This window comes from Rhinopithecus roxellana, chromosome 1 (genome assembly GCF_007565055.1).
Source record: "Rhinopithecus roxellana isolate Shanxi Qingling chromosome 1, ASM756505v1, whole genome shotgun sequence".
NCBI classification, from domain to species: Eukaryota; Metazoa; Chordata; class Mammalia; order Primates; family Cercopithecidae; genus Rhinopithecus; species Rhinopithecus roxellana.
In genome coordinates, this window is record NC_044549.1 from 193,327,654 (window position 1) to 193,861,962 (window position 534,309).

The 534,309-nt window shown below is 40.2% G+C and overlaps 2 protein-coding genes, 1 long non-coding RNA gene, 2 other non-coding genes and 1 pseudogene across 6 annotated transcripts; 4 read left to right on the forward strand and 2 right to left on the reverse strand.

The window, feature by feature from the left end:
• The first annotated feature begins 9,088 nt into the window (after positions 1-9,088).
• On the forward strand, positions 9,089-416,254 carry MYRIP (myosin VIIA and Rab interacting protein). Of its 2 annotated transcripts, none has more exons than XM_010360033.2 (17): positions 9,089-9,487; positions 88,893-89,029; positions 219,401-219,622; positions 316,674-316,810; positions 322,291-322,371; positions 326,414-326,511; positions 326,728-326,808; positions 329,516-329,659; positions 341,786-341,939; positions 349,410-350,047; positions 367,585-367,824; positions 390,442-390,636; positions 399,523-399,684; positions 406,152-406,256; positions 406,369-406,429; positions 407,792-407,910; positions 414,077-416,254. In XM_010360033.2, the coding sequence occupies exons 2-17, from the start codon at positions 88,920-88,922 to the stop codon at positions 414,107-414,109; spliced, it is 2,580 nt and encodes an 859-aa protein (XP_010358335.1). In that variant the 5' UTR covers positions 9,089-9,487; positions 88,893-88,919; the 3' UTR covers positions 414,110-416,254. The 2 variants fall into 2 exon arrangements, with proteins under 2 accessions (XP_010358335.1, XP_030791002.1); XM_030935142.1 differs by having other exon boundaries at positions 316,674-316,789.
• LOC115892316 lies at positions 162,549-162,690 on the forward strand. The gene has a single exon (XR_004052205.1). It is a non-coding gene; the product is annotated as a U4 spliceosomal RNA (small nuclear RNA).
• Positions 332,757-459,570, reverse strand: LOC104659872. The gene is made up of 3 exons (XR_747645.2): positions 459,195-459,570; positions 451,378-451,537; positions 332,757-334,342 (listed from the first exon to the last, which is right to left on the reverse strand). It is a non-coding gene; the product is annotated as an uncharacterized LOC104659872 (long non-coding RNA).
• LOC115892181 lies at positions 395,190-395,322 on the forward strand. The gene has a single exon (XR_004052065.1). It is a non-coding gene; the product is annotated as a small nucleolar RNA SNORA64/SNORA10 family (small nucleolar RNA).
• Positions 459,556-462,289, forward strand: EIF1B (eukaryotic translation initiation factor 1B). Its single transcript, XM_010360038.2, has 4 exons — positions 459,556-459,862; positions 460,775-460,938; positions 461,352-461,453; positions 461,849-462,289. Exons 1-4 carry the CDS (start codon positions 459,832-459,834, stop codon positions 461,891-461,893), a joined length of 342 nt encoding a protein of 113 aa, XP_010358340.1. The 5' UTR covers positions 459,556-459,831; the 3' UTR covers positions 461,894-462,289.
• A 10,593-nt stretch (positions 462,290-472,882) lies between these two features.
• On the reverse strand, positions 472,883-473,464 carry LOC104659870 (annotated as a pseudogene).
• Positions 473,465-534,309: the final 60,845 nt, after the last annotated feature.

The following is a 534,309-nucleotide window of genomic DNA, read 5'->3' on the forward strand; positions in this document are numbered from 1 at the left end:
TTGAGAGATGGGGCTTCACCATGTTGGCCAGGCTGGTCTTGAACTTTTGACCTCAAGTGATCTGCCTGCCTCAGCCTCCCAAAGTGCTGGGATTACAGGCATAAGTCACCACGCTCAGCCTGAGCATTCTTTACATGTTTGTTGGTCATGTGTGTGTCTTCTTTTGAAAAGTGTCTGTTCATGTACTTCGCCCACTTTTTAATTGGGTTATATCCTTTCTGTTTGTCAATTTTCTTAAGTTCCCCTATAGATTCTGGATATTAAACCTTTGTCAGTTGTGCAGTTTGCAAATATTTTCTACATTCTGTAGGTTGTCTGTTTACACTGTTTATAGACACTATTTTCTTAAGAAAAGAAAGAATGCCATGCCTTGCTAAGTGTTTTGTTTTGTTCCACATAGATATATATGTAGATATAGGCATATACATGTAACAAAGCAAAATACTTTGTTTTGTAAGGGAACAAGTAGTTTTTATACATATAAGTACTATCGTATATGCTATTTTATAATTAATCTCTCAACTCCCACCTCGAACCTGGCCAACTTACTTTAGACTGTGGTCAACTTTCCACATATTAGTATGTATAGATTCACCTTTCTAATAACTGTATGGAATTCCTTATTTTAAGCTGTTGCCAATTCAGATTTGAAAGTGTTTGCATTTTTCAGTATTATAATTTATGTAGAAAAGGTCATGCACAAACCTTTTTGTACCTTGTGCTAGTATTTTGGTAGCACAGAGTTCTAGAAATACAATATATGGCTCAAACAGTTTGTATGTCTTAGACTAAGTTGACCTCCAAAAATCTCCCACCAATAGAATTTGAGAATACTTATTTCCCCATATCTTTACCAATGTAAATATTTTCCATCTTTTTTTCCTTTTAAAATTGTAATTAACAAAATGTGTTTTAATTTTCACTTTGTGCATTACTGGCAAGGTTGAGCATCTTTTCTAACTTTGTGGATTACCTGTGCTTTACCTCTGTGTGTGGACTAGTCACATCCTTTGCTCATTTTTTACTGGCTGTTTGGTCAAACTGATATATCTTAAGCTGTTCCAATTCTCAGAGTATATATGACATCCCTCCCTGACTTCTAGTGCTGCTCCTCATTTACTCTTACTTTTATCCTTTTATTATGTGACAAGGATTTAGGGAGGAAAGTATAGTTGGCACTGTTGGTGCCATTCCAGATGCCCTTTCCTGGGCTTGTGCCCCTTTCCCAGTTGGTGTAAGTGTTGGCACCTAATAGCTCACGACTACCTCTTTCAGATAATTGCTTTCAGCTAAACAGAAGCCACCTTGCATGGGAGAATGCGCTCCAACCAGGGGCAGCAGGTAGATCACGACTGATTTACCAGGATTACAAAGGCCACCCCCTTGCCTCGAAGGGGGTAACTGTGTGGTATAATTCATCCTTTGAAGCTCCCCATGGGCTCAGGCTGAAACGGACCCCTTTTCAGACCACTTCCCCTTTATGCTTGCCTCCCTTCCTTTTTCCCTTGAGCACCTACTCAATAATTCACATGTCCCCAGATTCCTGTCTCAGACTCTGTTCCTGAAGAACCTAACATAAAACAGGCAGTGATATAAATGCATGAGCTCAGAGAAACATCTGATATAAACATCAGTAATCATTTCTTTTTGTGTGGACAATACAAAGTGGTGTACTTGTATGACAAAATGGAATGTTTTAGTCAGTGCTGACTTAATTATCTAGCCTCATTAAAAAACAGAAATAGATTTGTGTGTATAAAAGCCATGACAGGATGTCATGTTGAGATTATATAAGGCCCAAATCTGCCTAATATTTGCAGGATGGTAGAGAAAGGACCATTCTATATTCAGAGATCTTATCTAGGCTTTATATGATAGTCAGGAGGGCAGCCTGCCCAGGAGGACATCAGAAACCACAGACCTGCTGTGTCTCTGCACTCTGGAACTTTTCTGTATCTTGAGGACAAAAAATTTTACAGATCGCATATCCAGTCTTTATTATAGTTGTGACAATATTCCTGGATATGTTTGTGCATGACATGCTTTCTGCATGTGTAGTTGATTTGAGGCCAGGGTGGGAATTACCTTCTTCCACAAATATCAATTGAAAACCTTGCTCACTATAAAGAAGTTTCAAACTATAGACTTGCATACAGTATTATAAGATGTACAATATACCATATTATTATGGTCCTGGATGTACCTCTTCCAAATGCAAGTGGAGAAATATATTGATTTTTAATTCACCTTTAAAAACGTTTTAAAATTATGAAATACTTAAAGATTCACAGGAAGTTACACAAAAATGTACAGGAAGCTCCCATGCAAACTTTTACCCAACCTCCTCTAATGTTAACATCTTGCATAACCATAATATAATATCAAAACAAGGAAATTAACATTGGTAAAAGCCACAGAGCTTATGCAGATTCCAACAGTTACATATGCTTCCATTAGTATGTGCACGTATATAGTTCTACACAATTTTATCACATATGTGGCTTCACGTAACTACGACCACAATCAAGAGATGGAACTGTACTGTTACCACAGGACCCCTCGGTCTACTCTTTTATAGCCATACCTGCTTCCTGTTCCACCCACCCCTACCCCCAATACCTGGTAACCACTAGTCTGCTCTCCATCTCCATAAGGTCATTATTTCAAGACTGTTACACAAATGGAACCAGATAGCATATAGGCTTCTTAGATTGCTTTTTGAAAACACAACAAAATGCCCTTAAGATCCATCCAAGTTGTTGTATTATCAATAGTTTGTCTTATATGTGACTAGTATTCCACAGTATGGAGATTCCTCAGTTTGTTTAACTATTTACTTTTGTATAGTTTCTAGTTTTTCTGTTATGAATAAAGCTGCTAGGAACATTCTTGTACAAACTTCTGCATGAATGGAAATTTTCATTTCTCCAGGATAAATGTCCAAGGGTTCAATTGCTGGATTGTATGGTTAGTCTGATCTTAGTTTTAAAAGAAATGGTCAAACTATTTGCTGGAGTGGTTGAATCATTTTACATTCCCACCAGCAATGTATAAATGACACAATTTCTCTGCTTCCTTGCCAACATTTGGTGTTGTCACTATTTCTCTTACACATTTCGATAGGTGGGTGGTATCGATATCTCATTATAGCTCTAGTTTGCATTTACCTAATGGCTAATGATAGTGAACATCTTTTCATGTGCTTATTTCCCAGCAATAAGTATATACTATCTGTTGAAATATCTCTTCATTTTTTTCCTCTATTTTCTAATTGGATTGATTGGGTGGAGTATCTCTTCCTTTTTCTCCCATTTTCTAATTGGTTTATTTGTTTCCTGTTGAACGTTAAGACTTCCTGTGTGGAATGCTTGTACGCGTTGGGAGTGTAAATTAGTTCAACTATTGTGAAAGTGCAGTGATTCCTGAAAGAACTAAAAACAGAAATACTATTCAACCCAGCAATTTCCATTACTGGGTGCATACCCCAGGGGATATAAATTGTTCTATCATAAAGACACATGCACGCATGTTCATTGCAACACTATTCACAATAGCCAAAACATGGAATCAACCTAAATGTCCATCAGTGGATAGAGAATTGATGGTATATATATACTGTGGAATACTACGCAGACATAAAAAAGAGATTATGTCTTTTGCAGAAACATGGATGGAGCTGGAGGCCATTATCCTTAGCAAACCAATGTAGGAACAGAAAACCAAGTACTGCATGTTCTCACTTATAAGTGGGAGCTAAATGATGGGAAGACATGGACACATAGAGGGGGACCACACACACTGGGGCCTATTGGAGGGTAGAGAGGGGAGGAAGAAAAGGATCAGGAAAAATAACTAATAGGTACTAGGTTTAATGGGTGATGAAGTAATCTGTATAACAAACCCCCATGACACAAGTTTATCAATATAACAAACATGTACCCCTGAGCTTAAAAGTTAAAAAATGAGTTCTTTGTGTATTCGAAATACAAGTCCTTTGTCAGTTACATGATATGAAAATATTTTCTTCCAGAATGTAATTTGTCTTTTTGTCTTCTTAATTGGGTCTTTCACAAAACAAACATTTTAAATTATGATGAGGTCCAGCTTATAAATTTTTCTTTTCACTTACTTTTTAGTCAACAAATAATTATTGAATATCAACAGTTTATTAAGATATTGTTCCAGGCACCCTGTAGAGATCACAGATGTGACACAGCTTTATCTTCAAGGTACTTAGAATCTAGTAGGGGAGATTGGAGATCTATGCAAATAACTAATACTACACAGCAAGTGCTAAGTGACATGGAAGAGGTCGAGATACATTTTTGGCTGATAAGGAAGTAGTGAGTGAAAGTTTTATTTCACCACTTATATGCCAGACATGTCACAAAATAGTGTAGAATGTTCATTTATAAACTCATTTTCCAGGATGAAAATGATAGTTTATAAATAAGTAACATATAATAAATCTCATGTACAAAATGATTCCACATACATTGTATCAATTAATAACAATCTTACAGGGTGGTGGAGAGGATTACAATATATTTTATATGTGAAAAAATCTTGGATTCAGCCAAGTTAAGCAACTTGCCCAAGGTCATGAAGCCAGGAAGTGGTGAGTTCAGACTGGCACCTCAGTCTTGTGATTAATGCTCTTTTAATTCTACCCAGAATCCTCCTGAGACATGTCCTTTTCTTGCTAGTATAAACTCATCAATCTTCTGGCTAAGAAATGAACTGTCTGATTCGCATTTTAAAAGAAGACGTGGTACAGTTCCTTGTGCACACAAATGTCAAAGAGCTCTTATTGATAAAGGAAGAATCCATTAAAACTCTTACGGTGGTCAAGATCTTGCAGAAAATGGAAAAACAAGCGCTGCCTGTGAGTCATGAGGTGATGCTATGGCTGGATTCAACGACATTTTGCTGGATGACTGCTCAGGATGGGGGAATTGAGAACATAGCGTTTTAGGTCATTTTGTGTCAGGCACACTGTTATCCAAAATCATCTTCAGATGCCAAACCTTTCACGGGGAACATTAAAAAGCAGTCAGTATTAGCGCTAGTGAAGAAGGAAAGGTGGGCCTGTTTCTAACCCAAAGGTCTACCTACCAGTAGGAAACGGGCTCGTTTTCGTTCCTCCGTCTCTGGGCTTCCATCTGTACTTTCTTCCTGCCTTATTTGTGACCTTGCTCAAATCACTTAACTATTCTGTATTTATTTGTCTTTCTTTTAAAGTGTTTATAACTCAGGTAAGATGTTAGGACTTTGATTCTGAGAGTTTGTAAAGAAGTGGATTGACTAATTCAGTCAGCTTTGCAAACATCTGCATAATGCCAAATAAACTTTGAACCCAGCACCCAATCATGTCATGATGCAGCCCCTGTGGGACCCATGTGGAAAGTAACCCTTTGACATTCTGCATTCAAACATGTATCCTGTTGGCCTGGCATCCAGCTGAAAAAGCTGAAATCTTCACTGGATCTGGACATAAATGAATTCCAGCATTTATATGTGGCTTACTATGTACCACTCGGGAGGCATGTGTAGGAAAGTATGTGAGCTGTGGTAAACTTTTCAGCTGATTTACTCCAACCACTGTGCCCATCTTACTGTCTTCGCTACTCACAAACATAGCACTCCAGTCTTTAGACTTCTCAAGGGCTGGACTTAATGTTGGAGCAAGACAACTAAGTTTTCCTGGGCAACTTAATGTGCACTGTGGAAGGGAAGACTTGCCTCATTCTTAGGTGCTGGCCACTGAGTAGAAGATAATTCTGGAGCTGTCAGATGCCACTACATTAAATAAGTCAGATTAATAATAAAACCCAAGGGGGAAAGCAGAGAGGAGTAGTGGAGAAAGAGGGAAGAGAGACAGCAGACAAACTAGAGAGAGGCTGAGACTAGTTCTACTTCTACTGACATCACCTGAATCCCTGAATCTAAAGGTACCTAACATTAGACCTACATCTGGACTTTGCATTTAAGTGGCAGAAACCCAATTCTAAAAGGCTTAGACATGAAAAGAAATACGTAGGGCCTACGTATTTCTTTTCATGTCTAAGCCTTTTAGAGTTGGGTTTCTGCCACTTATAACTAAGAGTTCTTGAGACCTCTTAAATAAGTTATAATAAATCCTATTCAGTAGAATATCATATAGCTGGAAGAAAAGAAGGAAGGAAGGAGGGCGGGAAGGAGGGAAGGAGAAAGGAAGGAAGAGAGGAAGGTGGAAGAAGAGAAGGAGGGAGGGAGGGGGGAGGGAGGGAGAGAGGGAAGGGAGGGAGGAAGGAAGAAGGGGAAACTCCTTGTAATGATAGGGAATGATTACATGATACATTGTCGAGGGGAAAGGCCAATCGACTTGTTATTATAATTTGCACTTATTGATTGCAACAATTCAGAACAATGAACATCATTTAACACAAGTTTATTTTGACTGTCCAGATGGATTATCAACTCCTGAACATTCTTATCCTATTATTTTTTTCTCCCCTCCATAGCAATCAACAGGCTCACAGTACTGTTTTTTATTGGACACTGCTCCCTGAGGTAAGATCATGTCGAAAACCTAGTTTCAAACAAATGTTTTTATGAAGCGTTTCACTGGCAGGACTTGGTTTCACAATCAAAGAATCTATTGGTCTGACAAAAATAAACCAAAAAATGGGCAAAGGATATGAACATAGAGTTTAAAAGGAAATACAAGTGTCTCATAAACATATAAAAATGTTCTACCTCACTTTTAATAAGATAAATGCAAGTCAAGCTACCGAGACCGTTTTATATAATTGGCAAAGATCTGCAAGTTGGGTAACATACTGTGTGAAGGGATATGTCAGTGTATCAGAAAAGTATCAGTCAGGTACAACTAGAAAAACAGAAACCACTTCGAATATTTAAAATGGGGGGAATTTAAAACATAGAGTTGGTTACACAGAGGATGTGAGAGGCTGAAAGACTCCCAGGAAACAGTGAAACTACTGGAGATTAGCAACGGTAGGACATCCTGTTACCTCCAGGCCAAAGGGACAAGAGGGGGAGGTGTTGCCAGAACCCAGGGAGCTGAGCCCATACTGAGCCTGTCCTACTGGACTTGGGACCACCCGGGAGGAGTAGCTGCTGCCCTAGACACCTTTCTATTCCCACCATCCAGGCTGAAAGGGAAGAATGGGAAATACCCTGGCTTCTCCTTTTCTCCCTCCTATCCTCCTACTGTTGAGTCCCATCGGCCAGTTGATAGGGGAGTCTGGGAAATGAAGCCCCCCATGAAGCAGAGTCAGAAGGTCTGGGAAAGGATATGAGAGCTAACAGGCTCAGAACCATCGGAGGACTGGGTGTGTGAAATATGCAATCACATATCTTGTGTGAGATCATGAGTTTATATCTCTATGAAGGGCATTTGACATTATCCAAATTATAAATGCACATCATCTTTGACCCCACGATCCAGTTGTACATATTTATTCTTCATATGTACTCCCACACATACACAGTTACATAAGAACAAAGTTATTCACTGCATAATTGTTATTAACAGTGATAGATTGGAGACCATTTAAATGCCTATAATTGGGGGCCCTTACATAAATTTTGGCATATCCTATTCAATGGATATCATACACTTGTAAAATAACAAGAAAAAGTTTTTGGTAATGATATGGAATGACTCCATGATAATATCTTGTTAAGGGAAAAGATCAAAATGTAAAACAATGTGCAAGTTCGTACAACAAAAATAAAAATAAGAGCATTAGACAAATATGTTTGTATGTATGTCGATTTCCTGAGGAGGGTACACACTGGTTGCCACCAGGAAGCGGAATTGAGAGACAAGGGTGGGAGGGAGTCTTGTTAACTGTGTTCCATTTGTAGTTTTAGAATTTTGTGTCACGTGAATGCTAATCAAGCATAGCTAAATAAAATTTAAATGTTATGTGAACAAAAGAGAAACAAAAGAACTTCCTTCCACTTTACCAGTTTGTAGACATTAAAATCCCTTTAAGGGAGGGAATAGAATCTTTAAAGAAATTAACCCCTTTACCTTCCGAGTTCCTTTCTGAAAGGTTTTTTTTTCCCCTCCCCCCCCCCGCTGTGGACTGATCAGCAAACAAGCCATTTATTTCTATTGCCCAAATTTACACGGAGAGAACAGCCTCAACCCACCGGCTTGAGAGGATTTCCAGGGATTTAGAAATCGCCAGTGTAACTCCACAAAAGCTTCAAATGCTTTATTTTCATGGAGCGACTTCCACCCTGCAGCTAAAATTGACAATGTGTTTTCACAGCCGAGTTGTTGGGGCTGAGGCAGTCGGTCTAAGGAAGATTCCTGGCTTGATGGATGCAAACGCGCAATGAAGTCCTGGCCTGGAGTGGAACCTTTCAACTCTCAGCTCTTCTTCCAGGACCGGGAACTCCTGGCACGAGCCCGAAAGCGTTCCTCACTTGCAGCAGTCTTTGGGCGTCTTTCTGACAGAGCGGGCTCGCTAACCCGGCGGTTCAGCAGCTGTGGGGGGTCTGGGAGACTTGGGCGCGTCTTAGCCTGGACAGCTCCCTGAGTGCGAATCCCTTTGATGTGTGTTGAATGAATGAGCGTCGCTAGCGTAGTAAATTTATGGCAGAATTAAAACAATCTACATAGGGGTCACGACGGCGACTTTAATTACCCAGGGACTGTGAAGTGGGGAAGAGCTGTCTTTGGAGGAGCGCCACACCACGTCTTAGAATCAGGCAGGCCCCGGATTCTGGTGACCCATAACTCTACGGTCACTGAGGGTCCAGGACTCAGAGGCAGGGGAAAGGAAAAGCCTGACTTAGAATCGGGGAAGGACCTGGAGTTGCACCTGGGGGCTCCCGAACCGCGGCCCCAATACTGCACTGCGCCGCAGGGAAGAGCCCCGGGAGGGGCGCGGGTCCCCGCCCCGGGCGCGCGCAGCCCTGCCCCGCCTCCTCCCGGTGCGCCCCGCCCATCCCGGCGCGTGCCGCCTGCGCGCCCGAGGTGCTCTGGAGGAACCGGCCCGGCGGGCACCCCTGGCCCCGGCGCAGGCGCGATCGCGGGCCGCCCCTCCCGCCGGGTGCCCTGCACGCGCCCCCGCCCCGCCTCCGCACGCTCCCCCGCTCCGGGCGCCTCTGATTGGCTGTTGGCCTGGCCAGCAGGTGTCGGCCGCGGCTGCGGCCAGGCTGGCCCTAGCTGCCTGCGGCGCGGGCGCCTCCCTCGCAGCCGCTGCTGCCGACGCCGCCGCCGCGCTCCCGCCTCCTGTCGGTTCCCGGGCTCCCGCTGCGGCTGCAGTTCTGGCAGCCGAGCCCCCGCGGTGCTGCAGCCCAGCTTTAGCGCGAGACCGACCCGCGCCCCTTCCTCGCCGCCGGCAGCCTCTAATCCACGCGCCGCGCTGCGGCAGGTGCCTTGGGCGCACTGAGGCTCGGTGGCCTGAGCCCGGCCGCCATCGATGACCCCGGTCACAGACCTGCTTCAGGCTGGCCAACCCGTGTGAGTACCGTCCGCCTCCCTCTTCTCCCCTGTGGCAGCTTTGCGCCACTCTCCCCTCAACATTGCCGCAACTTCGGGGGTGGGTGTGTGAAGGTGTGGAGGTGTCTCTCATGCTCCCCCGCAACCCGTGCGCGTCCGGAGCCAGGAACCCTAGGCGCGGCCAGTCAGCCTCTGCGGAGGGGCGAAGGGCGGGGGTACTTGAACTTGCTCAGGGATCATCGCGGAGTCAGTCTCCTCTTTCTCTCGCTGCTGGGGCGGGAGCTCGCCTCTGCGTTTCCCTCGCGTTTTCCGATCCCGGCTGGCCACGTAGCGCTTGGGCTGCGGTTCACCGCGTACCTACTGCGCTGCGGGCGCACAGGCGGGACGCCTCAAACCATCCGGTAAGCGCCCCGCAGCAGCCCAGCTCGGTGGACCTGACTCTTTCAGACTCTTAATTTCTGTAAAACGGGGCTAATCAGGGACTGGTTCAAGGTCACAGCTGATGCTCAGAGTTAGAACACAGGTGGACTGCGTCTGGCCCTCGCCTGCGGGCTGCCTGGGGAGGGGAGCGCTGTTGGCGGGGCAATCACTTCAGCTTCATCCCGTATTCCTCCTCATACTCCCTTTCCGCCACAGCCGCCAGACTTGAAAAGGTAGGGAGCCAATCCCAGGGGGCTCTACATAGATTTGGAGGTAACGGCGGGGAATCTTCCTGATGGAGGCGTGGAGCGGAAAGATTCAGTGGTGGGAACCCCAAGACCTGAGGCTTTTTTGGAGCACTTGCTCCCCTTCTTGTTCCTTAATTTACTGACGTCTTGGCAGGGTAGGGGAATTTGTTCTTAAATCCGTCCTGCTCCTCTTTTCTTTTTCCAAATAAGCACTGTCCCCAAGGATAAGTACGGATCCCAAAACTCTTAAATGCACACACCGGTTTGGGCCTAGGGACTTCCTAAGAGAAGCGAGTACGCTGTGAGCTTGGTTCGCTAACGTTGGCTCCTATCTGCTCCTAGAAAATGCCTTCAGTCTGGCTTCATTTCCAAGCTCTCCATCTCCCCGACCATGATCTCGATTTGTTGATTTTCCTGATACTTTCTTAGGGGAGGAAGACTGAGACTGGGGGCTGGCCAGTCTTGGTGTATGTAAATGACGTCGGATGTGATTCTTTTACTCCAGATCCTTTGAGGTGGCTCCAGTGGGGCCGCCTGTGGTGTTGTGGGCGCTTCTCAGAGCTCTGGGCTGGGGAGAGGGTCACCTAGCCTCTCTTGCAACTCAGCCTCCCCCACCACAACTCTGAAACTCAGCCATGAGATCACTACTTAGTTTTGTGATGACTGACCAGCATCTTTGAACCTGAACTTTTTCATTTATAAAATGGAATAGTCCCCGCCGCCTTTCAATCTTGCCAAGGAACTTGGCGTTCAGAGGATATGATAAATGTGGCAGTGCACTGGGGGTTTATTAAAAAGTCGAAGGAAGATGGTTCAAGGCATCCGGGGCTATAGGTGGAAATGGAGGTAATTTAAAAAATTTTTACAGCAATATCTGGGACCCTGTTTGCAGATTTAAAAATCTTCTTTTTAGAGAAATTTAGTTTACCAAGACTTTGAACATACTGCTTTCCATCTTCCTGCTCATGTTCCTTTGCCTGGCCATGGGCAGCTGCATCTCTCCTAATTACCCACCCCTACCTCCATCTGCGAGCTGTCTCTGTGGGCCAGAAGCTGTGTCTGTGGGACTGTTTCTGGAAAGTGGGGGGAGGCTCTGTGTGTGTGTTGTCTCTGAGGAGTCAAAGTGTGACTCTAGAGATGGTGTGTATCTCTTGGTGGTGCAGTGTTCTGTGTGGTCTGGGTTTCATCGGTGTGTATGGTGGAAGAAGGGAGAGTTTTCTGGCTGCAGAATTTGTTCACTTTTGAGAAAGTGAAGTGTTAGCCATACTCAGCTCAGTCATTTAAACTAGCAGTAGCATAGATTATGTCCTGTCTCCTTTCTCCCTGCCCAGAGGGATTCCCGATGGCTGAAAAATATCCAGTAGAAAACAAGGCTTCCCCCTGATTTTGCCTTTGAGTTATTTTTGTGTATGCACAGACTCTTGTCTGAAAGCCAAGTTAAAGGGAGATGACTGATCAGACCTTGGTGAATTTAACAGTCTACTGAAGTATAATTCCAGAAAATAGTGCAGTTCTGAAGGATACATTCAATGGATTTTCACAACTGAGCACACCTGTGTAACCAGTGCCCTGATTAAGACCAGAATATTTCCAATCTTCCCATTACCCCTACCTACAGGCACCATCCTCCAAGGGTAGCCATCATCCTGCTTAGTTTTATCAGGTTAGTTTTATTTTTATTACTATTGTTATTTATTTTATCATTTTAGTTCCCAAGCTAAAATGACACTTCTTGATGATTTTCTACCTCCTTTTTAATAAATGCAAACCAAGAGTAGTTATACCTAAACCAGTACAGAAAAATAGAAGGAAGAATTTAGCCTTACAATCTGAGTGAAGAGTGACTTGGTTGTCCCACCACACCCTGATCATTAGTTATTTGGTGGTGTAACAAACCTGATCCCAGATGTAACAGTGCTGACATTGGTCAATGGAGGCTGGCTTGTTCCCATGAGAGCTTTTTCGCAGAGTGAATTAAAGTAATGCAAATATGAAATTATGTGATATTAAAATATGAATGAAGAAAAACTGAATAGATTCTCATTTGATACATAAAAATGAAATATTTTGAATTCCTCGAAGATAAAAAGTTGACAGAGAATCAGAATTTGAAAGCTGACTGATTTATGAACTGTTGATGTCGTTGCCACATGGTGGCGCCAGGTTGGCTGGAGAACTGAAATACCTACCATCTTTTCCCAAGCTCTCAGAAAGGAATCCCAGGAATAAAATCCAACAACTCAGTATCTCCGAACATGATTTCCAACTACTATTTTCCATATCTAGCAAGTAGATCCCTTGTGTGGTCCCTACTACTAAATCCATGGGTAGAACTCTATCCCAGCTCTTTATGAAGATGGCCCGTGGGATGGGGCAGGTGCTTGCTGGAGGGAGCTGGAGGTGAGACACTGTTGCCTTTTCCTCAGTAAGATGGAGTTAAGGTGGTATGTCCTTGTGATTTGAAAGAGGGTTAACTGAGAAGCAAGCTTAGGTCACCTCATCCTACCCCAGAATCTTTTCAGAGGTTTGAGGGAAGGAGTTCTCATTCCAAAGGCTGGTATCTCCTTTCACAGAGCCCTGTCCATGCTGAACCTGGAAGAATATATAGGCCTGGCTGTATTGTTGCTAGAAGACATGTCCCAACATCCACACTACTGTTGCTGGAAGACATGTCCCAACATCCCACAGAGCACGCCCAAGTTACCCAGGAGATGTGGGGATGTTGTATCCAGATATGGAGAAGGCTAAATGGACCCAGCTGGTGCCCTTCTCCCATCCATCACCTTTTGTTTTTATTGTCAGCATGACTGAGATGCTGTTTAGAAGATTGTATTCATTTGGTGGCTTCCATGCCCATAATCACCAAGAGTGTTGAGTGTTTGTCATGTGCTGGACACTATAATTATATTTATTTACTCTTCACAATAGGAGGAGGATGGCTTTCCCATTTTATAGATAAAGGAACTGCTCCTTGACTCGGCCGGGCGCGGTGGCTCAAGCCTGTAATCCCAGCACTTTGGGAGGCCGAGGCGGGCGGATCACGAGGTCAGGAGATCGAGACCATCCTGGCTAACATGGTGAAACCCCGTCTCTACTAAAAAAAATACAAAAAACTAGCCCGGCGAGGTGGCGGGCGCCTGTAGTCCCAGCTACTCGGAAGGCTAAGGCAGGAGAATGGCGTAAACCCGGGAGGTGGAGTTTACAGTGAGCTGAGATCCGGCCACTGCACTCCAACCTGGGTGACAGAGCGAGACTCCTTCTCAAAAAAAAAAAAAAAAAAAAAAAAAAAAAAAGAAAGTTACACACTCTACGTTTACACACTATGAAAGCCAGAGTGAAGGTTAAGAGCCGAGTCCCTGAGACAACATCCCTAGCTGAGTTGTACTCTTCTACAGCGGCCAGGAGGTGGAGGGGAGTCTTTTTTTTTTTTTTTTTTTTTTTTTGAGACGGAGTCTCGCTCTGTCACCCAGGCTGGAGTGCAGTGGCTGGATCTCAGCTCACTGCAAGCTCCGCCTCCCGGGTTTACACCATTCTCCTGCCTCAGCCTCCCGAGTAGCTGGGACTACAGGCGACCGCCACCTCGCCCGGCTAGTTTTTTGTATTTTTTTAGTAGAGACGGGGTTTCACCATGTTAGCCAAGATGGTCTTGATCTCCTGACCTCGTGATCCGCCCGTCTCGGCCTCCCAAAGTGCTGGGATTACAGGCTTGAGCCACCGCGCCCGGCTGGGAGTCTTATATATAACTCTTTTGTCCTCCCTGGCACCTTCTCTAGCACTTTACATGTAGCCACTTAAGTGTAAGTATGGAATTGCTGTAAATAGAAAATTCTGTCATAAGCAAGAAGGACAGTGAAAGATGAGAACTTGGGGTCAATTCCATTCAACCTGCAATGTTGGGACTCAGTGTGCCTACTAGAGTGTGTAGTTTTATTATGTGTTTAAAACGCCATGTTATGGACACCCGTCTTATCTATTTTTTGTGATTTTTTTTCACCTAACACTTTTTTACATGTGTTGATAACATATATTGATCATTGTAAATCTAGTTGATTCATTTTAGCTTAGCATTCCTTTGATATGCCACAGTTTATATATTGATTGATAAAAGATTTTTCTATCTCTTGCTATTATTAAATATATTTCAAGGAATATCCTTGACAAGATCTTGTAGAAATGTACAAGAGTGTGTCTTGGGCATATATCCTCAGAAGGCGAATAACTGGGTAGTAGGATATGTATGCTTAAATCAATATTCATCTGTTATTTTAGCTCTCCTAGGTTTGGCAGGTTGCCCTCCTACTGCATTGTGTTGGAGTTCCTTGTATTCCCAAATCTTTGGCTGTGACTGGTATTAATCAGATGTTTTGATTTGGGCTAATCTGAAAAGCATGGAATGTATTTCACTGCTCTTTTACTTTGCATTTCCCTTAAAGATTATCTTTTTAATATATAGTTTTAATATAGTTTTACAGTTTTCTTTTTTGTGTCTTGCCATTGGTTTTTTTTTACTGGCAAAATTTTGTTTTTCATAGTTGGGTCTTTGAACTCCTCTGAAATTTATATATCTGTGTTGTTGAGGCAGGGGTGTAATTGTTTTCCATATTGAAAACCATTTACCCCATTATCATTTCATGAATAGTTTCCTATTTTCTCACTTATTTTGTTGCCATCTCTGACATAGGCTAATTTCTGTTATATCCTTGGATCTGTCTCTTGACTCTCTGTTCTACTCATCTTTTTGTGATTCCTGAGCTAATACCATTTCATTTAATTATTAAAGCTTTATAATAAATCTTCTCTTCTTACCCTTTTCCCCTAAAACTGTCTTGGCTGTTCTTGATGCTTTAGGCTTCAGCATGAATTTTAGGATCTATCCCTTCCTATGAAAATTCCTGTTATAATTTACATTGAATCTAAAGGTTAATTAGAGGAGACTTTTTATCTTTTCACTATTGATATGTTCCTTTCATGGACATGGCCTATCACTATACACTATCTTTTAGGTCATTCTGCAAGACTTGATAATATTCTCCATAAAGGTCTGAAACTTATATTAGGCACCTTATAGGTTTTCATTATCATTTTTCAATTAACAGCTCTATTGAGGTATAAGTCACATACTATACAATTCACTCATTGAAAGTTTACAATCAGTGTTTTTAGTAAATTTGCAGGGTGTGCAGCCATCAACACAATCTAATTTTAGAATATTTTTGAACCCTGCAAAATAAACCCTGTACCCATTAGCAGTCATTTCTCGGTTCTCATCCCTCCAAACATCCTGCCACACACCCAGCCCTAGGTAACCTTACCAATCTACTGTCTAAGTCTATACATTTGCCAATTCTGGATATTTCATATAAATGGAATCATATGGTAATATAGTGTGTGGCATTTTGTGTCTGGCTTCTGTCACTTAGTGTAATGTTTTCAAGGTTATCTGTGTTGCTGAATGTATCATTGCTCCATTCCTTTTTATTGGTATATTTCATCATATATATACATCACATCTTAGTATCCCTTCATTAGTCCTTAGAAGTTTTATTGCTCTTGTGAATGGGATCATCTCTCCTCTAGCTACATTTTTAAAATTGGTTATTGCCAGTATATAGTAAGGGGGCTGGTTTTATGTATTCTAATTTTCTATTTGGCGTTTTTGTTGGCTTGTAGATTCTCTGGATGTTCTGTAGAAAGCCATAGGTACTACAAGTAATGGTGGTTTTGTTTTTTCTGTTTTAAAACTTTATATATTTTTTCCTTTGCATATTACACTGCCTAGGGCCTCTGGCATAATGTAGAGTAATAGTGGTGATAATGGACCTCCTAGTCTGGTATGACTTTGATAATGCTTTTAAATATTCACCAAGAGTATGATGGTTACTTTAGGCTTGTGGTAGATACGCTTTAACGTGTTAAGGAATTGTATACTTTTGGTATTCTAATAGTGTTTGGTTTTTTCAATTATGCTTATGTTAAATGTTTATCATATTCCTTTTTTATATCATCTTTAACAAAGTTGAATTATTAGCTATAATGTCAATTCATTTTGTTTTCCTTCCAAAGTTTATATTATGAAAACATTATATTTTCAAGCGTAAAATTATATTTTAATGTTGAATTTGCCTTTTCAAATCATACTGACACCCTATCCTGAGGATAAACTCCCCTCGTAGGTATTTTTCTTTCTTCTCTTACTTGAGGATCAGCGTCTTGAAGAAAGATCAGACTAACTGAAGAGTTTACCAAGGCAAATAAATATGAAGCACTCTGAACAGTGCCTGGCACATAAGTATTAGTTATTATCATAGCTATACAATGTAGTTAGTAATAAATTATCAAAGAACATTGATTTGGAGCCCTGAGGAGGAGGATTCACTAGGGGGACGCCTGCCCAAATGGAGTGGCTAATGGGGAATGTGGGATTTGACCTGGCGTTTGAAATTAAATTAAACTAAATGTGTTAATATAAAACGTACTTATAGAAATATAGGCAAACAGAAAGAAAAAAGTAAAAATCACCTATATTCCCACCACTTAGTTGCTTTTGAAATTTTTATATATTTTTTTCCAGAGGTCATTTGATATTGTATACATAGATGCAAACCTTATAAAATATTCATTTTCTGAATCTCACTAGTTATTAAGCCTTCATAATGATAACAGCCTTCACGTCATCACATGAAAACATTCATTAATGGACTGTCCACTTATATGTAGGTCCCCATTCTGATGTCTTAACATAGTACTAATGAGTTCCTGTCTACTAAGCATCATTTTCTTTATGGGCCAGTTATATAGGATTTTATTGGACATGATAGTGCAAATTCATTGTAGAGTAGAATTGCAAATCTTGCAAAAGATGGAGAACTTCGTGAAATTGATGAAACTAGGTTGACAATCTGCAGAAAACATTTGCTCATTGTTGAACACATTGATTGCTGACAGCCTTAAACCTGGTAAGGATTGAAGAAAGAGACAGTATCTGCATGCTCCAGAAGAGAATGAGTTGAATGACAAAATAGGGAGAGGTCTTTTTGATGCCGATACTCAAATAATTTTGCTAAAAAGTGATACTCTTTCTGAGCTTGTCAAAAATGTCAAATGCTCATTGAAGGATGTTTTGTACTCTTTAAGTTTGCTGGGAAATTTATGCCCCAAATATGAAAACATGATTTATTCTAAGGTAACATTTTCCACCAGAAATATAATGCTGGGAGTACATGTAGTTTAAACTCTTCTCATGGGCACATTAAAAATGTTTTTAAAAATGGTGGAACTAATTTTAATAATATATTTAATTTAATTCAGTATATCAAATATACTTTTGTATACATTTCAAGATATAATCAATATAAAATTATCAATGAAGTGTGTGACATTCTTTTTTTCTATACTAAGTCTTTGGAATCTAGAATGTATTTTATACCCACAACACATTTCAACTGGACTAGTCACATTTCAAGTGTTCAGTAGCCACATGTGCTGGATAGTGTGGTTCTAAGAACTAGTGTAAAGTTGTATATCAAAATTTGCTAAAACATTAAATAAAATGTATCTTCTTGTTTTTTCTCCCTTAAAAGGTAATACTAATCAAAACTTTATTTCCCTTTATTTACTGTGATATTTTAAGTGGATTCACTTTAACTGACTTTTCTCTGGTAACAAGTATCCTTGAATAATATGGACCATATGAATTTTTTTTTTTAAATAAAGTGATACTTTAAAAAGCTTAACAACATGTCAGCAACTTTAATGCTAGTATTTATTCTTCTGTCATTACTTTCATCCTTCAAATAATCTGTTTAATCTATATACCATAATTTGTTCAATGAAACCATTCTTTTAAGACACTAGGCACTTTAGACTTTTATTAACTTCAACTTTGTAGACATTCTTTGTTTTCTTGAGATGAAGTACTTTGTCAAAGTTAGTTTACTTTAAGCTTTTGATATATATTTTCAAATAACCCTCCAGAAAAGTTTATAAATTTATCTTGCCATTAGTAGTATACGAGTATGCCAAATTCCCATGCCTTGCCCTTGATAAGTATGATTATTAAATAACAATACTAGTTTCTTGGGCAAAAAGAAGAACCCCAGAACCTTGCTTTTTATTTCACCTTTCTCTACTGGTGAGGCAGAATGTATCTGCATATTTATTGGCTCTTCATGGCCAACTTCACTATAGAGTTATCCATGGAGGTTGCTTTTTATTTCCTGTGCATTCTGTAACTTGCATTTATTACTTGGTGTTTTTGAAAGAATAGTTAAGTCGTTTTACCCAGATCATGTTCATTTTTTTAACTACTAAATACCTTTCCATGATATGAAATAACATATTTTTTAAATGTGTTTTTCTATGATAGACTTTTGATTGTTTCTTTAATTTTTGGGGGGTATTACATAGATGCATTCAGTAAACATCCTTGAAATTTATTTATGCACATGTACAAGAAACTCTTGAAGATATATGCCTAGAAGTGAAATTGCAGGGTCTTATTTTATGTAAACTTTGAATTTGACCATTTGATGCCAAATTACTCCCCAAAGTGACAATACTAATTTAAATTGCTATAGCAATGTAGATGGATAGTATCTGTCACATTAAAGACATAATACTACAGAAGGAAGAACAAAGATGTTAAAGGAGAAAACATATAGGTATATGTTTTTGTGTATATATAAATATCCTAAAGTTCAAATAGAAAGCTCAGAGGTTTTTGACCTTTTCATTTTGAATATTGCATCATATAAATGATTATACATAAATATATCATAAACCTTATATAAATATTTACTGGCCGGGCACAGTGGCTCATGCCTGTAATCCCAGCACTTTGGGAGGCCGAGGCGGGTGGATCACCTGAGGTCAGGAGTTCGAGACCAGCCTGACCAACGTGGTGAAACCTCGTTTCTACTAAATACAAAAAATTAACTGAGCATGGTGGTGCATGCCTGTAATCCCAGCTACTTAGGAGGCTGAGGCAGGAGAATTGCTTGAACCCAGGAAGCTGAGGTTGCAGTGAGCCAAGACTGAGCCATTGCACTCCAGCCTGGGTAACAAGAGTGAAACTCCATCTCAAAAAAAAAAAAAAAAAAAAAAAAAAAAAAAAAAAAAAAAAATTACCTAACTGGGGAGAACTGGTAAGAGTTTAAATGGTCAGTTATTTAGTAGTGCCTTTAATGAGGACAGACTACAAGAGGAAGTAAGCACCTGTTGGGGAGAACCAGGAAAGCACCTCTGTCCAGCTCTGCCCCTGTCTCCCCCATCCTGGGGGGTAGATTCTACCATTGGACGATTATTCCTTTTTGTCTTCTCTTCTGTTAAAATTTAGAAGACTTTTGTTGGGGTAACTCCAAAGTAACAATGTTACAGTAACACCCTAATGTGAATGAATTTATGTGATCAATTGCTAGTGACAGGAAGACCAGAACAGCGTGACACTACCAGAGGTTAGTGAGGAAATGGCTGATAGGTGGACTTGGTTGGGGGATGGGCTGGATGATTTACTAAAAGAAACCTCACCCACTTCCAACTTACCCTAAGGATGAATTCTGCATTTCTGCAGGGAAAGCAAAAGGAACTTTATGAAACTGTGTGCCTAAAGGCATCCAGAAAATTGTTTTTCGTTTTTTATTCAATCATTACCTTCCCTAGATAATTGAGTTAAATTTTCTGTGTATATTTATATATCATCATCTGGGGCAAGAAAAAGCACTGTGTGGAATTCCATTTTGTGCCTGTGGTTTACAATGTGATACCACTGATGAGACAGATGTGTGATCTGTGGCTGGGATACACAAATCCATGCTGTGGGCCGACAGTTTAATCTTACTGAGCTGACACTGGGGAAGAGAATGCAAGACATGTGTGCCCCAGGAAGGGTGAGTGCCTGGAAAACAGGTGCCCATGACCTCGGGATCTAATGTGACTATTTGCCAAAAGCCTCAAATAATCTTCTGACACTGAATCCTGATGGCTCAGGTAACTGTCCTGCGATATGATTCTCTCTTTTTGGTATGAAATGTAACTATCTCAAAAGTGTATTGAGTCATTTTCTAGGCTGGCAAGCCCAGATAACAGGATTCTGGTGAAATCTTTGGGGAAAAGAAAAATACCCAAGCCTCTTTACATGATGGCTTTTTTTTTTTTTTTTTTTTTTTTCTGAAGAGATCCAAATCTGTGTAAGCAGTACTTCCAGTTCCTAAAACCTCTTTCTGACTCCCTCTTGAAAACCTCTGTCTCCAACATCATTTCATTTTATCCATGTAGCTCCAGCCTCAGAAAATATGGCAGGTGCTGCTTTTGTGTTTGTGTTATATGAATATGGTTTTGTTGTTTTGTTTCTTCTGAGAAACAATTTATTAATCATTAGGGATTTTGATTTACTAGAATGATACGTAAATAGTATGATGTTTGAGATGAGTATCTTTCTTTTACAGCTAATTATAAGAAAAATCAGAAATGCTGTTTTAATTGTTTTAATCCTTGTTCAAAGTCTTTTAGAAACCCACCAATCAATTTTTCAGCTCTGTGGTCCAGTGAAGGTCAGGTGCCTCTCCTAGAACTGCAGATCTTGCAGTCTGGTTCTGGAATGTTGCTGAGATCCCCTAAAGGCTCCTTCATGCTCCCAGGTCTGAATCCTTCCTTTTGCACGTTCCAGGTACCTGATGCATGTTCTTTCCACTGCCCCTGCCACCACCCATTTTCTGCTTGGGCTCCTTTTCCCTTAGGCTGCTGCTGATGGTGGATAGGGATGCAATGCTGACATTTTCCCTTTCTCTGTTATAAATGAACCGAAAGCAACAAAGAGAATGAAAAACAGAAGACCAAACATTTTTCGCAAATCTGAAAGATGGTTAAAATTGCTTCCCCAAAAGTTGGAAACATGGCCAGAAAAAGTGGGATCATGGGAGGTGCATGGAAGGAGGCAGAGGGATGTGCTCTGAATGTTTAGTCAGGAGCACTTGAAGGTGAGATTTTCTAGTGGAGTGCAACACCCAAGTCTCTTGTATGTAGTGGGATAAGGAAGCCTGCAGAGGCAGCGAACACTTCCTGCTGTCCACCACTGCCCACCCCCGACCCCTGGACCACCCCGCCCTGACTTAGTGTCTTCTTTGCCTTTTGGCCAGTCTCTCCAGGGTTTTTACTTGTTCTTTTCAGACTTTCCAAAGGGCCAACTTTTGGCTTTGTCTTCTCTATCCTATCATTGTTTCTATTTATTAATCTCTGTTCTCATCTTTATTATTTCTTTCCTACTACATCTTGAGTTTTTTTCCCCCTAATCTCCTAAATTTATATGATTAATTCATTAATTTACAGCTTCACTTCTTTCCTATATATGCATTCAGGACTATACATTTTTCTCTAAGTATTGCTTCAGCAATGTTTTTATTTCACAAGTTTTGATATATAATTTTGTTATTGTTCACATGTAAGTTTTTAAAATTTTCATTATAATTTCTTCTTTGAGTTATGACTTATTTATATGTTTTTTCCTAGAACTTTTTAATATTTTTTTTTCTATTTTAATTCATGGTGACTAGAGAATGTGGTCCACATGATTCTAGTTATTTGAAATTTGTTGATGCTTGTTTTGTGGCCTGGTACATAGTCATTGTTCATAAATGTTCCATAACTTCTTGAAAAGAAAGTTATTGGTTGCAGAGATTCATATCTGTTTATTAGCTTAAGTTAGTTAATTATGTTATTCAAATATTCCATTTTTTACTGATGTTTTTGCAGTTTGGTTAATCAGTTATTGAAGGAGAAGTATATGAAGGCCAATTTATTAATTTAATCTTGTGCTTTCATTTTGTTTTGCATATTTTGAAGGTGCATTTTTGTTTAAGTATATACCATTATGAGAAACCCTCTTAGTCTCTAGTAATACCTCTTGTTTTTAAGTCTGTGTTTAATAGAGCTATACTGTACTATATTTTTAAGTTGACATATCATAATTATACATATTTATGGTATGTAGTGATGTTTCAATATATACGGTGTACAGTGATCAGATCAGGGTAATTAGCATGTCCATCATTTCAAACATTTATCATTTCTTTTTGTTAGGTACATTCAATGTCATACTTCTAGCTATTTGAAACTCTATAACAAGCTTGTCTGTGGCCCGCGGGCTGCATGCGGCCCAGAATGGCTTTGAATGTGGCCCAACACAAATTTGTAAACTTTCTTAAAACATTATGAGTTTTTTTTTTGCGATTTCTTTGGTGCTTATCAGCTCTCATTAGTGTTATTGTATTTTATGTGTGGCCCAAGACAATTCTTCTTCCAATATGGCCCAAGGAAGCCGACAGATTGCACACCTCTGCTCTGTAGCATATTATTATTAGCTATAGTCATCCTGTAATGCTGTAGAACACTAGAATTTGTTACTCCTATCTAGCTGTAATTTTGTATCCTTTAACAAATATCTCCCTTTCTCTACCCTTCCCAGACTCTTTCTACTTTCATTTGTATGAGGTCGTTCTTGTTTTAGCTTCCACAAAAGAGTGAGAACATGCAGTGTTTAACTTTCTTTCCTGACTTATTTCACCTAACGAAATGTCCTCCAGTTCCATTCATGTTTCCACAAATGACAGGATTTGATTCTTTTTTATGGCTGAATAGTATTTCATGGTGTATATATACACCACATTTTCTTTATCCATTAACCTGATGTTGGACACTTGGCTGTTGTGAGTAGTGCTGCAATAAACATGGGAGTGCAGATAGCTTTTCTTTTCCTTTCTTTTCTTTTCTTTTCTTTTCTTTTCTTTTCTTTTCTTTCGTGAGGCAGAGTCTGACTCTGTCACCCAGGCTGGAGTGCAGTGGCATGATCTTGGCTCACTGCAACCTCCGCCTCCTGGGTTCAAGAGATTCTCCTGCCTCAGCCTCCCCAGTAGCTGGGATTAGAGGTGCCTGCCACCATGCCTGGCAAATTTTTGTATTTTTAGTAGGGATGGGGTTTTGTCATGTTGTCCAGGCTGGTCTTCTGACTGAAAGTGATCTGCCCACCTCAGCTTCCCAAAGTGCTGGAATTACAGGCATGAGCCACTGTGCCTGGCCAGATGTCTTTTCAATACACTGATTTATTTTCCTTTGAGTAAATGCCCAGTAGCCCAGTAGTGGGACTGCTGGATGATATGGTAGTTCTACTTATAGCTTTTTGAGGAATCTCCATACTGTTCTCCATAGTGACTGTCCTATTTTATACTCCCATCAACAGTGTGTAAGTGTTTTCTTTCCTCCACATCCTTGCCAGCATTTGTTTTTGTTTTTGTTTTTTTTGTCTTTTTGATGATAGCCATCCTAACTGGGGTAAGATGAAGCCTCACTGTGGTTTTGATTTGTATTTTCCTGATGATTAGTGATGTTGAGTATTATAAATATATTTGTGGGACATTTACATATATTCTTTTGAGAAATGTCTACTTAGAGCATTTGCCTTCTTTTTAACGAGTTTTTTTTTTTTTCTGTTGAGACGTTTGACTTCATTTTATATTCTGGATATTAATTTCCTATAAGATGAATAGTTTGCAAGTATATTTTTTCCCATTCTGTATGTTGTCTTTTTACTCTATTTATTTATTCTTTCTTTTGCTTTGGAAGCTTTTTAGTTTGATATAATCCCTTTGCTTATTTTTGCTTTGTTTCCTATGCTTTTGAAGTCTTATCCATAAAATCTTTTTCCAGATAAATGTCCTAAAGTATTTCCCCTATGTTTTTCTCTAGTAGTTTTATAGTTTTGTGTCTTGCATTTAGATCTTTAATCCATTTTGAATTGATTTTTGTTTAAGGCGAGAACTGGAGGTATAGTTTCATTCCTCTGCATATAGACATCGCTTTCTCAGCACCATAATTTAAGAGATTATCCTTTCCTCGGTGAATGCTTTTGGTGCCTTTGTCAAAAATCGGTTGTAGATACGTGGATTAATGTCTGGGTTCCTTCTTCTATTCCACTTGTCTATGTGTTTGTTTTTATGGCAGTATTATTATGCTGTTTTGATTATTACAGCTTTGCAGTATATTTTTAAGTCTGGTAGTGTGATATCTCCAGCTTTGTTCTCTTTGCTCTGGATTGCTTTGGCTTTTTGGGGTCTTTTGTGGTTCCATACATAGTTTTGAATTTTGTTTTCTATTTTTGTGAAGAATGCCATTAGTATTTTGATAGGGATTATTTCATTGAATCTGTAGGTTGCTTTGGGTAGTATGGCCATTGTAATTATTTTCATTATTTTGTATCTTGAACATGGGATATTTTTCCATTTGTATTCTCTTCTATTTTTTTTTTTTTAATCAGTGTTTTGTAGTTTACTTTGTAGAGGTTTTTCACCTCCTTGGCTACATTTATTTCTAGGAACTAGGTATTTTGTTTTATTTTTTTGTAGCCATTGTAAATGGGATTGCCTTCTGATTTCTTTTTCAGCTAGTTTGTTGTTTGTGCATATTAATCCTACTAATCCTACTGATCGTTATTTTTTTCTTTTTAACAGACAGTATCTCACTCTGTTTCCCAGGATAGAGTGCAGTGGCATGATCATGGCTAACTGCAGCCTCAAACTCCTGGGCTTATGTGGTCTTCTTGCCTCAACCTCCCAAGTAATTGTGACTATAGGCATATGCCACCACATCTGGCTAATTTTTAAAAATTTTTTATGGAGACAAGGTCCAACTATGTGGCCCAGGATCATCTCAAACTCCTGGCCTCAAGTGATCCTTCCACCTTGTACTTCTAAAGTGCTGGGATCACAGGCATTGAGCCACTGTGCCCAGCCAATGCTATTGATTATTGCTTGTCGATTTTGTATACTGCAACTTTATTGAATTTGTTTATCAGTTCTAAGAGCTTTTTGGTAGAGTATTTTGATTTTTCTCAATATAAGATTATGTCATCTGCAGAGACAATTTAACTTTTTCTTTCCTATTTGGATGCCCTTTCTTTCTTTCTCTTGCCTACTTGCTCTTACTAGTACTTCCAGTACTATGCTGAATTAAAGTGGTGATAGTGGACATCCTCATCTTGCACTAGTTCTTGGAGAAAAAGTTTTTGAGTTTTTCCCATTCAATATGATGTTAGCTGTGGGCTAGTCGTATATGGCTTTATTTTGTTGATGCACTTTCCTTCTATACCTAATTTATTGAGAGTTTTTATCATGAAGGGATGTTGGATTTTATTAAATTTTTTATTTGCATCTATTCACATAATCATATATTATCGTTTTTGCCCTTCATTCTGTCAATGTGATGTATTGCATTTGTTGATTTGCGTATGTTGAACCATCACTGTATCCTTGAGATAAATCCCACCTGATCATGGTATATTATCTTTTTGACATGTTGTGGGTTTTTTGTTTGTTAAGGATTTTTACGTCTATATTTATCAGGGATATTGGCCTGTATTTTTCATTGTTATTTTTCTGATCTGGTTTTGCTATCAGGTCTATGCTGGTCTGGCAAAATGAGTTAGAAATAATTCCTTCTGCTTCAATTCCTATGAATAGTTTGAGAATAGTTGGTGTTAACTATTCTTTAATAGTTTGGAAGAAGTTAGTGGAAACCATCTGATACTGAGACTTTCTTTTTTGGGAGACTTTTTACTACTGATTCAATCTTGTTACTTTTTTAATTGGTCTGTTAGGTTGTCTATTTCTTCTTGATGCAATCTCGGTAGGTTTTTATAAGAATTACATGATTTATATCTATATTTCATGAAACATACAGTTGAAATAATAAATCAGTATATCTATGTCATTCTACATATATTTACACATTTCTAATAGCTGAATTGAATATCACTTGAAATTTTAATTAATTAAAAGTTCAATTAAAATTCAGTTTAGTTGCATTAGCTATATTTTACACACTCAATAGCCACCTATGGCTGGTGGTTCCCATACTGGGCAGTGCTGGTAGAACCATCTTGTGGGATGGTTTATAAATTTTTGCATTTCTCATGTATGTAAAGAAAAGATAAACTAAAATTAAATATTCACAACCAAGTTAAAGGAAGAAGTTAGAGTTACTTGCATTGCACCTGGCACTCTGTTGGTCAGAAGGAAGTTGAGACTCTTATTTCTATAAAATTGGGAATGTGGGAAATGTTGGAATGTAGAAAATAAGTAGATGTGTGAGGTATCTCTTGCTGCTCCTTCTGCACTCTTCTTCCTCTCGCCCTGTGTGCGTTCTCTGCATCATGAGAACATGGCTTTATTTATGTTCTGGAAATGGTTTTAGTGTTTCCTTTCTGAATAGGGAGGAATCTTGGATTACAACACAGAATATGTTTGTAACCACCTGGCACAAATTTTCTTCAAGTTATTCTCCTCCAAATTTGTTGAAGAATTTCTCAAATAATTATCTTTCCAGTGGAAATGGATGTCTTGCATTGCTTCCTTTCTTCCTATTAGAAATGTGAGAAATTCACTTAATTGCCAGAGAGAGGCACAGAGGCTGAGACCTTGTATTTTCTACCCTTTTAGATTCATTAAACTGAAGTAGGTCTCAAAAAAGCTTTTGGGACTTGAGATGACATGCATTCAATACTTAATATTTACATTGGATAAACTTGATAAAGAGGACAAATTTTAAGAAAACACTAGCAATCTCTAGCTTGGGGAGTTTGGAGCACATAACACTCATTTCTTAAGTAAGAAAAAATGAAAACCTAATTAGCATCAAAAGCAAGTTTTGTTTTTTAAAGACTTTATACAATTGTTTAGGGTTCAATGTGGAAGGAAAGAAATAATTTTAGTGTAAAGCAGTGCCCCCAGTGAACACCCAGAAGTAAGATGATTGAGCAGTAGGAATGTTGTCCTCTATGCCAATTTTTCCCCATTCGTGTGGCTTCACTGTTTATATATTGCATTTCAGGCAGATGCTTGAATATATATCTTTAGGAGCCTTAATATTCTTTTTTTAATCATTAATATACTTAAGTTCTAGGGTACATGTGCACAACGTACAGGTTTGTTACATAGGTATACATGTGCCATGTTGGTGGACTGCACCCATTAACTTGTAATTTACATTAGGTATATCTCCTAATGCTATCCCTCTCCCCTCCCCCCACCCCATGACAGGCCTGGTGTGTGATGCTCCCCTTCCTGTGTCCAAGTGTTCTCATTGTTCAATTCCCACCTATGAGTGAGAACAAATGGTGTTTGGTTTTTCGTCCTTGCGATAGTTTGCTGAGAATTATGGTTTCCAGCTTCATTCATGTCCCTACAAAGGACATGAACTCATCCTTTTTGTGGCTGCATGGTATTCCATGGTGTATATGTGCCACATTTTCTTAATCCAGTCTATCATTGATGGACATTTGGGCTGGTTCCAAGTCTTTGCTATTGTGAATAGTGTTGCAATAAACATACGTGTGTGTGTGTGTCTTTATAATGGAATGATTTATAATCCTTTGGGTATATACCCAGTAATGGGATGGCTGGGTCGTCAAATGGTATTTCTAGTTCTAGATCCTTGAGGAATCGCCACACTGTCTTCAGGAGAAAGAAATAAAGGGTATTCAATTAGGAAAAGAGGAAATCAAATTGTCCCTGCTTGCAGATGACATGATTGTATATTTAGAAAACCCCATCATCTCAGCCCCAAATCTGCTTAAGCTGATAAGCAACTTCAGCAAAGTCTCAGGATACAAAATCAATGTGCAAAAATCACAAGCATTCTTATACACCAATAACAGACAAACAGCCAAATCATGAGTAAGCTCCCATTCACAATTGCTTTGAAAAGAATTAAATACCTAGGAATCCAACTTACAAGGGATGTGAAGGACCTCTTCAAGGAGAACTACAAACCACTGCTCAGTGAAATAAAAGAGGACACAAACAAATGGAAGAACATTCCATGCTCATGGATAGGAAGAATCAATATCGTGAAAATGGCCATACTGCCCAACATAATTTATAGATTCAATGCCATCCCCATCAAGCTACCAATGACTTTCTTCACAGAATTGGAAAAAACTCCTTTAAAATGCATATGGAACCAAAAAAGAGCCCTCATTGCCAAGACAATCCTAAGCCAAAAGAACAAAGCTGGAGGCATCACACTACCTGACTTCAAAGTATACTACAAGGCTACAGTAACCAAAACGGCATGGTACTGGTACCAAAACAGAGATATAGACCAATGGAACAGAACAGAGCCCTCAGAAATAATACCACACATCTACAGCTATCTGATCTTTGACAAACCTGACAAAAACAAGAAATGGAGAAAGGATTCCCTTTTTAATAAATGGGGCTGGGAAAACTTGCTAGCCATACGTAGAAAGCTGAAACTGGATCCCTTCCTTACACCTTATACAAAAATTAATTCAAGATGGATTAAAGACTTAAATGTTAGACCTAAAACCATAAAAACCCCAGAAGAAAACCTAGGCAGTACCATTCAGGATATAGGCATGGGCAAAGACTTCATGTCTAAAATACCAAAAGCAACAGCAACACAAGCCAAAATAGACAAATGGGATCTAATTAAAGAGCTTCTGCACAGCAAAAGAAACTACCATCAGAGTGAACAGGCAACCTACAGAATGGGAGAAAAATTTTGCAATCTATTCATCTGACAAAGGGCTAATATCCAGAATCTACAAAGAACTTAAACTTACAAGATAAAAACAACCCCATCAAAAAGGAGCCTTAACATTCTTAGCCTTAGACCCAGTCATCTAATTTCTGGGAACCTACCCTAAGATAAAAAATTCTTTAATATGGAATACCCTTTATGCATAAAAATGTTTATCATAGTCCTCTATGAAATAGCACCAACTTGGAATCAACCCCGATGTGCAACACTAGGGAACAGGTTAGTAAATAGATCCACTTGATAAAAGATAATGCAGCTATTAGGAGTGATGCTTAAAGGTAATCAGACTAACATGGAAAACATGCTTGAGATAAAGCGTTTAGTGAAAAAAGAAGCATGCCATTTGTTTATTTTACTAAAATTATGCTGTGGCATTTCCAATTTAAGTCTAAGAATATTTTCATATGACATAAATTATGCTGTAATAAGTAATATTTCTTTACCGCAAAATAATCTAATTATAGCAATTATTTAATGGTAGCTGTGAAAATTTTATCACAAAATGTTAATTGCTATTAAAGTTTAATGGTTCATTATATAAATATAATTTAAATATATTACACATTCCAAGATAAATGTACTATATAATCACATTATTTCTGCCCAAATATTTGAAAGATAAGGAAACAAGACATCACAATCAGGAAAACTGAAAATGAAAAGTCACTAAACTTGAGAAAATATCATTTTAGTCATTGAATGCTAAAAAGTCACTAAACTTGAGAAAATATCATTTTGGTCATTGAATGCTAGGAATAAAAAGAACAGGAGACAACTAGTCTCCACAGAATTTAATATGTACGGACAATTCATAGAGGGGACAGTGGGTGAATTTATTCTTTACTTCCATGTCAATAAGAATGGATGAATTCCTTAAAAACCACTGAGACAGAAGAAGACATTGAGAATGAGTTAAGTGAAATATGCTTTTTATTGATCAATTGATGTGTCCATGTAATTTGAATATGAAATAGCAGAACCCTGTTGTGAAGCTTATCCATCTTAAGACAGAAGGAAGCACAGATAGAAAGTTTTGGAAACTTCTTACACAAGAATTCTGCCAAATAGTGAAAATAATTTCTAACTCCTGTTTATTATTTTTCTTAAGGACTAAAATCTTTGTTTTAAAAACTATATCCTGCAAACTCTTTGAGAGTTGCTGGGGGCGGGGGCTGTAGTGAGGGTGGGGAACCAACTGAATAAAAGAATAGACAAAAGATTGGCAGATTTTATCCCTCAATCTTGGCAAAATACAAATAAAGTGAAACATATCACAAATATTTTATTAAGTATTTAAAATTAAAATCTGTTTTGAATAAATATATATAATTTTTGATGCAACAGAAAATGTTATTTGAAGATGAGAAAATAACATGCTGTTTGTGAAGGCACACTATAAATAATTAAGTTTTTTTATTATACTTCAAGTTCTGGGATACATGTGCAGAACGTGCAGGTTTGTTACATAGGTATACATGTGCCATGGTGGCTTACTGTATCCATCAACCTGTCATCTACATTAGGGATTTCTCCTAATGCTGTCCCTCCCCTTTCCCTCCATCCCCAAACAGGCCCCAGTGTGTGATGTTCCCCTCTCTGTGCCCATATGTTCTCATTGTTCAACTCCCACTTATGAGTGAGAACATGTAGTGATTGGTTTTCTGTTCCTGTGTTAGTTTGCTGAGAATGATGGTTTCCAGCTTCATCCATGTCCCTGCAAAGGACATGAACTCATTCTTTATGGCTGCTTAGTATTCCATGACGTATATGTGCCACATTTTCTTTATCCAGTCTGTCACTGATGGGCATTTGGGTTGGTTCAAAGTCTTTGCTCTTGTGAATAGTGCTGCAATAAACATATGTATGGATGTGTCTTTATAATGGAATGATTTATAATCCTTTGGGTATATACCCAGTAATGAGATTGCTGGGTCAAATGGTATTTCTGGTTCTAGATCCTTGAGGAATTGCCACGCTGTCTTCCTTGATGGTTGAACTAATTTACACTCCCAACAGTGTAAAAGTGTTCCTTTTTCTCCACATCATCTCCAGCATCTATTGTTTCCTGACTTTTTAATGATCGACAATCTAACTGGCATGAAATGGTATCTCATAGTGGTTTTTATTTGCATTTCTGTAATGACCAGTGATGATGAGCTTTTTTTCATGTTTGTTGGCCACATAAATGTCTTCTTTTGAGAAGAGTCTGTTTATATCCTTTGCCCACTTTTGGATGGGGTTGTTTTTTATTTCTTGTAAATTTGTTTAAGTTCCTTGTAGATTCTGGATATGAGCCCTTGGTCAGATGGATAGATGGCAAAAATTTTCTCCCATTCTGTAGTGAAGCAGTGATCCTTTCCCACCAGTAGCTGCGGGGAGTCTGTCCCTTGCAGACCCTTGACCCGGTGACAGATGAATAAAGTACACTGGCACACAGATATTCTGCTGTGCCAGTCCAGCTGAGGGTCTGAGGTCACTCACAGACTCCGAGGAGAGTCCTGTAAAAAATGGCAGCTGCCGCCCTGAGCAGCTTGCACTCCAAGCATTTATTTAGTATAGAATTAACAGCAGAAGTTTTGAGTAACACACTTGTGGATAATTAACATGGTTAAGAGAATAGTTCTAGGAATGATTAAAGCTCAGGTACTGTGGTCTAGAGTAAATACCATTAGGGGGCAATTTTCCTGGTTGACCTCCCCCCGAGAGGGCCATCTGTGTCAAAGGTTAGTTAATGGAGGTAGGGTAAAAACAGACTTAACTGGGGAAGACTCTATTGTCCCTAGCATTTACCCTATGACCTAATGCTGTAAGGTAAGACCCAGCTGCCTTCAGCCTGTTCAATTATTACAGCTATGTAACCTTTCAGCCTTCCAAAAGTTTGTGACCGTTCCCTGTAACTTTCCCTAATATTTCCCTTTAATATTTCTGCCACCATCCTGAGTGAATCCCAACACTGTAGGTTGCCTGTTCACTCTGATGACAGTTTCTTTTGCTGTGCAGAAGCTCTTTAGTTTAATTAGATCCCATTTGTCAATTTTGGCTTTTGTTGCCATTGCCTTTGGTGTTTTAGTCATGAAGTCTTTGCCCATGCCTGTGTCCCAAATGGTATTGCTTAGGTTTTCTTCTACAGTTTTTATGGTTTTAGGTCTTATGTTTAAGTCTTTAATCCACCTTGAGTTAATTTTTGTATAAGGTGTAAGGGAAGGGGTCCAGTTTCAGTTTCCTGCATATGGCTAGTCAGTTTTCCTAACAGCATTTATTAAATAGGGAAACCTTTCCCCATTGCTTGTTTTTGTCAGGTTTGTCACAGATCAGATGGCTGTAGATGTGTGGTGTTATTTCTGAGGCCTCTGTTCTGTTCTACTGGTCTATATCTCTGTTTTGGTACCAGTACCATACCGTTTTGGTTACTGTAGCCTTGTAGTATAGTTTGAAGTCAGGTAATGTGATGCCTCCAGCTTTGTTGTTTTTGCTTAGGATTGTCTTGGCTATATGGGCTCTTTTTTGGTTCCATATGAAATTTAAAGTAGTTTTTTCTAATTCTGTGAAGAAAGCCAATGGTAGCTTTATGGGAATAGCATTGAATCTATAAATTACTTTGGGCAGAATGGCCATTTTCATGATATTGATTCTTCTTATCCATGAGCATGGAATGTTTTTCCATTTGTGTCCTCTCTTATGTCCTTGATCGGTGGTTTGTAGTTCTTGAAGAGGTCCTTCACATCCCTTGTAAGTTGGATTCCTAGGTATTTTATTCTCTTTGAAGCAATTGTGAATGGGAGTTTACTCATGATTTGGCTGTTTGTCTGTTATTGGTGTATAAGAATGCTTGTGATTTTTGTACATTAATTTTGTATCCTGAGACTTTGCTGAAGTTGCTTATCAGCTTAAGGAGATTTTGGGCTGAGACAATGGGGTTTTCTAAATATACAATCATCTCATCTGCAAACAGAGACAGTTTGACTTCCTCTCTTCCTGTTTGAATACCCTTTCTTTCTTTCTCTCGCCTGATTGCCCTGACCAGAACTTCTAATACTACGTTGAATAGGAGTGATGAGAGAGGGCATCCTTGTGCCAGTTTTCAAAGGGAATGCTTCCAGCTTTTGCCCTTTTAGTATGATATTAGCTGTGGGTTTGTCATAAATAGCTCTTATTATTTTGAGATATGTTCCATTAATGCCTAGTTTATTGGATGTTTTTAACATGAAGGGGTGTTGAATTTTATCAAAGGCCTTTTCTGTATCTATGAGATAATCATGTGGTTTTTGTCATTGGTTTTGTTTATGTGATGGATTACATTTATTGATTTGCATTATGTTGAATCAGCCTCACATCCCAGGGATGAAGCAGACTTGATCGTGGTGGATAAGCTTTTTAATGTGCTGCTGGATTCGGTTTGCCAGTATTTTATTGAGGATTTTCACATCGATGTTCCTCAGGGATATTGGCCTGAAATTTTCTTTTTTTGTTGTGTCTCTGTCAGGCTTTGGTATCAGGATGATGCTGGCCTCATAAAATGAGTTAGGGAGGAGTCCCTCTTTTTCTATTGATTGGAATAGTTTCAGAAGGAATGGTACCAGCTCCTCTTTGTACCTCTGGTAGAATTTGGCTGTGAATCTGTCTGGTCCTGGGCTTTTTTTGGTTGGTAGGCTATTAATTACTGCCTCAATTTCAGAACTTGTTATTGGTCTATTCAGGGATTTGACTTCTTCCTGGTTTAGTCTTGGAAGGGTGTATGTGTCCAGGAATTTATCCATTTTTTTCTAGATTTTCTAGTTTATGTGCATAGAGGTGTGTATACTATTCTGATGGTAGTTTGTATTTCTGTGGGATCAGTGGTGATATTCCCTTTATTATTTTTTGTTGTGTCTATTTGATTCTTTTCTCTTTTCTTCTTGAGTAGTCTGGCGAGTGGTCTATTTTGTTAATCTTTTCAAAAAACCAGATCCTGGATTCATTCATTTTTTGAAGGGTTATTTTGTGTATCTCCTTCAGTTCTACTCTGATCTTAGTTATTTCTTGTCTTCTGCTAGCTTTTGAGTTTATTTACTCTTGCTTCTCTAGCTCTTTTTTTTTTTTTTTTTTTTTTTTTTCCTTAAGACGGAGTCTTGCTCTTGTGGTCCAGGATGGAGTGCAGTGGCGTGATCTGGGCTGGGCTCACTGCAACCTCTACCTCCCGGGTTCAAGTGATTCTCCTGCCTCAGCCTCCTGAGTAGCTGGGATTACAGGGGCCCACCCCCATGCCCAGCTAATTTTTGTACTTTTAGTAGAGACAGTGTTTCACCATGTTGGCCAGACTGGTCTCAAACTCCTGACCTCAGGTGATCTGCCCTCCTTGGCCTCCCAAAATGTTGGGATTACAAGCATGAACCACCCCGCCTGGCCTCTAGTTCTTTTAATTGTGATGTTAGGGCGTCAATTTTAGCTCTTTCCTGCTTTCTCCTGTGGGCACTTCGTACTATAAATTTTCGTCTAAACAGTGATTTAGCTGTGTCCCAGAGTTTCTGGTACATTGTGTCTTGGTTCTCATTGGTTGCAAAGAACTTATTTATTTACGCAGTAGTCATTCAGGAACAGGTTGTTCAGTTTCCATGTAGTTGTGTGTTTTCCATGTGTGTTTTGAGTGAGTTTCTTAATCCAGAGTTCTAATTTGATTGCACTGTGGTCTGAGAGACTTCTATGGTTTCTGTTCCTTTACATTTGCTGAGGAGTGTTTTACTTCCAATTATGTGGTCAATTTTAGAATAAGTGTTATGTGGTACTAAGATAAACATATGTTCTGTTGATTTGGGGTGGAGAGTTCTGTAGATGTCTATTAGATCCGCTTGGTCCAGAGCTGAGTTCAAGTCCCAAATATCCTTGTTAATTTTCTGTCTCATTGATCTGTCTAATATTGACAGTGAGTCTCCCATTATTATTGTGTGAGAGTCTAAGTCTTTTTGTGGGTCTCTAAGAACTTGCTTTATGAATCTGGCTGTTCCTGTATTGGGTGCATATATATTTCAGAAAGTTAGCTCTTCTTGTCGCATGGATCCCTTTACCATATGTAATACCTTTCTTTGTCATTTTTTATCTTTACTGGTTTAAAGTCTGTTTTATCAGAGACTAGGATTGCAACCTCTGCATTTTTTTTGCTTTCCATTTGCTTGCTAAATCTTTCTCCTTCCCTTTATTTTGAGCCTATGTGTGTCTTTGCACATGAGATGGGTCTCCTGAATACAGCACACTGATGGGTCTTGACTCTATCCAGTTTGCCATTCTGTGTCTTTTAACTGGGGCATTTAGCCCATTTACATTTAAGGTTAACATTGTTATGTGTGAATTTGACCTGTCATTATGATACTAGCTGGTTATTTTGCCCTTTAGTTGATGCAGTTTTTTCATAGTGTTGATGGTCTTTACATTTTGATATCCTTTTGCAGTGACTGGTACCGGTGTTTCCTTTCCATATTTAGTGCTTTCTTCAGGAGCTCTAGCAAGGTAGGCCTGGTGGTAACAAAATCCCTCAGCATTTGCTTGTCTGTAAAGGATTTTATTTGTCCTTCATTTATGAAGCTTAATTTGGCTGGATATGAAATTCTGGGTTGAAAATTCTTTTCTTGGGCCGGGCGCGGTGGCTCAAGCCTGTAATCCCAGCACTTTGGGAGGCCGAGACGGGCGGATCACGAGGTCAGGAGATCGAGACCATCCTGGCTAACACGGTGAAACCCCGTCTCTACTAAAAAATACAAAAAAAAAAAAACTAGCCGGGCGAGGTGGCGGGAGCCTGTAGTTACAGCTACTTGGGAAGCTGAGGCAGGAGAATGGCGTAAACCCGGGAGGCGGAGCTTGCAGTGAGCTGAGATCCAGCCACTGCACTCCAGCCTGGGCAACAGAGCGAGACTCCATCTCAAAAAAAAAAAAAAAAAAAAAAAAAGAAAATTCTTTTCTTTAAGAGTGTTAAATATTGGTCCACTCTCTTGTGGTTTGTAGGGTTTCTGCAGAGAGATCTGTTAGTCTGATGAACTTCCTTTTGTGGGTAACCCGACCTTTCTCTCTGGCTTCCCTTAACATTTTTTCCTTCATTTCAACCTTGGTGAATCTGACAATTTTGTGTCTTGGGGTTGCTCTTCTCGAGGAGTATCTTTGTGGCATTCTCTGTATTTCCTGAATTTGAATGTTGGCCTGTCTTGCTAGGTTGGGGAAATTCTCCTGGGTAATATCCTGAAATGTGTTTTCCAACTTGGTTCCATTCTCCGTGGCACTTTCAGGTACACCAATCAAACATAGGTTTGGTTTTTTCACATAGTCCCATATTTCTTAGAGGCTTTGTTTGTTCCTTTTCATTCTTTTCTCTCTAATCTTGTCTTCACGGTTTATTTTATTAAGTTGATCTTCAATCTCTGATATCTTTTCTTCTGCTTGATCAGTTTGGCTACTGATCCTTGTGTATGCTTCATGAAGTTCTTGTGCTGTTTTTCAGCTCCATCAGGTCATTTATGTTCTTCTCTAAACTGGTTATTGTGGTTAGCAGTTCCTGTAACCTTTTATCAATCAAGGTTCTTAGCTTCCTTGCATTGGGTTAGAACATGCTCCTTTAGCTCAGAGGAGTTTGTTATTACCCACCTTCTGAAGCCTACTTCTGTGAATTCATCAAGTCATTCTCCATCCAATTTTCTTCCCTTGCTGGTGAGGAGTTGTGATCTTTTGGAGGAGAAGCAGCATTCTGGTTTCTGGAATTTTCAGCCTTTTTGCACTAGTTTTCCCTCATCTTTGTGGATTTATCTACCTTTGGTCTTCTTTGTTGGTGACCTTCGGATGGGGTTTGTGCCATTGGGGTCCTTTTTGTGGATGTTGATGCTATTGCTTTCTGTTTGTTAACTTTCCTTCTAACAGGCAGGCCCCTTTCTGCAGGTCTGCTGGAGTTTGCTGGAGGTGCACTCCAGACCCTGTTAGTCTGGGTATCACCAGCAGAGGCTGCAGAACAGCAAAGATTGCTGCCTTCTCCTTCCTATGGAAGTTTTGTCCTAGAGGGGCACCCGCCAGATGCCAGCTGGAGCTCTCCTGTATGAGGTGTCTGTCTACCTCTGCTGGGAGGTGTCTCCCAGTCAGGAGGCACAGGGATCAGGGACCTACTTGAGGAGGCATTCTGTCCCTTAACAGAGCTCGAGCACTATGCTGGGAGATTCGATGCTCTTTTCAGAGCCGGCAGGCAGGAAAGTTTAAGTCTGCTGAAGCTGTGCTCACAGCCGCCCCTTCCCCTAGGTGCTCTGTCCCAGGAAGATGGGAGTTTTATCTAAGCCCCTGACTGGGGCTGCTGCCTTTCTTTTACAGATGCCTTGCCCAGAAAGGTGGAATCTAGAGAGGCAGTCTGGCTACATGGGCTTTGCCACGCTGTGGTGGGTTCTGCATCCAGTTTGAACTTGCAGGTGGCTTCTTTTACACTGTGAAGAGAAAACCACCTACTCAACCCTCAGTAATGGCTGATGCCCCTCCCCGACCAGGCTCCAGTGTCCCTGGTTGACTTCAGACTGCCGTGCTGGCAGCGAGAATTTCAAGCCAGCGGAGCTTAGCTTGCTGGGCTCTGTGAGATTGGGATCTGCTGAGCTAGACCACTTGGCTCCCTGGATTCAGCTCCCTTTCCAGGGGAGGGAACAGTTCTGTCTCACTGCCATTTCAGGCACCACTGGTGTATGAAAGAAAACTCCTGCAGCTAGCACAGTGCCTGTTCAAAGGGCTGCCCAAACTTGTGGTTGAAACCCAGTGCCCTGGTGCTGTAGGCACCTGAGGGAATCTCCTTGTCTGTGAGTTGCACAGATGTGGGAAAAGCCCACTATCTGGGCTGGAATGAATGGTCTCTCATGGCACAGTCCCTCAGGGCTTCCCTCGGCTAGGAGAGGGAGTTCCCCGACCCCTTGCACTTCCCGGGTGAGGTGATGCCCCACCCTGCTTCTGCCTGCCCTCAATGGGCTGCACCCACTGTCTAACCAGTCCCAGTGAGATGAACCAGGTACTTCAGTTGGAAATGCAGAAATCACCCGCCTTCTGCATTGGTCGTGCTGGGAGCTGCAGACTGGAGCTGTTCCTATTTCACCATCTTGCCAGCCTCCTCCAATAATTTTTGTTTGTTGAATTCTGCAACACACCTTTAATTATTTTTGAAGTTGCTAACTTTAATTAAAGTTTGTGTCTGGGCCTCCTGCTGATGGAGGATGAATTACCAGAGTATAGCTGGGTTTGTGAAACCCACAGTGGATCAGGCAATGTTAAAGATCATTAAACAATTTCCCTCCTTCCGTGGTTCTGAATTGGAGGCTTCTTTTTCTTACTACCTAAAGCAGTTTCACACTCCTTTTTGTTATCTATCTAATAGGATATTATCTAAGGTCAAATTTCTTTATAATGTTATTGCTTATATATGCTTGAATATAGTCACAGTTTGAAAGACTAAGCTGAGCACGATAATTTATTTTAAGCTTTTATATTTGAAACTATTTTCCTTTTGAAAATGTACACTCCAGTCTAGTTCAAACATTTATTTCAACTTTCACTATATTGAGTCTTCGAAAAAAGACAAGAAAGAAAAAGAAAAAAAGAAACTTATTTATTGCATTTGGGTCTTGGATTGCTGAAGAAACCACAGCACAAAAAAGGATCAGATTAGAGAGGTGCTTTGAAAATATCTTGTCCAGAAGGAGAAAACTTGTGGAACCAAAATTATCAGTAGGCCAGTCTACCATTTTATCAAGTGATATGTTACCTTGGTGAGACTAGTGCATTCCAGAGATATGAGTTCATGGCCGAATTGCTGTAAAATGAGTTCCTTGGTTAATGGGAGGAAACTGACAGTTAAGTATTCTCAAGTGATGGATAACAGTGCAAACAGGAGCATTACAGGCAGAGATGGCAAATCCTACGTGTCTATTCCAGGGAGAAATCACTGACCGCTCTGTATCGGGAAGGGGTATAGTGTAATCACTCTGCCACCATGTGATTGACTGGATTCCTGCCCTCTACACCCAATAGTGCTAGCCTCTGCTATTGGAAAGATAGGTCCTCAGCAGTGGAGATAGATTAGGTCAGGAGAGGGGAAGTCCATGAAGTTGGACTCATGCATAGCCATGTTGTTGACCTCATGGGGTCAGGCTACCACGTCCATTTTGTATGAAGACTCATTGAATGAGCACTGGGGAAGAGGCTGAGAGACCTCCACAGATGTCATCTTGTCTACTTGATTATTGAGAGCCTTCTCTGCAGAGAGTGTTCGAGCTTCCACATAGGCATTCAAATATCACCACATTATGCCCATTCTGAAAGGTTCATCCACATGCCTCTTCCCCAGACCTCCTTATCCCTGATCTTCCAATCCTGTTATTTCCCATTCACCATGGTATTAGCTACTGCCCACAAATTGATGTAGGTCCATTTTTCTAGGCATCTCTCAGCCTAGGTAATGTGGAAAATCAATATACTGCTGGAAATTTTACCTCCCAGAAGGAATTCCCTTTAAATACTATCCTGTAGAGCTACCCTGAGTGGGACTATCATGCTGCACCTGCCCAATTCTGGTTGGTGTCAATTATATCTCACAGAATCATTCATAAATCAGACGTGAGGTTTCCCTACTTATATTGGTTGATTATAAGGAATTTCCTATGAAGACACAGTGTGAATTGAGGAAGAGGAGACAGAGCAACAGGCATAGGTGGCATAGGCATCTGAATGCCTGGCCATGCACCTGATATCTTCTGGAACTGCTTGGGCCTGATTCCTTATATGCCATTACCACTTGACAGTGGATACCTACTATAAACACCTAGCATCAGAGGAAGCAGAAATCTAGGCCACATGGTCACTTGATGTTCATAGTCAGGGGTTCAACGCCAGGGCCTTGTAGCAAGCATGAGCTGTTTCTCAAAAGGAGAACAGTTACCTGTAGAAGGGGGTATGGCTCTGTTCTAAAACCCTATGAGCATTTGTGGTACTTCTACAATTTCCCAAAGGTCCAGCGTAGCATCTCTATTTATTACAGACACTTTGCAAATCATTGGATCCCTTGGGTTATGCATACCTTCAGGGACAGAGCAGCTTCTTCTGCCACCTGGTCTTGCTATCCAGCCTTTTTTTGCTTCAGGCCCCATTCAAAACTGGTTGCCTTACAGTTTACTTAGTAAATGAATGAGAGCAGGATACTCATATGTGCTGTGTGTCATCTCTAAAATCCAAAAGAGCCCATTAAGCATCAAGCCTCTTTTATGAATGAAAGGCTAAATGACGATTATAACAACAACAGCAATAAAAGCAACAGCCCTAGACTGTCTAGGACAATCCATTAGCGAAACAGTAGACTCTACTCTGGTGATTTTGACTGAAGACGCAGCTGGAGAGGTAGAGTGCTACCTCTGTCTAATGCCCTAATTGCAGGGCCTGAATGGGGTGCTGCTGGGCTGATTTGGACACTTACTTTGGGCACAGATGTATGCCCTTGGGATGGTTGGTGTGAAGTTCAGTGGCAGCTGGTTTGGAATTTGGCTTTTTATCACATATTTTTAAAATACCCCTCATTTGGGAATTTACTATTTATATACATTTTATTTTCTCATTTTTAAAATTATCTATATTTCTGTCTGCTTTTCACTTATTGAAAGCCATAGTTGAGGTATTTTTCTTTTCTATTTAGGTATAGAATGTATCCCTCAGTTTCAAAGTCATATATTGAGCATTAGGCACTTTTTGGGCACTTTGCATATCTTACTTAGTACAGAATAGTTGACATTGTTTTAGTAACATCACTTGTGGCAGGACTTGCAATTTTTCAAGAGTTATTTTTAATAGTCTGCTTTCCAATAAATTAGTCAACAAATAAATGCCATCTATCCACTAGTAATTGACTGGAGGTGGAGGCTCAAGGGACTCCTGGATGATAAGGGAATTGTCACCCATTTTTTTTCTAAGCACAGACACAGATCCAGGCAGGCATTTTCTAGTCAGCCCAAGAACAGATGTCTTGCCACACAAGGTCCATTACAAAGATCTTTCCCCCACCAAAAAAAAAAAAAAAAAAAAAAAAAAAAAGAATTCATACTTCCAGTAGTCACCTGAAACTGAATGAACAGGTACAAACACTTAGATCAAATTTAAATTATTTACATTCACTGCAAAATGAGATGACTTTCCTGCAGTCACAGAATGATTCTAGAACCTGCAAATCAAATATAAATTTTGTGCCTTCTAAATAATGTACTAGAAATTAAAGTATGTGCATATTTTGGAAAACTTTGTTTTGAAGCATTTAAAATGACAACATGGATGACGATTAGCACAGAAGTTGAAAGAGTTCCCACACTGTTCAGCAGGTGTTAACAAAGGTGGTCCCCTGAACTCTCTCAACTCTTGGAAAAGCTTCATTCCTTCTCTCCTATCCCAGTCATCAAACCTCACAAACACCATCTGCTTTGATACCATCAGGGCCAATGTTGTCATTCCTTTAATCTTAGTTCATTAATTTCCACAAGAATCCCAGGTCTCCTAGATCACCCTGCATTCCCTTGGACTCTGATCCCCACTCACCTATGTACACTCCTTCATCTGACCCTGTCTCCCACCTTTCTATTTCCCTATAAGGACTGTAAATGTTGGTCATCAGCACTATCCCCTGGATCATCTTCCCAGATGTGCATTTCATTTCCTTCATTTTCTCTCTCCCAAGTAGGTGCTGTTTCTGTCCGGCTACCACTGGGCCTGCAGGTGTTAGAGGTGCCCTCCTTGTTCCTCATTGTTGCTTTGAAGTTGTTCAGGCTGTCACCTCTATATAGCAAAACAAAAACTGTGTCATCAGACTCTAGTATCTACTATCCTCCCTTATTGCACTTCCCTGCTGATCCCTAAATCCTTTCCTCTAATTCTGTTAAGATTAATGTTAGGGTTCTCAAGAGAAACAGAACCAATACGATATGTATATTTATAGAAATAGATTTATTTTAAAGACTTGGATCCCATGATAATTGAGGTTGGTGAGTCCAACATTCGCAGTGTGGGCCAGCAGCTTGAGACCCAGGAGAGCTGATGGTAAAGTTCCCATTGGAAGGCTAGCAGGTGGACACCCAGGAGAGCTAATGATGCATACGAAGTCTGAAGGCAGTCTGCTGGAGAATTCTCTCTTGCTCAGGGAGCTCAGTTTTTTTGTTCTATCCAGGCTCTCCACCAATTGAGTCAGGTCCATTCACATTAAGTAGGGCAGTCTGTTTTACGCAAAGTTTAATGCCAGTCTCATTCAAAAACACCCTGCAAGTTGACACATAAAATTAATAACCACAAGTCCATCCTTTATCAACTTGGCAACCATATGCATCTCCTTAACGCATACTTAATCTCCAAATAAAGACAATAACAAGGTCATACTTCCACCTTTTATGATAAAGATACCCTGCATGCAACTGAAAACTCACTAGCCCTTTCCCCAGAAAAGGATGCAAAGTCTTGGATGATGTTCAGTCTTGTGTATACCATAACTTTAAATCCTGTGTTGTAAAGTTAACTCTACTTAAATGCTATGCTATAAAGTCAGTACATGATAAGGAGATAAGAAAGAGAAGAAAACAAAAATATTTGCTATACACACATATTCATAACAAAAGAGGAAATACTCATGATAGTTACACTTCTTGTTTCTATAACTGGTTGTACAGTCGTAGCTGGTACTCATAACTACCCTCTTCCACTAGCAAGCCCATATGCTCTTTGCCTTCAGCAAGTACCTCAACAGGTCATAGTTCTTTACCTCCTTTTCTTGAGAACACTGCTTCTGGGTTAGTTCTCAGTGATTTTGATACCCAGAGAAATGATCCTTCTAAGACCCAGGCCTCTTGGCTGCCTGGCCTCCTCTCTCCCATGGCATTGTCCTCATCTACTGTATTTCGGGAAACTCATTCCTTCTTTTGTATGAATGCTTCCATATATGCCTTCCCTGGGCCTTTCTGGCTGGAGTTCATAGTAGTGTTTGCTGCCTTAGTCGTTTCTATGCAGGACCATGTTATCTGTTATCGCCCGCCCCCCAAGGACTTCCCTGAATCCCACAGTCTTTCTCTGAGTCTTTCTCTATGTTTATTGGTAAACCTGGGCATGATTAGGGATGCAGCAATCACACAGCTCTCTGAAGAACTGCTCTGACTGATACTCAGGGTAAGCACCTTCCTGCCCCAAAGTTGTAATACCTTGGAAGGCTAGAGGGTACTGCAAGAGCTTCCTCCATCCTGCTGGTGGGGTGGAGTGAAGAAGAACAAATGAGCAGCCTTCTAGTGTTGTAGATGCCAGACTGTAAGTCCCAGCTAAGCCTCACAGATAAGCCTCTCTGCGGTGTTGGAGCCACACGGTGTAGTGTTGTATCTTGCCTTCCCACTCAGCATCATTCAAATGTTTCCTCATGCTATTGCAAATGCTCATCATAGATGTTCTTAATGGCTGCTTCATATGTCATTGAATGATTGTATGGTATTTGCATAAAATTGGAAAGGTACTTTTTATTTTTTAAAATAAAACAGAATATGAGCCCAATATTTCAATCATTTATCAAAATATAGAGTTCCATGTTCCACTTTAATAGGTTACACCCATTTTTAAGAAAGAAAGTAGGATATTAAATAGTTCCCTTTTCCTTATTTTGACTCTTCTTTACTTTTTCTGCTATTTCAGTGGAGAGGCCTTGCCTTTCCCCTGTAAGGGAAGTTCTACTGATTATTGTTTATACATAGTCACGTGACACTGCTAAGACTATCTGCATGACACATGTAAGAAAGGAGGCTAATCTACTTAAGAGCTCTCATGAGCGTGTACTTTCAGATGACAAATATTTAAGGGTGAAATAAAAATAAGGTAAATCAGAAATCCATGTCAGACATGTAAACATATTATACACTGGAGATTCATTAGTATTTTGATTAATAAATATTTTTCCTTATTTTTGAAGCTAAATGCACAAAACTTGGAATTTTCAATTAAGATGACCTCTTCCCTAAAAGTGTTGCTAAATTTTTATGCCACAAGAGAGGGAAACATTGTGAGTTTTAACAATTTATAGCTCTGTGGTAGGAAGGAGTTGGAAAAAAAAAAAGGGCCGACCTAGGAAAAATATGCCATAGCTTGTTCAGACCTCTGTATCAAATGTGCACAGGAGTAATGTATTTTGAAAGAAGGGAATTAATTAATTTTAATGTATTCTTCCAGTTCTGTGAGTCGCTGGGAGAATTTTTTATTCTGTGAAACACATTACTAGGATATAGGTAGAACATCTGTCTATCCCTATAGGTAAACCACAGCATTGAAGTAGGAGCAGACAGAAAGGACAAAGGACCCAAAGTGGTTTGCTACAACTTGCCTCATCCTCTTTCCACAACCACACTGTCCACTGTAATCTGTGGGGTCCCATATTCCGGTACAGATGGATGATGAAATAAGGAAAGAGAAAAAAAATTTCCCAGGATGCTTTACGTAGTCAGAAGTTGAATACAAATAGATAAAGCCACTTCTGTACTTCTCATTTATATCTGAGTCTAATACTGAAGCCATCAAAACAACTACATTTTTATGAAGTAGTTTTAATCATCCAATGGAAAAATTATGCCGGGGTAATACTGGCAAGTTATTTTCTCCAGTCCACGGGATGTGATGGATGGCCTGGGGAGACAGAGGTCCAGCCTTCCCAGAGTGGAGATGGTGAGGGGTTCATCAGTAGCTACAGGCATGTCATAGTGATCACACTGGTAACTTGTACATTATAAATGTGAACTTGTAAGTTGTCTCTTAGTTGTATAAGTTTGTTAAAAGAAGGATTTTGGAGAACAGTAAATTGAAGATTTTGTGTTCTTGGCCATCACTGGTCCTCGGGTTTTGTACAGCTCAAAGTCATCTAAGACAGATGAGAGTTTCTTCTACGGTATAGAGAGAGGATGGCTCTCCCACAAATAAAACTGAGCTGTGAGGCTCTAGGGGGAAAAAGAAAGCCTGACCTTTTTGACGTATAAGTGTAGATAGGAGAGGCTTAGTGACTGCCAAGAACAAAAAATTTTCAGCTACCTGTTCCTAAAATGTCCTCCCTCTAACAAACTTAAGTGACTAAGAGACAACTTGAAAAGTTCAGATTTATAAGTTAGAGATTATCAGGATGGTCACCATGACATGCCTGTACCTTCTGAGAGGGAAGGCACAGAGGTCAAGAGTGTGCGTTCTGATGCTCCTCTTCTTGGAGTAGGGTGTCAGAGGGTTTGAGTGTGTGTCTCACAGGGAGTCGAGCAGAGGACTAGTCTAGGGGGAAGCTGCAAACCTCTCCAGGAAGCCCTATTTGTAACCACATGCTCTGTGGCCCAAGAACAACTGTAGTTCATTGCCTGGGAAGCTGTCTATCAGGTTTCTACCAAGCATTCTCTGGCTCCTGCCCTTCTGCCTCCCCTGTGGGTCAGCCCACATACCCTCAGGGCACCAGCCCATTCTCCTGGTAGCCATTACCACAGTGTCCACTGGTCCTTTCCAACTGTCCTGAGCTGTATTCTAAAAGTGAAAATGTGAAGGAACAAAATTTATGCTGGGTCCTGGGATTAAGTTCCACCATTTGTGACTAGAAGAATTCTCTGAGGTTTACATATAAACACCAAGGCTCTGCAGCTGTTATTTGCTTACGCTGTAATTGTAGTGTTTATATATAAATTCCAAGTAAGTACCTGATAGTAATTTGCTCTCTTTGGAATGTAAATATTCTCCTTTAAAAAAATCTATTAGTTGTCTTAATCCCTTTATTTTGAGAACAAATGGAACAGTAAATTTGAGCCTACTGTGTTTGATCACAAATTTAGAATTGGTGAGGTCTAAATTAGTGACATTTTAATGCATATTTTTTTCGTGATCTTGTGTTCTCTAGTATAATTATGTGGTCTAATTTCAAATGTAGCCAGCTGCCAGCTCTTATATTGACACACTTTTATTACAGACAGAAGAAATGTACCAGACTTTTACATAGTAGAGGGAGCAAAGAAGATCATTATCCAGTTGAAACTGAAAGGGAAATTCTCAGTGGGCTGAAGGGCTGTGTATTTTTATCAAGTGTTCATTAGTGGTCTGTGCAGGGGATCCATATTAAAATACCAGAAGAATGTGAAGCAGACAGAGAAAAAAACCCAAAAGGCAGGAGAGACTTCCACTGTGTCCAGACAATCAGGAAACAAAAGCAGGGGATTGCAGACATCTCTCTAATATCAAGATGACAGGGAGATATTCTGGGCTCTGATACAAACACTGGCCTTTTTTGTTTGTTTGTTTTCTCTAAGACCAGTCATTGCAGATAAACCCAGAAAAATGAATCAAGATTTATAAGCCAGGTTATTTAGTGGCCAATAATCTATGATGTATGTATGTATGTGTATGATTTCAGAGCCCAGACTTTCTGCAGTGATGCTAGTCCCTGCAGAGTGATAGTAATGAAGTCTGTTTACCTCCTGGGAGCCAGTAGCACACCCACAGTTGTGACCACTAGATATATCTCCAGACATTGTTAAATGTCTCCTGGGAGACAGTATACTTCCTGCTGAGAATCACTGGTTTAGACCATAGTTCTCAATTAGGGAAGTCACAACTCCTGCTCCCTTGCCCCACTCCCACACTCCTGCTAATTCTAGCCACTTTTTTCCTCAGGGTGTGTGTGTGGGTCCCCATCTAATGAGATTAGAAATGATTTAGTAGGACCTTCTGTCACCAAATATGGCCAGTAGAAGTCGTCTAAGCTGTTCTTCCACCTTTACCATGTTCACTTCTGAAGAGGTTCTATCAGGAACCAGTAGAAAATACAATCAAAGTTCACAACATGGGGATAATGAGATCTCCCTCACCGGTTTTCAACTTCCAGACCTGTTCTCATTTGTCAGAAGTAAAATCATAGTGTCACTTCTGTTTGATGGGAGAGGAAGTTTTGCCTAAGACAGTGTGAGCTTGGAGCCTCCATGGGGCATCAGGAGAGGCAATGGTTCAAACAGAGGTCAAAAGGCCTATAGGAGCTGGTGCCTGGTAGTTTTTCGGGTGATGACATTTAGACTGCAGAAAGAAAGGTTCTCTGCACAGCTAGACTGGAGCTGGTCAGGCTTCTCCTGCATTGCAGTGATCCTTGGTGGAATATAGGTCTATAGAGAGTGACTAAGGAGAGCCATTTGTGAGCTAGAATGCCCCTGGAGCCAGAGGGGACCTCTTTGTTCATTCTTTCATTTACTTAGCAATCAACAGTTTAGCCCACATGTACTATGAACCAAGCATTAGACAAAGTCATGAGAATTGAACATTTATGGAGAGATTTGTGAAACAGGAAAAAATCAAAAGTAGGGAGCCTGGTCAGTGATCCCAACCAAACTTGGAGCATAGCCAGCAGCCCTTCCCAATTGTGGAGCCCAGTCTGCAGTTCTGCCCAACTACGGGGCACAGCACACAGCTTCACCCAGCCTGGGAGACTAGTAACAACCTGGTGGTCTGCAGAGCACACCTCTGGTCCCACCCAGGCAGGGAGTACAAGCAGACCCTGCTCAATGACAGGACTCAGCCTGTGGCCCTACCTAATTTTGTTTTATTTTCAATAGAAAATAAATTTGTGGAACAGGTGGTGTTTGGTTACATGGATAGGCTCTTTAGTGGTAATTTTTGAGATTTTGGTGCAACTGTCACCTGAGCAGCGTGCACTGTACTGAATGTGTAGTCTTTTCTTCCATCACCCCACGTCCCCCTTCTCCCTGAGTCCCCAAGATCCTTTATATCATTCTTATGGCTTTGTGTCCTCATAACCTAGCTCTCACTTACAAGTGAGAACATATGATATTTGGTTTTCCATTTCTAAGTTACTTAACTTAGAATAATGATCTCCAACTCCATCCAAGTTGCTGTGAATGCCATTATTTCCCCTCCCCTCCCCTCCCCTCCCCTCCCCTCCCCTCCCCTCCCCTCCCCTCCCCTCCCCTTCCCTCCCTTCTCCTTCCCTTCCCTTCCTCTCTTCTCCAGATAGAGTCTCGCTCTGTTGCCAGGCTGAAGTGCAGTGGCAAGATCTTGGCTCACTGCAACCTCTGCCTTCTGGGTTCAAGCCATGCTCCTGCCTCAGCCGCCATAGTAGCTGGAATTACAGGCGCACGCCACCACACCCAGCTAATTTTTTATATTTTTGGTAGAGACAGGGTTTCATCATGTTGGTTAGGGTGACCTTGAACTCCTGACCTCAAGTGATCTGCCTACCTTGGCCTCCCAAAGTGCTGGGATTACAGGCGTGAATCACCACACCTGGCCTATTTCATTCTTTTTTTATGGCTGAGAAGTATTTCATGGTGGATATATACTACATTTTCTTTACTCACTCATTGGTTGATGAGCATTTAGGCTGGTTCCGTATTTTTGCAGTTCCAAATTGTGCTGCTATGAACATGCACATCAGGTGCCTTTTTAATATAATGACTTATTTTCCTCTGGGTAAATACCCAGTAGTGGGATTGCCAGATCAAATGGTAGTTCTGCCTTTATTTCTTTAAGGAATCTCCATATGGTTTTCCATAGTTGCTGTACTAGTTTAAATTCCCACCAGCAGGGTAAAAGTGTTTCCTTTTCACCATGTCCACACCAACATCTATTATTTATTTTTTGATTATGGCCATTCTTGCAGGAGTAGGTGGTATCTCATTGTGGTTTTAATTTGCATTTCCCTGATCATTAGTGATGCTGAACATTTTTTCATATGTTTGTTGGCCATTTGTGTATCTTCTTTTAAGAAATGGCTATTCACGTCCTTAGCCCACTTTTTGTTTTATTCTTGATGATTTGTTTGAGTTCCTTGTAGATTCTGGATATTGGTTTTTTGTCAGAAGCATGACTTGCAAATATTTTCTCCCATTCTGTGGGTTTTCTATTTATTCTGCTGATTATTTCTTTTGCTGTGCAGAAGCTTTCTAGTTTAGTTAGGACCCATCTATTTATTTTTGTTTTTGTTGCACTAGATTTTGCATTCTTGGTCATGATCTCTTTACTTAATCCAATGTCTAGAAGAGTTTCTCCAATGTTATCTGCTATAGTTTTTATGGTTTTATGTCTTAGATTTAAGTCTTCGCTTCATCTTGAGTTGATTTTTATATAAAGAGACAGATGAAGATCCAGTTTTATTCTTCTCCATGTAGCTTGTCAATTAACCCAGCACCATTTGTTGAACAGTGTGGCCTTTCCTCACTTTATGTTTTTGTTTGCTTTGTTGTAGATCAGTTGACTGTAAGTATTTGGCTTTATTTTGGGGCTCTATATTATGTTCCATTGGTTTGTGTGCCTATTTTTTATACCGGTACCATGCTGTTTTGGTACTGATATAAAACAGTACCAAAAGTGTTTAAAGTCAGGTAATGTGATCTAGCAAGGCCAGAAAAGTTTTCTTCAGTTGTTCCCTCAAAAAGTTTTCCAAACTTGGCTGGGCGCAGTGGCTCATGCCTGTAATCCCATCACTTTGGGAGGCCAAGGAGGGTGGATCATGAGGTCAGCAGATTGATACCATCCTGGCTAACAAGGTGAAACCCCATCTCTACTAAAAATACAAAAAATTAGCCGGATGTGGTAGCGGTCACCTGTAGTCCCAGCTACTTGGGAGACTGAGGCAGGAGAAAGGCGTGAACCTGGCAGGCAGAGCTTGCAGTGAGCCGAGATCTCACCACTGCACTCCAGCCTGGGCAACAGAGTGAGACGCCGTCTCAAAAAAGTTTTCCAAACTTTTAGATTTCTTTTCTTCCTCAGGAACACCAATTATTCTTAGGTTTGGTCTTTTAGCATAATCTCAAATTTTTTGGAGGCTTTGTGAATTTTTTTATTCTTTTTTCTTTGTGTTTGTCTGATCGGGTTAATTCAAAAGTCTTGTCTTCAGGCTCTAAAGTTCTCTTTTCTTATTCTAGTCTATTGTTGACACTTTTCAGTGCATTTTCTATTTTTCCAAGTGTGACTTTCATTTCCAGAAGTTGTGATTTTTTTTTTTTTAATGACATCTATTTCTCTGGAGCATTTTTCATCCACATCTTGTGTTGTTTTTAAAATTTTTAAAGTTGGTTTTTGTCTTTCTCTAGTATATCCTTGAATAGCTTAATAATCAACCTTCTGAATTATTTATCTGGCAATTCAGAGATTCCTTCTTGGTTTGGATCCATTGCTTGGGAGCTGGTATGATCTTTTGGGGTGTTACAGAATCCTCTTTTGTTATATTACCAGAATTACTTTTCTGGTTCCTTCTCATTTGGGTAGACTATTTTAGTGGAGAGGTCTTAATCTCAAGGCCTGCTGTTCAGATTCTTTTGTTCCATAGGGTGATCTCTTGATGTTGTGCTTTCTTCCTTCTCCTAGGGGTGTGCCTTCCTGAGACCTTGACTGTAGTGATTGTTATTGCTCTTCTGGGTCTAGCCACCCAGAGGGGCAACCAGGCTCCGGGCTGGTGCTGGGTGAATGTTTGCAAGGAAGTGTGTGATGTGATTCATCTTTGGTTCTCCCAGCCATGGATACCAGCATCTGTTCTCATAGAGGTGTCAGGGAAGTGAAGTAGTTTTTTTCTTCACTTGAGAGTCCTTAGTTATAGATATATGTACTATGCTGGCTTTCTTGAATGCTGGTTATGCTAGCAGTGAAGTTGTCACATGGACACATTCAGAATTTCTGGTTAGCCAAGATATTGCAGTTAGGGAAATTAGGTGTTATCTTCTTCCTGCGGTCAGGTTTATTCTGTCATGATTTGCTGTAATGGCCTAAGTTGGTTATCCTCCAGCCAGGAGGTAGTATTTTCAAGAGAGCACCAGCTCTAGTAGTAGTAGGGGAATCTAAGTTTGCCCTAAGATGGCCAGGGTAATTATTTTGGTATTTCAGGTGATGGGCAAGATTGTAAACCTCTGAAAAGTTTCTATGTTTTGTGTTTGGCTACCAAAGCAGGTAGGGAAATACCCTCAGGTGGGGGCAGGGGTAGGCAAGTCTGGGCTCAGACTCTCCTTGGACGGGGCTTCCTGTAGCCACTGTGGGGTGTGAGGGGGTGGTTCTCAGGCCAATGGGGTTATGTTCCAGAAGGGGATTGTGGCTGGTTCTGCTATGTCATATAGTTTGCTAAGGAAGTGGGGACAAGAGGCTGGTAGCTGGTAGCAAGAGGCTTCACCCAGCTCCTACACAGTTGGCAAGGCTGGTCTCATTCCCACAGTGCTCCACTCACACCTGGTCCCAGGTTGTAAGCTACCCCATTGAGAAAGCAAGCATGGCTTTTGGTCCTCGCCCATGCCTGTCTTCTTACTCTGTTGGCAGCTCCCGCACTCCTGCACTTGTGTCTACAGCAGCTCCCGCTTCTCCTCAACTCTGCTCAAGAAAATTTGTGCCCAGTCAAGACCACTACCAATTTCAGTTGGGAGATTTTTCACCCTGCAACCCCTCCTCAATTCTGCTGGTGACCTTCTTGAGGTCCCCTGTGAGATATAGTCAGAGATGGCTTCCTGGGGCTTGAACTGGAGACTGGGAGTGTCTTCAAAGCACTTCCTGCTGCTACTTCTACTATTATATTTTGTGCAGCTCCCTAAATTCCTTTTATCTCTAGGTAAGGTTACATCCTTCTTTCATGATCTGGATTTTCAGATTCCCCACTGAGGATGTGTGTTTGAAGGCAGATTTCCCCCTCTCATACTTTGGGAACTCACAGTTTTTGGCCTGTTTCACAGAATTTGCAGTGGTGTGCCACTTCTTTCAAATGATTTGTGAATTCTTTCAGTTTTTCTGGTACATTCCTGTGGGAGTTCTTGGAGCAAACGATCACAGTGTGAGTCTCTACATGCTGCTCTGTTCATACATGTGGGAGCTGCACATTAGTCCTGCCTTCTATCCACCTTCTTCCCTGTTCCCTGCCTGATTTTAGAGCCCAGCCTGTAGCCTTGCCCAACTGTGGAACACAGCCAGAGTCCTAGTCCAATTGCATAGCCCAGCCTGCAGTCCCATTTGAATGCATAGTAGAACCAGAAACACCACCCACTGGAAAAGCACAACCTGCAGTCTCACTTGACCAGGGACAATTATACAGCCCAGCCAAAAGCCCTGCCTGACCACGATCCCAACAAACAGCCCCTTCCAGAGCCCAACCAGCAAAACTACCCAGCCACAGATCACAATGAGCAGCCTTGCCCAGCTTCAGATCATGGGCAGTAGCCCTGCCCTATTAGATACCTTGTCAGCAAGCCCCACATGCCCACAGAAACAACTAGCTGGTCCATCCAGCTGCCGGCCCCTGGACTAACTAGTGAAGGTCCTTCCCTGCCCAAGTGAATATGTAAAGCCTCAAAGAGGTAATAACTCCCCGATACGCAGACATTGATGCAAGGATATGAGGTTCATAAAGAATCAAGGAAACACGACAAGCAGCAAAGGAAACTTACAAAGCATGAACAAACACTAAAGAAATAAATATCAATGAGATGTGGTGGCTCATGCTTAATCTCAGCACTTTGGGAGGCCAAGATGGGAGGATTCTTTGAGCCCAGGAATTTGAGACCAGCCTGGACAACAGAAGACCTTATTGATAAAAAAAAAAAAAAAAAAAAGCCAGGCATGGTGGTGTATGCCTGCAGTCCTAGCTACTTGGGAGGCTGAGGTGGGAGGATTGCTTGGGCTTGGGAGGTCAAGGAGGCAGTGAGCCAAGAGCATGCTACTGCACTCCAGCCTGAGTGACAGGATGAGGCCCTGTTTCAAAATGAAAAGACAACACGGGAGGGAGGGAGGGAGGACGGAAGGAAGGAAAAGTGAGTTTCTATGAACTGATTGACAAAGAATTAAAAATCTCAAGAAAGTTTAGTGAATGACAAGAAAAAGACAGCTAAAGGAGATTAACAAAACAATACATGAACAAAATGAAAAGTTCAACAAAGAAAAATCATTTTTTAAAATTCTAGAGCTGAAGAATTCAGTGACTGAACAAAAAATTCAACAGAGTTTCAACATCATTCTCAATCAAGCAGAAGAAAGAATCCATAAACTCTAAGACAAGGCAATTGAATTATCCAGTCAGAGGAGCAAAAAGAAAAAAGAATGAAAGAGTGAAGGAAGCCCACAGGAAGTTCTAATACTATACTGGGGTGTATAAATCACTTTTAACTCTGATATAAAAGTTTAAAAACAAACATATTAAGCATGAGTATAATTACAATAATTTGTTACTGGATAAAGAATATGACAAAAGGTATAAAATGTAACATCAATAACCTAAAATGTGAAGGAACAAGAGCAAAAGTATAGTTATTATATATGATCAAAATTAAATTATTATAAGCTTAAAATAGGATATTATAGCTATAAGATATGTAAGCCTCATGATAACCAAGAAGGAAGAACCTGTAGAAGACACACAGAAAATTAAGAGAAAGGCATGAAAGTATACCATGACAAAAAGTCATCAAATTTCAAAGGCATGCAGCAAGAGAGAAAGGGAGAAACAATGGAACTACAAAGCAGTCAGAAAACAATGAACAAAATAGCAATAGTAAGTTCTTACCTATGAATAATTATTTTAAACATAAATGGATTTCATTCTCCAATCAAAATACATAGAGTGAGTGAATGGGTTTTTAAAAGACAAAGTCTAGTGATTTGCTGCCTATGAAGACTCACTTTAGCTTTAGGGACACACATAGACTGAAAGTGAAAGGATGGAAAAATATATTCTGTGAAAATCATAACCAAAAGAAATCAGGAATGTCTATACTTATATTAGAAAAAATACACTTTCAATAAAGAAAAAATGGCCCCAAGAGACAATGAAGGTTAGTATATAATGATAAAGGGGCCAATTCATCAAAAAGATTTATAATTGTAAGTATTTAGGCACCCAACATTGGAGAAACTAACTGTATGAAGAAAATAGTAACATAATTGAAAGGAAAAATAAATAGCAATACAGTAACAGTAAAAGATTTTAATATCCCACTTTCAGCAACAGATCATCCAGACAGAAAATCAATAAAAAATTAGCAGATTTTAATAACACTATAGACCAAATGGAGTTAACAGACATATACAGAACTTTCCATCCAATAGAAGCAAAATAGACATTCTTTCCAAGGGCACACAAAACATTCTCCAGGACAGATTATACATTAGGCCACAAAAAAGTTGTAACAAATTCAAGAAGTTTGGAATCATTTCAAATATATTTTCTGACCACAATGGTATGAAACTAAAAATTAATAACAGGAGGAAAACTGGAAAATTCACAAACACAAGAGAATTAAACAAAACACTCCTGAACAATCAATGGGTCAAAGTATAAATTAAAAGGGAAATTTTAAAATACCTTGAGAGAACAAAAATGGAAACACCATAAGCCAAAACTCAGAGGAGGCAGTAAAAGCAGTTCTGAGAGAGATGTTGATAGCAATAAATGTCTACATTAAGAAAAAGAAAGATTTCAAAAAAAAAGCCTTACTTTATACCGCAAGGAACTACAGAAAGAATAACAAACTACGTTCAACATCAACAGGAAAAAGGAAACGATAAATATTAAAGCAGAAATATAGAAAATAAAGACTAGAAAAACAATAGAAAAGACCAATGAAACTGAGTTGGTTTTTTGAAAAAAAAAAAAAAAAAAAAAGGACAAACCCTTGGCTAGACTAATCAAAGATGGAGAGGACTTGAGTAAATAAAACTATAAATGACAGGGGATACAGCTGATACAATGGAATTACAAAGGATCATAAGAAAGCACTATAAACAATTATAAACCAACAACTTGGAAAGCCTAGAAGAATGAGTAAATTCTCAGGAACATACAACCTGCCATGACTGAATTATGAAAAATGACAAAATCTGAACAGACCAATAATGAATAAAGAGATTGATTCAGTAATCAAAAACCTGCCAACAAAGAAAAGCCCTGAACTAGACGACTTTAAAGGTGAATTCTGCCAAGCATTTAAAGACCTATTGCAAGTCCTTCTCAAACTCTTTGAAAAACTAAGATGAGGGAACACTTTCAAACTCATTTTATGAGGCTAATATTACATGTATACCAGAGCAAGATAGGGACATGACAAGAAAAGAAAATTACAGGCCAATAACTCTGAAGAACATAGATGTAAAAATTCTTAACAAAATATTGGCCAACTTAACAGCAATTAGAAGTATCATACACCATGATTAAGCATATCAAGGGATCTTAACCCTGCTGTGCAAGGATGGTTCAACATATACAAATCAGTAAAGGTGATACAACACACTAACAGGATGAAGAATAAAATCATATGATTATCTCAATAAAATGCAGAAAAAGCATTTGAAAAAATTCAATATCCTTCTGAGATTAGAAAACTCAACAAATTGTTTATAGAAGAAAATGTACCCCAAAGTAATGGAAGCCATATATAACAAGCCCACAGCTAACATCATACTCAACAGTGAAAAGCCAAAAGCTTTTTCTCTAAGCTCAGAAACAAGACAAGGGTGCCCACTCTCGCTACTTCTATTCAACATAGTACTGAAAGTGCTATCTATGTAGGCAAAAAAGGAAATAAAAGGCATACAAATACAAAAAGAAGTACAATTATTTCTGTTTGCAGATGACGTGATCTTACATATAGATAACTCTAAAGACTCCATACACACACACAAAGAAAAAACTGTTAGAACTAATAAATAAATTCAGCTATACACTGGAACTCATTCCTGGCCCTGAATGACTCCTGGGGAAGGTGTGAGTTGAGCAGGTGAGGAGCAACCCGCTCTCGCCACAGGCCTCTGGAATCCTGGCAGCAGGAGACCCCAAAACCCCCATGAACACTTCAGATGGCAGGGAAAGCTGCTTAGAGAGGTGGTAGGGGAAGAACTCCAGCTTGTGCAGAGCCCAGAGGGTTTGGTATGGGAGCATCTGTAGTGAAGCATGGTCATGAATGTCCATTGCCTAAGGCTTGTCTTGCTCCCTTAGGAGACTTTAGCCTTCGGGGAACTGTCAGACATGAACAGATCAGGGTGATCTTGTTCATGAGATGGGGCTGGTCCAACCTGAGGGCCTCCCTGTCTGCTGTCCTCTCATGGGGGCCCAACCTGGCTGCACCTTCTTGCAGTGCATCCTTGGATGCCCAGCTGGGGTGTCTCCCAGAAGCCCACATTATAGCTCCTGTGCTAGAAGACCATGCCTGACCATCGAAGAGCTCCAGCAAAGTGGCCCTTTTCTGATCTGCACTAGCCCACCTATTCCCTCACCCAACTACAGCCACCTCCGTGCTGCATTGCTAGCATACTCTTGCCCACGGCCACTCCCCACATCACTTCATTGGTGTATGTGCACATGGGTTGACCTTGCCTTCCTTTCCCATTGGCATGTGTAGGCATATATACCCCACTAGTGTGAACATGTGCACAGAGGGCACCAGCCCCATACCTGCCAGCACCCCATTCAGGCACTGATTCTGCCACTGGAGTGAACATGCACACAGATGCCAGTACCCCTGCTCCTGCCAATGCCCTATCTCAGCCAACAAGCATGCATTCTGCTGCGCTGCTGCTGCTGCTGGCACATGTGAATGAGCACAGGTCCCACTGCAACCCCCTAATGAAGTGCTTTGGCTGGCACCACCCATCAGGGTGTTATGACGAGTGGTGCAGGAACATGTTGGCCTCTTCAGTGCAGCAGGTTCCTAACCTCAACAGGCTAGAGAGCAAAGCCATGGCTTGATACTAGCCCCGCAGAGTTAGAGCACACAGCTCATGAGTCCTCAGCTGACTGTTGGTCCCCTAAATCTTCTAGAAATGAAGCTAGTCAACCAAGCTTACCTTATACCATAATCAAATCCCCAAGGACATCAAAGAGGATAAAAGAAATAAAAACCCATCTACAGGACAGCAACTTCAAAGATTAAAGGACCATCAGCCCCAAAGATGTGAAAGAACCAGCACAAGAACTCTGGCAAATCAAAACCCAGAGTGTCTTCTTACCTCCAGACAACCACACTAGTTTTGCAGCAGTGGTTCCTAACCAGACTGAAATGGCTGAAATGACAGAAATAGAATTCAGAACATAGATAGAAATGAAGACATTGAGATTCAGGAGAAAGCTGAAACCCAATCCAGGGATGCTAATGAATTCAATCAAATGATGCAGGAGATGAAAGATGAAATGGCCATTTTAAGAAAGAACCAAACTGATCTGATAGAGCTGAAAAACTCACTTTAAGAATTTCAGGATACAATCAAAAGCATTAACTGCAGAATCAACCAAGCTGAGGAAAGAATCTCAGAGCTCAAGGACTAGCTCTCTGAAATAACTCAGAAAAGTGAAGCAAAATCAATAAAGAAAAATGAACAAAACCTTCAAGAAATATGGAATTATGTAAAGAGATCAAATCTACAACTCATTGATGTCCCTGAAAAAGGGAGAGAAAGCAAGCAACTTGAAAAACATATTTCAGGACATCATCAATGAAAAGTTCCTTAACCTTGCCAGAGAGGCCAACATTCAAATTAGTGAAATGCAGAGAATCCTTGTGAAATGTCACACAAGAAGGCCATCCCCAAGACATATAGTCATCAGATTCTCCAAGGTTGAAATGAAAGAAAAAATGTTAAAGCCAGCGAGAGAGAAGGGGTAGGTCACCTACAAAGGGAACCCCATCAGGCTAACAGTGGACATTTCAGCAGAAACTCTACAAGCCAGAAGAGATTGGGAGCATATATTTAGCATTCTTAAACAAAATAAATTCCAACCAAGAATTTCATTTCCAGCTAAACTTGGCTTCATAAGCAAAGGAGAAATAAGATCCTTTTCAGACAAGAAAATGTTAAGAGAATTTATTACCATCAGCCCTGGATTATAAGAGGTCCTGAAGGGAGTGCTAACTATGGAAAGGAAAGACTGTTACCACCCACTACAAAAACACTTAAATGCATAGACCAGTCACACTGTAAAGCAACCATACAAACAAGTCTGCATATTAACCAGCTAACAACAAGATGACATAATCAAATATGGAAAAATCAGGGATTGCTATTCTAATTTCAGATAAAAAATACTATAAGCCACTAAAGATAAAAAAGTCAAAGAAGGCATTTTGTAATGGTAAAGGGCTCAATTCAACAAGAAGACCTAACTATCCTAAATATAGACACATCCAACACAGGAGCACCCAGATTCATAAAGCAAGTTCCTAGAGACCTACAAAGAAACTTTGATAATCATACAATAGTACTGGGAAACTTCAACACCCCACTGACTGTATTAGGTCATCAAGGCAGAAAACTAATAAAGATATTTGGGACTTGAACTCAGCACTTGACCAAATGGACCTGATAGACCTCTACAGAACTCTGCACTCCAAAATAACAGAACATCCATCCATTCTTCTCATCTGCACATGAAACATACTCTAAATCAACCACACAATTGGGCATAAAGCAATCCTCAGTGCATTAAAAGAAAACAACCAAAATTATACCAATCATACTCTTGGACCACAGTGCAATAAAAAATAGAAGTCAATGCCAAGAATATTGCTCAAAACCATGCTAATTACCTGAAAATTAACCCTTCCCTTGAATGAATGACTTCTGGTTAAATAATGAAATTAATGCAGAAATCAAGAAATTCTTTAAAACTAATGAGAAAAAAGCTACAACATATTTGAATCACTGGGACACAGCTAAAGCTGGGTTAAGAGGGAATTTTATAGTACTAAACACTCACATCGAAAAGCTAGAAATATTTCAAATTAACAACCTTACCATACCTAGAGAAACTAGAGAAACAAGAAAACTAACTCCAAAGCTAGCAGAAGACAAGACGTTAACAAAATGAGAGCTGAACTAAAGAAATTTGAGATATGAAAAACTATTCAAAAGATCAACAGATCCAGGAGTAGGTCTTTGAAATAATTAATAAAATAGGTCACCACCTAGACTGATAAAGAAAAAAAGAGAAGATCCAAATAAACACAATCAGAAATGATAAAGGGGACATTACCACCAACCCTAGAGAAATACAAAAAACAAAAACCAAAACAAAACCTCTCAGAGGCTACTATGAACACTTACTTCTATGTATATTATTTACAAAATCCAGAAGAAATAAATTTCTGCAAAAGTACAACCTCCCAAGATTGAACCAGGAAGAAATTGAATCCCTGAACAGATCAATATGATTTCTTAAATTGAATCAGTAATAAAAACTTACCATCCACAAAAAGCTCAGGACCAGATGGATTCACAGATGAATTAGACCAGATGTATAATGAACAACTGGTACTATTCCAAAAAATTGAGGTGAGACCCCTCCCTAACTCATTCTATAAGGCTAGTATCATCTTGACACCAAAACCCGGCAGGGACACAACAACAACAAACTGTAGGCCAATGTTCTTGATGATCACAGATGCAAAAACCCTAAAAAAAATACTAGCAAATCAAATCTAGCAGCACATCAAAAAGCTAATCCATGATTATCATATAGGCTGTATCTCTGGGACGCAAGGTTGGTTCAACATATATAAATTAGCAAATGTGATTTATCACATAAACAGAACTAAAAAAAATCATATGATTATCTCAATATGCACAGAAAATGCTTCCAATAAAATTCAACATCGCTTCATGCTAAAAAATCTCAAACTAGGCATTGAATGAACGTTCTTCAAAATAGTAAGAGCCATCTATGACAAACACACAGCCAATATCATACTTAATGGGCAAAGGCTGGAAGCATTCCCCTTTAAAAACCAGCACAAAACAAGGATGCCCTCTCTCACCACTCCTATTCAACACAGTATTGGAAGTCCTACTCAGAGAAATTGGGACAAGAGGGAAAAAAAATACATCAAATAGGAAGAGAGGAAGTCAAACTACTCCTGTTTGCAGACAATATGATTCTGTACTTAGAAAACCCAATAGTCTCTACCCAAAAGCTCCGTAATCTGGTTAAAAACTTTACAATACAGTTTCAGGATACAAAATAAATGTACAAAAGTCACTAGCATTCCTATACACCAACAACATCCAAGCTGAGAGACAAATCAGTAATCCAGTTCCATTAATAATAGCCACAGAAAGAATAAAATATCTAGGACTACAGCTAACAGGGAAGTGAAAGATCTCTACAATAAGAATTTTAAAAAGCTGCTGAAAGAAATCTGTCATGACATAAACAAATGGAAAACATTCCATGCTTATGGATAGGAAGTATCGAAATACTTAAAATGACCATACTGCCCAAAGCAATTTACAGATTGAATGCTATTCCTATGAAACTACCAATGACATTCTTCACAGAATTAGAAAAAGCTATTTTAAAATTCATATGGAACAACAACAAAAAAGCCTAAATAGCCAAGGCAATCCTAAGCAAAAAGAATAAAGCCAGAGACATCATATTACCCAACTTCAAACTATACTCCAAAGATACAGTTAACGAAAACAGTATAGTATTGGTACAAAAACAGATACATAGACCAGTGGAATAGAATAAAGAGCCCAGAAATAATGTCACACATTTACAACCATCTCATCTTTGACAAAATTAACAAAAGCAAGCCATGGAGAAAGAACTCCCTATTCAATAAATAGTGTTGAGATAACTGGCAAGCAATATGCAGAATATTGAAGGTGGACCCCTTCCTTACACTATATACAAAAATCAGCTCAAGGTGGATTACAGACTTAAATGTAAAACCTAAAACTGTAAAAACCTTAGACGATAACCTAGGAAATACCATTCCACATATAGAACCTGGCAAAGATTTTATGACAAAGACACTAAAAGCACTTGCAACAGAAACAAAAATTGACAAATGAGACCTAATTATACTAAAGAGCTTCTGCCCAACAACAGAAACTATCAACAGAGTAAACAGACAACCCACAGAATGGAAAAAAAATTTGCAAACTATGCATCTGACAATGGTCTAAAATCCAGCATCTATAAGGAACTTAAACAAATTAACAAGCAAAAAATAATCCCATAAAAGGTAGGCAAAGGATATTAACAGCCACTTTTCAAAAGAAGGCATACACATGGTCAACAAGCATATGAAAAAATGCTCTGCATCACTGATCATTAGAGAAATGCAAATCAAAACTGCAATGAGATACCACACCAGTCAGAATGGCTATTAAAAATGTCAAAAAATAATAAATGCTGGTGAGGTTGCAGAGCAAAGGGAACACTTATACACTGCTGGTGGGAATGTAAATAAATTCACCTTTTGTGGAAAGCAGTATGGTGTTTTCTCAAAGAACTTAGAAATACCATTTGACTCAGCAATCCCATTATTGGGTATATACCCAGTGGAATATAAATCACTCTACTATAAAGACACATACAGGCATATGTTCATTGCAGTACTACTCACAATAGCAAAGTCATGAAATCAACCTAAATGCCCATCAATGGTAGACTAAAGAAAATGTGGTAAATACACACCATGGAATACTACGCAGGCATAAAAAGAATGAGATTATGTCCTTTGTAACAACATCAGTGTAGCTAGAGGCCATTATCCTAAGCAAACTGACACATTAATAAAAAACCAAACACCACATGTTCCCACTTATCAGTGGGAGCTACACATTGAGTACATACGGACACAAAGATGGGAACAACAGACACCGGGGCCTACTTGAGGTAGGGAGGGTGGAATGGAAGTTAAGGATTTAAAAAAAACTCCCTATCAAGTACGGTGCTGATTACCTGGGTGATGAAATAATCTGTACACCAAACCCCCATGACACATAAGTTACCTGTATAATAAACCTACACCTATACCCCTGAACCCAAAATAAAGGATAAAAAAAAAATTAAGTGAATTCAGCAAACCTGCATGATACAAAGTTGACATACAAAAATCAGTTACATTTCTATATTATAACAAAACTATCTGAAAAAGAAATAATACAAGCCCATTTACAATCACATCAAAAATAATAAAATACTTTTTTTTTTTTTTTGAGATGGAGTTTCGCTCTTGTTGCCCAGGCTGGAATGTAATGGTGTGATCTCGGCTCACCACAACGTCTGCCTCCTGCGTTCAGGTGACTCTCCTGCTTCAGCCTCCTGAGTATAAAATCCTAGAAATAAATTTGCCCATGGTGGTAAAAGATCTGTACATTGAAAATCAAAAGACATGGGTGAAAGAAACTGAAACAAACACATGGAAAGATTTCCTGTGTTCTTGGATTGGAAGAATTAATGTTGTAAAAATATATATACTACTCAAAGCATTCTTTAGATCCAGTATAACCCCTATCAAAATTCTAATGGCATTTTTATAAAAACAGAGAAAAACTTTTAAGCATTTATATAGAACCACAAAAGCCTCCAAATAACCAAAGCCATTTTGAACAAAAAGAACAAAGTTGGAGGCATCATACTTCCTGATTTCGAACAATATTACAAAGCTGTAGTAATCCAACAGTATAGTACTGACATAAAAACCAGTACATAGACCTGTGGAACAGAACTGAGAGCCCAGAGATAAACCCATGCATATGTAGATAACTAATATTTAACAGTGAAACCAAGCATTCACAGTGGGCAAAGGATAGTTTCTTTAGTGTGTGGTGTTGACAGAACTGGATATCTGCATGCCAAAAAATAAAATTGGGCCCCTCTCTTACACTACTTAGAAAAATTAACTCAAGGTAGAACTCAAGGTGGATTAAAGGTTTAAATGTAAGACCTGAAACCATAAAACTCCTGGGAGAAAACATAAGGAAAAAGCTCCTTGATGTTAGTTTCAGCAATGATTTTTTTCACAAAAGCACAGGCAACAAAAACAAAAATAAACATGTTGGACTACATTAAACTGAAAAGCTTCTGCAGAGCAAAAGAAACAGTGAACAAAATGAAAAGGCATTCTACAGAATAGGAGAAAATATTTGCAAACTACATATGTATCTAATAAGATGTTACTATCCAAAAATATAAGGAACTTATATAATGCAATAGCAAAAAGCTCACAAAATAATCCCATATAAAAAACAGGCAAATGATGAACAGACATACAAATGGGCTACAGGTATATGAAAAGGTGCTCAACATCATATATCACAGAAATGCAAACAAAACCACATTGAGATATCTTGTCACCCCTATTAGGATGGCCATTATCAAGAAATGAGATAACAAGTGTTTGTCAGGATGTGGAGAAAAGGGAATTCTTGTGCAGTATTAGTGGAAATGTAAATTGGTACAACCATTATAGAAAACAGTTTGGAAGCTCCTTAAAAAATTAAACATAGGACTGCCATATGATCCAGTAATCCTACTACTGGGTATATATCCAAAGGGAACAGCATCATTATTTCAAAGAGATATCTGCACCTCCATGTTCATTGTGGCATTATTCACAGTAGTGAAGACATGGAAGCAACCTCAGTGTCCATCAGCAGATGAATGGATGAAGAAAAGGTGATAATGATACCAAATACAATAATATAAAATATTATTCAGTCATAAAAATGAGAGGAATCCTTCTCTCTCACTGTCTTTTTGTGTATTTGCATGTGTGTGCACACCCACATAGTAATGTGTAGTTCAGGGGAACACTCCAAGATAAGGAGGGACCCTAGAAGCATGAAGTGTCATATACTCTTGGGTCCTGCTCCCCGGTGGGCTGAGGTTAATCACAGAGGATGGTACCTAAGCATGGGAGGTAGAAAGCAATGGCTCTGTCCTGCTTCTCTGAGAACTGGGCCAAAGCAATAGGCAAGAAATTTACAATTGTGGTAGTTCTTGTGCTAGGAGCCTTCTTGGATATTGTATGTTCTTTACAAGGTTGTGTCCATTTGACTTTTTGTGGATATTGAGGTCTCTAAAAGATAAATTGTGAGGCCATCCTCAGAGGTAGTTCGTGTGGATTTCACTGGGTTTTCGTTTTCTCCTGCAACACCAATTAAGTGCTTTTCTTGGCTCTGTTGGATAAGGGACTAAGTTCCTGAGATTCAGAGTTCTTTGTGTTCTTCTTGGGAGTTCTGCTCTGGCTACCTCTCCAAACCCTTGACATTTATTGAGCACTGATTATATGCTAGGTAATATACTTTATCTGGAAGTTTAAAATGCCAGAATAGAGTGTATTAACAGTATCTTCTATTTTCTGTATTCTGATACTTTGACATCTTGGGACTTGCTGACTCTGGAGGGTCTGCTCCTTCAAGAATTTGCCAGTTCCTAGAGATAGTAAACAAGTGGCCCAGGGAGTGTGCCTTTCACGTGCAAACCAACCAATCCAAAGGTCACACCCCAAACACTTCTTTACTGAGCTCTCACACTGAAGTGTAAGTCTTTTTGGATATAAAATTTTTGGTTGATAGTCTTTTTCTTTCATTTTCTTTGACTATGTCAACTCACTACCTTCTGTCCTCCATGATTTCTCATAAGAGGTCAGCTGTTAACTTTATTGAGGATCAACTGTATGTGGTGTGCTACCTTTTTTCTTGTTGAAAAGACAGAATTGAAAATATTCTGTCTTTTCTTTGTTTTTTGATAGTTTGACTGTGATGTGCCTAGGCATGGATCTTTTTGTTTATCCTACCTGGAGTTCTTCGAGCTTTCTAGATGTGCGGATGAATACTTCTATTTTTCTGAGTCTTCCATTAGAAATATTTCAATGTGCTTGATGACCTTCCACAAGTGTCTGAGGCGCTCTTCATTCTTTTTGAGAGGTGACAATGTGCTAGCAGCCCTTGCTCTCAGTGCCTCCTCACTCTCTGCATCCACTCTGGCTGTGCTTGAGGAGCTCTTCAGCCTGCCTTTGCACTGTGGAGAGCCCCTCTCTGGGCTGGCCGAGGCCGGAGCCAGCTCCCTCTGCTTGCCAGGTGTGGAGGGAGAGGCACAGGCAGGAACCAGGGCTGCAGCAGCGCTTGCGGGCCAGCGCCAGATCCGGGTGGACATGGGCTCCGTGGGCCCACACTCAGAGTGGCTGGCCCGCACAGCCCTGGGTAGTGAGGGTCTTAGGACCGAGGCCAGCAGCTGGGAGGGTGCTCCCCCTGCCCCCTACATGGCCCCCCACCCCATCCCCCACCCCACACGTGCCCCCCACCCCCCTGCCACCTGCCCCACACGTGCCCCCTAATCCCCCACCCCCCAAGGTCTGAGGAGTGCCGGTGTGCTGGGTGGAAGTGGCAGACAGCTCCTCCCACTGCCCCTGCACGGGATCCACTAGGGGAAGCTGTCTGGGCTCCTGAGTGGGGTGAGGACTTGGAGAACTTTTATGTCTAGCTAAAGGATTGTAAATGCACCAATCAGCACTCTGTGTCTAGCTCAAGGTTTGTAAAGGCACTCTTCACCACCCTGTGTCTAGCTCAAAGCTTGTAGAGGCATCAATCAGTGCTCTGTGTCTAGCTAATCTAGTGGGGACTTGGAGAACTTGTCTAGTGCTCTGTGTCTAGCTAAAGGATTGTAAATGCACCAATCAGCACTCTGTGTCTAGCTAAAGGTTTGTAAACACACCAATCAGTGATCTGTCAAAACAGACCAGTCAGCACTCTATAAAACGGACCAATCAGCACTCTGTGAAATGGACCAATCAGCTCTCTGTAAAATAGACCAATCAGCAGGATGTGGGAGGGGCCAGATAAGGAATAAAAGCAGGCCACTGGGCCACGGGTAACCTGCAGGAGTCTCCTTCCAGAATGTGGAGGGTTTGTTGTTTCACTCTTTGCAATAAATGTTGATGCTCTTCCCTCTCTGGGTAGGTGCTGCTTTTATGTGCTGTAACACTCACCCTGAAGGTCTGCAACTTGACACATGAAGCCAGGGAGACCATGAACCCAGTGGGAGGGATAAACAACTTGGGATGTGCCACATTTATGAACTGTGACACTCACCGTGAAGGTCTGCAGCTTCACTCATGAGGCTGAGACCAGGAACCCACCGGAAGGAAAAAACTTCGGACACATCTGAACGTCTGAAGGAACAAACTCTGGAGACACTATTTTTAAGAACTGTAGCACATGGCGGGTGCCTGTAGTCCCACCTACTCAGGAGGCTGAGGCAGGAGAAGGGTGTGAACCTGGGAGGCAGAGCTTGCAGTGAGCCGAGGTCACGCCACTGCACTCCAGCTTGGGTGACAGAGTGACTCACTCTCAAAAAAAAAAAAAATAATAATAACACTCACCGCAGGGGTCCGCGGCTTCATTCTTAATGTCAGCCAGACCAAGAACCCTGCAATTGCGGGCACATTTTCACATTTTTTAAAAATTAAACTGTTCAGACTAATCTGAATTGATTTATTTTCAAGTTTCCTGATTATTTCTGCCAGTGCAGATATGCTGTTGAGCTCTTCTAGTAATTTTTTTTTTTAAACAGTTACTGCACTTTTCAACTCCAGAATTTTAATTTGGTTCTTTTTTGTAATTTCTATCTATTGATACTCTCTGGTGAGACATCATTCTCATACTTTCACTTAAGTCTTTAGACATAGTTTCTTTTAGTTCTGTGATAATATTTATAAAAACTGATTTAAAGCCTTTGACTAGTAAGTCCCATTTATGGTCCTCCTCAGAGTCAGTCTATTACTTTTCGTCCGTATGTATGAATCATACTTTCCTGTTTCTTTACATGTCTCATAATTTTTTATTGAAAACTGGATATTAAATAATGTGGCAACTCTGAAAATCAGATTCCCTCTTCTTTTGGGTTTGTTGTTTCTCTGTGTGTGTGTGTTTGGGAATTTTTCTGAACTGACTGTAAAGCCTGTATTCTTTGTTGTGTGCCCCCCTCTGGAGTTCAGCTTGGTTGACTTACTGGTCAGCTGATGCAACAGAGATTTTCGTAACATATTGAATCAGTGAGTCTCCCAGCCTTTGCCAAAGAGCTCTATGTTTGTGCTGAAATATGTTTTCAATGTTCTTGCGGGTGGTTTACACCTCTGTCTTAACTTTTAATTCCTGCTTGCTTTGTGTCTGAAGGTTCATCATGAGGTGAAAAATTAGGACCTTTTCAGCTCTTTTCTAAGCGTATACACAGCCTTGCATATGTACACAGCCTCGTACATGCATGTGGCCTTGTAAATACCCAGAAATTTTATTAGAGCTTTCAAAGCCTCACATGGATATCTTTTCCCCCAGTTTTTCCTTTTAAGTGTTTTGGTTAACCTCTTATCTCCAACTGGTAATTCTGCTTCATACCTTTGCTGGACCTCCTTCTGTTCTTTGTACTCCCAAACTGTATACATTCTGCACTTGCCAGACTGAGCATGGTTCACTTTCTCTTTGGGATGGTCTGTTGACTTGCATGCCTCCCCTGGTATCATGATCCTCATGGAAAACAATGGTCAGTATTTCTTGCATCTGAAGATGTGTAATATACTCCCAAATGTTTGTGAAACAAAAAAGTACTTAGGAATTCTGTAACATAAGAAAAAATTTTCGTCTCTTATTTGGCACCAGAATAGGAATTTATTTGGGATGAACCTTTCTTTGCAGCTTCTCATTCATCAGGCATGCACTTGAAGTGTGGGAGTTATTTATATTCTTAAATGTGCTGAATATCCTCTGGTTCCTGATGCTGGTTTGATAATCCTGATCCTCTGAGTTCAGTAGAACTAACCTTTCCAGACCAAGCTATACATGTTCCTGAACGCTTGATGTCATGCGATGGGAGGTAAAGAGTTGTTGCAGAAGACAACCTGCTTCTCATTTCTCAGTGGGGCCCACCAAGTGGATGTAATATGAAATTGACTTTTGCTTTTGGAAATAAAGCAACACACACACACACACACACACATATAATTTTTTTCTTTTTTAAAAATTTTATTTTATTTTTTTAAATTATACTTTAAGTTCTAGGGTACATTTGCACAACGTGCAGGTTTGTTACATAGGTATACATGTGCCATGTTGGTTTGCTGCACCCATTAACTCATCATTTACATTAGGTATTTCTCCTAATGCTATCCCTCCCCCTGCCCTCCACCCCACAACAGGCCCTGGTGTGTGACGTTCCCTGCCTTCTGTCCGTGTGTTCTCATTGTTCAGTTCCCACCTATGAGTGAGAACATGCGGTGTTTGGTTTTCTGTCCTTGTGATAGTTTGTTCAGAATGATGGTTTCCAGTTTAATCCATGTCCCTCAAAGGACATGAGCTTACCCTTTTTTATGACTGCATAGTATTCCATAGTGTATATGTGCCACATTTTCTTAATCCAGTCTATCATTGATGGACATTTGGGTTGGTTCCAAGTTTTTGCTATTGTGAATAGTGCCATAATAAACATACGTGTGCATGTGTCTTTATAGCAGCATGAATTATAATCCTTTGTATATATACCCAGTAATGGGATGGCTGGGTCAAATGGTATTTCTAGTTCTGGATCCTCGAGGAATTGCCACACTGTCTTCCACAATGGTTGAACTAGTTTACAGTGCCACCAACAGTGTAGAAGTGTTCCTATTTCTCCACATCCTCTCCAGCACCTGTTGTTTCCTGACTTTTTAATGATCACTGTTCTAACTGGTGTGAGATACTATCTCATTGTGGTTTTGATTTGCATTTCTCTGATGGCCAGTGATGATGAGCATTTTTTCATGTGACTGTTGGCTGCATAAATGTCTTCTCTTGAGAAGTGTCGGTTCATATCCTTTGCCCATTTTTTGATGGAGTCGTTTGTTTTTTTCTTGTAAATTTAAGTTTTTTGTAGATCCTGTATATTAGCCCTTTGTCAGATGGGTAGATTGCAAAAATTTTCTCCCATTCTGTAGGTTGCCTGTTCACTCTGATGGTAGTTTCTTTTGCTGTGCAGAAGCTCTTTAGTTTAATTAGATTCCATTTGTCTATTTTGGCTTTTGTTGCCATTGCTTTTGGTGTTTTAGTCATGAAGTCCTTGCCCATGCCTATGTCCTGAATGGTATTGCCTAAGTTTTCTTCTAGGGTTTTTATGGTTTTAGGTGTAACCTTTAAGTCTTTATAATCTTGAATTAATTTTTGTATAAGATGTAAGGAAGGGATCCAGTTTCAGCTTTCTACATATGGCTACATATAATTTTTTAATTGTAGTAATAAGCATAACAAAATTTGGCATTAGTAAGTAGAACATAAAATTTAGCATCTTAACCATGTTTAAATGTATAGTTCATTGGTGTTAAGCACATTTATATTGTTGTCCAACCTCTGAAGTAGTATTTTTTAACATGAATCATATAAGCTGAAATTCTCTTGATTATTCAAGGGTGGTTAAATGGTTTGTGGGTTGTCCCAATCCTTTGAATCTGTGTCCTCATCCCTGATGAAGCAATCCTCATTAACATCAACTTAACAACCACAGAAGGTCCCAGGTATAGACAAGGTTAGGATACATTTCTACTGATCTTGGCCACTTACATTATTACACTATAGACAATGAACCTAAGGTATGGGTTAAATGATGTTTGAACCCTTTGGGTGGATTGTATTGAATTATGTTACTTGAAGGCAGTATCTCCTTGTGGGTATAGCATTGACTTTGAATTGAGGCCAATTACATTTGAATGACTAGATTTGTAACCTTGGGTAAGTTACTGAAACTCTCCAATCCTGTTTCCTCACAGGAAGAACGAGACTGTTTATATCTATTGCCTACTTAAGTGAGGATTTAATATAGTTGTTATTATTGACTACCAATTTGTGAAAACTGGAAGTCAACTTTATCTTTCTCATTTCCCCTTTACTTGGAATATTTATTTTTCCCCCCAAATGCACATAAATCTGTACCATAAACATTTGTATCTGTTCTTGTGTTTTATAATTCAAATGTTACCTAATCAATTATTAAACATGGTTATTTCTAAAAAGCATTATGTATACTTGCTAATAATAGTTGATGTTTTCAAGCTTTAGTTTAACATGCCTAAAAGGTGATTTCAGCTCCCCTTCAAGTGAGGAAGTGAGTCCTATCATTTATGTATGTGGTTATGCAAGTTCAAGGTTTTATTTGCAAAGGACAGGAACAATACTTAGCTAACTCAAGCAAAATAAGGACATTTTTAGAAACATCTCTTCAGAAAGAGACTTGGCCTCAGAGAGACAGAGTAAGTAGGTGCTTCAAGGATCTTGGTACTAGGTAGCAGGAACAGATGGAGTTCCTTTTCATTGAGGTATTGCAATTACAAACTCTCCTTGGGTTACTTGGTAAAGGATTTAAATTTTAGGGGAGAAAGTCTAATCAACCTAGCATGAGTCCTGTGTTTATATTTTGCCTAGTAGGTCAAAAGCCTCATGATAGATAGTTCTACCAAGGCTGCATAAAATGTGACAGTAGACATTTCTAAGAATAAAGTTGTGTGGTGTTACCAAATTGTTGGGGGGTTGTGGTGGATATTGGACAGGAAAAAAATAACATGTCTACTTTACAAGTACCACTTTGTACGATCTATCTGTGTTGATCAAAGCCTAGTAGGCAGAAGCCACTTTGATGTGAACATAATAAACACCATGTTTTAAATTCAGGGGCTGTGAGAAATCTCTCCCCACCCTCTAATTTTTTTCTAATCTGGGCTAATGTTTGGAAATTCAACTGGTAAAGATTTATAAGGAAATGGATAGAATAATAAAAAGTCTCATCGTCTGGGAGATGGCTTCAGGACCTGGTGGAATTCTGATAGTTGTCTATGACTCTATGAAGAGAGATGTTTAAGAATTCCTTCTCTCAAAGTAAGGTAGTAGAGGGCCTAGAGTTCAAACTCAACCTGGATTGAGGTCCCCTTTTTTGACTTCCATTGCCATGACATCTGGCAAGTAGTTTAATCAAGCTGAGAATCTGTTTTACCATCTGTAGCGTGGGACTGATGATTCCACCTTTCATTGTTTTACATGACGTTATTTATAGCACTTATTGCAGTCTCTGGTAAACCAAGGTCCTATCCCCTCCCCCAAACTCCTCATCTCCTTCAAAAAAATATGTATTCAGTATCTTCTTGGCATGGAGGGAAGCAAAGACTAACAATGTATGGCCCCTCACCTCACAGAGTTCTGCCATTAGCAAACAGTTGCACACCAACAGCATGAGATATGCCAAGGTGGAGGGGTGGGAAGTAGGAAAGGGGACATCTAACTTAGTCAGGGAAGCTTTTTTAGTGTATAATGCATATCCTGACTCTGGGGAGGTGCCTAGGTGAAATGCCAAGGAGAGAGGCCTGAAGCACACAGTATTTGGAGGGGACTGTAGGGGGGTTGCTATGACTGGAATGCAGTCACACCCAGGGCAAGGGCAGGGGCAGGGGCATAGCAGGGGTCATTCAGACAGGAAGGGCCTAATATCATAAGCCAGGAAGTTTGGCCTTTTCTTTCTTTGTTGTTTTTTGTTTGTTTGTTTTGTTTTTTTTTTGAGACGGAGTCTAGCTCTGTGCCCAGGCTGGAGTGCAGTGGCGAGATCTTGGCTCACTGCAAACTCCGCCTTCCGGGTTCACGCCATTCTCCTGCCTCAGCCTGTCTGAGTAGCTGGGACTACAGGTGCCCGCCACCACGCTTGACTAATTTTTTGTATTTTTAGTAGAGACGGGGAAGTTGGGCCTTTTCTTATTCCTGGGAAACCTCTTTAGCTAATGACCATACTTCTGGACATCCTTACCCTGCCCTGAAAGAGGGAAGAAGGAGAGACCTGACACAGACTGAATAATGTGCAAGGATGTGAGTGCCAGGAAGGATTGGATTAGGTTGCAGCAGGCACCATTGTTCCAATTTGTTCCATTCTTCCGAACTGACAGGTGTCATGGGAGAGAATTCTCAAATGATACAAATAGATGAATATTTTCATTTAGAGCTAAGCCTGGGTTTAATTATTGATATTTTCTTCCGGCTATAGAACTGCCTTAAGGTTAATAACATCTTTTTTCTTTTATTTTGGGTTTCACTTTTCTGTCTGTCTTAGGAAATACTTCTCTAAAAGGGCATTTCCACTTAGCATTCATATTCTTTTCCCATATCCTGTAAATGAAGGAGGCCAAAGGAAATCAAAATATAAACTTGGATGCAAAATCAGATTTAAATTTCTAGATTAAAAAATAACTCTTTTCACCCCCCTTCTCTGTAGCTAACTTGTGTTTTTCCAGTGAAAACCTTAAATACAACCAGACATTATTTATGAGCTTAATTTCAGCAGATGTTTCCTCGTGCAAAGGGAAATGTGATCACAGGGCTTTCTTTGGATCTCAGCAGTAACTTACACTAACTTATACTATAGTTCATGACATACTGACTGATAAATCGTTCAATATGGAATGAACGATGTCATGTCTTCAGGTTTTCTGATCTTAATTCCTGCCAAAGAAAAGATGAAGTGTATATAATAGCTGAGGATATTATTCTCTTCAGTCCATTTTCCCATGTAGGTGGGCTGTCAGACCAGCAGGAGATTTACTGTGATTTAATGACATATGCCTCTGGGACCTTTCATTTCTCTGTAGCTGCCTCCTATGCTAGAAGGCAGTGAGGGTTATTCTAATTTGAGAAGCAGATACCTTTGGGAGAGGCAGATTGTATTTAGAAAACCCCCAAATAGGAACATTATAGAATACAGTGCTTGAATATGGGCCAGTTAAGTTAGATCTTTTGGTTTAGCCAAGGACTTCAAGTGTATAGAACTGTTTGCAATTTGGAGTGTCAGTCACTTAAAATTTAAATAAATGTGGGCTCGTGATTTGAGTTCAGCTTTGAAAACAGCATGGACTTTAGGGCTATCCTTTAAAAATAGTTTTTGTATGCATGGAGAAAAATCTTTGGTCAGCGTGAGTTCTTTTTATAATCAATCTTTGAACAGCAGAGTGGGATGGCAAACAGGTTAGGAACATAAATTCAGGAGCCAAATGTCCTCAGCTTGTAGCCATTTACTTGCCCAGTGACAGTGGTGAACTAATTTAACTGTCTTTTGACTCAATTTCTCTCAATTAAAGAAGAGAAAATATAGTAACTATAAAAGGGTTCTTGAGAGACTTTAGAGCAAAGCCTGCCAAAATAACACATTCCACAAAAAATGACAGGTACTATCATTATTATTAATGATTATCATCATCATTAACATCACTGAGACCCGCATGATTGGCTAATGGAGACAGTGTTTTCAGAGGTTGTGATGATGTGTAGATGATGTCTGAGTTATGTAGAATTATTTTTTAATTTTTAAAAACAATTTCAAGTGTTATTAGCATGAAGAGAATAATAATAAACAGTGCTTACTGAGTGCCAAGCATTATATATGCATGCTATAATATACATAAAATATATAGAAAAAACTGAACCCGGGACAGTTTGTTGTATATCTTGAAAAGGTGACTGCAGCTGTCACACACTATAGATGCTTGAAGTTATTATTTAAAATATTTTTGTATGTCTGCATAGTTAGGCCTAGAGGTTCATTTATGAAATAGAGACAACTGATGAATTTTTTCTCATGTTCCAGCTTTATTTTTCAGAAATCATATTATTTTTCATTTGCTTTGTTTTCCTAATATGAATAGTATAAATCGTGCTTCTGATTATAAAGTTAATGAATACTTACATAGAAAAATGTAAAGAATATTACTGTCTTAATAATTCCAAGAGTCTCTATGCACTTAAGGTCTGATTTTTCAACAGTATGCACCTGGTACTTTCAGAAGGTGTTGAATGAACATTTTTGAAAATATAAATGTGTATCTATATCTATACATATGTATGTATAGACATATACATATATATCTTTTTTGCTTTTATTTACTCATCTGAAAATAATAGTTTCTAGCTCCTTATGTCTATGACAATGAATTGGATCAATACACATAAATTTGTATTTTTTGTAGCAAATTGACTTTGATAAAACTACAACTTCTTTTAAAATATTGTTTGGGCTGGGGGCAGTGGCTCACACCTGTAATCCCAGCATTTTGGGAAGCTGAGGTAGGCAGATCATGAGGTCAAGAGATAGAGACCATTCTGGCCAACATGGTGAAACCCCGTCTCTGCTAAAAATACAAAAAAATTAGCTGGGCATGGTGGCACGCACCTGTAGTCCCAGCTACTTGGGAGGCTGAAGCAGGAGAATTGCTTGAACCCGGGAGGCAGAGGTTGCAGTGAGCCAAGATTGCACCACTCCTCTCCAGCCTGGCAACAGAGTGAGACTCTGTCTCAAAAAAAATACTAATTTATATATATGTGTATATATATATATATATATAGAGAGAGAGAGAGAGAGAGAGAGAGAGAGAGAGAGAGAGAGAGTTTGATATGTTTTTGTGTATTATTCTTTGAGTTCTTTAGTTTTAAATATGAAGAATATAAAGTCAGTTGTTATCCTTTCTTAATCCAACTTAAGAGTCATTTTGGGGAAATGTTTTTATTTCATTTATATAATAGCTGTTATAAGTTACCATTTGGTCTTATTTTTGCGTCTTATTTTTTTCTGCAAATCCAACATCTGGGTTATCTCAGGGTCTGTTTCCATTTTTCTTGACCTGGGGTGACTTTTTTTTTCTATTTCTTCACATGTCTAGCAATTGTTGGTTGTATATTGAACATTGTGGAGGATATAGCACACAGACTCTGGTTTCTGTAGTTTTCTTTCTTCTGAAGAGTATTGAGTTTTCTTTTTTAAGGCAGTTAAATCATCTTCATTGTATGGAGCTTCATTTTACATTTTGTTAGAACAGAGCTCTTTCAGGTTTTGTCTTTAGACTTACAGTGAATATCTTAATCCTGGGACATAGTCTGTGCTCATAAAATGTGGTTCTTCTCTGGTTTCCAGCTTATCTGGAAAGCTTGAGATATTTATTAAGACACTCCAACTTGTTGGGCCTCAACTCCACACTATTCTTTCCTGTGAAGAGCAGCAGCTGAAATCTCTGCTCAGATTTTTCACTGTTCACTGGCCTCCTTGGCATCTCTCCCCCACACACACAGGTCTGGGGTCAGATAAGGATTTGAAGGGAATTTGTAGGTAGATTCCTTAGATCTTCTTTGTGACTCCTTTCTTTCTGGGTCCCCAATACCACCTCAATTTCCAGCCACCCTGGCAACCCTGAACTCCATTCTCTGATACTTCATGACTTCTAGCCACACAGACTGGTGACTGTTTTCGTTGGAGAAGCCTTATAAATATGGATCTTACCCAGTGCATATGGTTCCCCTTTTTTAAGTGTCAAATTCCTCAAACATCTGTCTTCTTTTGGCTTCTCTCTAGTGCCTTCAATTACTTATTTTATATTTTTCTATAGTTTATAATTGTTATTCTGCAGAAGGGCTAATATATGCAATCTACTTTTCTATTACTGGAATGCACTTGGAACAACTCAGTTTTAAAGCTGCATTTGAAACTTTGTTGATGTATAAAAATGATAAAAGCTGCATAATTATCTAAGGAGTAGGCATTCTGAAATTTATTCAGCCATTTCTTCATTGAGGTAAAATTTGACTTTGTTTTTATATTTGTTTCCAGTGAAAACAGTGCTGATGCTAAGAGGCCTCCCTGGAACCAGACAGCTTGGTTCATTTCGTATTACTGTCTCCTACTTCATAAATGTGTTAGCTTTAACACGTTACTTGGCCTTTTTGCTTCCATTTACTCATCTGCAAATAATAATTGTTTCTAGCTCGTCAGGTCTGTGACAATTAAATGAATCAATACATGTAAATATTTAAGTAGTTCTTTACCCATACAATGCAATAAATGGTAGCACATTTTGTTGTTATGATTTATCCCAGGTGTTCTGAAATTTTCTTTGATACATTTTGATGTCATATTTCATTCATTGTGTTGGAGACTCAATGGATCCTTTTAATCTGGAAATTAGCATTTCTCAGTTTGAGGAATTTTTGCATAATTTTAAAAATCATTCTTTTCAATCCTCTCTGTTGTCTCTTTCTATATCTCTTTTAACTTTCTTCTTTTAACTATTTTCTCTTTGTTTTGGGGAAGTTGCCTCAATTTTATCTTCCAAGCTTTCTATTGGATTATTTATTGTCATTATGTTTTCAACTTCCATAAGTTTATTCTTGTTCACTAACTAAATTTTTTTAAATTTAGCATCCTGTTTCTTTTTCATGGATAAAATCAGTATCTTCTGACATATCTAGATATCATAGGGTTTTTTAAGGTTTTCTTCAACTCTGAGCATTATACCCATTTCTTCTGTTATCCTGTTTATTAGTTTTGTTCTTTGTCTTTCAAGTTGGAGTTTTCCTCAAATATCTGACATTCTTGGGCTGTTCACTCATATTTAAGAATATGCAATAAAATGCTGATTGGAGGCACCTTAACGAGTGGGGAGGTTGGGGTTCACCATAGAATAAAGCAAGCTATTTCCTTGCTGCTCCCCAGTTGGGAAAATTTCCAGTTAGTAGTATCTCCAGGGCTTTCATTTAAACGTATCAGTTTTTTCCTCAAAGAAATGTTTTTGTCTGCTGCTCAGGTATAACCTAAGTGCCGCTATCTTGGGAAACAAGTATGGGCAGTGAGTCAGAGGCCTCAGTGTTCTTGATGTCAATTTTTAATCAATCTTCCTATTTTTAGTGTGACATTACACTGCTCAGCTATGCCTAGTGTCTTTAAATCCAGAGCCTCTCTAGCCTACTCTCTCCTGAGAGGAAGTTACCTTTCTACTTCACCCTTTATCTTCATTTTTTTTTTTTTTTTTTTTTTTTGAGGCGGAGTCTCGCTCTGTCGCCCGGACTGGAGTGCAGTGGCCAGATCTCAGCTCACTGCAAGCTCCGCCTCCCGGGTTTACGCCATTCTCCTGCCTCAGCCTCCCGAGTAGCTGGGACTACAGGCGCCCGCCACCTCGCCCGGCTAGTTTTTGTATTTTTAGTAGAGATGGGGTTTCACCGTGTTAGCCAGGATGGTCTCGATCTCCTGACCTCGTGATCCGCCCGTCTCGGCCTCCCAAAGTGCTGGGATTACAGGCTTGAGCCACCGCGCCCGGCCATCTTCATTTTTGGAGGACCCTGGTGACTCCTGATTTTTTTTTAACCTTGTTAGCTCTTATGGAACAAATAGCCATTATTTTGTTGCCTTTCTACTCTGCAGGCTTAGATTTCAGTTTTTTTTCACCCTACCAAGTTAGTTTTCCTTCCTATATACTTCCATCTTTTAAAAATTTGTTGACATTCTTCTTCTTCTTGTGTTTTTCTCTCTCGTTTCTTTGTCCCTGAGGATTTTTTTAAATGACTTTTGAGGGGTTTTTGTTTTTGTCTTTTTCGTAGAGTTTTGAGAGACAGCATAGGAAATGAGTGTTTTAATCCAATACATTTTACTAGAAGTATTTTTGTTAACACAATGAATGAAATATGACATCAAAATGTATCAAAGAAAATTTCAGAACACCTGGGATAAATCATAACAACAAAATGTGCTACCATTTATTGCATTGTATGGGTAAAGAACTCTACAAATCAGGACAAAAATATAAGGCATGCAATGGATTGTAGCTGATATCTGACTAATTATAAAATATTAGTATTTTATAATATTTAATCTGATTTATGAGTATTAAACCTGATACCTGAACATGCTCCCTTTTTTCTTAGCTTCTTTTAGTGAGCTGTAGTATCATGAGTGATGCACTGAAGTCATCCTTTGCGATTTGAAGACCCATAGGTTTATGCTCATGAAAGGTGGAAGTGTTTTGCATGTTAATTCTTTCCCTGTGGCCTAGTTTCAGTTTAGATGCACAGAGCAGATTTGATCCTTTCCAAAATAGCCTTCCGTTTTGCATCTCATCAAAGGATATATTAGGCTTGTATGTTGGGCAACTTTGCATGTCCAGCTGGACACAAATCTTATCACCAGCCTTAAGAGAGTTTGCAAAGGTGGGTATCAAAATAGAGATTTAGAACCCATAACTGACATTTAAAATTATTTTAAATATTATTTTAATTTTTCTATTTTAATTAGAACATAATTATGCATCATTTCTGACTGGCTGGTTAATATAATTTTGGGTAATTTTAACTAGGCCCAGTTTTCCTTAATGGTTAAGAGCATGGTCTTTGGAAGCAGTTAAACTGGATGATCTTGGGCATGTTTTTTACTTTCTCATGGCTTCAATTTTGTTCTTTGTAAAAGAAGGTTAATACTACTACCTGCTTCCTAATGTTATGAGGAATACATTAGTTAAATATGCAATGTGCTTAAAACAGTGTGTGACTTCTAATAAATATGGTATGTTTGCTATCATATACTTTGAATTAGGAATACAGGGTTGGACAATCCAAGGACCATAATCATATAACCCTCCCCACTGTACCTGCCCCCCCATTAATATAGCAGAAGAGTGTGTCTGTTAGTGGCAGATCAGACAATTGGATGTCCTTCCACTGAGGACATCTATAAAAACTGAATAAAATATGAGAGAAAAATAATAAAATATGTCTCTTTAAAGCCGTTATAGAGATAAAAAGATTCTGAAGAGTCATTGGACCAGAGCCCATTATGGGGCACAATGGTCCAAGAAGGTGAGAACAGCATTTGAGGCCAGTTTTTTCCTGGGGCACTTGCCAATTTGAGAAGCTGAACAGCACTTTTGACAGTTCCTGTCAAATATAGGGAGATAGGGAGATAGGAATTAGAGGCTTGGCAAGGGGAGGGATCCTATTGACAAACTCTCATTTTGGGTTGAAATCTCAAAAAGTCTTACCTATTAAGAGTGAATTGGATGGAGAAGACCTGTGTAGGAACTGCATCTTAGCTTCAAATTGTCCCAGTCCTGAAATTGCTAATGCATGCAAGCTTGCTGGTACTGTAGGCACCTGACAGAAACAAACATACATCCTCTCTAGAGGAAAATAACTGCATATAAGTGTAGATGAGAAGAAATAAACATAAAGGAACAGAAGAAATGGAAAATATAAACAGACCTACAGAGTCCCCAGATACTGAGTTATCAGACACAGATTTAAAAATAGCTATATGTTACTACATTTAAGGAGATAAAGGAAAAGATTAGGAATATAGGCAGAAAAACCAGGACCAGTAAAAAAATAATAAAGCAGAAATTTTATCATATAATAAACCTGCACATCTGCACCCTGAATCTAAAAGTTGAAATTATATAAAAAAAGAAAATTTAGAATTGAAAAATGCAAAAAAAAACTTAAATATATGTTTAATGGCAGATTTAATATACATGAAGAGAAAATAAATAAATAAAGAATTTCTGATCTAGGTAAGAAAAATATCCAGAATGAAGTATGAGAAAACAAAAGGATATAAAACCAGAAGAGAGAATATCTGACTTGAACAATACAGTAAGAAAGTCCAACTAATGTGTGTGATTGGAGCCACAGGAAGAAAAACAGGTTCAAAGAGAGATATTATTCGAAGAGAAGGTACCTGAGAATTTTTCAAATTCCAAAACTGATGAAAGTTTGTGAAATCTACAGATTCAAAATGCTTTCTTTATAAACTTTCTACAAATCAGGACAAAAATATAAGACAAAATGAATTCTAGTCACATTATATTAAAACTGAAAATCAAAGCAGAATCCTTAAAAGCAACCAGAGAACAAAAGGCATGCAATGGATTGTAGCTGATATCTGACTAGAAACCAGTAGAATATCTGGAAGACCATGGAATACTATCCTAAAGTGCTAAAAGGAAACAGCATCTATTTAGAATTTCAGAACAAGCAAAACCACCCTTAAGAAATGAGAGGGAGAGACCACAATTCAGACAAGATGGCGTGGACTTGTCCCTCTCTGGTCCTCCCTGCTGCGTAGTTATAAACCCAAGAAAGAAAACACAATTGTGGTGGTTAATGTTTTGTGTTAAGTTGACTGGGCCACAGTGCTCAGATATGTGGCTAGACATTATTTTGGATATTCTATGAGGGTGATTTTTGGATAAGATTAACATTTAATGGTTGGACTTTGAGTAAAGTAGATTACCCTCCACAATGTGGGTGGGCTCCCATCCAGTTAGTTGAGGGCCTTAATATAAAACACTGACCTCACACAAGCAAGAAATTCTGCCAGATGACTGCTTTTGAACTCAAACTGCAAGATGTATGTATATAATAGAAACATATATTTTGTTTCTCCTGTTTTATCCAAATGATAACATACTATACCTACGTTTCTGCATCTTGCTTTTTGTACTTAACCCTTTAAATACGTAAATTCTTGAAGAACTTTCCGTATTTGCTCATAAATAATTTTTCTTCCTTTTTTTCCTTAACAGCTACATATTTTTCCATTGTATGGCTATACAATCATCATTTTTTTCCTGCATGAATGTAAGTGCATTGTCTTTGTAGGATAAATTCCTAGAGGTGGAACCACTAAAAATCAAAGAAAATCAATCAATCTCTCTCTCTCCACCCCACCTCCCTCTCCTTCTCCCTTTCTCCCTCCCTCCATCCCTGTCATATTGATAAATATTGACAAATTGCCCTTTATAGAGGTGGTATAAATTTACATTCCTAACAGCAATGTATGAAAGTGCCTATTTCCTCATAGACTTACCAGCACAATATGATACAAGCCTTTCAATCTTTTCAAAGCTAATAGGTTAAATAACAAAAAGTCTTTCAGTTTGCACTTATCTTTTTATATATTTGATAGATTTATGAGCCATTTATAGTTCTTTTTGTGAACTCCGTTTCCTTTGCTATTTTTCTCTTTGTCTATTTTTATATTGGGTTTCTGCTCTTTTTTTAAAAAAAAAACTCCAGTTGTTGAAATTTTTATATTGGGGGAAGTCATTCTTTTGTCTTTGATGTGAAAAGACAATTTTTTCTGCATTTGACTTTGCTTATTATGTTGTTTCTTATGCAGACATTTAAAATTTATGTTGAATCTCTTCAGTGTTTTTAATGACTTCTGAATTTTGTGTCATATTGAGAAAGGCATTTCCTACTCTGAAATTATAAAAGAATCATCTAATGTTTTCTTTTATTACCTTTATGGTTTCACTTTTTAGTCTTTGGCACTATAACCATGCCTTATAATCCACACGAAGATAATTTCAAAACTGAATCAATGACTTAAAGATTGTTTCTATAGCTGTAAAAAATCTAAATTTTTTTTTAAAAATCAGTTTTCCTTGAGACTCATTCTTCTCTACTCCTCCCAGATAATCTCAAATTTTTCCTTTTTTGTTTGTTTGTTTCATCATTTATTTGTTTCATATCTCCGTTTCCTTCTTGAGGGGGTTCTCTTCTATTTTTCCTCCATATCTAAAATATTCTTCCCACCTTTTTGTCACCTGGCAAAACTTTAAAGGGACACATCCCCTTTGTGTTTTGAGACGTTCGTGCAAGCCAAGTATTGTAAGAGTTTGTTTTGGTTCCTATCTCAGCTGATGTTATCAAACTTGACCAAGTGGGTTGTATGGCCTTCTAAATAAAACCCAAAACTCTTTTATAGATGGTTTTATGTCTTCCAGATTTTTGTAAATTGTGCAGTTTACATAAGGCCTGAGGCTGTACTATATGTTTTTATTTTTTGGCCTTTTCGAATTGGAAGGATTTACCCACCTTTGCATTAATTACACTAAGATCTGCAGTTATCCTGTGCTCATCCCCAGGTTTTTTGAAAGTTTTCCAAGTTTTTTTTTTTTCCCCCGTTAATTTTTTTTTTTTTTTTTTTTATACTTTAAGTTCTAGGGTACATGTGCATAACGTGCAGGTTTGTTACATATGTATACTTATGCCATGTTGGTGTGCTGCACCCATCAAAAGTTTTTAAGTATAATTTTCTTTTTGATTCTTGAAGCGTAATAGGAACCTGAGTAATTGTTAGTTTGTTCACCAGTTGATGCTAATGGAGTAGCCATTAAGCTTTATTTCAAGCGCTTTATATAAAATGGAAATTTTTAGTAGCTGGTATTGTGCCACCTCTTGTTTTATGGTCTCTGCAGCTATAAATTAATGTGAAATCAATTATAATTCAATAGGGACCAGTTTTCAGGCTGTTTCCTATAACATGATAATAACATTTATTTTCATTAAGAAAGCAATGCATGTTCATTGTTAGAAAATTGGAAAATATAAATAAACAAGAACAATCAATAACTAAAAATCATAAGAAATCCTATTGCCCAGAGATTAGCACTGTGAACATTTCACATGATTATTTTCAATGGAATTCACACACAGACACACACATGCATGCACACACACACACACACACATTTTTTAGAAAAACAAAAAATTGAGGCAATTTAATGTAGTTTTTTAATCTATAATTTTTATTTATAAATACGTTTTGAACATTTTTATGTCAATGCTGTATCCATTTCATAGCAGTATGGTATTCTATCTTAGAGCTATATAAAAGCAAATTTAATCAATGTTTTATCATTAGACATTTTAGTAATTTGAACAATTTTGCTATTGTAAATAACACTAAAATGAATATCCTCATACATATCCTTGATTAATTTGTTTATTCAAATAATGTTTATTGTAAAAGGAAGAGAAAATATGTGCAAAAGCAAATTTTTAAAAATGTCATTGTACGAAATTTTATCACTTGATAACTGTTGGTAATTTTTTTGTGGTTTTTCTTTCAGTATATTTCTATCTTATTTATTTATACAAGATTGTACTATTCATACTATATTATTTTACTTCTTATTGAGCCATGACATACATGTAAATGCACAAATCATAAGCATATAGCTAAATTAATTTTCACAAATTGAACACATCAATGTAACCAGCACCCAGATTAAGAAACGTCACCACTTCCCCAGCCTGGCCCCATCTAACCAGTATCTTCCTTCCAAAGAGTAACCACTATCCTGCTTCTAACATTCCAAAAGAGTTTTGCCTGATTTTAAACTTTATGTAATCGGGATCATCAGTCTAACTTACTTTGCTCAATACAATATACCTATTCCATTAATATGTTGTTGAAGTTTGTCTGTGTTTATTGCTGTATAGTGTTCCAGTGGATGAATATACCACAGTTTGTTTTTCTGTTGATGGACACTTGCATAGACAAGTTCATTTGGGTCTATTTTGATAGTATTGCTGTATACTTTCTTGTATTGACATATTATTTTGGTAAACTATATGCTGTATTTTTCATCTGACTTTTTACCTTAATATGTCATAAATGCCTTTCCTTTAAATACATTTTATTGACATAAAATATTGTATTGTGTGTAACCACAACTTAACCTGTCCTACTTTGGGACTTTCAGTTTATTTACAATATTTTTCTGTATAGACAACACTGAGATGAACATCCTGGTACAAATGTCTTTGCACATTTTTTCGACTCTTGAAGAAAATTCTTATGCAGATTGAAATGGCTGGGTCAGTATTTAAAGACGTTTGATAATTACTGCCAGTTTGCCATCTAAACATTTATACTTACTTATAGTCCCTCTACTAATGTATATGAGTACCTGTGTTCCCAGAATCTTATTAAATGAAAACTTGCAATTTACTATAATTAGCAGCATTTGGTTATTAATGATATGTGGTATTTTATGAAACTGTATGTTGGACATAGATGGTTGGTAAATTGCTTTTTCTCTTGAACTTTTGTCATTTTATCTTTTAGAGAGTTCTATATTTTTCTTGTATTTTATGAGGGTGCTTAATATATTAGGTTAATTATCTTCCATGGTTTTCTCTAGATTGTTGCTTGCGTTTTTTTTTTTTTTTTTTTTTTTTTTTTTTTGAGACGGAGTCTTGCTCTGTTGCCCAGGCTGGAGTGCAGTGGCACGATCTCGGCTCACTGCAAGGGTTCAAGCGATTCTCTTGCCTCAGCATCCTGAGTAGCTGAGACTACAGGTGCCTGCCACCACTCTCAGCTAATTTTTGTATTTTTATTAGAGACAGGTTTTCACCACATGGGCCAGGCTAGTCTCGAACTCCTGACCTCAAGTGATCCACCCACCTCAGCCTCCCAAAGTGCTGGGATTACAAGCATGAGCCACTGCACCCGGCCGATTGTTGCTTGCCTTTTAATTTTATCTATATTGTGTGTGTGGTTTTTTTTTTTTTTTTTTTTTTTTTGCTATGTGAACTTTTTTCACAGTAAAAATTTGTGTGTTATTTTTAGTTTATTTCTAAACTTCTACTGAATCTCAATTCCTTTATGAGAAGAACTAATATTGTAAAGATGGCTGTTCTTTCCCATCAATTGACAAATTAATAAAAAATTCATTTGGATTTTTAATTCTACCTTAATAAAATGATTTTAAAGTTCATCTGGGGGCATAAATGGGCAATGTCAAAAAGTCAGACAGTTTTTGAAAAATAAAAATGATGAGAGACGATTTGCAATACTAGGTTTTAAAGTGTGTTGCTTACCTGAGATCAACTACTAAGTCACCAGCTTAGAACAGGTCAGACCAGAAAGTCCTGAGAAAAACTTGTGTGTGTGTGTGCACGCACACACACATGCATGTGCATGCCTATCTATCCCGTCCATGGATCATCTAAATCAGAGAGAGTGGTTAATAAATGGTGTTAGGACAGTTGGCCAACCATGGCCAGCTCGGTGAGAATTCTAAGGAGCATTTGTTAGTGACTTAAAGAAACTAAAGTGATAAATGGAAACAAAAAACAAAATGGAAAATGTATTTCAGTAATAAAAGGATATTTGGTGCTATTCTCAGGCTGGAGAGAAGTAGAACACCAAGACTAACATCTACTCACTGAGTATCAAATATCAAATTGCCAGGACAGAGACTCTGACATTTTGCATAAGTCAGGTGGCACACCTAGTCCAATCAGCTGTGCCCCAGTGGTGTGACCCTGTCTGCTCTGGGCCCACTGCTGTGCATAGATCAGGGGTGAATTTCAGAGAAGGGGCCAGTTCATGGTAGGGTAACACCCTTGAAGGTGAAAGAGTGAAGATCAGTGAGCGATACAGCTCAAGCACCACTTGCTCCAAAGAACACAGTGAAAGCACATCTGTCATTATTAGTGTTGTTGTTTTTGTCCTTTGTAGGCCAAGTTCATTTTATCCCCTGTGCCTTAAATGTGAGAGTCTTAACATTGAGCTTTCTCTATAGTTGTAAGAAATTTCTTTTCAGTTGTAACCCAAACCCACCATGGTCAAAGGGCAAAGCCCCAGCAATAATTACCCTTTATCTCTCTCAGGACTTTATAGTTTTACTTTTCTCTTTATATTAGGTGCATTATCACACACACAAAAATGTACTGTGGGTTTGTGAAAATCCCATTTAAGCATTTGTCCTTGACCCTTCTAGGTACTTTAATAGAATATCACTTATGTAGACATTGACCTTTTATAATGAATCTTCCATTGTGTACTAAGTATTCTTGTAATTTCTCTTTGGGTTTTTTTTTTTTTTTCATTTACAAAGGTTGTATTAACCAGTGCCTATAGACACATCTGTGTCCTTCCTCATGTTAGTTATTTTAGCCAGGAATAGCGTAGACAATTCTGCCTTTGTTTTGGTCTCCTAGCTTTAAAGTTGCATCCATCATCAGCTTCTTCTAAAGTTCATCTAACTCTTGTTGCTTCTTACGATAATTAAATTTGAAAAACAGCTAAATCAATTCAGTAATTATGATGGAATAGCTACTGGAGTTTGTCATCATTGCTTTGACTTAGTGTAGAGCTTACTAGATAGTCATTTCTTTGGATGTGAAAAGGTAGATGTTATCAAAGAAAGAGGTTTTTGCAGACATATATGTTTGAGAAACACAGTTAAGCAAAAGCAAACTGATTCTGACAGACTTCTTAGAAGCTCTGATAAGCTATTATGGCTTGTGTAAGCCCCACGAAGGCAATACAATTAGAAGCATTTCTCGTATTATTTCACCTCAGAGTCCCTTTCTCAAACTGCTTGTGGGAACAATAACCTGAGAAACACACTTTAGGGAAGTGGTGATATAATTAAATGTTGACATATTAATTTTCTCATTAGTAAATTTAAAAACATATCCTCTCTGTTGTCATGTTGGTTGGCTATAAACCAGAGAAAGCAAGGGGTGGGGGCATGGGTCTGAAGTCAGGAACATCTGAACTGGCTGTGTGTCTTTGGGAGACTGCTTCTCTCTCCTGGGACTGATTGCATTTTCTCATCCTTAAATGAGATTGTCATACCTACGTGTCCTCTTATTCATGGACACGAGCCTTCTCCAGCTCTAGGATGCTATTTCATTTGTTGCACAGGGACTCTGATTGTGTTTGTTGTAGAAAAAGGAAGAAGCTTTTACCAATTTACAGAAAGTGTTCTCAGTCTCTGACTTGTCCATTTAGAGCTATTTTATTTATTTCTTTACAAAAACAAGTCCTAATCATTTTTTTTCTTTTTTTCTTTTTTTTAGATTTGATATGATCAAAGCTGCCACTTCAGTCTTTCACTAACTGGGCATCTTAGAATCTCATTTAGAATTCTCAGAAACCAAAGCCAGTGAAACAAAGTTAAAGGAACAGAAATGTCACCTTCCAGGAAACTCCAAAATGCCATTAACACATTTAATGAGGCTTTTTAAAGGAAGAATCAGTCTGCATTTTCAGTGTGCCCTCTAGTCTGTTTCTTTTTGCTCATCAGGAAGCTAGAAGATGGCAGCCCATGAGCTTCTTCCCTTGCCTTTGCAGCCTGTGGGTGGGATGTTACTTCTAATTGACTTAATTGAAACCTAGTGCAAGTACACTAGGTTTCTTCCTGCTCTCAACCCTAACACCACACAGCAAAGTGAACTGACAATTTATTTTTGACAGACAGCATTAATGGAGTGAAAAATAAAATTTAAAAAAAAAGTTGGAATTCCTGTTGTGATTTGTTGGTTAAATCTTGAGATTAGTTCACTTTATGCAGTCATAAGGTTTTAAATCATCTAGCAAAAGATTTCTGGGGATTGAGCTGTTCCCTTCTCTATGTTTACTACCATTATTTGAAAATGAAAAGGACAGATAACCTTCTTTTAAATAGCAACCATGCTTGGGGTCTCCTATTCTTAATCATTACATGCTAGAAAAAGGGGGCAGGGAACTCTGGACATCAGATTTTAAAACCTGAGGTCCAGAGTTTCCTCTGCCTCTTACAGAAAGCATTTACATGACATGAAGGCAGGGACTCTGAGTCAGACCAAGACACAGTCAAATCCCAGGTTGCCATTGTCTTAGACATCATGTATAATTTTCCTGTTTCCTCATTTGTAAATGGTGGTGGTAGTGACTGTCAATAGGATTTTATGGGAATGTATAAATTTACATATACATTTATAAATATATTTATACGGATGTATAAACTAGAGCATCTGGAACATAGTAGATAGCCAATCAAATAGTGATCTATTATAATCATTATTATTTTTATTGTAAATAATAAGCATATTCCTTGAGTAACGCTGCAAGTATTTGCTTTAGTTATGATTTTTATAAATTATATTATTTCTATTTAGTTTTAGGTTGATTTTATGCTTATGGAAGATACCTTAAAGACAATAGTATACATGACTTCAACCCTTTAATAACAAAATGAAGCAGTAGCAGCAATACTGTGTCTTTCTAATGAGATGGAATATTACTGATAGCTCTGAAGCCCTTATGTGATTATTCCCAATGAAATCCTCTCTCCTCTTCTTAGAAGTACCACATTCCACTTTGGTTTTACCACACTTATTCCTAGAAAATGGTTTTTTGACTTTCTATGTTTTTGACCCTTATGATAAAAAAAAAATCATACTTGTATGCATGCTATACATGTATTCTGTACATGTAGTGTGCTTCTCTGTCTCAACATTATGTTAAGATTTATTCCTGTTGATGAATGTACCTATTGTGTGTTCTTTGCCACTGTAGTAGAATGTTCTATTGTAGAAAACAAATATGCCCTATTTTTTAAATCCTTCCTCCTATTTATGGATGTTTAGTGTTTTTCCAGTTTTATTTATTTATTTATTTTGCTATTTTGAATGTGACTTTTGTTACTATTCTTCTGTTAGGTTAACTATGTGAAATTGCCATTTTTATAGGTCAATGATTCCAACTAAAAATTTCATATGATTCAACCCAGTTGATGTCTGGTACATATTTTTAAGATTATATCTGAAGCATATACCTAAGCGTGGCAGAAATGCTGGTTTATAGGGTATATAAATTTTCAACTTTAAAAATGAAACCTGATTGTATTACAAAGAGATTGTACAATTTATACCCCCAAATGAAAATTGTCATTGTCCTACTTCCCACCAACGTTGATATAATTTTTATTTTGGTGGATGTGAAATAGAGTTTTAATTTGTAGTTGTGTAATTGCCATTGAAATTAAGTATTATTCTGTATACTTATTTGCCATTTCTATTTTTTGAGACGGAGGCTTGCTTTGTAACCCAGGCTGGAGTGCACTGACACGATCTCGGCTTACTGCAACCTCTGCCTCCCAGGTTCAAACGATTCTCCTGCCCTCAGCCTCCCAAGTAGTTGGGACTACAGGTGCCCCTAACCATGCCCAGCTAATTTTTGGATTTGTAGTAGAGATACGGTTTCACCATGTTGGCCAGGCTGGTCTTGAATTCCTGACATCAGGTGATCTGCCCACTTTGGCCTCCGAAAATGCTGGGATTACAGGCTTGAGCCACTGCATCCAACCAACAATTATTTTTAAAAATGGAGTTTCCCATAATTTTTAGGTATGTGCTGCTTAGACGTGTTTCTCTACAATATCATCTTTGCTACTGCTGAGAAAATGGCAAAATAAGATTATTTAACTATGTTTTTATCCTTTTGAAGAAGATAATTTATTGATTTTTAGTTTGTATTTCATAGTCATGTGGTTAAAACTTTAAGGGATATAGTGTACATAGGATATTTTTTAAAAGTATTAGAATTATTTTCTTTTTATAAATTAACATATTTTTATTTTTATAAAATAATTATTTTATTTGTATTATTTTGCAGTTACATATAATACTTAACATTTAGAACTTCAAAGCACAGAAGTTTAGAACTTTCAGATATTGCCTTTTGGTATTTTGTGGAAATCCATACTGAGTCTTATGTATGGTTCATTTTGTTATAAAGAATATTTTTTTTTCTTAATTTAAGACTTGGGATGATGAACTGGCTGATGATCCATTATTTTCTCTTTTTCTCTGTGGCCTTGCTGAGGTCATTTGTAAATATTTGCTGAGTCTGAGTCCAGAGAAAGATAGTACCTTACATAAACACTTATATATAAAAACTGTATTTAACTTTATTTTAATAACAAAATAGGTTGATTTTGTCCATGTAGAGCTTTTATCTTGCTTGTATCATTTTGGTTTCCCAGGTCTTATTTCACCTGTGTTGAGTAACCATGGGGAGGAAGCTGGACCTGTCTGGTTTGACTGATGATGAAACAGAGCATGTTCTTCAGGTAGTTCAGAGAGACTTCAATCTTCGCAAAAAAGAAGAAGAACGACTAAGGTGAGATGCCTGTATTGCCCAACAGGATACAGCAAACCACATGTGGACAAGCAACACAGGTTTCCTGAGGGTATTCCCTCCTGCTAGCCCTGAGTTTGGACACACACTTAGGGTTGTCAGAAGAATGTCCTGTCCTTGATAGAAAGGTTTGCCAGGTTTCAGAAATGTCAGTTCAGAAATGTGTTGCTCACAGTCCCAGTCAGGATTTTGTTGGGACTTCTGACCCTGTACATCGTTATCAGCTACAGAATGAGTGGAGCTTTTGGTGAACACGCTGTCTTGAGCTTCCTCTTGGCCTTAGTTTTTTTGTTGGCAGGTCTTATTGAAGGATAACCAAAGTGTTAAGTGAACAGTTCTTGTGAGAATTAGTCTCATATATGTACAATGTTCTGTTTAAACTCTCAGCTACTGTGGCACAGGAAAAGAGCTTTGAAGATCAGATACAAGGAAACTGACCACCAGGCTGGGATGGGATCACCTGGCTTAGCACCACTTCCCTCATTTTATAGAAGAGGAAACTGAAGCCTAAAGAGGTAGTCTCCTGACTCCTCTGCAGCTGGTATTTCCCCATGAAATGCTCTTGGAAATACTATGGCAGGTCAGTTGGGAAATACTATGGCAGGTCAGTTCCAACTATGCCTAAGTTGGAAGAAGTCAGAGCTATAGAAATGAGGTCATATATTAGGCCTGATGTATGGAAACCTGATGGTAGGTCAGTATTAATCTCCCTCATTTATAAACCTATTATTCCTTGGGATTCCGTGGGTTTATTCACACCACCAACTTCTTCCTTAGACACTGAGCAAAAACCTGTTTTGCTCACTTTGATTATCCAACAGCTAGAACAGTGCCTAGCACAGTTTTTAAAAATCAATTAATTATTAACAGATTTCTTGTCTTTCATCAAACAAGTATATATTTAATATATACTATATGTGAGACCAAAAAATGGTGGAAATAAAGATGATTATACTAAGGTGCTTATAGCCTAGCAAGGGAGATAACATTGCCAAGAAGTGTAAAGTCTGAGGTACTCCAAGGTAGAAGGAAAACAATCCCTTTTTGGTGGTAGGAAAGATTTACCAGTTTTAAGCTGAGTGAGAAAGGGCATGAGTAGAGCTTTGGCATAATCCTGAATTTCCGTATTTACATATGCAATTTAAAGGGGAACAGAGTCAAGGACGTCCCCAAGGTTTTTTGGCTTAGGAACTGGAATAATGAAGTTGTCATTCACTAAATATGAAGACAGAGGAGCAGGGTATTTGGTAGCCAGGTAAAGTTGAGAGCTCTGTCTCAGGCATCTTCAATTTGAGATGAATATTGGACATCCAAAGGAGATGCCAACTTGGCATTTATGTATTTGCAACTAGGAATCAAGTGGGAGGTCCAAGTTGGAAATTAAAATGTCATGGAAAAGGTCACCAGAACAATAGGAGAGTAGATGGAGCAGGGAAACTAGTACACTTGCTTGGCAGCACTAAGACCTACTTGAAGTTTGTGGTCACCATTTTATATTGAGACCAGTTTCTACAGGGTAGTGTTTTCCCTGTATCTTTCAGCCTCTTTCCTCTACTGGACCATTGGAAAGAACCATGTCTTAATCAGTGTTGTGCCCCAATTTCTGGGCACAAGGCCTGGCACACAATGAATGTGCCCTAAAGCTCTGTGGAATGGATGGATACATGTCAATCATGTATTGATTGCCATAGTCATATTGATTGTCAATCCATATGACTAGCTTCATGTTTGGCTTGAAGAATCCATCTTCATATTTACTTTAAATCATAAAGGCCATGTATGTGTCAAGCTTTATCTCCTGGAAACTCACATATAGATAAGCCAGGACCTTGTTTAACATCCTTTTCTGACTGTGGAGACTTGCCTTAGCTTCACTGCAGACTCAGGTGCCAGTCCATGTGGAAGAGCAGCTTTCGGGCTTGGTTTGAGGAGAATTTTAAAGAAAGAGCAGCTGTCACTGTAGTAGACCCAACAAAATGGGCACTATCTTTCTCATGAGGACAGGTAGTGTTAGTGGACAGCAGTCAGTAGCCTACTGCAATTCTGTGAAAATGCATGGTAATGGGAACCTGCTTGTATTGAAGAAAGTGATGCTTGAAATCACCAGTGGCCAAAGAGGAATGACTGCTTGCCATGGCAGCTCTTGTGGCACTGGAACTGGACATTTTTTCGCTGAAGACAGTTGTTACTATTGTCTTCTGCCCATGACCAGTGATGTGCCTCGATAGGTACTTAGCAAACCGGGGTGACACTCTGAATGATTTCAGCAAAGAATCTTACTATTGAATAAAAAGAGATTATGACACTGCAAAATCACTGAAATTGCCAAACATTTGCCTCACTTTTTTATATTGCTTGAATTTTGGGTATGTGAAAGAATCCAGGAGGTAGTATTATTGAACTAGAACTTTGAAAGTATTTTAGAATTATAGAAAATATTTTCCTTTAATGAATTGTATAACTCATAATAGATGATTTTTAAAAATTTTACAGTCTTGAATTAGTTTCCTAACAGTAAATAAAGCTGTTCTTTATTTACCTAGTTTCTCTGGCTAGGTCTTGTGAGGGTAGGTCTTGAGTGTAGTAGAGCTTATCCAGTGTTTATAATGGTCTGTTCTTCAATGCAGACATTAAGTATAATAGTAAATAGGAGGTGGAAGTGTGAATTAAGTGTCCTCAGAACATATCATGGTAATATAAAGAGGGATAATGGGGATGAAGAATTCATGGAAAGAGAACTAACAGGTATAAAGCAGTCAGCGTGAACTGGCACTGCCCTGGGTACTACACAATTTATCTTATTGATTCCTCACTGAAGTCACTATAATGTTAGCACCAGCTTACATAGAGGCACCCAAAAACAGAGAGATTACAAAACTTGCTCAGAATCACACAGTTAATCAGAGTAGGCCCAGTTACTTAAAATAATTCTTTAGTATCATCTAATGTCCGGTAAATTTATCCAACTGTCTTATTGCTACAGTATGTTCAAATCAGAATCCAAACAAGGTCCACTCATTAGTCTGGGTTGTTTTGAATCTTAAACCTCTTAATTTTGTCATTATTTCTGAGATAATTCAGAAGGCAAGCATGGCATTGGGTGTCTCTGAGAATATTTTACTTTTTTAATTTGTCATTTTATGGTTAGGCTGATTAGAGTTGGAGCTTAGTTTTGTTGTAATTTTCTTCCCCTTTAATAAGGTCCTTTTATAACAAGTTATATCTTTCCCAAATTCTGCTATTTAAAATTTTTTAAAAATCCATAGCTAAGTGTTTTTCTTTGTTTTTTGTTTGTTTGGTTGGTTTGTTATGTTTTGTTTTTGGAGATGGAGTCTCGCTCTGTTGCTCAGGCTGGAGTGCAGTGGTACGATGCAACCTCTGTCTCCTGGGTTCAAGCCATTCTCCTGCCTCAGCCTCCTGAGTAGCTGGGATTACAGGTACAAGCTGCCACACCTGGCTAATTTTTTGTATTTTAGTAGAGATGAGGTTTCACCATGTTGCCTAGGTGGGTCTCGAACTCCTGAGCTCAGGCAATCTGCCCACCTTGGCCTCTCCAAGTGCTGGGATTACAGGCATGAGTCACTGTGCCTGGTCGTGTTTTTTTTTTTAATTTCCCAAAAGCATGTATTTAGAATGGACGTGATATTGTTACCCATATGGAAGGAGCAGTGTGACTGTCCTGACTCTGGCAGGTGAATGGAGAAGGACACTGTGGGGAAAGCTACAGCCCTCATTCTTTGCAGGACTCCTACTGTCCCCCACTCCCTGCTACAGCTCACAGTGAGTAGAGGCACATCGTGGTTGGTGTGTAGATATCAGCTGCTGTGTGCAGGCAATCATAGGCCTCACTATGTAAAGTGATTCTGTCAACCCTGTGTCAGTAAGATGAGGCACTTTCTCAGCACTGGGGATGTGATGCATTGAATTTTTAATGCCATTAAAGCTATATGTTTATAGCAGGACTGTTGGGGGAAGATAGAGAATTGATAGACCTAAGTATAGTAGACATGCAGTACCAGATACTGGAGGTAAGGACTTATTTACAAATTCAGTAGAATAAGTGTTGATTCCATTTCTCCAAGACACACAACAGGATTAACACTATGAATGGAGGATGCTAGGAACAAAAGGCATGGTGACACTTGCTCCCACCTCCAGGTGCTTTGGGTTTTATCTAGATTACTCAGGTAAATGTGTCAAAAAGTTCATATCATACTTGATTAATTTTATTTTTTGTTTTTCTTTTTTATCAGATGATTTCAGGTGAATAGTAAAATTATGCAAATGGTAAAGAAGACCTTATAATGAAAAGCCTAAGTCCTCTGCTCCATATTTAGTTTTTTGTCCTTTAGGGCTCCTGGCATGACCTTCGTTAATCTAAACATGTGCTTCTGTTGCTGTATTTCAATGTATCAGTATTAGACATTCTTTCAATTTTCTGCTCTGAAATTGGGGACTTAGCTCACTTACTTATATTACCTTGTCTTTTGTTTCTTGATGATTATATTCTTATTTTTGGCTTCGTTTTCTACTGGTTATCTTTCAAACTTAAATAATAGATGGAAACCTCTGAGTCTTGTTCTGTCAACATTTGCCATTCTTTTTCAGTTCTGACAGTGCAACATTCAAATAGTGTCCCTGCCTTTACCTCCTTCTACCCTGTGCCCCAGCTTTCCCTATAATAGCTTTACTCTCACACTTACAAGGTTGGGGCATTCACCTGCTGTTCCAAAAACACATTTGAGTCTCCTGTTTTGTTCATAGGATGATTTTAACTGTTTTAGCCCCTATGTAGTTATGATTGAAAATATTAACATTGTTTACTGCTGCCTCTCCCACTTTTTCAGAGCTTTATTGAAGTCAGCAAGTGTCTGATTGTTCTTTTCCTTTTCTCTTTACCGTTATGAATTAGTCATGCTTTTATTTCTTTGCTGTCATTGGAAAGGGGTCTTGAGAGGGAGCAGAGACCATTAAGTGTTTGCTTTGTCTATCATCTGGAATCTAAATTCCACAGTACCTTGCTTACTAGTCAAGGTCATGTGAGGATCCTGGGGAGCGTGAAGAGGTGGAAAGCACTCCCAGTGTGTAGTATATGTGCAGAGCATGCTTTGGGGTCAAACAGATATGGGTATGAGTCCTTCTATCATGATTATCATGATTATGTTGGGCTGTTTGACCTCTGAGCCTCAGAGGTCAAAATGAATCCAGGAAAGGCTGGGTCATTGCTGCACATTAACCATGTCCCATCTGTAGGAAAGTTGACATTTCTGGAAACTTCACCCTGACTTTTCCTTCATCTCTGTTGATAGAACCTTTGGGGTGAGGCACCCCATGCAATGGGCTCTGTTCTCTCTGTAACAGCTCTATCCCCAGGTTCTGTGATTCCAGGCATTGGTCTTGCCCACTGAGAACATATCTTTTCATGAACTTTCAGGTTTCTACACTTTGCTTGGATTGCCCTCTCTGCTTCTAGTGTTCCTCCCTTTAGGAGAATATGGCTAAACATACTGAGTGCCTAAATAGAATTCAATGGAAATAATAAATTAGTATAACAACACAGTATCTTCAACTTTGTCTGTAGCAGTTATGCTTTACCAGTAATGAAATATATCATCTATATCATATGACTTTTTCCATGTCTTTATTCTCTCAATTATGTAACTCTTGATAAATTTTCAAATAGTAGAAAAAAGTAACCGGGCACCTATGCCACATTTAAGTCCATTATGTTCAAAAGTCTTACCCAACTACTAGATTTCTACTAGAATTTGAGTGGTAAGTATGGGACCCTCAGCTGGGATCAGTGTGGTATTTATACCTGCACCAGATACTGTTGGACAGCTTTTCAACAAGCATGTTTTTGATGACGTTGTTCATGGCAGAAATAAAGTCTTGGAGAAGAGAAGAGGCCCCAGTGGAGGAAGAAATGCAAATACAGCTTCCTAGGCTATCAGCAGACTAGCAGGCAGACCATCGAGGTTCAGTGTGATTAGTGGTGGGAGAGGTTAAGACTTGTTTCCCTCTGTTGGACCCCAGTGCTTCCTGTGTAACTCAGATAGAGGAGGGCTGGCATCAAATTGAGTGTATTGGTCTCCCCGTGGTAACTCCTGAGTACCCAACTCCTAAGTACCCCATGGACTGTGTCTACTTGGGTGTTGGGCATTTGGTTTAGTGTTCATCGTCAAAGGCCATGTTCCCTCCTCTCCATCTGCCTTTCTGTGTATCTGGCAGACATAATTTTAAGAACTTTTTCTTCACATCCACAGTGTAGCATATCATGATGTTTTGTTAATATAAATATATAGATAAATTATTAAAATAAGTAAATAGAATGTCACCTGTGTGGCAGAGATAAATAGTGCTCATCAAATATGTGCTCATGCATACTCCTGCAGTTAGATTGTAGTCATGTGACTAGGTCTGGATAATTGACAGTGAGAGGAAGGGCCTGTATTACTTCCAGGTCAGGGCACTTAAGAGTTGATGTGACTCTACTACCTCTCCCTTCACCTTCTGTGGTGTCCTTGGAGGCCTTGTGTGGAAACATGGCACCACATGACAGAGAGAGCCTGATCCCTTTGACACTGGATAGAAGAGAGTTTCTGGTGATCAGCAGGAGACTTTGTGTGGGTTCGTTGTGTTAAGTCATTGAGGCCTTGGGGTTTATTTCTTACAGCGACATAGCCTAGTATTACTCTAAGTAATATGGTTTTTGAGAGCTAAAAGAGAGCCAAATATTTATTATGCCCCAGCCTTTGACTTGTAGATGAAGAAGCATCCTCAGAGGGTGCATAGGCAATTAGTGGAAGAGTCTGGATGCGACCTGAGTTTCCTGATGTCAGGGTTCCGTGTCGTCTGCCATCGGGCCCCTAAGGTAGTAGAAGACACCTGTAGCAAGATATCCAGACCTAAATTGGAATCACAGTTTATGCTCTATGATTTTATATCATCAGGAACATTTACAAAGCGGTTTTAAAAATGACTGTTAATTGCACAATCCTCTGGTGTTCAAATTGAGTCTTGGAGTCATTGATGAGATAGCCACAGGCTTTAACATTTCTCATTTACTATGTGCTTGCCAAAAGCTAGTTAGCATTTGGATAACTTCCAAAGGTTACTGGTGCTCTAATGGACTTGGTTTGTGGAGTAGCAGGGGTTAGATTGGATGAAATTGTTTTCTGTAGCTGCAACTGGCGCCTAGACTGGGCCAGGGGAAGGAAGGGAGGGGAGAGGGCAGTGAGTGTGAGATAGCACTTCCTGCTGTGTCTGTCTCAGGCGTAGCTACCACAGCCCAGCAGCTATGATGTGTCAGCTCCTCCTCTGGCCTGTATTAAGGAAGGGGAAATAAATGCTTTTGAGACCTGTTTCTGTTGCCCATAATGGTAGCATTACTCACTTGCAGATGTGGCCCACATCTTCCTTGCCACCTCCAGGGGTAATCTTCCATCCCCCATTGATCAGGTCTAAGTGTTGTGAGAAAATAAATAAGAGCTGCCAGGGTGTATTGGAGACACACTCTGAGGAAGCATAGCCCTTCTCAAAATCTAGAAATCATTTGTGTTTCTAGTCAGTTACACAGAGACTCCTTTGAGGATTAATCACCATTTTTTAAAGTAGAAAGAACATGGTGCTTTAATAAAATGAGTTAGTGATCTTTCTTCATTCAAGATTTATTTTCATTTTAAACAAAAATTTTATCACAAGAACTTAATAGAAACTCAGAAAGTTTCTATTTCAAACAGTAACATTCCTTTGTTTTTACTGTCTTTTGTTCTGGACACTTAAATTGAGCTAATGAATTAGCAAATACTTCTGATTCTTTGAAGCTGGAAGACAGATCACATTGTCTTTAGAATAAATATGCCTTATAGTTTGTGAAATAACTGTGTATGCACAGAGTGCATTTGCCCGAGGTCTCCTCAGGGCCTTTTATAGCTCTTTGATATTCTGCACTAACACTTTGGCATTAACCTGCCCAGTTAATTAATCTGCTATCTCAGTGGGGACGCTCCAAGGTAGTTCCTTCAGTGGGATTGGTAGATCAGATCACCTGGCAGGGCTCTGAAAAATCAGAGTTGACAGCAGATGCATTTAATGGTGCAGTGGGAAGTAGGACACAGCTCAGGTTGAGATCACTTTGTGATGGGAGAAGGCCCAGGAGGAGACTGAACTGGGAGACCTGGGAAGAGGGCCTGCATACTCATGGAGGGCAGGTGTGTAGGCTGCAGAAGGTAGAGTGGAGAGGATCGATCTTAAAGCTAGAAGATATCTCACAAGATTTTTTTTAAAAACTCTGTCTTACTTAGTATTGGTATTTTTGTCAATAATGGAAGGCCAATATTAATCCAGAGCTGTTGGGTATTTATTAATTTGCTTCAAAATTATATTTTGAATGTCAGGAGCCTTCTGGGCAAATGTGAAGTGGGTGAAAGGGCAGTAGGAGACTCACAAATTTAGTAAAGTTATTAGCCCTTGAAGAAGAGCCCAAAAGATGAGCTAAGTCCTATATGAATAATTAGGATGCTGTAGACAATGACCAATAAAGATATTAAGGCAGACTCATGGGAACACATCTGTCTTGGAGGAGGGGGCTAGGAAAAGGAAAAGACTTCCTGAAGGAGGGTGCTTTTTATTTGACCCTTGAAGATGGACTGGATTTTTTAGTGGATTGACACATAGGTCTGGGCAACAGGGAGCATCCTGGGTAAAGTAATATGAACAGAAAAGGAAACACGTTTTCACAACCCCAAATCGGGACCTGTGGTAGGGTAGGGGAGGAAGAGACTGTTTTGCAGATAATTCTACTTCACTGTTGCTAACAGCATTGAACAGAGTGTGGGGTTCCAGGAATATCATTTCCCTTTACCCTAACAATCCTGGGAAAAGCACATTTTTTTTTTTTTTTTTTTTTTTTTTTTTTTAAAGACAGAGTCTCACTCTGTCACCCAGGGTGGAGTGCAGTGGTGGATTTCAGCTCACTGCAACCTCTGCCTCCTGGGTTCAAGAGATTCTCCTGCCTCAGCCTCCTGAATAACTGGGATTACAGGCACACACCACCACACCCAGCTAATTTTTGTAATTTTAGTAGAGATGGGGTTTCGTCGTGTTGGTCAGGCTGGTCTCGAATTCTTGACCTCATGATCCACCTGCCTCAGCCTCCCAAAGTGCTAGGATTACAGGCGTGGGCCACCGTGCCCGGCCACACACTCTTATCTGTTTACAAAATGGGAGAACCGAGGCTCTAAAATGGTGTTAAATAATTTGCTCAGGTTGTACAGAGTAAGAAGTGAATTCAAACTCAGGCAGAGCAGCCCTAGAGTGAGACCAGTACCAGGGCAGTACACTGCCCTTGGTACTGAAAACAAGGACATTCAGGTGCCATGGGATAGAATAGATGAAATTAGGACCATCTTGGAAAATCTGGCACCTGTGCTTGCTAAAACTTGGGGTGTGTTCAGGGGTGGGAAAGTAGTAGGGTTTAAATCAGTATATGAGAAGTATGCAGTTGGGACAATACAGTAGCCAACTAGCCACATGTGGAATTAAGCACTTTGAATATGTCTTGTCCAAATTGGGGTGTAGTCTAAGTGTAAAATAAATGCTAGATTTCAAAGATCAAGTATAAAAAATGTAAAATAGCTCAATAATATTTATATTGATTACACATTGAAATGTTTCTAAAATTACATCTTAAATATATTTTTAAGTTAATTTCACTTTTTTTTTTACTTTTTAAAATGTGACTACTAGAAAGTTGTAAGTTATGTATATGGCTCACATTATATTTTTATCGGACAGTGCTGGTCTGAAATGCAAGATTAAGCAGTTTGGAATTTATAAAACCAAAAAGTAAGCTTTCTTTCCCAATTTTGTTTCGGATTATTCCTTTTTTATATGTGGTGTTTAGGTATCTGTAAGAGCCAGCTAAAGTTTTAGCTAATTAGTCAGATATTGGTCTTTGCTATCAAATATTGTTGTCTCTGTCATGTGAAGGTGGTCTCTGAGTCATGCCTCAGTGTTGGTTTTATTACACAGTTTAAAAAGAAAGCGTACTGTGTCCATGCCATATTCATGACAAAGCGTTTATGCATCTCAGGACAGAACGAACTCTTTCATGTTTCCCTGAAGTTAATGGTTGACCAAATACATCATGACCTTTGAAATAACACATGGCTTTAGAATGGCCCACTATTCAAAATTTATGTCACATCTTTGGTACCATAAAGTTACCAGACATTCACCTGTGGGGTCTGCCTTTAGAAATGGTCAGGACAGTTTGATGTTACAAGTGTGCTCGTAATGTAGAAAAAAAAGGATCATGCTGATGCTCTTATTTGCTTTTTAACTTGTGGCCCTTCAAAGATGTACAGTTACTCATTTGGAGATTCGAATATGTTTTCCCCATAATCCCACTTTATTTAATAACAATTTTGTACTAGGTTGCTTTTATGGCTCCAAGTTCCTGATCTTATTTACTTCTCCACTGCAAATGTCAGAGGCTCAACTTCTGGGCCCTGATAAAGCTTTTGTGGCATTAATCTTGGCCTGACCTTCATTTCTTAGACCTCTGGCCGTGGAAAGCATTTATTTGGCATTACATGTGCGTAGAATTCAGGACTTGAAAGGGAGCAAGGAGGAAAGTTTCCACAGCAATTTGAAAAAGTAGCTTTTCTCAGTTATAGTAATTCAGGTCTGTACAAAATCCTTTAGCCGGAAATGGCCTGAAAACGCAGAGGAGGTAAGCACAGATGAACAGCCTGGAAATCACTTTCTTCCTCTCTCCGTGCTGTGCTGGTGGAGTGACAACTTACTTATTCTCATGGGCTCCTTCAGTGCCTGGGGACAGTTTCCTGCCTTGGGGTTAAAGGGCTGCCTTCTCCTCCTTACTCAGCCTCTGAAGCCAGCAGGTCCACCTCCTGGTCCGTTTCTGAACCTGATACCTCCAGAAGGAAATTCATCAACAACCTCTCCCTGACTGTCAGAGTGACTTATAATGAGCTTTGTCTCCCAGTTGGGGAGATTCCCGTCCTAGCCCAGATACTTTTTGGCTGGCAACTAGGCTGAGACCTTAAATCGCCAGGAGAGCCAGCCTACCTGGCCTGGTCCCAGCCCTCTGTGCTCACCTTCCCCTTGCTGGTCTGACTTACAGGCTCCCATTTTGTGTCAGCTTCTCCTCTATCAGTGGGTGTGGGCCTAAGACTTAGGACCCCTTCCCTGACTAATTCTTATACCTCAGGCTGGAAGAGACTAGCTCCTGCATACTCAGCTGCATCTGGCTCTCCAGATATGGTGATGTGCCCAGTAGGTTGGCAGGTTCTTCGGTTCTGACCACCTCTGGAATCAGTACTAGAATGATATGAAAACAGAAGACACCAAATAATTCAGTGATAAAAAGTTACAAAAACTGCTAAATGCAGTACCTAATCAGTTATGGTCAAAGTCTTCCACTGATGTTGGAAAAATTATCTTAGCTGCTCCAATCAAAATTCAAATATATCCATCAAAACCTCTTCCAAATCTTAATACCCTTTAAAACCAGAAACTTCAGAAGGAATAAGACCTATAGTTTTAGACTATATAAAAGAGGCTTGATTATTCCCTGTACAACCCCATATAACACTTCAAACCCTTCCTATAAGAAAACCAAATGGTAGAGGATAGAGGTTTGTGTGAGAACTTAGAGAAATTAATGATATTCCTCACCATCTGGTAGTGCCAAACCCCCATACATTGTTGACTGTAGTATCAACTAAAGGTAAATTCTTGGCCGGGCATAGTGGCTCATGCCTGTGATCCCAGCACCTTGGGAGGCCGAGGCAGGCAGATCATCTGAGGTCAGGAGTTCGAGACCAGCCTGGCCAACATGGTGAAACCCCGTCTCTACTAAAAATACAAAAATTAACTAGGTGTGGTGGCATGTACCTGTAATTCCAGCTACTCAGGAGGCTGAGACAGGAGAATCACTTGAACCCAGGAGGCGGAGGTTGCAGTGAGCTGAGGTCACACCACTGCACTCCAGCCTGGGTGACAGAGCAAGACCCCATCTTAAAAAAAAAATTACTGTGATAAATTTATATAATACATTCTTCAATTTTCCTGTAGATAAAGATGATTTTTCTTTTCTTTCACTTGGGAAGACAGAAAATACATATGGAGAGTCATGCCTCAGGGATACACTGAGAGCCCCATTTACTTTTCACAAATATTAAAAGGTCTCTCAGATGTTGACTTCTGTAAGAAATCTATTTTAATACAATACATAGGTGATTTTCTTCTCTGTTTAGAGGATAGGCAAACCTCTATAGAGGATGAGATTCACTTGTTATAACCATTAGCCATAAAGAGACACAAGACCTCAATAAAACCAAAAACAAAAACATTAGTTTTGTCACACAAAGATATTTGGGTAATTTAATATCAAAGGTCTTTTCATCTACCTAAACAGTATATTGGCCTTCCCTACCCCCAAAACTATAAAACAACTAAAAAGATTTCTGGGGGTGACAGGATACTATCAGAATTAAATTTCAAATTCTCCCTAAAAACTCAGCCTTTATATACTCTTCTAAACAAGACAAACTAGACCCCCTGAAATGGACTAAGAAAAATCAGTTAACATTGAAAGAAGTTTTTTTTAAAAAAAAGCTTTGTAAGTGCCCAAGCTTTGAGACACCCATGTTATGATATTCCATTTTCATTGTTCATGAAATCATAAAAATGCCTTAGGGCAGTCTAACACAAAAATGTGGCTACTAAAACAGACCAGAAGGATACAAGACTCTGTGGCTAAAAAATGGCCACCTTGCACAAGGACAAAAACTGCCACTGCTCTATTAGTAAGAACAACCGAAGAAATAGTGATGGGTTTTCCCATCACTGTCTTTGTTCCACATTCTGTGGAAGCACTTGTGAATTCACACCACACTCAACATTGTTCTGTCAGCAGATTAGCTTCTTATGAACTTCCTCTTCTTTCTATACCTCACATTACAATGTCTAGGTGCAGTCATCTGCACCCTGCCACTCTTCTGCCTCTACCTTCAGATGAGATGCTTCATGGTTGCATAATCTTAAGCAACCAGCTTTGCTCTTCTAGAACAGACCTACAAGAGATTCCTCTTACTAACACTGATGTTATGTGGATTATAGATAGATCCTACTTAAAATTAAATCTGGAACTTATTGTACAGGTTACAGTACTTATCTTTAACTGAAAAAATAAAACCAGAAGTCATCTTGGCTCAACAAATAAGATGGATAACATTAATTAGGGCCTGTTAACTGACCAAAAAATTCTGCTAATATGCATATAGACAGCAGAGATGCTTTCAGAATAGCTCAAAATTTTTAAATGCTATAAAACAAAGAGGGGTTTTAACCTCTTCTGATCAATACATTTAAAAAGATACCCTATTATATGATTGTTAAAAGCCATATTGTTACCAAAATGTCTGGTCATTATTAAAATCCCAGTTCATTCCAAATCAGATACTCCAAAAAACAAACAAAACATTGCTAGCCAATAATATAGCAAAAAAATAAAAAAATAAAAAAATAAATAAAAAATAAAAAATAAAAAAATAAAAAAGCTGCTCTAAATACATCTAAACAATAAAATAAACAATCTGTATCAACTTCAATCTATATTAACTTCTAAAATCAATGACCTAAAGAACACTAAATTTGACATGAAACTTTTTAAGTCTAGAACTCCAAAATCCAAGCAAACAAACAAGCCAAAAACTAAACAGAAGGAGGAACATATTCTCCCAAAGATGAGATATGACATGGGCCAATGTGCCTATACTTCCTGCTGCATTTCAGTCATCATTTGTAAACCTACATATGACTCAACTCCCTGGTGTCCTGATAAAATAGTTGAGAAAAAGGGTATTTCTAAAACACTCTCCAGCCATAGATCATAAGATATATAATGACTATCACATTTGCCCAAAATGTGATTTAAAAATTTATACAGTTCCCAAAGACATTTCCCCCTTCCTAAAGGCCCCTTTGGAGCATAAGACTTAGATTTTATTAAGCTACCACCATCACAAGAATGTGAATGTGTTCTAATGGTAATTTACATATTTTGTCATTGGATCGTAACATTTCTACACGGAAGAACAAAGGCCTTAGCAGTAAGTAACATTATCTTTAAAAAATTGTTCTAACTTAAGGAATTCCCCTGGAACTTCTTAACAACAGAGGCACTTGCTTTGCTAGACAGACAATTCAATCAGTACAATCCGTATATAAAATCTGGCTCGTGCTCCAGCATATCCATTATACTTATTATCCCCAGTCATCTGGTTAGGAAGAAACACAAACTAAATAATAAAACTCAATTGACAAAATTAACTGAGGCTTTAAAATTTCCTTGGCCAAAAGCTCTTCCATTGATTTTGTATAACCTAAGATCAACCCCTTTTAATAGACATCCGTTGTCCCCATTTAAAATTATAACAGATAAACCTATAAAATTCACTCAAAAAATTATACAGCTCTGATATTAAATGGAGACATATTCAACTATTACAGTGGCAGCTAATTAAAAATTATATATTAATAAAAAATTATTTTCATGGTGAGCTTTTGGGAGACAAAAATTTAAAGACTATGAATTTCAACGAAGAGATTTCATTTACTAAAAGCAGTATCTTTTAAAAGACTCTTTCCAACCAAAGTAAAAGGGATCTTATCAGGTAATTCTTACTAGTAACCCTTGCACTGCAAAATTAGAAGACATAGACCCTTAAATTCATATATCTTATCTCCTAAATAGATAATTTCACCAGAAGGTAATCTTCACTATTAGATAGGTCAATGCCAGGCCGAAAAAAAAAAAAAAAAAAAAAAAATGACATCTGAGACAGTCAACCTTCCCAAGACACTAGACCAGGCCCAAATCTAAACAAATCCTTGATATTAATAATCATTAATAGATGAAAAATATTTTCTAAGTTCCCATTTAATTTATTTCTTTTCACCCCTCCCCTAATTTTTATGTTTTAATGCTACTATTATCAACTGCTACCCATAACACAATCTCTTCTTACAATGGGCACAAGACTATGTTAATAGCCAGAAAAAAGACACTTGCTGGGTATGTGGCCTCATGCCCTTTCTAGGGGTTCTGTCCTATCATGATAGATATCTCCTCTCCAAAGACTAAATAAAATATCAAAAATATATCTTTGTTTTTCAAGAACAGTCACCAGTACTTAGCACTAATATGTCTAAAAATAATATATATCACTAATCTATTAAGGAAACTTTACAAAATAAAAGTCATTAAAAATTTTTCAATGAAAACCCCAATTCATTAGCTTTAACAGTGGCACTGCTCCAACTAAGAGGTAAGACAGTAACACTGTCTCAACTAAAAGATAAGACAGCTCAATTCAAGATGATATAACACAAATTATGGACAATTTTCTCTGATTTACCTGCTTCTCTGGTCAGCTTAGTCAGCTTGCCCCTTTGTATTGAGAACAACAACAAAAAATCACACCAAAGATACCTGGCCAAATAACACTAAGAAAATAAAATAGATACCCCCAAAACAGTATATTCATGCCATTTTTTTATAAAGTACTGATTGATATGCCACTAAATAGACACAATGACCAAGCATTTATTGGCTAGCTCCGAAAAGAACACCTTGGCCGTGTGATACCAATCTATGGTCATAGTTACCATGTTCTTTGGGTTATATTTGGGCATAAGCATACCAAAGCATACCATTTCAAACCCCACAAACCTTCCTCATTTGTAATCTTATTGGGTTTATTCTAAACTCAGTTGATTGAATCATTTAGTTTTCATCTTTATGCCACAACTAGATATAAAAAATGCCATTTAACATATAGAGGCCCTAACCAAATATAAAAAGGCCCTAAATGATAGCCACATAGATATCTTATTATTAAACAATAAAGTAACTCCTATAAAAAAAAGAAGGCTATATTATAGAACCATATGACTTTAGACATACTACAGCCCAAGGGAAAACATGCACTATCATAAATGTCAATACCTCAAATCAAATAACATCACTAAATTAATTGCTGATACAAAAACCGAAATAACTAACCATTTAAAGCCAAAACTCTCCCCGAGCTATTGACTAAGCAACTGGTTTAAGTCTTGGGAAACCTGGTGACAAAAGTTATTGCTTGTTCTAAAATTATAATCATATACTATATTTTATCCTGTTTTTGTCTTCACTTCTACTATAACACACATTTACAATAGAGTCAACATACGTATGACTAAAAAGAATAAAATAATGGTTAGTCAAAAATATTACATTTATTAAAGATATAGCCACTTAGTTTGACTCATGTAACAAAGTCACTTCCTTCACGTTACTTTAAATTCAGCCTGTACTCCATCAACTTTATAACCTATCCAATTATTCATTACCAGGAATGTGACATTCTAGAAATGAGCCTTCATAGCAAAGTGAAACTGAACTCAAACATAAAAAGAATCAAAACTATTGGGTTCATCTAGATTGCTTTCTTTGAAAGATCTTGATGAAAAGGGGGAATAGGATAATTAAAAAAAAAAAAAAAAAAAAAAAAGCCGTTGAAACTCCCAAAACACTTTAAGCCTTGAGAGAGAGGTGACTGTGATCTGAGTCACATAACATGTAGTTGCAACTTCTGCTTCTTAGATTATGAATTAACTCTCTCATTGTTTTCATTCTGTAAATGACTAAGAGAGATTAGAGACTAGACCTCTTTCCCTTCAAATCACTGCCCTTTATTGTAGATTAGCTGCCTTCTGTATTGTCGTATACCTAACTCAGACCAGATGATGCCCAAGACCCCAAGTCTGTTACATCTGTAGCATAACATGCTAAATATACCTTTCTTATGAAAAGATCTTCATGACCAATCGGATCATTATAACTTAATGTTAAGCCTTATGTTAAAAAGTGTTAAGATTCTATTAAACTTTCCAAACTTTATCTATATAAATAACCTCCAAAAATTCTCCACTTTGGATTACTGACTTCCATTCTTTAAAAATCTATATTCCCAAGGAGGCCAGCATCAAATTTTGTGCTCAAATAAACTCTAAATTTAATTATATTTTCTAAATCTCATTATTTAAAGTTAGCAATGGCATAGTGTTATAAATCCATGCCTTAGCCTCTGCCAGAGGACCCTCTCCCCTGAATGTTCATATGTGGTCAGCCCCTGAAGCTGTGAGAGTTACCCCTAGTCATCCATTTTGCAGTGCCTAACTTGTCTTTTATATCTTCAAGGCTGAGCATCCTGCAACCACCTGGGCCTCATTCCCCATTCTGCCTAATGAGGCCTGAGCTGTGCCGTTGCTTCTTTCTATGTGTAGGGGCTCAGGGAAAACTTCCCCTTCACCCTCTGAAGATTTGCTGAAAATCAGCTAACAAAGGACAGATTAACAGGGGAAATGGCATACAAATTTATTAATGTGCGTGAAAGTCTTACGAAGATCTCAAGGAAAGATAAGATGGTTGATGCTTTTATATCATCTTGGGATTACAGAAAGAATGGGGACTCAGAGCATGACCAAACAACAAGTTATGGTGGTAAATGAGGTTATAGTGTCAAGATAGGTTATAGGAGGGAGAGAAGAGGAGGGCTGGCTAGCAAAGGTGGTCTTGTTATGCAGACTAAACTGCAGCTGTAGCAGCCCTCAGGGAGACTAGATGGTAAATGTTTCTTTCAGACTTTTAAAGTGTCAGACTCTCAGTTAATCTTTCTTAGACTTGGACAGGGGAGGGCCTCAGAGAAAGCATGGCTACATCAATGCAGATTTTCTCTACAGATGCAAATCTCCCCCACAAAAGACAGCTTTTTAGCTATGCCTATATTTCCAGCCCTTCTGAAAAACAATCTCTAAATGTATCAAAGGCATGTATTTTTAAGTGAAATATTTTGATTTTCTTCATGTGCCAGAAATGTACCTGGAGTAGGGGCTTCACCATTTCCCAGGCTGGTCTCAGTCCTGGTTTGAGGGACATGGTTTTGATTGCTCTCAGAATTCCATCTACTCCCTACCTGCTGCCTTATTTATCAGGCTGGAGACTACTTGAGTGCCACTGCCAGATTTCCCTCTCCTGCTCTAAAGCCTAAGGCTTAGGCAAGGTGCTAGGTCAGACTGCAAGGTCCTAGCCACAGGCCAATGGCTTTGGCTTGTCTCCCTTCTTGTGCAGTATCTCTAAGTGCTGAGAGGAGGTGGTAGGTGCCAGCAATCTGCATTTCTCCAGGCCTGGGCTTTTGCCATGTGGCCTTGCCTTGCCCTGTCCATCTGCCACTCCCACTTCCCTTCCTGCCTTTTTTGTCACCTCCTGGGTTGGCCCCTCTGGTACCAGTTTTATCCAATTGTGTGGGTCTGTAATCACATCTAAGAGCTTATATTGCTGTGACAATATAAACAGATTCATGTGATCCTGAAGTAGGCCTGTAATGGCCCACATTCTCTGCCATGTGTGGGGGTATATGTGGTGTGTGTGTGTGTGTGAGAGAGAGAGAGAGAAATTCATTGATGACTATATTTTTAATCCTCCTTTCTTTGTACACTATTTATTCATTTTACATGAACTTCAAAGCAGAGGCACAGCTGGTACTGAATGCCAGATCCTTGATCGCACTATCTATCTTACTGAAAATGTAAGAGCTAAGGGGTTCATTGATGCTAGTGTGTTTTGTAGCTAGAGGATCCTTACCTGACTTATGACCTTGCACATGTACCTTCATCTTTTTGTACCTTCACCTTTCTCACCATACAAGGAAGATGATGCGGCACCTGACTGGAGAGTTATAAGGATTAAATGTCTTCATCCTCATTTAAAATGAAAGCTCTTTGGGCAAACCCTGGAACACAGTAAATGCTCATAAGAACCTGAGGTAAGAACACTTACTGGCTTAATCCTGACTGGTTGATCTAGTCCTTGAATTCCATAATTACAGATACCTTTACATTTTTATATCTGTTTAGTAAATTCAAATGTTTTTTATGGTTTGGCTTTTCCTAAGGGAAAGTATATTGTCTTATTATTATTAGATGAATCTCTACAAGCAGAAAGAAATGCTAGTGTTTGTTTTACAGCTGATGGTTAGTTGTTTAGACCTTAGATGTTTCTCTTTATTTTGTATATTCACTAACATACTGACCTGTGGCTAGAGAAGATTCTTAGCTGCCAAGACATTCTGTTTTTCATTTGAATTAGAGTCTCGGATGTCTTTTATTTAGGATGTTTTTTTTTTTTCATACATTTTCTGTTTCCCTGCATAGCTTCTGCAGGAACTATACAGTGACTTCTGCTTTTTTTCTGACTAAAGAAACAAAGCATTTCTATATAGAGAATGGATCAGTGGGCAAATGAAGAGTGAATTTCTGAGAAAACAATAGTTTCTGCTTTGATAGCTTAAATACACAGGGGAAGCTTTTTCAATATGAAGTGGAAGCTTTGCAGCTACTGAGGATGTTTTTTCTCTCCTGGAGAAACATTTCTGTCTTAAAGGTGGTTCCAAAGCAGTGTGCATCCTAGCCCCATAGTGAGGGAGAGTCTCCCTCCTGGGCTGGTTCTTCATGAGTCACAAGGGCTAGTTCTCCTACACCAGCCCCTTCACTTTGAAGGCATTTCTGCTCTACTGTGTCATTAGAGGGTTCGGTATTGTTGATGTGCTCAAAAGATCACTGGACATAGAGATGATTCTGGTCAACTGTTGCCATTTTGGGGAATGACAAAGGATCCCTGTGGCAGTAAAACTCTACTTGAATTTTATGCCTCCCCTTTAGCTGTGGGAAGCCTGTCACTAAAATTAACATTATCAGACTTTAGTTTCCTCTGTGAAGTGGAGAGAATATTCAAGAATAAATGATGGAATTTTGGGGCTAAAGTGGAATTTAGAAATCAATATTGAATTTAGATAAAAATAACCTGCTCATTTTCTAAATGTAGATTCTTAGTCCCCAGGAATTAAGCATGTTGCAAAAATCAACCAGCAAGTGAGCACTGGCGAACTCTTCCTGTTTCCGCAATTGTGACAGTAGGCCTTTTGCTAAGTTATTGTCTTCCAGTGTACATAGTAGACAGTTAAGTGACAGGAGCTCTACTCCACTCCTGTAACTGTTTTCAAGGGAATATTTAAACTCACTGTGTTGCCTAAGTACAAACAATCATCATTTAAACCATTTGTTTTTTGGAGGAGGGGGTGGGTTGAATCTTGAAAACTGAGAGATGAATTTGCAGCCTGTGTTACAAAATTTGCACATATTCCGGTGGGAAATTATACTCTAACTCCAGGTACTTTGTAAAGATGTTGACAGCTGGCTAGGTGGGGTGGCTCGCGCCTGTAATCTCAGCACTTTGGGAGGCCAAGGTCGGTGGATCACTTGAGGTCAAGAGCTCAAGACCAGCCTGGCCAACATCGTGAAACCCTGTCTCTACTAAAAATACAAAAATTAGCCAGGTGTGGTGGCACGTGCCTGCAGTCCCAGCTACTCAGGAGGCTGAGAATTGCTTGAACCTGGGAGGTGGAGGTTGCAGTGAGCTGAGATCGTGCCACTGCACTCCAGGCTGGGCTACAGAGCAAGACTCTGTGTCAAAGAAAAAATATATATATATTGACAGCTGTCTGACTTCCTCTTCTGGGAAGATGGAATAGATGTACTTTTTTCCATTCTTCTCATTAAGTATAACTAAAAACTCTGGGGGCTCACCATATCTAAGACAAACATAAGAAGACTATGAACAGTGGACAGAAGAAGGCAGACTGTGTTCCCTGGGTACTGAGGAGTGGCATGGTGTTGAGTTCTCTTAAGTTTTTTTGTTTTGTTTTGTTTTTTTGCCTCATATATTTGAGTCTTGAAGGTGAAAAAGTTGGCAACCTGGAAATACCAATTGTCACAGATGAAAATGTTCCCATCTCCAAAACCAACAAAAGCCAAAGGACTAGGAAAAAAGGGCAGCCAAACAAGACAGACAATTTTTACATGATAACTGCTCTACTCCATCCAAACAACACAGAAAAAATCTGTGGCCTCCACCCCTACCTGGAAAAAGTTAAGCAGGAAGCTGAGACTTTTATCCTTAATGGCCAGTAATGAGCCCTTCACCTCTCTTGTGGTGTAAGTGGGGTCACTTGGAGAGCCAGACCAACAAGCACCTGGAAGAAACAAGGAAGCTCCCTCCCAGCCAGTGTAGTATCAGAGGAGGCCTAGTGGAGAGTAAAAATATTCACCACTGCCCAGTAGCAATGAGGCCACCTCCACTGTAGAATCAGCAGAGATCTTGTGGGGAGCTGGAATTTCCACCAGGCAGCAACAAGGAACTCCCTCCTCAGGTATCAACAGAGGTCAAATGCCTCTCTTTGGCAGCAATAAATCCAGAGTGTTGTCAGAGAGAGCCAGCTAAAACAGAGTTTTAAATAAGATTCAGAGTCTCAGAACATAATACAATAATATACAAGTATCAATACAAATTTGCTCATCATACCAAGAACCTGAAACACCTCAAACTGAATGAAAAAGACAATAAATATATGCCAAGACTCAGAGGGCAGAGGTGATGGAATTATCAGGCAAATATTTTGAAGCAGCCATGATTAAAAAATATATTTCAATGAGCACTTTCAAACATACTAGAAACAAATAATAATAATAATAAACCCTTAATGAGGAAGCAAAAAGTCTCTGCAAAGAAATAAAGGATATAAAGAAGAACCAAGTAGACATTTTAGATGTGACACATGCAATAACTGAAGCTCAATCGCAGAACAGAAGGAAAAAAAATCAGTGAGCTGGCAGATAAAACAATAGAAATTACCTAGTGTGAACAACAGAGAGAAAGTAGAGTGGACTGAAAGTGAATAGAGCCTCAGGAAGCTATGGGACTATAATACAGGATCTAAATTTATGTTGTTAAAGTTACAGAAGGAAAGGAGAAAGAGAGTTGAAAAAGTACTTGAAGAAATAATGGCTGAAAACTCCCCAAATTTGACAATAGACAAAAACAAACCAAAACCTCAGTGAATACCGAACAGGATAAACCCAAAGAAATCCACACCAAGACACATCCTAACTAAAGTCTTGAAAACAAAGGAAAATGATACTATACCTGCAGAGGGAAAACAATAAGAATGACAGATTTCTCAACAGAAATTATACAGGCGAGAACAAAAATAGCATGTATTTTTTTAGGTGCCGAAAGGGAAAAACTGTCAACTCGGAATCCTATGTTTTGTGAAAATATGCTTTAGGAATGAAGGAGAAATCAAGACATTCTCATATGAAGGAAAACTAAGAATCTGTTGCCAGGAGACCTTTGCTAAAGGAAGTGATAATAGAAGAAATCTTAGAACATCAAAAAGGAAGAAAGAACATGGCAAGCAAAAATATTGATAAATACAACAGGCTTTCTTTATCCTTTTCTAAATATATTTTTAAAATTATGTTTCACAGTTGAAGCAAAAATTATAATACTGTTTGATGTTTTAAATGCATGTAGAAGAAATATTTAAGACAACTATATTGTGAATGGGATAAAAGAAGGTAAGTTTACTATACTTCACTTGAACTGGTAAAATGATTATACCAGTAGAGTGTGATAAATGTTATGACTGTAAAATGTCATACCTACCAACCACTAGAAAAAGCTATACAAAGAGATATATTCTAAAACACTCTACATAAATCAAAATGAAATTCTAAAAAATGTTCAAGTAATCTACAGGAGAGTAGGACAAGTAATCTACAGGAAGTAAACACAGAAATAAAAAATAGTAAAAACTTTCATATTTAAGCCCTAACACATCAATGACATTAAATGTAAATGGCCTAAATACACCAATTAAAGATACAAATTAGCAAAGTGGATTAAAAAGCATATGCTAGTCATATGCTACTTACAAGAAACTCACCTCAAATATAATAATACAGATAGGTTGAAAGTAAAAGTATAGAACTATATATATCATGTGAAAATTAATTTTAAAAATCAGGATTAGCTATATGAATATCAGATAAGCTAGATTTCAGAACAAAGAAAATCACCATAATCGGAGAGAGGCATTACATAATGATAAACAGGTCGATCAACAAAGAAGGCATAGTGATTCTAAATGTGTATGCAGCAAACAACAGAGCTTGAAAATATGTAAATTTTAAATTGGTAAAACTAACACTGAAAATAGACAAGCCAACAATTAGAGATGGAGACTTCAACAACCTCTCCCAATAACCGATAGAACAACTAGGAAGATAATCAACAGTGATGCAGAAAACATCATCACCACAGTCATGGACATTTATAGAACACTTCGCCCAACAACAGCAGAACTCAAATGGCAACAGAATATATATCGAGACCATATTCTGGGCTATACAACAAACCTTAACAAATTTAAAAGTTGTGAAATTATAGAGTGTGTTCTCTACAATGTAATCAAACTAGAAATCAATTAACAGAAAAATAAACAGGAAAAATCTACAAACACGCTGAAACTAAATAGCACACTTCTAAATAATCCAGAGGTCAAGAAGGAAGTCTGAAAGGAAATAAAAATTCATTGAACTGAATTAAAATGAAAATACAGTATTTCAAAATTTATGGGAAACTGCTAAAGTAGTAAATAGAAGAAGATTTATAGTACTAAATGCATACATTGGAAAAGAGGAATAGTCTCAGACCAATAATCTAAGTTCCCACCATAAGAACTCAGAAAAAAAGCAAAATAAACCCAAAGCAAGCAGAAGGAAGGAAATAATAAGGATAAGAACTGAAATCAATTAGGTTGTAAACAGAAAAACAATAAAAATAAATGAAACAAAGTCTGGTTCCTCAAAATGATTTAGAAAATGAATCTTCAGCAAGACTGACAAGGGAAAGAAAAAGTAAACACAAATTGTCAATATCACCGAAGACACAGACAATATCAATATAGACCTTGTCTACATCAAAATAATAATAAAGTGAATATGATGAATATTTCTTTTTTCATTATTTCAACTTCTATTTTAGATTCAGAGGGTACATGTGCAGATTTGTTATGGGGGTATATTGTGTGATGCTGAGTTTGGTGTAGAAATGATCCCATCACCCAGGTAGTGAGCATAGTACTCAACAGGGAATTTTTCTGCCATTGCTCCCTCCTCCTTTTCTCCAATACTCCCCAGTGTCTATTGTTCCCATCTTTATGTCCATGTATACCTAGTGCTTAGCTCCCACTTACAAGTGAGAGCATGTGGTATTTGGTTTTCTGTTCCTGTGTTAATTCACTTAGGATAATGCCCTCTAGCTGTGTCCATGTTGCTGCAACAGACACAACATCATTCTTTTCAATGGCTGTGTAGTGTTCAATGATGTATATGTACCATGTTTTCTTGATTCAGTTTACCATTGATGGGTGCCTAAGTTGATTCCATGTCATTGCTATTGTGAATAGTGCTGCAATGAACATATGAGTGCATGTGTCTTTTTTGCAGAACAATTCATTTTCCTTAGGGTATGTACCCAGTAATGGGATGGCTGGGTTGAATGGCAGTTCCGTTTTCAGTTCTTTGAGAAATCTCCAAACTATTTTCCACAGTGATTGAACTAATTTACATTCTCACCAATAGTGTATAAGTGATCTCTTTACGCCACAACCTCACCAACACCTGTTATTTTCTGTCTTTTTAATAATAGCCATTCTGATTGATGTGAGATGGTATCTCATAGTGGTTTGATTTGTATTTCTCTGATGGTGAGTAACATTGAGGATTTTTTTTATATGCTTGTTGGTTGCTTGTATGTCTTCTTTTGAAAAGTGTCTATTCATGTCCTTTGCCCACCTTTTGATGGGGTTATTTGTTTTATGCTTGTTGAATTGTTTAAGATTCTGGATATTACACCTTTGTCAGATGCATAGTTTACAAATATTTTCTCCCATCCTGTGGGTCAGTTGTTTACTCTGTTGATGGTTTCTTTTGCTGTACAAAAACTCTTTAGTTTAATTAGGTTCTACTTGTCAATTTTTGTTTTTGTTGCAATTGCTTTTGAGGACTTAGTCATAAATTCCTTGCCAAGGTCGATGTCCAGAATGGTGTTTCCCAGGTTTTCTTCTAGGACTTTCATAGTTTGTGGTCTTACATTTAAATATTTGATCCATCTCAAGTTAATTTTTATATATGGTTAAAGGTAGGGATCCAGTTTCATTCTTCTGCATATGGCCAGGCAGCTATTCCAGCAACATGTATTACATAGGGAGTCCTGTCCTCATTGCTTATTTTTGCCAACTTTATCAGAGATCAGATGGTTTTAGGTGTGAGGCTGTATGTCTGAGTTTTCTTTTCTGTTCTGTTGGTCTTATGTGTCTGCTTTTGTACCAGTACCATGCTGTTTTGGTTATTGTAGCCTAGCTGTATAGTTCAAAATTAGGTAATGTGATGCCTTTGTTCTTTTTGCTTAGGAACACTTTGGCTATTTGGGCTCTTTCTGGTTCCATAATAATTTTATAATACTGTTTTCTAATTCTGTTAAAACTGATGTTGGTAGTGTGATAGTAGTGTTGAGTCTGTATGGCCATTTTAACAATGTTAATTCTTCTAATCTATGAACATGGAATGTTGTTTCATTTGTTTATGTTATCTGTAGTTTCTTTCAGCAGGGTTGTGTAGTTCTCCTTGAGAGATCTTTCACCTCCTTGGTTGGAAATAATCCTAGGTGTGTGTTTGTGTGTCTCTATTGTAAATGTGATTGCTTTCTTGATTTGGCTCCCAGCTTTAACAATATTGATGTGCAGAAATGCTACTGATTTTTGTGCATTGATTTTGTATCCTGAAACTTTACTGAAATTATTTATCAGGTCTAGGATGCTTTTGGCAGATATTTTAGGATTTTTTACGTATAGAATCATGGTGAGTGAAGAAAAATAATTTGGCTTTGTCTTTTCCTATGTGGATACCTTTTATTTCTTTCTCTTGCCTGATTGCTCTGGCTAGGGCTTCTACTATTATGTTGAATAGGACTGATGAGAGAATAGGCATCCTTGCTTGTTCCTATTCTTAAGGGGAATGCATCCAGCTTTTTTCTCTTCAGTATGATGTTGACTGTGTTGGATAAATTCCTGGAAATGCACAACCTCCCAAAATGGAATCAGGGAAGAAATTGAAACTCTGAACAGAGCAATATCAAGTTCCAAAATTCAATCAATCATAAAAAACCTACCAACCAAAAAAAAAATCCCTGAAACAGATGGATTCACAGTCAAATTCTACCAGACATACAGAGAAGAGCTGGTAACATACTGAAACTATTCCAAAAAACCAAGGAGGAGGAACTTCTCCCTAACTCATTCTACAAAGTCAGAATCACCCTGATATCAAAACCTGGCAAAGACACAGCAAAAAAAGAAAACTACAGGCCAATCTCCCTGATGTACATAGATGTGAACATCCTCAACAGAATACTATTAAACCAGCAGCGCATCAAAAATTTAATTTACCACAATCAGGTAGGCTTTATTTGTGGAATGCACGGTTGATTCAACATACATAAATCAATAAATGTGATTCACCACATAAACAGAATTAAAAACAAAAACCATGTGATCATCTCAGTAGACGTAGAGAAAGCATTTGATAAAATCCAACATCTCTTTATGAGAAAAACCCTCAACAAACTAGGCATTGAAGGCACATACCTAAAAATAATAAGACCTGTATACACATATAAATTTGACAACTTAGATGAATTTAGAGAATTTCAGTTTCTTGAAAGTATAAGGTATCATAGCTCACTCAATATAAAATAGATCATTTCAATAGCATTATAACTATTAAAGAAATTGAAAAATTAGCCACAGTCCCCAAAAATAAATCTCCAGATCCAGTGGCTTCACTGGAAAATTCTAACAAATGGATAAAGAAGAATTAAAACCAATTTACATAATCCTGCAGAAAATTTAGGAGGAGGGACTACTTCTCAATTTATTCTATAAAGCTAGTATTAGCCTGATGCCAAAGAAACAAAGACAGTACAAAAAAAGATAAAGGGAGAAAACTGCAAACCAATATGTCTCCTGAATATAGATACAAAAATCTTGTACAAAATATTAACAAAATCTAGCAATATATAAGAAGAGTTATACACTATATGCAAGTGAGGTTTATTTCAGAGATGCAAAGCTGATTCAGTTTTTAAAAAACAATCATTGTAATTCACCTTATTGAAAGAGTAATAAAGAAAAATTACATAATCATATCAACCAATGAAGAAAAAGCATTTGACAAAATTCAGCATACATTCCTGATAAAAATTATCAAAAAAATAGGAATAGAGGTAACTTCCTCAACTTGACAAAGAGCATGTACAAAAAACCTACAGCTACCACTGTACTTATTGGTGGAGGACTGAATGCTTCCCCCTTAAGATCAGGAACATGCCAAGGATGTCACTCTCTCCACTCGTAATCAGCTTGATACTAGAAGTTCTAGATTATGCAATAGATGAGAAAAGGAAATAAAATGCATATAGTTTGGAAAGCGTGATGCAAACTACTCTTATTTGCAGAAGTCATGATAGTCTACATGGAAAATCCCAAGGAATCACCAGAAAACCCCCAGAACTAAAAGCAAATTTAGTTTTAGATCCAAGATAAACCTACAAAAATTAATTTGTGTGTGTGTGGTCTGTGTGTGTGTGTGTGTACACACTAGAAACAAACATGGACACATATGGATACTGTGATAAATTGTATCAAAATATATGGACACATGGATACTGTGATAAATTGTGTCAAATTAAAATATGGTATTGCTTAGAGTCGCTCAAAAACAAATGAAATATTTAGATGTAAATCTAGCAAAACAGATACCAGACTTATATGCTGAACGAAACTAAAGATCTAAATAAATGGAGAAACATACAATGTCCATGGATTGGAAGACTCAACATAAGAAAGATCTCAGTTCTACCCAAATTGATGTGTAAAATATATTGCAATTCCTGTCAAAATCCTAGCAAAAAATCTTAGATATCAACAAGATTGTTCTAAAATTTATAGCAAGAAGTAAAGGAATTAGATAGCTAAAACAATTTTGAAAAAGAATAAAGTGCAACCAATTTTGAAAAAAAGTGCAAAGAATAAAGTGTATTGGGTCTAGTACATTTCAAGACATTGTATAGCTACAGTAATCACAACTGTGGTATTGGCCGAGTGATGGATACATAAATCAATGGGATGTAATGGAATCCAGAAATAGGCCCATACAAATATTCCAAAATATATTTTCAATTGAACTATAATTTACATAGCACAAAAGTCACCCTTTTAAAGTGTAAAATTCAGTGGTTTTTAGTATATTCACAAGGTTGCACAACTATCACCTCTGTCTAATTTTAGAAAAGTTTCATCACTCCAAAAAGAAGCCCCATTCTCTCAACCTCTAGCAATCACTAATAAACTTTTTTCCCCTATGGATTTGACTATTCTGGACACTTTATGTGTCCAGATGGAATCATGCAATGTGTTGCCTTTTGTGTTGGGCTTTTTCAACTTGGCATGTTTTCAAGGTTCATCCATGTTAAGTGTGTATCAGTATTTCATCCACTTTTATGGAAGAATAATATTTTCATGTTTTTGTTTGTTTACCCATTCATCAGTTGATGACCTGAGTTGTTTCCACTTTGGCTATTATAAATAATGCTGTTGTGAACATTCATTAACAAGTTTTTGTGCAGAAACATGTTTCACCTCTCTTGGGTATATACCTAAGAGTGGAATTGCTGGTTCAGGTAGTACTTCTGTTTAACCTTTTGAGAAATTGCCGAACTGTTTTCTAAAAAGGCTGTATCATTTTACATTCCCACCAGCAATGTATGAGGGTTCCAGTTTCTTCACATCCTCATCAAATACTCATTATTACCTGTCTTTTTTAGCATAGCCATCCTAGCCATCCACAAATATCATTGTGGTTTTGATTTTTATTTTCTTGATGGTTAATGATGTTGAACGTCTTTCCACAGGCTTATTGGCCATTTGTGTATCTTCTTTAGAGAAATGTCTATTCAAATCCTCTACCCATTTTTATTTGGGTTACTTATCTTTTTATTACTAAGTTTTAAGCATTCCTTATATATTATGAATATAGTTCACTTACTATATACATGATTTGTGAGTATTTTCTCCCATTCTCTGGATTGTGTTTTTACTTTATTAATAATATCCTTTGAAGCACAAAAATATTTAATTTTAATTTATCTATTTTTGTCTGGTTGCTTATACTTGAGTTATCATTTCTAAGAAACCATTGCCTAATCCCAGGTTGTAAAGATTTACACCTATATTTTCCCCTAGGAATTTGATACATTTATCTCTTAAATTGAAGTATTTGGTCAATTTTGATTTAATTGTTGTATATGAAGTAAAATAGGACTCCAACTTCATTCTTTTGCATGTGGATGCCCAGTTGTCTCAGCACCATTTATTGAAAACACTACTGTTTCCTCATTTAATTGTCTTGGTATCCTTGTCTGTAACCAATTTGCCATAAACTTAATGGCTTATTTCTGGATTTCATTCCATTACATTGAGCTATGTTTATCCTAAGGCAGTACAAGAATGTTTTGGCTATTCTAACTTTGTAGTAAGTTTTGAAATTGTGATGTGGAGTCCTCTAGCTTAGTTTTTATCTTTTAAGATTATTTTGGCCATTCTTGCCTTTGTATTTCCTTATGAATTTTAGGATAAGCTTATACATTTATGCAAAAATCATTAACAAAAGAACAAAAACAGCTGGAATTTTGATGGGGATTGTATCGAATCTGTAGATCAGTTTGGAGAGTACTGCCATTTTATTATTGAATAATAAGTCATTTAATCCACAAACGTGGGATATCTTTCCATTTATCTACATCTTTAATTTATTTCAATAATGTTGGTAGTTTTCCATGTACAAATCTTGTAATTTTTTGTTAAATTTATACTCAAGTATTTTTTTTCTTTCAATGATATTGTAAATAGAATTTTTAAAGTTTCCACTTTGGATTGTTCATTGTTAGTATATATAAAGACAATTGTTTTTTATATTGATCTTTTACTGCAAACTTCCTGAATTCATTTATTCTAATAATTTTTTATGGATTCCTTAGGATTTTCAGTATACTAGATCATGTCATCTTTGCATAGAGATAGTTTTACTTCTTCTCTTACTTCCTTTTTTTCCTTCTTCTTGCCTGTCTAGAATCTCCAGTACAATACTGAATAGAAATGATGAGAGATCCTTGTATTGTTTTTGATCTTAGGGGGAAAGCATTCAGTCTTTATTCATGAACTGTGATTTTAACGGTGAGTTTTTCATATATAACTTCTATCAGGTTGAGAAAGTTCCTTTGTAGTCTTAGTTTGTGCTTTTATTATGAAAGGGTGTTGGATTTTATCAAATATTTTGTCTGCATCTATTAACATGACCATATGGTTTTTCTTCTTTAGTCCATTAATATAGTGTACAATTCAGATAGACTTTTAGATGTTATACCAATTTTGCATTCCTGGAATAAATCCTAATTGGTTATGATATTTGATCATTTTTATATGTTGCTGTATTTGATTTTCTAATATTCTGTTGAGGATTTTTGCATCTATATTCATAAGGAATATTGGTCTGTACTTTTCTTGTGATATCTTTATCTGGTTTAGGTATCAGGTTACTGCTACCCCATAGAATTAGTTATAACTTATGTCCCTGAGTTGCATAGTCCTGTAATATTTGCTAGGTTGTGTTCTATAGCCTTTATTCTGTTTATGGCCCCATGCTGGTCCTCATTAGCCCTCCATTGAAAGCCAGGCATTCCAGAAGAGTATGTCACAAGATAGGATTGTGGTTTCTAGCCCTGGAAGAACCATTCCAAAACTCTTGTCTTACCTGCTGATGGAGAGAGCAGTAGGATACTGTATAAGGAGGCTTGCACCAATGTTTAAAGAGCCATCATAGAAAAGGACAAGAGTTTGGAAGATGCCTCCAAAATGGAAACTGGTCACTCTATCAGTCAGTCTGCACCCACAAAATGTGTCTTTTTTTTTTTTTTGAAATGGAGTCTTATTCTATCACCCAGGCTGGAGTGCAGTGGCGCAATCTCGGCTCACTACAAGCTCCACCTCCTGGGTTCATGCCATTCTGCTGCCTCACCCTCCCAAGTAGCTGGGACTACAGGTGCCTGCCGCCATGCCCGGCTAAATTTTTACTTTTGTTTTTGTTTTAGTAGAGACAGGGTTTCACTGTGTTAGCCAGGATGGTCTCGATCTCCTGACCTCATGATCTGCCCGCCTAGGCCTCCCAACACAAAATGAGTCTTATCTCTCCCTTTCAGTGTTCATTGACCTGGTCTCTGCTGGGCCAGAAGTGGTCAGAGAGATCCATCGTCAAGAATTTTGAGAGTTCATTCAGTCTTACCTGCACTCTTGTAGCCTCATAGCATTGAGGCTGCTCTCCACCTTTAGGGTATACATCTTAGACATTGGTAGTGCCTAGTGTCAGAGGCCAGGAGCCTCACTTCTCAGAGATGTGCCTAAACTTTTCTTGGAGCATTGGCACATCATCTGAATTAGATATTTTAAAGTAATCATAATTTGCATATAATGTTTAAAGTTATATTTGCATTAAGTATTGTTAATTCTAATAATGAGTAAGCCAGAATTTAAATGAGAACAGAATACATAGCATTTCTAGGACTGCTCTAGAATAAGAGGTCCTCTGACAATCTAGACGAATTTAGATGCAGCAAAATGGGCAAAAGTCTCATGCATTCTGATCTTTCTGATTTCTTATTTATTGACCCATCATTGCAAAGTTTGTAGCTAAGCATTAAGAACCTTTTCATGCAGGGATTGGCAAGATGCATACTCATGGGCCAAATCTGGACCACCACCTGTTTTTGTAAATAAACTTTTATTGGAACACAGCCGCTCCACTTGTTTATATTTTATCTATGGCTGCTTCAGTGCTACAAAAGCAAAGTTGAGTAGTTATGATAGAGACTGGCCCAAAAAGCCAAAATATTTACTATCTGGAATTTGACAGAAAATGTTTGCCAACATCTGTTTTAGAATCACAAAATCACTCAAAATAGTTCTTTGCTAAATCACATTTCAAAAGTTGCCCTGTAGGTTTATGCTTTCATATGTCCTTGTCACTGGAAAATTCCTCATCATATGGTTATGTTCTGCATTTCACCGTCTAAAACTTTGAGGAGAAACTCTGAGAAGAAGCCACCCAATTCCAAATCTCATTCTATAGCAAAAGCTGTTATGTAAAACTCCCATACGTCTTTACTTTTATGAATTTTAAAATGACATCTCATGAACTTGACCTTCAAGAAATATATTCAAGGTTTCAGGCAAGAAAATACCAAACTTCGCAAAATATTATTTGACTTGTTTTAAGATTAGGGAAAGGGATAAGATATACTGTTTTGAGAACTGCTGTGTACCAGGCATTGTGCTAGAGACTTTACATTCATTTATTGTTGTTCACCTTTTATATCTTTTATAGATAAAGAAACTGAGGTTCAAGATTAAATGACTTGCCCAAAGTTACACCACTGGGTCTGTCTGGTTCTCAAAAGTAGGCTTCTTTTATTACCTCAGTTGTTCTTAAAGGAAGGCTCCTAGAAAACAACATTAGCACTGCCTGGGAACTTGTTAGAAATGTGAATTCTCATGCTTTAGACCTGTTGAATCAGAAACTCTGGAGGTGGCATTCAGCAATGTGTGCTTGAGTGAGGCCTCCATAAAAGTCTGAGAAAACCTGGATTATACTATCCTATCATGCACCGGCTAATGTTGTGGTATGACAGTATTTAGTTCCTTTGTCTTCTCTGGGGAATTTTGGATGCAGTTCAACGAACATAACTTGATGCTGTGCCCATGTACTGATTCCTTGCTGTGCCTAAAAGTACAGGCTGTGGTGTTTCAGGACATCAGCACTGTCTACAAGCCTGGAGCTAAGGAGGGCAGAAGAAGCAGATGTGATAGGCTTTGTTTTTCATGTCTACTCTCAGGACCTTTTTCTTTAAGGAGGACCCAAGATCACACTTGAGATATGGACTTCAGAAAGCAAGATGAACAAATGCCATCCCCAGGTGACAGAGATGAGTCTGGGACCCAGGCTGGGAGCTGGAGGAGAGCCCAAACCAGCCTGCTGTGCAAGCAGAATCTTGGCAAAACAGGCAAGAGCAACCAGCTCAGGAAAGGAGAAGAACAAGGTCCAAAGGGAATAAATAAGGGTTACCTTCCTTCTTTAGTTTTGCTTGCCTTAGTATGCTGGCTTCAGGATCTAATGAGAAACTTTAGGATGTGCACAATCTGGCTTTGGAGTCCAGCTGGGGAAGAAACAGACAGCAGCAGTGACTGAGATATTCTTTCTAAAAATTAATGTGCTCGTAGATGAGAAATGCTATCAGTATACAGTGAGGCATCCTGACAGCAATTGAGGGTAACAGGAAAGGTTAGAATAATCTGTTTTTCAAGTGTGTTTGAAGGCTTCATCTCTTAGACTGTGGACAGATATAATTTGAAGGCAGATGGGCAGTGGACAGAGCAGATGAAAACTGCTTCCCCTCTAGCCCCACACTGTGTTTCCCTCTCGCTGATCCTATGTCTTTCTCCCATGACCTGGTGACAACTTGTTTCATTCTGTTGCCTTACATGTCAGTGACAGCTTCTCTGTCTTCACTGGAGTTGCTTTCTCAAGAATTAACTCATATAAGAGTCCTGGGGCTGATCTGCCCCTGGCATTCAGCTTCCTCCCTGGAAACCACATACCTTGAGTTCAGGTGATGCCTTTTTTGCCTCGGTGTAAACATGGACTGCACTATTGGTTTAAAATTCTTTACATGTACATCTACAGGGTTCAGGGATGGGGTAGATAAAGATAAAGTGAAAGTTGTGGGACTGGAAAGTCTCAGGTGTGGGTGTGTTCAGATGGGGAAGGTGACTGTCAGTTTTGAAGGTCATGGAAACACTGGGGCACAAGGCAGGCAGGGGTTCTGTAAATCACAACAGTTGGTGCTCAAGGAACAATAGAATTGAAGAGTCAAGTATATTCTTGAACTGGGTGGGTTATCAAAAGACAGATCAGCAATTACAAAGTCAGGAACCCTATAGCTTCAAGGAGAAGTGGATCAGGAAGTAAGGGCCATCGTTCTACAGGAAGCAACAGGGAAACTAGAGGTCTGGCATTCCAACTGAGGACCTTGGCTCATGTTTCCATATGGGAATTTCTTCCCATCATTACTTTGGAAATTTACACACTTCCCCAAATCCTAAATCCCAAGAAAAATCAGTAGAAACATCATGAAAATAAGGAAAAGTATTATAACTTTTCTGTGAGCAATATGCTTTACAGTCAATGTAGAAATGTTACTGGTTTAAAGGAAATCACCAATGTGAAGGACAAGCAGAAACAGGAAATGCTGATGCATGGAGTTGAAGGTGAAGGTCAACATTTCTAGCAATCAGGACAGGAGCACTTGGAAGAGAAATGGCCACTATTGCCATGTTATAAGTATGTGTTTCTAGCCTCCTTTGCTGCTAACATGAGTCATTTGTGCAAAAATCTACAAATATAGGCATGATATACTTTATACAAATCTTATGAGTGATGTTTTGAAATATTAAAAATTTCAGAAACAAAATAAGTTCTTAATGTGGCAGTTTCAACACCTACATCTGTGTAATACTGTTAACCTTCCTAAGAGATTCAAATATTATGTTATTCAAATTCTATCGAATAATGTTCATCCCCATTTTCCTGTGTTTGAATATTCACTGTAGGCTGAAGTTCTTTGTAAATACTACTAAACCAGTATTTGTTAAAGACATTTTTAGGTATCTGTAATAATGAGTGAAGAGTATACAGATTGTTGGAAGTGTTTAAGAAATTTATGACTTTGGGATTTCCCAAGAATTCTCAGGAATTCTGATTTCTTTCTGAATCCTCAAGAATAATATTTGTGGAGAATCTGGAAACACTAGCCTTGGCCCTAGTCCCTTCAACAGAGGAGTCGGAACCATTGTGGGTAGTGCAGCCTCCACAGGGGAGTGATGGATTTACGCGGCTGCAAGAAACAGGAATGGGAGAAGAGACCATGAAGGCCAACTCCATGGCTCAGATGTGTACTCACAACTTGACAGCCCCAGTATCTCTAAGCAGCAAACAAGATGTGGTAGGGTGGACTTCCAGTTCTGGAATAATGATGTCTCTCTGAGAACGTTTGCCTTGGCATGTGCTGAGTTGCACAGACACATGAGCTGCAGTGAGACTCAGGGAGACACTGTCACAGAAAGAATCAGAAGGCAGAGCATGCAACTGCAGCATACAGAAATATGCTTACACTGTAATACGCGAAGACTCCCCAACATGGAGCTTGCAGTTCTGGGTTCCTTCAACCTGGCAGATTCCTCCCAGGGCTCTAATTACTCTCTTGAGAACTTGTGACTTATATTTAATTTTAAAATGTATGTGTGTGTATCTCTGTTGCACTGAAGCCAGGTTGTCATTCTCCAGGTCCTTAAATGTGAAACTCATCTGTCTTTGTGGTCTGGCTTGGTTTAGTGTTTTATGGAACTTGGTTTAACTTAGTCTTCACATTAATTGTTATCCCCAATAACAGTTAATTATTTCTATTGAAACAAAGGTTCCATGAGGTAGGTCACTGATCCAAAGTCACCCAGCTTGGCAGTGACAGCTGGCGTCCATGCCCAGATCTGCCTACCCCCCATACACTTGGCCATCATGCTCCAACCCAGGTTAAATCATTTAGTGCTTCCAGTCCAGGTTTTTTGCTGGAAGGGCCTTCAAGTGACTATGGATGGCCTATCCCCTGCCTTCCTATAGTCAGGGTGTTGTAATCTCCCTACTAGAGATGAGCTGTCTTAGACATTAACATTATGCATGTGCCTCACACAAGGTCAAATAGTAAAATGTGAAAGAGAAAGCAGAGTCACAAGGTTTTTTTCTGTCAAACCATGTTGTTCTGTTTTTTGGCTTTTAACTTTCATCATTAAGAATGGATAGTTTAGCTTAAGCGATCAATAAATTTTGAACCAGGACATTCTGAACAACATCTCAGGCTGGGGAAAGCCTCTGGACATGGGTACAGACACAGTCCTGCTCTTTACTCTGACCAGTCTCTGTGATGTGGCCACCTGGTCCTTGTATATTTGAGCCTGTCATCCATCAGAGAAACTGGAATTTGCCCAATAACATACAGTGTGGCCTTTGTTTGGGTTTGGCCTTCATTTATTGGCCCAAATAAGAGGGAGCTTATGAAAGGGACTCAAAGAAGAGCTACAAAATGACCAGAGGCCCAAAAGATATAATTTAATAAGAAAAATAGAAACACTAATGACAGATTAACTGCTAAATTATGACTACTGCTGACTTTAACTTTCATAACAATAGTGAATTTTGTTTAGTGGCACTAAGAGCTTTTAGTTTCCTTGACTTCTAACCAGGGAAGAATTAATACTCCATTGATACATACTATATATGATAGGTATATGCTTTTGTGGAGGAAGGACAATTTAGAACTATAGTGAATTAAATTATAAGTAGAATTATAAGGAGAGAGAAAGTAAAATTCAAATGAAAAGGAGGAGGAGAAAGAAGTACGAATGAGAGTCCAGAGAAGCAGCTTTCAACCAGCTTTGGCTAAACTGTGATCTCCCAGGAGAAAGCAGGAAGCTTGGCATCTCCCATGAAACTAAAGCTGAACATGCCTGTGTAACCAGCACAAGATCAAGAAGTGGGAACTGTCTGAGTTTCATAAGCTACCCTGTGCTGCCTTTTAATCACTGTTCACCAAGGATAATGCCAATCTTGAATTCTAGTGATGTAAATTAATTTTGCCTGTTTTTGAACTTTATATAAATGGAATCATATGATATATCCTCTTTTGAGTCTAGTTTCCTTTGTTCAATCATGTTCAAAAGATTCACCCACATGTTGCATGTTGTACAGATTATTTTCTTTGCTCTATAGTATTCAATTTATTGATCTGTTCTCCTGTCTGTGGGCATTTGGGTAGTTTCTAGTTTGGGTCTCTTATAGATACTTCTGCTATAAGCATTCTATCTTCTTGTGACCCTATGGCTGCATTTCTGCTATGTATTTACCCAAAGATTGGATTGCTGGGTCACAGAGAATGCATGTATTAGGGCAGATATTGCCAAATAGTTTTCCTAAGCAGTTGTACCAGTTTACACTCCCACCAGTAGCATATGAGGGTTCTGATTATTCCATATGCTTATGAAAACTTGGTATTATCTGTTTTAATTTTATCTATTTTTTAAAAATATTTTAAAACTTTTTGTAGAGACGAGGTCTCACTGTGTTGCCCAGGCTAGTCTCAAACTCCTAGCTTCAAGAGATCCTCCTGCCTCAGACTCCCAGAGCGCTGGAATTATAGGCATGCTCCACCATGCCCGGCCCTTCTGTTTTCATTTTAGCCATTCTGGTGGTTAATAGTTGCTAATATGAGATGCTAAGGCATGGATGAGAAAGCTAAGGCATGGAGAGTTGCCTAACATTCTCCGTCTCACAAGTGGCAAAGCAGGAGTTTGAGCCCTCTTGGCCTGGCACCAGGGCAGTGCTCTTCCCACCTTGTTATCCTCCCTTCCTCATAGAACATGCTTCATTTCTTGAGTGACGACCCACACCGTCCAGCCCTGGTGAGTCCTCTGTCCACCAGAGTGATGGTGCAGTCAGCGTCTGTGGGTCCTTGTGTTGAGCCAACTTTAGAATGTCATTTCTGGACCTTGGGAAACCACAGGCTGCCCCCAGATCTCACTTTGGCTTCAAATTTAAACTTTCCAATCCCGTTAATGAATTTCCTAATGAGCCACAAATTCAGCTCACTTTTGGTTTATCTCCTTGTCTTCTCCAGCCAGCCTCTAAGGAATTTTGACATGAAGCACCTCTAGAAAGAGCAGCCAGTTCAAAGCAGAGCCTTTCAGCAGGAAAACAGCCAGAGTGGGCAACACTCTAGAGTGATCTGGCCCTTTCTGTAGCTCTTGAAAAGGCTGCACATGAAGACTATGTAGCTACATGGAAAAAAAAAGTCATGTAGTTAAAAAATATAAAGCAGGACATAAAATATCATGATCACTGAAATTATATCTAGTAAAACACACGCATGTGCCTACCTGCATGTGTGTGTAAGTTAGAAAGCAAAAACAAAGACCTAATAGTGATTGTCTTAGGTTGGTAGGATAGTGGGTGGGATTTGCAGAATTTTTGTATTTGCAGAATTTTTGCAAAGTGTCCATTGGCTTTGTAAAGAAAAAACCTAAATGCATAACTTTTAAAGAGATAATTTTTTTCTTCATGTTTTTGCTGCCTATATCTAGAAAAATAACTTAGAATTGTAATTATTTTGAAGCTCTGGAATTATGTTCAAAAATCACAGAACCAAAATGTAAAGATTAATGGCAGGATAATCTGATGAAGTGCGTAGCAACAGCCAATGTTCCAATGAGGAAACAATTCTGAATCAATAAAATAGAATCTGTTCCAGAAGGAGAATTTAGGAGAGTATAATTTCTGGGTGTGTATAATATGTATACATCAATGAGTACGTATGTGTGCATGTGTATGTGTAGATGTACACATATGTTATTTATCTGTCTATCCTGATTCTTATTAGATACCTGTTTGTCAGATGAGTAGAGGTGCTAAAAAACTGCAAAGTAATATATGCTTAATGTTTGTATAATAGTAGATATGTTAAAGTACATATTTTTATATATGTGTGTATGTTTTAACAAACTTGAATCATACATACATACACAAATCTTCATGGAAATACACAAAATGATATCATTAGCTATTTTTGGTGCATGCATTTTGAATCATTTTTCTTTATACTTTATTGTATTTGGAGAATTTTTAATGATGAACATACGTTTGTGTTTAAATAAAAAATATCAAATGGTGCCAAGTAATGTCTGAAACTTTAAGGCCCCCTGTAAGGTGGGTAAAGATACTGGAAAGGAAAAGGAAGTGTTGTAGAAAGATAGTGTTATTTTCTATTTTCCAAAGGGACATTGGATTATATTATTCAAACCTCAATTCTTTTTGCTCTTAAGTAGCTAGTGTAGTGAAAGAATTTTGAATGTTATACTAGATCTTTGGCTAATAATAAGAGTATGTTCTTAGCTTTGTTCTCTTTTCGATGGTATGTTTTATTTTCATAAAATTTATGGATTTAATAGCTTCTATTTCTTAACAGAGAAAAATTATTTTTTAATGGTACATGATTTCTTACTGCTCAAATATTTCACTGTACTAGGTGAGACATTATTCATTGTTTGCACTTAATATTTATTAAAGCAAACAATAGAATAAAAGTGTGTATGAAAGCAAATAAGCATAATTTGGTTTATTGAGATTAATTTCTTTAAAAATGCTTTCTGTTTATAAATTTATGATGATATAGAAAACTAGGAAAAGGACATAGAAGTTTAAAGAAAATAAAAATTATATCTAATTTCACACCTTAGAGATAACCACTGTAAAACATTGGTAAGTTGCCTTCTTACATATTCAGCATTTTATTACCAGTTACTACTTTTAATGGATATTTATTGAGCCCCATGGTATGCATTGCTGTACTTTGGAAAAAAAGTGAATGAAAAGGGTAAATAAAATCCTGCCCCACATCATTTACTGTCTGGCTGGGGTCACTATATGTGTATGTGAGGGAGTGTACAACAGGAAGGGGAAAGAATGGAAGGTAAAATAGAAGTACCTGGGTAATTTAAAAAGAAAAGAGGCTTATTTGGCTCATGGTTCTTCAGACTGTACAAGCATCTGCTCAGCTTCTGGTAACACCTCAGGAAGCTTTTACTAATGAGTGAGTGAGGGAGAGAGGTGTCAGGCTCTTTTAGGAACCAGCTCTTGTATGAACTAATAGAGTGAAAATTCACTCATTACTGTGGGGAGGGCACTGAGCCATTCATGAAAAAGCCACCTCCATGACCCAAACACCGCCTACTGGGCCCTACCTCCAACACTGGAAATCACATTTCAGTGTGAGATTTGGAGAAAACAAATATCCAAACTATATCAGGAGGAAATATAATATTTTTAAAATGTATATATAATATATATATACACACACACATACACACACACACACATACACACACATTGTTTTACAGTAGACTGACTTTTTAAAGCAAATTGGCATTCTATATATTCTATACAGTTTTCCCTCACTTAACATTAAACAGGATCCTATATTATTAGATATGGCAGCATTAGATTATATTATAAAATCATGTCATAGCATACATTACATCACATCACATTATACCATATCATATAGATACATATCAATTATTCCTTGATTGCTGGATATTTGGGTTATAATTTTTATATCATACGTAATGCTACAGTGAACATCCTCATATATTATAAAATTTTATCTTCTCCAATTGATTTTCTTAAAATTTATTTCTAAAAGTAGAATTACTAGCTTACATTTGAAAAATAAAACTTTTCCAGGCTACTGAGACACACCACCAAGTTGGTTTTTACAGAGTCATGTTGGTTACCCATTCAGTGTTTGCTCACTGGAGAAACATTTCATGTTTGATCCTTTTGAAACTTGCTTTGACAAAATTTGTGGACAGCATCCAAGAACACACCCTGTGTTGAGTTCTTTATGGCAAGTGCTGTTTGGCAAGGGCTCTTTATTAGTTATTGTAAATTAAGCAAATAGAGCTGAGTTTTATGTACACCATAACAATGTTAGCAACTCTGTGGACTTAGTACCTCTCTGTGCATTCAGAGTTGGAAATATGTGTTCAGCGCAGGTAGGGCCACGTCACTGCAGTTTCCTTTGATCCCATTGTATGTAAGGCATGGAAGGCAGACAAGGCCACCAATAACCATCTAAGAAACAATAAGCTCTTGAGACTTTGTGCCAAAATAAAAATGTTATATGAACCTTGCTGCAACCAGTATTTTATATATCTCCTAAGAAAGCATTGATCCTTCAGGTCTGACAGGTCTGATCTTTGGATTTTATAGAAATAGGAATTAGCAAATTCTCCTTCTGTTTTAGGTATGTTAATCAACAAAGACACCTAGGTTTTTTCCTTTTCTCAAACTTCATCTTTTATTGATACACAATAGATGTGTATATTTTGGGGGTACATGTGATAGTTTGATACATTCATATAATGTGTAATGATCAAATCAGGGTAATTGGGATATCTGTCTCCTTAAATATTTATCTTTTATTTATGCTGGGAACATTCAAATTATTTTCTTCTATTTTGAAGCTTTTAAAAATGATTATTGTTAACTATAGTCACCTTATTGATCTATAGAAGACTAGATCTGTCTTTTTCTGTCTAACTATATATTTGTACCCATTAATCAACCTCTCTTCATCTCTCCCTCCGCCATCTCCCTTCCAGTTCTAGTAATTACCAATCTATTCTCTATCTTTATGAAATTGACTTTTTAAACTCCCACGTATGATATGAGTGAGTGCATGCGACATTTATTTTCCTGTGTGTGGCTTATTTCACTTGACATAATGACATCCACTTTTTAAAAATTAAATGAGATAGTTGTTTTCTCTGGAGTAGCTTCCAGTGTGGACGTGGTGATGATAAAGTGATCACATGAGCACACTTTTAATTCTGATGACCTTGACTCTTGTGTTCTCTAGACTCATCTGAGGCACCCATGACTGAGAACAGTTTCAAGAATATGAAGTGATCTTAATGATCTACAAATTTTATCTTTCTGATTTGGAAGAGCTGCATGCAGTGCATTAAACTTTTGAACCTAAGTGCTTTGATGGCTAACCATAATTTATGACAACACTCTCTTTTGTTCTGTATTTTTTAAACCCTATTTAATATTATTTAGTTCTATTTAATATTATTAAAATTTTGTGATGACCCCATCCAATGAGGAAAAACAAATGGAAAACAACTTGCTGTTGTTCCATGTCCTTATTCTCATGCAATGGTCCTGACTTTAGAGCAGGTTCTTAGGATTAAAGTGGAAGTGAACTTCCCTGTGCTTTGGGAGAGGACTCTGAGCTGATGATAGCTGACCCAGGGTGGGCTTGGGATATCATGACTCTGTATGTTGTGGTGCCTCTGCCCTGTGCTTGAGTTTTGATTGCTTTCCTGTCTCTTTTCCATAAGTTATCCAGTAGAGGAACACTGTCCTATGAGATCAGTACATCCCCCTCTTAATTAAACTTTCTGGTGCTTAGTCATCAAAAGCCCTATTTAATATTTAGGCTTGTGTGAAAAAGAGCTGGAAGGGATCTCTTTTATTAGCAATAAGATACGGACCCTTGGAGCCCTATTAAATTAACTCTCATTAGACGTTGATTCATAGCGCCAAGAGTTCATTAGCTTTCTGCTGCTGTTATGTTGCAGTTTGTATTTAAGCGGGCTTTGTAGAGACACTCAAACTTAACGGATTATGGACCCTGATCAATTCAATATGTCCTAAATTTGTGAAGCTTTATAGCAGTAGGGTGTGCTTTGCAGTAGTCATGTGGTCTGGGAAAGAGAGAGAAACTAAGATAGTCTGAGGAATAAAACAGGGCCCATTTGACTCTTCACACTCTCATTCCACACAGGTCCACAAAACCAATCAAAAAAGAAAATCAGGATAGGAATTTGAAAGTACCATGTGGTATACTTTGGAACTATTAAAAAATAATACTATTGTAGGCTTATATATTACCGGTTGGGTGTTTAAGCCATTATTCCTTCTATGGAGAGCAATGTGGCTATAACTCAAAATTACAAGTGTGTATAGCGTATAACCTAGCAATTTCATCTGCAGGAATTATCCTACAGATGTACTTAACAGATTTGAAATGGTATATATTTGAGGTTATAATTGTAACATGGTTTAAAATATACACCAATACAATATTAGGAAAACATACTGTGGTATACCTAGATAATGGAATACCATGTTGTTATTAAAAAAAAGAGTAAGGAAGTACTCTATACTGATATACAAATATCTCCAAGATATAGCAAGTGAAAATCAAGGTTCAGGACAGTTTTGTCTGTTTTGGGAGGAAAAAAGAGGAAGAGCAGGAGAAGGGGAGGGAGGGAAGGAGAAAGAGATATTCTGTATATGCACAAAATACCTCTAGAAGCATATATGTGAAACACACAACTTTGACTATGGGGAAGGGAATTGGGTAGATGGAGGACAGAATTTAAGAGGAAAACTTTTTGTTGTAAAACTTTTAATACTTTTCTGAATTTTGAACTATGTCATTGCAAACTCTAGCCAAAACATTTGCAAATGGAAGCTACGAAACACATGCTTGTGTGATATTGTTAGATGAAACTATGGGTTCATCAAAAGTTTATTTTTTTCTTAGACTTTAAAATAACACAACTGTATATACAATTGCAAGAAGTATTGTTGATGAGTTTCTACTTTTAATTCTAAGCAGGGTACCAAGAGAAATATTCATTTTTATACTTTCTATCACTATATGATCCTGAAACTATATATATATATATATATATATATATATATATATATATATATATATATATATGTAGACTTCATTAAAACATTACTAGAATTTAATCCTTCTGCTTTTGTGGGATAGAATGTTGATAAAATATTGATTTTTGTATTAGTTTCCTAAGATCTTGACTGAGAGATCTGGAAAGAGTGTCAGAGATGATTTTGTTGAGCCCTGTTTCACCCAAGAGGAAGGACAGCCCAGGGAAATTAAGCCACATGCTTAAGGTTCACAGATAGTCAGGTGTGCCCAGCTGGTTTTATGTTTTATTTGGTTACCTTAAGAATATATCTTTGGCTGGGCACAGTGGGTCATGCCTGTAATCCCAACACTTTAGGAGGCCGAGGTGGGCAGATCACTTGAGCCCAGGAATTCAAGACTAGCCTGGCCAACATGGTGAAACACCGTCTCTACTAAAAATACAAAAAAAAGGGGGGCGGAGCAAGATGGCCGATTAGGAACAGCTCCAGTCTCCAACTCCCAGCGCGAGCGACACAGAAGACCGGTGATTTCTGCATTTTCAACTGAGGTACTGGGGTCATCTCACTGGGGAGTGCCAGACAATCGGTGCTGGTCAGCTGCTGCAGCCTGACCAGCGAGAGCTGAAGCAGGGCGAGGCATCGCCTCACCTGGGAAGCGCAAGGGGGAAGGGAATCCCTTTTCCTAGCCAGGGGAACTGAGACACACAACACCTGGAAAATCGGGTAATTCCCACCCCAATACTGCACTTTAAGCAAACGGGCACACCAGGAGATTATACCCACACCTGTCCGGGAGGGTCCCACGGCCACGGAGCCTCCCTCATTGCTAGCACAGCAGTCTGCGATCTAACCGCAAGGTAGCAGCGAGGCTGGGGGAGGGGCGCCCGCCATTCTGAGGCTTAAGCAGGTAAACAAAGCCGCTGGGAAGCTCGAACTGGGTGGAGCTCACAGCAGCTCAAGGAAACCTGCCTGTCTCTGTAGACTCCACCTCTGGGGACAGGGCACAGCTAAACAACAAAAGGGGAAGCAGCAGAGGCCTGTGCAGACGCGAACAACTCTGTATGACAGCTCTGAAGAGAGCAGTGGATCTCCCAACATGGAGGTTGAGATCTGAGAACGGACAGACTGCCTGCTCAAGTGGGTCCCTGACCCCTGAGTAGCCTAACTGGGAAACATCCCCCACTAGGGGCAGTCTGACACCCCACACCTCACAGGGTGGAGTACACCCCTGAGAGGAAGCTTCCAAAGTAAGAATCAGACAGGTACACTCGCTGTTCAGCGATAGTCTATCTTCTGCAACCTCTGCTACTGATACCCAGGCAAACTGGGTCTGGAGTGGACCTCAAGCAATCTCCAACAGACCTACAGCTGAGGGTCCCGACTGTTAGAAGGAAAACTATCAAACAGGAAGAACATCTATACCAAAACCCCATCAGTACGTCACCATCATCAAAGACCAGAGGCAGATAAAAACCACAAAGATGGGGAAGAAGCAGGGCAGAAAAGCTGGAAATTCAAAAAATAAGAGTGCATCTCCCTCTGCAAAGGAGCGCCCCTCATCGCCAGCAATGGATCAAAGCTGGTCAGAGAATGACTTTGATGAAATGAGAGAAGAAGGCTTCAGTCCATCAAACTTCTCAGAGCGAAAGGAGGAATTATGTACCCAGCACAAAGAAACTAAAAATCTTGAAAAAAGAGTGGAAGAATTGATAGCTAGAATAATTAATGCAGAGAAGGTCATAAATGAAATGACAGAGATGAAAACCATGACACGAGAAATACGTGACAAATCCACAAGCTTCAGTAACCGACTCGATCAACTGGAAGAAAGAGTATCAGCGATTGAAGATCAAATGAATGAAATGAAGCGAGAAGAGAAACCAAAAGAAAAAAGAAGAAAAAGAAATGAACAAAGCCTGCAAGAAGTATGGGATTATGTAAAAAGACCAAATCTACGTCTGATTGGGGTGCCTGAAAGTGAGGGGGAAAATGGAACCAAGTTGGAAAACACTCTTCAGGATATCATCCAGGAGAACTTCCCCAACCTAGTAGAGCAGGCCAACATTCAAATTCAGGAAATAAAGAGAACACCACAAAGATACTCCTCGAGAAGAGCAACTCCAAGACACATAACTGTCAGATTCACCAAAGTTGAAATGAAGGAAAAAATCTTAAGGGCAGCCAGAAAGAAAGGTCGGGTTACCCACAAAGGGAAGCCCATCAGACTAACAGCAGACCTCTCGGCAGAAACTCTCCAAGCCAGAAGAGAGTGGGGGCCAATATTCAACATTCTTAAAGAAAAGAATTTTCAACCCAGAATTTCATATCCAGCCAAACAAAGTTTCATCAGTGAAGGAGAAATAAAATCCTTTACAGATAAGCAAACGCTTAGAGATTTTGTCACCACCAGGCCTGCCTTACAAGAGACCCTGAAGGAAGCCCTAAACATGGAAAGGAACAACGAGTACCAGCCATTGCAAAAACATGCCAAAATGTAAAGACCATCGAGGCTAGGAAGAAACTGCATCAACTAACGAGCAAAATAACCAGTTAATATCATAATGGCAGGATCAAGTTCACACATAACAATATTAACCTTAAATGTTAATGGACTAAATGCTCCAATTAAAAGACACAGACTGGCAAACTGGATAAAGAGTCAAGACCCATCAGTCTGCTGTATTCAGGAGACCCATCTCACATGCAGAGACATACATAGGCTCAAAATAAAGGGATGGAGGAAGATCTACCAAGCAAATGGAGACCAAAGAAAAGCAGGGATTGCAATCCTAGTCTCTGATAAAACAGACTTTAAACCATCAAAGATCAAAAGAGACAAGGCCATTACATAATGGTAAGGGGATCAATTCAACAGGAAGAGCTAACTCTCCTAAATATATATGCATCCAATACAGGAGCACCCAGATTCATAAAGCAAGTCCTTAGAGACTTACAAAGAGACTTAGACTCCCATACAATAATAATGGGAGACTTCAACACTCCACTGTCAACATTAGACAGATCAACGAGACAGAAAGTTAACAAGGATATCCAGGAATTGAACTCATCTCTGCACCAAGCGGACCTAATAGACATCTATAGAACTCTCCACCCCAAATCAACAGAATATACATTCTTCTCAGCACCACATCGCACATATTCCAAAATTGACCACATAATTGGAAGTAAAGCACTCCTTAGCAAATGTAAAAGAACAGAAATTATAACAAACTGTCTCTCAGACCACAGTGCAATCAAACTAGAACTCAGGATTAAGAAACTCAATCAAAACCACTCTACTACATGGAAACTGAACAACCTGCTCCTGAATGACTACTGGGTACATAACGAAATGAAGGCAGAAATAAAGATGTTCTTTGAAACCAATGAGAACAAAGATACAACATGCCAGAATCTCTGGGACACATTTAAAGCAGTGTGTAGAGGGAAATTTATAGCACTAAATGCCCACAAGAGAAAGCAGGAAAGATCTAAAATTGACACTCTAACATCACAATTAAAAGAACTGGAGAAGCAAGAGCAAACACATTCAAAAGCTAGCAGAAGGCAAGAAATAACTAAGATCAGAGCAGAACTGAAGGAGATAGAGACACAAAAAACCCTCCAAAAAATCAATGAATCCAGGAGTTGGTTTTTTGAAAAGATCAACAAAATTGACAGACCGCTAGCAAGACTAATAAAGAAGAAAAGAGAGAAGAATTAAATAGACACAATAAAAAATGACAAAGGGGATATCACCACGGACCCCACAGAAATACAAACTACCATCAGAGAATACTATAAACACCTCTACGCAAATCAACTAGAAAATCTAGAAGAAATGGATAATTTCCTGGACACTTACACTCTCCAAAGACTAAACCAGGAAGAAGTTGAATCCCTAAATAGACCAATAGTAGGCGCTGAAATTGAGGCAATAATTAATAGCCTACCAACCAAAAAAAGTCCAGGACCAGATGGATTCACAGCTGAATTCTACCAGAGGTACAAGGAGGAGCTGGTACCATTCCTTCTGAAACTATTCCAATCAATAGAAAAAGAGGGAATCCTCCCTAACTCATTTTATGAGGCCGACATCATCCTGATACCAAGCCTGGCAGAGACACAACAAAAAAAGAAAATTTTAGACCAATATCCCTGATGAACATTGATGCAAAAATCCTCAATAAAATACTGGCAAACCAGATTCAGCAGCACATCAAAAAGCTTATCCACCATGATCAAGTGTACTTCATCCCTGGGATGCAAGGCTGGTTCAACATTCACAAATCAATAAATGTAATCCAGCATATAAACAGAACCAAAGGCAAGGACCACATGATTACCTCAATAGATGCAGAAATGGCTTTTGACAAAATTCAACAGCCCTTCATGCTAAAAACGCTCAATAAATTTGGTATTGATGGAACGTACCTCAAAATAATAAGAGCTATTTATGACAAACCCACAGCCAATATCATACTGAATGGGCAAAAACTGGAAAAATTCCCTTTGAAAACTGGCACAAGACAGGGATGCCCTCTCTCACCACTCCTATTCAACATAGTGTTGGAAGTTCTGGCTAGGGCAATCAGGCAAGAGAAAGAAATAAAGGGTATCCAGTTAGGAAAAGAAGAAGTCAAATTGTCCCTGTTTGCAGATGACATGATTGTATATTTAGAAAACCCCATTGTCTCAGCCCAAAGTCTCCTTAAGCTGATAAGCAACTTCAGCAAAGTCTCAGGATACAAAATTAATGTGCAAAAATCACAAGCATTCTTATACACCAGTAACAGACAAACAGAGAGCCAAATCAGGAATGAACTTCCATTCACAATTGCTTCAAAGAGAATAAAATACCTAGGAATCCAACTTACAAGGGATGTAAAGGACCTCTTCAAGGAGAACTACAAACCACTGCTCAGTGAAATAAAAGAGGACACAAACAAATGGAAGAACATACCATGCTCATGGATAGGAAGAATCAATATCGTGAAAATGGCCATACTGCCCAAGGTTATTTATAGATTCAATGCCATCCCCATCAAGCTACCAATGAGTTTCTTCACAGAATTGGAAAAAACTGCTTTAAAGTTCATATGGAACCAAAAAAGAGCCCGCATTGCCAAGACAATCCTAAGTCATAAGAACAAAGCTGGAGGCATCACGCTACCTGACTTCAAACTATACTACAAGGCTACAGTAACCAAAACAGCATGGTACTGGTACCAAAACAGAGCTATAGACCAATGAAACAGAACAGAGTCCTCAGAAATAATACCACACATCTACAGCCATCTGATCTTTGATAAACCTGAGAGAAACAAGAAATGGGGAAAGAATTCACTATTTAATAAATGGTGCTGGGAAAATTGGCTAGCCATAAGTAGAAAGCTGAAACTGGATCCTTTCCTTACTCCTTATACGAAAATTAATTCAAGATGGATTAGAGACTTAAATGTTAGACCTAATACCATAAAAACCCTAGAAGAAAACCTATATAGTACCATTCAGGATATAGGCATGGGCAAGGACTTCATGTCTAAAACACCAAAAGCAATGGCAGCAAAAGCCAAAATTGACAAATGGGATCTCATTAAACTAAAGAGCTTCTGCACAGCAAAAGAAACTACCATCAGAGTGAACAGGCAACCTACAGAATGGGAGAAAATTTTTGCAATCTACTCATCTGACAAAGGGCTAATATCCGGAATCTACAAAGAACTCAAACAAATTTACAAGAAAAAAACAAACAATCCCATCAAAAAGTGGGCAAAGGATATGAACAGACATTTCTCAAAAGAAGACATTCATACAGCCAACAGACACATGAAAAAAATGCTCATCATCACTGGCCATCAGAGAAATGCAAATCAAAACCACAATGAGATACCATCTCATACCAGTTAGAATGGCAATCATTAAAAAGTCAAGCAACAACAGGTGCTGGAGAGGATGTGGAGAAATAGGAGCACTTTTACACTGTTGGTGGGATTGTAAACTAGTTCAACCATTATGGAAAACAGTATGGCGATTCCTCAAGGATCTAGAACTAGATGTACCATATGATCCAGCCATCCCACTACTGGGTATATACCCAAAGGATTATAAATCATGCTGCTATAAAGACACATGCACACATATGTTCATTGCGGCACTATTCACAATAGCAAAGACTTGGAATCTACCCAAATGTCCATCTGTGACAGACTGGATTAAGAAAATGTGGCACATATACACCATGGAATACTATGCAGCCATAAAAAAGGATGAGTTTGCGTCCTTTGTAGGGACATGGATGCAGCTGGAAACCATCATTCTTAGCAAACTATCACAAGAACAGAAAACCAAACACTGCATGTTCTCACTCATAGGTAGGAACTGAACAATGAGATCACTTGGACTCGGGAAGGGGAACATCACACATCGGGGCCTGCCATGGGGAGGAGGGAGGGGGGAGGGATTGCATTGGGAGTTATACCTGATATAAATGACGAATTGATGGGTGCTGACGAGTTGATGGGTGCAGCACACCAACATGGCACAAGTATACATATGTAACAAACCTGCACGTTATGCACATGTACCCTAGAACTTAAAGTATAATAAAAAAATTAAAAAAGCAAAAAAAAAAAAAAAAAAGCAAAAAGCTGTGCATGATGGTGTACGCCTGTAATCCCATGAGGAGTCTAAGACAGGAGAATCACTTGAACCTGGGAGGCAGAGGTTGCAGTGAGCTGAGATCGTACCACTACACTCCAGCCTGGATGACAGAGCAAGACTCCATCTCAAAAAAAAATAAATAAATAAATAAATAAAAATATATATCTTTGACACAAGAGATCACAATTGAATTTAACTTCACCCCAAATGCCTCTTAATAATAGGAATGTTATCAAGCCAGAAGCAGTCGGGAAAGTGCCTTCCAGTCTGTAACCCAAAGGAATTCTCAGATCTTCAAGAACTTAGAGTTACTTAAAATATTTAGTCAATTAAAAAGTTAATCAAAAGAGAGATAGCAGGTTAAAGGAAAATGAAATTAAAATAAGTGGTAAGTAATGAAAGCTTTAATATTTGAGTTAATTTTTTAAAATGTTAATTGTTCTTATGATTGTATAACTTAATATGATGTCAAAAATAGTTCTTAAATTATAAAAAGTACTAATATTCTGAGTGTAAAGGCTATGATTCTTTATTTGGTAGGGGAGAAGAGGAAAAGGAAAAATTCCATAGGCATATCTTTAGATACTGTTTTATTCTCTATGGTGATTTGAGAAAATAGGATTAAGTGGTTTAAAAATATGCAGGTAATTGCCAAAAAAAAAAAAAAAAAGTTGAGACTACATATTACTTCTGAATAACCAAAAAAAATAGAACAAAGATCTAAGAAAGCTTTGATCCCGAGAAGGTCAAGGGAGCAACAATAAAGCACTAAATAAAATGACACAGAAAGATCAAATACTGTATATTGTCCCAGTAAATGTGAATGTGTTCAACTTCTTAAAAAATAAAGACCCTCAAATTTAATAGAAAAGCAAAGTCAATGTAATTACCAGAGACCCACCTAAACAAAGTGACATAGGAAAGATAAAAATAAAGAAATGGACATTGTGGTGGGCAGAATGTTACAATGGTCCTGAGGTCCTACCCTATCCAACCCTCTAACCTGGTGTATGCATCTTACATAATTCTCCTGGGATTATGTAGTGTGATATGATGCATTGGACTTTAAGAAGGGAAAATTATCCAGATGGGCCTGACCTAATCACACAAGCCCTTTAAGAACAGAGTGTTCTCTGACAGCTAGGAAGGGAATGTCAGAGAGACAGAAGTGTGAAAGGTTATTAACTGGGGGTTCTCCAGTGCTAAGACGGAGGAGCCACATGTCCAGGACCTCAGAACAGTCCTCAGCTGACAGCTGGAAGACAGCAGGGACCTCAGTCCTACTACTGTAAGGAAACATGCTCTGCCAACAACCTGATGGAGCTTGGAAGCGGATCTTTCCCTAGTTGGGCCTCCCACATGAGGACACAGCTAAGCAATACCTTCCTTTCAGTCTTATGAGAGCCTGAGCAGACAATCCAGCTACATTGTGCCGGGCTTCTGACCCGTGGAAACTGAGGGATAGTTAATTCAGTGGCAAATTGGTATTGTCACTGAGTTTGTAGTGATTTGTTACATCACAAGAGAAAACTAATACAGATATATCACCCACTAGTAAATTCTAAACAAGATGGCTGGAGTGGTGCTATTAATGCCAAAAAAGTTGGAATTCGCTAAAGGCAAAAAGCATTAAGTGGGACAAAGTAGGATTTTAATTTAAAAGGAATAACTTATAAGTATATGAAAGTAAACAATATTATATGGTTAAGATAGCCTTAGATTCAGCTTTTAATATAACAGTTTTAATACTAAGAGAAATAGAGGCTCAGTTGGAGATAATAGAACATTTGCAACAGTACAACAGGTCAAACAAAAAGCAAGTGGAGTTGTGGTATATTTTAGGATGAGATTAAGCATAGCAATCATTAAACTAGGGATTTAAATGCTGGGAGATGAAACGAGTAATAAAAGAAAACTTGGGATAATAAAGAAATTAAGAAAAGTAAAAGCAGAAATTAACAATTTAAAGAAAAAGTAGAATTAGCAAATTAAAATTCAGCTGGCTTGTTTCCTGAAAAAATGAATAAAATATAAAAAGGAATAAAATACAAAAAAAAAGCCCTCCCAATAAGACTGTTCAAGGAAAGAAAGAGAAATGAACAACGTTAGAACATCAGGAATGAGAAGGGAGATATAAGCACTGGTACAAACAAGATTAACATTTACAAGAGAAAGCTAGTCTAAATTCTTGGTACTCAAATTGTGGTCTACAGACCAGCAGCCATGGTTTCACCTGGGAGCTTGTTAGAAATACAAACTCACTGGGTGTGGTGGTGCACGCCTATAGTCCCAGCTAGTCAGGAGGCTGAGGTGGGAACATCACTTGAACCTGGTAATTTGAGGCCACAGTGAGCTATGATTGTACCACCGCACTCCAGCCTGACCTGGGCAAGAGAGAGAGACCCTGTCTCAGAAATAAAAATGAAAATAAAAATAAACACAGATTTTCAGGCACTACCCTAGGTGTACTGAATCAGAATCTGCATTTTAGCAAGATCCCCAGGTGATTCATCTGTACTTCAATTTCTCTAAATCAGTGATTGTCAACTTTGGCTCCATACAGTAATCACTTTCAGAGCTACAAGAAAATGCTCTCAAAGATTCTTATTTCACTGACCTGGACAGCAAGACTTTTGAAGACTACCAAGATGACACTAATGTAAAGCCAGAACTGAGAATCACTGCTCTAAATGATTCTTTGCAAATAAATTTTAAAATCTCAATGTAATGACTGACTTTTCAAAAAAATATAGTTTCTGGGGAGAGGAGTAATTACATTAAAATGTGATACATCATCTGAATAAACCACCAGTCACAGAACAACCTAAAAATGTGTCAAATAGCCTCTCAAAAGACAATGGAGTCCTCTGGCTTCACTGCACATTCTTTCTGGAAGGAACATACCCTCATCCTGGGACTCAAAAAATTTTTAAAGAGAAAGTTTTTATTATGAGCAGTTTATAATTTAAAATTACTAATCACTTAAGGAAACAAAGCAATGTAGGTAAAAGCCAGAGACAGCAGAACCAGGACTGTAAAATATATAGCCATTAGAATCAACAGCTACAGAGTAATAAGAAAATGTTACTGTGTTAAAGAAGTCAGACAAATATGAAAATATGAATAAAGAACAAGCAAATTTAAAAACATAAAGAACTCATTGAAATAAGTAATAATTTAAATAAAACTTAAACATTACATAGCAGATTAAACACTGGTGAAGATTAAACACTGTAAGGTGAATTTTTAAAAATCTAGAATTAAGAAGTAAGAAACAGATGATAATATGAAAGACAGGTGAAGGGTCAAAGAGAGGATTGAGTGAGGAAGGCTAGCCAGAGTTCTAGAAGGAGAAAAAGAGAAAGAATGGATTAGAGCAATATTTGAAGAGATATTGTTTGAGAATTTCCAACAGTTGATGAAAGGTTCTGATCAAGATTTTCATGATGCCCAGAAATTCCTGAACAGGATAATAAAAATAAATCTACATCTAGACTACTCTTAGTGAAACTGTGGAACACTGAAGACAAGCAGAAGGTCTCAAAAGCAGCTAGAGAAAAAAAGATTTGCTTCTAAGGAGTAGCAACCAGACAAATACTTGATTGTCAGCAACACAGGAAAAATACCTTACATGTGCTGACAGGTATTTTAGTTAAAATTTGTAGGCTTTAGTGATGGATTGGGTATGAGATAATGAAGGAAGCATGTCAAGAATATCGTCAAGTTCTGAAATACAAAAGATGCCTTCACTGAAATGCAAAAATACTGAAAGAGATCCAGGCTTGAGGGAGAAGTTTATGAATTTGCTTTTGGACAAGTTGAATATGAGGTGCTTTTCAGACATCCAAAAGAAAATGAGGTTCCTTTTCCATGCCATCATCTATCTCAGTTTCTAGCTTGTCTAAAAGCATATTACAGGAAACTTGATCAAATGTCTTGCTGAAATGGACTCAGTACTCTGCAACAATCCCTTGTCCTGTTAGAAATGAAGTTTGGTGTAAATCGATTTTGAGTTGTAATATGGCTCTTACTGTGTAACTTTGAAAATAATATACTCAATGTTGAAGCACCTCAATTTTTTCATCTGCATCATGGTAATAAAATTATATATTAATGACTTACTGAGGTATCACGAGGACTAAAAAAAAAGTCTGAGAAACATTTGCTACATAAAATGCCACACAAATCATTATCTATCAGTGATTTGTAACTTCTCAGAATCTTTTTCCCTCCAAGTGCTCATTCATCACCTGTTTCATAAACTGTCTTTCCAGAATGTTATTGGCATTGATTTTAAGCAGAATCCACTTCCTTTTCACTTTTGAAATTTGGAATGACATTGATCTCACTTTGAGCTCTTAAGGCCTATCTTCAGTTTGCTATCATATTTGCAAGTTATTTCTGGGCCCTGGGTATGATTTGGCTCAACTGGCAACTTGAAGTCAGTACAAAGCGCCTGTGTGCTCTTTTGTTTTAATTTTATCTATCTCCTGTCTTGAGTTCCAGTGTCTTATTTTAACTGGAAAATAGTCTCTTCCTTAGAAAAAGTGGAAGAAAAAAGATGTTAAGAGGTCTGATTTTTCCACTAGCATCTGTTATCTAGCATTATGCCATCTGCCCCAAGCAATGTTGTTGTTCCTTATTTATATTGCCCTGGAACATAATTTCAGACAACATTTAGTTTGAATGCCTTATATAATTATGAGCTTTTCTGTATATGTTCTTAATAGATCTCTGCCATTTAATTTTTATGTTCTTTTATCTTTAGGGTATGCTTTTCAAAAATATGAATTCTTCCATCTTTAGTTTGTTGTTTGTATGTTTATATGAATGAATGCACAGATGAATGAAACAGAATTTTCCATATATCTATATTGGTGGGTTAAGATGTCTTTCCTTTTCCCGTCTATCGAGGTCATTCACAATTATATTATCAATTGCTTTCCATTTATACAGTCTATTCCTTTTGAAGTTGTATTCCATCATGAATTTGACCTTTTGATAAAGTATACATTTTTTCATATGTTTTAGAAACATATGCTTTCCTGAAATCCTTTTCTGCATCTGATTATGCCCAACTTTTCATTCCTTCAGTTTTATGAATTCTGAGATGATTGCTTTCTCTAAAGGTTTCTGTCACTTCAGTGTCAAAGTGACTTTTTATTTTTGATGTCTGATCTCAGCTGGGCCAGCTAGGATGACTGGTTCTCTCTTTCCATTTGTTATTTTATCCTGAGCTTCTTCACAGCATGACGGCCTCTGGATTCCAAGAAGAACATGAGTAGAAGCTGCAAGGACTATTGAGGTCAAGGCTCAGGGTTAGGCTGATAGACTCCAGCTTGATAAGGGATGCTACAAAGAGCTGGTGACCACATTTAATCTATAATATATGCTATTTGTCATTTATTTTCACTTATTTTTAAAATAGTTGTTGATTGTACTGGGCTATGTGATCTAGAAACCTGAAATAAGTGAAAGCAGTGGAATCATCAAAATCTTGGCACTCTTTTATTTTCTGTTATACCTTTTTGTATTCAGGTTTAGTGCTCTTAGCAGAAATCCTCCTTCTGGCAGTGGTTTGGCACAGAGAAACTGGTTATTAGTGATAAACGCAGTTAATATATTTTGGAAACACTGATTGAGAAACAGTGGCCATATGGGTCCCTTCTCTTCAGGAGATAGAACAACAAAGTAGTTTTTTCACAGATAAGCTAATTACATCTGCCAGTGGTTTAGATAACTGCTCTAAATTTGTTTCACTTACTAATTTTCAAACTTTGATGTGATATCAGTGTATTAAACTAAAACTCAACCCCCCCCCCCCACCCCGGCTTTAGCTCCATGTATGATCTAGAGCAGGGATCCCTAATGCTGGCTGGACACTGAAACCACCTAGAGAGCTTTTTGAAAACTACACTGTCCCAAGATTGTCATGTAGTTGGGTGGGTGAAGGGGAAGGAGGTTGGTGGAATTCAGTTGGGAGTATTTTTTTCAAGGTTCCAAGTAAATCTAAAGTACATTCAGAATAGAGAAGCACTACTTTAAACAGGGGTTTCAAAGTTTTTTCTGTAAAGGGCCAGATTGTAAATATCATAGACACTGCAGATAATAAGCTCTCTGTTGGAAGTACTCAACTTTTTAGTACAAAAGCAGCCATTGGTCTTAGGTCAAACTAATGAGCATGGCTATCTTTCAATAAACTTTGTTTATGAACATTAAATTTGAGTTTTATATATGTAATTTTCACATGATAAAATATTATTCTTTTGGGTTGTTTTCCAACCATTAAAATACGTAAAAACCATTTCCAGCTAATGGACCATACAAAAACAGGTGTGGGGCCTGATTTGGCCCACAGGTCGTAGTTTGCTGATCCCTGTTCTAGAGGATTCTGGCAAAAGTTCTCTACTTTCACTAAAATGCTTCTCTCAAAGACAGGAAAGAGGTTTTCATCGTCTTTATAAAACTGTCACTTTTCAGTCACTATGATGTTTTTCTTTTTAAACAGCTTTATTATGGTATAATGTACATGCCATAGATTTAACCTATTTTAAGTGTACGATTTAATGATCTCTAGTAAATTTATAGAGTTATACAATCATTGCCACAATGAAATTTAGAATATTTTCACTATCCTCAAAAGTTCCCTTTTGACCATTTGCATTCAGCCTCTTACCACCCTGGCCCCGGGTATCCACTACTCTACTTATTTTCTCTGTAGATTTGCCTTATCTGGACATTTCATATGTATAGGATATACATCATCTTTTGCACATGGCTTCTTTCATTTAACATACTGTTTTTTAGTTTCTCCATGTTGTAGCATGAGTCATTTATTCCCTTTCATTGTCACATAGTATTCTATCACATGGATATACCTCATTTTGCTTATCCATTCACTTAATGGATTGTTTTCAGTCCCTAGCCATTATTTAATGATATTTGCTGTTCTGCAGCCTCCGCTGGTGATACCCAGGCAAACAGGGTCTGGAGTGCACCTCCAGCAAACTCCAACAGACCTGCAGCTGAGGGTCCTGACTTTTAGAAGGAAAACTAACAAACAGAAAGGACATCCACACCAAAACCCCATCTGTACATCACCATCATCAAAGACCAAAGGTAGATAAAACCACAAACGTGGGGAAAAAACAGAGCAGAAAAGCTGAAAATTCTAAAAATCAGGGTGCCTCTTCTCCTCCAAAGGAACACAGCTCCTCGCCAGCAACAGAGCAAAGCTGGATGGAGAATGACTTTGACGAGTTGACAGAAGTAGACCTCAGACGATTGGTAATAAAAAACTTCTCCAAGCTGAAGGAGAATGTTCGAACCCATCGCAAAGAAGATAAAAACCTTGAAAAAAGATTAGGTGAATGGCTAACTAGAATAAACAGCATAGAGAAGACCTTAAATGACCTGATGGAGCTGAAAGCCATGGCACGAGAACTACGTGACACATGCACAAGCTTCGGTAGCTGATTCGATCAAATGGAAGAAAGGGTATCAGTGATTGAAGATCAAATTAATGAAATGAAGCAAGAAGAGAAGTTCAGAGAAAAAAGAGTAAAAAGAAATGAACAAACCCTCCAAGAAATATGGGACTATGTGAAAAGACCAAATCTACCTGAAAGTGATGGGGAGAATGGAACCAAGTTGGAAAATGGAAAACACTCTTCAGGATATTCTCCAGGAGAACTTCCCAAACCTAGCAAGGCAGGCCAATACAGAGAATGCCACAAATTCAGGAAATACAGAGAATGCCACAAAGATACTCCTCGAGAGGAGCAACTCCAAGTCACATAATTGTCAGATTCACCAAAGTTGAAATGAAGGAAAAAATGTTAAGTGCAGCCAGAAAGAAAGATCAGGTTACCCACAAAGGGAAGCCCATCAGACTAACAGCGGATCTCTCAGCAGAAACTCTCCAAGCCAGAAGAGAGTGGGGGCCAATATTGAACATTCTTAAAGAAAAGAATTTTCAACCCAGAATTTCATATCCAGCCAAACTAAGATTCATAAGTGAAGGAGAAATAAAATCCTTTACAGACAAGCAAATGGTGAGAGATTTTGTCACCACCAGGCCAGCCTTACAAGAGCTCCTGAAGGAAGCATTAAACATGGAAAGGAAGAGCCGGTACCAGCCACTGCAAAAACATGCCAAATTGTAAAGACCATCAATGCTAGGAAGAAACTGCATCAACTAAGAAGCGAAATAACCAGCTAACATCATAATGACAGGATCACATTCACACATAACAATATTAACCTTAAATGTTAATGGACTAAATGTTCCAATTAAAAGACACAGACTGACAAATTGGATAAAGAGTGAAGGCCCATCAGTGTGCTGTATTCAAGAGACCCATCTCATATGCGGAGACACACATAGGCTCAAAATAAAGGGATGGAGGAAGATCTACCAAGAAAATGGAAAACAAAAAAAAGCAGGGGTTGCAATCCTAGTCTCTGATAAAACACACTTTAAACCAACAAAGATCAAAGAGATAAAAAGGCCATTACATAATGATAAAGTGATCAATTCATCAGGAAGAGCTAACTATCCTAAAAATATATGCATCCAATACAGGAGCACCCAGATTCATAAAGCAAGTCCTTAGAGACCTACAAAGAGACTTAGACTCCCACACAATAATAATGGGAGACTTTAACCTCCCACTGTCAACATTAGACAGATCAACAAGACAGAAAGTTAACAAGAATATCCAGGAATTGAACTCAGCTCTGCACCAAGCAGACCTAATAGACATCTGTGGAACTCTCCACCCCAAATCAACAGAATATACATTCTTCTCAGCACCACATCACACATATTCCAAAACTGACCACATAGTTGGAAGTAAAGCACTCCTCAACAAATGTAAAAGAACAGAAATTATGACAAACTGTCTCTCAGACCACAGGGCAATCAAATTAGAACTCAGGATTAAGAAACACACTGAAAACCGCTCAACTACATGGAAACTGAACAACCTGCTCCTGAATGACTACTGGGTCCATAACAAAATGAGAAGGCAGAAATAAAGATGTTCTTTGATACCAGTGAGAACAAAGACACAACATACCAGAATCTCTGGGACACATTTAAAGCAGTGTGTAGAGGGAAATTTATAGCACTAAATGCCCACAAGAGAAAGCAAGAAAGATCTAAAATTGGCACCCTAATATCACAATTAAAAGAACTAGAGAAGCAAGAGCAAACACATTCAAAAGCTAGCAGAAGGCAAGAAATAACTAAGATCAGAGCAGAACTGAAGGTTCTGAAGATAGAGACACAAAAAACCCTTCAAAAAATCAATGAATCCAGGAGCTGGATTTTTGAAAAGATCAACAAAATAGATAGACCACTGGCAAGACAAATAAAGAAGAAAAGAGAGAAGAATCAAATAGATGCAATAAAAAATGATAAAGGGGATATCACCACCGACCCCACAGATATACAAACTACCATCAGAGAATACTATATACACTTCTACAAAAATAAACTAGAAAATCCAGAAGAAATGGATAAATTCCTGGACACATACACCCTCCCAAGACTAACCCAGGAAGAAGTTGAATCCCTGAATAGACCAATAAGAGGCTCTGAAATTGAGGCAGTAATTGAACATCTACCAACCAAAAAAAGTCCAGGACCAGACAGATTCACAGCTGAATTCTACCAGAGGTACAAAGAGGAGCTGGTACCATTCCGTCTGAAATTATTCCAATCAATAGAAAAAGAGGGAATCCTCCCTAACTCATTTTATGAGGCCAGCATCATCCTGATACCAAAGCCAGGCAGAGACACAACAAAAAATAAAATTTCAGGCCAATATCCCTGAAGAACATTGATGCAAAAATCCTCAATAAAATACTGGCAAACCGAATCCAGCAGCACATCAAAAAGCTTATCCACCACAATCAAGTTGGCTTCATCCCTGGGATGCAAGGCTGGTTCAACATATGCAAATCAATAAACATAATCCATCGTATAAACAGAACCAAAGACAAAAACTACATGATTATCTCAATAGATGCAGAAAAGGCCTTTGACAAAATTCAGCAGCCCTTCATGCTAAAAACTGTCAATAAGCTAGGTATTGATGGGACATATTTCAAAATAATAAGAGCTATATATGACAAACCTACAGCCAATATCATACTGAATGGGCAAAAACTGGAAGCATTCCCTTTGAAAACTGGCACAAGACAGGGATGCCCTCTCTCACCACTCCTATTCAACATAGTGATGGAAGTTCTGGCCAGGGCAATCAGGCAGGAGAAAGAAATAAAGGGTATTCAATTAGGAAAAGAGGAAGTCAAATTGTCCCTGTTTGCAGATGACATGATTGTATATTTAGAAAACCCCATCGTCTCAGCCCAGAATCTCCTTAAGCTGATAAGCAACTTCAGCAAAGTCTCAGGATACAAAATCAATGTGCAAAAATCACAAGCATTCCCATACACCAATAACAGACAAACAGAGAGCCAAATTATGAGTGAACTCCCATTCACAATTGCTCCAAAGAGAATAAAATACCTAGGAATCTAACTTAAAAGGGTTGTGAAGGACCTCTTCAAGGAGAACTACAAACAACTGCTCAACATAATAAAAAAGGACACAAACAAGTGGAAGAACATTCTATGCTCATGGATAGGAAGAATCAATATCAAGAAAATGGCCATACTGCCCAAAGTAATTTATAGATTCAATGCCATCCCCATCAAGTTACCAATGACTTTCTTCATAGAATTGGAAAAAACTACTTTAAGTTCATATGGAACCAAAAAAGAGCGTGCATTGCCAAAACAGTCCTAAGCCAAAAGAACAACTCTGGAGGCATCACGCTACCTGACTTCAAACTATACTGCAAGTGTACAGTAACCAAAACAGCATGGTACAGGTACCAAAACAGAGATATAGAGCAATGGAACAGAACAGAGCCCTCAGAAATAATACCACACATCTACAACCATCTGATCTTTGACAAACCTGAAAAAAACAAGAAACGGGGAAAGGATTCCCTATTTAATAAATGGTGCTGGGAAAACTAGCTAGCCATATGTAGAAAGCTGAAACTGGATCTCTTCCTTACACCTTATACAAAAGTTAATTCAAGGTGGATTAAAGACTTAAAGGTTAGACCTAAAACCATAAAAACCCTAGAAGAAAACCTAGGCAATACCATTCAGGATATAGGCATGGGCAAGGACTTCTTGACTAAAACACCAAAAGCAATGGCAACAAAAGCCAAAGTTGACAAACCGGATCTAATTAAACTAAAGAGCTTCTGCACAGCAAAAGAAACTACCATCAGATTGAACAGGCAACCTGCAGAATGAGAGAAAAGTTTTACAATCTACCCATCTGACAAAGGGCTAATATCCAGAATCTACAAAGAACTGAAATTTACAAGAAAAAATAAAACAACCCCATCAAAAACTGGGTGAAGCATATGAATAGACACTTCTCAGAAGACATTTATGCAGCCAACAGACACATGAAAAAATGCTCATCATCACTGGCCATCAGAGAAATGCAAATCAAAACCACAATGAGATACCATTTCACACCAGTTAGAATGGCGATCATTAAAAAGTTAGGAAACAACAGGTGCTGGAGAGGATGTGGAGAAATAGGAACACGTCTACACTGTTGGTGAGACTGTAAACTAGTTCAACCATTGTGGAAGACAGTGTGGCGATTCCTCAAGGATCTAGAACTAGAAATACCATTTGACCCAGCCTTCCCATTACTGGGTATATAAAGGATTATAAATTATGCTGCTGTAAAGACACATGCACAGGTATGTTTATTACGGCACTATTCACAATAGCAAAGACTCGGAACCAACCCATATGTCCATCAATGATAGACTGAATTAAGAAAGTGTGGCACATATACACCATGGAATACTATGCAGCCGTACAAACGGATGAGTTCATGTCCTTTGTAGGGACATGAATGAAGCTGGAAACCATCATTCTGAACAAACTATCATAAGGACAGAAAACCAAACACCGCATGTTCTCACTCATAGATGGGAACTGAACAACGAGAACACTTGGACACAGGATGGGGAACATCATACACCAGGGCCTGTCATGGGGTGGGGGGAGGGGGGAGAGATAGCATTAGGAGATATACCTAATGTAAATAGTGAGTTAATGGGTGCAGCACACCAACATGGCACATGTATACATATGTAACAAACCTGCATGTTGTGCACATGCGCTGTAGAACTTGAAGTATAATTTAAAAAACAAAAGAAAACTTACTGAATCTTAGTTTATAATTAAAAGCAACACTAAAACAGCAAGTGGATTGTATAGAAGAATGAAAGTTTTAAGTATTAATTCAATATAATTAAATATTGTATAACATGGGTTGAATAACTGAGAGCAGAGATCAACAGATTTATATCTGAAATCGTTTTTCTTCTGAATGGCAGCGCTCCTGTCTAGCACCATGGTGTTTGTGATTCCTTATCAACTTAGTGTCCCCCATGTGAGCAGGCTGAATTGAGCACTTGTGATGCCAGGTACAAAACAGGTAGGAAAAAGACTTTGTTGTGTATAGCAAAGAAGGAACTGGCATCAGCTTCCTGAGCCTTCATGCATCTCCCATTCCCAATCTTTAGGAAGGCCTTTCTCTTGGTTCTGGCATTATCCCTGGGAATGAGTGGGATCAGCAGTGGATGTGACCGTGACTTGTTCCTCCAGTCCCCGTCACTGGCTTAGGGAACATCATAAGAGCCAGTGGGTATGGCTCTTAGAAATACGTGACCAGTGAAACTCACTAGTCCCATCTCTTGCACCTAGTTCAGTCTGTTTATAGTGTCACTCCCTTTCCCCCATTCTTTCCTGCACCTCCCCAAAGCCCATCATATCTAAAGTGGGAATCAATTCTCACTGAACATTTATTCCTGAGACTTTCTTGTAAAAAACACATGAGTCCTATTAATAAACAATTGTTTAATTTTACTCAGGGAGGCAAAGTTTAATAATAGCATGCAGTAAACTTTTTGCTAATGATTATGATTATTCTTTTTCCTTCTTTTCCCTAATCATGGGGGAAAATGTAGTTCATTAGCAAGTTGACCTGCTCTCTTGTTTTCATTCACCAAGCAGAACTCTGAAGAATTGATTCAGCTTTGCAGAGGAACAATATTATATTAAGACAGCACTATTTCTACAGTTAAACTAGCATGACTAGCTTATAAATCAAAGCAGTGCTATTGGCGCCACATATATGTGTTGTGTATTTCTTTTGGCAAAGTTACAACTTTAAAGAATTGACATTTTGGATCACCATGTGGTAGTTTAGCCATAACCGGTTGCTAATGAGGGAATCAAGACAGAGGCAGATGTTTCCTTAAATGTGAGCTTACATAAGCCACTTTAGTCGGTTCTGGTTTTAAACAATTGCATTTCTTGGGGAGCAAGTTGTACACTGGATCTTCCTTCTGAAAATTGATGCCTCCCCCTCATGAGTGTTGTGCTGTGCAGACAGGAACCTCATGGTGAGGAAAAGTGTAACTTTGATTGTTGCTGCTCTTTTAATGTCACGCTAAATGGAATGGCACTTCACAATCTCTCAACCACAGCAGTTTCCTCTTCTCATTCAAATCTAAGATACAAGCATTTCCCTAACTACTGTTTGAATCCAAAATGTTTATTTGGCAGACTGGTGCAAGTTGAATTCTGGAAGGAAATCTAGTTTTTAAAAATGTCTTAGAACATTATGTTCAGGGTTAAAGTCAAGGACCATATTTCCTACACATGTTGTTTCTCAGGCAATTTACCTTGAGTTTTTTGTGGAAGAAGCCAGAATGGTGCTTACAGGTGGAAGGGAAATGGTAGCAGTAGACCCAGAGAGCAAAGAGATCCACATGCATTTCCTTGATAATTATTTTATTCATTTATACTTCTGTCTTACTTCAGAAAGGATTTGAAGTGGCTTGCTGATGTAATCCCAGTTCTGCTGGAAGAGATAAGGCCAAAGGAAATAAAAGTGGAGAAACAAGAAGAGATCAACCCATGTTACTCTAAACTGAATCACTTGCAGTTCCCACGATTTGCGAGTCCCATTTTCCTCTCATGTTCTGGGAGTTCAACCAGGAAAGGAACGTGTTAAGTCTGGATTGTTGAGGCCCGAGAGTAAGGCACTGGGTTTGAAGGACAAAATCAGCCACACTGGCCTTACTTCTGGAAGACCCCAGATTTGGATTTTGGAATAACCTGTTACTAGTCAAGATATCTAATGTCAGAAGACCACATAACTGCATCTTTTAGTCCTATTCTATTATGTCTACTCTTGAAATTAGCTCCAACAAGATACATTTTCCTATTTTGTTTTGAGATATCTGCTTCTCATTAGAACATCAGCCAGCCACACATCTTGCATTAGGACCTTTAAGTCAACAAGTAGGAGATTAAAGGGAATTAAATGCAAGCATTTCAGGTAGGCCCAGGGAATAAGGGCATTAGGTGGCAGGTTACCTGGATGGTGCAACAGGGTTAAAATTATCTCTGTATGATCCTGTTTCATGAACAGAACATGAATGGACTCTCTTAAAAGACTTTACAAGACCAGTTAAGAGCAGGATAGTATAGCATGGTAATCGACACTCTTGATGTCTAATTCATCTGGGTTCAAACTGGAGATGAGCCATTTTTTAGCTGTATGACCTTGAACAAGTGGCTTAACTTCTCAGAGCCTGTTTGCCCATCTGTAGGATGGTTATAATAATACCACCCATTTACAGATTGTTATGAAGGTCAAGTAAAATTATGTACATAAAAATTTAGGCATCACCTGACACGTGGTAATCCCTCAGTAAGTGTCAGTGGTTATTGTGTCTAAACCCCTGACATGTTGTTATTGTAAGTCTGCATCTTCATTGCTTAAGGAACTGAGTGACTATTAGGAGGAATTAAATTCCCTGTCAGTCTGCTAGGAAATAATTTGGAGATGGATAAGGACCCCAAAGCACTAATGGCTACATGTTCTCTGGGCTAGTTTTTTTTTTTTTTGTTTTTTACTTGTCCAATGAAGGGATGGGAATTGAGGACCTATAAAGTTCATTCTCATGTGAAAATTATCTCTGGGTGAAAGGGTGCTTCTTTGCTTGTCCAGAGATACACGTTTCCTCTGAGAAGGGCCTAAATTGCATTGCAAAATGAAGAGTTTCAAGGGCTGTAGTGCAGTTACTTCTTCACAAAACATTAGCCCAGATTGTCCTCCCACCCAGGGCTTTTCAATCCTTGGACAAGGGTGTAAAGGCATCCCTAGGTCTTAGAGAATCAGGGTCTCATGTTTTAGAGCCCTAAGTTGCTGAGTGTGGGCTGTGACTTAGAATCACTGTGTAGGAAGGTGAAAGAAAATCTGCCAGCCCATTCTTGGCCAAGATGCTGGATTTGGAAGCCAAGATTTACTTGACTTGCAAACAGTTTTTGTGTTACAGAGCGGTAGAATTATGGATGATTGATTTTTTTCAATTTAGTTTTATATTTTCAAGTTCTCATACATCAGTATTATGAAAGAACGTACACATAAGACAAAGTAACAGTATATTAATAAAGTTATGTGCAAATAATTCAATAAGCTCATGTATTAGAAGGGGCTCATATCACCTAGATGTTATAGAAATGTAAACAGAAAAGGCACACACTTTGGATTACAAAGGGTCTGGATTTAGATCCAGTATCAGCACTTTCCGGGTGACCCAGTACCAGGGCATGTGGTCTTGTTTTCTGTAAAATGGGCAGTGCTTACCTGATTTGGCAGCTGTGCAGATTAAATGAGATGATGTGAGTGAACAGCCTGGCAGAGTCAGTTTCTGTTTCTTCTCCCTGTTGGGGGAGTATTTGATGGTGTGAGAAATGAGCTATGAACAGTTCATCAAGACTGATATGTAAAGTGAAGATAACTCACTTTGTTGTCAGTTAAGCCTATATGATCTCTTTTTTCTTATCCATCCATCCATCCATTCATCATCTTATTTATTCATGCATACATGCATGCATTCGTTCACTTATTATTTCATCCCTGTTATATTGTGTGTCCTACAGTGAGCAAGATGCTGTTGATGCAGCGATGAATGAAATAGGTGACTTTGTTTGGAACTTGTGAATTAATATGCAAATGCAAGAGTGACCCCCTGATTCTTAAGCACTATCTTGTGTGTTGCTATTTAAACATAAAAACATGATCACAGTAAAAACATAAAGCTTAGTCCTTGAATTAAAGATGCCAGAAGGTTGATATTCTACATGTCCAAAGTTGAATATTTATGTATATGTGAACATGTGTATATTTATATTTCTGATAATCATATATCTGTCTTAAAAGTAAAAGCAATATTTTTCATGTGATTTCTCTCATTTGCTCATGGTTTGCAGCTTATTTTACTAATATAGTGACATATTCATATTATGTGTTAGAAATCTACATTTGCAAAGATCAGCTAAGTTTATGTTTAAGATTGAGAATAGTCTGGAAGGATTGTGTCTAGCCAAATACATTTTTATTCTCAATTTTAAAACTCAGTATTAAAATAGTTTACTGTCTTCTATTTTCTGTATACTATCTGGGGCAGTATGTGGTGCTGAGTGGCTTAATATTTTAGATTTCTTTTTCAGCTGTACATTTAAATTCCTTTCTTATTTTAGTGCCTTTCTCCCACGAATGTCACCTGATGCATTTAAAATGGGAAAAATACTTATTTTCATCTTCTTTAGCTTTCTTTTCCTTGATTAATTTTTAGCCCTTAATTATCATTATGAGCAACTGGGATTCTATTTTGTTTCAATTCAGAAAAACACTTGCTTTCTACTACTTCCAAAGTATTTTAAGCAGTATGAAGAGTTTTAAATGGTACACATGATAATATAGCAGGTAAGAAATTGCTGGCATGAGTTTCAAACCAAGAGACAATAAGATGTTGTGCAATGGACCATTGATAAAGAGGTGGCAGCATGGGGCTCCTCACAATTGTGTTTGTTATTAGAGCCAGAACATGAGAAGAAATCACTTCTCTGCTCTCTAAGAGCCTTCTCTGTTGAGTTATTAGGTTACTATAGATAAATTCTTAACACCTATCCAAGGTCTTAATTCTTCCCTTTCAAAACTGTGTGAAGGTCGATTTTTGTTCATGGCAAAGTCTTGTTTCAATGTTAAACTCATTGCAGAATCACTCTGAGGCCTGGCTGCAGTGCTGTTTATAAAATCCTTGCTTCAGGGTCAGGCTGCAAGTAAAACATCATTTAGAAGAGCTTTTGGCCTTTCACAAAATTGTCATGAACCTTTGAAGAAGAACTTGGAATTATATACTGCTTTGTAGCATACTGCAGTAGAATTTCATAGTTGTTTTCATGGGCCATGACAATTTTTGGAAGGTGCTTAAAACTTTTCTTATAATCTTCATTTAATGCGTGTATTCATCTGATCATTATAACTGCTTGGAGAATCATTGGAAGTATAAATATCTTGGGTCATTTTGATACAGACATTTTCTAGTTTTGAAAGGAAAAGGGACAGGCATTGAGTAATAGTTTGATAAAGTATTTAATGTACAAGTATAGAGCAGTAATAATTCTTTTTTTTTTTTTGAGACAGAGTCTTGCTCTGCCCCCAGGCTGGAGTGCAGTGGCCAGATCTCAGCTCACTGCAAGCTCCGCCTCCTGGGTTCACGCCATTCTCCTGCCTCAGCCTCCCGAGTAGCTGGGACTACAGGCGCCCGCCACCTCGCCCAGCTAATTTTTTTGTATTTTTAGTAGAGACGGGGTTTCACCGTGTTAGCCAGGATGGTTTCGATCTCCTGACCTCGTGATTCGCCCGTCTCGGCCTCCCAAAGTGCTGGGATTACAGGCTTGAGCCACCGCGCCCGGCCAACAATTCTTTATAATTTTTTCTCCATGTCTTTCCATAAATTTTCACAAATGCATGAAGTGCATTTGTGAACATGTTAGTATTAAACTGATTAATATTGTGACCCAATTGAATTTTTTTATGTACGTTTCCGTAGATCCCCAAAGCCTCCAAGTGTACTGATTTGGATGATTTTATATACATTCCTTAAGACCATTTTCTGGTAGTCATATAACTCTGAATTGCATTAAAAGAAAAAATAAAGCATTTTATAGAACTAAGTGTGATTTTTCTCAATTTAAACTCTGCATTCTGCCTATTTGGAGCTACTTAATGATTTGCTGTGTCATTTCCACTCTTGAGTCAGTACAGCTTTATTTTTTTAGTTAATTATAGCAATTAAGAATATATTTAAAATCTCAACTCTTTGATCTTCCTAGTAGATATTTTTATTGGTCGGGGTCAGATAGAACACCTGTAGGAGATATATATTGGGAGATTTATTACAAGGAATTGGCTTATGTAATTTTGGGGACTGACTAGGCTTGATCATAATCCATGAGGCAGGTCATCAGGAAGGGCAGGCTGGAACCCTCAGGCATGAACTTCCACTGACTTAATCAGGCTTTTTCGGATTATCTAGGGTAAGTCCTCTTACTTAAAATAAACTGATTATAGGTTTTAATCACACCCACAAAATACCTTCGCAGCGACACCTAGATTAACGAATACCTGGGGACTGTAGCCTAGCCAAGTTCACACATAAAATTGACAATCACAAAATTTAAATGAAAAATATTTCAAATTTAGCAAAATAATATAGATTTCTACATAATTGTATATGTTTGATATCAGTTGAAACCAATTGTTCCTTTTGTGGTTGCAATGAAATATACATTTTGAAAGTGAATATTCAAGTCCCTGTAATCTTGGGCCAGGGAAAGGCCATTAGCAAGATGATGTGGGTGGTTGCCCCTGAGCTTCTGTCCCTGTAGCTAGGGCAAACAGGTGGTTACTCCAAGATCTCAAGGTAAGTACACCCCAGCCTATTCTGTCTTCTCTCTTGCTTCTCAGAACTAGGCTTTCTGAAGGGCTCTGTCCAATAAGTGGAGAGGGATTTCCTTGGCTGTTTAGAGTGTATCTATTGCCAAATAATTATTAAAAACAGCCAGGCTTAAGCCCAGAAGCTTAGGAAGCCAAGGGAGGGCACCCTGAGTTTTACCAAGAATACTGAAGATATTAAAGGAGAGGTTCTCCAACGGTTACCAGAAAACAGGTTACAGATAATATGCACTTGAAAACTGAATGACCACTATATTTTCTTGCTTCTGCTCCAACTTCAAGAATGGTAGCTTCTTTTTTTTTTTTTTTTTTTTTTTTTTTTTTTTTTTTTTGAGACGGAGTCTCACTCTGTCGCCCAGGCTGAAGTGCAGTGGCGCGATCTCAGCTCACTGCAAGCTCCGCCTCCCGGGTTTACGCCATTCTCCTGCCTCAGCCTCCTGAGTAGCTGGGACTACAGGCGCCCGCCACCTCGCCTGGCTAGTTTTTTGTTTTTTTTTTTTTTAGTAGAGATGGGGTTTCACCGCGTTAGCCAGGATGGTCTCGATCTCCTGACCTTGTGATCCGCCCGTCTCGGCCTCCCAAAGTGCTGGGATTACAGGCTTGAGCCACCGCTCCCGGCCTTCTTAAAGGCATAGATTATATATCCTCAGAGCATGTCATAGTGAATAGCATAGATATCAGTTAGTGTTCCAGCAGGAAATAGTACACCCAAATTAGGATAAGGTGAGGAGGGGTAAACCAAAAGTTTTGTTTAAAAAGGTGTGGGCCTGCTCTAAAGAAACCCGAAATAATAGTGTAGTACCCTATAGCCATTATTTTCCTCAGTCGGTGGGGTTAGGAAAGGGAGAGATTACTGAAAGCATAAAGAGAACACCTAGGACTGAGAGTTGCCCTCATAGGTGCTGTGACCTTTGCTGAAGCAATGTAATTAGTCCTCTGGAGAGGGAACCAAGGGAGAAGAAATATGGTACCCTGATTCTGAAAATCCACGTCACTTTCTCCCTCTAATCACCTGCCAGAGTTTCCAAATGGCTGAACCCACCAAATATCAGAGGGCCAAGGGCCCACCAATGTGATCCCTCCAAATTAGCCACCTGAGGGCACAATGGAGAGTGGACCCAGAGGGGCACACAGGAGATAGAAGGCCCTTCACTCACGTTATACAGCAGCTCCAAGCATGTGAGCCTGAACAAGCTATGTCATTTCTCTGAGCCTCAGTTTTCTCACCTTAAAATAATGTAATCATAGTTATCTGGCAGGGTTATTTAGGGGCAGATAGTATATGTAAATGTAAATTACTCTTTTTTTAAACTTTTATTTTAGGTTTGGCATATATGTGAAGGTTTGTCATGGGGGTTTGTTGTAGAGATTATTTCGTCATGCAGGTATTAAGCCCAGTACCCAATAGTTATCTTTCTGCTCCTGTCCCTCCTCTCATCCTCTCTGCTCAAGTAGACCCCAGTGTCTGTTGTTTCCTTCTTTGTGTTCATAAGTTTTTATCACTTAGCACCCATTTGTAAGTCAGAACATGCGGTATTTGGTTTTCTGTTCTTGGATTAGTTTGCTAAAGATAATGGCCTCCAGCTCCATCCATGCAAAAGACAGGATTTTATTCATCTTTAGGGCTGCATAGTATTTCGCGGTACATATGTACCATATTTTCTTTATCCAGTCTGTCATTGATAGGCATTTAGGTTGATTGAAGTCTTTGCTATTGTGAATAATGCTGCAATAAACATTTGCATGCATGTCTTTATGATAGAATGATTTATATTCCTCTGAGTGTATACCCAGTAATGAGATTGCTGGGTTGAACGGTACTTCTGCTTTTAGCTCTTTGAGGTATTAACATACTGCTTTCCACAATGATTGAACTAATTTACACTCCCACTAACAGTGTATAAGTGTTCCAATTTCCCTGCAACCTTGCCAGCATCTGTTATTTTTTGACTTTTTATAATAGCCAGTCTGATTGGCATGAGATCGTATCTCATTGCGGTTTTTATTTGCATTTCTTTAATGATCAGTGATAGTGAACTTTTTATCATATGCTTGTTGGCTACATGTATGTCTTCTTTTGAAAAGTGCCTTTCATGTCCTCTACCCACTTTTTAATGGGGTTATTTGTTTTTCTCTTATAAATTTGTTTAAGTTTTTTATAGATGCTGGATATTAGATCTTTGTCAGATGCATAGTTTGTAAATTTTTTCCTATTCTGTAGGTTGTCTGTTTACTCTGCTGATAGTTGCTTTTGCTGTGCAGAAGTTCTTAAGTTTAACTAGATCACACTTGATTTTTGCTTCTGTTGCAATTTCTTTTGGTGTCTTTGCCATGAAATCTTTGCCTATTCCTATGTCCAGAATGGTATTGCCTAGGTTGTCTTCTTCCAGGGTTTTTATAGTTTTGGTTTTCACAGTTAACTTTTTTTTTTTAGATACAGTGGCATGATATCGGCTCACTGCAACTTCCACCTCCTGGGCATGCCTCAACCTACCAAGTAGCTGGGATTACAGGCACATGCCACCACACCAGACTTTTTTTTTTTTTTTTTTTTTTTTTTTTTTGTAAAAATGGGGTTTTGCTGTGTTGGCCAGGCTGGTCTCAAACTCCTGACCTCAAGTGATCCACCTGCCTTGGCCTCCTGAAGTGCTGGGAATACAGGTATGAGCCACCACACCTGGCCACATTTAAGTCTTTAATCCATCTTGAGTTGATTTTTGTGTATGGCGTAAGGAGGGGGTCCAGCTTCAATCTTCTGCATGTGGCTAGCCAGTTATCCCAGCACCATTTATTGAATAGAAAGTCTTTTCCCCATTGCTTATTTTTGTCAACTTTCTTGAAGATCAGATGGTTGTAGGTGTACAGCCTTCTTTCTGGGCTCTCTATTCTGTTTCATTGTTCTATGTACCTGTTTTTGTACCACTATCATGCTGTTTTGGTTACTGAAGCCTTGTAGTATAGTTTGAAGTCAAGCAACATGATACCTCCAGGTTTGTTCATTTTGTTTAGGATTGCCCTGGCTATTCAGGCTCTTTTTTTGGTTCCATATGAATTTTAAAATAGTTGTTTTCCATTTCTGTGAAGAATGTCGTTGGTAGTTTGATAGAAATAGCGTTGAATCTGTAAATTGCTTTGGGCAGTATGACCATATTAATTATATTGATTTTTCCGATCCATGAGCATGGAATGTTTTTTCATTTGTTTGCATCTTCTCCGATTTCTTTGAGCAGTGTTTTGTAATTCTCATTGTAGAGATCTTTCACCTCCCTGGTTAGCTGTGTTCCTAGGTATTTTATTCTTTGTGTGGCAATTATGAATGGACTTGCCTTTTTGATTTGGCTCTCAGTTTGGCTATTGTTGGTGTGTAGGAATGCTAGTGATTTTTCTACATTGATTTTGTATCCTGAAACTTTGCTGAAGTTGTTTATTGGCTGGAGGAGTTCTGGGGCCGAGACTGGGGTTTTCTAGATATAGAATCATGTTGTCTGCAAACAGGTAGTTTGACCTCCTCTTTTCCTATTTTGATCCCCTTTATTTATTTCTATTGCTTGATCGCCCTGACTAGGGCTTCTAATACTGTGTTGAGTATGAGTGGTGAGAGAAGGCATCCTTGTCATGTGCTGGTTTTCAAGGAAAATGTTTCCAGCTTTTGTCCATTCAGTATAATGTTGGCTGTGGGTTTGTCATAGATGGTTCTTATTATTTTCAGGTATGTTCCTTCAATAAGTAGTTTATTGAGAGTTTTTAACATGAAAGGGTATTGAATTTTAGCGAAAGCCTTTTCTATGTCTATTGAGATAATCATGTGGTTTTTGTCTTTACTTCTGTTTATGTGATGAATCACATTTATTGATTTGCATATGTTGAATCAACCTTGTATCTTGGGGATGAAGCCTACTTGATCATGGTGGGTTAGCTTTTTTATTGTGCTGCTGGATTCTATTTGCAAGTGTTTTGTTGAGGATTTTTGCATCAACATTCAACAAAGATATTGGCATGAAGTTTTCCTTTTTTGTTGTGTGTCTCTCAGGTCTTGGTATCAAGATGATGCTGGCCTAATAGAATGAGTTTGGGAAGAGTCCCTCCTCAATTTTTTGGAATGGTTTCTGTAGGAATGGTACCAACTCTTCTTTGTACATCTGGTAGAATTTGGCTGTGAATCTATCAGGTCCCAGGCTTTTTTTGGTTGTTAGGCTGTTTATTACTGACCCAATTTTGGACCTTGTTGTTAGCCTGTTCAGGGAATCAGTTTCTTACTGGTTTAGTCTTGGGGGAGTGTATGTGTCCAGTAATTCATCTGTCTCTTCTAGGTTTTCTGGTTTCTGTGTGTTCATTACTCTTAACAATAGATGGAGCTTCACACAGTGGCAATTGTTGTAGCCAGTGAGGTTTATCTGAAGCACAATTATTGCTAATTGAAAACTTTTCCCAGTACCCTGCTGTGATGACTTGAAATAGAGTTGGCATTGACAGTTTTTGACAGTCTCCACAGAGACTAAATTAAAAAAAAAAAAAAACAGTAGATAGCATTCAGTATAATAACTGCTACTGTTATTATAGTTGTCACCACTGTTGTTACCTCAACTAATTCATAAAATAGATAAGAAGTTCATTTCACAACAGGGAAAGAGGTAAGAGATTGAGGAAGCATTTTGTACTGTGTTAGAATAACTCTAGCATCTTACATATGTGTGTGTGTGTGTGTGTGTGTTAACCTAAACTCTGATCATAAGACAAAGCCCCCCATCTCCTTTCAATGCTCCTACTGATCATACATTTCTACTTTTCCCTACTTATTTGCCAGAGATAAAAAGAAAATTAGTAAACTACCCCAGTTCGAATTCCATTTCCCTCCAGCCTACCTAATGGTGGAGAATTTAATGACAGAAAGTGGCTGAAAGATTTGGGATCAGTGGGGAGAAATTGTGACTAATGCACATTGTTTGACTTCATAATTACTACAATGTGATTTCATAAAAACTGTATTAGGCAGATAATAACATTGTGAGTTGTAATTGTGTCTACATATGTAATTTCTTTTCTCTGTAGTATTTAGGATTATAGGGAGGATTTATAGATATGTAGGGAAAAAAGTAATTTTTTGCTTAACACTCATATGTTCTTAGTTGAAACAGACACTTGTAATAACAACAACAGCAACAACAACAAAAAAGCAGATTAATAAGGGAAAAACAGAAATTTGTTAACGTGCATATTTCATACATACATGGGAGATACCTAGAGAAGGAGTAATTATCAAAGAGGTGACTCTGAATTGCACTTTATATAACATCTTCAAAAAGAACAGTAAATTTTTAGAGAAGTGACAGAACAAAGGAAATGGACTTTGAGTCTCAGGGGCTGCAACTTGTGGGAAGGCAAATAAAGGCTAGTTAGTTAAAGTTTGTTAATGTAGATTCCTCTGGTGCCATCTTCAGGTCCATAAGGGTCTAAAGTTTTCATTGGTTAGCTTTTGTTCTTCCTGGTAGAAAGGGGAGATGGGATATATTATGTTTTTGTAAATTTATGTCCTGATTTAAGGCAAATAGAGGGAGGGCAGAGAGCTCTCAGGTATCTGCTTCTTTCTTGCCTTTAGCTCAACAATCCTCCTGTCAAAAGGTGTATTGGGGGTGGCATATTATGGCCTCTCACAGTTACAATAGTATAGATAATAGCATATATATTGATAGCCTAGATTACTATGCTTTACTTAAAAATACAGTTTAGATCATAAATCAAATAGAAAACCAGATGGAAGCATTTTAAAAATTCATCTTGGAGAAGGTTCAAAAGGTATCTGTTGTCCTTGCACAAAAGAAATCTGTACCTTCAAGGTCCCGGGAACACCAGCGATAGCAGACTGATTTGGCATCAGGTGACCATGTGCTAACTGGGAACAGGACTTCTTAGAGATCACCAAGAAATCACCTCATTCTTTAGCCTTGGTCACATAATTAAATTTGAGTCTAATGCTCTAATCTTTAGATGATTTTGAATTAAATTCTTATTTATAGCTTATGACAAGCACTCTGTTCTGTCTTCGTGGATGAGACTCCCAGCTGTGAATAAAGCCAGGTTGGAGGTTTTGCTACAGTTTATCATATTATACCTATGAATGATTCATGTGCCATCTGTTGACCATAAATCCAGTTAAGGAATTCTAATAAATGTACGATTTCTACTTCCTAGAGTAAAGCAGAATTGGCATTTACAACCTTCCTTAGCAATAAAATGCCAGTAAACATATAATTGACACTTATGGTTCTTTGCTATTCCTAAGCATTAATCACCTTAAAACACAGTATCAGGTATCTGTATTTCCGTGACTATTAGCTACAAAATGTTGGCAACATGTTAAACTTCAATTACTTTTTATAATATCTTATATTCACATGAGCAAGATTTAATGACTCACAAAGACAATTTGGAATAAATACAGATTATTCACCCTGGAATTTTCTCTTTCAATGGGAATAATTATTAACAACACTGGTTTCTTCTCTGAAGTAGTAATTTTTGGTAGTTTAGTTCTTATTCAGAGTGCACTGACAATGTGATTATTATTAGTACCTCTGTCTTTCCCAGCATGCAATTATTTGCATATTAATTTAACTTTGTTATTGGCTGAAAATAGCACCATATCAGCAGAGGGATATGATTTTAAAGTATCAGTGACATGAAATAATTTTAACGTGGAACTAAACTTTGTTCTGATTCTAAATTTACTTTTAAAAATAACAAATATTGCTTTTTATGACTACAGATTATGCTGCACAAAATAAGGAAATACATTTAGTCTAAAAAGTATCAAGCCCCAATCCTATTTCTGTTATTTTGACATTTTTTATTTGAATATTCACTCTCAGTATTTTTTGACATAGGGACGTGTTCTAACTATGCTTCGACAGATTAAAATGGTAACACATAGGCCGGGCGCGGTGGCTCAAGCCTGTAATCCCAGCACTTTGGGAGGCCGAGACGGGCGGATCACGAGGTCAGGAGATCGAGACCATCCTGGCTAACACGATGAAACCCCATCTCTACTAAAAATGCAAAAAAAAAAAAAACTAGCCGGGCGAGGTGGCGGGCGCCTGTAGTCCCAGCTACTCCGGAGGCTGAGGCAGGAGAATGGTGTAAACCCGGGAGGCGGAGCTTGCAGTGAGCTGAGATCCGGCCACTGCACTCCAGCCTGGGTGACAGAGCAAGACTCCGTCTCAAAAAAAAAAAAAAAAATGGTAACACATGGGAAGCTCACACAGCTAGACTGGGAAATAGAAACAGGTGTTGCACTCACCTGCCATTGTTTTCTTTTTCCCCCTTTCATTTTTTTTCTTTTAAAATGAGAGAATGGATCCTTCTTTCCATAGTGGCAGTGAAGTTAGAGTACATTGACGGGCTTCTTCTTTGGACCAAAAACTAGTCCATGCCCTGCAAATCTTGATTTTATCTCTTGGTGCAACTGATGAGTAATGTGACTCTTTATCATACTGTCTTTGTGTTTTGGAAGTAGAAATAATAAAATACATGTGTAATAAGACTAATTTTGTAAATAAATAGAGAATGTACATATGTGTGTTCATATTGATTTTTAAAAGATCTAGAGGGAATATTCATAAATATTAAAAATAATTATTCTGTATGTTTTTGTTTTCTCTTTTGCACTTTATATTCTAAATTTCCTTTAATCATAAAAAGTTTATTTTTTTAAAAAAAGATGATAATAAGTAAGCAAAACTGCCCACTTCCTTCCTCACGTTATCCACTAAGGAATGCCTCCAAATAAAACACTATAGAAGTGAGAGAGGAAGTGTGCATTAAGGGGGAGTCCATGCCAAGGACTAGGAGGGAAGGGGCAAGTCTTCAGGCCAGGATCAGGCTTAGTCAGCACACTGAGAGCAGATCTCTTGGGAGAATATGGGACCCTGAATCAGCTTCCAGAAACTGACAGGGAATTCACACCGCCCCCAGTTGACTATGGGATTGTTATTGCCTTTGGACAAGGATGCTCTTGTTGATATGACCAGTGTATTCTCTGATGCATTCCCAACCTGATGTTTGTTTAGTGCCTGAAGAGCCAGACAAAACTCACTCCGACTGCCTTTGGCATCCACCTCCACAGGAGGGATGTATTGTCCCTATTAAAAGTGCTTGGCATGGTAACTTTGGGTTAAACACAATTGGGTGGAAGCTAGTCTTGTGAAATAGAGATCTGCATAAAACTTGAGAGGGTAGAACAAACAAGGAGCAAATATAGAGAGTCAAATCCATAAACCTTGAGGCTAATTTCTAAATCAACATTTATTCTTCTACCCTGTGTACCTTCTGACCTCCTCCTTTGTAATTTCTTCAGACCCAACCTTCCAGGCCCCTCATATAAAAATATTTCTCTCCTTTTCCTGAGATGGTCAGTGCTGGTTACCACCTTTCTATATAAGGGTCAGCTTTCCCCTCCTTTGGGTTTGTACAAGAAATCGTTCATTTATCAATGTCTGTGGAGCCCCTGTTATATATGTCTGAGGTCCTGGTTAGGGTAAATGTCATCACATATCCACACAAATAATGCCCATTTATTAACAAAAAAAGACTTTCCAACCCTCATCTCAACAGGACCCCTGATATACAAATTCACTGTGTAGTTAGGACTGCAAACTTTAGCCCTTCTAATGTGGTTCTAGACCCAGACGTGGTATCATGTTGCTACTGATGAGGGCTAGTCTTAACTGATGCCCTTGAATTGAGACTGGGGTGACATACAATGCATTCATAGAAATTGGCAATGGCTATCCTAGTCCTCAAGAGAAATTTAGATAAGCTGTATTTTGTGCGTTGATATATATCAGACTCCTGTGACACTGGAAGTTTTATTTTGCCTGGATAAAGTTACTGAACAAGTAGCATCTCAGTTTGAGACACTAAGATTGCCAGTGGGTGATGAGCACTGTAGACATGAACCATCTGCACTGCGGAGTGTGACTGGTGTCTTCCACAGCAGTCTTTTTTGTCTGCCTGTTATTAGGTGACCTTGAGGCTGTGCAAAGTGAGTTATACAGCCTCTCCCTGATTAAATGCATCCTGTCTCTCTCACATTGTAAAAATAATTGTGGACTTTATGTTCCACCTAGGATTATAATTCCTCAATGCCATATGTTTGAGTTGACATAAACAGTCTTCCCAGAAATTTGGCACAAACCTGACCATGTGCTGATTGGGAACAGACTTCTTAGAGATCACCAAGAAATCAATTCATTCTTCAGCCTTGGTCACATAACTAAAATTGAGTTTAGTGCCCTGGTCTTTAGATGGGTACCTCCGTGATCTTGTTAAAGACATTTGTTTGCCAGGAAAATGCTACACAGTTTATCTATGTGTTTTACTGGACTTTGTATTTTTTTAAAAAATGTCACCAGAATATATCACTTAGATCTCCAGTCTCCTTTATGTTTTAAGTTGTAGCATTTTTTCACTTTCAACATGATATTTGATGCAAGATTTTCTTATTACCTCCACTTTTGAAAAATGGTATAAAGTAAGAGGAAATTGCATAGGAGGTGGAAAAGCCCATCTAGAGAAATGCTGATAGCTTCATTGTACATTAGTGTTGACTCTTGAATGAAAAGGAAAAACTCAGTAGCTCTGGAATGCCTAAGTCCTAAAGTTTTTCACACAGTAGAGCTCTGTGAAGCACCAACCCAGTTTTGTTTGTTTGTTTTTTGTTTTGTTTTTTGAGATGGAGTCTTGCTGTTGCTCAGGCTGGCTTTCAACTCACGGACTCAAGCAATCATCCTGCCTCAGCCTCCTGAATAGCTGGGATATACAGACACGTGCCACTATGCTTAGCTTTCAAACCATATTTTTAATGAGTTTGTCCCTCTTAGGACATTCATTGTTTGGTAATTAAAACTAAGCAGCTGGCCAGGCACAGTGGCTCACGCCTATAATCCCAGCACTTTGGGAGGCCGAGGCGGGCGGATCACCTGAGGTCAGGAGTTTGAGACCAGCCTGACCAAAATGGAGAAACCCCGTCTGTACTAAAAATACAAAATTAGCTGGGCATGGTGGTGCATACCTTCAATCCCAGCTACTTGGGAGAGTGAGACAGGAGAATCACTTGAACCTGGGAAGCAGAGGTTGCAGTGAGCCAAGATGGCGCCATTGTACTCCAGCCTGGGCAACAAGAGTGAAACTACATCTCAAAAAAAAAAAAAAAAAAAAAAAAAAAAACTAAGCAGCTGACTTAGCAGATGTGGTCAAAGGAACCACCTTTTGTCATGCATTCACTGGGAGATGCAGGTAACATTTGATTTCATGGCATTTAATAGGTGATTTTAAAATGACAATTGATTATATTTTCAAATAAACGCAGTCATCACATAAATACTTTGTCACCTTTACACAGCACCAACATGATGTTTTTGTAATGAAAACTAAAGCCAGTAGGGAAAAGACTTGTACAATATCTGTTTAAATCATTCAGTGAATGCTAGTCCCTATGGTTGATACTGAGGAAGAAAAGGTGAGCGCAGGAACTCACATGCCAATGGTGAGGCAGAAATTAGTCAAAGAATCACAGAAATCAGTGTAAAATTAACAGCTGTAACACAGGTTATGAAGGCAAAAGATCATAATGCTGCCTAGGTTGGGTTCTCCAAAAGCCAAACCTGAGACAGGGGTTCGGGTACATATAACTTATTGTAAGAATGCTCTCAGGGGAAGGGGAGTGTCTGAATCTGAGGCAGGGGAAGGGTGTGGTCTCAGATGAACGAACGGAGCTTCAGCCTGACCCCATGGGAGCTCTGGAAAATGAATTACACCACAGAGTTGTCCCACCTTAAGGCAAGTGGCTGGCCTTTCATAGCTGTTCCCCCATGCAAATCAGGCATTAACCAGAGTTAACCCAGGATGGGCAGGGCCCTTGGGTAGAGGAACTCCCATAAGGCCAAAGGCAGTTTTCCAGAGAAGGGGGACAGCAACAGAGAAAATGAGTGCAAGTTTAAGGAGCTCTGAGTGTGGCACCGTCAGCATCCACTACAGATGCTAAGAGAACATGTAATACAATGTTCTGCTTTCTTCAAAATCCTCCAGTGGTCTCCTGTATCACTCAGAGTCAGACCCAAATGCCTGAAAATGTCTGCAAAGATCAGAGGGATCTGGTGCCTGCTCTGACCTCATATCATAGATGCCTTTGAATCAAAATGCTCATTGCTCTATGTGATACTCACTGTTGCTTTAGTTACCTTGTACTGGCTGGATTTTCAGTTACCTTTTCTATTTAAACAGCAGTGCATATTTTGGACATATTTCACATTTGATCAGTGTATGTTGAGGTGCCTACTTTCATTTTCTTACATTTTTATTCAAAATATGTATAAGTGTCTAGAGTAGTCAAAAATCATAAAGACAGAAAGTATCATGGTAGTCAAAAATCATAAAGACAGTAGCATGGTAGTTGCCCGGGGCTGGGAGGAAGCAGGAACTGGGGAGTTATTATTTAATGGGTATAGAGTTTAGTTTTACAAGATGAAGAGAATTATGGAGATGGAGATGGTGGTGATGGTTGTGTAACAATATGAATGTCCTTCATGCCACAGAACTATACATTTAAAAAGAGTTAAGGCGGTAAATTTTATGTTGTATATATTTTACCACAATTAAAATAACATAAGTGTCATGGAATTTTGCATTAGGTTAAAGTCTGATATATGGCATATGACTTTCCTGGCTCCAGAGAAACCTCTTGCCTTTACCAAACATAATCAGAACCAGTGTCTGCATTGGAAATTGGCCCAGAGTTGAAGATAAATCAAAAGACAGAGATTCTTTGAGGCCAATTTGGATTTTTAATTTTACACAAAAAAATTGCCAGATACAGTGGACTTCCTTATCTGGGTTGTATCCTTCCCTGTTACGTCTGCCTTTCTTTCTGCATTTAGGTCTGTCTGTTAGATTTCTGCTGTCTGGACTCTTTTTATGATTTTTTAAAATACTGGTACTTCTTTTGTTATTTGATATCTATTAATCGTATTCCTCCTTGCATTCTTCACCTTTGTGAGTTCTATTTTAGCATTTTGGTTTCCATTACGTAGCAAATATGGGGAGGTCATCAAAATCTGGCTCTGTCAAAATAATAGCTGCCTTCTGCATTGCCTGGTACTGTGGAAGACCATTACTTCCTTTTCATGTTGTTGAGGCCTTGCTGCAGAGACTCTCGGCTGTGATTCTTCCTTTGAGATGTTTTGAGTCATTTTCATTGTTAGCCTGGCTGCTGGATTGGAAACACTGCCAAGTTCCTGAGGAGACAATTTTATCTGACAAATTTCTTTCAATTGCAGGAACATATGTTACATATAAGACATACAGCTAAGAGCCAATTTAACATTGGAGGTTAGCACGTATCAGCAGATGTTTATGGAGGGCCCACTATATGTCAGTCTTCGGGGAGGACTCAGGCATATAGGAGGAACTCAGGAAATATCAATAGGCTAAATAAAAGTGAACTGATTAGATTAGAGAACACACACACACACACACACACACACACACACACACACACAGTTTTAAAGAACTCAAAGTCCTAAAAGAGGAAGTGAACCTGCAAACACATGACTATAGTAAACTGTAATATGCCTCAATTTCCTCAACGATAAATTAAGGACAAACCTATCTTATTAGATTTCCAAGATCATTCAATGAAACAATACGTCTAAAGTGCTTAACAGAATGGCAGACAGAGCAAAGTTAGAGTGCTACTTAGTATCAAGATACACCAAACAGGAAGAAAGTAATCAGCTCTGTAGAGAGTAGTAGTTGGGTAAGTTTATCCAAGTCAACTTAATATAATTGGTGACAAAGTTGAACAGGGTTTTGTGGATGTAGCCATCCTTTCACAGCTGTCAGCAGAAGCCTCTGTATGTATTGGCAGCACCATATACATGTATGTACGATGAGAAATTGGACCCCTATTTATAGGTTTGATCTTCTGATGTTGCTTGACATTTTCGTTAATGGAAAATGTCAGTTTTCCAGTTTTCTTGCCAAAGGAAATTACCAAATGAACCACTTACAAACTACTGTTAAACATTATTTATAAATGCTTGATGACCTTGATTGTGTTAAATAACAATAATTGCTAATCATTATGTTTCGGAAGCCTGAGGCCTGCCAAGCCTCTTGTGAACTACACAAAATATTTTCATAATAAATCTAGTAATTTCAACATCATAAAATATCTAGTAGGAAAAGCTAACCAGTAAATATTGTTATCCCTTAAAAACGTTTTCTAGGGGAAGAGATGCCTTTTAAAAATCTATCTCTGGTCAATTTGTTGTTGTTACTGCTTAAATCATGGTCCTAATTACCATGCCTCATTGCCTCTGAAAACAGAATTTTGAAAACACTTTCTGATTTCTAAGGCAAGACTATATCATGGTACATTTGTCGAAAAATCTCTCCAGGATTATTTACCCAGCAATGTCAAACTCATAGATAAGAGGATATGTCAACTGCATTTTCCATAAATTTCAGTTGTGTAGAATATTACTTTTGACCTATCATAGAACGAAAAGAATTTATTGTAATAGTAGGTGGGTATTAAGTGTTTAACCAAAGATTAGAAATATTTAAAATCTAAAGCAATCATAGAAACTTCTTCAGAAATCTTTTTGAAATTTACTTTTGATGAGGCTTAATCCATAATCAAATACTATGGCCAAATATAAACTTGAAATACAGGTTTCTGATATTTGAAAAGGTGGGCCTGGATTACATTTCAGCCTTTCTGTGGCCCAGTTCCTTTATCCCTGCCAGTGCCTGTGCAGTTTATGGAACGCTGAGTAAAACCATCAAGTCAGGAAAATGGGAAATACCACTGCATAGAGGAAAGCAAATCTAAAACAACACAAAAGGTAATAGTTGTTTACTTGGTCAAGCTGTCTTCTTTGCATATCATGTATATATTCATAATATTTGCTATATAACATAATTTTTAACCCTAAAATTTGAATGATGTGAGTTACTGGTTAGAAGTACTCTCCATAACAAATGAGGTTTTGATTTTTATGCTCGACAATTTTGACCCTGATAATATTGGTTACTAAATCCTCTCTTGGCATACTACATCACCACGATGCTTGATCTATTCTATTTACTTATTTATTCAACAAATCGCCTGGCACTGGATCCCAGGGGAGGGCTGGGGGTGCAGCGGTAAGCCACATAGACGAAGCCTCTGCCCTTTGACATTCCAGTGGAGGAGACAATTGACAAATGAACAAATGAAGAGATATGCAAAGTCACTCATTATAGATTACAAGGACCAGGAGGGAAGAAACAGAGCTCTAAGAAAAATAATAGTAGGAACACATTCTTTATAAAATACTTGAGAACAGTCACCTTCATGTTACTTGATTCCTCAATATAAACACCCACATGATAAACTTAATCTAAAATTAGATGTCAGGAAATAATACCCCCTGTTATTATTAACTAGTGAGTTTCCTTTCTTCTTTTGGAAACTGCAAATTAAATAATTTGCCATATTTTCGTGTTTTGCTCTGACTGCCGGAAAGCTTGGGAAAAACTTTGGTGCCCAGTGAAAGCATTAAATTGTCTCTTCTCTTAGTATATTGGTGCAGCAGATGACTGACACATCAGCCTGGCCTCTGCTTCCCAATCTGAGGACTGGGTTTATAAAATAGTGAGTGGTCGTGGGGCAGGCCAGGCCAACTTAGACAGACTAGGGAAAAGACTTTTCAGTCCAGGACAGAGAGGTTGTAAGGAAGGTTTTTAAACAGAAGTTTCTCAGTGTGATGTGCAATATTACTCACGCCTCTATCTATGCACAAATTGATATTACTATTACTTGCTAGTGTTAGGTGGGAATTGGGCTTGAATTTTGGTGGATATCTAAGCATTAAGGGCAACCTGAAACTCGTCATAGAGTCAGAGCACATGTCCCCAAAGGGCCAGCCTCATTCTGGTTACACTTGGTTCCTCCTACTTTGGTCTCTTTTCCTCATTTCTTCTTTTCCTAGTCTATTGATTTTGTTGTATTTTTACATTTATATATGATAACATTATCAAACATTTCTCTCTGTCTCTCTCCCCCTCCCTTTCCCTCTCCCTCCCCACTCCGTCTCTGTCTCTTTCTCTCCCTCTGTCTCTTTCTCTTCCTCTCTCTCTCTTTCTCTCTCTGTCTCTTTCTCTCAACTTCCCTAAGAGCATAAGGTGTGAAAGGCAAACAGACCTGGGTTTAAAGTCTTGCTCTGACACCTACTAGCAGTATCCTTGGAAGGATATTCCACAGTGGATGCTGCTGCGGTACCATGCCCATTTCCCTTTGCCAGTCCAGTGCACCCATGTCCCATGGTTCTGAGTATTGATCCCTGATGGCTCAGAGCTGCTCCTGTCTCTGGAGAACTTTCCTTGATAGACAATATAACCCCCATGGGTGGGGGGTGGAGTGGATTCTTGCAGACATGACTTGCTAATGCAGGGGCACAAAGGCGTATCTTCTTTTCTCAAGGTGGGACCAACTCTGCAGTACAAAGCGTGTCCCAGAGCTCCCATGGGGTCAGACCAAAGCAGACTCCAGCTGAGGCCATATCTCTGCTTGTCCCCTTCTCTTCTTGTATCCTGCTTCCTTTGCTCCCCTTCTTTTGAGGCTACTCTTACAATAAATCATGTGAACAAAATTCCCTGTTTCATGTTTTGCTCTTTTTTGTTATTAGTATTACTATTTTTATTTTACTTAAGTTCTGGGATACCGGTGCAGAATGTGTAGGTTTGCTACATAGGTATATGTGTGCCATGGTGGTTTGCTGCACCTATCAACCCGTCATCTAGGCTTTAAGCCCTACATGCATTAGTTATTTGTTCTAATGCTCTCCTTCCCTTTGCCCTCTACCCCATGACTGGCCCCAGTGTATGTTGTTTCTCCCCTTGTGTCCATGTGTTCTCATTATTCAGCTCCCACTTATGAGTGAGAACATGTGGTGTTTGGTTTTCTTTTCCTGTGTCCTCCAGAGACAAAACACTGCAACCTGTTGTCCTCAGAGCATATGTTCTTATTCTCTTGGGGCTTGAGGCTTAAAACCAGATTGAAATGTAGAGAGATCTCTACTCCAACTTCTCATTTCCAGAGAAAAATTCAGAATTCATAGAGGTAAAATGAGAACTGAATTCTAATCCTGCCTTGGCTGTGACTTCAACTCGGAAGTGAATTTGTGTGATGTGCTGATGTCCATTGGGACATAGATCCTTTATCTAGGAATAGTTGCCATCTACTTAATTACAATTCTTTCTAATTATTTTACTACCTTCCTACTACTTTTCCCTTTGCTCATTTTGCTGTAGCCACCCTGTCCTCTTATTGTTTATCTAACACAACAGGCAAGCTCCTTGCTCCATAACCTTTGCACGGGTGTTCCCTCTTCCTGCCATACCCTTTCCTGTACCACCTTCAAGTATTTGCTCAAATGTCACATTCTCACTCTGACTACCTTATTCAATATTTCAGTTCCCCAACATACCAGCACTCCAGGTGTCCTCTTATCCTGCTCTATAGCTTCTTTTTTCTGTAGCCCCTATCACTTTCTATTGTGCTGTATAACTTTATTCATTATATAGTGTAATGAATGTAAGTGCCCTGGGAGCAAGGATCTTTGTCTCATTTCTTCACTGATGCAGTCTGTGTTCCTAGAACAGTGCATAGTGCACACTGAGGGCTCTATAAGTATATAGTAGATTAAATAACCTTCCAAAGTAAGCTTGTCCCTCAGTGGAAAAACTACTTCCTCCAGTGTAGAAGTGCAACTCTCTGAAGGCTGAGGAGAGATTGAACAAATTTTCTCTGGTCCATGAAAGACCAGACCACTGCTGCCTTAACACTGCATACCACCAAGTATTGGCATCACAATTAATCCAAGAAATTGGTTGCAAGTAAGAGTTTGTCATTAGAACTCCTAATCTGCTATCCCCTACAGTGCCTCCAGGACCCATTTATCAAGTCTCTCATCTCCATAAAGCCAAGTCTCTTTCATCCCTGGACTCTTTCCCCATGCAATGTAGTTTAGCTTCTATTCTGCTGACTCTGCTTCCACCACCTTGAGCCCCCAAACTCTGCCCTCTGGAGCTCACTGTCATCATCAGCAGGTGCTTCCTGTCTTCAGCTCTTCTCTGAAAATGACCATCATTGTTTTGCTCTGAAGTCTGCCTCTCCCCCAAGGGCACAGCTACCTTGCAGCTTTTTCAAATAGTGGCTCTTTATTCTCTTTCCAATTTAACTCTGGACTTACTCCAGACCAGAACTCCAGGTCCTTTAAAGTGCTTGCCATCTGAATGTACTACCCACCATGATCCTTGTTCTAGCCATCTTTCAGCCTTGTAACCAGTCCCTCTCATTCACAGAACACTTTATTACCTAGATCACTGATGTGGTTTTGCCCATTAGTCCTGTGAATTTCCACTTTGGTGACTCAGCATCCCTTCAGTGACCTATCCAACATCCTAGTCTCTCAACTTTCTGCCTTCTGCAAATCTTCTTCTCCATGGTCCTTTTCTAGTCTTTGTCATCCTCAATAATGCCCAGCCTCCAAATTCTTGACCTTAGGCACTCCAGTCTCTGACCTCCACTTCTCATCTTCTTGTGGCTCCATTCCAATAATCCTTCATCCCTGTATTCTAGAAACTTTCACTTTTTCATTGTCAGGGACCCCTTCTTGTTCTGACTTCCTTCTTACTTATCTTGCACTCTTGGTCCATCAGGATATTTGTTTCTTTGTGTCTTAGACCATTTTGTGCTGATATAACAGAATACCACAGACTGGATAATTTATAATGAATAGGTATTTATTGGCTCATGATTCTGGAGAATGGCCAGTCCAAGATTGAGGGGTCAGCATCTGGTAAGGGCATTCTTGCTGGGTCATCCCATGACAGAAAGGCAAAAGGAAGGCAAGAAAGAGAGGCAAAAGGGAGCTGAACCTGCCCTTTTATAAGGAACCCACTCCCACAATAATGAGCCCAGTCCTGAGATAACAGCATTAATCCATCCTCGAGGCCTAGTCACCTCTTAGAGGTCCCACTCTTAATACTGTTACAGTGATGACTGAGTTTCCAGCACATACTTTTTGGGGAATATATCAAACCATAGCAATTTGCATTCACCTTTAGTCCTTTTGTCCTTTCTGCTCCTTCAACCATACTCACCTGACAAACCCCACCCCTGGTTAACCTCTGGTCACCCTCAGTGCTTCCCCTGTACCTAAGCATCTGAGTATGTATGGAGGAAAAAGTACTACCATGTTGGGTGATTCTACTTTAAATTTTTGACTACAAGAGCCAGTGGGCCCTGAACCCTGCCTGGCAATCCTAAATTATTTTCCTAGTCAATAGACTCATCAATATCTATTATTCATGCCTTCTCTCTCCTCAATAATCATCCTTGTCACCTCCTCACTCTCAGATAATTATACCTTTTCTTAATTCACTGAGAAAAGCATTCAGAAACAAACTGCTTTATCTTTGCACTACTGAACCTGCTTCTCTGTCTTCCCTCTTCAAGGCAGATAACTAGATGTTACAATGGGTAGTGATGATCAATCTGTGAGTAGATGCAGTAATTCCCTGTGTTTCAGGGTCTGAGAGGGAGGGATAAGAGTTTCACTGTGAGCTATTCCTTCTTAACATTCAAAGACTGTCAACCTTCTCATTACTCTCTTTCTTAATATTTCAGTTAAACCATGACATCATTTTCAATCATGTTTCCACTGCTTTTAATTTGCCTGCTAAATGGATGATAATGTAAAGTATGACATGTCTTTTCAAACAAAATGGGGTCCCAGAGGCACAGAATTTATAAATGTAAAAAGAACTTTTAAATGTAGATTAATAAATATTATAAATAAATGTATGTATCTTGATTATGGCAGTTTGAGCTATTGTCACAATATCATGAACATGAAGACAATTTTGAGTGATTACAAGCACATTCCTGTTAGCATTTCCCTCCAGCAGCACCATTAGGAAGAGTGTAGTGATCACGCCACAAACAGCATCTGTTCTCCCCAGGAAAGCTTCCTTCCCATGTCATGGCTGATTTGTGTCTTAAGTTCTAAAGTCAGAGTGTCAAGCCAAAAACCCATACAGAATGACTTCGAAAATCCTTTGATTACTCGTAAATAAGTATGCATCTCTTAAAATGTCCAGAGCTAGCCCTGGTCATGTTATGGGAAGACATACCCTATATCTTTACACAGTTGTGCCTGGGAGGTACTTGAGGGACTTGATGATTTGTGACTTGTTTTCTTTTACTTCCTTAATTTTTTGAGTCTTAATGTTATGAGATGAAAGCAGACTACAAGCCAAGAAAACTGATGAGACTGACATAAAGCTTCCCCTGTAACCCCTCCCCATTTGCTGGTCGTTCTGACAGATGGCCCTGGGAAGCCCACAGCCACCAAGACTCTAGTATTCTGTGAGGTTTAATAGATAGAAGTTATATACACTTGTTCATTTTTCCTAACAATGTTCTTAGATTAGAAACATGCTAGGTTACCTTCTCCTTTCTCCTACCCTGGATTTGAGTACTTGTGAAAACATGTTTTCTTCTGCATTTCAATGATAACTCTCATAAATTCTTTGTATTGGTGTTTCCAAAAGTGTGACAGGAGACTGCTGCTGGTAGACCAGATGAATGTGGGTGATGCACAGCTGAACATTTTTTGATATTAATAGCTATATTTTTGTTTTAATGTATATTGGAAAAAATTTAACAAACATATCTATCCTAATACTTCATGGATATAAATGCTTAGAATTAGTCAAAATGGTGATATTCAAGATATCTAGATGAAATGAAAAGAGATATTAAGAAAATTAGTAATAAAGTTGATATATACATTTGGCAAAATTGGTGAAATGGTTGCCTGCAGACTTGCAAATGGGAAAGTGTGTGCTCAATGAACAGAGCTGTCAGACACAGAGTTTCTTAAATGGCAAAGGATGTGGAAACTTTTGGAGACAGTTCTATAAAACAAGAGACAACTCAGCATGCTCCATATGGAAAGATTTTCTTCTCCGGCCCTCGAGTTCCCTCACTGATAAGTACAGCTGCTGGTGATACTGAGACAGGGTAGGTAATATTTTACTGTTCTCATGCAGTTCTGTCTCATAAAGAAATGGTAGGAATCATGCAAGTCTTTCACCTTTTGAGTTAGAGAACCACATAATAATAACTGAATTCCATCAGTCAGTCAGTCAACAATCACTTCAAAGCACCTCTGAGTGTTAGGCACTGGGCCAGGTGCTGGGATTAGAGGGGTGAGAAGGCCATACATTGCAGGGGTATAAGCCTGGAAGTGACTTATATTAGCATTCCTGAAAGATCATTCTGGATGTCCCTGTGACTGGACAGGCAGCAGAACTGAAATGGACCAGAGAAGAGCTGATTGCAATAAGAGATGATGGCAGCTTGAACCGGGATAGTGATAGTGGCAATGGGGAGGAACAGGCAGATTCAAAAGATATTTCAGGATAGATCCAATGGGCTCTAGTGACTGGTTGGACATCATGGGTGGGAGAAAGAGAGGCATCACCAGAATGCTAGGTTTCTGCTTTCAGAAGCCCCATGGAAGGTCATACCGGGTCCTCAGACTTCACACATCATATTGCTGGGGATCACAGCCTTGCACTCTAGAAGTATTGCAGTTTGTGGCTGGCATGTCAGTCCCTCCTCAAGGGTGCAAGTTGTGCCTTATCCTTTTGGTATGAGGTCAAGCATGCAGAAGGCCTTTGATCAGTGTTGACTAAAAGACTAGTTGAGAACTTAAGGTGTATGAACACATGGGAAATTAACTCATGATATAGAGCAGTCCTTCTGCCTTATTTCAAATTTTATTTTAAAACTGTCATATTGAGGCTGAGCGTGGTGGCTCACACCTGTAATCCTAGCACTTTGGGAAGTTAAGATGGGTGGATCACCTGAGGTCAGCAGTTTGAGACCAGCCTGGCCAACATGGTGAAACCCCATCTCTACTAAAAATACAAAAATTAGCTGGGCATAGTGGCGTGTGCCTGTAATCCCGGCTACTTGGGAGGCTAAAGCAGGAGAATTGCTTGAGCCCAGGAGGCGGAGGTTGCAGTTAGCTGAGATCGCGCCATTGCACTCCAGCCTGAGCAACAAAAGAGAGACTCTGTCTAAAAAAAATATATATTGAGACCAGACTCTTATAACTCTGCCACTCCCAAGACGTGCTCATGAACACGACATAGTCCTACCTTTCTGCCTCAGGGACATAAGGAAAGGCAGAGCTGGGATCAGAGTAGCAGCTCGAGGTACATTTAAGGACAGTAGAGGAACACTAAAGCCAGTAATCACACACACACACACACACACATATGCTATTAAAAGAAATATGATACACATCTAAGTACATATAGGTATAGATATAAATATTGACAGATATGTAAGTATTGCTATATCTATAGTTTTAGTATATATATACACACACACAATCTTTATACAAATATATAAATGTCTATATATATATCTAAAGCTTTAGATAGACACATACAAGTATGCATATATAGATATATAGATATCTATAGCTATATTTGTGTATCTAAAGCTATATCTCTATATATCTAGATATCTATAGGTATAAATACAGATTGAAATATATATAGATATAAATACAGACAGATATAAATACATATATAGATATCTATACATATTTACATTTATAGATATCTATATATGCATTTATGTCTGTATATTTATATATATATCTAGACATCTATAGATATAAATACAGATAGGCATAAATACATATCTATCTTTATGTATACACAGACATCTATAGATAGAAATACAGAGAGATATAAATACATATATAGATATCTATAAATGTGGATATGTAGATACAGAGAGCCCACACTTTTGGCTGGCTCTGTGTGGGAATGGGTGGCCTCTTTCTGAGTGGCCCCCTATGAGGTGTCTTCAAGAGATTTTTAGGGAGTGGACATGCTCAGGTGAGAGTGGAGCTCTAGAAAGAAAACAGATTTGTGAAGAAGACCCCCTTTGGGGATTCCCAGAAATGAAGGGACGCAGAAGATCTACTTGTATGTGGGTTGAGTCTTGTGAAATAGGATTTTGTTGGTTCAGAACAGCATTAGAGCTGGAGACCAGAGTTGGGAAATTGGCCAGCTCCAGGTATTAGAAATTCAATAGGCTGGAAAGGGCTTACCTAGAATGACAGCTCTGGAAGAAGTGTTGTAGAGAAGAAACTCTACATTTTTTACTTTTACCTGAGGGGCTTACACTAGTCCAAGGAAACAGGGAAATATTAAAGAGTGTGCATTTGACAGAACTTAGAGTCATAAGGCAGAAACCTTGCCAGAAAGAAATCTGTGATGCCTAGGAAGGGTTTCCACCCTCTGCTGTGGTGCTGAGACAGGACAAAAGTGGGGCTGTGCTATGGGGACACCGATCAGGTGTGGGCCATTGAGCCCGGTCCATACCATGTCAGGCCCACTCAGGTAGTCCCTATCCTGCTCCTTCCTAATTTCCACTTTGGATTTTTAACTTTATTTTTAGTTTTTATTTCCATAGGTAGGGAACAGATGGTGTTTGGTTACATGAATTAGTTTTTTAGTGGTGATTTCTGAGATTTTGGTGCACCTGTCACCCGAGCAGTATGCACTGTACCCCATGTCTTTTATCCCTCACCCCACCTCCCACCTTTCCCTCCGAGTCCCCAAAGTCCACTGTATTATTCTTATGCCTTTGCATCCTCATAGCTTAGCTCCCAGTTATAAGTCAGAAGATGTGATGTTTGGGTTTTTTATTCTTGAATTACTTCACTTAGAATAATGGTCTCCAATTCCATCCAGGTTGCTGTGATTGCCATTTTCAAAAGATACATGTGCAGGTTTGTTACAAGGGTATATTGTGTGATGCTGAAGTTTGGGTTTCTATTGATCCCATCACCCAATTAGTAAACATCGTACCTGATGGGAAGTTTTTCAACCCTTGCCCCCTCCCTCCTATCCCCCTTTTGGAGTCTCCAGTGTCCCATCTTCATGTCCATACTTAATATTTAGCTCCCACTTACTAGTGACAACATGCCGTATTTTGTTTTCTGTTTCTGCCTGAATTTGCTTAGAATAATGGCCTCCAGCTGCATCCAGGTTGCTGCAAAGGAAGTGATTTAATTCCTTTTTTATGGCTGAATAGAATTCTGTGGTGTATATGTACCACATTTACTTTATCCAGTCCACCACTGATGGGCACTAGATTGATTGCTATTTTTTGCTGTTACCTAATTTCCACATTTGGTGTGTCTTGTGTTCACAGCTCCTGCATGTCATAGGCTCCTGTCTTTCTAACTCACTCCTGTAACTCATAGTACCTGGCAGAGTGCTGTGAGAAAGTCAGTTCTAAGTCAATATTTGTTAAACGTATGAAATAACCCATGTATATGTCTCAGGCCTAGATATGCCATCAGGCATTATTTCTACAGTTAATTAGGTCCATTCTCTGGCTTTATGGACCATTATACTTGTGTCACTTCTTCCAAGGTAAAAGTGTATGCACAAAATTAATAAGCCAAAACAATTATAGTTTTCACAATAATACAGATGAAAGTATTGAAACATGGAAAACAGATTTCATAGGCAGATGATTTGAAACAATGCAGTTTGATTTTATTGGCACCAAATTGAAATATTTAATAATGGAAGTATTAGCTGTGTTGCTCCTCATGGATAACAGCCTTCCTTTTAGCATGCCAGTTGTATTGGAACCTTGTCATGCCCATCTTTTGAGCATCTTGTCTATAATGTATTTTGCAACACCATATATATAATACCATGTAATACTTTGCAAATTTCCCTTGTAACTGGGTCTGTAATGTGGAAAATACATTAAATAAAATATGCAAGATATATAATGCATGCACATATATATATGATTAGAAATTGCAAAAAGTATATTAAGGAGAAAATTTAGGTGTTTTGAGAGTCACAGGGGGATTTAATTTAACCTGAAAGACAAGGGAAGGCCTTTCATGGAGAAATGGAGGTGGATGAATGGAATTTAGCTGAGTTAATATTGGTACAAGGAGCTTCCATGAGGAGGGATCATGAGGGAAAGTCTCAAAGAAGAGAAGAATTTGACATTTTCAAAGAAAAGAAAGAAGGTGCACATGGTTAAAGGATCAGATGAACTTGGAGGCATCCAGGTCATGTGAGTTCCTATTACACCCAGAGAAAAACTGGGGTCTGTGAAAGCATGTTAAGCAGGTGGGTGACCCCATCAAATTTCATTCATGAAAGGTCCTTCTTGCTGTAGTTCAGAGAATGAAAATCAGAGAAGAGAGGGAAGTTTCATCTCCAGCTTAGAAGGAGGCTATTGTGGTGGTCCCCAGAGCAGTGAGGTAGTGCTGAACTAGAGGAGTGACAGCAATGATGGATTCCAGATATGTTATATTTAGGGGCTATAATATGTAGACCTGAATGGACTATGGCAAGTAAGAAGGGGTATAATCAAGAAAACGTCCTGTTTCTGGCTTGAGCAGATGAGTGGTGGAGGGACCATTTACTGAGCCTCAGATGCCTATGTTCTCACTTCAGGAATCTGTGATTGAGCACCTTCTCTTCCTGGGAGTTTTCATGTTAACTGTTGATCATGCTGCCCTGTAATTATAAAGACTAATACTTACTCCAGAAAATTCTGTATTTGCAGTATTCATCTTCTAACATTTGCACTTACTTTGACCACTGTTAAGATACAAAGTTGTTGAGTTGAATGGAAAACTGCTGTGGATGTGTTCCCTTAAGCAGCTCAATTAAATAGGACATGTTGTTGTGAGGGCTTATTTTTTTAAGAGTCTGGGTCTTGCTCTGTTGCCGTGGCTGGGGTGCAGTGGCACAATCATGGGACCATAGTCTCGAGCTCCTGGGCTCAGGCAATCCTCCCACCTCCACCTCCAGAGCAGCTATGACTGCAGGTGTGCACTACCATGTCCAGCTAAGTGATCATTGCATGTGTGTGATGGCCTCAGCAAATGCTGGGGGGAAATGTCTTTACTTGGAGAAATAACTGATATTGGTTTAGTCTTTGGAGAAGTAACTGATATTTGTTTAGTTGTCAGTGTCACTGGAAGACAGAGGCAGCCTCTTTTTTGTCAGAATTCTGTACAGGCTAATGCATCCAGCCATGGAGAAAGAAGTGTCAAAATTCTGATCAGTTGTCAGAGGACCATTCATATCCTAGGACTTGGCCATCATAATTCTCCTATGAGCTACAGAGCAGGCTGTACTCTGACTTTGCATTTGTTTAAATATATGTTTAAAAAAAATACATGGAGGATCCTTTCTAAAACAGGCTATCCAATGAGGAAGTTATGGGAGGAAAGGGAATAGAAATGCTAACATACGTGAATGTTCCTGGCCTTAGCTCAAGTGTCCTCTCCTCATCAGTGTGCAGTCTTGATTCAGACTCCCTCCATTTCTCACAGACATTGTGATGAGACAAGATTGACTTAACCTCCATGAACCTCAGCTTCTTCTTTTGCATATGCTGGCATTGTGTGCAGAGTGTCTAATGTGGCTCCTGGTCCAGAGCAGACTACAGTGATTTCTCCAGAGAAACAAAACCAGTAGGATGTGTGTATGTGTGTGCAAGACTGACTGATTTTGAGAAGTTGGCTTCGATGATTATGAAAAGTGGCATATCAAAATCTGCAGTGGTCACAAGGCTTAAGAGCTAGGGAAGAGTTGCACTTCAGTCCAAAGGTGGTCTGCTGGCAGAATTCCCTCTTCTTCAGGGAGGTCAATCTTTTTCTTAAATCCTTTGATTGGATGAGGCTCATCCACATTATGCAGGGTGATCTGCTTTACTCAAAGTCTATAGGTTTAAATGTTAATCTTGTCTAAAAACCACCTTGACGAGAACACCCAGACCTTTCTACCCACATATCTGGGTACTGTGGCCTAGCAAAATTGACATACAAAGTTAACCATCACACAGATTATCTAAAAATGCCTTTGCAGACATGCCCAGCTGTCTTTTGCTGAGTTCAGTGGCCTTCCCAGGTCCTCTGGGGAAGACCCTGGGGTAGACACTTCATGCTCCATAGCACTTGACTCCCATGGTTTTGTCTTTTCTTGGCTCTGAACTTCTTTGCACTTAGAATATTATATGGTACAAGGTAGTATTTCCATATATGTTTATTTAATAAAGGACCACATAAATTATATAGGATCCATTTAAACAAGCAAAAGACAGAAATTTCAATAAGCTATGTATTTATTTATTCAGTATGAATTTAAAGCAATGGATAAATTTAGATATAAGCTTCCGGAAAGACTTTTAACATATTTTAAAATGAAGGCCATTAAACTAATGCTATCCTTTTTTTTCCAAAATGGTCTTTTCTGTATTAAACTTTAGGGTATTTCTCTGGCTTAGCCAGGCTATAAGTCCCTGCCTTGTCCCAGTTTTCTCTCCAGGGAAACAGGAGAGTGTGGTAGAAGGAAGAGAGTATATTGCAGTCACTCTGTGATTCTAGAATCAAGAGCCAGCTCAGACACAGGGGTACATGAACTGGAAGACATAGCTGAGGGAGAACAGCACTTCAGCAATATTGGTAATTACAGCAAGACCCTGCGGGACTCCTTACATCACAGTCTCCACATGGCCACTCAACCTCAGGAAGCCTGATGGTTCCCGAACCAGAAAATACACTTATTCCAATCAGCCCCCAAGAGTGATATTGCTAAAAGAACAAGAAGTCAAAAGAATTTCAGGTTCTCTGCAGATTTGCTGCTTATCTTCTCATTTCCTTGTGCCCAGAAAGGACCTAGGTAGTCTTAGGGATGCAGACACTGCGTGATGTTTCCAGCATGTGCACCATCGAGTCCGTCTGCTCCCTGTTTGCTTCCTATTTCCTTGTTCAAAGCTTCTCCTGCCTGCCCTTGCTCCAGGCCTGAGGTTGGGGTAACAGGACTTACTGTCATAGAAGCCAAGACAAATGGATGGGCAGGAGAGGAAGAGAAATAGCAACACAGGATGTTCCCTGCTGGAGTAAGACTTCCAGCAAGGTTAGGGTTGGGATAGCAGCAGGGAGAACAGAACTGTATGAGCCAAATGTGAAGACTGCCAGCCCCTGCCATTGCTGGCGCCCTTTCCTAGGCATGGTCACTGCAGTGGAGGGATGACCAATTGCTACCTTTTTTTTTTTTTTTTTTTTTTTTTGAGACAGAGTCTTGCTCTGTCGCCCAGGCTGGAGTGCAGTGGCGCGGTCTCGGCTCACTGCAAACTCCGCCTCCCGGGTTCAAGCGATTCTTCTGCCTCAGCCTCCCGAGCAGCTGGGACTTCAGGTGCCCACCACCACGCCTGGCTAATTTTTTGTACTTTTAGTGGAGATGGGGTTTCCCCCCCATGTTAGCCAGGATGGTCTCGATCTCCTGACCTCGTGATCTGCCCACCTCGGCCTCCCAAAGTGCTGGGATTACAGGCGTGAACCACCACGCCCGGCCCCAACTGCTACTTTTTAATGTGGAGGCTCAGGACTTCCTGAGCAGCCCTGCTGAAAAGCAATCTGAGATGGGCTTCAAGGGCATACATGTCTTCTGGATAAACAGGGCTGCCTCCTGGAATCAGAAACCGCTCACCTTACTGGGGATGCTATGTGCTAGAGACAGGCTTCATTTCCCCGTGGTTCCATTAAATGGTCACTCTGATGCTATTACTAATGCAATGATAAAACAGTGATTTTATCCCATGCCTGTGATGTATAGGTACCGTGAATGCATACTTTATTTCCACTGCCTCCAACATTTTTACAAAGGAAGCGTTATTGGCCTCATATTACAGACATGGCAACTGAGGTCAGTGGGTTGAAATAACTTGCCAGGTCTTTCTGTTGCCAAAGTCTGTACTCTCCATGCAACATTTTCTCAGTAAAGATGATTTTCCTTTCTCCTTTAAGGAATGATGAGCCTAGGGAGAAAATGCTGTCCTGGGAACTCAGAAGAAAGGACAGTGAATGAGAGGGTCCTAGGCAGATGGCCAGCCATTCAAGGGCAAGCCAAGGTGGGAGCTGTATATGCAGGCAGAATATCCGGGGTGCCTGAGGGAATGGAGCCAGAAAGAATGCAGCCAGAGGGAATGGAACAGCACTGCTTGTTCTGAAGCACAAAGCCAGCAGATTTCTGGGAATTTGCTAGACAGCAAGGCCAAGGAGAAAGCATTGCCAAGACTTGAGGAGTTAGGGTCACCAGGAACTCATGGAAAGCTGGCCTCTGAGAGTGGCACCTGAGGGGACAGCAGAGCTTCCCGTGCCTCCCAGTGACTGGAAGGGAGGAGAAAGAACAAAGGAGCCCTGGCCACCCCAGCTATTCTAGTAGGAGACAGCCATAGAGGTGTTGGGTAGCAGTAACCATTTCTAAACCCTACAGGCCTATGAAATGAGAGTTCTTTATAGACCTACTTGCTTCCACTTGGTTCCAAGAGCAGAATAGGACAGCCCATCATGAACCAGTGAGGCTTGGTGGCTTCAGAAGTCCATGTAAAGAAAGATGCCTTAAAACAGGGTTGTTTTTAGTCGCACCTCATGGCCCACCTCATTCCAGGTTCATTTAGAATGTTTCTACATACTCTCCTATGCTTTGCATTGGTTCTCCAGCCAGTATGGTTGCTCTAAGCTGCCATACCTCCCCTACCCCTACTACACATTTAAGGGACCTAAGGGATGTCAGAAATCTGTTGGGATGCCTGGTCCTGGTTCTGGTTCTGGACTTCTTGTACTATCCTACATTCCTTTTACTGTCATCTTGCTCTGAATCTTGCCTCTCTCTGCCTCCTGATGCCAACTTTATCTCATTCTTGCTGTAGTTGACCTTGGCCCTGCTCTTCTGTCTCAGAGTTAGTTTTATTTGCATGTACATGAATAACCTGTTTCTCTTTTACATAAAAAAAAATCAGGCCGGGCGTGGTGGCTCAAGCCTGTAATCCCAGCACTTTGGGAGGCTGAGACGGGCGGATCACGAGGTCAGGTGATCGAGACCATCCTGGCTAACATGGTGAAACCCCATCTCTACTAAAAATACAAAAACTAGCCGGGCGAGGTGGCGGGCGCCTGTAGTCCCAGCTGCTCGGGAGGCTGAGGCAGGAGAATGGCGTAAACCCGGGAGGCGGAGCTTGCATTGAGCTGAGATCTGGCCACTGCACTCCAGTCCGGGCGACAGAGCGAGACTCCGCCTCAAAAAAAAAAAAAAAAAAAAAAATCAGGGGTGGGTTTAGGACTAGTGGGGTGGCTCCCCCATGTCACTGAGAACCCAAGTTCCTGTATTTCAGATCCACACAGCCTCTCATAAACAAATCGTAGATCAAGATGGCAGCTAGAGCTCGAACCACCATGGACAGAGAGCAAGATGGGAGAGATAAGGCAGAATGACAAAATGGTGGCTCTCCTTGCTGAATGAGCTCCCTCTAAGCATCCTATCACCCACACACCACAGTCACTTTGATCTCATAGGCTAGGACCTACTCACATGGCCACACTTAGCTGCAAGTGGTGCTGGGGAGCACAGTCTTCATTCTGGGAATCAATACCTAGAAATCAAGATTCTGTCATTAAAGAAGAAGGGAAGAAGGGTACTTCCCTTCCCTCTTTCTGTTCCTTCTTTCCTTCAGTGACCTAGGCTCACCCTTACTCATGGTTTGGGTGTTTCCTCTGGGTTCAGTATCTCAGACTGCCAAGTATAGATGAAAACTAACACACATCTAAACTTAACTTAGTACCAACATCATAGCCAATCTTTTAGCTTCTCTGTCTTCTTCTGCACACTGTTACCCACCACTGTTTGCCCAAGCCTGTTGCATTGATCTAGACACCTGCCTTGTTGTGATTAAGCTCACGCAAAACACTACAGCAGCTGAAGGCAAACACAGTTTCTGTCTGGAATCCTGTCTCTCTCTCTTTTTTTTTTTTTTTTTTTTTTTGGTTTAATGAACCAATTTGAAAGATAGAATTAGAACAGGAAAGTAGAGTTCCTGGGGCATATAAAAAGTAAACAATCTCTACTTCAACTTTAGAAATTCCTTTAGGCAATAAAATAATAAGTAAATACACAAAATGAAAAAGCTCAAAAGCTACAGCCTCGAGGTACGCTAGTTCCGTGATTTTCAATCTAAGTAGAGGAATCCATTAAAAAAAATCTCAGGCTGATTTCCAATATGTAAAAGATATAAAATGGTGTTTCAGTTCCATAAATTTACTTATACATTATAATATATACTTACTTATAAACCCTACCAATTAAATAAAATGACGCTATATTAATAAGTTTAACTATTTGAAACCCGGATTTACAGATGTAGTCTTATAACAATGTTAATATCCAGTTTATTTCTGTGTGCATTCTTTTGTTTGATTTCATAATATCGTGGAGATCTGGATATAGACAGATAAGCAGTTCTAGATGGTAACACTTTCTACAGTTTATCTCACAGCTTCAGTCATATTCTTCAATCTAGTGTAGATGACAAGGGCAGTTTTCTTCTGACTCCACCTAGTACAGAGTGGTAAATGACCCTGGCAGCTCCAGATAACCGACTGGTGGCTTCAAAATATTACAATTCAATACATGATGTATTTAAATGTGCATGTTGTTTTTTATTTCAACATTGTACATAGTTAAGTATATTAAAATGGAATTAAACCCAATGGTTATGGAACCCTTGCAATACTGAAGTCCATGGAGACATCTCCAGGTGTAATATCTTAGGTTTTTGTCTCACTAAAGTTGCCTGTGGTGGTTAATTTTATGTGAACTTGACGGGGGCCCCGGGGTGCCCAAGTTAAACATGATTTCAGAATGTGTCTGAGTTTCTGAGTCAGATTAGCATTTGCATAGGTGGAGTCATGAAGTGGATCATCCTCCCCACTTGTGGATGGGCATCATCCAATCCATTGAGGGCCTGGATAGAGCAAGAGGCAGAGGAAGGAAGAATTTGCCGCCTTTTACCCTACCTCATGGAGTAAGCTAGAACATCTCATCTCATCTTTTCATGCCCTTGGATTGGGATTTATGCCATTGGCTTCCCTGGTTCTCAGACCTTAGGACTGGAACTAAATTACCCCACTGGCTTCCCTGGGGTTCCAGCTTGCAGACAACAGATCATGGGAGTTCTCGACCCCCGTAATGCATGCCTCTACATATACACACACACATTCTCTCTCTCCCCTATTGGTTCAGTTTCTCTGGAAAACCACATCACACCTGCATCCCACTCCCCTTCCTTCCCTGCCCTGCCAGCTCCCCTCAAGGAATGTCTGGTCTGCACTTACTGAGGGAGGAATCACACTCCCTTCTTGCATTTCCTTCCAACACTGTTGCTGTTTGCTGCAAGCCGCCTTTCTATTTTTCAGCCTATACAGCTTCTCTCTGGTTACCCCATGTCCCCCTCCTCACACCTTTCTCCATTGTGTGTTTTTAGTGAGGGAGGTCTGGGTGAGACAAGCAGAACATGAGGTTAACAGAGTGAATCACGTTTTTGCACTTCCATTATTACTGTCTCTGTCAATCCTGGAGAAGTAAGAACCTTAACAGTACCTTGCTTCTGTGATGTGTGGGAGAAGCAAGTGTGCAGAGTGGTCTCTGCTAGAAGACGGAAACCTTTTATTCCCGTGGAAGGAAAGAGGTCATGGAAGTGTCTTACAAAATGCACCACCCAGATTTTAGGAGACCAAGCTGTGCATATGCTGTGCTGGTTCAGAATAGAAGGAGTCTTATTCCTGTCTGCAACTTTCCCCTGAGATCAGAACCCGTGTCTTCATCCAGCAGCAACATAATGGAAAGAGGGAGCCTCTGTTGTTTTCTGTGGCATCTCACCAACTATGGGAAGTGGTCTACTGTGAAAAAGAGAACCTGGGACTTCAGGATGAAGCTTGGATTCCAGCACAGGCTTCACCGCTCATTAGCTTTGTGAGCCTGAGTTAGTTTCATTACCTCTCTGTGCCTTGGTATCCTGATATGTAAAATGGAGGGACCATGGCTGCCTGCCTCTACCACACATCATCACTGTGCAGCTAAATGGAATCAGCATCTGCAAAAGTTTTTTGTGCCTGTGGAGGTTGCACATTGTCATTTTAGGCAGCTCAGGCATATCTGAGAGCCAGTGAGCAGCTTATTAATTTAAAACATAAAGAATGCTTAATTTCTCACTTCTGTTCTCATCCTGTCTGGTTCGCATTCTAAACACAGCTCCTGTTGTATTTGGTCCCAGTGCCAGCGGCACTAAAATCTATTGATGTACAATAAGCATTAAATTTATTCATTTTCATGAGAAGAAAACATAGATCTCTCTTAGGACCCTTTGTATACTTGATGTTTAGGATGATATTTATAAGGAGGCGTTTTTTGGGGTTTGTTTTCTTGTGAAACTGTGTGATGATTTAAGACTATTTAATTAAATGTGTATGTTGCCATTTCTACCCATATGAGCAAAATTATGAGTAATTTGTAAACATTTCCAGAATTCCCAAGATCAAAATCTTAAAAGGCTCCTTTGGTGTAATTTATTTGAATTTTATCCCTGTGCTAAATAAATCTTAAAAAATAATAAGCAAAATTTTTAATGTGAAACAGTTTACACAATTTACAAAATAATGGTTTTTAAGTTTCTTTGACTCCCATCTTGCATATTATTTTCCTGCAAACATCCAGACATTCAGCAGAACATCCCCTGGGATCTTGGGATGAGAACAGTTACCCCCATTAGCATTCTGAGGATGTCATAGAGCAGTGGGAAGAACCTGGGCCCTGTACATGGGACACTTGGACCCACACCAGAGTCCACTGCTCCTTGGCGAGTCATCCCTCTGCTGTGCCTCAGTTTTCTCACATGTACAATGAGGACACCAAACCTTACACTCTTCCTGCACTTCCTGTTCCTGCCACCATCTATGGTAGTTTCTATCTCTCTGGAAAGGTCTTACATGCCGAGTCATTTTATAATGAGGCTCAAAGGCTGGTGGCCTGGGAAACTTGCCCCAGTTACATACATTTTTGATCTGTGTACATGTTTTGAATCTGGAAAGTTTACATAAAAATTTAATTGGGAGCTTTTATTGAGAAGCTAGGAGATTTGCAATGCAGCCTTACATTACAGTTCTTGTCTGGACTTGAGTTACCTCTGGCACTTCATTGGGTCAGAAGGTCTGGCTCTCCTGCTCCCCAACATACCCTGGTCTTTCACACTCACCTCACCTGTCCAGGCCCTGTGCCCAGGGGAGTTTGGTATTCTTTTAGCAGAGTCCATTCTATTTGCTTTTCCTAGTGGGGCAAGGCAGTTAGTGGAGGTGTCTCTAAGAATGAGAGATGATCTCAACTTTTAATGGATCTGTTTTATTAAGCACAAGTTAACAAGATGCCTACCTTCCAAAGTTGCATTTTGTTCTTGCTGGTTCCTGATAGAACAGTGCTGTGAGGAATCTCAGAGTTCTCATTGGCTTATGTGATTACATCTGGAAGTAATTAGTTGGGGTCTAAAAAATATGGCTGCAAGGTGAGTGAGAGTTCAGTTATGAATTTGTTCTGGTTTGTTGCAGGCCCCTGTCCTCCACCTGAGAGCTCCAGGGAGCAAGGGCCAAGTGGAGAGCCAGTCAGAGTACTGCAAAGACAAGTGAGAGAGGCTTTGATCAGGGTTGAGACATGACCCTGAGTTACACTTCAGGCTCACCTTTCACAGAGGTGACAGTAGCATTCCAAGAACGTCTCCCTCACAGGCATGGATTCTGGGACCAGCAGGGTCGTGGCAGGGCCATGCCAGAGGAGGGGAGCTCTAGGGGGCGCTGCATTCCCCTCTGCAAGGGAGCCAGATCCTGCACAAGGGATGGGTACCACAGGCTAGCCCAGTGGCATGGCCTGGTAAACCCCTTAGCCAGCATAGGCAGGCAGGTTGTCATCATCTGCTGTTCCTCCCTCAGCCCTCAGTGTGTATCTGCAGCAGGGACTTCTGTGCGTGCTTGCACTTGGCAATTGATTTTATTTTGTACTCTGTGTCTTTTAAAGACATTGCTATGATAATACTCTTGATAAAACTGAACAACGCCTATAACCTAACATCGTATCTATTTTGAAATTCAGTAAATAAGAAAGTTTATTTCACAAACCACTCTTAATTGCAGTCCAGTTTCTAGACACTCACCACTTCACTGAAACCACTCTTCCTAATGGTTTTAGTAACTCTAGTGGACACATTTTGGTCCTCATATTGCTTGACCTCTTTTGGCACTGGGCAAAGGTGGCCACGCCCTCCTTAAAGAATTCTTGCCACATCCCCCACAGCCTCCTGATTTCCTCCTACTCTGTCTGCCGGCCTCACAGGTGAGCAGGTGGCTTGGTCCTAGGCTCCCTTCTTCCTTCTGTCCTCTTCTTCTTGGCTAAGTGTATCCACTCCCATCTCTATGCTAGTGACTGCTGCATTTTTATCTTCTGCCCAGCTTTCTCCTCTGAGCCTCCGACCTGTGTTTCCTCTTGGGTATTCCACATTTCTGCTTTGATATTTTAGTAATGGCTGTTGGTGCCTCATCCAGAACCCCTTCACTGCCAGGTATGCCTATCCCCCAGTTCTGTGAGTGTGGGGCAGCTGCGAGCCCTTAGCAGCCCTTTCAACCAGTTGTCCTCCACCAAATAGGATCTGCCTTCTTCAAGACTCCACCCAATTTGGAGGCAAGATCTCTGCCAATGACCAGCTGATGTGGGATACAAAAATCCTAGCCCTCTTACTTCAGGTGGGATATCTCTGTGCTGTAATCCATGCTCCAGAGCTCCCCATGGGGTCAGACTGAAGCTGACTACAGAGCAGACCACAGCCAAGACTGCAGCCTTGCTCAGCGGGTTCTCCTGCCCAGTCCTGCTTTTCTCACTGCTCCCCACCTGAGGGAATTCCGTTCAACATAGTCTCCATCTCAGGCTCTGTTTATTGAATCTGATCTAAGTCAGAGGTTATTGTGACAGCTTGAAATTACTGTATCTTAAACTTAATGTCTCCCACCCCCTCACAGCATCTTATTAATATACACAAAGCATACATGCAGTCAGTTCAAGTTTGTTCAGATTACAAGTTACAGATTGCCATATTCCATGGCTCAGTCAGGTTTCTTGTAAAGAGCTGGCCAAAGTTGCTGGGCAGGGCCAGGTATTACCTTCTTCTCCAGGTGAGAAAACTGAAATTCTGAGAGGATACATACAAAGGTCACACTCTAATGGTTTCTTGAATTCCACATGCAATTCCCCTCATTGACACAATTACAGAGATCTAATTTCTGCCTTTTGGATTTCTGGAATTTCTGATCTCCGTCTTTTTGAATTCACTGTTTAAAGCCACTTAACAAAATATTGGATGCCTATGCATAGAATATAACATTTTAAAATTTGAAGAGAACTTTACATTAAGCAAAGCCAAATGCAAGCCTCCTGCATTCCCACTTCCTTGCACATCCAGGAATGAAGCAAACATTACTAATCAAACAAAGCACCTTTCCCAGTGTGTCTAGACGTGCCCTCAGAATTCTTAATGCAGTTCTCCAGATGACCACTACAAAACGATGAGTGTATGTATAGATATATCGCTGGATAGAGATAGAAACTGGAACTCTCCATAACCGTTGACGAGGGGTAATTCCTTTACTGAACACATGAGCAGACTGAGTTCTCATTAGGTAAGGGCTTGCTCAGGATGAGGCAGCCTGTTAGTAGACAAGTCAGTTCTCAGACCCAGCCCGGCTGATCACTGATTCTATATTCTTTTGAATATCTAATTACTCATATTTGTATCTCTGTTTGTTTTGCTTGAATACCTAGCACCAACAGAAGTTTTTCTGAAAAAGATACATAAGGGAACTTTGAACAATTTCCTAAATTCATTTTATCAGGTACATTTCCTGGAAAAGAGCTGAGAGTCTAAAAGAAAGAAATAATTTACCTTTTTTTTTTTTTTTTTTTTGTCTGAAGGTGAGGAGTATTAGACAAGGAACTGACTTACTCTGGAAATTCTAGTTGTACCTAAGATGCCTGATAAGGCCAGACTGTGAGTTTTTGGAGAAAGAATCAATTTGGTTTTCAGTCTAGCAGGTTAAATATATATTTTTAATGTGAAGCCTTTCCCTCTTTTCACTATTTAGCCTAATGAGTAATCAGCATGTTGAAAGTTTTATTCATTTGTCTTTTGTTAATTTGTGACTGAGTGTTACTGTGCATTTTCATCGTGAACAGGCAGAAATGAACGAATTTTTCATGCAAAATGAGATAATTGAGACCTCTATGAACTTTGAACTAGAAGTTTTCTCTTTTCTTTTTGAAATGTATCAATCATAGTCCAGCAAGATGTACATGAATTACTGTTGCCTGTCCCTCTTTTGGAGGCACCTCCTTCTTTGGCTGCCATATTACTGCATTATCTTGGTCTCTGTCTCAACACTCTAATAGATTTCCTGGTTTCATCAGTGCTTTTGTATTCTTTTGCTCCCTAACTATTGGTAATTTTCACTGCTTATCTTCAATACCTTCTCTTTGCTCTTTTACCATCAGAAATTGACTCACAGTTTCAGCTCCCACTTTTACAAGGACGATGCCATGCTATTAATCGAGTGCTTGTCTCTTTCTCCAGAGCTCCAGTCTGCTTTCCTGTCTCCCGCTAAACATGTTCACTTTGCTTTCAGTGAGTGAGACCTAAATGCATGCTTTGCTACCCCAGTCTTCATTCTGACTTTCTTCTTCCTCTCCACAATGTGATCCCCTTATCATATATATGGTTTATGCAGACCAAACACATGGGTGGTCTTTGGTCCCTCATTTCCTGTATTCTGCCATCCCAGGCCTCACGTCCTCTCAAATGTTTTGTAACCATGTCACTCATGCCCACGTCACCCTTCCTGCTTCCACTGCTACCTCCCTGGGCCAGACTTTGCCAGCATTGGCCCCTGTCCTCTTCCTCTCACAGCTTCTACCTTTCCCATAGGCCCAGTAATTATAGCAATCCAGGGACTCCAAAAACAGGTCACTTCCATAGGCAATGCTTCTATCATTATGGACAACCAAATCAATAAACTAGTCACAAAAAAGAAGCATGAGAAAAATACCGGAAAGAAATGATCCCAAATGATAACACATATCACCTGTCTAACAGCCCATACCAGAAACCCCACTTCCATCCCCAGCATCTCACGACGATGAGCCCCAGCATTCTATGGAGCCGACTACTTAAAAATCTCTTATTCATTACTTCCTCTTCATTTCCCTTACCTGGTCTTCCCTGATGCTCTCAGCCTTTGTAACCATCATTGTTACCAAAAGTTTTAACTAATGTCTCTCCTCTGATCCCACTAGCAACCTTCTAATCCATTCTCTTGTGTCAGAGGTTCCTCTTTTTAAAGTAGATTGATAGTTTCATTGCCCATCATTGCCAATGAATTTGTCTTCTTGTCCCATTTACTTTAAAAAATGTTGCTTCTTTGGGGTGGCATGCAAGGTCCCTTAGGACCAACCACAAACTTAACGTGCTCCCCAGCCTTTCCTCACTATTTCTGACTCCAATTACTGAACCAACCACTCATCCCTTCTCAAACACACCACGTTCAGTTATGTATCTGCACCTTTGTACAAGGTGTCTTCCTACAATATCCTCCTCCGTTCTCCTGCTAGTGAGCACCTGCACATCCTTCCTGGCCTAGCACAAGCAGCAATGCTTCTGTAAACTGCACCCCACCTCCCTGATTGCCCACCTCTGCTGCCTCCTTACACGCCTATTGACATGCCTGTCTCTTGTACCTTGGACTTTGTTCTGTGGCTGTGTTTTTACCATTGTCTACTCCCGTAGGCTGTGAACTGTGATTTATTTTATGACCCCAATACCTGGCAGAGAGCTAGACATAAAATAGGAGCTTAAAGTCTTGGGTGAATGAATAAATGAAAGAATGAATGAATGTTCCAGGAATAAGGGAACCAATTCAATCTTTGTTAGGGAACACACAAAATGTGGGGTTTTCTTAAGTGTGAATTACCATTAGCACAATACCATTGGCATTACCATTAGCATTGTAAGCGATTCAAATGAATGAGAGATACTTTACTTTGGAAAGAAAACTTTTGGGGCATTCAAATGGACTTAGTGAACAAAATTAATATCTCTGCAAGATGATAAGGATATATGTTTTGAACTAACATCTTTTAGGATTATTTTTAAGTACCTTCTGTATTTGCATCTACATTTTTAAAAATAATTTCAACTTTTATTTTAGATTCATGGGATACAAGCACTGGATTGTTACATGGGTATATTGCATGATGCTGATTTGTGATACAGATAATCCCCATCACTCAGATAGTGATCATAGTACCCATAGATAGTTTTTCAGCCCACAACTCCTCTCTCTTCCACATCTAGTACTCCCCAGTGTCTGTTGTTCCTGTCTTTATGCTCATGTGTGCTCAGTGTTTACCTCCCACTTACAAGTGACAACATGTGGTATTTGGTTTTCTGTTCTTGCATTAAGAATTAATATGTGTTTAATACCAATTTATTCTTACCTATTACTACTTATAGACATGTGACAGAGTCAACAAATAGTTGCAGCTGTTTAAATTACTCGATTGTATTTATTTCTAGAAATAGAATTTGTGCATCATTACTTACACCTTTTGAGTTTTGTGCCTTGGTGTTTTCTTTGGTCCAACGCCCTGGATGTTTGACAAGTCTTACCAGACAGTGCTTAAATTTCGAGTGAAGATGGACATTAAAGATAGGAACAGACAAGTGCCCAACCTGTGTGAAGTAGCACATGTTATTTTGGGCCTGCTAATGTGTCTATAGGCTGAGGAGGGCTGTACTAGGAAATCATAAGGTCTTCCTTGAGCTCAAATATATGGGTACAGAATATCCGTTGCAAGGATGGTATATGCACCCAGGAAGAACTGTAAGTGTAGCAAATGGCAGACTTTATATGTAAGGCATATAATCACTCTTCTTGGCCCCTCTGATTTTTCTAATTTATAATTTTGATATTTGTATCTTGTATTCTTAAAACTATTTGCACGGTGTACCTCTCCAACATCATCGTAGCCACCATGTTGATATCAAGTGCTAACATGGACAAGCTTCAGTTCTGGAGGCTGTGCAAGTGAAGGGATTCCACCAGGTCCCCGGCTGCTTATCATTCCAATATAGGATATAGCCATGTATGAACATACTCTAGAAAGCAAGCAGAGTAAAGTGTGGAAACTCCTGTTCTCTACCTCCAAAGATCTTGTAGGGATTATTTCTGCCAAATGCCTCACATATACTAGCATTCCATAAAGATAATTCCCATTCCTTTTTGTAAAAGCATGACTAAGGCAAGGAAGCCTTTACCTCCCTTTGCTCTGGTAAGGGAGATGCTTAATATTTTAAGATGCTTTTTAAAAACATTCTGTAGGATTTTTTGATAGTTTTCTTTTTGTACACAAATTTAGGAAAAGGTGGTTCACTATACAGTAATAAGGGAATTTCCAGTTAGGAGGATCAGCTTTAGCTAGACATCAGAGGGGTAGCTGGCTTAGCAGCTAGAGGGCATCACCAGTGAGGCTTGGCATCTCTCCACAAACTGACATTTACTTTTACAAATATTATCTTCTAGATGGATAAATCAAATATTAATAGAATTAAAGTAGGAGTTCACATGCAATTCATGATGCCTTAAATGGCAGAAAATGTGTGATGATCTGAGCTGTAGAGATCCTCTGAGCCTGTGTTCTTCCTAGGTGAGTGACAGCATGAAGTCTGGAACATTTCTATCTTGTTTACAACAGCCGAGAGAATGAAGACAGTTTCATTTCTCTTGGGAGATAGTTTTTTTGCTCAAGATCAGATCTACATCAGTATGCCCAAAAACAGGAAGAAAATTCTCTAGGACAAAAAGTATCTAGTGGTGTGGGCACCATGTGATATAGGTTTTGACCAACTCTGGAGGAGTTGCTTGTACTCAGCCAAAGGCTTGAACTTTGGAAATTTATTTATATATATTATTGGTATGTGAATGAGGAATGAAGCAGCTTTAAATTCTGACATATTGTACTTATTTTTTATTCAGAAATAAGAATCCTATCCCTTAGTGGCACTGAAGATGTGAGAACCACTTGTCATCATATATGTCTGAATATTATTTTAGCTTTCCTATGGTGCTTTGTTTCAGGTAGATTAAAAGCAGACACAGAAAGTTTTGCCTTATGCATGATCCAAATTTACAGATGCAAAGGAAGAATTGATCAAACATTCAGTTGTTTTGCCTAGATGTTTTTTGCAGTGTTAGAAGCCTAAGCAATTAATTGTTAGGAAGTTTTAGTTTTCATTTGTCCAGTGCTCATGCTTTATCATAATCTCTTGCCAATTGGTTGAACGTGTATTTGGGGAGAAAGGACATGTGCACCCAGCCACATGATTCAGGCCAATCCTCCTGTACTAGGGACAAAGGTGGCCATCCCTATCCTCCTCTTTAAGGAGTTCATTGTCCTGTCAAAGGCACATAAAGAAAGTATTAAAATTCAGTGTGATATGGGCTATAATCAAGTTAGGTACAAAGCAGTAGCTATGCATGGCAGAACTAGAGACTTGGTAGAGAAGATGACATTTGAAATGTGAGTCTTGGAGGAAAAAGAGGAGAAATTTGTCAGTAAGGCAGGGAGGGAATGGCACAGCATGTGTAGGAAAGGTCACAGGCATGCACAGGGATGGAGCACTCTTTACAGCTCAAGGGATCAGCACACGGGAGCCATCATCAAATGGCTCTGAGTATTCATGGAGGCATTGTTGTTGACACTTGTTTTGAGGCATATGTCTCTGCTCTGGTCGTTGAAGGCAGCTTGGAATAGTCTAATGTGCAATGCAGGTCGGGGATGTAGAGGGTCCAAGCTAAGGCAATGGCAGAGCAGGAGCAGGGAAGGTGCCGTTAAGGGTATTTTAGTGCAGAATGCGTAGGATTTGGTGCAAGATCAAAGCCCGAAGTAAAAGAGAGGGAAAGGTAGAGAATGACTCTTAGGATTCCAGAGGCATCTTTGGATAGAAGTTATGCTCTTTAGGAAAAAATACAGGAGTTGAAATAATAAATGTATTATTAAATATTTTGAGTATTTTAGACGTTTTGAGTTCAGTTCCACATGAGATCGTGACCTGGAAAAGAGATTGGCAGTTACAGATCCTAGGCAAAAACTCCAGGCAGTGACAATTCCTGTGAGAAAATGTGAGACTGAAGACATGAGATCCACTGGCACATTAACATAGGTTATGACACACATATGGATCACACTCCTCGATGGGGGAATATAGAACAAGGCAGGAAGAGGTCTAAGGAACAAGCTCTGGGAAAGAACGAATGAAATCTGAATTAATCTGAAAAGAAAGCCAGGTGGCTCTGAGGGAGTCACTGGTGTCAGGAGAACAGAGTGGTCACAAGTGCAGATGTCAAGGAGGCCATGTGGAACGTGGACTTTAAAAAAAATCTGGATTTGACGATAGGTGACTTCAGCTCTCTGATGTATCAGTCAGGGTTCCATCAAGAAAACAGAAGCCCTCTAAATATTTCTTACAGACAGTTTTTGATTTGGGAAATTGCTCACAAGAGTATTAGAAGAGTTGGAAAAGCAACAGGAGAAGCATAATGTTACCCAGAGATCAGTAACCATGCAGGCTGCCCCAGCCTTCAGGTTGGAAGAGAAGGAGAAAAGAGTGTTTAAGTAGGATCCCACAAGCCTGCATTTGCTCCATGGCATCACTACTGCTGCCTCTCTTGCTACTGACGGGGCCCTCACTGCAAGAAGGAACCAAGCCACATTCACCCACAGCCTCCTGCCTCTGCTGGAACATAAAGCAGAAAAATGACGTCTCCCTTCCACCTCCAGTCTCACACAAATGCCTTCCATTGGCAGAGCCTAACCAACAACAGCAAGCAGAAGAATCGAGGAAATGTGGTTTCCAAGCATCCAGCCCCCTGTGCTACAGAGGAGACTATGGAAATGGAAATGGAAGAAAGAGGCTTGGTCCCAACAGTCAATAGCTCAGAGAAGGAACTAAGGCAACTGTTTTTATATCCTAGATACTGTTCCTTCTCCTTTTTCAGAATGATGATATGTAGTGTGTGCCCATTTTGACAGGACATAACAGGGTGTCATGGGTTTATCAGTGATTCATGGATTTTGTGACTTTTTTGATGATTAATAAAGATTTAGGGCACAGTTTTCTCTAAGATTAATGTGGCCTGTGTGACACTAAACACAAAGAAGAATTGGGCTACACATAAGAAAGTGGGTGGTGGAGGAAATAGGGTACACGCTCTTGCCAAGGATGTGTGGAACCTGACTTTATGGAAAAGGTAGCGTCCTCTACTTGTATATGAAACATTCTCTATCAGCCTCATTTATTCTCATCCCTCACATCTCCATTCTTCTTGGGCTACTGCTCAAATGAAGTCATTCATAGATCTTAAATGAAGGATCCTGGTCTGTCGTACGTACTGTGGCTGATTTGAGAAGGTGGGAAATAAGATTGACCTTTCTACTTAACAGAGTTGTGAAGATAGCGATTGTCAAATGATGTTTTGTGGAGGAGCCTGCCCTGAGCTACCATGAGATTAGGGAAGCAGAGATAGCTGGAGATGATTGGGTGGTGGGAGGTGCAGGAGGGGGATGGTGCTGGAGGGCAGGTGCAGAGAGAGCTGGGACAGTCAGCAACTTCAGGTAGGGATATCTATTTCACATGTTTCCACTGAATCTGATAAGCCTACAGACTTGGAAGCGTGTCCCCTCTTTTTGTGGGTTTTTTTTCACATGTTTCTGGCCAAAGTCTGGGTTTATGATGAAGCGCTGGTATGCTATGGTGTAATACGAGTGTACAGCGTGATGATCCCAGCTTTCTCATGGCTGTTCTCTCATTGCTCTTTTCAAGGAAATACTTGTAATTCTCTTAAGGTACCCTCATTGGTTATTAGAGAGCTTTCCACCTGCTCAAGGTCAGGAGTGGATGTGCCTGATTTCACTCTCTGGCTATTGGCCAAATATTCCAGATGATCCAATGGAGAGATGGGAGCCTTTTCTGAGCACCTGCTGTGGAGCAGAATCTTAGCTGGTTTGAACTGGAATAATTCCAGACATTTATGGGGCTGCTTTTACTTTTTGGTGCCTGCTGCACAACCCTGGTACATTTTCTCATTTATTTCTGCAACAAGCATTTCAGGATGCTGCTGATATCCCTTCTTTGCCAAAAAAAGAAACCAAGGTTTAGAAGACTGAGCGGTTCATAGCTATGAAGAACAGAGCTGGAGCCCTCAGTCTCTCCCAGCGTCCATGTTGACTGAGCTACTTGCTGAACCTGAGGTTGGTAAGGTTCCTGTAGCCTTATCAGACAGTGCTTATGTGGGATGAGTGGGGCATGGCGAGTGGTCTGACTGTCTGGGTTCTGAATTAAAGTGGTCCCCTCTATTTATAGCTGGTAACCAAACAGCGTATTGTTGTGTGTCATTAACATTTGGAGGGAATGTTTAATTTGATTTTCTTTATTCATAAATCTGTGGTATCAAGGGCTCTGTTAGCCTTGACAGATTTTTTATAACACTGTCAGGGGGCAGCAAAATGATTCTGTCTGAAAGTACCTAGTGAGAGAGTGATATTACCCATGACAAACTAAATGCGAAGTATACTTTTAAATTATCATGAACACTGTTAATATTGTTATACTCTAAGGTGGGTTTGCCCTTTGGAGCCCAGTTCTTAAAAGCATTTATAACATTGCTATAAGAAGTATTCCATGAGGGATCTGCTTCCTCACTTCACGTTCACTGTTCAGTCCACAACAGTCTGGCTCCTGCCCAGCTTCCGCTACTGAAATTGCCTTTCTCAGGGTTACTGCTGACACCTATGCAGCCAAATCCAGTGGATATATCTCTGTCCTCACAGCAAACAGTCATCCACTCTCCCCTTCTTGAAACATCCTCTTGCTCTAGCTCCACCTCAGTCCTTCTGTCTGGCTTCTCCTCTTCAGCCTTTTTGCCTGAGTTTAAATGTTTGGGGTTTTCTTGGCTTGTTCTTAGGCCCTCTTTTCCCCCTTGCTGCCCCATCCCTCTAGGGTGGCTCATTCATTGTGTGAAGACGTTTATGATGATGACTTCCAAGCTCACTTAGCTGGCCCAGCCCTTCCTCTGAACTGCTGAAACCTGCATCCAGGTGTCCTCTTGGCATTGCCCTTCAGGTGCCTCCCAGATTTCTCTAAAACTTACTCCTGCCCACCCTTATCTTCTCTCTTTCCATGAATAGCTTCATTCTCCATGTGGTTACACAAACCAGAATCTGGTTCACTCTCTCTCCTGGCCCTCAACAGGTGCAGCAGGCATCAGCCCACTTCCCTGCACTCTCCGATGACTCCTGCCCAGCCCAAACCTCAGTCACCCTCACCAAGATGACTGCAGTGCCCCCCACGCTTCACACTTGCAAAGTCCTCTAACAGTGGGCTTTATCTGACAGTGGCTGATAGTTCCCTGCTCACATCTTCCATAACTTCCCCTTGTACTTAGAAAAAAAATCTTGTGCTCCTCCCCGTCTCCCCCCAATACTAAGCTCTGTTTCCTTGCTACTCTTTCTTTCTGGGATGCTGTGTCTTCCATTGGACTAGCTCCTTCCCATCTTCATGTTTTAACTGAAATGCGACTTCCCCAGAGAAGCCCTCTTTTGCCACCAATCTAAAGTAGGTCCTGATGTTATTCTCGGTCTGAGTATCCTACTTATTCTTATGAGAATGCCTCATAATTTATAGTTCTTTTTTTGCTTAATTTTTTATCATGTGAATTCCTACCTTAATGCACATTTGATGAAGAGAGGGGCTATGTCTATTTTTTTAAAAAATCCTTAGTACCTGTAATAATAGGTGCCTAATAAGTGTGAATTGAGTTAATGATTGACATTCTAAGCAATGCCCATAGCTATCAAGGGGTGGCAAGATGGGCAGGGCCAAGGGGACACCTGGATGCGGGTTTTAGCAGCTCAGAGGAGGGGCAGGACCAGCTAAGTGAGTTTGGAAGTCAATTCCACAAACATCTTCACATATGGGAATGGGTGAGCCACCCTAGGGGGACAGGGCAGCAAGGGGGAAAAAGAGGGCCAAGCTCTCAGCTATAAATCAAAATTACCCTCTCTTTGGTAACTGAGTTGAAGGACAGCAAACAAGAGATGTACATGCCATCACTTCCAGCTATACGCATGGCAGACACTGCTACCTCATCGTGACACCCAGCTCCATTGAGCCTGTGTGTATCCTCTCAACACAGAATGCTTCACCCTCTAACCACCTGTCAGAACTGGCATGGTGATAGACCAAGAGATCATGAAATGTTAATAGGCTTTTAAGATGCCTGTTGTAAGACCAGGAGGAGACTAGACCAGATGTAAGAAGATATTGCTAAAGATCAGACTGAGCATATTCAACACCTTTAGGGAAATACAAATAAAAGCCACAGTGAGCTATGACTTCACACCCTCTGTTACCTAATGCTCAAGCAACAAATAAGTCTTGAGCATTCTTGCCCAGATGCTATTGCAGAAACCTTCTTGACATATAGCCAAATATGTTCAAATGTTATGGATACTTGGATCACTGAATTTCTTGCTAATCCAATGGAAAGACTAGTATTTGCTTTTGTAGCTTTGCACATTTAAAACCTCTAGCAACCCTATGAAGTAGGAATTATAAGTGCCACTCAGAAAAACACAGACCCCAAAAGGTTGGGGAACTTTTTGGTAAGTGATGAGCCCAGTTATACACACTAGCTTCTGACATTAAACCCATCACTCTTTCCCACATAGCTGACCATTTGAAGTCCTGGTCCTTCCCAAGATATTTCAAAGCAAGTAGCCTGTCTTGCATCATTCTTGGTTGATCTGTAATTAACCATTGTAAGTCATCCTATACAATTCTGCCCAATGACTTCTTCCATGAGATACTACATGACAATAGAATCTAATAAGTGAGAGATGGTCTGAAGAATGGCACCCCTTTCCTCCATTGAGCCTGAAAAACACCTGATTTGCTTGGAATAAACTCTAGAGGGCTTGGTACAGTTATTACCAGACACCAGTGAGCTTTAAAATGCCATTGGAATTTGCAGTCCTGTGTATCAGTAAACAAAACTCATAAAACTCAAGTTATCTTATGGATAGAGTTCACAGAGCTTTATGATCCCCAAATAATTTTCTTTCTGGATGTTTTATCCCATTTAATTTAGTATCTCTGAAATATCAATATAAGTCAGTCAATTTGAGGCTGTTCTTATACTGTTGAGAGATGTCAGAGCTGTCAATGACTTAGCACATCTTCTGCCTTCAATCTAAGGGACTGAGTAACATCTTCCTTCCCTGGAAATATCACCTCTGTTCTGTCTCCCTGTAAACATTTTATTCAGCCAAGTGTATGTATATGATATTTTACCCTATAGATTTATTAGCTTGTCTGACAATTCTGGATTCAGCCTCCCTTTATTATACAATAATCAAGCAACAAATAAGTATTGGGCATTTCTATGCAGAGCAGTGAGCCCTGTTCATGTGTTAGAAGATATGTAAGCCAGCTAAGGGTGCCCAAGAGCTAAAGCTGCAAAGATTCTGGATTGTCATGAACATATGTTTATATGTTGTTAAGTAAAAAAATAAGTTGTAAAAACATACATAGATTTCCAAATCCAGTAGCAGGGTAAGATGAGCTGGTGAGATGCTTTCTTTTACTAACACCAAACAAAAATACTAACAAAATGTGGGGTTTAATATAAGAAAGGGAAAATATTTGCAAATTATGTATCTGATAAGGGACTTATATCTAGAATATATTAAAAACCCTTACAACACAACAGTAAAGGACAAATAATCTAATTTAGAAATGGGCCACCTGGGCCTGGTGTCTCATGCCTATAATCCCAGTGGTTTGGGAAGCTGAAGTAGGAAGATCACTTGAAGCTAGGAATTTGAGACCAGCCTGGGCAACAAAGCAAGACCCTGTCTCTACAAAAAAAATTATTTTAAAAAGTAGGCATGACATGTCTGTAGTCCCAGCTACTTGGGAGGCTGAGGTGGGAGGATCACTTGAGCCCAGGAGTCCAAGGCTGCAGTGAGCTATGATGCCACCACTGCATCCCAGCACGGATGACAGAGCAAAACCCTGTCTCTACAAGAAAGAAAGGAAGAAAAGGAAGACAAGGAAGAAGAAGGAAGGAAGGAAGGAAAGAAGGAAGAAAAGAAGGGAAGGAAGGAAGGAAGGAAGGAAGGAAGGAAGGAAGGAAGGAAGGAAGGAAGGAAGGAAGGAAGGAAGGAAGGAAGGAAGGAAGGAAGGAAGGAAGGAAAGAAGGAAGGAAGGAGAGAGAAAGAGAGGGAGAGGGGAGGGGAGGAAGGGAAGGAAGAGAAAGAAGGGAAAGAAAGAAGGAAATGGGCCAAAAATTTGAATAAACTTTCCTCCAAGGAGATATACAAATGGCCAATAAGCACATGAAAAGATGTTCAGCCTCATCAGTCATTAGGGAAATGCAAGTCAAAAGCATGAGATACCACCTCACACCCCCTAAGATGGCTGTAATTTTTTTAAAATGCGGACAATTACAAGTATTGAGGAGGATGTGGAGAAACTAGAACTCTCACATCTTGCTGGTGGGAATGTAAAATGGTATGGCCATTTAGAAAACAGTCTGGCAGTTTCTCAAAAAGTTTAAAAACAGTGTTACTATGTGACATACCAATTTTACTCCTATAATTGAAAATACCTGTCCACACAACTTATACATGAATGTTTATATCAGCACTCATCATAATAACCAAAAATTAGAAACAACGTAAATGTTCATGGTGGATGAATGGATAAATAAAATATGGTATATCCGTAAATGGAATATTATTTAGCAGTAAAAAGGAATGAAATGCTGATGCATGCTACAACATGGATAAACCTTGAACACATTATGCAAAGTGAAAGAAGCCAGACACAGAGGGCCACATATGATATTATTTCATTTATATAAAATGTTCAGAATAGGCAAATTCATAGAAACAGAAAGTAGATTAGTGGTTGGCAGAGGCTGAGGGCAGGGGAGAATGCTTCATGAATACTGAATTTTTGATGCAATGAAAATGTTATGGAGTCAGACAGTAGTGGTGGTTGCATAGCTTTTTGAATATACTGAAAACCACTGAATTGTATACTTAAGAGGAGTGAATTTACTATGTGAATTGTATCTTAATTTTTTCAAAGTCTGGGGAGGGGAGTAAGAAAGGAAAATTCCTAGAGGGTATGTCTTAGTCCATTTGGCTACTATAACAAAATATCATAAACCGGGTGACTAATAAACAAAAGCAATGTATTTCTCACAGTTTTGGAGGCGGGGAGGTCCGAGATCAAGATGTCAGCTGATTTGGTGTCTGTCCGCTTCCTAGTTTGTAGATAATGTCTTCTGTCTGTGTCCTCACATCGTGGAAGGGCAAGGTGGCTCCGTGGAGTCCCATTTATAATGGTACTAGTCCCATTAATGAGGATTTTTACTCTCATGACCTAATCACCTCCCAATGGCCCCACCTCCTAAAACCATCACACTGGGGATTAGTTTTCAACATAAGAATTTTCACAATCATTCAGACCACAGCAGGGTAAAAGTGAAAGAAGGAATTTAAAACCAGAGTGGTCTGCCTAATCCAGTGGGAAATGGGGCTCTAGGTTCTGATGGCTAGAGGCTGCAATGCTAATTTCTGCATGGGGCAGGAGATGTGGCCTTGAGCCTTTGCAAGACAAGCAGCTGAAAATGAAATGCCTGCTTAGAGTTTGGTCTTGAAGGGCTGTACTCTTAGTGAAAGGGACCTCAGAAAATTTTTGCCTACTGGCTTAGGGGATCTACAAAAGAAGTTTATCTTTACTTGGACCCCTGGGTGAGAGAAATGAAGTCTCCCATAAGAAATCAAAACCTCAAAACCCCAAGCCTCCACCACAACAGGGTATTGAAAACTAGAATTATATAAGTCATATAGTAATAGATCCCCCAACATGAGAAACAGATGTGAAGCTGTTCCAGAATTGAGGACTTCTTGGTGATGACTTGTGAATGATATTTGCACAGAAAAGGTGCACTTACATAAAAAGCAGTCTCGACTGGAGATTATCTTAATCAAAATGACAAACCATGAAAGCAAAGGACCTACCTGGAACAAGAGTTAATAGATGCAACCAATAGGCAGATTAGTGCCACCTCTAAGAACTGAATATAAGAATCAGGAAGGGGGTATAAAAGAAGTATATTTAAAATTATTTTTAGAAGAAAGTATAGGAATGAATAGCACCAAGGAGAAAAGGACAAGCAGGCTTAAATGGAAACAAATCATTAGAACGTCTGGAAATGCAAAAATCAGTAAAATTTCAATTAAAATCCAGGAAGAGGTTATAAAAGAAGTATATTTTAAATAATTTTTAAAAGAATGTATAGGAACCAAGAAATGAATGGCACATGAGTGGAACAGGCATATTTAAATGGAAACAAATCATTAGAACTTCTGGAAATATGAAACTCAGTAAAATTTCAAAAGGATTAAATAGTGGAGAAAATGCAGATGAACAAAGAATTATTAAAATGGAACCTAGAACTGAAGTGCTTATCCAGAATACATCTCAGAAATACAAAGGGATGAAAAAAAAAAAAAAGATTAGGAGACATGGAAGAACAGGAAAGGTTTGAGATATAATTGGAATTCCAGGAGCAGAAAATAGAGCAGGAGACAACATTCAAAGTAAACCTGGCTAGAGAATTCTTTAGAATTAATGAAGTTTAAAAAAATGACCAAGACACCCAAGCAAAATGAATGCAAACAAATCCACACTTAGTCACTTCATAGTGAAACTGAAGAACACTAAAGACAAATTTAAAAATTCTTAAAACTAACCAGTGAGAGAAGTTAGAGTCTTCTACAAAGGAAGAATTACATTGACAGACTTCCCATTGCAACATTTGATACCCCCTCCTCCCCAAAAAAGAATAATACCTTTATTCAGTACTTTCAGAAATGAGCTGTCAACTTGGAATTGTGCAGCCTTCTAAACTGTCTTTGAAATGTAAGGGTTAAATGGAGGCTGCTAAAGTTTACCTTGATGAAAGAATTACCAGAAGAACTGAAGCAACAAAGAAAATTAACAGAAAAAGGAAAATCAGATGCAAGAAGCAATAATGTGCAACGAAATTGATAAATGTGTATAAATCTATACAGAAATCAATTTTAAATAGCAAGAGTTCTGCTTTTGATAATTGCTGAGTAAACTTCTATTGGACCAACACGCCTGCAAATAAAAAATACACTTTCTGGAGGAAGTATATATTGCCTTAGAACACCCCGTTTGCAACCAGATGCACGAGATGCTGGAGAGATGTTGACACTTAGATGAAGGAAATGACACTAGCTGAGTTTCCTATCTTTAGGGCTTTCAGTCTCAGGGTAGGCCCTAGTCTTCTTCACGTGGGGTGGCTAAAACCTCAACCAAACAATATTAAGCATAATTTTTGCAATTACAACCCAACATTAAATCAGTAGCATGTAGAACACCAGAGGAAATTAAAGTTTGTATTGTTGATCATGGGACATCTGTTAACTTTATACATTAGTCCAAATATGCATGTTAATATGTTAAAGCTAACCACTAAAAGAAATGAAACAGGAAATGCCTAATCATAATGAAACAACACAGAGAGTGAAGAAAACCAATCTATCTGATAGAAAGTAGGAAGAAACAGAAAAGGCATAGTAAATAGAAAATAAAACATAGCAGAGGGCATGCCCAAGATGGCCGAATAGGAACAGCTCCAGCCTCCAGCTTCCAGCGTGAGCAACACAGAAGATGGGTGATTTCTGCATTTTCAACTGAGGTGCAGACCAACACCTCACAACTCACACGGCGGGGTACACCCCTGAGACGAAGCTTCCAGAGCAAGAATCAGACAGCAACACTCGCTGTTCAGCAACATTATATCTTCTGCAGCCTCCACTGCTGATACCCAGGCCAACAGGGTCTGGAGTGGACCTCAAGCAAACTCCAACAGACCTACAGCTGAGGGTCCTCATTGTTAGAAGGAAAACTAACAAACAGAAAGGACACCCACACCAAAACCCCAGCAGTACGTCACCATCATCAAAGACCAAAGGCAGATAAAACCACAACAATGGGGAAAAAGCAGTGCAGAAAAGCTGGAAATTCAAAAAATCAGAGCGCATCTCCCCCTCCAAAGGAATGCAGCTCATCGCCAGCAACGGAACAAAGTTGGATGCAGAATGACTTTGAGGAGTTAAGAGAAGAAGGCTTCAGTCGATCAAACTTCTCAGAGCTAAAGGAGGAACTATGTAACCAGCGCAAAGAAACTAAAAACCTAGAAAAAAGATTTGATGAATGGCTAACTAGAATAACCAACGTAGAGAAGTCCTTAAAATAACTGATAGAGATGAAAACCATGACACGAAAACGACGTGACAAATGCACAAGCTTCAGTAACCGACTCAATCATCTGAAAGAAAGAGTATCACCGATTGAAGATCAAATGAATGAAATGAAGTGAGAAGAGGAGTGTAGAGAAAAAAGAGTAAAAAGAAATGAACAAAGCCTCCAAGAAATATGGGATTATGTGAAAAGACCAAATCTACGTCAGATTGGTGTGCCTGAAAGTGACAGGGAAAATGAAACCAAGTTGGAAAACACTCTTCAGGATATCATCCAGGAGAACTTCCCCAACCTAGTAAGGCAGGCCAACATTCAAATTCAGGAAATACAGAGAATGCCACAAAGATACTCCTCGAGAAGAGCAACTCCAAGACACATAACTGTCAGATTCACCAAAGTTGAAATGAAGGAAAAAAATGCTAAGGGCAGCCAGAGAGAAAGGTCGGGTTACTCACACAGGGAAGCCCATCAGACTAACAGCAGATCTCTCAGCAGAAACCCTCCAAGACAGAAGAGAGTGGGGGCCAATATTCAACATTCTTAAAGAAAAGAATTTTCAACCCAGAATTTCATATCCAGCCAAGCTAAGTTTCATAAGTGAAGCAGAAATAAAATCCTTTACAGACAAGCAAATGCTTAGAGATTTTGTCACCACCAGGCCTGTCCTACAACAGATCCTAAAGAAAGCACTAAACATGGAAAGGAACAATAGGTACCAGCCATTGCAAAAATATATCAAAATGTAAAGTCCATCAATGCTAGGAGGAAACTGCATCAACTAGCGAGAAAAATAACCAGCTAATATCATAATGACAGGATCAAGTTCACACATAACAATATTAACCTTAAATGTAAATGGACTAAATGGTCCATTTAAAAGACACAGACTGGCAAATTGGATAAAGAGTCAAGACCCCTCAGTTTGCTGTATTCAAGAGATGCATCTCACATGCAGAGACACACATAGGCTCAAAATAAAAGGATGGAGGAAGATCTACCAAGAAAATGGGGAAAAAAAAAAAGCAGGGGTTGCAATCCTAGCCTCTGATGAAACAGACTTTAAACCATCAGAGATCAAAAGAGACAAAGAAGGCCATTACATAATGGTGAAGGGATCAATTCATCAGGAAGAGCTAACTATCCTAAATATATATGAACCCAATACAGGAGCACCCAGATTCATAAAGCAAGTCCTTAGAGACTTACAAAGAGACTCAGACTCCCATACAATAATAATGGGAGACTTTAACACCCCACTGTCAACATTAGACAGATCAACGAGACAGAAAGCCAACAAAGATATCCAGGAATTAAACTCAACTCTGCACCAAGCACACCTAATAGACATCTACAGAACTCTCCACCACAAATCAACAGAATATACATTCTTCTCAGCACCACATCACACTTATTCCAAAACTGACAACATAGTTGGAAGTAAAGCACTCCTCAGCAAATGTAAAAGAACAGAAATTATAACAAACTGTCTCTCAGACCACAGTGCAATCAAAATAGAACTCAGGACTAAGAAACTCAATCAAAACTGCTCAACTACATGGAAACTGAACAACCTGCTCCTGAATGACTACTGGGTACATAATGAAATGAAGGCAGAAATAAAGATGATCTTTGAAACCAATGAGAACAAAGATATAACATACCAGAATCTCTGGGACACATTTAAAGCAGTGTGTAGAGGGAAATTTATAGCACTAAATGCCCACAAGAGAAAGCAGGAAAGATCTAAAATTGACACCCTAACATCACAATTAAAAGAACTAGAGAAGCAAGAGCAAACACATTCAAAAGCTAGCAGAAGGCAAGAAATAACTAAGATCAGAGCAGAACTGAAGGAGATAGAGACACAAAATCCCTCCAAAAAATCAATGAATCCAGGAGTTGGTTTTTTGAGAAGATCAACAAAATTGACAGACCGCTAGCAAGACTAATAAAGAAGAAAAGAGAGAAGAATCAAATAGACGCAATAAAAAATGATAAAGGGGATATCACCACCGACCCCACAGAAATACAAACTACCATCAGACAATACTATAAACACCTCTACACAAATAAACTAGAAAATCTAGAAGAAATGGATAATTTCCTGGACACTTACACTCTCCCAAGACTAAACCAGGAAGAAGTTGAATCCCTGAATAGACCAATAGCAGGCTCTGAAATTGAGGTAACAATAAATATCCTACCAACCAAAAAAAGTCCAAGACCAGATAGATTCACAGCTGAATTCTACTAGAGGTACAAGGAGGAGTTGGTACCATTCCTTCTGACACTATTCCAATCAATAGAAAAAGAGGGAATGCTCCCTAACTCATTTTACGAGGCCAACATCATCCTGATACCAAAGCCTCACAGAGATACAAAACAAGAGAGAATTTTAGACCAATATCCCTGATGAACATCGATGCAAAAATCCTCAATAAAATACTGGTAAACCAAATCCAGCAGCACATCAAAAAGCTTATCCACCATGATCAAGTGGGCTTCATCCCTGGGATGCAAGGCTGGTTCAACATATGCAAATCAGTAAATGTAATCCAGCATATAAACAGAACCAAAGACAAAAACCACATGATTATCTCAATAGATGCAGAAAAGGCCTTTGACAAAATTCAACAGCCCTTCATGCTGAAAACTCTCAATAAATTCGGTATTGATGGAACATATCTCAAAATAATAAGAGCTATTTATGACAAACCCACAGCCAATATCATACTGAATGGGCAAAAACTGGAAGCATTCCCTTTGGAAACTGGCACAAGACAGGGATGCCCTCTCTCACCGCTCCTATTCAACATAGTGATGGAAGTTCTGGCTAGGGCAATCAGGCAAGAGAAAGAAATAAAGGGTATTCAATTAGGAAAAGAAGTCAAATTGTCCCTGTTTGCAGATGACATGATTGTATATTTAGAAAACCCCATCATCTCAGCCCAAAATCTCCTTAAGCTGATAAGCAACTTCAGCAAACTCTCAGGATACAAAATCAATGTGCAAAAATCACAGGCATTCTTATACACCAGTAACAGACAAACAGAGAACCAAATCATGAATGAACTCCCATTCACAATAGCTTCAAAGAGAATAAAATACCTAGGAATCCAACCTACAAGGAATGTAAAGGACCTCTTCAAGGAGAACTACAAACCACTGCTCAGTGAAATAAAAGAGGACACAAACAAATGGAAGAACATTCCATGCTCATGGATAGGAAGAATCAATATTGTGAAAATGGCCATACTGCCCAATGTAATTTATAGATTCAATGCCATCCCCATCAAGTTACCAATGACTTTCTTCACAGAATTGGAAAAAACTACTTTAAAGTTCATATGGAACCGAAAAAGAGCCTACATTGCCAAAACAATCCTAAGCCAAAAGAACAACTCTGGAGGCATCACGCTACCTGACTTCAAACTATACTGCAAGTGTACAGTAACCAAAACAGCATGGTACTGGTACCAAAACAGAGATATAGACCAATGGAACAGAACAGAGCCCTCAGAAATAATACCACATATCTACAGTCATCTGATCTTTGACAAACCTGACAAAAACAGGAAATGGGGAAAGGATTCCCTATTTAATAAATTGTGCTGGGAAAATTAACTAGCCATAAGTAGAAAGCTGAAACTGGATCCTTTCCTTACTCCTTATACGAAAATTAATTCAAGATGCATTAGAGACTTAAATGTTAGACCTAAATCCATCAAAATCGTAGAAGAAAACCTAGGGAATACCATTCAGGACATAGGCATGGGCAAGGACTTCATGTCTAAAACACCAAAAGCAACAGCAACAAAAGCCAAAATTGACAAATGGGATGTAATTAAACTAAAGAGCTTCTGCACAGCAAAAGAAACTACCATCAGAGTGAACAGGCAACCTACAGAATGGGAGAAAAATTTTGCAATCTACTCATCAGACAAAGGGCTAATATCCAGAACCTATAAGGAACTCAATCAAATTTACAAGAAAAAAACAAACAACCCCATCAAAAAGTGGGCAAAGGATATGAACAGACACTTCTCAAAAGAAGACATTCATACAGCCAACAGACACATGAAAAAATGCTCATCGTCACTCACCATCAGAGAAATGCAAATCAAAACCACAATGAGATACCATCTCACACCAGTTAGAATGGCAATCATTTAAAAAATCAGGACACAACAGGTCCTGGAGAGGATGTGGAGAAATGGGAACACTTTTATACCGTTAGTGGGAGTATAAACTAGTTCAACCATTGTGGAAAACAGTGTGGCGATTCCTCAAGGATCTAGAACTGGAAATACCATTTGACCCAGCCATCCCATTACTGGGGATATACCCAAAGGATTATAAGTCATGCTGCTATAAAGGCACATGCACACATATGATTATTGCGGCATATTCACAATAGCAAAGACTTGGAATCAACCCAAATGTCCATCAGTGACAGACTGGATTAAGAAAATGTGGCACATATACACCATGGAATATTATGCAGCCATAAAAAAGGATGAGTTTGTGTCCTTTGTAGGGACGTGGATGCAGCTGGAAACCATCATTCTCAGCAAACTATCGCAAGAACAGAAAACCAAATACCGCATGTTCTCACTCATAGGTGGGAATTGAACAATGAGATCACTTGGACACAGGAAGGGGAACATCATACACTGGGTCCTATTGTGGGGAGGGGGTAGGGGGAAGGGATAGCATTAGGAGACATACCTAATGTAAATGACGAGTTAATGGGTGCCGCACACCAACATGGCTCATGTATACATATGTAACAAACCTGCACATTGTGCACATGTACCCTAGAACTTAAAGTGTAATAATAAAAAAAAGAAAATAAAACATAGCATAGTCGAAAAAAGTCCAAATCTATTAGTAATTTCAATATGAATATATTTGTCTCACTCTCAATGAATCTGCATTTTTTGCATAAGATACAATAATCACGGAGTACAGAAAGCAGTCAGATACACATTTGTCTCAGGTGAGCCAAGCCACTTTTAATTCAGTCCTTTGTCCCGTGCCTGTGAAGACAAGATGTTAATTTACACTGTCAGGGTAAAATTGAAAGGAACTAAAGGGCCTTCCTTGTGAGCAAATTGCAAGGGAGGTATATAGCCTTTTATCTTGTAGTTGTCTATTTAGGAACAAAGGGAGGCAGGTTTGCATGGTCTAGTTCCCAGCTTGACTTTTCCCTTTGGTTTAGTGGGTTTGGGTTCCAGGGACTTTATGTTCCTTTTACAACACATATTGCCCCAGATGGTCTTCCTCACAAATTTTTCACAAGGAAATTCCTTGTGAGCCACTAAATCTTTCAGGATACATATCCCCCTATAAACTAGTCTTAAAACTGAGTTCTGCTGACTCTTATCTTACAATATCAATTACCAGCTTAACGTCATAGGTACGGGACAATGACAAGACCAGAAATCATCCTTCTGCCTACCCTGAGATGGATGCAGAATTGACTTTTCCCTCTACGCCCTCTTTTCACATGTGAAATGTAGATTTGTGAATGCTAATCAGAGCCTCACAAGAATGTAACCATTTACATCATTGCCTACCCCCACTTCCTGTTTTCTCTCTGGCTCAGACTTTCTCCTTTAAATACTGAAGTTCCCAAAACCCTCTTTGGAAAAATCTCAGGTCACAGATGCTCCCATGACTTGTGTTTTTCCCGGAAGTGTCCTCAACCTTGGCTAAATTAACCTCTATCCATTGAGACCTGCCTCAGTGACTTTTTGGTTAACATCTTGTTATCAGTCAGTAGAGAATAAACATTCTTTTCAAACACACATGGGCTTTACACAAATTGGCTAACCATGAAGCTATAATGAAAGTCTCAATGAATACCAAAGAATTTATTTGAGACTTTCTGATCAAAATGTTAAAAAAAGTTAATAACAAAAGCCACAAATTTGGAAAATTTTAAACCTGAGAATTATAAAATATGTAAGACTAAATGACAATAAAAATTTTCTTATTTAAAACCTGCAAGGTACAACAAAAGAGATGTGTTGAGAAAATTTTATAGCCTTAAATGCATAGATTAGGAAAGAGTAAATGTTAAAAGTCCATTTACTTTAAAAAATTTTACTTGTTAAAGGTTAGAGAAAGTAATAAACTCAAACCAGTAGAAGGAAGAAATAATAAAGGCTGGACCTTATTGCAATGGAGAACAAATAAGCAGTGTAGACAACCATCAACCTAACTAAAAGCTAGTTATCCTTAAAATTAATGAAATAAGTAAACCTCTGAACTTACTGAACAAGGGCCAAATAAACAATATTCTGAAAGAAAAGAGGGACATAATGACAGAGGTAGCAGAGATCTTACAATCATGAGAGAAATCTGTGAACCACTTTATACCAACACACTTGAAAACCTAAACAAAAATGGACCATTTTTTAGGTTTCATAATTAAAACAGTATAAATAATACCATCCTTTTAATTTAAAAATATGGGGACAGGGGAAGGAGAGAGAGGGAACAAGGGGGTGGGGAAGAGAAAGAAAGGTAATTCTTGTGATCTTCCTTCTTGCTTACCTGTGTCCTGATTCATTTACTCCCATGCCTTGTGAGTCAGACAAGGGTGACTCCTACATATGCAGCCATTTTTTATCAGTTAGGTCACAGCTTTGGATAATTTTCCTCTAATCAGCCATGAAGGGCCCTGGAACAAGATAAGAGAGGGGACATATGGGAACCTGGATAGGCAGAGATGGCACAGCAACATGTCCAGTAACAGGGCCTCGGAAGGAATCCCAGAGATGGTGGCTGAGGACTTTAACTGCAGCGTGCCCACATGAAATGGTTTTCTGTTCTGCCTGGAGCTGAGTTTCTCTTCCATCACCTTCCACTACCTTAAGCCATTGGTAATAAATGTCCATCACCCACCACACCTGACAGTCTGCTGCTTCAGTGAACTGAAAAGAAGGGATTTGTCCATGCTTGGGGAAAGTTGGGGTGGAGAAAGGCTACCTAGTCATATAGACCATGACTCAAACAATCTATTCAGTAAAAGGTTAACATTAATGTTGAAAATAATCTTCATTAGTGAATAAATATTTTATTCCTTAAAAAGTCTTGTCTAACATTTAAAAAGTCAGAACAGGAGGAAGAGATAGCTTGCAAAGGAATTGGAAAAGGGCTAAGGAAAACAAGAGTAACATGAGGAAGGGAAGAGAGTATTTCAAGAATGGAAGAATAATCAGGTAAGACAAGGCCTAGAAAGTCCCCTTGGATCTTTCAACATGAAGGTTAGTGGGGGATCTCCAGCAGAGTTTTTCTTTTATTTAAGAAAAAGAACAAAAGGTCCACTGGAGTGGACCCAGGAGTGATGGGAATAAAGAACATATACTGACTACCAGGGATGGTTCTTTCAGGAATTTTAACTAGAAGAGGTTAGGACTATTAGAGAGTGGCAACTAGATGAGGATATAGTGTTGAGGAAAGTTTATACTTACTGTTTTCCTTTTTTAAAAAAAAAAAAAACTAGAAACTATATTAGTTTCCTGAGGCTGCTGTAACAAATTACCACAAACAGGTGGCTTAAAACAACAAGAATGTATCATTTCCCTCTTCCGGAGGTCAAAAGTCTACAATCAAGGCGTTGGCAGGGCCACACTCCCTCCCAAGTCTCTGGGGGAGAATCTGCCCATGCCTCTTTCCTAGCTTTTGGTGGCTTCTGGCAAACCTTGGTGTTACTGGGATTGTAGCCACAGCACTCCAATCTCTGCCTTTGTCTTCATATTGCCTTCTCTGTGTGTCTCTTAAAGGACAGTTGTCATTGGATTTAGAGCTCACTCAGAAAATGCAAGATAACTACATCTCGATATTCTTAATTTATAAGAAGACCCCTTCTCCAAATAAAGTAAAAGCTACAGTTTCCAGTGATTTAGGGCATGGGCATATCATTTGAGAGTGCCAACCTTCAACCTATACAGGGGCTAATTGACTATGTACATAAACTGATGGGGTGGTCTAGGCCTTCTTAAGCAAGACATAAAGCCCAATGTCCATGAAAGAAAAGCCTGACAGATTTAACTACAGAAAAATTAAGCATTTCTAAACAAGAATAAACATCATAAACATAAAAAGACAAGGACAGAACAGGAGAAAATATTTGCCACATACATCATAAATATATCCAGTATTAACTGCACAATCACAACTGGGTACAGAAAAATAGTGATAGTAGTAAAGAGTAGTAAATAGTCATAGTAAAAATAAAAATAGTAGTAAAGATAAAAAGTTAAAAAAAAGTAATGAAGTAAAACAGTAGTAAAACAATAGTAGCAGTAAAAGTAGTAAAATACTTTCAAGTATTATGATAGTAAAATGCTGCAGTAAAATATAGATGCTCCTTGATTTACAGTGGGATTGCGTCCTAGTAGACCCATCATAAGTTGAAACTATCATAAGTTGAAAATGCATTTAATACACCTAACCTACTGAACATTACAGCTTAGCCCAGTCAACTTAAACATGCCCAGAACACTTACATTAGCCTGCAGCTAGGCAAACTCATCTGACAACATAGTAAAACATAGTACACCGTAGACTATATCCCTCATGACCTCATGGCTGACTGGGAGCTGTGGCTCACTGCTGCTATGCTCAGCATCATGATAGAGTATTGTATCACTTTCTGGTGCTTTTTAATGAATCCATATAGTTTCTGCATCATCAGAAAGTTGAAAAATCGTAAGTTGAACCATTATAAGTGGGTGACTGTGTTTTACTATTATAATGATAGTGTGTAACAGTAGGAAAATAGTAAAAGTAGTAGTGTAGTAATAGAGTAGTACTAAAATAGTAAAAATTATAGTCTAGTAATATAGTATAGTAATAGTAAAATAGTAGTAAAAATAATAATTTTTCTACTGTTCTTTGGGGGCCCCCATTTTTGTAGCAGGAAAAACAACTCAAACCTGCTGATTCAGAGGAATTTTTTTTTTTCATTTTTTCCCCCAGGTTACTCAACCTGTTTGCAGTGTATTTTTCTTCTCACTGAGCACAGAGAGGAGTGTATGCACTGTCATGTTTTGCATTAATGTGGTTGGCTGTGTGCCCAGTGATCAGGAGTTTTTTAGAAGAACAGAATTGTTCTTTTATCCAACTCTGAATCACAAGTGCCTTGATCTGCCCATCATGCATAGAATCCTTATTGACTCATATAGATTTGAAAGCTTTTAAAATCCTTGGGTACTTCAGTTTCCAGGGATGTTAAGTAAAGCCAGGACTGCATTTATCATATTCCCAGCTGGGCTGTGTGAGGATTAATGTTTTATCATAAGTGATCTCCTGCTCCTTTAAAAAGGCATTAATTAAGTTAAAGGTTTTATTTTTCAAGGATGTGCTTATTAGTTTTTTAATAACTTGTATCTCAATGTAGTCTCTGAAATGTAAGTAATAAGGTTTTCATGCTTTCTCATAGAAAATCTGACATACAGGAGTACACAAAACTAATCCACAAGCATGTGTTGGATTCTTCTCTGGTCATAATGTTGAGCAGTTGATCTTTCTGAGTTCTCTTGTTTTCCAGGAAGGTCCTACATGGTAGCTTGGCCTAAGGGAGGGCCAAGGTGGGTGCTTTGGGGAGACAGCCTCTGACCTGATGTTGTGTTTCTCTCCTCCTCCCGTTTCCCCTACCTTGGTTTCCCAGTGAGCTGAAGCAGAAGCTGGATGAGGAAGGCAGCAAGTGCAGCATTCTCTCGAAGCACCAGCAGTTCGTGGAGCACTGCTGCATGCGCTGCTGCTCGCCCTTCACCTTCCTCGTCAACACCAAGCGCCAGTGTGGAGATTGCAAGTTCAATGTCTGCAAGAGCTGCTGCTCCTACCAGAAGCATGAAAAAGCCTGGGTCTGCTGCGTCTGCCAGCAAGCGAGGTGAGTAGCTGGTGCATTCCCAGGGTCTATGCTGGTGATTTAGAGAGATTCACCTGCCACTTCCTTCAGTCAGGTAGGACCAGCTATCATTGGTAGATCAACACAGAGTATTGACCAAAGTAAAGAGCTTACTGAAGAGAGATGCATGGATAAGGAAACCGGTTGATCTTTATAGGGAGGATGAGAGGGGGCCACCCAGGAGCACCTGGGCGTGAATGGAAAGGGCTTTCTTGGGATTGAAGATGTAGCTCCTACATATGTTATTCATCTTTTTGGAATTTCTCATCTGGTCTCATCCTTTCGTTCATTCATTCCACAAGCATGTGTTGGATTCTTAGGAATGATGCTGGGTGCAGGAAACATGATGGTGAATTAGGCCAATTATGAGTGACTCAGAGGCATAGCGGATGGTGTGATACATAAGTGCTGGGCCTTCGTATGTGAAGATACATGCCCTGACTAACTTGTATGTTGGCTATGGGGGCACTGAGCAAGGAGAGATTGGCCCTGCGGCTTGGGGAAAGCTTCATAGAGGACAATAAATAAAAGCAAGATTGTAAAAGATAAAAAAGAATCAATGCTGTGAAAGGGGAGATGAAGACAACCTTGTGAAGGAAGTAACAAGCATGGCATTTCACATTCTCCCTCAGCGACTAGCAGAGCACTTATTTGATCTGTTGAGTATTTGGAAACTGATGAGTTTGATAAACCAGTGTTTGGTATTTGTCTGTGCTGATCCTAGCATCTGTAGTGTGCATTGTGATTCGTATTTGCTGCATGCTTCCAAAATGACTGTTAGTGAGTGAAGCTGAGATGAGCAGGTCCTGGGAGCACACATTCAGAAGCCCCTGACTCCCATACCTTTTCCTTCTTTCCTCCTTTCTCCTCTCCCTGCCCTGTTTACTCTCTTGTATCCTGTAATTCATCAAGACCTAGAAATTTCCCAAAGAGCTAGTTAATGGGGACAGCTGCCAAGTTTTCTTGGGGTCTCCAAGGAATCAGGCTCTGGGCTACAAAAAAAAAAATACATATATATATATTCATTCATTCCAGAGACACAAACTGAAACAGAAAAGTGGTTCTTTGAGCACCCAGTACCCAAGGCTGGGTGCTGCGCAGGTCTTGTGTCTGACTTTGTCAGAGCAAGGAGCGCATCTGGGTCCCCACATGGCAGCTTGAAAGGAGGAGGAAAAGTCCTGCAACAACAAAGGGAGGGAGGAGACTGGGATTGTAGATGAGCATACGTCTGGGAGTGATCAACAGAGAGAGGTTCATCCATGCCTTCTATTTCTCAGTCAAGGTGGGGTAAGGTGAAGCACTGAGAACAAGACAGTTGGATGTTGGAAGAAATAAGAGTAGATCTAAATAGGCATTACAGGAGTTGGAGATGCAGACATTCAAGTCAAGTTCCTGTAACTAATCATGAATCTGTTTTCTTTCAATCTTCCCACAGATTGTGAGTTTTTGTGAGGCTTGGGACAGGTCAGAGGGTAATGGAGTTAAGGATATTGGACAGTGAAGAAAGTAAAGACAGAATCTGGATAGTAAGGAAAAACAGAAAGGGGCTCTGGATGGATGGGGAGAAAATGCAGGCGTCAATCAACCAGAAGTATCTGGTAAAGTCGAAGAACTGTCACAGTGGGAGTACTTGACAAAGAAAATTGGAAAAAATGAAAATTCTATATAGAGAAAAAGATGAATTTCTAAAGTAGATCAGTTGAGTGGTGACCATGGGAAGAGGAGACAATGTCTAGAAGAAGTTAAGGGACCAAAATACCAGCGCCTATATGATTGGAAAAAACCAGGGTAGTGCCACAGTATGGAAGTGAAGAATGAGCCAGGTGTCAAGTTTTTCTTAAATGAGAAGAGGGAACTAGAAGATCAGGATGCAAGAGACATAAGGAGTTGGAGAAAGTGAGATGACTGCATATTATGATTCTGCACCTACCAAGTTGGGCAAGTCCTGTGTAGCATTTGACTCAAACATCTGCCATGGCTGCATGCGCTACACTGACATTTGTTACCAACTGGTGGTAAACACCGCCAGGACAGGGACACTGTCTTCGTCAACTCCATTTGTAGCACCAGAGCCTGGCACATAGAAAGCACATGAGTCTTTGTGACCCAAATAGAACAGGACAATGTTCAAGAGTAGCCAGATGCATAGTACAAAATGAGGCTTTAGGAATTTTAGAGAAAAGGACTCAGAGAGTATTAGATGTCCTAAAGGGATTTCATGGAAAAGGAGGGCATCCTAGATAGAACTCAGTTGAAGAGGAGGAATCAGGAGACACTCTCAGACAAGGTGTGGCATGAGCAAACCAAACAGAGTCCCCCAAGGTGTGTGGAGGGCCTGAAGCAGACCACTATTGTAGCAGGATGACGACAAGTGGTTGGGTCAGTTTGCGTGAAGAATTGGGGTTTGATCTTTAAGGGATGGTGAAATCATTGGAATGTCAAACACTAGCAGTTATTAAAGTATACTATACTGTGTTTCAACATATTCCCCCACAAATAAAAGGAAGTATCAGTACCTACACGATTTCATTTATTTCAATATGTACCTATTCCTCTTCTCCCCAGGTAAGAAAAGTCACCAAATTTACTAAACGATAAGTAGCAATAGAGTGCAGTCACAGCCTCTCGACCCCACATTCACCATGAGTTGTATGCAGGGGTCTATTATTAGTTACAATTAAATGACACATTGCATTTATCAAATACCAGCAATGCTGAGTAGTTCCTGTACCACCTCAGAATCACATCACTTATAAATGGAAGAACCTTGCCTTGCAAAAGCAAGATCTTCTGATTCCAACCATTTGCTATTTCTCTCATACAATGTTGTCTCAAGAATTTGTCAGATATTGGAAAAATAAGTTGTAAAAAAAATCAGCAATGGCTGCCAAGACTATATTTTAAGTTTTCATTTCATATTTCTAGCAACTTAATGAGGAGGCAGGAGGCTTAGGTAGTCCCATTTCACTTAATCTTGCATCATGTTCGTGTCAACATTGCATGACAGCTCCTGAGTCTCAGAAGCTGAGCATTATAAAATAAAGAACCATTCATAGAAGGATACTTGGAAAGACATGCAACAGCCAGTGTGCCCTTGTTCCTTTTTTTGTTTGTTTGTTTGTTTTAAGAAAGAGGAGGGTTACTGAGGAGTCTTCTACATTCAATGTGTCTAGCTCAAATAGAACATACCCACACTTGTTTAATCAAAGCTGGCAGAAAGGAGATGCTGAGGAGAAATTGGAAATGTTCCTGCTTTAATCTTGTATTATGTCTTGAGATTATTATTGGCTGAAACCCAAAGGGATGGAGAAACTTAGTTCATTCCCTATTTTTCTGTATTGCTCAATTCAATCACAGGAACCTGTCTAGGAAAGAAATCCATGAAATATGTGGCCTGTTTTTGCTTCCTGAAATGTCTCTAAGACCCAGTTTGACAGAGAAGTATGTCTTTCAAAGTACCACAGTTGTATGGCCTATGAGCAGACAGTCTTTTATGTTGTACCTGGATCACATTCTTGTTTTTTGAAGGATGCCTTGGAGGAGTTAATTTTATTTATATAGCAACAAACTGTGTAACCCTTCAACATTACACAAGTGCTACAGCCAAATTCATCATGTAACACATTTAAGGATTATGTGACTTGAATATTGTGGCAGTGTGGACACTCAGTGCTGCTTGTCCACTTTGTCCAGTAGCTCCTCTGCCCTTCATTCAATCTGAAACTCCCTTCTTGGTTAGAACTGATTTACTTTAGATGCTAGTCTTTGGCACATTCTTCTAGAATTTTCATTGTCAAGCAAGTGAGTTTTTAAAACATTGTGTGTCAGATTCTAAGAAGAGCACATTTTGTGTTTGCGTATGAAATCTCAATAGTTGATAGCAGATCTGTGAGGATACACAGACGACCACTTTTGTGAGGCCACTTTCAGACCCATATTCACTCCCGCTACCCATGAGGTACATTCCTTTCCTTATTTAAATAAAACCATTTTTGTTACATTGGTTTAATTTCTAGCTATTTGTCCAGTGGTTACCATATGCATATGTTTTTTGAGATACTATGGGCTGTGAATAATTATAATAATAAAAATTATTGTCCACAAAAAATTAGGAGCAGGAATTAAAGGTAGACATTCATGCTACAATATGAATAGCTTCAGAAGTAATAACTGTATAAAATACCTGGGGCTGTCTCTTGTGCAGCTCTAAATGAGAGAGTCATATTAGAAACATGGCATCCATCAGGAGAGGACCCAGACAGTGTCAAGTCTCTAAGAAAAAGGTGGTAACCTATAACTTTAACTTTCTTCTTTTCGTCTCAATGAAAAACAGTCTATATTTCCTACTGTTCTGTTTGATTATTTAGTTCAGTTAAAGCATTTTGAGAATTTTAAAGTTGTAATTATAATCATTTGGTTCTTTGTTAGGCATTTTGCTTCATATATTTTGCATTAAAATGTATTTCTGTTATCAGTGTTAGTCTAAAATTTTTAGCTTTGGGAGATTAAAAAATTAAATATATTAGAGAATGAATGATGAATTACTTATTTTGGAAGTTATACAGAAAATGGGATACTACTGAATCATCCCCTTTGTCATTTTTTCATTATATATAGGTTTATCTTCTTGACAATTTGTTGTATGCATTCATTCAAACATTATGAATAAAGACATATAGTACTTGTATTTTAAGGTCTTCTTCAGGAAACAAAACTTTTCAGAGTGAGCCCAGACCATACATATCAGTCATAATCATTTTGGGTCTAATTGGTTTGGGAGCAACATTCCTACTTTCCCTGGAAACAAATTGGCTTTCTAGCTCTTTGCTTCATTATAAGAATTGTTCACTCTAAGTTTTGTCATTTTGTACTGCCATAGACATATCTCATTTTATTGTACTTTACTTTGCTATGCTTCACAGATATTACATTTTTTACAAATTGAAGGTTTGTGGCAACCCTGCATTGAGCAAGTCTGTCGAGGGTACTTTTTCCAATAGCATAGGCTCACTTCATGTCTCTGTGTCACATTTTGGTAATTCTCACAATACTTCAGGCTTTTCTGTTATATATCAAACTTTCTCATTATTATTGTTATAGTCATCTGTAATCAGTGATCTTTGATGTTGCTATTATAATTGGGGGCACCACAAACCACACCCATATAAGACAGGACAAACTTAATCTATCAGTATTGTGTGTATTCTGACTGTTCCACTGACTGGTGGTTCTCACATCTCTCTCCCTCTCCCCAGGCCTCCTTATTCCCTGAGACACAACAATACTAAATTCAGTTAATTAATGGCCCTATAATGGCCTCTAAGTGTTCAGAAAAAAAATAAAAAAGAAAAGTTGCACATCTCTCACCTTAAAGTTAGAAATGATTAGTGAGGAAGGCATGTTGAGAACCAAGATAGGCCAAAAGCTAGGTTTCTTGAGCCAGTTAGCCAGGTTGTGAATGCAAAGGAAAAGCTCTTGAAGGAAGTTCAAAGTGCTACTCCAGTGAACACATGAATGATAAAAATGGAACAGCCTTATTGCTGATGGGGAGAAAGTTTGTGTGGTCTGGATAGAAGGTCAAACCTGCCACAACATTCCCTTAAGTCAAAGCCATATTCAGAGCAAGGCCCTAACTCTTCTATTCCGTGAACACTGAGAGAGGTGAGGAAGCTGCAGTGGAAAAGTTTGAAGCTAGTAGAGGTTGGTTTATGAGGTTTAAGGAAAGAATCCATCTCTATAACATAAAAGTGCAAGGTGAAGCAACAAGTGCTGATGGAGAAGCTGTAGGTTATCCAGAAGATCTAGCTAAGATCATTGATTAAGGTGGCTACACTAAACAATAGATTTCATCAATGTTGACAAAACAACCTTTTATTGGAAGAAAATGCCATCTACAACTTTCATAACTAAAAAGAAGTCAATACCTGGCTTCAAAGAACAGGCTGTCTTGTTAGGGGCTGATGCAACTGGTGACTTCCAGTTGAAGCCAATGCTCATTTTAGCACTCCAAATATCCTACGTCCTTTAAAACTATGCTAAATTTACTCTGCCTGTGTTCTATAAACAAAACAACAAAGCCCGAATGATAGTGTATATGTTTACAGCATGGTTTATTGAATATTTTAAGCCCACTGTTAAGACCTACTGCTCAGAAAAAAAAAAAAAAAAAAAAGATACCTTTCAAAATATTATTGCTCATTGGCAATGCATCTGATCACCCAGGAGCTCTGATGAAAATATACAAGGAGATGAATGTTGTTTTCATGTCTGCTAACATAACATCCACGCTGCAGCCCAGGATCAAGCAGTAATTTTGACTTTTAAGTCTTATTATTTCAGAAATACATTTCATAAGGCTATAACAGCCACACATAGTGATTCTTCTGGTAGATCTTGGCAAAGTAAATTGAAAACAACCTTTTGGAAAGGATTCACCATTCTAGATGTCATTAAGAGCATTTGTGATTTGTAAGAAGAGGTAAAAATATTAGCAGGTATTTGGAAAAAGTTGATTCCAGCCCACATTGATGACTTTGAGGGATTCAGGACTTCAGTGGAGGAAGTAACTGCAGATGTGTTAGAAATAGCAAGGGAACTAGAATTAGAAGTGGAGCCTGACAATGTACTGAATTGCTGCAATCCCATGAGAAAACTTGAACAGGTGAAGAGTTGCCTCTTACGAATGAGCAAAGAAAATGGTTTTTTGAAATGGAATCTACTCCTGGTCAAGATACTATGAACATTGTTGAAATGACAAAAAATGATTTAGAATAGTTCATAAACTTAGTTGATAAAGCAGTAGCCCAGGTTTGAGAGGATTGACTTCAACTTTGAAAAAGTTTTACTGTAAGTAAAATGCTATCAAACAGCATCACATGCTACAGAGAAATCTTTCATGAAAGGAAGATCAATCAACATGGCAGACTTCATAATTGTCTTATTTTAAGAAACTGCCAAAGCCACCCCAACCCTCAGCATCCACCACCCTGATCAGTCAGCAACCATTGACAAACATCAAGACCCTCAACCAACAAAAGATTGCAACTTACTGAAGGCTCAGATTATTTTTAGTGTTTCTTTAACAATAATGTATTTTTAATTAGTTATGTACATTTTTTGGGCACAATGCTGTTGCACAATTAAAAGACTACAGAATGTTGTAAACATAAATTTTATGTGCACAACAGTTAATAGACTACAGTATAGTCTATCTAACTTTTATATGCACTGGGAAACAAGAAATTTGTGTGACTCACTTTTTTGTGATATTCACTTTATTGTGGTGGTCTGGGATTGAACCCACAATATGCCCAAGGTGTGCCTATACTACCTTTAACACAGAACAATTTGGAAAATTGTTTTCAGGGAATGGGAGAAAAATTATTCTTGGAACTGAAATCAAAACACAGCTCATTAAGTTTGTGGCATTTGCTTTGGTTTTTCTAAGAAAACTTAAGGCTTCATTTCTCTTTCCTTGGAATTGTCACTAACTAGTCACTTATTATTTGGTATTCACACAGCCCACATACTTCATAAATTGCATCTTGTCCTTTTGGAATAAACTCCACAGTATATTTTATTTGTTTATTTATTTATTTATTTTTATTGATATATCTTAGTTGTATGTATTTTGACGGTATATGTGACATTTTGATACCTGTATACAATGTGTCATGATCAAATCAGGGTAACTGGAATATCTATCACCCGAAACATTTATCTTTTCTTTGTGTTGAAAATGTTACAATTCTTCTCTTCTAGCTACTTTGAAATATACAATAAATTGTTGTTAATTTCCCTACTATACTATTGAATGCCATAACTTTTTCCTTCCATTTAACTGTATTTTTGTACCCCTTAACCAACTTCTCTTCATCCCTTCCTCCTCACTTCCTTTCCCAGACACTTGTAACCACCATTCTACTCTCTACCTCCATGAGGTCCACTTTTTTAGTGCCCACATGTGAATGAGAACATATAATATTTGTCTTTCTGTGCCTGACTTATTTCACTTAATGTAATGACCTCCAGTTTCATCCATGTTGCTGCTAGTGACAGGGTTTTATTCCACAGTATGCTTTAGAGATACTCCAATGTATTTGTAATATCCTTTGAAAAATACATTAAACAATTATCACTGTGGGCTAAGAATATGCACAAGTTAACAAATATATGGGGAAGTATTGAACCTCATTAGAAATAAAGGGAATAGAGGTTTGTGCTTCAAGTCGTTTTTTAAATTAAATTAGTGGTACTCTTTTCCATGGCTGGGAAAGTATAGATGGGCACAACCTTTTACCATCATGTAAGCCTTTAGCATATCCAAGCACTCTTTTTCCCAGTAATTCCATGTTTGAAAACCTATAACTGATGATGTAAGAGAGTATTTTAAATGTTGTACGAAAATGAGTTATACTGAATTTGTAATATAAAGAATATTCATAATCTAAATGCTCAATAATAAAATGGTGGAAGTAAGTTAGGACACATTCAACTTGACACAATATGATAAAGCCTTTAAAATAATGTGCATATTTTGTTAGCACGGGTAAACTCTTATATTAAAATGTTAGATTGAAAACTGCAATGCAAAAGGTACATATAATCACTATGTAATAAGGAAAACATAGAAAAAACTTAGAAAAGGAAATATACAATCAATGATGTTAAGAGTAATCATTCTTTAGGAGCTAAGCTTGTGGATTATTTTTTTCTTACTTCTATTTGCAATTTAGTTTCCAAGTTTTCCACATTTTGCATGCATGCTTTTATAACCAGGAATAAATAAAAGAAACATAAAGAAATGTAGGACTTGCTCCCTTCTCTCTTCCCCATTCCAAAATCCTCTCCTTTATCGGCCCAGTGTTGCCCTTTCCTGCCTCCCTGCCCCACTTTAAGTCACACGGCTGATACCACCTAGCTTCCCAGAGATAAAGGAGCCATTGAAGGGGACATGTATTTTGAAGTCCCAATTAATGGACAGTTTAGGTTAAGATACCATCCTGTCTAAATCAGATCTCTGTAAAGACTGTAACCACAGTGCTCAATCTGAATCACTGTCAACATGTCCCTAAGTGACCATGAGGTGAATAGCAATTCTTTAAAATTTAAATTGCCACCAGTGAAAGCTAAACATATTTTCCATTCACTAATTTTTTTTTTTTTTATTATTATACTTTAAGTTCTAGGGTACATGTGCATAACGTGCAGGTTTGCTACATATGTATACTTATGCCATGTTGGTGTGCTGCACCCATCAACTCGTCAGCACCCATCAATTCATCATTTATATCATGTATAACTCCCCAATGCAATCCCTCCCTCCCCCGCCCCATGATAGGCCCCTATCAGTGTGTGATGTTCCCCTTCCCGAGTCCAAGTGATCTCATTGTTCAGTTCCCACCTATGAGTGAGAACATGCGGTGTTTGGTTTTCTCTTCTTGTGATAGTTTGCTAAGAATGATGGTTTCCAGCTGCATCCATGTCCCTACAAAGGACGCAAACTCATCCTTTTTTGTGGCTGCATAATATTCCATGGTGTATATGTGCCACATTTTCTTAATACAGTCTGTCACAGATGGACATTTGGGTTGATTCCAAGTCTTTGCTATTGTGAATAGTGCCGCAATAAACATACGTGTGCATGTGTCTTTGTAGTAGAATAATTTATAATCCTTTGGGTATATACCCAGTAGTGGGATGGCTGGGTCCTATGGTACATCTAGTTCTAGATCCTTGAGGAATTGCCATACTGTTTTCCATAATGGTTGAACTAGTTTACAATCCCACCAACAGTGTAAAAGTGTTCCTATTTCTCCACATCCTCTCCAACACCTGTTGTTTCCTGACTTCTTAATGATTGCCATTCTAACTGGTGTGAGATGGTATCTCATTGTGGTTTTGATTTGCATTTCTCTGATGGCGAGTGATGATGAGCATTTTTTCATGTGTCTGTTGGCTGTATGAATATCTTCTTTTGAGAAATGTCTGTTCATATCCTTTGCCCACTTTTTGATGGGGTTGTTTGTTTTTTTCTTGTATATTTGTTTGAGTTCTTTGTAGATTCTGGATATTAGCCCTTTGTCAGATGAGTAGGTTGCAAAAATTTTCTCCCATTCTGTAGGTTGCCTGTTCACTCTGATGGTAGTTTCTTTTGCTGTGCAAAAGCTCTTTAGTTTAATTAGATCCCATTTGTCAATTTTGGCTTTTGCTGCCGTTGCTTTTGGTGTTTTAGACATGAAGTCCTTGCCCATGCCTATGTCCTGAATGGTACTACCTAGATTTTCTTCTAGGGTTTTTATGGTATTAGGTCTAACATTTAAGTCTCTAATCCATCTTGAATTAATCTTCGTATAAGGGGTAAGGAAAGGATCCAGTTTCAGCTTTCTACTTATGGCTAGCCAATTTTCCCAGCACCATTTATTAAATAGGGAATCCTTTCCCCATTTCTTGTTTCTCTCAGGTTTGTCAAAGATCAGATGGCTGTAGATGTGTGGTATTATTTCTGAGGACTCTGTTCTGTTCCATTGGTCTATAGCTCTGTTTTGGTACCAGTACCATGCTGTTTTGGTTACTGTAGCCTTGTAGTATAGTTTGAAGTCAGGTAGCGTGACGCCTCCAGCTTTGTCCTCTTGACTTAGGATTGTCTTGGCAATGCGGGCTCTTTTTTGGTTCCATATGAACTTTAAAGCCGTTTTTTCCAATTCTGTGAAGAAACTCATTGGTAGCTTGATGGGGATGGCATTGAATCTATAAATAACCTTGGGCAGTATGGCCATTTTCACGATATTGATTCTTCCTATCCATGAGCATGGTATGTTCTTCCATTTGTTTGTGTCCTCTTTTATTTCACTGAGCAGTGGTTTGTAGTTCTCCTTGAAGAGGTCCTTTACATCCCTTGTAAGTTGGATTCCTAGGTATTTTATTCTCTTTGAAGCAATTGTGAATGGAAGTTCATTCCTGATTTGGCTCTCTGCTTGTCTGTTACTGGTGTATAAGAATGCTTGTGATTTTGCACATTAATTTTGTATCCTGAGACTTTGCTGAAGTTGCTTATCAGCTTAAGGAGATTTTGGGCTGAGACAATGGGGTTTTCTAAATATACAATCATGTCATCTGCAAACAGGGACAATTTGACTTCTTCTTTTCCTAACTGGATACCCTTGATTTCTTTCTCTTGCCTGATTGCCCTAGCCAGATTTTCCAACACTATGTTGAATAGGAGTGGTGAGAGAGGGCATCCCTGTCTTGTGCCAGTTTTCAAAGGGAATTTTTCCAGTTTTTGCCCATTCAGTATGATATTAGTTGTGGGTTTGTCATAAATAGCTCTTATTATTTTGAGGTACGTTCCATCAATACCGAATTTATTGAGCGTTTTTAGCATGAAGGGCTGTTGAATTTTGTCAAAAGCCTTTTCTGCATCTATTGAGACAATCATGTGGTTCTTGTCTTTGGTTCTGTTTATATGCTGGATTACGTTTATTGATTTGCGAATGTTGAACCAGCCTTGCATCCCAGGGATGAAGCCCACTTGATCATGGTGGATAAGCTTTTTGATGTGCTGCTGAATCCGGTTTGCCAGTATTTTATTGAGAATTTTTGCATCGATGTTCATCTAAAATTGGTCTAAAATTTAGATGGTCTAAAATTCTCTTTTTTTGTTGTGTCTCTGCCAGGCTTTGGTATCAGGATGATATTGGCCTCATAAAATGAGTTAGGGAGGATTCCCTCTTTTTCTATTGATTGGAATAGTTTCAGAAGGAATGGTACCAGCTCCTCCTTGTACCTCTGGTAGAATTCAGCTGTGAATCCATCTGGTCCTGGACTTTTTTTGGTGGGTAGGCTATTAATTGTTGCCTCAATTTCAGAGCCTGCTATTGGTCTGTTCAGGGACTCAACTTCTTCCTGGTTTAGCCTTGGGAGAGTGTAAGTGTCCAGGAAATTATCCATTTCTTCTAGATTTTCTAGTTGATTTGCATAGAGGCATTTATAGTATTCTCTGATGGTTGTTTGTATTTCTGTGGGGTCAGTGGTGATATCCCCTTTATCATTTTTTATTGCATCTATTTGATTCCTCTCTCTTTTCTTCTTTATTAGCCTTGCTAGCGGTCTGTCAATTTTGTTGATCTTTTCAAAAAACCAACTCCTGGATTCATTGATTTTTTGGAGGGTTTTTTGTGTCTCTATCTCCTTCAGTTCGGCTCTGATCTTAGTTATTTCTTGCCTTCTGCTAGCTTTTGAATATGTTTGCTCTTGACTCTCTAGTTCTTTAAATTGTGATGTTAGAGTGTCAATTTTAGATCTTTCCTGCTTTCTCTTGTGGGCATTTAGTGCTATAAATTTCCCTCTACACACTGCTTTAAATGTGTCCCAGAGATTCTGGTATGTTGTATCTTTGTTCTCATTGGTTTCAAAGAACATCTTTATTTCCGCTTTCATTTCGTTATGTACCCAGTAGTCATTCAGGAGCAGGTTGTTCAGTTTCCATGTAGTTGAGCGGTTTTGATTGAGTTTCTTAGTCCTGAGTTCTAGTTTGATTGCACTGTGGTCTGAGAGACAGTTTGTTATAATTTCTGTTCTTTTACATTTGGTGAGGAGTGCTTTACTTCCAATTATGTGGTCAATTTTGGAATAAGTGCGATGTGGTGCTGAGAAGAATGTATATTCTGTTGATTTGGGGTGGAGAGTTCTATAGATGTCTATTAGGTCCGCTTGGTGCAGAGATGAGTTCAATTCCTGGATATCCTTGTTAACTTTCTGTCTCGTTGATCTGTCTAATGTTGACAGTGGAGTGTTGAAGTCTCCCATTATTATTGTATGGGAGTCTAAGTCTCTGTGTAAGTCTCTAAGGACTTGCTTTATGAATCTGGGTGCTCCTGTATTGGGTGCATATATATTTAGGAGAGTTAGCTCTTCCTGTTGAATTGATCCCTTTACCATTATGTAATGGCCTTCTTTGTCTCTTTTGATCTTTGATGGTTTAAAGTCTGTTTTATCAGAGACTAGGATTGCAACCCCTGCTTTTTTTTGTTCTCCATTTGCTTGGTAGATCTTCCTCCATCCCTTTATTTTGAGCCTATGTATGTCTCTGCATGTGAGATGGGTCTCCTGAATACAGCAGACTGATGGGTCTTGACTCTTTATCCAGTTTGCCAGTCTGTGTCTTTTAATTGGAGCATTTAGTCCATTTACATTTAAGGTTAATATTGTTATGTGTGAACTTGATCCTGCCATTATGATATTAACTGGTTATTTTGCTTGTTAGTTGATGCAGTTTCTTCCTAGCCTTGATGGTCTTTACATTTTGGCTTGTTTTTGCAATGGCTGGTACCAGTTGTTCCTTTCCATGTTTAGGGCTTCCTTCAGGGTCTCTTGTAAGGCAGGCCTGGTGGTGACAAAATCTCTAAGCATTTGCTTATCTGTAAAGGATTTTATTTCTCCTTCACTTATGAAACTTAGTTTTGCTGGATATGAAATTCTGGGTTTAAAATTCTTTTCTTTAAGAATGTTGAATATTGGCCCCCACTCTCTTCTGGCTTGTAGAGTTTCTGCCGAGAGATCTGCTGTTAATCTGATGGGCTTCCCTTTGTGGGTAACCCGACCTTTCTCTCTGGCTGCCCTTAAGATTTTTTCCTTCATTTCAACTTTGGTGAATCTGGCAATTATGTGTCTTGGAGTTGCTCTTCTCGAGGAGTATCTTTGTGGCGTTCTCTGTATTTCCTGAATTTGAATGTTGACCTGCTCTACTAGGTTGGGGAAGTTCTCCTGGATGATATCCTGAAGAGTGTTTTCCAACTTGGTTCCATTTTCCCCCTCACTTTCAGGCACCCCAATCAGACGTAGATTTGGTCTTTTTACGTAATCCCATACTTCTCGCAGGCTTTGTTCATTTCTTTTTCTTCTTTTTTCTTTTGGTTTCTCTTCTCGCTTCATTTCATTCATTTGATCTTCAATCGCTGATACTCTTTCTTCCAGTTGATCGAGTCGGTTACTGAAGCTTGTGCATTTGTCACGTATTTCTCGTGTCATGGTTTTCATCTCTGTCATTTCGTTTATGATCTTCTCTGCATTAATGAGTCTAGCTGTCAATTCTTCCACTCTTTTTTCAAGATTTTTAGTTTCTTTGCGCTGGGTACGTAATTCCTCCTTTAGCTCTGAGAAGTTTGATGGACTGAAGCCTTCTTCTCTCATCTCGTCAAAGTCATTCACTGACCAGCTTTGATCCGTTGCTGGCGATGGGCTGTGCTCCTTTGCAGGGGGAGATGCACTCTTATTTTTTGAATTTCCAGCTTTTCTGCCCTGCTTCTTCCCCATCTTTGTGGTTTTATCTGTCTCTGGTCTTTGATGATGGTGACGTACTGATGGGGTTTTGGTATAGGTGTCCTTCCTGTTTGATAGTTTTCCTTCTGACAGTCAGAAGGACTGTCTGTTGGTCTGTTGGAGATTGCTTGAGGTCCACTCCAGACCCTGTTTGCCTGGGTATCAGCAGCAGAGGTTGCCAAAGTAGAATATTGCTGAACAGCGAGTGTACCTGTCTGATTCTTCCTTTGGAAGTTTCCTCTCAGGGGTGTACTCCACCCTGTGAGGTGTGGGGTGTCAGACTGCCCCTAGTGGGGGATGTCTCCCAGCTAGGCTACTCAGGGGTCAGGGACCCACCTGAGCAGGCAGTCTGTCCGTTCTCAGATCTCAACCTCCGTGTTGGGAGATCCACGGCTCTCCCCAAAGCTGTGAGACAGAGTCGTTCGCGTCTGCACCAGCCCCCGCTGCTTCCCCTGTTGGTCTTCAGCTGTGCGCTGTCCCCAGAGGTGGAGTCTACAGAGACAGGCAGGCTTCCTTGAGCTGCTGTGAGCTCCACCCTGTTCGAGCTTCCCAGCGGCTTTGTTTACCTACTTAAGCCTCAGAATGGCGGGCGCCCCTCCCCCAGCCTCGCTGCTGCCTTGCAGATAGATCGCCGCAGACTGCTGTGTTAGCAGTGAGGGAGGCTCCGTGGGCGTGGGACCCTCCCGGCCAGGTGTGGGATATATTCTCCTGGTGTGCCTGTTTGCTTAAAGTGCAGTATTGGGGTGGGAGTTACCCGATTTTCCAGGTGTTGTGTGTCTCAGTTCCCCTGGCTAGGAAAAGGGATTCCCTTCCCCCTTGCGCTTCCAGGTGAGGCGATGCCTCGCCCTGCTTCAGCTCTCACTGGTCAGGCTGCAGCAGCTGACCAGCACCGATTATCCAGCACTCCCTAGTGAGATGACCCCAGTACCTCAGTTGAAAATGCAGAAATCACCGGTCTTCTGTTTCGCTCGCGCTGGGAGTTGGAGACTAGAGCTGTTCCTATTCGGCCATCTTGCTCCGCCCCCCCACTAATTCTTTAATATCAACAGATTAAAGAACAAATAAATGTATCAAGATGACTTGCTATGGGTATGGGATTGAATTTGACTTTTCAGCTGAGTTGTTTCATTTAATCCTTATAAGAACTCTACAAAGGGCAAGTGATAAACCACATGTAGGGCCAGGGAAATCTGAAACCTGGAATGATTATGTGGTTATCCCAAGGTCACCTTGTTAGTCCCAAGTTCAGGAGTCTCCTTACAATATCCTCAGGAAAACAGCCTGAGCCTCTGGGTCCCCTGCCTTCAACTGCTCAACAGGCCTCCTTGCTCAACCAGGCCCTGCGCCCTAGTTTAAGTCTTTAGAGCAATGGCCAGCCCGGGCTCCCTCAACTCAAAAGAATGGTGGTGATTTCTGCTTCCTCTTGAAGGCACCTGTGTCAACAAGGCCCTTAACTGCACACTTGGATTTCCTGTGCAGCTGTAGTAGTGAGAACAGACCTGAAAAGGGGAGTAACCATCAGGGAACACAGCCCCGACACAGCATAGTGGCCTCACAGCCCATGAGTATAGCATTGGCACTCCCCCTAACTGCTTTGTCACTCTGGCTGTCTTGCAGTCCATCTTACCTGAGGCCTTTCAGCTTGAACATTTATCCTATCTGGACCACAGAGTATGAGTTGGTGGTATCCACTGAATGATTGAATCCTTGGAAGTCTGTGTTCTTAGTGAAAGTATATACCATGACATTGCACATTAGGGGCATGAATTAAATCTTTAAGTTATTTTGGAAACCCATTGGCCTCCCAATTCATCTTTTAATAGGATTTAAAAGAGGAAGAAAAATGAAGCTTTACCTTGGTATACAAAGTTTGACAGGCTTTTTGTTAAATCTGTAATGTCCACAATACTTGAGCATTTAGGATACATTTATAGCCTGATCACCTTAGGTTTTTATTAACATGAGTTTGTTTGCATAAGGGACTATGATGGTTAGTTTTATGTGTCAACTTGGCTAGGTCATATCACCTAGGTATTGAGTCAAACACTAGTCTGGATATTGCTATGAAAATATTTTTTAGATAAATTAATTTAAATCGATAGACTTTGAATAAAGCAAATTGCCCTTCATAATGTGGGTGAGCCTCATTCAATCCACTAAAGGCCTTGAGAGAAAAAAGACTTTCCCAAAGAAGAGGGATTTCTTCCAGCAGTCTGCCTTCAAACTCAAGCTGCAACATCCACTCTTCCCTGTGTCTCCAGCCTGCCATCCACCCTACAAAGTGTGGACTTGCCGGCCTCCACAATCTCATAAGCCATTTCCTTAAAATAAATGTCTCTCTCTCTGACACTTTAGCTAGATGTTAGCTAGGATGAAGGGGGAGTGGATGCCTTGGCAACCGTCAGTGTCTGCCACAAGGCATATTTTCAAATTACTGGGGATTTTAGCAACTGACAAAACATCACACTGGCTAATAGCATAGTTCTTATTAACTGACTACAGATTCATGGATCAAGGGACACGACTGAGAGGGCCACATTTTTTGGCCTTGGAGCAATTAGGGTACTTAAGAAATCATGGGTTCTTAAGCTCCATTTTCTTTTAACAGTTACCAGCCTAGCAGATGTCATCACTGACTTTGCTCATTTACATGGCAGGGAAAAAATGGCAAATTTTTAACGCTTTAAACTCTGATATTTAAGTTTTGTACCCAGTCTTGAGGCCTTTAGGCATTTCCTCATCACCACCTTTTTAGCATATAATCGATCAAGTACATCCCCACTAATCACACCAGTGCTTGATATATCTTAGTGGCATTATGATGAAAACTACTCCTGAAAATATAATAAGCTGCAGTATTAGATATGCTACAAATGTGCTTTAAAATTTTCAGGAAAAAAATAAAATGGGAAAGTTTATCTTTTGTTCTAGTGCCCGTATAAAAAGACTATCAAATAGAAAACAAACTGCCATCATAGGTAATGTTCCTCATTTAGCCCTTAATTGATGATACCTTTAAATTAAGAGAGAAAATCAATAGAAAATGCTCTTTAAAATTGAGGCAACGGTTGAACAGTTTGTCACCAGTTGAGGGGGGAAAAAAGCCAAAAACATAAAAAGCACCTGTGACTCGGATGTTTGATGACTTCTGGAGGAAGAGTATGCCTGTCTCTCTGGTTTGCTTCTCATTACTCAGCCATACCATACCAAGGACATGAAGAGGCCCTTATAACAGATAATCCCCGTTATAATCATGTTTCATCTGTCCATAGCACTTTACTGTTTTCAAATGTTTTGGTTGAGGAGTTACATCCAGGCCAAACAAACCTTGTTACAATGCCTTTTACTAAGAAACATAGCTCCTCTACTCTGGCCAGTCTTGGACCAGGATCTAGACAGCAAATGTAAGCTGAGAGCCCCACAATAGATTCCAACTTTAACATGAGCTGGAGGTTTTCTTTAGCTGGATAATACAGAAATAAGAGAATTAATTGAGAATGACTAAATCCATGCCATGAACCAAACCATATATGATTATTAGCATTCACATAAACATTATTGCAATTCAAAAAGTATTAAATAGGATGCAGAGGGGTTTTGATGTTAACATCTAATTCCTCCCCACTAAGGAAGTGATAAAAGCTTAGCCAGGAGGTGTGAGAGGCATCCCTGGCTCTTTAGCAAGCTTGTGTGGTTCTTTGAAGATCACCAGCTTGCTTTGGGAACCATGCCTGGACATTCTTTCTGTTCCTCGGGATATAATTAAACATGAAGCTAGTTAAGGCAAGGGGGTACTTCCCTTGCCACCACCACACATATCTTATGATTCATTTGCCTCCTAGCAGTGTTTATTCTACAGCTTCCAACTTCCCTATCAGTTTTCCTGATGGAGAACAGGGGAGAACTTATGGGGTTGGTTTTCAGCTAAGTACTTGCTGGCTTTAGACCTTTGACCTCAAGCTGGAAGCCCGCATCCCACTTCTTGACGACCCTAAGCACAGCAAGTATACTCTTTTAGTCTCTCCTCAGAGTCTTTCCCATACCACAGCTTCTCTGGGCTTATGGTTTTCTTTTCTGGATAAATATGTCTGTTTCCTAGCTGCTGTAGGGGCAAGCTTTAATTAGAGAGAATTTTATTTAACAACCACTACGTGCTAGGCACTGCTCTAAGAGCATTATAAATATTAACTCTTTAAATATTCATAATTATACCAGGAGGTAGGTACTATTATTTTCTCCATTATATTTATAGAGAAACTTAAGCACGAAGAAGCTAAATAACTTAGGTTAATTAATAGATTAGATTTCACTAAACGGCTTTAGTTTAATAGATTGAATTGGATTAACTGAAAACCCGTAGCACATTATAAAATGAAGCAGGTTGGGTACCTTCCCAAAGTTGTCAGTCTGTGGTGTGTGTTGGAATTCCAGACTCTGGAATTAAATACTTGAATTGAAATCCACTATTCACTATGCAAAGGGTAGGGGTAGCAATGCCCATCCCTTGGAGTTGTTGTGAGGATTAAAACGAGGAAATTTGCTTCAGTACCTGACATTTATCTGTTTAGTGAATATCAGTTACTATTATTAATCACTGCTGTTATATGATAACAACAGTGTTGCAGGCTTCTCTAGGAGCCCTAAAGAACAGCCGCTTAACAACTATGGACTACTCTGGAATGAACCTCAACACACCCCCACCTTCCACACCTTCTCTTCTTTCCTCTCTCCACCCTCATGCTTGGTTCCCTATCTACTGGATTCCGGTAAGCTCCAGATTCACAAAAAGAGCCTCAATTAAGATTTTGGAGAAGCCTAAACAGTCCTATCTCAAAGGCTGCCAGGAGCCAGGGTGTTCTTCACATTTTCCCTCAGCCTGACTCATCAAAGCAGGCTTGTTACTGGGATTGCATTTTGGGACTAAGGCAGCTGGTGTTTCAAAGGGGCTGAAGTTAAAAGAAGGAGAATTGAAAAATATCTCTTTTCTAACACATCAGAACCCTTGAATGGATTAAAACAGCAATTAGAAGCTAATGTGTTAATCTAGACAACTTCCGTATGTCATAAGACAGGAGAATGATGCTGAGCTATAAGAACAGGCACCATATGCTTTGGTAACTCCCAGCAAGTCCTGCTCAGAGGCCCCAGTGGCTCCTCACAGACCATCCCTATCCCAGAACTCATACTTTCTCTGGCACAATGGTGCACACATGGAGTGATGGAGCCTAAAATATGTTATCAAAGGTAATGATCTTCTGCACTAGAAACTGGTGTTTTGGGAAGGCCAGAATTTTCCTCTGCTAGCGACATCTTCCAGAGGAAGGGATGGGGCTTTGCTTTCTTTTGGGATTCTTTTCCACCCTATATCCATTCATTAAGTTCACGCATCAGACAGATTAATGGGTTTGAATGCTGGATTAGACACTTATTTGCTGGGTGATCCTGGACAAGTTATTCAACCCTTCTGAGTTTGGAAATAACAGTACTTTCCTCAAAAGATTATTGTAGAGGAAAAGAGGGATACAGCATATAAATCCCTTAGCAATGGCTTAGCTGCAATGACTCACAGCTATTACTATGATGTTTTCATTTTGAAGTTGCTGCATGGGTATTTCCTTTACTTTATAAAATATTTAGCACAATATCATTGCTTATGATTATGAAGCCATTTTCTCAACGTGTAGCATGTCTTTTTTAGCACAGCAAACAATTTAATTTCTATAATTAATTCCCATAATTTTTTTTCCCAGCATCGACCTAAGGCAGTTAAAGACACCACCACTTGGGAATTGGTGAATGAGAAGAGTTAGGTACCTTCTGAAAGACTTCATAGGATCATACAGTGAATGAGGATATTAAGACTCAAATCATCATTTAATAAACTTAAGTGTGTATTACTTTAAGTTTTGAAGTCCCTAGAAACTAAAAAATACGTGTAGAAGACTACAGCTTCAAGACAAACATCAAATGAAAACTATTTGTACTGTCTCTCAATAGGCGTTTCATTTTTTCTGCTCAAAAGTTTTAATCATCAAGCTAAGTTAACATGATATAGCTAACATTTTTCAACTTGACTACATGAATGTCTTCTTTGATGTGCAATTTTTAAAAGTTTGCTATGTAATAATAAAGTTATACCAAGAGAATTAAGAATGAGATTACAAATACTTACGGCTCCTTCACTCAGCTTACGAACTAAAACTGTCTATCCTAAGGAAGACCCTCTGTCCTCTTTTTTAATTGCACCTGCACATCTCTTCCCCCCTCCATATCCTGGCAGTGGTTGTACAGAAGCTACGCACCACCACCCACTTTTTATCTTTACTGTCATATTTACTATGACTCTTCAGGTGCTTTTCATGTGCTTATTTCATCTAAAACAAAAATTCACAACAGACTCTAATCCAACCTGCCTCAAGGCCAAATTTCACAAGATACATTTTTTTTTTTTTTTTTGCTTTTTAAATTGTGATATAATATACATAATATAAAACGTAACCATTATTAAATATACAGCTCAGTAGCATTAAGTACACTCACGTTGTTGTGCAACCATCACCATCCATCTCCAGAAATTTTTCATCATTCCAAACTGAAGCTCTATGCCCATTAAATAGTAACTGCCTATTCCTTTCCTCCCCCAGTTCCTGGCAACTACCACTTTACTTTCTGTCTCTGAATTTGACTACTTTAGGTACCTCATATAAGTGGAATCATACAGTAGTTTGCCTTTTCTGTCTTACAACTGCGGTCCTCAACCTTTTTGGCATCGGGGCGGGTTTTGTGGAAGACAGTTTTTCCACTTACAGTGTGGGGGCAGGGATGCTTTCAGAATGAAACTGTTCCACCTAAGATCATCAGGCTTAGGGCCTCGTAAGGAGAGCACAACCTAGATCCCTCCCATGTGCAGTTCACAATCAGGTTCGTGCTTCTGGGAGAACCTAATGCTGCCACTGAGCTTTTGTGGAGCCAGTCTGTGGCCTGGGGATTGGGGACCCCTGTCTTACCAAATACATTTTAAACATTTAAATTTTACCCCAGCTTATGCTTAAAGTGGTCTGCAGTATCTTACCCAAAGAACTTTACTAGCATGAAAAGACACAGACATAAATTTTAAAATAGTAATAGAAATCTATAAGTATAATTCAAAAATGCACCCTGCTGTGAATGACACGATTCCAGACATTGGACCACACATTTATGTCCGGGTCACTTAATGCCCAAAGCAGAACATAAAACTTGATCAATTACATAATTCTTATAGAGAAAATAATGACTTCCAAGCAAACCAAGTATTTCAGGGCTCTTTAATTCTGAAAGATTTTTCTCCCTTTCATTCTTTGCAGGGAAACATTAATGTGGGGGACTGTATCCTTGATAATGGCCTCATAGTATTTCACAGGACTGCTCCTTAAAAAGCATAACTCCACAAGAGCTCTACAAAAGGCCTGAGAGTGAGGCCAAGGAAGCATGGCTTATATTGACATTATTTATACAGTCATTTAACAACAGTTCACCAAGTCACCTGTGAGCATGGATTACAAAGGCAAATGAGGTGCAATTCTTATCCTCAATGAGATTACAAGTCATAGCCTGTGCTTTTGATGAAGGACCCTCAACCCCTGGACTGATACTGGTCTGCAACCTGTTAGGAACCAGCCTGGTTCCTAACAAATCAGCAGCGGCATTAGATTCTCATAAGAGCACGAACCCTATTGTGAATTGTGTGCGAGGAATCTAGGGTACGTGCTCCTCATGAGAATCTAATGCCTGATCTCAAAACCATACACCCCCTTACCACCCTGGTCTGTGGAAAAGTTGTCTTCCGCAAAACCATTCCATGGTACCAAAAATGTTAGGGACTGCTGCTTTTGATGATCAGATTAGATTCAGGAGCAAGAAATAGAGGCTCCATGTCCTTTAACATTCTTACATATCATTTTCTGCAGTCCAACTTCTGAGAGATGTTGGGCATCTAAAAGTTGTCTTCCCCAGCAAAGGCATTCTATGTGGTGGATTATTATGAGCTCCATATACCTTAAAGCACAAACCAACAGATTGATGGCTCCCCCTGCCCAAGTGAGACCTCCCACGTGGAATGAGTCATAAAAGATGTCAGACAAAGCCAAAGCAAGATGCATTTGCCTTTTGACATAAGAATCTGTGATGGGGAAGAAAGCACGGGAGGAAGAGGGTCATTTTGATGTTCTCTTCTGCAGTAGGAACCATCTCCCAGCTTTTCTGACCTGACTTGTTCCCTACCGTAATCTCCTGGATGCAGAAGTCCCTCAGACCCATCAGGCAAACTAAGAATCTTGTTGGGGTTGGGGTCAGAATATGAGCCATCAGAGAGATGGCTGGATCAGGGGACTCAGACAATTATGTGTGGTACACTGGTTGGTGGATGGGAGGGATGGCAGGTCAGGAATGAAGACAGGCGAGCTGAAAATGGGAAATGTGGAAATGCAGTCCATCCTGATGGCTCTTCTCAGGAGTTTGACCATAGAGAATGGGGTAAAAGCTGGGAAAGTTGTGGGGTCAAGGAGAGGCTGACAGTTTATTTACCATGTGTGATTTCAGAACATGTGTGATGATTCAGCAGAAAGGGAGAAATTGATGATTGGGGCACAAGGGTAAACTCCAGGTGTGAGGCTCTTAGGAATCTAAGGAGCTGGGACTCACTCAGAGCAGGAGTGAGGGCCTGGCTTCTGATGGAAGGGAATGTTCCCAGTATTTTCAGAGGTTTGGGGACAGGATGCAGATGCTGGGGAGGTTGAGGTGCAGAGGCACTCCCACTTGGTCCTTCATTTTCTCACAGAGGGTAGTTTGGAAGTTTGAGAAGACAGGACATACAAAAGAGTTGTCTCAGGACACAGGGATTTTATTGGTCATATGTTGGTTATTTGCTTTGGGGTGTGGCATGGTGAGATCATTACTTGCCTTTCACAGAGCACAGCACCTTCAGGGTCACGAAGGAGCTGGCTGGTTCTCTGGTTGGGACACCTATATCTGAACCTGGGAGTAGAAACTAGGGCCAGACTCTCTGCTGGACAAACACAAAGGAATCTCTTCTCAGAATGGCATGTCCATTCAAAGTCTGTGGTGCTTGTTTAATGGGAAGCCACCCAGTTTGGTTGTGTGATTTTCTACAGCTTATTCAGTGGCTCAGGGGCCACAAGCAGAAAGTAGGCTGTAGGGCTTGCCTGGGCCAAGCATCAAGATAGGTGCTTAGTGCACTAAGTTTTAAACTTTATTACTCTATTACATGCCTATTTATTTATTTATTTATTGGAGACACAGTATTGCTCTCTCACCCAGGCTGGAGTGCAGTGGCTTGATCTTGGATTACTGCAACCTCTACCTCCCAGATTCAAGCAATTCTCATGTTTCAGCCTCCTGAGTAGCTGGGAATACAGGTGCACACCACCATGCCCAGCTAATTTTTTGTATTTTAGTAGAGACAGGGTTTCACCATGTTGCCCAGGCTAGTCTCGAAGTCCTGACCTCAAGCAATCCGTCCACCTTGGCCTCCTAAAGTGCTGTGATTACAGGCATGAGCCACCGCACCCAGCTGGCATTTTAAAAAATAAGTTTTTGCTAAATACTGTTTTACTACATCTATATATTTTTATGTGTAATATTTTTATTGTCACTCAATTCAAAATATATTCAAATTTCTTTTGTGATTTCTTCTTTAACTGTGGATGATTTAGAAGTGTGTTTTTAAAATTTCTAAGTATGTAGAGATATCTTGATTATATTTATATTATTGATTTCTAACTTAATTGAATAGATATCAGAGAACTCTTCTGTATTATTTCAGTCCTGTGAAATGTTTTGAGACTTGCTTTGTGGTCCAGTATATGGCTAGTTCTTATAAACATGGTGTGTTCTTTTTTTAAAAAAATGTATATTGTGCAGTTGTTGGATATAGTGACATATATAGAGAGAGGGAGATACAGATATCCATCCATAGGCAAGGTTTATTCATGATATTAAATTCTCCTATATTCTTTATGATCTACCTGTTGCATCATTTTTGAAAAAAGGTATATTAAAAATATTCATACTTTGAGTTCCAGGGCTGGGACCTGCTTTCTCATTTGGTATTTTGATAGAATGTACAAGAGAAATTAGAACTTTTTACTGAGAAAATTCTGACTGGTTACAAATTGAAGAAGAAGCTAAAATTATCCCGACTCTCACAAATACATGAGTTGGTAGATTTTAAAAACTGAGATCGAACCTAATGTTACCAGAAGTATGAGGGTTCTGTGTTCCTGTCTTCTTGGAGGAAAGGATTCCACCACGTGACCAATTAGTAAACTAAGCAAAAGGTTTATTAAGGAAATAAGAGCGGGCTGGCCTGCCTGGGAGCAGCCCCATTTATTATGTCGGACTCTTCCTGCCTCTGTCTCAAGTCTCTGCCTTTGTCTTATCTCATTTCCCAGTTCTGTCTTAAGTCTCCACCTTTGTCCCCACCTAGTTCCTGCCCAGGTTTGTGGGATTCTGCCTTACTCTCAGTTGACACGCATGCCGCGGGGCTCAATGATCAGTACGAATCCTACCTAATGGTTACAACCATCTCTGGAAGGTTCTGTAGCAGTCAAATCTGTATTTATTGCCTCTGCATATCTCTTAGAAATTTCCCTTTTGCCCTTCTTATCAGCATGTAGCTACATTCTGACATGTTAATTACAGAGTAAGTGATTACTGGGCGTCTTAAGGGACATTTCAGGGCATTCCTTTCTACATAGGTAGTTTCCCACCTCTCTGCTCATATCTAGCAGCATGTTTCAGTCGGTCTCTGGGGCGTGAGACTTTCCAGAGCCTTCCCCACCAGGGGCTCCCCCTCCTGTTTATGTCTAGCTATCTGCCTACTCTAACACTAAGGACCTTTCAATAATACTCTTTAACTGTATAGATCAGAGGTCCAAAGAAGAGCATGACAATCACTGTAGTTGATAGAAATCTGGAATTAGAACCCAATACTCTTTCCATTCTTGTACTCCTTTAGCAACTAGTAGTTTAGTCTGTAGCATATTTTAAGATTGAAATATTTCCACTTGAATATTTAGAAATTTTTTTTTTTTTTTTTTTTTTGGAGATGGAGTCTTACTCTGTCACCCAGGCTGGAGTGCAGTGGTGCAATCTCAACTCACTGCAAGCTCCCTCTCCCAGGTTCATGCCATTCTCCTTCCTCAGCCTCCCAGGTAACTGGGACTACAGGCGCCCACTACCACACCTGGCTAATTTTTTGTATTTTTAGTAGAGACAAGATTTCACCATGTTAGCCAGGATGGTTTCGATCTCCACCTTGGCCTCCCAAAGTGCTGGGATTACATGCGTGACAGAAACTCTTGCCTATGCGTTCTTATGTCAAAGAAAAACTCACAATGGAATTTGCAGAATTTTTAAGAAATAGAGAAAATTTAAATGATACATATTAAAATTAAACTACAGAGCACACCTAAATCTGTCCTCTGAGGAAATTTTGTAGTATTAAATTTATGCCACTAATATAAAAGAAGAATGAAAAATGAACTGAGCTTCTAACTTAGTAACTTCAAAGAGTAACAGTAAAATAAACCCAAGGAAAGCAGAAAAGATGAAATCATGAAAGATGAAAGCAGAAACTAATTAATTTAAGCAGAAAGGCTTGAGAGAATGAGAAGACAAGACTACAAACTGGGAGAAAATATTGACAAAACATACATCTGATAAAAGAGCTATCCAAAATATACAAAGAACTCTTAAAACTCAACCATAAGAAAACAACCTAATTCGAAAGAGCAAAGACCTTAATAAACACCTTAGAAGATATGTAGATGTCAAATAAACATATGAAAAGATATTTCACATCATATGTTATCAGGAAAACTGCAAATTAAGACTCTTTTCCATTGCATATGATACCAATTCAAAGAGCTAGTTTCCCCAAATTTTAAAAGTTAGTACAAAACAAAGATACCAGAATAGAAAAAAATCATGTGAAGTAAGTAGCTTACAGGCAAGGAAACAGTTGTGAAACACAAGAAAAGATATTTACTTTATAACTGAAACAATACAACAGAAATGAAAATTCATTTTTCATCTATAAAATTAACAAAACATTTAAGTTTCATGACATCGAGTATTGATACATGTATATGGGAAAACAGGCAATCTATCACACAATTACTGGAAATGTAAGTGGTGCCAACTTTTAGCGGACAATTTACACATACTTTCCAATTCTAAATATTCACTAAACTTGACCAACTTACAAAAGAGTGGCAAAGATACAAATAAGTACAGTGGTACTTATTAAAGCATTGTTTCTAATGCCTAAGAAAAACTGGAAACTATATAAATGTTCATTAATCAAGGACTAGTTTTAAAAATTAAAACATCCATTCCATGAAGTACTGAAGTAGATCCATCCATCTGTCCTGATGGGAGAAGGGCGAGAGCATGTCTTTGGAGCCAAACCTCCTGGGTGCAAATCCCAACTCTGCCATTTACTAGCTGTGTAATATGAGGCAAGTTATTCAGTCTCTCTGTGCCTCAATCTTCTTGTGTAAAATGTGTGTAGTAGTGCCCATCCCAGAGGACTATTGTTAGATTTAAATAACTTAATAAAATGCTTAGAACAGTGCCACCACAGAATAATCTTTCAGTAAATATTAATTATTATACATTATTATTAAGTGGCACAAATGCAGGACATAAGCCAGTGTGTAGTATGGTTTCTTCTGTGGAAGAAAGGGAGTGGAGTAAATGAGGGAATGAGGAGACAGAGAGGGAAGGTGGGAGAAAAGCATAGAAATACTTAAATGTGGAGGGGAAGAGACTTATCAGCTTCATTTGACACTTTTTTCTGCATTCCTTGAATTGCCTAACTGTATTGTCGGGAAAGCTAATCTGTGATAACAAAGAAACCCCAAAGGCTGGGCATGCTCACGCCTGTAATCCTAGCAATCTGGGAAGCCAAGGCAGGTGGGTCACTTGAGCCCAGGAGTTCGAGACCAGCCTGGCCAACATGGTAAAACCTCATCTCTAAAAACTAAAATGAAATGAGCCGGGCATAGTGGTGCATGCCTGTAGTCCCAGCTACTTGGGAGGCTGAGGTGGAAGGATCACTTGAGCCTAGGAGATTGAGGCTGCAACGAGCTGTGATTACACTACGGCTTCCTAGTGTCACTCTGGACACCAGAGCAAGACCCTGTCTCAAAAAATAAAAATAAGAAACTCCCAAAATGTAGTGATTTAAAAACAAAAAAGTAATTATCTTTCTCAGGGAAGTCCAAGGAGAGTGCTCCAGGTTGACCAGTATGTATGTTTATATTCCATACAGTCACTCAAGGCTCCACAGCTCTGCCATCCCCTAGGGGCATAGTTTTTACATTTGACTGCATATTAGAATCCTTGGCAGAGCTTTGGGAAAAAATCACGTTGCCCAGCTACAAACCATATCAATTAAATCAGAATCACTGGGCCAGGGCCCAGGCATTAATATTTACTCCGGAGGATTCTTGCGCAGCCAAGTACCTTAGGGCTTTATCATCTAATTGTTGATGCCCAGGCCATCTATGGTTTAAGCCTCTGAGAAGGCGAGGAGAGCACAGAGGAGGACTATCTTCTGTATAAAGGTCCTGGCCCAAAACAGGCACACATCATTTGTGCTCCCATTCCATTGTCAAGAGCATAATCACACTCTTATGCTTAGCTCAAAAGGGGACTGGCAGCCACATGGCTAAAATTCTGTTTCTAGAAAAGAAGGGTAAAAAGGATTTTGGTGGTCAGCTAGCAGGGTCTGTGACATAAACCATGTGAGAGTATTACCTTACCCTCCCACACAAAAAATTACAACACTAGAGATTATGGCCTAACTTTTTCTTTATAATTTTCTGTATTTCAGAACTTTAATGTTAATTTTTAAGTTAGAAAAAGGAAACATAGTTAACCCTTTTTCACTGCATATGACAGCTTACAACGTACTGTTGTATGACTTTCTCATTTCAATTAGAGGGTAAAACCACGAGCCCTTTGGAATCATGATTTTGGTACCACATGCAGTTTAGAAATTTGAGTGTACCTATCCCAAACACTGCTGAATTCAAGACTCTCTTCCTTCCGAAGTTTATATATGGACAAGCCTCCTGCAGGCTCCTCCTCAACTGCTGGTAAGAGAGATTCTAGTAGTCTCCTCTCCTTTCCTCACCCTCAAGCCTCCCAGATTAGCACTTGTAAAATCATTTCTTATGCTGCAGCAGGCAGGTTGTTCTGCCAAGAATTGGCTTGTGCTCTGGAGAAAAGAGCCCTATTTTAAGAGACACCACAGACTGCCCGTTTGCTGAAGGAGACATGGGAGTGCTGGGACTTCCACCTGTCAAAACATGATTTGGAGTTCTTTTGGAAGGCGGAATATGCTCAGAGACCACAAAACCCACTCCCTCCAGACCCTCTTCATTCTCCAGTTTCACTTCATTTCCACGTCATTTGGCGCTCCTTAATCCTGGAGGTGAGGCCAAGTAACGTGATGGATGTTAGAAGGGGAAAAGGTTAGATTTCCTAATTTAGCAGTGAAAACCCCAGAAAGAGGAAACAGAAGCTAGAAAAATATGCTCCCTTGTTGTCAGTAGAGATGAAGGGATTTTAAATGTGGTACCTAGAAGTAGACTATTCGAAGATCACACAGTTTACCATTTAGCCTTCTGAGACACTTGAGAGTAAAAGGGAGCACCCTTCATTACAACGGACTAACAGCCATACCAAGGCTATCCTGGGCAACTGGTCTACATGGTGTCTTCCTAGTTAGGTGGCCCCTTTCACTAACAGACAAGCCATCTTCGGTCTGTATTTCTAACTTTTTAGTGTCCAGTAGGCCTGTGACCTACATAGTTGTTATGCTGAATCAGGGAAATGCAGCTTCATCAGGGACAGTTGCCATTAAATCCACTGGGCCAAAGAGTCCTATTGGCAGCTCACACCTCTGTCAAAGACAGCCCAGACCTTAACCTTAAAGTAGGTACATTTAGCTTTCAGAGCACATATGAGTGCTAAAACAATCAGGACTTTTCCTGGTTGTACATAAGAAAGAGCAATGGATGCCCAAGTTCCATGCATTTGCTAGGTGCACTCTTTTTGTAGGATTCTAGAACATTTCATTCCAAGAGCCTTTGCAAAAACCAACACAGGATCTGAGAATGCATGTGTGCTGGCTAAACTGTGGTATAAACTCATACCAGTTAGCCAAGTTCAGAAGGCTAGGGCCAAGGGAGCTGGAAGTATAGCATTGTTCACAGCATTGCATAAGAGAAGATATTTCCATTGCAATACAAAATAACTTTGACTATATGTGAAGCATATGTGATTCCTTTTAAAAAATTAATTCTAATTATATATAGAGATTTTTCAAGGTTTACTAAGAAACTAATTTTACCATATTAAAACAATTTTATTTATTCCTTCCTTATACATTTCTTTTCTTTCTCTTGTTTTATTGCCTTGGCTAAAATCTCCAGTGAAAGCTGAATAACATATCACTAACAACCTTGGAAAGGTCCTGATATTACGGGAAATACTGTTACCATTTCACTAGTGTATGTGAGATTGGCTGTAGGGAGTTTCAAAAGCTCCTTTCCAGAATCAGGAAGCTCCTTTTTATTCCTACATTGCCAAGAGATTGTAACATGAGTGATGTAGTTTTCCTTCTCCCTTAACTTGGTGAATTATACTAATTAGTTTTCTAAAAATTAAACTAACTTGCATTCCTGGCACAAACCCAGCTTGGTTGTGTATTGTGATTTATACTCTGCTTATATTTATTAGTATTTTTGTTCACAGCTGAGATTGACCTATAATTTTCAAATCTGTTGCTCTTCTTGATCAGGTTTTAGTTTTTGGTAATAATGTTACACTATCCTCATAAACTGAGTAAGGCACTACGCCTTCTTTTCCTATTTTCTTTAAAAAAAAAAGTGTATATAAAATTGGATTAGTTGTTCCTTAATTTATAGTAGAACTTACTTCCTTGAGACTGTTTCTTTAATGAGTGTAGAATTATTCATGTTTTGTATTTTATTTTGAGTTGGTTTCTAGTAAGGAATAGATTCTAGGAATTTGTTTATCTAACTTTCCGATTAATTTGCAAACTTATTTATAATCTTCTCTAAGTGTGTATGCATCTGTCTGCATTTCTAGTATCATGCCTGTTAGTATTTGTCACTTCTTTTTTTCTTTTTTAAGATGGGAGTTATCTTTTTCTCTTTTCAAAAAACCAATTTCTGACTTGCTAGATTCTCTCTACCGAATATTTGTTTCCTATTCTAACTTCTTCTTTTTTTGCTTCCATCTACTTTCTTTGGGCTTTTTCTACTCTTCTTTGTCTAATTTCTGATGATGGATACCTAGCTTATTTATTTTCAGCCTTTCTTCTTTTCTCACTAAATTCTTCTCTATATATCATAGTAACTAGATGTAGTCTTTTATCATCGTTCAATTCTCAGTATTCTAAATTTCTAGTTTGATTTTTTTCTTTGACCCATGTGTTATCTAAAAACACATTTTTAAATTAACAAAATATGAGGTTTTCCAAATTGTGTTTTTGCTATTGATTTCAAACTTAATTGCGTTGTCTTCAGAGACTGTGGCCTGTATGATACCACTTCTCTGAAATTTATTTAGACTTACCTGCCCATGTTATGGTCAACTTTCCTAAGTATTTTACAGGTGCTTGAGGAGAATATATATTCATGAATTTTTGAGTACAGTGTCTTATGTATGATCTTTAGATCAAGCTTGATATTGTGCTGCTCAAATCTTCTATATTCTTGCTCAATTTTTGCCTGCTTGTTATATCAATTACTAAAAAAGCCATTTCAGAATCTACCACAACAATAGATTTGTCTGTTTCCTTTTGCAATTTTGTCTGTTTATGCTTTATGCATTTTGAGGCCAAGTTATTAGGTACATACAAGTTTGGAATTGCTATATATTTCTTTTTCACTTTGGCTCTCTGCACTGCATTTTGGATAATTTGTTTACATCTGTCCTTCATTTTACTAATTATCTGTCGAGTTGTGTTTAATCTGCTATATAGCCTATCCTATGTCGTTTTTGCTATTACTTTCTTTTTTTTTTTTTTATTGTTATACTTTAAGTTCTAGGGTACATGTGCATAATGTGCAGGTTTGTTACATATGTATACTTGTGCCATGTTGGTGTGCTGCACCCATTAACTCGTCAGCACACATCAACTCGTCATTTACATCAGGTATAACTCCCCCCTCCCCATGATAGGCCCCGGTGTGTGATATTCACCTTCCTGAGTCCAAGTGATCTCATTGTTCAGTTCCCACCTATGAGTGAGAACATGCGGTGTTTGGTTTTCTGTTCTTGCAATAGTTTGCTGAGAATGATGGTTTCCAGCTGCATCCATGTCCCTACAAAGGACACAAACTCATCCTTTTTTATGGCTGCATAGTATTCCATGGTGTATATGTGCCACATTTTCTTAATCCAGTCTGTCACTGATGGACATTTGGGTTGATTCCAAGTCTTTGCTATTGTGAATAGTGCCGCAATAAACATACGTGTGCATGTGTATTTATAGCAGCATGATTTATAATCCTTTGGGTATATACCCAGTAATGGGACGGCTGGGTCATATGGTACTTCTAGTTCTAGATCCTTGAGGAATCGCCATACTGTTTTCCATAATGGTTGAACTAGTTTACAATCCCACCAACAGTGTAAAAGTGTTCCTATTTCTCCACATCCTCTCCAGCACCTGTTGTTTCCTGACTTTTTAATGATTGCCATGCTAACTGGTGTGAGATGGTATCAAAAGTGGTTTTGATTTGCATTTCTCTGATGATTTGCCATTACTTTTAATGACAACCTAACAATGTGATGTTATGACATATGTATACAATGTAAAATAATTAAATGAAGCTAATTAATATATTCATTACCTCACACACCATTTTTTTGTGGTGAGAACATTTGGAATTTATTCTCTTAGCAATTTTGAAATACAATGTATATTATTAGCTCTAGTCAACATGTTGTGTAGTAGATCTCAAAAATGTATTCCCTCTGTCTAACTGAAACTATGTACCCTTTGACCAACATCTCCCCATGCCCCCATCCCAGCCTCTGCTAACCACCATTCTACTCTCTGCTGTTATGAGTTCTACTGTTTTATATTCCACGTATGAGCAAGATCATGTAGTAGTTGTCTTTCTTTACTGACTTCTTTCACTTAGCATAATGTCCTCCAGGATCACCCATGTTGTTGTGAATGACAGAATTTCCTTCTTTTTTAAGGCTGAATAGCATTCATTATGTGTATATACCACATCTTCTTTACCTACTAAATGGCCATTATCAAAAAGACAAAAGATAACAAGTGTTATCAAGGATGTGGAGGAAAGAGAACCCTTGTACACTGTTGATGGGAATGTAATTTAGTATAGCCATTATGTAAAATTACATGGAGGTTTCTCAAAAACTAAAAATAGAACTACCATGTGATCACCAATTCCACTTCTGGATCTATATCCAAGGAATTTGAAATCAGTGTATCAAAGAGATACCTGCACTCTCATGTTCATCGCAGCATTACTCACAAGAGCCAAGATATGGAATCAGCCTGGCATTTATGAACCTCACCATTGCAGGAGCTGGTGGCTGAAATCAGTGCTCCCTGCCAGTCTGAGAAGTCTACATTCAGTTGATCACATTCAAAATTTCACACACCTGTCTTTTTCATGTAAAGTTTTTCATTAATGGCTTTATATTTAATTATCCAAAATGATGAACTCCAAGATTACTTATTTTCTGGGCCAGAAATCAACAAATCATCTCTCTAGCATTTAATTCTGTGTGCTTTTCCTGTGATCATTAGGCATAGAACTCAGGAACTTTATAATTTTCATTAGGGCCTAGTTACCAGATTAAAGCATAAATCTTATTGCTAATTACAATGGCTGAGGAAAAACAAAAACAGAAACTAACTTTTTCACCATCCTGACATGGCTCCTTTAAATGGGCTGCCTAATCATGAAGGAAATGGCGTGTGTGATGGATACATTTTTCATCTTGATGCTCAAGAAGTCAACTGCATTTCTTTTGCAGATAAATTTTTGGGAAGTGGTCCCATTACTCTTTCTGTAATAAGACACTTAAGAAGATAAAGTCAGATTAAAAGCAAGCCTTCTACCCATAAAATAGTCCAGAATAATATTGGATCATTTGAGTGGGGAGCCCAATTTAAAGAAGCTGAGCATTATCTTACATTTAACAGACATTTGAGTTTAGCAAAGATTAGAAAACAAAATTTCTTGCTAGCTCATGAGGGAGCTCACAGGAATTTAGTCATTCATTCAACACCTGTTTAATGAGTGGCTGCTGTGCACTGTGTGCCAGCTTTAGGGAGTCGGGTATGAACAGGCATAATTCTGTCTCTGCAGGGCTCATGGCCTAGAGAAGGAACAAACAGATTATCGTGTGATTCCAGTCAGGGAATGCTGAAAGGTCTAATGCTGTGAATGGGTCTCCATTCAGACCGTAGGGATGACAGATGTGGCATTATAATTCCTCTTGAAGGATTGGGGAGCTGGGTAGACAAACGCAGATTTGTCAGTGTTGGAGGCCAGACGGGAAGAAGCACAGTCCTGGAGGGCCCAATGTGGCTAAGATTGCTTTCTTCCTTATTCCTCCTTCTTCCGTTTCCCTCTTCTCTTCTTCTTAATTTCCATCTTCAGTAATAGTAAAGCATAGTATAGGTGGTAAGGGGCAAAGGGAAGAAGAATACTGAATTATCAGAGAAGAGTCTCTTCCTTTTGGACTCCCTAGATACCAGACCTGGTACACAACATAGAAAACCCAATACATTCAGATCTATGCCAAGACAAACAATAATTAAACTTCTAAAAACTAAAGAAAAAAATTGAAAGCACATAGACACAATGCATTACTTACAGGGAAAGCTCAATGAGGGTGACAGCAGAGTTCTCCATCTCAAACCATGGAGGCCAGAAGGAAGTGGCACAATATTTTTTAAGTGCTGAAAGAAAAGCGTGGTCAACTGTGAATTTTTATCTGGGGAAACATTCCTTCAGGAAGGAAAGGGCAATCAAGACATTCTCAGAAGAAAGAAAACTAAAAGTTTGTCATTGGCATAAGTATTATATATATATTTTATATATGCAAAATATAAAAATATATATAAAATAGACTATATTATATCTATGTATTATATATCTATATATAATATCGATATGTATTATATAGCTATATATAATATATCTATGTATTATATAGCTATATATATCTATGTATTATATATCTATATATCTATGTATTATATATCTATATATAATATATCTATGTATTATATATATCTATATATTATATATAATATATCTATGTATTATAGATATATTATTTATATTTTTTCTTTTCTGAGACGGAGCTTCACTCTGTCACCCAGGCTGGAGTGCAATGGTGCAATCTTGTCCCACTGCAACCTCCATCTTCCGGGCTCAAGTGATTCTCTTGCCTCAGCCTCCTGAGTAGCTGGAATTACAGGCACCCACCACTGCGTCCAGCTAATTTTTATATTTTTAGTAGAGACGGGGTTTCACCATGTTGGCCAGGCTGGTCTCGAACTCCTGACCTCAGGTGATCTGCCTGTCTCAGCCTCCCAAAGTGCTGGGATTACAGGCATGAGCCACCACACCCAACCAGCAGATATATTTTTAAAGAGTGGCGAAAGAACTTCCTTAGGGAGGAAATGGTGAAAGAAGGAATCTTGGAGCAGAGCAGCCCCAGCAAGGGGGTACTTAGGAATTAGTGGGTAAGGAAAGAATCGAAAAGGCTTATAGTGTCCTCAAGAAGGAAGAAGAAAGGAAGGAAGGAAGGAGGGAAGAAGCAGCAATGGAAAGAGTAAAACTATGTGTACATAAAATAGACTATCTTTATCCTCATGAGTTTTATAAATCATATTTGGTAACTGAAACAAAAATTATAACACCATCTGACATTCAAGACAATTATATGGAAAAGTGGGAAAGGCAAAGGAACCTAAATGAACATAAGGTTTTCATACTTCACTCAAAGTGAACAAATGTACACACAGTAGCCTGTGATAAGGGACAGATATATGTTATAATACCAAGAGCAACCACTGCAAAAACTATGTAAAGAAATACAGTAAAAAAACCCTATGAGTAAATTAGGATGGGATCCCCAAAAAAGTTTAAGCCACAGGAAGGCAAGAAAAAGAGAAACAAAGGAATGAGAACTGGAAGAAACAGTAGCAGAAGAAACTGCTAAAGAATTTTCAAAATCTAGGAAAACTCTTACAAACTTTTGGAAGGTTCTACATCTTCCCAGCAGAGCCCCAGTCTGGACTCCTTGACAATAACTTCTCACTGTCTGAAAGGTCCTCTCAAACCAGGGTGTTCCAAAACTACCCAGAAGGAATGGATGTGATTCTGTAAGTGACCTGAGTTACTCTTGGCAGCCACCTGAAAACATACTTAAAGAACTTGCTTTTCCCTCTGTAGAGGCTGCCTTTGGAGGGATGGGAAGACTGTGGTAGAGGGGTTTTCCCACTTTGGGCAGGCTCCCCCAACAGAGGAGGGGCCGTAACTCAGCCTGGGAGTCCAGGTGAGAGCCACCAGGGCGGACCTTGCTGCTTTTCACCAGGTGCCAGACATGCAGTGTGAGTTGGCTTTCCTGGCTGTTTACACACCTGCCTCCTGCCTCACACTCAGGACCTCTGGTGTTGCAGAAAGAATACCGACCCTGTCATCAGGCATTCCAGGCTTAAATCCTAGCTCAGCCCCTTACTAACTTTCTGTCCTCCAGTTCCACTATCCATCAGAGATAATGCTGGTTGAGGGAGGTGATAGGAGGAATAAACAAGGTAACCCAGTACCTACTTCCGGGGACCTCTAATGAATGGTGGGTGCTCCTGATTTCCAGAACTGGGTTCAGAGAAGAGGTTTTGACAGTCATGGCCACCTACATTCTAGCAGGTAGTACATAGCAGCAAGTGGATCTCGGGGTGAGCACTGAGGCTGGTTGGCATTCAGAGCTCTGGGGTAGGAACGAGGGAAGCCAGTGCCATGCCCTACGACCAGGACAATACTGGGGGTGATTGGGGAATTCATAATGTGCCAGAAGCCATTATCAGTTAACTCCTCTCATGACACTGCTACATGGATGAACATATTACCACAGCAACTGTTGCTGGACATGCACGAAGATATGATTGTCCCCTTGGAGAGAGGTCCCAAGAATAAGTGGGGCAGGCAACCCAGTGTGGCTATCATGAGGAAGTGGTGTGGCTGAGTTAGTGTGGATTCTGACACCAGCCCAAGCTGCCCTTGGACAAAGCTCCAAAGCCACACTTTCTCCTCAGTCAGATGAGTGTAACAGTCCCAGCCTCATAGTGCTGTGGATGAAATTCAGTGAGAGGCACAGGCCAGGGGCTCAGCCCTGCGCCTGGACAGGAGTAAGCACCGATACATGTTATCTATTATTATTGCTGTTGTTATTGTTATCACTGGGAAGTGAGATGGGTAAGTAGATCATCAGAACAAAGAATACAAACTGAAATGTCTGCTTCAAGAAGGGAGCGTGTTACGAGAGACCAGGCTTTAGTTCTATTACAGAGGGCATTTATCCAGTGTGAATGTAATAGGTTAAGAAGCCAAAGCAAGGGGGCTAGTCTGTGATCAGTGGCATGGTAGGCAATGTTTAACTAGCTCTCCAAGGGAAAAGAAAGCTTTGATTTGTAGTGTTTGCCAATTTCCACTTTGTAAATGCTACTACCTTGAACATTGTTAAGCTGCCAACATGTCATCACTGAATGCAGAGTTGGGAAAAAATGCACACAGAGAGCTCTCTGGATCCAGAACGAGTCTGCTTCAGCATACCACTGACTGGGGTGGAGCAGGGTGTTTCCAAGAAACAACAGGAAGATTCAGATTGGAAACTGCACTAGGGATTACCACTTTTTCTGTGACCAGCTGGCAGGTAGGGGTGCCACTGCTGGGGCACAAAGATGCCTGTGCCTCACTACATCGTTGTTTTGTGTAAGTTGGGACAGACAGGATACCCTATGCTATAAAAAGGAGAGGGAGCAAGACCCAGCCACCGGAAAGGAGGCTGGCAGAGATGCCAGGCTCTGTGCAGAAAAAGTTGAGCCACCACGAAGAACAAGAAGCAGGCCAAGGGCTGGTTGGCCTGGGAGCTGATAAGCAGTGATGCTGTGGGAAGACAGCAGGGATCCCCAAGGCTTTTGGCACCTGCTTTGATTGGCAGCAAGTAGGGGTAGGAGGGGAGGAGTGACAGATGTTGGAACTCATCAGTCTTTACTAGTCTCCAAACCTCAGAATTTTTTTCTCAGTTGTTCAGATGGTTGTGGTTCTTGGGAAACTGCACTCCTTGTTTTAGTTAGAACTCGCTGAGAACCCAGAGCAGGACTGGAGCTCAGAACATAAGCTGAAGGATCAGTCAATACAACTATGAGGAACAGAGTTGTGGATCACTCCGTTACTAGAAAACCAGGAATTATTACCCTAATATATCCTGAATGTTCACCAGTTTTTATTCATTCATCCAGCTGACAGTGGCCTAGTGCCTGCTCTGTGCCAGGTACCGTGATTGAGTTAAAGACACAGACCTGAACAGATGAGGCTCCTACCCTTCAGGACCTCAGAGTCTAGTATGGGAGACAGAAAAACATCAGCCCCAACCCTACAGAGCTAGTGCTGGTGCTGGGAGGGCATCCAGCAGGCAGTGCTGAGGCCCTTAGCTATGTGAGCCAGGAAACCAGAGCCCGTCTCTGTAGCTGGAGCCTGTGGCTGGGAGGAAGTGCAGGGCCCAGCCCCAGAGGGCTTTCTCAGCCCTGGTAGGGAGTAGGATTATCTTGAGAACAAAGGACAGCCATTAGGTATTTTTGGCAGAGCCTGGCATGCTCCGATTCATGTTTTTAAGACAATGGCTCTGGCTGCTGGATGGAGGCAGGAAGTCAGGAAGGAGGCCACTGTAGTGATCCATGGCAGGGGATGAGGACTTGGACTTGGTGGTAACCAGAGGAATGGTAAGACACAGATAGATCTGAGAGACATCTAGGCATGTGGAGGGGGTGGGGGAGGGAGGAGTCAGGAGTGATTGAAGCTTGGGCACCTGCGTAGATGCTGATGTCATTCCCAGGGAGGCAGACCCAGAAAGTAGCAACTTACAGGGTGGGTGATGCATGAATGTGAGGACCTGGGATCCGTCTGGTGTACAGCACATCTAGGACTCCAGTTCTACTGCTATGTGACTACTCTCCTTTGGTAACAGGAGACACCAGGTGACAGGAGAAAGGGTTGGATGGGGAAAGTAGGCATCTGACTGCCAACTTAATCCAAAACTGGACTCTAAGTTATTAGGAAGTATTCAGTCTTTTCCTACTAAGCACTTAAGTTTAAGAAGCATTTTTGCTTGCATTGTGTTATTTTAAACTTTCAACTATTCATGAGGTGTGTGGAGCCATTATTTCAATTTTATACCCAAAGAAATTGATGCTTACAGAGGCTGTTAGAACATCATCCTTTTTCATTTACAACCCTTGAAGCCATCTTTAAGCTTGGTGGCTTTCCATGCAGGTTCTTCCAGGCATGAGACAGGAGAGTAGTCACATAGCAGTGGAACTGGAGTCCTAGATAGGCTGTGCCTAAATGCTAGAAGTGTTATTGGATTTGTCTGAGACTCAAAAAAAAATTAAAGAAGAGTCAAAAACAAACAAGGGCAAAAAGGAGACATGAGACTTAATAGAATGGTTTTCTGAGGTTTTCAGAAATATTATCATAAAGCTTTTATATGTTTGTTCCAAGGGAAAGGCCTCTCTCTGTTGAATGTTGCTGGCTTATTATATTTTAATGGCCTTGGCAATGGATCATTCATGCAGAATTGCATTTGCTTCCCTAAAAACCATTTTCTGTAGATTTCTATTTTCTTCTCCAAAATTACATACAGGGTCTTTAGGCCAAGGTAAATGTGAATAATACAAAAGCCTGTGAGTCTGTTTCAGGGGGAAAAGGTCAAGCAAAGTCACACCCTACACTGCATACACCTCTACTAATAATATAAAAGTGCTTCTCTCAATCCTTTTATTTATGACCTTGGGAAAGTCTCTCTTATGAGTTATTGTATCTAGTGTGGTGTTACTGGATGCTGAAAAACACTTCATGAATACTTGTTACATTCAAAATTTCATCAAGAATAATCAACATGTTCAGTTTTATTTCTGTTCAGACATTTTTTCTTGCATAGTGAGCTTTGAGACCTTGTACAAAATCCCTTATCTTTCTGGGCCTCACCTGTGAAGATGATGATGATCATGGAGCCCTGTGACACATTCCTCAGAGGTCCAGGTGCTGGCTGGTGAGGAGCTGGACAGGTGCTCTGTGCTGAGATTCACCAGAGTTGTGAAGGGTATGATTGTGTTCAGGCATTTCTACACCCTTGGAATTGGAGAGCATCAGGACTCCCTAAAACAGTTGGGGAAAAGAGGAAAGGAAGGGGCATATGACAAGTGACCCATCTGGTGTGGGGTGTGAGGCTGAAGACCTTGAAAAAACCCTCATTCCTTGTTGGCCAGCTAGATTTTTACCTATCACCATTTCTGCTGAAGGATGGCTACTAACCTCTAAGAGCAAGTCAGCTGGAAGCATTATAGCATAGGGTTCAGTTTTAAGAAAGGAAACCTTAACTCAGATGACCAGCTTCATTCACTTTTAACTGATCGTCTGACAAACTTCCTGGCTTATGCATTTCTCTGCCAAGGGCTATTTCAGAATATCTTTCAGAAATAAAAGGCCAATAAATGCTTACATTTTATGCGACACATGTTTCTGTGCCTTCCTTTCCTCAACAGTAGTGTCCTACTTCTACTTGGTGTATGTTTCCTGCATGGGTATTGAGGACATACAGTGTTGAGTTGTACTGTAGTGTGGTGGGCTGTGAAACCTTAAGTAGACTGTCTCCTCCAACATGCAGGTGGAACAGAGGTGGATCTTCAAGAAGCAGAGGATCCCTTTTCTTTCTTTCAGTCATGGTTTCTTGGGTGTGGACTTCAGGAGGTCCATATGTGTGCTTCCAGGCAAGTGAGCACATGTAGCACCTACCATAGGAAGACAGCAGCCCGCGGCAGGAAGCAGGCCTCTGCGCATCAGAGAGCTGAGCCAGCCAAAGGCCCCTTCTGTGTTCACCACTCCTTTCTAGCTCTGGAGCCTTAATTCAAGCCTTGATCAGGCTTGAAACAAGCCACTGACCTGTTCTCCTGGGATTATCCCCAGCTGAGCCACGAAAGGGGTCAACTATTAACTGAGAGGTTAGAGTAGAAGAGGGTCTGGCTATGAGGGTGAGACCCACATTTTGGGCTTCCTGGCCAGATGCTTCATCTTAGTAAAACCTTTCCTTTTAGTACCAGCCACTTTTTAAAAATTAAAGAATATGCTATTTCTATACAATAGTAAAGTTAATGGTCATGTGGCAAATCACAAACGCCCTAGACCTCCTCCTATTGTCTAACTGAAATCATTAAGCACATACTTTTACAGACACTTGCTGAGTATATTCTTAGCTGGCTTGTGTTGTATCTGAAATACTAGACAGGAATGGTTTAATGAGTATTCACATCATGGCAACAGGGCGTTTTGCTTGTCACTTCTAATTCTCACATCTAATAATGCATTTGATCTACAAATTAGACTGCAGGATTCTTGTCCAAGCAACATCAGGTGCTGGGTGGATTGAGGGAGAATTCAAACAAGATAAATGTTCTCTCTCAGTTATCTCTTCCTCTTCCCAGAACCTCCCAAAAGGAGCATTTCTGTACTAAAATTGCCCAAAGAAGTCTTCATTTTCTACTCCCTGGTAATGGTGCCAAGTATTGAATTTGCATGGAAAGAGATGATATTGCAAAGAGGCACATTAGAATACATTTCACAAGCTATAAATTGCTTGTCAGAGGCTCCGTAAGCCTTGAAATGGACTCTGTCCTAAAGTGTCTCTTGTGTAGCGTGTGTTTACCTTCTTTTTCCCCAACCTGCCAGTCTGTGCTCATTCTGAAGACAGAGCTCCTCACACTGGATGACTGTGAAGGATGGTACATCTGGAGCTCCAAGTCAGCCCTTGAGCTTTTGAAGCTGCCACTAAATCTTGATTCAGAGACCTGGCCTAGAGTTTTTGCTGCTTAGTGAGCACACTAAAGCCCCCAAGATGTCTTCCTGGCTGTTTTGCATGCTTCCTGGGCTCCCTCCCTTTTCCCTGATGACAGCAACTGCCAGGAAGGGCTAGGAAAGACACCCACACTGTAAGGGATAGCTATGCCTCCCCAAACCCCTCTCCCAGGTGAACTTTGTCTTCACCAGGCAAGGCCTTAAGCTAATGGAGGGCCATTCAGGAAAAATTCAGGGCTTTATTCCGGGAAGGTTTTGGCAGTACTTGGGACTGTCTCGGGTCCCTCTTTTAACTTGTGGCTCATGTTGGTCACCCAGAACCCTGTGAAGGGAAGGTGAAGGTTCTTAAAGGCATGGTACATTTCCTGGGTGCTAAGTATATCATATACATTAGTTCAACAAATCCCCAGAAAGTCAACAAGGTAGGTATTGGCCCTTATTTACATGGTAGGAGATGAGTTAAGAGAAGTTTGTTACCTGCTCCAAGTCACCCAGCTAATAAGGCACTGAGCTTGGATTTGGAACAGTTTATTTGGCTCTGAAATTCAAAATATTTCCACCATCTCATTCAGATTACCTGGGAACTTGAGGTTACCACCACCAGCTTCCAGAAGCTAGTCTGTCTTGTGTGCTCCCATCGCAGGAGTTTAGTCTGCTAGTGGGCTTCATGTTCCACGATGTCCAAGTCCTTTGGTACATCACAGATTTGTACTTAGTAGTGACTCCCTCCCAGAATCGCCCAGGGAGCTGAAGCCTAGGCCTGGTACCTCTGGCCCTGTTGTGCTGAACCCCTCCCTGTTAACCTCAGGGAAGCACCAGGTTCAAGAGGCCAAAGAAGAGACCCAGAGCCAGCAAACAAGTATAGGGTTTTATTAGGGGGCCTACATACTGGAGAGAGAGTCCAGTAGTGATGGGATAGACAGGAGAACCAACTTATATACAGAAACAGTTCAGTGTCATTGGGCTCGACAAGATATCCACCTTATGTACAGTCCAGTGACCCAGTGGCTGCAGGCTTTTTGCAGAAAAACCACAACTGCGTGCAAACAGCACGAAATTTATGTAGCATTTTTACTTAACACCCTCCCCTTAATAACCGCCACCTGGCAATCTTCCTTCAACCCAAAACACAAGGCCTCAATCCTCTCTATGGCCCGTGTTCCACAGGACAGAACAGGGGCTCAGATGTTCCTCATAGACAAGGAATGAATCTCCAGGATGATCATGCCCAGATTCTGTAGTTGGAACATACATTCAGTTGGGTCTGCTATGCAGAGTCATTCTAAGGGTATGCTTAATTTATTGCTATCAGGTATGTTTACCCTGTGAGGGGATCCTGGGAGCAAGTCTACCATTCCCAGCTAGCAGCTCCTGCTCCCACACTGGGATAGCAGTGCACCTTTACCTGGGCTCATCCTTGTCTCAACATTTTTCAAATAGAAGTGAGAGGCACCAAGCTGGTCATAGTTTACTTCTCTCCCAGTCTCTGCTCTCAGAGTAGCTACAACACCATTGCAATTGGATGCAAAACCAGCAACAGCAATTTACTTCAAACTCCTAACTATCCAGAGGCAATCATCTATGCTTTTCTCTGCTCTTGAGATAAAGACATAACAACGAAGGCCTGCAGGGTTGGCCCACCAGCTTTTCCACCTGTATATTTCCCCTCTCCCCTCTTTCTTCATAATGGGGGACTCTCTGTCTTTCCTACTTTCCTGTTACCTTCCACCACAAGGCCTTTGCACATGCTATTTCCTCTGCCTGGAAAGTTTCCCCTTCCCTCCCCCTTCACATGTTCCAATTTTATTCTGCTGTTCAGACCTGCCCTCCATGCCACAACTCCATCATCACAGACTGCTATCCAGCAAGTTTATGTCCATCTGATGATGCTTACCCCACTGGATTTAGCTCCCTCTGTTTCTGCTCACCTGTTGTCCACAGTTTGTGGCATATAATAGGTGCTCAACAAATAAGTCTTAATAACTGATTATTTAATTACTCTCACAACCCTATGAAAGAAGACTGTTACCATTTGCCTTTGGCAAGTGAATAAATAGAGACTAAGAGAGGCTGAGTTGGAACTAAGCTTGGTCTCTCTCTCTCTCTAAAGCTGGTGTTTATTACACCATGGCACCTCCACACCCCAACTTCTCAGTCTTGCCTTTGGCCTTCCATCTTGGCTTCTGGAGTACTGCTGTCCACCTCCCCTGCTTTGCAGCACAAGGACATCTGCTGCTAGTTTGGTTTTTTGTTCAGACATCTGCCTGCCCTAGTGCCCAGGGGTCCCTAAGGGGTAGGAATCTCATGTTTAGTCACCTCCTTCTCTGGTACCTGTGGCTCTTCCTGCCCAGGACATTGTAGATTCTCAGTAGGTGTTTGGGAATCTCATTCCCCTCTGTTTCAACCAGGCCTCTATGGATTCCTAGTGAGATAAAATTCAACCTGGCTTAAAGAAAAAGGAATATATATTAGTTTGTGTAATCGAAGACATTCAAGAGTAGACTGGATTCAGGTATGACTGGATTCAGAGTTCAAACTATACCTTCAGGGCTCAGTTCTTTTGCTGTTGCTTTCTACTGATGAGCTGCAGTTTCAAACTTCTTACAGTAGCAAAATGATGGCTTGCCAGAGCTCTGGCCCCTCCGTGTCTCAGCCACTCAGCCTCAGAAACCACTTCCCTCCCCAGCACTGAACAAAGGTCCTCAGCATGGCTAACACAGGTCTGATGTGAGGTCACTTGTCTCCTCCTCACCTAATTGCTGTGGCTAGGGAGACACCCTGATTCAAGCAAGATCCACTCTTAAAGCTGGGAGTGAGGTCAGCTCCACCAGAGAACAAGAGTTGGGGGTGAGGAGAGGCAGAGGGGCACTTTTGCCAGGGAAAGGATTAATGGATGCCAGGCCTTGAAAGCCAGCTTTCCACTATGATCTCCTTTCAAGATTTTTCAAGCTGACCTTATACCTCCTCTGACTCTGACTTCCCATTCCTCAAGTCCCTTCAGGGAAGACTGTCAGGCCTGGGGCTGTAAACAGATCATGGCATCCTTATTCCTTGAGCAGAGAGGGTGAGTCCTCTTCTAGCTTCTGCATTCACAGGTTTTGCTGCTCTGAGAACCCCCAGCTAATGTGTGACTGGCACATCCAGCTTAGTGTCATACTTCCAGACACCCGGAGCCCACGAGCCTGGCCCTGAAGAGGCCCTAGGGGATGATCCTGATCTTCTACCTTCACACTCTGAGAAGCCAGCCTTGTTCTAGAGGTAGTCGGTGGGGAGAATTTCCTGAAGTCCCTAATGATGCTCTCCAGGGAGCTCAGAGAGGTTTCTGAGAAATGTGTGGGCAGGGGCTGTGTATACTACTCCAGCCTCTACACAGCCACCCCACACGCAGAAACACCACATGCAGACATGCACTCACACACATCCGCACACTCACCAACACTGCCATCTCTCTACCTCCCTCGATTCTGCCCTTCCTCCCTCTCTCTCGTCTCCCTCTTTCTCTCACAGTATGTTCTCACATCTTTCCTACATACTCCACAGACCCTCTTCTGTCCTCCTCCTTTCTCCCTCTGCCCTCTCCCACTTGTCCTTCCCTCCTTCTCCTTCTCCTACCACCTCAGTGCCTTCCCTCTCCCCATCCTTTTTTCTCACACACACATTGCCATTTCTCTCACATACACATACATGATATACCCAGTCTCTCTCACTCTCACGCACACTTCCCCCTCACACTCCATACCATAACACTCCACCATCCCCCTCCCCCAGACTCCAGCACCCACACCTCCAACCCTGGCCTTCCGACCATGTCTATGACTGCTGTCCCTTCAAAGGTTGGCCTTCATAGGTTTTCTTAGGCCATTCTACCTCTAGAAACACCCCAGATGGCAGTCAAATCCTAAACCAGTGTTTCATCCTCAAAGACCAGTCTCACGCTCTCACAGAGTGCCTCAGGTGAGAGGGCTGTAGTCAAAAAAGGGGTGACCTGGGCATGGTCACACAGCCACTGTGACAGCAGTGGGGATGAAACCCGGCTCTCTGAACCTGTAGGGCAGTATTTTCTCGTGTCTCTCTTCTCATTTGAAGTGCATCTCACACATCCTGAATCCTCACTGTGTAATAAGGGAGGTGCTGTGAGGATAAAGCCAAATTTAGCATATGGCAAAGGGAGCCTGACAAATCAATGTGGGAACCTGTGTGTGCAGGTAATTTTGAGTTCATGAGTTTGACTCCCCACAACCACAGCAAAATGACCAAAGAAGTAAAAGATCATTTTTAATGGGTCTGTTTCTGCTCTGGATACAGGAATGGCTGTCCCAGGCCAGAATTCCTGCATGATCTCACTAGGAGGACTCTGTGGTGGGATATCTGGAGCAGCCCCAGGGGAGCTGCTGTGAGAGCAGCCTAAGCAGTAGGGTCTAGCCTGGCAGATTCCCCAGGGCCCCCATCTCAGAGCAGCAGGGCTGAGAGTGTAGATCACAATGTGGCATTGGGAAAAGGCATCGGCATCTTTGAAATAATGAAAACTTTCTTTACCAGGCAAAATAACAACTGTAAGAAAAATCTGGGCACTCTGAGATGTAACTTGGCAAAGCTTGTGCTGCTTGGCAAAGTCCCTGGTTTACTGTTTGGGTAAAGCAAAACGCTCCACCCATCGTTCTAACTCCTCGCCTTCTGCATCAGCTTGCCTGGCTATCGGCAGCCCTGCCAACAACTCAGTAAAAGGCTCCTCTGTTGCCATGGAGGCTTTTGACTTCCTCAGTGAGGCCTAGAACTTGACTTACTGCCTTTGCAAAGAAAACCAACCACGACCAAAAGAAGAAAAGCTTATGGAAACAGGAAATTAATTACTTTTCTGCATAACAGCTAAAATTATTGAGAGCTGATTCCTGTACTGTTCCAAGCACTCACCTACCCTCACAACAACTCCATAAGGCAGATATACTTTACCCATTTTACAAAGGCAAAAACTAAGGAAAGAGAGATCAAGTCACTTGCCCATGGTCTCACAGAAAGGAAGTCGAAGAGTCAGGATTCATATCCAGGTATGTTGGCTCCAGGGTTGGCATTCTTATCCTCTGACCTACAGTGCCCTCAAAAGAGTTCAAAAATCTGTGGGCTTCCCAAAGACTGGATTCTAAGGTACTCGGTTGAATCTTGGTCAGTGTTTTCCATTTTAGTAGGAAAAAAAAAAAGTCCCCTCTCAAAGCAATTTATTCAAGGCTTCTCTTGGGAGATATTTTTGGCTATATACAGATGGAGTAGATCTTTCTATTCAGAGCTCTAAAGTCCACCATGGTGGGTAATGTTAAAATAGAAAACAACCCCCCCCCCACCCGCCACAACCTACACACACGAGATCTTTGGCCAGGCCCCAACTCTGGAGGTGGGGATTGAGAACAAATGTGCACGATTTCCATTCCTGAGGAAGTGTCCCACAAGGTGGTACCAGAGCTCAGAGCCTCCTGTGACTCTGTAGACAGAAGTCTGCAGAGGCATGGAAATGCTGCAGAACCCATTTGGTGGTCTTGCCTGTTCGAACTATTTGGACACTGGAAGGGGTACTTGTGACCCTCCATTGACAATATGAACAACAGGGGTGGAAGATGAGCTCAGTGACTTAAAGAGAATGAAGTGTTGCCACAGGAATTCAGCTGGAAGAGTGTTGGAGAGAGCTGGTGTTCCTCTTCTGCTCCTCTCTGTCAAAGCAACCCTGGACACTCTGATCTGAGTTTAGTACTGCACTCCCTTTTAAATCAAAGTTATTAGCACTTTCACTATCAAAATGAAAAAAGTCAAAATGGATTAGCGGGTTGGATGACCTGTGTTGGGCCCCATCAGAGACCACTCCATGATTTCAACTTATTTTTCAAGTCAAACAACAGCAGCCTTTTTGATATGTATACTTAAGTAGAAGTGCATTAAGTTTGTGTTTTATTTGCTAAATATAAATTGCTTTCCATTTTTTAAAAAGTAAGGCCATCGATTTTTGCCTGAAAATGAACGAGGCATGCACCTTTTCAAAGTGTTTATGTATAGCCTGCATATGTGGTACGAACCCATTTGTAATACAATACATTCCACAAAAGTGTGAGCAGAATTTTGCATGTGTGCATTTGTCTGGAAAAGAGGGACCCTTTGGTAGCGGCTGTGGGTAGTTGGCAGTGGGCAGAAAAAGGACTGACTTTTTTCTTCCCTCCTAACACTCTCTGTTTATCTGCAGATCCTTTTCTATCTAAGTTCTACATAAACAGTGTTGCACTGTAAGCAAAGTGCCCTGGGTCTTCATGAATATTCTGAATCATGCATGAATACTCACAGAGGGAAGCTAGTGCTGCCAGCCTCTTCACAATAAAGGCATATGCGTTCTTCCTGATCAAATATTCTGTTCCCTTCTCTTTCTCAATTTTTCTGATCAAATATTCTGTCCCCTTCTCTCCTGGATGTGTGTATCTCTCTCTGTTTCTCTCAGTGTGTGTGTGTGTGTGTGTGTGTGTGTGTGTGTGTGTCTTCTTACAGATCAGAGGTAAAATGACCTATAGAAATATCTGGGATTATTATTGACATTTTAGTCATTTCCAAAAATGCAAAACAAACAGCTATCTCCAGGCATATATTAAGAGGGTGTGTGTGTGTGTGTGTGTGTGTGTGTGTGTGTGTGTGTGTGTGTGTTTGTGTGTGTGTGTGTGTGTGTACATTTGATTAGGAATTTCAAGTCAAGATCTCGTTTGTTTCATTCAGCACCAGAATGAAATTTTATCTGAAAAGTATCTGGTTTGGATAGAAAACAGACTGGCCCAGCTGAGAACTGGCATTTGGAAGTGCGCTGGACAATTAGCCAGCTTTTCCTGTAGAACTTTCTTTCTGGTGACCATCTGATTTTGCCCTGCCTATGTAGAAGGGAGGGGGACCCACATCAGAAGAGGATGGGTGTTGCAGGAGGCACATTTCAAGAAAGTGACTGGGTTTATAAAAAAAAAAAAAAATGTGTTTCTTCCTAGTCCAAGATAGTTTCTTCATAATTTATGTGGTCTGAGAAAAATGCTATGCTTATTAATAATAGTACTTTGCAGATGAGAAGACACTAATATTTGAGCACTATAATATGCAAAGCATTGTAATTTGGTGGAGTATGAGCATGATGTCTTTAGTTCCTTTCAACAAATTTATGAAACCAGGGTGAAGGTGAGGATGATAGCCATTTGTATAAATAAAGATACTGAGGTTCATAGTAGCAAAATAATTTGCCTGTGGCCACAGGGCTAGGGAGTGCTCACATACTCTCCATCATGGTATATGTTTACATATGCACTGGAGTCAACATGAATGGGGCCAAACATATATATACAACACACTCTTGTGCTTTTCTTATACCACAGGGAGTGTACTGATTTGCCCTGCCCAGAGAAAGATCCCCTGAGATTTCTCTTCCAATTATTCCCTTCCCTTTGTCCAGTCTCTTGCTGCTATTTGAAGCATGTTTGTGTTAAGAACATTTAGCTAAAGCAAACCTCATAGTCTGTGACTGACAAGAAAGCACATGATAAAACCATGTCTTTGGTTTTTCCATATCTTAAATTTACAAAGCAAGAAAGTGGGGGGAAAAAAGTAAAAATTCAGTAACATTTCCCCTACAAAGTTGTATTAAACCGGGCAGCTTTAAAAGAGCTTTGGTGCCTCTCCCTCCCTGTTGCACATGTGTTGATGGGTTTTTCTCAGCGTTGGTTGTCTGAGATTTCACAGCTCTCCGTCACCTCCCTTCTGAAGCTGGTAATAGAAACGAGCAGTAGCACTGTGCTCTTCCTTCATTCTGGTATTGCTGTCTACCCAGAGCCTTGTGTCTTTTTTCAAGAAGGCTACCTGGCTTATCTTCTGTCTGGGCTTTTCTGGCCATGAGGACATGGAGTGAAGATTTTGGAGCTCTGTCCCCTGTGTCCTGGCATTTAATTATTTTTCGAGACACGTGAGCTAAATCTGAGTAGAAGAGCTTGGCAGAAAGAAAACCACCAGTTACGGTAATTTTAATAATTAAGCAACGTTGACTTGTCCTTTATTTCACAATTTGCTATTATTGAGTATGTATTGTAATCCTTTATTATACATTGCCTGATTGTTTTCATTGATGTTTTGCAACAGAACTAAGTCAATTTTGTCCTATTTTGTACATTTTTTAACGTTTTGCATATGAATATCTGTGCAAACATTAAGAAATAAATCATAAAGAAAGAGCATTTTAAACCATTGGCTCTATTTCAACAATATGGATAAAAAAAAGTATTTATCCTCTCTTTATTGACTGCTTTACAAAAACAGGTAGAATTTTATTCTTTTATTGATAAAACAGACACCTGATGTGGCGAGGGTTGTAGCTGTGGCTGCCTTTGCTGCAGATGTGGTATCTCTGAGACTGGGACTGAAATTCTTAGTTTATTTCAGCAGGGAGTGGGAAAGTCACATGTGAGTTTAAGAACTTTGACTTACTCCAGGCTAACCCAACATACGTGTTTTTTGAGCAGCAACTGATGAGACATGTATGTTCCAGGAAATTTCACTGTGTAAGCATGGATTTGACAAAGATGCCACAGCATGATACTAAATGCATCACCCAGGAGGGACATTAAGAGATTTCTTAGGGTCCTGAAGCTAAAAATGAAGTCTTTGGATCTTTTTCTTATTTATTTAATTTTATTTTAATCCAAGTCATGAATATATAGACTTTAAAACATCAAATAATTCTCTTGACTTACTGAAAAGAAAAAACAGCCCCTTGCCCCACACCACCCCATCTGTGCTCCTTACACACCACTTTCAACTTTTAGCTTTCTTTCAGCATTTACCTCCAAATTTCTAAATAATATGCTTACCCTTTTTGTTTTTAGAGTTTATATCTTTATTTTCTTCTATGAAAAGGTTTTGTTTTCAACACCTCCAACCCCCTCAACACATACATATCCCCCTTTCCTCCATTCTCCCAGTAGATCTACAATATAATCTTTGTTAGATCAATTTTCAGTGTTTTGTTATTATAATCATAAAAAGCAGCTTTCTGGTGTTGCTGTTGAGTCATTCTGATATTTGATCTTTTCTATGTGGCTTTTTCCCCTCTTTGAAAGTTTCTAGGCTCTTTGCTTTGGTCTCAGTATTATAAAACTTCACCAATGTGTTTTTCTTTGGGTCTTTATTTCTGCCACTGTACTTGAGCTCTTAGAGAACCATTTCATTTTGGATACCTTTTTCAGGCTTGAGAAACTTTCTGGAATTACATCTTTGATTATTTTCTTTCTTCTTCCATTTTCTTTGTTTCTTCCGAAGTAAAGATATTAGACCTCTCAGATTAATTCTCTAGTTTTCTTTTTTCTTCTTTTTTCCTCTCTTTGTCTTGTTTTCTGGAAAATATTCTCAATTTCATCATCAGTCCTATCAAGTGTTTAATTTACATAATAATTTCTTTATTTCTGAGAGTTATTTTTGTTTATTCCCTTTACTATGTAATGCTATTGCTTCACACCTGCAATATATTCTCTTATTAATCATTTTTGAAGTTTTTTTCTCCTTCAACTTTCTTTATTCTGTTTGTATTGGTATTTATCTTTAACGATAGCAACTTTGCTCAACAATCCCATGACCCAGAACTGGCAGTTTACCTTTAAGAGTGATGCAGTGAAAGCTGATCTGAGGTTAGTGGCTCTCAGTAGGGCTTATTGACTGGTTGGCTTCAGCCTAGGATGATCTGACTGGACTGTTTTATTGGGAGAACTGTCAGTAGGTCTTTTTCTTTAAGTTGGTCAGTTTCCGCAGAAAGGAATGCTCCAGTCTCCTACTAGGGATGTAGGTCTGATAGTTCAGGGGAGCCCAGTGACAGATGGGGGCCAAGCCCAAGCCCAGCACTCACTAATATGTTTCCTGTGGGTGCCCCTGCCCTTGATGTGCCTGGAGCCCTGGTCTCAGAGTCCCTCTATGCTAACCTTTCTAAGGAGTAAACCTCAAGTCTTCTGCTGAGATGAATGAGGGAAGTATCCTGGCTAAGCACAGTATAAAGGGGGACCTGGATGCCTAACTATTTCATCTGCCTGCATTCTCACTTCCAAAAGTAACTGATGGTTGTAATTCCTGAGGCTTGATGGGGCTCTGATGCATGAATCAGGCTTCCCACTGCAGCATCAGGATTTAGCTTCTCCAGGGCGTTGAGTCATTTACTTATGCTTCACCTGCTTTCCAGCTCCCCAAGTGTTATTGCTGTTTTGACTTTTGTATCTTATTTGTATTTTAATGAGATTTAGGAGAGAGCAGAGGTAAATGTGTGGGTTTAATTTGCCTTATTCAAGTGGAAGCCCAATCCTTGACTCCTGGTTCCAGTAGTGGCATTTGGGACAGATGAGGATGTCCCTGGGAAACTGCGGCAACAATGTTGGGTTATAGAAGTGGTACAAGATGTTATTTCTCTCTAGTAGCCAGGAGGGTCACCTCTGGTATCTCAGAGTTAGGCATGTACACCCTGGAGAAGGATGGTGCTGGGGGAGGCCTGATAGGGGATTCAGCAATGGATTGCAAACTTATTTTGACCCACATTGAGAAGTTCTATTTACTCTCACAACCTAAGAGACAGATACCTATTCACTCCTACAAACAAAACTGTACAGAAAAGCAAAATTTTTACAAAACAGTACTAACCCCTTCTACAGGCCAAGCACTCAGGTATTTCTATTCTATTTAGGTTGTTTGTTTTCAGTGATGGTCTTGACCAAATAATGTGTCACAAGCAGAAGACTGAAAAGCAGTGTCACTTGAGGTGACATCCAGACACCTGCAGTATATCACCACTATTGTCATCTTCCTTCCCTAAAACTTTTCAGGATTCTCCATCAACCCCTGAACATCACATTCAAGGCCTTCAGCACCTGGCTCCAGCTTGCCTGTCAAACCTCCTCCCACAATGTGCCCACCTAGTATGCATGCTTTTCACAGCAATGGTTTCTGCATGCTTTCTACCCTCCTCCCTGCATGTACTTCAAGCACACCAAGCTTTTTAAGATAGCATTTTCTCTGCCTGGGCACCCTTGCACCACTGCCTGCCTCAAGAACTCTCATACATACTCTTAAAGACCCAGATGAAATGGCAGAACGCCTGTGAACTTCATCTAATGTACACACTCAGAATCTTGGGAACCTTGGGGTCAGAAAGGGCATGAATATTTTTTGTTTGTATTGTGAAGATAAACTCTGGCCACAGAACTGGGCGCGGTGGCTCACGCCTGTAATCGCAGCACTTTGGGAGGCCGAGGCGGGCAGATCACCTGAGGTCAGGAGCTCGAGACCAGTCTGACCAACAGCTCCTGACCTCAAGGAGAAACCCTGTCCCTACTAAAAATACAAAAATCAGCCGGGCGTGGTGGCATGCATCTGTAATCCCAACTTCTTGGGAGGCTGAGACAGAAGAATCACTTGAACCCAGGAGGCAGAGGTTGCAGTGCTGAGAATGTGCCATTGCACTCCAGCCTGGGCAACAAGAGCAAAACTTAAAAAAAAAAAAAAAAACACTCTGGCCACAGAAGAACAGGTAATAAATTAGGAAAACACCAAGAAGAAAATGTTGATGTAAAATTGGGTTATTAATTGGCAGGAATTATCTAGTAACCTTTCCTACAGAGTAATATTTTTGTGTAAAAAAATTTCTAGAATGTTTACAGTATACCATCAATATGGTAAAGTTATACTTTAAGCTTTATTAAGCAATATCCTATTGTTAAATATATAATTTTGTAACTACTTTTATGACTCACTGTGAAGAACTGCCTTGTGCATATCTTTGTACCTAAGTCTAAATACCTGTAAGTACTTTGACTGGATTCTTGATGCATACCACCAAGTCTCTCTCCTGAAAGAGCAGATCAGTTCAAACCCCATGTGCAGGAGAGTGCCTGTTGGGCTACATAGTGGCCACTTCTAGGTATTGTCATTTTTAAAATACCATGTATCTGGTAGTTTTAAATTTTAGTATGATAATATATCTCAATATTTATTTTATGTTTCCTACTTTTAGTGTCATACTTAGAAAAAACTTCTAGTAGAAAAAACTTCCAGAAACCCAAAACATAGATCATTTTTGCTAGAACTTAAATTCACCCCAAATAATATTCTCCATTTTCTCAGTGAGAAGATGAACAAAAGTAGAATTCTTATGTCCATCTTTGATACCTAAACTTTTAGAAGTATAGATGAAGTCATCAGTGTCTACTTACAATATCAATCTACTAATATCATAACAGGCACGTAAAAGTCACTCATTATGTATAGTCATATACTAATTGGGAACTATTGTCATTTTTCTTTTCTCATTACATGAACCAGTTTTACTCAAACTCTTGGTTTGTGTCTTCAGTGTCAACATTCTCATCATCATCAGACCCATTCTGAGTCATGTAACACAGTTTTGCTGGCAGAGCAGGTGCACTTCCATCTGAGTTATTTTTAATCTAAACATACATAATTCTGTCACTGAGATTTTTAATCCAAGACACAAAGAGACGGTCTTATTAGTTTCTAAACTTGTCCTGAATGCATATATTGTTCTTGACAATAAGACAACTTACACTGTGCTTTATTTTTACATTGCTACTTTTACTAAAGATATATTTGCCGTGTTTAAGGAGTCAAGACTTGTTTTAATAAAAAAGTCTTTCAACTGTTTTTCATCTTCTCTTTTTTTCATCCCTCTTCCCTCAGCCCTACCCCACCCCTCAAAACCATTTGTAACTGTTTCACTGATTTTCATGACAACATTTTCCTCTATGTAGGTGCAGGATGTGTATCTATGTAGGCTGCCTGTATTGTTCCCTGTTAATTATTCAGTTTTAGGCATCATCTATTACTTCTCATCATGGAACAGGAGAATTTAGCCTCTTCCACCTCTTCCTCCCTCCCTTCCCATTCCCATACCTTTCAGTAAAGTCATATTTCTATTATTATATCTGTATAAATGCTATTATGTCTGTATAAATGCTTCCCAGCTGAGCCATCTACTAAATTGTGGTTAATATTTTTCTACTTTAAAGTAAAATTTTTAAGTTGTGAAATATGTCCTACATACTGTATTAGTCCATTCTTGCATTGCTATAAAGAAATACCTGAGACTGGGTAATTTATAAAGGAAAGAAGTTTAATTGGCTCATCGTTCTGCAGGCTGTACAAGAAGCATGATGGCATCTGTTTCTGGGGAGGCCTCAGGGAGTTTTTACTCGTGGTGGAAGGCAAAGCTGCAGCAGGTGTCTTACTGGCAAGAGCAGGGCTGAGAGAGAGAGGGGGGAGGTGCCACACACTTGTAGACAACCAGATCTTGTGAGAACTCACTCACTGTACAGTACTGTATTAGTTCATTCTCACACTGCTTTAAAGAAATACCCAAGATTGGGTAATTTATAAAGGAAAGAGGTTTAATTGATCACAGCTCCACACGGCTGGGGAGACCTCAGGAAACTTACAATCATGGTGGAAGGCGAAGGGGAAGCAAGGACCTTCTTCACACGGCAGCAGAGAGAGAAGAGTGAGGCAAGAAGGGGCAAGAACCCCTTATAAAACCATCAGATTTCATGAGAATTCACTCACTATCACACGAACAGCATGGGGGAAACTGACCCCATGATCCAATCACTTCCCACTAGGTCTCTCCCTAGACACGTGGGGATTATGAGGATTACAATTCAAGATGAGATTTGGGTGGGGACACAACCAAACCATATCAATTACCAAGGGGAATGGTACGAAACCATTTATGAGAACTTTACCCCTTGATCCAGTCACCTCCCACCAGACCCCACCTCCAACACTGGGGATTACAACTGAACATGAGATTTGGTTGGGGACACAGATCCAAAGCATATCACATACCAGAGAGTATATAATATGTATTTGTACAGCTTAAATAACAATAATAAAGTGAAAATCCAAGTTAACAAAACAATCTTGGCACAATCACATCCCCCTTCCCTTCCTCAGGCTCCCAAGAGCAGTCTCACCTACATGTGAAAAGAACACAAAATTGCAGAAAACTCAACAGCATAATTAGATTTGTTATTTCTTCTTTGGCAGAAGAGTTAAGAATTTTTGTTTTTGGCGGGTGTGGAGACCTAATGAGCAAGTCGTTTGAATTTTTATGTTTGTGTGTTTGTTAGTGCTGACTCTTGAATAGTCAGAGAATTTTGCCTGAACAGTATTTATTTTGGGCTTTGTTTATGGCTGCTGGCATGTGATTCATTTTTATAATCTTCCTTGCTTATTTGGGGGAAAAAGTGCCCTTTCTGTTTCAGAGGTATTGAATTTTATACATTCTTTCATAGGTATATCTTTTCAATCAAGCTGACAATATTCACTTTCTTTCTGTTCTTATTTTAAATTATCTGGTCCATCAAAGAGTGAGAGAACTTTTGAAGTCCCCCATTATGATTTTTTTAAATTTCTCTTTGTTTTTCTAACAGATTTTGTTTTATATATGTAAATTTTGTTATTCAGTCTATTATATTTTAAATTATGTATTATTCCTTTTTATCACTGGAAACATAATCATCCATGTTATTTAATGGGTTTTTCCCTGAATTTTGTTTCGTCTGATTTGCCCTCCTTCTTTTTGCTTTGTGTCCACTTGATGCTTTCTGGCCTTTCTTTCATTTTTAATCTTCTCTGTGACTTTTTTGATATGTTCTTTATCAACAGCATATAATTGGATATTGATTTTATTATTCTTCAAGCATCTGTCTATTAAATAGAAGCTAAACCTATTGACATATAAGATGATAATTGATATGTTTATCACTCTTTATGTGCCTTATCAATAGATTATGCTACTATTACAACCCATGCGCTCAACTTTTTAAAAACTTGAATGGTGAGGGCAGCCAATTGTGATGCCTACATATTGACCTATTCATAAATTCTGCAAGTAGTTATTGAATACCTGCTAGGGACCAGGCACCAGGTCAGGCACTGGGGATGTAACAGAGAACATGACAGTCCTTGCCCTCTAAGTAGGGCCAGCTTGATTGCAGTCACTTTATGGCCTCCAGCTTGGTTTAATGCTCTGCTGTTGTTGTCTTGAAACTAATTTTCAGCAAGGGACCCTGAATTTATTTTTTCACTGGGCTCCATAAATTATGCTACTGGTCTTGCCATAAAGTTGTATTAAAGACAGAAAACAGGAAATTTCAATATGGCCTAATAAATACCTTAATAGGAATCAGCAAGGAGGACTATGAGAGCATAGAGGGGGCTGATCTTGGAAGTCTTCTTGACACAGCTCATCACTGGACTGAATCAGATAAGGAGTAGGAGTTGGCATGGCTGAAAGAGGGAAGCAAAGGAAATAGCAGTTGTAAGGCCCACGGTCTTTAGACTTAATGATGTCTCCGGCCAGAGCAAAAATTATAGGTATCCCTGAACAAAGCTAATTGAAAGCATCAAGGCCTGAAGAATTACAATCTAAGTAATGTACTGTTAGGGGCAAGGATCAAAGAAACATTCCAGATATCTGTACAAGATGCTAAACTGCATTTTAAGTCATGTTGACAAGCTCCTTCCAGAATTGACAGATAGTTTATACAAGGTCTAATGCCAAAGTAATGGGAGGTGAGTCTGAGGGAGAGACACAGATTACAGACTCAGAAGGGAATGCTATCACAAAGCATTCTGCCACTATCCCAAGTTAACTGGGAGTCATCTTTCTAAAATGCAAAACCAACTGCATCAGTGTCCCACATTTGAGAATGGCCATTCTGACATTAGCATAGAGAGGGGGGAGGCTAGGTAAGCAGGCTAATTAGAAACCTCTTTGTGGTGATCCAAGTGGGAGACAGAAGGAAAGTGTTAGCAGAGGACATGAAGTCACAACACACTTTCAGCCAACATGCAGGAGGGAAAAGCTGCAGCACTTAGTTATGAGTTAGCAGTGTTTGTGAGAGAGAGAGAGAGAGTGAGTCAAAGATGGCAGTCACTGAAGTGCAGGATGTAGGACTACAACCAGCTTGTGTGAAAAAAGACAGAGTTTATAATTTAAGGCATGTTGTGTGGGAGGTGGGAGACGGAAGTGGAAATATCCAATGAGCAGGGCTGATGGGGTTTGTAGGGGTCTTGCAGAGAAGAGATGCCAGCTGACACCACAGGCATGACCCTGGGGTCACTCCAATGCTTGTATTGTGCAAGTGTAGAGATGGGTGTCTGGGAGTGCTGACATTCAACAAATGGGCAGAGGAAGAGGAGTCTTTACAAAAGGCTGAAATGGAGAAGGAACCATGAGGGACAGAAGGGAAACCAGCATTATGGAAGTCAGAGTATCATGGCAGCCAAAGGAAGAAGTGCATTTCAGAAAAAATGAGGAGGTTAAACACCTAAAACTGTGGGCTGAAACAGCAGAGGAAGTAAGACCAGCAAATCGACCCTTTGATTGGGGAGAGCAATTTCAGAAGAACGAACACTGGATTATTTAAGGAGGGAGTGGGAAGTGCGGAAGTTAAAGTTGGGATTGTAAGCAATAAGACTTGCGGTTTCTGCATTCCATGCTTTGACTTGCTTCCCTGGAGAGACTGCCAGGGATAGTAAATGGCTAGAGATAGTAAATGGCTCACATATGGGAGTGCCTTTCAAATGCAAACCAACCAGTCCAGAGCCCACACCCCACCACTTTCTCTATGGGGCTCTCACATTCAGGGCCACTGTTTCCCTGCCCTAATCACCCCACGGCCAGATATCAGATAGTTAGAGACAATCCCTTTACCTCAGAGCCTACTGTAATTATTCAAACAAGCCAATCCTATGTCTCTTTCCCCTTTCTCATCTGTTCCTTTCCTTTGAAATCATAATAAAGGTTATTACCCACTTTTTCGCCTGACTCTGCCTCTTGACCAACCCTGGTGCTTCCCCATGTGGCCCTGCATGGCATGGTGTGGCCCCTTCTCTTGGGATCTGTGAGTAATGAACTATCTTTTCAATAGCAGTCATCTTCTGAGCTATTTGCCTCACCACTCCTGAATAATAATCAAACCTACACCTTAAAACAAGAGGGAAATGTAGTAACTGAAAGAGGATAGAGGCTTTAGTATGTTCATTTTTAACTGATGAGAGAGACTTAGTCGAGTTCATGCTGATGAGAAGGTGCCAGTTGAGAGGGTGGAGTCAATAATGTAAGACAGAGGGAAGAGGGATTTGGGGCAAAAGTCTGAAGAGATGGGAACAGATGAGCCCAGAGCCATTGCCTTTCAAGGAGGAGGCAGAGCTGGACACAGTGGTTCGTTCCCTCCTGTAATCCCAGCTACTCGGGAGGCTGAGGCAGGAGGATTGCTAGAGGCCAGGAGTTTGAGAAGAAAACAGGCTCAGGCCAGGGAAGGTTGCTGTTGGGAAGGATATGCTCCCAAATATGCAGAGGAGGCCCCATTTCAAAATAAACCCTGTGTCCGTCCTGGCACTACTGCTAAGCCAGATCACCATCCCTAGCCTCTGTCCTCCATAGTCTCATAGACTCCTCCGGACCAGCCCATAATGACCACTGCACACTGCCCTAGGACTTGGCCTGAGCCATGCATTTGACACTGATAAATCTTGCTGTGGGTTGTCTTTATGGATGATGAAATGTCCTTCCCACCTTGTTACAAGGAGGTAGTCTTAGTCATGTCCCTGCTGTATTAGCTATGTCCTCAATGCCCAGCACTGAATTGAACAGGACACAGTCCCTGCCTAGGGAGCTCCTGCAGGAGTACAGGGCAGATATGTGTAGGGAAGAAGGGTAACTGTGATAAGTGCAACTGGAACTGACTGCCTGATGCCCACCATGGGCCCTAGAGCCTGTTACCACATTTCTTACCCACTTCTGCCCACCAGTGGGCCTTTTGGGACAAGGCCCTGCCAGACTCATTCGGAATACAGCCTCAGCCAGGAATGGAGTGAGGAGAAGGCCCTGAGAAGCCAGGGAATTTTTACTTTGAAAAGCCCTTTTATCTGTGGCCGTGTCCTTGGAAAGGGCAAATTTGCATTCCTTTGCAGGTGACTTTGCCCAGAAGCAAGCCTGTTTTTATGAACATAATCAAAAGCATTGCCCTTGTAGAAAAAAAAGGCGTTTCCAGTCTGTGGAGAAATGTTCAGTCTGAAGCAAGTCTAGTTTACAGGCAGGAGGCCAAGGCTAAAAGAAGTAACCTCAGAGGATCAGTTATGTGAATAAGAGAAATCAAGAGGTAAAGTAATGTTGATTTCTAACCTCAAAGATGCTCAAGACACTTGAGGTTGGAGAGGAATGGGTGACTCTGTTTAACCTGCTCAGCCTGCTGCAGCTGAGGTCAGAGCCTTTGCATACCCGGGGATGCAACACCTCCCTTCCCAGACACCTGAGGCTTCTCCTGCCAACTACGGGAGGCCTGAGCACCCTTTGTCCTCTGACCCCTCTCAACAGCCCCAGTTTTCACAGACCCACATACACGTCCAAGGCTGGGACATGGTGCCAGCTTCCTTTATCACTCCACAGTTTCACTGCAGAAACACAGGCCACTCCTCTCTTCCTGACCTCCCTATTCTAATCTCAACTTCACTTCTCTCTCTGTAACTGTTCTCAAAAAACCAGAAGTGTCTTTATGATACTCTGCAGTTCATGAAGGGGAGTGTGTGTGTGTGTCTGTGTGTGTGTGTGTGGCATACTCATCTAATTTAGAATGCAAACAAATAAATTGCTCATCTTTTTTTTTTTTTTTTTTTTTTTTTTTTTTTTTTTTTTTTTTTGAGACAGAGTACTCGCTGTTACCCAGGCTGGAGTGCAGCGGCGTGACCTTGGCTCACTGCAAGCTCCACCTCCCAGGTTCATGCCATTCTCCTGCCTCAGCCTCCCAAGTAGCTGGGACTACAGGCACCTGCCACCATGCCCAGCTAATTTTTTGTATTTTTAGTAGAGACAGGATTTCACCGTGTTAGCCAGGATGGTCTCAATTTCCTGACCTTGTGACCCGCCCACCTCGGCCTCCCAAAGTGCTGGGATTACAGGCATCAATTGTTCATCTTGATTTCCAGATAGACATTTTTGATACTTCTAACAAAGAGAATACACAGTGCGTTGACTCAAAGCATGGGAAACCTTCAATCTGATACCTGAGAATGGCAAAGTTAGACACCAGAAGGTGTCCCTCAGAAGGCAGTTCTTTGTACTTAGGTTTCAGAGTTCCTAGGACATTGCTGGTGGTCAGGGCCACAGAACAGCCGCCTCCTCATCATTACTGCTCTAGATGGTTCACAAGAAGGGAAGGGGAAAGTTGTTTAGCAGAATGGCTGTCTACATGATTTTGGTAGCTTTGAGACCAGATCATTTGTAGACTAGTTAATTTCCCTAGAGCAGAAAACAAAATCCCTTCTCTTGATCAGCTTCTTCAACAAATGGTACTTGAAAAATGTTTAAAATGCATTAAGCTCCAAAAACTAATTCTTCTTGACTCAGAGATGAGATCTTCTTTATGTTCACCTAGAAACTGTACAGACTAAACTTTTACAATCTCAAAGGAAAACAAGATTAAAGATCCATTTGCTAGTGTATCCACACAAAGAAATTGTGATATAAAAGAAATTATAGAGTTGATGGGTGGGGGCAGTATGTTGATGGGACTGCTGAGTAATTAAGGATGCTGAAGGTGGCCAGGGACTGTGGACAGTGCAGGAGTCCCAGGGGTTTTGTTGGGTCTTCCCACGCCTGGCTTGTGGGCTCTGAGTCCCCAGTCCACACCTTGATAAAATGGTTCAGCTTTTATCTGACATATTGGAGTTCCCTATAGATTTCATATAAAGGACATTTGGGGAAAAAAAATAAAGTTACCCAATTATGTGGTACACTAAGTAATTGAGTAATTACTGTGCTAAGAAGGCAAGCAGATGGTGTTTGTTTCCAGGAGTTGAAGAGAAAGTATACTATGATGAAAGTGAGCCCTGGGCTGGGAACTGGTGGATTTCCTGGCCTTGCTAACTAGTTGTGTGTACATGAATTAACCACTTTCTCCAATTAGACCTGGTGATCCCGAAGGTTCTTTCCTGATCTGAACATCTGTGGTTTTATATGCTTGTTACTTATTATTAAGTATCAATGGCCTCATCCACAGACCAGAGAGGTGAGGGTTTAAGAGATTTAAGGTCCTCAGATGAGCTGGGGAGTTCGATAGATGAATTGTTCCCTGCATTGCTTCTATACACCCCTGGGTTCTTAATACAGGAGGGACTTTAGTGGATTAAGGCTGGAACACACACATACACTCATGGAATTTTATAGGAATAGAGAAATGAATTATCTTATGGGAGGGGTGGGGAGTGGAGGAGGGAAGAAGAGCAAAGGGAGGCAAAGAGGAAAGAAGAAGGAAAGAAAGGAGGGAGGGACAAATAAGCACACACATTGGTCCTAACAGTGTTTGACTCACAATGGTCCTCAGTAAATGTTTGTGAGAACTATGGAAGGAATGAATTATTGAACTGGGTCAATCCTCAATTAGCAAATTCTAATTTCTACTCTAGTAGCAGTAAGCTAGGAATGGGTTTAGCCCATCACTTCCTAAAGCTGGTAGAAGTCATTACCAGCTAGCTGCATTTTTGAGCAGTCCTAATATTTTATCAAATTCTGGCCATCAGTGAGCCTGAGCTCCCATGATCCAAGGTCACTGTGGTCATGTGGAAACTCAAAGAAGTCACAGATGTCAGAGAAGAGGGTACACATATTAGCACATGCAGCCCTCCCAGGTCCGAACTTTTGTGCCTCCGTAAGGGTTTTTCATCCAGTAGAGTGAATGCTAGAAATTCGGGTCAGACCGACTGCCAGAAAGTTCTGTGTGGTAAACAGGCCGCCCTTTCTGTTTCTAAGCAGGTGGCCTCAGGATCCACAGGCTACTTTTGTGACTATTGTACAAGCCTAAGAGCAGATGTTTTCCTCTGAAATCAAGTATTAGTACCCACCCTACCAGAAACTATTAAAATCTATTATATTCCTCCTTTCTGTCGAGCCTGATCTCAAACATATGAAATCCAGGCTGGTATGAATGTGGTGGGACCAAATTCAGATGGATTCCAGCTTTTCCATCTCTAGTCCAGACTGTATTAAGAACCCAGGGGTGCATAGAAGCAATGTCGGGAACAGTCATTAAAACAGTTTGGTTCTAATACAAGAATGGGCCTTCAGAACGATGGAAAAGAAAATAAAGGTGTTTGTTTGTTTATTTGTTTTCACTCAGTTGTCCAAGCTGGAGTGCAGTGGTGTGATCTTGGCTCACTACAACCTCTGCCTCCTGGGTTCAAGGAGTTCTCCTGCCTGAGCCTCCTGAGTATCCAGGATTACAGGCACCTGCCACCACACCTGGCTAATTTTTTGTGTTTTTAGTAGAGACGAGGTTTTACCCTGTTGGTCAGGCTGGTCTCGAACTCCTAACCTCAAGTGATCTTCCCGCTTCGGCCTCCCAGAGTGCTGGGATTACAGGCATGAGCCACTATTCCTGGCCTAGAAGAAAGTTTTTCAAAAAGACTTCAGTCCATGGGGAGATTTAGTAAATGAAGTGATGTCTCAGAGCCATATGGGATAGTTATTTAATAAATAATGCTGGGACAACTGGTTACCCATTTGGAAACAATAAAGTTAAGTCCCAGTTTACATTAAAATAAATTCTAGATGGCCCAAAGATTGAAATGTAAAAAGTAAAAATGTGAAAGTCTTAGAAGAATATATGGGAGAATGTACTTTTATAATCTTAGTGTGGAGACAGCCTTTCTAGGAAACACATAAAGCCCACAAAACTTAAAGGAAAAAATAATCATCATTTTGACACCATAAAACGTAATTTTCTGCAACACAGAATATAGTCATGCACCACATAACATTTCAGTGAACAACGTACTGCATATACAACAGTGGTACTATAACATTGTAATATCATATTTCTACTGTACCTTTTCTATGCCTGGATATGTTTAGGTACACAAATACTTACCATTTTGTACAGTTGCCTACAGTATTCAGTACAATAACATGCTGTACAGGTTTGTGGTGTAGGAGCAATAGGCCATACCATGTAGCCTAAGTGTGAGGTAGGCTATGCCATCTAGGTTTGTGTGGGTACATTCTATGATATTCTTACAATGACAAAATGGCCTAACAATATATTTCTTGTAATATATCTTCATCATTAAGTGATAATGACTGTATACCATAGCTAACATCAAAAGACAAATTAATAAAATAAAAGCGGGTGGCATTTACAGTCTTACACATATGGGCTAGCATGTTTGTCACAACAAAGCACTAGTTTCCTTATTAAGAATTTTCATAAATCAATGGCAACAAGCCAAGAAAGAAAAAAGGAGCAAAGTTCAGAGAGAAGGAAACGTTTGAAAAGATGTTTAACTTCTCTAATAAGTAAATGCAAATTAAAAGAACAAAGTATTAAATTTTTTCAGATTAGCCAATATCAAGAGCTTTGGTAGTTCAGTGTTAACAGGAAGGAGAAAGCAGTGCTTGAATGTGCTTTCAGTGGGATGTAAATCAATACAGCTCCTTGCTTGGGAAGACTATTTAGCAATAGCTGTCAAAATTACAAATGCACATGACCTTTGAGCAAATCATTTAATTTCTAGAAATATGTGATGTAGAAATGCACACATGTGCCTAAAAATATTAATTGCAATATTGTTTTTAAGAACAAAATATTAGGAAACTCTCCAAGTGTCTCTCATTTAGTAGCATGAATAAACTGTGATACATTTCCATAGTAGAATATTCTACAGTGAGGGGAAAAAAGAATGAAGTATTTCTGTATATCTGATATGAAATGTCAGTATGACAATATCTCTATCTATGCCCAAAAATTTGGGAAATATTCAGGAAAAAGTTGCTCCTAGTGTGAAATTGATCATCCAAAGGAGAAAAATGTCTCATTCCTACTCTCTGTGTGTATATATTACATTATTAGTTTAAAAATAAAGTTAGTATTTTAATTAAGTGTATTATTTGTTCCCATGCTGCTATGAAGAAATACGTAAGACTGGGTAATTTATAAAGAAAATAGGTTTAATTGGCTCACTGTTCCTTATGGCTGGGCAGTCCTCTTCACAGGGTGGCAGGAGAGAGAATGAGTGCAAGCCGAGGAAATGCCAGACGCTTACAAAACCATCAAATCTCATGAGAACTCACTCACTATCACAGGAACAGCATGGGGGAAACCACTCCCATGATTCCGTTATCTCCACCTGCTCCCACCTTTGACACAAGGGGATTATTACAATTCAAGGTGAGATTTGGGTGAGGACACAGAGCCAAACCATATCACCAAGGATCCAGAGTTAGAATCTAAGAACTGAGCTGAAATCAACCTTTAAAATCTTGTATTTCTATTTTCTTAGTTTACAGAAGAGAAACCTGAGATTTGCAAAATCCAAGGTCACTCAAAAAGCTAGACTCAGGAGCAAACTTGAAGACTCCCAGTCCGTTTTTTTATGTGATGCTTTTTGCTATAGAATTTATGTCACGATTTTATTACAGAGTATCAGTCTCTCCAAGTGGGCTTCCATAAGAGATCACATATAAAACATCAAAACTAGGCTCTGAGGTCCACACCCTCCTGCCCCCTCACTCTGCCATGGAGACAGCTCATGCCAATGCAGGTAATGACAACTGCACAGCATGAGCAAGGTTGAGTAGAACAGGTGTAGAAACTGGCATGGGGTGGTGAAGAGTCTGAATTCCCAAATGTCATAGAAGCCAGCTGCAGTGCTCCCTGGCTCACAGGCTCCCTGGGGCTGACTATCCTTCTGGGTCTCCAGCTTTCATCTTTTGCTTGATCGCTGGATGGGGGCACAGTCACATCCCCGTGATGTGTTTTGCCCCTGCTGCTGGTATCCCCTGGCACTTTACCTTTAGCCAGCTTTAGCCTAGCAGATGCATTCATACCTCCTCCATGCGATGTGTAGACCTTAGGAAAGTAAGACGTGGTCTCAAGTTTCCCAGGGAACAACTTACATTGCCCAACACACACACCCGGCAGCATAAGACACATCTCTGATACTGCCATCTTCAGAAACTTCTAGATGGAAAACATCCCCCTACTGTAAGTAACTCCCCCTGCCATCCTATTTATTTATTTATTTATTTATTTATCTCTCTTTCATTTTCCCTTGTCCCTGAGAGTAGAGTAAGGAAAAGGCTCATTGCTTTCAACACTTTATTTTCTCTGAATTCATCAGTCTTCACCTCAGCACAATTTATTCTGGCCCAATTTTGATAGGCATGGGCCTGTCTCTTTGCATCTTTGTCTCAGGCTGGGAGGCACCATTTTGAACCTGGAAGTTTAGAACATGGTGTCTTTGTTTTTGACAGACTGTTAAGGATATGCACAGGGCTAGAAAACGGAATAGAACATCCCTTGTGGACGCTGCAGGTTCTTAGCCACAAATTAATACACAAAAATGGTTTGGGGTATATCCCAAAAACCATTAAAATGACTTGTTGATGTGAAGAAGTTAAAGCATTTATCTACAATCTCATAACACTATTGATTTTGCCACGAACCTCTTTTCTCATGAGTCATTCCAAAATATTTTTCAAGCAATTCCCCTTCCATAGTTTCATAAGTTTGCCCAACCTCTGTGAATCGTTCTCTTGTGTGTTCTCCTTTCTCTCCTGTCTCAGTCTCATAGTCTCACATGAGTGGCTGCACCCCCGGCTATAGCTTGTTTGCAGTTTGCTGCCAATATGACAAGAGCATCCGGTGAGGCCATATCTGCCTTTCAATCCCCGCGCGCCGATGTTGTAAAATAAAAGTTTGTTCTTTGGACATTTTTGTAGCTCTCTGCACCACCCTTTGGTGGCCAGTTTAGAAAAATTTGATAATTAATGAAGATATCATACACCAGTTATGTAAAAGCAGAATAGGAGTAGCAACAAAGACCCTGGGGGCTGAAAATCAGGAACAGAACTGAGAGCCTTATAAAGTGTGATTTCATCAAAGCCATATGGTGGGAGAGATTCATCAAAGCCATATGAAAGCTACTATGTTTATGTAAATTAATTTTACTACATTGTGTCACAACCTCCCCCCTTTTAAAAAGCTCTGGCCCTCTGTAGCTTGAGGCAACCTTTTGCCCATCACTGTTCCCTTCTTTCCAGGTGATTCCCACTTCTACATGCTTAGCTGTTACATTTTGAAATTGAAATATTTTATTCACTACGCATATCCAGTGTCCTCACTTATCCTGGCATCATTTCTTCCCTCAAGAGTAATATTGGCACAACTAAGAAAATATCATCCATTATCATCAATATAGCATGTTGATGTTCTGACATAGTCCATCAGTGTAGAGGCAGAAGAACAACAGCAGCCCTTAGGATGTGATGGACATAAAGGCAGCTTTATAGCCAGACCTCAGTTCCCATCTTAGCTCCATCTGGAAAAAATAAATAACTTTGGACTCTTACCCTCTACCTGACATTGAAATTAATTTCCTTTAGAACAAAGACTTCAGCATAAAAAACAAACCCAAATACAAAGATGAAATCATGGGAGGCCTTACTAAGTATGGCCCCAAACCAGAGGCTCCATAAAAATAAAAACATCTCTACAGCACAAAAATCACCATTAACAAAGTCAAAAGTAAATGGCGGACTAAGGTAATTATTTGTAATTTAAATTGCAAAAACTAATTTTTCTAACATAGAAATACTCCTACAAATCCAAAACAAAAAGCCCAAAACCTAAAAATAAAGGGACAAGAAAAGTAAACAGGATTTTCAGAAAATGCAACACAAATGGCTCTTAAACACATGAAACAATGCTTAACCTCTCTCAAAATATGATAAATGTAAATTAAAACTATAATGGCATACCAGTGTTCACCAACTGGATTAGCAAAGATCAAAAAACTTGATAACACGGTATGTTGGCAAAGAGGCTAATATGCTGCCACGAGACTATAGATTGGGATAACTCAAATGGAAGGAAATTTTGCAATATCTGTGAAATTCCTGCTGCATATATCTTTCAACCTTGCTATTTCACCTATAGGAATTTATTTTGCAGATCTATTTGCCCAGCTGCAAAGAGACAGGTGTAAAGACCATTCCCTGCAGCACTGATGTAATAGCAAATTAGGAAACAATCTAGATGCTAATCAATAGGGCACAGGTTAAATTAATTATGGAATGGTCAAAGTGAAGACACCTGCATGCCCCTAAACAGGAATGAGGAAGCTTTTTATTTACTGATAAGAAATATCTCCAGGATGTATTCTTATGTAAAGAGCAAATAGAGCAGTGTGTAATGGCATGTTGACATTTGTGCAGAAAAAGGGCAAAAGGAATATTTTTTAGTATTTTCTTATGTGTGTATAAGTGCAAAAATAACTGACAATATTGTTTGCCTCTGGAGACAGGAACTAGAGGGGTAGTGAACATAGGTGAGCAGGAGACTTAAATTTTAAATCCTGTGGCCTATCTATTCAATTATTTTTATCTTTAAAAACTAATAGACAAAAAGAGAGGATATTGGCTTCACCATTAGCCAGCGATGTAGCCTTTGTTTTCACAAAATAATACCTATCTCATAGTTTAGTTTTGAGGACTAAAAGGACCTAGCTCAATGGCAGGCTTGTCATAGGCATTCAGCAAGTGGCAGATCTTAGTAATTAATTACACTGCAACCCAACAACGTCAACTAAAGTATTTTCTTGTGAACAAATGGTGAAGTTTTATTATATTTTAGCCTAATATAGCAAAATCCCTGCCTTTTAATTTTCATAATAAACTAAAACACTGTGTGTCTATTATAGCTAAAGTCCAGAATTGCCTAATATTCACAGTAATTAGATCATCTTCTTGTTTCAACAACCAGCTAGGAGCTTAATTTAAAAGAAAAACACCTCACTATATAACTTCATGTTACCATTAGTCAAACAGATGAATAAACCAAAAAGGGAATTGTACACATTTTTTATATGAATGTGAAGATGTTATCAGAGCAAAACAGGCTCACATCAGTGTGTCAGGACATCGGCGAGGCAGCATTCGATGCAACCCTATGTGTCCCTGGAAATTTGTTGGAGGAAGCTGGGATCATTTATATTCTGAGGATGATGAAGGTGAGATGCAGAAAGATAAATGGACGTCTTCAAGGCCACACATTGACTGATTTGGTTGAGGAAAGAATCCATACGTCCTGGCTGTTCTTTGCTATCTCAGTTCCCAGATCACACAGATTAACAGGAGGAAGACACAAGATTGTCCTTCTGGGCCAGCTTAGCTCAGAGTACAAATTTTTGCAGCTACAGCAAGAATAGCAGCTATCCAAATAAACACAGTAAATTATCTTACTCACTTCAAGCTGATTCTGACAAATAAAGAAGCAAGCTCAATCAGCTTTATAAATAAGAACGCTAAAGAAAGGTTATATTCAAATATTCTTTATTCCTGCCTCCAAATAATTGACACTAAATGAAACCATTTCATTCCCCCATCCCCCAGGCCTGACAACTGCTTGGATGAATATGAGTCGAGCTCACTGAACCATACAGAGAGGAATGAATCAAGCGTGAGGGTGGAGCTAAGAGCCATGGAGACCAGCTGAGAGATGGAAAAGTTCAGGGCAAGGTCAGTGCCAGCGGCCTCAAGTCTAGAGCAGGCCCCTTGAGAGCCAGATAGAGATAACTGGGCAGGTCCTGCTGAGGCCAGAGTGACTGGAGAAGAGGATGTGCTGCTGTGCCCACACCACATGAATAGCACCTAGAAGAGTCCTAGAAGGGACCAAGGGGGTACCCTCACACACCCACCTCCAGACCAGTTCAGAAACGTATTCTCAATATATCTATCTTGGGTAATGAAGTTTCATTGGTTTTTATCCCTGTTAATACAGGACCCTGTTAATACAAGACCCCAGCTTCCTACAAAGCTCTTTTCCCACCCCTTTCCGGCAAGCATCTTGACAAACATTTAAGGCAAGTATTTTGACAACTAACTGTGGCATCTGTGGATTTTATTTTCACTCTTCTTCTTCTGCTCCCTTATCCCAAGAACAATCTGGGTGCTGTGCATCCATTCGCCACATCCATTCCCCGGGGTATCACCACTGCATTCTCTGGGTACTACCCTCTCCTCCTGAGGTCCTCTGCTCCACTGGACGCTACAGCCCTTTCCATTGGCAAAGCTGCCTTCCACCAGGTGCCCCACTGGTGCAAACCCAGCACTGCCCTATCAGGGACAGGCTTAGGAAAGCAAGCAAGGCACTCACTCCCCTGGTGTACCAAAAAACTCGGTAGTAGAGACAAATAATATTTTAACGCAGTATTTTTAAAAATAAAAGTTGATGCAAAAAATTCATAATGAACTAAACTTACAACTTTCAAGTAAAAAAGGGGTTTCTGATAATGCCATATTAGAGACTAAGACAAAAGGAAATATATGTCCCCAATAGTAAATGTTTGTATGTATTTTTAAGGGTTAATTTTTCTAGAATATTAAAATGTCAGAAAAATATTTAAAAACAGGAAAATAGCTATATTAAACTCACCACATTATTTTATGTTTAAACATTTTATTTATAGTGAAACCAGAATTTATTGTAATGTTAATTTCCTGGCCTAAAATGGAACCAAATTCATCAATAATATTTTCAAAAATTTACTCTTTGCTTATCTCATTTTCAGTTGAGAGTTTTGAATTCTAATAAATGAGCAATGTTAACTCAGAAAGTGTGATGCACGTAAAACTTTTTAATAAGAGATATGAATATACCTCCTGAATTTGAAAGTAAATGAAAAAGAAATTGGATATGTATGAATTATTGCATGAGAGTATCAATTATTATAGGGAAAGTACATATGAAATAGAAATTAAGGAGATTATAGAAGTCCTAATTTTACATGTGAAATGAAAATGTGAGCAATAAAAGGCCTTTATATATTTTGATTTTTTATTTTTAATAAATATTATAAATTTATTTTTACCCAATTAGTCATTCATGCTTCTTGTAGAAAATATACAAATACATGTAAATCAAAGAAAAAAAATCCAGATTATCATAAAGATAACCATCTTATTTTGTTGTACTTTTTCCTACACATTTTTGTCTATAAATACATAAGCACATTTATTAATCTTATATGTATGTGTTCATATTAAATTCACATTTAAATATATTTAGTACAACCTTTTCTCATTCATTTGGGGGACTAAAATTGGTCTATAAGACATTGTAATTTTTTTCTTCATCTTTTAAAAAAATTTTATAGATACATAATAGTATGTATTTATGGAGAATATGTATTTTGATATAAGCATATAATATATAATAAATTAATGCCACATTGGTAAAAATGTGGCAGGCCCTATGCTTTGTACCCTAAATATATTATTTTGTCTAGTCCTTACAACCACAATAAAGTAGATTTTTTTTAACTTTTATTTTAGGTTCAGAGATACATATGCAGATTTGTTCTATATGTAAATTGCATATCCCAGGGTTTGGTATACAGATTATTTCACCACCCAGGTAATAAGCATAGTACTCAATAGGTAAGTTTTGAGATTTTGAATTTTTAACTTGAGAAAATTTATTTTCTATGAATACACCGAATTTACAAAACACAGCCAATGATTTGTCTTTTAACTATTGTGATGATTTAAATCCTATAGAAATGTTATCTGATAGAGTTTTAAGCAGCGTGCAATATCAATAATTTGTAATAAAAATCACCAGCATGTTTGGATCTTCTAAAATGGATTCACACATTTTGCTTAGTGCAGGCTTATCCGAATTTGGAAGTGGCCTTAAGGAATTTTTAAACAATATCAGTCACCCTGGCATTTTGTGAGAGAAATTTCAGTAAGCTGAAATTCGTTAAAAGTCATTTAAGATTGTCCTTTGGTCAAGAGACATTTCCAAACATGGGCAGTTCTCTGACTGAAAATGCGGCCTCAGCTGGGAGGACTCAGAGACTGTGGCTGGAGCAACTGGAGCCCACCAGCCATCCTTCTCATTCCCTGTGGCCTCACCATGTGGCCTCCCCAGCATAAGTCTCAGGATAGCTCCCCCTGTTACACGGCAGCCCAAGCTGAAGCAGGTTCACTGTGCATGGTTACAAACTTGTCTAAGTCTGATGAGACAGAGCACCCACACACGTAAGTTACAAGAGGCTGGTTTATTGTTTACAGAGAGGCAGCAAGGGATAGCCAAAGCCTAAGATTCATTGTGAGCTGATCCCTCAAGACTCAGCAAAGCTGCCCGGGGCAGATAGTCTTGTCTGCTTGTCTGTGTGTGCCCCACCTGCAGCTAAGGGATCCTGAGAAGCAGCTCATCCAAGGGGAATCCTCATTTGCTAGGCTAAAGTGTTGAATGGCATCCTGTTTCTAGTGGGTGGCTGGAACAAAACCCTGGCTGTTCTGGCCAGTTCCTCCCTATTTCAGAATGCCACATTCCCAGCACATGTGACAGCTATTCCTGAGAACTACAATCAAGAAAGGGGAAGAACTGGGTTGGTGCAAGGCCACCTACCTGGAGAACTGCCTTGTACCCAGGGCTTCCAGACAGAGTGCTCCAGACATGCTGGAATGGAAATGCAAACTTCTTATGACTTAGCCTCAGAAATCGCAGAACCTCACTTCTGCCATATTCTAGTGAATGAACAATTCACCAAGACCAGCACAGTTTCAAGAGGACGGGGAACTTAGACTTCACCTCTCAGAGGGAAGTGTAGCAAAGAATTTGTGGCCATCTTTTATCTGCTCCATCCCAATGGAAAGACACTTCCATCAAAGCTCTACTTCAAAGCATCCAGAAGTTCAGAGCTCTGAGTCCCAAACACAGACACAACCAAACCACAGACTCACTTGGGCCAGGATCCTCCACTACTCCAAAGGCTCCTTTTGAATGCTTTCTGTGATGTCAGGATCTTTTGATCTTTACAGCCGTGAATGGCTCTGTCTGAGGAAGAAAATTTCACACTTGCTCAGCTCATTAGGAGAAAGATCAGGACTGGTCACCATTGTGGTCAGGGCTGGTGCTGGTGGTTACGTGGAGGGAGGGGAGAGCCAGTTCAGTGGTGACTGGAACCCTGCCTCCCCATGCACCTGTGCCAACCCATACCTTTGTCCCAACATTTGTTTTTGGTTCTCTTTTTGAGGCTTCTCTGGGAGGCTTCTCCTAGAGAGAAAGGCTGGCTTTTCAAGGTGGGTATTTAGGATTTGGTGTATGCCTGGCAGGGATATTCTGGCAGAGTTGTAGGTATGAAGGAAATGGATTGGATCCAGAGAGGGTCAGTGCACTGAGACCAGCAGAATGCAGCTGGGGAGAAGGGCAACTAGGGTCTACACACAAACCCCCACCTGACTTGGCCCCCGAGGCATGGCTGCTGTGCCAGCAGGCATTCTTAAGTGGCTGGCCTTGTTATCTGCTCCATGACTTTGGACAAGTCCCACCTCTGCCTGGCTCAGTTTCTTTCTTTTTTCAATTACCTCCCTCATATAGAAGAGGCAGTGCAGTGGTGATGGACTCTGCCTCTTATTGGTCACATATCCTTAGGCAGGTTATGGAACTTCAGGTTCCTCCTCTGTGAAGTGAGGATAAATAAAGTGCTTGCCCCATAGGGTTGTTGCAAAGGTTGAATAGGTTGATCGTATAAGGCTTAGAACCAGGCCTGACACTCATACCCGTGGTACATGTGATGCAGTGAAGGCGTGGGGCTTTGCAGCCAGATGGAGCTCAAATCCCAGCCCTGCCACTTACTAGCTCTGTATAAGGGTTCTCTAGAGGGACAGAACTAATAGGATAGATATATAAAGGAGTTTATTAAATATTAACTTACATGATCACAAGGTCCCACAATAGGCTGTCTGCAAGCTTGAGGAGCAAGAAGAGCCAGTCCAAGTCTCAAAACTGAAGAACTTGGGAATCCGAAGTTCAAGGGTGGGAAGCATCCAGCACAGGAAAAAGATGTAGGCTGGGAGGCTAGGCCAGTCTTTCCTTTTCACATTTTTCTGCCTGCTTTATATTCACTGACCTCTGATTAGATTGTGCCCACCAGACTAAGAGTGGGTCTCCCTTTCCCAGCCCACTGACTCAAATCTTAATCTCCTTTGACAACACCCTCACAGACATACCCAGGATCAATACTTTGTATCCTTCAATCCAATCAAGTTGACACTCAGTATTAACCATCACACGAGTTATGTGACCTTGGACATCTTACACCTCCTTCAGCCTCATTTTCCTTCTCTGTCTCCCTCTAATTGCTGTAGGGATCAGAGAAATTGCGCCTAGAGGGCCTAGGAGCAGCTGCGGGTAAGTCACACACACGTCTCCTCACTTCTCCTCCAGGCTTTTCTTCCTTCTCGCTATTTGTCAGCTCCGGCGTCTTACACTTAGCAAGATGCTTCATGTTAATGGCAGTTGTCATGTATCAACTGAACATGACACTTTCAGCCTCTGAGCCATGTCTGTCTGCAAATTCCCAGTGACATACTCAGGGGTCTCAGCATGAGGGCTGTTCTCTTCCATCCAGCCTCTCAGCCGCTCTTGACTTTTCAAAACTGATTGCTCTGACTCTGTGCTCAAGGGCCTTCATGCTGTCAGGGCTGAAAGATTCTTATATTCCGAACACCTGGATGGGATTCTGTTGTTTTCCTCACAGCATTGAATCAGTACTACCTTCTCATGGGCTCTTAACGACCTGCCCAATCTATCTCAAAATCTGTGGTTCTTAAAGTGCGATCCTTGAACTCGCAGCATCACATCACCTGAGAAGCTATCTGAAATGCCCGTACCCAGACCCCATCCAGACCTCCTGAATCAGAAGCTCTGGGGTGGGGCCCAACAAGCAGGTTTTAACAAGCCTGACACATATTCACGTTTAAAAACTGCTAAAGGTTAAGGAACACCTTAGCGTTTTGGGTAAGATGAAATGTAAGAATCAAACACATTTCCTGCCAAGTCTGTTTTTACTATTAATTTACTGATTATACCTACATCCTTTCAAAAAGGAGTGAATGAGGGCTTAGGATTAAATAATGATATTGATGACAAAAAAAAATAGCATGTATTGAAAAGTTACCTTGGTGAGGCACTGTGCTGACTAATTCCTATGTGTTTATGTCATTTAATCTTTATGAAAATCTGATGAAATATTTTTTCTCATCATTTGTATCTGAGGAAATAAAATTTCTGAAAGGTTAAAATACATTGCCTATAACCAAATTTGAAGGAGAGAAAAATATTATTTTTGTTCTTGGGGTTTTGGTTTTGTTTTTTGCAAACTGTGTCATTGGACCTTGAGTTTACTTGAAGGTCCCTCTATCCAAGGAACTATTTAGAAATAATAATTCCTAAGAGTTGAGTCTCGCTGAGCAGAGTAGGAGCGAGTGATGCTAGCAGCAAGGACATTCCTTGGGCCTATCCTCAATGCTGAGCAGTCAGTTGGATGAGCTGCCGTCGGCAGGTGACAGACCCAGTTGGAAAGTCCTCTGCAGACCTCAGCAGGCAGGAAACAGTGCACAGTCATTGAGGGAAACTGTACCTGCACAGCTTTGCTCTACAAAAACATGTAACAAACATCTGAGTCCCAAATAGATGTCAGTTATTAGCCCTAATGGGAAAACCAAAGTCCTCCTACTGCCCCTATGTGGGTGGTCCATATAGAAGAGCAACTCTTTTGTTTTACTTCTTTAGAAGAAAACATCTTTCTTATAATATGACTTAAATCTAATGAAGATTTTCTTTTTTCTAAGATTAAATTGCTACCATTTTCTTAGTGCTTAACTATATTCAGGCTCTATAGTAGACACTTAAGCATGTTAGATCAATGATGCCTCATAAAACTCTACCAGATAAATATTACCCTCTCCATTTTTGCAGGTAAGGAACATGGCACCCAGAGAGGTTAGCGACTTGCTTTTGGTCACTCTGGTGGTAAATAGTAAAGGGCAGTCTGACAACCAGCCCAATTTCTGGAGGCACTGGGATGCTTTTCATAGGCTGCAAACTGGTCCCAGATGTAGTTCCTTTCTTCCCTTCTTGTAATCAAGTGGGTCACAATTCTACAGAATTAGATTTCTGCTTGAAATGAAGGCCACTTGCTGTAATCTATGAAATTAGTTATTAGGGTTACTGGGATCTGGTGCTCAGAAGTTAACATTGGTATAGGTGCCAGGATTTTCCCACCCTTGCCTTTCCCCTGCTCTGCTCTGTGTTCCTGTTTGAGAGTGAGGGGCACTGAGCCCCCACAGGCTGTGCTACCCAGACTCCCTTCTCAGTTTGGCCAATGTCAGGCTATGCTGGGAGGTAGAAGAGCAGAAGGAAGACAGCAGACACGGTACAGTGTATTTCCTGTCTCTCTGCCTGAGGCAGCATCTCCAGAAGCAGCTGCACCTTTTCTGTGGCCCCAGCTCCCGGCTCCAGGATGCTACTCCTGGTAACACTGCCTGCTCCCTCATACCTCTGGCCTTGAGGTGGGAGAGAACCGCTCTGTTCCTAGTCTCTGAGATGCCTCACCATTTTCTACTGGGAGCCTTAACTGTTTCATCATCTATATAACCAATTGTCTATATTAGAGTCCCTCTGAAAAACCTAGAATGCTTTCTCTTTTAGTGCTGAGTGTGTTATCAGTGGTTGCTGAATCTTCTCATTCTGTATTCTACACTCTTGTGTCAAACCCCTATTAACCTCGGTAGGGAAGGCACCAGGTTCAAGAGGCCAAAGACAAGACCCAGAGCCAGCAAACAAGACATGGAGTTTTAATAGGGGCTTACATACAGGGGAGAGAGTCCAGTGGCAGCAAGCTGGATAGGAGAACTGACTTATATACAGAAATAGTCCAGTGGCAGCAGGCTAGACAACATATCCACCTTCCTACAGTCCAGTGGTGGCGGACTAGGCAGCCTATCTGCCTTTCTACAGTCCAGTGGTGGTGAGCTATACAACATAGTTGCACGGCTCAGTAGCTACAGGCTGGGCAGGAAAACCACAACCACTTCCAAAGAGCATGTAGTTTATATAGCATTTTCACTTAACACCCTCCCCTTAACGACCTCCACCTTCCAGCCTTCATTTAACCCAAAACTCAAAGCCTCAATCCCCTGTATGGCATGTGTCCCATGGGACAGGCCAGGGGTTGAGATGTTTATCAAAGACAAGGAATGAATCTCCAGGTTGGTGACACCTGGATTCCCTAGCTTGGAACACACATTCAGGTATACCTGCCATACAGGGACATTCTAAGAGAATGCTTCAATTATTGCCATCAGGTGCATTTACCCTGCATACACAAACCAAAGCAAAGCTCACAAATCACATTCTTACAATTTTCAGGAGGTATACTTCATTTTTCATAAATCATCAAGGTCATTTTAAATTGGTCATGGATTTTAATTGCTGCTGTGCTTAATTTTTTACCAACAAAGGAAAGTTAGCTTAGCTTCATCATTCTCAATTTAGCTTGTTGCCGATTGCTTGGTGCACCTTCTATGTATAATGATTTGAATTTGTATCGGTAGTATTATTAGCATTGTATTTTCTTATAACTATTGTATCTGAATTTGGAAGTCGCATTTTAATTATTCAATTCCTCTTCAAAACTTTTTACCATCCAGTTCAGTCATTTTTCCTTAAAAAAAAAAAAAAATGACAAGGGGGAAAACAAGGTACCTACTCTCTTTTTCTACTAAGTGGATTGTGGTCAAAATTTAAAAGAAAAAAAAAATTCATGGCTGGGCACAGTGGCTCACTCCTGTAATCCCAGCACTTTGGGAGGCTGAGGCAGGCAGATCACTTGAGCTCAGGAGTTGGAGACCAGCCTGGCCAACATGGTGAAAACCCCGTCTCTACAAAAAATACAAAAAAAATTAGCCAGGCGTGGTGGCGGGCACCTGTAATTCCAGCTACTCAGGAGGCTGAAGCAGGAGAATCGTTTGAGCCTGGGAAGTGGAGGTTGCAGTGAGCTGAGATAGAACCACTACACTCCAGCCTGGGTGACAGAGTGAGACTCTGTCTCCAAAAAAAGAAAAGCCATTCCACCTCCGAAAACACCCAGCTAATTTTGCTACACATGGGAATCTTGCTAAAATGCAGATTCTGATTCAGCAGGTCACAGTGTGAGTGTGGTGGTCTGAGATTACACTTTTCCATCTAGCTTCTAGGCCATGCCCACGCTGCTAGTCCGAGAACCACACTGGGAATAGCAAGATCTTCAGGATCTCACAGAGTCTTTCCCATGTAAACTCTTAGTTTGCACAGTGCCCTACTGTGTTGGGGAAGAAGGCCTAGGAATGCCTTGCTTCCTCACTGGCAGCCAGGGCGTGAGCAGTGTTTCAGTTGCCTCCTTCTCACAACTGTATTGTTTTAGTCTAATGAGCCAAAATCAACCTGGCATTCCTAGGTGAAACTTTAATGTGATTGTAATTTCAGTGCTGTTCTATGTGATTCCAATCTGTCTTCTAATGAGAATACACATGTTTACAAATTTACTTGTGTCATGGAAAAAGAAATTAGAAAACTGCTTACACAACAAGTGCCTTGAAGTGATTAGTATTCGCAGTATGATGTTAAGTAGGATTTTTTAGGGAAACAACACAGTGATTTTAAATTTTATTCTGATTCTTTGATTCACACAGCTTTCTATTTGCTTGAACTCTGAAGCAAAAGCCCCAATTTGCCATAAGAACACTACTAAGATTTCTGGAAGAAAAGCAACCTGATCAGATGTCAAGGCACTGACCCAAGAATGATGTCTACAGTCTGTTCCCAGATTTGCTTCTAGTTTAGTCAGTGACATATCAGCAAATTACTTGTTTTCATTTTCCTCAGTAAAATAATGATAATGATCATTTATACTTGCAATATACCCATTATTGGCTTAATACTACCTATGGATCAAGGAGGTCCTAAATCTATATTTCTAGTCCAAATTTCTACCCTCCTAAAAATATACATATGTGTGTTCATGTGTATGTGTGTGTGTGTGTGTGTGTATCCAGACTGGTATATCCAAATGCCCACTAGGTCTCACCACCTGGGGATGTGATGGGTACTGCAAATTTAATTGTCCTACCTAAACTTTCTGCCTTCCCTCTAAACCTGATCCTCTTCCTGTATTCCTATCCTGGCTAGTTATATGACCATCACAACCCATGCACCTGAACCCAGAAGCATCATTTCCTCTTACCCTGTGAGCTCACAGGGGTAGCACTTGGTCTTAGTCACCTTCATAACCCCAGTATTTTGAACTAGACTTGGCACAGCAAAATGCTCAAAAAATATGCCTGTATTGAACTAAACTCCATAAAGATGGATGGTCCATACAAACCTAGAAGTTGTTTATGAGAATTTTGAAGAATTGCCATTGTGAAAAATTACAACCCATCTACCTGCCCCCATGCTCCAAAAAAAAAATGGGAATACAGCTTTTCTGTTAGTGATTTCTATGCCAGGGTATAGTGAACTCCCATGAATCTAAACTCCATATAAGCAAAGCTTGGTAGTGTTTTGATTCTTATTTTTACATTCGGTACCAACTCTTACCTAGATGTATCTCTATGTTTGTTATTTTTTACTGTATTTCTTGTAGCTTGTCACCCTCACTCTCGGATGCATTCCTGCTATGTGCCAATATTGTAATAGGTGCTTTGTGACATTGTTTTTAATTTCACAGCCTGTGAGGTAGATTTTATAAACATTATTTTTAAGTGGGAAGCAGGTTCAAAGAGAGTACATGACCCTCCCAATATCACACACAAGTAAGTGAGGAGGGTAGAGCTCCCATCTTATCCTCTCTGTGGCTACAGACCTTCATAATACACTTTAGGGGATATGATCTTCTTTCTTCTTACTTGGAAAATTTCATCAAAGTTGTAGTATCTTTCTTCTCTGTTTATAAAATAGTGTATATTTATGCAATTTGAAAAAATAAAGTTACCCATATTACCACTATTTGAAGATATCAGCAGTTACATTTTGGTACATTATCTTTCAGGGTTTCCTTTTTCTATTTATAGCTGTGTTTTTAAACACGCCACATTGTTTTCATTATTATATATGTGTAATGTATCTTAACATCTGACAGGACAAGTTTCCCCCTCCCTCATATCTCTTCTTTTTCCAAAACTTTTCTTAACTAGAAAAATATCCCTAATTTTTTTTCAATGAGAGCTTCTCTTCATCTTCTTCTACCTTGTGGGAAGGGCCCCTTCTGAATATCTAGACATATAAACAAGGGTTCTCTCCATATAGAAAAGACTTATTTTGAAGTAGCTTGGGTTGGGGAGGCTGTCAATAAATGATAGCAAAATGAATCTAAAATGTGCTTATATCATTTTTTAAGAAATCAAATTTTTAATGCTTATAGAATCAATTTTCTTCTGAATGCCTTCCCTGAGCTGGGAATTAGGGAAGACATTGAGACACCAAGTAATAAGGTAAGGCTGAGAGGGGTTAAAAAAAAAAAAAGACTTAGAGGGTTTAGAAAATATGCTATTGTCTCTATAGCTGCAGAAAAATGAGCCTCACTTTTTTTTAAATTAGAACTTAGTTACAGAAGAGAGGTTTACTCCGAAGCATATCACCCACCAGTTGCCACCTAAGAAGTTCTCAAATAAATGTTCTTTCCTCCCTTGAACTGCAAACCCAGCAGATAAGCCTGTAGCTGTGAAACAAAGGACACTCTGCTTTTGCCACCTGCCCACCTGTAGCTCCTAAAAATGATGTTGTCACATTTTCATTCCTCAAGAGCTGGACTGTTCTGTGGCTAAGCAATTCTCCAGAAGCCCAAGAGCTCTGGAAGTGAGAAGTGTAAGGCCAAATTTGTATATTTTTCTGGGCCAGGGCCCTGAGCTAGAATAGGCAGGGGCCCTGGGTTCCCCTAGGATTTTGACCTCTCAGTGAATCTGATACAAGATGAGACTCTTTGGGAAGCCCCACCCTGAGGGCATGAGGGTACTGCCTAGCCTTTCCTTTTCAGCTTGGACGTTGGCCACCCAGAGGGTTGCCTCTCCACCAGCCTTCCTCTAGGGTTGGTACAGAATCTCTGTCTAACCCCTCAGGGCATGAGACTGATACAAAAAGATGGGCATAGCATCCAGTGGCTGATCCCACCAAAGGCACACAGCATGTGCTGGCAGTCCAGCTGGGACTTGGACTTATCGCCCATCCCAGTTCAGCCCTTCTTCCTCAGAGTCTTCCAGCATATTGCCTTTGTTGAAGCTAGTGCACTGCCATGGAGGTGCTCATGTCAGCTGATGGAGCACTGGCCCATGGTGGAAACTAACAAAACTGTAATAGACTGACATGTGGTCAGAGGTCTCTGTGGACACCTGTGTGGTATTCAGTGCTGAGGAGAACACAGAAGGCCGCACTGTGTGGTGCCTGGAGTGATGGAACTGAAGGAAGAAGACAAAGTCTGCATAAACAACAACAGTACAGGGCTGGAAGGACTGCTAAAGAAATTCATGTCTATTGAGTCAGTTGTGAAAATAAGAATTCATCCACTCACTGATTAAAAACGCTCCTGTGATGCCAAGAAAGATAAGAGCTTAAGAGGTGCTCACATCTTAGGTATACAAAAAAACCAATATGCTGTAATCATGTTCTGTTTGTAGAGATCGTCTTAGGAGGCCTGGTGTAATAGGACAAACAACAAGTTGTGTCTGCAGAATGCATGGGACCAGCCATGGGCCCTTCTCTTGATGGATGCTTAACTTAGCAGCACAGGCAGATCCCTAAATAATTAATTAAAATAGTGCTGTGAGGTATTGTGATAAAGATTTATGCTTAGAGAAGAGGTGAGAAAGTTGGATGAGGCTTTATTAAGAATAATGGGGGAATTAAGTAGAAAGTATGTATGTTCAGAGGCTGGGCACAGTGGCTCATGCCTGTAATCCCTAGTACTCAGGAGACTGAAGCAGGTGACGCTTGAACCCCAGAGGCGGAGATTGCAGTGAGCCGAGATCGCACCACTGTACTCCAGCCTGAGCAACAGACTCTGTCTCCCAAAAAAGGAAAAAAAAAAAAATGTATGTTTTGAATTTTGTTTGGTCGTACTGTGGAATGTTTCCAACATTCTCAGAAGTTTTTGGCATGCTATAAAGACACCCATCTACAAATCATATAGATTTGACAACGCTCATGGACCCACCAGCATAGATTTTAAGAAGACAAAACATTTTCCAGTATGGTTAAAGCTCTATTGTGACTCTCTAACTCCATTTTCTTTTCCCTCTTAAATTGGATATATTGTTCCCATGCATGTTATTTCATTTTACAACTTATGTATGACTAACAAGATGTACACTATTGCTCTGTGTGGCGTTTTCAGTTTACATTAATGGCATCATGCATACATAAAGTTCTGAAGTTTATATTTCTACATTAAACATGTTGAGAAGCATAGATTTGGTTTTTTATTTAATACCATTGTACATATAATCTCTTGTTAAATGAATTAATCACAGTTTATTTCATCATTGTCTTATTGAAGGACTCCTTACCTTGTTCACACCACACCAGCCACACTGACTTTGTTTACTCAAACATGCAAATGGTGCTCATGTCTCAGGGCCTTCGCACTTCCTGTTCCTTCCACCTGGAATGCTCTTGCCCCAGATTCTACATGGCTCACTCTCTCTCCTTGCCTCTGTACAAAAGACACCTTCCCTAACCACCCTGCAAACATAGCTCCCCTTCCCCCACTCAGTCACTTTCTCCTCCTCTTATTCTGCTGCATTTCTTCTCATGGCACTTGCCACACCAACATAGAATAGATCTAGTTATCTGTCAGCCAATCTGCCTGTTGTTCTAGCATGTGAACATCATGAGACTGGGAGCCTTGCCCATCTTGTCCACTCCTGTACACTCAGTGTTTACATCAGCATCTGGCACATGCTGGGTGCTCAGTATATATCAGATGAGTAAGTGAATGAGTGAACAATGACTGAATGAATGAACCAAGGTTGCTTACATTTTCTTCAGTTATAAGCAAATCTTCAGTGAACACCCTTGGGACACATGTGAGTGCCTCTCTGAGGAGATTCCCAGAATGGAATTGCCGGGGATGGCCCTCCTGCAAGCACTTTGTCAGCTGTAAATCTCCATACAGAAGAAACAGACTATTTGGGGGAATGAGGAAGTTAGTCTCTTTAATCTGTGAAGATGCTTATTTCTGATGGGAGGCAGCATGCAGCCATTCCTCCTGCTGTTTGTTCAGTGTGCAACAGAGCTTCTCACCTCTCTGCCTACCCAGACCGTACCTCTGTTAAACCCCAGCTCTCCTCATCTGTTCCCTTAGACACTCTCAGAGTGGGACACCTGACACTCCCCATCTACACAAACTTCCTCTAAAGCACTCTTGACCGTGATGAGGATAGTGATTGGTTTTATTGTGTCAGAGATGAGTATTTTACTTGGATTCTTCTCTCAACTACTCACAAAACCCCATAGTGCCATTATTATCCCTGTATTACAGGTGAGAAAATGGTGGCAGAGAAAGGTTAATTTGCCCAAAGTCACACAGTTAAGAGGTGGCAGAGCAGGGACCGGAACCCAGGCTCAGCACCTGTGCTAATAATGGTACTACTGATAACGTGGACTTCAGACTGCACAGTGTTCAGTGCTAGACTTTGCAACATGCTTTATGTTCTATCTGTCATTTAATCTCCACAGCCAAGTTGTAGGAGTAGGAGCTTTTGTTGTTTCCCTTTTGATGAAGTTCAAGGCACCAAGAGATCTAGTTATCTGTCAGCCAATCTGCCTGTTGTTCTAGCATGTGAACATCATGACGCGGCACTTCCAGAAAGAGAGAGCTTCAGAATTTGAATTCTTTTCTCCCTGGCCCCAGAGCATTGTCTTTATCCATAGTGCTGTACTTTTCCAGTGTAATTCCAAGGCACTTGCCCAACCTGTCCTGGAACACATCACTCACTCATTCCTTCCTTCAGGGGAAGCTTCAATAGAAAGATGGCCACACCCCAGCCTCTTGCCTCTGGTCTTTAGGGCACTCTCTTATCCTGACAACTATATGAGCTCTTGCAGGACAGATCTGGTCATATATCTATGTCATAAATTTATTTACATCATCTGAGCAGCAGTCTGTTATCCTCAGCCTTGCTTTGTGTCCCATCAGTAAAACGCTTCATTACAATTATTCTCCCTAAGGAAATGGAGCAAAGTAGAAGGACAGGTCACCATAGAATCTCCAAGAACATATGTGTTCAGAAAACAACACTTCTGCCAACAAATAATGCTGTTGCCCGCATTAAGGCACATGTCCCCTCCTGAGAATCACTCATTTGCAGCATTTGGTACAGGACAAATGCACAGAGGCCATGCAGGAAAGGTGTGTTCACTCACATTCAAACTCTGCTGGCTCCCCCAGTGAGTACCAAGGTCTGGTCTTTCTCTGGGAGCTCTCCATTGAGCTATCTAATTCTTCCTCTAGCCCTGTAAGGCACAACCTATCCCATTTTGCAGATGAGAAAACTGTAGCTCAAAGGACTTAAAGTAATGAATTCTAACTGTGTTGTCATTGGTAAATTTTGAAGGTTTGCTGTTGATTATTTCCAAAAGATCATATTAAAATTTTCAATTTTTAGAGGAATTACACCATACTGAAAGATAAAAATCAAGAAATGTGTAAACTTTTTAATAACCTAGTTCTTAAAAACTATTTTATACCAGCTTTCTCTTTCTCTGAGGAATCTTAAGATACTTAACATTTCCCCTTAGTTAATAGAAGTTATAAATTTCCATGCCTTTTTTCCAACATTAAGGTTTTTTATTAGCAGATAATACTTTTACATATTTATGGAGTACATAGTGATGTTTTGATACATATCACGTGTAGTGATCAGATCTGGGTAATTAGCATAGCTGTCATCTCAAACATCTATCACTTCCTTGTGTCAGGAACATTCAATACTCTCCCTCTAGCTATTTGACACTATATTATATATTATTGTTTACTATAGTCATCCTACTGTGGTATAGAACACTAGAACTTATTCCTTCTATCCAGCTTTCATTTTGTATCTTTTAATAAGTCTCATCCTATCATCTTCTTCCCCCTACCCTTCCCAGCCTCTTGTATCCTCTGCTCTACTTTTTACTCCTATGAGATCAATTTATTTAGTTTCCGCATATGAGTGAGAACATGCTGTGTTTAACTTTCTCTTCCTAGCTTATTTCACTTAATGTAATGTCCTCCAGTTCTATCCATGTTGCCATGAATGACAGAAATTCATTCTTTTTCATGGCTGACTGGTATTTCATGGTGTATATATACCATATTTTTTGTATTGCATCTGTATTTTAAAATTATTCTTTTTGGGGGTTAAACCTTATTAAGGTATAATTTACAAAGAGTATGTTGCATCCATTTTATGTGTACAGTTCAACAGGTTTTGGCAAATATATACAATCATATAACCACTACCACAATCAAGATATAGAACATTTCCAACTTCTTGAGAAGTTTCATTGTGCCCCTTTGCTGTCAGTCCCACTGCTGGCTCCATGTAAACAATGATCTGCTTTTTGTCAATGTAGATTAATTTTGCTTCTGTTAATATTTCATGTAAGTAGAATAATACAATTGCAATTTTAATTTAAATATTCTATTTAGCATAACGTTTTTGAGGTTCATTCATGTCATTTATATCAGCAGTTCCTTTTTTTCCTTTTTGAGACAGGGTCTCCTTTTTTTTTTTTTTTTTTTTTTTTTTTTTTTTTTTGAGACGGAGTCTCGCTCTGTTGCCCGGGCTGGAGTGCAGTGGCTGGATCTCAGCTCACTGCAAGCTCCGCTTCCTGGGTTTATGCCATTCTCCTGCCTCAGCCTCCTGAGCAGCTGGGACTACAGGCGCCCACCACCTCTCCCGGCTAGTTTTTTGTATTTTTTAGTAGAGACGGGGTTTCACCGTGTTAGCCAGGATGGTCTCGATCTCCTGACCTCATGATCCGCCCGTCTCGGCCTCCCAAAGTGCTGGGATTACAGGCTTGAGCCACCGCGCCCGGCCTAGGGTCTCCTTTTATTGCCCAGGCTGTTGTGCAGTGGCACAATCATAGCTCACTGCCACTTCGAACTCCTGGTCTCAAGCAATCCTCCTGCTTCAGCCTCCCAAGTAGCTGGGACTACAGATACACGCCACCACACCCAGTTAATTTTTGTAGTTTTAGTAGATAGGAGGTTTTGTCATGTTGCCCAGACTGGTCTTGAACTCCTGGATTCAAGCAATCCACCCACCTCAGCCTCCCAAAGTGCTGCGTTTACAGACGTGAGCCACCATACCCTGCCAGCAGTTCCTTTTTATTGTTGAATAATAGTCCATTTGTGCATACAGTTTAATTTGTTTATCAATTCACCTGCTGATGGACATTTGATCAGTTTCCAGTGTTTTGGCTGTTATGAACAAAATTGCTATAAGTTTTCTTGTGCCATCTTTTTATTTTTCTTAAAAAGAAATATTTCATAGGGACTTGCAAACAGAAGCCATGTCTGTGTCTTGGACAGTGGTGAGACAAGATAGTGAATCTCTATGCCTCATGTACAAGTCTTTGTGTAGACATGTCGTTTCTGTTGAGTTCCATACTTGACAATGGAATTACTGTATTGTATAGTAACCAGTATATATTTAACTTTGTAAGGATTCACCAAACTGTTTTTACTAGCAACATATGAGAGACCCAGTTGCTCCACATCATTACCAGCACTGTGTATTGTCAGTCTTTTTAATATTAGCCATTCTTGTATATACCACATCTTTTATCCCTTCATCTGTTGTTGAACACTTAGGTTAATTCCATATCTTGGCTGCTGTGAATATTGCTGCAATAAACATGGGGGTGCAGATGTCTTTTCGGTATAATGATTTCCTTTCATTTGGATAAATTCCCAGTAGTGGGACTGCTGAATCACATGGTAGTTCTATTTGTAGTTTGGTGAGGGACCTCCACACTGTTCTCCATAGTGGTTCTACTAATTACATCCCCACCAATAGTGTGTGAGAGTTCCCTTTTGTCTGCATCCTCATCAGCATTTGTTATTTTTTTGTTCTTTTGAAAATAGCCATGCTACTTGGGGTGAGATGATACCTCATTGTGGTTTTGATTTGCATTTCTCTAATGATTAGTAATTTGAGCATTTTTTCACGTATTCATTGGCCATGTGTGTATGTCTTTTTAAAAATTTTTATGGGTATATAATAGGTGTATATATTTATGGAGTACATGAGATATTTTGACACAGGCATGTAATGTATAATAATCACGTCATGAAAAATGGAGATCCATCCCCTTAAGCATTTATCCTCAAAATTAGACTGTCTTACAATCTAATTTTATGATTTCAATTATCTTAAGATATACAATTAAATTATTATTGACTATAGTCACCCTGTTGTGCTATCAAATACTGGGTCTTATCCATTCTAACGATTTTTTTGTACCCATTAACCATCTTCATCTCCCTCTCCACCTCCCACTAACCTTCCTTCCTAGCCTCTAGTAACCATCCTTCTACACTCTATCTCCATGAGTTCAACTGTTTTGATTTTTACATCCCACAAATAAGTGAGAACATGCAATGTTTGTCTTTCTGTGCCTGACTTATTCACAGTGGAGTACTACTGTTCGGCCATAAGAAAGGATGAGATCCAGTCATTTGTATGTCTTCTTTTAAATGTCTTTTCAGATCATTTTCCCATTTTTTAATTGGATTGTTTGGTTTTTTGCTGTTGCTTCAGTTCCTTGTATATTCTGAATATTAGCTCATTGTCTGATTAATAGTCTGCCAATATTTTCTCCCGTTCTGTAGGTTGTCTTTTTCTCTGTCAGTTGTTTCCTTTGTTGTGAAGAAGCTGTTAATTTAATTGCATTTGTTTATTTTTGCTTTTGTTGACTGTGCTTTTGAGGCCTTATTTATAAAATCCTTTTTCAGACCAATGTCCAGAAGCATTTCCCTTATGTTTTCTTCTAACAGTTTTATTACTTTAGGTCTCACGTTTAGTTCTTTGATCCATTTTGAGATGATTTTTGTGTAGGGTGAGAGGTGGGAGTCTAGTTTCATACTTTTGTATATAGATATCCAGTTTTCTTGGCCCCATTTGTGGAAAAGACTGTCTTTTCTCCAGTGAGTGTTCTTGGCGCCTTAATCAAAAATCAGTTAGCTGTAGATATGTGGATTAAATTGGAGGTTTTCTACTCTGCTCCACTGGTTTATGTGTCTGTTTTTATGCCAGTACCATGCTGTTTTGGTTACAACAGCTTTGTAGTATATTTTGAAGTCTGATAATATAATGCCTCTAGTTTTGTTCTTTTTGATCAGGATTGCTTTGGCTATTCGGGATCATTTGTGGCTCCATACAAATCTTAGGAATTTCTTTCTATTTCAGTGAAGAATTTCACTGGTATTTTGATAGGGATTGCAGTGAACCCGTAGATTGCTTTGGGTAGTATCTGTTGATTTTCTTTTTGTTGTTGTTGTTGTTGTTGTTGTTGTTGGGAGAAGTCTCACTCTTGTCCCCCAGGCTTGAGTGCAATGACTCGATCTCTGCTCATTGCAACCTTCACCTGCCAGGTTCAAATGATTCTTCTGCTTCTGCCTCCCAAGTAGCTGGGATTAAGGTGCCTGCCACCATGCCCAGCTAATTTTTGTATTTTTTAGTAGAGACGGGGTTTTACCATGTTGGTCAGGCTGGTCTCGAACTCCCGACCTCAAGTGATCCACCTGTCTCGGCCTCCCAGAGTACTGGGATTACAGGCATGAGCCACCGCACCTGGCCTGCAGTTGATTTTTTAAAAGCTTTGATATTTTAAGAGACTATCCTGCTTAAGTTTGTGAAACTATACAGAGCTAAGAATCTTTGTGTAATCATCCTCAGGGATCTCAGGGATAACTTGGAATGTTTTTTGTTGTTGTTGTTCTGTTTTGTTTTTTGTTTTGAGATAGGGTCTGGCTTCATTGCCCAGGCTGGAGAGCAGTGGTGCAATCTTGGCACCTTGCAACCTCTGCATCCTGGGCTCAATCTATCCCCCTACCTCAGCCTCTGGAGTAGCTGGGACTATAGGCATGTACCACTGTGCCTAATTTTTGTATTTTTTGTAGAGATGGGGTTTTGCCATGGTGCCCAGTCTGGTCTCGAACTCCTGGGCTCAAGCAATTTGACTGACTTGGCCTCCAAACTGCTGGGATTATAGGCGTAAGCTACTGAGTCTGGCCAACTTGGAATCTTTTAAAAAATAAGTCAGGGAAATCAAGCATGGACAACTATGGACAGTTCCAAGTTGGAAAGCTTTTCCCTATAAATCTCATCACCAGGAGAGCATCTCCCTTTCTTCCTAAGCCACCACTCGTACACTCCTACTGAAGCTTAGAAGAAGCAGTTTGATTATGAGAGAAAATGCCTGGGACAGAAAGCAGGTAGATTCTGGTTTCTCACACATTTGTGGGAATGATACAGAACCCAGGACCTGTGAGACACAGGCAGTCCAGCCATGCCCAAGATGCCTTTTACCTGACTTTCCATTCCATCTCCTGACTTACCTAGCACTCTTTGAACAGATTAGTCTGGCAGCACTGTTGGTTAAGGCCCTGTTCTCTTTTGTCACTTCTATACGTCTAACACAGTGCCTGGCACATAGTGGGCCCTCAATACATAGTGAAAGGATGAAAGAATGAGTGAGTGAACAAATGAATGAGTCCATGCACTGACGCAGGATTCCACCATCTCTTCTATTTCAGCAGCATGCCGACACAAAGATTCTTCTCATCTAGCCTTGCCTGCAGTTGTGCATGTTTAGTCGGAAAGCAGACACCTGAGCATGGGCCAGGGAGTTGCACACTTAGCCAGTCCACCCGGGGTGCTGGGGTCCTCACAGCCCGTTCCCCACACCTCTACCCATGAGCCACATGCATCCTGTGAGTTTCCTCTGAGCCATAAGTTTTTAAATAAATGCAATAAAATCAGTAATATCAAATGAAGATAATCATGACTGAGCCTTTCCTGGAAGCCCCAAGGAAGAGCTTCCAGAAAAGCTCTCTACATTAACTCTAAGTCAAATCATAATTGAAAACGCATTACTACTTTTTCCTGGCAGAAAGTAAATTTATTTTTTAAATTTTATTTTTAATTGACAAACAATAATTGTATATATTTATGGGGTACAATGTGATATTTTGATATATATACATTATGGAATAATTAAATCAAGCTAGTTAACATATCTATCTCACACATCTTATCATTTTTGTATGTGACATAAAGCATATTACTTTTTAAGGAAAAGTTTTCTGCTCTCCAACTCGGCCTGTGGTTTTACAGATCATTCCCCACCATTTACTATTGTCTTCCACCTCCCTGCAGCTCCAGGCTGGTGCCCTAATTCCACTCTGAGACTTAAGTAAGCTGAGGTATTCTATTTTAAGTTCATTAAAATACTTCGGAATGCTGTAGAGTTTTGGTATAAGCAGTGAATGGAGAACTCATCCAATGATGCACTTAAAGTCTTCTCGGGCTGTCTGGAACTTAGAACATGATATTAGGACTCTTGGTTGCAAATAATAAAAACTCAACTCAAAAAGGCTTGAACAAACAAGAGAAAATATTGGCGTATATAATAGTAAAGTCCAGGGATTGACTTTAAGCTTGAGTAGATACAGGTGTTCTAAGTATATCAACAAAATCCTGTCCCTCCCGACTGTCAGATCTGCTTTTGAACCTCTAGGCTTTCATTCTGTCATGGAGCCAGCCCTGCAGAAAGGGGGCATCTGTTACCAAGGTCTCCAGTAGAAGCTCCCAGCTCAACCCCAATGGCAAGTGTGAGTCATGAGACCATCAACACTAGTGCCAGGAGTGGTACCCAGCCTTCCAGAACCACATAGACTAAGTTGGAGAGGGAGGGAGGAGTGTCCCAAAAGGAAAAGAAACGTCCCTTTTAGAAGAATGAGGGGCACAATAACAACTGTCCTCCACTGATACCATGTGGACCCTTCCAGCTGCAGAGCTGAGCCTTTCTGGTGACCATCTGCTCAGAGAGCAGGGCAGTGTGTGGAAGAAGGAGGCTGGAGAAGATTTCTCTTCTGCAGTTGCATTTCTTTTGTGCTTTTAAAGATATCAAATAAATCATAGGCCCAGAGGGTGTGATTTCCAGAAGCAAGGCTTTCTGTATTTCCTTTCTTTTCTGTTACATTATTCTAAATTCTGAAAATAGCTTTATCAGTGTTTTTTTTTAAATAAAAATGACAGATGCTTCTTGTAATAAATTAAAATTCTATAGTAAAATAAATTGGAGAGAGAGAGTCTCTATTCATGCTGGGTGCCTGTGAATAGCACTTGTGCATGATTGCAAGCTCCCAGTTTTTAATCCCTGCTCAAGAGTTTGCTCCTTTGGGCAAGGAACTCACTCTTTCTGCATGTTGATTTATGCCTCTATGAAAGAGAGGACTCATCATTTTAGAGCTATTAGAAGAAATTATCAAGCCCTGTTCTGATGCCAGGCACCTTATTGTTTATGTTATATAATTTAATCTTCAAAACAGCGTGATAAGGTGGTTACTGTCATCATCCCCATCTTATAGATGAAGAAACTGAGGCTTAGAGGGATTAAGTCATGTGTTCAAGACCACACTTTGTAGTAAATGCCAGGACCTGGGCCACTTCACCAGCACCCGCACCCATGTGCCTACCACTGCACTGTACTCTGCAAGAATTAAATAAGGTGATGCAAGGAAAACTTTTGGCAGACAGAGCAAGCACTCAAAAAATTGTGCTCATTTTTTCATAATAGTGACACTGATTATATGATGAAGTTTTATGTGAAAGAAATTATACATTTGGTATATTGTGTTAGATAAGTGCTTTTTCTCCCTCAATGAGGAAGACAAACCTCTCAATTTCAATTTCAGTTTTTCAACCATACCAGAGGGGAGAAGATAATGTTTGCCTTCTGTCCTTTCATTCTCCTTCCTGAGCTGCATTTGGGGACCAGAAGTGGGCTTTGCCATGGACCAGTTGGTGACTCTTTCAGGGGTTTCTCTTTAATATGAGGCCACTTTGAGAGGGACTTTAGAATCTCACACCATGGGTGGGAAGTGTAAATTGGTGCAAGTTTTCTGAAAAAGTTGCATCTTTGAACCTGGCTGCTTTACTTCTAGGATCCACAACTATGGATATGTGAAATTGTTTAGCTGGCAGCATATCCATCACAGAACCGTTTTTAATGCAGAAGAAATGGGAAGGATTCAAGGTTCAAAGATTGGAGATCAGTTATATAAAGCTTGCTGTGTCCATACTATGGTGAACTCTGAGGTGACTGAAGATGTCATGGGAGAAGACTCCAACAACATTACAGTCAATCAGGAATACTAAGTGGAAAAAACAAGTTATAAAACAATGTCTGTCCATCACGTACTGGATTTTATCAAGTGACTACTAGGTGCACTTTAGTGGTCTAGGCACATGGGATACAGGAGTGGGAAAAAAAAAGTCTTCCTTGAGCCTATGTCCTTGAGCTTATAGATAACAAACAAATTAATACTTGTCAATATGTTGATATAGTGATTATTGTTATAATTACTTAATCATAGACAATTACATATCGCTAAATAGGTACAAAGAAGTATTCTATAAAAATATAAGGAATAAAATCAGAGTAAGAGGACAGACATGTTGGCGTGGTAGTGGCATTTTTGCAAAGATCGTCAGGGAAGGCCTCCCAAGAGAAGTGATATTTGCACAGAGGCCTGAATGAAGTGTTGGACTGAGCCTGAGACTATCTGTGGGGAACTGTATTATAGGCAGAGGGAACAGCAAGATCAAAGCCAGTGTGAGCATGTTTGTTAAAAGATAGTGTGAACATTGTATGTACTGAAAGACACATGTGCTCAGGAAAACCCATTTGTGGCTTTTTTTCTTCACTGAAGTCACTAACCGTTTAAAAGGGGCACCTCCCCACTGCCGCCATCACTGTTTCCTGGACACTCCAGGTGGCTGCCCTGCTGCCGCCCCACAGCCCCTGTCTGCTAAACTTTGTGGGAAGAGGGAGCACATCCTCTCTGTGAAAAAATTTGGTCTCTCAGAGCTGCTCTGGCCCTGGAGCCCCTTCAGCACCAACCAGCTTTAGACTGACCTCTTGGTCCCTGCCTTCTCTGTGTGCCTGCATGAATACACACACACACACATGCACATACACATGCATGCACACACATACACATGAGCACATGCACATTCGCATGCATGTATGCACACACACACCCCCCACCATGAGTCCCAGGGCCCCTCCCAATCTCTATGTAGGCTGATTATAAACCACCTTGCATGGAAGTCTGAAAGAACACTCATCTAATGTCAGGTTCCAGTAGTAGAACTTGGGGTAGTTTTCTGAATCTTCTTTTGCTTGTTTTTATTTCAGTTTTTATAATAATACATGTACTTGGTTAAAATAAATTCAGCCAGTAAAAGATATTAAAAGGATTGCATATCCCCAACTCCTTGCCAAGTCCCAGTCCCCCAGGGAATCACATTTAAACATTTCTGGGGGCTACCACAATAATCCTAAATAATATGTTTATCTTGCCATTCATTGATTCGTCAACTTTCGACTTTTATGAATAGTTCACTTTTTCCTATCTCCTTACCTTCCCCTTGGAAGTTTTATTAAAACTTTTATTATATGCTGGTGACCTTTATGACTTTAGCATATCGAAACCATTATCGTTGGTATGTATACCTTACACAGTCTGTCTTGACTGCATTCTGTAAGATTTTGACTCCATTCTGCAAGATGGGGAAATTAGCATCTCTGAACTACCCTCATTCCTCTTTCTCTTTACAGCCAGGCTTCTATCAGGCTGTCAATGATTTTTAATTTTTCTTTCAATAACAAATGCAAATGTCTTGACAGTGTGATCCTTTTATGCTCTGTCTATCAATAGGGTGAAAACTAAGTAGTTTCTAAATTATATAAATATTATCTTCTAGAGACCAAAGTCATGACTTGAAATTCATGGAGAGAAAAAAAAAACTTATTCTTGGCTGTAACACGTGGGCTCCTTGAAGAAAAATGGGTCATCATCTTTCTTCTTCCACTCAATTAGTTTACAAAATCATACAACTTTTCATTTGCTTCATAGTTAGACCATATTTTCTTGAGCTCTTTTTGGTTTTGATTTTGATTTTCCCAAAGCTTCTAATGGCCTTTCCTTATTCTTGTTGACAAAAGAAAGATGTGGCTCCTTCTTCACCATTTCTCTTCATCCATGTAGATTCTTAATTATATACTTATTGAATGCCCCATTTTGGCTGCCTACCTTCCAGATCTGCTGCACAATCCTGGGACTTCTCTCCATTGTACTCCTGGGACAGTTTCCTTCTTTTTAGAGTCCCAAGATCCTCTTTTGTGGATGGCTTTTGGTTCTCCTGGAATACACCTTGAGAATTTTCTTTTCCAGAAAGCAATCTTGCATGTCTGAAAATGTCTTTATTTTGCCCTCTTGTGATGATGGATTGGCTGAACATAGAAGTCTAAGTTCATGCCATTTATTCTTAGAAAATCTATGCTCTACTGTCTTCTAGCATTCATTGTTATTGACTACAAATTTTAGCATCATTATTTTTATCCTTTTGCAAAATATTATTTTTTTCTGTGTGAAGCCCCTAAGTTCTCCTTATCTTTGAGGATCTGAATTTTCATGAAGATGTAGCAAGGTAGGTTTGTCTGCTTTATTTTGTTTTAAAGTTCCATTTATTGTTTGGGCAATTGGTAGGCCCTCTTAACCTAAAGACTTTTCCCTTTCTTAGCTTGGGGAAATTTTCTTCTATGATGTCTTTGGTTTTTATCCCCCTCTCTTTCATTTTCTCTTTTCTTCCTTTTTGGAATTCTGTTAGATGCTGGACCTCCTGAATTGAACCCCCATGTCTGTTTTCTCTTGTATATTCCATATTTTTGCCTTCTTATTGTACAGTCTAGAAAATTTATGTTGGTTTTAACTTTTAGGTCTTCTACTAAATTTTCTATTGATCCTGTTTTCTATTTCCAATAAGTTGTTGCTTATCTTCTACATATATTTCACATCACCCTAGCCTGTTGCATGGATGCAGTATCTTTTCAAACCATTATGAACATTAATTAGAGTTTAAATTACTTTCAATACCTTGAGTTATCTTTTTTTGTCCTTTGTTACTTGTTGTTAGTTTATCTTGGCTCTTTCTTCTTATGCCATTGGATTGTTGCAAATGGCTGGTGATTTTTGTCATCTATTCATATTTTTGAACAAAGGACTTGGTGAATAAAGGTAACCAACATGGGCCTCCTCTGCCATTGGGTAGATAAGTATTCCCAATAGACCTCTGTTTTGGAAAGAGTTTAGGGCTGAAAGGTGGGAGTGCTTACCAAGAGCTCCAAGTTTGTGAGTTAAGCAGGCAATTGACAGGCTTTGCTTTGGTATACATGGATGACATCTGACGGGCAGGCATGTAGGGGCTCCCCCAGTGCCAAACAAGACAGGCTTCTTCTATATTAGTCCATTTATGTTGCTAGGAAGGAATACTTGGGGCAGGGTAATTTATAAAGAAAAGAGGTTTGTTTGGCTCATGGTTCTGTAGGCATTACAAGAAGGTGCCAGCATCTGCTTCTGGTAAAAACCTCAGGAACCTTTTACTTATAGCAGAAGGCAAGGGGGCCTGTGTGTCACATGGTGAGAGAGGGAGCAAGAGAGAAGGAGGGTTGTCACAGTCTTTTCAACAACCAGCTCTTGAGTGAACTAATAGAGTGAGAACTCATTACCACAGGGAGGGCAGCAATCCATTCATGAGGGATATGCCTCCAAAGCCCAAACACCTTCCACCAGGCCCACTTCTAGCATTGGGGATCACATGTTAACATGAGATTTGCAACTGGGACAAATATCCAAACTCTATAGCTTCACTGTATGGTGTTAATCTCCATATTGAAGTCTTAAATCTAAAGTAGATTGTTCAACTTCAAAAGAGAACCACTTTATCTTTTGGGCCTAAGACCAATCATCCTCAGACCAATTGCCCATTTGTTACGGAGTAGGGATGGGGGACCAAGAGACCTCATTATTGTCTTCACAACCATTAAATTACCTTTCTGAGTACTGTCATAATCCAAGGCTGCTCTCTGAATCAACCAACTCAAAATTGGGCCTTCCAGTTAGAGTCCAAGCTCTTCCATCTGTTCTGAAGGACACTGTTCTTTCTTACCTTTATGCTATCGTTGTCAAAATCTCTGATTTTGCTCTCACCCCGATTCTTTCCTTGTATAGATTTTTTTTTATCTTTGGATATCTTCTCACATTTCACTGGGGTCTGGAAAAGAAGAGCAACTAAATGTGGAATTGTTCTTCCATTGAATTGGAAGCCTTTATATTCCTGTTGCTTTTCTGAATTTTCTAAAATGAGTGTGTATTATTACATTTATAATAAGAAAAATAAGAAAAACAGCTGTTTTCAAAATGGAAAGGTTTTAGAAATTTGTTCTCATCAGGCATAAAAGAGAAGAATCTTTTTTTTTTTTTTTTTTTTTTTCCCAGATGGAATCTCACTCTGTCACCCATGCGGGAGTGCAGTGGTACTGTGGTGCTGTCTCGGCTCACTGCAACCTCCACCTACTAGGTTCAAGTGATTTTCCTGCCTCAGCCTCCCAAGTAGCTGGGATTACAGGCATGCGCAACCACGCCCAGCTGGTTTTTGTATTTTTAGTAGAGATGGAGCTTTGCCATGTTGGCCAGGCTGGTCTCAAACTCCTGACCTCAAATGATCCACCTGCCTTGGCCTTCCTAAGTGCTGGGATTACAGGCGTGAGCCACAGCACCCAGCCTGGATCTTGCCAATGTTTTATACCAACCATTGTAGCATTAACCAGGAAACTACTTCCTCACAGTGCTTCAATCTGAATGAGGAAGAGGCTAGAGAATTTTGCTATCTTCCTTGTGCTTTTTATTTTTGTAAGATGAATTAGAAATGTTGTTAATACAGTAAGAATATCAAATATAAAGCCTACTATTAAATGCCCTGAAACTTCATGGTTTAAAATGTCAAGTATTTATTGGTTTGCTCTTTGGAGTGACTTAGTGGATGGTTCTCCTGGTCGCACCTAAGGTCACTCATTTGTCTCCAGTCAAACTATTGGCCGATGGCTTCTTTCACCTGTCTGGGAGTTAGCTGGCTACTGGCTGGGGTAAGAGGGATGATTGGGCCAAGTGTTTCTCATCACACAACAGGCAAACTTGGGCTTACTCACGTGATAAAGATTGTGGGATTCCCAAGAGCAGCAAGAGAGGAAACTGCAGGGCTCAGGATTCACACAACATCACTTTCACCATTTTCTATGGTCAGAGAAAGTCACAAGGCCAGTGCAGATTCAAGGGGAATAAACTTCACATCTTGATGGATAGAGCTGTGAAGCATTGTAGCAGTTTTGCAACTCACCATTTAATAATTCTAATTTTCTGTTGTCTAATTCTGTTTTCCTCAGGCTTCTGAGGGCCCAGTCTCTGGAATGGTTCTACAATAATGTGAAGAGCCGCTTCAAGCGCTTTGGCAGTGCCAAGGTTCTGAAGAACCTGTACAGGAAGCACCGGCTGGAGAGTGGTGCGTGCTTCGACATTCTAGGTACTCTCACTTCCTGCCGCTCTGGGAGTCTTTGGTGGGCTGGTGGGTAGAAGGCCTGGCTCAGGGGCCCTGAACACTGGAGCACACTCACCTGGGACAGATAAATTTGCTTAACTATCCGGCACTAGTGAGAAGCAGAAATAGAAGGACGGATGCCAGAGACTCTGCTATGTTTTGACTCTTTTGGTTCCAGCATCCCCACTGGGCTAGAGCTTATAAGTTAGAAGCTGTGAACACCAAGTACTTCTACAAATTGTGATTATTTTAATCTCAGATCAAAAATTAGGTGTTCTTGATCATCATCCCTTAATGATTAAAACGTTGGAAAGTCATTTGCCCTTGGCTACAGAGAGACTACAACTGTCCCTGGAGGGCATGCCCTCCACCTTCCTTTCTTCTTACTCCAAAATTCTGTTCGTATGGCCCAGAAGCTGATGTGGTGGGAGAGTGAGAAAAGGGTCTGCTTCCTCCCAGGAAACTTGAAGGATGAATTTTTTTTTTTACCTGTGCTGTTTTTATACAGTTGAGACAACCAAGTTCATTGGAATGAGAAATTATATTCTTTAGTCCTATTAGATCAGCCAGTAGAAAAGAATGGTAGTCAGAATATGGAGAGCATCCTTTTCAAAAAGTCTGTTTCTTTCTATCGAGTGGCAGATTTTTTTTTTTATCACTTGGCTAACACAGGCAAATGCTTTTTATCCATGAGAAACAAGGAAGAAAAACAAACCTTATTCATCTAATTTGGAGCTTTTTCACCACCATTATTTTACGTCATTTTCTCAATAAAGTCTTTGGTTGTGTCTTACCTAAAAATATGCCAGCCACTTAGACAATGGGGAAAATAGAATGGAGGCACTAAACATAGAGAATCATTAGGGTCTTTTGTTGTCATTATTAGAATCTCTGTCTTTCAAACTGCTCAGGAAAGCTATAGCTAAGAGAGCAGTGCTGAAGGTTTCCACATACTATGTTTATCACCATTTCACCAATTTCTCTAAAAGTTCTGTAGGAATGGAGGCAAAGAAGAAATAAAGCTTAAAAGTCATACTGTTAGCAGTTTTTCAACCCAGAGAGAGATCTCAAGAAGGTTCATGAATAGAATCGGCTCACTCATTTGCATCCCATCCTCCTTTCCTCTCTTGTACATCCTCGGGTATGCTGAATGTGCCCCTTTAAATGTCACCAAATTCAGATCTCGTAGGTGTTCTTTACCACTTAATGCACATTGAGGAATAAAGCAAACATGTGGAAAACCCTGTAGAATAGAGCAGAATTTTTATTTCCTTCCCTTTCTCTCTAAGTCTCCACAAGTGGAGAAGGCAGGCATGAATCCCAAGCAGGCTAGTATTAGCAGGGCTTTGAAATTTACAAGGATCAGTTTCAAAGGAGAATTCTTTGCTAAGAATAAATATCTGCCCTGATTGAAGCAGCTTTAGGTGCTGGGCCCTCTGTGATTCACCACTTTCTTCATCTGAGCCTCAATCACAGCACTTATCACATATCACAGTGCATTCAGGATTACACAGCTGCCTCTCCTGCCAGACTGTGATATGCAGGTGGTAGCTTGTTTATCTGTGTTCCCAAAGCATGGCTCAAGGCCTGGCACATCTTATATCCTCATTATTGTACTAGTTCAAACTTAAAAGCATTTTATGGCGCCAGGCATGGTGGCTTATGCTTGTAATCCCAATACTTTGGGAGGCTGAGTCAGGAGGATCACTTGAGACCAGGAGTTCAAGACCAGCGTGGGCAACATAGCACGATCCTATCTCTACAAAAGAAAAAAAAATTAAATTAAATTAGCCAGATGTGGTGGCATGCACCTGTCCTTTGAGCTACTTAGGAGACTGAGGTGGGAAGATCACTTGAGCCCAGGAGGTTGAGGCTGCAGTGAGCCATGATTGTGCCACTGCACTCCAGCCTGGGTGACAGAGAAAGACCCTGTCTAAAAACAAAGCATTTTATGGATACCAAGCCGCTTCATAGAAATATGACAATCAGTTGCTTTAATACTATTCATATCTCCATTTAAGTGAAGATTTCTTTTGGAGAAACATGAAGACAGGCAGACAGGAGACTATTTATGAGATGGTACTCAAATATATAAAGCCATGGACATAAAACAACGAGATCTATTCTACAAGCTACATAGGAAATTTAGTTACACTTCAAGTAGGGAGAAATCTTCCAGGGCTTAAGTAGCCTCCTGGTTGTGTGAGATGACTTAAGAGTCATTCATTAGCTTTTGCTTGTTACCCAGTACCCTTTGTAGGTTTGTCATCTGCCATCCTCAATTCATGACTACACATTAGAATCGCCGAGGGTACTTTGTAAAAAACCTTCCAATACCCCAAATCGTTGTCCACCCCCCATTAATTACTGCTGAATTTCTGGAGGTGGAATCCAGTATACATATTTTTTAAAGTTGCCTGTATTATTCTAAGGTACAGCCAAGACTGAGAACAAGAGCCTCAGCTAGAACTCAGAGTAATTAGTTCAGCACTGTTCTTCCAACTCTATCTAATGGTACTTATTTTCAGAATTTTAATTGTCAGAACATGATATGCAAAATCTGCATTGCCCAAGGCATGTGCTATGCTCCAGGACTCTTAGTGTAAAACTCCTTTCACCTACAGAACGTCTTCATTATGTGGACCACTGTAGTTTGCCATAAAAACACTTAATTCAGGTCGGGCACAGTGGCTCACACCTGTAATCCAGCACTTTGGGAGCCTGAGGCGGGCAGATCACGAAGTCAGGAGATCGAGACTATCCTGGCCAACATGGTGAAACCCCGTCTCTACTAAAGTACAAAAAAATTAGCCCAGCGTGGTGGCACTTGCCTGTACTAGGAGGCAGAGGTTGTAGTGAGCCAAGATTGCGCTGCTGCACTCCAGCCTGACAACAGAGCGAGACTCCATCAAATAAATAAATTAATTAATTAATTAATTAATTAATTCATTGAAGATTGCTTCAATCCACACAATCTCACATATCACCCATCACATACACACCTTGTAGTGCCATCAGTTCCTCAGCAGTGCTCCCAAGCTAACCTTACTCCTTCTCTTGCAGCTCACAGCAGGTGGCCAGATTAGCCCTAGAAGAATTCTTATTTGTTTTATCAGACAAATCTAAGATGTATTCATTTATTCAGCAAATATTTACTGAACACCTACTATGTGCCCATCTGGCTTAAGATGTTAGAAGTGAAGAAATGAGCAAGACCCTGCCATTTCAGAGCCAAAACTCTAGTGGAGAAGTCAGATAAGTAAATACATTTATAAATAAAATAATGTCCAAAGGTAATGAGTGCTCACATGGCTTCTCTGATAGACCCAGCATGACTTTTTTTTTAAATTTAATTTTATTTTAAGTTCCGGGATACATCTGCGGGACGTGCAGGTTTGTTACATAAGTAAACATATGCCATGGTGGTTTTCTGCACCTATCAACCGACCACCTAGGTATAAGCCCCACATGTATTAGCTATTTATCCTGATGCTCTCCCTCCCCCTGCCACCTTGACAGGCCCCAGTATGCATTGTTCCCCCTGCTGTGTCCATGTGTTGTCACTGTTCAGCTCCCATTTATAAGTGAGAACAGAGAACACAATATGACATTTTTAACAGTTATCCTAAAAGAAGCACTACATGAAAAAGGTAAAAGTTGCCATTATTAATATACTTAATCTTCAGACAATTGGATAAATAATATATGCTTTTATTTAGTGTTAGATAAATAAATGGGAAAAATAAACCTTGCTGTTATTATCATTCTATATCTAATTTTGACATGATTCTTAAAGAGGTCTATTGCTTCATCCGGGATTTGATGGACAAATGTGGTTTTTTAAAAATGCTGAGCCACATGAAATTAGAGTTTCCGCCAACTCATGAAAAATAGTGGCTTCATGTCTTCTGGCTGCTTGGCCCATGCTTTCCAGAACAATTCAGCCCCTTTCTGCCCTTGAAAGAAAATCACATCATCCTAAATGACACCAATGCTCCCACCTCCAAATTTAAAAGGGAAACAGAAAGAGAAGTGCTTTACTAGAAGATTTAAAGTCATGCAAAACTAGGGCTTGTCCTCTGGTGAGGTCAATCTTCCAAAGACTTTTTCACATCTCCCTTCCCCTTATGTTTCCCATGGCCCTCCCCATCCTCTCAGCAGGCAACCTCAAATCTTCCTTCCTATGGCCTACAGGGCATGCCAGGCAGGGACTTGTCCCTGCATGCAGCTGCAGTGGGAGTGCTTCTGCCTTCTCTGTTGCCTCCCGCTCCCCTTGGTCTTGCATCTTGATATCCCTCTCACCTTCCAGGAAAGTCTAAGGGTCACTTCTTGCTTATTCAATCTCTGTCTTTACTGAGATTTATAAACACACCCAAGTCTCTCCTGTTTTCTAAACCCCTCCTTGACTGCATTTTCCTCCACTCATTGTCCTGCCATCCTCTTTCCCATCACAGGTCAACTTAAAAAAGTGAGCTGCATTCAGGGCTTCCATTGTCTGCCCTTCCTCAGTCTACACGCACCTTCTCCCCCTTCCAAGCTATTCTCCACACAGCAGCCACAGTGCACTTGTAGAGGCACAGATCTTACCAGGTCGTCTCTGTGAAACCTTTAAGGGCTTCACATGGTGGTTGGGATAAAGCTCCAAACACTGATGTGGCCACCATGACCTGCATGGCCTGTGTCCCCAGGTCACCTCACCAGAGCTGCTTTTTCTCTCTGCAGCCCTGCCACGCTGACTCTCCTTTAGGCCTTCAGATATACCCTTTCCTCCCAGGACTGGTCTCTGTGCAAGCTCTTTGCTGTGCCTTGTATGTTCTCCCACTCCCTACACCCTTTGGCTGATTCTTCACTGCTTAGGTCCGTCTTCCCTGCTGAACACTTTCACTGGGCTGTGAACCATCACATCAAAGCACTTAACCTATCTATAATTTTATATGTATTTATATAAGTATTTGATTAATGAATTTCCCACATGAGAATCTCATGCTTGTCAGGGTGGGGTGGGGGCAGGTTTAGCTTTGCTCATCAGTGTGCCCCTAATACCTAGGCTGAAGCCAGGCACCTACTGATGCTCATAGACTATTTGCTGGATGAATGAATAAATTCTAGATGCAGCCATGCCAAGCCACACAACCAGTAATTTGCAGGTCCAGGAATTGACCTCACATTTCTCAGACTTTAGTCTATTGTTCTGTCTTTGACTCCATATTGCCTGCAAAGAAGGTACGGGAAGAAAGTTGGGGTTGGCAGCAATGCTGCACCAGGAATCAGTGTGAGAAGAAAAAAGCAATGGGTTAAAAATGTTAGCATTATTCTGGGAACTCATGAGTCCCTAAACCTATTTGCAAGGCTAACAACCCAAGTGTGTAATAGCAGTCTGCCAGTTCAGTGACACAGTGCATCAGTGTTCACTGAAGACCTTTGATAATCATATTCATTCTCTTCTCCCACCCCTACCCTGCCAGGAGGAAGCCTTTTTGAGTCAAACCTGGAGAATGAAGGAAGCATTTCTGGCAGTGACTCAACATTTTATAGGCAGTCAGAAGGTAAATTTGCTCAAGAGTTTACAGCTACTGGGAAGTTGGAGGAATAGAAACACCTACAGGTACAGGTACTGCCAGGGTCTTCCAGGTGCATTGTTACCCCAGATGCAACTATCTACTACTATGCGTGAGTCTCCCTGGGTCACTTATTATTGCCAATTGCATGAATCCATCATGTGGCCATCCAAAGTGTGGCCAAGGGAACAGCATTCATTGCCCAACCATGGATACTTTACAGTCAACTAGTAAATATTCTTCTGGAGTTGGAACATATCAATCAACCCACTCACTTGTGCATCTCATATTAAAATATTCCCTTAAAGAAGGTATCATTTACTGATTAAATTCTACTTTTTCATACCAATATAATTGCCCCCTTAGAGCAGTGGTTAAAAGCAAAACAAACTTCTAATTTCAAATAAAACTTTATCACTTCAATTCTTTGTCTGAAGTACTGGACATTGATAATCAGTGCCCCCTGAATTGCCTTCCTCCTATGACCCCTACAGCTCATCTGTACCCTCTATTCTCTCTTTGGGTGCTGTGATGGTCAATTTTGTGTGTCAACTTGACGGGGCTAAGGGATGCCCAGATAGCTGGTAAAACTTTATTTCTAGGTTTGTCTGTGAAGGTATTTCTGGAAAAGAATAGCATTTGAATCATAGACTGAGAAAAGAAGATCTGCCCTCATCAGTATGAGTAGGTGTCATCCAATCCATTGAAAGCCCAGATAGAACTGAAATGCAGAGGAAAGGTGAATTCACTGTCCCTTTTCTGAAGCTGGGACATCCATCTTCACCTGCCCTCAGACATCAGAGCTTCTGATTCTTGGGCCTTCTAACTCAGGACTTAAACCAGCAGCTCCCCCATTCCATAGCCCTTCACATTTGGACTGAATTATACCACTGCTCTTATGGGTCTCCAGCTTGCACACAGCATATCATGGAACTTCTCAGCCTCCTTAATCACATGAGCCAATTCCCATCATAGATCTCCTATTTTATATCTATATATATCCTATTGGTTCTGTTTCTCTGAAGAACCCTAATACAGGTGCCTTCTCATGAAAATTCTGTCCGCTGTTATCCTTATTACCTGCAGCTTCTCCATAGGTTAGCACACACCATTGTACCACCTCAAGTGCACCTCTATTTGCTGCTGAGCCAGAAATGCCCAACCTTGATTTCATCCCAGAGTTCTAGGCTCAGATTTCTAATGCTTGGCCATTAGCACCTGAAGATCCTATAGGATTCTTAACCCCAACTTGTCCTAGTCAAGTTCTTTAGCCACTTAGGTCCACCAGTGAGAGATATGTTTCCTTCAGTCCCTCTCCTCATTTCCCCCAAGCTACAAAAGTACTTGTCAGCTCTGTTTTCAATCTTACCCTTTTCTCTCCATTCTAAACCCCTATCCTTCATACCTCTCTGCCCGAAACTCTCCGGTATTAGTGTTAATTTCAGTGGCCATCTGTATCAGCAGGGTTCTCCAATACACTAAATATATATGTATGTACATGCACACACACACACAGAGATTCCTTTTAAAGAATTGGTTCATGCAGTTGCAGGGGACTGGCAAGCCCCAAACATACAGGGTAGGCCAGCAGGTTGAAAACTCAGACAGGAGTTGCTGCTTCAGTCTTCAAGCTGAATTTCTCCTCTAGGAAACTTCAGTTTTTGCTCTTAAGGCCTTCCAAAGGATTGAATAAGACACACCCACATTGTGGAGGGCAACTCTTACATGAAGTCAACTGATTGTAGATGTTAACCACATCTAAAGATTAACTTCACGGTAACACCTGGACTAGTGTTTGATTAAATAACTGGGTACTATACCCTAGCCACATTGACACATTGACCATCCCACCATCTAGCTGGTCTTCTGAACTTTGGCCACTTTACCTTCTTAATCTTACCCCCAACGCTTGCCAACCTTTCTCTCTGAAACACTGACCTGAACCTTCACTTTTTACCCAGTGTTCCACATCACTTTCATCTAAGAATTATAATCATAGCATCCAAAGCCTTCCTAGTTACAGTTCCAGGTGCCTACCTTCCAGGAGTCTACACAGATAGTTATGCATGTCTCTTAGTGGCTACTTATATGTCTAATCACCCAATATCTTGGAAGGTACATGAAAGCATGGACTCAGCTTGTCCATCAGGTTGTCACTGGGGCCATCACAGAGCCTAGCACACAAACGGTACTCAGTAAACATTTGTTTGATTCAACAAAAATTTGTACTATTTTCTGTGAAAAATACATTGGTGACTATCTTGAAGAAGAGAGAGGGGAGATACAGTGTCTACCACCAGGGAACTCTTAGTGTGTGTGATGACAATTTATATTGTGTAGGCTCTAGTTATCAAAACATTGGAAAGACTGTGCCACCTGGTGGTGTGCAGAGCCATGGGCCGAGCTGCCCCTATGTCCTGTATCATGACTGTCATAGCTGGCTTGTGACATACTCATCAGCTAGCTAGATCACTTTGACCTTAAGTGGATTGTTTAGAGACTTTATTATGTTTGCCAAATTATACTTTCTGTCTACATTTGTGTCCTTAAGAGTCTAAGAAGCTTGAATTATTTTTTAATTGAGTAATTAATGAATTGACACCCTGTCTCATTCAACAAAGAATTTTCAACAGCTTACAGGAGATTTGCATGTGTTAAATAATATATGAGTAGGAAGATTATAGATGGAAACAGGAGGTTGAAATTGGGGAAAAGGAGACCCAGGTACCCAGTTCTTGCTGACCTACATTCCTGTATGTGATGTGACTTGGACTTCTAGGGAAAACTAAGAGAAGGATGATAGAAATTCTCACAAGTAAGAAGCTGAAATCTAGGATCTCAAGGGAAACAGAATTTTTCCCAGCACTTAGCTCCAAAAAGAATTCTTCACTTGGGGAAGTCCTTTACTTTCTCTCATTTGTTGCCATATCTTAAAAAAAAAGTCCACTAAAAATATGGTAGCACGATATTTTTAAATCATGTTAGCTTGTATTCGTGTCAGTTTTGTGATTAAAATCAAGGGCTTTGAATTGGAAGGAATTTGGAATGGAATCCAAATTCAAATTCAAAGGAATTGGAATCCAACTGGATTCAAATCTTAGCCTAATTGTCTTGCTGTGTACCTTGGGTGAGTTATTTAACCACTCTGTGCTTGAAATTTACCATCTGTAAAATTGTACCTATATGGCACCTACTTACCACTGGATTTTTGACAGAATTAACTGTGATCATGTATGTGAAACTCTGGGCCTGGGGCCTGCCATGTGGCTGAGCTCTGTGAGGTTGGCCAGTGTTGTTAATACTGGTTGATAGTCTAAAAAATTATACCATAGAGTTTATATTTGCACTAAGTCATATGCACAGCCCAATGTCCTTAGTACATTTAATAACATTTTCCCCATCATCACAATAATACATTATATGGACAAAATAAAGCATAATCTTTATCTGAGAAAGTGGATGAAGAGCCATTATTTCCTTATATTAAGCCCTTTTGTTCAGTCATCTTTAAGCCACTCTGTGTGCTTGGACCAGTGCTTCATTTTTGTATGATCATATTCATACAACAATGAATATGATCAATTCTTGCTCTCTGAAAGTGACCTGTGGGAAGGGGCCAGGGGCATGGAGCCTTTCTGGATGATGAAAGCAAGCCCAGAACCTGGAACAGACCTCAAGCAAAGGGTGGGGCTAAAGGGATTTGAGAAGATTTGTTAGAGGAGGAATTTTTGGGCCAAGCCTTGGGGTCCATGAGAACCAGCTCAGTTATGGAGCACGAGACTAGGAGGGAGGAGGAATGAGACAGCAGGCATGAAATAATCAAATAATTTGTTGCATATGGGGCTCGGGATGTGAATGATGCATGGGAGGCAGTTGTGAGGCAGGTGGAAAGGGCGAGGGCTTTGTGCGCTGTGGTAAGCAGCTTAGAACTTATCCCAGAGCCCCTGAAGAATTTAAGCAGAAGAACTTGAACAATCGTTTTACTCATCATTCCCTTTTAGAAATGCTCTTTGTTCTGTTTCCTGTCTAGGACATAGTGTGATGGACACCTTGGCTGTGGCCCTACGGGTGGCTGAAGAGGCCATTGAGGAAGCAATTTCCAAAGCAGAAGCATATGGGGACAGCCTGGTAGGACCCCTCCTGCTCCTCTCTGCAGGGGGGAGGTGTGGGTTGGGGTCCTGGCTGCTAGGAGAAAGTACAGGTTGTCAGGAAATCAGTGTCTCAGCAGCTCTGACTAGAGCAGGGCCCTCCCTCTGCTTTTGTGGTCAGGATTCTCCTTGCAAAGTGATTGCTGAGTCAACCCAAGTCCACCCACAGCACACAGCCATTCTCTTCCCTCCGCAGGACAAGCAAAACGAAGCCAGTTACCTGCGGGACCACAAGGAGGAGCTAACTGAGGAATTGGCCACGACAATCTTGCAGAAGGTAGATGGGCCCTGGCAGTGGGATGGCTGCAGTTTCCTGGCAGGGCCCGGAGTAGGGGCTCTGGCAAGTAGCAGATGAAACATGGGGAGTGTCTCTGGTACTGTATCTTCTGTGCCTTCTCACTTTAGCCTTTTGTGCCCTGGGGACCCATGCAGAGGGAATGTATTGCACTGCTCTGCAGTCACTCCTGCTAGCTCCGTGCCCTATGCTGTCCCTTGCACAGTGTACCTGTCAATGACTTCTGAGAAACCAACCACCCCAAAACTCTGTGGCTTTTGACAAGGATCTTTCTGTCTTCCATAACTAATTCTCCAACACCAACTGAGAAGTGAAATTCCATTCAGATACTAACTTCTTCCTGCAGTTAGTGCAGACCCCACAAATTAAGGGCCCAGTCCCACAAGACTGCCACTACTTCAGACACCAGCCACAAGTTTCAAGTATCCCCAAGCCACCACACTTCTCCTTAGCCTGCTACAAATTTGGGAGTTTCCACGACCCTGGACCCTCAATTCAATGATTTGCTAGAACTCACAGAACTCAGGAAACTGCTTTACTTACCATTACCAGTTTAAAATAAAGGGTACAGGTGAACAGCCGGATGAAGAGATACACAGAGCAGCAGGGTCTGGGGACAGGATGTACAGAGCTCTCATGCCCTCTCTGTGAACATCACTCTACCAACACATTGATGTATGCACCAGCTAGGAAGGTTTCTGTGCCTTGTTGCATCAGAGTTTTTAGCCAGGTTTCAGTATGTAGGCATGATTGATTAAATGATTGATTACCTGATTGAACGCACTCTCTAGTCTTTCTGCTCCCAGCCCTCTAATCATGCACTATAGTTGGCTTTTCTGGCAACCTGCCGCCATCCTGAAGTTACCTAGGGCTCTCACCTTGAATCACCTGGTTAGTGTAACAAAGACACTCCTAACACTCGAATAATTGCGAATGTTTTTTGAAACTGTGCCAGGAAATGGGGACAAAGACCAAATACAGACACCCCTGAACTTACAGTGGATGGGGTTAAGTCCAGATAGTAACCCCATCCTAAGCTGAAAGTATCAGAAGTCAAAATGCATTCAATACACCTAACATACTCTCAATATATCCTAGCTTAGCCTAGCCTATCGTAGACGTACTCAGAACTTGCATTAGCCTATAACTGTTCAGAATCATCTAACTCAAAGCCTATTTTATAATAGTGTTTAATAGCTCATATCATTTATGGAATGCTGTCCTGAATACACAGCGCTTTCCCACCATCGTAAAGTCCAAAAATCTTAAGTCAAGGACTATCCGTATATGTGTTTTGTTATGCCACAATTTACTTCTTGCTCACACATCTGCAGTGGCTGCACTTTAAGCTGTGGGTTGGGACAAAGTCGGCTGCAGCATGTTCACTTTGGGTCCCAGCTGAGGGCACATCAGCTGCCTGTGGCCATGACAGGAGCACAAGCCAGCAAGAGGACGCACACACAGTGCTTATTAAGGCCGAGGCTTAGCTCTGGCTTACAGTTACTGACTCCCTCCTCTCATCTCATTGGCCAGAGCAAGTCACACATCGAGCCCAAAGCCAAGGGCTGGGATGTAGAATCTCCCTATACTAGGAGGGTCTGCAGAGTCACACTACAAAGTGCTGTATGCAGGAAGTGTTGAAAAACTTCAGTCTTCCCTTTTGGTCATAATAATTCACATCCCTTCCATATGCCAAGTAGACTCACCACACCCAAAGACCCACAAATGTCTCATCCAATCACAATTCAAAGTACATTTGATCCAATTTTAGCTCCTTTTTAGCTGGAGATCTGTAAACTAAGCAAACGAATGATCTCCCCCCGTATACCCAACATGCAATGTTTGAAGAGGGACAAGGAGACAGCACTGGCCCCACCTACCTGCAGAGGGGAAGAATGGGAGGTACTGGGGGTCACTGGTCCTCAGCAATTCTGAAATCCTGCTGGGCAACATGGCTGGGTCCCCACCCTGCAGGGGAGATGGCACCTCAGTTCATTGTTCTCTGGGCTCTCAGCCTTCCTTTTTATCCTCCTGTCTGGCCTAAAGGAACATTGAAGAATATGCCCATCTTGGTGGCTTAGCACATTTCTTGACTGCTTCCTGCCTATAGGAAGTTGAAAGCCCAGAGACCTTGGTACAGATAGACTCACTAGGTCCAAATGACTGTGCAAATGAGCTGGATCTGGAGCCATTCTGGTGACTCTTGGTGTCTACCCCTTGAGAGGGCTTCCAGATGCTTCCTAAAGTCAGGACTTACAACCAGAGGCTCTGGGTTTGAAATCCAGCTCCACCATTTATGAGCTGTGTAGCCTTATCCAATAACTTAGTGTCTCTGAGCCTGTGTCCTCATCTATAAAAATGGAAAGAATTACAGTATGTACCTTCTAGAATTAAGTGACGTAGAGCTTACACAATACCTAACGTGAGGTCTGACACATGCTAGGCACTTAATAAATAGAAGAAGCTGTTAACATCATAAAAGGATTATTTGCAAACTGTAGAATGCTTAGTATGCTCAAGGCTATAGTTGTACTGGTTTCTCATAGAGCAGATCTGAAACAGCCTAGTGTTCTGTTGACATTAAGCTTGCAAGTGGCTGAAAAATATTCCAAAGATGGTCCCAGTTACCCCAGATAGCATCAGGAGGCCTCTCTAATAACTTGCCCCTTTTTTGTCCTCCCCTCCCCAGATTATACGAAAACAGAAGAGCAAAAGTGAGCAGCAAGTGGAAGAAGAGCCAGGATGGCCACATCCCCAGAGTGGCAGCACAAAAGTGGCAGATGAAGGGACCTCAGCATCACCTGGAGGCCACCGCACTCCTGCTGCCCTCTGGGTGAGTCCCCAAGCAGTGCTGGCCTATCCTCCACATGTACAAGTCTGGGGCACACATGTAACCGTCTGTAGTTGAATCAGGTGGCCACTGGCCAGGGTAAAAATTTCAAAAGGATGGGGAGCGAAATTGAAAGAGAAAGTGAGTGTGAGTCAGGGGCCAGGAGGGGTAAGAGAGGAGAGAAAAACACAAACAGTCTATTGACAATTATAGAAATAGATTTTACACAGAGACCAATTTAGGAAAAATACAAATGCTGATAGGCTGCATTTTTTTTTTCATTCTGAGAAGAATTAGTACTGAGTCCAGTGGGGGGAAATAACTTTATAAGGACCATGTGTATTCTTATAACCTAGATTGCTTGCTTTATTGAAACTGAAAAGTGACCACGAGAAAATTGCCACTGCTATTTCAACCACCAAAATGGTCACATCTGGACACAGGAAGTCACAGTGTGGAGCCAACCTTTCTGTCTGTCACCTTGAGTCACAGAGCTCAGTGGTCTTCCCACAACCCCAGGGTTTGGTGCTGCTCCTGTCTGCAGTGGAGTTGCTGAGCCTGTCACATCCGTTGTTACTGGTTTGAGTAAGCCCAGTTGAGAATGTGCAAAGCACTGGGGAAGGAGCTGGGTGGGATAGGTTCTGCAAGAAACTGAGGGACTGGCCAGTAGGGCTCTGGTTCTGCTAGATATAGGTGCTCACAGTTTGGGACACGGCAGCACACAGGTTCACTTCAAAATTGGAAGTTAGGCATGGGAAAGGCAAGGCCAGGGATCTGGCCTAGACTGGGGGTCTAGTGGCATTCATCCCTGCATGAGCAGATTAACACAAGGGTGTGCAAAGCAGCATATGGTAGACTTGCAGTCCACAAGGGATCAGCATAGGTCACCTACATAAACTCCCTTGTCCTCACCAACTGCCAGATGCACAGGGGTTAAAAGGAGTATCTTTATGGCTTTATCAGAGATTAAACTTCATTGATTTATCAGCAGAACCTTTCTTTGTCAACATGCTGTCAGCTTGTTTTACTGCTGCTGTCATGCGTATACTTAGCACCAAGGAGAACAAAACAAATAGAAGACTCCATGCCCACCCTCCAGAGCTTTATAATCTGGTTAGCAAGGCAGGAGGGCACACGGGTAAGGCTGGTAAAAAAAAAAAAAAAAGAGAGAGATAATGGGAGACAGTTCATCATTGGGTGCTGAGTTGAAAGATTAAGAATGGAAATGGATTTGGAATTCAGACAAGGGGCCTTTCCAGCAAGGAGTGGAAAGGGATCCTACCAGATGGAGCAGGGGAGCAAAAGTCCTTCAAATAGCCTGTCACTCAGACTGGTCACAAAATCAGAGCTGCAGTTCCTGGGCTCAGGCTGCAGGCATGACATCACCTTGCATTTGGGGTCTTTCTGAAATATTTTCTGCGAACTCAAAGTATCAAGTCTTGAGGAGTTCCAGAAAGTGGAAATTCCCACAGCACCCCAGACTCAACCATGAGTCAATGAGTCAGAGGCAAGAACAGAGAGCCTGGGCTCTGTCTCTGCCACTCCTGGGGTAGGATTCTGGACTTGCCCTTGACTAGGTATGAGACCTTGAACAACTGTTTAGTTTCCTGTCTGTAAAATGGAAATAATAAGACCTGCCCTAAAGGATGGCTCTGAGGATTCCTTGTGTGGCCAACACAGTCTTTATTGAGCTTCCACTATGTGCAAGGTACTGTGCTAGGTGCTTGTATTAGTTTGTTCTCGTGCTGCTAATAAAGACGTACGCAATACTGGGTAATTTATAAAGGAAAGAGGTTTGACTCACGGTTCCACATGACTGGGGAGGCCACACAATCATGGTGGAAAGTGAAGGAGGAACAAAGTCACATCTTATGTGGTGGCAGGCAAGAAAGCGTGTGCAGGGGAACTCCCCTTTATAAAACCATCAGATCTCATGAGACTTATTCACTGTCATAAGAACAACATGGGAAAGACCTGCCCCCATGATTCAATTACCTTCCATCAGGTCCCTCCCACGACATGTGGGAATTATGGAAGCTACAATTCAAGACAAGTTTTGGGTGGGGCCCCGCCAGACCATATCAGTGCTACAGAGACAGTGGTCTCTGCAGATACAGCAGACTCCACCATCTAATGGTGAAACATGGGGAGTGCCATAAACAAGCAAATAACAACAACAGCAAAAAACACAGGGGTATGTATTTCAGGAATTGTCATCAAGGGGATGGAGGGGAGGGAGTGCTGGGGACAGGTGGATGCTTGGTTAGGGAGCTGTCAAGGAAAACCATTTTTAGGAGATGACATGAAACCAAGACTTGAAAGATGAGAGGTCTGGGAGCAGTAAAAGGAAGGGCACTACTCCAGGGGGAATGATGTGTATGGAGGCTCTGAGCAGGAAGGAACTTGGCATGTTCAAGAAATAGAATAGTGGTTATGTGGCTAGAAAATGGGGTAAGGGGCACAGTGGCAGTGGCAGGTGACTAAATGAGACGTGGACATAGTTATTGCTCTATTATTAACTTATTTCTACGTTTTGAAATAAGGGTGACTGTATCTTCAAGGTATTCGCTATGAGTTATGAGCTGTACTTCACTGTGTTTTGGACAGCAAGGCTCCAGGCCCAGAGAGCAGAGCTGTTGGCATGTCACTTACTCACCTGCTCCAATTCCCAGACCACCTGCTGCCACCAGCCCAACCCCACTGTGGGTCCTCACCAGTGCCCTCTCCCCTTCCTTCCCACACACAGCCAGATGGCACCAGCTTGCTTCTCTTCTAAGATATCAACTCACCCATTAGAACATTTCCATCCACTCACTGCATCTTGGGGCTGTCTCCTTCCTTTATCAGAAGCTGAAAGCTCTTTCTCTGACCCTGTCTCATTTCCCCTTGCACTAAAAAGACCTCACTCCCCAGAAACAGACCTTTCCTGATTTTTCCTATTAGCATCAGGTGACTGCAGTTCTGCACAGTAACTAAAATTCTCACGTAAATGCCGTGAACAGAGAGGCATGGGAAGGGAGTCATCACAGAAAGCTTGAATAGTAATGTTAATAATGGAGTAATAGTCAGGTATCTATAGTAATAACACAGGAACAATGCCTTTTCTTTATATAAATTTTATATGCAACGGGCTTTCACACATTGTTTCCTTAGCTCCACATGTGAGCACCCTGCATTATCCCCATTTTACAAAGGAGTAAACTGAATCATAGCTACCCCAAGCCACTGGAACTAAGTGGTTGCAGGACTCCTGGTTCTGAGCATTTCCTACACTCTGTTGTCTCCTGTTTCCTTGGGAAGCTCCAGAGATGGAATGCCTGCTTCCCCACCAGATGGTCGCTGGATCTCCTTGTCATGCATATGTCATGAGACTTATTTCCAGTTAAAACTGGAAATAGTGCCCCTCCCACCTCCTAGAGACCAGAGATGCTCTGTGTATCATTAGAGATGTAGGACAGTGGGCTCTTGTATCATAAGCCAAAACGGTGGGCACAACAGTGATGACAGCCAATAGCGTTCCCATTTCAGCAGCAGGACAGCAGAGTCATTTCATCCACACTCCTCAGCCAAGCATTGGCTGAAGGCAGCTTCAAATAAACAACCATGACTCTTCCCAAGGGGAATCTCCCGCTTGGCTCATCAGCTCACTGGAATGAACTCAGTCCACCCAGGATACAGGCGTGGCCACCGGCTGTTTTCACTGAGGAAGACATTAGAGGCACAAGCCAGAGTCTCATGGGATTTCCCTTTGGTTTACTAAAACAAATACCTCTCAGGATTTTATTTGTGTTGTTATAAAAAAATCTGTCTTGCCAAACGCCTGCCTCCTGCACAGCATAACTCATGGCTATGCTTTGACATCAATGTAAAGAGAACTTAAGCATTTGTTTTTTTGAAGCAAATAGAGGAATATTATTTATTTTGAGATTTTTATATAAAAATGGGGCCTAATGGAAGCCCCTCCCTGAATGTAACATATCTTTTGAATTTCCATATGCAATACTTCGCAAGATATGTCCACCTTCCCCCAGCTTGAATCCACCTTTTAGGGAGGGAGGTGGGAGAGAACTGTGCGGCTGTAGTTTGGGAAAGCACCATCAAGGATACTGACACATACCCTTGGGTAAGCACCTCTCTTGGCATAACAGTGTAACCACCCAGATCATATGCCTGGCAGGGGTGCAGGCACCTTACAGGAGGAACAAGGTTATCAGCTGGCTCTTTGTTACTGCAACCTTCATCTTTATCTTAGACATTTGATCAAGGAGACTCCCTCCTGTCCTCTCCCTGTGAGTTCACACCATCCCGTGATTTTCAATATGTAAACAGCATACTTTTTGTTAGCAGTATCAGGAAGGAAGAAGTATATGCTCTGTCTTCCCCCCGTTCATACTTACACTCATGGGGAGCTGCCCCAAGCAAAGAAGCCTGAATCTGAGAGTAAAGAGAAATCTGCTATGCAGTCAGCTAGGTCCCGGACATAATTTTCCCTTGAGAAGCCACTATTATCAGCCCCTTCGCGATTGTCTGTGGTCACATGTGTTCTGGATTTTCCACAGCTCAGCACCGGGTGTGTAGTAGGCATCTTGCAGTACAGGTCCATGGCAGTTGATGGCAGAACAAGTCTGTTAGCGGGGCTGTAATGGAGACCTGGACTTGAACCTTTCCTTCAGGTTTCCAGGATACCTATGGAGGAGGAAGAGTGTACTAATTAAGGTCCCAGCAAAAACACTGGGATCCATACCCTCATAAATCATCATTGTTAGTACCTGACTTGGTTTAAAGACAAGCACTGTGATTAGAGCTTTTAAAAAATGTTATTGGAGGCCAGGTGCAGTGGCTCATGCCTATAATCCCAGTGCTTTGGGAGGTCAAGGCGGGTGGATCACAAGGTCAGGAGATTGAGACCATTCTGGCTAACACGGTATAACCCCATCTCTATTAAAAATACAAAAAATTAGCCGAGCATAGTGGTGGGCACCTGTAGTCCCAGCTACTCGGGAGGCTGAGGGAGGAGAATGGTGTGAACCCAGGAGGTGGAGATCGCGCCACTGCACTCCAGCCTGGGCGACAGAGCAAGACTCTGTCTCAAAAAAAAAAAAAAAAAAAAAAAAAAAAAAAAAAAAATTATTGGGATGGAGAGCTTGCACTGTCCCAACTGTGGTGATAAGAATGCATGAAGTCTTAATTCATTGGCTTATTTAGAAAGGCCTATACTAAGTCCTAGCCTGAACGCCACCAATACTTGAAGTGGTGAAACAGATACTCATCTGTCCCCATTGGGCTTCAGTCATCTACATTTAAGAGGACAAGCTGAGGTGATTCACAGAACCCACACTGGCCAGCTCAGGAAGATGAGCCAGATATCCCAACAGCAATGACAGGAAATGACCTGGATCCTCCCCTGACCTTATTCCCACTTCTCTTTATCCCTCCCTCCTTTTGTCCTTGTCTCTGTCCTGCTGCCCTCCCTTCCCATTCTCAGACTCCCATTGGGTGTGGTTCCCCATGTCTTGCCCCCCGATGGCACTGGCCTGACTTCCCTTGGGCAGGAACCCTCTCACCACTACCATAGCAGGGCCAGCCTGGTGCCCACCAGGGGTGACACATATGGTAGACAGGGTCAGCTTTCTCAAATGCTGTATACAGCGTGGCTGGGCAGACTCATGTAGGCTAAGCCACTCCTTTACCTGGCCCTAATATCCTATGATGAAAAAGCCTGCGCCAGGAGAGTGAACCCAAATTTCAGACCACTGGTCTAGGACTTAAGTCCAAGAGTTAATTTCAGGTCCAAGAGTTAGGACCCAAAAGGGACTGACCCTGGCCAAAGCCACTGTATGGCACACCTCTGGGAACCCCCATTCATATGGAATACAATGCTATTAGTGCCTCCTGGGGATGTGCAGCTGCTGCTGAGGCAAGGAATGTGAGAAACAACCATTGGTTGAGGACCATGCACTATGTTTGCACATCACATGTGATTTCTTTTAATCCTGGCCACAACATAAGGACATATATTATTAGACCAATTTTATGGATGAAGAAACTGAGGCTAAAGCATTAACATAACTTGCCTAAAGTCATACAGGTAGTAAGAAGTGGGGCCAGAATTTGAGTATCTCTTTCCTGCTCCAAAGCTGTTGGTCAAGCTTCTTCCTCTCTAAAATGAGATCAGTAGTTCAGTGATCTCCATGGTCCCTTTCAGCTGAGAGGTTCTGAGGCTGCACTGTTCAGTATGGTGGCTAAAAGCCACAAGTGACTATTTTAATTTAAATTAAATAAAACTAAAAATCTAGTTCTTTGGTCACACTGGCCACATTTCAAGTGCTCAGGTGCACCAGTGCCTGGTGGTGACTATGTTAGACGGTGCAGATGTAGAACATTTCCATCATCCATCAAGTTGTATTTGCACGGCACTGGTCTAGGGATTTAGATAAAGAACAAGAGATGAACAAATGGCATAAAAGCAGAAATACAAGGCCAGGTACTGTAATCCTGGCACTTTGGGAGGCTGAGGCGAGAGGATCATTTGAGGCTAGGAATTCGAGACCAGCCTGGGCAATACAGTGAGACCCCATCTCTACAAAAAATAAAAATAGAAATTAGCTGGGTGGGCTGGGCATGGTGGCTCACGCCTGTAATCCCAGCATTTTGGGAGGCTGAGGCGGGTGGATCACCTGAGGTCAGGAGTTCAAGATCAGCCTGACCAACATAGTGAAACCCTGTCTCTACTAAAAATACAAAAAATTAGCTGGGTGTGGTGGTGGGCACCTGTAATCCCAGCTACTAGGGAGGCTGAGGTAGGAGAATTGCTTGAACCCAGGAGGCGGAGGTTGCGGTGAGCCAAGATCACACCATTGCACTGCAGTCTGGGCAACAAGAGCGAAACTCCATTTCAAAAAAAAAAAAAAAAATTAGCTGGGCATCGCGGTGCATGCTTGGGGAAAATGATGTGGGAGGATCCTTTGAGCCCAGGAAGTCAAGCCTGCAGTGAGCTATGATTGCACCACTGCACTCCAGCCTGGGCAACAGAGCAAGACCCTGTCTAAAAAAAAAATTTATATATATATGCCTGGACACAAACCAATGGGCTGAGTTCGGTTCTTGGGTACTTCAGAGAACATAGCTCTCCCACCTTTCCTCAAGCTGTTCTCACCCTGGACACATCTGCATCACCTGCCCAAGTCCTGCTTTAAGGGTCTTGATGCAAGGGGTCTGGGGTGGAGCCAGGGCTTCCATATTACCAGAAGCCCCTGAGTGACGCTGACAGGATGCCAGGCTTAAGGATGGTATCTTTACAATATCTTGAGACAGAATCCTGACCTACAGGCTGTGGAGGGCCCTAAACCTGTGGCCTCCTGATAGGGCCTCCCCTTTTTCAATTTTCTAAAGACCCAGACACCTTTGGCTTAAGAAATAACCATGCAGAATCCCCAAACCCCATCAGCACCACTGCTTAGGCTTGATTGCAAAACCCAAACGTAATTCTTCCCCATCCAGATGGGATTTCTCATCTATTCTCTTGGACTAAGGTTCGGTGTGAATGCTCCATTTTTAATTTCCTCCCTCATTGTGTGCTCTCTGCCAGTATGGGGGTCAGTGCGACCTGGCTTTCAAAACCTTAAGATGCAATATCCTAGAAGGCACCAGTGTGGGTGTTATAATTCATTTCATGCCTCTTTGGGTGCATGCAAATAAAAAGTCCTCTCTGTAGTAATATTGTGATCTTATTGTAATAATGATGATGACACCAAGGACCAGACACTTACTGTGTGCCCAGTGACTAAGATGAATCTCTGTCTGGCTTTCTCTGTTCTCCTGTCTTTTGTCCCTTCCTATTTTCTCAGCCTTTTCCCTTTGTCTCTGTCATTTCCTTCCTCACATTCCTTCTTTCTTTTGAATGGCCATAGTATAGGACTAAAGTACTTTTTATCATTGCTATAATTATCGGATTGAATTTAATACTTACATCTGACCCTAAAAACACAAAGCAAAGCCGTGTCTGTTATGTATACATATGACCACTCTTCTTGATTTGTCCTCAAATCTTTGATACTAAAAACATTCTCTCCCTGTTTTTTATTGTGGGCTCTTTGAGAGCAAAGACTATTTTAAAGCTGCGGTTGGTGCCACAGGGAGCCTGTCCCGTTGGTGATAATCATAGCAATCATAGCAACAATCTATGGTTCCAACAGATATAAGTAGAACACATTGCTGCTGCCCACACAGGAGATGCAGCTACTGCAAAGAATGGTGTACCAAAAGTAACTGATGATCACACTGGGTGTTTTGCCCAAAGCTTCGGGACTGGTTGGTTCAGATGGCAAGCCCTGCTGGGCTGGGGCGCATTAACCAGGAGTGCATTTTCCCAGGCTTGCAGCAAAGGCTGTCAGGCACACACCAAGAGAGCATGGAGGAGCATTGAATTGGAATCAGTCAGACACGAGCTCAACCCTTGCCTTACCCTTGGCCATCCATATGCTTTGGGCAAGTTATTCAATCCTGACTCTGTTTACTCAATCAAGTTGAATGAGAGAACGGTTACACAGGCTCAGTGGTAACACTTAATAAATGCTCTTATTTGGCTTTTATTGAATGCTTTCTCTGTGCTATGCATGATACTGATCCCTTAACATGAGGAAACTGAGGCTTAGAACAGTTAAAGTTTTCCAGGATCCCACATAGCAAGAGGAGGAGCTGGCATTTATCCACTACCTAATGTATTACCCATAAGTTAATGCCCAAGGAGTTAAGAGGAAGAGCCTCTCTGAAAGCCCAAATTCTCAAGTTCATCAATGCAAGGGATTGCTGATGTGCTAACATTCCTGGATCCATGGACTCCCCCTATAGCTCCCTTGCACAGATGTTCAGACACTATAACTCAGACCAGTCCTTCCAGTCACCAGCCCTGCGTCTTCTGTGTACCCTAGAATAAGTAAGACAAGCAGAGGCTGTGGGTAGGAAAGAAAAGTGGGCACAGAGGGCTCAGCCAGGGTTATAAGCCAGTGTAATAAATAAATTACTCCTCTCTGGCTGAACTAGCTGGTGAGTAAAAGCATTGTTGTGGTGCCCTCTGCTGGGCGTGTGTTGCTTGTAATGAATTTGTGGCCGAACCACACCTGGGTCTCAAAACTGTCTTTTCCACCCTGGCTGGAGACTGTAGGCCACCAGTGGCCTAGAACCTGTTGGAGACAGCTCCGTTGAGCCTTTTATGGTTGTCAGGGTGTAGTTTTTTTCTAGTGTGGAACAATGACTTGCCTGAAATAGACTATCTTTATAGCCTGGCATTCCCTACTCTCTGCTATTGGGACCAGAGAGGGACTTTTCATTTGTTAGTCTTGGCTTTTGTAGGGAATGGGTGAGAATTTTTGTCCCATAAAAAAGGACCCCAGCTGCCACATATACACACAAGTCTGAGTCACTGCAAAATGAAATATTAAGTATTGTTTCCCCTTTTTAAACTTGTATTCAGTGATTTACAGTGAGAAGCTTGTAGATATTTTTTAGAGGCTAGATACAGTAAATGGCTTCTGTGAGGCTGTAATAATACTGCATCTGACAACTAGACTGTCAGCTTCATAAGGGCCAGCACTGTGTCTTACAGCCTATAAATTCAGTCACAAACATGCAACCAAGGATCTCAAACAAAAGGCCATCCCTGCCCTCATGGAGTTCATTGTGTGTGGAAGACACAGCAAGTCAGTGCACAACTATAACGGTGTGGACAGAGCTGTGTAATCACACAGGAGGAGAAACGTAGCCAATCCCAATGTACACCAGGGCCAAGGGTATGTCCCTCTTGATATATGGAAGTTTGCCATAGAACAATGTTTTCCTTCATTTTTAATAACTTCACTTGCCAGCTGACCATCATCCTCAATCTCTGTCCTCTCTGAAAGCTGCTCATTTCCTGTCAGATATTTAGCAAAATCGCAGAATGACTGTGAATTCCTAGCCCCATGAAAACCTTGGGTGTTGTCAAGCTGCATCATCCAAACTGCTCTGGACACTCGGGACAGGGTCAGTGCTTGCTATGCCCTCAGAATGAAAGAGATGACACTCAGCCAAAAGCCACTTCACTTGTGTGTTAGCTTGGCTCTCCTCCAAGTAAAACCTTGCTCTCCAGGATGTAAGTGTAGATGACAATGGGCTCCTTTTTATTTCTTTCTCTTACTCCCTAATTGTGTGTAAGACATTGGAAAAAAATTAGGCACTTTGAAAAACTCATTTTGTAACCATTCACTCGATAACAAACATTCACTGATTTCCAATTCTGTACCAGTTACTGTGCCAGAGGCTACAGATGTCACTGCTAAAAGAACATTACCCTCAGTTGCTCCACAGTCTAATGGGTGCCCCAGGCCAGAAGAGAGATGTCTGCAAGAGTGCAGTAAAACATAAGTATCGAAGAAGCCTATGACCCCCAGCCCAGCTTGGGGAAGGGGGCAATTGGTAGATTTCCCACAGGCCATGGCCTGCTTGAACTGAGCCTTATTAACACACAGCGTCTTGAGGAATTGATAAGACAGGGAGAGCTCATCACCTCTGGGTTGTGTTAACCTATGACCATTCCATCGAAAGGCAGGTCTGGAGGCCCATCATGCTCTCGCCTCTATATTTGAAGGGATGGGAGCAGGTTGTAACACTTGGTTCATAGCTTAGAGGGTTCCATATTTGTTCTGTAGGCCCACCTTCCTCCTAGATCACCCCCAGGTCTCATGGGGGAAGTAGAGGTTTCCTACAACTCTTTCTGAATCAGAACGGGCCTGCATTGCCACTCTCCAACAGAGTGTACCAGACGCCCTGTATGTGAGGGGTCCTGGGTCCTAGCCTGGCCTGCGATAACGGGGATGCTGGGTTTTGATCCTCATCTATCTCTGTGTCTTTCCTTTTCCTCAGACTGGTCCAGAGTCCTTAGGAGGCAAGGCCATTGAGTGCATCTTCCTCTTCCAACCTCTAATCTGAAAGCTCAGTGTTGTCACCCAAGTATCCTGTGCTCATTTTTGCCATATTTCTTTCTTTGTTATTCTCTCATACCTTTTTTTAAAGCTACCATTATCATACAGTTTACTGTGAGTGCAGGGCAAGATTAAGTTTCCACATCTCTCAAGGAATTAAGTCACTTGGCCACGGTAGTGTAGCCAAGGTGGTCACGGAGCCCAGGCACGGCTGACTCCTGGGTGCAGCTCCAAAGCACCCCATGGCCCTGCCCACAGCTCTTCTCTGAGAGAGCTTGCCTTTGTCTCCTAGTCTAGGTACCTGTGGGAGAGAGAAAGGTGAGGAAATGAGCACACTTTGCACTGGGACAGAAGGGATTAGGGGCTGCTGGTGCTGGCGTCAACCAGCAGGGGGAAGCCCACTGCAAAGGGGCCTGAGTTTCTGATCAGTACTTTGTTTAATACTGTAATCATAGATGCTTTCAGTGGCTTTGTGAATATACCCTTTCCTTCCTAAGATTACCAATGTAAAAAGAGTAAAATAACCAGTAAAATATCATTCCTTAATCAAATGGCAAAGGAAAACTTTAGTCTCGTTCTATTTGATAAAATTCTCTATACAACATATGAGCATTGCAATACAACATATATATATAATTCAATTTGAATTTGTTCCTGTCAGTCACTTGAATTTCCATTTCTGCCACTTATCCTTAGGTTAGAGTTTTTTTCCTTCCTTTAATTTAGGAGCTACATGGGAATATGTTGTAATAGTCCTGTGCTGTGGATGGATCACACCTTGCTCTGGGATCTCTTCAGGTTTGGAGATCTTTGAGGAGAAGATGCTTTCCATTTTGCACACTCGAGAGCAACTCATCCTGCACAGTTGGCCCTGAGAAATATTGGCTGCAAGAGTGGTGGATAAGAAAGAGCCGTATGAGAGCTGGCCCCATAAAATTCCACTACATCTCATTCTTTCTACTAGGCCTGGCTGACTTGCAAGGGAATAAACATTTGTACCATTACCTGGCATTATATACTGATCTGCAGCTTTTAAGGCTCACATGAAAAGAGCCATTACCATTAAACATGTTTTCTCCATGCTGTACAATGTCTGCCCCCAAAAGGTGAAGGCATACCTCCCAGGCATTGTACTGATGAGCTCATCCCTTCCCCTCTTTTCTTTCCACAGCGGTCCCAGTCTGCCTTCTCAATCACTGGAGAAGAAGCCCTGAAGACCCCTCCAGCAGAGGCTGCATCGAGGCAGCCAAGGGACCAAGGCCAGCACCCAAGAGCAGAGTCTGCTCTGCCCAGCTGGAAGAGCGTGGACAGGCTGGATGAAACAAGTAACTGTTTTAAGCAGCATCTAGTTGGTCTGTGGGTTTCAAAAGTGTGGTTTGGAGGCTTCTCAGCTATTGCATGGCCACCCAGCTCCTCTTCCCATAAGTCTGAACTGATGTGTGTCCCTCTGGGCCACCAAGTCATGAGGCCTCCAGCACAACACACAATATATAATGTGGTCATGTTCTCTACTCAGGCAGTTTTCCTAGCTGTTCTGGCAGGATGAAGGCTCTCAGGGTGTCACCATATTCTATGCTCTGTGCTGAGACTTGTGGGGTGGGGGGGGATGGTGGGGAGGCTCCTGGACAAGTGTGTTCACATCACTCCACTGCACACCCACTTCAGCTACCTGTTCTATGTGGACAAGGAGAATGTGTCTTATGTAGGCCAGGAACATTAAACTAACCTCTCATGGCATTTCAACTTTCAAAGGGATTTGACTCCCACCAAATTTGGGTCTGTAGGTCTGGTTTTAAGGATGTCCTTTCTGAAACTGGATACATTAGTTAGGGTAGCATATGCCACTATAACAAGTAAACTGAATATCTAAGCGGCTTAATGCAATCATTTTCTTTTTCATCACACAACAGTGCAGTACAAGTAACCCTGGCCTGTGGGAAGCCTTCAGAGGCCAAAGTACAAGGTTCCCACCCTGTGACTCTATCATCCTTCAGGGCCTCTGAGTCTTTTATGGGCTCATCCACATTCAGACAGCAGATGGAAGAAGGGCGAATGGAGAAGGCAGGGGCCTGCTTCTTAACCATCTCAGCAGGGAGAGCTTAACACCACTTTCACTCCCAACCTGTGGACAGGAACTGGTCGCATGGCCCCACCTCAATGCAGGAGGCCCTGAAAAATGGCATCCTGGCCAGGCAGATGCATACCAGTAACATGGCTGGGTCATGAAAGAGTCTTTGGTGGGCAGCTGTCTATCCCTGCCTGAGGAACGTCCTGAGGACGGCATTGCTATTTGCTTGCGCCTCTGCTCTTCCTGCTTCCTCCCCCTAGAATGTCCTGCCTCCACATGGGGCAAGTCAGCTTGCCTCTTTAGAGACTCTTCAACATGTATGGCACGTGGTCCTTTGTAAAGCTGTTGAGTCATGTAATCCCTCAAAATGAAGGGGCTCAAATGAACTGAGTCATTTTCCTAAAGTCTCATATCAGAAGTCTTTAAGGTGTTTGGCCCCATCACCGTGGGTGATGGCCGAGGACCCTGAAGTCCCTGTGCTCAGGGGGCCTCCTGGTCTACATGCATGTCAGACTAAATCTTCCCCCCACCCCTGCACGGGTCTACTCCTCTCTTCCTATTTCCTGCGTACACACACTGTGTTGGGAGGCCAGGCATATTTGTCTTCACATGAAGAAACCATTAACAGTATTCTCATCCCATGTCCTGTCAGACTTAGACCCCTTTCCTGAACAATGAAAACAACAAAAAAGATTAACAGCACCATAGCCATCCTAGTAATAAACTTTTAAAGATTGTGCTGTTATTTCTACTCTAAAAGGGAGAAGATTTAACCAACGACTGTAGAAACAAAATCCATTATTATCACAGGGCAAAGAATCAGAAAACATGAAATATTTTTAACTGTCATTCTAAAGATTTACCAGAAGAGATTATTTTTATATTGACCTTTTAGTACCTATCAGGAGAAACTGCAGTGCCATGACATTGCAGAAAGTCTGCAGCAGATGATCGTTTCTTTACTTAGGTATATGGTGTTCATTTTTGTTTTTTAAGTGCATTTTTCTTTTCTAGATATGCCTTTCTTTCCTCCCTCTGCCCTCCCAGTCTATTCATATTCATTCATTCATATTCTCACTCTCTCTCTTCTTCCTCATTTTCTCACTTCTCTCTCCTTCTCTATGGATTGCAAATGCACACAGAAAAGGGACTGTTAGATTCCACAGAGTACCTGAGAATACCACATAATAGAACTTCAATGCACAATATCTAGCTTTCTAAAATCACTTTAAAACATACAGAGTCCATATGTAGGCACTATTTTATTTTTTCCTCCAACAGCATTACTAGACACTGTCATTATTTTGTTTTGCGGATAAGAACATTGATGGACAGGGAAGTTAAGTGACTTGTTCAAGACCCCACAGCCAACGTAGGCAGAGCTGGTCCTCAAATCCAAACATCATGACTCCAATTTGCAGGCTTTCAACTACTGCATTATAAGTGTCTCTCTACCATAAAAACAAACAAACAAAAAACATCATTTCAAAATTCAGACTTGCAAAGTGATAAATGTGTAGGATATTATAAAAACAACTACAAGATGCTCTGTTTCACAAAATAGTTTCCAACTGGATTATAAGCATTCATAATAAATTTGCAAAGGAATTTTGTTTTCAAAACATGATTTTGGACATAATTTTCTGTAAAATGAGGCACCCATAGGTAATTTTTCAATTGTGTATAAACAGAAAACTTAGTTCCACAACATCACACACCGAAAAAAATATTTCACATTCTGCTCAAAAATCTAGACATCTCTCAGGATAAAGATTTAAAATTTTTTAAAAAGGACTTGGGTGGAAAACTTCTGGTTTTCTGAGGGATTTTTAGCCCTTGACATGCTAAACTGTCCATGCCAGCCTCAGAGGTCTTGAGGGATGTCTGAAATGTTTAGCAGGAAGCACATTATTCCTACAGGCATTGCTCAGTCTCAGTTGGGCAGAAGCATCAAATGGAGGAGTTCTGGAGGTAGAGGCCATCTTAGAAGGCGAATGCCCACTCAGCTATATTTAGCAGTTGTGTTTATGTCTCAGGAGGAGGGTTGATTCAGATTCCTGTTAGTGCCCAGTTGGGGTCAGTCTTAGGGACACTGTGGTTTGGGTAAACCACAGTAACTCTGCTTTCAATCTTGGCAGTGCTTATAGCAGTTAATGGGTTTCCCCCAAATGCATTTTCACTTTATAAACCTTGACTGGGCATCTACTGTATATGCTGTGTGTGCTCAGTGTTGGGGAAATAAAGATTGGGGAATTGTCACTGCTCTGGGATCACTCACTGAGAGTTAGTTGTCTGCACAATAATGGAAGAGCAGGAATTTGGAGAAAGAGGAAGCGGGAGCAGGATCCCCGAGGGGTGTTCCTGATGGACCGAGAAACTGGGATATCGGAGTGCAGGTGCAGCTTTGATGATGCTGCTCAAAAACCACCAAAGTTTTCACATGGTTGGGTATTCAGGGAGCCGTCTGTGTTTTTGCTAAGAAGTAAAATTTGCTGAGGTAAAAGTTGGTCAACTTCTAGCTTCCACAGAGGCATGAAGCAACCTGTCGTTATAAAAAAGCAGGAGAAGGGGAGTTGGCAATGGGCCGAATGCCATCTCACCATGTCGTGGGTATTGGAGCCCAGGGACCACATTTACAGTATGGTCAACCCTAGAGCCAACCCTGAGTGGCACCATCAAGGGTCTCCTTCTTCGGATTCCTCCCAGGGCCCCAGGAGAAGCTGTAGACAGCCAGGTTCATTGAGAGCTTCTCAATGAGCCCCATCGCCCCTGCAGCCTTTGGTGCCTGTGTTCATTAACAAGTAGTCTTCATGTGCCCAGGATGGGACCCAATGTTGGCCAGGGGCTGGGAGCATAGCAGTGAAGAAGACATGGCTCTGTCCTCAAGGAGCTCACGATCAGGACTGAGGGGTGGGGTAGACAACCAAGAAAATAAACTATAATATAGTTTGAGTGTTAAGAAATGAAAGCTTTTTGGCAAAGCTCAGAGAACAGAATAGCCAGCTCCTCAAGGAAGGAAGGCCAAGCATATGCAATTGAGGAGTGATGTGTAAGTCAAGTCTTGAAAGATGGTCCAGAGAGCAGCCTCAGTGACAGATTAGAAGGCCCAGAGAACTTTTCCTTTCTGCTTAGAGTAAGTGCTCCACAGCCATGCTCAGAGTCCACTTTGCATCATGTGGGTGTCTTGGTCTGACTCCCACCAGAAGCAGACCCTAATATGAGAATCTGAAGACCTATAGTTTATTTGTGAGGTGAGCCCAGAAAACACACAGGGAGGGGAGTAGGAATGTGAAACAAGGAAAGAAAATCAGGCAATAAAACGACTTGTTACTGAGCAGATGGCCACTGTGGGTGGCTGGAGCTTGACCCCACTGGGGACTCTGGGAGCCAGTGTAGAAGACTCACCTGCTTGGCAAGCAAGAGAGCTGGGATACTTAGCCACCAGCTCCCCTACTCATTGGTTGAGGGCTGCTCCCAGGAGGTGATGAATCCTGGGTACTTCCACCCTGCCCCTGGGGCAAGCAACACAGGCTCTAGTAGCCAGAGCAAGCCTCAAGTGAAGACTTGCAAGTGCTGGCAATTGGAAGTCCAGCTGGCAAACACCGAAGTGGTGAGGGCCAAGGTTTGGGGTAGGGCACCCACAGAGCCTGCTACAGGAAAAATCAATATAACTACTTACTAGCCATGCATAGCTTCACTGAGAGCCTGAGCATTCCTGAGAAACCCTTACCACCTGATTGACAATCCCCGGACACAGCATTAGGAGAATGTCAGCAAAAGAGAAATACTTTTCTCAAAAGACCTGCTATTACCACCACCACAAGTAGAGCCCAATAATAAATGGTAATAACAACCCTAGTGAGCCACTCTTCTGAATAATTCCACTGTCAATGAAAATAGTGTTGCTGTATAGGTATTAATGTGTAATACTGAATAGTGACTATCAGATACTATCTCTTTTCTGTATACATACATATGGAGTGCATGGGTGTTAATTCATAACCAGGTGTTAAGTACTACTGCTAAATCGGATTCAACAGATATAAGCTAAAAATAGCTCAGGGCCTTAAGTATAGCAGGCACTAGGACTGATGCTTTACATGCATTGTCTCATAATAATTCTAGTAATAGCCAAAGGTGGGTCACACTGACCCCACTGTTGGCCAAGGAAGTAGGCCCAGAAATGTTCTCTAACCAAGGTCACCTGCTAGTAATTCAGTAGCTGGGGATCAGCCCTGCGTCTGCTTGAATCCAAAGCTCTTGTTCTTTGCCCTACACTAAAGCAGCCTCCTTCATTTATAGACAAGGGTAAAGGAGCCATCAGGAATTAATCTCTCTGAGCAGGCATGTGTAACACACTCACGAGCATCCCCTTGTGCAGTCCTCTGACAACCCAGAGAGTTGTTAGCTAAGCCCTTTTCACCAGTCAGAGAACCGAGGCACAGAGGATCACACAGCTGCCAGGTGGCTGAGTGGGGCTTCCTCCTGGACCTCTGGCTTCGAGGCCACTGGTCTTTCCACTGCACAAACTGACTCTGGGACAGAGAAGGCTAGGCTTCTTCTAAGGATAAAGCGATGCCTGAGATCCAGGCCCTGCCTCAGGGACTTTGTCCTCACGCTCAGCAGGTGTGTGACAGCTAGAACACATGGAAGAACACGCAATGAGCCAGCCAGGTCCCACACCAGGAGAGCTCAGAGAAGAGAGGCCAAGTCCAGCAGGGAGATGAGAATGCCCTTCAGGAAAAGGCCGTTCCCACCAGTGGGATGAGGTGTTGTAGGGTCACTAGGGCTTTACTACATGGAAATGGTGGAGAGGGACACTGAAGGCAGGAGCGGCAGGAGAAAGGCCGGTGCGTGGTCTCAGGCTTCTTGGAGGCCCCTACTTGTATCAGCCCACTGCCAGGGTCCAGCATCCTCCTCGTCAAAGAAAGCCCCACTTCCTGCCTCTCAAAATAAAAAGAACTCAATGTCCTGCCGGTCTGAGCTGCAGTCAGGCAGTGGAAGTGGAACTGGGTCGCTGTCGAAAACATATGTTCTACCAACATCTGAATTCCCCTAAGGCTGTGGTTCTGTAACAGGCTTAGCAGGTACAATGCTCTGTGGGCAGCACTGTGAAATACTGATAACTTTCATTTTATTATGTGGAGCAGTAGCAGTTTAACTGGTAGAAAACCTGTATGTTTTAAGTAGCATAAAGTAAGACCCTGCCTCAGAGCTCTACTACATCAGGGCTGTGGCTGCTGCAGGCCTTAAGCCCCGAAGCAGATGTCCACACACAAGTTGGGGAATGGTTTCTTCAAAGCCCTGGGGTCCTCATCACTTCCCACAGATATCCCTGCAACAGTCCTGGTTTAAAAAAAAAAAAAAAAAAAAAGGTAGGCGCTGTGACTCATGCCTGTAATCCCAGCACTTTGGGAGGCTGAGGCAGGTGGATCACCTGAGGTCAGGAGTTCAAGACCAGCCTGACCAACATGGCAAAACCCCATCTCTACTAAAAATACAAAAGTAGCCAGGCATGGCGGTGTGCGCCTGTAATCCCAGCTACTCAGGAGGCTGAGGCAGGAGAATCACTTGAACTTGGGAGGTAGAGGTTGCAGTGAGCTGAGATTGTGCCGTTGCACTGCAGCCTGGGCAACAGGAGTGAAACTCTGTCTCAAAAAAAAAAAAAAAAAAAAAAAAAAAAAAACGGCAGCTCCTGCTGGCAACTGCTATGCCTGAGGCCTCAGTCCTGGGCCAAGTACCCATAGCCAAAGGAGCAGCATGTCACCTTATTCCCACCCCACAGACACATGGGAAGAAAGCATTTTCCTGTTCGCCTTAAACAAGACAAAACAACTTTTACCAATCCACCCCAAGCATGCAGATCAATCCTTGGGACCATGTTCTGGGCAGATCTGAGCCCAGTTTAGACCACTCCAGTCCATAGTCACAGCCTGAGAGTTGCTCCAGCTGCCCTTGCATGGTGCTTTACAGCTGGCCAGGGGCTTCCGAGGCACAGTCTGTAGCCCAGAGCTGCCTTGGAGTCAGGTAGAGGATGCACCTCGTCCTCACTCTACAAGTTAGCAGCTCTGTGACCTTTAACAAGTTACTTAACTTCGCTCGTCTTCGTTTCCTCATCTGTAAAATGAGATTGGAAATACCAAAGTGTTTTTGGCCTCAAGTCCTTTCCAGAGTGAGGCATCTTCCTTGAGTTAAAAATAGACCTACGTGCCTGTCTCAGGAACCTGTTATGAAGTAGGATCTATAAAAGAGCCAAGAGAAGATGCGTTAACCTCTGAGGTATGCCAGGGCAGGTAGTGGAATTGTTTCCCATCAGTGAGGGGAAACTAAGGATCCAAGAGACAAAATTGCAGCCCAAGGTCAAAGAGCCAGAAGCTGGTACTGCCAACTGCAGCCCTCTCCCCTCCCCTTCCAAACAAGCCTGGGGCAGGAGTGTGGCAGTGCTGAGGAGACTGAGGTGGCATCAACCCAGGTAGACTGAAATAGGAGCCAGATCTCTAAGTTTCTCTCCATCTGTGAAGCACTGGGACCCTTTGAGCTTTCAGGGGATTCCTCGGGGAACTTTGAACTCTGCCCACCAATTGGGTTTGCCCTCCTGGGCTTCTTAAAGGCAACTGCTCTCCAACACCCTGACAAGCCACTCTTGGGGAAGTAACAAGTGGCAACCTCATCTTGCATTAAAGTGATAACAGCCCCTCTCTGCTTTCTCTATCTTCTCCATCCACAGACCTGGCCCCAGTTTTGCAGAGCCCCGACGGGAACTGGGTGGCCCTGAAGGACGGCGCTCCGCCCCCTACCCGACTACTGGCCAAACCTAAGAGCGGGACATTTCAGGCCCTGGAGGTGGCCTCCAGTGTGGCATCTGCCTACGATGAGATGGGCTCCGATAGCGAGGAAGACTTTGACTGGAGTGAGGCCTTGAGCAAGCTGTGTCCCAGGTCCCGGGGCCTGCCCAGGAACCCCCAGCCTCAGCCCACACAGGCCCAGAGCGCTGACCAAGGCCCCATAGCTGCCTCCCCATCCTCCGCAATCTCCCCCAACCCTGAGGCCATGTGCTCTGACTCGGAGACTTCCTCCGCGGGCTCTTCCCGAGAAGTTGGGCACCAGGCCAGGCTGTCCTGGTTGCAGAGGAAGGCCCCCAGGAACCCTGCAGCCGAGAAGATACGCCTGCAGGGAGAACTGGATGTGAACTTCAACCCCCAGGTGACCAGCAGGGAGACCTCAGACAGCAGCGAGCCGGAGGAGGCCCCCCACACCACAGACCGGCGGGCCAGGAGGTGGAGAAGAGCCCGACTGGGCTCAGAAGAGCCAAGCAAAGAACCATCTTCCCCCGGCGCCCAGCTCCGGGATCTGGACACACGTCAGGTAATGGAAGTGCACACGTGCAAATGCACACACACTCTCTTAGGTAAGATGTGCCCTCCTCCAAGCACAAGTGGCATAGAGTCCTGGGTTTGGAATCCACAGACCCAGATTCTCATCTTGGTTTTGCTGCTAAGTAGCTGAATGACTCTAGACAGGTCACATCAACTCTTTGGGACTCCATGTCCTCTTTGGAGATGATGACCTAGAATTCAAAGTGTGGTTTGTGAAGTGTGGCCCCCAGACCAGCAGCATCAGCACCACCAGGGAACTCATTAGAAATCTGCCGAATTGGAGATTCTGGGCATGGGACCCAGCCATGTCTGTTATAACAAGCCCTCCTGGCGATTCCACTGTGCACTCAAGTTTGAGGGCCACTGGCCTTGGGTTTAGGGTTGAGGGATCTAGAGTCAGACTGCCTGGGTTCGGATCCAACTGTGCGGCCTTGGACAAGGCATCTCTCTAGTTCTCAGTTTCCTCATCTGTAAAATGAAGATGATATTAGAACCCACCTCAAAGGTTGTTCATGACAAGTGAAAGAGATGTTTATAAAGAGCTAAGCTCTGTCTGAGATTGACACTAGGGCTCAGTAAACATTATTTCAATATTCTGTGACTCTTTAGTCCACATGAGACCCCTTCTCCGGATCCTCGGTGGTTCTTCCCACATGGTTTAGTTCAAGAAAAATGTGATTAAAGCCATGAATTTTCTCCCTTTAAAAATGCACTTGTATAGACACACACACTCACACATGCACAAATGGTCTTGCTTACAATTTCAGATAATTCATGGGCTCCCAACCAGACTAACTTTACATTCTCTACACCCTGCTCATTCCCAGCCTTGTGCCTTTGATTGTGCTATGCTCTCGCCCTTGCCCCCACCTCTTCTGGTGAAGACCTGCACATCACTGTCAACCCAATACCAAACCTTGTGGAGCCTAGCTGCCATGCCCTATACTCTTAGTTTGGCCAGAAACTGTCCCCGTGGCTGCAGGCAACTCATGCAGGTCCAAAGATATGGTCCAAGATTTCACCAGTGTCTTCTACAAGATCTTCTATGAATGCCTCAGCCACATCCCTGGTCCTGAGGCCCCCATAAAGACAATTGAGGACTCAGGTCCTCAAGCCATAGAATTTGGTATCAGCCCTGATTGGCCTGCTAACATATTGCCTAGAAAAGGTCTTTTATTTAGTCCAAGCACCCATTTTCTCCTCCGTAAAACAGAAGATCATTAAAAATCTGTCTCATGGGATTGTTATGATCATAGAATAAAAGTAAAAAGTTTGGTTCAAGTGTAAATCATTATTATCTAGCTCAAGTAGAGACTGTTATCCAGAAACATGGAATGACTTGCCTCAAGGGATACTCTTGAGAGTTTGTCTGCATGATTCACTTGCAGGTGTAAAATGTCACATCTCCACCTCAATTAGCTTTCTATTTATTCTGAAGTGGCTTGAAATTTGTCTTCTATTGCTAATCTTTGCAAGGCATTGATAGAGAAGAGGCACTGCCTCTGCCTCCCGGGGAGTGACCTTGAGCTAGTGGCAGTACCCACTCTTCTCCACTAGGTGGGGATGGTGCTGCACTTCCAGAGACATCAAAACTCTGATAGGTTTTTTTGGTTAATAATAATAATATTATTTTTTTTTTTTTAATGTAGGGTCTCACTGTATTGCCTCATGATTCTACATAGTAGCCTGTATAGAAAATGGGGAATAAGCTCCTCCCTGGGAGGGGCCTGTAGTATGGTAATGGGAAAGTTCACCAAGCTCATCTCCAACTCAGGCATCTCTGGGATCCAGCCAGTTTTTGTTTTTCCTGGACTGAGCTTTTTCCCAGAACTTTTTGAAACAATAAGAACTAAAGGTGCAACAGTAACATGTGGGTCTTTAATTTTAAAATAGACTTGCCAAATTAAGCTCCCAAAACTTCATAGCAATTTGCATAGCCATAACAGTGTGTGAGTATGTTCTCTCATGTTGTCAACAATAGTGTTGTCAGTCTGCTAAATTTTTGCCAATTTTATGTGAAAAAAAAATTCCCTTTGGCTAACATTTTCATAATTACTACTGAAATTGAGCAATTTTTCCTGTGTTTAAAGCTATTTGCACTTTTCTTCTTTCGTCCATCCCACTAGCCTTGATAAGCAATTTACATTTATATTTTTATCTGTTATTTTATTGGACTATTTCTTTTTCTTACTGATTTTTAGGAATTAGTTTTATTTTCTAACTGTATAACAGATTTTAGTTCTTTGATGGCTACACGTGAAACTATTCTCTCCTTCTCTGTCACTTTTGCCTTAAGTATATTTTACATAAAAAATTTTTGTTTGTAATAATTTATCAGTTATTTTTGGTTATTATCAGTTATTTCCTTTATTATTTTTGTATTTGGTGCCTTAAGGTCTTAAATTTGCAAGGTTATAAGGATTTTTTTCCAATTTTTTCCTAATCCTTTGTAGTTTTGTATTTTCAGTTTAGCTCTTTAGGCCATCTGTACTTTATCCTTCTGGGTGATATGTGATAAGATCTAAACTTCAAATTAAGCATTTATCACAAAATTATTATTAAATAATCTATCATCCGCTGGTTTCAGATGCCCCTTTAGTATATTTTAACCTTTTATTTCTATAAACCTGCTTTATTTTTTACTATTTTGTTCCATTGATCTAGAAGCCCTATTCCTTTACAAATACTATTTTATTTTAATTATAATAACTTTATAATATATAATGCTATCTGTTGGATGGTCTTCTCTTCACCGTGTGGATTTTTAGAAAATGATATCATTTTCTAAAAGCATTTGGGCTTTTCTCAGTCCTTCACTTAAATGATTTGTTAAAATCTGCTCAAGTTGCAAAAAAGTCTTTTTAAAAAAGTTTTGATTGGAATTACATTAAATGTATGTATCTACTTCAGAATAATTGATATCTCTGTAATATTAAGCCTTTCCTATCAAGAATGTAGTACTTATTCCCATTTGTTTACTTTACAGTGAAGTTTTATAGATTTTTTTCAAAGCTCTCATACGTTTCTTGTCAAGTAATTTTTAATTACCTTATACATTGTGTTGATATTGTAAATGAGATTTATTACATGTTCTAATTGCTTCTTATTGCTTCTAATTGCTTCAAACTGTATACAAACTGTTAATTTCATGTTTACATTTTATAACTTAGTTCCCTAATGGATTCTCTTCTCAGTTCTGGTAGTCCTTTGGGTGATCATCTTAGCTAGTCCAGATAGATAATCATATTGTCAACAAGTAATGACACTTATCTTTTCCTTTCTGTCATGTATACTTATGTCTCTTTCTTGTTTTATTGCATTGGTGACAACTTATGCTACACTGAGACATAGTAATGACATCTGGCACCGTGCCTTTGTCTTGCTGCTACCCTTAGTGACCTGCTTCCGGTGTTTCACTATTAAGTGTCATGCTTGCTCTAAGTTTATTAGGTACTATCAAAATGAGAAATTATCTATTCCTAACTTACTAAACAATTTAAATCAGGAATGGGACTGCTTTTTGGCAGTAGATGATCATAGACTTTTTCTTTTTTATTTTTATTACATTTTATTTTATTTTTGAGACAGTGTTTTGCCCTGTCACCCATGCTGGAGTGCAGTGGCACAACAGCTCACTGCAACCTTGACCTTCTGTGCTCAAGAGATCCTCCAGCCTCAGCCTCCCAAGTAGCTGGGACTATAGGAGTTCATCACCATGCCCAGCTAAAATTTCTTTTTATTTTTCTATAGAAACGGGGTCTTGCCATGTTGCCCAGGCTGGTCTTAAACTCCTGAGCTTAAGCAATCCTCCCACCTCAGCCTCCCAAAGTGCTGGGATTACAGGCATGAGCCACCAGCTGTGCCTGGCCAGCTTTTTCTTCTATAATCTGTTAATGTTGTAAATCACATGAATAGATGTATCCATTTTGTATCATCTTTTCATTTGTTGCATAAATCTTACTTGATTATGATTTTTTTAATAAAAACCAGATTCCATTTGCTGGTTTCCATTTTGGTGCTATCTCGTCCAGTTTGGTATCAGGTTATACTAATAACATGGCAGGGATTCTCTATTTTATCTTGTTTTTAGAACACTTTATATGACATAATAATTTTCTGAAAGTTTGGGAGAATTCACCTTTTAAGCTATCTAGGCCTGCTGCATCTTTATAGGGGCAGATCTTTTACTTTCTTTATAGATTTCTTCTTTGGTTGTTAAACCATTTAGATTTTGTAACTCTTCTTAAATCCACTTTAGTAATTTACATTTTCATAGGCAATCATCTATTTAATCTAGATTTTCAAATGTATTGATACAATATATATCTAATATTCTCATCACGTTTTTAAAAAAATTTCTCTGCGCTATAGTTAGGCATCCTCTGGTTTATAGATTTTTTTCTCTCTCTTGCTCTCATTCTCATTCTCTATCATTCCCTCTTTTCTTACTTGAACTTATCAGTCTCATTTTTTTTACTGGTGTTTTTGAAGAACCAGCTGTTAGTTTCATTCATTAATCCCAGGGATTTTTTATTTTTCTTCCTAGTCCATTAATTTCTACTTTTATATTTATTAATATATAACATATTAATAATATATATAATAAAATATTAAAATATACTTTTATATTTATTAATGTCTTCTTTTTACTTTGTCTTCACATGTTTTTCTATATATTCTGATATATATAGAAATATATATATTTCCAATATAGCTAATGAATTTTCCCTCAAATTCAGTTTTGTTTCCACCCCACGAGCTTTGATATGCAATGTGCCCATTGCCAAACTTTTCCAAGTAATTGATCATTTTCAATGTAATTCTCATTTTAATCAAATTAAGTTAGTGAGATAGATAACACTTTGATTTGTTTTTGCATTTTGTTTTGGTTTTGTCACTAATTTTTAGTATGCATATGAATAATGAATATGGCTTACATAATTGCTAATGTTGGCAATTTGTTGAGACTGCATTTATGATTTAATAAATGGCCAGTTTTTGTGAATGTTTTATGTGTGTTTGGAAGGAACACATGTTCTGTTTTTTGGAGACAAAACTGCATGTGTATGTCTGCATTGTTCTGGGCATTAACAAGACAAGGTCCTGTCTCTTGAAGCTCACGTTCATTTCCCTTCATTTCTCTAATTTCCCATTACTGTTGTCTTCATTGTTCTGTAGTTTTCTTAATTCCTGTCTTTTTAGAGGCTTGTGAAGGACGCATGTTAGGAGACGCAAAAGTACATCAGTCATCTCACTCCCTGCTAGATGCTTCACCTCATGGGCCAGGATTAGCAGATGAAGCCAGCTGAAAGCAGGAGTCCTTTCTCGCATTCTCTACCTTATCCCTGGCCTCACTCACTTGACACATACCTTTGCACACTGAGCCTCTATGCCAGGGTTCCCCAACCTTTTTGGCATGAACAGTTTTGTGGATGACAGTTTTTCTATGGATTGTGGCAGGTTGCGGGAGGTGGGGGATGGTTTCAGGATGAAACTGTTCCACCTCAGATTATCAGGCATTAGTTGGATTCTCATAACGAGCGCACAACTCTCGTCCCTCACATGTGCAGTTCACAATAGAGTTTGCACTACTCTGAGAATCTAGTGCCACCCCTGATCTGACAGGAGGCAGAACTCAAGTGGTAATGCTGGCTCACCTGCTGCCCACCTCTTGCTATGCAGCTTGGTTCCTAATAGGCCAATGGCCAGTACCAGTACCCTTGGGTTGGGGACCCCTGCTCTATGCAATCCATAACATAAACTGCTGAACACACTCTTCTATCCTCCTAAACCCAACCCCCTGATGGACATAGATGGACTAAAACCCCATCTCTTTTGAATGTTAATTCTGCTGTTGCAGAATTAATGCAAGTGTAATTCTGTAAGTCTAGACTTCAAATGCAAGTCTATGTCTGCTTCTGTGTTTTCAGTTTTTCTGCAGTCTTTTGTCTTCCCATTTCACCTTATCCTGTAGTCTGTTAGTCTAAGTGCTGAACTCTTATAGCTTTTTACACCTCTTAATTGAAAACCTGTATTATTACTCTCTAATGAGAATGCAAAACTGCTACCAGACACTGTGTCCTGATTGTTAGTAAAATTCACATGATGCCTTCAGGCTAACTTGTTTCCTTCTCTCTGCAGTATTTTTCCATGGGTTCCACATTAACTTTTCCTGTTAGCAGTTCTTAAATGAGGATAATGCTATCCCCACCCTCGTTGTTTGCCAATATCTAATGCCCTCAAATCATTTCCACTCTGCTAGCTTAAGATAGGGGATTTTTGTTACTCTTGCTGCCTCACATTATGCTTCTCTGATCAGATGGCTAAGAACCTAGCCACAGTATTGAATATACAGATAATGAATGAATGAATGAATGAATGAATGAATGAATGAATGAATTAGAAATAACAGACACCATCACACACTTTGCATGGTTTTTGTAGTCTCTACCCCAGAGCTTACGCTTTATGACTACACCTCCCAGGATGCAACATGGTACCATGGCTAGTAGCTATAAAACAGGGAAGCACCGAGGAGAGTTGGAAGTGAGCTTCTCTTCAGATGCTTAAAAAGTCCCACTGCCACAATAGAAGCCTCAACTGTTGTGTTTTTGTTTGTTTAGTATTTGTTTTGCTTTGTTTTATGGTGAGCATTTATCTTAATATTTCTGGACCAAGATTAGAGGTTGAGAGAATACTGGGAGGAGGGTCAACAATTATTTGACTACTTAGAAAAGGTAGAGAGTAACTGGATCTCCAAGTGCACTCGTGAGCCTTCTATTTAATAAAAAATTTCCCCATTCATTTACTGGCAACAAACGGACTTTGATTGCTTTTTAGTGTTGTGGGTTTTCATCTTTTTCTATATCTTCCCACACCGTTTTGGTGGAAATTTTGTGTGAAAGATGTCTGCCAGGTACCATTTTAAAATGGAAACCTTCTGATTGATTTTTTGTTGATTGAGACTTCAGGATCACAGGAGGCTGCTATTTTAATTTCCTCCAGTGTTTCATTTTTGGTTATACTCATTAGCAAAACTTGTTTTCTTGGAGTAAACTTTCTCCCACCTAGCATTCTAGATTCTAATTATTCTTTAAAAATATGTTAAGACTCTTGCCATAGTGAGAAACTACCAGTTCTTTATAACTAATCATCTGTAAATATTCCTTTATTTAATAGGTTTATGCCTTGCTCCAGAAATAATTTAAAGTGGCTTACATAAATATGAACAAGGGAAAATAAAATAAAAATATAACAATGAAAAGGAGGACAAAGGGAAAACCAGAGTAGAAAAGATAAGATGAAGCAAGGAGTAATGATAATTTACAAAACTGATGGAATGATTCTTAGGCGACAGATACCAAAAATTTGTTCCTGAGTTTCTAGAAAACAATAGAAGGAGGGTGACATGAGCAGTTCCCCAAGTCATGGAAGCTCTAGTAGAATAATAAATCCATTCCTTAAAGGATGCTGCTCTCGGAGCTAAAATCCAAGAGAAACTCATCCTGTGGATCCTTGTGGAGAGGATGGAGACCACAGCAGCCCCTGCTCTAAACTGCTTCCATGGATTCACACTCGGGGCTGCTTCTCGTAATGTCACTCAGTGTTGACCAATACATCACAGCAGGCACTGTTCAATTAAGTTCAATTAAGTCAGGCTGATGAGGGGCCAAAATGCACTGACCTCTGCTGTCCGGGCTGCTCCAGGATGAAGTGTGTGGATGTGGAGAGCAGTGGAAGGCTGCCTCCCCATGGCTCCCCTCCCTGTTTTGTGAGTGTTGTGGAGCTCTGTATTCGAGGGGATGCTCTCTGACAAGTGCTTGTGAGGCCACGCATGTTGGCAGTAAGCTGAGTTGGAGGTAGTAGTGACACTCCCCTGAGAACACTGGGGCTCCCAGAAGGTTCGCCTGCCTCTGAAGTGTACCAAGAAAATATCCCCAGGCAAGGCCTTAAAATCTACTCAGAACTGTATTGGAATTATTTCCAGTACACAGACCAAAGGGTAATCATTCCCCTCTGCCCTTCAATTCTCCACCTCCATCTTGAAAAAGATTTTCAAATCTTTTTAGGCATAGAGGCTTCCCTTAAATGAAATCTAAAGAGAAGGCAGGCGAGTGCACTTTAACTTGTACCAAAGGTTGTATCTCCCACAAAAATAAAAATAAAGAGAAGACAAATCATAATATGGCTGAAAGCAGAGCTGCTCTGAGGCGCAGTTGTTCCCTCATTCCTCACCGCTTACCTCCACGTCCACAGCAGCCCAGCAAGCACAAACAATAACCTGGAAGGACTTTAGAGCAGGTGTGACCAAATACCCCTCAGAAGAAAAATCTTAGTCACATGTCTGTCAACTGATTTCCCCTGGAGCACAGGAATTGCTAGGAGTGCCTTCCAAGATAAACTGGTTGCAGAGAACATGTCTAGAAAATGAGACACTTGCTGGAAAACGGTGCTTCTTACATTTTCTTTTTGTCATAGGCCCTTTTGAGAACCTAATGAGTACGCTAGGTCAGGGTATCCAATCTTTTGGCTTCCCTGGGCCACAGTGGAAGAAGAAGAGTTGTCTTGGGTCACACATAATATACTAATGCTAACGATAGCTGATGAGCTAAAAGAAAAAGAGCAAAAAAAAATTGGTAATGTTTCGAGAAAGTTTATGAATTTGTATTGGGCTCAATGCAAAGTCATCCTGGGCCACATGGGGGACGGGTTGAACAAGCCTGCTCTAGGTCTTCTCTCTAGGAAGGAAAAAAATGTGCATAAATGCAACAGAGTTTTATATTCAATCTTGGGGAGTATTGGGAGCCTGTCTGGAGCCTCTCTATATAGGATTTTTAAATAGGAGTCTGTTGGATATTAAGGATTCTCCACTGAAAATGATCACTTTATTGTAGCAAAGGTTAAATTATTTGGGGCCTTCTTTTAGGAGACACTAAATAGCAGGGCTAACTGTCAACTATGGCTTTTACTTGTATGTAGCAATAAAACCATGTCAGTTCCATGAAAGAAAATGTTGAGTTCTCTATTCCATATGGCAGGCACCCAAGCCCCCGCTCATTCAAATGGATAGCAAGTCATTCAGGGCCAATGCAGAGAATGGGGTCTAGAGCACACTCAGTCCCTTCATCCCAACCCCTGCCCTGCGTGTCATCATGTGATTTCCAGGAAATCCTCCTGCTGACCCTGACTCTCACACTGGCATTAAGGCCCAGGTTCTGAATCACCACCAAAATTCATGGATCGCATAACTTAGTCTATGCCTATCACAATCCTGAGTCAAAGAAAAATCGAAAGTGAAACCCACTGCTAGTGCTGCTTTATTCCTAACAGATTTCTCCACAAAGCGACAGAACAATTGTGGCCAGTATGAAAATAATTGTGTCTTAATTATGCCTAATGTTTCATTATTGGAACGCTAAGCATGTGGGAGTTCTTTATCTGACTGCTCAAGGTCATCGCAAAGGTCTGATTGCAAAAAGTCAAAAACTTGCCACCTCAGGCATAAATGGGTTAAATTTGCCCATTCCTCATGTAAACAGTCACCTGAAAAGCCCAGACTAGCAATTTTCTAGATATTTTATATGGAATTGCCATAATTCTGGGGAATAAGTGGTTGCCCTTTCAACAAATAGCATAGTCTAATTCCATTGGATAGGAGATTGGCAATGAAAAAACACACAGAGGAGGGGCAGATACCAACAGTCAGGAGGTTTTGGTTCCGAGAGTGGGAGTTGTGCCCCAGATTAAATTCAGACTTGTTTGTTTTTTAAATCAATGTAATAATATGAAGGACTCAGAAATCATGGAATCTATATACCAAAGCAACTGATCTGTAATAATAAAAACTAAAAAATAAGCCTTCCAGATGACATCCTGGTGCTAAGATTTCATAACATCCTTCACCAAATGCATCACCAGGTAGTTAGTCCCCATACCTTCTGTGCAATTCCACCAGCCAGGTAGCTCCTTCCACATGATGTGTTCTCCATGAGAGAACCTTGAGAGACTCTCTTTGAGGCAATAGGAAATGTATTATAATATTAATTTCTATAAGATTCCAGATGGTGTCTTTCCATTTCCACTGTGTGAAGCTGACCAAGGGTCTGGTGTATATTTGTGTGTCTGGCTGCTATCACACCGATTATAAGGAAAACAAATGCCTTACTCACAGCATGTGAATAAAACTTGTTTTAGGTGAACAGCAATGCATTGGAAGTGGGAAAACTTCTACCTTAGACACCAGGGACAGAAACATTCTAAGTCCTCTGGGAGAGACAGATCAGCTGCAGAGTCCAGCAGCCCCATGGCACATCCACTTGTCTCCAGCCTCTGAATAGCTGTGCCAAAGGATTGGCAAGGAAAAGTATGTACATTTGCCACACTGAGTGCCCTAGAGTCGTTTAACCTGTAAGCTGGAGCTTTTCTCTGAAGTCTACTAAAATAAAATCTAAAAGCAAGCTGCAGAAACTTGGTTTTTTAGGTCAGGTTCAGTATCTGTCATCAACAGGAGTGAGGAGAGCCACCAGGACACAAGGATATATTCAACAAAAGTTAACATGTGACTGTTGAAAATTATCCCTTATCTGGACTCTTTTTTAAAAAGTGGAGAAAGCCCAGAGCCTTGCCTGCCCTTTGCCTCCTGAAACAACCTGGCAGGTGAAAGACAGCCCTATGAAAAATTTTCTGAGACTGGGGTTGCTTTTTATGAGAAAGATGATGAGGCTAAATAGGAGAAAAAATTTTTTTAATTACAGTAGGCTAGATTTCAGTGTGCAGGGATCACTGGGGTTACTGAGGTAAAGACAGTATTCTAAAGAAATCTCAGGGTATTCATCTCCAGAAAGAATTCTAGAAAAATTATCTTCTCACTCCTTTAAGTGTTCCCTTTTGTGAAACAAGAGGTTAAACCCCTTTCCTCTTGGGTTATCTCCCTGCTTCATGGCTCTGCTGTTTTCCTTTTAGTGGGCACAGTTTAATTTGGAGCATCCAGTCTTGTTTTGGTGTAAGAGAAGAGCTTGGCCTTCCGGGTCAGGTCACCTTCAGCTCAGCTATCCACTAGTGTGACCTTGGACAGCACACTCAGCCTTTGTCCTCATCAATGCAGAGGGAACTGCTGGGATGCTTGAGTGTGACATTCCGTGCACAGTGCCCTGTACAGCGTGCACCCACACAGTGTGCTCAGCAGTGAGAAATGTCTCGTTCCTTCCCCCACCACTGAAATCCCCATCACCTCACCTCCATTTATTTATTTATTTATTTATTTATTTATTTATTTAGAGACTGAGTCTTGCTCTTTCGCCAGGCTGGAGTGCAGTGGCGCAATCTCGGCTCACTGCAATCTTCACCTCCCAGGTTCAAGCGATTCTCCTGCCTCAGCCTCCCGACTAGCTGGGATTACAGATGCATACCACCACACCCAGCTAATTTTTTTGTATTTTTAGTAGAGACAGGGTTTCACCATGCTGGCCAAGATGGTCTCAATCTCCTGACCTCATAATCTGCCCACCTCAGCCTCCCAAAGTGCTGGGATTACAGGTGTGAGCTGCCGTGCCTGGCCTTCCTCCATTTATTTCTATTCTCGTGTTTCTTAAGCTGAAGAATTCAATAAATTCCTCAAGAATTTTTAGAAGACCTCCAGTTTGAGAAAGTTTGCATTAAATTTTAAATACTGTCAATTTAAGAAAAATGTTGGCACCACCCTAAATATAAATGCAGATATAAGAATGGAGATCTTACACACATGGCAGCACCCAGCTGTGGGGTCGAGGCCTGGGTAATCCAGAACATGCCTCTTTTTTCAGTGATCAATGAGATGAACAGCAAAATTTAAGGTTATTGTAAAGAACTTGCACACCACTGAAAACATATTAGAAGTCTCTTGTTTAAGAAACTATACTGACTTATCTTAGGAGTATTCCATCATTAAGTGTTTAAAGATACGCATTTCTGTTTAGCCAGGGTCTCCAAGTTCCATACACACACACACACACACACACACACACACACATATATATATATATTTTTTTTTTTGAGACAGAGTCTCACTCTGTCACCCAGGTTGGAGTGCAGTGGCACGATCTCAGCTCACTGCAACCTCCATCTCCTGGGTTCAAGCAAGCACATCTGGCTAATTTTTGTATTTTTAGTACAGACAGGGTTTCACCATTTTGGCCAGGCTGGCCTCAAACTCCTGACCTCAAATGATCCACCCGCCTTAGCCTCCCAAAGTGCTGGGATTACAGATGTGAGCCACCACGCCTGGCCACACACTACATTTAAGTGTGCGAGGAAGAGGCAACTTTTCGTTCTTTAGTAACTGCCTTAAACTTCCCCATTCGCCTCCCCATTCTGACTAGCTAGGAATGTAAATCAACCAATTCAAAGAAAACTTGGCCTCTTGTGATTTGAATTATTTTCCTTTTTCTTTCCATTTAAACCTGCCTTTCCTAGGTAAATAATCAGTCCTCCAAACCCTCCACTTTCTCTGCCTTTGCTGTCTTGGAGAGCATATTGGGGAGCTTGTAGGGTCCTCATGGCTGCGGGGCATCTTAGAGCTAGACAGTGTCCTCTGGGTCCTTGCAGGACTCTGCAGTGATGGGGACCCTGCTCATCAGGTCATTTCTCTGCCTCACTGGCATCTGCTGCCAATGTCTAAGACCTGGGAACCTTGGTCTGTTCCCTGTCTGCTCCATTAGAAGCCAGCACCCCTTCCATGGGCGCCAGCATGGCTCTCACACATGTCAGCTACCTGGCCCTGGCTGTCCAACCCCAGGACAGCTACTTTATTACAGTGTCACCAGCAATCTTCTATGACTCTGCTTCTGGGTGCCCTCTGTGCCACACAGGTGCCAGGAGGGACCCTGGAGCCCCCTTCAGCCTCCCCAAGAAGTTCCTCATCAGGGGTGATTGTACTCTGATTCTGCTGCCCATATCATCATAAGATGGGGGGGCGGGTCAGAGGTCATAGGCATCCTGTGAGGTTGCTTCTCTCTAGATTTCAATAGAAGTAGAAGTGAAATTTAGCTTTTCAACAGATTCATCTCTAGAAACCCTCTGTCCGTGTTCACAAAATCTGTCTTTTGAGCCTTTTGTTACCCTAAAGAGCTAATGGAGTGAACTGATCAATGATCTTTTGGTTCTGGATCTACATTCACCTTCCCTGGGGTAAAATGCTTTATGGTTTAGCCTAAGAAAATGAAGACACAAGGGAATGCAGTTTTAATGGGAAATGAAAAGCACTGCTTTCTTGTTTTCAAAATAATGTCCCATTATACATACAAATACCGCTTTATAAGGTGGAGAGTTCGAGACACCACACCAGTGGGCAAGCAACTCTGATTTTCAGATTACTTAAAATGTTTTGTGCCCAGATACAGACATTGCTCATAGTTATCCAGCTTGCCCATAAGGAATTTCATTCTTTCCCAACCCACCCTCTGCCCCTGACCCCCACCGCCCTCCCTGCAAAAGCTTCTCAGCATTCTCCACTGAGTTCATAATCTTCTCAGTGATCTGCTTAAGTCCCTCATTGTCCAACACAGTGAGTATGTTTGGTGTTTGGGTGAAATTGTTGTGATAATCAGGGTCCCTTTTAAGTAGAAGAGCATTTTTGTTGGCTGAAGACTCAGCAGCACTCTTATTTTCTCTAAATTCTGGTTCCCAGCTGGCTTTAAACACAAACCTCCTTACTGCTCCTTTCTCTGAATTCAACTGTAAGCTTCCAATGGGGTACATGTTCAACCAACATGTACCCATCTACTGTTGTCTTACTTAGGAAGTATTCTTATCGATAAGTATTCTTATCGGTATTTCTTAGCCTTTTGGGAGCACGGACCCCTGTGGAAGTCTGATGAAAACTAATAATGCTCATCCTAGAAAAGTGTGCATGCATACCCAAGTTTGTGAACAATATCAGGGTCCACAGAGGCCCATCCATGGACTCCATGTCAGCCAAGATCCCAACTTAGCATTTACTGTCTCAGCTATCATGAAAATTAAAATCAGCTCATGGGGGAAAATATGTGTGAGTTTATAACATAGGGCAGGGATTGCTTAACCCTTTGCAGGCTAAAATACCTATTTTTCTCTGGACATATAAATATTTGTTAATCTACTTGATGAATATTAGATGGCCAAATAATGCTGTTATTTTTGAAGTTCTTGTGGCTTTTGATAATGATGTTTCCAGTTATGCTTATGGTATCTCATCTGGGCATCCGATCTGTGTGCATACGATTCGTCTTTCTGTGAACTCAAGAACCATCACTTAGCGTTATGATTCTTGCTGCTCCAATAAAACTTGAGGTATGTCTTGATAATCTTTAGGATTCCATTCTTTAAGATTTGCTCAGTTATCATCTATTCTAATTTCCCTTCCTGACAATAAACACCTTAACCAACCAGATGAGGGCCCTTCCTCTGAGTATCCTCAAACGCTTACATGTGGTTATTGTGTTCCCCAGTATGTTACAATTGTCTGGTTCAATGTTCCTCTCTCCATCACACTGTCAACTCCAATAGGGCAGGAACAGTGTCACTCCCACTTTTGAGCCCCAGTAAAGCACAGTGCTCAGCACATAGTGGGTGCTCAACACGTGTTTGCTGGATGTGGACTGAATCACAATAATTCTTCATAATTTCTCGTGATAAATAGATATGAAATGTGGACAAAACATGTTAAGCAGGTTTCATCTTTTGGGTTAACTATTTTAGCCTTGTAAATTAGTCTTTCATGGTCTGTTTATTCAAGCAATAATTAGGCCAAAGCTTAATATTAATAAAAGTAAACTAGAGTTAACATGAATTGACAGCTCCATGTGTAGAGATGATAAGAGACGGTCACCAGGGCTGAGTTTGTAACCAGTTGCTGATTTCCTGGCTAATTTAGTGCATACTACAACAGTAGCAGAAAATCTATTTGATAGTTAAAGCCCTATTTCTTAGACTGGTGTTTAACCCTCTGCAGACTGACCCAGACCTGATTTTTCCATACCACCCGGCTCCCCACTCTCTCCACTTCTGAACCTTATCCCTATAACTATGCAAGCAGCTTCATGCGCCCTGGGTCCTATTGGTCCTGCTGCTTCTACGTCAAGAATGCCTGTCCCATTACAATGTATTAAAATGTTCCTCATATTTTGAGAACCTGCTAAGAGGTCATTCTTCCTGTGGACCACCTCCACATCCCAGGCAAAGGAATTCCCCCTTCTCAAGCTGCTAGGAGCACAGGTTACTTCACATGAGTCCCTCCCTCATCGATTCTCACTCGAGACCAGAAAAAAAATAATCACTTCCAATAGATGTTTTTCTCTTAATTATTCAGTGATAATTTTCATGTCTATGTCATCTGTTTTCTTCTAATCACCTTTGGATAGACATCTGCCTTTAGAATTTATCCAATTACAAACTCTCTTAAGTAAAATTGATACACAAACAAAGTATAAAAGAATGTATCACACGTCTTTTTAAAAAACAAGATATCCAGATTATTGTTGCAAAATGTTTTGTGATGAAGTCCTTCCTGTTGAATGAGTAACTGGATGAAAAGACCATACTTCTTTTTCATCCTTATTAATATTGTTGATAATATTTACTCATCAGTTCTTGAGCTTGAGAAAATTCACCTGGGACACTGTCATCTGAAGACTCTTAGTCTGAGATTTCAATAATATAACCAATTTCACCATTATTGTTAGAATCTAGAGACCTGCTGTCCTCTTTGAATTCATCTTCTGAGTCATCTAATGATGGTGAAATGTTGTTCTCTGTCAGTTTTTAGAATTTTCAATTGTATGCAGTGAAAGCTAAAAGCAGATTCAAAATAGTGATGATTTATGTCACACTACTGAATCATCCTTCTAGGCAATTTCAATATTCTACTTATTTTTTCATCTTTTTTTTTAGCATAATTTGGAATAACTGGTGAGTAATGATGAAAAATAATTCCCTGGATGATGAAAAATAGCAAAATGTTTCAAAAGATAGGAAAAACAAGATCACAAAGATCCCATTATATATCTTAGATTTATAAAAAGGTCCAGTGAACCCATATGGTAATTGTAATGAGTTATATTTTATTGAAAAAATAAGTAAATTCTCTTCTTGTTCTTCAGAAGCCCTCTAAGAGAATAAAAGTTATAAAATATCAAACCCTACAAATAGATAGAACAACTCTAAGAGGAAACTCAAAAAGTAAAATTGGGTCCAGTGACCCCGATGGTATGCCATGTTATGTACATATGAACCCTTCAACACACATCTGTCTAACTGAAGGCCGAGAATAGAGTAAGAGTCACACTCTCTATGTCTTCCTGGAGTTCCCCAGGCCTAGTAAAGGCTTTACTCACAGAAGGAGTTTAGGAGATATTCAGCAAGTGGAGAGTTGGAGCAGGAGATATAATCATTAAGGGAATGTCAAACAATATTCCTTACATATGTGCAAGGTCCTTGCACCATCTCGAAATCTAGGCCCTTTGCCTAGAATATTGTTCTTCCCTCTCTCCCTTTTAGCTGGGTGACTGTTAACTTTGAATCTCAATTCAGACTCCCTTCTGCAGGGAAGCTTTCCCTAATCCTCAACCCCTCCCATCAAGTGCTTATTTATGGGCTGTGAGAATCCCTTCCCTTCACCACATCCCAGCCACACACATCATTTTCTCTGCACTCAACCACCATGAAAAGTTAGTACTTATTAGCCAACACGTCTTCCTCTCCATTCCCACCCTATTGGTTACTGGTTACAAAAATACAGTTAGATAGAAGAAATGAGTTCTAATGTTAGATAGCCTAGTAGGAGAACTGTAGTTAACATAATTTATTGTATATTTGGGCCGGGCATGGTGGCATGTATCTGTAGTCCCAGCTACTTGGAAAGCTAAGGCAAGGAGAATCGCTTGAGCCTAGGAGCTCTGGGCTGTAGTGTGCTGTGCTGGTTGGGTGTCCACACTAAGTCTGGCATCAGTATGGTGATCTCCCGGGAGCAGGGGATCACTTTGTGTTGGAATGTTCTCAACACAAAGAAATGATAAATGTTTGAGGTGATGGATATCTTAATTATCCTGATTTGATCTTTATACAATGTAGACATGTATCAGATATCACGTGTCCCATAAATATGTACAATTATTAGGTATCAATTTTTGAAAGTGAATATGGAAAGTTTTAGTGTGTCTCCTTCATTACAGAGCTGACCCAGGCAAGGGCTGGTCAGGTTCTCCAAGCACCCTTTGCACCAGCACAGTGCTGCCCATGGTGGGAGCTCAGAGAGTAATATGTGAATGGAAAAAAAAAAAAATTGAATTCAAACACTTTTCTGAGTAAAGAGGCTTACCTTCTCAAATTCGTGCATTTGAGAAAATAAAGGTAAAAACTAAAAGTTCATCTGAAGAGAAAACAGACCAGGTAAGAAAGCTGTTACTTTCCTAGACTATATGTTCCTATGTTCCTTTACTCAGGGGTTATTGGGAACAAGAGGCAACATGGTTGTAGCAGAGGGCTCCTCATCTCATGATTCTGGCTTTCATTTAGGTGTCAGATGATTTATCAGAGACAGACATCAGCAATGAGGCTCGGGACCCCCGGACTCCCACAAACACCACAGAGGAGAAACGGAGAAACAGGCTGTACGAGTTAGCAATGAAAATGAGTGAAAAGGAGACTTCTTCAGGGGAGGATCAGGAGTCTGAGCCCAAGACAGAATCTGAGAACCAGAAGGAAAGTCTGTCCTCTGAAGACAACAGCCAGAGTGTCCAGGACCAGCTGAAGAAGGTAAGGGCTGTGAAGCCACCTGCAGACAGCTCAAGCTTCTGCACTGGGGTGCTGGAGATTCTATATTGGTGCAGAGAAGTGCTGGGTCCCCAAAGAGCTCTCTCTAAAATGCCCAACTCTGTGCACTTAGGAGAGCCTAAGAGAACCCTTCTTAACTTGCACTGAGTGGTACAATCAGGAAAACAGCACCATGGAAGTTTCCCAAGAACTCTTGCCTTCCACTATCTTTCATCAAGACAGCCCCTTGGCTTTGAGTCTATGATTTAGTGCCCCTTATCTCTCTCACTGGTAAAAATCAGTGTTATTTCCTGCTGCATCCTCTCCCTGAGGAATTTTGTCCATGGATTGAGGTCATCTAGCCAACCCCTCTTTTAATCAATGATGAAGCTCTGCTCCATGCTATGGAGACTTCGTGTTCAAAGTGGCCCTCTGGATTGTTTCTCTCTGCAGTTTTCAGATTTTGGTTTGTTTGTTTGTTTTAGCCTCAGAATCCTTTTTCAAACAATCTTTATATGGAATCCCAGTATTTCACACAGAAAAAAAGTATTCCCGTCTTAGGGTCCCCAAAGCTCTAACCACTTGAGTTTCAGAACCACACTCCTCCTCCCCTTTTCCTACCCCCAGTAGCCCCTGAGTTCCAAAGGACACAGTCTGAAAACCACAGAAGATAAACCCAACCTCTGGCATAAAAGAATCCCACACTCCCTCCCCGTAGTCAGTGCTCTGCCCACTGTCCTCCAGTATTGGGGTTTCCTCTACAGCTTCTCAAAGCACGTTTATGCTAGACTTGCTACTTTAGAGTCAGAATATCCCTGCCGGCCTCCGATGGAAGGGAACACACTAACATTTGTTGAGTGTCTCCTCTGTATCTCCTCTGTGCGTGTGCCTGTACACATGTTCATTAGGTCCTTAAATAACCCGTTGAAAAAGAAGCAGCCCATTTTTGCAGAAGAAGAAACTGAAGCTGGGTCATTGAGGTCCTTACCAAAGGCTCACAACTAGTAAGTTTCAGAGCTAAGGCTGCATCACAAACCTGCTTGGCCTTAAATCACAGGCCCTTCCTTGACAATCAGCCAAAGATTCGATTTGATCTTCAGAGTGATGATTCTGTTAGAGAGAAACCTCCCAGGTGTTTTCTGTGTCCCGAGTGTATACTGTGTAAACTAAGAAGTTGCTGTTAATGCACATGCATGGGTGAAGGAGCTGCCTTCATCTGCTCAGCAGCCAAGCTGGGGTCCTGTGGAGGAGGAATTGAAGACCATTACTGCTGAGCCCCTGAACCCTCCAACAAATTGAACTCTGTTTTTCATTTTTCCCATCCTACCCTCCATAACCGTCAAGTCCTCACCCACAAATCTTTTCCCAGCTTGTCTGTGAGGTGGAGAGTAGAGCTTGGTCTCCACGAGGAGCCCCTCACTGGGATATGGAATCCAACCTGTTGCAAATGGTAAAGGGCTCTGATCCTCTCTGTTACTTGAACTGATGCCGCATTATAGTCAGATTTGTATGTTGGAGCTTAGAGCCACATAGTATCGGGAGAATATCACATTCTTTCTTACAATGACTCTGTCTCCCACTGGCTTTGCTGCCTGATGGTCCCAAGGCTCTAAAAACTCTCACTGTACCAGTAGCATGCCAGGCTGAGTCATGTAACCTCACCCTTCATCATTCTGCAAGGAGCAACCTCCTTGAGGCACAGCTGTCAATGTACGCTATTCTCCCCTGGGCAGAATGTAAGCAGAGAAAGAAGGAGCTACTGGGGGGACTTCCTGGGGACTTAGACAAGCGCCTCCATCCTGCCCTGGCCCTAATTAGGCAGGAAATTAAGAGAGTTGGCTTTATTCAGATTCCCAAATGTGTCAGCTTCTCAAAGTTCAAGTCTTGCCTTCCTAGTCTACCATGAATCAATGAATTAAATATTCAAACATATTCTTGGGCATGTAAAAATTCATATAGCCATATATATATATATATGGCTGGGCATGGTGGCTCATGCCTGTAATCCCAGCACTTCGGGAGGCCAAGGTGGGCGGATCACAAGGTCAGGAGATCAAGACCATCCTGACTAACAAGGTAAAACCTCGTCTCTACTAAAAATACAAAAATTAGCCAGGTGTGGTGGCGGGCACCTGTAGTCCCAGCTACTCAGGAGGCTGAGGCAGGAGAATGGCGTGAACCCGGGAGGTGGAGCTTGCAGTGAGCCGAGATTATGCCACTGCACTCCAGCCTGGGCAACAGAGTGAGACTCCATCTCAAAAAAAAAAAAAAGAAAAAGAAAAACAGAAATATATGGTTAAGTATTGAATATTATTTAAAAACAGAAAAGTGTTGAGATACATTTTAGGATTAGACTGAGTCTGAAGCATGACTGGCCAGGTGCAGTGGCTCATGCCTATAATCCCAGCACTTTGGGAGGCCAAGGCAGGCAGATCACTTGAGCCCAGGAGTTTCAGACCAGCCTGGGCAACATGGCAAAAACCCAATTTCTACTAAAAATACAAAAAATTAGCCAGGGTTGGTGGCGTGCATCTGTAGTCTCAGCTACTTAAGAGGCTGAGGTGGGAGGATCACTTGAGCCCAGGAGGTTGAGGCTCATCACTGGACGCCAACCTGGGTGACAGAGTGAGACCCTGTCTCAAAAAATATATAAATAAATAAAAACAAACAAAATTAGCTGGGCATGGTGGTTCATGTCTGTGGTCCCAGCAACTTGAGAGGCTGAGATTACTTGAACCCAGGAGCTTGAGGCTGCAGTGAGCCATGATTGCACCACAGCACTCCAGCGTGGGCAACAACAGAGAGAGACCCTGTCTCAAAAAAAAAAAAAAAAAAAAAAAAAAAAAAGGAAAAAAAAAGAAAAACAAAGCCATGCAGTTTGCAAACTCTGTGGTGTTGGTTAATGGCTTAACTCACTGCTACTACTTAGAACATGACAATTCATTTCTTGCCTGCTTACCCTACCTCACCTCCTAACTGGTCTCCTGACCCTCCAGGCCCTTCTTGGCCCTTCCAATTCTATCTCCACTCAGTGGCCAGGTTGCCCTACAGTTCCTGCACTTGCTCACAGCCTGTCAACAGGCCCATGTCTGTCTTGCTTTTTAATTGATCCCTAGGACCCAGTCCAGGTTTTCATTGTTGATTGAATAAATACATCTTGGCCTCATTTGTAAAATGGGGATAATCATACCTCCTTATAGGGTTGTGAGGAATGAATTATGTAGTGTAGGGTTTAGCACATAGCAGGAGCCCAGCAAATCTTAATTATTGTAGCTTTAGGAAAATAAGCTTCACTGTCATGAAATATCATCCATCTGCTGGTACTGAAGGAACAGCTTAGTGCTGATTCCCAATCAACACTTGCAGTGTCATGTTGTGGGTCTGTAACTACATTTGGTGCTCCTTGATGCCATGCAGAGTGTAAGTGTGGAAATCACTACATCAGATCCCTAGGTTACCATCTTCAGGATCAGAGTTAACTGTGATGTCCCCATGACCCCAACACCACTAGTCTGAGCAACACACACACACACACACACACACACACACACACACACTGGGGAGTAGATCTAGGGTAATGTGACTATTCCAGAAGCTGCCACTGCTCCATCCTTGTTTCTTAACCATGGTAGTACACACTGGCCCAAAGTCCAACTACCTGAGGGCCTTCTCTTGAATAGCAGGAGCTCCTCTTCCTAATCAGAAGACTAGCTGGAAGTGCCAGAGAAATACCACTCCCAGGAGTGGGAGTGGGGCGCTAACCATGACTGATGGAAGGGTGTAAATATCCCAGCTCTTTTGCTTCGGTTGGGATGGTGACTCTGAGGCTTAAGCCACGCACTGACTCCCTCAGCATATGTCGCTGGTGGCACCCACAGTGATGAACTACTTGATAAACTACATGATAAGGCAGTCTTCTCTACTGACTCTTCCCTTTCCTGTCTCACTTCCCCACTCCTCTGCCACTGTTTCCTGGGACTGCCTCCCACATAAGCTATGTGCACCCCAATTTTTGTCTCAGGGTCATTTTCTGGGGGAGCCCAGACTAAGACAAACAGAAGAAAATGTGTCATCCCCAAATCGCAAATACTTACTTTGGTATTGTGAATAAGCAGTGAGGAAGTCTAACCACCAAATTGGTTACTGATAGGCTTTATCTCACCAAAAGGAGGCCTCATACAGAGGCAGAGCTCAGCCAGGTCCTCCATCACTGTCCCTGCTCTTTGGGAGCCAAAGCAGAGGAATGCGCATATGCCCGTAGACACAGTGACATCAATGGTAGCTCAATGTCCTCAGTATAACATCCCATCTAACTGGAGCTACAGAATCCTGTCCAGCAGCAGAAGAAGCATTTTAGAAACATACTTTTACCTGATGGGATTCAAACATTTGCTGCATGCAAACATATCCCTACAGTTGGATTAATGTCTTCCTTTGACTGGAGGCTGGGGCCCAGTGATTACTTAAGGATGGGCACTGGAACCTGAATTTAACCAGCTGAAGAACAAGCTTGGGGCCAGATCAGAACTTCTTGGGAACTGGATTCCTGAAAGCTCATGTTTCTTCTTTAAGTGATAACTTGGTTCCACCAGACCTCCGTGGTCAGTCTTCCAAACCACGTGGTCCTCAAAGCCTGGGAATGAGCACTTGTTTCTCCCCAACCACTGAGCAGCCATGCCAACAGCACTAGCCATGCCAATGTTTCTGGAAGAAAGTCCTGGCTAAAGTGGTTCTTTTTGCCTCTAGGGACGCAGCTGCTGCCCTCCTAAAGAGGGATGCAAAGGAGGACTAAGGACTCCTGGCCTGAGTTTGGAGACTACATCAGGGGCCAAGTCTCCCCTAAACCCCCTAATTTTTCCAGGCCTGGAGCAGCAGTCCCCAAGTTCCCTTCTGGTTCTAAAATTCCAAAGTTCTAGATATGCAATAGAATAAATAGGTTTTTGCTTCTTAACATAAGTATCATTTACAATACTATATATGAAAAAAGATGTCCTATGTGTCAATCTTTTGGAACATAAGCATTTATTAAAGGACTAGATTAGGCAAATCTTGCACTATAGTCAAATTTGTACATCTAGTGTCCTTAAAGCATTTTTATTAAGAGTCTTTGTTTATTAATTATCATAAGTAGCTGAGCCATTGTGCTTTATTTTCACAAGAAGGTCAACAACCAGCAGACATCTCTGCTGGGATTCAAACTGACTCTTAGTTTCACTTTAAAGAGTGAAACTACATTTATAATTTCATAGAATAATATTCATTTTTTCAATTTTGAAAAAATTGAATTGTATTTATAGTTTCATAGAATAATTTTCGTCAAAGTACTGAGACTTCTCTAAACTAATAAATGTCTTTCTCCCCCAAACAAGAGAATAATTTGTGCATCTGCATGGCTGCCCCCCAATTACTAAAGCCAAGCCACATGGAAACACAATCCTGGTCAATGGTGAAGGAAGCAGATTTATTGACTGTTGTCTGAGAAAACCCAGAGACTTGGGTTTCTCAAGTTTAATGTGCCTGTGAAAAAAATTTTGTTGATGTCATGGTGTTAACATAAAATCAAGTATTGTCCATATGTGTCTAACTTTCATAAAATAACGATTCATATGAGGCTATAGCACCTACAACCCAGGGAGCATTTTATTTCAGAAGAGTACCTCATCATCACTTGCTGCTAGAGTGAATATAGTATTAGATACTGACTTATAACTTCCAAACTACACTGATTTCAATAGGCCTTATGCCTATTGAGGAATTAACACCTCTTTCCCAACTTTCTATTTAACTGCTGCCCTAGGAAAAAAGAGAAGCTTTAACTGTCCACTTAGAGCTACAGCTCTTATCCACAGTGCTTGAACAGGTGAGGAGGTTTTATTTCACTCATGCTCATCTGCACCCTTCATTCCCACAACTGTGTCCTGGGGAAGGGCCTGCCAGGCCAGGAAGGTAGAGTTCTAGGTTCTCTTTTGGATCTTCAAAAGAGAGAAGCAGAATATCTTCCTCTCTAGGCAAAGATGGACTGGGAAAGATTGCCCAGAACTCCAATGCAGACATACCTTCAAGCCTCTAAAATGCAGGTGTTACCTGGAAGGCCAGGATAAGGATATCACCCCAGTCACAGCAGTAGAATGAGATGCTGGACAGAAATGGTTTGAAGAAAGAAAGGCAGAGTTACTCCAAAAGGTTTTAAGTAGAAAGGCCTGGCAAGCAAGGCCCTGGTTCAGAACTCTCACCTCACGGAAGTCCAAAAGTAAGAAACTCTGGGGAGGGGGAAGAGGAAGCAAAGATACTGTGAATCTGAAGTTCTGCAGAATAAGCAAGATTGTGCTCTTGGAAAACATCTCTGGGTAGAGAATATAAAAACTAAAGAAAGAAAAACATGTATATCAGTTTCTCCTATAAACAGAAATGCCAAAATCCTAAAGAAAATACTAGCAAACTGAATTCCACAACATTAAGAGATTAACATACCATAACTCATATATTTTATTCCAAGAATGCAAAATAAAGTGAATAGCAGGAAACCCCACTGTTATACTCATTTAGTAAGTACTATTTTTTAAAAGCACATCATAATCTCAACTGATGCCAAAATGTCTTTTGGAAACATTCAACACATATTCCACTGGGGTAAAAAACCCTCTCAGTGTAATAGAAAGATAATTCTGTAACATGACGAAGAAAATCCACTTTGAAGCACCAGAAGCCCTGGATTTTTTTTCTTGATGAGAGCTCATTTTAAATATCAAAAACATCATGAACATCAGATTTTACTCCCGATCAAAGAAACACATGACAAAGAGATGAATTTGTAAATGCTTTCACATAAATGTGTATTTTGTTAATCAAATAGCACATACATACGTGTAAAAAATAATATGTGTGGCTTTAAGATTTGTTTTAAATTACAGACAAATATTTGTAGTTATTTAGCAAATATGTATTGTTGCTAAAGAAATAAATGAGCAAAATTGACTCTAGAAGGTTTACAAAACCTGAACAGACCACAGAAGAAATTGGCAAAGTGGTCAAGGAATTATTTCTCAGAAAGAAGCTAGTCTCAGGTATCTTTGACAATAAAATCCATTAAACGTTCATGGTGCTAATTACCTGCACACTAATAAAACTGTTCTTGAGCAATTAAAAAAATGGAAAGCACCCCAGTTCTGAATCTCACACACAAAAAATCACACACCACCAAAAATTTACAAATTAATTCACGAGTGAATAAACATTCAAAACTTCTCAACGTATTAGCAAATTGTTTCTAACTATGAATTAAAGTAATAATTTATGACTGCCAGACAGGATGCAGTCTAAGAATGTAATAATATTAATTTTAGGATATCTATTAACATTTTTGTTATATTTACAGGCTAAAGGGAGAGAAACATGATTATTTTATTAAATTCTTAGCTTGATGTTTGACATAGTAGGAAATTCATAAAATACTCCTAAATACTGAATGAAGAATGAATTCCAAACTAACAGCTGATAAAGTTAAACAACCATTTCTGATAAAGTGGGAAGACAAAAACTCAACAGCAGTGACTGGTAGCCTTTTGGGGATTGCAGACCTTTTTACAAATTTGATGAACATTGTGAACCCCTTCTCCATAAAGCATAAAAAAAGAAACTGATTTTCATCAAATTGGAAAGTCACAGATTGCATGAAGCCCATCCATAAACCCCAAGTTTAAAAATTACTATTAAATGACAGAAAGAAAACAAAGATGTCTTCTACTACTTCTTTGATTCAACATTGGTCTGGCATTCTCTCCAGTAGAATAAGAAATAGAAATTACCAATATTAGATAGCAGAAAACAAAACTATGATGACTTTAGATTTCTGAGTTAAGATAATAAAATCAACTGAAAAGATTATTAGAAATAAGTTTGGTAGGGTGGCCTATCACAAAAGAGTAATACATAAGCAAAAATTTCATATGTGCAGCAATAACCTCTCAGAAAATATAAAGAAAAAATTCTATTTGCAATAGCAGCAAAAGTACACACAGCGCTGAACATACACTTGGCATATAACCCAAAAATTCTCCTAAGTATTACCAAAGAGAAATAAAGACCTATGTCCACATACACAGACACACACAAAAAACATTCATGATCACCAAAAACTGGAAACAACCTAGTTGTCCACCAGCTCACCAGCTGGAAAACAAGTATAAGTGCACCAATGTCAATGAATCTTGAGAGCATTATGCTGAGGGAAAAAAGACTCAAAAGGTTATGTATTTCCCACTTACATGACATTCTGGAGAAGGCAAAACTATAGGGACAAAACATATACCAGTGGTTATAAGAGAATGGGTGAGGGGAAGGTTGATATAAAGAGACATAAGGGAATTTTTTGGTCTGATGGAAATATTCTAAATCTTGATTTGGTGGTAGCTACACAACTGCATGCTTTTGTCAAAATTCATAGAACTATTTGCCTTTAAAGGCTGAATTTTACTGTATGTAATATATATGTGCACATACACATTTACATATATATATACATACATAGTGCCCTTGAATAACTTAACTACGAATGTATGAAACTCATCTGAATAAAATTAACCAGCTTTGCTAGGAGACATAAAGACTGAATAAGTACGGAAACATATTCTGTGTACCGATGGGAAAACTTCACAGTTTTATAGAAGTTAGTTTTCCCCAAATTAATACATACATTTAACAGATTTCCAATCATCTTAATGAGATTTTTTGCAAACTTGATGAAGTTACTCTGAAGTTCATCTGGAAGAATAAGTGCATAAAATATAGCCAAGAAAACTTCAACTGTAATTATAGCAGTGGTGCTAACACTGGAATAAGCAAACAGATTAATGAAACACAATGGAAAATACAGAAAGTTATTATGACATGATAATGGTACATTTAATATCAAAGAAAGATTCTTTAAGGAATATTAGATTAACAAATTATGTAGTACGAGCAGAACTAAATTAGATTCATACATCATACTACATACAAGAATAAATTCTCAATGGGCAGGAGTTTAAAAGGTTAACTAAAAGAAGTTACATAATTACTAGAATAAATTATAGATGAATATTTTGTAACATTAGGACAAGAAAGGCCAGAAACCTTAAAAGCCTGAAATATATGATTGCATAAATATTAAGAACTTATGTTCATCAAAACCATAAAATTAAAAGGAAAAGAATAGTTAAGAAGACATAGTGCTTAAATATATAATGGGTGAAGAATTAAGAACTTTATAACTCTGTATTATAACTCTGTATAACTCTGCTATAAAGAAATACCTTAGACTGGGTAATTTATAAAGAAAAGAGGTTTAATTGGCTCACAGTTCTACAGGCTGTGCAGGAAGCATGGCTGAAGAGGCCTCAGGAAACTTACAATCATGGCAGAAGGCAAAGGGGAAGCAGGCACGTCTTACATGGCTGGAGCAGGAGGAAGAGAGTGAGGGAGGAGGTACCACACACTTTTAAACAATCAGATCTCAAGACAACTCACTCACTATCATGGGAACAGCACCAAAGTGGAAATCTGCCCCCACGATCCAATCACTTTACACCAGGCCCCACCTGCAATATTGGGGATTATAATTTGACACAAGATTTGGGCAGAGACACAGACCCAAACCATATCAAACTCCAACAGATAAAGGGTAATGTACATAAGCAGGCGAGTCACCAAAAAAAAAAAAAAAAATGTAAATGGCCAATAAGCATATGAAAAAATATTCAACTTTAATTGTATTACAATTTGTATTTAATGTAACACCTTGCCCAGAACTTGCCATATGGTTAGCATGTTCATTTTTTTAATTCAACAAATGTTTATTGAGTGTCTCAATGTGCCTGGCACTATTGAAGTAGAGAGAAAATGGCCACGAACAAGGCAGAGTTTATCATTTGCTCAATCAGTAAGGATACAAATTAAATTAACGAGATGTCACTTTTGCCTAATAAATTGGATGGTTAAAAAGAAGGATAATTGGCTCACTCTTCTAATCCCAACACTTTAGGAGGCCAAGGCAAGCAGATCACTTGGGCCCAGGTGTTTGAGACCAGCTTGGGCGATGTAGCAAGACCCCTCTCTACAAAAAAATACAAAAATTAGCCAGCCATAGTGGTGAGCACCTGTGGTCCCAGCTACTCCGGAGGCTAAGATGGGAGGATCACTTAAGCCCAGGATATGGAGGTTGCAGTGAGCCAATATTGTGCCACTGTACTCCACCTTGGGTGACAAAGGGAGACTGTATCAAGAAACAAAAAGAATGACATTTAGTGTTGGTAAGAGTTCAGGAAAACAGGCAGTCTGCCACCATAAAATAGTGGGAGCACATATTAGAGTTTGGTAACTTGGTAATCCAAAGGAATCAAAGTGTGCATACCCTTTGATGTGGCAATCATACTTTCAATTATTTATCCAAAGAAAAACCTGGAGAAGCAGCCGGGAGAGGGGGGCGGTGCAGGGTGGGGAGTCGGCGGGGGAGCATATATTACAATGTAATTCATCAAGCATTGTGTTTTCATTGTAGGGAAACAACAAACTGAAATCTGAATGCCCAACAATAAGGGATTCTTGGAGATATGGGGAGATGGGGTTCAAAAAACAGATGGGGCATAGGCATTGGAACAGCAAAGATAGATTGGTACAGATACAAGTGATACAGGGCAGGTGAGCCCCGAAATTGGGGCTTAACCCAAGAGGGTTCTTGGCTTTGCCCAGGAAAGAATTCAAGGGTGAGTGGAGGATGCTAAACAGAAACTATAATTGAAGCGGCAGTATATACCAGCAGCAGCGGTACCGCTCCTTACAGAGCAGGGCTACCCCATAGGCAGTGTGCCCAGAATAGCAGCTCAGAGGCACTTCTGCAGTCATATTTACATAAATATAGTAATTATACTTTTAATTACATAAAAGTTAAGGGGCAGTTTATGAAGAAATCTATAAGATGAAGGTGGTAATGTGTCAGGTTGTTGCTATGAAAAGGGGTGGTAAGCTCCGGGTGTTGCCATGGCAGTGGTAAACTGACATAGCACACTGGTGGGGTGTCTTATGGAAAGCTGCTTCTATCCTGGCCCTGTTTTAACTAGTCCTCAATTTGGTCCAGTGTCTGAGCCCAGCCTCCTACCTCACAATTAAGTGGGTAAATTTCATGTCAGGAAGTTGAGGAGGTTTTATATTCCATATGTTTATTACCTCTCTCTCCCCTACCCCCCACCCCTCTCGCCATCTGTCTTTCTGAGGCAAATTTGTTTTCTAAAAGTTAAGGGATAGTGGAATTGGAGGTTCAACATTGTAGAGAGGGTTTAAAATAGCTACTGCATCAAATGTAAAGAAAACAATGTGGAGAAATATTGGAAGTCCCAGGCAGCACTGAAAGCATAGATGAGGTCAGATCATGAACATTTACCTGATGTATAAAGAACCTGTACAAGAATATAGCAATCTTGGACACAATTAAATGCAAAATAAAAATTCATTTTATTCAAAGAAAGTATCTATTCCTACCAGATCTATTCATAAATCCACATCATTTGGCATAATTACACAGTATGGTTCAAGCGTTTCTGAGATTTACGGCGGAACTTCCCATTTCAGAGGTTTGTAGCTTAGCCATTAACGTTCCCTGAACTAAAATCTACATATGAATTTCAAACCATTGAGGGGATGGGGCATAGAATGGAAACTAACTCCATCCATAATAAGAGCAAAAAATGTGAAGTTAAAACTTAAAAAGTTAAAACTGCAGATCTCCAAGAAATCTAGCAGTTTACTGGAAGAAAGATGGTGTAAAGACGAATTCTTCCAAAATTAGGTTAGAGGTTTAATGCAATGCAAATCAAAATCTGAGCCAGATATCTTTTAACTTTTCAAAGAGTCTAAAAATCAAAACCATCTGATAGAATAAGCAGTCAAAAATAGTTTAGAAATGTTTAGAAAAAATAAAAGAGGTGTGAAGAGGATCCATTTATTAAGATATTATATGTTTTAAAGGTACAGTAATTAAATTTGTGAGCTACTAGTACAAGATGTAACAGAATAGTCCAGAAGAACAGCCTAAAATATATTAAATTTAACTCACCATTAATCTCGCGATTCCCACTCACTTTCCACACTAGGTCAAAAAAGGACAGCTTTTTAATAAATGGTGTTTGGACAATTGTTAGCTTGTTCTTTTGGGAGGGGAATAGGGATGTAAGAAAAGACAGGTTCTTAATTTTCACCCCAAGGAAGGTATGAATGGACCCTCCTCGTTTGCAGGCCTAGCGATAGATAAGAGACAACATTTAAAAGGAGACAGAGAGATGTTGAAATTCTCTTGTGAGAGGTGGTAGCCCAAGCTCTGGAGTTTGAATCCCTGCTCATACCCCACTTCTTCAACAATTACTGAGCTATTCGAGGAGCTGCAATGCAGTATGGACAAGAGAAAAAAGCTCCCTGCACTCCTGGAACTTACCTTCTGTTGGAGGAGACAGTGGTAAACATGTAGACACACGAAAGGGAAGATGCACAATAGTGATAAGTGCTAAGAAGATGACGTAGGGCAGAGGTCAGAGTCCTGGATAGTCATGAACTCTGACCAAGGGTCTTGAACTGAGACCCAAATGGCAAGCAGGAAAAAGATCTAAAGGAAGGGCTTTCCAGGCAGAGGAACACATGCAAGTCCCTAAGGTGAAGATGACCTTGACAAGTCCAAGGGACAGAAAATGACAAGTCCAAGGGACAGCTGGAGCAATGTGGCCAAGGGAAAAGCGGCGAGAGCGGTGACGGCAGGGGCTAGAGCAAGCAGGGCCAGGTGGGCCATGCAGAAAGCTTCAGTTTATATTCTGGTGAGGTAGAAAGCACCTGGAAAGGTTGAAGTGGACAAGTGACAAGCAGGACCTTACATTATGAAGATCACCTTGGCTGCCATGTGTCACCTTCTTTCCAAGCAAATGTGGAAAGTGATTTCAGGTCTCACTGGACTTCTTCAGAGCCAAGCACATGCCCTGATTACCACCAGTCATTAGAAATGTTTGTAATCAATATTAAGAACTATTGTCTGAGGAACAGTCAATATAAAAAAGCAAAAAAAAAAAAAAAAGATCAATGGCTCTTAGGCCAAGAAAGGAACTCCTCCTGCCTGCTTTACACCTGCTAGAGTAGGTTTGGTCAAAGGTGATGGCCCCATTTCCCCCCTTTGTTTCCCTTGCCAGGCCCTGATATGGCCAGCATCAGACAAAATAGGCGCCACCAAAGAAGAACAAGAAAATGACCTCAGGGAAACATAGAGATCATTGGAACTAAACTACAAATACTATACTTTTAAAATTTATTTCTTAGTCACCATGAAAAAAGGAAAATATTTCTTTCATAGTGGCCTTGGCCATCAAGACCTGGATGACTTAAGAACCCAAACCTTCCTAGAGGTCAGTTCTCCTCTAATCTCTGTTATGTGTAAATGTTTCGGTGCATTACATATGCTAATTTATTAAGTTCATGTTCCAATTTCTTTCCACAACTCTGTACCACCCTCTTGCATCAAGTCACTCTTCAGGGACGTGAGTCTGTTCATGGAGAATGTATTTTGACGGGTGTTAGCGGCATTGCCGGAGTGCCTTATGTTTCATGAGAACTGAAATATATTAGCATTGAATTTTTCTAGCAGATTTCTGTCAAATATTTAGAAGGACATATGGAGTTTCTTTCCTACCATTGAAAAGGAGAAAAATACATGAAATCAAGGCATTTGGACACTTTCTTGCTTGTTCTGGTAGTTTGATGGAAGCATTTCATAAAGCCAAGACAGCATATGTAATACGAGACAGAGGAGTGATGAGTGGACTGGGCGTCTGGATTAAACTTGGAACAGGTTTTCTTATAGAGCACGTCCTTCCTCACTCATGGTCATTGACAGCTCAGTTCTAGGTGGGCTCTGGAAGCCTCAGAATGGGCACTTGTGCTGGACAGATCTCCAGCTCTGTGGTGTGGCTTGGTCTTTGGCTTTCCAAATCAATGCACTTATTCTGGTTGGTGTCAGTTGGTAGAGGCTGTAGAATGACCCAAGGACTCCGTCATTAGACCCTTCTCTTCCTGACCTGTTGTTCACTGATTTGGTTGTGCACTCAGATTCTGTTTTACCATCACTTCCCACAGTCCACTGTGTCCAGGGAATTATGCACATGGAAGAAGTGCTGGTGTGACAAATGGGGAAGAGCATGGGTTTGGGAAACCACTATCTGGGCTCAAGTCCCAGCTCCACATCTTCTTCACTGAGCCACAGTTTCCTTGTCTCTAAAGATGGGATTAAAATATCAACCATGCTATCAGGGTTAAATAAAGTAATGAGAAGCCTAGAGTCAACCTGGCACAGGATGGACGCACATTAACTATGAGGTGCTTCCCTCCTTGCTTCTTCTCTTCCCCACCAAAGAGTCTCTCAGGAACAACATTCAGCAAGGGGAGAAGGCATGGATACATATTTATTTTATGCAACTTGAACTGCTAAAAGGCCTTTCACCTCTCCCTGTAATTCCTCTCTTCACCCCTTTGTGCTCAAACATGTCTTTAGATGACCCTGTTAATGTTTCCTGTTACCTGGATGTCCACTGTCCCCTAATAGCTCCCCCTAAGGAACGTTCGTAAGTCACAGGGCTGAAAGGAGGACTGGAGGGCCCCATACTGTCACCAACTTCTTGATTGTACTACAGCCAATTATGAAGACTGTACTAGCCCTTCACCCCTCCCCTCAGGAAACTTGACACCAAAAATAATGAATTTAAAAGAAAAATTGAACAAATGACTCAGGTGCTATTCCACTTGGGCATTTGGTAATCACCCACTTTCATGATTGTGTGAGAAAAGGAGCTCTGAAATGTTGTATTTTACTTTATTTCAATAACCTAACGAACCCTTCCTTCCCTCCTGGTATTTAAATCTTTAATGCGTCAGTTTCTTCCGGATCACCCAGCTGGAAAGCACAGCAGCACCTTGCCAGCTCCCTCTTCTTCACTGCAGCCACCACGTTCTCTCAGCTCTTTCCAGAATATTGCACCTTTTATGCTTTTATCCCTCCTGTGGCTGCCCCACCTCAGGTCCTTGCGACCTTTGATTGGAGCTGCAGTTATTCTTTCCTACACTTACTTTCTGCCTCCAGTTCTCCCCAGCCCTAAATCTGCTCTTCGTGTGGCAGTCAGAATTACCTTTCTGAAGTGCAGGTCTCTCCTGCCAGCATGTTAAAAGCCTGGGCTTTAAAACCAGGCAGACCCGAATACAAATCCTGGCTCCTTGAAAACCTCGTCACCTCTCTTAAGCCTCAGTTCTTCATCTATCAGATGGAGTGATCATAGTACCCACATCCTAGGGTGGTGAGGAGGGTTAAATGAGGCAAGGCAAATGATGCACTTATCCCAGAGCCTGGCACACAGTGCTCAGTGAGTTACTGTTAGCAGCAGCAAGAACCTGCAGTGGCACCTCATTGCCAGCAGTACAAACTCCAGACTCCTGAGGCTGGCATTCAGGGCACTGTAAGACCTCCCACCTGCCTCTCTTTTCCCACCTGTCTCCCACAGCCTGCCCTGGGCTGCAGTGCCATTGACTCAGCAGCTTTTTTTGTGCTTCCAGACCTTGCCCCAAAGTAACGTGCTAGCAGGACCTGGTTGTTCCCTCTGCAGGTCTGCAGCCTGTTGCTCACAGTGCAGGACGGGTCTTACCTTCTGCTAACTGCTGTTGTCTCCTGACTGCTTCCTCCTCCGCTCTCTGAGGGTAGGGACCATGGCTTACTTGTTTCTGCATTCCCTGCAGGGCCCAATGCAGTGCCTTGGCATAGAGTGGATGTTTCCAGAAGGAATTAAGTTAGTGATGGGAGGGAGTCATTGATGATGTTTGAGGGCCTAGTTTTTTCAGGGTCCCCTCAAGGCCATAACATACCTTGTTTTCATTGCATGTCAGTATGTATGGTTCGGTCTGCTCCCAGTAAAGGGAAAACAACAGAATGAAAAACTGGGAAACAACAGAATGATGGAAATGAACATTCTCTCTCTCTCTCTCTCTTTCTCTCTCTCTCTCTCTCTCTCTCTCTCTCTCACTCGCTCTCTCTTGCTCTCGCTGTCTGTCTCTTGCTCACTGTGTGTGTGTGTGTGTGTGTGTGCGCGCGCACACGCGCACGCCAGTGTTAGGTTGCTTACTCTGATTTCTTAGACTATTCTGTATTCTGATATTATTATTCCCTTTTTGGTGGTATGATCCCATCTTTATGAAATGGTAGTGGTAGGCAATAATAGATTATACCAGCTTTTTTCTTTTTAAAATATTATTACTTGGCAAAAGAAAAAACAAGAAAGAGCAGCAAACTTTAACCTTTTGGAATAATGGTAAAAGGTACTCTTTGAAATATGAAATAGTCAAAGAAAAATGTTTCAAGACTGCAGTACATAATGAGAGGCAGCTAAACCACCAGGCATTCACCAGCAGTGTGCCCACCTCCAGCCAGGAAGCGGGCCTGCAGAGCAGGTGGGAGGTGCTTGAGGAGGGGCGCACAACTCTCGACCCAGACACTGGGCGGACACCTGACACATGCCATCTAATTTAATCTTCTTGAAAGCCTCTTGAGCTAGATGATGTTATATCCATTTTACAATGGAGGCACAGAGGGGTTAAGTATTTGCCCAAAGTCCCACGGACAGTGTAAGCTGAATTCACCCAGCCTCATGTGCAAACGAGGAAGTTTCATTAGGGTAAGTCCGCAGTAGGAGACCACAGCACCCCCGATTGTCTCCCTCTGTTATTTTGGGGAGTCTTAGAGGAGGGGTCTGCCATGTATTCATGTACAGCCCTCTTGGAGGAGCCCACTCAGGGCCCCCATGGATGTCTGGAGCTGGCAGAGCCCTGAGGGACAGGCCTCACCAGGCCACAGTTGCCCCACCACCATGGGAGCCAGGTCCTGCCCAGGTGCCTTCTCACAGAGGGGCTCCAGATCAGTGAGACAAGGGCCAGTGTGTGGCTTTGCTGGGACCAAGCACTTGTGCCTTTATGGGCCTGTTCCTCCATAAAACACATTTAAAAATCATATTTTACAACTGTATTGGCATAAATATACTAATATATATCAAAACATGTTCCTGGTGCAAAGATTCATTCTTTTTCTTTTAATTTTAAAAGAAATTAAAATATTTTCATGGACCCCTAAAGGAATGATGGGCCCTAGGTCAGGCGCCTGCTATCCTTAAAGGGTAAGGAGGCCCTTCACAAGACCCTAAAGTGGCAGTCCCATCGCCACTGCCCGTTTCTTGGCTGACCATGAACCTGGATCATACTGTATGCTTCCCTCTCTCTCAAAAGTGTGAGTGCCAGTGTCCCTTCAGCTTCTGCCTTTTTTGCCTTTTTGCTCTTGTTCTTGTTATAGGTGTCAGAACAGCCCCTGAGGTGGAGCTAGGAAAATCTCTCTTCCGCTCCAGGCACATGTACACATCCTTTTATCCTGAAAGCCTTTCTGCCCACCTTACAATATATCAAGACTTATATCAAGTCACATAAATAGATACCCAGGACCTGTGGCACAGGCCAGGTCATCACACACAGCCAGAAGCTGACTCTCTGAACTCAGCTGAGACAGACACACAGACACACACATTCCAGGGCTGGAATGCCCCCTCTTTAATTCCAAAGTGGTATCTCTCCACGAAGCCAGACATCTGATTATTAGAACACACTCTTGCTGCTCACTCATTCACAAGAGTAAGATATTCTGGTAAAGAGCATCCCTGATTATTCCAGCTTGAAATGAATTTGCATTTTTCTGTGCAACACAAAGCTTAGATATGAATGATGACACTGGGAAAAATCTCAGGAGAATTTACAAAGATTGCTAACGAGCAGATATATCTAATGTTTAGACGAAAATATTTTCTCCTTTAGAATTCTACAGGCGCAGATCTCCCCTGGCAACACCTTGCATTCTCCATGTCTTTGAAAAACAGTTGATAGGGAAGAGTACATAGAGTAGAAATGTGTTTATAGCAACACATTTTTATATGGAGAGAAAGCATATAAGCACAAAACAGAGACTGCTAAGGTAAAGTGTATTTGGGTCCTCAGACAAAAAAAAAAAAACAAAACAGTCTTACTCTGCTTACATTCCCTAGAGGAAAGACACGATACAGTTGGGATGAATCGCACAATTGGTCATCTTTATTGGGACCACTGAAACAGCCACTGAGGCGGGGTTGCAACCTTGGCATGGTAAATGACTGTCATAAAGGCCTGCTTCAGCACTGTGTCATTTGTGAGTTGAGCTGGGAGCCCGAGTTTTCATGGAGGTTGACAGCAGTTTCACTACCTCGTTAATGAGCAATTGAGGAAACTCCATCTCAGGTTGAGAGGAGTCAGATCTTACCTTCCTGTTCCTCTGCCCTCATGGCTCTGTGGTGGGCTTGCAACACCAGTGTGCTTCTCCTCACTTTCTGTGCCCCAAGTGGCAGACTGTTTCAGCCCCGGTGGTTGTGAAGCTGACATTATAGATTTGGTGTTCTGCATGGGGCTGTAACACAGAGTGAACCCTAGAAGTGGACACTTGGGCTCTCAGAGGTGAGCATCAGTCAGCAGGACACCAAGAGCATGGCTGCCTCAGAGCACAGATCCACATCTTACGGTGAGGTCAACAGCTCAAAGTTCAACACATGCTACCTGCACTAAGGCATACTGGCATACAGTTGGCATTTAAAAAAAAAGAATTGTACATGTATCTGGCACCTAATAAATGTGTTATTTAATTTGCATTTCTTTGCTCACTAGAAGGTTGAATTTTGTTACAAGGGTTTACCAGCCATTTTCATTCCATCGTCTGTGGGTCCCTTAGCTGCAAGTGTCTTCAGACCCACCTCCCTGTTCTGCAAAGCCTCCCATTGTGTCAGCTGACTCTCTCCATGCTTTCACTCCTCCCTCATTTGCTACCATAAAACCCATATTTTATCTCCAGATTAATATCTGGAGAAAGTCAGCTACCGCAATGGCATGCTCTGTCTGGGCTCTCAACTCGCAATTTGTGCCATTCAGCTCATCCCTCTGGGGCTGCAAGCAGTAGAAATAGGTAGGATCCTTTAGCTTTTCATTTCTCCCACATACAGGGCTCCCTGTCAGCCACCTCTGAATCTCCACCAGCTTTTCATCTGATCAACCCCCATCCAGTGCTAAATATAACTTTTTTAACATAGTTGTAGGAGGTGCTTTTCACTTTTCTCTAGACTGGGCAGGAAACAGGACATTTACATTACAAGTCAGTGTTAGCCTGGTAGGAAAGCTGATCTTTCACTGGCCAGTGAGCACAATAAGGAACAGGGAGGTTAGGTGCCCTGACCCTGTCATATAGCTATTGAAATCCAAGTTATCTCAACTTCCAGTAGGTACATGGTCCATACCCACCCCCAGGTCCAAGCAAACAGCCCATTCCTAAGGAACAGACAAGAAACACTTGATTCCCTACAGGTGGGAAATTGCTGTGGATTCCAGTTCACATTTCCCAGTGGAGAGCAAAATAAGGACACCAACCAATGAAGAGATCTTTTCCAGTTTTCATATTTTTGTTCAGTCACTTCTTTTTTTTTTTTTTTTTGAGACAGAATTTCACTCTTGTTGCCCAGGCTGGAGTGCAATGGCGGGTCTCAGCTCACTCCAACCTCCATCTCCCAGGTTCAAGCAATTCTTCTGCCACAGCCTCCCAGGGAGCTGGGATTACAGGTGCCCGCCACCACGCCTGGCTAATCTTTGCATTTTTAATAGACAGGGTTTCACCATGTTGGCCAGGCTGGTCTCAAACTCCTGACCTCAGGTGATCCACCTGCCTCAGCCTCCCAAAGTGCTGGGATTACAGGCATGAGCCCCCACGCCCGGCCCGATCTGTCACTTCTGCCAGCTGGAAGCTAGTTCCCTTCTGAAATGGTCCAGGTCTTTAAGCAGACCTCAGGTGTTCCAGGTGAAGCTGTGGTGCTCTCCTCAGACCAGTTGCCTGGGACTCCTCACTCTGACTTAAGGGAAAATGCAAATGCATTCAGGGGCCAAGACAGTAAGTCAATGTGACAAGTGGATGGGGTAGGGCCAAAGGTATGCCATGAGGGCAGGAACTGCATCCCTCTTGTTCACTGCTTTATCCCAGCAACTGCAACAGAGCTGGCACACCACAGGGTCCCAATAAAGATGTAGAATGAACTGGGGGGTGGGAGGGGTGGGGGGTGGTACAGAGAACTGGGAAGTGCATATCTCACAGGAGGTATTCTAGGCCAAAAAGCATGGGTAATATTTGCCTTCAAGCTTACAACTCTCATGACTGAATAAATAAGGCTGTTTATAGATGGAATAAAACAATGATGGTCAAACAGTATTGACGGCCAACTTACCCTTTTGATTGTATGTTCAGTTGAAGTCCAGGATACAGATCACTCTTTCTGTTTAAGCATCTCTTAAGTCCTTTCCATTAATACCTTGGACCTTTAATGCCCTGTGCTGTTTGGAAATTTGTGTAAATTTTTGCTTTCCCCTCCCTCATGCTATGGTCTAACTTTTTTTTCTGAATCCCTTGGTCATATATCTTTCTTTTCAAAAGATCTACAAAGGCACTGTGTCTACCAAATAAGGGGCAATCTTTCTAAACACGTTTTATTCCTAATAAAAGGGTAACAAATCCGCTTTCATGCATACAATGTTGCCCTTTCTGAAACAGGCTTAAGCAGTGGTAGCTGGTTCTTGCCAAAATTATTTTGAGCCCAATTTGTCCCTAAAATCTGCCACACCAAGCTACAGGATCCTGAAAAGTGGGGAATATCCTCTGCACATTTTTCCTAAGGTGAAGAGTTGGCTCTGGCTGTTCTCTTGGACATTACCCTTATTCCGGTGGGTCTGCATCACCTTTCCTCTATCTCATTCCCCTGGGACCCCAGACCCTACCTTTCTGGTATGTAGCAAAGCCCCCTGAACCAACAGAAACATGGCTATTGGGTCAGTCAAGCAGCTATTGTGGAATAGACAGGCTAAGGCTAAAGAGGAGCCCTCTGACACATGTGTCCTCACCCCAGAATGGCTTGACAGGTGTGAGATCATGTGCCTCAGTGTAGAGGCCCAGAGTCAGCTTCTGGACTATAGACTCAGCCACTAATTTGTCACCTAGCCCCTTTGCTTCTCTAGTAAAGTGGGAGGGCCAATGGAAACCTTCTCTAGTGAGACAAAACCTAAAATAGAATCCACTCAGAGGAACAAATTTTGCAAAATCAAGTCATAGCTATCATTAATATTTTGGTCAAGATTATATGGGTCAGATAGGTACCTTAGAAAGGCATATCTTACCAAACATTGTACTGGTCACACGAAATATGCCTGTGAGCAGTATTCAACTTCTAATTTACAAATGATATGATGAGATAAACAAAATTGTTTGTAGATGGAAACCATGACTGCCAAACAACAGTGATCTCCAGCTTATTGCATGATGCTATATGTTCAGATGAACCCAAAATGCAGATAATTCTTTGGGATTGATGTGCCTCTGCTCCATTAATGACGTTGGCCCAAATCCAGATTGATTGTAATTTTGAACCTTGAATGTAAAAGCTGGAAGTGACCTGTGTCAGTCAGGAATACATTCAGCCACAGATAACAGAAAACCTGGCCAACAGTGGCTTCAACAGATAGGGGATCTTTTTTTCACATAACATGATATTCAGAGGCAGGTGATGACTCCCAGTGGTTCACCCAATCCAGTGCTCTCTGAGTCCAAGCTCCTTCAGTCTTTCTGCCCCATCTCACTTGGAGGTTTGGCATTCTTCTTCAATTCTGCTGGCTCATAAGCTGCATGTCTATGTTTAAGGCAGAAACAAGTGGGGAGGAAGAGAGGAACATTAGATGCACCAATTCCCCTGATTAGGAAAACAAAAGCTTATCTAGAAACTCCTCAGGCTTTCCCTGTGGACTCACTAGTTAAAAATGTATCACATGACTACACCTAGCTGCAAGGGAAGCAGGAAAATTGAGTATTTTCCTGTTCACCCCGTGGTAGAAGAAAGCAAGAGAGAATGGGCTTGAAAATAGGTGTGTGAGCTAATACACTGTCTATCAAGAAACTATAGAGAAATTCTTTCTAGTACCCTCATTGTACAAATGACAAAAATGAGTTCCAAAAATGAGAAATAACTTGGCCAAGGTCCCATAACTGGGTGAATTTAGAGCCAGAACTGGAGCCCAGGTCTCTTAAATGCCAGTCCAGAAAGCTACCCTGGACCACACTTCAGTCTGAGATTGAAGTTTTGCTGATGAAGTATATTATTATTCAGCAAATAAGGTAAGAGATATTAAACTACCAGCAGTGGGCAGAGGACATACAGCTTCCACTCTAGCACTCCTTCCTCCTTCCCTCCCCAAGAATCTGAAATATTTTATTATGAGTCACAGAAACTAGGCAAAGTCAAATCAGGCCTCCCCTCAGTTCTCTTCTGCTGTGTCTAGTTTAATCTCATTCTTCGACACATTGGTGTTTGTGTGTGGAATTACAGAATCAACCTCATGATGATGAGTGTCATGATAACATAGAATTTCTGTGTCATTGTTAATGTGCTGTTCTTGTCTTCTGTCCCCTTCTGTTATCGGACCAAACAGAAGTTTTCTGCTGTTTCTCTCTGCAACATCTCCACAGAAGTCCTGAAAGTCATCAATGCTACAGAGGAGTTGATAGCAGGATCTACAGGGCCCTGGGAGTCCCCACAAGTCCCTCCTGACAGACAGAAGGGGACGTTTCCTCGTGGGACAGACCAAGTGAGACTGGATGAGCAGCTGACTTCCCTGGAAGAAAATGTAAGGGGGTGTGGAGGTGCCCTGTCTAGGGTGAATGTGTGTGAAGAAGAAGCTGATGAAGTTGTAGCTTATCATGAAGAGTGCAAGGATACACACACCACTACCACCATAGCAAATACATTCTCAGGAAGGACCTTAGGTTGGATTCCCCAGAAGCAGACCCTGAGATGAGGATTTGTGTGCATGTGACTTATTAGGGAATGCTCCCAAGGGAAGCTGGTAAGGGAATGGGGAAAGTAAGGGAAAGGGAAGAATCCAAGCAAGGACATGATCTTACACAAAGAGGAGCTTCAGCTTGATCCTGCAGAGAGCTCTGGAGTAGAAGTTGCACCTCAGAGTTGTCCTGACCTAGGGCAAAAGAACTGACCCTTCTTACAACCAGCAGGCACTTCAGTCTCTTTGCATGCAGGCAGTGTCTCTAGTAGCCCAAAGGCAGTCCCCTGTATAGATATGGGCTGCTAGGAATAAAAGCTTGGTGGGCAGGGAGAGGATTATAGAGAAACTATAAAAGAGATCCAAGGGGATCCAGGTGGGAGTATTGCCAGTGCCGCTACAGGGGATGAAGTGGTTGCCAAAAGAACTGAAATTACTACAACTGGTCTTCTCTGCTTCTCTAATTTAAGATACCAACACAATCTGGTCAGGCGCTGTGGCTCATGCCTGTAATCCCAGCACTTTGGGAGGCTGAGGCAGGCGGATTACTTGAGGTCGGGAGTTTGAGACCAGCCTGGCCAACATGGTGAAACCCCGTCTCTACAAAAATACAAAAATTAGCTGGGTGTCGTGGCAGGCGCCTGTAATCCCAGCTACTTGGGAGGCTGACCCAAGAGAATCGCTTGAACCCAGGAGGCGAAGGTTGCAGTGAGCCAAGATGGTGCCACTGCACTCCAGCCTGGGCAACAGAGTGAGACCCTGTCTCAAAAAAAAAAAAAAAAAAAAAAAAAGATACCAACACAATCATATGTAATTTATGTTTCCAATGAATCACCCAAGTCTCCCTGTGCCATTAGCAACAAGAAGCCCACTGTCTTTCTTCTGAGCCTATCACACTCCACTCCAAAATTGTCCAAGCACTCTGGGAACTGAGTAAGACTCTACTGTATCACCTTCTGACCATATTTAGACCTCAGACTACCATCATTTCCCCCTCCCCAATTCCTATGCTCCCCAATAAGGATGCTAACCAACCACTGCTAGTGGATCTGCCAATCAAGAGGAAAATGCCTAACATCAACTATATTCAAAATTACATTTCTTCTTTGGAAATAAAACATTTAGCATAATGCTTGCAAAAAAGTCCACATAAATGTTGGCTATTCTTATTAGTATTTGAAAGGCATGTCATCAGCCAACTCCTAAAATGATCCCATTAAAATTCACTAAAGAATGGGTTGTTAAAAGTGGTTCCAACTTTAATAACACACACTCTTAGCTCTTTCTCTCATCCTGGAACAAGTATGCATTTGCTGCTTTCAAGAGAAAGACACTTGAGAAAGAAAGGAAATAAAACAAGTCCTATTGGTGATTTTGCTTTATTGAAAAATCATCCATTTTTACAGAAGTGTAGGCAGAGTGGCCCAGAAGACTCATCTGCCTCTTTCATCCTGTGTTTACTTGTTGCTTCTTCTGAGGATCCTGACTTAGGTAGCTGGGCTTTCCCTGGTGCCAGGTCCTTTTCTGCCTGAAGGAAGCCATGCCTCAGAGTCAGGGTCACAGGGAAAGGAGGTGAGATCTACCAGATGTCTGGAAAGCGGGAAGGGGATGAAGGCGAAGGTGCTTACAATCTGTTTCAACATTTAGAAGGGTTAAAGACCATCAGCCAAGTCAGCTGGTTCCCTGTGGAAACTTGTACATCTCTGAAGGCAAAATCGATGTACTTGGGGGAGGGAGGAGAAAACAGTGCTTACATTTACCTTTCTTCAGATTCAATTCCATTTAGTTTGTTCTTCTAAAAGGTATTCCCAAATATAATTATAGTCATGTGCCGTATAATAAGGTTTTGGTCAATGGCGGATCACATATACAACAGTGGTGGTCCCATAAGATTATAATGCTATATTTTTACTGTACCTTTTCTATGTTTAGATACACAAATAATTACCATGGTGTTACAATTGCCTACAGTATTCAGTACAGTAACATGTGGTAGCCTAGGAGCAATAGGCTAGGTGTGTAGGAGGTTATACCATCTAGGTTTGCGTAAGTACACTCTATGATGTTCACACAATTTTGCATTTCTAAAAATATATCCTCATTGTTTAGCAAAGCATGACTATGTTTAGGTTAAAGGACTTTGTAATTTCCCCCTTCCATTCAAAGAGAAGAAAAATTCTTGGCTGTCAAGTAAGAGGCACTTGGCCTGGAGGACAGGTGGGTGTGACTGATGACTTTAGAGTTCAGGAAAGCTCTCACTGCCCCTTGAGGAGTTGTATGTTTGGTTTGGCCTAATAGGTATATTTGCTAGTAATGGATTTTTCAGTCCTTCTGATTTGTGATGAAATAAACAGTGTAATAAATTTTTACAGGTAAATATTCATGATCACTGGGTATTTCAGGAAATAGCTGAGGATAAGAATTTTCCAGTACTCCAGACCAAGGGTGACACTGAGAAATTTGGACATTAACACTCAAGCTGTAGTCACCATCAGTAGTTGGCGTGGCTCTCGCCATGAAGTTGATATCAAATCAAGTTAGGTAATGCCAGCTCCTGCAGAGTCAACTGTGCTTTTGAGGTGCTCTAATGAATGCTGTTCCCAGGAATCAGGAATTGTTATTAGAGAGTGGTTTTTTTTTTAAAGCAGAAATGGGGTCTTGCAATGTTGCCCAGACTGGTCCCAAACTCCTGACCTCCAGTGATCCTCCTGCCTTGGCCTCCCACATGCTGGGATTACAGACATGAGCCATCGTGCCCAGCCTGAAGTATTTTTTGATAAAAGTTGAAACAATAAGAAATAAAAAATTTTTAAATGCAGGCTGGGTGTGGTGGCTCACGCCTGTAATCCCAGCACTTTGGGAGGCCAAGATGGGAGGATTGCTTGAGGCCAGGAGTTTGAGGCCAGCCTGGTCAATATGGTGAGATCCCATCTCTATGAATAAAATTACATATATATATGCTTGTTTCACTTTAAAAGTTGAAGACTCTCTCCCTTTGGGCTCCCATAAAACCTATGCATGTATCTGTCTGATCACTTTTCACACTTTCCATCTTTTCTGTTCACTCATCCATCTCCCATTAGGCTGGCACTATTGACATTTGGATTAGGCAATTCTTCGTGTGGGGGCTGTCCTGTGCACAGGATACTTGGCCGCACCCCTGGTCTATACCCACTAACTGCCAGCAGCAGCACCCTCCCAGTGTGACAGTCAAAAATGTCTCTAGGCATTGTCAAATGTTAGGGGTTTGGGGCAGGGCAAAATCACCCCCAGATTGGGAACGAGATATATAAATTCCTACAGAACAGGGTTTACCACCTTTTATTTCTGTAGCCTAACCCCAGTCCACCACCCAGAGCCTGACACAGAGGAAGCACTTGGTGAATGTTTAGCTGATGTATGACTACACCAGAGGAATGAAACCCCTTTTAAAAAGAACTGCTTGACTTCTCATGCACAGGGTCTCTGTTCTTTAAATATGTCTCTAACATAGCTGAGTCCTGAGATGGCCCTGATCCTGGACACACAGAATTGAAAAGGTTAAAGACATGGTTCACTAGCAAACGAATGTATTTTTCACAAAGTATGGTATCAGAAAAACAGTGTGTGAAATATCCAGTTTAAATGAAAATGGTCAGTTTTCATAGCACACTTAAAACAAAGATATCCTGCCCTTTTATTTTTACCTCCAAGGAGCATGTTGAAAAGAATGCAATGGCCTTATTGGAGTTTTCATCTTGTAAGATCCTTTAATTGTAAGTTATGTTTTTTTTTTTCCCTTTGGGTTAACAGTTTTGATTTAAAATATGTCCACTTACTCACAGACTGAAGATGTCAGAAGCCCCAGCAGGGACCAAGGCTGGCAGGCCCAGTCTGTAGGTGACTGCTTCCCTGTTCTGTACCCCTCATGCCTCTCCTGTTCCCAAAGAGTTAACTGCCTTCTTCCTCCTCCTTCCCTTTCCCCATCCTTCAGCTTTTTAAATTTAACCTCAGAAGAAACCCCATCTATATTCTTTTGAATTCATGGGCTTTTGAGTCAGGGAAAGGATGCCTCTTCTTCGTCTCTTTAATTCAACAGATCACAGAGCCACGGGCGCATTGCCTTGCTCTGCTGCTCCCGGATGGAATTCAGCTGAGCAGTGGGAGAAGCCAGGGTGGTTCTTCAACTGTCCTCTGGGCGCAGCTGATCTCATTAAACCATGACTTTTGTTGGTCTTCAGAATAAAGAACAGTCCTGCACTCCTCTGCTGTCCTCCTTTGTGCTAGGGAACCTAGGGACTGTCAGAAATAGAAACGGTGACACTATTCTTGCTTTCTGAACATTGGTTACCGCAGGACAGGACTCGGGGGGAGAAAAAGAACATTTGGTTGAGAATGTTCACCTTTAAAAATACCTCTGAAGACTCACAGTTCTGCCCAGTTACACTAGCTTCGCCTGTGTGGCTTTTGTAATGGGGAGGAAGAGAAAGGATCTCCCCAGGACCTCAGATTATCTTTACTGTGACATCTCTTTCCTTGAGGGACACAACGGGTCCTGAGCAAAACGGGAAAAAAGAAAAAAAAAGAAAAATACTTCTGAAGGTTTCAGAGCTACATAAGATAAAGAAACATTGGTATTTGCATATCCAATCTCCTGTTTTCATAAACTGCCTTAACCCCCTTAATTAGCAGAGGGCATGGGTATTTAAGAATTATCTTGTCTCTCAGCTTTGACAATCCTCACCTGCTATCTGGCATTAGTGCTGTGAAATCAGCTCTTGTCTCCCCTAAAGGCATAAACAACCTAGGACTAATCCCAGCCTCCACAGCAGCATGCAATGGGGGCTCAGTTCCTTGGGCTGAATGCCTTGGTCTCTAGGTATTTTAAACTCTTGCTGTGAAGAGCTCTGCTGTACCTGTTGGGGTGTAGCTGGAAGAGGAGAATTTCATGAAGGGGCTGTCAACTCAGGTGTGGGCAAGGTTATGGGATGCTGAGGGTGGAATAGTAGCAATAAAAGGAAGCTATTACCAGTCCCAGACAGTGGTATCTCCACTGACCAAACCCATCCCAGACAGCCAGGAAGCCCTGGTGATGAAGTCCAAATAGGTCAGCCTCCCAGGAAACAGAGCAGGACAAAGAAGGATAGAAAATGGACCTAGAAGGTCAACAGAGAATGACTAGCATGAGCATTCTCAGACCTGTGGTGTGAATAGTAGGACTGCCACCTTGAGGATGTATGCAGGGTTGTAAGTAACCCATAATCCCCAGCCTCAGAGGGAGTGGAGGGCAAACCCAACTTCCCTTTTAGCTCCACCCCTCATTGCCCATGGAGTATACAACCAGTGGCAGCAGACACAGTAGACCTGCACTACAGGGAGCCCAGGTCTGCCACTGAATCCAGGTCCATGCAGAGGATGTTGGTCCTCTTTCCCAAAGCTCTCCTACAACCATCACAGCACTAAAGAGGATGTGGCACTAGAACTTGTGGAGATGATCATGGTTACTCAGGTGGTTCTCTGCCCTCAGAGTGCAAGGAAAGAAACACATTAGTCCCCTAAAGTATATTTCATGGAAGTCAAGTCCAACAAGATGCTCTAAGGTCAAATAAGTCTTGGAAGCTTGCATACTCTTTCTAGGAAAATTGAGATACATACTAGCACATTAAAGCCTCTCGGAAGATCTGCAGTAAAGAAATCTGTTTAACACTCTTTATTCTAGAGAATTTAATCACAAATAAGTGATTAAGGAAACACCTATTCTTATGCCTTGAACCACTTTGAGAAAGCCTTGTTGAACCGAGAGCCACTGAATGCAATCATAGGCATCAATGACTAGAGTTTGAAGGGGTCATAGGTTACTCAGACATGGTAACCATAGTTCTCACCAAAAGTGGACCTTAACTTACCAAGCAAGTCCAAGTGAACATTTTTCAAATGGGTTATGTTTTATAAAGCTAGAATAACATTTTCATCATATAGCATGTTACCTTTTGTTATTTCAAGCCAGCAACAGAGCCAATATCATATCCATCTGTAACCATAGTAACTCTAGTACCTTTATGTTAAAATGTGAAATGCAAAATGTTATAACATTCCAACTGAGATTATCACAGCATCATAGGGCAAGGAGGATGAAGGCAAGGGAACTAGCTTCAGCCCTTTGAGATCACTTCTAGGGTCCACCAGTCCCCAGCTGAGAGACCTCAGAAAATCACTAAACCTTCCTAGAGCATAAAAATTCTCATCTTGAACACAATGATTACAATAGTATCTACCTCAAGGGTTGCTATGAGCATATACAAGTCACATAAACCCTTGGCTCAGCCACTGGCTCGATAAATTAATGCTGTCATCACATCATCATCATCCCCACTATCATCATCATTATTCTCCTCCAGTCCTTTAGGCACCATCATTTTGGCTGTAAATTCCTGTTCAGCCGGTATCAGTGCCAAACCACTAAATCTATTCTTCCTCCTGGTGCCAGGAAAGTAGGCTTTTAGCGAACACAGAGTAAAAGATGAACATTCTGGCCTTGCTGAGGGCTTGGAGCTTTTTCATCTTGCTTTGTGTTGGCAGAAAAAAAACAAAAACAAAAACAAGGAATATTAGCGAATGAACATGTTGAAGATGTAAACAGCAATCAGGTTGATGCACATCCCAGAGTGTGATGACATTGCGTTTTGCATGTTTCTGCTAAAATCAAGGTTCCAAGACCTTAGTTACGTCAAGTTCTGTTTAACTATTGCCATGCTTAAATTATTTCACTTAAATAACTCCAAATGTTGTTTCAACGTGTAAAACTGTAGATTTATATTTTAAATTCTTATTAAAATAAATTTACTTTTTTTGGTGTAGATAGGAGAAAGTATAAAAAAGTATAATAAACTTCAAACATCTCTTTCTCTCTCTCTCTCTCTCTCTCTCTCTCTCGTTGTCCCCCTTTTCCCCACCCCCAATTATATTTTTACCCTCTAAACGGAAGTTTTTCAACTTAAGAAATTTTGTGATACATTATTTGAATAATTTATTCACTCAAATATCTTTGAAATATTTATCATTTCTTTCATTTGACAAAGAACCATTTGTTTAAAAACAAAAATAAACGGCTATGATTAAATTGTGAAGATCTCTTAGAAACAGAATTTCTCTGTATGAAACAGAATTACATATTCAACATATGATAAAGAAATATAGAACAAAAGATAAACTGAAGTATGGCAATTCCCATCAGACATTTGACTCATGGCCCCTGTATGATTGGTGAATCATCTGATGTGACATCGTCTGTGCCAATCAGTGCTGAAAGCTCCCACAGCCCAGGTAATTATGCCTGGTGATGGTGCACAAATTTGCTTTCATCAAACCTGTACCTGCCTTTGCTCCACCTTGAAATGTTTTGTAAAATTGCCAGTTTTAAAACAGATGAGTGAATCATGCCAAGGAATTGACAGAGTGGGAACATCTCAGGCTTCTTTCTCTTACCAACACAGCGTCATAAAGTGAAAAAAAAAAAAAAAAGAAAGAAAGAAAGAAAGAAAGAAAGAAAGAAAGAAAGAAAGAAAGAAAGAAAGAAAGAAAGAAAGAAAGAAAGAAAGAAAGAAAGAAAGAAAGAAAGAAAGAGAAAGAAAGAAAGAAAGAAAGAAAGAAAGAAAGAAAGAAAGAAAGAAAGAAAGAAAGAAAGAAAGAAAGAAAGAAAGAGAAAGAAAGAAAGAGAAACGTGCATAACTTGTGTACCTGAACTCTTGACTTGTCTTCAACTCTGCTATATTTTTAACCCAAGTTAAGGAAACTGTTGAAGTCTTGGCCATGTGTTTCATTCAAATCAACTCTAAATTGCTGTGATTACAGGTTTAGGATTTTATATATGTTGATTAAACGTCAAGAACCTCTTTAAGTAATGACTTTCTTTAGATACATCTCATTTCTTGTGTTGTTGGTTGCTTCATCACATTATTGATTAGGGAGAGGGGGTATGTGCTTCATTCACCCTGGCCCACACCATTTAGTCTGAGTTATTTCAAGGATTTTACCTTGCTCACTTTTATGGGAATAACCTTATAAACTTGTAAGTAAAAAATGTTTCTTTTTCTTAAATTTCTTTATCAGACTTGCTCTCTTATTTTTAATAGCTCTCAAAAATTGTCCTAATTGACAGATAAATAGATTCAACATGCTTCTCTTAACATCACACTCTTTTCTAAGAAATATTTTTCAACTACAAACTTCAGGTTTATTTAATTCCCTTAACCTCACTGAAGCACGCAGAAGCTAATTAATCAGAGATAATTCACTCAAAATTTGTAATTATTTTAAATTATTTCCCTTCTTTCATGTTTTCTGAATTCTTTCTCAGATACTAAATGCTAAACAAAAGTTGTGTTGGCAAAACTCCATCATGAGTTTTTCTCTTTGTTTCTTCTTTATAGTCATTTTTATAGTCACTGGACCAATATACAATTTGCATAGCTGATGTCATGTATTTTGCACAATTTGAACAAAAGCAACTTTAAAATGCTTTTTCGTACAGGGAAGTTTGTGGGAGAGGGAAGGTGTGGTTGACAGTGAGGGGTATCAAGACCTCACACATTTAGGTGTGAAGAATGTTCATAAATGTTATAAAAATAACATTCCCCCTGCCATGTTAAGCCCAGTTCTCTCTCTCACTCCCCTGAATTGCTGGGGTCCCCTCAAGGGACCCCAACCAGTCCCAGGTCTGCAGACCTGAACTCAAATGCAGCACTCTCTCTACAGGTATACCTGGCAGCAGGCACTGTGTATGGACTGGAGAGCCAGCTGACTGAGCTGGAAGATGCCGCCCGCTGCATCCACAGCGGCACTGATGAGACCCATCTGGCGGATCTGGAGGACCAGGTGGCCACGGCTGCAGCCCAAGTCCACCATGCTGAACTCCAGGTGAAAACTCTCCTCTCTGCCCAGATGGGTCCTACAGGGTGAAAGAGGAAGCCCCATGTTCTACAAGAATCACTTTAAAGCCATTGTATCTATCAGCTCCCATCATCTCCAGCATGTTTGCATGGATATGGTCCCTCCAGATGAATTCTACCAAATTCTCCCTTTAAAAGTGTAGTCCTCTTCTCCCCCAAATTAAAGCCTTGATAATATATTGGACTGCCCTTTAAACCTTATACCAGTTTCCTCTTTGAGAAATTTCCTGACCCGTACATAGGTCTCTCTACTATACAGGTTTCCATTCCACTCCAAGACCATCCTTTTCTGACCCTTATCACACTGTTGATTACTTATTAAGCAGTAATATTAAGTAATATTCCCCATTATAGACTGAAAGCTCCATGAGAATAGAACTATAACTGTGTGGCTTAACATGTAACTCCAGTGCCTAGCACAATACCTGGTACAGATAGAGCACACAATAAAAATGGGGTGAATAAATGAAGCAAATTGGAAGCATACATTTCTCAGGACAATATTTTTCATGAAGAGGAGGCAGGATTTAGATACGGCTATTTAAGAACTGACTGACATAGTCTCTATAACTTTGTGAATATGGCTGTTTGAAGTTTTCATAGACATTCCCATAGCCTTTGACTCTGTAAATTAAAACTGACCATGGATTAAGCCACTGATTTTCAAACTGGGGTCTGCAGATATATTCTTGGGACCCATGACATTTTTTTTTCTTTAAAAGGGCTCCATGTGTTACTCAAGTTTGAGAGACACTGGTCTCTGTAGCCTAAGTTCAGTATAGACCCCTGGTTTGCTGATATTTCTTTTTTTTTTTTTTTTTTTTTTTTTTTTTGAGACAGAGTCTTGCTCTGTCACCCAGGCTGGACTGCAGTGCAATGGCACGATCTCGACTCATTGAAACGTCCACCTCCCTGGTTCAAGCAATTCCCCGCCTCAGCCTCCCAAGTAACTGGACATGCCACCATGCCCAGCTAAATTTTTTTTTGTATTTTTAGTAGCGATGGGGTTTGACCATATTAACCAGAGTGGTCTCGAACTCCTGACCTCAGACAATCCACCTGCCTTGGCCTCCCAAAGTGCTGGGATTACAGACGTGAGCCACTGAGATAGATCCTGCATCTTAAAACTGAATCATTGGGAGAACTGTGGTCAATAGAAACCATATTTGGATAGAGACATAAATCAAAGAAACTGACTGAAGTGAGTTTCAGTCATTTTAGAGGGTGTTTTTTTTTGGGGGGGGGGCCAAGATTGAGGATGTACCCAGAAAAAAATAAGAGACAGAAACCACAGTAGGATCTGTGGCTCATACTTTTTCCAAACAGGAGTTTGAGGGTTTCAATATTTAAAGGGGAAAAGTGGGCAGGAGTGGAAAGGGATGGAGGGAAGGAGAGAGGGTTTGGTGACATTCTTGTGAATCTGCCCATTGCACATGAAAAGGAGGGGCAAAGGGACGGTCAATTATGTATTCATCTTGCACTCAGTAAATCTGTGCTTTACGTAAGATAGAGTAAAAGTAAACAGAGAGTAGAAGAAGCAGTCAAATATGCATTCATTTTCAGGTGAGTGAGGGGACAATTTCTAGTCTCCTCTTGTCCTGTACGCATGAAGATAAGTTGTTAATTTCCATTGTCAGGGTGACGGAAGCTGTAAAGACATGTGGCCTTCTATCTGTAGCTATCAGTTTAGGAACAAAAGGAAAGCCAGTTTTGGGGGGCAGGGAGGAGGGGTTGTGACTCAGCTTCCAAACTTCTCCCTTTTGGCATAGTGAATTGGGGGCTCTGAGATTTTACTTTCATTTCACAGAGAAGATGACAATCTCAGGTGATAATTATTTTAAAAGGAAATACTTTATTGAGTCAAAATTACAACTCCTGACATCATCAGCCACTCTAGAGAATGAAAAGGCACAATTCTCCATTCTGTGGATGGTTCAATGCTGTGAACTAGAAATGAGCTCATCAGACAGATGGCCCTGTTGACTATTACCACTAAGAATGGCTGAACAGCAATTCTCCAAAAAAAAATTATTTTCCATAAATTTCACCCAAGACTTAATCAATTTATTGTCAAAGTTATATAAACTAGAATCAAATCTCTTGTTTTCTGTTACATTGTGTAGCAAATACTTCTTGAATGATTTTACAGGAAGTAATATTTATGGGTGTTTGGGAGGATTTTATTGGATAATTATTCCCCCTTTATTGGATAGTTATTCCCCGTTCCACATTTTTCTAGACTGTTATGGCAGAAAACTCTGGAGTTCCAAATGTCTATTTTCCATGTGTTTAAATGTATGCCTATTAATTTTTCATTTTTTAAATATTACAATAATATTATCAATAATTCCCAATATTCTGTGAGCATTATTTTGTACCAGGTATTTCTCCTTAATGCTTTACTACATTATTGTATTTATTTTTTCAGCAACCCCATAAGGTAGCTACTGTTACTATTCTCCTTTTATATCTAAGGAAACTTATCCAAGGTCAAATACCTAGAAAGTGATAAAACCTGGATTTTAACTCAAATTTCGTGACCTCATAGCCCACACTCTATTTTTCTTCTTTTGAGACAGAATCTCACTCTGTCACCCAGGCTGGAGTGCAATGGCATGATCTCGGCTCACTGCAACTTCCGCCTCCTGGGTTCAAGTGATTCTCCTGCCTCAGCCTCCCGAGTAGCTGGGACTACAGGCATGCACCACCACGTCCGGCTAATTTTTGTATTTTTAATAGAGACAGGGTTTCACCATATGGGTCAGGCTGGTCTCAAACTCCTGACCTCAAGTGATCCACCAGCCTTGGCCTCCCAAAGTGCTGGGATTACAGGTGTGATCCACTGCACCAAACAGCCCACATTCTTTTTTTTTTTTTAATTATTATTTTACTTTAAGTTCTAGGGTACATGTGCACAACATGCAGATTTGTTACATATATATACATGTGCCATGTTGGTGCATTGCCCCCATTAACTCGTCATTTACATTAGGTGTATCTCCTAATGCTATCCCTCCCTCAGCTCCCTACCCTCAAAAGGCCCCAGTGTATGATGTTACCCTTACTGTGTCCAAGTGTTCTCATTGTTCAATTCCCACCTATGAGTGAGAACATGCGGTGTTTGGTTTTTTGTCCTTGTGATAGTTTGCTGAGAATGATGGTTTCCAGCTTCATCCATGTGCCTACAAAGGACATGAACTCATCCTTTTTTATGGCTGCACAGTATTCCATGGTGTATATGTGCCACATTTTCTTAATCCAGTCTATCATTGATGGGCAGCTGGGTTGGTTCCAAGGCATTGCTATTGTGAATAGTGCTGCAATAAACATACGTATGCATGTGTCTTTATAGCAGCATGATTTATAATCATTTGGGTATATCCCCAGTAATGGGATGGCTGAGTCAAATGGTATTTCTAGTTCTAGATCCTTGAGGAGTCGCCACACTGCCTTCCACAATGGTTAAACTAGTTTACAGTCCCACCAACAGTATAAAAGTGTTCCTATTTCTCCACATCCTCTCCAGCACCTGTTGTTTCCTGACTTTTTAATGATTGCCATTCTAACTGGTGTGAGATGTATCTCCTGTGGTTTTGATTTGCATTTCTCTGATGGCCAGTGATGATGAGCATTTTTTCATGTGTCTGTTGGCTGCATAAATGTCTTCTTCTGAGAAGTGTCTGTTCATATCCTTCGCCTATTTCTTGATGGGTTTTTTTTTTTTTTTCTTGTAAGTTTGTTTGAGTTCTTTGTAGATTCTGGATATTAGCCCTTTGTCAGATGAGTAGACTGCAAAAATTTTCTCCCATTCTGTAGGTTGCCTGTTCACTCTGATGGTAGTTTCTTTTGCTGTGCAGAAGCTCTTTACTTTAATCAGATCCCATTTGTCAATTTTGGCTTGTGTTGCCATTGCTTTTGGTGTTTTAGACATGAAGTCCTTGCCCAGGCCTATGTCCTGAATGGTATTGCCTAGATTTTCTTCTAGGGTTTTTATGCAAACAGCCCACATTCTTATCCAGTCTGTGCTGTGTGGTTTCCTGGGAAATGTGTTGGTCCTGCCCTCAGGCTACATGCACTTGCCTAGGTGTCCTTAACTTGCATGAGACGTTGTTGACCCTGCCTTCAGCTTTGTGGATTATCTCAACTGCACCTCCAGGTATGCAGAAATCCTCCCCACCAGGCTAACTGGTGCCAGAGAATGAAGCCTCCAACTTCCTGTTATCTGTTCTATCCAAAGTCTAGTCTCACAGAGAATTTCTTGCAGGATGGTAGGAGGGTCCCCACTGAGGAGGGTACATATGCTAAATTGTGTTCTTGGTAATATTAGGACAGTTTCTAAGGATACTATCAACTTAGAGTCTACCTTTGAGACAGAGTGCTGTTGTCCAGTGCTGAAAGAGACTGCAGAATGACCCTTGCAGAGCATGCTAAGGGAGCTGTCCACTGCATCATGCAAGGTTGTCTCTATGAGGATTCCTGGAGAACGCTTAACTCTTAGTATCAAGAAAAGCTGTTCTTCTGAGTACTTGGTCTTTGATCTTGTGGACATGGAGCTCTTGGCTTTGGCTTCCAGGAAACTCAGAGCTGAACTGGTCATCCCCTTCTAGCAAATGTATAGCTCTTTGGACATGCAGTTCTAGAAGTGGGACATAATTATATAGAGACATAACTGAAGTGGGACATAATTATATAGAGAGATAAGATACAGGCAAAATCAGCCCTCAGTAGCCTCCTCTTTCTTTGTCCTTTGTCCTATGGACAAAAACTTGAAAAAATAACCCTATCTTATTCCAGAATCTGACCGTCCACAAATGAAGAGGTCAGTAGCTTGCTTTCCCATTGACCTTGTCTTTCTCAGGGCCCTCTGAGCAAGGCCCTCCATCAAAACTGCTTCCGGGGAAGAATGTGAGCATCTAATCCACACCAGTTGCTTATGACTGGTAAAAGCTTACCCTGCAACTTTTCTCAGAGGCTTCTGCAACTTATTGGTTCACAAACCAAAAGAATGCAATTCTTAATGTGAAATTTGAAGATTAAGAACAGAAAGGCATCTGGGGACCAGGAAGGGCAGGACTCAAGTGGCACCTTCTGGGGCTGGCTACTGGGTAGCTTGTGTTCTCTTACCAGATGCCACAGACTTGGCCTTCACCTACCTCCTCCTCCTTTTCTGACCATGACTACCACCCCTCAGAGGTAGGGGACACATCTCCCAAATTTGCTGACCCTTCAGTCTTTCTGTGTACCTCCTATAGCTCCTATCACAGTAGACTTTGTTCAAAGAAGCCCTCGGTAAATGACAGCAGAATTCACATTTGTCTTGAGTAGCACTGAATTGCGGAGGGCTGGGAGGCAATGAAGACCTCATGTGTGGAGCACACACACACACTGGCTGGGGTCTACCATCTGCTTATTGTTTGATTTCCTAACAACACTCAGAATGTACCATCTCAGCAGAATCTTGACCTCTTCCCTTGACTCTGCTAGCCTTTCCCTGCCTTTTCCAGTGTCCCCCATGCCAGGTGTTGGCACATCCTCTGAGACTGTGGCAATGTGATAATAGCATGGCCACTGACATGAATTCCATGCACTGCCCAGATTGGCTGTGAGATGATGGGTATATCACTTATCCCTTTGAGCTACCGTTTCCTTATCTGTGAAACCAAGATAATGGTACTTATTTCACAGAATTATTTTGAGACATGAATGAGTTCATGTATTTAAAACACTAAGCATGGTTCCTGGCACATCATAATGCCCTTTTCTAAGAGCAGGGACAATATCTTCATTTCTGGAGACAGGGGAGGACCAGGGTTCTCTCTGGGCACTAAGTGGGTTCTTACTTTCCATTTCTGCATTCAGACTCTGCTGGAAGAAAATCTGAGCTCTCTCTTGACCTTCCCATGTTGCAAATTAGGAAAATGATGCCCAGAGAGGGGATGAGTTTCTCAAGGCTGGTTGGCTTCTTAATGGAGGAGATGGACTTGAACTGGGGGCTGCCAGGCCTCCCTTCTAAAACCTGGTGCTGTGGTTTTGGATTCACGAAGTTATGGAAGAAGAAAGCAGGACATATAAATGACTATGACAGGACATATAAATCCTATGACTTTCTGACCACTCCTTACCCCCATGCTGAGCCAGGTGGCCCTGGGCCAGGGTCCCCATCATGCCCCCAGGCTTTCATTTATCCCTAGGCATACTCTGACAGGGTTGTTGACATGCTCTAGAGCTAACAAACTAGAAATTTAAATTTATACTGAAAAGCCTGTGTTTTATTTTCTTGCTACACACTAGATAGAGAAGTGTTTGCTAGAAGTTGAATGAATGAATGAGCATACATCAAAGCAGATTTGTTTTTATAAATTCTTAACACTTTTGAGAAATATTTTCCCCTTCTGTATTTTTTCCCTGCTAATCGTGTTTTTCTGTTGCTTTAAGATTTCTGATATCGAGAGCCGGATTTCAGCCTTGACCATTGCAGGATTAAACATAGCACCATGTGTGCGCCTCACAAGAAGACGGGATCAGAAGCAAAGGACCCAGGTGTGTTTGTCCCTTTCTCCCTCTGTTGGAATGTTACATGGCTTGGAAAATTTAGAAGATAAAATATATTTGGCTCTGCAAAGGTATATTGCTCATTATATTCTGTTTGTAGGTACAAACCATAGATACATCAAGGCAGCAAAGGAGGAAACTGCCTGCTCCACCGGTGAAAGGTATGCTCAATTAAAACCACAAAGCTACCAAAAAATTAAGCCTGAATCATTTACTTTGGATAACACAAAGACCTGAATTTGAGAATTAGATCTAATGGAGCATTCTCACACAGAATTGCTCGTCTATCTTGATTTGGGTCCCCCCAGAAGCGAACACTGGGACAAGGATAGGAGTGGAAGTAGCTTGTTTGGAAGGTGCACTGCTAGAGAAGAAGAGAAATGATTCAGAGAAAGAAATTAAGTCAATCAATACAGGGTACTTGAATTAGGAGCTATTTCTTTAGGCAAATAAGGCTAAGTCCTCCTGGTGACCTCTGGGAGACAATGCTGGCTGCATCTCAGAGTTTTCTGCCCAAAAGGCAGGGAGATGGGATATTTGTCCTAAAACTCCCATCCATCTCTGGCTGAGAGTTACTTCTGGGGGCATTAACTCCCTGGTACTTCTGACCTGCCCCATGCATGAGCCAAGACAGAGTGGTGATACTTGCTGTAGTATCTATTGGAATGTGCTAGAATGGTGACTGTCAGAAGTGAACAGAACACCAAAAGTATCTGCCACAGTGTCCAACCTAGAAAGGATTCTGGCAATGCCAGTCATGTTGCCTTTATCTGATGGACATTTTCAAAAAATGCCCTGGGTTCAGAAGCCACAAAAGGGTAATGCCAAACTAGAAATTCAGATTTACAAATTAGAGGAGTAGAGAGTCAAAGATGTACATTTGAGCCTTGGTTCTGCTATTGATCATTTAACAAACATTTATTGAATGTTTATAATCTACAAAACTGTATGCAGTTAAAATTTATCACAGATTCATAGTCCTTTATTTGAAACCCTTGGGTCCAATGTGCTTCATAATTTCTTGAGCATTAGAAAGGTAATACAGTACATGTGCTGTATATTTCTTAACACCCCCTGTGGCATCTAGGCAGCATCTGAAAATCAAACACATTAATACCCTTACAGCAGAGCACAAGAACATTTGCACTCCATGAGATGGAGAAGTACATTAAATGGCCTCATGTCAGTTCAGGTCAGGTTTTATAATCAGATTCTTTTGGCTCCAAAGTTGTAAAAATTTGCAAGTTTTAGAACCTTTTCTATTTCAGGACTGCACATAAGTATTTATGAACTGTACTGGGTTATCTCTGAGCTATCATTTCCCAGAAAGTTATCTATGATGCCCTAACTTATTTGTCCATCATAAAAATAAACACAAAACAAAAAGATTCCATAGTCAAACACAGTACAGGAATGAGATTCCAAGTCTAGAACAAAAGTCTGAGTAATCTGGCCACCTTGTTTTTTCCTTAACAATCAGTCCATCTTCTGGGTAACATTTTTTCCCATTTATTTCCTTTTAGCTGAAAAAATTGAGACATCTTCAGTGACGACCATTAAAACATTTAACCGCAACTTCATTCTCCAAGGCTCCTCAACAAACAGGACTAAGGAAAGGAACGGCACCACCAAGGATTTGATGGTAAATGTCATCTCTGTCTTAATGTTCATTGCTTTCACTGTTGATGGTACCTCCATTCTGCAGCCTTTCCTTCTGTAGCTCCCGCATCAGAGCCCCCAAAAAGTATCCTTCCTCCATGGTCTTATGGTCTGTTGGATTTGACTGGGGGGTGGATTTAGCGGTAAACCAAGAGGAGAGTGCTTGGTTGAATAAGGCCACGAAGCACACACACACCGCCGGTCACCCTCCTCAAATGTTACTCTAGAAATCACTATTACTAATAACTTTCTATGCACGTATAGAGGAAATAAGTCGTAACATGGTAAGTGTACTGGAAATTGCACTTGGACACACCAAAATGTAGCTTAACCCAAAACATCCGGCTTATACTCAGAAGATTTCATCATGACCTGATCACTTTGAGCCAACTCTAGCCCCAAACCCTGCTAAAAATATTATCAAACTATCTTAATCAAACCATTTACCTTAGACAAAAGTATAGGCGATAGAAATGTTTATCCTGGCACAATAGACAAAGTACCGTAAGGGAAAGATAAAAGAACTGTATCAAGCACTAAAAAGCAAAGACAAGCCCTTATACCTTCCGCATAATGTATTAACTAGAAATAACTATACACAGAGAACTTTAGCCAAGTCCCCCGAAACCAGACGAGCTACCCAAGAACAGCTGAAAAACCACACTCACCTATGTGGCAAAATAGTGGGAAGATTCATGAGTAGCGGTGACAAGCCTACCGAGCCTGTTGATAGCTGGTTGTCCAAGATAGAATCTTAGTTCGGCTTTAAACTTACCCACAGAATTACTTAATCTCCCTGTAAGTTTAACTGTTAGTCTAAAGATGGACAGCTCTTTAGACCCTAGGAAACAACCTTCCTACAGAGAGTAAAAACTGTTACCACCATAGTTGGCCCAAAAGCAGCCACCAATTAAGAAAGCGTTTAAGCTCAACATCTAAATCTTAATTGTAATCACTCTATTGAACTCCTAACACCACACTGGACTAATCTATTACTTAATAGAAGCAATAATGTTAATATAAGTAACATGAAGACATTCTCCATTGCATAAGCTTACATCAGACTAGAATAACCCACTGACAGTTAACAGCCTAATATTAGTAACTGATATAATAAGCACCCTATTATTGACACTGTTAATCCAACACAGGTATGCTCTAAGGAGAGATTACAAAAAGTAAAAGGAACTCGGCAAATCTTACCCCACTTGTTTACCAAAAACATCACCTCTAGTATTACCAGTATTAGAGGCACTGCCTGCCCACTCACATATGTTCAACAGCCACGGTATCCTGACCATGCAAAGGTAGCATAACCACTTGTTCCCTAAATAGGGATTTGTATGAATGGCCATACGAAGGTTCAGCTGTCTCTTACTTTCAATCAGTGAATTTGACCTATTCATGAAGAGGTGGATATAAACAAATAAGATGAGAAAACCCTATGGAGCTTTAATTCATTCATGCAAATAAAAACTCAAACAAGCCTGCAGGCCCTAGCCTACTATCTGTGGATTAAAAATTTTGGTTGGAGTGACCTTGGAGCATAATTCAACCTCCAAACAACCTAAACTAAGACCGCACTAGTCTAAGTGAGTTAATACACATTGACCCAATAATTTGATCAACGGAATAAGTTCCCTAGTTCTAGAATTCAAATTGACAGTAGAGTTTACAACCTCGATGTTGGATCAGGACATCCTAATGGTATAGCCGCTATTAAGGGTTCGTTTAGCAGTAGGGACGAGGTTCTAAAACTAAGTAACATCCTGCCTGCTATATACCTCTTTAATATGTGGATATATCCTCTCAACTGCATCTCTAGCTCCTTGTAGGAAGCAGCTTTGATATAAGAGAAATAAAAATATGTAAATGGAATATTAAGGTCTGGTTGAGATGTAACAGTTTTTATTCTGTTTTCAGTTCATAATCACTCTTCCTTAAATTTCTCATTAGCCATTAATGCTGTGTTCCTGAAAAAAGTCAGCAGCTACTCCTAAATGTAACAAAGGAAGAGACAGTAAATACTCTGCATGAACACTAGAAATTATACAGAAAGGTGTGCTGGATCTTTTGCTTAAAAACTGTCAATCGAGAAAAATAACAAGACAAGTCCCTATCATTTTACGAGGTTTATTTGCCAAAGTTAAGGCCGTGCACGCAGGAGACAGGTCTATGCCTTTCTCAGAAGATGATTTTGAGGGCTCTAAATTTAAAAAGGAAAGTGCAGGCTATTGAGAAGTACACAATTTTCATGTAAGAGGGGGGTAGGGAAAAATAATCATTCATGCCTTTGTCCGGCTCAGTGAATCTGCATTTTTTTTACATCAGATGACACAGACAAATGGGGCAGAGGAAAAATGCAGGGAATCTGCATTTTTACAGCAGATAATATAGAAAAATGGGGCAGGGGAACAATCAGATATGCATTTGTGTCTGGTGGGCCGGGGGGGTGACTGCACCTGTAAAGATAAGCTATCAATTTGCATTGCCATGGTGAAATTTTAACAGAAACACCTTAGGGTAAAGATCTGGGAGCTAACTAGGAATTTCCATGTGGGCAAAATACGGGGGAGGCGTGTAGCTTTTCATCTTGTAGCCATCTTATTTAGGAAACGAAACGAGAGGCAGGTTTGCATGACCCAGTTCTCAGCTTGACTTTTCCTTTTAGCTTAGTGATTTGGGGACTCCCCAGATTTAATTTTCTTTCACAAAACCAACATACATGTCAAAGTTTTGGCAAATGTTTGATGCTGCTTACGTAGAAAATGATCAACTAACTAAAGCTGTCTCAGTGGTACCAATTACGCGGCGGGCAGATCATGTCTGAGATGACAAGACTAAGGCAAGGACAAATTTATTCTGTTATCTTTTATCCTTCACACATTCCCCCCTTCCTCTTCCTCCCTGTCATTGTCCCTGTCTCATGAGCACAGAAGCACCACATAATGGCATAATGGTGGACACATCCTTTTGAAATACAAGTTACTCTCAGGCATTCTATGGCAGTAGCTCTACTCACTGCCTTCTCTTCATTGGTCAGCCATTAACCCTGACCTTTTAAAGTCTAATTCCCTTGCTTCTGACCATTATTTCATAGAGCGGAAAAAGACGTATTATCACACTAAAAGGGCAGGCCACTAGGGTCATGGAAGGAATTGGTTATAAATAAGAAAATTAAAAATAAATTGTCTTTCATAGAGGCAGGACATGAGATTGGTGGCTGCCGGAGGTTGTGAGAAGGGGCAATAGGAAGAAACTCCTTAATGAGTAAGGGGTTTTACTTTAGAGTGACAGAAATTTATTGAAACTAGATAAAGGTGGTAGATGTACAACCTCGTGAGCATACTAAATGCCACCAAATTGCTCACTTTAGAATGGTTTATTTTATGTTATGTGGCTTTCACCTCAATACTTTTTTTAATAAAATAAAAATAAATTACCTTAAAGTAACACAGAGAGGTTAAAAATGAAAGAATAGACAATATTTACTAAACAAATAAAAGCAAAATAGGGCAGAAATAATTACTTTCAAAGAAAGGAGAATTCCAGATAAAAAGCACTGAGAGAAAACAAGGAGGAAAGATGTTTAAATGTTGATAAAATAAAGTAGTTAAGTCGTGAGCCTTTCTTGATTTGGCAGATAATAAAGCAACACAATTTATGGTGCAATGGTTGGTGACTTTAAAACTCCCTTATCAGCCTTTGGCAGCCCAAGTACCCCATAAATAAATACAAATTAGAGAATTGAATAGTGTAACTGTTAAGCTTTAATTAAGATATTTATCTAACTTTATATTTTACAGATCATTCACTCTCTTTCCAGGCATCAGTGGACCATTTATAAAAATTGACTTTATACAAAATCACAAAGAATACCTCAATAAATTCCAAAAAGTAAACCCTCTATGATCACAATGCCAAACATAATCTAGGGCAGTGCTGTCTAATAGAACTTCGTGTAATGAGGGTAATGGTCTATATCTGCAGTGACCAGTACAGTGGCCAGGAGCCACATGTGGCTATTGAATACTTGAAATGTGGCTACTGCATTGAGGGAACTGATTTTTAAATTTTAGTTAATTTTAGTTAATCTGAATGTAAATAGCCACATGTGGCTAGTGGCTACCATGTTGGACAGGGCCAATGTAGAAAATCAGAATGTAAGTTAAAAAACAGAAACCCTACTTTGAAGTTAAAAAGCACTTGCACTCACATACACAACTGTCCATACACATACACATGCACACTCACACACACACACATACACACACACTTCAAAATAACTACTGAATTAGAAAAATCCACAGGGTGCTTACAAAATGAAAACATTATATATACCAAAGCAAATAGAATACATATAAAACTACACTGTGTCAAATGTATAGTATTATTTTGTTCCTTGTTAAAGAAGAAGCAATACAACTAGACATTGAATTCCAGACATCAAAAATAAACATAAATAACATTTAATTAAGACCAGAAATTATAGAAATGATCTCTCTACATCTACATCTAGGAGTTGATTTGAAAAAAATAGAAATGTTTTGTAAGTCACATAAAGAAAAAGACTGAAAACAAAAGATTATATAAAAGGATGTCAATTTTTTTATATATACATGTGGTGTAAAAGTATTCTCATAAATTTAGAATCAATACTAGTCAAATCAGAATCAAATCAGAAAAACAGCAAACACTAACTTAAGAAATAAAAAGAAACTTAAAATCTCTTAAACCTTTCAAAAGGATTCTGTGGCCAAATGATTTTGCTGATTATTTTTTTTTAAGCAACAATTAATTCCCATACCATATAAAATATTCCAGGTCATCAAAATATTGAAAACTAAAAGATTCATGTTGTGAAGCTATCAGAACCCCAATCATGAAAGCCTGATCCATGTCTGGTAAGCATGTATACATGTTCTGTGCCCATCACACACAGGCACGCACAGACACACGAAAATTATTACACCAGTTGTACTTCTTCAGAGATGAAGAATGCGAAATAAAATATTAGCCAATTAAAGAGCAGTGCACTCAGTAATAAATTACAGTAGGCCAAGCGAGGTGGCTCACACCTATAATTCCAGCACTTTGGGAGACCAAGGTGGGAGGATCACTTGAGGCCAGGAGTTCAAGACCAGCCTGGGCAACATAGTGAGAACTTTCTTCACAAAAAATAAAAAGTTAGCCAGTCATGGTGGCATGTGCCTGTAGTCCCAGCTACTAGAGAGGCTAAGGGGGGGATCCTCTGAGCCCAGGAGTTTGAGGTTGCGGTGAGCTACGATCGCACCACTGCACGCCAGCCTGAGCAACAGAGTGAGACCCTATCTCTAAGAACGAATGAATAAATAAATAACAGGTAGGTCTTGTGGGAATGCAAGGATATTTAAATACTGTGATATCAATCCCATTTATGCTGGAGGTTGCAGTTTTTTGAATTTTCGCATGAGTGAAAAATCAGACCTTGGTGATGACCTTTAGCAGTAGGATACAAATAACTTCCACACGCTTAGCGTTCCAATAGTGGAACACTAGGCATAAGTGGATTTTAATAAATCACATCAACAGTTCAATAAGAAAAGTCATTTCTTCCCAAATTAATCTGTAGCTTAATCCAATTTTCATTTAAAAACTCAGTGAAATTTTCCTTGAATTAAAGTTCATGTAATAATAAATCAGAAAGAATAGACAAAAGCATTTTGCAAAATTACAGAGATTTTCCTCCCAGATTTTAAAACAAATTAAAAGCTGACATGAAACTGATCATTAATGAAATAAAATAGCCCAGAAACAGATACAGCCACATATGAGAATGTGTTATATTATCTTTGTAAAAGATTTAGAAACTAGTAAAGAAGGTATGGATTATTAAACAAACAAGAACACTGTACTTGCAATACTGGACATTGGGATGGTATTGGGAAAGAAGGCACATTCGATAATTACCTTATTCCAAATACCAAAATTAATTTCAGGTGGATTAAGAATTATGCATTTAAAAATGACATCACTTTCTAAATGTTGTGAAACATCTAACTGGTCAATAAGCATGAATAGCTTTTAAAAAGGAGTAAACATTATTTTTCATTGCTTATTCTCAGTCTTCCCAAGTGGCTGATGAGATTGTGTTCAATGTCTCACCTCAGGAGCCTGCTCTGGAGTCAGCTGTGATGTACTGATACCATGGAATTCCACTGCCAGTGACTCACTGCCTCCGGCCGTACACGACAGTGCCTTGACCCAACAGCCATCGAGTACTGTATGGATTTCCACCTGAGGAGAAGGCCTGGGGAGGCCACAGTGCACCATTGCACAGGGCTGTCCTGATACCTCATCCAGAAAGCCGTCTCAGACTTCAGCATTGCGGTCTTGCCCACTCTCTGCCTTAGGCTCCCAGGGGAATCCAAGACAGAAAACCAAGACACTGGCTTCCAACAGCAGAGCTCCATGTTTAAGATACATATTTTCCCTGTTTGCTTTGCTACTGTGTGTTGACTTTAAGATCTTTTTTTTTATCCCTTTGATTCAGCTAGTATTCCATGTCAACAGTTTTTCTGAAGGAAAACTGTTGGAGGGGGGTGGAGGGAGGAAGGTGGGAATTATTATTTAGTACATCATTAATGCTTAGTAATCTCTCACAAGCATCTTTGTCTTGCAAATCCTAAGGGAAAAGCAAGTCCATGCAGTGAACACTAGGGACAGTCTAATTTGGGGATTGCTCAACCGTCAAGACTGCAGGTCTCCCTTCAACCACCTCCTTCCTGCTAAAATCTTAGCCTACCACACTACCAGTCATTCCCATTGCTTTGCAATCACAAGCCACAGGATGAGAAGTTCTCACTCACTCATGCCATGCCCAGGTCTATCTGAAATAGTGTCTCATTAAGAATTTAGGGTTCTTCCATGGGCTTACTGACAGTTTCCCAAATCTGAAGGGGAAAGGGGCCTGAGAAAGACCATCATTGGCTCAACTTTAGGGCACTGTCCAGAATCAACATGATGTGGTTTAGCAATGATCACATCTAAACAAAGTTTAGGTAAATGAATTACCACAGAGAAAGACCACATGAGAAAAATTTTGTCCTCCAAATTTACTTCCCAATAAATATTCAGCAAAGTAGTAAAATGTCCTTAAAGACAAAAATGATTAGGGAATAGCCTTAGAAAATTTATAGGTATAAAAAATTCAAGGACAAACTGTGCATTTAATGGACACAAGAGTTGACTCTAACTCCATGTCTGTGGTTTCTTCGAACCCATATCAAATGCATGACTATTTAGAGTGTTTATAAAAGCAAATGGAACGGAACTTTCACTCAATTAATTGGGCATTATCAACCTTCTTTTATGTTTGTTCCTGATATAGTCTGAATCTTAGGAAGGTAAAAGAAAGGAGGCAAGAGAAGAGTTATGATGAATGTGTGTTAAGTGCTTGCTCTGAAGGAGGCAATGTTCTTCTCATTTTAATCCTTATGGCAACCTTATTCAATAAGTTTTCCCATGTTTCAAATTTAATAACTGAAGGCCAGAGAGATTAATTTGCCAAAGCCACACCTTTATGCTAATTATGATTGGAATACATCACAAAAGCCTAACTCTGTTGTTTTCAACCTCTACATTACTTTGCTGCTATGTGCATTTCCAGATCTGATTTTCTGCTGATTTGTGTGCTATGATCCACTCCTGATGGGGGTCTACGTTATCTTCCAATAATACTCCTTGCTGATGCTGTGTTATGTGTCATCTAACAGAAATGACTCCTTTGAAATAAGTAAATCTTCGGCTTTTTGTTCTGTTGGTGTGATTCAAAGCAAAACAAAAACAAATTTTAAAAACACAACAAAAAAAGATTTGACTTCCAAATAGAATGTTTTCTTTAACAGGCATGAAAAGCAACTATTGTTGTGTTACAGTGTTAAAAATATTCAGTTTTCTTTGACAAAAATGTGTACTGTGTAAGCCTTGCAAACAAAAAACAACAAAAAAGAAGAATAAGCAGCCTGCTGTGTGGCATTTGAACTTTTATAAAGGTTTCCTTGTGCCAAATAAGTGCAAAGATTTAATTTACTATTTAAAAACCATAAGCATATGTTATAGTTCCAGAAGAATTATTTTGTCATCAAGTGATTTTGATCTTTAGTGTCAATATTTATATTTAGATTAATTTTTATAAATGAAAATATTTTAATGGTTTAAGAAAATGAGGACAACAGGATAATATCTTTGATGACTTCTGAAAGTTATGCTTCCCTTCATGTTATATGCACATTGCCAAGAATTACTGTCAAGAGAAATGATAAGTAAAAGTCATTTATGAAAATAAAGATTGTGTGTGTGCAATTTTTTGGTTAAAGGAGACTAGGAGTGAGTAGGGGACAGGGAAAGAAGTCATGTGGCTAGTAATTGGAGGGGCCAAGATTCAAAACCTTCCTTCCAGTTACACTGCTCTCCCCCTCCGACAAAATTTCCCAGTGACCACCTCCACTCAAGTGGTCACCCACATAAGACCAGCCGTTCTCAAAGGGAGGTACAGAGTGATTTTTGACCCTTAGAGAATATTTGACAATGTCTGGAGACATTTTTGATGGTAACAACTAAGGGTGTGCTGCCACTGGCATCTAGTGGGCAGAAAACAGGGATACTGCTAAACATCCTATAATGCATAGGACAGCCCCTGTCTTAATCCATTTTGTGTTGCTATAACAGAATAACACAGACTGGGTGATGTATAAAGAAAAAATTTTATTTCCTATAGTTCTGGAAACTGGGAAGTCTAAGGTCAAAGGGCCTGCATCTGGCAAGGGCCTTCTTGCTGTGTCATCCCATGGCAGAAGGCAGAAGGGTAAGAAAGCATGCATGAGAGAGAGCAAGAGAAGGCCAAACTCACTTTTATAACAAACACACTCTTGCAATAATGAACCTACTCCTATGATAACAATGTTAATCCATTCATAAGGCAGAGCCCTCATGACCTAAACTCTCTTAAAGTTCTCACCTTTCAATACTATTGCATTGGGGATTAAGTTTCTAACACATGAACTTTGGGAGACATTCAAACTATAGCAGCCCCCTACAACAAAGATTAACCCAAAATGTCAATAGTGGTAAGGTTGAGAATGCTGAGTTAGCTAGCGGTAAACCAGGACAGAAATGGAGAAGCCCCTGTCAACCTCCAGGGGGACTGTGTAGCTGAGCAGGAAGCAGTGACTCAGTCTTTTGCAGGCTCAGTGGAGGTTGTTGCATCTCTGAGGTAACATGCCCAGAGCACTCAAGCCAGACACTGACCCCTGTCATCCCCAAATAGGAATACGAACCTTCTACTAACCTAAAATAAACGAGTATATGAAAATGTTAACAGAAGCCAAGAGCCTCTGCCTGCGGGCTTTATGCAGTAAAGCCAGTATCCCAACATGAGTGTGCATCAGAATCATCTTTCCAAAGATTCTTGTTGAAGGAATCTCTGAAACAAACAACAAACATTCCAGCTTGTTGAAAGACAAATTGCTGGGCTCCACCTCAATGTTTCTGGTTTCTGTTTTGTTTTGTTTGAGATGGTGTCTCTCTCTGTCACCCAGGCTGGAGTGCAGTGGCACAATCTCAGCTCATTGCAACCTCTGCTTCCCAGATTCAAACAATTCTCCTGCCTCAGCCTCCCAAGTAGCTGGGATTACAGGTGCCTACCACCACATCCAGCTAATTTTTGTATTTTTAGTAGGCACGAGGTTTCACCATGTTGGCCAGGGTGGTCTTGAACTCCTGACCTCAAGCGATCTGCCTGCCTCGGCCTCCCAAAGTGCTGGGATTACAGGCATGAGCCACTGCACCTGGCCTCCACCTCAATGTTTCTCATTTGCATTTCTAACAAACTTCAGGTGATATTGATGCTGCTGATCTAGGGAGCACACTTTGAGAACCTCTGACCTAGGAGCAAGGTGGAGGGGAAACAACTTGCTGTAAGAGACTTCCCCTGCACCTGGGTTACCCTAGGGAAACTAATGCTTGGAAAAGCTGAACTCCAGGGAGCCAGGATTTAAAGGAAGCTCCATCTAAACTGTAAAGCCCAACCCTTTCCCCTCCACTCAAAAGAAGGGATTGTCTCTAACTGCACTGCTAGGCAAAGAGGAATCTGAGAAAGAATGTATCCTTCATGGAGCAACAACCCAGCCAAATACTAGCTACAGTGCTCTCACTGTATATATTCAAGTAATATTCCATACATTCAACTTCCAGGATAATTAGTGTTTAAAGCACATAGTGAACCACAACTAGCAATATCATGTGGCACATGTAAAGCTATTTTTTCAAAGTATGGAGTAAGTTGAGAATATTCACTTAGGAAATCTCAGGTTGCAGACATTGCTGCTGGGCTGCAGCATGGAATGGAGGTGCAGAGCATGTGGGCAGCACGAACTCACATGCAGCTTGTCAGACAAAGACAGATGGCAGGGAAACAGATATCCATCACAAGCACCAAGGACTGCTAGGGCACCAAAATTTGTGGTTCAAACAAGAGGCCCCAAAAAAGTTGTGAAAATAGCTCATTTGGCAACAGGGAAAGGGAGGAAGGGCAATCTCAATCATTAGATACTTGCCATGTGCCAGGCGCTGCTGAGTCCTTATACATCAATTATATCTTTACAATCTCTGAGGAAGCTCACAGCAATCCCACCTTACACCCAAGAAAATGAGGCCCTAAATGGAACTGGTGAATAGGGCAGCATTTTCTAGAACCAAAGTTTCCCTAAACAAATAGTAAGACTGGATCACATCTGGTTGAAACGAGACTTTTCCTAACATAATTTAATATAAAGCAAATACCTGAGGTTATTAAAACAAAATAAATACAGTATTAGTGGTTGTCCACAGAAAGGAACACTGCTGGCTGGTGACAAGGACTCCCTCCTTGACCAAATTATTCAGGCTTCTCTGAGTCCTCTTCTCAACTAGGCCTTGTCCTTGGCCTGCCAACACAAGTTTAGCAAGTCAGTTTAGTGTAACCCCTACCCTTAATATCTAATCAAGTTCCTCTTACTCATTTTCTATCCACTGATTTCTTCACCAAGTCCATTGGCTAAAAATAGCCAGCTACCCTTGCTATATTCAGAGTTGACTTTGGTTATATGCTGAAGGCTCTCTTCCCTATTGCAGTAGCTCAAATAAAATCTGTCTTGCCATGTTTAACAAGTATCCAGTGTAATTTCTCTTTGATAGTGGCTTGAGGTGAAAGGGAAATTTTTCACCATAGACCTTTTCGTACCATTTAAGTTTTGAGTCATAGGAACATATTGCCTATTTAAAATAAATAGGAAAAGGGGGGAAATTATTCTTGATCTTCAACAACCAAGCTGTGAAGGACTGAGTAAATATATAGCAGCTTCAACCATTAAAGTATTTGTTCTTAAGGAATAAAAGATGCATTACACTTGATGAGGAAGCCACCATTTGCATAAAATAGTATGCTAACCACACATCATTCCTATCTATAAAAGTAACTCTTGTGAAGCTCTCAGAAAGACAATGTGTCTGACTAGATTAACTCCTCCACCATTAATCCAAATGAAATTTGTGTGGGATTATAGACCAAGATTGTCATACACATATCCACTCACAGCCTATCCTTTGCAGCATAAAACTGAAATGCAGAGCTTCTCAAGAGAAAAACGTTTGTAAGAATGAATTTGAATTACACCTTTGGTTTGAAATTGAACTGTTTGCCTGTTTGGCTTTCTCTCCTAAGCTGTATACTCAGAAAGGAAACAAAAAAGTTCAATATCTTACTATTAGATTTCATCTGTGACAAACAGCCAGGAATATTTGCTGTTTGTCACAGATGAAACCTGATAGTAAGATATTTGAGGAGTGTATATATATATATATATATATTTTTTTTTTTTTTTTTTTTTTTTTTTTTTTTTGAGACGGAGTCTCATTCTGTCACCCAGGCTGGAGTGCAGTGGCGCAATCTCGGCTCATTGCAAGCTCCACCTCCTGGGTTCATGCCATTCTCCTGCCTCAGCCTCCCGAGTAGCTAGGACTACAAGCGCCCATCACCACACTTGGCTGTTTTTGTTGTTGTTGTATTTTTAGTACAGACAGGGTTTCACCATGTTAGCCAGGATGGTCTCGATCTCCTGACCTCATGATACACCCGCCTCGGCCTCCCAAAGTGCTGGGATTACAGGCATGAGCCACTGGGCCCAGCCAAGGAGGATTTTTTTAAGGAACTCTATGGCCAGAAGTCAATTGGAAGCTAATATTCAGGCTATGCATACATTTTTTAAGGCCCCTCTGTTCTATTAAATCTTGCTTCTCCCATGGGAACATCTTAGTCAACTGAAATTCCTTTTCTAAAAGCCTTGCTAACTTTATATGCTCTGCCCCCTGTCCACTTTCTTCCTTGTTGGCGTGATTTTTGACTATTTGAATATTGAGCAAATGAAAAATTGTAAAGGTCTTCTCTACAAATAGTAAAGGGTTTATTCAAATTGGCTTAGAGATGAATGAGTATACCTAAAATTCCTAGAAATATAGGAACTAACCTAAATGCTTTTCAGGTTTACATGACTTAAGTAAATCTGTAACAAGACTGGTTTAATATTGTCAGTTTAATGAGAACTTTTGTGTCTTCTGAGCTGTCAAAAATACTCATGTACTTACCTTTAGGGTTCTTGCTTTGTCATGACTGCCTGACATGCATGTGCTGTCAAAACGGATAATAGGAAAATAACTTGAGGTGATGGCACCTTTGTCTCATGTCTTATGTAATTTTCATGAGTGTTCCAAGCATAATTGTTAAGAATGAGTGAATTAAATAGATATAACTGAAAACAAAAGTTTATAAATGTACTTTTTAACAATCATTATATTTTAAAATATGTCTACTTTTAAAAGTGTCCCAAATTTCTTTGGTAGCCATACCCTTCGAATTTTTCTATGTTAAATTTTAAATCTAGATCATTTCCAAGTAAGGTAAAACACTGAAACATTATTGCTGAACACAAGTTTTAAAGTATATATACTTCAGCATCTCATTTTCATGCCGTATCAAAAAGCTGAATGTATTTGAGTCTGTTAATATATAAAGCAGTAATCCAGTTAAGCCGCTTGCTTAAGGACACTTGCCTGACACCAGCTGTCTCCACCAAAAAGCTAATGCCAACTCCTGCAACAAGCCCCGTAACCAATGGTCCTTGTTTCAAAACAGCCTCTGTGGGCTTCTCCTTTGTGTCTTTAAAAGCTTTCCCCTTTCCCCAAATCCCTTGGATGCTCCTATGATCCATCATAGCATGTACATCTTGGATTGCAATCTCCTGCTATTCCCAAATAAACTCTCTGCTTTGGTAAGTCAGTCTCTCTATTGCTTATTTTATGCTGACAACTACCATTAGTGTGCCTGGCACAATAATGTTTGCTAAACATTAACAGCAAACAAGCTAACATTTAAACGGTCAGACACAGATCAGGAGTGGGAGATTAAAGAGAACAACATCAGTAGACCATGTGAAATCCTCTCCAGGCAGGCATTTCCTGGCCAGAATTCCTGACTTCCTCATCTTCCCACCCACAGCCATTCCCATCAGATGGCAAGAAATGTAAGACAGTAAAGACAGTCCAACTACATCCGAGTTATGTGTATTGATCTTTCACAAAGGGTATTCTATTCACTGAAAATTTGATAAAACATTAAAGTACAGGAGACATTTGGTGTATTTCTTTAAAAATAATTTCTTACATGACAGCCGCTCTATTTTTCTCTGAGGGAAAGTACTTCCCATACACAATTAGCATTTTACAGAACAGTTGGCTGTGCGAGCCTTCTGTCTCTGCAGTGGAGTTGTAATTATGATAAAGTGCAGGTAAATGGAGTTGCATTTTAAATAGCTTTCTACGGGCTGAAAAAACTTTAATATGCACTTCAAATATTGGAAACCTCAAAAAAGTTTTCAGAAGTATCCAGTTTAGTAGAACCAAGTCCTAAAATAGTTTTTTAAAAATGTTTTACATCAAAGTTGTTATGTTTGGCAAAGATGAAAGATTTAAGGCAGTGTTTTTCAAACTTTAATGTGCAACTTCTGATTCAGTAGGTCTGGGGTACAGCCTAAGATGCTGCACTTCTAACAAGCTCCCAGGTGACGCCAATGCTGCTGGCCACACTTTGAGCAGGAAGGTTCAACAGAGTTCCTCAAGGGATCCCGAGGGATGGAGGCCCAGTTGCCCACAGTGATAGCCTGTTCATTGATGCCTCTTTTGTGACTTTTCCTCCCTTCCTTCTTTCACTTCACCTGCCCTCAGTATTTTTCCTAGGATTACTTCCCAAACGAATAATTCGACTCAGTCTGCTTTGGGAGAAAAACCCAAACTAAGACATCCCCTGCACTCCATGTGTGTGTTTGCACATCTTTCTCCTGCACTGGTCCAAGAGCTTCTTAAGGAAATGGGTTCCATTTTTCGCACACAGAGACTGGCACAGAGCAGGTGCTTGAAATCAGTTTGGTTCACCTCCGGTGGCTGTGGTGGTCCTGGCTTTAGGCTGTGGTACCTCTGTCCATGTGACTGAACTGCATGAAGATCATGCACAGCAGGGGAGCAGTCTCTTCTCATGCCCATCCTGGGATTGGGGGTGAGGATCCCACAACACTGAAATGTGGGGGGAAATCACAACACCAAGATGAAGGATTCAGAGGCTCTGCCAACCTCTACTTTACCTTTACGCCTTGTTTAGAAAGGGTGACATAACCCCAGGTAGTAATGAGTGGTCCAGGAATCTGCTCCCCAGTCTGGTACAAGCCCATGTATTTCCAGACTTTCAGGACCCATAAGGCCCAATGAAACACAGCATCAACTTTGGCTTAGTCGAGCTGTGCCATCTTAAATACCATCTCTGGGCTCAGTGAGAGGTAACACAGAGTTCATGAATACCACTGCCTTCTCCCGCCATCATTGGTAAACCAGGGGAGAGCTTGAAGTACTCATTTTTTCTATTGATTTCTCTGAACATAGCTCATACATGCAGTCATGATCCCTTTTTTCTCTGAGTGGATCCCTCCCCTTCATCCTTTGCCAACAAAAAGCCAGAACTTGAGGAACCCAAAGCTTAGAGCAGTAGTTTTCAAAGCAGAGTCTAGACTACACATGGGTTACAGAAGATGGTCAATTAGGCCGGGCGCGGTGGCTCGCGCCTGTAATCCCAACACTTTGGGAGGCTGAGGCAGGTGGATCAAGAGGTCAGGAGTTCAAGACCAGCCTGGCCAACGGGGTGAAACCTCATCTCTCCTAAAAATACAAAAATTAGCTGGGGGTGGTGGTACACTCCTGTAGTCCCAGCTATTTGGGAGGCTGAGGCAGGTGAATTGCTTGAACCCAGGAGGCAGAGGTTGTTTCAGTAAGCCAAGATCACGCCACTGCATTCCAGCCTGGGCAACAAAGCAAGACTCCATCTCAAAAAAAAAAAAAAAGAAGATGGTCAGTTAGGAGCAAGTAAAAGGAAATATTAGACCTTTTATTTATTTGTTTTAATCTGAAAGTAAGATGTACCAATATTTTTAAAATGTGGATAGCTGATGGTAGGTACATGCTAATAATTTATAAATAAATACACATATTTAGGGGGTAAATTGTCAAACAGTTTTTACTGATGGGTTGTGTGGCTTAAAAGATTTGAAGACCATCTACCAGTTAGAAAACCTAGCAAGCTTCTGATGACTCACATTCCCCCTCCATTTTGTCCCTATCCCTACCCCTGTAAGGGGCAGTGCTAATTCTTAGACCTGATTCAATGTGTAAAGGGCAGATAGAAGGACAAAGGTGGGGAGGTAATCCAGACAGTTCCTAGCCATTGGTGACCCTCATAAGAGGATTAAGTCCTGGGATGTGTTGTGCCATTCCTTTCGTGAAAACTGTCGATCTTGTGTCTTCCTTACTCTCCTCCCCAAGCCAGAGAAAGAATGTCTACTTACTATCCAGCTATTTTAACTCAAGTTCTAAAGGACAACAGCTTGTTACTGCCTAGCAATAAACCAATGGACTGCCTTGAGGTTTGGGCTTTTCAATCAAGTGTCTTGATGGCTCTTTGAAATGGGCCAAAGTTAAATCTTTCTGCTAACACAGGTAAGAGCCACGTGCCACTGTGAGGCAAGTGAACGAGGTAACAGACTCCTCCTCTATCCAGCTCTGCTTCTCTCCATGTTTATAGTGTTCAAAACCAGCCAGGCAGGCAGGGGCAGCAATTTACAAGCCCAGCAACCCAAGAATCTCTGTAAAGTCTACTTGTGCAGGAAAAGTGCAATGAATGTCTGTACATCAGTTAATGATTAAGACCTTGTATGAATCCAGAGAGTCTGTACCCTGCCACAATTAGGGCAATTTGACCTGCCCTTGGCACTTCCCAGATGGCTCCTTCAAGTGAACCAAGTTCTCAGCCTTGTACTGTTCAGGGAGGTTTGGGGAGACAGGGCTGAGAGGCTAAGAGCCTCAAGGCTGTGAAAGCCACCTTCTCTATATGCTATCTCACACGACAAGGAGCACTGCTGGCCTAGAGCCACAATGTGCCATAACCATGAAGCATTAGGTGGTGAGGTGACAGGATGATAAAGCATGTAACTGCTGTCCTCATTCAGTGAGCACTGTGGTAATTACTTAACCAAAGATAAGAGGGCTACTTGTAGGCAGTGGTAGTAGTAAACGTTATCTACTGTACTTCTATCTTCAACATGTCCTTTCCTGTTTCCTAGTAATGACAATAATTTGCAATTTCAGAGCTTGTTCTTTCTGATTTATTATTCTCTACTATTTCATTCATTTCAGGACAAATTCACTGGGAAGTCAGGAAGACTTTTAAATACAGTCTTTAAAATGGGAAGGCAGAGCAAGCATGCTTTGCCTGATAAACATAGGCTATGTGTAAAGAATGCTCCACTGTGGACAGACTCTATGAATAAGCATTTTTACCCTATTTGTAATTTGGGTCTTTGTAGAGCCACCCTGGTGATGAATGGGATGTTCTTTTAGGTCTGCTGGGCTGAGATTCCTCTTTGTCTTTAAACGACTTTGTTATTCCCTTTCCTGTGTCCAAGCTCATCACTCTGAGCTGGTGAAATGCTGACTGTCTGGATACAACAGCTTCTGCTAATGTCACTCAGCCAGACATCAGTTTGGTGCCCATCAATTGTTGAACTGTCTGATGACAAAGGAGTAAGTCACCCCTTTCGACTTGAAACAGTCAGGATTCTGTTTCCCTCGGCCTCCACTCTTCCTTGATTGCAGGGGAAATAGACTCCTTGGCTAACACTAAAAAGGCAACTCTAAATGTAGTTGGAAAGTCTGTTCCAGGCATTGTCAGAGCTGCACTGTAACCCTACAGAAATTTTGGATCAGAGTTCCTGGCAGAGTTCCTGACCAAATTTGCCCTCTAAGGGTCACAAACCTGTCAAGCTAGGACCTTTTTCAAGTCTGTGTCTTCCCACATTACTTTCAGTCTCTTGGAATACCTCCCTGTAATACTGAAAATCCTACACAATTCTTCAAGAATGCCCAGCTCAAATGTTACCTCTATGATGGTCCCAGGATAATCCTGGCATAACCCAGGTGATTGAGATGGGTAGGCTCTGTGGCACTCAGAATCTTGGTTCAAACCTACACTGGTTCAAACCCCTATTTCTATCTGCGAAGCCCAAAGTCCTTCCAAAAAGCCTAGGAATTCATACTTAGAGATCAATGGTTTCTGGTCTTTGCTTCCTTATTGCAGCCTCTGTCTTGTACACATCAATCCAGACAGAAAACTCAAACCCTTCACCATTTCACTTAATACAACAACAACAAATAAAACAATAAACTTTCCCTAGTAGTAGACCTCTGTGAAGGGCAGATTGATGGAGCTAGAAGCAGCAGAGGAGAGGAGGTACACATAGCATGTCTCAGTCTCTTCCTGATACTATGACAGAATACCTTAGACTGGGTAATTTATAATTAATAGAAATGTATTTCTCATAGTTCTGGAGGCTGGGAAGTCCAAGATCAAGGCATCAGCAGAGTCAGCAGCTGGTAAGGGCCCACTCTCTGCTTCCAAGATGGTACTTTCTCCCTGTGTCCTCACATGGTAGAAGCACATGAAGGGATAAACAGACTCCCTCAAGCCATTTTATAAGGGCACTAATCCCATTCAGGAGGGCAGAGCCCTCATAACCCAACCACCTTCTAAAGGCCCGATTAATATTATTGCATTGGCAATTAAGTTTCCATATGAATTTTGGAGGGAGACAAACATTTAGACCATAGCATTCCACTCCTAGCCTCCCAAATTTATATCATTCTCACATACAAAATACATTCATTCCATTTCAGCAATCCCAGAAGTCTTAATTTTTTCCAGCACCAACTCAAAAGTCTCATCTAAATCAGATATGGGTGAGATACAATCCATTCTCAAGCATATTGTTCTCTAGCTGCGAACCTGTAAAATCAAACAAGTTATGGACTTCTAAAATACGATAGTGGACAGGCATAGGATAGACATTCCCATTCCAAAAGAGGAAAACAGGAAGGAAGAAAAGAGTAACTGGTCTCAAGTAAATCCAAATCCCAACAGGGAAAATAACATTAAATCTTAAGGCTCCAGAATAATCTTGAACTCCATGTCCCAACTCCTGGGCACCACAGCTCTCACACATTAGAGTCTCATGACCACAGCTCTCCCAGACTGGAATAGCACACTGGTGACTCTGTAATTCTGGGGTTTCAGGGGTGGCCCTGCTTTCCTGACACCAAAAAGCATCGCCCTAATGGAGCTATCTGTCATAGTCACATCCCTGTGGCAGTTCTCTGCCTGAGACCCTTGGCTCTCTAGGGCATCCTTTAAAATCCAGGTGTAGGCAGCCATGTGCCCACAACTCATACCCTCTGCGTACCTACATAGTCAGCACCACATAGACATCTGTGCTTTCCAGAGAGGTGGCCTGAGCCACACCCAGGCCCACTGTAGCCGTACCTCGGGGGACCAAGGAGTGTTGCAACTGAATGTGGGGAGAGGAGGCCTGAGGCAGCACTGAGCAGCAAACCCCAAAGTCTCAATCCTCTTCAACATTTCTAACATTTCATATACTCTCGTTCTCTAACCACCTCCCAACCCAGGCCCAGGGCAAAAGTGAGGCTGAAAGTAGGTGTGGGAATTGGAGGCAGACTCAGAGACCAAGCAGAAAGAAGAGGGAGGAGAAAGGAAGAGAAGGCCCCAGGTTTCCTCCCAGGACTGCAGGATCAGTGGCGGCTCCTTAACTAAAAGAGTAGAATAGATTTGGGGAAAAGTAATTACTTTCTTTTGCTCTGAAGTTTGCTGAATAATGTTGCTTGAACTGATTTTGGAATCTCCATACTTTTTAATTAGCTACCTTAAAAACACCTAAAATTATCATCCTGAGTAATTAAAAGAGGTCATGGACTGGTTGTGCCACTTCTGCCACTATTTGTGTCTTAGCATCCCAGCTATACAACATGGTGACTGAGTTTATGGTTAACGATGTATAATTTTATAACATCCTAGCTCAAGCATAAAGACAAATCTCATTCCATATGTTTTTTCTGCTAATGGGTCAGTGATATCCCCATAGTTAATTATAGCAATTATACAGAAAATAATTTGTTTACTTTGAAAAGTCAGATTTGGTTTTTGTAATTGGGTAGCTTTGATAAATACACAACTGTTTGTAACAGGGTGAAGGTCTTCACTCTTTATCACCTATAAGAAAAAGCCACATGAAATCCCTTTCTGCAGTTACCATAAAAAATTCTGTTGAAGATACTGTCTGTTATATTGCTTGGGGTCCTTTATTTATTTTGGAATTATACTCCAAAAAGCAATGTCGTTGCCCTACAAACTCATTATACTGATAGGTCCACAAACTCTCTTGTTTCTATTAAGGAATGTTATTATTTTAAAAGCCTAAAATTCACAATTAGGCAAGAAAAAGAAATAACAGGCATCCAAATAGGAAAAAAGGAATTATCAAGTCAAATTATCTCTCTTCACTGACAATATGATTCTATACCTAGAAAACCCTAAAGACTCCACCAAAAGGTTTCTAGACCTGATAAACTACTTCAGCAATATTTCAGGATACAAAATCAATGTACAAAAATCAGTAGCATTTCTATACATCATTAACGTTCAAGCTGAGAGCCAAATCAAGAACACAATGCCATTTATAATAGCCACACCAAAAAACAAAAAAACAAAAATGAAAAAAACCTAACTAAGGAGGTAAAAATCTCTGTAAGGAGAACTACAAAACACTGCAGAAAGAAATCAGAGACAACACAAACAAATGGAAAAATATTCCATGCTCATGGATTAGAAGAATGCATATTGCTAAAATGTCCATGCTGCCCAAAGCAATCTATAGATTTAATGCTATTCCTATCAAATTGCCAACGTCATTTTTTTCAAATAATTAGAAAAAAACTATGCTAAAATTCATACAGAACCAAAAAGAACCCAAAATAGTCTGTTTTCTTACCCCGTCTCCATGAAGTACTCATTTCTAAAGGCCGATTGGCTTTATTTATATAATTGTCCTCCTTTGCTTCTCTTACTCAAAGACGTTTTTGATGAAGAATAGCTTCCTTTCCATGTTTTTTAACTCAAAGGGAAGTTCTAATGCATTTCCTTCTTGCTGATGGCTTATTGCCTCCAGTGTAACACACACAAAAATGATTTGAGATTCTCCTTGGTCTCATGAGTTATTTGGTACTAGCTTCCTCCTCTACTTTGGTTCTATCCCCCTCATCCTGGCATCATGATGTCACTGAGCACAACTATGAGGTTGTCAGGCCACTGTATTCAACTGTCCTCTGCTGGTGACTGCCCCTCCTAAACCCAATCTCCAGGATGCACACTTTCTTCCCTTGGCTTCCAAGAAACCACCATCTCTGGGCTTTCTTCCTCTCTCAGTGATCACACTGGCAGTGGCTGGGCAGAGAAGGAGCCAACAAAGGACTTGGAAATTGTGTGACCAATGATATGAAAGGACACCAAGAGAGGGTCCTGTCATAGAAGCCGAGAGAAAAGAGTTCACTTTGTCAAACACTATGGAAAGCGTCCAGTAAAATAATGACAGTGAAATGACACTGGATTGACAATATGGAGATCAAGCCAACTTGGTCAAGAATGAGCTCTGTGTAGCAGTGGAGATAAAAGCCTGTTTGGTGGGGTGGAGGAAACGTGGGTCACAAGCACTGTCTAGAGACAGTGACTATAGACAATTCTTTGGAAGAAGAACAGAGAAATGGGTCCTGGAAAGGAAAGGATATAAGGTTAAGGGAAGTTGTTGCTTTTGTTAAGATGCAAGATTCCAGAAAATATCTGCATCCTGATGGAAGTAATACTATACAGAGAGGTACATTATAAATGCAGGAAGGAGAGGGGATACTTACAGGAGTAACATCCGTGAGAGGGCAAAAGAGGAAAATAGGGACACTTCGTCCATTGCAACAAGTAACAAGGCAGAGAGTGGGGGTACAAATGAAGGGAGATTTGGTGGCTGGATGATGTTTGTTCCTATCTGATTGTTTCTATTTTCTCAACAAAGTATGGGCAAGGTCATCAGCTGAGAGTAAACACAGGGGAGAAAGTTGGGTTTTGAAGTGAGAGATGTATGAAATCATCATTGTGGAGAGTAAGACAAAGGACATCCTAGGAAGTGCAGTAAGAAGTATGGCACTGACTTCCCATTTGAGATTTGTGGTCCTGAATTTAAAATGAGGCTAGATAATAATGGAAATATTGCGTGTAAAGCACTTAACCCTGATCTGGTACATAGTGCATACTCACCAAATACAAGCTATTACGGTTCTGCCACATGAATATTTATTGTTTGTTTGCTTAGATGAGATCCAATCCTTTCAAAAAAAAGAGCCTAAATCTTAGATGAGGTTGTTTCACCAGCATCGTAAATCTATTATGTACGGAAATTGTTTCCAATAAAATAAGATTAAATTTAAAAGTCTTGAAAATGTAGACTCAATGGCCTAAGAAACTAATGAAACATGAATTACATATCAATTAAATAAAATTCTCTGAGGACATAGTACCACAGGTGTACATCTCAACATAGCTGTTATCAGAGGTTCCACAGCCTTGTAATACAAGGGCATGGTTGGTGTGGAATTACATACCACGATGGGAAGACTATGATGTGGGTATATTGTATACAAAAAAAGATGGCTCAGTTAAAAGAGCAATAGAATCAATAAAGTAGCTCTTATATTAAAGTGAGCTAAGAAAAGAATTCAAATAAACTATTATTACATTCCGAATATCAGCATAAATTTAAGACTTGGAAAGGTCACTGCTCTACCCCCAAAATGAGAAGCAAAAACTTCTGTGTCATCTCATTTCCAGAAATTGTATGAGATAATATAAAATATAGCCTTAATTCCCACATGTGGTCCTTGGCCCTTCCCTCACTGGGGAAAAAACAAAACAGGGGGTGGGGTGTCCTTGGAGAAGAGAACCAGGTAATCAACTAAAATCAAATGCTTTTGTGCATTCATTGAGATGACCACAGAGCTTGTGTCATTTAATTTATCAGTGTATTAGGGGAGGGATGGATCAGTCTCTTCACAATATAATGGTGCTTCATGTCTGTAATTATTACAGAAAAGTCTCAACAAAATGAGAAAAGTCTTAACAAAATAGTTAGCTGGCTATTGACTACAATGTCTGCTTTTCTTTCCCACACTGACTGTCAGGGGGTCTCACCTCCACATGAGAGATGCAAGGTCTCCATTCCCCTTCTCAGAATCTCAAGGCCCCTCCAACCTTATTAACTCAATGGCAACTCTTGAAAATGACCGCGGTTACATTAGTGTTTTAAAAGCTATCATTTTAAGCTGGGCACTATAGCTCACGCATGTAACCCCAACATTTTGGGAGGCCAAGGTGGGTGGATCACTTGAAGCCAGGAGTCCAAGACCAACCTGGGCAACATGTAGAGACCCTATCTCTACAAAAAAAAATTAAAAATTAGCCAAGCATGGCAGCAGGCTCCTGTAGTCCCAAGCTACTTGGAAGGCTGAGGCAAGATGATTGCTTGAGCCCAGGATCTTGAGGCTACAGTGAGCTACAATTACACTACTGCACTCCAGCCTGGGTGACAGAGCAAAACCCTGTCTCTTAAAAAAAAAAAAAATGAAATTAAAAAAGAAACCTGTCATTTTGATGTGCAAGGAAGGGGAAAATTTCTCTCCTTTGTTCCTCCTCCAAAACAGAAGAATCCTTACATTTAAATTCTTACATATTAAATTCTGAATCTTTTACTTACAATTATACTAACATGGTTACTTATGATCAGTTATCCTAGCATTTCTAGGCTAACAAGATTATTTTAACACATGGCTGATTTATCAAGATATCAAAATAAAAGTAAAAATAAAATTTAATATGTTCTAGTGAATAACTGAAACTGGGTTTTAGCCCTTTTGTTTACTTTTTCTAACAGTTTGATTGAGATATAATTCACATACTATACAATTTACCCATTTTAAGTGTAGAATTCAATCATTTTTAGCATATTCAGAGAGCTATATAACCATCATAACCAATTTGAGAACATTCTTATCACCCCCAAAATACTACATACCATTAGCAGTCATTCCCCATTTCCCTGAAATGCATCCCCAGCCCTACGCAATCACTAATGTATCTTCTGTCTCTATATATTGGACTATTCTGGACAATTCATATAAATGGAATCATACAATATGTAATCTTTTGTGAGTGGATTCTTTCACACTTAGTATAGTGTTTTTCAAAGGTCATTCATGTTGCAGTATGCATCAGTTCTTCATCCCTTTTTATGGATGAATAATTTCATTGCATGTACATAGTAGATTTACTTTATCCAAAATGATGGACGTTTGGGTCATTTCCATTTTTTGGCTATTATAAATAATGCTATTATAAACACTCATATACAAGTTTTTGTGAGCACCAAGGTTTTCATTTCTAATGGGTGATGGGTCATATGATAAATCTGTTTTAACCTTTTGAGGGTCTGAAAGATGGTCTTCTAAAGTGGCTTCAGCATTTTACATTCCCACCTGCAGCATATGAAGTTTTCACTTTTTCCACATCCTCATCAACACTTGTTATTTTTTCTGTCTGACTGTAGCCACCCTACTGGGTGTAAAGTGGCATATCGTTGTGATTTTAATTTGTATTTCCCTGAGAGCTAATGATGAGCATCTTTTCATGTGCTTGTTGGTTATTGTATATCTTCTTCGAAGAAATGAATATTCAAATATTTTGCCTATTTTTTAATTGGCCTATTTTTTACTACTGACTTGTAAGAGTTCTTTATGTATACTAGATACAACTCTGTTATCAGATACATGATTTGCAGATATTTCTTCATGTTCTGTGGGTTCTTTTTTCTTGATATGCTTTGAAGCATAAAATTTTTAATTTTAATATATAATTATCTACTTTTTTAGTTTATTGATTGTACTTTGGTGAAATATGTAAGGAACCACTGTCTATTCTAAGGTCATGAAGATTTATGCCTACATTTTTTCCTTTCTTTTTTTTTGAGACAGAGTCTCATTCTGTTGCCTAGGCTGGAGTGCAATGGTGCTATCTTGGCTCACTACAACCTCCACCTCCCTGTTTCAAGCCATTCTCCGGCCTCAGCCTCCCAAGTAGCTGAGACTACAGGCATGTGCCACCATGCCTGGCTAATGTTTGTATTTTTAGTAGAGACAGGGTTTCATCCTGTTGGCCAGGCTTGTCTCGAACTCCTGACCTCAAGTGATTCACCTGCCTTGGCCTCCTAAAGTGCTGGGATTACAGGCATGAGCCACCTATGCCTATGTTTTTTCTAAGAGTTTTATAGTTTTAGCTCTTACATTTAGGTCTATGATTCATTTGAATTTTTTTTTGCATATGGTGTGAGATAGTGTCTCAACTTCATTCTTTTGCATGTTAATTTCCAACTGAGCACCACTGGTTGCTGTTCTTTCCCCTTTTGAATCCTCTTGTCATTCCTGTCCAAAGTCAAATAAGGGTTTACTTCTGGACCCTTAGGTCTATTCCATTGACCTAGATGTCCATCCTTATTTCAGTACCACATTCTTGTCTAATGTAGCTTTCTAGTAAGTTTTGAAATCAGGAAGTGTGAATACAACAACTTTGCTCTTCTTTTGGTTATTTTGGATCTCTTACATTTCCATATAAATTTTAGAATCAGCTTGTCAGTTCTGCAAAGAAGCTAACTGGGATTTTGATAAGGATTGTGATGAACCTGTAGTTCAATTTTGGCAGCATTGCCATCTTAACAATAGTAAGTCTTCTAATCCCTGATCATGGGATGCATTTCCATTTATTTATGTGATACATTTATTTGATTACTTTCAAGAACGTTTTATAGTTTTATAAGTTTTACAATTATTCTGCTAAATTTACTTCTAAGTATTTGTTATTCTGATGCTATTGTAAACTATGTCTTTTTTGTCATATTTGCTTTTAGCACTATTAAATACTTTAGAAAGCTTTCCATCTTTTTCTATGCTTTAGAACATTTTATTTAACATACAATCCTTAGTGTTTGGTAAATGTGACTGTAAAACTATTTGGGCCAGGTGCCTTTCTTAGGAAGAATATTTTTCTACCTTCTACCTTGTAAATTAATTATAGGAGTTTATAGAAAATCATCCTTTGCATTTAGATTTTTAAATTTATTCCTATAAAGAATTATAATTTTTAAAAAGTCGTTTGTATCTATAAGTATGTCCCTTTCTTATTATCAAGGTTATATTTACAAACCTTCTCTTTTTTCCTGATCACAATTGTCAAAAGTTTGTCTATTTCAACAGCATTTTAAAAGAACAAAATTCGCTTTTTTAACTTATCAACAAATTATATTGATCATTACTCTTTTTTTCATAACTTTAATGTTTGCTTTTCTCTTTATTATTTTATTTTTTCCACATTCTTTGGATTTACCTTGTTCTTTTTCTAGTTTTTAAATTGAAAATATAGTCCATTTATTTTTGACGTTTTCTCATAAGCACATGTAATCCTACAAATTTTCCCCTAATGCTGCTTTGGCTGCATCCCCTACGTTTTGATATGCAGTCCTTTCATTTTTAAACTAAATTTTTAATATGGTTTATTATTTCAATTTTGATTTGCCATTTAATCTAATAATTACTTAGAAGCTGTTATACTCACATTCCCCATTTAATCTAATAATTACTTAGAAGTTGTTACACTCACATTTCTTTATCATATTTGCTTTTAACATTATTTTCCATCTTTTACTATGCTTTGAAACATTTTACATAATGAAGAATCCTTGATGTTTGAAAAACTTGACTATAAAACAATTTGGCGAGGTTCCTTTCTTCAGATGGAATATTTTTTAAATTTTAAATTTTTAAATTTTCCAAGTAAATATTTTCTTGTAGTTATCTTTTTTTTAAATTTATTTTTCCTTTTTTTTTTTTGACAGTCTTGCTCTGTCGCCCAGGCTGGAGTGTAGCAGTGTGATCTCAGCTCACTGCAACCTCCACCTCCCGGATTCAAGCAATTCTTCTGCCTCAGCCTCCCGAGTAGCTAGCAACACAGGCGTGCACCACTGTGCCTGGTTACTTTTTATAATTTTAGTAGAAATGGGGTCTCACCATGTTGCCAAGCTGGTCTTGAACTCCTGACCTCAAGTGATCCAACCACCTTGGCCTCCCAAAGTGCTGGGATTATAGGTGTGAGCCACCACTTCCAGCCTCTCTGTAGCTACCTTTTAAAATTAATAACTAATTTATTAAATTCTGGTGAGAGACTACGTTCTATACGATTTCTATATTTTAAATTTTGTGGAAGATTCTCTTTATAAAATAATTTTGTCATGGTTGTTTGAAAACAGCTGGTATGTTTTGCACTCGGTACAAAGTTTTACATATGCCTGTTGGAACAAACATGTTCACTGTATTTTTTTTTAATCTGTATGTTAATTTTTGTTTACTGTATCTATCCGTTTCTGAAACAGGTGTTATTATACCCCATGGTAATCACAAATTCCTTTATTTCTCCCCATGGTAATCACAAATTCCTTTATTTCTCCCCATTTTGTTTTATGTGTAACAACTCTGCTGAGTTGTTAGGAATAAAAAAGATTATAACGCATATTCTTGGGGTAGCATGACTTTGATCTATATGAATTATTCTTCTTTGTTCTATTTAATGTCATTTTCCTTGAATTCATTTTTTCTGATAATAATATTGTTACACCTTCCTTTACAATAGCAGTTGTTTGGCATAAATTTTTCAATCCCTCTTTCAATCATGCTGTTATTTGACTTTAGCATGTCTTATAAACAGCAGTGAGGTGAAGTTCTGAGACAGTTTTAACATAAAACAAAGGTTGCCTTTTAATACAAAATATATAACACACGTACATTTTTTGTGGTTACTGACAACTGTAAACTTTTAACTTCTTTACTATAATTTAATATTTTTAATTTACTATGGTTTATGGTTGCTCTTCTTTCTTCTTCATGCCTTTTGTTGGGTTAGAAAATACATATTTCTATTCTTCTAGAAATTACCAGTAACGTATTTCACCCTTATATGAAAGTTGTCAGAATCAACATGCAGTCACTCATATTAAAAACCTTGAGAAACAGAGCCAGGGAAAGCCATGAAGCAGGGGTAGCAGGGGTCTCATATACAAATGCCTGATAACAAGAACTATCACAAAAGACTCCAAAAACCACACCCTTACACAACAGCCATCACAACCTTATACACACACACACACAAATGCTTTTGAAAGGGCATCTGTCCAGCAACTGCCTCTGCAACTTCTGACTGGTGCCACCCTTGTAATTAATTTTTGTAGCCAAAGATCTCAAGACAATTTAACTCAAAACAATTATGTAATCTTTCTCATTTTTCCATTAAAAACCTTTGTCTTCCTTTATCTCCCTGAATATGGACATACTTTACCACGGTATGTGAATTCCCTTGCAATCAGCTCCTTCCCAGATAAATATCATTGTATTTTAGAGAGCCTCTCTCTGGCTGTTATTTCGGTTGACACTCATTACATAACAATATGATTTAGATACAACCACAATTTTTACTGATTTCTTTATATACCTATATTTCCTTTATCCCATGTCTTCATCTTCCTTGGATTTATATTTTATTTTCCTGGAGTTGTCTGCGGAAGTAAACTTTCTGACTTGTTGCATATTTTGAAAATGCCTTTATTTTGCCTTTTTTCTTATACATTAGTTTGCTTGGATATAGAATTTTAGATTCACAATCATCTTCCTTCAGAATTTTGAAGCTATTACACCATAATCTTCAATAATCCAGTGGTGTCAGTGTTTAGGAATGCAGTTTCCTCCACTGATAGATCTCCACCTGTGTTCTTCTTCAAGAGGACAGAAATGTCTGCTTTACTGATGGCACATGAATAAAAGCAGTTGTCCAGCACTGAATTTATTCCTTCCAAAAATACATCTTTTCTGACATTATTAGAGAGAGCTTTATGGTGAAGATGTTTAGCTTGCCCTCTTAGGCCAACCACCATCTATCTCTTCTCTTTAAAGATACTATCAGCCTTCATTATCACCAAACTTTTAATGACCTACCATGATTATACTTTTGACCTATGCAAACATTCATAACAGTTTTGTTGTAATAGAATTCTACTCTGTTTAATGTTATAAATACAAGGATTAAATCCTTCTTATATTACAATGTTCTAAGTATTTCATTTATATCACACAATCCTAATATAAAACATAAATACAACAATCAAGTCTCATGAGAATATGTTGAGATTTTTACTGGCATTTTCTAGCTAACCTGGATACCACAGTGTCCAAAAGGTCTGGATACATAAGCAGTATATTTATTGTACTTTTTCAGAATAAAAAATTAGACCTTTGCTTTAAACTCTGAGGTACTTCACTTGAAAAGTTTTCTGGAAATTGGAGAAAATCTTAAGGACTATATTATTTTTAAATACAATCAATATACTTTTAAAAATGAAATTATTCCTTTATGTCTTGACTTGTCAGATATCCAGTGTATCTACTATTTGCCTGAGCTCTGTGAATCATTCAGGTATATTATCCAATCTCTGCTATCTAGAGAGTTTCAGTTGTAGTCATTATGACATTTAGCATCAGAAGCACTAGATTCGTGTCTCAGCCCAACTACTTGCTACCACCCTTGTGAGCCTCAATAAGATTCTTAATCTCTCTCAGTCTCAGCTTCCTTTTCTGTAAAATTTAAATCATAACATGTGCCTTGTTTACATTCACTATATAAAATAATATATTCCATATATATTATATATTATTTATTATATATTTATTATATATTTAGTATATATAATGTTATATATTATATATAATAAATAATATATAAATATATAAATGTTATATATAATAAATATATATATAATATATATATAAGCACTATGAAGACTCTTAGCCAAAATTATTGTATGTTTGGATAACACCATCAGCGGTCTTAAGTGTCAGAAGCTGAAATTCATGAATAGTTTTGGGGAAGATGATTACTTCTGTTTGGGGGCCATTATGTTGCCAAGTCAACCATCACATGTTTCAACATACATATAATTGGAACCCAATTTATTTCTGAAACTAGAATCTGGAAAGGCTGTTACTTATCATTTGAGAAAAGGCAACTCATGTTCAAGACAATAAAGCTCAATTAGCCTTTCCACATCACATACCACTCCAGTTAAGCTGAAAATCTGGAACACCAGTCATCATACACAAAGGAAAAAATACGAGAGACTCCAAGGAAATACATCCCCACAGCTTATCAAATGTTGTAAATAAAATAAAACCTAAAGTAGCAAAAACATCTATTTCTTAACAGTATTTTGCTATTTCAAAAAAAGCTTTCATGTACATTATTTCATTTGACCTTCCTGGCAGGTAGGTTTAGCAAATGTTATTTTTTTCACAAATTACAGATGAAACTGAGTTTCAGAGAAGTGATGTTACATTTCTGAAGTCACATACCTGGTAGGCAGAGCTGGCCGTAGGCCTTTGATTACTAATATTAATCTGTTCTCAGAGAAGCTGTCATAAAGCACCTCTGCTAACCAACTGTCTGAACTAATCAACATCCTCCATTCCTTGTGTAGAACATCACCTGCCCCACGTGCTGCTGCCTCATTTGGCCCTTATATCACTGTGAAATACACACTTACCAGGAGTCCATTGTGTCTGTTCCCAAAGATGTTTGTTTGTTTGTTTGTTTGTTTGTTTGTTTGTTTTGAGACAGAATTTCGGTCTTGTCACCCAGGCTGGAGAGCAATGGCACAATGTCGGCTCACTGCAATCTCCGCCTCCTGGGTTCAAGCGATTCTCCTGCCTCAGCCTCCTGAGTAGCTGGGATTAAAGGTGCCTGCCACCACGCCTAGCGAATTTTTGTATTTTTAGTAGAAACGGGGTTTCACCGTGTTGGTCAGGCTGGTCTCGAACTCCTGACCTCAAGTGATCCACCCACCTTGGTCTCCCAAAGTGCTGGGATTACAGGCATGAGCCACCGCACCTGGCCCCAAAGATATTAATGCTAGTTTTACATCCAATTGTAACTGCATATTAAAAGATAATGAAACTGATTAAACGAATGAAAAAAAAAATGATGGTTGTCACTTCTAGGACACATAAATTGACTACTTTGGAAAAATAAATAAAAGCAAATTGCTAAAGAGGACTGTGGTCAAATAAGATGCAAATTAGATAAATATAAATATTGGTGAAAAATAATCATAAAAACCTAAGTGGATTTTGCCATGATTGCTTAAAAATATCATTAGGTTCTAATTATCATTAGGTTTTATTTTAAATAAAAACAAGACATTGTATCAAATATATTATATTTGCTAGAATAAATATATATTATATATTTATATATATAATATAGAATTATATTATATATATAAGCTAGAATAAAATATATTATAGCTAGAATTTATAAAGAAGAGACACTAGAACTCTAATCACTAAGTAATCAAAAGAAAACTTAGCCCAACATCAAAAGATGAACAGGTTACACATTTTAATAAAATATAAAACATAAGATATCAATCATTTTATGAATCTTGGCATTAACTGACTTTTCAATTAATTGTTAATAGTCACCCTTCTAACAACTCAATAATATCAGATAAAAGGGTGTCTATTATAATACAGTCTCCAGATTCCTCCTCACAAATGATAAGATCCCAATAATCTTGTTGGTGGGAAGAGAGCCCTGCTCAAAATTTGCTCTGCTATAACTTAAAGTAAAATATAATGTAAAATGTTTTCACTATTATTGTTGCCATTATTTGATATCGGAAACTCTAGCATACAAAGGCCTCTATCCTGATATGGGCAGGAGGTTGAGGGAGGCAGTTAAATTTCTCTGCAGGTTCAAGTACCAGCAAATTTTAAGCTTTGCCTGGTGAGTGGTTTTGTTGTACAACAAACAAGAAGAGGAGGAGGGGCCAGCAACAAGGCAGCAGGAGGGGGCTCAAGAGAAAGAAGGCTGTTTCCTTGTGATGGAAATAGCCAGGGGCAATGCTGCCTAACACTGAACTTTAAGGTGATCCCCATTTTGTGCAGTGCTATAGCCTCTTAGGTTATCTCCAATTTTTTAAAAAGTGCTACACAAAATAACCCTGCGTTAATAATGTTTTGGGAAATAAGAAAGGAGGAGGGATGATTCATTTTGGGGGCTAAGAAATCAACCAGAATAATAATTTAAAGTAGTATTACATTAGGTAGTCAGGCAGACATGAGCAGGGTAGGAGAGACACCCCCCTAGGAATATTAGGCAACCATCAGGTGATAGTCAGGTGGTTGTTAACTGTGTCTCCAAAACACTAATGGGTCGCAGCCAGCACCAGAGAAAGGCAGTCTCCCAATAGGTGGAAAAAACTGAAACTGGTTATCAGCAGCTTTCCCATGAGATCTCAGGAATTGAGTGAGTGGTCTCAAGCATGTGCATTAAGAGCCAAAATGGCAGAGTTTAACTGGTATATGACCTTCCTCTAGGAACACTCAACTGGTAAGGGAAGAATGCCTCACCTGAGCATGCATACAACTCCAGTAAACACACTGCGCATGTGGTCCCTCCCATGTGCTAGCAGGCCACTGTGCATGCTCACTCCAAAGGAAGAATCAGAGGAGAAGGGACAGAAGATGCTGGAACATACAAAACTGTAGGTCAAAGGTCAAACTGGGCACTTGACTCTCTCACATCACCTGCTTGGCCCTCTTCTAAGTGTACTTTACTTCCTCTCATTCCTACTTGAAACTTTTTAATAAACTTTCATTCCTGCTTAAAACTTGCCTCAGTCTCTCACTCTGCCTTATGGCCTGCCTCAGTTGAATTTTCTGTTCTTAGAAGGCAAGAACTGAAGTTGCTACAGACCTGTATAAAGTAGGCACCACTAACAGTAATGACACACGATTCTTTTGGTAAACCTCTGTGGCCAGTGGTGCCTCTGCCTGAGTTTCACTTGTGACTGCTGGGCTGGCTCCACCCCCTCAGCCTGGCAGGCTGTGCTCAGCTTCACTGTCGGCCCAGATCCCATGTCCACTGGGGACAAGCCAGGTGCAGAGTGGCAAGGGGTGTGTGAGTGAACAAGTGTAGGGTCCAGCCATGATGCACAGCCAGGCATGCCAGCTGCTGCAGTGGGGCGGGTAGCTCCAGGCACCAGCACAGGCCGGAGTTCTGTGAGGGGCTGTAGCTAGACCAGGCACCAGCATCTGGACGGGGGAAAGCAGTGGTGCCCAAAAACTCAGAGACGCCAGCAACAGAGGAGCCCCAAGGGGGTGTTACAGCATGTCACAGCTCTGAATCAGAGAGTCCTGGGGTCTGGGTCCCCAGAAGGGTCACAGTTCTTGTCTTGTTCCGGCAAATGGGAACGTGTCACAGCTGGCAGCTTGGTGGGCCAGCCAGGAACATGTTTCAGCTCATTTGTGTTACAGCTTATTCAGTCCTGCTGCCCCACTCTGGCCTGTGATGGCTCCTGGGCTGGCCTGGCCCCACCACCACTTCCCAACACATGGGACAGCCACCCAGCACTGGCATAGGGTGGGAGGGATACAGCGTTACAACTCCTTTCACATCCGGGCAGGCTCCGGGTTCATGTCCTGTGTCCAAGAGGAATGAAGTTATGCAGACAACCAGAGAGTGAGCAAGGTGGAACAGAGTTTTATTGAGTGACAAAACAGCTGCTGACACCAGAGGGGACCTGAAGTGGGTAGCCCCTACCCAAAGGCAGGTATTTCCAACATGTCGCTGAGTCTGGTGTTTTTATGGGCTCAGAATAGGGGAGTGTGTGCTGATTGGCCCATGGGCTGGCCTGGAAAAAGCACCATTCAATTAGCTAAATTCAATTAGTATCAAGAAAGTTCTAACTTCGGGTTGTGGACCCTACCTGGAACTGGCAGCCCAGTTTTCAGGTTCTAAGCAGTCTTTGCCTTTAAGGGAGGAGACACCCCTCATATTGTCTTATGCTCAATTTCTGCCTCCAACGAAAGAACAAGTAAAAACTAAAAGACAGAAATGAAATCCACACGCAGACAGCCCGTGCCACACCCTGGGCCTGGTAGTTAAAGATCGACCCCTGACCTAATGGGTTATATTATCTATAGATTACAGACATTGTATAGAAAAGCAGTGTGAAAATCCCTGTCCTGTTCTGTTCCATTCCAATTACCAGTGCATGCAGCCCCCAGTCACATACCCTCTGCTTGCTCAATGGATCAAGACCTTCTCATGTGGACCCCCTCAGAGTTGTGAGCCCTTAAAAGGGACAGGAATTGCTCACTCGGGGAGCTCGGTTGTTGGAGACGTGAGTCTTGCCGAAGCTCCCAGCTGAATAAAGCCCTTCCTTCTTTAACTCGGTGTTGGAGGGGTTTTGTCTGCGGTTTGTCCTGCTACACGTTAAACATCAGGTGTCACCGAGGACCTGCCCCTGTCTGCCTAGGAATTTGGCTGTCTCCTGCTGCTATCAGTAGGAGATAACCAGGAGAATGCAACCCTCTTGGGAATCTTTGATAATCTTAGACAGGGAACAGGACATTCCAGAGTTACATGGGATGAGACTTGAATCCGCTTGTTTTCTTTTCTTTTTTGTTTGAGACAGGGTTGTGCTGTGTTGCCAGACTGGAGTACAGTAGTATAATCACAGCTCCTCTTGGGCTCAAACAATCCTCCTGCCTCAGCCTCCTGAGTAGCTGGGATTAGAGGCATGTGACCCACCACAGCTGGCTGATGTTTTTACTTCTTATGGAATCAGAAGTCTCACTTTGTTGCCCAGACTGGTCTCAAACTCCTGGCCTGAAGCAATCTTCCTGTCTTGGCCTCCCAAATGCTGGGATTACAGGCATGAGCCACCGTGCCTGGTGGAATCCATTTATTAACAGAAGGAGAAAATGGAAAGACAATCCCAGAAGACACAGTACTTGGGTATGTCTAGATTACATGTTTATGAAAATGAACAGACTCTCCCTGTGTTTATTCAAAGGCAAATTAGGACAAAGCCTGCACAAACATTCGTATTGTGCCTCCCTTAGAATTAAAGCAAAGTTTCCAAATTTAATTGTGCAAGGCCTTGACTGTGCTGAAGTGTTTATCTGTAAAAATACAGTAATAAAAAAGAGCTTATATGTCTGTGAACATATGAATTTAGATAGAATATTCTCTTCAGTTAGTTATTTTCATTCCAGAGCTTTTAAAATTGAGTATCATAATTATTACTCAGTATAATTGTGATAAGCTAATACTAAAATTCCACTGAGAAAAAAATGCAAAATGCTTACGTATTTAGGTTTCTTTGATCATGGGCTTTGAGTTTTTTCATAATTTCATTTAAATGTGATATGATTCATTTAATTTAACTTAATTTATTTATTTATTCTCTGCCTCATTCCAGAATAGATATAAGTCTACTTACAAAAACAAGGAGAAGAGAAAACTAGACACTTACAAAGAGATTTGTAAAGTTAAAAAGAGAACAGTTTCTCAGGAGTAATACAATTGTTCTTACATCGAAAAGCAGTTAGGCATTTCTCTGAGTATCCTTATAAATAGACACCATGATATAAAAACACACATCCTTGACAACATTCCCAAGAGACAGACGACAATGAGTGTCATTTGTGCTGTTTCCCTCCCTGTCTCTCAGCCTGGGCTGTTGACAGCTCAGACTGATGATATCACATTGTCACGCTGATTGCATGACAATTCAGCAAAACCAGTTCTCATGGGGATAAGGGGTAGCAGAGGCTAATTGAAATGCAGTACACATTCTCAGTTTCTCTGCGGATCTGATTTGATCCAGGGGTGAACTATAAACTGCCTGGAGCGATATCCCCTGTATACTGTTTCAATCAAACTATCGATAAATATAGGGCGGCAGTAGTACTGCTGGGATAATGACACTATAAACCAAAAATAAAATGTGAATGCCCCACAACCATTTGAATAGACTTCCTATAATCTGAAAGACTGCTTCAGGCCATGATTCGGGGGGTGGGGAGGGGATCAGACATGCCTCATCATGTCCTCCTCCCTTTTGAATTCAGGAAAAGCCAACCAGCATTTAACATTAACAGGACCTTAAGTCTGATAAACATTTATAATTTACTCTCTCTGAAGCCTGCTACCTGGAAGCTTCATCTGGATGATAAAACTTTAGTCTCTACCACCTCTTATCTTAACCCAGATATTCCTTTCTATTGACAATAACTTTTTCAACCAATTGCCAACCCAAAAAATTTTTAATCTACCTATAACTTAAAAGCCCCACCCCCATTCCACATCCCACCTCTACTTCAAGTTGCCCTGCCTTTCTGGACCAAACCATCATACAACTTAAATGTGTTTGATTGATGTCTCATATCTCCCTAAGATGTATAAAACCAAGCTGCACCCCGACCACTTTGGGCACATGTTCTCAGGATCTCCTGAAAGCTGAATCATGGGCCATGGTCACTCATATTTGGCTCAGTTTAAATCTCTTCAAATATTTTATAGAGTTTGACTCTTTTTGTCAACAACACCATAGGTTCAAATGCCTAACTTTGCAAATGGGTAGTGACTAAATCCAGGAAGGTCCCTGCTGTCAAGCATTCACCTCTTACTTGCTGGTTCATGCAGGGGTCTAGAAGGCCCAAAGAGAGGAATCTGGTGTTGGGGAGGTTGAGCAATAGCTATTTCCCAACCAGGATGAAACTATTATTATTATTATTTATTTATTTATTTATTTATTTATTTATTTATTTATTGAGATGGAGCCTTGCTCTGCTGCCCAGGCTGGAGTGCAGTGGCGCAATCTCAGCTCACTGCAAGCTCCGCCTCCCGGGTTCACGCCATTCTCCTGCCTCAGCCTCCCGAGTAGCTGGGACTACAGGTACCCACCACCATGCCCGGCTAATTTTCTGTATTTTTAGTAAAGACGGGGTTTCACCGTGTTAGCCAGGATGGTCTCAATTTCCTGACCTTGTGATCCACCTGCCTCAGCCTCCCAAAGTGCTGGGATTACAGGCGTGAGCCACCACACCCAGCCAAAATTATTTAAATAATATAACAGCTAATATGGACACAGTCATATATGCCAGCTGATGTCAACTCTGCAACACATAACCAAACTACAAATCATTTGATTTGAAGGTTTTTAAACTTGCGCTTCAGGGATTCTATTGCTAGTTTCGTGGTAAAAATCCAGGTGCGTTGTTTGCAAGGCAGACAATAAACAATGCTAAATTTGATCAAGTCTTCCCTTTAATATGCCTGTAGGGCACTATCTGTCCCCGCTGTTGTTTATTAAATAGATGTGATAAGCCCAAATTAGTTAATGAACATCTGCCCTGCCATGTGGCCTCTGAATGTTGAGGAGACACATATACTGTCAGTGTGTATACAGTGCATCCTCCTACACCCCACCCTGAGCTGGCCCAACTCTCTGGAATCAAGGTTAGGGTAAAGAATATGATCCAAGCCATATACAAATTCAACAGAGAGCACTAAGAGAGTGCTTATCCAGCTTCTCAGTGTCCTGGGATTGCATTCAGACAACAGTGCTCTTTAGGCTAGGGTTAGGTTCAACTTCACTTAACTGAAAATTCAAAAGAGAAGAGGTTTAAACACATGGGGTTTCTTCTCTCATATATAACAAGCCCATAAACAGGCAGTCCAGAGCCCCAGACTCCAACTACTATTCTGCCCCACCAGCTGCAGCACATCCATATAGCAAGGTTACTTCATGGTCCAAGGCAGCTGTCAGACATCCAGCATCGTGTCGGCATTCCAGGAAGCAGGAAGGAATAAGAAAGAAGACCAGGCCAGATGCAGTGGCTCACGCCTATAATCCCAGCACTTTGGGAGGCCAAGGCAGGTGGATCACGAGGTCAGGAGATTAAGACCATCCTGGCTAACACAGTGAAACCCCGTCTCTACTAAAAATAGAAAAAAAATTAGCCGGGCATGGTGGCGGGTGCCTGTAGTCCCAGCTAATCGGAAGGCTGAGTCAGGAGAAAGCCGTGAACCCAGCAGGCGGAGCTTGTAGTGAGCCAAGATCGCACCACAGCACTCCAGCCTGGGCGACAAGGCGAGACTCCATCTCAAAAAAAAAAAAAAAAAAAGAAGACCAAAACAGGCACTTGTCCCAACTGAGTCAGCTTCCTTTAAGCAATTGCTATGGTTTGAATATTTTTTTTGTCCCCTCCAAAACTCATATTGAAACTTAATCCCCAGTGTGGCAGTACTGAGAGGTGGAGCCTTTAAGAGGTGACAGAGTCATGGGAGTTCTGCCCTCATGAATGGATTAATCTATTTGTGGATTTAAGAATTAATGGGATAATGGATTAATGGATTATCATGGGAATGGGACTGGTGACTTTATAAGAAGAGGAAGAAAAACCTGAGCTAGCATGCTCAGTTCTGTCACCATGTGATGCCATGTGCCACCTCAGGACCCTTCAGAGAGTCCCTACCAGCAAGAAGACCCTCACCAGATGTGGCCCCTTGACCTTGGACTTCTTAGCCTCTATAACTGTAAGAAATAAATTCCTTCTCTTTGTAAATCATCCAGTTTCCAGTATACAGAAAATGAAGTAACATAGCAATCTTTTTGGATAACCCATTCAACACGCCTGCCTACATCCCATTGGCTACGCTTCGCAAGGAAAGCTGTGAAACATAGTACAGTCTTTTAGCTGGGCACACTGCAGCCCAGAATAAAATCAGGATTCTGTTTTACTAAGAAAAAAGGAGAGAATGGATATTAGCTGGCAACCCACAATCTCCACCACAAACCAATTCCGGTGAATCAAATAGCAAAACAACAAAGAATGGCAACTACATGATTTATTATTTATGCTGAACTAACCCAAGTCAGAAGATCAACCAAAAGTTCTACAGCACCAAATCTTTCTTGAGAAAAAAGGTATAAATTTAACTTTTTAAAATAAAGTGCAAATTATGTCCTTGGTGACTTCACCCTTTGACTTGGCACAAACTCTTCCCAAAATGTCCCCTAAGGCGGAACAATCTAGATCACACTTGGCTCCACCTTTACTATTTTCTTAATTTAATTATAGTTTTTCTCATCATAATTCCATTACATAAGGAAGGAATCCCACAACCTCAGTCATCAGAAGTGAAGTCTCTATAAATCAGCCTTCACGAGAGAGAAAATAAGCTAGGAGGTTGGGCTCAGTCGCTCACACCTGTAATCCCAGCACTTTGGGAGGTTAAAGCAGGAGGATCTTTTGAGGTCAGAGTTCCAGACCAGCTTGGATAACATAGTGAGATCCCATCTCTAAAGAAAAAAGTAACCAAGCACAGTGGCACACACCTGTAGTTCTAGCTGCTCGGGACGCTGAGGTGGAAGGATCACTTGAGCCCAGGAGTTCAAGATTACAGTGAGTTATTATTGTATCACTGCACTCCAGCCTGGATGGCAGAGTGAGACCCTATCTCTAAATATATATATGTGTATACACACATATATATATACAAGCTAGAAATTCAGATTTTTCTTAAAACAGAAATGTGGATTTTTATACGAAAAATGACAGCTAATTTACTTTTTAAAAAAACAATGTGTGAGCCTCTATTTGACCAAGACCTAAACTCTACTTGGTTAAGCGTCCACTATACTCTTGACGTTCCTCACTTTGTTGTCATAGGGATGCCATTCTTTCCACAGAAAATCTTGCCTGCCTTTTTTTCCCTGTTATTTCTCCCCTTTTTCCTCCCCTTTCTTTCCATTTATCTTCTTTCTTTCATCTATCTGTACCAAGATAATTTTCCTTCCAACAACCTTGTTACCCATTCCTTCTACATACTTCTTTCTTGAAATCCTCCTCTGATCAATACTTCCCTTTCAACATCTAGTTTTATTATCCAACTATAGATTCTCTTCCAAAGCCAGTCTTACATTCTAAAGTCCATTTGTTTATTTTCTTCCCCCCTTAACTCTCAAAAAACTCTGAGCTAAACAAAATGCATAAAAGCATCTATAATACCTTCTCTAAATCTACAGCAAGAGGCTATAAACCAAATGCCATCAGCAGTTAGTCAGGCAATATTCTTGACAATCAACAGTGACAACTGCAAAGACAATTGATACTTAGCTTCCTTGTAGAAGAACCAATAGGACATAGTAGTTATTGTGACAAATTCAAGAACCCATCCCTTATCTAAGGTATAGCAATTGCTACCAAGTCTTCTTAATTTTTTTAAATATAAGCTGGAAGGTCAGATTTTTTCTTAAAAGAAGAAATAAATCTGAATTTTCATATGAAATATACAATTAATTCACCTTTCTAAAAACAATGGTAGACCTATATTTTCAACCTTTTATAGCACATATTGAATTATTCTCTAATTGATTCAAACATACATACCTCATCACAAAACCTGGAGGAGTGCTAAGCATATTGCAGGCCCTCAATAAAAGTTGACTGATGCCGTAACTGAGTCAATGAACTTATTCATACCCTCCACTTAGGGAGGAATTTCTGGACTGTTTCAGTGCTTGGGTAAGGTTAAGAAATATTACATTGCGTATGATGAAAATAAGGGAGATACAATCACTTTTTTCTTTCTAACCAATTAAAACACTATGGTTTTATACTTCATTTGTTATCAACTAAACCCTATGATTATGATAAACTAGTTTTAGTATACTGCACACCAGCTTTAGTGACTTCTTTATTCCTGAATGACTATAGGCCTTTAATCAGTAACCACTGAAACTGTATTGTATTGGTCCATGTCTTGCATGTCACCAATCGGCCAGACTTATTCATTCTTTCCCTGTGAAAACACCACTAAATGTAATGACTTGAATGGTATGCTAACCTCCATAAGGGAATTATAACATGAGAAAAAAAAAAAAAAAAACATGAAATTTGGAAGCAGACAAACCTGAGTTCAAATCCTAGCTATGACACTTGCTGTATATTCTTAAGCAAGTAATAAATTTCTTGGGGGTCTCATTTTTCTCACCTGTAAAATGGGACAATAAACTCCACTTACAAAGCTGTTATAAAGAGTAAATAAATAACACAAAATGCTTGGCAGTTTTCCTGGCCCACATTGGAGAATACAAAATATCAGTAGCTTACTTAGTGTGTATCCCTTTGCTTACTTAGTGTGTATCTCAGTTCAGAATGTTTTCTCTTTTTAGCTATAAAGTGCGTCAACTCATATTTACCTAGTATTCACAGTATTTTAACTTCCTATATAGCACTTGGAAACACTAAGAAAATTTGCCAGGTTTCAATTATAAAAGTGAGTAGATGGGCAAACTAATATAACAAAAACACAATTACACAATTTACAGGTTGGTTCATTTCCTAGACATAAAACAATCCAAAGATTCCTTGCTATAAAACAACACTAATACACATTTCTAAAAGTGCTCTAAAGTGAAGGTTTTTAGTACAATAACAAACGTACACCACCAGTAGATAAAAAAATTGTGCATATGTGTGTGCGCACATGGACACACACACACACACGCACACCACTGGTGGATAAAGGGTCATCACTCTAAAAAAGTTAGTTTTTTCCCTTAGTATCAGATATATTCACAATTCAAGGTTTAATTTCATGACAGATGCCAAAGAGAAATTTATTCTTACATTCAAAATACATGTATTGAAACTTTGCTTTCAACTTAGATGAAGTTACAGGGACTTAATTTACTCTTCCATCTAAAACAACAAAATCACAGGACAAAATATAAGAAACAATAGTTTTTCAAGAAACACCACATCAAACACAGGACAGTGATTCCTGAGGGATGGGAAACAAATAAGGTGAGCCCTGCAACTGGCCCATCTTTCTGCCTTGAAAGAGTGTTCCAGGCTGGAGCACAGAAAAGGTGTCTTAGTCTGTTTTGTGTTACTATAACAGAATACCACAAACTGGGTCATTTATTTTATAAAGGAATTCATTTCTCACAGTTCTGGATGCTGGGAAGTCCAAGGTGAAGAGTTTGCATATGGTAAAGACTTTTTGCTGCATCATCCCACAATAGAAGGCAGAAGGGCAAGACAGAATGTATACAGACTTTTTAGTGATAAATTCTGTCTTTAAATCGTATCTTTCCTAACTTATTTTACTGTAAGAAGTTAAAAGTAGCCATGCGCAGCATGGAGGACTTGCTGTTTAGATATTTCTTTCACCAGGTATCCTAGTTCATCACTCGTAACTTCCACCTTTCATAAAGCCTTCGGGCACGGACACCGTTCAGCCCGGTTACTTGCTACTTTATAACAAGGGTGGCCTTTACTCTAGTTTCCAATACCTTATTCTTCACTTCCATCTGAAACCTCATCAGAACGGCCTTTACTGTCCATATTTCTTTCATTATTGTGGTCACAACCACCTAAGTAATCTCTAAGAAGTTCCAGACTTTTGTTCCTCTTCCCTGTTTTTGAGCCCTCATCAGAACTGCCCTTAATGCACCATTCACAGCAATCCAAGCTTTTCTACCTTGCTATACCAAATTCTTCTAGCCTCTATCCATTATCCAGTTCCTAAGCCACTTCCACATTTGTGGGTATTTGTTATAGCAACAGCCCTACTTCTCAGTACCAATTTTCTGTCTTAGTCCATTTTATGTTGCTATAACTGAATACCACAGATTCAGCAGTTTATAAAGAAAAGAAACTCATTTCTCACAGTTCTGGAAACTGGGAAGTCCAAGGTCAAGAAGAGTACATCTGGTGAGGGCTTTCTTGCTGAGTCATTCCATGGCAGAAGGCAGAAGGGCAAGAGAGCACACAGGGGAAGGGAGCAAAACTCATCCTTTTATCAGGAACTTGCTCCTGCAATAACTAACCCAATCCCATAACAACAACATTAATTCTTTCATGAGGCCAGAGCTGATGCCCTAATCATGACCTAATAATCATCCTCATGACCTAATCATCCCTTGAAAGTCCCAACTCTCAATATTGTTAAATTGGAGATTAAGCTTCTAACACACAAACTTTGGGGAACACATTCTAGTCACATCAGAGAAGGAACACAGGCAGATCCCCAGGAGATGCCGTAAGTAGAAAAAGTGGAGTGCAAAAATATTAGAGCAGCTAGAGTTTGCAAACAGAATATAAGAGAGGAGAGGGCTTCACAGAGAGGGAACACTGGAAAGTTCTTTAGTCCTCCCCATGTATTCAGCAGAATACTAATGTAAGGAACGAATGTAAGGAAACTGTGAAGCCCAGGAAATAACCACCTAAAAGATGTAGGGGAATCAGTATGCAATATGCACACAGTCTGGGAATAGTACCTCTGTATATCTCACACTGGTCCTGCTTCTCTAGTCAAACACATACATACATATATAAAGAAACTTGTTACAGGGAATTGGCTTATGCAGTTATGAGGGCTGGTTAAGCAGCTTCTGTAAAGCTGTGTCTCTGCATCTGATATACAGCCCATAGGGAAGGAAGTCAGTAAGGGAATGTCAGGAAAAGACTATCGCAAGCAAGCTGAAACCCTGTAATCATGAGCGAGAACTCCATGAGGATAGACTGAAATCCATGTCTTTTCTTGTTGCCTTTGACTTTGGTGCAATGGTAATTTCTTTTTTTCTTTGAGACAGGCTCTGGTTCTGTCAACAAGGCTAGAGCACGGTGGCACTTATCTCGGCTCAGACTCAAGATATCCTCCCACCTCAGCCCACTGAGTAGCTGGGAATACTGGTTCATGCCACCATGCCTGGCTAATTTTTTGTATTTTTTATAGATCGGGGTTTCACCATGTTGCCCATCCTGGTATCAAACTCCTGAGCTCAAGAGATCTGCCTGCCTCAGCCTCCCAAAGTGCTGAGATTACAGGTTTGAGCCACCACGCCTGGCCAGGGCTCTTTTTTATGGAACTAAAAACACATACCTGGCTCATGAGTAAGGAAAAAGTGAAGAAAAATCCGGAGAAGGTAGCACAGTTGTAGGCTCAGACACTGTTCATGCCACTGAGGTGAGTCAGCTACAAAAGTGCTTCTTTCCTTCCAGCTTCCAAATCATGAAAGATGAGTTCTTGTGACCCACCCAATCTGTAAACACACAAGAAAGGAAAGTCTGTGAAATGTAGCTCAGCCTAGCCAAGTTTTCGTATTATAAAGCCATCATATAGAGAGAGAAAAAAGAAAGAAAGAAAAAAACAACAACAGAGCATCAGTGAACTATGAACAACTTTAGCCTTAAATATGTGTAACTGGAGTTTCCAAAGTAGAGGAGAGAAGAGTGGGACAGAAAAATTCTAAGGAATAATGGAGAAAAATTTTCAAAATTTGATGAAAATTATAACTCTGAGATCCAAGAAGCTTAATGACCCTTAAACACAGGAAACATAAAATCTCTACACCAAGGCACAAATAATCAAATTGCTCAAATTGTTCAAAACTAGTGATAAAGGCAAAAATCTTAAAAACAGTCGGAGAAAAAAGAAATTTTACATACGAGGGACCAAAGATACAATGACAGCAGATTTCTCATTGTTTACAGACAATGTAGCAAAACAACACTGGAGCCACAACTTTTAAGTTCTGAAAGAAAAAAAAAAAAAAATAGGCCAGGCATGAATGGTGCAAGCCTGTAATCCTAACACTTTGGGAGTTCAACAGGGAAGGATCACTTAAGCCTGGAGTTTGAGATCAGCCTGGGCAACCAACCTAGCAAGCCCCATCTCTATTAGAAAACAACAACAATTGTCAACATAGAATCCTATACCCAACAAAACTAGTCTTTCAAAAATGAAGGTTAAATAAAAATATTTCAGACATGCAAAAACTGAAAGAATTTATCACATTCAGACCCACACTACAAAAAATAACAAAGGAAGTTCTGCCAGCAGAAAGAAAATAATACCAGATAAAAATACGGATCTACACAAAAAATGAAAAGCACTAGAAATGGTAACTTTTTGGGTACATTTTTATTAAACCTCTTTAAAAGATAATTAACCATTTTAAACAAAATAAGAATGATATAGTACAAAAATAAAATGTATAACAACACAAAAGGCTGGGAGGAAAGAAGTAGATGTACATGTTTGTTAAGTTCTAATACTGTATGTAAAGTGGTACAAAATACATGTACTAAACACATTTTATGAATGGGCATTTTTGGGCCCTAGTTACAATGATGAAAACCATTTATCCCCTCTCCTTGAGGAATTTACCTCCTCCTGTACTCTCTCAAGAAGCTTAATCAGCTTTTATATTGAGCAGAAAAACTGTGGGGTAAGACCTCTTTTTAAAGTGACCTTCTTTTAAATGTTTCAGTTCTACACCAGCAATGCTTCATGGAGCAAATGACCTAAGATGCAGCCACTATTTTAATGTTAAAGAAATATATGCCTGTAGATAAGATATATTGTTATATACTACCATTAAAGTTCATTCTATGGTGACAAGAAAGGACTGAAAGTTCCACCTCCAGGTCAACTGAGATTACAATCAACATCCAAGCAAAAGTCCCCAAGTTCATTCGCAATGAAGTTCTACAATTAATAATACTCAAACACATTTTCTACACTTATTTCAATAAGATTGAAATTACTCCCATTTAAACAGATGTGATTCTAAGAATGTCTATTTTTAGATGGGAGTTGCATAAGTTGCCAGAAATGGATCTGGCAATGTCAAGGTTATGTCTCACTGAAAAATAGACATAATTTAACCTTTATGGGGGGAAATATGCTATCCCACATCTACTCTGGAGCAGATGGATACGTGAGCATGAATGTAGGGAGAGAGTGGCAACGGGTGGGCCTTTTTGCTTCAAGCACCCCACCATGTACATACTTGTCCTTTCCTAAGGGGGTAATATACATAAATCTTGTGGCAGCAGAGGGGTTTTATTTCTGTTATTTATTCTGTATCCACCTTTCCTGGACTATTCCAGTGTAATCAAGTTGCATAAACTGACTGACGCCATTCCAAGAAAAATTTTATTGTAATGAACCAAAGTGACTAGGGCTGTAATAAGATTTCACAAGAGCACAGGATCACAGGAAATGAAAAGGGAAACACCAGAAAAATGTATAATGTTCTAGCAACTGCCCCAACCTCACATCAGAATCAGTCACTTCCAAGCATTCTCATTGTACAACTCCTGGAAAAGGCTTTGAACTATAAAGCTTCATCTTCTGTGCCATACACTCTAGTAAGTGCTTGTGATACATTTTCTGATGCATTCATTACAAAATCCTTTGAGGTATAAATGATGATGTCCTTTTCACAGAAGACTGAGACTTAGAGAAGTAAAGTTTTCACAGCTATCAATCCTATGAGGTATAAATTATGATGTCCTTTTCACAGAAGACTGAGACTTAGAGAGGTAAAGTTTTCACAGCTATTCATGGCTAGACAAGAATATGATGCCAGATCTAACTCTCAAGCCTAGACCCTTACATTCTATTCAAAGCATAAATAAGCCATTGGATCCAGGTATATTCAAATCACACATTGGACCATAAGCCACTACTGCCCTAGAAGTCCACAAGGAAGATAAATTCTCAAGTGTCAGTGGTGAAGGAAAGAAAAATACCATGTTTGCAGGTCAAGCTTATGACTGAAACCCCAACACAGAGCTGTTAGGAAAGCTGGGCTGGAACATAAAGCCAAGGATTAGAGGCCTCTGAAGCCAAATCCCTCCCCTAACCCCAACTTAACTCGTAGGACCAGCTGGCTCTACGGGAGGTGGGAAACGGAAAAGATGAGAAAGCTCCAAGCCACAGGAGATAAAAGGGAGAAAAGAAGGTGGTCAGGTCGGCCCCACAGAACTTCCAGGGATTTGAGAAAAGAGGATAAAAAGTGAGATGCATTTATGTACATGACCTGTCAACATACAATAGTCTTGTCCTCTAGTAAATATGTACATTCGAATGTCCCTAGAGCTTACCCCTCCAATTATCAACACTCCATCATGAAAGGAGAGTAAACAGTTTTGGGGAGAGGTAATTCACCATGGGCCCTGAGGGTGTCTGCATGTTCTTATTGGTTTTGCCAAGAATGCAAGGCCCTGACCATGTCTTACCTTGGCCTTTTCTCAGAGTTGTGTTTGCAGGGAACAGTCCCGAGGGATGAGGTAATATCGCCCCCCAAGACAAGCTTGTTACTGCTTATAATAAAAGCAACAGACTCCACAAGCACAGTGTTCCTCTCCTGTAATACAACCCACTGCATGTGTAGGCATCAATCAAGACCCACCTGTGTTGGACTTGGGTCTAATCCATGGGTCTTAGATTTGTGGACATAGGAAACCAGCATTAACACTAAGCTCTGGCTACTGCTTTTGCCATGAGTAATAAAGGCCTGTCTCTAACGCAAGAGTCTCAGTTTCAGTACCCATGAAACTGTGGCACGCTAACCTGTTAGCTTGCAAGTAGGATAAAATCTCAGACTCTTTACAGTTCTTGACAGCAGGAGGGTAGAATGAAGTGGAAGAAACTTGAATGCAATACTGCCCCTTCCTTCGACTAGAAGTTACGTGACATGGCCAAGTATCTGCATTCCCTCCTAATTAAGATCACCAGTGGGGAGTTACTATGTTAGGGAAATTTCCTCATATTTACTGAGTTAATTCCATTTAGTCTTCAACCTCACAGGCCTTGAAATTTTCTTATTCTGATATGCTTTATAAATTACATGTTGGTTTGGTTTAACTCTCCTTTTAGATTCAAAAGCTCTCTGAAAATAAGAAAAACTATTGACTCTTTAACACGTACATAATTTTGGTTTCTGTTCAATATTATACTCTGTGGATATATTAGCACATACAATGTGCTAATTGTCAGCATGTTGATCATCATCACTATTAATGTTTTTAACTAAGAGCCTACAAATACAGAGCCCATTCACCCACCTTCCTTACTCTTCTCCCAGGAAAATGGAAGAGTACAAAGCATATGATATTAGGAAACAGGCCTAGGTTATGACTTTCTCTTCTGTGGCTCTTCTGATCCATTCTACAGAAACACTGAATGTATTTTAGACACAGAGATAGCAACTAAATTCTGTTTTATTCATACCATGCACATTATTAACCACTTGGCAACATAGTTCTAGCCAGGAAATGTAATTTTAAACTCTCAGCTACTTAACTCTCATTAAGTTGAGATGTGAGAAATACTAGTTATGATCCTCAAATGACATTCATTATTTGGGGTTTCTCTTTGTAGCTGGTCTCCTGGAAATACCAGTCACATTGACTTGTCACTTGGGAATAGTGATTTCCCATTTCACTAATTCAGTAAAGAGACCCTGGAGTCTTCCCAATTGTGGGAGGGCAGAAGCTGTCCATAGCGAGATTTGGATATCTGCTCAAAGTACTAGGCAAACATTCTTTTTGCCCTTCAATATGTTCACATTTTCTTACCATTAAATATGCAAGATACAAAGGGCTTGTTTTAGGGTACACACTCAGGAGATGAAAAGCCTGCCTGGCCTGCTTTTACATAGAGGGCCTTAAGCCTTCACGCAGGCTATGCGGAAGTTCTCTTAGCCTCATGAAATTCAGCACAGTTCAGGAGAGTTTACAGTTTGAAGGAAAAGCTCTGTAGTAATAACGAGAGTTATTTAAACTGGAATTTTCCTCCTACTTATTGTCTCTTTACCAACCAGTCTGGAGTCAGATTTATCAGTTTGGGTTCTTTGAGGAGCAGACATCAAGATGGGATTAGATGTGCAAGAAATTTATTGGGCAAAATGTCTGCGAAGGACAGAAGAAGAAAGGTTGAATTAGAAGAATCTTAGACGTCAGCACAAATCTAAGAAAGTTCAGCCAGGCCAATGGAGAGTCCTTGAGCCAGAGTCGCCTGTCAAAGGAGTTCCACATCTCCCAAGAACAGGACTGCCGTAGCATCTTTGTTGTGCTCAGTCATTGGCTAGGAATGGCTGATGGGAAGTGTGGCCTCAGCGGGATACAATGCTGAATTCAGAGCATAGCAGCTGGGGCTGTTCATCAGTTATGCCCACTGAGGTAGGAAATCTGAATGGTGCATTATCACATCCACTACGGTAGGCAGCCTAAGGATGGATGAGGACCCAAGTTTCTAACCAGACAACACATCCTCATGACCAGCAGATATAAGAAACAGCTGCATAAAACCCACCATTGCCTTCATTGTGGGCAAACTGCTGGGGATGCTTCCACTACATCACAGTGTTCCCTTTATGAGGGCCCAAGAATAATACCTCCTGTGGCTCAGGGCCTGGCAAAGCTATTCCTCCTGCGCAACTGGTATGTTTTCATCCTGTATACATAAAGATTTTCTAGCTGATTTCCTCTTTGTCTTAACTATCAGAAAATTAGAACCAGACTTGGGGTTCTACCTTCAGCTTTAGGTACTTTTCTTTTTCAATTATTATCTTCTATAATTCCTTTACTCAGCACAACTGTTCTCTGTGAGTGATCTACAATGCTTTTCTGAATTAAGACAAGAAATAATTACCTTAACCTAGGCTGGTACCATTTAGAACTAAAAACACTAGATTTTAAATGCTTCAGTTTATTCTTTTTATGATGACTTCACATACAGGTCAAATTCTTTCACTTTAAACCAGTGCTATTTAGTAGAAATACAGCATGAGCCACATGTAATTTTAAGTCTTTAATAGCTACATTAAAAAGGTAAAAAGAAATAGGTGAAATTAAGACAATTTAAGTATTTGGAAGCCTACTGTATATTTTCTACTTACAGTACATCCCAATTTAAATCGGCTATACTGCAAGTACTCAATGGCCACATGTGACTAGTGGTTTCTGTACTGGACACTGGAGGTCTAAACACAAAGACTATGAATCATGAGAGTTAGAAGAGCCTTAAGAACCACAACTGTATCTGATGTGTATTCATATTGGCTCTCATTAAAGATTTCTGAGCTCCTGGGGGTTTCTTTTTTCTTTTTTTTTCCTTTTTTTTCTTACTCCTGGAGGTTTCTAATGCAAACACCAAATCTAAGAAAAGATGAGTTCTCCTGACAGGGGTAATGACCATGAAACCCTAAGATTTCTGGAATTTTTCTTTTAATTTCTCTATGTTTGTAATTTTTTCTTCACTGGATCACCTTCGGCTTCTTCTGAGAAATAAAGTAATGTAAAATACTCATGTACATCTACTAAGAAACAAATAGAGATGCATTATCCAGATTAAAAATTATTTAGAAATTAGAGTGTTAGAGTATTAAAGTAGGGCACAAAATTGAACTAATAAAAGTACTTTAAAGCACACTTATTTAGATATTTTGGCGCTCCTTGTTTTGAAGCCAGCTCTAGAACTTTACACCTCAATTTGGGATAAGAGTGTTTCCTATTTGAATCAGGGCTGGAAGACCACAAATGTGGTTAGATTTCTGAGAGTTAAGAATTTGATTTTTTTTCAGGCACTAACCTACAAAAGCCTCCATTTCCGTACCTGGTGCATCGAGTAATGCTTACCTTATAAAATAGCTATGAAGATTAATAACGTTATATATAAGCTTTGTAACGAGCAAATAGTAAATACTAAATAAATGGCACTTATCATCGTTGTTAATCACAAAAGACTGTCAAATTCAGGTATTCTTAATCTGGGGTCTGCAGATCCTTGGCCCATGGATAAAACTGCGGGGATGGAGAGCCCTAAAATTGGATGGGGAAAAAAAATTACATCTGCACTTTCATTAACCTCTAAGCAAAATTTACCATTTCCTTCCATTATGAATAAAGGCAACATAATAGTATTAGAATGACCTGTCACTTTGCACCAACAGAAGTCACACATACTTTCATATTAAATTTCTGATGTTACAGACATCACAAAATCTCTCTTACGTTTATCAGCTTTTTGAAATTATAGTATTAGACCTAATCTTGCTAAATGTTATTAGTGTATTAATACATGTTATTAATGTATTTTTAAAATTTCAATATAATTTGGTTTCCTTTGTAATCCTATGTAATTTATGAACTTAAAACTTAACTTCTCATTATTCTGAGAAGGGGTTCAGCAGCTTCACAGGATTGCCATGGCACACACAGAAAAGTTAAGAATCCCTAAATTTTAGTCTATCTCTTTGCTTCCAGAAAGCCAACCAAGTTTGACAACTGAATACCTGCCTGAGCTAATTCCCAGTCTCGGGTTTATTTTTCTGTGCGTGACTTGATAGGAAGATATTACGGTCTGGTACATGACTCCATCAGTTAACCTATTTGCTGAGCTCACCTTCAGCTTACACCTGGCATCTTTCCTGAATTCTGTGTTGAGCCTTCTGAGGCACACACAATGAGCTGACAAGCTGATTTTGTGGTATGTTCTGTTCACACACACCTGGCCCCCACTAGATGCCAGGCCCATGATGAAGCTGGGCAGTGATTCTCAAGCCTGATTCCAGACCAGCAGGCAGGATCAGCGTCACCAAGGAGCTTATGAGAATTGCAGATTTTCAGCTCACACCCTAGACTTCCTGAACAGAAATTCTGGGGTCTATCAGTGTTTTCTCAAGCCCTCCAGACACACACGCTGGAGTCTGAAATCCACTATGCTAGGGAATAAGAGGTCTGTCCAATCCTGGAAGGAGAGGCTCCCATCTCCAACCATGGTTGAGACTAACACCGCTCCTGCAACTGGGGTTGGAATTTCAATGCAGGTAGGGCTGACGGGTGGCCAATGAGTTGAAAGCCGGAGCAAGAGGACTTGTTTTGTTCCTGCACCCCGATTTTACTTACATTACCCGGGGCCTCGAGGGTGACTGATAGAGATTAGCCCTGAGCGTCGGCCCCTCGGCGCCGCCACTGCACGGCGAGAGAAGGGGAGTCAAGAGGGACGCTTGAGTCCCTTGATTGTCCTCGCCTACGAGCTCGCTGGGAAAACAGCCTCAGACTTGCGAACTCTGCGCAGCTCTGCGGCCGCTTGAACACTTCCCGGGTCTTCCGCCCGGCGCTAGAGGGCGCACTCCGTGACTGGAATTGCGGTCTCGGCAGCCCCCAGCCTCCGGTTTTCAGGGCTCCGCTGCCTCCAGAAAACTACAAGTCCCAGGATGCCCCGCGCGGGGAGGTCACGTGGAAGGGGCGGCGGGCGCGGCTAAATAGTCTCCATCGGCCATTTTGTGGGAGAAGCCGCAGCGCCGCCTCTTCTCTCGCGTCCTCGCAACCGTCGCCGCCGCCTCTTCCTCCGCCTCCTCCTTCGCCTCTTCCTGCCTCCTCCCGGCTTCCGCCGCCGCCGCCACTCCAGCCTAATCCCAACCCCAGGGCGAAGCGTTTCCTTATTTATTTCCGTTTTCTCGCCACTACAGCCTCCTGACACGGTGATCCGGGCGGGCCCCGCAGGAATTTTATCCCCTCACCGGCCTCACACTAGTATCGCATGTCCACTATCCAGAACCTCCAATCTTTCGGTAAGATCCCGTCGCCGCCGCCTCCCTCCCTTGCCCCGCGGACCTCTGGGCCTGCTGCCCGCCTGGATCACCGCCCCTAGGGGCCCCCTTTCTGCCCTCCCCGCACCCCTAGTGGGGCTTTGTCTCGGCGCCCAGAAAATGGCGACGGGGCCCCTGGCGACCCCCTCCCCGAGGACGGCGCCGGACTCCGAGCCCTCCTCTCGGAGCACCGGCCGCGGGCCTTGCGCCACCCCCTGCCCCGTCCTTGACCCGGCTCTCGTCTCCACTTCTGCCCCTTGAAACCTTGGCGACCCTATTTCGTGGACTCTTAGAGCGGCCCTGCTACTTGCAAAGGGGATGCCGGGCCAGGAGAATTACGAATCGGCGCCCGTTCTCTGGCAGCCCCTGGGGGCACTTAGGGAAAGATGCGGATGCAGGCCTCTGATCTGTCACTGGCCAGTGGTTCAGTCTTCTCTGCTTGCGTAGCAATTTGTAAAATTACGCCTCTTGATATATATCTAATCTACTTTTTTTTGGCAAGGCACAGTTACGGTTAAATGATTAGGGTGGGCATATTCGAATGTTTATGTTTTCATCAGAATGTAATCGAGATGACGCACATTTTTATAGCAGCTACGATATTAAGGTTTTCTAAGTCTCCTTTTTCTCGTTAGAGGACCATATTCAACGATAACATCTGTAACAGCGTTTTTCTACAATGGACATAGCTGTCCAAATGTTTCTCTTTTTGTGAGAGTACCTTGGGGGTTTTATTAATACTCCACCCCCATCTCCATTCCTACCGGCAGAAACAGCAAAGACACTAGAACCTTCATTGATGGCTGTCAGGATTGGTAGTATAATGTATTTGTGGAAAGTACTTCCTAAAAAATATTTTTCTACTTTGGATTTTTTTTTTGTATCCGTTTGCAGACCCCTTTGCTGATGCAACTAAGGGTGACGACTTACTCCCGGCAGGGACTGAGGATTACATTCATATAAGAATCCAGCAACGGAACGGCAGAAAGACACTGACTACTGTTCAGGGCATTGCAGATGATTATGACAAAAAGAAACTTGTGAAAGCTTTCAAAAAGGTAAAAGGATTAGGAAGAAAGGATTAGAGTTACTGATGCACACCTCTGAACTGGATTATAATTCACGCCTTTATATCAGCGTGGATGAAAATTACTAGACCAAGAAAACTGTTCTCATGTTTGTAATTAACATGTAAATATTTAGTTATTCTCCCAGTGTGGTCTCTCATTTTAAAAGAAGATTCGCGTGGCTTTCAAATAAACTTAAATGTGAAATATTTAGTTCTTGATGTTACACATAAAATCATTTCCTGGTTTACAAATTAAATTGGAAGGATTGTGGATTACAGAAGACAAAATCTGTTTCTCTAAATATGATCTAGCTTACTGAAATGGTTAATTCTGTTCTTATGGTGAAATAAAACCTCATATTAGTTGACTAAATTTTGTTGTATATTTATGCACTTCTCCAGAAATTTGCCTGTAATGGTACTGTGATTGAACATCCTGAATACGGAGAGGTTATTCAGCTTCAAGGTGACCAAAGGAAAAACATTTGCCAGTTTCTCTTGGAGGTGAGTGAGTGGGTGCTTTGTGTGCAACCTTGAGATTGCTTTTAAAATCGTGTTTAAAAGCAGCATGATTTGTTTTCTACTAAGTACAAATCATACGAATGAAGGAAATTAGGTGAAATAAAGACATGGTACTTACTTGGAAAGTAAAGACCTCTGTCAGGTTTATTTTGTCATTAGAGTGTTCTGATCATTTCTGTATATACATACACACGATATTTCTTGGTATGTAAAGTATTCAAATACGTGTTTAATTGTTGGCTATCAGCAGTGCATGCCACAGACAACAGTGTTGCAATAAGCTGTTGATAGTGATTCTTTTTCATTACTCTCCCATGTTTTCTTAATGAATTTATATATTTCTCAGTTATTTTGCTAAATTAAATTTTATTTTACAGGTTGGCATTGTCAAGGAGGAACAGCTTAAGGTTCATGGATTCTAAAATGAACCTAAATACGTGGAGAATTTCTTGAATAGTTTTGTTCTCTAAACTCGGTTTGGCTGCCTTGTGAAATGATTGCCTGCAGTAAACGGACTTTTCATTTGTTTAATCATTCAAACTTGCATTCACATCTGCATGATTACAGAAAACATGGGGTATGTAGGCTAGTAACACATAAGAAAATTGCAGTAAGATGGTAACAAAACCTCATATTCGTCTTTACATGTTTCCAATGGAAAATGTTTTGAGTGTTTATTGTTCAGTTTATTACGTTTCACTTGATTAAACGTTTTTTGTTGTTGTATTAAACCATGTACGTTGCAGCTTAACAATAAAAAAAAAGTCTATGAATCCTTGTGAGCAATTATGCTCCCAAATCGAAGCAAGTAAAATACACGTTTTGTCTTTCTTAATTGGAGTTCTCATTCTGCAGCTATTCCTTCTGATTAGCTTCAGCTGTTATACCCAGCGCTTAGAGGAGAACCTTTGTTATATGTAGCTTCTGGTTTTCATTTACTGATTTAAGAATAGAAGCAGGAGTAGAAATTCAGCCGGAGCCACTATTCATGGCAAAGCAAGTGAAAGTTGTCAAAGATTTATCAGATTGTAGTATTAAATGTTGCTAAAGAGTATGAAGTTTAACAATCAGCCGGGTGCGGTGGCTCAAGCCTGTAATCCCAGCACTTTGGGAGGCCGAGACGGGCGGATCACGAGGTCAGGAGATCGAGACCATCCTGGCTAATACGGTGAAACCTTGTCTCTACTAAAAAAAAAAATACAAAAAACTAGCCGGGCGAGGTGGTGGGCGCCTGTAGTCCCAGCTACTCCGGAGGCTGAGGCAGGAGAATGGCGTGAACCCGGGAGGTGGAACTTGCAGTGAGCTGAGATCTGGCCACTGCACTCCAGCCTGGGCGGCAGAGCGAGACTCCGTCTCAAAAAAAAAAAAAAAAAACAATATTAGCACATAGAGTTCTCTTCTGTGTTCTTATCAGTTGTTACTGAGTTGCCAACATAAGTCTATCCCTAAGTACCAGATACTGTAATAGTCTTGTGACATAAAGTATATTTAGTCACAGGCACTTCCCTGCAAGTGTAGGTTGATGGTAGCACTGTCTTACAGATGGAAAACATTTGGCCTCAGGTTAATTTCCCAAGAGTGTTAGAAAGTGACAGGGTGTCAGCCCAGAGATTCCAGCCAGGAAATTTCTTTCCCTACATCATGGTTTTGGTATGTGTTTCACCAAAGGGAACCAGAGCCACAGATGACAGTGACGAGGGGTGGTAGTGGTGTAAGAAATAATGACCAGCCACGGTGTCTCATGCCTATAATCCCAGCACTTTGGGAGGCCAAGGCAGGCAGATCACTTGAGGCTGGGAGTTTGAGACCAGCCAGGCCAATATGGTGAAACTCCATGTCTACTAAAAATGCAAAAAATTAGCTGGTGCGCACCTGTAGTCCCAGCTGCCTGAGGCTGAGGCATCAGAATCTCTTGAAACTAGAGGGTGGAGGTTGCAGTGAGCCAAGGTGGAACCACTGCACTCCAGCCTGGGCAATAGAGCAAGACTCTGTCTCTTAAAAATACATATAATTTGCAGTTCTTAATTAAGAGATTTCTGCAGCTCATCTTCAGTTCCAGGCTCCTTTCTATTAAGTAGTAATTATTTACTTGGTTGTACGAGCCATGCCACTAAAACCATTTAGCCACTGCAAAGAAATGCATCTACAAGGGCAAGCTTTTTAGCTTACTACAGTTGGATAAGGATGGTATGGGGAAAAAAAGTCTTATTTTGGGGCCAGTGAGCCCTAATGAGCCCTTGCCTGTATTTTAGTGATACTGGTGTTTGGGAAAACAAAAGCAGCCCCCACAAAGTTGCCCCTTAAAGACAGTAACTAATAAATAGGTTTGTGATTTTCTCACCTCATCCTTCCTCCAATACAGTAAGACAGACTATTAAGAGGTATACACCAGAATATAGACCCAAATTTGATAAGCTCATTTCTGGAAAACATCAGTATAGTTTGATGAAGATCAAGAGGTTTGGGAGGATTTTCCAAGTTATTAAGAACCTCCTACTTTTTCATCTGTAATATTGTATAATAGCACCCTGTTGAGGGGTGCTATGGAAATAGTAAAGCAGAAGTTTATATTACAGCCACATTCAAGTGCAGCCTAAATAAATACATCTGCTGAGAGCTGAGCTAGTGCCAAGAAAATAATTTATATTAGATGGGAAAGAAAGCACCCCTCATCCTGGGACCCATAGACAAGCTCTGTAGTAATCACTTCCTGTGTCAGTCCAAAGTGGGTGGGATTAAAAGGCTTGAGGAAAACTCTGGATTTCATGAAGAGCACCTTTCCTGATTCTCTTCCCTTCAGCCTATGAGTTCCAGACACCTGATTGGACTTTGAACTTGTGTGGCAGTCCCAATCTTTAGAGCAAGAAAGAGACTAGGAGGCATTGTGTAACTGTGGAGGAAAGATAACATGTCTTAGAGATGCAGCAAATTGGCAGTAGCCAAACTGCATATCTCTCTGTCCTCCATGTTGGAAGGTCTTGATCTGCAGTTTCTTTAGTGGTTTATACTTCAGGGGGCACAATGCATAATACCAAGTAGAAGACAAATAGGTTTATCCCTAGACTTTTACACTTGAAGACACCATTAGGAAGTTAAGACCTTTGGTTGAATCATAGCCTGGAGTAAAGTGCTGCCGGCAGCAATGTCCTCTGCCTTTTAGTCCTGGCTCACCTGAGGCGGAGGAAACCCCACGGAAGCAGTCTGATCAACCTGCTTAGGAACTTGAGTAACAGGAACTGTTCTTTTAACCATTCTAGAAACGGGGTGGCTCTGATCATATGGAAGGGACAGTTCTAATTCCAGTCATGATGGCAGTTAACCAAAATAACTTGAGAAATGCGGAGTGGTAATGCAGGCTTCTGTGTGCCATGTGTGTGCCACCAGCCCGGCTCCACCTAATGGAATGGGTAATGACAGCTTGGGAAAAGGCAACCTCATTCGACCACCTCCACACACCAGTTGCACTGGGTTTCTGAGGACTCTGCTTACCAAGCCAGAGGTCCATTTGGGAGAGAAACAAAGGCATGATCCTGCTGTAACTAAATCCAAGGGAGTCCTCAATTGTAGACTGTGATGACTTGACAAGCAAGAGGTAGCCAGGTGACATTGTGCTTGTCTGGGATCAAAGGGCCAAGTGAATCAGCTAGAATTAAGCAGGAGCAAAATTATATCAGGAGGCCTCAGCATTGAACACTCTTCACTTAGTCATGTAGGCACTTAACTCCTTTTTATCTAGATAATGAAGCATGGGAAAAAAATCATAAATCAGAGGAATAGGCTATATTTATTTCCTCCTGGAAAACCATTCAGAGAATTAATACTGATGAGAGGAGGGAATGCCAGACTCCTCCAATGTTCCTTACACAGCATCATTGTGTTAGATGACTTTAGGGATTCTCTGAGCTACACAAGAGAACATAAAATGGCAATTTAAGACTGGGCACGGTGGCTCACACCTGTAATCTCAGCACTTTGGGAGGCCAAGGCAGGTGAATCACCTGAGGTCGGGAGTTCAAGACCAGCCTGACCAACATGGAGAAGCCCCACCTGTACTAAAAATACAAAATTAGCTGGGTGTGATGGTGCATGCCTGTAATCCCAGCTACTCGGGAGGCTGAGGCAGGAGAATCACTTGAACCCTGGAGGCAGAGGTTGTGGTGAGCCGAGATCGCGCCCTTGCACTCCAGCCTGGGCAACAAGAGCAAAACTCCATTTCAAAAAAAAAAGAAAAACTGAAATGGCAATTTAAACTCAGCATTGGCTTGTAAGGATGCCATTGTGGGTCAGGTGGCTCACCTGGTAAGTCATCAGTCTGATTGTGAACCTACCACGGGTAGCAGTAGATCTGCTGTGGTATGTAGATAACTCTGCACCCTGTGAACTGAGGGCCCTGATGCTGCATGATGCTGGATCTAGGTGCCTTCATCTCAAACTAGTGAACAGCCTACAGACATTTTTCATGCAAAAAAGCAATGACATATAGAAGGGCGCCATTCATTCAAGGCACTAAAAGAAGTTTAAAGCCCCCACAGGGAATCTAATTGATCTCAAGCCTCATGCTGGACTTCAACTTCAGCTCCCTGTTACTAGCCTAGAAGGTTTTGAAGGGCCTCGGGTCTATAGAATGGTCCAGAAGGAGGCTAACTTTAATCCCAGAGTTTGTCTCCATGTGTCCTTTACCCACTCTTACCAGGACCCCAGACCCCACCTCCCGAGTCCACTGAGCAAGGAACAACATACTGTCTGGAGAGTGGAGATAGAACTTTTTAAAAACATTTTTATTTTATCTATCGATGTATGTATGTATTTATTTATTTATTTATTTTTGAGACAGAGTTTCACTCTTGTTGCCCAGGCTGGAGTGCAATGGCGCGATCTCAGGTCACCACAACTTCTGTCTCCCAGGTTCAAGCTATTCTCCTGCCTCAGCCTCCTGAGTAGCTGGGATTACAGGCATGCGCCACCATGCCTAGCTAATTTTGTATTTTTAGTAGAGATGGGGTGTCTCCATGTTGGTCAGGCTGATCTCGAACTCCCGACCTCAGGTGATCCGCCTGCTTCAGCCTTCCAAAATGCTGAGATTACATGTGTGAGCCAACTGTAATTTTTCTATTAGAAATACAAAAATTAGCCAGGCATGGTGGCACACTCGGGAAGCTGAGGCAAGAGAATCAGTTAAACCAGGGAGGCGGAGGTTGTAGTGAGCTGAGATCACATCACTGCACCCAGCCTGGGTGACAGAGCAAGACTCTGTCTCAAAATTAAAATTAAGAAAAAAAAAGAAAAAGAAAGAAAAGGCCCACCTCCACCCACTCCCTGATCATAAACATCCACTCTTAGTGCATCACTGCCATTGACTTGTTAAAAAAACACAGAAAAGCTTAGCCCAATACTAGCATCATGAAGAATAGTAAATGAGTGGCCAGACACACTGAATGGGAACCAGTAACAGCCCACTTGGTAGATGAAGTATGTTGTAATGAAATACAGGGTACCCGGTGAATGATGCGATTACAGAAGAAATTGAAGGGGGCTGATTCCTGCAAGTATGCAGTCCTTTATCACCCCCTTGTGGCCACTTAAACAACTGGGAGACTCCTGGCAGTTTACAAGCATTATGAAGGTTTAAGTTGCAATCATCATGAAAGCACCAGCTGACAGGTTTGATTTTGTCATCACTCAACTGTGATCCAGAAATTAATCTAGCCAATCATTTATTATTATAATTCATATAAATCAATTGCAATTTTTCTTTACCTGGGAGAGACAACAATGTTTTCATGGTCTTGCCCTGGGGCTATATAAAGTACCTCAGCTGCTATCTACCATGGTGTTGTTAGCAGGAATTTAAATGTAAACAGAGACTTCTGTTTATAGCCTTCAGGGAATGAATGATTAAGCTAGAAAACATTCAAGGCTCCTAAATTGTTGCTTGTTGAGAAACACAATCTGGAATTTGGATACACATACCCTAAATATTCAGTGCTGTCAGTCTAAACCTCTGTCTTAGGCCAATACACAAGTTAATATGCCTTTCACTTACAAGGTTGCCTGAAGACTTTTGTCTGGGAAAAGCAGTGTCAGGATTCCTTAAAACCCCTCAATGCCACAATACATGATGCCATTCCAGTAGATCTGAAGAACCCAGAACAGGACTCATTTGGAAAACTAATCATTAGGAACGTACTCACTTGCAGAGCCTCTGGCAGATCTCACCTGCACAGGTAGGGGAGGGCAAATGAGAGCTCAGTAGTAACCTGGAAATGGTGCTCTAGGGATCTGGTCCCACAGGAATCAACAGCAGCATCACCAGATGGGCCCCTGATTAGAGATCCCCACAAGAGGTGTTAAGAGGTATCACTTTAGAAAACTTATTATCTCTTTAACAGCAGATCCTTTGGGCCTTTTTACATTGTTATCAAACATTGCCCCTCATTTTCTCACTTCTCTTGCATTAATAAAAATAGCTGATTCCTTTCCAACACTTACATTGTAGGTCCAGCTCTGAGAATTCTACATGCATCAGCTCATATAATTCTCTTCAGAGACATCATGACCCAGCATAGATTCCCTGGCTTACCATCACAATCACACCCCTTGCAAATATCATCTCCCCTTGATCCTTTCTCCTTTTTTTTTTTTTTTTTTTAATTCATTTGACAAAACCCCAGTCCAATCCTTGTTCAACCTAACCATCTGACTGCTCCACAACAGCACATAACACCTGGAGATAGCTGGCGGGGGCGGGGGGGCGGGTGGGCAGGGGGAAAGATGGCTTTTCTTTCTTCCTTTCCCTTTACCAGTCCCTCCTCCATTCTCCACTGAGCAAGGTGAAGGCTTTGTCTTATCCGTCATTGAGATATTTGACCATCTTCATTTTCCCACCTCCAAGTCTACCCTTTGGAGGCAGTGTTGCATACTCTGTCCTCTTTCCCATACAAGGCATGAAGTACACTTGCTCCACCCATCAAAACAAATCCCTCCATTTGTGTTATGGGTGCCATTTCCATAAATTACCACTGTAATTACCTCCTTTCTTCTGAATCATCAGTTCTTCCTCTCTACTGGATCATTTTCATCAGATGGAAACGTTATCTAGTACTGCCAGTCTTTCAAATAGAAGAAAAGAAAACCATTGATCTCACATTCCCTTCAGCAAACAAAGAAAGAGCCTGCTTCTTTACCCCCAAACTCTTTCCCCCATTGGCCTCATCTAAGTAAATGGCACTGCCATCCATAGAATTGCTCAAACTTAAAACTTTATCTTTCAATCTTCCCTTCCTTTACTGCCTCTACCCCATCCGATCTAATGGGGTCTTACTGTTTCTACTTGCAAAATGTATCATATCCATCCTTTCCCCTACCCCAATTCCTGACTAATACACCTGACAAGCACCATTGTTTTGCACCTGGATTACTACAGTAGCCCTCCAGCTGGTCTTCTTGAATTCATTCACAACACAGAAGCCTGAGTTTTCTCTAAAATTCAAGTGAGATTATATCAGTTCTCTGCACAAAATCTTCTGAAGGCTTCTCATTGTACTTAACATGAACCAAACATATTACAGTGGCTTACAGGATGCCACATCACCTGTTCCCTGCCTATCCCTTGTTCTCACCATCTACTCTCTGACTCTCCACTACACACATGACCAGACCCCACTGGTCTTCAACCTTAAAGCATTTGCACTCCATGTTCATTCAGTTGGTCCGGAATACTCTGCCCTGCTCCCCATCTCCCTTCTTGTCCCTCAATTTCAGTTCAAACCTCATCTGAAGGAGCCTATCTCTGACCACCCAATCTAAATAAACCCCTCACCACCCATCCCTAACACAGCACCCTGTATTTTGTTTTCTTTATAATATTTATCTTTATTTAACAACATCTTGCTCATTGTTTTGCTAGTTTACCTTGCATCTCCTTACCACTAACATGTAAGGTGTACTAGAGATACTCGTAGGAGATGCTGTCAGTGCCTCACCCATATCCCTTAGCACTCACCTTTCCCACAGATGTGCCCTGGATGCTCCAACTGCAAGCATCTGTGTCCAACTGCAAGCATTGCTTGAGGGCATTCCCTGCCCACAGGAGCATGCAAGGGAGGGAAATACTAGGGAGTTAACACCTGCCCCCTGCACCCCTCACACTAGCAACCTTCAATCAGTGGCAGATGGAAATTACTATATAAGTATCCCAGCTGGAAATACTAGGGAGTTAACACCTGCCCCTGCACCCCTCACACTAGCAACCTTCAATCAATGGCAGGTGGAAATTGCTATGTAAGTATCCCAGCTCACTTACCCTCAGGTAAGAAAAGCATGGAAGCATGGTCTACACTGACTCCCAGGATTTCCCAGCAAGATTGGACCTCAGTTGCCGATAACAGTAAACTGTCAATAAAGTACCATTTATTGGCTCCCTTACCTTCCCTTCTCTGTCTCATTTTCCCATACCTCTACCTATGCTTTCTGAGATCACCTCCCAAATAAACTACTAGCACTTACATCCTTATCATAGCCTTCTAGGGGAACCCAACTTAAGATATCTTTGGACCTCCCACCCCAGTTTAGATCAGGGTCTGAAATACAGTAGGTGCTCAAACCTATTGTACAAATGAGTAAATCTCCCTCCCTGTGACCACCACTCACACTTTGGGAAATTCCAGTCTTATCTATTAAACGTAACATATCTGTGTGTCATTCTCCATTTTGAAGACATTTGGAGCTTGTACATCTCTGAAATGGGAAGAGACTAGATTTTTGTAATAGGGTTGCTTGAACATAATTATTTCTGGTAAGCCACCTCCTTACTCTTTCTTTCATGCTTCTCCCCTGGAGTAGGGGAAGAAGAAGGGAGTTCAGTTCCGGGAGAAAGGAAGCTGGAAAAATGAATGCCTGGCAAGGACATATTCTACCAGGGCCTTGGAAAGACTTGGGGTCTAGGCCCCTTTGCCCTTTGCTGACATTTTCCCAGTGACCTAGCTTGCCCAGATGCTGGGTGAGAGTTAGTTATCTTATCACAATCATTCTACACACGCAAGAAGTATCCATGGGGAAAAGGATGGATTATTTAGTTGAAGGTGTTAGGAAATTTGGCTCAATGAAGAAAAAGTTGGGTCCCTACTCCATACCACAAACACTAGTGGGTTACAGATGGATTAAAGACCTAATTGTGAAAGGCAAAACTGTAAAGGTAATCAGAGAAACCTAGAAAGATATGTTATGACTGGGACAAAAAATAAGGGTTCTTTAATTGGTAAAATAAACTGGGTGCAGTGGCTCACACCTGTAATCCCAGTGCTTTGGAAGGCAGAGGCAAGAAGATGGCTTATAGCCAGGAGTTCTAGGCCAGCCTGGGAAACAAAGCAAGACCCCCATCTCTACAAAATATTTTAAAAATTAGCCAAGCGTAGTGTCACACACCTGTAGTCCCAGATATTGGGAAGCTGGGGCAGGAGGATTACTTGAGCCCAGGGGTTTGAAACTGCAGTAAGCTATTATCACACCACTGCACTCCAGCCTGGGTGACAGAGTGACACCCTGTCTCTGAAAAAATAATATGGTAAAATATACATAACATAAAATTTATCATCTTGACTTTTTTATTGCATATCACTCCTTTACTATACTAAGCTAGAAAAAAAATGTAGTACAGTTATTCTGAAAAAGAATACTGGGACCATGTGACAGGGCAAAGCAACCAGAACATGATTAAGAAATCAGGCACAGTGAAAGACACACTTGGACGTGCTCAAGAGGCGTTTCACTGCCACAAAACAAGGCAGGGGAGGGATTCTAAAATATATAGCAGAATGCACTTCTACCCTTAGAAGCCAAAAGGCATATCCCATGTTGGTGTGAGGAATGGCTTACTTTCTGATGACCATACATGGGACTAACTATTTCAAGTGCCACTAGGAACTCCAAGGTGTTTGTGTGTGTGTGTGTGTGTATAGTGTGTATATATAGTGTGTGTGTATATATATACACATACACACAATATATGCACACACATATACATATATAGACAAAATTTAAGTTTATGTGTTGAATTATGTGTTAAGTTTATGTGTTGCATTTACTTTTACAAACATATATATATGCACATATGTGTTGCATTTACTTATACATAATATCTATATTTTATATAGATAAAAATTATATATATCTGTATTTTATATATAGATATTATATATAAAAAATTTTGTAGCCAGGTGCGGTGGCTCACACCTGTAATCCCAGCACTTTGGGAGGCCGAGGCGGGTAGATGACAAGGTCAGGAGATCGAGACCATCCTGGCTAACACGGTGAAACCCCATCTCTATAAAAATACACAGAATTAGCTGGGCATGGTGGTGGGCGCCTGTAGTCCCAGCTACTAGGGAGGCTGAGGCAGGAGAATGGTGTGAACCCGGGAGGCGGAGCTTGCAGCGAGCCGAAATCCGGCCACTGCACTCCAGCCTGGGCGACAGAGCAAGACTCCGTCTCAAAAACAAACAAACAAACAAACAAAATTTTGTAAATGCAACATATAAACTTAATTGAGGATTGATCCCAACCTTCTAAAACCAACTTCTCTGGCATCAAGGAGGAAATAGTTGATTTTTTTTTAACATTCCTATGTAAGTTACATTTATCTTCCACTGAAATGACTAACCCCACCACCCAAGTCAGTGACCTAACCACAGAAGGGTACAGGACCGGCTTCTGGGGTCAAATAGGTGCTCTTGCTTCATTGCTTCTTGCTTCTTCATTGGTCATGCCTTAGCATGGTTCCTCCCTCTCCCCTTCTCAAGCTGGTCCCTAGTAAACATAGCCCTGGCAAAAACCAGAGTTACTACCTCTGAACACGCTTGGCTAAGAGGAGCCTTCCCTCAGTGTGGACTGAGAACCCATGCCCCAGAGGCGCTATTCCAATCCAGTTGTATGAAGGGAGTGGGTGTAGGAGATAAAATGGCTGAAAGGAAAATGGAAGCCACTGGTCCCCATCTGCAGCTACAACTTAAGATGACTATGGCTGGGCACACTGGCTCATGCCTGTAATCCCAGCACTTTGGGAGGCTGAGACAGGTGGATCACCTGAGATCAGGAATTTGAGACCAGCCTGGTCAACATGGTGAAACCTCATCTCTACTAAAAATACAAAAATTAGCTAGGTGTGATGCCATATTCCTATTGTCCCAGCCACTCGGGAAACTGAAGCAGGAGGATCGCGTGAACATGGGAGGCAGAGGTTGCAGTCAGTTGAGACTGTGACACTGCACTCCAGACTGGCTGACACAGTGAACCCCGTCTCAAAAAAAAAAAAAAAAAAAATGACTATGAAGTGGTCAATGTGACATATGCAGAAGTGCAGAGGAAAGGATAGGCAGAGACGGCATTCCTTGGGACAGTAATCTGCCTGCTGGCCTTTACTTCTTGACCTTGCTCCCAACAGCCATAGCTTCCATGGCTTTACACAGTCTCTTCATCCCCCTCAGGAACTACATGGGCTTGGTGGGCTTCAAGTTCTTGTTCAATATATAGACAATGGGAATACCAGTTGGCAGGTCCAGCTCCATGACAGCCTCTTCAGAGAGACCCTCCAGATGCTCAACAATGCCCCGAAGGCTGTTGCCATCAGCTGCAATCAGTACCTATTTCCCCTCCTCGATCCAGGAAACTATTTCTTCTTTCCAAAAGAGCAGAGCTATGGCAGTAGTGTCCTTCAGACTTTCACAGGAGGGTAGCTGATCTTTAGTGAGATCTGCATACTTGCTCTTCTCACTGGTGTTGCCTTAGAAGGGGTGGTTGGGCTCCATCATAGGTGATGAGACATCATAGGAGCATCTCCAGATCTTTACCGAGGCCTCCTCATGCTTGGCAGCAGCTTCTGCTTTATTAAGGCCAGTTAGAACCCCATAGTGGCACTCATTCCAAGTCCTCATTACAGGCAGCCACATCTGACCAATGGCATCCAGCACTGTGCAGAGGACCCAGATGGCTTTTTCTCCCACTGCCCAAGCCACCACGCCTCACAGAAAAGTATCAGGCTGATCACGGTCCCTCAGACCCAGATCCCTCCAGGCCACTGCCACAAGGTCTTTTTAAACAGCTTTGTTGAGATATAATTCACATAGCAAAAAATTCAGCTATTTAAAGTGTACAGTTCAGTGTGGTTTTAGTATATTCCCAAAGTTGCACAACATCACTACAATCGGTTGTAGAATATTTTCATCACCCCCACAAAGAAACGTTGTACCCATTAGCAGTCATTCCTCATTCTCATGTTTTCTTCTAGGAATGTGTAGTTTTAGGTCTCACATTTAAGTCTTTGGTCCAGTCTCAGTTAACTTCTGTGTATTGGTATAAGGTAGGAATCCAAATTCATGCTTGTACATGTAGATAACCAGTTATTCCAGCACCATTTGTTAAAAAGACTAGTCTTTCGCCCGTTGAATCATCCTGGCACCCTTATTGAAAATCAGTTGGCCATAGATGAGAGTTTATTTCTGGACTCACAATTCTGTTCCATTGATCTGTTTATGTATCTTTATGCCAAAACCACACTGTCTTAATAACTGCAGCTTTGTAGTGAGTTTGAAATTGGGAATGTGAGTCCTCTAACTTTGTTCTTTTCCAAGATTGTTTTGGCTTGTCTATGTCTCTTCCAGTTCAGCTAGTTACAAAGTATCATTTTGCCTCTCAACTGAGGCTGTGTCCTGTACATAGGTTTTTCTCAGGAACCTTGTCAGGAGGTCTTGAATCAGGGGTGAATGAATGTCCTAGCCATCTTCCCAGCTCATGGTATCCCAATCTCATCTTTATACCAACACTGTAAACTACCCAGCCCACTTTGTCACTCAACCTGGCTCCTAAAATCCCAGCCTGAGCCAGAGTCCTTCTCCCCAAATGCCTGAGAGCAGAGCAACTCCACGATAAAACCCAAGTAAGCTGCCCGGGTGTTTGCAGTCTCACAATGATTGGGTTTTCCTCTGCTAGGAAAAGAGAGAAGAGAAAGAGAATTTAAAAATATGTAAACATAAACAACATTTATTTTGAAAATGTTTTCTTTTTCTTGTTTTTCTTGCTATGGGTTTCTATTAAATCTAAATTAGTATAAGAATCCTAGAAGAAACCCTAGGAAATACCACTCTGGGCATGGGCCTTAGGAAAGAATTTATGACAAAGTCCTCAAAAGCAATTGTGACCAAAAAAAATTGACAAATGAGAGGTAATTAAAGAGCTTCTGCACAGCAGAGGAAACTGTCAGCAGAGTAAACAGACAAGACAACCTACAGAATGGGAGAAAATATTTCCAAACTATGCATCCAACAAAAGTCTAATATTCAGAATCTATAAGAAACTTAAACAATTAAACACACACAAAAGAAAACAAAGAACTGCATTAAAAAATGGGCAAAAGATATGAGAAGACACTTTTCAAAGAAGACATACAAACGGCCAGCAAACATGACAAAATGCTCATCGTCACTAATCAGAAGAGAAATGCAAATCAAAACTACAATGAGATACCATCCCGCAGCAATCACAATGGTCATTATTAAAAAGTCAAAAAACAACAGATGTTGGTGAGGCTGAGGAGAAAAGGGAACACTTATAATACTGTTGGTGGGAATGTAAATTAGTTCAGCCACTGTGGAAAGCAGTTTGGAGATTTAAAACAGAACCACCATTCGACTCAGCAATCCCATTACTGTATATTCATCCAAAAACAAGCAAATCATTCTACCAAAAAGACACGTGCACTCACATGTTCACTGCAGCACTATTCACAATAGCAAAGTCATGGAATCAACCTAGGTGCCCATCAACAGTGGATTGGATAAAGAAAATGTGGCATATATACACCATGGAATACTATATATAAAAGAATGAAATCATGTCCTTTGCAACAACATGGATGCAGCTGGAGGCCATTATCCTAAGAAAAATTAAAGCAGGAACAGAAAACCAAATACCACATGTTCTCACTTATAATTGGGAGCTAAACGTCAGGTACTCATGGCATAACGATGGCAGCAATAGACACTGGGGACTATCAGAGTAGGGAAGAAAGGAGGAGGGCAAGGGTCAAAAAACTAACTGTTGGGTACTATGCTCAGCATCTGAGTGACAGAATTATTTGGACCCCAAACTTCAGCATCATGCAATATACCCAGGTCACAAACCTGCACTTGTACCCCTGAGTCCAAAATAAAAGTTGAAAAGGGAAAAAATAAAATAAAGTTCTATAATGATACTTTAACACAAACTTTTTCTATAAATATTAATAGCAAATATTTTAGGCTCACAGGTTGTATGATCTCTGTTGCAACTGTTCAACTCTGCCATTGAAGCAAGAAGCTGCCGTAGAGTATATAAATGAATGGATGTGGCTGTGTTCTAATAAAATTTTATTTATAGACACTAAAATTGCAATTTTATATAATTTTCAGATGTCACAAAATACTACTCACGTTTTGATTTTTTTCACCAACGATTTTTAAATGGGGGAAAATTTCTTTCTTAACTATAGTTAACTATACTTTTTGGGCCATATTAAAACAATAGGTAGGACAGATTTAGTCTGAGGTCCACAGTTTGCTGACCCTGGATTTAATGTGACACAGGAATCGTGGCACTTGAAGGAACCATACACTGAACCAAGAACTTTTGATTAAGCAGCTCATTCCAATTAAAATAGTATTTGCAGCACCATAGTTGGCCTCAGGTTTTAATGTGAAGCCCCTGAAAGTAGGTTAGCCCAGGAGCAGTGGACAAAAGCCTATTTAGAGAGACATTTCCAAAGCAGTCCAGAGAGAGACCTGAGTTAGAGGCCTGTTGGCCTTAAGGTCCTTGGATATTTTCCCCAGGTGATCAGGGCCATGCTAGTGCCTGCGTCTAAGGACCAAAATTGCCTCCACGGATTCCAGAGTGGCAAAGCACATCCCTGTTCAATTTAGAGAGGGAGAGAAAAAAATAAAAACATCATTCAGAATTGCCTTTTTGGCACAGGCAGTGTTGGTGCCATGAGGACTTTTTATTAAAGGGCCTAGATTCTGTCCTGGCTCTGCTGTCAGCTCCTGTGACCAGGAGACGTTCTAAGCCCTGATTGCCCAGTCAAAATCCTGGTGCCATTGATTTCTAGCTGTGCCATATTAGAAATCAACAAGCCTCAGTTTGTTGATGTTTAACAAACTGAGGGATATCTCAATTTCCATATATATAAAGTGGAGATATATCTTCCAAGCCTCTGTTTCCATATCTATAAAGTGGACATGATGATGGTAGCCTCAGGGACTCATTCTGGGGATTTCATTGCATAGTGCTTTGCACATAATATGCATTTAACAAATGTTAGCTTTTCATTATTACCTGTTAAGGAAGAAAACATTGGTCATGCTATCTTTATGGAAATCAAAAAGGAAAAGGATGTGAAAATGTGAAAGGTTTGCCATCTAATGTGGAATTTCAATTGTCTTTTTACAAGCAGAGCTGTGGAACTCTGGGACTAACCCTTTGTAGCTCCTTTTTTTTATTTTTTAGGCGGGCAACTTTTCTCTTTTTTTTTTTTTTTTTTTCTTGATCAGTGTTGCCAGAGGCTTATCAGTTTTATTCTTTCATCTTTTCAAAAAACCAACTTCTAGCTTTAGTGATTCTCCCTATTAGATGCTTATTTTCTGTTTTATTAATTTCTTCCCTTATGAGTTTTCTTCCTCCTCCTTTCTTTGCATATTCTTTTTGTAACTTCTCAAGATAGTTGCTTAGCCCATTAACTTTTAACTTCTTTTCGATTGTAAGCACTTAAGGATGTAAGTTTCCCTTGCGCAGCCCACAGATTTTGATATTTAGTATTTTTGTTAACATTCACATACAAACATTTTTTCTTTTTCTTTTTTTTTTTCTGTCGCCCAGGCTGAAGTGCAGGGGCGCAATCTCGGCTCACTGCAAGCTCCGCCTCCTGGGTTCACGCCATTCTCCTGCCTCAGCCTCCCGAGTAGCTGGGACTACAGGCACCTGCCACCACGCCCGGCTAATTTTTTGTATTTTTAGTAGAGACGGGGTTTCACCGTGTTAGCCAGGATGGTCTCGATCTCCTGACCTCGTGATCCACCCATCTCGGCCTCCCAAAGTGCTGGGATTACAGGTGTGAGCCACCGCGCCCATCCCACATACAACCATTTTCTAATGCCTGTTCAATAAGGTGTCCTCCACTCCTTCGGGAGCTCTGTGGTCTATTGCCCTGCTCAAAGCCTTCAGAAATATGCACTGCCCTTGGCATCCTCCTCAACCTCACTTGTTTTCACTGCTTGTGGCAAAACTAATTCAAATATTGCAGTGGATATAATCAGGTGTTAACTGATTTCCTTGAAGACAGCAGTTCCTTTCCACTTTCTCATTATCTTGGGTGTTTCTATGCCTCACAGTGTGGCAGGGATATTTTTACTCTGCTTTAGTTAACTACAAATCCACAGGTGTATTTTGTACTAGTTGAAAACTGGTAGATGCAGTACTCACATATGGCCAAGAGAGGGTGCTATTGACCCATTTAGGTCTAACCTTTATGTTTTATATACTGTAGTCATCTAATTCGCTTGCTTGTCTTTGAGTTTCAGAGAAAAGGCCCAACGTCAGAAGAGTTGAGAGGTTATATGATACTGGCTAAACTCTCAGATTCTCTGGGCACTCAAGAAAAAACATAACAAACAAACACTTTGGTTTTAAAGATGCAGAGAAATGTCTGGCAATGCACCCTCAGGGGACCTCTCATTCCAGAAGTCTAGAGACCTCCCAGGAGGATGAAGCACTTGCTTTCCTGTATCCCTATGGTTGCGAAAGCTCCTCAGCCATTCCCTGGAGAGGTTTCTCTTGGTGCAGTCTCTTGGCTGACATTTTGGATCACAAACGAGCAGTCTGCACATAACTCAATTTCAAGAGCTAAAAATCTTAGCCTTTAGTTGGGAACGCTTTTCCAACAAATAGGATGTGGAAGTGATGTTATCTAAGGGAGGACATGGTGCCTCTGAACTCTTAGACCTTTCCAAGCTACACATATCTCTGTGTGCACAAGCACGCGCACACACACACACACACACACACACACACACACACATACACACTCATTCCCTTTCTCTCTCTCTCTTAAGTCACCTGAACTCCAATCCCTCTGCAGCCTCCTGAGGGCTTCTTTTCCTTTAATATGAATGAGAGTTACCAGGCAAGTTTATTAAAATGCAGATTCTGGCCGGGTGTGGTGGCTCACGCCTGTAATCCCAACACTTTGGGAGGCTGAGGCGGGCGGATCACGAGGTCAAGAAATTGAGACCATTCTGGCCAATATGGTGAAACCCCGTCTCTGCTAAAAGTACAAAAAAAATCAGCTGGGCGTGGTGGCGCTTGCCCGTGGTCCCAGCTACTCGGAAGGCTGAGGCAGAATTGCTTGAACCCGGGAGGCGGAGGTTGCAGTGAGCCGAGATCGCGCTACTGCACTCCAGCCAGGGCGACAGAGTGAGACTCCGTATAAAAAAAAAAAAAAAGAAAGAAAGAAAAAAGAAAATGCAGATTCTGACTCAGGAGGCCTGGAGTGGCCCAAGGCTCTGCATTTTTAACGAGCTTCCAGGGGATATTGGCCATCTAGGTTTGCCAGCCACATTCTGAGGAGCAGAGGTTGGTGGCAGTGCAGAGTGGCATAATGACAGGCATCAATGTGGTTGCTTCAGAGGTGCCCCAGCGTTCCCGGATCAAACCGAGGGTCAGGCTGCTTATTCTCGAGGCCTAGTAATGAGCTGCAGATGAACTGGGTAAGAAGAGAGTTTATTTCTGTAGCCAGACCAACTTAAAATTACAAAGATTTCCATTTCTTATATACCTTCTAAGCTATATGTCTATATGTAAGTGTGCATTCATCTAAAGTTCACCATCTAAGTGGTTAACTTCTTCTACTATAATTAAGGTCTGAGTTTTGAAGACCTTTCTCTGGAGCCTCAGTAAATTTACTTAATCTAGATGGGTCCAGATGCGGGGTGATTACCCTGATCTTGTCTCCTGCTAAATCATGGAGGTTTGAGGAGTTTCTTTAGACCACGCCCCCCCACCCCCACCCCCCCGCCCAGTAAAACTTGTTTGTGGAGGTCTGGGGAGTTTCTTCAGACCCCCAGTAAAACTTGTTTAATCCTACATGGGTCCTGTTAAGAATTCCTTCAATATCATGTCATGCTTCAAGGCTCAGGAAAGGCCTAGGCCAAACTCTTGGTGGGCTTTGTTACATTCCAGCCTTTGTATAAGGAGACTGGCTCTATCCACTTTTAATATTTAACCTAACCACTCAGTCAGTGCCGAAGCAGTTGTCATGGAGGCTTGCCTGTTCAGCTGTTAGTGAGACCTGGCCTGCCACGCCAGGACTCAGAATCAGAAGCCCTGGATTCAGATTCCGGCTCCACCACTTTCAAGCTTTATGGCCTGATCAGGCCAACGCCAGCCAGTCTCTCACAGCCTCAGTTTTCTCAGCAGCAACTTAAGGATAATTGTGCCTAGGATGCAATGACTATTCTCAGCACAAAATTAGATGATGTGTATGGCATCAAATTCAATGCCTTGCCATAGAAAGTGCTTGGTTATGCTTTTTAGGAAATGTGAGACTTACGCATAAAATGGCAATGTGAATACTAGAGTTGAACACCTGAAGCTACTTCTAGTTCCTCATGGAAATGACCTGTGGAATCATTTTCTAAACTTCCTTCTAAACTTCTACAACTTCATTAAAATTACCAGGACACTGTGAAAAACGCAGACTCTTGAGACCTGTCATCTCCCAGATCCTGAACTCGAATCTCTGTGGAGGAGAGGGGCTTACATTTTTAACAAGTGCTCAGAAGGATTCTTGAGATCAGGCATGTTTGAAACACTGGCCTACAGAATATAAAAATATGGAAAAACCTGCCTTCATTCTGGAAACTAGAGAAAGGTACCCTCTGTCTGTCTGAAACAGCAGCATTTTTCTGTTATCTATCATAAAGATGGGGCCAAAGGCAGCCTAGAAAGATAGCTCCAACACTTTGGTGAAAGATGGAAGAAGGAGAAAGTGGGGAAGACCATTTACCAAACAGACCCCCACAAAGCCCTTAACTCAGAGGACTGCGGACAGGCCTGGAGGGGCCTCCAGGCTTCCATCCAAGGGGTATCTGCACTCCTGGAAGGCAGAGAGTGGGGCTTCCTGCTTGGCAACAGGAAACCACATGCACTGAAACCCTCACCTGGGGTCTCCTTCTCCTGGGAGGATGAATATAGGGAGGAAAATCAGCAGGATCACGAAGACATTACAATTATGTGCACACCAAAATTGAACGTAAGAATTCCCTTCCCTCTAGCAATTCCACTTCTGGGAATTTATGCCAAGGAAACAGTCAAGCCATGGGACAAAACTGAATGCATTCAGATGTTCAATGCACTATTGTTTATAACACTGAAAATTTTGAAACAACAGGAGAATGGTTAAATCAATGAGAACTGAAAAGGATTTAGGCAGGCAAAGAGTGGGAGGTGGCAAGCTTCAGGAGGGCTTGGCAAGCACAAAGTCTTCCCATGAGAAAGTAGTGGACCTGTGTGATTGGAGCACAAGATGGGGAGGTAGGTTGGCATGAGAGGAGTGAAGGTGAGAGGCAGGCCAATTAGACAGGGCCTCACAGACCATGGCAAGATGCATGAATGCTGTTGGAGGGCATTGACGAGTTCCAAGCATGGGAGCAGAACAATTGGATTTATTCTAAGACGCTGATTATGGCTGTTCATCAGAGAGAGGAATGTACAGGAAGCAAGAGCAGAGGCGAAAAGGCCAATGAGAGGCTACTGCAGTGGTACAGGTGGAATGATGGTGGTAAAGAGGCAGAGAAGTGGGTGGACAAGAAACTGGCTTGGAGATAGAACTGACAGGACTTGCTGTTGTGTTGGCCATAAGTGGCAAGGGAAAGATGATTTCCAGGATCTGATCTTTAGAAATTGGGTGGCTGGGAGTGACATTATTAAAATGAGGGAGGCTGGGATAAAAAGACAGGATTGAGGAGTGGAAACGAGAATTCCATTTTGAACACGTTGAATTTTTTTTTTTTTTAATAGAGACAGGGTCTCACTATGCTGCTCAACTGGTATTAAAATCCTGGGCTCAAGTATTCCTCCCACCTCAGCCTCCCAAAGTGCTGGGATTACAGGCATGAGACATCACACCTGCCCTGAACATGTTAAGTTTTAACTGCTAAGAGACATCCAATCAGAGATGTCAAGCAAGTAGTTGGATGTGTAAATCTGGAGCTCAGAGAAGACATAAATTCAGGAGGTATCAGCCCACAGAATATTTTTAAAGCTATGAATGAATGAGTTTCTGTAGGAATGTATAGAGAAGAGGGCCAAGAAGAAATCCATGTGGAACACTAAAAACGCTAGTTTTGAAGAAGTATGTCTGGCATGACATCATTTTGTTTAAAAAATAAAGCCCCAAAATTTCATCATAACAAACGCAGAAGACGCCTGCATAAATAAATATTCATCTGTTTATGGTGGTTATCTCTGAATAGGTGGGAGCAAAACGCTCATCGACACCCGTGAAAGTCAGGTCTGTGCCCAAGAATCTTTTTGCACCTGGTCTTTCCCAGATGGCTGCTTAAGGGGTCCAGGAGGAGGAGCCTGGAAGTCATGGTGCCCTATTTGATGATGAACCTATGAGAAGCCACTCTGCATTCGCTACCCAAGGGAGTAGGAGGAATGGGAGGGCTTTCATTTTCTCAGTTGTATATTTCTGTCAACATTTAAGCTTTTATAAAGAACATCATTATTACTTTTCTATGTAGAGAAAAAGCAATAAATGAACTTATTTTAAATGGTGGCATCCATTGTTGGCAAAGCCGCTGTGCAGTGGAAACACGCATCTCTTTGGAGAAAATGTGAATTGGTACAACTTTCTGAAATGACATTTGAATGAATTTGAATGAATTTCCTGTAAATGAAATTTTATGTCAAACTCCTTAAAATGTTCATATCTTTTCACATTCAGGCACCTATTCTAGGGAAATAATCAGAGATAGGTGTTAGGAACCATGGAAAGATTTCAATAGTTTTAAAATAACAGCTTGGCCTGCATCCATGAACCCTACAAATGCCCCCAACTTGGCTGGGTCCAGCCATCCCTTATCCCCATAACATCTTTAAGGGAGCTGTACACACAAAGAACAAGGAATGTATGGAACACCAAATGACCACTGACGATTCCCTACCTCATGGCTGCACCTTTGCCTGCAGAACTCCATGGAGTGGGTGCTTCTTAGCCCAAGGCCCCAGGGAAGTTTCTCCCAAGTCCAGTTTCTGAATGAATACACATGAGATGGTGAGGTGGCCGAGTCCATCCTGGAAGACTGGGTCTCCTTGCATGGTGGAGAGGAGAACATCAGAGACAGGGAACATACTCAAATGCACCAACTTTAAATAACTGGGTTTGGTACCATGGCATGTCACCCCATTCCACCCCAACTACCATAATAAAAATGTATTATTAGACTCAAGCGGAGGCCGACTCACCCTGAAACAAACACAATGGGACTTTCTGGTGCCTCGCCTGTCCAGGCCTCCTCCTTGCCCCTGAGCCTAGTATTGCATTCATTCATATGCTTTTATTCCTTTCTTAAAGGGGGTCTCTAAAACTGCATAAGTCTCCGGTCCCAACAGACTAGGATGTTCTTGCTTTCAGAAATTTGAGATGGGAAATAAGAAAATAATCAAGCCGTTGGTAGTAGGAGCTACAGCTGTCTGAAAGGAGGGATCATGAGGGACCCTGAGGAGAGCAGAGCAATGAGCAAGCCAGAGATTTGTTTCAGCTGGTCTTGTGAGACATCACTAGGCCTGGAGAGTGAAAAGAAAGATGCAAGTGCCGACAGAGCTGCGGTGTTGCAGGGAGGAGTGAATGAGTGAGTGTGATGATGCATAACTGCCTGAGCATGCACTCTGCACAGTGACTGCTTGGTGAACTTTGTCGGTATAGTTATTGTTAGCATTGCTGATATTACTGTAAAGGTCTGTGCACTCTATTTGCTGGGGTCCTTGGAGCCTGGTTCTGCTCTGGATGAAATGGCCAGGGAAGTCCAATACTGCAGCTCTGAGTGCACCCCCTGAGTGGTACAGAAACTGCAGAAATTGCCCCTCCTCCACTTCACACCTACACTGCAATAGGGAGACCACAGGACAAAACGCTTATTGACACCCACGAAAGTTAGGTCTGTGCCCAAGAACGCTTTTCCACCCGGTCTTTCCCAGATGGCTGCTTGAAGGGCTCAGGAGGAGGAGCCTGCAAGTCATGGTACCCGATTTGATGATGCACCTGTGAGAAGCCACTTGCATTTGCTGCCCCAGCCCACCCACACTGGCATTCTTTGTTTCCACTACTAGTTTACAACATCTTTCTATTCTACTGCCAGGGAGGAAAAAAGGTGTTCCACAAAACTGCCCAAGAGGACATACCTAGGAAGAGAGTCTGACATCAGCAGGGATCTTTGTGCTGCCCTTTCAAACCCTTGCCTCACTAATTACCCAGCAGGACACAGCCAGCTCCATCCATATTGGAGTTTCACCCTTAATTAAACTTTAATTCACTCATGCCTTGTCCTTGTGGCTACATGCTGCTGGGAATCAGTGCCACAGCAACTTGGACCCAGGCCAGGGCCTTGCAGAAGAACAGCCAGAGGCATCACCAAGTAAAAATAGACTTTCCTGACTATTAAATCCAATGCTGTACTCAGAGAACCAACAAGAGTGCTCCCAAGGAGAGCTGTGATCTGCCTACAGGCAGAGAATGGATGATTTCAGTAATCTCCCCCCTCCCCTCCCCACCCCAACTACCACTTACACAGGGAGACTCAAACAAACTGGGATTATACAATTACTCATTTAAATTTATCTTATTTCCAATAAGAAGTCATCAGGGTAAGCATGAGAAAACAAAGAACTTCCAACCACTCACATATATGAAGTCCTAACTCGGTGCCAGGCATGGTGGGGAAATAAGATGAAATCAGCTTTCTTTAGATATTGTTAGGGCCCCGCCCACTGTGCACCTGGCAGTCACCTATAGTTTCCACAGGACTGCAGCTTCCTACCCTGCACATCTGCATGTCTCTGACAGGCCCTTCTCTGGCTGTGGGCGTGTGCAGCAAGTCAGCAGGACTGCCTGGAAGTGCCAGAGAGTTAATGCTCCAGGAGTGGTTCCAGTGAGGGACAGGAGCTGGTGAACAAACACCCCAGCATCCTCAACTACTGGTTCTACTTCTTCTCTCAGAAGGTCCCCCAGGAGGGAGGCCTAGGTGCCTGCCCTAGCCTCCGGCTCATTAATTCACCTTGTATTGTCTTTCATTCTTCTCTGACTCACTTCCCTTCTCTCTCACCAAGCTTTTACGAATCACTTTTCAAATAAACTACTTGCACCCAATCCTAGTCTCAGTGTCTACTTTTGGAGGAACACTAACAAAGACACAATTTTAGTCTTAACCTTGATGATGACACTTACAAGTTAACTTTAATAAAAGTGAAGGCCTAAAACTCAAATATCCATAAGCCAAAAGCCAATGTGATCAAGTATCTACAGGTCCAAATCTACAAATATCTACAAGTCAAACCCAAGCAGGGCCTAAGGGGCCCTGGAGAGCAGGTATCCTCTTTGGGAGGCAGCTACTAGTCTACTCAAGAGGATGTTTCCATGCAAGAAGGTGGGGCTAGTATTGTTAGAGCTTCCAATTTTAAAAGAGAGGCTGGAATTCTGCATTTTTATATGGACTGTCCCAATTTTTAAATGTTGCAATCAACTCAAAAATTTGAAAGAACTCGGAAGCCCAAGAGAAATCCATCCATGGACAAGAGCACGTCCACAGTCCCCAGTTTGTGACCTCTGGTTCCACTGGATTTAATTATCTGGCAACCACTGTTGACCCTTCCCAGGGCAGTTTAAATTGAGTAGTGAGGCCAGAAGTCATATTGTGGAGAGCTGAGAAAAGAATTGGAAGTGAGAAAATAGAGAAAACCAGTGTAGATGATTCTTTCCAGAACAGAGATAGAGTAGTAGATATTGAAGTCAAATAAATATTTTAATTCTTAAAGTTTGGGCACTCAAAAATACTTTTAAACAAAGAGGAAAGATCAAGGATTAAAGAAGAAGATGAAGACAGTGGAGAGACAGGGAGTAACAAATTGAGTAAAGTCCCAAAGTGAAGGCAAGAATAGGCATGCTAGCTGTGGGACTGGCCTTCAACATGAGGAAAGCCTACCATTCTCTGAAATGTGGGGCAGAAGATACATGACACACTAAGGTAAAGAATCTCTAAAGTATCCTAAGGCAGAGCAGCTCATTTAAAAATAAAATGGTCGGGCACAGTAGCTCACTCCTGTAATCCCAGCACTTTGGGAGGCCGAGGCAGGTGAATCATTTGAGGTCAGGAGTTCAAGACCAGCTTGGCCAACATGGTGAGACCCCACTTCTACTAAAAATACAAAAATTCACCAGACATGGTGGTGCACACCTGTAATCCCAGCTACTTGCAAGGCTAAGGCAGGAGAATGGCTTGAATCCTAGAGGCGGAGGTTGCAGTGAGCCAAGATTGTGCCACTGTACTCCAGCCTGGACAACAGAGTGAAACTGTCTCAAAAAAAAAATTGACTAGGTATTTTTATTTTTATTTTATTATCTAATTATGGAATTCATACATGTTTATTTTGGAAATGTTGGAAAATAAAGAAAATAATAAAGATGGAATTAAACATTTCCTATTATTCCACATCCTAGAGAGAACTGTTGCTGGAAAAGGGATATTGATTCCAGACCCCAAGAGAGGGTTCTTAGATCTCACACAGGAAGGAATTCAAGGCACATCACAGAGTACAGTAAGAAGAGATATTGAAATTATCAAAAGCTACTCAGTTACAGAGTAGGGCATCCTCAGAAAGCAAGAATAAGACTGTCTTGTCTTTGTTTTAAAGTTTTTCTTATATAGGATCTAGTCTATATAAAAGCGAAGCTAAGGAATGTCTATGTGCAGGTGGGCTGAGAGCATGACAAAATTTATTATTCTGTTGATTTAAAGAAAACTATCCTTCTATAATACCAGCAGTTTGGTAGGTCAAGGCAGGAGAATTGCTTGGACCTAGGAGTTTGAGAGCAGCCTGGGCAACATAGCGAGACCCCGCCGAAAGATGAAAGAAAGAAAGAAAGAAAGAGAGAAAGAGAGAGAGAGAGAAAGAGAGAGAGAGAAAGAAAGGAAGGAAGGAAAGAAGGAAGGAAGGAAGGAAAGAAAGAAAATAAAACGATCCTTGACATTTTAGTGTACAAGTACATCAAAGCATAACTGTAATTATCTTGAAAGCATATATTGTTATGGGTATTGGGACATCTGGACTTTCAAGTGTGTCCTTGCAGGTATCTTTAAACTGTTTCCTCAGTGGTAAATATCTTATGACTATATATCATGACCCACAAGGAATGTGCCTTGTTAGTCCCAAGAGGGAGCTGATATTAAAGTGATGTTACTCTGGCTCTGCTGGGCTCCTGTTTCCCTAAAAGAACCACTGCTAGTGTTTGTGACTATATCTTTTTCATTCAAAGTGGGATTATACTACACATACTGCTTTGTATACCGATTTTTTAATTTTGTAACATATCATGGACATTTTCCCACACCATTAGATATTCTTTTAAGATATGACTAGTTACAGTCACATCGTATTTTCCAAAGATACCCACATCCACATATCTGCTCTCCTTACAGCGTGACATTCACATGCTTCCATCAAGAAGTGAGGTCTTTGTTTCCTCCCTTTGAACCTGGCCAGAATTTGGAACTGACACAGTCAATAGAATGTGGCGTAAGTGATGCTGTGTGCCTTCCAAAGCTAGTTTATAAAGACAACATGGCTCTGTTTTTTTATTTTTTGTTTTTTGCCCTTGGAACCAAACTACATTCGTGAGGAAGTCGGGTCTATATGGAAAGGCCATATGTGAATGTTCCAGCTGACTGACCCACTTGGGCCTCTAGCTCATACAAGCATCTGCCAATATGTGAGCAAACAAGTCTTCCAAGATAGCAGACTTTAGGTCTTCCAGTTAAAGCCCCAGGCATTACAGAGTAGAGATAGACCATCCCTACTCCCTGCTGCCTGAGTTCCTGCTCACAAATTCCATGAGAGATAGTAAGTGATCATTGCTAGAGAAACAAAGCAGTATTGCATTTCATGGATATATCACAATGTTACCCTTTTGGGGGGCTCTAGATTGTCTCTACTTTTCTGCTATTATAAATAATACTGAATGAACCTCCATGTAGCTGATTCTTTGTCTAATTAACATCTCTTTCCTAAGAATAAACGTATAGATGAGCAATAATTAGGTCAAAGGATATGATCATTTTAAAGGCTTCGGAAATGCATTGCTCAATGGCTTTCTACAATTGTTGAATCAATTTACATTCTCACAATTAGTGTATGAGAGTGTGTGAAAGCATTCAGTGAGTTATTCTTAGTCACTGACCTCTGACAACTTTACATTTCTTTTCCTCGAACTATCATCCCCACCCCATGTTGGTTAATTTTTGAGGCTTGTGATTCTGGAGATTGGCAACAAATTAGTGGATACCATGTTGGGAGTTGTTCAGGGCAAGGAATAGATGGAAACTGCTGGTGGGTGGCCGTGGGGCCAGACAGCTTTGCTCAGAACAGGGGTCCAAGGAGGGCTATCAAAGTTGATCACACCACAAACCATAGGCTCCTCCTACCCAGATTGGATGGCACCTGGGATAGAAGCTCCAACTGCAGTGCTAAGCCCAGGAAATACACCTGTCCCTGCTGTGCTTCTTAAGAGGATTGATAATAGAGGTAGGAATACCCATTCTTGTCATTTGTTGTTTTTGTTGAGATAAAAGTCACATATCATAACATGAGCCATTTAAAGGAAACAGTTCAGTGGCATTAATATCACAATATTGTAGAACCACTGCATCTATCTAGTTTCAAAACACTTTCATTGCCCCAAAGGGAACCCCCATACCCATTAGGCAGTTACTCCTCATGCCCTTCCTTCCAGCCCCTAGCAACCACCAATCTGTTTTCTGTCTCTATGAATTGATCTATTCTGAGTATTTCATATACATAGAATCATGCAATATGTGACCTTTTGTGCCTGGCTTTTGAGGTTCATCCACATTGTGCATGAACTTCCTTTCTCCTATTATTTCTGAATAATATTCCATTGTATGGATATACCACAATTTGTTTATCCATTCATTATCATTTACGAACATTTAGGTTGTTTCTCTCTAATATTTTTTAAACAAAACATGTGCATTAGAACTTTCCCACAGATAGCCTTTTTTTTTTTTTTTGAGATGTAGTCTCGCTCTGTTGCCCAGGCTGGGGTGCAGTGGCATAATCTCAGCTCACTGCAAGCTCTGCCTCCCGGGTTCACGCTATTCTCCTGTCTCAGCCTCCTGAGTAACTGGGACCACAGGCGCCCGCCACCTCGCCCGCCTAGTTTTTTGTATTTTTAGTAGAGACGGGGTTTCACCCTGTTAGCCAGGGTGGTCTCAATCTCCTGACCTTGTGGTCTGCCCTCCTCGGCCTCCAAAGTGCTGGGATTACAGGGGTGAGCCACCACGCCCGGCCACAGATAGCCATTTTTGTCACTTTTCTGGTCAAATCTTCACAATAAGTTCTTAGACTCAATTATTATTATTATTATTATTATTATTATTATTTGAGATGGTGTTGTCACCCAGGCTGGAGTGCAGTGGCATGATCTCGGCTCACTGCAACCTCTGCCTCCTGGGTTCAGGCAATTCTGCCTCAGCCTCCTGAGTAGCTGGGACTACAGGCGTGCGCCACCATGGCCATCTAATTTTTATATTTTTAGTAGAGACAGGGTTTCGCCATATTGGCCAGGCTGGTCTCAAACTCCTAACCTCAGGTGATCCATCCACCTCAGCCTCCCAAAGTGCTGGGATTACAGGCATGAGCCACTGCTCCTGGCCTCTTAGACTCAATTATTAAGGAATATTCGTCACTCTATAACTCATCCCTGAAAATCACTTGATTCCTTAATGAAGCCCTTCTCTAACTCGACTTGGAATCAATTTCTCTCGTTTACTTTAAAAGCAAAACAAAAACCTTTCCACTGAGTCTATCAGGCAACTTTACAGGAACTCAAAACAGTGTTTGATAGCATAGGCCTAAAAAGAAGATATTCGAATGGAGTTGAGACAAACCAGATTGTCCTAGAAGGCACTTCTGATTTCTCTAGTGAAATCTGCGCCAAAGAAATGGTCTTTGTAACACTCTCCTTTGTACTTCCACATAGTTTAATACATTAAGCACTCAACTAAAAAGGGAGAAGAAGCCAGGCGTTTGAGTGTTAGGGCAAAGAAGCCAAAGAAAGAATCAGCGGCACCAACTTTCTCTACCCAGTCTGTTTTTCCACCACGGGACTCTTGTTATGATGAACAATGTACGTAGTGTGAAGAGGACAGGACCTTGATACCCCTCTTTTCCTGTAACGAAACTGCTGCCGCCCTGTTCTTCATGTTCAATGGTTGGATCCTTGTGGGAACTCAGTGGGCTGTGGCTGACACATTAGAATTGAGGGGTTGTGGCTCATTCACTGCATTGTCTCCTAAGCCTTACTCTAGTAGGAGGCTAAATGGAGTTGGCTCCACTAGTTTATCTTACTTAGGGAGAAAAGTTCATTAAAGCTTTTTTATGGCCAAATCTCACTGTCCAGTTCTAGGTTTTTATGTTTTGGGGCTGATTTTCCTTTTCTTGATCTATTTAACAATTTAAACCAAATCTACCTAAGCACATTCAATATAACTCCTACTTCTTTTTCTCTGAGGTAAACATAAGAAAGGTTGTTTCAGGATTCTGTGCAGTATTTTCTGGTCCCAAAGGTCAAGTAGAATATTTCGTTCTGGACAAGGAGTTTTCAGATACTGACCAAAGATGAAGATATCATCAGATAAAGGGCCTGAAGACATGCACCCTCGCCTGGGTAAGCATCTCTCATTCGGCAGGAAAAATCAGGTTTCACAGGTAAGCTATCTTCTCTCCTCCCCAGCTGTTCGGGATGTAGGTTGTTAGTAACAGGGATGGGGGTAGGTTGAATAAGAAAATATTTTGCAATGTAGATAGAAGCATGTATTATTAGTCCAGACAGTCACAAGTGCCAGAAACACAACACAAATTAACTTAAGCATAACAAGACAGTATATATGTTCATTAAACTAAAGATTCACAGTTATAGCTGTCTTCGGTCACACTTGAATCTAGGAGTTCAAATGATGCCATCAGCTCTGCCTTCCTTGGTCTTATCTTCATTGTTAGTCAGTGGCTGGGGTAAGGTCAGCCCCAGCTGAACCAAAAGACAGAGAGGGGTGGTTGCCCAGAATAAAAGCTAAAATTTCAGGATAGACAAAAACAAGAGATTCTATCACAGACAGTCCTGTCCTGTGCATCTTTATAAAAGTAACTCCATAAAGCTTGACCTGAGCCACATTGCCTAATCTCATAATGTCTCTTGCTATACACTGAATGCTTGTGTCTCCCCACCCCAAAATTCATATGTTGAAATCCTAATTCCCAATTTGATAGTATTAGGAGGTGGGGGCATTTGAGGGGTGACTAGGTCATAAGGGTGGAACCCTCATGAATGGGATTGGCACCCTTATAAAAGAGATTCCGAAGGGCTCCCATATCCCTTCTGCCATGTGGGGACACAATGAGAATATATCCTCTATGAATCAAGACACCAGCCCTCACCAGATAATCCTGAACCTGTAGCACCTTAACCTTGAATTTCTAGTTTCCAGAAGTGTGAGAAATGAATTTCTGCTCTTTATCAGTCAGTCTACGGCAATTCGTTATAGCAGCCTGAACTAAGACACCTCTTGAGCATCCATTATGTGCCATGCATTGTGCTAAGTGCTGAGTGCTAGGAACACTGATGAGCAAAATAAAGACTCTCTCGGCCCTCATAGAGTTTGCATTTTAAGGGCAATATACTTTTTTGTGATTCCAGCCAGACTAGTCCTTGTCTTCTTCATGAATTCCCACACAACAGTTGGTAGGGGAATGTCATAGGCCAGATTGCCTCCAGGCGGAGACTGAGACGACAAGGATTAGATACACATGATTTATGGAGGGAGTGTTCTTAGAAGAAAGGTGAGAAAAAGAAATAGGATGGAGGGTGGAAGAGCTAAGCAAGAAACTGGTCTCAGCTGGTGTCAGCCTCTGCTTATCTCATGGGAAATTCTGAGCATGAATTATACTACAGGGTTAGTCCCAGCTTGAGGCAAAAGGGTGGACCTTGTGTGCCCCCATGTCAGTCACTCAATGGCCGTGGGCTGCCCTGGGTGGGCTGGGGGTGAAATACTCCAGGCCAGATGGCTCCTCTTCTGCCAGAGCAATTCTGTGACGGGAGCAGCTGTGAGCCATTAGTCACCAATGCTCTCAGCAACTGAGTGGGTCCACTGGCCTCGGGGAAGGCATTTTGGTGGGACACCACAATCTCACTACAGAGAAGATGATGTTGGTCACATTTTTCATTAGGTAATGTATAATTTCTATCTATGTATTGGATAGCGCTTTTACTCAATTTGTTTTTCAGTTATTCAATTATTTAAGTGATATGACCAGAAAGCAAAATAATAACAATTATAGTAATATAGGGAGATGAATATAAACTCTCTTTAAGACTTCCCTAGGCCATGGTGGCTCATGCCTGTAATCCCAGCACTCTGTGAGGCCAAGGTGGGTGGGTCTTTTGAGGTCAGGAGTTCAAGACCAGCTTGGCCAATATGATGAGACCCCCATCTCTATTAAAAATACAAAAATTAGCCGGGAGTGGTGGCACATGTCTGTAATTCCAGCTACTAGGGAGGTTGAGGCAGGAGAATCGCTCATACCTGGGAGGTGGAGGCTGCAGTGAGCCAAGGTCGCACCACTGCACACTGCACTCCAGCCTGGGAGACACAGTGAAACTCCATCTCAAAAAAAAAAAAAAAAGAAGAAAAAAGACTTCCCTGGTACCTTGGTGATCATTTTAGGCCAAAAAACAAATAATAATATTATTATAATAATAAAAAATTAAAGCCACATTGTAAACTGAATCTTTCTCAACAATGCCTGGGGTTTGTCACAAACATTAAGAGAATGAGATGAATGCTGTAAATTGTGCTTAGCAACTGGAGAGTGCCACATCTACCAGGAAACCTTTGCTTCCTAAAAATGGAAGCATTATCTGGTGAAATCAGGACAATTACAGCCACTAATCATTTGTAACTGAAAGTCTGTAACTGAATAAAATAGGAGTTGAAAACTCCAAATCTAATTTGTCAGTAATGGACAAAAGATTATGTCTATTAGGACATCCATTTCAGATAAACAATGAGCAGTATTGCTCAAAGTCTTATGCTTTCTTCTATTTTAAGATGACTTTGTTTATTAGGAATTGCAGTTTCATTGACCTCAATAACTTTACGGGAATTAAGAAGATGTGGAAGGAACATCAACCTCCTCATGTAGGGAGGGAAGAACGGCAAGCCTTGGGACCCAGAGTCAGCAGTTGCCCTGAAGTCAGGGCCAGAAGTTGGAGGTCTGCATCCACTGTGAGAAATGGCCCAGCGAGGTTTCGTGTTAAGGAACTGAAATGAATACCCAGACACATGTGCGTGGACACACATACACATACAGCTTACTGTCTACACTAACATGACCTTGCTTTTCTATCATATTCATTTGCGTAACTTTGCCATGCTAGGAGATTCCAGTGCAGGAAAATAACTTGAAAGTTCATCATCCTGAAAAATACATCATAAGAAGCATTAACAGATAGCTTACTTCCTAAGATTCTCCAATCCTATCACCTCAAAATCCTTACCATCCTGTTTCCACCAATTGTAAACCATTATGTCATGATCCTTATTCAATCCTAATCAAGTATCTCATTGAAAGACCTAATTTTGTTTGTTTGTTTTGAGACAGGGTCTCACTCTGTCGCCCAGGCTGGAGTGCAGGGGCGCAACCTCGGCTCACTGTAACCTCTGCCTCCTGGGCTCAAGTGATTCTTGTGTCCCAGCCTCCGGAGTTGCAGGGATTACAGGCACCCTCCACCACGCCCAGCAAATTTTTGTATTTTTAGTGGAGACGGAGTTTCGCCATGTTGGCCAGACTGGTCTCGTACTCCTGATCTCAGTTGATCTACTCACCTCGGCCTCTCAAAATGTTGGGATTACAGGCATGAGCCACTATACTTGGCCATGATTTAAATGAAATCCAGTTCTCAATAAAATCCAGCTTTGTCTTTGCTCCTGGAAGACAGACAAAACTCTGTTGCAGTGGTGTTCTTCCTTACCACAGAAAACAATCTACTCAAAATTGTCTTATCAATGGGTTGCACTGGTGACACTGGGGGGGCTTGCATTCAACAGTGTTTAACGGCTGTAGCTCTTCTCAGGCATAAATCTTAGTGCTTGCTTCTCCAGCATCCTCTGTATCTTACTCCAGGGCCATTTCTTGAATCCCTGCTTGTTTTGTTTTTCATTACTTTAAATTCACTCAAAGAATACCCAAAAGGGACATAAATAAATTTTAATAGTAGGTAGAAAAATTATATGTAAAACTTTATGTACCTAACATTAAAGTTTTAAAATATAAAAAACAAAAATGATAGATATACAAAGAACAAATAGACAAATCTACAATCTCTGTGAGAAAGTTTAAAATATCAGAAATTGACAGAGTACGCTGCTCTGCCTATGGAGTAGCCATTCTTTTATTCCTTTCCTTTCTTAATAAACTTGCTTTCACTTTACTCTACAGACTCACTCCAAATTCTTTCCTGCACGAAGTCCAAGAACCCTCTCTTGGGGTCTGCATTGGGACCCTTTCCAGTAATATCTTCCTGGCAAACCACAAAGGGACTATATTGAGGAGACCCCCAACCGAAAGGAAAAAGACTGTAGCACCATTTGACTGACTTTGAATAACTGGTGGAATACATTTTACCTGGCTAAAGGATGGGATTGTGTTAAAGGCCCAATTTAGAGGAATTAGAGTCTCTCCTAAAAACAGAGTGGGTTAAAGGCCCCTCTATTTTTTTTTTTTTTTTTTTTTTTTTTGAGACAGAGTCTTGCTCTGTTGCCCAGGCTGGAGTGCAGTGGTGCAATCTCTGTTCACTGCAACCTCTGCCTCCCGGGCTTAAGTGATTCCCCACTTCAGCCTCCTGAGTAGCTGGGATGACAGGTGTGCACCACCACGCCCAGCTAATGTTTTATATTTTTAAAAGAGATAGGATTTTGCTATGTTGGCCAGGCTTGTCTCGACCTCCTGACCTCAAGCAATCCACCTGTCTTAACCTCTCAAAGTGCTGAGTTTACAGGCATGAGCCACCAGGCCCAGCCAAAGGCCCTCTTAATAAAAAGCGAGGATGCTTGACTGAACTTGGGTTGAAGGCCCAACTTAGGAAGGTTAGAGTCCTATCTAAGATTTAGGGGGTTAGAAGCCCCTCTCAATAAAGTCCCTCTTGGTAAAAAATGGATTTGGCACTATGGAGTGTTAACCGCTATTCTCTTTCGATTAATCTGCCTTGGACTCTTTGCTGATGGCTATGGGTGACAGGGTTAGACATGTAGAGGATCACAGGACACAGGGAACTTTTTCCTCCCAAAAAGGGGAAATTTGAGAGCTGATGGGACTGCTGGAAAAGATCCCTTTGTGACAGACAAGCAGCTACCTGGACTTTTGATTCAGTGTCGCGGGGATGGGCAGGTCTTTCTCTGGCCTCCCTGAGCTCCTGGCTTTCCCCACCCCACTGCAGGCAATGCTGTTCTCCTTTCCCTTTCCTCTTTTTCTCTGTGCAAACATGTTATAGGAATGGTAAAACTGTTTATCTCCCCTGCAAAGTTTTAATTAATGGGAAAAAAGGATTTGTGAGGCTAGTCTTAAACTGTACCTAATCTGGTGTGCTTTGTGTGTCTTTCTGTATCGTTCTGTCATATTGTTCTAAAATATCTTAGGATAGAACACCCCTTAGGACCCCATAAGCCAACTGTTCAAGCCAGCCCAACAAACTGGTCAGTAACAAACTTTGCTGCAGGTCCCTGAAACAAACAAACAAACAAACAAAACTGATTAAAATTTCTCTCTCATTTTGTTTTATGTCCTTGGGATTATGACCTTGTAACCCACATGGTGGTACTTTCTCTTGGTCTCCACCATCCAGAGGACAGTAAGTTTGGAGTTCATGTCATAACCTTAAAAATTATCTCAAGCAGTTAAAAGCCTTTGCAAGCTCAAAAGTAACTGCTCTAGGACTCCTTCTGGGAAGAGCAATGGAAACTGCCCAAAGCTGTAGCTTAATAGCTAAGGCTTTGTTTTTTCACAATGGCAACCTGGGTTCAATTTTCAGCTTAGGGAATGAGTCCTTTCTGATTTGATATTTGTGTGACTTTTGCCATTCGTTTATTCTCTTCCCCTCCATGAACAACTTCTGACTTCCTTTCTTGAGTCTTCCCTTCTCTGAGCACCTGTAAGGTTACTTTGGGTAAAGTTCAAAAGCCAGAAATATTGGCAGTTTGGCCTGCCTGAAGTCAGGTAATAAGAGATTTGATTAAAAATCAGCTTAATTAAAAGCAGATATCCAAGCTATACTTAACATTTAAAAGGTCTTTATTTTTTCCCCCTTCTTAGATTTTATTTTTCTGAAGAAAAAGGTTTTTTCTTCTCAGCTGACTGAATTATTTTTCTCCATTTTGTCTTCTTGCCACTCTCTGTGCACACATGGGAGGACCTAAGAAAAATTATAGAGGAGGCACCACAGACCCCATTTTGGGAAAAACCTCTGTTTTCCTCATGTGACCCCAGGAATTGAAAGTAGATAGATTCCTCTCAAAATCTAAGTCTCTGTTCTGTTTTGCATTGCATTATCTGGCATCTTTGACTTGTGGGCATATCAGAAATTACTTCACATTATGAGAGAGCTTTGGTGTGTAATAACTATGTAGGAAATATACTTTTGGGAATGGCTACTGGCATTTGTAGGGGAATACACGGCTTTGCCCATTTGGATCAGAGAAGCAGGCTTCTTGGCCACCTAAGGTATGGAAATGTCCCCACCCCCACTGAGAGATAAGACTCCCATGGAGATGGCTGATTCCCTCTTTTGGGGATCCAGGATCTCACATAAAAATGGGACCCTTAATTTTGGGAGAATCTGTGTTGCCTTCCAGCTGTACCTGCTAATTAGGCCCTAGAAACTGCGTGCTTTAAAGAGAAACTTAAAAACTAAAACTGGCAAATGAAAAGCCTTACAACTACTGGATCTTCTGTCTTTCTGTATATTTATTTATTCTTTTTTATTTTAATTACTTCCTACACTATGTTGATGTAATTTCTGTGTATTTATATGTGTGCATGTGATGTTTATATATGAAAGAGCTCTGATTAATTGGCTTAAAAGTAATCTTTTAAATGTAATCTTATTACATTTCATGCTTACATCAAATATTTTGTCAGAAAAATAAAAACTGTAATGCCTTTTAGTTCATGTGACTTTGATTATCTTTTCCCAAAGACAGTTTTACAGATATTATTAGTAAAATAAAGACATTTGGTCTAAATTATGGAGATATTATTGATAATTAGTCAGATATTAAGTTTGCTAAATGATTTAAGGTCATAAACTGCTTCTTTGACTTTTGAAAATTGTCCAACCTACCTGCTTTGGAGCTATTAGATTCCAGGTAAGGCCTGGGAACATGTGGAGTTAGCCATGCCCCCTGGGTATGGTGGGAAGAGTCAGACCTTATCTGCACTTTTGTCTGTTGTCTTAAGGTCCACACCTGGTACATAATTAGAATCACCTACTCACCAGGTTTTTCACCAAAAATAAAAATTGCTAAGAGTTAACATTGTAATATGTAATTGAGACTATCAAAGAAACAATTTTACACACAAGGTGTGTGTAAGGAAAATAAAAATGTGTTTTTGGTAAAAGATAAGAAGGCATGGGAAGGTGGATTTTTTGGCCTAGATTAAAAGGTTGAAGGATTGTTTTAAGTTAGATGGGATAAAACTGAAGGTTTCAGCCAGTTGTGAAAGGTTTGTGAAAGATTAATCTTGTAAAAGAAATTCTGTGTGTGAACATACTGGCTAAATTTAAAGTGGTATTCTTCTGCTTTTCCATAAATTGAACATTGGAATAAAAGCACAATGGGTATTCTTAGAGCACTGATCTGCTCTTTAATAGAAAATTGTAAAGGGTCATAACAGGTTTATGAGAATCTTACCTTATAGTCAAACTGATTAAGATTGGATAGATTTGTCTATATGGTTTTATTAAGAACTGAGTTTGACATCATTAGTGCACTAACGCAAAGGTGAAATTTAGGCTTTCTCTCAAGATTTTCAAGTAATATTAAAACAATGAAGAATTTTTGTTTGACTCTTGAATAAACTATAGGAAAAAGAAGGGAAAAACAAAAGATTGGAAAACTAAGTCTTCTATTAATGAGTAAAGATTTTTGCCTTTTTAAAATGTTTGAGTTATTAATTTGGCCAGATAAATGACTTATGGTGACCTGGGATTTGATTTTATAATAACAAGTGTTTTAAACATTTGATATTTGACAAAATTTCAAATGAAATTATAAATTATGTCTTTTCTGACCTAATTAATTATTTAGATATTAGGTCTCCTAAAGTCCAAAAAAGATATATTTGGCTTATTTGGTATAAAAATCATACAGGCAGCGCTGTCAAGTATGAAATGGTGCTTGAGTTCCTTGGGCTGTATCTGTATCTGTATAAATATGTTATTAATATGTGTTCCAAAATTACATGAAACTTCTATAATTTTGATATGACTTAGTATATGTTGTTAATAACTATAATTGTTATATAAAATGGTTGTATGCTACAGAAATAACAAAAATTCCTAATCAATTGTGGTGTTAATAATGGCTGTTCAAAGACTTTTTTGTCATCCGCAGACAATTGTTGTCTTATTCTGATCCTCTTCAACGGTAGTTTGTAATCACCTATAGAACTTTGATAGGGGCCCTTGAGTGCAGGTTTCTAATAACTTTGGAGATTGAGAAAATAGAATAGAGGAAAAAGTTTTCAGGACTGTCATGGAGAGCTAAAATGTTCATGAATGTCAGGCAGGGCATGGTGCCTCACACCTGTAATCCCAGCACTTTGGGAGGCCGAGTCAGGAGGATCACCTGAGGTCAGGAGTTCAAGACCAGCCTGACCAACACAGCAAAACTTTGTCTCTCCTAAAACTACAAAAGTTAGCTGGGCGTGGTGATACACACCTATAATCCCAGCTACTCAGAGGCTGAGGCACAAGAATTGCTTGAACCTGGAAGGTGGAAGTTACAGTGAGCCAAGATCACACCACTGCACTCCAACCTGAGCAACTGAGTGAGACTCTGTCTCAAAAAATAAGTATGTAAGTAAGTAAGTAAGTAAATAAATTTATTTAAAAAGTTCATGAAGTCAAACAGAACAGTAGTTAACTGCATCAACTGAACTAATAGAAGACTGAATTAATTTTTGACTTTTTGCTTAAGATGTTGCTAATCCTTTGTTTTGTTTTTGTTTTGTTTTTCAGAACAAGAAAAACTTCTATTCTGAGCTATTTACAGCTTTTAACAATTGAGTAAATTATACTCCTGTGAACCAAATTTGGACCATATTTGTTTCTCTCCACCTGATTTCTCCTCAATTTGGAAACTATTAGTGAGTATTCTTAATTTATGGCAATATTGTTATTCACATAAGTGCAATAAGAATGTTTTCTTTTGCAACAGGACACAATTGGAGAAACTGGTTATTTTACCAAGGCTTTGACTGAAATGACTTTCTTTCCTTTAAGGGATCAAACTTGACTCATAGAGCCAATAAAAGCCCCTTGGGAAAACTGGCCTCATACCTTGTCTACATAGTCCCTGTGCAGGGTTCCTGACCTGTGATAAATAAAGGATGTCACTTTCTAACAGGACCAGGAGCCCCAAAATATCTTAAGATCTCAAGAGAAGAGAAATTTACTCAACACACAGGTATTTGACAGTACAAACCCACGGTTGGGCTCAGCTTTTAGCAAAGTCTTATCTGAGATTCTTTTTATGGAACAAAGTTCTGCCAAAGCCAGTTTTGAAAGGCTATGTGAAAAATAATTATTCTTTCTGCACTTTATACAAATAATCAGACCAAGTATAATAAACCAAATTGGTCTTACCATGATTTGTCTTTAGGAAAAATGGGAGACTAGAGAGAGAAAAATTATGTTTCAAAAACTGTGATATACTTGTTATTAAATTCTAATCTCATTGGTTGTTTTCGATTTTTTTCTTCAATTTAGACTAATCCTGCTTATTCCTGTGAACCAACCAGTGATCTCTGGCTGCAGCTCAGAAGAAACAAGAGGGATGGGTAATGTAAAAATCTGGATCAGTATTCTAATTCTGGTCACATGTTTGAATTGGCTAGCAACCCCGTATCAGCTTGGTTCCAACAGTTGTGCAGTTCATGGAAACCTTCTTACTTAGTTTACTTGAGATAATGTTACTTATTTTGTTTTACCATTGTGGAATATATTGCTGTTGAACTCTTTGTGTAGGAATGCAGGATAAGTTTACTGAATACTTGCTAAAATTAAACACTTACTAATCCTCCAGATATTACCTTTTGTCAGACTTATGAACGGCCCTCACCATACTGATGCTTTCTGACTGAGCTCCTCTCTACCCTGAATACAAGAAACCCTAACATTTAGACAGGAGTATCATCATCCCTATTCAGCCTGAAGAAGTTACAGAAAATGGATCTTTGTCCCTCTACAACCCTTAGGATTAAGGGTTCCCTTGTAAAAAGGAGGGAGAAAATATATTAGAGGTGTTTGCACCAGAAGGACTCCATGTTGAATAGGGTCTGGGTAAAGTGAGGCTGGTACCTACTTGGCTGCACGCCCAGGAGGTTAAGCATTCTTAGTCACAGGTTGAGGTAGGAGGTCAGCACAAGGTACATGTCATAAAGATCTTGCTGATAAAACAGCATGTGGTAAAGAAGCCAGCCAAAACTCACCAAAACCAAGATGGTGACGAGAATGACCTTTGGTCATCCTCACTACTCCTATGCTAATTATCATGCATTAGCATGCCAAAGACACTCCCACTAGTGTCATGACAGTTTACAAATGCCATGGCAATGTCAGGAAGTTACCATATATGGCCTAAAAAGGGGAGGAACCCTCAGTTCCAGGAATTGTCCACCACTTTCCTGGAAAACTCATGAATAATCCACCCCTTGTTTAGTACACAATGAAGAAGTAACTATAATATAAGTATAATCAGTTGAGCAGCCCATGCTGCTGCTCTACCTACATAATAGCCATTCTTTTATTTTTGTACTTTCTTAATAAACTTGCTTTCACTTTATGCTAAAAAAAGAAGAAATTGACAGAGTAGAAACAAATAAGAATATCCAAGATTCAAATAACAATACATACATCAAATATGGCTGGGAGCGGTAGCTCATGCCTGTAATCTCAGCATTTAAGGAGGACAAGGCAGGTGTATTGCTTGAGCTCAGGAGTTTGAGACCAGCCTGGGCAACATGGTGAAACCCTATCTCTACAAAAACTACAAAAAATTAGCCAGGCATGGTGATGCATGCCTGTAGTCCCAGACACTCAGGAGGCTAAGGTGGGAGAATTGCTTGAGCCTGGGAGACAGAGGTTGCAGTGAGCCAACATCATGCCATTACACTCCAGCCTGAGTGATAGAGTGAAACTCTGTCTCAAAACAAACAACAATACAACAAAATCAAATGCTGTACCCTCAAAACAAATAATACATTCCTTTTCCTTGATTTCTTTTATACACTTAGCCTCCATGACCCCATCCTCTCAGCTTTCCTTCCACTTCCTTGGTGCCCCTTTCTCTGTCATCTGCCAGTTCCTCTCATTCTTCCAGACTTATCATGTGTGTTTCTAAAAGCTTAGTCCGGGGCAATTCTATCTGCTGTCTCTACAGTCAGCCCTTAGTATCCATGGGTTTGGCATCTATGATTCAACCAAATGCAGATTGAAAATATTTGTGGAAAAACAATTAAAAATAGCAATACAACAATAGGCCAGGCATGGTGGCTCACACCTGTAATCCCAGCACTTTGGGAGGCCAAGGCAGATGGATCACCTGGGGTCAAGAGTTTGAGACCAGCCTGGCCAACATGGTGAAACCCCTTCTCTACTAAAAATACGAAAATTAGCCAGGTATGGTGGTGGGTGCCTGTAATCCTAGCTACTCGGGAGGCTGAGGCAGGAGAATCGCTTGAACCTGGATGGTGGAGGTTGCAGTGAGCTGAGATCATGCCACTGCACTCCAGCCTGGGTGACAGAGCAGGACTCTGTCTCAAAAATAAAATTAAAGAAACAATACAAATAAAACAAATAAAAACCAATACAGTACACCAACTATTTATATAGCATTTACTTGTATAGGTATTATAAATAATCTAGAGATGATTTAAAGTATGTGGAAGGATATGTGTAGGTTTCATGCAGATACTACACCATTTACATAAGAGACTTGAGTATCTGTGGATTTTTTGTATCACTTGGGGGTCCTGGAACCAATCCTTCCAACGGATGGAAGTACTCCCTTGACAGCTTCACCTAGTCTCTTGGCTCTAAATATCAACTGCTGACTGACAGCTTCTAAACGTACATCTCCATCCCAGACCTCTCTTCTGAACCCCACATTCATGGATCCAGTTGTCTACTTAACATATCTCAAATTCAACATTTTTGAAATGGAATTCCTAAATTTTATCCCCAACCTGCTCCATCCACAGTCTTCCCCATCTCAGTGGATGACAAGTCTAGAAAGTCACTCAAGCCAAAACCTTGATATGATTCAGAACTCCTCTCTTTTATTCCCCATACCTAATCTGTCAGGAAACCCTATTGGCTCTACCTCCAAAATATATTCCAAAGCCAACCCTTTTTCCCCACCTCTACTCCTCCCACCTTGACTCAAGCCACCTTCATCTCCCACCAGGACAATGGAGATAACATCCTAGCCATCTCCCTACTCCCACATTTGTTCCCCTACAGTCAATTCTTCACAAATTCATCTGTGTGAACTCTTCAAAAACTAAGTGAGATCACACTCCTATGCCAAAAACTCATTTTACTAAGAGTCAAAGTCCTTAAAGTCTCTCAAAACCATACAAGGTCCTGCAGGAACTGTATAGACATGCAGACACACACAAACATACACATCCCTCCTCTTCCCTCACATTCCATGTCATCTTCAGTGAAGACTACTCTGACCGTTGTATATTAAATTGCAATCTGTACACCCACCCTGCACTCCCCATCTATTATTTGCTTTAATACAAATAAAAACCAATACAGTATACCAACTATATATACCAACTCTTCCTCTTCTTATAAGGGCAGCTTCCTCTACTATTTTGGAAAGCATTTGCCATTTTCCATAGCACAGGTAACATTACTGTATAGTTTGCTTATTTATTATGAGTATTGCTTATCATTTCCTCTCACTGTAATGAAAGCTTCACAAGGGCAGGGATCTTTGTTTTGTTCATTGATGGATCCTAAGAATCTGGATCAGTGCCTGGCACACAGTAGGCACTCAATAAATAATTGTTGAGTGATTTTTTTTTTGTACTAAGATGGAACATAGGAAATTTTGATCATGTATTTGGTCATGAAGGGAACATCAACAAACTGTAAAAAGCACCAAGTATTAGAACACATTTAATGACCAGAGTTCAATATAATTAGAAATTAACAACCAAGTAACACTTTTCAAAAAGCTTTCCACTTCTATAGTTTAAAACAGTTTTCTGTGTCTTTTTTTTCTTCCTCCCTTCTCTCTCCCTACCTCAACCAGCCCGGGGGCCTCCCATGAAGCATCTACCTGTGATTCCCAGGTGATGCTCCACAGTTCAGTCCTCCAGCATGTTCTCATTTCTGAGCTGTAAGGCTGCAGTGGAAGAGGAGCACCTGGAGGATGTAGTGTGGGGCTGCCACTAGTCAATAAGCAAACACTTACTCACAAAGTCCGGACCACAGCCTGTCCATGAGATGAGAGTCCAATGAAGGAGAAGACTGGGGAGGAAACGAGGTACAGCATCTTGTGTAGGGACAGTGAGTACTTTGTCACTGATCTAAGATGCAGCCTGCCCCAAAGCAGGTAGTCATGCCAAGAGTCCAAGCCTAGGGACCTGAGTTTTCCACTGGCTGTGAGCACTGGTCCATCTCTGTGCAAGTTGGTTATGTGGTCCATGTGTAGCTTTCGAGAGCAGTTGTGACCATGGGACTCAGATATCAGATGCTAACCATCTTCACTTTCATTTTACTTTACTGAATAAACTTTTTAAATTGAAGTGTAGCATACATTCAGAAAAATGATCAAATCATAAGTGAATAGCTCTCTATGGACTGAATTGTGCTCCCCCTAAATTTATATGTTGAAGCCCTAATACCCAATGTGACTGTGTTTCGAGATAGGGTCTGTGAGGAGATGATAAAGATTAAACAAAGTCATAAGGGTTGGGTCCTAATCTGATAGAACTAGTGCCCTTATAAGAAGAGGAAGAGACACTAGAACTCTCCTCTCTGCCATGTGAGGTTACAAGAAGGCAGCCATCTGCAAGCCAGAAAGAGAACCCTCCCGGGGAACCAAATTGGTGGACAAATTGATCTTTAACTTCTCAGTCTATAAAACAGTGAGCAAATAAACTTCCGTTGTTTGAGCCACCCAGTGTATGATATTTTGTTCTGGCAACCTGAGAAGACTAATATAAGCTCAATGAATTCTCACACAGAGGGCACACCATGTAATTACCATCTGGGTCAACATATAGAATATTACCTGCATCCCAGAGTCCTCGTTATTTCTCACCCCCAAGCCCCCTCCTCCCAAGGTTAGCCAACTTCGGACACCAAAAGCAAGTTTAGACTATTTTTGGATTTTTAATAAATAAAATCATACAGAGGAAAAAATAAAAATCTTTCTCAATGATTCAATAATTCCTAGTCTAAGAACCAAAAAAAAAGGAAACTACAAATTATTGTCTTAGAAATAAAATCATAACATATAAAAAAATCTGTGATACAATCTACAATCTAGTGGCACTAAGCAGAAAAATTTAAGCCTTACATTAATGTATTAGAATAAAAAATTTGAAATAATATATGAAAAGAACAATTAAATAGAACTGAAGAAATTAGTAAAAATAATTAATAAAGGCCAAAACTGTAATAGAAAACTTATCACAGATCAGTAAAATACAACCTGTGTCCTTTTTTTTTTAATTGTGAGACAGTCTTGCTCTGTTACCTAGGCTAGATAGAGTGCAGTGGTGCAATCTTGGCTCACTGCAGTCTTGACCTCCTGGGCTCAAGCGATCCTCCCACCTCAGCCTCCTGAGTAGCTGGGATTACAGGCATGCACCATCATGCCCAGTTAAATTTTTTTTTTTACTTTTTTTTTTTTCTTTTGTAGAAATGAGGTCTCACTATATTGCCCAGGCTGGTCTCGAATTCCTGGGCTCAAGTGATCCTCCTGCTTCAGCCTCCCAAAATGCTGGGATTACAGGTTTGAGCCACTGCACCTGGTCAATCCCGTGTTCTTTAGAAGGACAACCTGCACTATGCATCTTCCATTTGTTCCTCCAAAAAACACAGAATCAGCTGGAGAAGGTTCAAGATGCTGGAAGTCTTCAGGACACTGAAGTTCCCCCAGCATCTTTGCCCTTCTCCACATGACTCTGTTCCTGGGAAACTGATCTCTATGTACTATATCCACAGGTGCCCAGTTGTTTGGCCAGAGGGGAGCACCAGCTGGAGTTATGAGGGAGATGAGAGTCAGGTTAGAACATTTATTTCTTTAGCTTGATCTCTGCAGGCATCTGCCTGTGTCTCTCATTGGCAGATCTGAGCTCTTCTAAAGGAGGCCTCTTCCATGACCCTCTCATTTCAGCTTCTGGTCCGTGCTGCCTCCCTCCACCAACTCATGTCTAGGAGTGATAATGCCCCTCATTACTAGCCCTTTGCCTTTCGCTATACCCTGACCACATCTGTATAAAGACTTTGTCCTTTATTAAACTCTCCTCAAATTATTCAGTGTGGGTGTGCCTAATGTTTCCTGACTGCAGCAACTCCCCAAAATTAAAAAACATAGAAATTAAATTTTAAAAGCATTTTAGAAGGTCTCACCAAGAGAAAACACACACACACACACACACACACACACACACACACACCCCCTACAACAGCATTAGGAACAGGAAAGGAGAAACAATTGCAAATATGGAAGAGGTTTCTTTAAGGATAAATCAATTGTATGAAACTTTATATCAATAAATTTGAAAATCAGGGAATGGATAATTATTTAGGGCAAGATAAATGATCAAAATTGGTTTAAGAAAACAACCAGAAAAGAAAAGACAGTCAGGCATTAGGTGCCCCTAAATGAGGCACCTGGGGTTAAATGATTAAATAAGGCCAAAGAATTTTCATGTTACGTAAGTTGTTCTACAGCATATAAAAAGATTAACATTTCCCCAGCTCCTTTATGAACCTGTCATAAACCTGATACCAAAATTAGTCAATTAGAAGAAAGTGATTGGTCAATTCCACTTAGGAATATAGATGAAAAAAATATCCTAATAAAACTCTAGCAAATTGAGCTCAGCAGTGGATTAAAAGAAAAACATATAATGGATTTATTCCAAAAAGGGAAAGATGATTCAGCAATAAGATATCTATTACTGTAATTCAGTGCATTAAGAGATTGAAGGGTAAAAGTCATACAGTATTTCACTAAATGCTGAAAAACCATTTGATAAAATTCAACACCCATTCCTGTATTAATTTTTTAAAATATCTCCTAGCAAAACAGCAATTAAAAGAAACTGCATTATCTTGATGATGGGTATCTTACCAAAATCTGCAGCCAACAAGAAGGGAAGGAGGAATTAGTCATAGCATGGACCTCAAAGAACCAGGACTTCTTTTATTAACAGAGAATATGTTGTATGCTTCAAAATCCAACAGACATAAAAGGGTGTAGATGAAAAGTCTTTTTTAGCCCATCATCCAGTGATTCAGCTGCCCTCTCGAGACACAAACAATAGTATTAGTTTCTCAGTTATCCTTCTGGAGCTAGTTTATGCATTTGCATGCAAATTTGTAAATCTGTATATTTTTCACACAATGGTAGTAAACACTAGTTCTTCTCATTGACAAAATATTGTTCTATATCAGTACATAATGAGATACCTTATTCTTTTTTTCTGGCCAAAATCATCACTTTGGATAAATGTAAATTTGTTCAACTACTACTCTGCTGTGAGATAGGCTGTTTCAAAACTTTCGCTATGATAATGCTGTAGTTAATTATGCTTTATATATTTGTCATTTTGTGCACGTCTGAATGTATATGCATGATTGTGTCATAAAGAATTCAATCTTGCCCAAAAAGAAGTTCTGACCTTTGCCTTTGGCTTCTAAAAGGTAATTTTTGTCATACTTGGTAGGAGGATCTTTGTTTAAGGTGGAGAGTAGCCACACCAGATCTTAGGGTAGAGTTATTCATACCCAACAGCCTTAGTGTCAAGGTTGGCCATGTCAGAAAGACTACGTGACTTAGGGTGGAGACTTTGGGTCATGCATATGATTCAATACGGGGACTGAGTTCAATCACATGGGCAATCAATTAATAAGTCATGCCTATATAATGGAACCTGAGTTAAAACTCTGAACACTGAGGCTTGAGTAAGCCTCCCTGGTTAGCAACACACATGTGTGTTGATGCTGGGACAGTAAAACATGCTGACTCCATGGGGAGAGGACAATGAAAGCTTGAATTTGGAGCCCTACTGGATTCTGTCCTATGCTTCTCTTCCTTTTTCTCATCTTAAATTCTATCCTTTCCATGAAAAAACTCTATCCTTTCCCTGTAATAAGCCATTACCATTTAGTATAACAACTTTCAGTGACTTCTGTGAGCCCTTTAGTGAATTATCAAACCTGAGGGTAGGAACCCTCCAAATTTGTTTCAGAAATGAGGATCATCTTGTGTGGAGACTGTGCCCTCTAATCTTGTAGTTGGCCCTAAGCTCCTCACAAGGATAAATCCAGGGGAGTAGAATTTTTTGGTAGAAGTATATGCATTTGCAAATTTTGTAAATATGAACAAAATGTCCTTTATAGAAATTGTGCCATATTGTATTTCCACTAGCAACAGAGCAGAGGTTTTAACAAAAGGGTGGGGTGAAACCATAATAATCACTTCCCCATCCTGGATTGTGAGAAAGTAAAGTCACTTCTTGGGAGGGCTATAGACATTATGGGGAAAGCAGAGTTTAAAGGCAAGGAGCCAGGGAGAATATTCCCAGATGTGATTGAGGCAGGAGACATACACAGGGTTTGGGGAAGTCAAGAAGAATGGAAACTGCATCGAGGACAAGGAAGAACAGAATGTGCAGCTCAATGGGGAAGTAGAATGGCCATCTTCAACATGGGGCACTCATGCTCCTGGGTGATACTAAGGGCTTTGTGAGAGCAGACAGGATTTCCAGATCCTCAACGTCCTTATGTACCCTTTCCTAAATGAATCTGTCTGAGAAGATGCTTGTGATCTTCCATTTCTCCTTCTGCCCTTGTACCAAGAAAAGACTCATGTTTCAAATACCTGAAAGTTTCCAGAGGGAATTGTCCTGGGACATCAACACCTCTGGGACAGCCAAAAAATTGACAAGTAGAAAATGTATCGTACCTGAGGGAGACTGCGGCTCTACCTTTTCTGTACAGTGATGTGGTTGTCAAGGAGCAGATATAGCATATTTACTTTATTTTTAAAATGCAGCCAGACTTCTTCTGAGAATAAGTAAGCCTGATTTGGTGGATAGTTTGGACCAAGAGGACTGGCATTGCCATTAGGTTGTATGGCAAGTATTTTCATAAATTAGATAAGTGAAACCTACAGCCATAATGTTTTGACAAAAATATATTTAAGGCTCATATATAGTATATGTACACTGAAATTATATCTTTTGCAATTATTTAATCTCAAGATGAAAGAGTAAACAACTTAAAAATGTGTAAAAGATGCATAGTTTTACAATATTCTGTAGGTACAAGAGGTTCAAAAGAACTGCAGAAGTCTGGGGAGGTGGGAATCAACTAAAGGAAATAGAGATTGTAATGATCTCTTGTGGGGCGGGGGTGGATGCTGAGCTGGAGGGCTTAATTAATCTGAATGAGAGAACCAGGAACCTTTGACTCTACAGATGTTGACGATGGAAGAGGGAGGGTTAATGGCAGACATAAAGATCACCATGTTATTCCAGGTTGGGCATGGCAGCTCACGCCTGTAATCCCAGCACTTTGAAGGGCCAAGGCAGGCAGACCATCTGAGGTCAAGAATTCAAGACCAGCGTGGCCAACATGACAAAACCCTGTCTCTACTAAAAATACAGAAATTAGCCAGGCGTGGTGCCGCATGCTGTAATCCCAGCTACTCGGGAGGCTGAGGCAGGAAAATCACTTGAATCCGGGAGGCTGAGGTTGCTGTGAGCCAAGACCATGCCACTGCACTCCAGCCTGGGCGACAGAAGAGACTTTGTCTCCAAATAAATAAATAAATAAAAATAAAAACAAAAATAAAAATAAAAAGTCATCACATTATTCCTTTGAAATTTCACCTCTCTCTCTCAAGCATGTCAGCATGTCTTTTTTTTTCTGTCTTTGCTTTTCTTTCTCTTTTTGTCTCTGCCTACCACCTTTTTCCTTCTGTGTTTATTTCTGCCTGAGCCTCATTCTCTCCCCTTCAGATTTCTTCCTCTATCATTTCCTCACCTCTACCTTGATCCCTGCAACTGAATTAGCATGAGTACTGAGCTAATGAATATATTCTATTCATTGCATGTTTTAGTGTTTCAGGTTCCTAATTCTTCTAAAAATTGTATGAGATGTATTTTATTTTCTGTTTCTAAAAGTAATTTAGTTACCATTTACTTTCTAAAGATGCCTGATTGCTTTATTCCCTTGGACCAGAAGCTCTTGTCAGGATAGAAAAAGGCTGCCAGTCTTTGTCCTGAGCTTATCAAACCACATACTTTTCACTTGAGGACTCTGCTTTTTGTTCTCTCAGAAACCTGTGAGCACAGCAGTTCCTGGTGAGTTGCTCCTCAGTGCATGGCAAGCTGCAGGTCTCCTGTCCGTTCCACACACATTCCCATCTTTATCCCACCTTGTCTATGGATGTCACTGGGGACTTGACTTTATTTCTGGTTATTGCTCATCCTGATTTCTCCCCTCACAATTTCCATTATCCATCCATCACTTCCTGAGTGTTTACTGCTGTGGTCGCCTCCCAGCATGTCCGCTCACATAGGCCGTGCTGTTGACCAGGAGGGTCGGCGGTGGGGAGGTTCCTATGAGGGCAATGTCCTTCTCTTTGGCAGAGAAAAGAAGGAAATTGCCCAAGAGAAGGAAAATGCCCCCATAGAAACCCCTGCCCCACCCCTGACCCTCTTGGTTTCCTTCTCTCTTCCAGTTGTTCAGTTGGAAAAAGTCAAGGAGCCCATTTGATCACATTTCCAGAGCCTTACTATGAAGAGTCTTTGTTGTTGTTGTTGTTTTAACTATAAAAAGAGTTGTAGAACATCATTGTCTACAGTTATTTTCCACCTTTAATAATCTATTGCATGGACCACAAGCAGATTGAAAGGTGATTTTTATCTCAGTTCCGTAAATACTGGTGAAACTCTGTGGGCCAGTTGCTTAATTTCACTGGGCCCTGGTAGGAAAGATCACTTCTAGGAAAGCTTCCAGCTCCAGAATGTATGATTCCATCAACTTCTCCAGTTCATTGGCATCACAAAAAATAAAGGGCATCTTCCCTGTCTGCCTTACTCCTCCTCTTTATAGTTCCCGAGCATCGCCCAGCACTGCCACATGGTAGACACCCATGGCAGACTTTTACAGACTACATGAAACCTGCTTTGTCATGAACGTGGCCATCATGGAGTTATAAGGACTGGGCTTCTCACCTTTGAGATGTTGTTCTTCTTCTCCTCACTCCTTACCTTGGTCTCCTCTATCCACCAAGTATCATGCTTGAGAATGAATCCTGAAAGTCTTAAGAAAAAGTGTTTACCAAGTACTGGATAAAACACATGGTGATTAATAACAAGTTAAGCTGCCCAAAATTTCATCTTGTCTTTATCAATATCTGTAATTGACTTTTAGCTAAACCAGCAGCCAACATCATCATTAGCTCCAGAAGAAGGGTCTTTTATCAAGTTTAAGGGCACATGATTTGGCTAGCAGTCAGCATACTTCCATTCTAAAAATGGCAGCAAATATGAGAAAATTAAAATCTAGGACCCGCACTTCTGAGAAAGAGAGGGGAGTTATAAGGATTGCAAATTCCTTGATTTATAATTTAATGATGTAATTATTTTTTCCAGAAAAACTTTTATTCAACAGTGGTATGGATTGATGGTTCCAAGGAATTATGACATTCTATTAACTTTCCACAGGAATTACTTCATTGCATTGAGATTAAATTTATTTTATTAGACAGTGAGAACTATGTCTCAGCACATTTCCTTTTTGCTTCAACCCTTTCAAAACTATTTATTTTAATAAAAACAATATAAACAAATCATCTTTGTTTCTTATTATTTTATTCGCCCCTGTGCCCAAGATAACTTTTTATTATTGCCATGTTTTATCTTTGGAACAATACACAAGAAAAAAAAAACTGTTGGTTGCTTTTGCAGAGGGAAAGTAGGTGGCAGGAAACAGGGAATAAGGCCAAATTTTTATTGTACCACTTAAATTTTGAAACATGTGAAAAGACTTTTTATTTGAAAAAATTAATAATGAAATAATACAGGCACATAACAAAAAAGATCAATAGTATTAAAAGACATTTCTCTGCCCCACCTATCATTATTCCCTCTACTTCTTTAGAGGCATCTACTTTCAACTCTTTCACCTGCTTCTCATACTTAGCCTCACATTTCTAAATAGGATGCTCTTATTGCTACTTCTAAATTTATCAACTGTAGAGAGTATCTGTTAATTTCCAGTTATGGGATTGGAAAGTTTAATCTTTTTATACATCATGACAACTAGTTCCCCTTTGTCATTTTTGCGATCTGGTGTATCATAGTTTTTTAGTTTAACAAATAGCTAACGTAAGTATCATATACTGGTGAATCAAGTTGGTTTACAATTTTCTTCCTTCCTCTTATGGTTTTCTACTTTCCCTCTGTTTTTATTTGCTTAATTTTCTGTGATATTTTTTCAAGTGATTTGATAGAATTGTTATTACATGTCCAATTTTTTCAAATGCTCAAATGCATACCTCACATTTCCCCCAGAAATTTTTTTAAGAATTCTGGCTATGCTGAGATTATCAACTCTGGTTATCAACTAAGGCACTCAAGGTTACTCACTCCCTTCTTAAGAGCCTTCTTTGTTCACACTAACTTTTCACTGCAACTCTGTTACCAATACAGTTCTACTTGGAAAAAGGTAAATTAAATTCTGTTTCCCCAAGGGACATTTCCTCCTCTCCAGGAGCTGCCAAAACACCGTGACTATTCTTCCCTTGAACACCCTCTCTTTCTTCACAAAGTCAGTAAGGGCTCAAGGTAATAAGCTTTATTCACTACCAGAACACATTTTATTTATTTTATTTTTTTAAATTATACTTTAAGTTTTAGGGTACATGTACACAGAACACATTTTAATGTAGCGAACTTGCATATCAGTAGACAAGTGTTTGTTTATATGCCAGCATCACAGTGGAGGCCAAGTATCAGACATGTTCCCTAATGTCAAAGACTTTACAATCTGTCTCATGTAACACAGGAGTGAAACAGAACTAAAAATCAATAGTTCCTTTCTATCTCTGATTAATAGTTCTTCTATACCTTAAATGTATTAATCTTTGTAAAATTCTTTTTTTTTTCTTTTCTTCTGTCTTTTTACTGTGTATGCTAGCTATGACACTAATGGCTCACTGCCTAATCATTGTATTTTTATAATTTTTGGAAACTGTCACATTTTGCCTCCAAAGCTGACCTTTCACAAGTTACTTAATCTTTTTGCATCTCATTTCTTCATATGTAAAATGGGAATAATAATGTTACCTTATAAATTTGTTGTGAGCGCGAAATAAGATCAATGTGATGAATTTAGTCCAGTTCCTGACACTTGATAAAACAGTCAATAGATAGTAACCACTGTTTGTATATTGGAATTATTTGTTATTATCATCATTTTACTTGGACACAGGAGAGAATCTTAAAGCAACACTTCACTATCTTCTAGTAGTCAGTGTTATTATTAAGAAGTCTGATGCTAATTTCATTTCCATTACTTGTAAGTTACCTTTTCTCTTTCTCTTTCTCTCTCTCTCGCTGCCCTCTCCCTGTCTCTCATTTTTCTCTCCCTCTCTCTTCTCTCCATCATCAATGTTTTAAAAATTCACAATGGCATGTTTTTATTTAGCACTTTTAATCTGGACATTTCTTTTCTCCACTTTGGGAAATTTTTGTTCTACTTCTTTGATAATTTCTTCCCTCCATTTTCTCTGCTCTGTTTCTGGAACTTCTTAAAACTGCCAATTTTCTTTTATTTCCATTATTCATGGTCTGATTTATTTTTGGTATTGAGTTCATGCTAATATCTGCAGCTGTCAATGTAATTACCATTGTCATCTTAGTGTGATGGTTCTAGAGCTTGAAATTTCTATATTTAAAAACATTATACTTCACAATTAAAATTAAAAACTTAAGTTGGGAGTGTAGGCTAGCAGCCTACATATCACATCTTTTGACTTTGCTCTGGAGTAATTTTTAAATTACACTATTCAAAGGAATACATTTTGCTCTGTTCTCTTCTCTGTAAAGAGTAATAGCAGAGGAATTTAAAAATGAAAGAACGCAACAAAGGCCTTGAGGATGAAATGTGTTTCATCCATCTCTGAATTTTATCTTCTTTTCATCAGCTGGGCTATAGGATGGACCTACAAAATTGGAGTTCTCGCTTATCAGCATGTAACATAGCTAGCAGTCCTGACTGTATCTAAACCCATCTGAGCTAGTTAAGACCTTTGTAGGTCTTCAGCATTCTTGTTTTGGAAAGCCCCACTCAGGGTCTTATTAAAATTTTTAAAATGCACTCATATCACGAATAATGTTGTCCCAGGCACTGTTCTAAGAACTTGGCATACATTAGTGAACAATACTAAGACCCTTACCTTGTAAAATCTTTATCCTATATAATTTATATCCAACTAAGGAAGAGTCAGGGTGAATTGAGTTGAGTATAATTAAATGGTTAGCATGCTATGTTAGGTAGACACTTACGTTAATATGTCAGTGGTTAGTCTAGACTGAACTGAGGGAACAAACAGTCCCCCAGATCTCAGTAGCTTAACATAACAAAAGTTTATTTCTGGCTCACGACATGTTCATTGTAGTTTAGAGGGGCTCTGCTCCATAGACGTAGTCACTGGGAACCCAGACTTCAGAAGGCATCACTGTCTTCTAGCTGCACAAATGAGTACATACAACCTCTTCAGTCTCCACAACTGGGAAGGAGTAAGGTGGAGAGTCGTTCATTGACTTTTAAATGTTTCATACTAGAAGTGACAAAGGCCATTTCCAGTCACATCCAATGGCCAGAACCAGCCACAGGCCCCGCCTAACGGCAAAGGGATCAGAAAATGTGGGAAAGCCCAGGAATATTCATGGGTAGTAAATATCTCCAAAATAAAGCTTATTTTAATACTTATTTGTTTCATTCTGAAGTTTTCCTTTGACATTTTAAGGTCAATAAATGTTTTCAAGTCTCAAATATTTGCATGAAGAATTCATAGGCCCTAAGCATTGTTCCTACAATTACAATAGTTTGCATTATATTTACTGAAAGGTTATTACATGCAGGCATTGTTTTAGGTGCTTTATATGAGTATGTAAATGTGTTGCTCATTTACTCTTCACAACAATGCTATGATGTAGGTACTGTTCCTACCCTCATTCCACAGCTGAGGAAATAGAGGCACAAAAAGGGTAAGTCACCTGCCCAAGTCACACAACTAGTGAATGACTATGCCTGAACTTGTGCCACCTAGTCACACTGCCTTTCGGTCGTGAAGGATAAACAGCCTGTGGGACATGCAGCCATTTATCTTTTCTGCCTGTACCAACACTTATGGTCACAATAATGAAAGAGGAAAGAAAATAAAAAGGAAAAGCAAACTGCTGTCCAGTGTGAGAACAGTAGTGAGCAGTTCTCATTTTCCTTTGGGTGTTTCTAGGCAGAACAGTACATAAAGAGACAGGAGAAATAGGAGATGGCTTTCTTCCTTGTAAAGTTTGAGATTACAATACCCACTACAGCCTGCATGCTGGAAAAAATGGGATAAAGCAGCTACCTAACCAGTACAATCCTAATGGAATTTATTTTGCCTTCAAATGAGCATCTAATGTGATTAAAGAATGGAAGTTATTAAACAAATAAGGTTTACCAAGGCATTTATTTCCATTTTTGTGTGTGAAACAAATGTAAATGTAGCCAATTCACTCAAGATGTTGCCTTACCCGAAACCTTGCAATTAGAGCTTGTAGAACATTCATGACTCAGCACATCTGTTCACAGTGCATGCTGTTTGTTTCTGGTTTTGTATTCAATGTGTCACCAAAAACTGCAAGCAAGACTCAGCAGCATGCAAGCCTGCACTAACATGCACATGCTCAGTAAACTTACACTAAGAATCTACACTAGACCAAGAGCACATACTGTGCAATCCAATCCCATTCATAGAGTTCAATAACAGGCACCAACCAAGAATTTCATATCTTGCCAAACTAAACTTTATAAGCAGATGGGAAATAAAATATTTTCCAGACAAACAAGTGCTAAGGTAAGGTAAGGCAAGTGATCGTTACCACTATACCAGCTCAAGAGATCCTTAAGGGAGTTCTAAACATGGAAACAAAAGAATAACACCTGCTACCACAAAAACACACATAAGTATGCAGCCTGCAGACCCTAGAAAGCAACCACACAATAGAAACTACAAAGCAACCAGCTAACAACTTCACAATAGGATCAAACCCCACATATCAATATTAACCTTGAAATATATAAATGGCATAATTGCTCCCACTTGAAAGGCACAGAATGGCAAGTTGGATAAAAACAAACAAGACCTATCCATCTGCTATCTTCAAGAGACTCATCTCACACATAATGACACCCATAGGCTCAAAGTAAAAGGTTGGAGAAAAATCTACCATGTAAACAGAAAACAGAAAAAGAGTAGGGGTTGCTATTCTTATATCAGATAAAGCAGACTTTAAACCAACAACAGTTAAAAAAAAAAAAAAAAAAGGACAAAAGGGTATTATGTAATGGTAAAATATTCAATTCAACAAGAAGACTTAACTAAATATGTATGCACCCACATTAGATTAGCCAGATTCATGAAACAAGTGTTTCTAGGTCTATGAAAAGACTTAGACAGCCACACAATAATAGTGGGGGACTTCAGCACTTCACTGACAGCATTAGACAGATCATCAAGGCAGAAAATTAACAAAGAAATTCTGGACTTAAATTCAACACTTGACCTATTGGACCTAATGTATATCTACAGAATACTCCACCCATCAATCACAGAATATACATTATTTTCATCTGCACATGGAGCATACCACAAGATTGACCACATGCTTGGACATAAAGCAAGTTTTAATAAATTCAAAAAAATCAAAATCATATCAACCGTGCTGGACCACAGTGAAATAAAAACAGAAATCATACCAAGAAAATGTCTCAAAACCACACAATTACATGGAAATTAAACAACTTGCTCCCAAATGACTTTTGGGCAAACAAAATCAAGGTAGAAATTTTTAAATATCTTTGAAATAAATGAAAACAGGGACACAACATATCAAAATCTCTGGCATGCAGCAAAAGCAGTGGTAAGAGGAAAGTTTGTAGCACTAAATGCCTACCTCAAAAAGTTAGAAAGATCCCAAATTAGCAATCTAATATCACACCTAGAGGAACTAGAAAAAATAAGAAGAAATTAACCTGAAAGTTAGAAGAAGAAAAGAAATAATAAAAATCAGAGCTGAACTGAAAAATGTTGAGACCCAAAAAATTATACTAAGAATCAACAAAACCAAGAGTTTGTTTTTTGTAAAGATAAACAAGATTGATAGACACTAGCTACATTAAAAAAAGGAAAGATTCAGATAAGCACAATCAGAAACAGCAAAGGTAACATTACAGTTTGTTCCCCAGAAACATAAAAGATCCCCAGAAACTATTATGAACATCTCTACACACACAAACTAGAAAATCTAGAGGAAATGGATGAATTCCTGGAAATATACAATCTCCCAAGATTGAATCAGGAAGACATTGAAACACAGAAAAGACCAATATTTAGTTCTGAAACCAAATCAGTAATTTATTTTATTTTATTTTTTTAATTTTTTTTAAGATGGAGCCTTGCCCTGTTGCCCAGGCTGGAGTGCAGTGGCCGGATCTTAGCTCACTGCAAGCTCCGCCTCCCGGGTTTACGCCATTCTCCTGCCTCAGCCTCCCGAGTAGCTGGGACTACAGGCGCCCGCCATCTCGCCCAGCTAGTTTTTTGTATTTCTTAGTAGAGACGGGGTTTCACCATGTTAGCCAGGATGGTCTCGATCTCCTGACCTCGCGATCCGCCTGTCTTGGCCTCTCAAAGTGCTGGGATTACAGGCTTGAGCCACCGCGCCCGGCCAAATCAGTAATTTAAAAAAAACCTATCAAACAAAATAACCCAGACCAAATGGATTCACAGCCAAATTCTACCAGACATACAAAGAAGAGCTGGTACCAATACAACTGAAATTATTTCAAAAATTGAGAAGGAGGAGCTCCTCCCTAACTCATTCTATGAAGCCAGACATCATCCTGATATCAAAACTGGGCAAAGACCAAAAACAACAACAAAAAACTGCAGGTCTATATCCCTGATGAACGTAGACACAAAAATCCTCAACAAAACACTAGCAAACCAAATTCAACAGCATATCAAAAAGTTAGTTAATTCACTATGAACAAGTAGGCTTCATTCCTAGGATACAAGTTTGGCTCAACATATGCAAATCAATAGATGTGACATAAACAGAATTAAAAACAAAAGGCATATGTGTTAGTTCATTTTCATACTGCTGTAAAGAACTACCTGAGACTGGGTAATTTACAAAGAAAAAAGGTTTAATTGACTCAGTTCTGCATGGCTGGGGAGGCCTCAGGAAACTTACAACCATGGCAGAAGGCTAAGGGGAAGCAAGGCACATCTTTCCAAGGTGAAACAGGAGACAGAGAGTGAGCAAGGGAAGAAGTGCCACACTTTACACCATCATATCTTGTGAAAACTCACTCACTATCACAAGAACAGCATGAGGGAAACCCACCCCCATAATCCAATCACTTCCCAGCAGGCCCCTCCTTGTACATGTGGGGATTACAGTTCGAGATAATATGAGTGGGGACACAGAGCCAAACCACATCACCATAAGATCATCTCAATAGACACAGAGAAAGCTTTTGATAAAATCAAGTATCCCTTCATGATAAAAACTAGGCATTGAATGAACATACCTCAGAATAATAAGAGCCATCTACAGCAAACACACAACTAACTGGAAGCATTCGTCTTGAGAACTGGAATAAGGGAATAAGACAAGGATGCCCACTCTCACTACTCCTATTCAACATAATTCTGGAAGTCTAGCCCAGGCAATCAGGCAAGAGAAAGAAATAAAAGGCATCCATGTAGGAAAAGAGGGCGTCAAATTATTTCTCTTCACTGATGGCATGATTCCATACTTAAGAAACTCTAACTACTCCACCAGAAAGCTACTAGAACTGATAATTTTAGCAAACTTCCAGGATACAAAGTCACTGTACAAAAATCAATAGCATTTCTATACAACAATAATATTTAAGCTGAGAGTCAGATCAATAATGCAATCCCATTTACAATAGCCTCAAAAACATAAAATACCTATGAATACACCTAACCAAGGAGGTGAAAGATCTCTACAAGGAGAACTACAAAACACTGCTAAAGAAATCATGGATGCCACCAACAAATAGAAAAACATTCCATGCTTATGGATTACAAGAACCAATATCATTAAAATGGCCATACTGCTCAAAGCAATCTACAAATCTAACGCTATCCCTATCAAGTTACCAACATCATTTTTGGTAAAAATGAAAAATCTCACCAAAGATATTTTTGGAGAATTGGAAAAAAAAAAAAAAAAAAAAAAACTGTGCTAAAATTCATATGGAACCAAAAAAGAGCTCAAATAGCCAAAGCAATTCCAAGCAAAAAGAACAAAGCTGGGGGCATCACATTACCCTACTTCAAACTATACTATAAAACTGCAGTAACCAAAGCAGCATGGTACTGGTACAAAAACAGACACATAGACCAATGGAACAGAATAGAGAATCCAGAAATAAAGCCACACACCTACAGCCATCTGATCTTTTGACAAAGTTGCAAAAATAAGCAATGGAGAAACGGCTCCCTATTCAACAAATGGTGCTAGGATAGCTCTCTAGCCATATGCAAAAGAATAAACTGGACCCCTGCCTTTCACTATATAAAAACTTAACTCAAAACAGATTGAAGATTTAAATGTAAGACCTCAAACTGTAAGAATCCTAAAAGAAAACCTAGGAAACACCATTCTGGAAATGGGCCTTGGGAGATAATTTATGACTAAGCTCTCAAAAGCAATTGCAACAAAAACAAAAATTGACAAGTGGGACCTAATTAACTAAAGAGCTTCTGCACAACAAAAGAAACTATCAACAGAGTAAATGGACAACTTATAGAATGGGAGAAAATATTCACAAACTATGCATCAGACAAAGGTCTAATATCCAGAATCTATAAGGAGCTTAAACAATTGAACAAGCAGAAAGCAAGTAACCCCACCTTAAACCGGACCAAAGATCTGAGCAGATACTTCTCAGAAAAAGACATACCAATGACCAAAAACATATGAGAAAATGCTGATCATCACTAATCATTAGAGAAATGTAAATCTAAATTACAACGAGATACCATCTCACACCAGTCAGGATAGCTATTATTCAAAAGTCAAATGACAACAGATGCTGGAAAGACTATGGAGAAAAAGGAATGCTTTTACACTGTTGGTGGGAATGTAAATTAGTTCAGCCACTGTGGAAAGTTGTTTGCAGATTTCTAGAAGCACTAAAAATAGAATTACCATTTGACCTAGCAATCCCATTACTGAGGATATATCCAAAAACAAAAAATCATTTTACCAAAAAGACACACCTATGTGACAGAGGCAATAGTTTTGGAGATAAAATCTGAGAAGTTTTCAAAATTAAGGTATAAATTTTCAGAAAAAAGGATCATGCAACACCCAAAGCGAGAATAAAACAAATTATTAATTCATTATAGTGAAATAAGAGATCAAAAACAATGAGAAAACCTTAAAGACATCCAAAAAGAAAACAGATTATCTCAAGTGGAACTGCAATTTGGCTGACAGCACTTATTATCAGCAATAAATAAATGCCAAAAGACAATTTAATATCTTCAAAGTGCTGAAGGGAAATAACTGCCAGTGTTGAATCCTATACTAACCAAATTCTTAGTCAAGAGTGAGAATAAAATAAAATGTACCAGTTGGGGTTGAACCAGGTAAGGAGAACCATTAGGAGATGGGAGAGAGAGAGAGAGAGAGATTTGTCAGAAATAATTGGTTTATGCAACTGTGAGGGCTGGGAAGATCACAAATAGGCTGGAACTTCGTGGACAGGTGCTGAAGCTTATTGTCCACAGATGGCAATCAGGAAATCAAGATCCAGGGAGAAGGGAGAGCCATTGTAGACCCATAACTGTTTGGAGTCTCCCACACAGGGAATGGCTAGGCCTTCCAAATGATGTCTTCACAGCAGTACCTAAATTAGTTTACTTAAATAGTTGACAGAAGGTGTGTATGCTAGAAAATTGCTACTATCTCTCTTCCATCCTCCAGCTCTTGGAGGAGAATATTCCTTGTGGCCCACCATAACTGGAAACATTCTGTAAAGGAGATTCTGGAGATTGTAGTTCAGTCTAGCCAAGTTGCCTCCCATTGGCAATCCAACCACGAGGCGGCTGGCAAGAGAGCGTGGGTGACGCAGCTTGCGGGCCAGAGCAGGGAGAGAAGGGTGGAGAATGTATTTAGTGCACAAAGGACGTAACAGCATTTATGTCTGATAGAAAGGACTTTAAGATCAAAGCATTATTATTAGTGAAAAGGAGCATTGCTAATGATAAAAGGAATAGTTCACCAAGAAGATATAACAATACTGGACCTATACAAATCTAACAAAATAAGCTTTGATGTTTAAAGAAAACATCACAGGAGTTATAAGTAAACATCCACAAATACACTATCATAGTAGGAGGTTATAACAAAAATCTCCCAGAAAGTGATGGATCCAAATGACAAGAATTTTCTGTCTATAGAAAATATAAACAACCCAGTAAGCTTCATATAGTGAACATATTTAGAATTCTCCTCCCAATAATTAAGAACATACAGTATAACTGAAAACCATTCAAATGTCCTTCAGCTGGTGAATGGATAAACAAACTGAGTACCATTCAGCAATAAAAAGTAAATGAATTGTTGATACATGCAACAACATGAATGAATCTCAAATGCATTATGCCAAGTGAAAGAAGCCAGACTCAAAGGGTCACATGTTATACGCTTCCATTTATATAATATCTGAAGGAGGTAAAAATTAAAGAAATAGAAAACAGATCATTGGTTTCCAGAAGGGTAGGGAAGGGGTTGACTACAAAAGAGCAGTCTAAGGGAATCTGTGGGGGGGCATTGAAAATGTTCTGCCAGCCCAGGCAACATGGCAAAACCCTGCTTCTACTAAAACTACAAAACAAAACAAAACAATTAGCCACTTGTGGTAGCATGCACCTATAGTCCCAGCCACTCTGGAGGCTGAGGTGAGAGAATCACCTGAGTCCCGGAAGTCAGGGCCACAGTGAGCTAAAATCATGCCACTGCACTCCAGCCTGGGTGACAGGTGTGAGACCCTGTCTCAAAAAAGATAAAAAAAAAAAAAAAAGGAAGAAAGAAAAATAATGTTCTATGTCTTGATTGTGGTGGTGGGGTAGTGGTTACATGACTCTATGCATCTGCAAAAACTCACAGGACTGTACACCAAAAAAACAGTGAATTTTTCTGCATACAAACATGTTTTTAAATTAAATGTTAAAAAGTCTTTTCAAGCTCAATAAAATAACTACAAAATTGACCCAGAACATGATCACAAAGAATGTCTTAAGAACTATCAAATGTCAACACCTCAAACCCCAAATTTTCTAACTATGGCACAATAAAACTCCCAATCAGTTATAAAAATTTAGTTCCCAAATCTTCTACTTTTGGAAACCAAAAAAATACTTTGAAATAATTCAAGGCCAGGCACTGTGGCTCATGCCTGTAATCTCAGTACTTTGAGAGGCCAAAGTGGTCAGATCACCTGAGGTCAGGAGCTTGAGACCAGCCTGGTCAACATGGTGAAATCCCATCTCTACTAAAAATACAAAAAATTAGCTGGGTGTGGTGGTGGTTGCCTGTAATCCCAGCTACTCAAGAGGCTGAGGTAGGAGAATCGCTTGAACCTGGGAGGCGGAGGTTGCAGTGAGCAGAAATTGCAGTATTGCACTCCAGCCTGGGCAACAGAGCGAAACTCTGTCTAAAAAAAATATTAAAAATGAAAAAAATAATTCAAGAAGAAATCACAATAGAAATCATCAAATATTTAGAATTGAATAATAACAAAATTATCAAATATAAAAATGTGTTGAGCATAGCTAAAGCAGCACTTGGAGTAAACAGTATAGTCTTAGATGAGTATATGAAATACAGAAATTTAAAAAATAATAAGCCAAGTGTTTTGCTTAAGAAGCTAGAAAAAGGACACAAAAATGTTTTTAAAAATAGAAAGAAGAAAATAATACAAATAAGAATAAAATTAGCCATAATTGCAAACGAAGGCATATAGAGAGGACTGTTAAGAAAATGACAGTAGAATTGTGGCTGAGAGCCAAACAAAAAAACTATGAAAAAATACAGAATCCAATCAGGTGGAAAAGAGATAAATTGAAGTCAGTCAAGTGGAGAAGGAAATTAGGCGTATTCCAGCTAGGAGTATAGAATTTCATTTCCCCAAATCAGATGATAAAAACTGGAAAGTGATTACTATTAAAATTGGTGCCCAGGGAACATGTGAGGAACTTGTTTATAAACTCGATCCCACTGAAGGGCTTTGGCTGAACCTGTCCATGCCGGCTTGGTCCCAGGCATAGGCAGAGTCCAATTCTTAAAAAGGGTTTAGTGTGTGCCCATCTCTGCTTGGGTAGAAATTGGCTTAATAAAGAAATTCTCAGGAACCCCAAAAGCGTTTATTTCCATGAGGTTTAGTTCTCAATATTTAATGCATTAGAGTTAAAAACTTTATTCATTTAAACATAAAAATAACAAAACCAATACAATATCATTTGCGAACAACACAAAAATGAGAACAATCAAAATATCCACAAATAGGGAAATCCATTAGTGAACTGTAGTTTATTTATATAGTAGAATACTATACAGCCTATTTTAAACTAAATCTATAAATATCAACATGGATAAATCTCAGGGAAAAAAACATTTTGAGTGAAAAAGACACGTGGCCAAAAAAGTGGAATATACAATATCATGTATGTAAATTTTTTGTCAGGAAAAATTAATTGGTAGAAGCAGATCTCCAAATGCCAGGTTGCCTTTGAATTTATTCCAGCAGGCAGTAAGAGATCACTGTTGAGTGAATGAGTCATATAAAGAGTTTGAGCAGGAAACCCACATAACTTGACCTTTGCTATAAGGAGATCAGTCCTGCAGGGTTCTTAGCCTGGGAGCCACATAGAGAATTCAGGGGGTTGTGTCCTTACATGGGGAAAATATACATCTTTATTTATAGAAAATGTAATGTTTCCTTCAATTATGAACACAGGTAATGAAGTACAATAATAGCAAGACCTTGACATTGTCCCCAATAGAAATCACACATATTTCCATGTCACATTATAGTTGTGATGGATGTCTTTAAATATTCTTTATGTTCATCACACTTTAAAATGAGAGTGGAAGTTAGACCTGCTTCTGGATTTCATTATGTAATGAGTTAATAAAGAAGCACATATATATATGTTAAACCACAAATTTGATTTTTGATATGGTTTGGTTGTGTCTCCACCCAAATCTCATCTTGAATTATAGTTCCCATAATCCCTATGTGTCATGGGAGGGACCCAGTGGGAAGTAATTGAATCACAGGGGCGGGTTTTTCCCATGCTGTTCTTATGATAGTGAACAAATCTCATGAGATCTAATGGTTTTATAAAGGGGAGTTCCCCTGCACATGTTCTCTTGCCTGCTGCCATATAAGATGTGATTTTGTTCCTCATTCACCTTCAGTCATGATTGTGAGGCATTCCCAGCCATGGGGAATTATGGGTCCATTAAACCCCTTTTTTAAAATAATTTACCCAATCTTGGGTATGTCTTTATTAGCAGAATGAGAACAGACTAATACAATTTTTAAAATATTTTGAAATGCATTTAACATAAATAACTTATTTGTAATTCTGTTTCATTTTATATATTTAATAACATGTTTCTGAGAACATCCATCAGCTTAACCAGACTGCCAAAGGGGTTCATTGCACAAAAGTGGTAAAAACTAAGTAAAATGGCTAAGAATAGGAAAAAGCCTGAACAGACCAATAACAAGTAACAAGATTGAATAATAAAAAGTTTTCATCAAAAAAAGTCCAGGACCTGATGGTTTTACTGCTGAATTCTACCAAACATTTAAAGAACTAATACCAATTATTTTCAAACTGTTCCAAAAAATTAAAGAGGGAATTCTTCCTAACTCATTCTATGAGGCCATCATTACCCTGATATGAAAACCAGAGAGAAACAACAAAAAAAGAAAACTACAGGCCAATGTCTCTGATGAACTTAGATGTTAAAATTTTCAAATAAATGCTGGCAAACCAATTCAGCATCACATTTAAAACATTATTCACCATGATCGAGGAGGATTCATCCCAGGGATGCAAAGATGGTTCAACATATGTAAATCAATAAGCATGATACATCACACCAACAGAATCAAATACATAAGCCATATGATCATTTCAATAAACATACAAAAAAGCATTTTGTAAAATCTGATATCCCCTCATGATAAAAAAACTCTCTACAAACTAGATATAGAAGGAATGTGCCTCAACACAACAAAGGCCATATATGACAACCTGTAAACCCAACTACTTGGGAGGCTGAGAAGGAAGGAAGAAAGGAAGAGAAAGAAAGAAAGAAAAAGAAAGAAAGAAAGAAAGAAAGAAAGAAAGAAAGAAAGAAAGAAAGAAAGAAAGAAAGAAAGAAAGAAAGAAAGAAAGAAAGAAAGAAAGAAAGAAAGAAAGAAAGAAAGAAAGAAAGAAGGGAGGGAGGGAGGGAGGGAAAGAAAGAGAAAGAAAGAAAGAAAGAAAGAAAGAAAGAAAGAAAGAAAGAAAGAAAGAAAGAAAGAAAGAAAGAAAGAAAGAAAGAAAGAAAGAAAGAAAGAAAGAAAGAAAGAAAGAGAGAAAGAAAGAAAGAAAGAAGGAAAAGTCTAGGAATACTCTTAATTAAAGAAGTGAAAGTTTTATACACTGAAAACTGAAAAACACTAGTAAAAGAAGTTGAAGAGGACACAAATAAATGGAAAGATATCACATGTTCATGGATTTGAAAAGGTAACATGGTTAAAATGTCCATAGTATACAAAGCAATCTACAGATTCAATGCAATCCCTATCAAAATATCAATTATACTCTTCACAGAAATAGAAAAAACAATAATAAAAATATTTGTATGGCACCACAAAAGACTTTGAACAGCCAAAGCAATTTTAAGCAAAAAGAACAAAGCTGGTGGCATCACACTACCTGACTTTAAAATATACTACAAAGCTATAATAATCAAAACAGCCTGGTACTGGCATTAAAAATAGACACATAGGCCAATGAAACGAAATAGAGAACACAGAAATAAATTCACACACTTACAGATTTATAGCCAACTGATTTTTGACAAAGATGCCAAGAAGACACACAGAGATACTGGCGGCGGGGGCGGGGGGGAACAGTCTTTTTAAATAAATGGTCCTGGGAAACTGGATATCCACATGCAGAAGAATGAAGCTAAACCCTTTCTCTCACCACATACAAATATCAAATCAAGTGGATTAAAGACTTAAATGTAAGATCTGAAACAAAAAACTACTAGAGAAAACATATGGGAAATGTTTCATGACATCAGCTGAGCAAGAAATTTTGGATCAGACTTCAAAAGCACAGGCAAAAAAAGCAAAAATAGACAAACGGGATCACATCAAATTAAAAAGCTTTTGCACAGCAAAGGAAATAGTCAACAAAGTGAAAGAATAATCCACAGAAGGGAGAAAATATTTGCAAACTATGCATTTGACAAGGAGATACTATTTAGAACATGCAAGGAACTCAAACAACTCAGAAAAAAAAAAACCCACAAATAATACAATTTTTAAGTGAGCAAAAAATCTGAAGCGATATTTCTCCAAAGCAGACATACAAATGGCCAACACATATATGAAGAAATGCTCAATATCATTAATCATCAGGGAAATGCAAATCAAAACGACAATGAGATATCACTTCACCCAAATTAGAATGGCTACTATAAAAAAGACAAAAAAATAACAAATGCTGGCATGGATGTGAAGAAAGAGGAACTCTTTATATACTGTTGAATAGGAACATAAATTAGTATAGCCATTATGGAAAGCAGTTTGGAGGCTCCCAAAAAAGTTAAAAATGAAACTAGTATATGGTTCAGCATTCCACTGCTAGTTATATATCCAAAGGAAATGAAATAAATATGTCAAAAAATATCCACACTCTCATGTTTATTGCAGCACTATTCATAATAGCCAAGATATGGAATCAACCTAAGTGTCTGTCAACCTAAGTGTCTATCACTATCAATGGATGACTAGATGAAGAAAATGTGGTATGTGTACACTAGGGAATACTACTTAGCCATAAAAAGAAATGAAATCCTGTCATTTGTGACAACATGGATCAACCTGGAGACTATTTTGTAAAATGAAATAAGCCAGGCACAGAAAGATAAATACTGCATAATCTCACTCCTATGTGAAACCTAAAAAAATTGATCTCATAGAAGTAGATAGAATACTGGTTACCAGAGGCTGAGGAAGATAGGGAGGAGTGGGGCATAGGAAAAGTTTGGTCAACAGGTACAAAGTTACAGTCAGATAGAAGGAATAAGTTATAATATTCTATTGCACAGTAGGGTGACTATGGTTAACAATATTATTATGGTATATTTCAAAATAGCTAGAAGGAGGACTTTCAGTGTTCTTATCACAAATAAATGATAAATGTTTGAGGTGATGGATTTGCTAAATATGCTGATTTAATTATTACACAATGTGTACATGTATCAAAACATCACACTACATCCCATAAATATGTACAATTATTATGTGTTAATTAAAAACAAACAGGAAAAAAGAATAGGGGAGAATGTTGGGGTAGATTCCTGGAAGGCTGTTGCAGGAGTCTGTACTCTGATTCTGTGACAAGAGGGCCCAGATAAGGGTATAGTAAAAGGAAAGGACTGAAGTTCCGATACACGAGTGTCTGACTCATTTTCTGCCCAGGCCCAGTATCTAGCACAGTGCCTGGCACATAGAGGCCACCAAGTCAAATCTGTTAAATGAATAGAAAATGAAACTGGCATGAGAGGCAAGTGTGAAGTGGAATACACTGGGTTGGTCCAGTGAGTGGGCTTATGAGGTTAGGAAGAAGGAAGGACAAAAGGCAAAGAGGCTGTTGCATCAAACTCTGACACGTTCCAGTGAGGTCTGAAGCTAGAGCAGGTGCAAGTGGATGGCAGACTTGCAATGTGCCTACCAAAAATAAAGGGCTCATTTGTCTTCTGAGCCTTTGGATAGCCCATAATCACACATTGCTCTTAGTGTTTAATTTCACTGGATCTTGTTCCAGATTTGCTTTTTCTCCTTTATAGATGGGACTCTTGAACATATTTGTCAGTGCTCCTGGATGTTTTCCACAAAGTCAAGTTTGGATGAGGCTTTTCTTAACCCAGAACTTCCATTGCAAGGAAGAGTTTGCCCTATATAATACCACCCAGGCAAGACCTGAATCTAGGGCCAGAATCACAAATTTTTTCAAAAGCAATTGGATTTTATGATGGTTAATTTTACGTATCAAGTTGACTAGACTGAGGCAGGGGGTAAGATATTTGGTTAAACATTATTCTGAGTGTGTCTGTGACATTGTTTCTGTGAGATTAACATCTGAATCAGTAGCTTGAGTAAAGCAGTTTACCCTCCCCAATGTGGGTACACATCATCCAATCCTATGAGGGTTTGAATAGAACAAAAAGGCGGAATAGGCCAGGTACAGTGGCTCATGTCTATAATCCCGGTGCTTTGGGAGGGTGAGGCAGGAGGGTTGCTTGAGGCCACAGGTTCAAGGCCAGCCTGGGCAACATAGCAAGACAGCATCCCCACCACAAAAAATTTTTTTTTAATTAGCTGCGCATGGTGGTAGACACTTGTGTTCCCAGCTACTCAGGAGGCTGAGGGAGGAGGCTAAGAGTTTGAATTCAGGAGTTCAAGGTTGCAGTGAGCTATGATTGTGCCACTGCACTCCAGCCTGGGCAATAGCATGAGACCCTGTCTTTAAAAGTAAATAAATAACTTTTAAAAGGTGGAATAAGGGAGAATTCACTGTCTTTGCCTGCTGTCTTCTAGCTAATACGTTGGTCATCTGCTGCCTTTTGGCTTGGGCTAAAACCGAAATTTACGCCATCAGCTCTCCTGGTTTTCAGGCCTTTGACCTCAAATTACAACTATATCACGGGCTTTCCTGGATTTCCAGTTTGCTTACTGCAGATCCTGGGGCTTTTCAGTTTCTGCAACCACATAAGCCAATTTCTTATAATAAATCTATTTAAATATATACATATATATGGTTCACTTTCTCTGGAGAACTCAGACTTATACAATTTATTTTGGAAATTTTAGTTGGACACAATCTTCTTTGTCTACAACTCTCCATCCACAAAAACATTACAAGACCATAAATTTAGAGCAAAATTGTTTGTTCCTTGTGCTTGTTAGATTTGCTGGACCAACAAGGTGCATCAAGAAAAATGAAGAAAGTAATAAATTTCAGAAGAACTTAAGTCTGGCTAAAATGGGGAGGGGGAGGTCTGCTTGGAGGGGGGCAAAAATGAGGGTTGTGTGGGACACATGCACACATGGGCACACAAACATGCACGCGTGCACACACACACACACAGCTGCTCCTCTTCCTCCTCATCTACTCTTCATGACTTCTGGCAGTCTAACTTCCATCCCAAGGCTCCACTCTTAGCCCTTTACTCCTGTTCATCTCTACTTTCTCTGTAAACTCCAACTATTCCCTTTGTGTTAATGATATATATCTCTAGCCTTGTGCTTTCAAAAATAATGGAATCACAGGCTGTCTGATTCATTTAATGCCTTCATTTCACAGATGAAAAAACTGAGGATCCTAGAGGTCTACAGATATGTCTCAGATAGCACACCTGCTGGTAATTAGCAGAGTTGAGACTAGGAGCCAGGTTTCCTAACTACCGGTATAACACTCTCTGATAACTTGGTTGTCCCTCTGGTCCATAGTTAGCTATGAATTTTCTCCAATACTACAAGCCTCAACATACAATCAGAGAGATAGCAGTCACTTGTAAAATGTTGAGTCTTAAATAGAAAACTGGAGAAAAGTATTTATCACATAAGGTACTAAAAGAGTTAATATTCTTAATCTATAAAAGAGCATCCTATTCATTCAACACATATTTACTGAGTGCTCACTAGACAGTTAACAGTGCTAGGCACTGAGAATGCAAAAGTGATGTAAGGAAAGCATGACTTCTGCTCTCACATGGTTTACTGTCTAGTGGACAGAGAAATACTGAGAGAATTCCTGTTACAAAAGCTAGTTGAGAAAGACTAACGAGAGAATTCCTGTTATGAAATGCAGTTGTGCACAGCTTCTCACCCCCTGCATGGTTACATAAGAGTAGCCTCGGATCCCTGGAACATTTTCTTGCACAGAGATAAAGAGTCCTCATAGCCTGTGCTAGGCATATCTCTGCTTTGTAATAACTTTCCCTGTTCCGGGTTTCATGTGTACTTCTTTGTTCTCAAGTGCATGGGTCAACAGCCGTGCACCTCCAGCTTCCTATAGATCTGGCCCCAGGGGGGATGGGTTGAGGATCTTCACCTGCAGCAACAGAGCGGTGTATGCAGTCCATCTCCCTGCATCAGTTAGAGGGTAAGACCTGCAGCCATGGGGACACACAGTCATCACTGAAGCTAATCTTGTTCCGTCTCTTCTCTATATGAGTAAAGTGTTTTCCATCCAGTGCTTGTGTGAATCATCTTTCTTGGTGACATGGACATCTGCAAACCATACAATAAGTTAACATCCTGGGACTTCTGCTTTGGTGATAGGCAACAGGGGTCATTTGCTGAAGAATGGCTATAATGAAACTCTAGCTGAAAGAAAGGAATGCCTGATTTAAAAGCACATAATTGAGGGACTTGACCCAGGTTGGGTGTATGATCCAGATGAGGGGATGTCGGGGAAGCATCAGTGAAATGACTGAGGTGAGAAAAAAAGTATGAACAGGTGCTAATTAGGAAAATAATGTACAAAGGTCCTATGGCAGGAGTAAACATGATATACTTGAAAAACTGAAGGAAGGCTGGTTTGTCTTCAGAGCATGAAGTAAGAAGTAATATGGGCTGGCAGAGACTGGAAAGAGACATAGAGAATATACTTTGCAGGGCCTTCTAGATCACGTTGAGAATTTGGTTGTGAATCCACTAAGAAACAGACAGCACAGAAGAGTGTTTTTACAGAGAGTTTTGACAGAGAGATCTGGGTTTTAAAGAGACGGGGCCTGGTGGCTTGGGAAAATGGATCAGAAAGGAAGAAAATGGACACAGAGAGATTTGTGAGACTGTTGCCGAGATCCAGAAGAGGGAGCACGGTAGCTTAGATCAGTGGTTTTCACCAGGGAAATTTCACTCCTCTGAGGACACTTGGCAGACATTTTTGGTTGTCACACCACGTGTGGGAGGATGTTACTGGCAACTAGTAGGGAAAGGTCAAGGATGCTACCAAATATCCTACAATACACAGGACAGCTCCCTCAACAATTATCTGACCTGAAATATCAATAGTGCTCCAACTGAGAAATCCTGGCTCAGACCATGATGGTGGCCGAGAGAGAGAAGGAAGTACATATTGGAGAGACGATTAAGAGGTTAAAATCAGCAGTAATTGGTGACTGATTGATCGTGCGGAGTGGGGAAAAGACTATCAAAGGCAACGCTCAGGTTTCTGGCTTGCTCACCTGGGTGAGTGGGGAGTGCCGAGATGAGAAATGCTTGAGGAGTTGATGGTTTGGTAGGGGAAGATAAGGAGCTCTGCTTGAAACCCTGTAAATGTGAGGTGCCTGTATGACACTTGAAAGATGAAAAACACAATTCTCTAGGTCTACAGATCAAGAGCGGAAGCCTGAGCCCTGTATTTGAGAGCTTCTGTGAATAAAACAGAAGACATAGGCATGGCTGAGATTACCTAGGAAGAGAATACAGACTGAGAAGAAAATAATCCTGAAGACTGAGTCTTGAGAAACTCCCAGGAAAGGAGCATGAACCAGCGAAAGTATCTAGAGAAGTGGGAGGACATGGCACACATCAGATGCTTCAAGAGGGCCTGTTTCCTGGCACCTTCCCCAACACAAGCACCACTGATTTTTTTTTTTTTTTTTTTTTTTTTGGAGACAGGGTCTTGCTGTGTAGTCCAGTCCAGGTTGGAGTGCAGTGGCATAATCTCAGCTCCTCAGCTCATTGTAGCCTCCACCTCCCAGATTCAAGCGATCCTTGTGCCTCAGCCTCCCGAGTAGCTGGAACAGGCATGCACCACCACGCCTGGCTAATTTTTGTATTTTTTGGTAGAGACGGGGTTTCACCATGTTGGCCAGGCTGGTCTTGAACTCATGACCTCAGGTGATCTGCCACCTTGGCCTCCCAGAGTGCTAGGATTACAGGCGTGAGCCCCCGAGTCTGGCCTAGATCTTTTTAAACTTTGCTAAGCTAATCAGTTTTTTTTAAATCTTGTTTAAATATACCAAAGTTTTAGTTGACAGTTTTGGTAAATAATGAGATTAAGCATCTTTGCCATGTTAGTCAGTCATTCATATTTCTTTTGTAAATTGGCCAGTGCGTGTGACTTGCCCATTTTCTATTTCAGATATTCATATTTTTATATAGACTTTAGTATATATTTATGGTTTTAAAGTCTTTACTGTCACATTCTTAGGTATTTCCTGAGAATTTATCTTTTTTTTGGGGGGGGGGGGGGTATTGCGGTGGGTGGTGTCTTTCTATTCAGTTGTTTTTCATTTTCATGGATTCAAATTTGTTGACTTTATTTCTCTTCCTGCTTTGACCACATAGTAGAAGAGACTGTTCTTTCCCAAGGATGATAAAAATATTCTTCTACTTTTTTTAGCACATTAAATTATTTTATATATTTAAATTTTTAAACCACCTAAAATCTATTTTTGTGGAGGATGAGTAATTAGAATCCTTTTCCAAATGAGCCAGTAGTTTCAGTACCAGTTATTGAATAATATGTTATTTCAACCTCTTCTTTATCTTATAATCCTATATCCAATAGTCTGTTGTGGCCTATCTTTTTTGTTCTTTAGATCTCTCAGTATATTCCTGTGCTCAAGACAGGCTGTTTTTATTACTGTAACTTTATAATATGTTTTGATAACTGGTAAGGCAAATCTGTATTATTTTATAATCAGGAAAACTCACAAAGGTGTGTGTGTGTGTGTGTCTGTGTGTGTGTGTGTGTTCTTGTATGTGGAAGGTCGATGAGGAAATGCCTTTGAATGACTAGGTCTACTTTGGAAGCTGCAAAAGAGTTTGACACAGTGTCTGGAGCAGAGAGCTTCCAGAAAAGCTTGGAAAAATAAAAGGAGAATTAGAGACAACAGGGCTCTCAAAGGAGGCTGATGCTCACACTTACAAGGTCTGTAGGTTGATGCAAGCAGAGAGGAAAGCTGGCATGGACTGATCTCTGTTATTTTTATATACTAGCACTAACTGCATTTCAAGGCTCATTAGGCCTGGAAACCTTTTCCCAGCCCCTGGGAAGTCACTGGGGATGCTAAGGTTAGTCATTCACCCACTGAGGCTATCTTACTGAGCTCAGGTCTGGGTGCACTGCCAGCAGCTGTTTGTGTACTTACAGCCTCCTGGGTGCAGACAGACCTCAGCTGCCAGCCATATGCCTTACGTTACATTGGCCACAGCTTTCAAAGAAAACAAGTGCAGACCCTGTCCCAATCCCCCAACAGGGTCCACTTCCATCCAACTCTGGGTGAGTGACCATGGTGCTCTTGCGTGCACACACACACACACACACACACACACACAAGCACATACACATAGCTCAGGCTTGGGGCCCACCTCTCTGGGCTCACAGGTCTCAAAGCAGGGGCATTCCTATCTTAAGGACTTCTTGTCTCAGGGACTTTGGCCCCACCTGCACAGGACAGGAAATCAGTGGATTTCTAGGAGAAAGCAGGTCATCGCAGGGTATAACCAGGGACTCAGCTCTTCCTTCCAGACATGCAGGAAACACAAGGAGGGATGGTCAAACAGGGCCTGCTTAGGCCTCTTGCTGGGATCACTCCAAGGGTCTTTGGGGTCACTCAGAGGAGCAGGGAGGCTGCCTGCTGCTGTACACTGAGACAGATTCCTGGGGTGTTTGGATCAATGCAGCCCGCATGCTGCCTTTTTGTTATCTTTTCTGTTTTGCCTCTTCCGGGCTGTACTTGTCTTGAATTTTGGCCTTACGATACCCATGTTAAAAGGGGTAGGCCAGAGCATTGTTCAGTAAACAACAAGAATGTCCCTGGGCATAGCCAAGGCGGTTCTGCTAAGTATGAAAGGGAATGTGCCTGCCATACTTTGTGCTTTAGGCCCAAGTGACCTAGGGGCCAGCCTGCCTATTGGTCTCACTCCCAACACTACAGGTGTTTGACTCCACTCAACCCTGTGGAGAGACGGACCACAGGAGCCACCCACCGGGGGACCGCATGAGGTCATGCACACCCACAGAGTGCCCAGTCCCTGCCTGGCCTTGTGCCCATTTTCCCTTCACCTAGGGTTGGGGTGACAATGGAGGTAACTAGAAAACAGATCAAAAGGTTCTTGGTCTTGACACAGATGCAAGAGGGAGTCAGATAATAGACACCTCCCTTCCCCCTCACCCACATAGGCTCCAGTGGGTTCTCAGGGCAAGACCTGGCGGCTCCCTCCTCTCTGACTTCAGGTAGAGGTGAGTGTGGAGGAAACTGAAAGAGGAAAGGTGAAGTGCTATTTGGCTTGGACCTGGAG

Excerpts from the sequence above, each read along its gene's own strand:
- EIF1B (XM_010360038.2), top strand. The coding sequence starts at position 459,832 with ATGTCCACTATCCAGAACCTCCAATCTTTCG. Across the intron at positions 459,863-460,774 it reads CCAGAACCTCCAATCTTTCG|ACCCCTTTGCTGATGCAACT; the intron begins GTAAGATCCCGT and ends ATCCGTTTGCAG. Across the intron at positions 460,939-461,351 it reads TTGTGAAAGCTTTCAAAAAG|AAATTTGCCTGTAATGGTAC; the intron begins GTAAAAGGATTA and ends GCACTTCTCCAG.
- MYRIP (XM_010360033.2), top strand. The coding sequence starts at position 88,920 with ATGGGGAGGAAGCTGGACCTGTCTGGTTTGACTGATGATGAAACAGAG. Across the intron at positions 316,811-322,290 it reads TGCGTGCTTCGACATTCTAG|GAGGAAGCCTTTTTGAGTCA; the intron begins GTACTCTCACTT and ends CTACCCTGCCAG. Across the intron at positions 390,637-399,522 it reads TGACTTCCCTGGAAGAAAAT|GTATACCTGGCAGCAGGCAC; the intron begins GTAAGGGGGTGT and ends CTCTCTCTACAG.